Source organism: Pipra filicauda, unplaced genomic scaffold, assembly GCF_003945595.2.
Source record: "Pipra filicauda isolate LSUMZ 115617 unplaced genomic scaffold, ASM394559v2 scaffold47_size6085603_pilon, whole genome shotgun sequence".
Taxonomy (NCBI): domain Eukaryota; kingdom Metazoa; phylum Chordata; class Aves; order Passeriformes; family Pipridae; genus Pipra; species Pipra filicauda.
Genome location: NW_024104620.1, coordinates 1,021,145 through 1,547,859, shown reverse-complemented (window position 1 = coordinate 1,547,859; position 526,715 = coordinate 1,021,145). Strand labels below are relative to the sequence as shown.

The 526,715-nt window shown below is 41.3% G+C and overlaps 3 protein-coding genes across 8 annotated transcripts; all 3 read right to left on the bottom strand.

The window, feature by feature from the left end:
• Positions 1 to 115,530: 115,530 nt before the first annotated feature.
• On the bottom strand, positions 115,531 to 133,214 carry LOC114002755 (histamine N-methyltransferase-like). Of its 2 annotated transcripts, none has more exons than XM_027749002.2 (7): positions 133,111 to 133,214; positions 130,079 to 130,265; positions 129,103 to 129,155; positions 125,690 to 125,797; positions 122,104 to 122,234; positions 121,439 to 121,532; positions 115,531 to 115,591 (listed from the first exon to the last, which is right to left on the bottom strand). In XM_027749002.2, exons 2-7 carry the CDS (start codon positions 130,213 to 130,215, stop codon positions 115,584 to 115,586), a joined length of 531 nt encoding a protein of 176 aa, XP_027604803.2. In that variant the 5' UTR covers positions 130,216 to 130,265; positions 133,111 to 133,214; the 3' UTR covers positions 115,531 to 115,583. The 2 variants fall into 2 exon arrangements, with proteins under 2 accessions (XP_027604803.2, XP_027604800.1); XM_027748999.2 differs by lacking the exon at positions 115,531 to 115,591 and adding an exon at positions 117,907 to 119,114.
• A 23,873-nt stretch (positions 133,215 to 157,087) lies between these two features.
• Positions 157,088 to 170,832, bottom strand: LOC114002763 (carnosine N-methyltransferase 2). Its single transcript, XM_027749007.2, has 9 exons — positions 170,737 to 170,832; positions 169,007 to 169,389; positions 166,547 to 166,608; positions 165,105 to 165,243; positions 163,411 to 163,463; positions 160,663 to 160,770; positions 160,443 to 160,573; positions 160,036 to 160,129; positions 157,088 to 159,037 (listed from the first exon to the last, which is right to left on the bottom strand). The coding sequence occupies exons 2-9, from the start codon at positions 169,030 to 169,032 to the stop codon at positions 158,682 to 158,684; spliced, it is 969 nt and encodes a 322-aa protein (XP_027604808.1). The 5' UTR covers positions 169,033 to 169,389; positions 170,737 to 170,832; the 3' UTR covers positions 157,088 to 158,681.
• Positions 170,833 to 193,532: 22,700 nt separating this feature from the next.
• THSD7B (thrombospondin type 1 domain containing 7B) lies at positions 193,533 to 502,725 on the bottom strand. Of its 5 annotated transcripts, none has more exons than XM_027748995.2 (30): positions 502,640 to 502,725; positions 449,102 to 449,195; positions 446,928 to 447,101; positions 394,678 to 395,473; positions 385,132 to 385,383; positions 377,562 to 377,731; positions 366,300 to 366,455; positions 364,403 to 364,600; positions 334,766 to 334,957; positions 331,087 to 331,321; positions 329,170 to 329,285; positions 322,776 to 322,908; positions 321,679 to 321,782; positions 293,753 to 293,947; positions 289,346 to 289,609; positions 273,269 to 273,447; positions 236,397 to 236,402; positions 227,957 to 228,090; positions 227,086 to 227,239; positions 217,546 to 217,687; positions 216,039 to 216,154; positions 214,836 to 214,953; positions 208,320 to 208,465; positions 203,111 to 203,270; positions 202,597 to 202,770; positions 202,423 to 202,518; positions 201,273 to 201,355; positions 200,100 to 200,292; positions 196,460 to 196,547; positions 193,533 to 194,737 (listed from the first exon to the last, which is right to left on the bottom strand). In XM_027748995.2, the coding sequence occupies exons 3-30, from the start codon at positions 447,064 to 447,066 to the stop codon at positions 194,656 to 194,658; spliced, it is 4,821 nt and encodes a 1,606-aa protein (XP_027604796.2). In that variant the 5' UTR covers positions 447,067 to 447,101; positions 449,102 to 449,195; positions 502,640 to 502,725; the 3' UTR covers positions 193,533 to 194,655. The 5 variants fall into 5 exon arrangements, with proteins under 5 accessions (XP_027604796.2, XP_027604795.2, XP_027604794.2 ...); XM_027748994.2 differs by having other exon boundaries at positions 502,631 to 502,724; XM_027748993.2 differs by having other exon boundaries at positions 502,669 to 502,704.
• Positions 502,726 to 526,715: the final 23,990 nt, after the last annotated feature.

Genomic DNA, 526,715 nt, shown 5'->3' with positions numbered 1-526,715 from the left:
AAAAGTGTGAGTTAGTTCACCAAATACCTTTGAAACTAGTAAATGTTCATTATGGCTTGTCCTGGTTTTGGCTGGGATGGAGTTAATTTTTTTCATCACTCCTCCTGTGAAACTGTGAATAACATTTTTACTTCATTTTTAAATGCCAATACTGCAAGATTACTTCAGCAACTTCATGTGCAGGTTTTATCTAGGGGCAATTTGCCCACAGCAGCTTTGGCAGTTGCAAGGTGAGTAAGAATAGTAATAAGGTAATAGCTTTACTATTGCAATTAAAACTGAAAATTATTTCTTTTAAGTCTGTAAATACTTCCAGTAGATACTGGGCATAAACTCACAGGCAGCTATATAATCACCTCAAGAATCTACACTGATTTTCAAAGGTCAAAGCAGTTTCATAAAGAAGGTAAATGAGATGTAATACCTACCTGGTTTCTGTAATACCTACTTTCATAAGACTGCTATCAACAGCTCTGCTATTGTAACACAGTCAAAAAGATTCTTTTATTATAATATGAAGTTTATCTTCATAAATATTTTTACATGCACACTTGTTAAACGCAATATTCAATCCAGCTGCAATGATTTTCTCCTTTACCTTTTCCCATATGTCTAAGCACCCAAGGAAAGAGGTGTTTTCATTTGTTTCTGTCTTAGCACAATAGTTACACAATATTTTTCATGATAGAAACTAACAAGGCTCTTAGTAATATATTAAAAAAACCGCAAAAAAACCCAACAAACCAGGAAAGTAGCAAAAAGGAGAGAAAAATTCAGCAAAAACAAGGGATAAAGACCTATTAATAACGTTTCTGCTATTAAGTAGTGCCTTCTGTGCCTTTAAACTCACACTATTTCCATTGCCAAACGGCTGCTCTTTTTTCATGGGCTGGCTTTTGCCTCTCTAGATAAAAAATATTGCTGTGGCAGTATTAATAGTGCAGGCAAATGGTTTAATCACAGGAAGGGACAAGAAGTTTTCTTGTAATTGGATAAGAATATCTTCCCCTGGTTGAAAGTTTAGCTTGTGGCCGTTTATAACCTTTCTATTTCCAGCTGAAACCTGAATCCTTGCTCTTTACGTGGAGAATTCTGCTTTCTGGTAATATTCCCCCATAACCAAGGGGTTGGGTGTTGAGTGTGTATTTATGGGTCAATATTGGACCCCTAAATTTCTTGGGGATACATTTGCTTCTATCAAATTCTTTACTGAAAATACTGAGTACGTAGTTCTGTAGATCCCCTGTCATGACTTAGCTGAGTAACAGTGATCCATAGACCACGCTTCAGGAACCAGTACCCAAAACCGTAAAATTATATGAAATGCAAACAGTAGTAAGAATTTCTATTACAGCTGTGTTATGTTATGCAGCACTGCAGGATCATGCTGTTTCTTGAACCCAGTTTAAGAGAATTTTCTTACCTATAAAATAGTAGTAGAAATGGTAAGTACAACCACTGTACTTGGAAGAAGAGTTTTTCTCCACGGTGTGACTGTTACACTGAGAAAAAGAGGTAAAGAGCCATTTCATATTTTTCTGGGCACCAGTGGATGTTTATTTCCACACTTTTCACTGCGGGGAAATTATTCTTTCCTACTGTACACGAGCTTGTATTTGATTATTACAAAATATTTTTTGAATTTGATTATTATGAAATACTTTTTGAGTTTATGTTCCTAGTACACTTAATTATCGTACAACCAAGGTTCAGTCTATCTCATGAAATTGCAGCCTTTTTCTCTCTTCAGTTTACTGCAGCTAAGAAGGGGCAATTAAGTTGAGAAAATAAGTGTGTGTTTCACATGAAACTGCAGCAGCCTGAAAAGCTCTCTGTTCACAATCTCTTAACTAATAAGTTTTTATTTAGGGAGGTTGTATTAGGTGAATAACTTCAGCTTATATCATACTGAAATGTCCTTGTTGGTAGAGATAGCTGTTTGTAAATATTCTTCAGTTTCAAGATGGGGACAAAATTATGAATATGGGATCAAATCCTGTTAAATGGCTTCATGTTGTATTTAAGGCTTGAGGACTTGTAGCTAGCTACAGATTTCGATGGTTACAGTGTATTATCTGTATTTTGCCTGTAGCACAGAATGAAGAGACCTTATTGCAGGGCCTAAGTAGCTACACATGAAACTGGCTGGTCCTTTATTCTAGTAGCAATTCTGTCTTTACTTTTCCTGTGAAAAACTGTACTCTTTCACACAAAATGAGTTTTAACTTGAATGGAAACAGTTTGTTTCTCATGTACAGCTTTGCTTTAACTGTCGCTTTCATTCTCTTCTTGTGTGTGTGGTTGGTGTGGTTGGCTGTGTTTTTTTTTCAATGGCACTTGGCTACCTCTCTCACTAGGCATTTCACCTTTTATTTTTTTTTTGAAAATAGTTGTATGAGAAGGCCTTCTGGGAGCTACCAGAGCTTGCTTTCAAAACTCAGTGAGTTCCCAGTCGAAAGAGCCCTCTGCAAGATTAATTCAAGTCAATAGAGGATTTAGAAGTGAAAGGGGAGAAAAATCAGGTCAGCAAGAAATATGAATAGACTGATTAAATCAGTGGGAAATGCTGTGGTAAAAGACAGAGGAGTCCAACTCCATGTACTACAGACTGGGAGTCTGAGATATTTAATAGCAAGGAAGAAGAGTATTGCTTGAGAATTGGATTGAATTGGCAGAGTACATCCAATCATTCTCCTTCTAATAGAAGGATTGAATATGTAATATAACTTGGTACAAGTGTTTGGTGTCTCTGCTTTTTAATAGGAGTGCTGTGAACACAGCTCCTGAGGAAAAGACCATTTGTGTTTCTTTCCACCGAAAGAATGAAGTACCTAAGCATGCATTTGATGCTGTATGGTTCTGTGGTTTCTGTTCTAAAATAGTGGTGGTAAAATCTGAGTGGACCTAATTCATTGTGTCCTATTCAGGAAGGTCAAGCTGAAGTCCTGATCTGATGGTCAGTTCCAGAGTCCTTACTAGTGCTTACACATAGGTATCAATACCTTCCAGAGGATAGTTTGTTGTGTTTTAAGTCCTAGCTTTTACAGCAGTAAAAACATTCCCAGATGCACTGAGAATGGATACAGGCAGGCAGGCGTGCAATTTTGATACTCTAGGAAGAGTTAAAGTTGAATTAAAATTCCTAGCTTCTCTTAAAATCTATTTATGAGAGAAGTATCTAGTCTTGCTCGAACGTGCTGTCATGTGGGTTTTGGATCATGAGAAGCAGATGCTCCCTGGGGTTTTGTCATCTCCAAATGAGATAAATATTTTAGGCCTGTGATTGACTTGTTACAGACATGAAAAAAATTACAAATGCATCAGAACCCCAAACTTCATTGGGGAATCCGGTCACCACTTCTGTATAAATATTCAACAGTAGGAGATGAGACAGACTTTCTCACTATGGCATTATGTATGCACCCAGCATGAAGGCATTTTAATTCCCTTCTTAGATGGTACAGTACTGTCACCCCATAGAAACTAGAAATTAAAAAGTCTGTGCCAGCCTGCACGTTCCCCATGCTACATGGAGGAAAAGCCTTCTGAAGTAACTGAGGGAGCCTGGATTAAAGTTTCATGGCAAAGGTACACATACCCTGAAGATCTGACTTTTATCACTGCCATCTGACACTTCAGAGTGCTGTTCAGCAGTGTGAATGCATGGCATGCTGTTTACTTCTCCTTATGCTAACTCCCTGGCATGGGTTTTGTGGGTATGCATATGTATATACACATATATATATATGTGAGGACCATCATTGCATGGGGAGTGAGTGTACAGCCACCAGAAATGCAGAAATTTTTAGCCCAGATTTTTGTACACTAATTCCTGATGTAGAGAGACCCTCCCCTAAGCAAATTCAAACCACCAATTAGAAGTGCCCAGAGAGAGGTTTCATGCAGTTAAATAAACTGCAATAAAATGTGTTAACTTGCCCATTTGTCCCTCTGAAAGTGAGCTCTAAATATCTTCATCATGTTTTCTAGCAGCCTTCACAAATCCTTCATGAGTCCAGTTTCCTGATGTCAGAACAGGACTGGGATCTGCAACCACATCAAAGTTAACTTATGGGATTTTGCTTTGCTTTTCATAGTTATGGATGCTAAGCTTCAATAATGTGCTTAGTGCTGTAAGAGGCAGCAAAAATGACACTTCCTGGCCCAAGGAGCTGCAGTCTAACAACAGACAGACACTGCAAACTGGGCTGGGAGACCTGGGGAATGTACTTCTGGGAGGAATGCTACGTTTTAAAATAATGGTCGTGTGTTTGATAACATTTACATTAAAATTGGTGAGTATTCATGGCTTCAAGAGTGACGAGAGTTTAAGGAAGGGATTTGGCTTCTGCAGCTTTTATTCTGCCACATGCAGAGGGATTGGATCAGTTGGCCATTGATGCTATAGGCATATACGTTCCTTCCTTACTTTTTTTTTCCATGTGGTATTTGGGCTTGCTTTTTGATCTGTGCCCCTTACATTTTGCACCTCAACTAACAGGCTGCTCACAAATGCAGAGGAGTTTATGTCCTGCCAAATGTGTAATTACTGAAGTACTCCAGGCACTTCATTGCATACTAAGGAAGTTTTCGCTGACCTTACATTGATGTCAGATATTGCTGTGCCAAAAAATCATCTCCAAGAAAATAAGCTTCTTTAGCCTATGATTTTTTAGTAAGTCCTTCAAAGTAAAATTGATATATCTGGGCTCTTACTTCCTTTTTCTTAGTTATGTGGATATGTGTAGGATTAAAACTTCTTTCTATACTAGTGATCTTTTCTAGTTAAATAAGTGTCTTTATCTTTTGAAGAGACAAATCTATTAGTAGCAAAAAGTGTCTAAAGTGAGAAACTTTCAAGCATAATAACAGTGCAAATTGATAAGCTGTTTTGGGGCTGGTTTTTGAAACAGAATACACATGAGGAAACAATTTGTCATGTGCTTAACTTGTATTTGAAATACATTAATGAGCATGATATCTGGGTCATGCAGTAAAAGTGAAAAAAATTGACATACAGTCCAAGTCAATGAAATTCTTGTGTTAGAAACTGGAATAAACCTAAAGAGAAAACAAGAGGGTCTTTGGGGTAAAGCTATTGATTATGACACACTTCCCTTTGCTCTAATTCTTTTGCTCTGTTGGAGTTTTTGTTTCAGGTAGGGATCCTGTACCTTGCCATGCTTGCCTGTATTCTAGCTTTGATTCTAGAAGCAGCTGAAAGCTCATTGTTTCCCATTGCAGACGTGTGAGAAGTAATTGTTTGTTTTGATTACCCTAAAGCAATTGGATCTCCCCTTTAGAGTAGTGATTCAGCCTTTTAGTAAGCTTGAGGGACTCGTCCAGTCCGGGGGCTCTAACACAGAAATGAGTTGTTGTGTAAGTGGAAAATTAGCAGATCTATATCTTTACTCAGATGACAACAATTACCGTAGTCATTTGTCATGATTGGTTTGAGAATATTAATTATCAATTTCTCTCAATCTATTTCCTCTGAAATAGGCATTAACCACTGATAGTAACCAAATTTGGGGGACTGGTTTGTGTCACCACTCTTTCCTATGTTACTGCTGTTGCCTCAGGCCTCACCTGCACTGAGTGGCTTCAACAGTAACACTGGCTCTTTCACAAGAGCTCCTGTAACTCATCTGCTCTGGGTTCAGAGAGTCTTCACAGAGACTGGTTTTACCTGCAGATGTTATGCCGTGTTGTAAACGAGTGTTTTCTTGCCTCCTCTACAATGGTTGAGTGGGAGTTCATTTACAATGTGCCATGGGATGCTTCCCTGGGATTGTGAAATCCTTAGCATCAGTTCAGTTGGTCTTCTGCACCTCATCAAACCTTGTTTCACAAACTTGGTGTTTGCTTTAAACTTGTGTGTCAGTTTCTCTTTAAAAGAAAAAAGTAGTCTCTGTACAGTTATCTTTTTTTTTTTCATATTTTAAACTACACTTTCTTGTGACTGTTTACTTGTTTTTTTCAGCAGAGATGGTAATTCCTGGGAGGCTGTGTTACTAACTACTTTGCTCTAGAAGCAGATAATTGAATTTAATTAAAGATGAGTGTGTTCTGTGACATGCAGGCTTTGCCCAGCACCACTGGCAGCACACACTGCCACAGCTCTGCACCTGCCTGGTCTGAAATAGGACAAACTGCAGGTTAGAGCACCCTTTTTGACCAGATCATAGCTCCAACATTAACAAGTCTCAGCTTGTTGGGTTTCACCTTGGCATGCCTGTGAGTATCTCAGCACAGGTTTGCAGGCTCTGACTTGCCAGTGGCTGGAGCTCTCCCTGTCCTTCAGGCAGCACAGAATGCTCGGCAGGTTTTTCATGGGTTGCACACTGAGCCAGCACCAGCAGCCCCTTCTCATGAGTGGGTGACAAAGCTTTGTCAACAGAGGCCAGAGAGAAAATATTTATATAAAGAGGGAACAGAGCTGGTGGCTCAGCTGTGCAGAAATGAACCATCGAGTTCAGGCCTTCATATTCAAGCTGGCAGGGGCTGTGTGTGCTGATAAGGCAACGTCCTCAGCTGGTGCAAACGTGCCTCGTGTCACTGTGGCTCAGCTGCTCTCCAGTGTGAGGAACATCCAGCTTCCTGTGACTGGACAGGTGATTCAGTATGAGAGTTTTGTGGGTTATGTGGAAAGGGGCAATCCAAGGATAGAAGAGGAGGAATCTTTCTTTTTGGAAAGGGTCAGGGAGGTCAGGTTTGGAGATGTGGTAATAAAAAACAGAAGAAAAAAACCATAGGAAACAAAATAAAAAAAGCAATTTGTTGTGACAAAATGTTGCTCTTCACTGTTCTTCATTTCTGAGCTTTCATTTGAGAAAAAATTGAGAGATGGGATTTGCAAAATGGTTTATATATAGATGGTGTTTTTACTAAATATATGCTCTTGTTAACCAAGCTTTCTTATTTCGTCTGATAAAAAACCCAACAATTTTCAATCTGTAACAAACCAAATTCAGCATGAGATCAGGTCACTGCAGCTTCTAGAACTTTGCCACTTATATCCACAGAGTCAAGAGTTAGTGTTTTTAAAAAATGCATATTAAGTGGTTTTCTTTTATGTTGAAAATTGACAGGGTAATAAAGACAGCATTTTTCTAAAGTAATTGTTGAAGTCTAAATGACACAGTGGCAGTCAGGTATTACATAATTAGCTAGAGAAACTCATATATCTTTATGTATTGACTTTTTAAAGCGTTTTGTTAACAGTTTAACAATCGTTTTGGGATGCTGGGTAGAGGTGTTTAAACCCTCAGCCTTTGTGGCCATACCAAAGCAGAAACCAGCAGGAGGTTAGAGAGCTTACAGTATTGCAAGTGAAGGCAAATGGTTTACAGCTGAGGTTTTTGTTGCAGTGAGAATTTTATTTTCCTTAATTCACAGACCATAAAATGGTACAACAGATAAAACATTTAATGTGTATAAAAGATTAAATTAGAGGCTGCAGTGTGGGTCAGTCTGAAAGGCTCATAAAAGGCATGGTTGAAGATAGCAGAAATCAGTTTTTCCTCTCTGATTTCAGTGATCCTTACAAATTTACCTGGACATTTTGTGCGAGACGAGAGCGCTCTCTTGATGTGGAAACCCTAGAAACATGTCTCAGAGCTTTCCAGATCACATAGAGCTGTAGTGGCTAATAGGTTGTCATCTTCTCCTCCCTTGTCTTTGACTTGCAGCCTCTGCCTGTCCCTACAAAAAACATCAACCTCACAGTCTCAAATTGCTTGCAAAGCCTACCAGGTTTGGCTTCTTACTCCACCCCAGAATGGTTTCAGTGGAGCAAAGTGGCCAGTGCAGGTTGTTACCTGGGTGTGCTTTATTTTAACCGGTTGACATTAGAGAAGATTCAAATAGTTCAGTACAGCTTCCAGCCGACCACCCCTCATAGTTTAAGAAATCACATTTAAATTATTCATAAGCTATCTCCATGCTGTATGATTTTCAGTAACAAGTAGGTAGAACTGTTAGCATGGCTGCTTTTCCATTATATAATCTACTGGGCAGCTGGTCTCTCAAATTTTTGGCGGTCCACTGTGCAGATGGACCCAGAGAAGTTGGAACAGCTTCTGTGTCCAGAGGAACAGCCAAACTTTTGATGTCCGAAACCTCTCTGTCTCCTCCAATAAATTTCTACAGTCATTTCCAGGATCCCAGATTGAACACTCAGACTCTCTGCTACATAACTGCCTCCACTGAAAATCCAGTTGATACCAGAAGGCGTGTGTGTGCATGTGCACACGTGCTATGTACCTGAGAGACACGTCTAGAAGAGAGATGGTTGTGAGATTTGCCTTTTTAGAAGCAGATGCCGTTATCAGGAGACATGAAGGGTGCTGATTTTCCAGCATTAACCTATCCTGCTGAATGGAGGGAAAGAAACATGGCATGAACCTGTGAAAAGCTGGAAAGTTTACAAAGGAATGATCCTGCAGCTTCTAGCGACAGCAGCTGTGCTGTGACATACAGACTGATGTACCAGTTGTCTGATCCATAGGTTTTACTTCTAGGACTATTATTTCTTGGCAGCCAACCTAATGTAATTACGTATGTTTTCCTGCAAAAAGCAAACACTTTATGTGATTGAGGAAACAGCTGCAGTACACTGAAGAGCTCACTTGCATGAATGTGAAAGTATAGTCATAGAATTGCAAAATTGCATATTGGGTAGGGTTACATGCTAATGGCAAGGATTATAAAGACCTATAGGGATTATAAATACCTATAATTCCCTTTTATTTAAAAGGAATTAATATTTAGACATTTTGAACATTGAAAGGCAGCTTATTATCTGACTATTTAAAAGTGTGACTACTTAGTCTAAAAATAACTATGAATATGATTGTGAACTGGAGATCTTTGCATCTTTCTTTATTTTCTATTTTGAGTTACTCTTCAGAGCTGCAGAGGACACCTTCAAAAAGGACTACCAAGCCAGATAAAATTTGCCCTTTTTCTTTCAAACTTAAATTGGGCTTCTTGTTTGTAAATTCTGAAGCAACCTAGTGGAAGTTCTTGTATATGAACTACATAACACAGAAACTAGATTCCAGGTTGCAGGTGACATGCAGGCTGTTAATACATGACCAGGGATACTTACTGAGTCATTACATGAAGTCTTTCCAGAAAAGACCTGGTGACAGCACAAGCATTTGTGCAGATGTGTGTCAAAAAGAACTAATCTGGGGGAGCAAAACCTAGTTTGTTTCAGTCCCTCATCTGCTTCACTTTGTGACTAGACAAGTGCTTGTGCCATACAAGAAAGATGTACAAACCAGAAAAGAGAGGCTAAACGTGTGGAGGATGTGGACACAGCATCAACTTATACTGCCCTAAATGACATGTGGAATTACAGCATCACACTGGGACAGCTGAACTCCTGCAGAAGTTGCAGCTTAAGAGGTCTTTAGCCCAGTGTTTTAAAACAGACTTTGTACCCATTCTGGGTTACCATAAGACAAGGAGACTGTAAACTGGCAATACATCTGCAGTAGGGACAAAAACCCTTCAGAACAGAGCACCACGGGCTGCTGGGCTGGCAATCATGAGCTCAGCCCTCTCCTCTGCCCCCAGAGCCCTGTGTGCTCACAGCACAGTCAGCACTGACAATGCTGACACAGCGAAATGGGTCCAGCTGAAGATTTTGGTACTGTCCCCATAGTAATTGAGTGGTTTTCTGCAGATTTGATTGACATGGTTGGTTTCAGCTGATAGATTCAGTTGTGCAATTGTGCAGCTTTTCATGAAGCAAAAACAGAGGAATGTTCCAAGTGTCATGACACCATGATGAGATGAGCTCTAACTCATCTTCTCGTGATACTTCAAAATACATTGCCACGTTTTCCTCCACTAGTTTATTCTACCCATCTGCTGGATGCTGCATTTCTTGCTGGCAACAGTAAAACCAGTGCCCAGAGGCAGATGTGTTTTTTCTGAGTTGGTTTCTGCTCATAGTTTTAACCTGTATCTATGCTTGGCATTGAAGCATCTCAGGAGCATGAACATGAACTTTTGAATGATACTACATTTCTGAGAGCCTGCTGATCTCCAAAAGGAAGTCCTGCTTCTGCTCCTACCTCTTGATTTCATGCTTTTCCTTCCACCAGCCTTTAGAAACAGATCTAATATTAACTAGAAATCAAATTAGCATTGTTTTGACTGAAGCAGTGTGGGCTTAGTGCCTCGAGGAGACAGTGAGAAGCAGAGGAAGAAGGAGGAAGAGGGAGGGTACCAGCCCTCCCGTAGGCGTGCTGTCAAATTCGCCTATTTGGATTACTGATTCTGCACCATGACCCCACTGTCACCTCCAGCAAGAAGATGGTAACCCAAATCCAGAGGGAGGAGGTGTCTAAAGCTCTCAGAGTCCTCTTTAGGTTTCCTGACAGCAGATTACTGTAGCTGTTCAATGATACGTTTGCATCAGCATTTTGGGCCTGGAGAAGATAAACTATTACCAGTCAGCAAATACGTCCTTGCTAACTTAGGAAGAAAGTTCTGAGCCTCATCAGAGTACACACTCCATTTTGGGCAGGGCAAAGGGGATCACAGGAATTCTTCTGTGGGGGGGATAACAGTAGAGAGAAAATGGCATGTTTGGGGGCTGAGGCTGTTTTCTGTGCTTCCACACTAGCTAGCACACTGGATGTGTGCCTGAGGATGCTGTGGTCACAGACGAGTTCTGCCTGCCATCTGAAGTGGTGGGATATCATCTGATTTGATTTGGAAGGTGTCTAGATGTGTTAGGGTGGATGTGCAAGACTCTGAGAAAATTGAGTCCACTTTCTTTGTGCAGAGGCTGCTGAAGTGGCTGATGAGCCCATTCATGCAATGTTTGAGAGGCTTGTCAGTCACCTCCATAAAGGGTTATACACAGCATAAAAGGCAATGGGAAAAAGTAGCAGTGAGAACAGTCTGAAAGGAGAGACTGGAAGGAGCTCAGACCCTACTGCCAGTGAGCTGCCAATTGCCCTGGAAGGGCAGGGTGCATGAGGAGAGATTTGGTCGTAAAACTCTCTTGCAATGAAAGCTTCCACTTCTTGTTTCAGAACAGCTGGAGAGACTCTTCTTGCTCTGTGTCTGCACTTGAACAAATGAAGGTGGTAGGCTGACAAAAAAAAAAAAAAATTTCTTGGGTCAGTTTGTTTGTTTTCATTTGAAAATTTAAAATCTGCCTTTCTTATGACACCACAAATATAAAGGTGCTTAATCCCACTGAAGTAAATGAGATTTTAATACTGAGATTTAATGGGAGTAGAGTCAAGCTTCAAGAGAAACCCAACGTAAGACTTAAACATTAGCAGTGATTGAAAGCATAGTTAGATGAGGTCAATCTTTCTGCTGAGAGACAACGTGAGAGGCAGAATGATATAGGAAGTGCTGAAAGGAAGACTCACCATCAGGGTAATAAAGAAAATATTTGAATACAAAGCTTACTGACCACCAATCTTGAGCAGTGAAGATATTTCAGTCATGTTAATTTATCCGAGTTTATACTGGAAGTTAAGGATTAGGGGTGAGTTGTGTCATTGTCAAAGTCTTATATTTATTAGCAAAATGATTTGAAAAGCCTTTTAAAGACATATTTAGAGAAAATGTTTTCTGTGGAGGCAGTACTGTCTTAGGACGTTCGTAGAATGCCTGTCCCCTCTAATATCCTTCTGGGCACAGACATCACACAGTTGCAAGAGCACAACAGAGGTGAAGGAATGCACGGGGTGGGGGGAAATAGGAACTTTTTAAGCTGGCTTTGCTACTAAGAAGGAGTAAGGGTGAACATCCACATCAGCTTACATTCATCAGCTCTGGAGCATGCCCTCCCACCCATATATTCCTCATCTCTTTCTTTGTGCCACCAGTGATGCACAGGAAGTTGATTTATCTAAAATTTCCTGTGGCAATAAAAAAAAAGAGCTTAAGATGCCTCCTTACTAGCATGCAAATACGTGATGAAAAAGCATTTCCTCAAAACACTGCTGATACCTCTGAAACAACTGCAGTCTGCTGAGACAATCCATGGAGCTTTTGACTATTTCCTTGAACCCAAACTGACTCTTTCTTATCATGTGGTTTAGAAAGGCAAGGTACTGAGATGAGTTGGAAACCTGTGGAGGAGTCCAGATTTGGTTTTGTGCTGAAGCGGATAGACTAGAACCAGTATTATTTATAATATTTACTATTTATAGTAAGATAAAAAGAACTATTCTATGAAAAATGTGAGTTGGAATCATATGTATGGAAGGTATATTAAATAGCATCACTTAGCATAATGCCAGTAAGTTAGTGCAGACAAATCAAATGTACATATAATGAGGAAAGATGAGTGAAGTAGCAGCAATTCTCTAGTTGCTCGAAAAGGGGAGCAGAAATCTGTATATGTATTCAAAGAGCATTAATCTGTTCAATATGCCTCCTGGGTACTCTTACAGCTCTTACAAGCTGCAGGAAAGTCTATCTAGCTTCAGAAGAGGATGTTTGTGCTTTTTAGACATCCTGGTTGAGACAAATAAACAAATAGGGCCAGGAAATAGTCCTTTTGGAATTTAAACAGGTGTATTACTCAGTATGGAAAGACTGAGAATTGATGGAACCCTGTGGAATTACTATAAAGATTGGATGATAAAAGTCTGCTAACACGTGTGAGAACTGAAGCTGAAAAGGCATGTCAGTTAAAAGTGAGGCTGGAAATGCAACAGGATTGTGTCTTGTTCTCCAAGTTGTTTGAAATTCTCAAGGATAAGCTTCTTAACACTTACTGGAAGAAGACGTGCTAAAGATTACCAGCCTGAAGGTATTAGGGTATGCAAGGCATTAGGAATGGTAATTACCATGACCTCATACATAAGTAACCATTTAATAACACAGCTGATTTCTGGAGACTTATCAGTGTGCTGTCAGTGTAGAAAACACAAGAGGAAAATTTCTTGAAGCAGGAAATCCTTCAATCTAAGAACTATAAAGGAAAGAAACAGAAAACCATCTAAACAAACAAAAAGCGCAAGCATTATCATGCTCCATAAAAAGGCAGTGAAATTGAGCAAAAGATGCTGAACAAGAACCTGCAGGCAAGTTTTCAGACTTTGCCAATGGGAAATGCTAATGGAAAGTTCCTAAACAGAGCAGGCCAGACTTGGATGATATTGGAAAATATCAGCTCCCACTAGACCAGTATATTTTTGGTACTTTTTCAGATCAGCTGTTTTCCAATTAGCTGAAATATGAATGTAAAGTCTAATTTTAAACATATTTGTGTTTGAAAACTGGGACTTTATCTGTCCAGTTACTTAAAATGTCTGTTTTGTTATCTTGTTTATTACTCTGTCACTCGAAATCTCAGCAATTTTGTGGTTAGCATCAGCCCTGGCAGTGTTTCCAGAGCCAAACAAACTGCACAACATCTCTGTGGTGTAACATGTGTAGTAACTTGCAATTCACTGTGCAATTTGACAGTAATTATTCATAGCTTTAGCATTTGCAACTTGATAGCCTATTTTAACAATACTGCAAAAAATGTTCTCAAATAAACAATACTGTAACTAAGCAATCCTAATGTATTTACATAAGGTGTTATAAGTGCATTTAATTTTTAGTTTAAATGTAACTCCAGTTGGAATACCTCTGAAATCATTAACGGAAATTCAACAAAAGTCATGAATGCTATTAACTGAGAGTAGGAGACTATTTTTAGTCTCTGTTCCCCATGATTACAGAAGACTTGCTTTTAAAAAAACTTGGTTTTGAGAATGAGTCCTAGATTCTTGGTTCAGATTTCTACAGGGAGGCATATTTTTAAAGAGGCAGGTCATAAGGTTGTAAAGACAGCTATAAAATGGAAAACTTTAACACAATTACAATATGTAGATTTTACTTTTTAATATATAAATTTTCTCAGTTACATAGGAAGAGTCAAAAAGAGACATATTGAGTACAACAAATGTTTTCATGTCTGCACTAAAATTTTTCTTCTTTTCTCACCTAACATTTAAAAAGTGTCCTTCTGAGGGCAGTACTAAGCTAGAAATGAACTATCCAAAGCTGTGGGTTAGTTTGTGGGGAGAGTTGCTTTTGTTATTTATACAAAATACAAGGTTTGTACAAACACATTTGCATGTTATCCTGTGATGAGTTACAATGAATTAAGTTAGTTGGATACAGAATTATGAAATTTGGGCCAAATCTAGTCATAATAATTTCAGAATTTCTTTTCCACAACCTTTTAACTGAGAGGCCACCAGGAGGGTTGAACACTGTGCTGTTTAAATCATTTTGTTTCAGAACTCAAGCCATTCATGTCTGCTTAACACTGTATATGAATTCCCCTGAGTTTCCTTGCAGGATAGCAAGCTTTTTGAGGAGCTTACATCACACTGTAGGAGTATTTTTTATTTTTTTTTTCTGAGGACACTATTCTGTATGTTGAAATGTAACTTCTTTATAGTTCCCTTTGTTCACTGAATTTTCCAATTAGTGTCCACATCAGCTGAAGCCTGTGAGAATACTCTGTGAATTACAATGCCATGTCGAACTGCAGCAGTTATGAAGGTGTTGTGTCAGAAGATATGAAGCACTTTTCCCAAGTATACATCTGCAATTGCGTTTATTTTAAAACTTGAAATAGAAGTTGAAATTGAAGTTTTCTTACAGCTTTTTTTTTTTTCTAATCAGTGTTTTTCAATCTCCTCTCTTTTTGCTTGAGGATCGATAATATCTATTGTGCCCAGAGGGTACATTTGTTTGTTACAGAACATCTCATGAGCCGTCATTTCCAAGCTGCTGGACTGCAAAGCCAAGCTGAATAGATTCTCTAGTTTTCTTTTTAAATGTCACTGACTTCATTTCAGGTTTGTGGAGTTTTTTCCCCTACTATTTTGACAGCTAGCTTTCTCTTTGTAAGTGTCTCTTCATTCATTTACTATTTCAGTATAACTTACAGCTTTCCACATAACAATTGAAGGGCTCTAGTCCTCTCACTCCTTCCAGACAGAAAATTCCTGTGCTATGATTTGGGGTATTAGGAGGTAGGCTGTTAATAAATGACTGAAGGGGCTGGATGACTTTGGATGTGATCAGTGGCTTATGAGTGCCTCTGAAAATTATTACATCTGACCATTGCTTCAACTCTCACTGAAGGGACACTGGTTCAGTGTCTGCATAAAGCAGCAGGATGAAGCTCTGCATTCCTTCGGGACGTGGCAGGGACACCATTGTAACTGTCCAGTAGAAAGTGGGCAGTTGGATAGTCCTCACAGTCCTCAGAACCCATGAGACATCTGGAAGACCTTAAGGTGAGGAAGACTCAGCTTTGTCTGATTGCATGTGAGCCTTCCATTCCAGGATAACTGACACACCTCAAAGGAGGACAGAGGAGTCCCTAGAGGGGCCATCAGCAGTAACTCACTGGCATTTCTGCAGTCTGATTTAGATGAGTCACACCAAATAGTTCCCAAAGCAGGTACTGCATTCAGAGGTCTCACCTTTATCTGCAGATGCCTATCATGGTCATGCAAGTAGTCTATGAACTTAGTTCATAGTTACACCAGACTCTTCATCCTGTGATTCACTGGGGCAGCAAGAGGTCAGAGGCACTTACAAGGAGTAGAGAGCAGCAGAGGGAGTTCCAGCTCCCTTTAGAAAAGAGCAGAAAGCCTCCTCCCCCTTTTCCTTCTCCTTCTTGAGCAGGGAGTCACCTACACCAGGTGTCAGGCAGGCACAGTACGAGAACTGTTTAAATGGTATTTGATGGTGGTTACTAGTAAATCAGTCACCACTGTCATTTAATCGGTTTCTAAAGTCATGAATGAGCCTGCTGATGTCAATAATGGATCATTAACTCATTTCACAAGTAATAAATCAATTTTTCTAGTATTAAGCCTGCAGAGGAAAAAATGCTAAATCAGCCATAAAATACATTATTACAGAGCATTAATTGGAATTCTAACTAGAATCCTTTGTTTTACCTTCTATTAGTAATTGTTTACAGGGAAAATTTAATAGCATTCTTGACTCTAATCCAAATTCTCCTCAACTGGAGATGGCTGTAGGACTTGACACAGATGGGAGAGGAAAGGAAGAGGGGTAAGTGATAAAGGTGGAAAACTCCAACAGCTGATCTACTTACTGTTCTTTCAGATCTATTTTAGAAGGTCCTGTACCCGGCTGTTTGCATGGGCCTGTTCTAACCACGGAGGGCAGAATCCTTCCATGGTGGGTGAAGGAAAGGCTTGTGACAGTGAGAAATTCTTGCAAGGCTAATACAAAGCTAAACTGATTCTTGTCCTGAAAATAGTAATAGAGGCAATACACAAACCCTCTTATCCTTTCCATCCTGGATAATGAATCCTTTTTGAGAAATATCTTAACTTTGAATCCAGCTGAATTTAAACTGCAAGCTGTATTAAACCTTTCTAAAATACCACTCGAGACAGCTGGATTTTGTTGATGGGTGAGGGAAGAGAGAGTTGCCTCATCTGAAGACAAGGTCTTAATACAAACTGCTGTTTGTGTGAAGCGAGTGGGGCTGAGTAGATCACACTTTAAAAGCAAGTCTAGTTATCAATTTCCTGTACCACTTCCTTAGCCTGAGAGCACTCTTGTATTCTTTCATTCCACCCTGAAATCATAATAACCGTTTGACATCTGGTATAAAATAGTTATTAATTACCAGAGGCTGGAAAACCACTTCTCTTTATAAACAGAGTGACTGCTGAAATAGTTGATACACTCTTTTTTTCCTCTGGCACCTGAACTTGAATTCCTATAGTATTCAATGACAGCAGACTAAGACTGTGGAGTTCACTCCAGTCCAGTCTTGGACTATAGTGCAAACAAAGTTTAATCTTTAATTTTTAAATTGAGTTTGTGTTTAAAAGGCAGAAAATCACAATTGAATTCTGGCATTCAGGCTTCTCCAGTAAAGTGCTTTCTAATGTCTATACATCATATTTGCTATACTTATAGTATTTATCTATTTCTGAACTTGAAATCCCAAATAGTTCTTGTAAGTTCGATTTCTTGTAAGTTCAGAAATTATTTGAGATACTGTTGTGGCATTTAACCTTTTCTTCTTAGCTTTAAATAGCAGCAGTTGATGAAAAAACATTGAAAATAAGAAGAGCAAAAGTGATTTTGTCACAGATCAGCACCATTTCAATTTAAGGTGATGTTTGATCACTATCGCTTGTGATTGTGACCTGTTTTAATAGAAATAAGAAGAGAAACTAAGAGACATGGTAATTTTGCCCAGTGATATTTTTTAAAGAATATTTGGAAAAAGATATTGAAGCAAACAGGATTATCTCTGTGCTCAGATATCTTCTGTGGAAATGAGGTAAAACTACTTTAGGGTATTTAGCATTTAAAAGAGTTTTTAGTCTTGTAGGAATGTTAAAAATACAGCCAGTTTCATGTTCCTGTTTGGCAAGTTTTTGACCTCAATGTGTTAATTAGATGCAAAAACTCTTCTGTAACCTTGCATCTGAAACAGTTTTCTTTCAAACATGTGTTGCAGTGTAACAACCCAAGAGTATGTGAGGAGGGAGCAAGATAAGCAAGAAATTAATTTCATGGAATGGTCATAGAATAACTTGAATAATTAGCTAGATAGAAAAATTACTATTGATTTGAGCAGGTCAGGCAGCTGCCTGGGGCAGAAAATTACAGCTTTAAGCGGCAGAAATGAATTTTGCTGTAGGCCTGTTGAGGGTTGGTTCAGCAGTGGTAGGAGGATAGCTCCTTGTATTGGGATTGCCTGGCAAGGGTTTGGTAGCAGGGAGCTACAGGGATGCCTGATGTGAGAAGCTGCTGGGATCTTCCCCCATGTCCGATGCAGGCAGTGCCAGATGGCTCCAGGACAGACCTGGCCTTGCCCATCAGCCACAGAGGTAATGCCTTAGGGATAATGTATTTAGGAAGAGGGACAAGAAGCTTTGCAACTGCAGTCTGAGAGAGAGACAAGAGTGAGAACAAACTTCTTCCAAAACAAACTGCATGTGCTACCTCTTGTCTCTTTTTACAATCAGATCACAAGTTCTAGCAAGGACCCAGAAGAAGTACCCATTTTTTTACAATTGTTCAGTCTTAAGGAAACCCTTCCTCCATACTATACAGAAAACTTACCAAAAATAAGTAACATAAGATTTGAGAGTACAAAAACCTTGGTGTCCATGAGTGAGAAGCCTATCTGCTATGAATTAGGATAGGGATTTTAAGCCTGGATCTATTTTGTTGCGTATCTGTTTTTATAGCTAAGCTCACACAGAGACCTTGTTCCAGTAGATCATTCTCTTTGTTAACATCTCTAGTCTTGTTCTGTTGTACAAGTCTTCCCAATTCAGAATTGCTTTTTTTTATTATTGTAGGTGAGGAATGAAATAAGCTCACATCAAAGCTGTTCTTCCCTCTGTCTATTTTGACTCTCCAAGATGAGTCAGAGGACACTGACACATATGCTTAAATCAGTTCCACTGTTGTGAATGCATTTGGACCATCCATTAGAGATAAAGACTCCATAAAGAAGGCTGACAAAATAGCCAGGCATCTGATTAGGCACAGAATAATTTCAATGGCTAATCAAACGAATGAATCCTTACTTGATTACGTTTCAGTTTTGTATCAGCTAATCATGAAACCAGAAAATACACTAATGGATGCTGGTTTCTGGCAGCACCTGTACTCACAGGTACAATCGCTGTAATTTGGGAAGAAGAAGGGAGGGGGCAGCACTAATTTCCTAATCAAGAGCTGAGACAAGCAGCAAGCTTTAATATTCTTAATGCAATAGGTCGTTTTTTCTCTAGAAGGAAACAGGAACTTTTCCAGGACTTGAAGATGTCAGCAGTGGGATGTTTGGATCAGTCCCCCACAACTCCCAGCAACCATTTTTTTACATGTATATGTTGTTCCTCAGGATGCCTTCTGTATAACATGGTGAAAAGAGACCTTTCTCAAGAAAATCGGACAAAATGACCTTTCTCCCACCCCTCAGGTCTCTTTTCATACTGACTCCTCAGCAGACATTACCAGGGACGAGGAAGATCCCTGCAAAAAACCAGAATGTTTGCTGTATGTGTGTTTGCACATGTCCATGTTCTTTTTGTACTCCTGGTGTCTCAGAAGATTTGGTCTCAGGTGTAAAAGCCACAGGCTGACACAATGCTTCTGAATGCTCTCCACCAAGGTCTCTGACTGAAGATATAATAAAAAAGCACAGGAACCATTGCAGTCCATAGAGGAAATCCCATTGTGCTGCATGATAATACAGAAAGCAAAAGTCCCTGTCCCAGCAAGCCTACTATAGAAAACTGTACATTTTATTTTCATAAAAAAGACAACAGAATAGAAATGCTGAAGGAAGAAAGGGAAGTAAAGAACACTGGCTTCTGCTTCGAATATAGCCTAGAATTGACAGTCAGTTGTACGCAGAGAAGAGTTTTGGTGCTAAGTTATGAACAAGGTCTGACATCTGCTCTCACAATGAATCCCAGAGAGCAAAGCCAGTCTTGAAGCTTTTATTTTTGCACTTCCTATGGTAAAGTGTCTCATGAGGGACAGACTGAAGTAAAGGCTGAGCCCTGACTCCTGAAAAATGGGTCCTACCTTACAGAAGCCATCCTTCTGCCACTGTGTAACCTCACAGTGTCACCAGTGCCAGGAGAGCTACAGAAATTTGGGCTTGTATACATTGGTCTGAAACTATTGCTGACAGAGCACAGGAATGGCTTTAAAACATCTGCCAATCAATACTGTCCAGTTCTTTGAAGAACTCTTAGTTTAATGCTGCTTACCTACGCAGGAAATGTCTCTGAAGTGTAAGTAGAGAAAATACAGAGACCAAGGGCAGCTGGATTAGCAGCACTAAGCCACGGTCAATCTACTGCCTCCATTTTAATAGCTTTTGCAAAAGTGGAACACTAGATTCTCTGCTATGTAAATCAGCACAGAGCCATTGAAATTGCCAGAACTGTGCTGATTTATACGGGCCGAGAACTGTGCCCGAGACTTTCAGCAACAGCTGTTTCAAATAGTTGAGTTGGATCTGTCTTTTGAAACACTAAGCCAACAGATAGATTGCCTCTAAATTATCATTGCTGATTAATATAGGAGATATAAGAGACCTTTCCTAAACACAACTCAGCCTAATTTCCTTACTGACTTAAAATACACTCATCCTGAATCTTTAACTTTTCCTACAAGCTCCTAAGTTGTAGAAAAAAAAAGTCTTTAGAAAGACAAACATAGATAAACACTTCATTAAAAAGGTATGGCGTTACCATTTGTCATTTCATAGCTCATATATCCCTATTTAAAAATAATAGTAATAAAAAAATCCCAAACAACAAACCAAAAATGCACCATGTGAAGTGCCTAAAGTTATTTGAGGGTACAAACTGAGTTGCTAGAATCACATCTGGTGTTGTGTTTAGGATTTTTTCCTAAATCTGAGCTTAAAAGAAGGGAATGAAGGGTCCATCCTACAGTGAACTGAGCACTTTTTCAGAGCTGCTAAGTAAAAATCTGACTCTTTTCAGAGGCATTAAAGATTTCCAGAGTAGATGCTTGGTGTTGCTCAGAATCTCATGAGCAGAACAATAGCTGTGTTCACCATCATAAACATTTTTTTTATTTGTGACATGAGTTAGAAGTTAAGAAAATACGGTAGATTTCTGCTGTAGAAACAGTAGTTGTGTTCTGGAGGATTTTCAGATGTCTAGGAGGGAAAAATGTTTCTTTCCATGCTGTCAAAATCATAGTCTTCCCTTCATATTTCTGGCCTTCTTATTCCTCAAGTGTGGTCTTTTACCTCTTTTCTCACCTGTGCACCTGTACATTGTGTTCTGTTCTGTGCAGATCATGGCTTCATGCATCCTGAACTCCATGCTTTTTCTTTGCTCTTCTCTCTGTCCTTTTGTCTCTGGAAGTCTCTTATCATGGTGCTCTGGACATTGTGCTAGCACTCACCACTTAATTTCTTCCAGAACTCCCTCATTCTTTGTCAATACCAGAAATATTTTCCCAGGCATGATTTTTGAGGTTGTTGCTGTCACTCTCTTTCAATTAATCTCCTCCATTTCTTTCATGAGCAGCTGAAGAAATAATTTTTGAGCTTGCTTTCCTAGAGATTCTTGAAAAAGCAGAGGAAGGAAAGGAGTAAGGCAATGGATTGACAACTGACTTTGTTTACCTTCTCTCTCCTTCATATTCTTGTACATTAACAGAGAAACAGGAAGCAACAGGAGAAGGGAATGACTGCTGGTTACAGATTCAAAAGGAATATGGTGTCCACGAGCACCCTCTGTTCCATACTTGCTCCATGCAGAGCAAATAGTCCACTGGCATGCTGACTGAATAATTGGTTTTACACAGTATCTTGCAAATGGCAGTCATGGACCAGAACCCCCTGTGCTTGCTACTCTGTTAACAGAAGGAAAAAAATTTAGAAGACAGTCACCACGACCAGAGCTTAAATCCAGACTATAAGACTGGAGACACCAGATGGAGATGGACAGATGGTGAAGTGCAAAGAAACTCCTAAACAGTTGATAAGCATGAAGGCAAACAGTATCAGCATACCAGCTGCCTAACATTTGTCCATTAGAGATGTCAAGCCAAGAAATGGTATAAGAATGGTTTTGAAGGATAATGGGATAGCTCTATGAGTGGCTGGGGGAAAAACCATCCCAAGTGGAGATGACAGCAGGAAATAGTTTATCTGGAAACCCTGCTAAGACACAGTGGAGGCAGGAGTTGTAATTTCTGGTGAGGAGATGGCTGCGAAGGGCATGAGGGTGAGAACAAGTAACTTACCTTTAATGTGACCAAGAAGTGGGACTTGTGAAAGGGCAAAAAAGAGAGGGGTACCAGGGTCACACTTATTGTGTAGTTACAAATGAGGCAAGACTTACACTCGCAAGAACAAAAAATTCTGAAAGCAGTAAGTCTGAATGATTTTTAGCATCTTATTAGAAGGAAAAAGCAGTTTCACAGTTCTCATGTAGAAAGAATCAAGGCTTTGACACATCTGAGGCTCCCTTTTCAGTGTTTGAGTGACAGGCAAAATACATCACAAAGGGAAAGAAAAGGAGTAGCAGGGTCACATGAGATGGAGTAAAGGGACTAACGGGAACATTTTAGTTATCCTTATTGTGACATAATAGCTAAATATTTGTAAGGAGACGCCAGGGAGAAAGGCCAAGATACTGTTGAGGGCTTGTAGAGACAAGCACAAGCTGGAGAGGTGGATATCTGTGCTATGTGGATGGCGGTCTATGTAAAGAGATGCTTGAATTTTGCTCACAGATCTAGGCAGAGAAAACAAAAAAGAGACCAAGGCTGGGTCTTAGGGCAACCCTTTGAGAAATCTGGGGTCTCAAGAAGCACAACCCTTTAAAGGACACTCTGAGTGACCAGAAGGCAGTGATGGATTTCATGAAATGTGGTAACTTTCATTGTAATTGGTTAAGGAGTCAGGAAACTCCCTCGTTGTTTAAATGACTCCATTGGGAGAATCTGGCCTTTCACAGATGATGTGGGTTGGCTTTTGTTGTTTTTTAATCCTCTCTGGTATTTTCCCTTTTTTATGAGTGACTGCATAGCAGTTAGTCCATTTAACTGCAGCTGCTCACCCTTCTGAGAGGTGTTTTGAGAGTGGAATAGATTAAGGATTTAAATACAGGTGATAGCAGCATTGCTTGGAATGAGCAGAAATGTAATATTTATAACACAACCATATTGGTCTTTGGGTGGGTAAGTGGTTCATAAAATTCAGTACAGCATGATGTGAAGTAATGTACCCAATTACTAAAAGAATAAGCATGAAGATTGCAGTCGAAATAGGAACACAACAAGGAATTCATAGTAAAGAAAGAACCTAGAAGGGACTGCAGATAATAGAGTAAACCATTAGCACTGTTTCCTGGTAACAATGACAAAAATGAAGAAGAGTAAACAAGTTTTTGAAATACACGCAATAAAGCTGCAGGAATTATCTTGGCCTGCCACTGGTCTCATTAGAAAACAGTGCTCAGCTTTAGCCATTTCCTTAAAGAAAGACATTGAGAAGGTGCAGCAGGGGCATCCAAGATGATTTAGTAATCAAGAAATGATTTATGAAGAAAGTTTTGACTTATTTCTCCTCTGTAGCTAAGGAAAGGGAGATTATGGGAGAATTCTTACACAAGTATGCAAGATCCTTAACAAGGGGGAATGGATCATTGCTAAAGTACAGTTGTTATGGTCATATACAAACTTTGAAGAAGAGATATTGGATCAATGTTAGGGAACAAAATACAAGCAGATTTTCAAAGAGAAGACAAAATTTTATCTCAGGCCACATGAACAATGTCTGAGGAATTGACTATAATTGCGTAGAAGAGATTATTAAAATTCTTCATCTTATTTTTTAAAAGAATAAGTCATGAGCCAAAATTAGTTCTTATATTTGTTACATATTGATGAAGAAACCCTCCTACAATAGACAGATACAAACAGATCTCTGTCAGCTGAGCACTTAAGACTGCAATTTCACAAAGAGTTTTGCTCTCAGCTACCTAAAAGAAAGAGCTGGCCTGTCTCTCAAAGGAGATGATAATATAAAAATCTACAACAAAACATCAGTTTCCAAATTCATTACAACTATATGTGTTCCCAGTATAAGCACCTGTATTTCCTTGTACGGATTGCTTTTTTAAAAATGAATCAGATTGGAGCTCTTCTTTTGAGTTTTAATAGGGAAAATTGTCCAGAATACAGAACAAGAAGATCAGAATAAATTTAAATATACATGGCACTTTTGATCATCGAAATGTCATTTCCTCAGTTTATTCCCTCAGATAATACTGGTAGGCTTGTACAAATACCTTCAGCTGACCAGAGGAATTAGATTTTGTTTGTTCCCAGACCTGCACTTTACTTAGATTACCTTCTTTATCGATTTACATTGGACCTGAGCATCCTCTGGCAACAAGAAGGGGTGGGATATTGTCTGCATGGACACCTTTTCCATCTTGAAGAGTGGTGCAGCTCCATCCATACCACTGCTCTACCCCTGCCCTGTCCAGCTCCCAGCTTTTTTCCTTATTAAGTGAATTTAGGGAAGGACAGAGGAAGGTGTTATGCAAAAGGAGTGGGAAAGTGTTGGGGGCAGTGATGTGTACCCCCTCAGAATTTCCCAGGGAACCAGTACAGTCAGACTTCCCTATATTCCTTCAGCAAGTGGGTGACTGGCTCTTCTTCCTCCTGGCCAAAGGTACTGCTAGGTAAATACAGTGACAAACCAGTGACATACAGACCCTACCACGAGTGAGGACAGAAAAGCCAGTAGTGTGAATAAATGTTGGGAGAAATTATACAAGACTATTTGAGTAAAATGTGTAACAGAGATTAAATATTTTTTAAAGGACAGGTTTGGGCAGAACACCACCAAAATATCCTAGATCTTAATTTAATAACTGGTATCAAAGGTCTACATATGGATGGCTTGCCTCTGTTGAACTGAATTCAGGGTGAATGTAATAAAATCAAAAGTATTTCCATATAGTGAATTCTCCTGAGGGAGCCCACACTGATTCTTGCTGATATGATATATCCCATTCACTTCAATGGGACAGATAAGCCTCGTGAATAAGGGTCTGAAGGAATTATCCCAACAGACTTCCTTACGTGCTTTCAAGCTTTTCCTCTCAAGCTGGTGAAAGTTTTGTTTGAGTTACTGACTGCATTATGTAGCCTGTGGCTTTAGATGCAGCTATATAAACAGATTTCAGGGCATGTATTTGGAATTACGTAAAACATGCATTTGCTCATCAAACTCTAGAACATTAGAACATTAGACTGTGCTTTATGCACTCAGGGTTGTGTACAGGTAGTTGTGGTGACAGTGATTTTCATGGAAATATTTGGAATGCTTGTATATGTCTTCACAACAGTCTCATAGGCTTGCAACCTGTTGCCATTTATTATATTGGTAATGGGGAAGACAATTTTTCTGAAAACAGGAATGGGTTGTTAAAGACTAAAATTCATATTAAGATGCTCTATTATAACAAGCAAAGTGGGAATCTCTATTTATGGAAGAAAAATATTGAGTAGGTGTCTGCGTCTTTATGTCTGTTTTTTTTGTCTGGTTGTCTGGATTTGGACAGTCATGTCTGCAGAACAAGAACAACTCAACTACCAGGACAAGATTCTCCAATCACATCCACAAAGGTGTGATTTTAAATTAATCTAGAGGTCTCTTAATATTTTTGTAGCATATATTCTTGTGCATGGAAGCACCACCATAAATATTTAATTAAAAAAAAAAAAGACAAAACCAAAACCAACCCTATGTCCCCTTTGCAACTGTTGGTAGCTGTGGAGACTGAAGTCTTTTACAGACACAAGTGAAATAAAGCGTTTCAGCTTTTGGCTTCTACTCAGCCCTGAAGGGCTCCCTCACAATCTTCTCTTCTTTGTTGACACTGCCAAGAATTGAACAATTTACACCAATGCTTTTGTTTACCCGAAGTGGTTGCATTTCCCAGCCAAGTGCTTCAACAAGCAGCCAAATCAGGCTCCTGCTGTTGAGGGGAGCTCCCTTACCTCCTTGGCAGGAATCCTGTTTGGAGTTGGCTCCAAAGAGCAAGGCACACATCCTGTGTGTGTGTTATCCCAAAGGTCTACCAGTGAATCAGGTGCTGCCTCTGGTGCCTGAGGTTTACACAGACTTGGCCAGTGCTGTTTCATTTTCCCTTGGGATCAGGATCTTGACATGGACATTCAAGTCTCAAGTCCTCATGACACTGAACAGGTCAAGTTAGCTTTTCAGTGTGAGTATCAATCAAATGCATTTAGTGACAACTACTTACATCACATGCTCTTAGAGTACATTTTTTGTTCACAGATTTATATCAAAAAAGAGCTTTGACATTTTGGGGGGGTTGTTACAAAACAGCTGTGATATGCTGTGTACTCATAACATTATGGCATCTTTAAAATCTCCAGATCTTTTAACAGCTTTATGAAGGATATGGAGCTTAACACAATGTGAAATATACACTAAAACTATTTTTTCCTGTGCAGTAAGATAATAAGATGTTACATTACTCACAGGTCCAATTTTAAATTTAAATATAATTTCATTTAATTTTACTTTGCAATCAGGTAAATTAATGAGAGAGAATCAAAACAATATGCTGTAATTGCACTTGAAAATTATTCCTTCTGTCCTTCAAGAGTGTTCTTTCTCTTTAAGATATTGAAATTTAGTGTCTAAATATAAAACGCAGTAACATCTGGTACTAATTGCTGGTTTAAATAATATAGACATTTAGACAGATATTTCATGCTTTTGAAAGGAGGCTTTTAGTAGGATGTTCTGAGTCAAAGGTTATAAAAAATTTCGTGCCACTAAAAATAACTAATATTTCATTTGTGTTCTAGATCTAAGGGATCTTTTACATAAAAGATTTTTCTTACTAAAATATAGTTAACTTACTTTATTTGAAAAGAACAACCAGTTTCTATGACTTTTACATCTGCTCTTCTTTTGTACACGTGAACATAGTGCAGGGGAATGTTGGAACAGTTTATTTTTAGACTCAAATATTGTTACATTATCCTCAAGATCTCTGATTTTCAGCACAGAACCTTTTCCTTCCAAAATTATGTATTTAAAGTCTTCTATTTGCTTGCACTTTGCCAATTATTTTCCCAACAAAGGAAGTCATTGAGACAGGTAGATTGACATCAATGCTAAAATGAATTTGGCATCAAGCAAAGGAGCCATGGTCCAAAACTTATTTCTCTTTGATGCAAACTCTTTGGTGTACTGATAAAAACACAAGATATATTTGAGGAAAACAATCAGTGGCCCTATTGCTTCCCAGTTTAGTGCATTTTCTTACCAAAATGCCTTCTTATATTTTAGAATAAGCTGTCTCATCCCTGGCCTGTCTCCTTTCATCCATGACTGGGCTCCCTGGATGAACCCTAGACCTGGTTCATCGTTTGCCTTGTCTTGGGCTGTTGATGGACCCTGTGACCAGCTCCTGCCTCTGACACCATGGTCAGACCCTGATGAGGAGGTCAATAAAGCTCAGACAATCCCAGCTTGGGGGCAAGAAGCTGGAATGCTTTATTGGACTTACAAGTTCATATTTAAAGGTTTTAGGGTCTACATATTCATCAGGGAGTTGCACCTATTACAATTATTACAATTAGGGGGTTTCAGGGGATGACGTAAGGGGAAAACCTGACTTACACATTTTGGGGTTTTCACAGAGATGACATCAGGGGAAAATCCAAGTTACACTTCTTGGGGTCTTAGGAACTACCTCAAGGGGAAAAACCTATTTATCTTTGGGGATTTCCATGGGGGAAAGACATTCAAATTTACAGATGACACAGGGCACAGAGAGCAGCTACAGGACATGTGATAACATCATGCAAAGAGTCTCTTCACATCCTGCTGGAGAAGGCAGGAAAATTCCACAGGTCAATGAAGAGGGTTTTTCCCAACTAGTGTGACTTGAGGTTTCTGTCTAAACTCAGCAGTTCCTTTCTCTGATATCCGAATTTTGGAATCCAACACCCTGAAATGCTGTGTCCCTGTAGGACAGGTGTGGCAAGAAGAGCATTACTGATAACTGAATCCCCTGTGACTGTGAGCACAGCATTCTTCAGCAGCAGGAGGGGTTCAGCCAACTCTGTGCCTTGTTGACTGTCACTGATAATTGATGCTAATCAAAGAATGTAGCAACTAGGTGACACTACATACTGAAGGTTTGTCATCAGTGGTAATTTCCTTTGTCAGAAGACAATAATTTTGCCCATTTATCCTCTCCCACTTCAGGAATCTATCTAATCCATTTTTACTGTGGAAGTCCACAGCTTTATGTAATGCTGAGAGGTAGCATCTTTGGTTATGTCAGTCTGACATCTGCTACTTTCATCTGATGTTCCCTGGATATTCCACTGGGGAACACAGACAAAACCCATTTACTTCTCCCCTCAAACATCTCTGTTTGTCTCCTCACTCTTCTGAAGCAGAATCCAATGGGCCTTACTCTCACTCTGGATTTATGCTACCTAACCATACCGACTGACTGCAAAGCTGCTTCAGGTTTGGATTTTAATACAGAAATTAATTTAAGCATATGTAGAACTCTAAAAACATTTGTAACTGCTCCAATTTTGAGAACTCTCAAAACTGAATTAGTCCCACCTATATAACCACTTTCCCTAGTTTTAGCATAGGAGGGCTTGAATGAAAAACTGGGTTTATATTTTGCTGTGAAGGGATTGAGTTTTGTGGCCATTCTGACCTTACTAAGGAAGGAGATACCTTACTTGCAATCTGTTCAGCCACCTGTATAAAAAAGCTACAAATTCAACCTCATAGAGCCCACACGACCTACAAATGATTCATTGTCCCAGTCACCAACATTTATTAGTATTCTTGAAAGAATCTCCTCCCTCCCCATCCCACTGACCCCAGGCCACCTTCATGCAAGCCTGCACTTCATTTATCGTCAGAAATTCTGAGAAACAAATCTAAGCAAAACAAGTTATGACCTGATCTCTCCCTGGTCTGGTGCATATCTTTTCCATTCAGGCACAGGAATAAATTAAAAAACTAGAGGGAATTATGAAATGCAGTAGTAGTGCCTCATGCACCAAAAAGTCATAAACTGATCAAAGGCAGAAAATATTAAAGCCCTGGTAAGCAAATATCTGATCCAGGTGCACTTTGGCTCACTGTCCTTATACACTGTGAGATTTTCCACTCTCTGTTACAGAAAGCTCTCCCAAGCCTCTCTGGCAGCAGCTCAGATCAACTATAACTTTTCTTTCCATAGCCAAAATATACCATCTGACATCTACACATCGGACATTCAAGAAAGCAGCTTATATTATCCAGCTTGAAAACCCTGACATGAGGTATGCACCCATGCTACCCTTCTGTGTAGGGTTTGCCTGGAATACCATTCAGGAAATATCCCCTCTTTTTCCTATTGTCTGGAAAAGGGGTTTGCAGATGGATATGGATTTGTAATTACACCTGTAGTTGCACCAGTTGTTGTGTCGGTGCTGATTATTAAGAAACCTCTTAAATTTTCTGATTAAGAAACAGTCAGAATCTGTAATTGTGCTGAACTTTAGTCAGCAGCAGACACACAAGGAAGGAGCTTGTGAGGGAATCAGAATAATTTGCATGTCTTGTGTAGCCACTGTTACCACTGGTTTTTGCAGTTCTAGTACGGGTCCTTCACATCTTCAGGCTTCAGAGCAAAACCTGGACCATTAGAGGAGTTAGAAAGAAAAAGAAACCCATCCTTCTTTTGCTTCCACTCATTGTTTAATAAGACACTGTATGATAGTTTTATATCTTCCTTTAAAATGTAGCAGAGTTATAGTCAGAAGCAGGACCATGAGATACAGGGATAAATGCTCTGTTCCAGTAGCCTGGGACATTTTTCTGCTGTAGCCATCTAAATTCAAAGAGATGTGATGCCCCCTTTTTAGGACATATGAAATCATTATACTTTCTGCCTTAAATTTCATGGGGAAGCTGGTAAATAATATATTTACCTTCTTCCGTTCCCTCTAGTAAGATAAAATATTACTTTGAAAAAATAGAATAAAAATAAATTGCAGGTAGCAATTAATAATTAAAATAAATCAATTTTTAAATGCTCAGCGACCTCTTTCCATGTTTGTTTTTAATACACTCAAATTTGAAATCTAATTGCTTAGACAGTAGTACTCCTGTGATTATTATTAGTTACCTAACAATCATTCACATCCTCTTTTATTTTTAATGCTTGTTGTGTTACGCTCTACTGATACTATATTGTTTCAATTGTGGGGGTTTTTCTACTTCTGCACTGGGAATATAGATTATTGTATTGCTTCACTGGATCCTAGAAAGGTCTGTCTTTTATGACTGCTGAAAATCTGTGTACACAGTAGAAAATGGCACTGCATGTTTCAAGCCAGTGATTTCAGTTGCTGAGGTTATGGTAATGAATGTTGGTGTTTGAATGCTTTGATAAAGATAACATCAGTGCTGCAGGATACACAAATCATCATGTATTCCCATGCAGTGGCAGGAGGGAAGCAGCCAATGTTTTTCTCTTTTTCATTTGCTTGAGGAAAGTACAGAAAATCCTAATCTTAAGGGCCATATTGGTTGAGATCCCTAAAACCTTGACAGCAGCAAAATTAAGTGTTTAAACCCCATTAAAGGCACTGAAATCTAAGCTCATGCCTAACTTAACTGCACAAATGTCTTGGATTGGTGCCTTTGTGAATAAATTGGAGATGCTTAAATTTACACTCAGTTGTCCATTTCCTTCTTGCTGCCTTGTGCTTTCTGTGCTATTATTTTAATTCTTCATATGACCCACTCCAATTTTCTTGATATCCAAACCTTTGTGAAGACTTAGACATCATTCAAGAAGGTGTTTCAGCACCTTTTAAAGTTCATTCTTTCAACAGTCATTTAAACTCCAGTGTAATTTTTAGTAAACGCTTCCATCTCATTGAACTCAGTGCAACCTTAAGCACACAGTTAAGTTAAGTAGTATTGGTTAATGATTTCCTGAGCTGGGGATTTAGATTGTGGGTATGTCTTCTGGGAGTAACCTCTGTTGTTTGCCATTTCTGGTGCCTGGTGGCACATCACTTTCTCTGCTCTATTTACCACCATCCATCCATCCACCCACCCATCAGATGAGCATTTGTGTACATTTTTTTATCCAGTTTAAGTCCAAGGCACCCAACTTTGTTAAGCAGTTTAAATGTTGGCTAATTCACTTGCTTTTTAATTGACATGGAGGAAGAAAAGCTTTATGAAATGTTAAAATGTACCTATTTGCAATAAGGAATTATCTTGCCCAAATTAGAAACTGATGGTTAGTTTTCTGCCATTTTGTTAAACCATGTTTCATCAACAGAAAGAAAGCTTATTGCTTGAACACCTCATGCTTTTCCAAGCAAGAAACCCAGAAGATGATTACCTCAGATAGGGAGGTGATGGTGAGCAATGCTGGTGCAGGCTGGGATCAGTACAGCCTGCACAGCTGCACCTGGAAGGAGCTGTAAGATCATAACTTCAGAGTGTTCTACCTTGCAAAGACTAATAGAATGCTTTAATACTGGCTAATCAAAATTTCTGGTGTTTGGAGGACTGAAAGTAGATCTGTATTTTGTATTTCCAAGAGACTGAGGGACTGCTGGATGCCAAATTTCTGTCTGTTTGGTTTCTGGATAGCTGTGCTAGGCACAGACCTGAAACAAGGCCTTAGCAAGCTTCCCTACACACTGAAGACATATTTAGATCTAAGGATTTCAATGTAATTAAAATTTGAGTACCAAGTGAATTTCTGGCTGTGAGAAGGTTTATTAGTTCCTTCGAATAGGTCAAGATTCAAATACCGCTTTTCACATTATTTCATATATTTGACCTTCCACAATTCGTGTTCTAAAGAAATGTCTTTCAAAATACATATTTCAAGTGTAGTAATGTTTGTATCAAATTAATCTGAAGCTTCTGTTGCCCTGGAGGCTGACTGAAATGTGGGTCAAGTCTGACATCAAGTGGTCAGACACACTCTGTTCCCAATGGGACTATTAACATAGTGCTGCTCCTGATATCTTGTAAGAACTTCCCCCTCCACATTTTTTCTCCATGTTTTTTCTTATTTTAACATGATTTCTCAGTGTTCTTCCTTCTTCGGTTTCCACCTTTCCAAGGTCATGGAGTATCATTGCTAACAGACACATAAAGAATCATATTAGTCCTGCATTAGATATTGCAGCTGCTGAATGATGGGATTGTGTAAATAAAGTCTTGTTGACATGGTAGAGCTCATAGAGCCTTCGTTCACTCTGCTTTGCTTCAGCAATATATTCTAACAAGATCTACGTCTTTTTAAAAACACTCCCAGCTCTTGAGACACCAGCTCCTCCGTTGGTGCAGAGTGAGTCTTACCAATAACTGCAGAACATTTAGCACTCACACATTGCTTCTTGTTGTTAAAACGCATTGCAAACACTAATTCCGTTAAATTTCATCATTCCAATCTGGAGAAACTTAACAAAATTATTCATGCCATGATATAGGAGAGGAACTGGGGAGAGAGACCAGAGAGAATTTAAGTTTTTGACTTGAGCCTTTAAATTTTCCTAGGTGCAGGTCTTGGCTTCACTCATCTGGCATACTGAGATGTGACTTTCATGCTTTAAAAGTATTTGTACCCTTATTGACTCAGGAATACAAGGTTCATGTTCAGCTCCTTGTTCTCCTTCCCTCTAGGGTGAGGAGATAACCTTCGTCAACCAGAGGGACATTTTTAACCTTTCTTCTCAGAGATCAGCAGGCTTAGTTTGGCCTGTTCAAACAACAACAAAAGACAGTTGTACAATATAAACCTTTTATCTGCACAATCGATTCATTTGTAACTGGAATGTTGGTGTGCTTCTATACCCTCTGCATAAAACAAAAAGTACAAAGGTCAACATTTCTGTGTACCTTATAACCCAGTCAGCAATGCAAATACAAACTTTCCATTTCTCCCATAAATGCCACAGCTGGATAAGATAAACCACGGTGTTTGTGCCTCTGGGCCTCTCAACTACCTGTTTGCAGGTGGACACCTTTGTTTAAATTAATCTCAGGGATGAAGTCTTCACTTCAGCGTCTTTTCTTTCTGCTGCAAATTTGGCTTTTCAGTCTGGAGCAGTAGTTTCACAGGGACCTTAAGCTGCCATAGACCAATACTGCTGCTAAAAACACAGCCCTTCTGATTCAGCATGGTTGTTTGTGCAGCTACCGGGGACTCGTTACAGGAAAAAAACAGTCGACCAAACCACACTCTAAAAAAGCCTCAAAACCAGAAAACCCCACCAAGATTTCTGCACATCTAATTCAGGGATCCACTGTAATTTAATTCAGTGCTTAATGGTGGGTTTATCCTCTGTGAGCAGAGCTCCCTTCTTGAACTGTGTTTCTTACAATAAAAAGGGTTTGTGTGAGGCAAAGGATCACTGTTCATGTTCCCAGTGTGTTGTCTGGGCATCCCAGGTCACTGAGTAGAATGGACATGTGGTGTCTTTGCTTTAAAAGGCCTATGGCCTCCTTACCTGTGAATAGTGCAGAAAAGAAGTGAGCTACATGATTGAACTCTGTGTTTAAAAAGTAGTCCTGTAAGTTGTTTTTTTTTTTCCTTAATAGACTCTATTTTTATGTATTTGGATATGGTTCAGTTGCTATCAATCTAATTTTGAGTTCATTATCTTTAGTCTTCTATGGTTTCACTGCCTAGATAAAATTACATTGAATATGCTAAATGTTAAAAGCCTGCTTGTACATATATTTTCATGGATGGATCCTCCTAAAAATTAACGACTACAATAATTTTTATAATTTAAAATGGTTTCTGTTTACATAGCATGTGATCTGTACTAAATCACACTAGCACCAAAGTCCCAAATCATGCTTGGTTAGTCCCAGCACTGGTCTTAGGATCCATACAACAGTAAAGAGATGGGAGCAAGTAAGGATACAAGATTCAAGCAAATGACCACAGAAGACAGACTTCAAAATACCTCCATAAATATATTTGCAGATCATTTTCCAAGTTGTAAACCACAAGGGACATGAAATTTCTTGGGTGCAAATTCAGTTCTGGGTAAAATTAAGTTCCAAGTAACCCTCTTTTCTTTTACATCCCTATTATGGTATCCATTCTGATGAAATACTTCTGCTGAGTCATGCAATAGGCATTTTAACCAGATACAGAATTTTTCTATTGAATAAAGCTTAGTCTCTGCAGCAAATGCAATGAATGGTGCTGTGGTGCCTTTTAAAAGGACATTTTTGCAAAGCACCTATTGATGCTAGACTGATGGGTGCATGGAGGGTCACCACAGAAAATAAACTCAGTGGCCAAATGGCAGAGCTGTGGCAAGCTACATCTTGCAAGCTTCGAAAGGAATTTTGGCCAGAGTTCACAACTGTAGAGTTTATTGCAGCTCAGACAAAATGTACGGTAATTTTAGACAAATCTGGGCATTTTTATACTGAACAGACTATTTAGCATAAGTGTGTGCATCTTTTAGCAAAACAAATCATTCTCTTGTTTAAAAACAAAAACAAAATGCTACATATGTTACAGAACTATACTTGCCATTCTTTATTTTAAAGTCGTACACAAATGGCTTGTTCTGCTCTGATTAGCTTATTAGTTAATGTTGGATATGAAAGGCAGTTTTGGGGCATTGTCTGTCAACTTAGTGGAAATTAGGACAGTGAGTGCCTTCAATAGTCTTTGTTCATTAAACCATATCTCTGCAGATGTTCAGTGTTTTAATATTTCTTTTGCTGTTCTGAAGCATTCTCATTTTTTTTCAGCTAATGAGAAACGTGTGACTTTGCATACTGTTCACAGAACCATTTATTAAAGATGCAAAAGAGCTCAGCTTGTTACTCAAAGACCGACACCTTCTGAATTTATTATACCCATAAGTGCTAATACACGTTTACAAGCCCTCTACAAGTAAGATGAGTGAGTTAAACAATCTATAGAAATTTTTGCTCTCAGGAGAGCCCTGAGAGCATCTTCTTGGAGACCAAGAAATTATTGGTCCCATGGGGAATTCAGCTGTAGCCAGCTGTGCTTTTTATATGAAGAAGGGTTCATACATGGGTTCCTGCTGCCAGATTTTAGCTTTAAGTATCATAGATGATGCTCACCAAAGTTAGTATGTCCTGTGTCTGCAGACAACTAATGAAAGGGCAGGTTGTGTTTCTTGGTTTAAACCTCTGATATTTTTGAGTCAGAACTAACCAAATGGCAACTGGATGATGTTTGTAAACTAAAAGCCTTCTCTTAGTAGAAAAATCAACAACTAGTTCTGACTGACACTGTGCTCTCATCACCAGCAGAAATGCTGTATTTATTTAGAAAATAAAGCAAAGAGTGTTGCATGTACTTGAAATGCAGCTTGGAGTAATGGGCCCGGCTGGGGATGACAAATGAGAGCTCTAATTGATTAGCCAGTTAAAAGTACTTTATCTGCTCCTCTTTTCTGAGCTTTCTGTTGAATTGATCAACAAGGTGCTACTGCTGCTCCTTAAACTAATTTCTTCTTCAAATCCTGCACATCATTAGTCAACAGGATGGATGGAAAGGTGGTGAGGTAGTTGTTTGTGCTTCTAAATATATATTCATTATGCATGTAACTCTATTTTGTTAGGATTCTTGATCTCCTTCTAACTCCAGGTAGGGTTTTTTTACTTTAGCAACTTCCAGTTTGGTTATAAATTTGCATATGCATAGGTGCCACTGTTCTTTCTTCATAATACAATCTGGAAATATGTATGAAATTTTTAAGTCTGTTTTCATCAGCCTAACCCATTCTGAACCAGTCTTATCTTGAAAGTACAGGTAATAACCAACAAGAAAAGGAAAAAAAATACAATACCATTGAAATATGTGGAATTGGCTGTTCATAAAAGGAAAGGTCATGCTTTATCTTGCTGCATACTATCATGTATTGTCTGTACTCACATATAACAATGTATTGCAATGAAAATTAAGATAACACCACAGTGTGTAAAAATAGTTGGTAGTAATATAACTGGCTGCTGGTACAATATGCTCTTTGTGGAAATATAAAATAGACATAGGTTGATAGTATGAAGAAAGGGGCAGTTGCAGTAGCTCAGTATATTAAAACTGATAGCATATCAGATATGGCAATTACACTAGTCATCAATCTTCAATAGTTTGTGAAGAATGCTGCTAAAATGCAGTGAAGCTTTATAAGATTTGTGATCACAGAGTGTAAAATATAACAGATGCTACAATATTTAGATGCCTGCTGGCATTTACTTTTACCCTACACAGCTCATTTCAGTTATATGAAAATTTTATGTGCTCTGTAACCTCACTGAAATAGGAACATATTTATAAAGCAACCACAATGGAACAGAGCATTTTCAATATATACACTACTTGATCTGTTTAATAAGGTAAAAAAGAATAAAAATTGCCAGTTAAATTAAACGACTATTAGCTTATTATTAAATTACTGTTAATGCAGCAGTTTTGATACATGTGATGCCTTCTAATCTGGACTCTCTGCCAGAGATGTGTCACTCAGAACTGGTTAGAGAGTCAACGCAGCCATTGTTCAGCGCCCGTTGGAGCCTTATGGGGGTGATCACTGCAAGTCAAAACTAATGAAATGAGACAGGAAAAGAAAGTTCTTGCAGCTTGCTATTTCTTTCAGCTGGGAAGCACAAGGGACAACTTCCTTTGTGAAATGTGAATCCTATGTAAGAGCCACCCAGGTTGCTGCAATCTCTTGCAAGACCGAATATAACTGGAGGAGTGTGAAATCAGGGCTTAGATATACTTGCTAATTAATACTATCTCTTGGAAGGATGCCCAGAAGCACTTCTTGGTATCAAGCTGTGGAAGTCACCATGCTCCTGCTCCTGTAGACAACTGTGTTTCATTTCATCATATCTCTATGTTATTTACCTTTTCCCAGCTTCCCCTGAGGTGACTGTATCACAAACGTTTAACAGCTGAGTGTGGCTGATGTAATTCTGGTAATCACTGAACTTGTTGCACTAAAACACAAACGCATTAAGGTCAAAGACATCCTCTCTAAACTCAAGAATTGCTCCCAAGGCTTGACCTTGTAGATGTCTGATACAGTGCTTGAGCAGGAGGAAGAACTCACTCAACCCAGACTTCCAAAGGAACACCAAGACTTGCAAAAGCGTTTGAACTGGCAGTGTGTCCATATGGCGTTTGGCTTGGTGCCTTTGCAGTTTTCAGTTTCATGAACTGGTTTCCCATGTGGTAACCTGGCAAGTCTACAAGCGTTGGGCCTGTAGGAAACCAAGAGGCTCTGGCTGTTTGTCAGGGGGGGATTATAACATATCCCTGGTTAAAAAAAAGGCACAGTAACTCTTGGGTAGCAGTAAGTTGCTCCTTTTTAAAAGTAATGTTTTGATATTGTTGAGAGAAATCTGGTTCTTTCTGAGAGTAGTGTCTGAAATTTTTCTTAATCTAAAAATTTGACCCTTCACTAGCATTGCTTACGACATTTAGACCATTTCTACTTTATCTTTTTCAGCTGCTTACTGTTTACGGTTCCTGTTCACAAATCAGATCCTTTATCACACTTGAAACCAAAATACTCTTTCTTCCTCTACTAGCCCATAAAATGTAACGCAGCAGAAAGAGTGTCACTTTGGATGAGTCACCCGGAAACAAGATACACTTGGGCCATGGAGGATATTTCTCCTGTGAGCTCGAGTTCCTTAAGCTTTAGAGAGCCACATCAGAGACTCTTCCCTCCCACACAAGTGTAGGTACTTCACTGCAGCTTGACAATACACAGGGTAACCAAGCTGTACAACTGCTGTTTGTTCAAGTTGCATGTTCTGTGAATCAAAGCAGTATCTCGGATTGATGTTGCAAAGGTGGTTAAAAGCAATTTTGTGGCCAAACTTACTGTCTCACCTGCTCTACACATACAAACAGCACAAGCATTCAGCCATAACTATATCTGCTAAATCTAAGGTCTGACTTTCCTGCTGCAAAGCAAGTAGCGGTTTTCTAGCCTCAAAAACCATGTTAGGAAGTTAGCAAGCACTATAATTCCATTTTGTGCTTCTGCAAACTCAAACAAATCATGTCCAGATTCCTTTGATATGACTGAAGTTGGTTGTCTACAGGTCAGACAATATTGGACAGTATATTCATTATAGTAATTTTGAAATGTAATCTAAGCTTATTTGAAAATACAGATGCTTAACAATTGTTTGTGGTTAAAATATATTTTTATCAGACAGCACTGAAATTTGTGAAGTCTTTGATGTAAATGAACACAGAGTGCAGATAAGCAAACCAACTCAGAGAACTCTCATCTGTACTATTCTTTGTTAAATTGAAAGTATTCTCAAGTTATATGAAATGCATGAAAATGTGAGGGGTTTTAATAGCCAGAGAATCAAACTCAATAAATGAATTCAAGCCATCTCACCCAGCTTATGAAAAATACAATCATGCACAGAGACATAACATAGGTCAGGGCTGTCAAACGCCACTCGCTCATCTCGGATGATTGCAGTGTGTGTGATGGCCATGGTACATCTGGACAGAGTATGAACAGATCTGCCTGGGGTTTCTGGAGGCCTCTGTGGCTTCAGGCTTGTGGAATGTCATCTCTGCCCTTCCCGTGGCTGCTGCCCCTGGTGCTCCATCCAAGCAGTGATTTGCCCAGGTGGCACTGGCAGCAGCAGATGGCATGGCAGGTGGTGGTCACAGAAGTTGGAGAAGCATTTTGATATTCTTCCCAGGTGCCCCAGTTCCTTCACCAGAACTTTGTCCAGTAAAGGTGAAGGAGAGCTTGATCCTTGCCCTCCAAACTATCCCAGCCCCAGGGGAATTCTCCCTGCCAGGAAGCAAGTGATGTCCCTGCCATCCTGGCTCCTGTCTCCTGCCTGCTCAAAGTACAACCACATGCAACTCACTCAACCCATCAAGCTTCCCTACTACAGCTAGCTATGACTAGTTTTGTGTCCTAGTAGCTACTAATAGTTGTTGTATGGATAACTGGCTATGACTTATGAGTCTCACTACTACCTACTTTTAGGATCCCTCAGTCTGATGAGTGAGATATCTGCCTCTCTAGTCTTCAGGCTTCTTCCATTTCACCAATCCAGCCCCAAAGCTTCAGGGTCTCTCTCAATTTAGACATTTCCCAACCTCTGCAAACCTCTGGCTTGGGAGCTGTGCTCCAAGACAGGTAGATCTGTCGGGGACCTAATGCACTATGTAGTGCTCCAATTCTAGATCTGCCAGTCTGGTCCCCTGAGTATCTTTCCACTGACTTCTGTGGATTTCATAGGATGCCTTTATTCAGATAATATGCTGGAGTAAATCTATTTCTCAGAGGTCACGTCCCAGGAGGCACAGTTTGCCCTGCTTCACATTCCATGACAAATCCATTCTGAATCCTTTTATTATTAATAATAGACAGCAAATTCTGATCTCAGAGTTCCTGAGGTAGAGTCAGTGATATCTGTGTAATTTAAATCAAACCTACTCTCACAGGTCTAAGTGAGTTCTAAAGATTGTATCAATGCAATTTCCCTGTGCAGCTGGGCAAGCCAGCACATAATTAGAGATAAGAGCCAAGAACCTTAGCAGTGCAAGAGGTGTAACTAACCTTTGCTAATGAAGGATATCATGCAAATAGCATTTGATATTTGTGTGTATCTGATGCTACAACTGAACAAGGTATAGTTGCTCAGTGCTTCGTTGTGGCTTCTGTGACGGTATAGGCACTTCTTACTGAAATTTGATTGCAACAAGCGTTGCACAGATTCAAGGGAAAGAAGACTCTGCCTGTTGAATAGCAACAAACCTGCCCTCCCTTTAAATTAGCTCAACCCTTTCCACTAAGAAAAGTCCTAAAATAATAACCCCTTCTTCTACAAAAAGAGCGGCAGAATGTTCTTTGTATAAGTTTCATATGAGGCTGTGCATGCCCCAGAAATTCAAGTCAGTGGATATTAGAAGCTATTTTCTGAAGTCAATTTTATCCCAAAGTCCTTGAGAATAAATATTACCCTCTGTGTTTGCCATTGCTCAAAAACAGCTCTCTGCTGCAACAATTCCAGTAATTTGAAAACTTCAAAATCTGCATCAATTTATTGTAGTTCTTTTTAAAGCTTTTCAAAGAGGGCACAAGGCCTAATGCACATCTGCCTTAGGAGGTTTTGCTACTAGGAGGGAAGGTGACTGTTGGTAAGGTTGGGCTGTGTTAGTGGCGAGGATTTTGATAAGATTGTTAATTGTATCCCTGTGAGTCCAAAGGTCTTTGTAAAATCATTGTGAACTCTCACGACACTGCAGATGTGGATGTGATATGCTTGAGTTAATGTGTACTGAAGTGCAGGTACCCAGAGTGTACTTTACATGTAGTCAAAGTGATGGTTAGAATTATCAGCAGGCTCTGAAGCATTCCCCAGGATCGTATCATCCAGTGTTTATTGGTAGGATGGTATTGTGCTAGGCCAAGGAGAGTGGCTAAATAGCTGACAAGCTGCTAGCTACTTTGTTTGAGTGTTTCATAGAAGTAATTCAGAGTAATTCAGGTTGGAAAGCGCCTCAGGAGATCTCCAGTTCAAACTCCCACTCAAAGTGAGATCAGATCTGGGCTCAGACCAGTCTGCTCAGGGCTCGATCCAACTGTTGACCAAGACCCCCCAGGTCATTTTCTGCAGTGGTGGTCCCCAGCCAGTGTTGTTTCTGGGGATTATTTGTGCTTGTCTTTGTTGAATTTCATAAGATTCTCGTTGGCATAGTCCTCTGGCTTACCTTAGTCCTGAATGGTGACACTGCTGTGTATGCTCTGGATTTTTTTGTTGTAGTTTTTATAAGCATCTTTTAATTTATCTACTTCCCTTTTACTTTGCTGATTCTCCGGATGAAATCAATTCATTACTGTCAGAATTTTTCATTTTATCCTATAGTTATGGGTTGTGGCTTGAAATGTGGGCATCAGATGAAGTTCTGGGGTGTTGGGTCCACAGGAGCAGCAGACTCAGGCAGACCCTCAAACTGACCTTGTGTGGCTGGATAGCTCTGTCTACAAATGTGTTCCTTGCACATTTTTTAGCTTTCCTGACTGCTGTCAAAAAGTAAGCTTCAATTTAGGCCCTCCAAAATAAAGAGACATGAATTAATGAAAAGTAGCTAATGAGAAATGCCATTTCTAATAAATGTTATCAGAGAGGTTTAGTTTGATTTATTTTCTGATTTTTATTGGAAAATTCATATAATCAAAGAAGACTGGTTAAATTCACTCTGCCTTTTGTGTATCATCAGTGGAATTGTTAATAGAGATCCACCTACTGAATCATTAACTCTGTGTGTGGAGACTTACAGCCCTCAATCCCCCCACACAGCTGCCACCACAGCAGGGCTGTAGGCAGGGCAGTTTGTCAGCAGCAAGAAATGGAAAGTCAGAAGATCCCACTCTGACTTTTTGACTTTCTCATCCATGTGATATCTCATCCAAGTAATATAAGCAGGCTGAAGAATCCAATCAGATTTTATTGTATTGCTTGATGTTATTAACCCTTTCCAGTGGCCTTAAAATGCCTGGACATTTTTCCTCATATTTCGTATTCAATTGCATATTTCAATTGCAAAACATATGTTCTTGGAATTTCAGAATGTTTATCTGCGTATTCCTGGTGTCATATAAGGACCTAGAATGCCTTTGACATTTAAATTTAAGTCTTGGGAAATGAAATATTTCTTTCACTTTTAATTTGAAAATCTATGTTCCTTTTCTAGCTATTTTTGAGGAGTGTAGTGATGTTACGTTGATTGAGCTTTTTCATGAAAATAGTAGGGTCTAAACAGATCTCAGAGAAAGATGAAAAGTTGTTCTAATTGCAAAATATGTATTTTGGCACCCAGACACCGAGCTGTGTCATGCAAGGAAGTGGCATTGGGAGACATAACTGTAAGGATTGTGAGGACGTGTTTCAGCAGCCATGTTACATTCCAAAAATGCTACAGCCTCAACATGCAAACAGTCCAGCCAGTAGTAAATTATTAAAATAAAAGCTTTCCTCAACCCCTCTTCTGGTTTGGGCGTACATCAGTGTACTATGTCTCCTGGCCTTTTGTGGTCAAGAAGCACCATCCAACAAGGATAAAAAGAGGCCAAGTAAACTATAAATTTGTTACAAATTATTTAATCTTGCATTGTGAATCTATTGGTTTTTTCCTCTGCCCTAATAGACCTAAGTAGTTCTGGAAGCTGCACTCTCACATGCTACAAAAGTACTATTTCAGTAGCAGACTTGTTTGCTGCTGAGAAAATAGTTGTTAAGAAATCATATAACAACCACTGCTGATCCCTAAAGGGGATTGCTTCTCCCACTAGCTATTATCTAAATTGGATGTTTTCTGGAAAGATGAGCTGAATAAATAAAATAACACCAGCAAGACTGGAGTACTAAGGACTCAAAGATTCAGACTCCTCCATTTTAATGTTAGTGTAACTCCACTGAACTCAGTGAGTTATTCTGGCTTTAAACCTAAGCCCTGGGGCCCAAAACGCTGCAGGGAATGAAGCTGTCTGCTCCCATTCGAACAAGGGGAAGGCCACAGCGTGACTTTATTTACATAAACTGGCTACCAGATGGAGAGAAACCCTGGGGAAAGGCAGGCACTCCCTGCCCCCATCCCTCCTGAAATGTAGGACATGGGAGAAGGGTCCACTTTACAAAAGTGTCTACCTGAAAGGAGGTCGTTGTCAGGTGAATGTCAGTCTCTTCTCCCTGGCAACAAGTGACAGGACAAGAGGAAATGACCTCAAATTGCTCCAGGGGAAGCTTGTATCAGATATTAGGAAAAAAATTTGTCCTGGAAAGGGTTGTCAAGCATTGGAACAGGCTACCCAGGGAAGTGGTGGGGTCGCCATCCCTGGAAGCGTTCAAAAAATGTGTGGATATGGCATTTACGGACATGGTTTAGTGGTGAACATGGTGACGGTGCTGGGTTTGACAGTTGGACTTGATGATCCCAAAAGTCTTTTCCAACCTTAACAATTCTGTGATTCTACTCTGAAGTTTGCAGAGCTACTGTTCTGGTGCTTCCTCCTCACAGCTTGAAAGCTCTGAGTTTGGGATTGGGCTCTTGTAGCTGCCTGGCCACATTTCCCTTGCTCTTGCTCCCACAACAGCTTCGGCAGAGGTCAGCAGAGAATTTGATATCTGGTACAAATGGGTTTGTTTACTGAATTCTAATTCCAAAGTGTTAGGGTTTCCATTTCTATTTGGTTTTCTTGCCATCAACTCATCTGTCTAGGATCATTGTTTCTGGAAAGAGGCAGAGTGAAGAATTTAGTCTAATACACCATTTAAATCCCATAAACAAGAAAGAAATCTAGTAGCAGACCTGAGAATATATATTGCAGCAATAAAACTTCCCTGAAAGAATTGCAGCAGCAGCTAGAGAATGCTAATAAAGGTTTCTTTGCCTGTGAGGTAACATTCACAGGCCTAGGTTGGCTTGATTTTCATTTAATAAAAACACTACATTAGTATAATCATGATTATATTGTGAAGAGGAAACACTTCAGAAACTTTTTGATTCTCTTCATTAATTACTTCTCTCTCCAGCAGTACCACTGCACTGAAGAGATAAAAAGAGGAGAGTGACTGATACTGAGTTTCATTTTTAAAGAACAAAGTGCATTTTTAATTGGGTTTAATATGTAAGCTTGCAGGTAAAAGATGGGCTAAAAATATTTCTGAATAAAACAAAAGAATTGCAGACTTCTGCCTTCTGATCTGGCCTGTTCCAAACCGTACACAGACCACCTTCAAGGTGCAATTAACAGTCTGAGATGCTTGGAGAAGTGACTTGAGATGGACAGTGCTATTTAGTCTGTGGATCTTGGCGAGGTTTTCAGCTGGAATTTAGCTTCCAGAGACAGGATGTAAATACTGCTGTTAAAACCAGGATTTTTTGTCTCTGTGAGTTCAGAATGTATAGTATAGATTTGTTTTGAGTAATGTCAGCTCCAGCCTGGGGCTCCAGAGGTCACAAAAGCTAGGTTCTAGGGCTAAAGCCAGCTGCAAATGTAGGGATAGCTGGAATTTTTGCCTTACTTTTCAGCTACACAGTGAAGCAAATCATAGCAAAGATCAAGTAACAGCTGGAGAGCCAGCTCTGAAAGCAAAACATATACAAAAAATGAAAGGGAAAAAAACCACCAAAGTGTTTGTCCACTTAAGGGGATGAGGATCTGGATGTGCAGGATTCACTGAGCTGGCTGGTGGAAGAGGGAGGGCTGCACAGACAGACAGAACATTTACTGTTACTATTTTAATCCACTGCTGGAATTCATGGTGACGGTGTAAAATAACTGAGTCTTGTGTTCCAATTCTTCAATCTTATTCAGAAAAAAAAGGTATTAAAAGTATAACAAATATGAGAAAGTTAATGTTTACTTCAGTTAGAGCATCTGAGCCTGATATTGATGCTACGTGCCTTGCTCCAATTAAAGTCAATAGCAAGAGCCTACCAAAATGATTTATCTTCTCTATTTTATATTTCAAGTTGTTGATGTATATAGTTAATTGTGGTAAGTTAGCAGAGAGAAACAAGCTAATCCATGTGAGAAGATTGCTTCCTTTTGATTCCCTGTTTGCCTGCCTACTGGCAGTTCCATACTTAACCCCCTGCTTCATTTTTTACCTCTCTCTTGCCAGTAATTATATTTCATTGGTGACTGTTGTAGTATAGAGTTGGAGGTGAGGGCTGCTGCTTTAGCTGAGAAGCAATATTTTGTACTGAATATCACTTCTCAAGGTATAGAATCTGGAAAACTAGCAATTTCTCATTTAATTTCCAGCAAAATTTACTATGTTGGAGGAATGGTGCTGTCAGCTTCCACTGAGAATGGTATGTGGTTTGTTTTGTATCTAAAGGTTTGCCTTGCTTCTGTGTCCTCTCAAGTAAAGCAAACACAGATTACATTTCCAAACCAGCTATGTAGTTCTTGGTCATTTTGTAGCTTTGCCAAAATAGAAATCACTTACTGTTTTCCAGAAAAAAAAAATGTAAGGACAGAGCAGCGACAGCAGGTGTCCATGCAAATCCACAGTTTTGGGGGTTTTCGAGTCACTGAATCATACCATAAAAATTAACGTCTGCGAAAATATTCCCATTTTGTCTCTTTGGCAGCAAACTTAAAACTAACAACTGCTATAGATCATAGTAGCTGGTATGTTAAGTGGTATGGACACCATATCTATGCCATAAAGTGGTGTTGCTCAATTTATTGACTGTGTTAAACTGGAATGCTTCACAGTGGGAAGATCTTTACAATTAAGGAGTAAAACTTGTGAAATGAGGGGTTGAAAAGACCATCTGAGTTTCAAGATTGCTCTGGGCTTGTTTGAACAGCTGATAGAAGCAATGATGATGAAACCTTGGCTGACCTGAGGATCTGCCAACGAAAAGTCCTTTGTGAATCAGAAATGACACCTCAAAACTTTTCTAACTAAACAATATGTGTATATATGTTTGCACATACTGTGTTTATAACACAGTGATTAGCACCTCTGTTTAGCTCCTCTTATCCACTGCTTAGAGACAAGCAATGTCTCTGAACATTAAAAATCCTACTATGGAATGAAATTTTTAGATCCCATCCCTGAAAAATGAAAAACTGGCCACGATACAAAGACTAGATAACACAGTTCACTGGCACTAGAAGTCCATTTTATTTAGAACAGGTTTTTCTTGTCCTTCTCTTCCCCCCTCCAGCAACTGGAAGCTTACTTGAAAATCTGTAATTGTTTTGGCCTAAGCCAGGTTTTGGGGAAAGCGCCAGGCTTGGGCCCCTGCTCAAAACTAGGAAACTGATGAATTATGTATGTATTTGTGATAATCAGATATTTACCCTCGAACTCCCTTGCTGCAAGCTGAACATCTCGGAATCCAGTCTGCAAGGCGTGATGTTATGTGAAGCCGTGTGCACAGATCAGCAGGCTGTGGCTGTTAAACACTGTTCACATCCTTGAATCCTGGCACCCCACTCTATCCTAAAGGCAGAAGTGTCCATGTTTCTTTGGTGTCTGGTAGCTGATACATTTCAGTGTATTTTGTGATGTTTTCCAGTCCATGGAAGCGCATCCCTTGCTGCAGAATGTGTCCTTATCAGCCTGAGTGATTCAAGCCTCCAGGGTTTTACTCACTGTCCGTCCTGTTCAAGGGAACATTACAGATAAGAGCAGGACTGAGGTCTGGGGCTGTGCCATAATGGTCATTTTTCAGGAGAAAATTCACTTGCCATAAAATTAAAACATCCCAGCTGAAAATGTAGCAGAGATTTCTCCCAGTTCATTCTTCCTGTTGCACTGGCAGCACTTACAGGAAGCAGCTTCCTTGGCTTCTTGGCATCGTTGGAACCTATCAGACAAATTTCTCTAACTGGGCCACTAGGGACTGACCCAGGACTAACACATTCCCTGACCCAGGAGTATTTTGGGAAGCCTCACATTTCTGGTTCACTACTGTGGTTTCAGAGAAATTAAGGGCTCTTGAAAACCTTTGGAAATACTGAAACAGTGAGGTTTTTATTGTTGCAAAATGAAATTTCTGAATTTTAGTTTCTTGTATAAGTATTTTTCAAATTTATATGGGAAGAAATACTTAACATTTTCATTCTAAGTCTCTAAAGCTATCTTTAGTCTATACTGAAATTGTTCCTCTACATGTTTTATAAAAACTTTACATAACTTCCTATCATTAGATCTTTAACACTTACAAGAAGTTGTGCAAACCAGGATAGGAGAAGTTGTACATATATAAAAAAATAAATAGATGTCTTTCTGTGTCTTGATCACTTCTGAAAAAGGAAGACAGTTAGTCAGTACATTAAGGGTCTCAAAACTGAGAGTATCTTAAGCAAATATGTCCTAAGTTTCACCTTCATCAAACAGTTTTTCTCTTAATGTTACCTCACTTCTGGGTCAATTATTGTGTGCAGATGAATTCAGTCTTCAGAATTTTTCCTGAAAAGACAACAAATCTTTAAATTCACCTCTTGCCTAGTGATCTGTTTACAGAATACCATGGATCTCACTATAAAAACTGCCCATTGACCTGTTATTGGTTCTATAATGCCTGTGGCATGGGTGGCTAATCTTTAGCTGTTTGAAAATCATGTGACAATGTCTCAGCATTTTGGTAGCTCTCACAGTCGTCTCTGGTGGGATTTCTGTGCCAGGAGGAAGGGAAAACCACTAAGGCTTCCCCATATCCTTGTATTATCCTTTTTGCAGTAAGGGTGAGCCAGAAATCTGTGTGGAGGAAGACACACGGTGCCTCTCACTCCTCTTCCTCATACAAAATGAGTTGCTGCTTCTTCTTCCTGAGGCCAGGGAGTCTCTGGAGGCAGTGTCAGGGCAGAGACATGTCTCAGCCTTTGCCAAAGTTGGAGTACTATGTTTTCTCCAAACCCCTTGGATGTTTATTAACATACTGCCTTTCTGCTCATGCTGCCATTATTTGTATAGAAATGTGTGAATGTTGTATTGGGGCACGCACAGTACCCATATGCCCACCCAAGACTCTGTGAGGACTCTCCCAAATCTGTTATATAACATGTAGGCAAAACCCAAGTTGGTGACCCCGAGAAGCTCCAAAATTAGGGTTCAGCTTCCTTCTCCCAGCTGTGTTTCAGCAACCACTGCTGTCAGCAAGGCACAAAACTCTGGCCTGTTTTGCTCACAAAGCATCAAGACACGCAACAGCAAAAGTCACACCAGGTAGCCAGATTCTTACAGACACCCTGGCCCCCATGTCTGCCCTTGTGGGAGCACTGGTCCCTCTTCAGCCCTCACAGAAGCATAAGGCAATTTAAAATAGACTTTCTTATAGGGATGAGTTAAGTTTGTAATAAGCACAGCTTTGCTCTGGTGTGTCAGCAGTTGTGGTGATTTTAATGTTGTCCCCTTCACTTCCCTGTTAAGCTGGTGTAAGGTAGCCTTGATTATTGAAAGAAAGGTCCTGTTGCCTGCTGGTGCAATTAAGACCAAGATTCATTGCTGGGTAAATTTGGCCTTTTCTGTCAGTGTCTGTGATTTGTACTTGTCATGGATTCCACTCTTTGTGACGTCCTGGTCCCAAGAAAAGACACAGCCTGTAGCATTTAGGGAAACAAATTGGAAACTGTGTTTCCTATATGTGAAAAAAAAAAGCACAGAATAATTCAGCTATTGCTTTTTCTGTGCTGGGGATGGGGAAATGGCCGTACAAAATGCAAGTCTTAACTCTCAGAAATCTCCCTTTTGCACATGTGCAGCATGAAGGCAGAGAGCCTAGCTGGGGCATTCCCTGCCTCATTTTGCCCTTCCTAGCTCTTGTCCTGGAAATTTTCAGACACTGTGGCAGCAAATACATTGAGAGCAATTCAGTAGATGGATGGCAAGGCAGTAACCAAATTGCTGCAGTAACATGTATGCTGTTTTCAAAACACTCTGAATGGTCTATTAGATGTAAAATTGGATTAGAGAGAGCAATTAAAATGGTAAACCTGTAAGGAAGAGCTGTATATTGTTGTTTTAAAACTTGAATTGACCACTTGAACCATGTGTGTTGGCCACAACTCTTGCCTTTTATTGAGCCAAGAGGAATTTTAAAATATTTCATTAGCATTAAACCTGATAGATTCTTTCCATTAAGCAAGGTGAAGCAACTATAATGCACCATAGCCAGTAGCATTATAGTGGTGTGAATGCTAAAATATATAAGATGCTTCAGCTGAATATTGTGCCCTGTATTCATATTTTGAAAAGGTTTGGAAGCTTCTCATTATAGATAATGAGAGTTGCCAGGTGTCCAGCAGTTTATGAAATGAAGGACTGAGTCCAAATTATTTAGGTATACCTTGTAAATAGATTTCTGTTGTCTTTTACAACAGATTTCCAGTAGATAAACTAATACTGGTTAACCAGACCTCTGATACTATGAGCCATATATTTGAATAAACTCAGATATTTGGAATAATAAATTAAAAGTGACTATGAATATATTAGAATTTATATAGGGTAGAGTTAAGATCTTTTAAAGTTTACTGGATGAAAACAACTTTTATCTCACTATTAATGGATCTTAAACATAAATTCATCTGAACATTTAATCTAAATTAGCTGTCATTCGAGGTGATTACATGGCTTAATTTTTTTTTTTCTTTCAACTGGACCATGCATTTCCCAGCAGCTTAGTTTGCTGATGGTTGATTTGTGGTGATACAGATCATATACAAGCTGGCTTGTTGTTTTTAATGAACTGGATGTGTTGTATAATGGAATTGCTAGGTTTGTGTTAAATTGCAGCATTGGGACTCATTATTGTGAGATGTTATCTGCTTTGAACTGGTTTATTTTATCACAAAGAAAGAAATTGAATTTGCTTAAGATGGCAAATGCAGCAATGGATGGGTTGGTTGGTGAGTGTTTTGGGGCACCCTGTTGAGCTGATATGTGTTTTATTTGATCTAACTCAGGTTCTGCCCAGAAGATGCATACACCCACACATATGTTGCAGTTCATATAAAAAAGCCTAAAGCAAACAACCAGCCCAATGTATTGCTGAATGGTTAAATGCTGCTCTTTAGCCACTGGGTTTTGACCATTTCAACTGTAAATTCGTGGGATCTTTTCCTTAGGGCATTTTTGTTCCAATTTTCTGTAACGTGCAGAAGCTAATGACGCATTTCTTCCTGCACATATTTAGCTTTTGCATGCAAATATTTCAGCACATGCACAGAGGCAGTTTTCAGGCACTGAAGTTTAAGGGTATGCAGCAGGATAAACCGTGTAAGAGCCAAAAAAATTATGTTTCCTTTGACAATTGCAGGTTTGGAAGATGAAGCCTCTGTGTGCCATTCTTGGCATTTCTTTTCCTTTGCAAAACATGTTGAGCTTTCAGCCTAATGTAATGATGATATATAGGAAAATTAAATAATTTTGTTTACTGAAGTAATTTTAGCTACTCTGTGCAACAATGTATAAAAACACTGATTTGCATTGACAGAAGCCATAGATGCGTGGTAAACACTTTGACTTGAACAGTTTAAATCAATGAAAAAGGGGTTCAATTCACAGGTGATTTTAAGAAAATGATGAAGGAATGCAAATTGTTTATAAACTGATGTGGCACATGCTTTCATTTGGCTTCTGCTTAACTTCCTGTTACAGCAGTGCCAGCTTCTATAGCTGTGTTGGGCATATGATATGTTAACACATAATAAATATGTTAAATATGAACAAATTCTGCAGTGATCCAAATTAGTAAGAAAGTCACTGAGATGTGCCTACTATCACTCTCAGCCTCTAACAGAGCCTAAATCAGAGCAAGGGGTGGTACCTGAAGGGTAGAAAAGTGTTCAGCAAAGCAGAGGAAACAGACTTTCCCCACCAGTACAGCATCCCACCTCCGCTGGCACCAGCTTACACCTGATGCTTCCCACAGGCAAGAAATTCACCCTGTTAAGGAAAGGAACTTGAGGTCCTTTGGAAGCCAGAGAACAAGGACCCTGCACAGATCCAGCAGCATCCATGAGCCAGGAGCAGAGCCTGCCCTGCTTGTCGCCCTGCCTTTGGCCTCTGAGTCACAAGGCAGAACAATTACCCCAGAGAAGTCCTGGGGGTTTTGCTGTGCTGCAAAGGCAGCTGTTCCCAGAGCTCACATGGGTAGGAATCCAGCCAAGTGACCACAGTCTTTCCAGTGGAGGGAAATTTGACACTTCCACATTCATTCCTGGACATCAGAGCCAGTTTATGCCCCTGTCCTTCATCACATCAGGTGGAATACCAGCACTTTGCAGTGATGGCTGCACTGTGTAAGGCCTGATGGTGTTCCATGAACCACTCAGTGCTGTGCATACACATCTACCCAGGGCACATGCCCTGGCTTCTGGGAGCACTGCCATGGTAATTTCTATTTTTTGTGCAGAGGTGTTTGAATCACCGCAGTTATAGTCAGAGTTTAATGACAAATGAGGGGGGTTTTGATAGCTGTGGGGACTCAGATGTAAAATATCACATTAAAAGTTGTTCTTTGCGGTGCAGCAGAACTACCCTCACTCCAAAAGAAAGCCAATGAGCAACAATAAATATTTTTTTTTCAGAGTGGGCTTAGTAACTCATTTTAAGTGATTCTTCTAAACTCTCTATGATCTAGCATCACATACTGTAGAGGTGGAAGAAATGATAGCTATTTGTACTTTGCATTAATGTTTAGGGTGGATTGTAATGACAAAGCAGATATTGAACTCTGCAGTTAATTTGCTTTTGTTGAAATAATCTTTAAATTATTCTTCCCTTAAACAGATGGCTTTTTGCATACTGAGGAGTGCTCTGTCTCATTCCTACCCAGTATGCTGCATTATGTCCTTTCTTTCTTCATCTTGGCCATCATTATTTAGTAGATGGGATAGTATATACCATAGAACATGGAGGTTTTCCTCACTCTGCTTTCCTGGCTTTAGAAAGTTCCATTTTTTTTGCATGACCTTGGTTCTGGAGGCCTTGATTTACATCACATTAACAGCTTTATGGAGTTACTTTATAGTTTGCTCTATTGCAGAAAAACAGAACAGTTTTACTGATAGAATTTACTGCTCGTTTTTTTCCCAATTGTTTTTGGCATATGCTCATGTTTTGGCTTTTACATCACTGTTGCTAGTAATTACCTTGCTTCCATTATTTGTCTTTAATAGAGGATAAGTGAGTGTGTGGTATTTTTCTTTAGTAGAGCCTGAGTATATTGGAGATATCTCTTATGATGGGGAGAATACTGCAGGCATGATTAATGGCATCATCATTGTAACATAATTTAGTTAGAAGGACTTATACAACTGATAAAGTGTCATGCACTTCCACTAAACTGCAATCTAAGTGAACTGTATTTCAGGTTTTTATATCCTCATTTCTGTCTTCTGTAAAGATATTACTGTAAGATTCATACAAGTGTCTTTATAGTCTCATGCTGTAAGCAGTGAAAGTTCAATCAGTTCTTCATGCAGGAAACAGTTTCTATAAAAAATGAGTAATTATAATTCTGAAAAAGGCATAAATTAGTTCACTAGATACATTCATTGCAGACTGAAGTTGTAACTAGATGAAGTCTTTTATAGAATAAAGAGAAATTTAGTTTAAAATAAAGAAATGAGTCCTTGAAAGATGAGAGAGAAATTAGGTGTTTACAGCAGACAGTGCCTACAAAAGCTTGCATTGTAAGAACTCCATGGACCACTCACATATAAATTAATCTGAGAAAATCGATATATAAGCCAGAGACTAATAAAGAACTTCTTCTTAGTAATTAAAAACATCTCTGTCTTCATCTGCTTAATCCAGCTCCTTGGGCCAATTGAAATACTGCATTTTAATTTCACCTCTGTGTGGTTTTGTATGAAATTATCAAATTTTTATGAAATCATTTCAAAACTTATTCACACATAAAGAAGGTTTTTCTTGGTTTTCACTGATCACTATTATTTTTCTAGTGGAGCACTTTGTTTAGCTAAACTTCCCATTCGAGCTTTGCATTTTGAAAGGGCTTTCTGTACTTAATTTCATCTTTTTTTATACTTAAACCTACATAACTTTGGAGCTCAGGCTTTCAACACCTTGAATATGTCTCTGCTGACCATTTCCAGCAGGTGAACACGCTGGCAGTGAGCCCTGCTGTGCACAGTGGCATCATCTCTTCCACCAGCAAAGGGAAGCAAACTCCACACTGGAGTCCATTTCCAGCTCTCAGGAACACAAGATGAGCCCAGCACTGCTTTTCCCCATCTCCATCAGCTGGCACTTCTTTTCTTATCACCCCATTCTCTGTTTTGTCTAACTTAGATCTGTTTCCCCTTTGATGTTATCAGGCTGCTGCCTTGCCCTGCCTAGTATAGAGTCTGCTTGTTAGGAGTAAAATCATGCATCTTTTCAAGCAGCTCTGTAATCCTAAAATTACAAAGCACACATCCCAGTCAGAACAGTGGGTCACTTTTTGGGAGCCATGAATGCAATTTCCAGTTCTTCACTGAGCTGGATATTTGCATTATTTTCCCTTTCCTTGTCTGCTCATGGACTGCTATATTTGCAGACACTGACATTCCAGATGGAGTTATTTTGCCCCGTGTGCAGCGTGGTGGGGCCTCAGTCTTTGTGACAGCCTTTATGGGCAGCAAAAATAGAATAATAAATAGAGTCTCCACTAAATTATTGATTCTCATTACAGATTCTCATCTGGGCACTCCAAGTAGGGTGCCTGTCCAGATATATTTACTGTGAATATTAATTAGGGAAGGATGAACAAAAATGAAAAAAAAAAAGATCCATCACTTCTGGGTTTTTGTCTTAACTTTTATCTGGTTTGGTTCAGATAGATAAACTGACAGCTCCCCTATTTCTGTGTTCTGACCTCCGAACAGGAGGCTCCTGTTACACACATCTGGCTCTGCACTTCAGCCCAGCAGAGCTGCAGAGGGAGAAATAGTGATACTTCACCTGCTTTTGCTGCTGCTTGCACACCTTGGGCAGTTTCCCTGGCTTTGTGCCAAGTCCTTCTACTCTTTCATTTCCTGCATTACCAAAGTGCAGAACAGAGAAGCAGCTGGTTGGTAAGTACTTAGCTTTGACTTAACACATTGATTCACAGAAGCAGTGCTGTGTAGACCCAAATACTCATGTAGCATATTCTCTGATCATTTTTGTACAGAAGCATCTCTGTAAAAGGTATGGTTCATACTATTCAAGTTATGGTTCATACTATTCAAGCTATAGTTCATACTATTTCATCAGCCTTCTACTGAAAAATTGAATGGGCTTAAAATTAAGATCCCCTTACATAATGGAAGTCATAATGAAGGGTACGGTTCATAAATTTCAATTGTTAAATTGTCTCAGTGGGAAAGGTGACTTGACATTCCCATATTTTAAGGATTTAAAATCCACATTCAACAATAATGGTAAGGAGTTTAATTATCAGCTTATATTAAGACTTGAATATGAAAGACATTTCAACTGTTCTCTATGTGAGCCATAAGCTTTTGACTGAAGATTTTTCTTGCCTCCCAAGATCCAGATTCTGAAGGCATTTTTATTGGGTTTGTAAAAATTACCTCTTATGGATGAATTTAGCCTAAAAAATAACGTAAAAAAGAAGATGAGAAACCCAATTAAATATTGCTTTTAATGCTCACATTTACACAAAATATCTTCCAGGACCACAATACATGTAAGGCTTTTTGAGAGTATTTAAGGAGGCTACTTATTGGCTACTTGGCTAACAAATAGTGCTAAGAAAAGGGGAACTTGTGCCTTTCCACTCCAACATTTTGTGGTGCCTCAGAGCTCAGTGTGTTAAGGATGGAAACATCAATAATGGAGCAAATGTTGCACTTTCCTGTTACTCAACACAAGGCTGTTGTTTATATTTATCTATGCTGCCTAAGTTTGAAAGTCCTTCTACAGTTAAAAAAATCCCTTTCCGGCTCTTCCTCTTTGGGGGATGGAATCTGTGGGTTTCCCTAGGTTTGGAAAGCACTGATCACTTCGGGGGTGCTATTGTAATATAAATAAACAGCAATGACAATAATAATAGTGTAACGTTGCAGAAAGCAATATTGTGTTTGTAACCACTGCTGAAACAGAGGTAGTGAATGATGACCATGTTTAGCCAGACTGCTGATGCAGGAATACAGAAACTGGAAAGATATCAACCAGACTGATTTAAGACTTGGAGAGAATACAGAGCTGCTAGATTGATAGCACAGAAAGGAATCTTTTGGTTGAGGTCCATGGCCTGCATCAGAGCTTTTGGGATTGATAGCACGCAGCACTATCAATCTCACAGCAGCAAATGGGATGACTATTCTCCATGAAGAATGGGCCATATTAAATACCCTGACATCCACTAGATTGAGAACTGCAAAATGAGTAAGGAAGAGTACACGTTTGTAGAGATAATACACTGCTGATTCTTTGTGCAGTTTGTTTTGCTGCAAAAAACAGCCTCACTGGCTATTCTGAGCTCAGCCCCTGGGAAGCTGAAAGTCATTCTGGAAATAATAATGATAAGTGTAAAAATGCACAGAAGGTAGGAAATATGTAAGGGAGAGTGACTTCTTAAAATTCAAAGCCAGGCTGGATGGGGCTTTGAGAAACCTCGTCTAGAGGAAGGAGTGCCTGTCCATGGCAAGGGGGTTGGAAAAAGATGGTGTTTAAGGTCCCTTCTGGCCCAAACTATTCTAGGACTGTATGATTCTGTGAAAATTAAAATGCAAAAAATAAGCAAAAAATAGCTTACTGTGATCTGTTTACTATTTTTGATTTGTGTTTCATTGATTATTTTGTATATTACATCCTGGCCATTTTCATGCTGAATCCTGTGTTCATAAACTGGTGACAAAAAAATTTCTTTACTGCATCTTGTGCTTTCATTGTTCTTAATATGAAGCTTGTGAAACTGAAAGCTTTAGGTAAACATGTCTTGCTTCAGGTCTATGGAATTTTCTTCATGAATTGGCTAGCATTTTTTACTTAATATTTTTATTTAATACAACCATATATCCTCCTTCAAGTATACGTCCTATATAATATTATTCCATCAGGAAAGTATAATTTATTCACTTTAGCATTCCAAGGGTTGTGGAAACCACTTTTTTTTCTTGTGTGGACACAGTTCCCTTAGCAAACATTGCTGGTCACAGCAATAGCAGATGCATTGCTAAGTGAACATAACTATCTCTTGTGTGAAATTATTTGGATAGCAGCAATGCACAGACAAAGCCATTAAAGGACACAATGCAAGCACCAAAAACTGTTATTGCCTTCCAACAGAGAGAAATTCATGAATAGTAAAGGTTCACCTCTGAAAATTTGGAGGTTATTTGCTTCTCTGAGTTCTTACAATTTTCCAGTGTTTAGATGTTCAGCATAAAATTAGGGAAGTAGTATCAAACCTCTGTCAAACAAAATGATTCTTTAAAAGGTTTGCTCAGAAGTCTGAGAAAAAATTACATACTTTTACCTAAATTTATCTTCTGTAGGGTCTCTGAAGACAAATGGAAATGTTTGGAGACAGAAAGAAATAGCCAAGCGCATTTGCTGGAGGGAACTTCCAACTTTGAATAATTTGTTGCTAGATTTTAATGTTCACATGTGACATCATTTCTTCCCCCACCCCCCCCAATTTTTATACTCTAGCTTTTTTCACTTGTTTCTAGTAATTTTCTAAAGTCTTATTTTAGAAGGCTACAGAACTGTTTATATTATGAATTTGCTGGGCTTCACTTTGATGGCATGACTCTTCTCCTAAACTCCTTTGGAAGATAAGAGGGATTTAAAATATGATGCACCTGAATCAAGAAAAGTTCTAGTTTTCAGTAATTCAGGGACTAAAATATAAATATGGTCTTTACAGACTATCTCTTTTGTCTGAGAAGTCAGGATTTCCAGCATGAGTCATAAGCATTCTTAGATCATGCTAAATAAATAGGTTTATTATTCAGGTTTACTGTATTATATAGAAGGAATTTTGGTTGGAAATGCATTCCAGAAAGTGTTCCATTTTAAATGTTTTGCAACATTTGAATGACTGTTATGGGCTTGAATGACTGTTATGGGCTTGCTGACAGCTAGATGTGTTTTTAAGCATGCTCACATCCATGAAGTAGTCATGTCTCTCTCGGGGAAAAGTTCCTGGGTATGGATAACTGCTGGTCTCAGAGTTCAATAAGAAAAATAAACTGTTGCTCTCCTGGTCATTAAGGAGGTAGTCAAATTTAGATTCCTAGAATACTTTTCATGGTAGTTCAAAGGGATTTTGAAGTCAAAGGTGAAAACTAAGGATAGCTGAAGTAGTTCTAGTGCTTGCGTGTCACAAACTCAGGCTTTAGGAAGAAAGTTGGAGTGAGGCTTATGCTGCATTAGTGTCAGACTGTGACAGATTGAAATAATAGTCCTGTGCAGAGGAAGGCTGCAGCTGGCATCAGCAAAATGTGCCCCTTAATATACACTGAATCTCCAAGTAGTAACACAAACATCCACTGAGAGCACAAAGGAAATGTCCCACGTGTGCAGTACAGCTCGTTTGGGAAGACCTCGACATGATAGGACCTACCAATGACAAATGAAATTCAGTCCAGGTAAATGAATAAACAATACAAACAGAAGTCATTCATAAACTGGGAAATGTGCTGATATCTAGACAAATAAAGCAATCTGGGTGTTTCTGTATTAAAATAATCCCTAAAGTATTCATCCCAATGTGTACGGGCAATGAAAAACAAATCAAGTAGTGGAGAGAATTGAATTACCAGTCCTATGCACTATAAATCAAAAGGAGATCCAAGCATTTTTATTGCTCCATATGGCAGAGTTGGCCATTGTCTAGAGTACTGTTTATAACACTACTCACATCAAAGCTGGAAAGTTAAAATTGCTGGAGAAGGTGAATCCAAAACAACCCAGAACCAGAAAACTGCTAATCTAATCATTAACAGAGAAAAATAGAACAGCATTCAAGTTAAGAAGAGCCAAAGGAAAAAGAACAATCAAATTAATTCTAGGGTCTTCTGGTGAGTGAAGGAAATTTGTGATTGAAAATGGAGGAGGAAAATGGAAAACTAAGAGGATGTTTACACAAAATTCCACATTCAAAACAATACACATTTAATGATATGCATTATCCCAGTCAGTGGTAAGCTAATGGAAGTGGCATTACCTGGAGTTCTCATGCATGCCCAAATCATGTCAAATAGGGGAATGCTTATTGGATAAGCCAGTGAACTGGATGCTAGGCAGCAATAGATGAGTATAGTGTTGACTCCAACATCACTGTTATTAGAGAGCTGATACTCTTCAGATCACAGTCACCAACAGTGACACTGCAAGAGTTATGAATAAATGAAATTAGAACAGGGTAATTTGTGAAATTAATGCTGATTATGTCTTTAATATAAAATTGTACTTCTGCCTCTTGGGTTTCTTCACAGCATTACCCAACTTTACACCATATGTTTGCACAGTCCTAGAAACTGGAGGTGGTTGAACTTGGTGGTGGGTGTTAAGGTGGATCTGCTGCCTGCTGCAGCTTTCTTTGCTTATAATTCTGAAGGTCACTGGCCTGCTAATAAAAAAGAGGGCAATGTGGATTTCAGTAAATTGCTGAAAAGGCCAACACAGAAAGGGTTAAGGGCAAAGTAAGTCACCTGCTAAATATCACCTGGAAGGGACAGACCCGACTAGGTGCTGGAGTGGCTAATTGCAGCTGTCAAGCCAGCTAGAGGTCTTAGGCTGTACACAGAAGAGTGGCTTAAAATCACAGAATCACACAATATTCTGAGTTGGAAGAGACCCACAGGGATCCTTGAGTCCAACTCCTGGCCCTGCACAGGACCATCCCCAAGAGTCACACCATGTGCCTGAGAGTACAGTCCGAACACTCCTTGAACTCTGTCAGCCTTGGTGCTGTGCCCACTGCCCTGGGGAGCCTTTTCAGTGCTCAACTACCCTCTGGTGAAAGAACCGTTTTCTAATATCCAACCTAAACCTCCCCTGACACAGCTCCAGCCGTTCCCTTGGGTCCTGTCACGGGTCCCCACAGAGTAGAGATCAGTGCCTGCCCCTCCTCTTCCCCTCACAAGGAAGTTGTAACTGCAATGAGGTCTCCCCTCAGTCTCCTCTTCCCCAGGCTGAACACACCAAGTGCCCTCAGCCACTCCTCATGCAGGAGAAGAAATGAGCTCACGAAATGAGCTGGTGGTCCCTCACAAGGTCAATTAGGTACAACAAGACCCTGCCAGTACCACTATCAAGCCTTTTTATCCCACAGTGGTCTTGTGAGAGTGGGGGAAGCTGAACAGGACTGAGGGTAAGGCTATGGATGGATTGAGAAAGCGTTACGGTGTGATTGCTCTGTACTGTGCTTTGCTAAACCTACCTCACAGGTCTCAGCATAGCAAACAGTGCAGAGAACTTTCAGACCCATCCACCTCTCTAGTTTTAAACTGGCAGGTGGCATCATCCTTAAAAGAGTCTTCAGGCATCTGCTGGTTTGGTTTCTTTCTGGTTCAGCTTCATGCCCGAGGGAGCGGTAGCTGATGCAGTCTGCTGATTGCAACTTGCCTCAGGACTGCTGAGTTTGCCTTTTTGAAGTTATAACCTCAGATTTAGGAAGTTCTGGACTAAAATAGCTCATCAAAATATGCAGATGGGAAAGAGGTTAGCCTCCCTTCCTGCTGCATGGAATGAATTGAAATTTGTGAAGTCTCCAGTTATTGAGTTTTCTTTTTTATGGAAGCATTTGGCTTGTATACGTCTGTTAGAACTAGAATGAATTTTAAACATGTTTCCACTGAGCATAATTAAACATATTAGAGCCTCGATGAATTGTATTGTCCTATGCCAAATGAAAGACTGCAAGGAATAAGAGGAATTAAAATGAATGTCAGAGTGAAATGAACACCTCCATTAAGATCAATAAAAAATTTGTTGTTGTTCAGTGTATTTAACAAGGTTCTGGAGATGCAAAATGAAGTGTCTCGTTGGTTAAAATTAAAACATTGAAATGCTGCTAGGAGATCACAGGTAATACAGCTACCTGAGAATATATCACAATTCTAGCAGCAGACTGATAATTAAACCTTTGTCTCAAGTGTGAAATCTCTTGCATGTGATAGGATACTGGAACTTGTGTAGGTGAAATGATAAATGGAAGCAGATATTTTAATTCTTTATTTTTAGACAATTTGGTAAAGAAACCAACATTAAAGCTCAATTTAGTGTATTGCTTCTTGTTCCCCAACCTAATATCTGTTGGTTTTTGCATCAATAAACACATTAATCAGAACCTGAAAAATGGAAACCATTAGTCAATGATCCAATAAAATCCTATAATATGATGCTAGTAATGAAAAAAATTGACAGATTAATAAAAACAGTGATAACAGATAGAAAATGTAGCCTTCCAGTACACTGCTTATTGTGTTTGAATGAGTTTCAGAATTTAAGCATGAAAAATTATTCTATCCAATTTCTAAGGGTCCTCTGGATCTCTTACCATATAAACTTATAGCACAGTATTTAAATATGGAATGGCTTTATACATTTTTTTTTTCCCTGACATGAGGGGGAATCCCTGAGTAAAACAATACACCATACACCTGGGAGAAGTATGTGAATTTTTCCCCACTGTGTTAAAGATTCCAGGGATCCTTTTGCAACACAACATAACCCAAGTTATCATATTAAATGTTATTTCTCATTGTAAATGTGTTACTGTCCTCTTCTGCTTCCTCCCACGTTGGACTGGCTTCATTTTACTGCCTATTCTCCATATTTATTTTAATTCCACATAAAATCAAAAGGTGTTAACAGGAGTTTTTAATTTTGTGGAGTGATTTGCCAAACTTTTTTTTCCTAAACTGCATTGCGCTTTAATGAAAATGGAACTGCAACCAAGAAACCAGAATGTTTCTGATTTAAAACAAATGAAACTGGTACCTGCTTTGCTTTATTGCATCAGAAAACCCTTGATCTTAACTTCAGGTTGTCAAACTGTGTAAAAGGCTTGGAAGTTACTGTGTTGGAAGTGTAGGTTTCCTTAGACTTGCATCTAAGTTGTTTTTCATGTGTCCACCTGTCTGCTGTCAGACAATGATATTTTAGTTTAATCCTCTGAGAAAAATTAAAAAAAAAAAATAACAACCTGTTTCAGTCCTACTGTTTCAGTGCACACCTGCTAACAAACTTGTGGACATGCTGTCCAACCAAAGCTGACAAAGAAGTTGGTGATTGCCTGTAGACTTTTTGTGAAAATAGATGGGTAAGAAAAGAAGGGAGACCCACTCATTCTGAAAACACATTTTCCTATAGGACATTGAAATGCTTGCACAGATCATACAGCTGTCCTAGTTACAAGAAGACTTTTGGAGTAAATCTGAAATAAAAATGTACACATGGCCAGGCTTTCTTAGTTCTGATGACAGTGATTCATTTTATGTACATGGAGTATTATATTGGCTTTTTCTTTGCATTTATCTCTATGCATATCTGGCAATATGCAATATTTTTATTTTCAAACAATTGAAAAAGACACCATTGTGTGCCAGGCAGAATAAAATCTGCCCTATAAGGCAGAGTCATAAACTGGAACCCGTTTTCAACATTTTGAGTAAAAATAACAAAACCCTCTTTAAACTGCCTCACTTTAAATGCAACCACCTCACTTTAAATAATTCTGATCCAGTTCCTCCAGCTTCTGTAAAATATGACACTTTCTCCCATTTAAGTAGATTATTTTAAGTTATGATAAGTGTTTGGTAAACATGAATTTTTAGACTACTAAAGTATAAGATCTGGTGGATTTTGTCATGAACGTGTGTTCCCCTAAAATTATAATAATCTTGCAAAGCTGATGCAATGAATTCACACTTCCTAGAAAAATCAAATGGAAAATTTTTACTGTTTTCAGTGTAAGTCCATTGACTCCCATGGATTTTCTGTTGATTTATGTAAGTATGAATGAAATCAGAAAGGACCCAGTAGAATATGTTGTAGTTTACACAAAAAGGATTTATTGCAGGGACTCAACAAAAGAATTTTTCAGAGTAATTTATAACCTGTTTACTGACTATAGTTGACCTTCAAAATTGCTATTAAATATTCACTCCAAGGACTACTCTGTATACTTAACTAAAACCTCAGTTTAGAAGGGTTGCCAGTACATTTCTACCTAGTGTCTATGTTTTCCTCTCAGTTTCAATGGAAGGCAAAAATTAATAGCTAGAAAAGACACATCTTTTCCCCTTGGAATTGACAAGAAGTCCAATAATTTTTGATGAATAGTCTTATTTTGTGACTCTAAATGTCCACCAGAATCAATGTGCTGGATTAGATAATATTTTATTCTTTCCTGTGTCCATGATATGTCCTCTTATTCGTCATGTCTGAGAACTTGTCCTGACTACAATTATTAAAGTACATGAGGTACTGTTGGTTTCTGTACCAGCTGTGTGTTTGAGGTCCTCACCTTCTTGCATGTACTGGTGTAGAATACCTTCCCTGCAAAGTTATTGGGAAAAAAAAGCTTCCTTTAACCATGTTCTAGCCAGAAAATGATACTGCTGTGCTTTCGTAGGGTAGAAACACCCTTTGAAACAATGCTAGGAGGTGTTAGCTAATCCGTTTCAATGATGCCTTTTTACAGCCTAATCGAGATAAACCCCAGGAGGGAAAGAGAGGTTTGCAAGATGAATCTGTGCCCCGTGTGGTTTTTCAAATGGATTAAAAGTCCATTTTATTAACTGAGTGCAGTGTAGTATGAAATAAACCTGAAAGCATATGGTTTTGCCCTGCCAGAGAGCCGTGAGTTGAAGCTCTGCTGTGATTTTCCCCGTCCCAACCTCCCTCTGCCAGGAAACCTCAACAGTGTTGGACCAACATCCAGACCTCTGTGCTCCCATTGTCCTGAGGCTGGTGGCAGTGAGCTGCATGGGACAGTGGAGTCCAACTGCCTGAGCCAACCTGGTTATCCAAGACTGGGCAGGGGGTGGTTGGGAGGTACCACTGGAGGTGGCACATAGGTTTGGGGGAGCCTGAGTCTTTGGAGGCTGTCAGGGAAATGTCCCCTGGCTGTGCTGTGAGGGGACAGGTTGAAAGGAGGTATTTATGGTCTGCATGGCAAGAGCCCACTCCAGGCTGTGCATGGGCACCATGTTGTGTTGTAGAGTCACCTTGATCCCCAGCAAGGACAATCTGACCCTGCATATGCTGCCAAAGGGTTGGCTGAGCATGGCCTTATATGCTTGTGGACAAAGAGAAATTACATTTCCCATGTGACACTTCCACACTGTGGGTAACATATAGCTGCAGCTGAAGTGCTTTTGTTTTAGGCATCATTTCCATCTTGAGTGGCTTTTCCTCTCTGTTGGAAAAAAACACAAGCTCACTGGGTTCTTTGGTATTCTTCAGGTCCACCTCTGTGATCACTGTGGATAGTCTTTAGGTGGGGTGCACCAGTTATCTGTAAATTAAACTATATTAGGGGAAAATTTTCCTGTGCTTTCTTCCCTTTTAGTAGAATAGCTTTCTGTCTCAGAAAAAAAAAATAGAGTTTGATCTCAAGAGCTGCAAATGCATCTGCAAGATAAAGGTAAGTTCTGTTTGAACTAGCAGGGTCCTGGGACAATTTCTGGCACTCAGCCTTTCTCTTGAACCTCTGCTCTATGTCCTGCAGCTGCCAGGGCCACGAGGGATAGGTTTTGCTTTCTATAAATTGAATTGCTGTAACACGGCTCCTACAAAAGCCAGCCAACACCGTCTTCTACCCAGACCAGGGGAATGCTGGTGTGAATATCCATTCAAGCACTTCAAAGCATTCTTGCCCGTGCTGCAAACTGAGCCAAGGGTTTCCTCACATGCACCACATAAAATATCCCACGTAGTTCCCTGGATTTCTGTTGTATTTCTTAATACTTCCACCAAAAGCTCAAAAAATGTTTTAAATTAAGTCAGTTGCAGCTGCTCTGTCAGGAATTCACTAAGCACTGCAGCCACTGAAGCAATTAAAAAAATGGCACAGAAGGTAATTAAAAGCCTTACTGGTTCTTGCTATTAGACTGACATTTTAAATGCCTCTAGATGTTTTATTGCGCCAATAACCTATTTCCCTAGTCTCGAAGAGAAATACAACTGACATCAGTAATTTAGTAAAGTATTCTACAGGTATCATAATGTTCCAACTAGAAATCTATATTAAATCACTGCGGTTTTCCATTCTGCACAGTCCTTGACGCTCAACCTAATGAAAGAGTGGTTATTTGTTAATGAATATTAGAGCTTAGTCTCTCATTCTCATTCCCTGTAGTGATCTGTGTAATATTTGTATTACTTGTGCACAAAGAGGCACTTTCTGGTTATCATGAACATGTGGGCTGGAAGGACTCAGGCAGAGATTGTCCTTCTTCTCTACAACAGCAGAGCAGAAGTCCCGGTTTGCTGTACAGGGTAACGTGAGAGGCCTTTCTCTGCCCCAGTGAGCTTTACTAATGAGTAGTGCTGAACAGTATATGACTGGTTGCTGTTCACAAGGTCTGCAAGGGCATAGCTGGGCTTCTCAGAGCTCCTCTGTCCTCAAGTCCTGTGTTTGCAGGCAGGCTGATAGAAGGAGGTTCCTCCCAGAGACCTCAGCCGGCCTCCACTTCTCCATGTGTCAGGCTGCCACAGTGTAACCCTTCCCAAACCCCACGTGTGTCCAGAAAGGAAAGCTGGCGGGATATTAGACAGTTTGCTAGCTTTCAATTCAAGGTTCAAGCACAAGACTTTAAGAGGATACAGGGAAAATATTTTATTATAACATTTTCCCTGATAGCCTCCAAATCCTTTTCAATGTTCCAATGAACCACTGTTATTCACCGCTGATAGGAAGTTACAGGAAAACCACATGACACAGGGGAAGATAATTGGAAGTTGCCTAATTTTTTTAATCCTGATTTATTTTGTAGATCCCATTGGAACATGAAATCAAACCAGATTTCAAGTATATTACACTTATCCGTAAAGTATACAGAAGTAAGACTATAGCAAACAGCATTGCTATGGGTGTTATAATGCCTCAAAGTTTGACAGAAATTATTGTGATGTGTAAGCACGAGGAGCAGCATTAATGTTAAGCTTTCAGCTTTTATTCCATTTTTTGTCTCCTGGGTCACCTTAATACTATGTAAACAGGGGTGCTTTGGAAGGGATTTCAGCAATAAACAAACCCGCACATATTCCTGTGACTTGGGAGAAAGCCCACACAGGCTGGCTCACATTGACCTCTGTGGTGTCTTTTGTTTCATATCCTGCTGATCAACACTACATGTCCCTACAGTTTGCATCAACAAGGATGTAAAATGGCAAAACTCTCTCGGCACTAATCTCCAAAGCCACGTCTAATTCTCTATTTTAATGAGGCATTGAATTATTCCATACGGTGAGATGCCTGTCAGTTTGCAGCATAGTTCTGCACGTGCTGTTATGCCACCAGAGATAAACAATCAGTAGGATTGATCAGGCAGGCAATCACTTAAACAAATCTGAGTAGGGAAAAAAAATGCATGTGCACTGCTCAGGATGAAATAGATATTTTGATAAAGTTGCATAATGAAAATATGTGGGATGTGAATACAGTGAGTGGCAGTAACTAATTAATAGTGAGTTAGCTTTTGCACAAATGATGCATTTTCTAGAGTTGCAATGGGAGGAAGGTCTAGGAACGAGAACAAGAACATCCATGGTCAGTTCCCCCATTTTGCCACAGTTTTAGACTGGAGCCATTTAGTTTCCCCTCTGTGTAGCAGTTTCACTTCTTCATTACAGAAGCAAAAAGGTACACCATCTTAGGGCAAGGGTGGCCCTTCTTTTCAAGGGGAAAAGGCAGGTTGTAAGTGATGTACCTCTGTGAGAAACACGGGGCCAGCAGGTATGGTTCTGGCCATCCTCTTCAAGGCTGGACATCTGTGAGTGCAACAAGGTGCAGGTGGAAGCAAGAAACAGCAGAAAGGTCGTTGCAATTATGTGACAGTCATTAACTGGTTATGAAGTGTATTCATGGGAGGCATTTCAGGGGAAAATGGTGAGCAGTCCTCAAAGTCCCACCACAAACCACAACCCAACTATATCTTCCCTACTAGTGCTGCTAAGCTGTCCTGTCTATACTTGCCACCATACCAATGAGCACCACAACAAAACAGTGAGTAGATATTTATTCGTGCCCCTAGGAAATGGTTCAAGCATTGCTGATGATATCTGGATAGCTGTGTAAAAATCTTTGTCATGATCTCAGCAGTGATTCAAGTGCTTTGGTCACTCAGGCCTACTCTGCTGTTCATTAAGTCAGTGGCTTTCTATTGAGTTTGAAGAGCAGCAATTAAACAAATCAGACATTTTATCACCTTTTTTGCTGCATCCTGGTTTAACTGTTGCTATTTAAGACCATGTGATGGATATATTGATTTCTGCATTTACCTACATCCCAGCCAACCCATCATTTCCTTTGGATTTCTTTATACTCAAAGGAATTCTCAGCTGCTTTACTGAATCTTTTTTTATGGAATCATCTGTCACAAAAAATCTCATCACATATCAAAATTTCATTAAAAAAATCCTTGTTCTCTACTTGGGTGAGAGTGTATTGTGTGTCTTTTAACAAGGCAGAGAGGATTCCTTTCTGGCTAAACCCTGTGAAACTGGACTCTCATGCTCTGTCATCTTTGCTTTAGAAGAGATCACTCCAAGAAATTCTGATCCTGTTTGAGCTTCATACCATGACAGAATAGCACATCTGAAGCCACTGTCCAGCTCCTTGCATTGCAATTCTTGGTGCCAGAAGTTGCCCCCCCTCAGCCTTCTGGCTGAGCTGCTCGTGGGATTCCTCCAAATGAATCACTTAGCACAGGCAGCTTCAGTAATGACAGGTTCTCACCAAGCAGGTGGGGCAGCACAGTGGGATCCAGCTGAGGACACGTGTCTGCAGCTTAAGGGAATGTGGTTTTACAGGCAGCAAAAAGCTCTGGAGCTCCAAAGCTTTTGAAACAGGCTTCTCTGTCTAATGTGAAAGTCTGATGTAAAGGCTGACGCTCTAAAGCATAAAAACATTTTAATTAGGGAACATCTAGATGGTTAAGTTTAACTAAGTTGCAATCTAAGAGTGTTTGGGTTGGAAACATGGCTGTTTAGCTGGAATTGTAAAGTGGTGAGGTAATTCACTGGCATGCAGTGTAATTTGTGATTAAGGTTATCTGCAGTATCTAACCTTTTAGAAAATGCCAGCTGCATAATGACTGTCAGTTTTCTCTCCTCAGGTATTACATTGCAGAAGGTTCTATCTGACCATAAGAATCTATTTAATAAGACCCTAATGGGAAATGACCAGTGTCAGAGTATTACAGATTAAAAGTGACAATGCTAATTGACTGCAGAGGTATCTACATGAAGAGGGACCAGAAAAATCATTTAAGTCTAAATGAAATTGGACTGATTTGATATTTGAAAAAGCATTACATTCTTCTTGTGTTTGGCAGTGTGGATTAATTGCTCCTTGTGCCAGGCAGAACTAGTTCCTGTGTATCAATAGGCTGAGACTGGTGGGGAGTGAAGAACATGAACTTGGGGGGTTTAGAAATACATTAGTTTACTAAAAGCAGAAGTATATGAGAAGGTCTGTATTGCATGTAATTTTTATGGTGAGGAATGAAATGATATTTTGTATATGCATTTTGTGATTGCTGAGGAAACAAATGGGGTGCACAACCGCATTTCTGTTCTGAGGATGCAAATTTAATTACCTTTTTTTCTTAGCTTTTCAAAAAGCATTTTGCAAATAGATAGAACTGGGAAATATAAAATCAGTTTTATTTTATGAGGAGAAATCAGTAGGAATAATTATAGGAAAATGATCATATGTGGCATATGCTTATCTCAAAAATGACAAAATCATTAGGTATCAGGTAAATGTGGCTGCTGAATTTCTATATAGTTTGCTGTGCACTAATCTACTTTCAATCAAAGGGGTTACATTACAAACTAATTTCTCTATATGATTTTTACAGGTCCAAGAAGGGAATCAAAGACAGAGTATTGATTCCAAATAACATGTTAGGTGCACAGAAAAAGCAGCATCTTCATATGGAGATATATAAAAAGTTTTTAGAAACTAAACATTAGGCATCCTTTAAAAGTCTCAAGAGACTGAGAAAAATTCCCTCTAGCATGGCTTTATGCGCTTCAGAATAGAATGAGAAAACAGTTGTAAAGATAAAGAAAAGACTTAGGGGTTCAATATATGCTGTCACTGCCTCTCCCCAAAAATCTAATCAAGTTAAATGTTTTATGTATTAAAGCAACATATGAGCCACCTTTATAGATTTTATTTTATTTTATATAATATAAAGTGGTTTGGATCTCTGGTTGCATTTAAAATATACAAGAAAGCAGGGAAAACTGCTTGTGAATTCAATACAGAATTGAGAGAGTTAATACAGAAAACAGTTAAGTATGTGCTTAAATTCAGTATGTGAGCAATTCTGTTGAAGTTGGAGGAACATGTGGCATGGTTCAAACTTAATGAATCCATAAGTCTTTGCAAAATCATCTGCTTAGTGTCTCTGGTGGAAGATAAAGAAAGAGAGAAGCATGGTAATTTTACAGGAATAGGCACTGAAATATGCCCTGCTTTTCACTGACCCTGCTGTATCCCCAGTTTATACCTCAGAATGTATGCAATGTGCTCTGTGGGACATTGTGCCACTGCTAGGAACAAAACAGAGATGGAAAGCAAACAAACAAAATAATCCTAAATTCTCTGAAATACAGTGATGGAGTTGTACAATTTTCAGATTAAAGTTCAGGTAATTTATTTTTAGGGTAAAATTTTTTGTGTTCTGCTTGCATAATGCACAGGATTAAGCAAAATGGAGGCTGTTTTTAGACTTCAGAATACAGGTTATATTCACTTTTATACAAGAATTGATAGACCATTCTTATAGCTGCTGTAATGCAAAATAATCATCCACAACTACTTACACAGCATGGAGCTGGGAAACATATCAAAATAATCAGCATGAAAGTGAACCATACAACGTGCTGAATGTAAATATATGGCCTAATTCTCCCTTTGTGTCAGTTTTAGGCCAATATAGCTGTTGCAATATAAATAAAAACACAGCGGTAATTTCAGTGATTTCAGTGCAGCTGGTCCTTAGATAAGTGAAAATGTTTAGGTTTTCATTCTGTGGTCTTTAGCTTGAAATAAAATGCCCAGTGTTTCTCTTGACTTTGATTTTTCACAATTAAAAATTAATCGGAAAGGAAAAAAGTGTGTGAATATTTATATAAACACTGTGACTTTGGTTAAATTTGATCATAATAGCCTTTGAGGTCTTTCTGTTCTACAAACTCAAAGCTTCTTGAAACTGGTCTGCATAATTCATTTAAATACAGATATCATATAGCTGCATATTTGTGTTTGTTATTCAACATCCATATTTGAAGCCATATCTTTGCATTCAGCTCACTGGTAACTTGGCTTAGCACTCCTGCAGTTTAAATACCAAACCTCAATGTCTGGCTCCTCATGAGTAATCTGTGAACTGCCACTTGCTCATCCCTGATTTGGGGAGGGATATTTTTGAAACCTGGCTGGGTTAACAAGTGATGGAATTGATTCATACATGTTCCGCAAAGGTCAAAATTGACCAAGTTTTATTGCAGAGTAACATGCTGATTCACCAGTGCATAACTTGGTGAATAAAGTCATTTGGATTTCTCTCTGCAAGTGCCCTGTGGCTCTCATGCAGTTTCTTTACCCTTTCCTTAAATTATGGCTGGCCTTGGGATGAAATTAGGAATGGTGTTTCTTGCATTTTACAGTGAGCAGTAGCATGCAGAGGTTCTGCAGGAGAACATTGAGACCCTCATCTTTATGCTCTGGTTACCTGGGCCAGCTTTAGGACCAGTTTATATCAAAACAAGCATTTCCACTGTTGCATGAGCTCACCTGTTCTTCGCTGGACTCAGTGCTGCACCTCTCCTACATCTGGACATCAGCTGGGCAAGTCTGCTACCCTCCCTGCCAGTTATACCCAGATAATCCCAAAGCTAAATCCTGGAGGTGACCTCTTTCTCTGCCTCGGTTTAAAGCAAAGAGAAGTGGTTGTTGCAGGTCCTTTTATGCTTCTGTGTTGGCATGAGATATAATCGTAAACAGAAACAGGAATACATCAACACAAGAAGGACATCCATGTGGAAGTGCAAGACATGGTTCCTCGAATTGTATTTATTAAGCATTGTAGGGATTTTTAAAAAATGACAGAGAAAAATCTTGAAATATTTTACTTTCAAGGATTTTTAGTAATTTTTAAAAGTAATCCCTTAAAGTAAATGTAAATCAGAGATGATATTTCATATATGTCCCACACGGTGAAAAGGGACAAGTCCATCCAAGAGGAGGATGAATACAAAGGCAAGAGAGGCTATTTTTCCTGAAGATTGCAACTATGGAGAGGAAATTGTGTCTGCACAGATTTGCACAAACAGTCCCAGCAGACAGCATGCAGATAAATATATACCACAAAACACAACAAAAAATAGTTCTTGTATTTTTCTCCTTCTTTATCTTACTTAGTTTATATAGGAAAAGTGAAGATATCCGTTAAAAAATATCATCTACTTTTTATTTTTTTAAACATCAGTATTGTGCTAGAATCATTTTTAACCTAATGTAGAATCCGTCACTGTCGATAGATATAAGAATAGCTTCCATTTTTTTTTCTTTCCAACAATGACATGTAAAGAAGAGCCATTTTATAAAATTCTAAACTTTCACAAAGGTAAGAAATGGCAAAATAATAACAACATTTGTCTTCTGTCAGGAAATATTGACATGGTATTACTACAGCAAAATTGGTTTGTGTTGTGAAGTGTGTCTTATAGATAAATCAGACTTGAGACTTTTTAAGCTAACTAAATTGTGCTTTGGTACTGATATATATAAGAATATCAAGACACACAATACTGAGGGGGTTTTTCTTTGTTTTTTTTAAACAAAGTAGGATAAGAGCACTTCAGTTTGAAGAAAAAAAACTTTCCTTCTCTTTATCTGCCTTCGCTTGTTTCACACTTCACTCCAATGTGATTCGATGTGTCAGTAAGTGGGCAGTGCATGGCTCAGCCTCAGAAATGAACAAGCAGAGGGGAGGTATATACAGATTTATAGAAAGATGCCTTTTCCTTGTCAGATTAAATAGATATCATTCCAGCATTCTAGTATAAATACATTCATATTTCCACATAGTTCAGATACGTGTGAGACGCAGGTAGCCAAAATAGCTTTAAAAATTTTTATAAGCACTTGGTGTTTAGCAGGCTGTGCTGAACACTTCTGCAGTAGTTGTACAGCTTGGGGAAGGACTTGCAGAAGATTTGGGAAGTGCTGCTCCTCGTGGTCGTGCTTTGCTGAGTTGTTAAGCTGACATCTGGCAGAGCATCTTCTTGCTTCAGGGCATCCTCCACGCTGTCAGAGGAGGTGCTGGGCCACTTTGCCAAATGCATGGCTCGAACTGGTTTCTTCATGCCTTGCTCTGCAGAACACCAATGGCTTTCCCCCACGAACTTGAAAGGAACAGCAGCAAACAATTAGCAGTTCTTCAGTCCTAGAAAATATCCATCTGCTCTTGGCACAACTGTTTGTCAACATATAAATAGCTCCACTGCCAACAAATGGAGTAATTTTCTGCATCTGGCTTATGCTTCCTCTCCTCCCCATGCAAGTGGCATTTGCAGTTCAGTAAAGGAATTAATATATTCACAAAAATGTCAGTTCTTACCACATTATTTTCAAAGGAATGATATCAGAAAATATATGCAAACATGGAGATTCTCTGAAATTTTTTTGTCTTGTTTTTTTTGGCACTGGAGTACACTTTCATACTCAAAGAGGGGTAAAGAACATATCTGAGGGTCTCTGTTTGATTTTGCATTGTGTAATTAGTTACCTGCTGGAGTTTCTCACAGCTTTTCCATTTGCTCCTATAAGGGCTAATCCTAACTAAGAAAGAAATGAGTCATTCTGTGACCAGTGGAACTTATGAAGCTTCGTTTCCTGCAGCTCCCTCCCATGTGGTTTCTCTAGTGTCTAATGGCTTGGTTGAGTTCGCGCTGCAGGTTCTCCCACAGTAAGATACTGAGATTAGTTCCCTTTCATTTGACTTTCAATTTTCACAGAGCAAGTAGAAATTTACTTTAGAATTAACATAATGTGGAAATATGTTTCATTTCTTAAAAAAGAAACAAAACCAGAAAGAAATCAAAACATCGGCGCTTTAAAGCAGCCACAAAAGTGCGTTTTACTTTTTCCCAATTAGCTGATGATCATAAGTGCTGTCAGCTGTGTAATGGACACAGCAGTAGTGCTTCCATATCTGGAGTTGCCCTTGATCCCACCACTGGGCTTTCTAAAACACTGCAGTATTTTTGAGTATTTGGAAGAGGCAAATAACTCATAGTTTTCTCAAATATCAACAGATGTTGAACGGGAAAACTGCTGCTTTCTCTAGAACAACCTTTGCTGTTGAGATGACAGGTGATATATTTTCAATGTTTGCTAAAGAGGATGCTTGGAATTCTAAGCTGAGATATGGAAGCCATCACACCTGTGACAGGTAAGGCAGGTAAGGCCTAGTATCCAACCTAGATGCTCTCTGAGGCAAAGTTTGGGGTGGCTGAAGTTCTGCCAATGAAGGCAGAGCTGGATGCAGTATTTCCATTTGGCATCTCCAGAGTTCCACTTGCTCGCATGAACACACAAGTGAAATCTACTCTGAGTGTCTGTTGAGCACTGGACCAATAAAACCTGTGGCTTATAATCTGATCAATGTACAACATCGTGAATGACTGGCAATTCTACTTTAGTGAGTTCAGTGGTTTTGACTCTTGGAAAGTTTAACTTTTGGGTTTTGATTCTCTGCAGCAGAACTGTGAGTCTGGTTTTGGTTTTCTTTGTTTAAATCCAGCAAATCTTAAAACCTTCCTGTTTTCCTGAAATCCAGCATTTGGAAGAAGAGGTAGAGTGTGTAGCTTTGTTTTGACTTGTCTTTTAATGCACTTGTTAAATATACCCCTGGAAGGGTTCAAGACCAGGTTGGATGGGGCCCTGAGCAACCTGGTCTAGTGGGAGGTTCCCTGCCCATGATAGGGGAGTTGGAACAAGATGATCTTTAAGGTCCCTTCCAACCCAAACTATTCTGTGATTCTACCACATCTCTACTACTCATATACTGAGGAAAAACTTCTGTAGAAATTAAAGTGACAGTGCTCCAAGGGTTTCTCAGACTCATATCCAGGTTGAACTGGAATTCTCTCTTGAACAGACAGGTGTTATTGCATAAATGTTGACATATCCCAGCTGGCCAAACTCTGATCTCACACCAATTTCATTCACTTTCAAGCCCACTGGCTTCTGTGGTTTCTCTATCTTAAATTGGCATTTCTTAGACATTCCCATCCTAAGAATTAGATGTTCTTGTAAAGCAGTCTAGGAACTGAATGTTTTGCAAGTTTTTTCCTCATGTAGTGGTGTCAGAGATGTCTGGGACTCTGAGAAAAATGCCAATATTGGATGTGTTTCATTCTGGTAACCTCAGAGTCAAGACTGCACCCTGAAGCTTCAGATTTAAGTAAGATTAGTAACTCCTGGTCCATGGAACACAGGACTGATGGGCTGCCGCTATCATAACAAAGGAAGCAATACAAGAATAAAAATAAATAACAAGCAGAAAAAGAAGCAATTAGAGACTGATAATGACGTTTTGTGTTAATCACTAAGAGCTTAGTGCCTTGAAATACTGTGCCCAGGCTTTGCTTCTAGAAGTTGAAGCGCATGTAAATAGCAACAGCAAATCCTGCTGTCAGTGATGGGTGACAACATGATTTCTCAGGCATTGGCATTAGTTTCTTTTCAGGGTAGCTTGAAATTAAATAGATTTTGTAACTGCTTCCACTTTTTAATTTTCCTGTGACAACTCCCTTTTAATTTCTCATTCAGACCAGTAGAACACAATGCAGTTATTGTGCATATGCTGTGAACCAGCTCCACACACACACATGATTCTGCCTGTATAAACCAGAGTTGAAGCAGAATTTTACTTCACAGACAACATAATTGGCAAACAGTGCCACACAAAAATTATATTATTTTTAAAGCTAAATGGTGTGCTTTTAAGGGATTTTTAGTTTACTAAGCTTTATTTACTTTTGGTGGGCTTTCCTTGGGGATATTTAGGATTTCAGAAAACAAATGATAATATTGCTGCATTTTAAAACAAAAATCTCTTTGCTCTGCTGAGAGAATGGACCTGGTTCGGTGCGTGTTCACTTCCAGAATAAACAAAACCCCTGTGGAGCTTAGTTAATAGACTAGGTATAAATTTGGGCTTGATGAAAACTTCAGGAGTTATGGAATGCTCAGAATCAGGTTGACTCAAACCAGCTGCAGCCCCAGCAGCTGGTGATCCAAGCAAAGTGTCCCCAGCCCATCCAAGGGTTTGGGAAACCCCTGCTATGTCCAGCCCCAGCACAATCCCTTTCTGCTGGGGCTTGGTGTGGTGATATCGGGACACTCGTGCCAGGAACTGGAAGTTCCAACGTCTGGACACAGTGATGACATGGGCCCTTTTATACTAAAATCCTGCACTAGAATCTAAGCCTGGAGTAATTCAGCCATTGTTAACCTAAATATGCCATCTCATGTTTCATTCAGGCTTACTTCAGTACAGATGTTTCTTGCTGATTGCAGCTGAAATGAAGACAAATCAGGCTTATTATATTTAAGGCTTGTGAACATTTTTATTTTTGGGGTTTTGGTGGGTCTGATTCTAAAGTGGCAGCCATTTCCACTGGAGTAAATTGGGAGCAATCACCTTGCTCCTCGTTGTCATTCACCCTGCAGTTAAACCAGGCTCTCATTCATCGGAGCAAAAGGTGCCTGAGCTTGGAGTAATCAGTACAACATGGTGAAGTATTTAGCAGAACAGGGACTGAAACACAAGTCCATCATTCCCCTAAGTGCCCCAACAGCAGCCTGCAGAAAGTGGCTGCTGTCACTCCTTGCTTGCTTTCTCTTCTCCTGTTTATATAAAACCTGAACCAGGGGGAGAGTTTCACTTTACCCAGGAGAGAAACTTGGTGTCAAGTCACCATAAAATGGGAGATTTGTGGTTTAATCCTACTGAAGAGATCAGGCATTGAACCAGATACCTGTGAGATGAATGAGCTAAGCTGCTGGAAAGGCTTTCCTTTACAAAGGAGGCAAGCTGGGATTATTCAGCTTGGGGAAAAAGTGTGATGGGGATATCACAAAAATCTATAAAATCATCAGTGGTGTTGGGAGGGTGGACGAGCAGGCACTTTCCAGCCCCTCTTCCAAAACAAGAGCAGATCTAAGACAAACAAAAGGAGATTTTTATTTTCTTTCCCTTCACCAAACCTGTGATTTAACTTTGGAGATACTTGTCAGAAGAGTCTGCGGATGTTGAAGGTTTAAGAGAGTTTGGGGAAGACCTGACAACTCCATGGAAGAGAAATCTGTTAAGTAGTAGGGAATATAGAGAACATGTCCTTTGCATAGGAATTGTTGGAGGCTGCAGTGATGTTCAAGAAGAGGGTACGGATGCTCCTGACAGTGTAATGAGCTGCACAGAGAGAACTGCTCTGCTCCTGCCACTGCCAGGGCTGCTGTCAGAGACAGAGCAAGGAGCTGGAATACCCTCAGCCTGAGCACTACAGGTGGTTTTGCATGGATAAGAGACTGGAAAGGGTGTTATCCCCTACTTTCTCCCGCCTGTGTATCCTGAGCTTGGGCTACGTCTTCCTGCAAGACTGGATCCCTGCAGGGCAATGCTGAGATGGAAAATCCTCTGGGATACACACAGAGAGCTGCCCTGTGCCAGGGGAGCATGAAGTCTCCTGTGCTTTTCTGCTCTTCACAAGCAAAACTTCCCACATTTTCACACCCCATGTCACCCACAGAAGAGTTTACAGGCCTGGGATACTCTCTCCTACAGGCAACAAGTTTAGACCTGACTATCCAAGTCCTTTATAGATCCATCCCTAGAAAACACTGCAAGGTCACCCAAAAATGCAAGAGTAGAAGATGATGGCTGAAACCTGTCTCACCACCGGGACCGTCCCGCTTTAACAATTATTGACATAAATGTTTTAATTTTTAGAAAGGTCCAGCAGCACTTAGAAAAAAAATAGGTTTAGGTTTACCTTCTGTAATGCTTGCTTTTTATTTATGAAATTCCTAGCATAAAGAAATTCTGGTTACCATAAACCTTAAAAACACAAGACTCTCAGGACTTAAAAGACATTTTTGTCAGATCATGGTGAGAACAACCTTGATGTAGTTTGCCAAGCCTTGAATTATAATGTATGTCATCAGCAACGTAAGTTGTTATAATTTACTTCTGACATTAAGATCTTGCTTTTGGGCATATAGTTGCAAATGTATCCTATTCACTTTCTTACTTTCTAAATGCCCTTCATGTTTCAGCAAGACAATCCAATCAAAACTAAAGACCAAATGCACTGTAAAACAAATCAAGCATACAAACAATTCTTAAGCGTTCCTCTGATACGTTAGCTGGCTTGCCCAAGGCTTCTAAACTTCATAAGCTGTGTAATAGTGAGGTGCACAAAAGTTTTCAAAGGGAACATTTATACCATATGTTTTGTATGTTAGTCAGGTTGGAATTTGTAAAAAGAGAATCACACAGAGAAGAATTTTGCATAAATCTAGCCAGCCTGGTCTAAGACTCACCGCTACTGAACATTCTCTTTCAAAATGTGGGGGGTTTGTTCCAATTTTCTTAAGTTACAATTTAAGTTGGTAAGTTTTATGATGACAGCACTTTGGAGGTGACTAATTGTGCCAAGAGATGTGCAACCCCTGATGAAATAAAAGTCCCTCACAAGGAGAGATACTTTAGTTTAATGACGGTCATAAAGCCAATTTTTAAAGCTATAAAAGTCACTGATTCTCTGTCTTTAGCCTTAGGCTGAATCCTATATTTTGCACATGCTTTCCATCAAAACCACTTTATGTTTTGCTTATAAGAGCGGAATATGTGTGGTTTTGCCTCTTCCCACTCTTTAGAACAAAGCATAAAGTCGTTTTCACCAAGGACCCATGAAAAACTCTTAGAAAACTACGGCAGGAGTTTGGTCTTTATTAAAATTTGATATTAACCTGTGCTCCAGAGGCACTGGGGCCACAGGCCCTTTGCACCCTCGTGACAGTGTGAAGGCGCGGTCGGTCCCTGCTTCAGCAGTGGCTGCCTGGGGTTGCAGAGCATCCAAATTGCTCCATTTCTCTCCTCTGGCAAGTGAAACAACCACTGGGGATATTTGCAATCCCACCCTTAATGACTTTGTTGCCGACTTCAGCATAGCAAGGAGCAGCAGCTTAGAGATTTGCAGGACAGGGTCTGTGTTCAGAGAGACCGCAGACATCTGCTTCCAAAATCCCTCTAAATCTCTGCAAGAAAACACCCCTGTAAAAAAGCCACCAAAAGGAAGGGGTCATGCACTGACAAACAAGTTACCAGGGGATGTTTCTAAGGGAAGCAGAGGAATCCTAACCAACTTCCCTGGTCCAAGGTTTAAGCTGATAAAGAAGAGGATTAGATTTTCCCTGTGCGATAACCATCCCTCTGCCCTCCTCAGCTGCAGTAATTAAATGAGTTTCAGTAAGTGTGACATAAGATCAGATCCCAAGAGCTCCTGCCAAAGAGCACTTATAAGGCATGAATTAAATAAAGGTTGAAGTACTTTTAACCAATCAGCCGGTTTCTCACAGAGAGTCAGGAGCTTCTTCATTTAGGAACCTGACATTTCGTTCAAGTTCTGCTGAGCAGAACAGATCACACCAGTTAACGTGGTAATGAAGAAGTGATGGTGGTATTTGCACTCGACTCGAACATCAGCATAAATTCTGTTCCTCGTCCAGATCAGTACGACTTCCCTGAAATAAAGCATATTTCAGCCTCATTAACCAATTTAGGATCTCAAATGAAATTAGATCAATTTAAGTTAAATCCATCATAACCAGGCTGCCTTTAAGAATTAGTTTCTTTGGGTCCATAAGGATACTCCTGGTAACTGTTTCTGCAAGGTCATCTATTCCGAGTTTTTAGGGCATCCAGGTGCAAACAAAATTTTAATTGTAAATGCTCAAATCAGATATATGGACTTTGCTTTCTCAGTGTTACTGCCACCCATGAAAACTTGCCTTATTCCCATATTGAAGTTTCAGGCAATAAAGGAATTTTACTGTGTTAAAATAATACACTTATCATTTATCCACCGACACAGAATTAGAACAATAAATGGTTTTAACAATAATTACTGTGCTTTAGAATAGCCTTCATTTCCAACTATAGACTTCAGTTCTGTTCATACTGCTCAGTTAAAACTACGCTTAAATATTTTACCTTTTCAACAGTCTGGCCACCCAGAGTGGACATCTCAAAAATAAAAATTGTAATTAAAATCTTGAAAGGAGGTTACATTTGCTAAGTTACTTGTTGTGAGAACTGCAGTGTGGTTCTCAAAGCTCAGCCTGTTGGGATCAGCCAAACAGGTGTAGCTTCTTCATAAATTAATTAATTTTGTCTCAGCACTATATAGCCAATTGTTAAATTCGAAATAACCTGTTTCTAAGGGGTCACCTTTATGTGACACCCCTGCATTGATGTCATCAAAATTAATAGGAAAAATTGCCTTAAGCTTAATTGGTATTTTAATGCCTACATTTTTAAATTATTTGAACAATTTCTTAATTAAACTTGAACATTAAAAATGAAACTGCTCTCTTTTTTTTTCCCTTTTCTTAATTTTAAGGCATTTCAAAGATAATTGCAGTCCACATGGAAGAGTCTTTTTTGTGAAACAAAATTAAGAAGTCTTGTACTCAATACTAGATGTTAATTATAAGAAAGAAACAACTGGGGAAAAAAATTGTAATGGATAGTCCAAAGGTCAGCCATGATTTCATCTGAATGATTGAACATTGCAATTGTTTCCCAGATGTTTAGATTGTAATCTCATGGTGGACTTGTATTGCTTTCACTGCCTATATCTTTAATATCTACATGGACAGATACTGTTGTGGTTGTTAAAACATTTTAGGAAACTTGCATCTTCCATCACCATTGTCACAAGTTAAAGGTCCAGAGACCTTAAGCTGATGGTTCAAACTCATCTTGCCAAAGCAACAGAGTGAAAAAATATGTCTGGCTTTTTACTGCTCATTTTAAAGAAAATAAAGTGAATGATGAGCTTTTTCAATGTCAATAAAATCATTCTTTCCGTCAGCTTGCAATGTTTGTGGAGCTTTATTTAACAGATAACTTCTGACATCTTTCTAATCTATGGATCATTTACTGTGTAGGTGTATTTTAACATCTCCCCTGTTCTTGCATCCTCACTTACCACCCCGAAATTAGATAATGCTTGTGCTCACTGAGCAGTGTTACAGTTTGAGAGGGAAGTGTGTTGTTGAGCTTAAATTAATGTACCAATTCATTAAACATTTTCAAGCTATATTTGTGTGCCTATATTTGCTAGATACAAAATCCTAGATTAAAAAACCTTTTGGTCTCCAATAGAGGCAACCTAAGTCACCTCAGCTTCCAGCTTGTGCAAACCTAACCCACGCTGAGCTATGGTGGCTGGAAATCAGATAACTTTCTACTGATTGTTTTAACCTGGTCTCGTTTTCCTTCAGGTGCACCAGTGCCGGTCCAGAGCGACTCCACCTTGGCCTGGGAGGGTGGGTCAGCATTATATCAGCAAAAGCAAGACCAGAATCAGACCCTGGCCTCTCTCCAGTGTGTTGAACCACTTTTGGCATCACCCAGCTCTTCACACAAAGAGCCAGTGGCCCACAGCAGAGTAACAAGCTGTAGCAGGTTTGCCCATTTGTTTCTTTTTACTATATTTAAGCTTGCTATTTGCTTGAGGAAAAATACATTGCTCGTGCCAATTAGATAACTGGATCATTCTTCTACTTCTGTCAGAAATTTCTTTTTCTTTTACTTTTGCTTCCAAGGGCCCAGCTTCTAAAGCATAATAGCATACATCTAATTAAGTGGGCTGCTGGTGAGAATGAGCTATGAAATAATAAACACCCTCTGAGTTTGTAGCAAGTAAGATTCTTGAGAGAAATTTGTGGTCCTCCAGTTTTAAAATGGGGACAAAATAGAATTTCCATCCTCTGCTGAGCTCAGAGCTATTGCTATCTTTTCTCTTCTAAACCTGCTTTCTGTTCAGTTGCTAGACCAGCCTCCTTCACGAGCCTCTTCTAGAGAAAAGCAGCAAAAAAAGGCAGAATTGGAGGAGAGACAGAGCAAAAGTGTTTGTTTGCCACCTGCTTGTGTCTTGTCTTCTGACTAGTGCTGCCATTTTCCCCACAAGAAACCAGTGACACATGATTTTTTGAGCAGTTAAGGATGTGCTCTGCATCCCACAGTACCCACAGCGGCAGCAGCCACAGACAGTGTCTGTCCCTATTGCCCATCTGGTGATGCAGCACATGCCACACCAGTTTCCACTGGGAAATCCTCTGGGATAGTTTATCTCATCCCACACACCCCACTGGCCTCTCCCTGGGTAGAGGACACAAGCCAGCGCCACTTGCTTCCTTTGTATTGTCAGAAATGGGAGAAGTTCTGCTGCCTTCATTACTTTGGTAGACATAGCAATGTTTGTCTTGCTGGTTCTTGCTGCTATTTGTTGTTATTTTTTCCCCTATTCTCTACTCAGCAAAATAACTTGGGCAGCTGGAGAGCACAGAAAGGGCCTCTCTTTTCCTCTCAATTAATTACACACCTGAGTCCGTGGTCTTTGATGTTGTTGCTGTGAACACCGATAAAACTTGAAGGGCTTTAGAACATGTAAGTTGCTGCAACCACTTTTTCTGGTTGTTCAAGTGTCAATTCCCAATAGAGTCAGCAATTATCTCAAACTTCAAGTCAAGGAAAAATAAAGGAAAAACTTTGCCATATTTATCTCTTATAAGACCCTTCCACAAGTTCCCACTCCACGTGCAAATTCACTCACGCTTGCTGGGTTTTATAGCATTCCTGGAAGTACTGCTCAACATGTTTTCAGTGTTATTTAGGGTGTTGGTGAGGTATTCTGGTAAGGTTAGGATTGAGGAGGGAAGGGCAGGTCCACCCAGAGATACTTCTGCCCAAGCAGTGCCCTGCTGCGCTTGGCAGAATTTACCCTTCTGCACAATATTACCTCTTTTTGCGTTTGTAATAATATGGCTGTTTAACTTGCTGGAAAAAAAGGCTCTGCATTTAAAAATATCACAGGAGTGAAGATTAAGAAAGCAAGTGCAGAGGCCCAGCTGTTGAAAGCACAAGCAGTATGAAATTGGGGGTGGGGGACAAAATTAGCATTCTCCTCACGCGCCCACCGCCTGCTCTAATCACAATGCAGGCATTATCAGCCAGCGTTGAATCTTTGTATTATTTCCAAGTTTCCCCTATTGTCAGTCATTGTGACAAAGTGCAGGACAATCTGACACAATGATGAATCACTCCAGACATTGAATTTTCACATGGCTGTCAGATGATCTCAGTAGGCTGTGTCACCTGAAAATGCCACAAGACTAAACCTGTGCTGTACTTCAGAACAAAAACGGAGTTTGGTATAAACTCCACTGATTCAGGGCATAAACATGGGAGTCTGGAGGGCTGGCTCAGCTTTCTCTTACACAGGAAATCTCTGCATTTTCATCCAGTGTGAATGAAATCAGAATCAGAGCTCAGGATGTGTTTACATGTCTTGCATGCAAACCACGAAGATATGTTGTTTGGGAGTTTACAGTAAATTCCTGCATGGATGGATCTGTACTGTGTGGGTTTTTTTTAAAATACTTGTTCAAGATGTAATGCCCGTCGAAGTAGAGGATATTTTATCCTAATATTTTCAGGTGCATATATAAAAATGAGTCCCTTGTAGTTTCTTTTTCCTGCATGGCAAAGTTATCTAGCAGCCTTTTTATTTTCTCTATGGGTCAGGTAAGATGTAGCTGTGCTGATAACTGATTGATATATAGTCAAATGCAAATATGCTTGTTTAAGTACATGCTTTGCCTTCATGTATATTTGCTTGTCGGTGCTGTTGTGAGCCCAGCCCAGAAGAACATTGCTCTTTCCCACATTATTATTCACAAAGGCAGCTTTCTGAGTTATTTCTGCTCCTGCACAATATTCATGATAGCAATTTGATACCTTAGCAGTTTCAAGGTTATCAAGTGATTGAAAATCCTGCTGCTTACTTCAAGGTGTAACATATAAACTGTACTGCCATCCATTCTAGTAATATAATAGTTTTTCTTAATGCCTTTCATGAACTCCTGATTTAAAGTGTAAGCTAACTTCAGAAAGGGCTTATCAGCCCCAGACTTCGCCGGTGCTGCTCGGCTGCTGAATACAATCCCCTGAGTTTGTATCGCTGCATGTAGCACTTAAGCAGGCAATATTTAATCTCTTTCAGAGGTATTGATACATCAGCTCCCGAATGAGGACGTTGGACCACAGTCATAATGAGAAACAAAGAAGTGGTTATTTATCTCATGTGTCGAAGGGCTAACGCTCCTTGGGCGTGAATCTCACGGGCAGGACTTGCAGACTGCAGATCACAGGGATTAACTTTATACCAAAGAGCAGCTACGGAGCCATATGATACAGTAGCGTTCATTAATGATGAACAAATAAGTGCCACTGGATGCTTAATGAGGACATTGAAGAAAAGCCCATCATTTCTCAACCTGTTTTGGAGGCTCCCAGCCACCTACTGAATTTTGGCTGCGGATGTAGTCTGGGTGTTTTCTGATTGGTGGATTTTGCTGCTTGATGGAGTTTACATGGTGGCATCTGCTTAAGTAACAGATGTCTGTGCCACTAAGGTGCTATGTTCTCACTTTTTATATAGAAAGAAATTGCTTCTCAAAGAGTTTTTATTGTCTTTATGCAAATTAAAATACAAAATTCCTCTCCTTAAAGGATCCTCATTATAACAAGAACCTTAAATAATCATAAATACGTATGCAGCCTCATAAAATCTTTTGCTCTTTGGTTATCAAGGAAGTTCCTTCTGCGCTGCCAATTGTGCATGAAATTGGTTCTTATTTCAACTACCAGTATGAAAATACTTGCTTTTATTCAGTGAAGCCCCACTGGATTTCTAAACAAATAGTGCAGAAGACTTGTTTGTGCCAAAGTATTTCAAGGAGGAAATTTTGCATTCTGTTTCTTATGCAGTGCTGAAGAGTAAGATAGAGCTCTGTTCTTATTCCCTGGGAGCCTGGTGATAGAAATATATATGTTTTTTATCTTTCCTTTGTCAGTTTTCTTTAGTAGGCAAATGTGTGGTGTCTTTATGGATTCTTTTTTTTTAAGCAGGGATTGAAATCTGTGAAGGAGTCATGCCTAGAAAAATGTCCACAGATTCCAACCTACTTTGGACTGAGGTTTAAAGTATCCAAGTCCTTGCATTTCTGGTTCATCTCACATCATAACTTTGTGTCAGGTATGACTTAGTGCCTTGCAGAGCACTGGATTCCCCATCTGCTTTGTTTATCTCCAGTGACAGAGAGGGATGAAGGACTTTTATCCCTTGCGTTACCTCTGTATGAATCAAGCAAGATGCACCTTCAGGCAGGATGGGAAGAGTGGCTGGTAAGGGAGGCCATGGCCCCAACCCATTTGCACAGGAGTGAAACCAGACCCTGATATAGGCGAGACTGAGTGTTTTGGGATTTGTTTTGGGATTTTCTCTTACGGGCTACACAGCTCAGGACAACAGCTCCTGAGCTGGACAAAGTGATTCTTGATGAGGAAGGTAAGATGAATGTTCTAATACCAGACTAGAGCATCTACTACCCGCTTCCAGGCCCTTTACAAAAAAAGTATGGAGTGCACTCAGCTCTGAAAAGCACCTGCCTGTCACCTCATCACCCTCAGGCAGAATAAATTGCCCCACAAGGACCTTTAAGGACAACCTTGGCTGCCAACCCCAGGGATAATTTGGCTGCTCCCACCCTTCCCTGCCATCCCCAAAACTGGGCCAAGCTGGGCACAAGGATGTTGCCTTGGAGAGTGTAGTTACACATCTTTCCTTCTTTCACCAAAAATCACCAAATCTGTGATAAACTTCAGAGAAATGGTTAAATTATTGCAGAGGGGAGCCTGGATAATGTCTGGTCTCATCATGTAAGTTGTGCTTTTAGAACATGTTGCATTGAGGGAAAATTAATTGAAAAAGAAAGTGAAGGGAACAGACAAATGATTATTGTTTTTTTCTGACCTGTGGGATGTGATGCTGTAGGAGGCAGAAGACTGTTCAATGTTTCAACGGGTAGACCTTATTTTAGACAGATATTTCTGATATGACCTTTTCCTAGTGATATTTTTTTTTCATGTCTATCCAGTAGACGGAGTAAGGAGGTGGTGGATGTGCAGTGGATTATTAACCTGGTGGCAACGACATTAGTAACATAGAAGGGTGCTTTATTCTATTGCTAGAGCTCGCATCTGTTTCACAAACATTACCAAGATAATCACATTCTTCCTGCATCTGCTTTGCTTTAGCTCACACAGATAATTCAAGGGTAATGCACCTTGTCTAAGCTAATTCTAAATACATGCCTCAACACAAAAAAAAAGTGCTTGGTGGGTATTTTGACCCAATGCACTACATCAAAGTAACCGAGTAAGCTGTAAATGCTTTGAATAAAATTGGACAAAAATTGGCTTTTGTCCAGCCATGTTTCAGAATGGCAGTTTGCTTGAGTTTTAAACTTTCCCTTTATGTGAATATATATGAAATGACAGTGCAACCTGTAAGTTATTCAGGTGCTCCAGTGAGGGCTGTGCTGAAGGATAAAATACACCATGATGAGTATGAGGTCTAAGACGAGCCGTGGAACTGAGATCTGACCTTTTCAGATAACTTGCAGGCTATCAAAATTGCCTGTGTGGGATGACAGCTTTGGGATATGCACCTGATGCAGAGGAACTCAGAGCCCTATGGGTCCAACTTACTGAGACTTTGCCCTGTGGATCCAGACATTAACTCCTGAAAACTGGAATCATGCAGATGATTGTTGAAAGTGAGGTTAAATGAAATTAAGCAAAACTGATAAACATAGTAGATTATGTACTTAATAAAAGCAGAATATGAGAACCCTGGAATCACAGAATGGTTTAAGTTGGAAGGGACAGTAAAGGTCATCTCATTCCAACCTCCTGCCATGGGCGGGGACACCTTCAACTAAACCAGGTTGCTCAGAGTTCCATCCAGCCTGGCTTTGAACACTTCAGGAATGGGGAGACCTCAGCTTCTTTGGGCAATGTGTGCCAGGGCCTCACACTCTCAGAGTAAGGAATTTCTTCCCAATATTCCATCTAACCCTGTCCTCTGTCAGTTTGAAGCCACTCCCCCTTGTCCTATCACTCCAAGCCCTTGTCCAAAGTCCCTCTCCAGTTCTCTTGGAGCCCTTTTACGTACCCTTTTACTAGGGTCTCCCTGAAGCCTTCTCTTCTCCCAGCTGCTCTGGAGGAAGCTTTACATCCTGGCTGAAGCTGTGCTTGTCATACACTGCAGCCATCAAATCCTGGCTTGTAAGGTTTAGAAATATCAGTGACCATTGGTATCAGCAGCTTCTGTGAGGTGCTGTGGTCAGGTGATAATCTATGGCATCAGAGGTTTGAAATGACTCCTTTAGAGCTGGGAAAGAAGAGAATTTATGGAGGCATCATCAGCATTTCCTTTCCAAAGATCATGAAGATTTCTTGGAGGGACATATGCTGAGTGTCTTCTGTTAGCACTTGGAACTGAGTGGAGTCTCCTTCTCAACACTGGCTACCACCTGTCATCTTCTAAAACATGTGCCATATGGTTTTAGATAGCTGACACTACACTGGACACCATTCCATTCATGAGGGTGATTTCTTTGAATCATAACCCATTTTTAAATGCTACTACTCCCAGTCATCAGTATGACAAATTCATTTAAAAATAGATTATTAACACTGTTCCTATTTGCAAATACATTCACCTAACAGACTTAATTGGTAAAGTTTTGTTTGGTTGACGTTACATTAAAGTGCCCATCAGCATAAAAGAGTAAATAAAAATGAGGATTTTTTTTAACCAACTCCTGAGGCTGTACAGACTGCAGAGACAGCTCTGAGTCCCTCCTAACACCAAACTAGCTTATACATGGATGATCAACATTTAGAAACACGAGATGGCAAAGAGGGATCTGAAGCAGGTCTTTATTCCACACCTTTCAATGCTAAAATACAGAACTGGGCATTTGAAAGAAAAGGTAACAGAAAATGAGCAGAGAAAACAAGCAAGTTTATCTCCAGTAAAAAAAATTATTTATTTAATGCTATATAGAGTGATCTATGAGTTATCTTCTTGTTGCACTAATAAAAAGTCTCAAGTCTGTTGCACAAATGTGACCTGAAAGGGGTCTTTGCTTTACCATGGGGAACTGCATCAAATGCAGGGAGTTTGTCCCAAGGTTGAGAACTTCTGCAACAGTAAAAACACATCCTGGGTTTGAACATTCATTTCACAAACACTGTAGCAGTGAGTCCTGTGGACTAATTTTTAATTTAACCTAGTATAAATGTGAGTTAATTTCAGCTTACCTTATTTTCCACTGTTCTCACTTGTTCACATCACTATTTTGCTTTCCTGCCTTTCTATTTCTGTTGTCCTTGTTTTTTTGCTATGTATTTTTTAACTCAAGTTTTTTATAGCATTATAACTACTATAATTCCTCAATAGAAAAAGTCAGTAGAATCCCATCAGTAATTAATAATTTAAATTAAAAGCAATATGTGATAGAAAACTTAGGAAATCTTTGAGCATGCTTAGTGGTATTCAGAAATTGGCCAAGTGTAATCTTGCCTGCAACCCTTGGAGCCATATGTGGGAATTCCTCACAGCCACAGGAAGAAGGAACAAGCCAGGATGGAAAGCTAGATCCTTCTGCAGCTCATAGGAAGGAGAATTTAAAATGGCTTGGTGAAACACTCACACAAAGCACTGCCCTGCCATTGGGAATAATAGGCAACAAATTGATACAGTCATTGGGGAACTGAAAATGAGAAGTATAGGAAACAGCAATTAAGCAATTTCAAGCTTAAATCATAACAGCGCAAGTGAAACTCCCCAGATGCCTTTGCAGCCTTTCAAATAATCACTGGATAAGTTTTCCAGGGTAAAGGAAAAAAAAAAGAAAAGGGTGTAGAAAAAAGGAAAAGAAAAAAAAAGAAAGAAAAATCAGTGCATCTGCTTAGAAAAACACAGAACTGCAATACCAAATTAACGAGGGGAAACTCCCCGAGGGTGGAAGAGGAAAAGACACGGGAGGACTGCACAGTCCCCAGGGACAGTGGCGCAGGACAGGACTTTGCAGGGAGGAGCCATGTGGGAGCTGTGTGGCCACCGGTCCCATCCCCAAGCCCTGCTGCTATCCCAGCATGCTGTGCCCTCACAGGCATCTCCTCACTTTCGACATCTGATATCTGTAACTAATGGAGGAGATTCTCCTCTGGGAAACTCCACCAGGATCCTGCTGTCCTCCTGGTCCCCACAGGCTCTCCCCAGGTTCACACCCTCACTGGTCTGATCCCCTCATGTCAAAACACAGTCAGGCAGCCAGAGCATCCTGAAACACCCACACCTACACAGTCCAAGCCAGCTGATCCAGGCAGCAGTCAAGAAAATGTCCTGAGCCAAAATTTAACAGCACTGATGCTCCTTGTCTGACTCTCTGCTGGTGAGTTCATGTCTTCGTCATCATAAGCAACACTCTCTGCTTTCCCAGCCCTCTAAATCTATGCAGTTACTCAGATTTATCCTTCTAAGTAGTCGTGCAAGCGAAACCATTTGGTTGCCCTTGTTGAATCCTCCAGGATAGTTTAGCGTGGAACCCCCTGAGACTCTTTGCCTGACAATGAAAAAAAATACTGGGTTTTAACAGGCTCGATATGGCCTGTGGTTTTTCTGAGGATGACCTGAGTTGAAGCCCTAATACTGTGTGTGTGTAAGCTTTCCTGAGCCCAACCACATTTTCCACCAAGCAACACTGTTCTTGGGTATTTCCAGAATTTTGGAGTTTTGTCCTGCAACCTTAAGTGTGTTTCCAAACTAACTCCATGATTAAAGAAGGATGTAACCAGGCACTAGGCACTGCAAGTACCATTGGTGCAATGTCCAGCATGGCAACAAAATTATGTTCATCCATTTTGAACTGCAAAGTTACTTTGTGTATTCCCAGAAATCACCATGTTTCAGAGGAAAGCTGGGTTTGCACACACATGCCAGCAATCTGGGCAGCACACGTGCAGAAGGTGTATGCTTTCTGAAGGAACAGAACCTATTCCACATGGGTATATTCCTTTGTATCCAATGTGAAATAAGTCTTGCCAGGAATGTGTCTTTTCAGGACCAGTAAGACAAGGACACGGTGGAAGGATTAAACATCTCTTTAACAGTATAAGCAGAAAGTCATGGAAATTATTAATAAAAAAAATAAAAGAACCAAATAAGAGAAAATTAACTATATGAAGCCCCAAATCTTAGCTCCAGGTAGCGCAATCATCTGAATATCTATTTCTTCCCATTTGCATGATTAATTGACATCTTGTTAACTGCTCATTAGGGACACTGCAAATCAGCGCAGAACAAAACAAACACTTCGCAAGAGAGAAGAGGGCCTCTAATTGTGAGTTATACTGGAAACAAAAGTGAAGTTTAAAAATACATTTAAGGAGGCAACCTGTGCAAGACAAATTGGAGATTGGAAACTCTCTGAACTGCTGCTGGAGTGTGTATGGGGCAGCCTGTGCTGTACTTGAAACGCTACCCTGATTTAGACGTCCTTCACTTCTCTAGGACCACGCACAGGCTGGGCACAGTGCCTGAACAAGTGCTTTAGCTGGACTGTGGTTATCTCACAAGCCTTTACACTGATATTATAGGTTTGGAAACCAATTAGTAAATGCAAACCAGCTTGAGACACTCAGATGGAAGGAACTGACAATGCACTGAGGTTACTTCTTTTTGTTGTACTATTGCAGTTCCTGGGTGCTATGGTAATAAAAAAGAGTAGTAGTAAATAATAATTATTTTAATAAGTAAGGAAGAGCTATAGCTACCAACTCCTGTTCATTCAATAGGGCTAAAATTATATCCCCTCTGTGGTCAGAGTAAGAACATGGCAAGCATTAGCATAAGCCCTACGAAATGCTTTGAAACTGTAGGGGGTGTGTTGTGAGGACGAGTGTGATTAATGAATTGATGGCTGTGGTTCTTCCCAGCCCTGAGAACTTTTTAACTCCCCGAGGAGTTTCCATCACGGTTCTGTGGTTCCCTGTATCCCTTGCAAGGGGATCAGTATTAGGAGGAGTGGATGCCAGTCGTGTCTTCCCATGCACAGTGTTTGACCAGGAGAGGTAACAACCACTTAATGCTCTTGCACATCACAGCACTAGTATTATGAGATTTCTCTCCCTGTTGCAGCCTGGCAGTTCCAGTGGGAATTCTGGACTAAATGACTTTTTTTTTTTCCTCCATGCACCAGAGAGTAACTTAATTTGTTTTCTCTCTCACTTGTTTTGTATTGCTGCAGCAGGAAGGACAACGACTGATAAAGGGAGAAAGCAGGAGAGCTGCGGCAGTGATTTTCCATTTTATTTATGGTGACGCTGTGTAGCAAAATGTAAAAATAGATCTTGGGGATGACAGTTTTGTTGCTTCTTGATCTCAGGCTGGCACTTTGGAGCTCTGTCCTCCACTCCCTGTGAGGAGCAGTGCCTGAGCAGAGGGATCAGGCAAGAGCCTGCATCCGATGAGTGGGCAACTCTCAAGGAAGCGAGTGTGAAAACAGTGAACAGTTTATTTCTCTTGGAGGAGACATCCAGGCTAAATCTTACTCTCCTGAAACTGAAGTCAAAAGAATGAGTCCTGTGAGTGACGAGAGAGAAGCCTGGGCACAAGAGACATAGCAAAATCCTTGCAAAGGAGAGTATGAGAAATATCATTATATTTCTGAAAACAGAAATACCTGGCTTCTGTTACAATCTTTTCCAACTAGTCCCCAATTTGCATGACAGGCGAGCAGTGAATCAGGCTGTGTGAAACCTTTTGATCCATAAAAACCTTACTGAAGGAGACAATGAACACTTTAAAATCAATGGCCTGAACAACCAGCAAGGTATCAGTGGTGATGACAGCCCACTTGAAAAAAGGAAAAAAACCTAGTGATGTGGAACCCAGAGTAAGAGACATCATTAGCTTTTATTTTTAAAACCACTTTTACAAAGATGCACCTCTTATTCACTGCCCTGCCTGGACATGCATTGTGTTTTATTAGAAGAAATCGAAGTAATTTAAAAAGTATGTAAGTAAGTATTAAACAAGAACAATCAAATAACAATGGAGACAGAGAATGGTCATGATTTCTTTTTAACTCAGGGGAGGTGTTTCCAAACCACAGAGAGAAACAATATCTTTTCAAATAAGGGCAGTACTATTTAATGCCATGGATACGTCAGCCTTGCTTTTTTTTTTAAGTTTTTCTTTTTTTTTTTTTTAATTGCACACTGCTGAAGAAAGCAGTGGCAACACCCATTTTCATTAATACTGAGGGTGCAATGTGAGTATTGCCACTCCGATTTAAACTTTTGATGTCCTCCAGGGACTGCACAGGGAAATGACTTTGATGGATCACAGTTGCACTTGAAACCGAGCCGGGAAAGATTACTGTGTCTCAGGCAGAGAGATTCCACTCACCTGATTTTTTTGTTGTTCCGATGAGATAATTTTTCTAATTAACCTTGATAACATTTCCAGACACACAGGCCTATCCACACACAGATGGAAATACATTCTCAAATGGACATTTCACCTCTACCCATGTTTTCTAGTAGTGACTACAGAATTTTAACACCTTAGCTGCCAACTGATTTGTTTGGGAATCTAAAGCTGAAGTTGCCCACAAAAGCCTCTAGAAGAAATCAACATTTCCATAGACACAGATTTGTATACTCTGATTGAACAGCAGTATGAATTTAGGAGCAATATGTGTGTCAGGTGCAAATTTCTGTTTAGTCCTCTTTTAATGCTTAGCAAGGAAGTCAGTGATGCTGTCCTTTTCTAAGCCGAGTCTGAAGAACTGTAAAAACATTTCGAAAGCCAAGGCATGGCAGAACAGGGTCCTTCAGAAATGTTAGTGTCTGACCTTTACTCCTCACATCAGCCCACTTAAGAACAGGAAGGACCATCTCTTAATCCCGCTGAACTCACATGAAAATCATCCTGAAAGCAAAATGAATCATTCCCCCTGCTCTCATCTACTTCGTTCAGGTTTAAAATCACTCAAGTGCCCAGCCAGAAGTTTTTCAAAGCTTTCCTGATTCCCCTCGCTCTTGCCTGGCTTCATACCAACACTGATTTTTTACTACACAGAGCTGGAAAAGCAATTCTCCACTTCCCCAAGAGAGCTGTGACACTTGTGAGAAAGAACAAGTAACTCCCTGTCCATCCTTTCACCACATCCTTTGAACCTGCTGCAGGTGAGCAGAGGCAAGTGCTGCTCTGAAAAGCTTTCTCAAGATGTTTGCTGCAGGTAGTTTTTCTATGACACCTGAAAGATGCTGAAGCTTGCTAAGGACCCAATATAAAAAAATCTAACATGTTATCTAGGCTCAAATGCGATAAATGTGAATTTATTCCTAACCATTGATCATATTTCCAAGTCTCTGACTATGATGTTACCAACAGAGCAGTGTTTTAAAGGGGCTGCAACATCATTTCATAAACCTGCAGGCAGAGGAACTGAGAATCTGTAATCTAGACAACAACCTGTATTTTCCCCAGGAGCTGGGAATTTAGATTTATGGAGAAGTTTTACCAGCTAAACAGAGTTTAGGAGGGGGCCAATGTATATGTAAGGTTTATGAAGACAGCAGTTTTAAAGACATCACGATTCTTTTTTCTCCCTTCAGAGGTTATGCTGGTACCATATCACCAATCTGCCTTTTCCCTTCTCAGAGAGAGCCTGCTCCAATTTTTGCTGCAGTGGGGTTTATACAAAGCCAAAACTCAGCTGTCCAGTTTTATGTGATTTTATGGGTCTCTTAACATTTGTAAAAGGTGTAATTGCTGCAGATGAGCATGACTTTGAAAGGCAGAAGTGATTCCTCTGTTGAATCAGCTTTCTCTATCTGTAGCAAGTTTTTTGTGTTTTTCTTCTCAATGAAGTCAATGTCACTGTCCATTTCTGAGCCAGCTTTACAAAGATTGTAAAATGAAAATGGTTTAAAACTAAAAAATGCCAATACTCAGAAATTACTTATTTAAAAGCCAATTGTTCCATTGGCCTGAACATGCTGATGTGGAGGTGCTGCTCACCCAAGCCCCAAAGACAATCCTCATGATGGTTCACTAAATAATTTGCAGAAATTACAGGCTTGGTACTATGTACATATATTTTTTACTCGGTGGATATAACACGGTTCTGAGAATGTGTTATATTTTTTCAGACATACTTTGGTGAGGGGTTTTGTTTCACTTTGCTCATTTCTGAGGCATCCACTCTCTCTACCTTGTCAGCCTTTGCCATAGCTTTTAAAGGACGCGGGCAGAGAAAGAACAGATGGAAATAATGATAATTGCTTACTTTGAACACTGCAAGAAACGCACAGCACCTATAAGGTCTCATCCAAAGTTAATGGAAGGACTATCAATCTATTGTACTTACAGTGCATCCATTACTGTGGGCTCTGAGCACCTCAGCAGCTTTCAGGAATTTATCCTCAGGACTGTGTGAGGTAAGGAAGCACATTTTTCCCCATTTCATTGAGAGAAAGACTTTTCATACATCCCAAGGTCATACACACCAGTGGAGCAGGAATTGAAGCTGAGTGTTTCAAGTTCTTTAGTTGCCTTATGGTAATCAGATCCCACGTGGCCAGAACCACAGCATCCCTGGAGCACTGAGCAGTCACAAAACTCCTCCACTGTTCCCCTGCTCACAAAGTGCTCTGCAACACCCTGGTAATGGTTATAAATCTCCCAGTCTAGTAAAGGGAATTGTGCACAACAGTTTAGGATATGGAGGCCTGGGTTGAGATGAAGACCTTCCTTCTTGAAACAATGTGTTTGGGCTAATAACAGCTGATGATTTTACTCTACCACAGGAGTCATTCAGGCACTAAGTGGTTGATCTCACCTGTTATATTGTGCTTCTGGATGAAAGCAGTGTGTAGTTCTAGTGACAAGTAAGCCTGCAGCAAACACTGTCACCAGTGTCCACAAGAGCGATTGCTCCTGAAACAAGATGCAAGAACATTGGGTCTGAAAAGAAATGTAATATTTTAAACAACACAGAGGATGTAAAGTGAGATTTTTGGGTTACAGGTTTGTGTGAATGTTTTGCTTTCAAAGAAATAAAGTCAGGAATAATAAACAAGAATTCATCAAACATCTATCCTGCACATCTGCTACATGTGCAGTACATGAACAGTGCAATTTTTTGGTATCATGTGTGATACATGTACAATAATAGATATTAATTTGAACTAAGTGTGTACTACATACAGTGATCATGTCATTTTCAGGAACTACATAAAGACAATAAGAAGAACTTAGCTATGAGGACTGAAATAGTAGGGACAATTCAGAAACCAGAGTTAAAGAACTTAAAAAGAACATTTGAAAAGATGAACCTTTTGATAGGATTTAGGCTGCCTTTGGGATTCCGAAGCTTTAATCAACGAAAGCAGCTTATTCCATCAGTGTCGTGAGCAACAGCAGAAAAGACATCATCAGTGAAGAACACTGTAGAAACAATTTATTTGGTTTAAAAGCTTGTTTAGAGAAATCTGAGACTCCTCCCTTAGTCTGGTGACCATCTGGATGGATTTTGCCTTGGAAAGCCTGTCTTGAACTTGAAGCAAACAAACATTTGTTCACATGGTGGGAAGGAAAAGATTGAAGCAATGTGCCAGAACTGGAAAAGCTGCCCATGCATATCAGTACATTTACCTAGAGCAAAATGTGCTCTTTGTTTTTGGGACATTATCTTTAGTCCTCTTGACCATCCTGCATAGTGGAAACTCAGGGAAAAGATACCTTTTTTCCTATGTGTGACATCTATATCTATAACACGTTTGCATTCAGATCTATTACCAGAAGACTCTTCATCATACTAGAGGCCGTGAGGGTTAATTTTTATGTTCCCTAACATGGATTTTCATCACCCCAAAAGCAGTTTGCAGTAAGCAATTCCCTGGGGAGGAGGCAGCCCCAGAACACAGCATGGAGCACACCAGGGGCTTTCTGCACAGTCTTTCAGGACCAGTACCAAGCGAGGTGGTAGTGCCAGATGGTGTCACCTCTGCCTGGCTGGGCTGCCAGAGCCATTTCGGGTATGTGGACCCAAAGCCATCATCTGGTGCTGGGGCCCTCTCCAAGACCCATAAAGAAGGATAGATGGTAAACTCCATAATGGAGAGGAACAATGCAAAGCGGCAGAAATGTTTATTTTCCTTTCCTCTATGGTTAGCTGTTATGAATTTGGGTGGCACTGTTTTGGATGGACCCTGGACAAGGCTGTCTCTGTGCTGCAGAATATTCACTCAAACACTCATTTAATGAGCTGGCAGTTCAGGTGATGGTTGCTTCCCCTTTCAAGCTATTCAACGTCCCTGGCTGTTTCTTTGGTAACTGATATCCTTCACAAAAAAACAATGCCTGCAAATAACATACATATCAAACCCAGACAGCACCTAAACTTTTACCATCTTTAGCATTCCTGATTGATAGCACTTACTAAACCTCTGAGCCTGCCTCACCCGAAGTACAAAGGCAGGAGGGACCTTGGATTTCACATTTCTCCTTTTCACAGCTTTGAGTATGGTGTAAGTAACCTTTCCCATAAAGTCAGCTAATATGATCCTTCATCCTAGATGTATATAATCTACAAATGTAAAAACCATGGCTTGTCACATTTATATGAATCCACATACGGGGTGAAAAGTTGAAGATGATACATGCTCCACAAAGGACATTAAGTCTGCTTATTTGTGCACTGTCATTGCTCTGGCACAAAGACAGACTAACATCAAGTGGTCCAAGGCTACGTTTCTAGTACACTTTGCCAGTGTACATTTTCACAGTCTAATGTGCATTTTTACAGGTGCAAATACAACTATATCTAAAAGACATACATACCCAGAAGATTTTAAGTTCAAAATGAAACACCTTTTCCTTAAAGACAGTTTTGATTTCTTTTATTTAAAAATTACCTTGAAGTAAACTACGAATCACTCAGTGCTAAAATTAAAAGCAAAGGTTTAAAGTAAAGTAAATGTCTTAAAATGCTTTAAGTTCCAGTAAAATCTTTCTAAAATTTTTAGAGCAAATTGAGGGCACCTATGCAGGCGCATATTACCTTCCCACCAGCATTGCGGAGTCTGAGAGCGGAATTATTAGGAAAGCTCTCTTGCTGGATTTCTGACAAATCACTTTAATGTGCCAAAATTGATTTGGCATGAAATTGTCAATAGACCCTCCAGAATACTAATAGCATTAAAGGCAGATGCCAGGGCTGACAAACTTGCTTGACTAAAGTTAGGTCCATGAATTAGTAGTTAGGTGTCTGAATTAAAGTCTTCTACTTCCAGATGTGCTCTGTGTCTGTTGGTCCAGCTGAAGAGGTTGCAGCAAGTGACAAATGGGGGTACTGGGGACAAGGACAAGAGTTTATTTAATGGCTTTGCTTCTCAGATAAAATCTTCATCTACAAGCCTCAGATATTCTAGGTAACCACCCCAGACAGTAGCTATAGTTTTGTCCTTCTTTTTTTCTGTATCAAATCCACAGATCTTGACTCTGAACACACATCTTTGCATCCATTAAAAACACCAGCACAGCCCAGTGTTCTGGGAAGAGAGCACAGAGTTGACAGGTGGAGATCACTGGCCTCTTCTCCCAGCTCCACTTTCAACACCCCTCATGACCTTGGAAGAAATTTTCTCCAGCTCTGCTTTCTTGTTTGTAAGACAGCAATGACAGTGTTTATTTTCCATGTTGCTGTGAATGTCTCTTGTTATATTCTACTTTCCCTGAAGCACAAATTTACTGTAGGATCTTTTATATCAAAGTGTAGAGCAATCTTCTTCCCTCAGCTAGTTGTATTTATGGAATTTAAGAGTGTGAAACAGCATTTGGACCAGGTCTTTAGGCAGGAAGATACATATGTGCTGTCTCTGTAACATGGAGGGACAGGAGCCTCGGGTGACATAAATCTGCTTTCTTTAACTTTAGTGAATTTGAGATTTCCTGTGGTGAAGATACTGATTCAGTTCAGCTGAGGTCCAGGCCTCTGCCATTTCAGCAGCAGCGTTTCCTAAAACAATTGGGAAAAGTACAGTAGAGGAGATCTGCAGCCAAGCAACAACTCAAGGGAACTAAAACTGTCATAGCTGATTAAGAGAAATGAAAGCTGCTCAGAAACAAATCTGAGTATGAATTTGGAGCACAAGAATTAATTGAGAAGGGGATTCTCTTTGTACTTCTTTTAGTAGGTCAGGCAGTTTATCCACTAAGATGCCTTTGAAGCTGCCAGTGAAAAAGGCATCGCTGGAAAGATGAAACGAGCCAGTGAGTGAAGTCATCTGTGTGTCCTAAACTCTGCTATTCTGAGTGAATTAGCTCCATGGTGAATAACTGAAGCCTAAGCCAAAGATGCTCCATTACCCTTTCCAAAGAGAGGGTGAGGAAAGGATAGCTCTAGGAAGGGATGAGTGACGGTAATGGGCAGCCTTAGTGACAGAACAGGAGTGTGATGCTGGAAGGCTGAGTTTCTGCTTCGCTCACACAGCTGTGCAAATACTTGTGCTGTTGCTGCAGAGAACACCAAAGGACTGAACACAAACTCATAGCAATGTGTTCCCACCTTGATGTCGCTCATTTAATGGTTCAGGTGAAAGCTTATGGTGATATCATGGTGACTTAGTAGGTGGCTATTCACAGAGCCGTGAATTCAGTGGGAGTTTTTACCCTGATTTTAATGGAATGTAGCTTTAGAAGGGAAAAAAAAGAAAAAAAGGCAGATAAAGGCACAGGAACTGATCAGTAACATACAGGGAACAGACTGCACCTCCTGCAGAAGTCAATGGGAGGAAAGGTTTTCCCCAATAACATACAGAAATGTTTTTGAGAATAAGAAATGTGCACTCGGAGCAAAGGAAATGGAGTGTTGTGTTTTCTAGCCCTTGGTTGCTGAAAGATACCGACAGTAGGAAAACTCACTATTTAAAGCTGTCTCTGTTCTAAATGCAAAATAGCAATGTGGTATTTTTGTCCCAAGGAGAGCAGAAGTAAAAGTGATATTATAATCTCGCAGTCCTATTCTTCCTCATCAAAGATGAGTTGTGGCAGATCATGCCATCCTCTGTCGCCAGCATCCAACCTTGTACCTAAGGGATCACTCACCCTTCTCTGAGGATCAGCTAGGTATAAGAAATGGAGGAAAATAAGATGCAGTCACAGGATATCACACATTTGAGGAAGTAAATTTTGAAAATACTACTTACTTTGCCCATATTTTTCCATACCTATAGCCGGGAAACCAATAAAGGGGGCTTTTTGTCACAATGCTGTATTATGTTGTATTTATTGGTTTTTTCCAGCCTAAAGTGCTTTGTGCGTGAGATTAAAAAGCTGCAAGTCTCAGGCCATCTGGCCAACCAAATGGATTTAGTGTACAGGATCACTGCCAGATGTATGCCAGTTGTAAGTTTAATTTTTGAACATATAAAGTGCCTGGGGCTCTCTGTCTGGTATTCAGAGGAAATCGTGTTCCAGTTTTCCAAAACAATCCAGACACAGTTCAAATCTAGGTGTATGGTCTATTCTCCTCCACATGGTTTAAGGGCATATCCTTTGTTTCTCATAAAGGAAAAGTGAAGGCAAGAGAATTTTGCAGGTATCTTACATGTAACTTCTCTCTGACCTTATGGGATGGTAGGAAACACAGCAATAAGTTTTCTTAAGGACCTTCACTGCAATTGTTTAATTGAAAGATAAAATTTGAAAGAGTACTTTAGATTAATTTACACATATTTATTTGTGAACAACTTGGAGAATGAATATGTTTTCAAGTATATAATGGTTTATAATATCTTAAAAGTGATATTTAATTGATCTGATTTATTTTAAATGAGGAGCTAATGGAAGGTGAGATATATTTTTAGCTTTACAGATGCTAAGAAGGATAAAGTGCATTTAATTTTTTTGTTTTGCAAATGTTCTCACCTAAGAAGGTCTACAGCACAACAGGCATAGATGTTGTGAAAATGAAGAAGGTGTGAGCACAGATAGCTCTGGGCTTTGCAAAATGGTTGTTCAAAACACAGAAGTTGGAATCCAGGATAGAACAGGATTGGGGTGATGAGAAACGGTGATTTGTGGGTCTGGCTCTCCTGCTGCCCACATTATTTCCCACGTATTTCTTTGCAACAGAAATCCTGAGGCTAAATTACTTTCTCCTAAGCAGACCTGAAGGCCCAATGAATCAGAGATAAATGTTTGGAAAGGAAAGACAGACTTGTTTGTCAGGGCATAGTTATTCTCCACTATCTGACAGAGCCATGAGGCAGAAGCTGGTGAAAGCCAGATGTCCACAGCACCCAGGGAGTCCTGCAGCAGGTCTTGGAGCCCTTGAGAGGTACAGCTTCACCCAGCCCACCATGCTGACTGGATTTGGCAGTTTTCACCACAGTCAAGTTGAAGCATATGTAGGCAAAACATATGTTCAAATGTTTAGAAAAGGAGATTAGTGGCAATGTTGTTAGACACTGCCAAGAAGCAGAGCCTTTAACTTATTTGCAAAAGTCTCTACCACTAAAACCAAATCCCAGTCTTCCAAAACAAGGGCTGCATTAGCCTTGAAATCAGCAGGTCTAATTACATTTGTGCTCCTGGAGATTGCTGAGGAGTTTTGGTTAGCAGCTCTGGTCAGTGTGTTAGCAGTGGTGGTTACCCAGTGAAAAGGGCTCCATGTCTTTTTGAGTGCACCTTTCTAGTGAAGAGCCATAAAAGAAAAGCTTACACTGTCATTTGTAGTTTATTTTATTCCTGATAGTATTTTTCCCTGTTATATTAGCCACTTTTTTTTTTCTCCTGCAAACTCGTTCAGGGGGTGGGAATAAGGGAAATCAAACAAATCGTAGATTTCAGAAAATAAGGAACAGCAAATTGAGCAAAAGCAGGATTATGAAGACTAAATCTTTTGTTCAAAGAGTGATTAAAAAGCATTAAGTTGGATGAAGTCAATCTAGAGCTTAACTGAATGAACCTTCTGCTCTATTTTTCTTCTGTTTGATTTCACATATAGTAAGAAATTAAAGGATAGGAGAGACCTCTTGAGGACTGCTGAGGCTGGGGCTTTTTAAAAAAAATAGCTGAGCAAAATCAGTTGAACATGAGCTCTGTTTCCTGGTTTCTAGGCAATGCAAATTGTCCTGGCCAGCTGTGTCCAAGAGCAGCAAGAATAAGTTGAGGGTTTTTTTCCAGAAGAGGACTCGAGCAATTCACACCCAAATGTGTGTGCTGTGGGTTCCCCTGCCCAACAGCAAATACAGCTGCAGTTTGTTGCTGAAATAGGGAAGTATCAGGGTAATTGCTGTTTGATTTGCATTCAGAATACCTTTTATTTTTCTGTGGTTTTAGGATTAAATCTGCACAAGCTGAGGGCATCCAGCTCTCAGGGTGGTTTACCTTAAAGAAAACTGTGTTTAGAGGCACACAGCTCCTTTGCAGGAAAGATCAAAAGTACAAAGCAGGAGTTACCAGTGGCTGCTATTGAGGCCGTGGACTACAGCCTCAAGAAAGACTAAAACCAACAAATAATCAGGTTTCTGCACTCTGCTTGTGTGTGGCACTTGGAAAGCTCTGAGCCTTTGTTTCCGGTGTGTGTTTATAGAGAAAGATTAAGGGAGGGGGACAGAGTGTATCCCTTCCACAGCTTTTCTGTATTTACTGACTTAATTGTCTTCTTCTGTTTAGACGGTGGTTTTAAGTGAATTGCAAGTTTGTTTTAAAACTAATTGTTAATTTTAAAGTTATCTGTCTCCAGTCTTTGCCATCATGGGCTCTTTGGTCTGTGCATTTTTATATCTTCCCAATTTGGCCCAATAACATGCCCTTTATCTGAAATATTTTTATTTCTGGTCTTTGATGTCCTTATGAACGTGATAATTTCCATCTTCGCTTCTGGAAAATATTACCCTTGGACAGCAGCTGAGTCCCATAGCTCTGCCATTTGGAGCAATGGCTCATAACAGAGCAATGTAAAACTCTCCCGGTGCCAGCAACACTAAACTTTGAGTTGGAGCAAAAAAATTTGCCCTGAAGCCTTTTACTCCCTTTGGATGTTATTTTCCCCCTTGATTCAGACTTCTCTTAGAAAGAGGATTGTCTCCCCCAAGGCATTTGAATACAGCTTGGAGGAAAGCTATTTTCTTTCCAACATCTGGTTTTGGTATTTCATCACCTTTCTCATTCTGTGATTGGTGAAAATAGGTCCTTCTTCCTCAGAGAGAGACAATAAGTGACCTAGTGCCTGTGGCAAATGTCCAGGGCAGCAGATACTGAACACTTCCTCAGTCTGGTCTGTACCAGAGACTGAGCTCAGTTCCTGTGCAGTGCAGGGCGGAGGGTGCCTGACTGTCTTCATCACCCCTCTTCTTTCCCTCTGACCATTCTCACTTCTCCCCCCAAAATCACTATTATTCCCGTGGAAAAGTGTTTAATTAGCCATCTTACAAAATCTCCATGTGGTTCTAGACAAGAAAGTCGAAAAACTGCAACTAGACTTGAAGCTCCAAACATAGGGAATACACATATTTATATTGGTTGAGTTTTTTCTATCAAGTACAGTGAATTATCATAGAACGGTAAAGTCCTCTCAGAACTGCTTTTTCAAAGGGTATTGTTGTATAAATCATGAAAACTAGACATGGAAATGTTGAGCAGGTCTCCTGGTCCAACCATCTGCCAAGATTGTCCCCTGCAGAATTTTCCCTGTTGCTCTGCCGTAGCAAGGTATCAAAGAGATGCTTTATCTGCAAAACAGCTCCACACCTATTTATAGTCCTGCAGAACTCATTAGCTTTAGTTACAAAGGAATGATTTTACCCCCCTGTTATAGAATAAGGTCCCTCTGTCCGCAGTGTTGCACATTTGCCCATCCTCAAAACCACAAGTACAAAATTTCATATGCGTTCGCTGCTCAATAATTTAATCAGAAATATATCTTATCCACTGCCATCATATATCCTGCCCTTCCATAACACATTGATAACCAGACAGCTACCTCTTGATGACTCTCCCACGGATAATAGGCAGCACAGCAAAATGTTCCTGTGCTTTTGAAGCAGAGAAGGAGCATTTCATTACCAGATCCTCTCCCTCTTTGCCAGAAGCTACCAAACAATAAAAAGGAAAGGAGAGATATAGCTTGTGACATCTGTCAGTGCAAGTAGCCCTTGGTTCAACCTGGGCTGTTATAAATATTATATTTGAAGTATTAGTAAGAGCAGATTGGATTGCAGCAGGTCCAGAATGAGGCAGCCCGAAGGCTGGCAGTAAAACTGGAAGAAATGAAATGGTTTGGCATAGGTATCTCCTACTTTGCATTGTACAAGGAATGAAGAGGGAAGAGGGGAATCCTTCTGTCTGATTCCGCTCATCCAGAGCATCTATTTAGAAGAGCCACTTTTGCCACCCCGGCAAAGATGGACCTTTTCTGCACGGGCACACAGTGTGACACGTGACAGCATCCTCGTAACATCGGCTTCATTACCCTCATCCCTCTTCTGTGCTTTTCTGGAGGTGTTTCTCTATGTTAGCTATGTTCACCATTGGATATGCACTCAGTCCTCACTTTGGACCAGAGCTGGGAGTGCATGTTCAACCTGCACAGGCTTCAGGGGGAAAGATGCAGACTCTGGAGATATTCAGGTACTTAAAGATTAAAAAATAGTAACTAACTCCTCTTGGTTTCACAAAATGTGAGCTCTTAAAACTGCTATTTAGTTTTTGCCCTCAGGTTTAGGTACCCCAATGATTTTAAAAATCTGGTTCAAGAGTCTCCGTCTTGATCCTTCACTAATATTATGGAGAGAAAATTATTTCTCTAGCCTAAACTTTTGTGAGAAGATAAAAAACTTCTGGCAGAGGCCACATGAGTGCCCCAGCTAAACAGCAAAATTCCTAACACAGGTTGAAATTTTGACAACTTCAAGGGAACAGAGAAAGTTAAGGGAGTGCGAATATATCTAATATTTCTTTCTGTTACTGCAATTTTAGGTGTTAATTGTAACAGAAATTTTTTAGAAAAGTTTTCTTAGGTTCATGATGTTACTTAAGAAAACAAAGAGAGAGAAAACCAAAAATCCTTTAACATTTTTCCTCCAGCAATAAGAGAACAAAGCAGGCAAAAATTATTGAAGTTGTGGACATTTCCACACCACTAAATAAACTCTCCACCTTGGTGTACATGGGGGATTAGGAAAGAGAGATGCGAGAAATTGGCCTAGACTTTATTTCCCTAGAGGTATAGGGAGATACTGAAGGAAATCACAATTGTTCCGTAACATGTGATTAAGAAATCAGGATTTTTTTTTTCTCATTTTAAGAATGCAACAGACTAGACTGGAACCACCTGAGAAAGCTGATGGCAAGAAGAGTGGAGAAAAATCATTCCAGTCAATACTTCTGAAGTGTGGGCTTTCATTGTTTGCTCCACACCATTTTTATTATAGCAGAAATGGTCATATAAAGGAGAATTGCCTTGATCATCTTGGGCAGAAGGATGTTATATAAACAAGTATTGGCTGATGAGAAGCTCAGTGGGATTCAGCAATGTGCACTTCCAGCCCAGAAAGCCAATGGTATCCTGGGCTGCAACAAAAGGAGCGAGAACAGCAGATCGAAGGAGGTGAATCTGCCCCTCTGCTCCACTCTCGTGACACCCCACCTGGATTTCTGCATCCAGCTCTGGGGCCCTCAACAAAAGAAGGACGTGGACCTCTTGGAGCAAATCCATAGAAGAGCCATGAAGATGCTCAGAAGTCTGGAGCCCCTCTGCTATGGAGACAGACTGAGAGAGTTCGGGGTGTTTGGCCTGAAGAAGGGAAAGCTCCAGGAAACCTTAGAGCCCCTTCCAGTACCTAAAGGAGCTACAGGAGAGCTGTAGAGAGTCTTTGGACAATGGCATGGAGTGACATGACAAGGGGAATGTCTTCAAACTGACAGAAGGTAGGGTTAGATGAGACATCAGGAAGAAATTCTTCCCTGTGAGGGTGGTGAGGCTCTGGCACATGTTGCCCAGAGAAGCTGTAGCTGCTCCATCCCTGGAAGTGTTCAAGGCCAGGTTGAGTAGAGCTTTGAGCAACCTGGGATAGTGGAGTGGAAGGTGTCCCTGCCCACAGCAGGGGGGGTTGGAACAATATGATCTTTATGGTCCCTTTGAACCCAAACTATTCTACAATTCTATGAAGTGTGTATTTAATTGCCCTCTTGTTGTTCTCTGGAAGGACTTTCCTCCCATTTCAAGTTGAAGGTTGGTCTAAACTGAAGAGCACTTGGCACAAAAAGGCACTTGAATTTTTCTCTTTAAGGACGTGCAGTTTCACAGCCTCTTTAAACAGCCTTAAATAGGTGCTGTGAATGGCCAGTTGAGAGGCTGCATTATCATTAGATTTTACCTGAGGGTAAAAAGAAATACACTGTCTGACCTTAGATGGGTCAGAAACACTGGCTATCAAGCAGATGGCAGTAAAATATCCCTAACTGCTCTGCTGCTGTTAACCACTTCTGAGGTTGTGCCTGCCTTAGGAAACACACCAAGGCTAAGCTCTGCTTGCAGGACTGTAGCCTCCACAGGACAGGACAAACCAGCCACACACTCTGCACTGCAGTTATTAATGCCCATCCAAGGACTGGGAATGATTTTTCATCACCATCTCCAACCCTTCTGGACTGTCATTTTGCTGTTTTGAAACATTCAGCTATAGTTGTCTCAATTGTGACCCATGTTGGTGACAACAAATGTCTCATTCATGGATGTGTCTTGCACATCTGTAAGAGTGGGGTGGTGGTCCCAGGTGACACAAGCTATGGTGTGAGATGTTCCTTCCCTGCCTGATGCTGTATCTCAACAAGCTGTTGCCCAAAAGACAAGGCCATGAACAACCTGCCCAGCACTCGAGCACCATGCTGCTGGGATGATGTCCTGTGCCAAGGCAACAGATCTGGCCACACAGCCTCTTGCTGTCCCTTTGCTGTAGACAGCTGCTATTTGGGAGTGTATTTTTGTCCCCTGTGTAGCACAGTCATCTCCCTTCTCTGACTTCTCCTTTCACACTCGGCACTGCAATTTGGGCTTTGGCTCTCTTCCTAATGACTGTATTATTAGCTCTATTTTCATCTGCTCTCAGCTCTTTATTTTGCAGAGAATTATTTTGGCTGCTCTACATATCACAAATTGAGTGGTTGAACCAATTCCACAAACACTGACAGAGAAAGCACGTTGAGCAGGGCCCTGTCCGACCACCATCACTGTCACCCTCACATGTGTCACTGCTCCTTGTCCACACGGGCATCCCGACTGCTGCCCTGCTGCTTTTCCAAACACACCAGGGCACAGCAAGGAGCAGAGTGACCATATGGCCTGAGGCAGCTGGGCCATATGAGCCTCCATTTGCAACACCCAGTTTGCACTTCCTAGGACACAGAAGGTGTTTAATATGTTATGTGTCACTTTACGGGTTATTCCAGACTTAATTACAAAGCCGGAAATGGTGCACAAAAGCTGTCCTCTTGAACGTGCTCCCTGCTGGAACAGTCCCTCAGTCAGAGTGCTTTTCCATCTGTATCCAGGACATATACCCTGAGAATAGCTCGGTTGGTTAGAGCACAGTGCTAAAAATGCCAACTTTGTGGTTTTGGTCCCTGTATGGGCCATTCACTTAGGAGTTGGACTTGATCTTTGTGGGTTCCTTCCAACTCTGAATATTCTGTGATTCTGTGACCTGAGCAAAGCAGTATTCAAGGTGGCTGGTCCTGCCATTTGTCATCTAACCATAGTCCCCTCAGCAGTCCATCAGTGCTCTGGGGTTTTGGCACAGCTAATGGAAATGTGACTTGCAAAGCTGTGGGACAGGTCCCCAGGGCCCTTGATGGGTATAGGGAGAGAAAAGGATCTGTGCGACTTCAGTTTTCTCTTGGTCTTCTGTCAGCTTCAGACTACAGAGGTCTGTTGTTAAGGTATGACAGGGATGGAGTCATCCCGAATTCACTTCTCACAGACCTCCCTGGGTTTTTGAAAAGGACTCATTTGCATATCTGTATTCCCAAAATATGTCTCTGGAGATCCCTCACTGTGATCAGCAGCAGGTACAAGTCCTTCAGCCTGCAACTGCATTGGAGCTCAATGCCTCCCACTGCCCGTCAACAGCTACAGTGGGAATTTCCATCTGCACCGTGCCGATTGCCTCCAGATTGGTTGTATGGAGGGAATGAACTGAGAAACAGGGAAGGAGCCTTCAACTTCTGCTATCCTGGGAGTAAAGACTTCTCAAAGGTTCTATTTCTTTCTGGCTCACTGGAAATCTTTGAGGGAACAGGAGGAGGAAGTATTACAGGAGGTTCCCTAAGAACAAAGAGGCACCTCATTGCCTAGGGAAAAGCAGGGAGGGGCTGGGTGGATAGAAGGAGAAATTAGTGATCTCCCTTTAGCTTTTCCTTTTCCACCAAATAAAGCTGAAAGCTGGAAATATTAAATAGCTGCCTATCTCCCAGGTTTTAGAAGGAGTACAGGCTAAGTGCTATGTGTTTTTACAAGAAAGTCTTAGCTTCAAAAGAGTTTTCTAACAATTTTACCGCCCTCCCAGGCAACCCATGGTTTTAGCAACAAACTGGGATCACCGGTGGATTGATAGCCCCCTTTCCAGCAGAAAGAACTCTATGAAAGCTGCACATGGTTTTTAATGTTTAATGACACAAAATCAAATGGAAGTGGCTGCTGGCTTCCACAATCAATTTCAGGATATCTCCCAGAGAACAGGAGAAAGTGGGAGAGTTTCCATTAGCCCTGAAAATCTCATCAATGATAGGAAAATGGTTATAAACAACCCTGCACTCCAAGAAACATATTAATAACCTTGTCCTCACTCATTTCTCATGTCTCTGTAAGAGAATACAGTTTTGTCACCGGTAAGATCATATCTTGGTCTCAATTCCACCCTTTCTTTGCACAAACACTCAAACATCCACAGGGTTGTGAGTGCCTTGAGAGAGCCACGCCTCACAGTTGTTACCCTGGGAGCTGTCCCTGGTCTAGGAATATCTGAGGGACAGGAATCACTTAATCCTCCTGCCTGTTGGCTCTGCTCCATAGTGAAAGGCATTCTTGCCAAAATGCAGTGTAGGAAGTTGTCCTGTCCCATAGTTGGGTGGGAAGGGGCTCCCTGGGGAAATATGGAGCTCCCTGTCCTGGGTGCACACGGGGACTTGCGTGGCCAAATTCACCCAGATGCTCACTGGTGGCCACACTCAAGGGCTTTTCGGTCAATGAGAAGGTTCCTGCTGATTTTGATGGGCTTTATGCCATTTGCCAAGCTTAATGCTGCATGGCATGACGTGCCCTTTTTCTGCCCTTGTTTTGCTCAGACTGGAGGAGTGTGATGCCTTCTGCCAGCTGGAATCTGGGAGGGGGAAAAGGTTATTTTTTGCATCTTTAAAAAAAATGAACCAGGTCTAAGTAAAGTTAGGAACAGCCTTGACTTCAGCTCAATGCAAAACAAGAGGCTGTTTTCAAATTTTGCAGGTTCACTCCAGGACTCCAGCTAAGTGAAGTCAAGGCAGGGTTTGTAATGCACAATTTAATCAGTGAATTTGTAAATCTCAAAAGGCATGCTTAATTTAATATTGTTTCTAATGGCTATTGTCTTCATGCTTGCCTGTTTCCCTGGTGTTTTTCCCTTTTGTAATTACTGGAATGGGCATTTCCAGGTGCACTGCATATATTAGCAAGCACTTTCATTTTAGTAATGGGTGAGACACTTTCAGTGTTTATTTCTTCATTGCCCTAATACTTACTTTATTAAAGGTCCTGATTCTTCTAAAGGAGAAAAATAAACATTTACCACTCCTTTCTACCTCATTTACCTCTTCCACAGAAAAAAAACAGAAGAGCTAAATTACTTCTTGGCCAGGTTTAAATTATCAGAGAAAAGAAAAACAAAAAAGGGATGCTTGGTCAATCATAAAATGGTTTTGGTTGGAAGGGACCTTCAAGGCCACATCATTCTAACCCCTCTGCTATGGGCAGGGACACCTTCCACTAGACCAAGCTGCTCCAAGCCCTGTCTAACCTGACCTCAAACACTTAAGACCCATTCTCACCCCTTATGGGGATGAGAACTAAGCCCTTGTTGAACTTAAAGCCATTCTCTTGAGTGTCAGGACTTCACAGCTATTTTAAGCTCTGTTAGGGGCACCTGCAGTGCCCCTTTCCTACACCTCACTACCATCCCCTAGCAATAGCAGTGTGCAGCCTGGGGACTCGTGGGGTGCAGGAGTCCAAGCTTTGCCCAGCCACCCCAGACTGCTGCTGAACACTGTGGCTGGATTTCAGCATCTGCTGACAGCCTTCATCCTGCTGCTGAGCAGCATTTTATTATACATGCACAACATCCCTTTGCCACATGCTAGTCTAATTTTCAGATTAGCTGTTTATTAGCATTATTACAAACCTGGCTCTTCATCTTCTATAAATGGCAGTGCAGCCACTGTGCTCCTGTGTGAAGCCTGTAAGGAAGCACTTGGTTCACTAAATTACCCTGCAAATGTCAAACTTGCTCTGTAATATTAGCTGTACATCTTACATCCTCTTTATTAGGATTTTGTGTCTTGAGGGTGCCCTGTGGCGTATAGATTTTTTAAAATACGAACCAGTGTCATTTCACTGTTTAAAAGAACATTTAATTAAACAGGATTCATTGCTTGTATGGGGCAAGTTAAATGAAAACTAAATAGAAGGCATATGATTACACGTTATTAAGCAGAGTGACTGCTCCAGAGACCAAACTCTTTTAACACAACATTGAACTGAACTCATTTTATATGCACAGGTTAACTCTGGCTTGGGAGGGCATCATATTTTGAGAGCAGCAGAATGGTTATGGGCACTAAATGGCTTTTAACAAAATGTGTGTTTCAGAAAGAAACCTTATCTAAGCTGGACTTAAATATGTTAATGACAGAAACCAAAGCTTTGCACTGATTCTAGGTAACCTTTTAAAAATTACTACTTTTATAGTGTTAGATGCAAATGAGAATATTGGTTTTGTTTATTATTTCACTAGCTATAAATTAACAAGGGGCCACAATGAGTATAAAAATCAAATTGGAAGTATTTTTTAGGCTTGAGTCATTGGTCACGTCATGGCTTTTTAATGTTCTTTAGGAAAACAAAAGGAATTATAATTAGAACTCCATTACACAAATTCCTATTCCCTACTCCTTTTATGTTAACGCAGTTGGTACAATCAGAATTTTTTAAGACGAGCACTCACCAAATTTCCTTTCCAGGCATCCTAAGCTCATTTTTGAATGCCTGCTGTTCTCTAATCCCACCCCTAAAACTCACCATGGCTGTGAGCCTACGAAGCCTTTGGCAGTGGTGTAGCACTCGGTGGGCAAAAGTTGCTATTTTTACATGAATTGCAGACACCTCATTGTACTCTTACAGCTCCCAGCTACTGCGGTGGTTTCGCCCACCATTTGGAGGAGGGAGAAGTGTTTGAGTGTGCATCACTACATGGCCCTGGCTGGGTGCCATAGCCCTCTCTCCCTTTCCTTCTTGCCTGCTGATTTACCTGTTACTAAGGTTAAAACCACAACAGTGACAAGCTCCAGCTCAAGCCCTCTCCAAATCCTCGAAAGGACACCACCTCTATTTTCTCTGCTCGCAAGTGAGCGTGCACAGCTAGAGCTCCAGAGAGGCAGCTCTCAGCATGAGGTTCATGACTGAAAAGCATTAGGTGACTGAGATCTTGTATCTAAGACTGGAGCTATCTGTTTCTTCCAATAAAGTAAGTTAAAATCAGGCTGTTTGGCGTGGTAGCTACTGGTGGGACCAGTGCTGTGTGTTCCCGTGTGTGTGCCCTGAGTGCCACTGTGCTGCAGTGAGGACCTCGCAGTGGGAGGATTTGGCTCACAAACCTCCTCAAATCACGTGGAGAGCAGAAGGAAAAGGTTTCTCATATGTGAAGCACATGCACACAGGGGTGAGGCTGCACTGTCTCCCTCCAGTTCGGCTCCCCTGCCCTCTCTGTTGGTACAATCAGCACCAAAGCTGATTCAAAGCACCAGTCACCTCGTGCTGCCTGACTCCCCCCAGTTCCACCAGAAGCTTTATCAATCGCCTGGGCATGAAGGTGCCTAGTGACCAGAATAAACACTTCTGTCCTAAAACTGGTGAGGTTTAACCATTCTCAGAATGTTCTCCATTCTGAGCGGGTGTGGGCAGCTCTGCTTGCTGCCCTCGGCGCTCCTGGCACGGCCCCAGGGCACCTCACTGCCCAGAGCTACAGCCTGAGCCCCTGGGCTCCTCTGAGGGTTTGGGCTGCTGACTGCTGCCTCAGTGCATGTCCCTGGTTAACAAACAGAGTAACTTTTGCCTGTGCATTAGGCCAGACATGTCCCCCTACCTCTATCTAGGTCAGCAAGAGCCTTGGGAGCACAGAAGTGTACTCTGAAAAAATAAAAAAAAAAAAAAAAGAGGAAGAGACCTTCCTATTTTTAGGTTGTTTTAATTGCTTTTCATGCTTTTCATAACAGTTGAGAGGAAACTCTTCCCTGAGAGTGCCACTTCCCCTCTCACACCTCTTCTGGGAAGACCTGGAATTCTCAGCCTCTCCTGCACTGCAGCCCAGTCACAGCACCAGCTTTGCTGCTGCCAGGGTCCCTCTCAAGCTCATGTCTCTTGTCTTCTCTGTGTGTCTATTTTTTATCTTCTTTTTTTGCCTGCAAAAGAAACTGAGCTCCTCCATGCATGTTAGTGAAGACATGCTGACACATATCCATGAAAAACAGAATTATAACAAAAAAATTGAAACAAATAAAGCAGTCTTAGAGCAACTTTGCCTTCCAAGTGGGAGTGTGGTTGTCCAGAGTTTCAGTTTATAAATTCTGGGCTTTGAAACAGGCTCTTAAGTGGAGACCCTGCACTGTTTTTGTTCATTAACACAAGCCACCCTTGGGTCACATCAGTGTGGCTGAGGCTTTGAGGAGAGTTGTAGCCAACACAGTAACGTGCAGGTTTGTAATTAGCAACGTTGGGAGGGCTACTGTGGGCAGATGGGAGCTGAAAAGGCTGTGCCTGTTGTGAGACAGACTTTTATATGTATTGGCCTGGGAGTCCAAAGCCATGTGTGATGAATGACCTTACACACCGACAAGCCATTTGAACAGTAAACCATGGCATCTGTGTCCCTTTCTTGATACAGGGCAGTCATACCCTCTCTATAAATCATGCCAGAATGAGGTTTCTCTTAGTCATCTGGGTTAACCTTTCCTGCTGTGTGGGTTACCTACCCAAGGGTTTAAATCAGCTGTTCAGTCGGGTGGACTGAGGTTCATCTGCAAGTTAAGAAATTCCAAATTTCTTTAGCCATCATCCTTTGCCTTCCAGCAGACCCCAGTTTCTGCCTTAGGGCAGCTGTCCTCAGGCACAGCCTCTAAACTTATACAAGGGAAAAAAAAGAGTAACCAGGAGCTGTAGGACCCAGAAATACTGTAAAGTCTGTGCTGAAAAGCCTCTGTCTTTAGCATAGTACAATATTTTACTTGTTTGGGGTTTTTGCAACCATATTTTTTTTCTCACCATACCATTACCTACTGCCAGGCACACGGTGTTACAGCAGCCCATAGGTACCTGAGTACTTACCTCATAGTTTGCCCTCTGCCCTGGCAGTACATCCACCTGAGCAACAGTTCACCTGACCTATTCCAGCAAAGATCCCAGTCTCAGTAATAGCTTCTAATGGAAATATTCTGTGTCTGCTCGGTCTCGAGCTTTCTCAGGTTTTGTTTTCCAGAAAACTGTAATTCAGGCACTCTTAGCATCTGCTCTTACATGGCAATATCCAAGAGTACTTGTTTTTTATACATGCACAGCAAAAAGCCTTTTACTCAGAATTTAAGAGCATTACACTAACGCACCACTGCCTGTGTCTTCCCTGGGATTAAATGCAGGTTGTCAGAGTTCATGCTCCTATGGGCTGTGCAAGGACTGCTTTCAGTGGCCTAGTACTTGCCCTTAGCTTAGATGTCAGTCATTATTAGGAAAAAAGAATGAAATTCCAGAAGAGGTTTAGTGTGTCAAATGAGTAGCAGCACCTCTGTGCCGCGATGTCACGTATAGTATCTCCAGTGATGGGTATTTCAGCTTGGACTTCAATAAATTCTAAATGGTTGGACTATCATGATTATTTATTTAGTGTTTCTCCAACTGTGGTCACAGATAGGGAGCCAGGGGACAGTATCCTACACACCTTTTATATACAGGGCCAGCACTTGTGATAGTTTTCCTTAGTATTTTTGCACCTATTTAAACTCAGGGACCTCATGCGCTGGACACTGGATGTTCCTCCTCAAAATGCTTCTCATCCACCATGTTCTTGTCTTCTCTTGAGCCCATGTAAAGGTTTAACATCTGTTCCTCTTCCAGGAGGAGTCCCAGAGGTCACCCAGCTGCCATAGGAAGAGCAACTTTGTTCTCAGGATTTATAGATCTGAGCAACAGCAGCCATGGGGGAGGCAATTGCTGCCAGCCAACTCATCCAAGATCACTGATCCAAATTTGTATCAAATCCTTAGAGTCCTCTTCCCTAAATAATGCCCTGTTCTTCACATAAAAAAAAATAAATTTGTTATTTATACAACAGATGTACTTAAAACCACCGACCAAGATGAAGACTCAATTGTGCTAGGTACTATAAAAACAAGCAGTAATCCCCCAGAGAGCTTTTAAAGTAAGGGATTGATAGTTTAGCTTTCCTGGGAAGACCAGTCACAGTGAATCTTTAAAATCTATTTCTATGCAGAGCAGAGAAAGTTGTTGGGCTTTCACTCCTTACAGCTCTTGATAGCACACATAAAGCATGAAGGAAGAAAGCTACATGTGACTTTGCAACTCCAGCCTCAGACAGAATGTATGTGCAGATCCTGCAGATACATCCATTGACTCCTAAGCTGGAATTTATTCCTGAATCAGGAAAACGATGACCCGGGCATTGCTCCTCACTTAAAATACCAGCCCCACAGTGGCAGATGTGATCACAGCAGGCTTCATAGAGAGGAGCAATTCCTAACCCTTACCATAAAAGCATATTACTGACTTTCTGCCGTTGCACTATCTTCATGGACGTGCCCAAAACCGTCATTGTTAGAGTGGTTCGACTCCCGAGCTTGCCTCAGTGCACTTTGAAGCAGTTTGTCCTAAACCAGTCATGTTCACTATCCTAATCTGACACGGAGCCTGATGGAAAAATCTGTGATCGATTATAGCAGCAGGACAAAGAGATATGAGAGGAAAGCAATGCAAAAGAACAGATATCAATCACTGGCTCGCGACGAGCCTGAAGAAGGTAGCTGATGGTATTCCTGAATTTGAAGGCAGTGTAGCACATCTTTTTGCTGTTGTAGGTAAACACTCTGAGCTGCAGATTGTTTGTCTTCCAGACAGACCGATTTGGTGTGAAAAGTGGATTTTGAAGTATGGATTATGTTGGAAGGGGACAAAATAAACTATTGGTTTGTTACCTTGAAAACGGTTTACCATGTAATGGGTGTTCGCAGCAGTTTCACAGATGCTTATTGCTCTTCTTTTTAAGCTTCTAAGTGTTGGGGTTTTTTTTAGATTTACATTTTTTAATTGATTGAATGTGAAATATATGATGGAACAAATTTGTATTGAATAAGAAATAGACGCGGTCAACAAACTTTAATGTCGAGTTAGCTTTTTTCTCATTGCTGGAGAAGATCATACTACAAAGCAAATTAAAAATGTGAAGCCAAATCCTGATTGCAATGCAGGCAACAGAAATCTTCTTGTCAGCCTCAATAAAAGCAGGTGTAAGTTTTCAGTATTAGTGCAGTCCATCCAATTCACATGTCTTTCTGTCTTTATCTAATCTAATACATGGTCATGAGATAAATTACAGAAGTGTATGATAAATTGCATTGCTATTAATTTTTGGCAAGATCACCTATACACTGGCCAGTAATTCATCTTCTCTGGGATCCATTGTAACACACCAGATCCTTGAAACTGCCTCTAAAATACTGTCATTTCATTTTATTTAAGAAAACAAAGAGATTATAACTGCTGGCAAATATCCTGCTTACCCTCACCAAAATAAATGATACCTCATTGTGACCTCTGTAAAATCATAGTTATAAAAGTATCAAAATGTATTTATACCATTAAGAGTCCCAAAGGTCCTTATAGTCTGTGTGAGTGGAAAACTATGTACTGAGAGATTTCAAAGTGGGAAAGGACGACATGATTTTAATTCATTTACTTCTGTGTTCATTGGGGTTTGGTTTTCTTTGCCTCGAGATTTGATATTCCAGATAAAATACAGAAAACTGAGTAAGAAATATATGTTGTAATAATATTTTCTGGTCCTCAGTTCACCACTCTTGAACAAAGCCCCATTCTGATTCACACAAGTACCACCTTGGACCCACACACTCATGGATCTCTGCTGAGTACCATTCATATCCAACTGGGAATGGAAAGAGATATATTCCATTAATGTGAAAATACAACTTCTTTTTCCTTACACCCATCAGATCCATCTCTGCATTCACTTTGGTTCTACCACCAGCATGAGCTGTTGGATGTGCTGGAGGGTGGGTGGGCATTGGGCTTTATCCTGAGCCAATCCCATTGTCCCAGCCCAATGTCCCACCACTCTGTACTGCCAAGGAAGAGGTGAAGCTGTTTGGAATTTTGGCTGGAGACTTGTTAGTGTCTGTGCCCCTGCTCAGTGCCAGCCTGGGAAATTGCTTTCTGCTCCTTGGCATTGTCAGTGACTGCCAACAGTCACCTCCTCCTCACCTCACCATAAATCACAGTGAAATGGTGCCACGAAACATCCAACAGCTGCTGAATTTCACCCAGGAGATTGCTGCACCTCAGTGGCAAGAGAAGTGATTTTGCATATCAAGATTTTAAAGTAATTTGAGGCACTGTGAGATGAAAGACATTGTTTGAAAAGAGAATTATTATATTTACTTCAAAATCCATTCTCCACCCCATGAAAACAGTAGTTAAAAACAGAGCGTGTATTGCAGGATGATGTGAAAACCTGGCCTTGCTGGTGGGAGGGAGTTTTCCCAATGATTTCAGGGAAATGAAGGCTTCATCCTGCACTATTTAGGAGCTGGTGAGGCATAATGGTTAAGTCCAGCTAATTGGATGCACTGCTATAGGCGCTTGAGAAATGTGTTAGACAGATGCATTCAGCTAGATAGATATCCCTTGGTGCAGAGAGCTGAAGTCAATTACAGAGTTAAATTGTGAAAGATTTGACCTGATGTCATTTATATCTCAAGTCATAATTAACGCTTAAAGTTCAACTCTATGGCAATTTTCTTTTAATAACACTTAAAACCTATATAGAGCTGAAAGAATTGCATAGACGTGATGAAGGATGACTTGAGTGGATGCCAGAATTTCAGTGTTAGTAATTAATCCTCAAAACATCTTTGTGGGGCATTTGGAAGCATCATTTCCCTTCAGTTTCTCCTTTGAAGAGAAGCAGGGTGTGCTTAATGCCTCCCCAAAGTCTGTGGCACCTGGAGATAAGGACTGAGGTTTTTTCAGGTGCTAAAACAGTGAACACTTAGCTCAGCCCAGCTCCCATCTTTTTGTCCTGATGAATTTTTAAATTTTGCCACAATCTTTAGAAATATGGACAAATAACTTGACAAATAGCCCGGTTTTTTCCAATTAAAATCTATGCAAATGTAGAACCTAAAGATCTGTCATAAACACAGCTTCTGCCTCAGAGGGTTTTATGTGGATGAAATATGAATCTTACTGAGGGAAGAAACGCGCTCTCGGGCTGAGACCTTGTAAACTGGGATTCAGCTCCCTGCAGATTTTTATGGTCAGGTTATAACTGCCCGTAAAGCAGGGGTAAAATGGAAGTGCTGACAAAACTTTTAAACTATAACAGTGGAAATGGCGCCACAATAATTTATAATCTACAGGCAGCTCTGGATTTATTATCACAATGACAAATGCACTGTCATTGTTAATAGGATATTTCCCAGCAAGGACTTCTTGTTATGCAAGCCAGGTTCACTATGTCATGCAGCATGATAGCAATAAAGTCTACAAGAATTTGTAATGAACTTCAATTACTAATAGATTATGGTTAATGGGAAATATGTGCAGTAAAGATATGGGTTTTTATATGCGCCTTCTGGTACTGTACAAGGCGATGATTTATGCTACAATTTCTGTTAACATTCTCCTGTATGAAAAAAAAAAGCCTAAATTGGTGGAAAGCCACTCCATCCATAACAAATATTTAAGATAATTTTGCACATCATGTAAATGAAGACGTAAAATTAGATATTAATCCATTTCATTTTAGCATTTGTATTTTTATTAAAAATGAAGACTTTGCACTACTGTGTAATGACATTAAAAATCCTATCATGGGCTGCAAGCATGAATTACACCAACGTAGGAATGGCGACAGCAGCCGAGCTGTGAGTGCATTTGTTCAATTTGCTGTTGTAATTAACGGAGCAGGGAGAATATTTTTCTATGTATGATTTAAAGTAACAACCCTGAAGCTGCTCAGGCAGATGTGTTTGATGCAGGGGGATATACACATGAAGTCTGGGCTCCTTTGGAGGGGGTCAGCCTTTTCCTCCCCCGCTGTCGCTCTGCCCCAGCCTTCCCGTGTGGCATCGCTCCAAAGCTGTACCTCGCTCATGGACATCGGGCTATTCCCTTCCCTGCACAGCAAACCTCCCACGGGAATTACATTGGGAAATAATCACCTGATGCACCATCAGAGCCACAAGCTCATTCTTACTTATCAGAGGGACACAGGCCTGGGTGTTTGCCTGCTGTTTCAAAGGAGACTTCCTCCTCTTCCTTCTCCTCCCTCCCTCCAGCTTTTTTCTCCTGTACCTGTATTAGAATCTGTATATTCCAGGTTTATGTGCCTATGAAATGAAAAGAAAAATGAATGTCTCCCGATTTGAAAACAAACACTGTTCAGAGCCATCTCTGAGAAATATATAGATGCAACATAAAGGATTGCATTTACCCAGAGTCACATTTCATTGCTAAAACATGTATTTAGCCAGAAAGGGGCACCCATGCATGAAGAACTTTCAGGATCATTTCTGGGATATTTTTTTATACAGGTATCCTGAAGCCTAACATGTTTCAGTCAGTGTTATGCTGGTTTAATACCACTGCTCTCAGTGAACCTCTGTATAAAGCCTATAAGTTAGTTTTCTAGGGGTGCAAGTGAGGAAAATGTGGGGTTGGGATTTGCCCTTTTTGCAAGGCATGTAGTGATAGGACAAGAGAAATGGATTCAAACTGACGGAGGGCAGGTTTAGATTAGATATTGGGAAGAAATTCTTCATTTTGAGGGTGGTGAGACCCTGGTTGCCCAGAGAAGCTGTTTGTGCCCCATACCTGTAAGAGTCCAAGGCCAGGTAGGACAGGGCTTGGAGCAACCTGGTCTATGGGAAGGTGTCCCTGCCCATGGCAGGGAGGTCGAAACTGGATGATCTTGAAGGTTCCTTCCAACCCAAAACATTCTATGTTTTTATGGCAATACAAAGACCCGTCCCATCGGCCCACACATCTACCTGGGGGTTTGCAAAAACCAAGGCTGGTCTGGAGACGTGCTTTTCGAAGCAATTTCTGCTGGCTGAGATAAGGCAGACTTTCTGAGAGGAAAACAATTAATTTGGTGCAGAAAGCACACAGGTAAACTCAAAATTGCCGGGTAAATCCCAGTCCATAAACAAACTGCACTCCCCAATCATGCCGTGGAATAGCAGTGTCTCACTGTACAATTAAGGGTGATTCTCACATGGAAATGTGGTTCTTCACTCTGTTACGAAGTTCTTTGAGAGATTTACAAAATGTCCTACTGTTTTTATGGTAAAATGAGCATAAAATTGTGCTTCCCCACACTCATTTCCTACTAAGTAATATTTACTTCTTGGAAATGTGTGTGTTCCAAATTTAAAATTAAAAATAATTTATCCCTTAAGGGTGCTCTGGTGATTCAGTTTTCCCTTAGTCCCTTAGCAGAAGCAGCAGCATATACAGAACGGAGTTTACTGTATTTTTTTCCCCCAGTTTTTTTAATGAAATTCTCCTCAGAAGCAAAAGAGGGGAAGGAGCTCTCTCATGAATTCACATTGAACATCTTTTGTGTGTGTGTGGTCATATCCTCCTCTCTTCTCTCCATATCAGCTCTGCTGCTCCTCATCTTTCCTGCTCTCTCCTGCATTTTCAGAACAAACCTCCCCCAAAACCCCTAAAGCCCCTTTTTTCATGTGGGTTATTTTTTAAGTCTGCTAAAAAAAAAGAAAAACAACAGGATCTGCATGTGCATCTTAGGGCGGGGGGTGGTTGGTGGAGGGGAGGGGTGTGGTTGTTGGTGGGGCATTTCTGTGGCTCTCAAAGATCTCTCACTCCTGACAGGGTTGATGTGGCAATATTCAGCGGTCACCTCGTTTGCAAGCACCATTTAGAAAAGGTCACTGACAGCATAAAAGAGCTACGAAAATAATTGTATCTTTAACTTGTTTTCCATTAGAAATGCATGCAGTAATCTGTTCTAATGAGAGATTTTCTTTCTTTCCTGCTTTGGCATGTGACTGTAGCAGCTTACAGATATACTGAGGTCTTGTAATGCCGGAGTCTGTGCACAGAACTGTGTAAAGTGGTAATAGATCTTGTTCTGTTCAACAGCTGAGAAATATCAAGGAAACATTCTAAAATACACTGGAATTAATATCTGAGCGCTAGGAGAAGTTTGTGTTTCAAATAATTTGCCCCAAAATGAATATAAACAGCTATTAATGCCTAATATGATCTCTTGAAATCACTTCATATCATTAATAATCTATATTTTATCAGATATGTGTGTGCAAAAATAAAACATAATTTCTTGCAGCTAAAGTATTACCTAAAGTAAACCATTTCAACACTGAATCAAATTATTTCAATGGCAAAAATCACACCTGTCTCACGGGACAAATTGAGTATTCAGACTATTAAATCCATTCAAGCGACTTTATTGTATTCCACTATGTATTGTGCCTCACAGAGAGCAAAACAGTTCCTAAAACTATAAAACCATTTAGCAAAACAAATGCATCAACCCCAACAGCCTCACATGGAGCAGGGACTAAGGAGATGAAACACCTTCTTGCTGAACTCCCTATATACTGAACAGATTTACCTGACACGACACCACTGAAAATGAAAAAAATGCTACTGGAACTGGTCAGTTTTGTATCACATTTTATTTTTACATTTTCCTTGTTACAAAGCTCACAGGCCTCCGCTGCCTGTCGAGGGAAATGCTGTGACCAGAAGGTTTGTGTGGTTAATTAAAAATACAAAAAATAAAAAAAAGTCCTGTGTGACTGTAGCTGCTGATTCCTGACAAAGACTTTGCATCATGGCTCACTACTGAAATCTACCTCTCCAGGACAGTTGTTACCAACCCTGTGCCTCAACCATCTTCCATTGCTTTCCTCTTGGGTTCCATCAATAAAGTAAAAATCCAGGAAAAAGGAAGCAGTGCCATTAAATGGAGTTGGCTTCGGAGGCAGGAGAAGGCAACCATTGAACATGCAGGTGTGAGGCCACTTTCACAGTAACTGAAGGTATGAGATATCGAAGTCAGAAGCTCAAGAAATCCCATCGAGCCACCCAATAGTCGGTCATTCTGAGCCTCCACTCCTGCTAGCTGCACTGAGAAGCTGTAATTGGCTTACTTGGTCTGTAAGTGATGATGAAACCACATGTAGCTGTGGATTATTTCTTAGGAAATGGTTAGGTTTCTGTAGTGCCTGGGTGGATAGTCTGAGTTATGGCTGATTATACAACATCCGTATGATAAAACACAATTTACTGCCTAGTGAGTTAAACATTCATGGATTAGTGTGGAATTAATCAGCTATTAAAGCTCACTTATAACAACAGATGTTAATACTGATTTCTTAACAAGCTCCAAAAATTATATATCAGTGCTGAATTAAGCCATTTAAAAATATTATAAAAAACATACTTCTGTCCTTAACAGTTTGTATCCGACTTTTTCCTTTAGATCAAGAAGCAAGAAGAGGTTAATTCATGGCTCAATCACTATTGCACACAGGTTGTTATTGAAAAGCACCTTCCCATCTCTGTTTTCACTGCATCCAGGCTTTCTTAACTCTCCCGTTAACTGACGCTTTAGTTCAGGAGGAGCAGTTTTAGAAAACTCCAATGTTTCTGTCAGGAAATCCAGCAACAGCTCCCCATCTTTGTCCCCTTCAATAAAGCAGCTTGTTATGTCCAAGTGGGATGGGAGCTCATAGAGCTGGTACTTCAGCCCTGCTGAATCCAGTATCTTTGGGAAGTCACCAGAGGAAACGTAAGAGCAGAGATCATTCAAAGGGAAGGAAGACCCGTACTTCTTCCACAGTGTTTCCCAGCCACTCTTTCCTAAGAGATGAACCACCAGAAAAATGCTCAGGAGTAAGGAAAAGCATTATTTGAACACATTTTTTATCATCTCTGGTTTTTTAGCAGTTGTCATCACTGAGAGCAGGATCTTTCCAGAGCTGGGGTGTGTTCTGGGGGATGGTGGAGAGGGCTGACTCCCTGCTCCTGTGCCTCAGGTTTGGGGACTGCTGGAGTGGGTGGACACATTATCTATCCTGGAGCTCCAGCACCTCTCCCCAAAGCCCCCAGATGAGGCTGGAGCAGTTCACACCTGTGCATGTACCTCTTCTCAAGAGACATTTTACAAAACAAAACCAGCTGGGTGAGTTGAAAAGTCCCGAGTTATGTCTTCACATCTTTATTTTCCCTCAGTCTGGATGTCTGATTCAGTAGTTCTGCTGTAAATCATTTTTAAAAGGATCACCCACAATGACTGGACAGGATGAAAATAACTTCGAGCCTAATGAGCAGCTCTTCAAAGTTACAACTATAATTCTCCCTAAGTCCTAAAACCAGTTGCTCCGCGGTTTTGCAGTTGCTTTATCTGCAAACAGTTATTTATAGCCAAATAAACAGTTTGGTGTTTAGAAGAGAGGCTACAATATTTTCTTTCACCTGGTGGAAATTGAATGCAGAGTGCTAATTGCAGGAAATTTGCTGGTGTCAGTGTTGTGTGACTCAGTGCCGTCTCTGAGCCGAGCAATTATACAGTACCTGAACGCAGCATAATTATAATGGCCCTCGACAGGCTCAGCATATGGCACTGCTTTTGTTTTCAGGGCACTGTAAACAGATCCATAGCTCCTGCAACTCGCCTGCTCTACCGGCAGGGTCGGAGCAGGAGGGATTGCAACTCCACCAACTGACCCAAGCCCTCTCCTACCAACGACTGGTTTTTAATTAACACAGCCTGATGTGTTTGTGTTGGAGATGACATTTCCTTTTATGAAATGAATTTTGTTCTGCTGATCTTTCAGTACCTCTTTTTGCTTCAGTGCTCGTTTTCGTGGCACTTCTTCCTTCCTCTCTATTCTCTTGTTTCCCCCAAGGTTTTCCCTTGCCTTCCTCTCTTCTATTCTGAGCCCTTCTTCTCTCACACACTTTTTTGTTGGTTCCAGCAACTTCTGCTCCATTAGAAAACATGGAGTTACATTGTCCAAAGAGGACTTCAAATCCTCTTTGTGAACTCAGAACTTTAATAATTTTAATTTTGAATAAGCATGTGTTCCTTCCTTTATTCACGTTTTGTGAATATCCAAATGGACAGGTTAAGTAACTGAAAAAGAATTTCAATTAAATATGTGTAGGTAATTAGCAATAGTCTGATATTATGATCTATTCTCATTCAGCCAAAGAACAAGTACAGGGGTTTTTTAAATCATTTAAAATAGTATCATTTAAAATAGTAATTTCTTGTAGTGAACTGCTTGAAAACACTTTGAACCAAAAACATTTTGGATAAAAAATAGTTTGAATAAATGTGGTTCAGAGAATTGTCACTTCATTGTGGACCCTTCATGAACAAAATAAAAAGCAACTTCATCAAATACAGTTTGCAGATGTGGCCAAATTCAATAAGAAATTAAACTTAAACCTCTGAACAAATAATGCTTAGCATCCCTTTCAAAATTATCAGATGAGACTGTTTACACAACTAAAATTTCCATAGCTTTTAAGGCAAATTAAAGGCTTTCCAGAGTCAAATTGGACTCCACCATTTCAGTACCTCTGGCATAACTTGCTCACAGCATTAAAAGGTCGTTGTTTACTCTGCTCCCGCATTTTCCTGCTGGATTGACCACAGAGCACCTCTACGAGACCTGAAACAGCCTAAGAATGCTGTTTTCTACACAAAAATGATGACATTAAGGAAATGGTCAGTTTGAGAAGAAAATGAACCATATGTGCTGTAACACCTGCTGCATGGCACAGCCGAGCCCCGCCGTGGCCGTTTGCTTAACGCCACAAGTCTCCAGGAGTGAGATAATGCAGCGCCCAGCCTGGAAAGCCTTTTCCAGCAAACAGCAGAGGCTGGAGCAGCTCTTCTGAGTGAAAGCTGCAGGATGGAGCCTCTCTCCTGATGTGGGGCCTCTGCTGTTGTCCACAGCTGGACAGGCTGTAGGATGGGGAAAAGCACAGGGCAAGAGGAAGATGTTTTGTGCCCACGAGGTGGGTTTGGTGGCTCATAACACCATGGTGTTTATGACTCACACAGGTTTCAGTGGATGTCAGTTCACCTCTATGGCCTGTGCTAAACTCACAGGAACCCCAAAGGTCCTCACAGCTCTTGGCTGACTGGGCAGCACTGGCGGAGCAACTCTCACCTGACACCAGGATAATGAGGAGCTTCGCCTGTGATTCCAGGAGGCTGTGGAAATACCGGACAGTTGCTGGGATATCTTTCACATAGTAGAGCATCTGGAAAAAGCAGAGATGCTTACAGACATGCAGTGCCATCCTGAGTGACTATTAAAACTAGTACCACTGGTAAAATAATCCAAATAGAGGCAATCCTGACAGGCGAGCAGCGGGACAACAAGGCACGCTGGCAAGATGCCAGGCAGTGGGCTTGCACTGCAGGCTCAGGCTGTCACTGCTGTGCCTGCTCTCTGGCTCTCCCAGGACCAAGCTCATGTTCATTCATTAACCTGAGATAAAGAGATTCGCCTTTCTTTGCAGTGAAGATGGCTTGTAATGGCTTCAGTGAACTTGGAAATACAAAGGCAATTTCATGGAGAGGACAAGGAGCTTTTGAAGACACTAGTTAAAATGTATTTTTAGTTGACTGCCACCCACAGCCTGGTTAATAGGACTACTGTGCTCAAAGCTGCTTTTCATTTTTGCAGTTCACTCATGCTGAAGTACTTCAAATTACTGGGAAGTAAACTCACACCTTTCTTCCCCTTAGAGTGAATAATGAGGTCACATACTTCATGCATACTTTTAACAGCCAAGACTTTGATAGCATTAACTTTGCAGAGACTCTTACCTGGATCATGTGAATGAAGTCCCACTTTTTAGACTTCTTTTCTGCAGTCATTCGACTTTCATATTCATCAGCTGTCTCCTCGTGCCAGGTAAACTTTACCTTCCCAAGGTTTGATGTCTGAGCCACACGCTCTGAAATACAGGAGAAGGCAAGACAAAGTTATCTCCATTGCAAATATGTAGCTGATTTCCACTCAGAGCTTTAATACATCCAAAAGTCATATTTAGACAGAGAGTTCTGGTACCAGTTTAACACAACACTGGAATATTTAAAACCTTGAGCCCATATGTGAGGAGGAGGCTGTGAAGGGCTTTGTAGGATGAAGTCTTAAGAGGGTCTGATGCTTTTCCCTTTGCTGCCTCTTTTGGGCTCCTCTGTTTTTTACCTGACTTAAAAACAAAACAAATACATTCTTCCCCATGACTGGCTCAAGCTGATTTAAAATATATTGGTTGGGATGAACATTTATGAGGCCACAAGCAGCACACTTCGCATTGAATAGGAGAAGGACTGATGGTCCCATCCATAAGTGCCACACAAAACCCACATGGCTGAGCAGAAGCCAGGCTGTGGTGGAGGGTTTTCCCCAAATTAATACAGGAGTTCAAGGATGGATCAAAGAGTGGGTTATTGTGGAGAGAAGCACAATTAAAAGGCTGAGAATGGCAGAGAAAGCAAATGTCTCCTTCTGAGACTGTGTAACTGGGATGGTGGGAGAGGGGAGGAGATTTGCTCTGTAAACAAGGACCTAACTCTTGACATTTTGGCTTCTGCTGTGTTGAAATAATTTTTCAAAAGTGCACAGTTTTGGCCAACTGCTTCAGGTAAAAGGGAAGACTGTTTTAAAACAAAGACTAGTATAAGGAGCGATATATGGAGTGTTTTCAGACCTCAATACAATGCACATTAGCAACTGAGGAAAGCAGAAAGCTGGAGTAGTGGATTCAAAGAATAAGTTACACTGAAGGCCTGGCTCATCACTGCATTTCTTTCCTTTTTATGGGAGCAAAACTGAGACATAATTTCATAATTTAGGGGATGCTGGAATACTAATGTCCATCTGCTGGCATATGGAGCTCATCTCACTGCGTTCCTGCCTGGCACCCAGGATTGCTCCAGGACAAAGCTAGCCTGGATGCAATTCCTGTGCTTCGCTGGAGTTAGCATAAATTTAAAACTTAAATGGCCCAAAGGCAGACTGAGCCTTAGCTACAGAACACATGTTCAAAACAACACGATTTGCTAAAACCAGTGCCTTTACACCACTAACGACAGTGTTTCTCCTTTTGGGCTCTGACTGGGACACATCCCCCTCAGACAGATGAGAAATGCTCCATCAGTGCTTATCTCCATTCTTCTGTGGCTGGAAAAGGGCCACTTCTTTCAGATGCTGCTGCCGTTACTCTGTTAACTTCCCTTTATCAGTCAATGGCCCCAGCACTTGCAGTTCAGACTTGGTTTGCTGTTTTAAACTCAGGCATCATCCGGCAGCAGTTCATATCCCCACCACCAATAATCTGGTGCAATCTGGTTCCTTTCAGCTGCTGGTCTGTCTGCAAGGAGGAGCTAGGATGACAACTGAATTGCTTGCCAAGGTGGGCCTTTAAAGTCAAAATTTCAGGAAAGGCAAACTCATTATGTGGATTTTCTGCCCAAAGATTCATCTGAAACCATTCTGAAAAGTTTTCCTTAATTTTCTCTTGAGTTCACCCCAGACTGTTGTCTGGTTCAAAGCTGGTCATGTGCCCCTGACAGGTGCCCTCAAAACTGGGCTGCCTGCAGTTGTGCAATGGCAAGGCAGCTCAGTCCTGGGGCCACCAACACTCCAATTACAGTTACCAGAGGACTTCACCTGGCCGTGGACCAGGAATGAAGGAAAGCCACAGCCCAGCCATGGAGCTTTGAGTAAAGCTTCCATTGTATGTCTCAGCCTAAGAGAAACCTGAGTTTGTCATCACTGCATGTCCCAGCGTGAAGTTTCTCTCGTGAGCTTGGTTTCTACTTCCCTAGGAGAAAGTATTTGGTGAGGCAGAAAACATAACTCCTGAATCCTCAGAGGTGCAGATAATGTTTCTAATTCTCCATAGAAAATCTGAGGCCTCAGAAACCTAATTAATGGTACCTACTGGGGACATAATTAATTACCAAATAAGAAAGTTTAAAGAAAGAAATCCAGATGAATATTTCATTTCCAGTTTAGCATAAAACTTAAAATAAGGGCAACATGTTATATTTTTCTTTAACTTCCTTCTGGAAAGAAGTTCATTGAAGTAGGATAGGACTGTTGGTGGTAGCTGGTGGGACCACTTAGGAAGATTCAGAGCAAACCCAGTCCTACATAGCCCAGATAGGACAGAAATCCTTTGTGCAGGTGCACAAATGTCTCATGAACAGAGCAGATGCTCTGTTGCCCATCCTTCACCATTTCAGCCTGGAGCAATGTAAAAGCTCACGGGATTTTGTATGAACCATCTTTTAAAAGATCAGGTCCACGTAATACAGAGACAGATATAAAGAAATTACGTGTTTCTTGAGAGCCTTTGGTGTTTCCAGTCACTCTGAATTCCCACACTGCAGGAAGAAGGGAATTTTTTTTTCCTTTGACTTCCACAAGCTGTTTCATACTGAGAATGCTTCGTTTTTAAGGACTTAAGCAGGAGCAAGAGTTGGAGATTTACAGTGTGGTTTTACAGTCTGGTGTTTACTATGGTTTGGAGCATTTCCAACAACACAGTCTGCTGATGAGATTCATTCATTACTGTCACATCCATTCAGCAGCCCCTCTCTGGGAAGGTGTGCCGTGCTCTGGGCTGCTCACAGCTCCTACTTGTAGCTGGTGTCACCTCCGCATAACACCGTAATTACTTGCTAAGGTGAAGCCTAGTAGGTGTTAATCCAGTGATAATCAAACTGTGGGTTGCTATTTAATGCTCACTTTGTAGGGCAATTTGACCAAAGTACCCTTGTTAACACTCAATCCTCTTTGGAAAACGATTTGCTTTTCTTCTTGAGTGTTGCTCAGACTTTTGGGCTGGTGGAAGGAAACAAACTCTAAGCCCCAGAGCACACGGCAAAAGTCTTTCCTGTCAGTCTTGCTTTCCTGTCCGTGTTTTCTAATTCAAAGCATGGTAACTAATTTAGTGCACCACTGTGAGGTTTAGCTATTTGTTGGAAACGATTTTTAAGATGTCAGAGAATTACCATGAGACATTAAAATTTTCCCTTTGATGCCGAGGAAGGATCCTGATTCAGTGCAAGTTGAAGGAGAAAAACTTTCTGAAAGGTGGGTATTTTACTCTATTCCCATACAATCACCAATCACTTCCCACCTTGTTTGGCTTTTAAAGTCTGTCTAGCCAAGCATTTGCCATGCAGAGTTCTTGCAGTGTGAGAGACTAAGATTTTAAAAAGAGTGAACATTGTTGAGAAGCAATGATGGGAAAAAAGCATAAAATAGTGAATTTTTTAACTTTTATGAGACATTTCTGACAAGAAAACATTTGAATGTAAGGCCATCCAGCTTTCAACACTTTTTAATGCATTTAGCGTACTTAATGTAAATTTAATTTATTTAACGTAAAAATACCTTTGTACTTGGAGATTTGGTCAGCACTTGGCTCTATCACCTCATTATTGATGGGGACTCCAGGATATCTGGCTTGTACTTTTGAGAGGATCAGCAGGTCCATCTCACCTAGGGAAGCAGGAGACATGAAATACAAAATGAAAGCAGAGCTCCGGCAAATGTGATCACCACCACCATCACATCCCCAGTTTTGAAGACTGGTGCCTGCTGGTTTTGTCCAGAAGACATACCACACGGGTACGTGCAGCTGTTTTGTATTTTCAGTAGGTTGCCACTGGAGATTGAGCTCTAGGATTTCAGAAAAATCTAAATATCCATTCCAACTATCTTCATCTCTCCTCTCTGACTGCCAAGGGAAAATCAGCCACAGTCATGCCTGTGGCTTGACCTCATATTTTCTGGGCATGGTCCAACCTCTTGAGAGATATCCTAAATGACTCTGACAGTGCCAGTTCTGATGGTCCCAAGTCACCAGTAAACCTGGCAGGATTCCTTAGGAGTCAGTAAGAGCATTTTTAGCCAAATGCCTCACTGGTTACAAGGTCATGTGGGGGAGGGCAAAGAAAATATGTGTTTACACTGGTATCAGAGACAATATTCACGTCTGTTTGTCTTTAGTGTCCCGTGACTTTTCCCAAAAGAATGATGAATAGAGCACATGTTTATCCAAACCCTGTCTACAGAATACCTCGGAGATGACTGTACTTTCTTTTTTTGTGTGTGAGGGATAGTTCTCTCTAAACACTGTTCGTGCCAGCTATAATTATTTGATTGATGGATGCACCAGTAGATCCAACATTTCAAAATTTAAAAATAGCTGCCATATGTCTTGGCATCTCACCCCTTCTGTGTATAGCAAACTCAGGGAGATGATATTCCTGACTGAGGCACGGGTCCAGGGACAATATCCCACTGGCTTGCTTAGCTTTCTTCAAGCTCACTTCTGCTTATTGTGCTTGGATAGATTTTAGGTGGAAAAAATAATAGAGGAATAAATTAAGGTCAAAAGAGTGAAACAGAGGGTAACTACAGTGAATAATAGAGTCAAGGGTCACATTACAGGCAAATGTATTGTCCTGAAAGATGTGTTTGTGCTTGCACACAACTCCATGTTACAAAATTCCCTGCAAATACACAAAGTTATGTTCTGAACGGAAGATCACCCAGCGAGCCCTGATGGCCAGACAGGCCCTTGCTGAGGGGCTGTGGAGGGAGAGCCTGCACAGCCTCTGCCCACCCTCATGATTTTCAGTGCCCCTGAACTCTCACCACGTCAGCATTAGCTCCATTATACAAAATATTTGAGGTACAGAAGGAAAATATTCAGCATTAAATTGCTCATTAGTGCCCAGAGGACATAATATATAAAGTGAGGAAGAGTTTCATTTTTTCGGACTCACATGTCTTTCTCAAAGCAACCAGTAATACCAACATTTACATGGCATCAGTGGAAGCACGTTCTTTGAGGGAGGGAAATTGAATTTCTGAAGCAGCAGAAATAACTGCAGCTTTGCTATCGCTGCAAACCCTGCATTCTGTTGAAAAATCAGAGCAGAGCCAGTTGTCTGCAGGCTGCCATGATGAAGTTTGAGAACAGACAATTAGCAACAAACTACTGCAGTAGCTTGATTTTTGGTTGCTTTACCAACTTTCTGTAAAACGATTTAGCCATTTGAAAAGGCTGTGCAGGACCTGATAAAACCCCCCCAAAATTTGAATTTTGTATTTCCATATGCAGATAGGTTAGTATATTCCTTTCCACTCTTCCGTGCCAAACCACCCTTGTACTGTCTTTAACCAAAAAAACCACCCCTTTGATTCATAATTTAATCCACAGCCTTAACTGACTTCAGTCAGCTGTTTTATATGCAAACAAGTGTCCTGAGGCATTTTACAGTCAGATCTGTGGCAGCTTGCATTATCAACAATTTGGCAATTAGGCTATCGGAATTATTTAAACTCTCCAACACAATTACCTTTTAAAGGCTACCACTCTGTTCACCATTAAGTTTCTAATTAAACATTTTACGTAACGGGATAGTTTATGGCAAGTTGCTACTTTATAGCAGTGCTGATGGCTTTTATGGTTTTTAAAGGTACAGAGTGCGACGCGCTGGAGTGTGAACTTAATAAAGTAGCGGCTGTGGGCGAAGGCAGGCGCCGTGTACGGGCGGGTGTAATGGGATATGATCCTGCATTAAATGGTTGCCTTGTCTCTAGAGGGGGAAAAGTGGAAAGGAAATGGTTTCCTTCCATGTTCTGTCCCCATGAAGTGCAGGGCAGATGGGGCCGGGGCAGCAGCTCCATCACCACCCTCTGGCATCGGGCAGGGTTGGCTGCAGGGATCTGGGAGTCAGCTCCCTCCTGACCTCACAAGAACCTGTGATGGGAACAAGCCAGCGAGCAGATGGGTTTTGGTGATTTGGGGATTTTTACATCACAAAGTGAGTTTTGCCTGCATATTATTGATTATCGAATGTCCATCATGCCAAGCTGGACTGTCCCTGGTCAGGGAGTGAAGTACCTCACTGAGTAAAGTGTTCCCATTAAAAATATTATTTTTTTGGCAGAAGAGTGGTTTCCTTCATTTGGAGAGCAATGTTCCTGCCCTATCACACTGTTTTATAACTAATGCCCACCATTTATGTACAATTATTGTATGGAGGAGAGATTGACAAAACTGAGATTAGTCTTTGGCAATGGCATGACTAGAGCACTTAAGCTAAATTAACTCTTCATATAACATTTAAGTGTGGTGACTTAATAGGCAGAGCAGAAAACTTAGGTTTTAATTATGGGGGAACTCAAGCAAGAATTTAACAAGAAGAAACCACTTGATCTTACTGGTATTGTTTTTCCACCCAATGAACTTGAGATAAAATACTTATTTCTTCTGATTTCTATTGGATTTCTTCTGGAGCTTATGTTCAGCTCCAGTGTTTCGGGGGACAGCAGATCTAGGAGGTGTTTCTGCACTGACTGTGGTCGGCAGATACATACAGGTAAAGCAGAGTTCAGCCATGACTGTTACACCTCAATAAATAGTTATCACCTCAATAAATAGTTACAATGCAAGTAAAAATTTAATATTCTGAGAAACCTAAGACATTCTAGCACTTTTTTTTTGTGCGTGTGTGGAGAAACACTAAGGGGGCAATTCAAGCTTCTCTCTGCCCTTCAGGAGTGATGGTCCAAAAGGAGATGATTTGTGGAGGACATAAAAGAATCAGGGTGGGGAGGCACAAGCTGTTTTCAGATGATATGGTTGCACACCACCTAACACCATTTGTCCCTTGGAGCTGACTTTTCAACAAAAGACTTATTTCCCACTCTACTCCTTCTTGCAATTTTTAATCCTCTAATCTTTGGAAAAAAATAATAAAAACACATCAATATTGAAGTCTGTAGCATACCTGCTCCACCACCAATGCTGAGAACATTGATTGTAGACTTCCCATTTCCAATACTGAAAAACATTATTTATGCATTTTAGTAGAGTTCCCAGTAGAGAGGGCTAAATGCAAGATGTGAAGCACTGGAGATCCCAGGAAGACTAAAATTTGCAGGACAAAACCACAATGCAATCTGTGCATGTACAGGCATGCCTGTGAGCAGGCAGGAGGGATCAGGTTCAGAATTCTGCTCTTTGGAGATTTACCATTTCCCGCTATTTTGGCGATTTGTAGAGGCTTTTATTATGAGTGCACACATAAGCAGGTACACGCCTTCTCTGTGTCTGTGCTCTGGGGAACAGAGCCTTCCCTGGGTCTCGACCAGTAGCTTAAAAACCATTTGCAGAAGTTTTACATTTTGCAAAATGGGGAGGAAGAGAGGAGAGTACAATGTTCTTAAAATCCCTGAGGGAGGCTTTGGCAGAGCCATGAAACCCTGAGCCCTGAAGAGAGCCTCCCCAGAGCCAGGATTCGAAGCTGGCTGCCATCTCCTGAGCCAGCCTGCAAAGCCAGGGGTCCAGCAAAGGACACTGGCAGGCAAAGCAAGAGAATTGTTCAGCCGTACCAGAGAGACTCTGAATATTACCTGAAAAGATTACTTTTAAAAAGCTACTTTCAATCAAATTTAATGTTAGGATGTAGTATCTCTTACTGCGTTTCAGAGCTGATTCTGGGTAAGCTGTATTTGTGTGCGAGGAAACAATGCAACCTTATCTCCTCCCTGCTAGGCAGGCTCCGTCCCGGAGAGCCGCCATCCAGCCATGTGTACAAATGGAATCTCCAGCCAAGCCCTATCAGAGCCCTACAGATGGGGCAGTTGTCAGGGAGAAGCAATCTGCCTCTTGCAGGCAGCCCCCTGAGCCCAGCCAAGCCCATCACTGTCATGGGACTGTACCCCAGGCTGGCCCTCAGCTCAGTGTGGCCACCTCAGTGTTACCTCGCTATCACATCCGGCAGCTGCCTCTCCATGAACTCCCGCATGCTCTGATGCTCTGTCGACTTCTCCAGGAACAGGCGGAACGACCGGAGGTATCTGTCAGGGTTGGTGAGCAAACTCCTCATGGGAGACGCCATGCTGGGGGTCAGAAGGGTGCAGGACGGAGGGGACAGGTCTCCTTTCAGACCTAGAGAAGGAATAAAAAATGCTGGAGGGGCAAAGTCAGCATGTGCCTGGACTTTGCTCCGCATCCTTGGACCTGCCACTGCCCCTTTGAAGTGTTACGCAATTTTGCAACACAAGCTGTAAATCAGGTCCAAGCAGCAAAGGGTAATACATCATCTTTAATCTGTGCAGAGGAAGCGCCAGCACTTTTTAACTGTGCTGACACAGGACTCACCCTGTTAAAACCCGGTAAAAGGGTCTTCAGACGGTTCTTAAATAAAAGAAATTTTCCCCTGTTTTGTGAAGGCATGGAGAGGCTCCAAAGGCTGGGTCTGGATTAGAAGAAAGTGCAACACCCATCTCCAGAGATGCTGGCAGATGTCTCTATCTGTATTTTCAGTCTTTTGATGCTCTTAAAGGGAATGCTGATAGTGGGGTGAAAACAATAAAAACCTTATAAATGCACTTTATTTCTCTAGTTCCTCTGAAGATAATGGTACAATTCCCATGGGCTAAGTAGTTAATTCACCGAAGCCACATGAGTTACAGGAATGGATGCTGTTCTAAACCCGGCTTACAGAGAGAGTCAGGAGCAAGGGAGGCAGAGTGTGCTACCAGGAAATGTCAGGCTGTAGCTTGACAAGTGCACAAAGATGCCTTCATCCTCTCTTAAACTGCAGTTTAAGTCTATCAAGTCTTGTCCTAACTGGCAAGGAGAAAGAGGAACCCTCTTCCTCCTCGTGGGTCCCTTGCTTAAGGACTGCACCACATTTCCACAGTGTCTCTTACCATCTTACTCTGCCTTTCCTGCAGAGGTTACATCCCAGCCACTTCTCATTATTTTTATTGTTCTCTTTGGACTGTCTCCAGCCAAGCCTCCCACCTGCTGACATTCCCTGGCTCCTGGCACAGCCAGGATGGCTTCCCTGACCTCACTGAGACCCCTTGCCTTCTCTCACCAGCATGACCACTGGAATACAAACCATGGGCTTTTCCCAGACTACTTCTCTTGGCCCTTTGAATTATAGTTCTGGCCTCTGTTGTGCTCAAGTCCCTCCCAGCTGCACATCAAACAACAGTCTTGTCCCTCCTCCAAATCGTGAACAGAAACACCAGTGAGTAGCAAGCTCTGGTTCATACTTGCCATTACCTCCCCTTCTGGCAGTGAACTTCTCACACATTTCCTAACAATGCAACCAGTTCTCCACCCACCCAATATCTGTCTCATCAAGGCCACATCTTCCTCACTTGTTTATGAGGATGTCATACACAATGCTGCCAACTCCTTCTCCCCTGTACCCTAGCAGAAAGATGGGCTTGGGATTATTTCTTCCTGATATTTCCATGTTTTTTGGTTATCACTTTCTCTTTCCTCCTTGAAGGACAATTTCTAGGGACAGCCATCATGCTGAGCAGCTGCAGTTCTCCAGCTCCCTCTCCTACCCCCTTTCCAATGACAACATAAGTTGTTTGGCTTTACCCATTTTCCTTCACTGCCCATGACAAAGGTAATATCCAAGTCATGATGTGTTTTGGTTTTGTAGCCCATGAGCCACATCTCCACATGTCCCAAAGGTTCCTGCAGGAAGGATCATGGTGAAGGTTGGTGACAATGCTCCTCCAGCACGTGCTGCTACCAGAGCCATGAAATCAATTAACAGTGTCCGACAATTGTGTCCTTGGGGCTCTCCTGAAGACCTCTGGAACAGGACTCAAGGTGTGATCTTCCACCCATATTGTCTCCAAGGCAGACCAGCTTTGGCATGCTCCCTGTTCCCCACTTTCTCAGACAGCAAGGATGCTTTCAAGGCGAAAACCAGCAAAACAGAGCATGTTAAAGAGCAATGATGAGAAAAGCCTGATAAGGAATAGATGGGAGAGCTTTAAAACCTGTCAGTCTCTGACCAACAACCCCTCCTTGACCCAGATGAGCAGCGCTTGAACTCCCAGCAACCTCTGAATTAACCTGGGAAAATGAAGTATGAATTTTGCCAGAAAGAGTAAGGAAGAAAACTCCTGGATGTATCTCAGGTGAGAACTACTCACTATTAACCCACCCTGAAAGCACAGTGGTGTATTCCTCATTTACTCATTCTTCTGCTCTGCCCAACTACTTACTTTTTATTTTAACTGCAAAGAGGCTTTGCCATTTGCCACTAATATATTTTACTACGTTCAATCTTGAAAAAATATTTTGCAGTTAATAAGAGGAGATTTAGATAATAAACCTTTTTTTCTATGCCTCCCCCTACTTCTCATGATTTAATTTGCTGATGTCCCCTGCTCAGCAGTCTCTAATGAACAGCTGAGATTCATTTTAATGTTAGCTGCAGTTCAAGGAATTTGTCTCGCTTCTTTCATTACGCTTTTGGCTGTTTGAATTTGCCCCATTTATTTGATTCTGTGTTTTGCTCTTTGAATTGCAGCCAGTTAACTTTAAAAAATGAGTCAAGTAAAGGAAGGAAAGGATTGTTTCCGAATTAGGCTGATAGAAACTTTTGGATAATAATATTCACTTGGGCATGTTCTTTTCAGTAATTATCAAATTTACACGTAGCTCCCTGAGAAGACTGAGAAGTTTTGAAAGCAGACACTGTGTTACCGCTGCGGTTACTTGATCCACCCCGGGTTTGTGCGGGCGAGAGCAGAGTGAAACCTGCTTTAAACTCGCCGTAAAACCCTTTAAACCTTCCGTGTGAAGCCAGAAAACAAGGCGAGCGTGCCTTCAGCTGTAAACTGTTTGCAGTGGGAGCTTGGGTTTAATAGCACGGGATTACGTCTGTCGCTGAACGCCAGCGAAGGAGGGATCCCTCCGAGGGGCTCGATGGAATCTGCTCCGCTGGCACTCGCTGGCAGGCCGTACTTACGTGGAGTGGTCCCTGTCCCTCGGGGCTTTGGGCCCCCGTGGAATGATGCCACTGGGAGCCTGGGATGTGCTCCCACCTTCTTCTCCAGCCACTTTCCCGGCGGTCGCTGCCGTCCCACCCCCGGGGCTGCGACGTGGCGTCACGGGGGAGGGTTTGCTGCCTGACGAAGGAGAAGGCAGAACTGTAACCTCGTGCGGCGGCAGCTGCCTCTGGAGGCAGAGGGGCAGCTCCGACCCTGCCCGACATCTCCACTGTCACTCCCTGCATGGTCCCCACCGGCTGTCCCCCAGGACACACCTGGCACGGCCACCAGAACCCTGGGAGCATTCGGACACCGAGCCCTAATCCCTGCGTTAATTAGAGTACGGATGACAAATGAAGCACTGCCACGGGTATACAGGAAACGCAGCTCTTGACAGCTTGGAAATAGTTGTCTCAGTGTGCGGCACGTGGCGATGGGCAGCATCATTTGCAGTGTGCCTGTAGAACCCTACCATTATAGAATACCTTGCTCTTTAGCTGGTTTTCTTGCCAGCAGCTGTTCTTCTTATCCCTTGCTTTCCTTAAGCAATGGGAAGCATTTTCCGAGTTGTGTGCACCCTCTGCAGCCCTGTTAGGAGCAGTTTTATCCCAGGGAACAAAAAAAGCATTGACCCATGTCTGCTGTCACATTGTGTTTTGGTGTTCGGGGCACTAATAAAATATTTGTCCCATGTGTGCCTCAAGTTATTCTTTGTTTCTTAATATTTAGCAAGAAGGAATTTTGTTAAGTTAAAAGAAGACATTTTCTTTCTTAACTTAGATGGAGAAATGAACTGTTCAACTGTTCACACTATGAAAGTCATATAATATAATACCAGTAATATTAATAACGATGCTTTCAAAGGCACAGTTACAGGAAGAATGGCTGCAGTTTGACATTTAGCTGAGAGTTTACTGAAATGAAGATTTCATATCAACAGTTAAAATTGTTCAGCCAGAACGATGACTGTTTGGGAAGGCAGCACCTGCTGCATTTTTTTCTCCACACAGAATACCATTCCCAGAACACTTTGAGGGAATGAGATACAAAGCCCTTCCCCAAGGAATGGTGTTTAGTACCTATCATATTCTATGATTCAAAGAGTGATGCCAAAGCCACGCAGGAGGAGCAAGCAGACCAGCAACGTGTTTGTCATTTCAAACCTACAATCGTGACTTCCTTGCCCGTGGCAGGGGGATTAGAACTTGGTGGTCTTCAAGGTCCTTTCCAGCCCAAACCACTCCGTGGTTCTCTGACTCTATGACTTTATTTTCAAGGGGTGTTTTAAGGAAAATGAAACCCTAAGTACCCTGTCAGCTACAAATCAAGACAGCTTCTCTTGGCTTGCAGTGTCCCAGCAAATGCTCCTTCTGCAGTGGCAGCTCCCACTAGGCTGTGGGTGCAAGCCCAGCTGCAGCAGCAGCCGTGCAAAGCCCCATCCTGGCTCCATCCTGCTCTATCCACTGCTGTTCAAACATAGCTGGACAACAAGGTCAATGGTGTTTACCTGGTTTTCTGTGCAGTTCTAAAAATCTGTATTAATAGGTGTCACCAAAGCTGTGCAAGCTGACCTAAAGAAAATAAACTCGGTGCATCTGGCCCACACTTTTCTCCCTCTGCAGAGCACTAAATATGAGTTTTCCAAGTGCCAGTTGCCATTTAATGTGAAAGCCTAAGTTTAGAGAGCCAAAAATAAAGATTATATGCATCTGGTGCTTTTAAGTGCTTTATGAAAATAAAAGATGCTGCTGTTAATTTACTTCTTTAATTTCCCCTGGAGACACATTCTGTGAGCTTTAAGCCAAATCCCAGCCCTTCCAGTCTAACATGTGCAGGGGAATTGGAGAGGTGAGGATGCTGCACCATTTCCTGGCCCTTATTTTCCTGGCCCCCAGTACCTTCCGTTCCCAGCAGTGTCTATAATGATGTGCTGCAGAGGCATCTGTGCCCAGGGCAAGGCTGTGCTGAGCCAGAGGCTACAAACCAGCAGAGAAGGACAGGAGCCAGGATGGGGGCTGGCATCACTCTTTAAAATGACACCCTGCAGAGAAGCTGGTCACACTGCCCTCAGGCAGATCTATGGGTTTGTTCGTTAATGTGATTTTACACTATTTAACATCATAGAATCATCATAGAATGTTTTGGTTTAAAAGGGACCTTAAAGATCACCTCATTCCAACTCTCTGTCATAGACAGGGACATCTTCCACTACACCAAGTTGCTCAAAGCCCCATCCAACTTTGCTTGAGCACTTCCAGTGATGGGGCAGCCACAGCTTCTTAATATTTATTTAAGAAAAATCACATTCCTGTCCTATTTTGCTGTGTGTCCTCCTATATACAGCACTGTCCTAGATAGCAGGGGGCTGAGTTATTGAAAGGAAATCCTACAAGCATTGAGGGCACCAATATTTGGGAAATAATAGCTATTGAATATTAAGCATCCCTCTGTCATGACTCCTCAAGGGACAATTCATAGCTCTGTAGGTACTTGACCAACTCTGACATAGTGTAATACTAAAATACAAAGTTGTGGGTAAGACAAGTCCACCCTGAAATCTGGCAAGAACCCAAGCAGTTGTCACTGGGCCCTTAAGTGAGTCGAGAGCTGGGAACAGCCAATATCTGCAGATTATTTCCCTCTCTGTAGTACATCTGCACAGGTTTGGGCTGAAAATTTATACTCTGGGAAGAAGGAGAAAGGAGTTAAATGTCATGGTCTTGGTCCAAATGAATCATTATTATTTTTTCTCCCAGGTGTGCTCCAAGTGGTGGTGGAAGACAACCCTCAGTGAAGGAGGAAAGGTGAAGGGGAAATTGCAGTGCAGGATTTCCTGTAGGTTGTGCTGATTTACAAGCTCCAGCAGCCTCATCAGTCCCATGGCAGAAGTGGGAATAGCAGCACAGAAGACTTAGAAGGGCTGTGGTAACTGATGAATCAATTGCCTTCAGAAATGAGAAGTGTTATCTAAGTTAGTACAAACCAGGGTACAAGCAGGATATTGGGACTGAGTGCTGCTTAAATGTGAAGAAGGAGATTAAAGTTCTGCGATACTGATTTTATCTTGGAAGGGATGGGATTGTTGGAATAGACCATCCTGTCATGAGAAGGGCTTCAGCAACCCTCCCTTGGGGGATGATCCATCCCTTTGGAGCAGGGACCAGAGCCTGGAGTCACAGCTGAGAAAACCTAAGCTTGGGTACAGGCAGGGGATGGATCCATGTGTGATGTCCCTCCTACCTTAATAAAACGCAGGAGTACAAAGTATGTGGGTCAGATTTAAGAAACTGGATTTTCAAGAGGCAGAAGGAGTGGAAAAGTCTGGGCAGGAGCGACCTAATTATTTATCTCACCAGCAGATTTAAGCATCTATAAATGGACCAAATATCTGAGCCTGGAGAATCAGGAGTGTACTGGGCTTACCTCTGGATCTCATGTAATCACAGCCAGCCAGCCTGATACAGCAGAAGCAAGACGTTGCTTAATGTCTAAAGAATTATTTCTACTGTCTCCTAATAAACGTGCTGATGTAAGCTGGGGGTGATAACAAGAGCGCTGCGCTGGGGTAGCAAAATCTCATTTTTCAGGGCAACCAAACTGTCAGTGCCAAAGAGCAGACAGGTTATTGCTCATGCTCCTCCAAGGTTACTTTTATTAAAATGGAAATTTCCAAAGCTTTGCATGCACACACACATGGCCACGGGTGCAGGTTTCCCTCAGAGGGAGAGGGGCCAGCTGCAAGACCACAGCCATCCCCTTCCTCCTGCAACCCATCAGCTGCAACCCTTCCAGATGGGAGTACCCTGAGGGAACTGCAGCACAGCTGTCTCTGCCCCAGGTGAAAGGTGTCCAGGCTTCACAGCCCCCATCCTCACCATGGCTTTGGGGTGGGTTTGACAGGTACAGCAACCTTTGGTGGGTGGGATGGGCTCCCCCACATCTGCCCCCCATGAATATCCCGCGTGATTTGGGTGAGGATTTGCTCTCCCTCCTCAAACCCAACACAAGCATCATCACCTAAGGATAGGAAAGGATAGAATAGAATAGAATAGAATAGAATAGAATAGAATAGAATAGAATAGAATAGAATATTTCATTTGGAAAGGTCCTACCAATTGCCTAACCACTTCGGGCTATAAGTTAAAGCATCCTTTTAAGGATATTGTCCAAATGCATCTTAAACAGTGCCAATAGAAAGAAAATATTAGAAAAAATATAAGGAAAAAAAAAGAAAAGAAAGCAAATGCTAATACCTGACTGATACATTGAGCAACTACAACAGGAAAAACCTGAAGCTGACTACCAAGAACAATTTATTCAACAAATGTGTCCTTTTATCTTCTCAAGTACATCTGAGGAACAGATTTAATTTTTAGAAATGTGTGCCTTAGTTAAAATAATTTTGCTTTTCCCCTCCCTGAAGTTAAATGAATCAAAGATTGTTTGTGAAGTATCTCATTATTGGGTGCTCCAAACTTCTGGCTTGTAATTGGTGAAAAAAATCAGTGCTCTATTCCCAGATTGAAAAAAAATTTAGAGCATTTCAATTAGCAATTTGAAACTGAAATTCTTAATTGAGTTAATATCAGAAAGAAATTTGACTTGAAAAAAATGTTCATTATTCATTTTAGGGCCTGAGTTTGGAGGCAGTAAAGGGTGCTGGCACTGCATACCAGAAAGAGCTGGTAGAAGGTGATGCTGCCAGAAATCACCCAGAGGGTTCAGCTCTTGTCCTGCAAAGCCACGAGCAGTGATGGACTAGACAAGAGACCACCAGCTTCTTGTTAGCCCTGAATGCAGCTTGTTTTTAACAGGGGCTTCAATCTCTGCCAAGAAACTAGTTTCTGTGCTGGAGAAGCATGAAGGACTCAGCAAAGACTTGGCTCAGGTTATTGATGTTATGGGAAAGCAGAATTATGCCAGGGAAGAAGAGACAGCTTTTCTTCTGTGCCACTTTTGCTGCTGATTTAGGTTTTCTACATGTTTTAGCAAGCTATAATCATTCCCTATGAAAGAAAGCAATTCTTAGGGCAGTTTACCTATATATGGGAATAATTATTTTTTCTTTTGAGGATGCAGTGATAGGAGGACAGAACTGACAGAAATATCCAACTACCTGTAAATGAAAAACAACATCTTGGTCATGTTTTTTCAGAGACTGTCATGAGGGACCGCCTCTGGTACCACACTAACTCAGTGGAGCTTCAGACCCACGGATGATGAAAGCATGAAGTGGTCAGAAGTCGTGCAGCTCTTAACACTTGCTCATGTTTTAAATAATTTTCATTTGTAACAGCAGTTACAGATTCTTATTTATTCAAAAACAAATATTCCTGGCTCAGAAGATCCCTGTCTTTCCTATACCCATGCAATATCCACTTCCCATTGGCACCTTCCCCATGTTAATAATTTCCCCTTACCTCCTCCTCCAGCTGTTCCCTAATGAGCTCGTGCAACAAAGAGAATCTGAACAAGCCTCATTTGAAAAGCAATCAACCAAAATTATAAGACCTTTCTTCTATCTTGTGTTTGGAAAGGCATCATCCCCCTGAGCACATGGCAGTGATGTCTGCTTGCACCCTGCTCTGATGTGTCAGTGCAGGGAGCTCAGGGGAGGCCGTCGCAGCATAATTTAACAACTGATATACCACCTGGAACTCCTTGGTGTGGTTCACATGCCTCCTAAATCTCTCTGCTTGAAGTGTAATATTTTCATGCCCTTCATATCTCTTCCTGTGGGAACTTATGCTAAGCTTTGGAAAAGGTTTAGGCACACTCACTCCCCTCTGGTGGCAGTAGCCGCTTACAACTCTCATAGTCACAAACTTTGCATTAATATGACTGTATTAGGAACACTTCAGATGTTTGTAAGCCATCACTAGTGACAAAACCCAGCATTTAAATTACGCTGACCTAGTAAAGCACATCCTTTTGACAAAATTTACTGTCTTGGAGCCTGTGGGATCCTGGTTCAGATGGCATCTGGCACTGCCAGATCAGGGGTGGCATCCCACCTGGTGTCTGTATAGTCTGGAGCCTGTGCATCCCTTTGGCCACTAAATTGCCATGGCAACCTTTATATACTAAGCAGCTAAACTGGTCCATGTATCTTTTTGAAGAGGTTCTGCTTCCTGGGACAGAGGAGGGTGTCCTGAACATGGGGCTTAGCACACAGCAAGCCCAGCGTCTCCATACCAGCCACTTGCCTTTCCCTTTTTTTCTTTGCCTTTTTTTCCTTCTCTTTTTTTCCTTCCAACCCTCAAGTCTTTGTCCCTTCTGCCAGGTTCATTACAGTGGTGGGATGTTCTCACAGGTTACTGATGAAAATCTGTGTGATAAGGGAGAACCAGTGAGCAGCCAGAGCGCCTGCAAGGGAAGCCGGCTCAGCAACACTGGATGTTCTCAAGGGAACAACGTGGCCCCAGACCTCCCCTCGAGGCACAGATGGGAGGTGAGGCTCAGCCATGCTGTTATTTCTCCCAGGCCTAACAATGGGTCAGAGGTGGAGGAATAAGAAAAATAAAGATCAAATACTCCTGCAAGCAGCATGGATGGACAGCGAGGGCTGCTCGCTGCATGATCTCTGCCTCTCCAGCCTTCAATTCTCAGCAAGCACACCCAGCAGAGTGAGTTTTAATGGCACTGTATAACTCATAACCACAAAACAAACTGAATCTATGACCACAGAAACAGATTGGCAGTTTTTCAAACTGATGTTAACAATTATTTCACTATTTTTTTTAAAATGCCAAGTATTATGACCAACTACTGCCACATGCAATTAAACCCTTGGATGCTGCTATTCAGGGTGGAAAGCAAGATGGTTTGTGACCCATCAGGGTCTTGTATTGCCATAAAATCATAGAATGGGTTGAGTTTAAAGGGACCTTAAAGATCATCTTGTTCCAAACCCCCTGCCATGGGCAGGGACACCTTCCACTATACCAGGTTGCTCTAAGCCTTGTCCAACCTTGCCTTGAACACTTCCAGGGATGGGGCAACCACAGCTTCTGTCCTGTGCCAGGGTCTCACCACCCTCACAGAAAATAATTTCTTCCTCACATCTAATCTAAATCTTCTCTGCTTTAGTTCAAAACCATTCCCTCTTGCTCTATCATTACTTGCCTGTGTAAACAGTTGCTCTCCAAAGTCAGACTGTAGCTTGGCTTTGAACGCGGTCATGCTTTAATTTATACTACATTTTTTACTACAATTTGAACTAATATATTAATTTTGGAGCTGAGTGTACCACCTACTGCCAAAAGGCATTGCAAATGCAGGATTTCACGGTGAAATAGCAGTACAAAAGCACTGCTTCCTTGCAAGCACTTATCAGTGCTAGGTACATGGATCATGCAAAAGCCCTTGACACAGTACTATAACATTGCTTGAGTGAATGTGTACGAGAGCTTTTCATGGATAGTGCTGTCATTTAATTTTTTTTTTTAATTACAACTTCATTTGGAGCCAACAGGAGCCTTGACTGGAAGCTCCTTCCTGCAGAGTGCATTCATGTTTCAGGAAGAGATGCTGAAAAGGCCATCTCAAAACTTCCCTAAAAGAAAAAGCACTGTGGATTTCCTCTGCTCTGTGAAAAGCCATTCCCAAAGAAATTACAGTTGTCTGCTCAAGCCTTAAACTGAAGGTGTATTTATTTGCACTGAAGCCAGACATGAGGAATTTTGTCTGGAAAGGAATTTTGCTGAAGGTCGTGTGTGGGATGGAAGGGGGTGGTGAGGGATGCCTGCAGGCAGCCTGACTGTCAGCTTGCACGGCGTGGACCTGGAAGGAGGCAGCTTGATCCCTGATTGTATACTTCGAGCTCCTTCTCCTGTTGCAGCCCAAGCAATTGCCATTCCTGGCGTGGTGTCCTCACCTCTTCACTTACCCTCCTTATCTCTTGCCATGATTCCTTCTCTCCCTTCCCCTTCTGCTCTGCAGGCCTGCAACTGTTGTTGGAAATAATATTTTTTTAATACAGTTTCTATCTCTCACCTCAATCCAGCTGGTGCCATTGTAGGCAGTTTCCACGTGTCACTGCTCCTTTCAAGCACCATGTCCTCCCCTAAGATACTGACACATCCACCCCAGCCTGCCCACTCTCTCCTTTGTGAGGCTGTATATTGAAAGTTATTTAAGCTCCCAGCTATTTTCCTGCTTAAATAAACCCTGGACCAGTTACTCTAATGGCATCAGGGTTTTAATAGAAAGCTGCACTGCCACCTTGTTATTTTGATCCCTATTCACCTCTCATCTTCCCACAGACAAAAGCCTCTGAGTTTTTTTATGCTTAGGTGTATTCATGCTTTTATTGAGAAGGAATCCTCTTTGCAAGTTCCACTCTGGTACGAGCCTGTTCTGTGGGTCATATTTGGTGGGTTTTTTGAGTTTGATTTTGTCTCTGCTCTGACCAAACTGGTGACCTTAATGATGACAAAAGAAGGAATTCGGAATTTGGTCCTGATTTCAGTGCTAGGAGACACCTCCTTGTCATTCTATGGGTATTGTCCTCCTGTTGCAACCACATCAGATTCTGTGGGGACTGGGAAGAGTAGGGGAGGGTGTCAGGGAACATCTTTCAGGTTAGGATACACAAGGATGGGTACAGTGCACAAAAATGCAAAGTGCACTGAACTTTGTTAAGTGCAGTATTTATGGCAGAGATAGTTGGAAAAAATAGAGTCTTGCTATAGTTAATGGGTTTTACTAACCATGCCTCTCAGAGCCCAGAGGACACACTGGGGCGATGGATGTATTCTCTGGCTCTGGAATGCTCCTGGAAATGCAAGGTTAAAGCTTCAGCCTCCAGCCTCCAGGCAGGAAAATGCAGATGTGGTCCACCTTTGGCTTTCCAGAGGCAAACATCTGCTTTAAAGGGAGATTAATACAAAACTTTGAAGCCACCTTTTTCCAGATAGGTTTTGTGGTGTGAGAACAAGGCAAAAAAGTTGGGAAGATGGGATATTATTATTATTGTTGTTGTTTACTATTACCATTAATTGCTATTACTATTACTTGTTTGAGTTTTTTTTCCCTTGGTGTTATTTCTTGCAATTTTCATCAAGGAATTTCTAACTCCAGAGCAAGGGAGTGGGATCTTTTCCTTAGCAGTTATTCAAAACCAGGGACACATCTCTATCTCAGGTCCCTGCAGCTGAGGTAAGTACCATAAAGTGCAGCTGGGGAGATGCAGCTGTGCCATCCAAAACACATACTGAGCTGCTGTGGTGACAGTGACATGATAATCCCATGAAAAGCCTTGATAAAAACATGACTTTTTCTTCCATTTATCAACTCTGCTTAAGTTGAATGTGCCAGGTTTACTGAGAGAAGTAACCTGCCTGCAAACACCCACATACTGCTGTTTAATTTTCCTAAAGTTAATGGAGAGAGTGCCCATAATTACACGTGACCTTCTGTAACTTTTCAGCTTTTGCGATGAAGTAGGAGACAGAGTTATGGCACTTACAGCTATTGATTAGTTAAATTAATGGGCTGAGACTGATTGAATCTATTGCCACGGCCAGGGGGTTCTGTGTGGTGTTTCTTTTATGAACTCAATAGAAAACATCTCTCAAACTGCAGGGTGGAGAGGTGGATGGACCAGGGAGCGCCCAGTCCAGGCTGCTCCAACCACAGAGTGGGTTCTTCACCTCGTTGTGGTACTGCATCCAAATGTCTTGAGACCAAAGCTGCTGTGTTAATCCTTGTCCCACTGGTACACTCCTCATTTGGGGTCTATTGTATGATTTTCATGGGTCTGTCCTGCTAAATTGCAATCATCTGCAAGAGATGGAAAATTTAAGAAAGCACAGAAGTGCATGAGATACAGTAAATATCTGAAGGGCACTGAGGGAATAGCAATAAGAGTTTATTCATCTAACAGAGTTCAGTGCTGGGCTACCTAGACAGCTTCACTTGATCACTCCCACAAAGTCTGTCACATCACACACATTTTTTGAGGCAATTTCAAGTTGATCTTCAATTCAACAGCCAGTGCTGAAGGCCAAGCTCACCAGGTTTGCCACTGCACCCAAATTTCCTTGTCCTTACCAGGACACACCAAATCCAGTCTTCAAATTATTTTTTTTGTTAGATATTCAGCCCAAATTTATCTCCTAAAATTTTGTACCTACTGGAGAGAGAGCAAGGAGGAAGATAGAAGCCATTTCCCTCAACCCAGACTAAAAGCTGACCAGCACCTTGGCCATCCACAGAGACATCAAAGCTGCTTTTCCTTGCAGGGCTGCAAGTGCTGTCCCCAAGGGCCATTCAGGCTTCTGGGGAGGGCTTTGCACTGTGCCATTACCCTGCTTTAAGAGGAGGCACACAGTGAGTACCAGACAGCATGTCTGATGGAACTGCTCCTGTCAAGGGTTTATTAAGAGGTTGGGATTTTGGCTGAAGAAAACAACACTGAGGCAACCAACTGGACTTGCACAGCTGCTGGCTTGGTGATGTGCAGTATTTTCATTGTGTGCCAAGAGTGGTAAAACGTTAGCATGGTGCAGAACACATGGATTGAAAACTGCCTGAGTCCCTCAGATCCCTCAAAATGTAGGTGAAAATCCAAAGACTTCAAAATAAAGACTACTCATAATCAGAAAGATTAATTTCTTAGCTCAGGAATAAATACTAGGATTAGATTGTCTGCTGGTGGATGGGCTGCCTGGTGCCGTGCTGATGGTTCTAAAAATAAGTGTTGCACCTTTTATAATACTTCTGTAGTGCTACATTCACAAGGGAGAAATCAGCCACAGGCTGGAGCCACGTGCAGCAGACAAAGACAGGCAGCAGGAAAGTGATGGCTGGACAATCTGGTGTTCAAACACATGGAGTACTGTCCAAGCATAAACACAAAATAACTATGCTAAAAGCCCCAAACAGCTTGTGGGTTCCAAAGCTCTTTTAGAAATCACACATTCAAACAACAAAAGTTTTTATCACTTGCCTGCCTGATGTTAGCTTGATGCGCAAAGCTATTTCTTTGGATTGGAATTGTGATCAAATCCCATGTTTCGGGAGTGCACCACACAGCGTATTTAGGCCCATGAAGATTTTCTGCCCTCTCTACTCCATGGTTCAGACCATGGCTTGCTCATCCAACAGCTCAGTCCCAAACAGGAGGACTGTGCCCTTCTCCCTTAGCAGACTCAATCCCCTCTGTGACTGACTCCCCCTGCAGGCAGTGCTGGAGGGGGTTTCAAAGCATTAAATAGTTCCCCTGAAGATCTGCTCATATCTCTTTTTCTTGTCTTGGACCCACATTATGCCAAAAGTACATTTACAGAGAATGAACTATTATTTAATGGACTAACTAGAATATCCAACGGGTTGTTTAGAAGTGCTATAATTATCTATATTCAATGGCAGTTGAGTCAGTCACATGTTTATAATATCCCTCAGCCATTTAGAAGATATAAATCAGTTTGACAAAATACAAACAGGACTCAGGGAACATCCCACCCATGGCCAAAACCCCCAGACTCCATCACCTACCCGTGTCTGGGGATGTTTGTGGTGCTGGGGGTATCAGCCTCTCTCCTGCTGCTACTCTGGGTGGACACAGGTGTCCCACAGGTCTCGTGGCAGCACCCTGAGGATGTTTCTGCTGTCCCCAGGTACCTCGGACAGCATAACATGTGCAGGGTCACCTCACAGCCTCCCTTGCCACCTCTCTTGAGACATAGCTGGTGGCTTGGTCACTTGCCCCTCAAGGAGCTGCTGTAGCTCAAAGAGACACAAATCATCACAATAAAAGGACAAGGACTAATAAAAAATGATTTTGCGATGTTTTGCTGTTCCTTGCAGGTGGGAATGTGGCTGTCCATCAGCAGGGCAATGCTGACCTCTGCTGCCAGAAACAAAAATTATGGAGAGCTACCAGTGACAGCACTAACTTGGCCAGGTGGCTTGGAGGGAGTGGGTACAACACCACCCAGGTGTAACATCATTTCTGTGTCATCTACCCTGAGTGAGCCCAGGTTTGTATTTTCAGGCCTGCAAACCAGATCTTGAGGAGATGCTGTAAAAGGCAACCGATTTACAAGTGGAGGCCCAACCCTTTCCTGACGGCTTGGCTGCCTCTGGTGGCAGGCAAAGACGAGGGCTGTGTCCTCACGTCTGGGAGCTGGGGCTGATGTATTCACCCCAACCATCACGGTGGGTCTCACAACACTGCCTGCACCAACTTCTTCAGTGCTTTGCTCTGCTGGCTGGGAAACAGGTGGAGAGGGGATGTCACAGAGCCAGAAGTGATGTTTCAACTGCTCAAGCAGAAATTGGGATTTTCATATTTATAAAAGATTAGCTTGCTAAAACATAATTATAAAAATACAGGTTATTCCTCCTAAGTATACCTGGGGTCCAGCAATGAGGAGTGCTGAAAGGAGCACCAAACCCAGAGGCATTTTCTAGGGTCTTCCTCATGGGTCAGTCACATGGCTTAATATAGTGTGTGGTGATAAAAAATGCACAGATGCCACAAACCAGGGAATGCCTTCAGTACAGAGGAGAATTAGGATACAACACTGAGGGAAATGGATGACTTTCAGAGCTGAAAATACAATTGGGGATGGTACAAGGGAACAGGTTGCTCTGCTTCAGCATTAGATGGGTCTGTGGTGCCACAGTGATACAACCAGTGAAAAAGGCAAGTGCAGTGCTAAGATACATCAGTTGGTAGATGTACTTTCCATGGAGACAGGAAAAAATAAAGTAATTTTGGAGTTATTTGAGGGCTGCAGTTTAGTGGACCTGGCTTACAGAGGAGCTTTCCTGCAGATGTTAACACCAGCACGACCCACCCTCAGGCAGGCTGGGTTTGCTGCCCCAAGCACTGTGAGTGTGCAGGGCCACATCACCTCCAGAAATCGTTCCTGAAGCAGTTCCAGGAGATTTCACCACTCAAGTTATTCCTATTGCAGTCCTGCAGGTCTCCCCTGAGCTTGTTACAATGGATACAGTGTGCAGGGTTGAATCCATTATAACTTGTACTCTGGTTTTACACTCTGCAGAATGTGCAGTGCCCAGCCTGGCAAGCTCTTTTGTAAGGGCTCAGGGGCAAAAAGTTAATGGAAGCAGCTTGCTCCCACTTTCCTAGCAGGGAAAATTGAGAGGAGCTCTGCAGCCTCCCAGGCATTCCTGAAGATCCATCCTGCATCCCTCATCTCCAGATACTTTTACCAGTTAGGGAATAAGGGAGTAAGATGGGGTTGACGTTTCTGGATTCAGACCCACCACATTTGGCAGCTCCTGGAGGTGGAAAAAAGAAGCAAAAGGTCCAGGGGAGGTAAAACTGGAGCAGTTGCATTACAGACCTATTGCAACCCTGATGAGCTCTCATCTGCTGATTGCAGCTGCCATGAGAACCACTGAGGACTTTTTGCTAGAAAAATTCTTTGCAATCATATCCAACACAGAAAGCTTTCAACTTTCTACCTACTGCTGTGCAGGTGACACAGAGAAAGGCATGTGTGGCTCCAGAGCAGTCAAAGTATAAAGGTAAAGCTCGTGTGTTAACACAAAGGCCTTGGGGAGGGTTTGCCATCAGCCAGGTCTTCTGCTGTCTGCATTAGGTGTTTTATTTATTACTGCTGCTAATCCACAGCTGGGCAAACAGAGACATGCAGGAGTCAAGTGAGTGACTCCTGTGGGGAAGAGGAAGAGTCAGGAACTCAGTAAATGGTTGCCAGCTCTTCAGCACACGGACAAAGCAGTAGCATTCCACCTCAAGCGAGTTCTGGCTGAAGGATGCGCCGTGTAACCCTCTGCCACTCTTCATCAGGGGGAGAATTATGTGCGTTTGTGGTCAAGGTGGTCTATCCTGGGACGTGCATTTCTTAGTCGTTGTCACAAGGGCTAATTTATCTTTGGTAATTAGTTTCTGTGCCTTGGAGCAGTGAAGTGCAAATAAGCATTTAACATTGATCTATTGCAGCACTTCCCTGGGTAAATAGATGGCTCTGGTGTTGGCTGCTGCTGATGCATCAGTGTCTTTTATGATCAGAGGAGTCACTCAAGCATCAGCTCAGCCACAAGCCAAAAAGCATGTCTAAGCTTTTAAAACTAAACTCAAGGGAACATGTCTTCTCCGACCTGCTTGTGCTCTGGAAGACAACAGCGTCATTTCCCTCCTCCTGCTCTGAGGCACAAGCCCAAAGTGCTCCTGAGGGAGAGATCACATCAAGGAGGAACACAGCAGCTTGGAGACTGGGGCCAGCAGAAATGTCCTTTTGTTTTTAGAATCTCACTGTGGCTTAGGGTCAGGTTTTACACTACCTGCAAGGCCAGCTCAGGACCATAGTCTGTCCTAATTAAACTGTTGCCAGTTTTCAAGCAATTACATGCAATTATATGTGTTCTCTTTTTACAAGAGCACCCTCTCTAACCCAACTTTCACAATAGGACCACCAGGGAAAGAAAGATGCCTGTTGGCTGATTTAGCCTCAGAGCTAAATGTCTGGCAAAAAAAAATGAACAAAGGAAATATGGTTTCATTAGAAGGAAACTATATTAGGACATTAACTGAAAAGAATGGCCATAGTAGTTGCTAGTCTACATGGAATAGAAGCAGAAATAACTAAGAAAAGCATTATTATACGCGAAGTATACTTAGTGGACTGGTGGACTACAAAACACCAATTGATCTAGACATGAATTATAGACAGTAAAGTCTGTAGCTGGTATAGTTTTTCACTTAATTAAATGTATTATTTTTATGTGATAGGGAAATGCTTTATTCTGTGATACCTAATTATTTCTTTGGAAAAGTTGCATGTTCATCTTTATGACTGTGAAATTAATAACAGGCTGTAAAGTCTCACTTTGATTGAGAAACTCTTCCAGAATACAGAAAGAATTCAGTGTCCATCACCTGGATACACTAGCGTGGATACACTGGCTTTTCCACGACCGTATTTAACAAAGTGCAATTTAAAGGCTGTTCCTTCATGTCACAAGAAATGTGAGAACTATGAACAGCTTGAAGTGTTCAAAAATTATCCCAGTTCTTTGTTTGAGATATGAAACTGGGCTGCACAAATTCAAAGTGGCTAATTTTATCATGACCCCAAAACCACATAGCAGTTGGAAAACAATTTCTCCCCATTTATGAGTTCCATTGTCCTCATTAAATATCTGCTTTTCTTGCTGTTTTATTGGAGATGGGGAAGACTTACAGTTGCTATTCATGATGACTTTACTGAATCATTTTATAGCAGTGGACAAGTTGCAGTGGACAACATTTAAAATTTGGGTATTTCAGTTTATCAGCTGAAGTCCTAATTTTCGGGCGTGTTTTCTTTTTTCAAGACTGCAAAAATACTCACTGGCATGTGTGAAAATCAAACCATTAATAGGAGTAGAAGTAGGAGCTAGGTAGATAATTTGAGTGCCCTCATTTGGAGATAGTCTCACACTTTAGTCTACGTAGAACCAGTTCTAATGGCAGTTCAACAGGAGCTCCCAGTTCTATAAAAGAATAAACACATCATGAATACACGATTTCAAAAAGTCTTCTTATCAGTTCTTCTGACTTTTTTCCTCCCTCTGGATTTGTTTTAGTCTGACACCTTCTGCTTTGTTTGAACTTTCCCACTTCTTTTGCCCTTTCTGGCACTTTCTTTCTTGAGTTCTCCAAAGCACAGAGAACAGCAGCAAAAGACTGTCACGGTTGGACTTCCAAGCCAGTGTGGTATAAAGAGAGTCACAATTAAACAAAACCAATTGAGGGTCTGGTGCACTGATGAATAAAACATGCTTTGATGAAAGAACCTGCCTAAGTGCAAAGTATCATTATAACATAGCTTGGGTGGAAAAAGGGTTCTTTCCTCAGCTGAAATTTCTCAGAGCCAGATGAGCATTTTCAGACTACTATTACTGAAATAACCATCAAGGTGTTCAGCAAAGTAGTCATCCACCTCAAAAATACAGGTTATCAAATAAAACCCCATTTCCAAGTATTTCAAACATGGAATTTTCTCAGCTGCAAATTCAAAGGGAACTGGATACCTAGGAGCTTTATTATAATTTGAGGAGTTATTAAAGAATAGGAATCATCAGGAGAGAGCACGATAGCAGATCAGGTTGAAAAGTACAAACCACTTTTTTTTTTTTCCTGACAAGTCAAATATCAAAATAAATTCACTTCAGGCACATTCACATCAGTTTTCATCAGCTTTCTCGAAAGACTTTTATTGGCACAAATGATCACAGGAAGCAAACTTCATGCTGAAACTGCTCTACCCACCTCCAAGGGGTAAGTTCATTAGGAAAGATTAATTGGATGAAGGCATTATCTCCTTTGAGAGGTCTTTTTCATGTCAGTACTTAATAATGTTCACTCTATTCAAGCCAACTCGGGAGTGCAACTTTCCACTGCCATTCTGAATAGGCAAAACACCACTCTTTCACATCAATTATTTTTATTTCCATTGTAATGAAACAACCTCCCTTTTCTGAATGATCAAAAGAAGATAAATGCTACAGTAGAGGACAGAAAATGAGGTACCAGAGGTTCAAAGGACACATTAAATCTGCTGATGTGACCTGCTTTTGCTCAGTGAACTTACCCATGAGCATCTCGACTCAGATGTACAAGGTAGGCTGGAGCCTCGTGCAATGCTTTGTGCCAGAGCTCTGCAGCAACTGAGACCAACTTCTGCCTTTAACCAAGAGCTTTAGTTCCTTTTTGGACACTGTGAGGCCCTCTGCACATTCATCACTGAACAACAGCCTGCAGGAGAGATGCAGGAAAGCACAATTTTTATAAGTATCTAAACCCTTGCCTTGTGTTGAAGGCAAGCGACACCATCTCTACTTAGGGCCAGGAAGATTTATAACGTTTGCATTTTTTATTAAAAAAAAAAAAAAAAAAAAAAAGTGTCCAACTCTTTAGGAAAGGAAGGGTTTGGTGCCAGTGCTGTATTTCTGCACGTTGTGTAACCAGTTCGATGAAATTCAGACTTTGTTGAGGGTTGGGCTGAAACAAATGTGGAGGGAAAAGAGGAAGCAATTCTGAAGGCACTCAAACAGAAAAGCTTGCAGGATCAAGCAAGAATTTACGTGCTACTCAGAGGGGTGTTTCTCCACCTCTGCACCTCAGCAGGGTCATATGAACCTGAATGGGAGTGATAGGGGCTTGCATAGATGAGAGGTTTGTTGCAGAGTTGATGCACCAAGGACATTTCAGCTGAAGAAAAGCCATTTCTTTCCAAAGAGCAAAAATGCAAGAAGAAAAAACCTTTGGTCTTTTCTGCATTCAGTCTCAATCCACATACACTGCAAGTGCTTGAAATGCAATTAATAATGTCAGACCCTTTTACACTTTTAGAGAAGTTATTTATTATTACTATTGTGTTGGCATGACACTTATCACCTCCTTAATAAAGCCTCTCACTTACAGTAATGGATCTAGCCTCATGACCTGCCTGCAAGAAAGGGAAAAAAAGGTTTTAAAGATGGAAAATTGAGTCCCAGAAAGATGAAGTGATCATGGTCAGAATGGGAAAGCCATGGCAGGGCCACGTGCAAAAACAGATACCCCGGGAACAGGGCTGGCTCTTAATTACAAAAATGAACTTCCCTTCACATTCTCAGATTTAAAGAGCCAAATGAGAGATTTTTAACAGCAGGTTATCTCTGAAATTATTTCTAGCCTGATTTTGGAAGCAGAAGATGCCAGACTGTTTTGCAGTCGGGGTGTATATGAAAGTTAATGTCAGATCCAGGAGCGGAGCAGCACAACAGCAGGCACAGCCAGCCCTGACAAACCCAACAAGTGGGCTTTTGGGGGATTACCTGGCACAGAGGTGAGGTCCTGTCCAAACCTAGCCTGCCAAAAAACAGCATCCTGTACAACAGTGCTGGTGCTCTGCCTCCAGAGCACCTCAAATATGAAAATAGAAACAGACAACCCAGCACTTCTGCTCTACCAGCTGTTAATTGTCAGTTGGAAACACACTCAGTGTCAATGTGATAAGAAGTGATAAGGTCATACACTTCTCCTCAGGGAACTGAAACTTAGTGGAAAACCTTTTCCTCCACCTTTTCCCCTTGTAAAGTTAAGGAGTATCTCTTGGCTGGCTCCCAGTGCCCACGTTTCTCCCTCTGGGCCATAAGCACTGGGCTGGTCTGGGTTGTTTCTTCTCCTTGCTGGTTTCCTTCCCCATCCTGTTCTCACTGCCTCGGGACACCAAGAAGGTGGTGGGAGCAGGTGCCATCCAGTCTGTAGCAGCCTAAAATGAAGTGCAGAGCTGAGCTGTCTTGTTCGTGGAGGCCAGATGGTCCTCACATTAGAGGAAATTATAAAGGAAAAAAAAAAAAAAGAAATATCTTTCATCAAGATAAAAAGTGACTGTGCAGCGGCACTTGAAATGGATTTATTTGCTGCCAATCTTTGAAAAACACATGGAAAGAAATTAGGGAAATTAAGGAGGAAAGGCAAGGGGAGGGAGGATTGCCTGGATGCAGCCTTCAGCACAGGAAGTGTCTGACCAACAGGTTTCCAAAAGGCAGGAGAGAAAGGGAGAAGTATAAGAAAGATGTAGAATAACTTTCCTTCCTGCCTTGCCTTGAAAGCACAGGGTTCTGGTCAAGGTGGAGTTTTTGTCTTAAGCCTGGGTGAAATTTTATGTATTCTTATGCTTTCCAGGGACTGTTATGACACATAAATAAACAAGGCTCCAGGACCAGTATAAATGTTAATTATGTTCAAAAGCAGTTTGTGGCTGAGAGATGGAATAGGAAGATTTATTTAAATTCCCACCGAAACAAGAATGAATTTGGGGACTGTATTTGCTGGGGGGGGAGCGGAAGCAAAATACAGCTTTCCCACACAGAAAAGCAAGAATTTCTTCTCCAGTTAACCCCTTTACCTGGCTTTGTGTTATAGGTTATATTAATACCCTTAGTTTAAAATTTCAAATCATCAGAAATATTAATAAATATTAAGCAATGGCTGAGGGATAATTTATACAAAGTGCAGTGAAAGCATACCTATCCTAGCAGTGCTTGTTTTTTTAAGACATTTGTAGTGGGGTGAGATGCTTCCAGTGAAACACCCAGATGAACGCATGTCATTTGTTCCGTGTCACCTGAGGCTCTCAAGCAAGAAATTTGCATTAATATTTGGTAGGAATTACAAGTAAGTCAGGACCAAGATTGGCCATTACCCCACGTCCTCTGAGCCCGGGAGGAAAGTTTTCCTTACTTTGGCTGCCTTGAGATAAATCCATGGTAGGGGGGATGCTCTGCCAGAGGAGGTACCTGGGAAGGATGAGGCCTTGGAGACAATCTGTAAGAATTAAATAAGAAGGATGTCTAGGTCAAAAATTTGTATTTTTGTCACTGTTATTTTTACGTATAAAAACAAGTCCTGGCACAAGTTGGGTGAATAATTTTAATCTGAAGATTCTTAACAGTTGAGTTGATTGATTCTCCAGTGTTAATTACTTCTGCTTTGTGTTGGATCATAAGAATCACAAGGATTTCTTTACATCCCAAAGTGGATTACCAATGCATAAAACTGGAGAATGACCAGTTGTTGATAGTAAATAATGGGGAAAGTTCATGAGTCAAATTTATTAAATCTGTAGAACTTTTCTCTGAGTTTCCTCAAATATCATCCACTTTTCCCAAATAAGAAATGACATGATCTGCATGAGCACAAAAAAACAAAGTCAACATTTATCTACACGGAAACATCTGCAAATCAAGACCTGGTGGAATGTTTGTTCAGCACTGGAAGTGTATTAGCTCTTCTTCCAGAAATAATAAAATCAAAACGTTTATCCTCTGTGTGATCATTTTGATACTTTATAAAGTAAAAGAACTCGAGTCAGGAAAGCACTGCAAAGTGTTTACAAAAGCAAGGGGCTTGGTCTTGTCAGATGGAAGTCGATGGCAAAATGCCAGTAGAGTTAAATACTAAAGAAAACAGCCACTGGAGCAATGAGGTGTAATCTTCCTTAATCTATAGTATCAGCTGTTGGCAGATACATACAGAGTGATAATAGGATGCAAAAAAATTTTAACAAAGCAAAAGGGACTTGGAGACTGATCTGAAAATTTCTCTGTCACATTTATAAATCCACCAGTGGTACCATCACTACAAAGTATGATAAAACATATGTTTTCTCTACCAGCTTGCTGGCAGGTCTAATCTAAAGTGTCATCAGACTATGGGAATTGGCTACTGGAAATGAAACTCCTGTTCTGTTCTTCTCTGTTCCTTCTCAGAGATGAGAAGCCCCACTGGGATCTGGCCATCTCACATGTTCCACAAACCTCCTTCAGACACGAGATCCTTCCAGCTGGAGCTTCTACTCCAAACATTTGTCTGGGAGGGATTTATTTGTTTATTTATTGTTAACAAGAAATTAAAGGAGAATGGGGGATGAACAATACATTTCCTGCATTTTGCAACAGCTGCACCTTTAGCTAAAAGCAATGGTCTTAAACAATGCAGTGCAGGGGGGCTGGTCCACAGCCCCTTCTGGGTGTCCAGGCACAGCCCCAGCTCCCATGCCAGGCTGGTCACACAACAGACTTGCATTAGAAGGTTAAGATATCACTTTATCTCTTTTCCTCTTTTAGGACAGATGGCAATAAACATCTGCATTGATAAGGGTATTTTTAGGGATGGGAAGCAGCTTAATTCTAGCGGCAGAAGATTTGTGTTTTCTTTGTGTTTTCTAAACAGGAGGGCAGTTGAATTTTGGCATGTCCATGAAGAATTGGGCTGGTGGAGCAGAAGCAGGGGGAACTGTCCAGACCCCAAGGTGCTCATCCCCAGCCAGGAGTTTGGGTGGTTGCCCCTGAGTGAGAAGGAACCACAGAGCTCCTCTGCTGGGACAGGACAGATGCAATCATGACACTACCAGAATGTTTACAGTACCATCACTCCACTGTGTCCATGGCAAAATAAGGAGATATCCAGGCTTTTGCTGTCTGATGTGCCATCAGCTTGGCATGTAGCAGAGTGACCATGCCCTGGCCCACAGATGTCTTTGGAGACTTAACCAGAACTCTCAACATCTAGCAAGATTTAAATTTCTGTTGATATTTAAGTACAGGAGTGGCGTGACTGCAAGGAGCAATGGTCAATAACAAAGATATTTTAGACTTAATTAGACATTCATTCTCAGTCTGAAGGATATGACCTTCCAAAAAAAGGTAGTTTGAAAAGCAGGGTAATAAACACCTTCTTAGAGTTATGACCAGAAGGTTATTATTCCTGTGAAGGCCTCTGCAAGCTCCAGAAAGGTGAGCACGATCCTACCACCAGTACATGGAGGCACTACAGCATCATCAGGGAGCTTCATCAGGATGCTGCCATCTCTGATGATACAGAGCCTGTGGAGATAGATCATATTTTGGGTCATCTGGACTAACTCCATCAAAAGACAAAAGACCCTGCACATTGAGCTGGTAGTTACTCCTGTCCTTCCCATCATAAAGCTCTTTGAGAACAGTCTGTTCCTTAGGAAACCCAAATTCTGTGCCTAGCAAGGACTATCTGGGAGTATTTCCAGGGACACATGGTTTCAGTCAGCTAGAAGACTACTTTCTCGACATAAACATGCCCCAGTTTTCCTAGATACAACATTGTGGCAACCTCTCTTCCTCATCTAGATCTTGCCTCAGGTTTCTGCACCCAAGGGACCTCCAGAACTAGCATCCTAAATCTAAAGACTGCAGGGCAAGCCTTGGTATCTCAATGAAAACTATTAATATCAGTATGATACAGCTCCTGACTAGTGGAGATCTCACCTTACAGCCATGCATTTATTTGGTGTATTTATTTATGAAGAATGCATGGGGTACTCAAAGATTTGCTATATCAGATTTGTTTGGGCAAATATTGAAAGGAGAGGTAAAAAAGTTCAGCCTCTGTATTTTTATCCTTTGCCCCCTGATTGACATTAGGTTTAATCTTTTCAATATATGGTCTACTATTTTACTGAGCTTGTCTTTTAATGGGATTATTCAGAAATCAGCTATTAGATCTTGCAGTTTCTATGCCACCTTCATTCCCCTGGCGATGCTCATGGGTAGAGAAGCCTTAACATTCACTTCAAAGTCAGCCCCCAAGACTTCATATAGGCCCAGTAAAACTAAAATTATCCATCCTTGATGCTACAAAGAGCTGCTCTCTGTAGCTCCTTTTTAGGGGACTGTAACACATAATCAGAGCTCTGCATTGAAATGGGCATATTACTAACTGGAAATAAGGATAAAATCTGCAACTGCTCCACATGAAACAATGCAGTTTGGGCTTTGCAGGCCTTAATTCTACTGCAGAGTACACAGGGCAGCTTACTACATGGTTATCCACAAAAGCATTTGCTTTGGGCTGGAACAACCTGTAGTGCTGAGTGGCACAGCTCCCTCTGGGAGACATGGACCAGCTCCTCACTAACTGCAGCAGAGTAGGGCTCATCCTGGCCTGAGCTCAGCAGGGTTAATCTGGTTCAAAGCTAAAGCAGAAGCAACCTCCTACTCCTGACATCCCCTTCCTTGTGTTTTCCTCCCCGGTTAGCTGGGACTCCTGGTTTGTTGTCTGCAGACCTGGCCTTGAGAGGCAGCCAAGCTGCAGCACTTCAGCCATCAAGTGGCATAAAAAAACCAACCCAAAAGCAGATTTCATGCATCTCCTGTGTCATCTGTGTTGTGCAATCACGACTTTTTTTATAAACCAGACCCCAATATCAGAGTCAGAGCCCGTGATTCTGCAGGAGAAAAAAGCGTGGTCCCCAGCAGCTGGGATCAGGATGCGATGAGCCAGCAAGGAAAGCTGGATGCATTTGTCAGCCTGACGACTTGCTGCTTCTTCAGCTCAGCATCTCCAGCGTTTTGGGAGGAGGATTTATTCCGCTGGCTGCTGCAGCCCTCTCGTGGCCACACAGACGCAGCCGCGCTCCTGCTGCTGGGAAAGCACAGCCCGAAATTCCGTGTGGGAGGAGAGCGTCTTGTAAAAAGCACAACAAATAGTTATTAAATAGCATGTTCGCCGAAGAATAAATATATAAATAAATGGAACAGACACTTCGGATGCTATTTATTCCAGGGGTACAAGCAGAGTCGTTGATAAATTACTTGCTTTTGAAGAATCAAAAGAAAAAATACAGATAAAGCACTAAGCAGCCGTGTTTTTAATGGGGTGTCCTATTTCATCTCTCCAGGCTGTCACTAAACAGTCTGCTTTGAAGTGCTCCTTTTCTTCTGAGCATTTGCACATTGATTTACAATGGTGTGGGTAAATATTGTGCTCGCAGATGGGTTTTGCTGAGAATCTGCTTATTGGAAATGTGTCTGCCTGGTCAGGAAACTCCAAGGAGGGATGAAAAACCTCTTGGGTTGGGGAAGATCTGGGGGAATTTGGACTGTGCCAAATTCCTGCAAAGATTAACAGACAGATTGTTCTTTGGAGCTTGAAAAGCAAGCCTGGTTTGGGGTACATTTTGTTTTTCCTTTCCAGATAGAAACCGGAGACATCACTATCGCTTGGGAATAAACCCCAGGACTCCATAGTGGAAGGAGACCATGAATGGGAGCAGTGTTGAGACCCTGCCCAACAGCCCAGCTGTACACTCCCTGCCCAGTGCTGGGAGCCAGCACAAGCAAAGGAGATGCCTATAGAACAAACAATAGAATGGATCAAAGGGAAAAGCTTGTGCACAGGTATGGTGCACAGGTATTCCTCTGGAGGAGGTTGTCTAGTTTGGATCGATGTTTCTTGAAATAACAGCAACAGTACCTACAGACCAGGGTGCTGCAGTACTGCCAGAGAGACATTATTCTACTGTTTTCCCACTACTTTTCTCTTTTTTTCCCTTACAAGAGTTTCAGGAGAAATGGTTGCCCTTCAAAAAGATGTGATAAAAACCAAACCAAACCTAAAAAACATACCCCAAAAAAACAAAGGACAGAATGGGGCTACAGTGACTCCATGGGCTCATTACCTTTTCAGACGGTGCGATGCTACTCCTGGCAGTAACTGTGTCTGGGCAGATGGCCAGTGAATGGGGGGGGATAGGTTTAGCAGCACCAGCAGGGCTCTGGTTGACAATGACATCTGATGTTTTGCAAGCCAGTGTGCTGACCCATGTGTTTATGATGCTGGAACAAGCCACTTGATCCATACCAGACATCAAGGCGGCAGCGGTACCTGAGCCCCTTCAGGTGCACACAGGTGTGTGCTATCCAGCTTAAGCATGGAAAAATCAGTTCGTAGAGATGGGCTCTGTGCCTGCAGGTATTTTCCATCTAAGCTGGTGTTTCCTGCCCTGAAACCTCTTTGCTGTGAGGCTGGTGTGGCTGCAGGCAGCTTTTCCCTGTGTGGTCAGTCCAAGGTCTGCACTGCTCTAAGGCACTAAATACAGAGCCAAACTTGGCAGGCATCCTGTGCAGCACCTGCCTTTGGAGCTGGCTGCCCTGGCAGCACCTCCTTCAGCCCCCCGAAGAGCTCAGGACCCTGTGGTAATAGTCTTATCTCACCTATATTAACATCTTAACCACACACACCATATTTGAGTACTGTAGGTGCTGTTTTGCTGTGCTGTAGCAATGACAGACAAGCTGCCTCCTGGGGCTGCAGCACAAGGACAAGCTGCAGCTCACTCACAGCTCTTCCACATCCCCAGGTTCATCTTTCTCACTTACAAGAAATCCTTAATGCTCCCATAAAATGGTATTTTGCATATTTTTTGTTTTTAACTAAATAACCTCTTTGCTCTTCATTTTCTGTAAGCTCATGTGCAGAAAAAGATGTGACTTTTTTGGTTTAGGATTGCTTTTATTTTATATGGAGACAAACTGTAGTAAGAAAGTAACAAAATTAATATCTGCCTGAAAGAGTATGTGGCAAGGATCATCCTGGGATCCAAAATATTCTCCAAATAAAAAGGCTGATAAATTTTTAAGACATGTCCATATTGCAAGATGCTGAGAGGCTTGGGGTAGTAAATACCTACATTGACAAAACGATGTGAAATACCCTAATGCAGAGCAACTTACAGCTCAGGTCTGGGTGCAAAGCAGCTGGGATATCTTGCTGGTTTTGTCCAGCACAAATGGAAGCATTGGGTCTGTACATGGCCAGCACAAGGCCTGTAGCCTCCTCCTGGCTGCAAAGCAGCCCCTGGTCATGCAGACCCGTCTTTAGGTGTGCAAACATGCTGGCTGCATAGAAAAGTGGAAGTCCCAGTGTTGAAAGCACAGACAGGATGTTTACTGTTAAGAAACAAGTCCATGTAGGCTTTTAGTGAGATGGAGCTCTTTACTTTCTGGAAAATATTCTCCTAGGGATGGACTAAGTAGCCAGGGTGTAATCTTGGACCTGATGACGTTATCAGGACAAGGAGCTCGTCCCAGCGTGGCGGGCAGCTCTGCTGACACTGGCTGGCAGTGGTAGGCTGCAGCTGAGCCCCACTTTCTTGCCTTCTTGCCTGCGAGTCACCTTCTTTCTATGCTACACTTTCCTGTGACTGCATCCCCATCCTGTGACCCCCATCCCCACCCCAGCTTGCCCTCTGCAGTCAGTCCGGCTTTAGGACTCCACCACGATCATGCTCAGGTTGTTGCTGAAGATGATCCTGCCGTCCTTGGTGCTGCTGCACTCGGGCTGGCACAGAGCCTCCCGCAGCCGCTGCCGCAGCGCCGGCGGCGCCGTGCCCAGGAAGTCTTTTGTCCCCGTCAGGAAATCCATCATGAGGCTGCCAACTGCGTCCCCCTCGACGAAGCACTCGGTGATATCCCATCCCGACGGGAACTCGTACACGCGGTATTCGACTCCGAGTCTCTTCAGGACATCCGTGATGCCGCTGGAGGTGATGTAGTGGCCGCTGTCGGTGGAAGGCAGGCAGTCCCTGTATTTCTTCCATAAGCTGGCCCACCCGCTGCTGTCTGCCAGGGCGGGAGGGGAGGTTACTTTTGCAAAGCCAAGGCACTCAAACACCAGCTAATGCACCTGCAAAATGAGCTGGAAATGCTCCCCAGGCCGTGCCAGGACTAGGAGGAGTGCTTTCCCCTTACTTGAGTCTGCTTATAAAAGTCCGTGCCTAAAGAGGGGTAAAACTCTGTTTTCTCTCAGCTCTCCCTCCAAAACTCTGCTGTTTAAAGGAAACTCCTAGGTGATGGTCTCCAGCACTGGGATTGCCCAGAAGGAGGGATACATGCAGAAGTACCAACATGCTGACCCTGAACATCCACACTACCTGTTAACTGTCTCTTGGCTAGAATAGTGCAGATGTTTTTATACATCAAACTTCAATTTTAAGTACACATCAAAGAATATATACCTAGAAAAATAGCCCCAAAGAGCAAGGGAAACAGCCTACAGACAATGTGAGAGAGAGTTTTAATGGCAAACATGGGAAAGTATGCTTTGTCCACCCCACCATGAGCCCAGGATTTATGAATGATACAAGGGATAAAGCACTCTGTTGTTTTTAATGAATGCCACCATGTTATAAGTGCCTCTTTTTCCTGTCCTACCATAAAGCCTGCAGCTCTTGGCAGCATCTGTTGTCCTGCTGGGGTCTGGACCACCACCGTGCAGAGATAAGAGCACCAAAACTGGGCCCACCCAGAGCTCTGGTTGTGTTTTGACAGTACTGATTTCGCCAGGAAGAAGGATTGACTCCCATTCATAAACATCCACACTTCCGTCTACTAAATCTTCATAAGCAGGGAAGCAAGAACACAAAATCTGTGCCTTAGACATTGTGATCCAAGAGACTAAGCCCAAGATTGCATGCTCCATATGAAATCCAGCACTAGTTTTAGTTATCTACTACAAAATAAGTGTTACTGAAATCCCCAGGTAAACATTTGTGGCTCTCAAATTCAAAGTTCTTCAAAACTCCAGATATGAAGCAAAAAAAAAGAAAGGTCCCACTTACCCGATAAAATTATGATCAGGAGTTTACCATGAAGGTCGAGGCAGCTGTGGAAAAACTTGATAGTATTGGGAATATCCTCCACACGGTACAGCATCTAGAAGAGACAGTTACACATAGCCATTATTCCTCCTCCACAGTGCAATGACCCTCCAAATCCTTAAACCCTTTCTATAGAGTTGTTTTTATTGTGTACCAGTTGCTTCCCAACCTGTCCTGACTCAGCACACACATTTAGGGACACCTCACAGGACTGGGCATCGTCAGCTTTGGTGTTTGTGGAGCCCCTGCAGAAGTTATTGCTCACAGGAGAGCTATGCTAAGCCCTGATCATCCTAACTTCATGCATACATCAGAAACTAAGGGGGGAGTGAAAGTTAATACTCCTATGTCAAAGCAATGCCCATTACCTGGATCATATGGATGAAGTCAAATTTCTTATGCGTGCCTTTCTCTTTCACCTGCTGTTGGTACTCTGAGGAAGTGAGCTGGTGCCAAATAAAAGAGACATTCTGCAGGTCTGGAGTTTGATTCACCAACTCTGTTTTTAAAAGTAGAAAAAAACATGAATTTCATAAAACAGGAGATGGATGGTCCTCACTGTACCCCAGGCAGCAGGTACAGCCTTACCTTTGTAAGCTGCCACGTGCTGCGGGTTGGGCTCTACGATTTCGTTGTCAATAAGGACCCCTGGGTGCACAGCCTGTAGTATCCTGATCATTTTCAAATCCTGCTCACCTGTTCAATAAACACAAATTCATTGCTTTAAGAAGGAGGTAAATGTGATGAACGGGTGCCAGAGCATCTGCCACCACTACTGCCAGGAAATCCCCTGAGCAGGAGTGAGGCATATTTGACCTTGTGGCTTGCATGGTGGAATCTAACTGTGTGTGTATGTGCCCTGCAAAGTTAGCTATTGGTGCTCCTCTGTTGCAGTCTAAGCTCTGGAGAAGCAAGCAGCAGTCTGTCCTCCGGTGCTAGGAAATTTCCAGCTTTTTTTGACATCATGCAGGTCATTTTGCTTTTTTCCCAGAAATGCTGTGATATACCAAGCCTATAAAGTCCACCTAGTTCACCTGGAACTATGTAAATAAACAGCAGAGGTGGGCAGCATGTCAGGACTTCAGCAAGAATCCTGTCTCTAGCTGATGGTGGAACTTAAAAATAGTCCTGCCTGTGCAAATGTCACACTGAGAGGTCTTGATATGAGATACTGCATCCTCCCTAGCCTTTCAGCTGATGTATCAGGCATGAGAAAAGTCGTCATCTTTGGCAGGTGTTGCAATAAATAGAATTCAAGGAGGGAAATACTACCCATGCCAGCACTACAGGGACATCCAGGGCAGGAGGAGTCCTTTGAAATTGGAGAAAAAGTACCCAAGGCCCCTGAGGAATGAAGTGGCAGCAGTGCAGGGTTGGCACGAGGGAAGAGGCTGCGGCTGCATCAGCTGAAGGCAGATGCACAGACCAACATTGTTGTCAGGAAGGAAGATCCCCATAGCAAGCAGCTGAATCATTTTAGAAAGTCCTAAATTTCAGTTTTTAAGTGCCTGGGGTGGGGAGCATCAACCCTTAGAGGTGCTGCTGTGGGCTCCCTGCAAGCTCAGAGCAGGTGGGAGGCAAAGCATCGCTGCCCCATGCCCTAGAGCCACTGATGGTGGCAAATGAGTATACCAACAGCAAGTGGGTATCTTAAAAGCTGCTTGGGTTTGTTTTTTTTCACTCCATCTCTGCAAAATTCCTTAATCCAGTCTTTGCAAGAGCACGTAATAACGTCCTCAACCAGGCTGTCTGCAGAAAAGAAGCAGTAAAATATGATGCTCCAGAGCAGGGATTTCTCTGCTCCAGCTTGCCCTGCCAGCAACAACCCTTCAGCACTGACCACAGCAAGGCTGGGACAAGAATGAAACCCCTCTGGCAACCAGCAGCCCATGCTGCTGGAACTGGTCATGGGAAAACACAGGGTGAGTGAGAAAATGTGATCTGGACTGGGACACAGGTTTTTAGGATGTAGAGTTGGTCACTAATCCCCATTAATATTTTCATCAACTAAACTAATTCTGGGGGCTCTGTGAAACCCGAGTCCATGCCTGGAAAGGTCAGGGATCAGACATAACCTTTTGCTCAGTGCCATCCCAGCTCACTCCCTGCCCAGCCACAGACATTCAGCTCATGCAGCCGTGGGCAAGCTCAGGGGGTGTGGGTCTGTACCACTGTCTTGTCATCTGTGAGGGGCAGTCAGCCAAGAAAACAGCTGAAATTTTAGAGTTTTTACTTTTCCATTAAAACCTCTTCTGAAAAGGCATAAGGAAAATTAAGGATGGTGCTAAAACTTCATTTTCCCCTTGTGTTTTCTTGGAGTCAGGATTTCTGTTTTATATTACTTAATGAAAATAGAATGTAATTGAGAACTGAATTATTTCTTCCTGCTTGCTTTCTCATATGCTCCAACATATTCCCAGTTGAGGAAAACAATCCAATGCTAATTTTCACTTACTCAGGAAAACAAGGGGAAAAAAAGTGAGAAAAATACTTTCATTTGAAAGTATTAGCACTTAAAATTCAGCTGAAAATACTTTTCCGAGTAAAAGTAAACTCTGACAAATCTAACTGTCATTTCTTTTCTCTACTTTTTATTTTATCCCAGTTTCCCTAGGAGCAAAGTTAGCTGTTTCACCACTTTTTTGATTTTGGTTTTTTTTTTAAACACAAATACATTTAGAATTTTAGCTTTAAAGCTGTTTTTCCAAAGGATGGGTTTCTCTCTGGGGAAAAATATCATTTGCAGTTAAACTCTACTTTTCACTGGATAAAAACACAGCAGTAACAAAGAAACGTCTTGAAAAAGCTGATGCAACCCCATGCTAATGATTGTGGCCAGCTGGTTTTGCAGTACTGGGAGCAGGCCATTGCCCAGCCTTGGCCTCCAGGATCCCTAAAAGCAAAGCAAAAAGAGAGATCCCTTCAGGTGGGTTGGTCTAAGGCAGGACTTTGTGTGGAAAGAACCTCTCTGATGTCTCTCTGTCAATGTTTGAAGATGCTCTTATACCTGATCAGAAACAGGAGTCTTTGCTTTGAGGCATATAAAATCAGGTGAGAGTCTTCAAGAGGCAGAAACTAAGCTAAAATCACACACATCTCACTGCTCAGAAAGATCCGAGCAGCAACATTTCAGAAGGGAAGTGGGGAAGGAAGGGAGGGAGGGAGCCTTGTTCTCATCCCAGCTCCACTCTTCCTTCCGCCCTTCTCTGTTTCAGTGAGAAGCACTGTTGTTAATGCCTGAGTAGTTATCCTCATTGCCCAAAATTTCAGAATAACCTTCTGCTACCCACAGGGACCCCCATTCCCCAGCATCAGCAGTGCTGCCACACTCCTTACCTGTGCCACTTCCAACTCCCAGAACATTTATAGTCGATTTTCCATGGCCGAGACTGAAAGGATAAGTATGTGTTACTCAACCACACTATGTCACATGACTTTTTGTTTTCATTCTTGTTGCTTGGATGACACATTGGCCCAGAAATTTTCATGTTATGCATAAAAATTGGGATAGAAATTGGAGCATCCCTCTTGAGCCCTTCTATAACCAGCGTGGTGGGAGCCAGCCCAGTATTCGCAAGCTCATATTTCAAAGTGCAGTAGGTACCAGGGTGTAGTGTTTCTGCCCCTTTACCAGAGAGTTTCCTTCAGGCTGTGGCTGGCACTGTGCAAAAAAGCCTTGGGGATCCCCAGGGCAAAGGGCTCCCTTTGGGGGCAGCAGGGCTGTGCCTGGCTGGGGTGGGCACTGCTGAGAATGCAGGGACAAGGTGAGCTGGGGAGAACCTCTGCACCCTCAGGAGAAAATATTGGATATAAATACCCAGAGAAAGCAAAACCATCAAGCTATCCAGGTGACTGGAAATAACAGAATCACAGAATGTGCCGAGTTGGAAGGGACCCACCAATCATCTCTTATCAACATTAATCTTGGTTAAAAATTGGGAGGAATCTTCAATAACTTTTATCTTAGAAAAATTACTTTTTAAAGGACTCCAGTCATGTGGTTCATAGCAGAGTATTTAATAACTGCCTGGCTCAAGGATGAGGGGCCATGTTCTGACTTACTTTATAGCTTTATTCTGCTCTTGGGCATGGACTGTGTTGGGGAATCGAGTTTCCCATACACAGTCTCAGGAGACACCACAGCAAGGATTCCACAAGAGTGGAATGAGCAGCAAATCCCGAAGGGTGTGAGTAGCCAAGGAGCCTTAGACCTAATGAGGGTCAAGACCTTTGACAGACCCACAATCAGCATCATAGAAAGCCACAAGGTTTTGCATCATTTAAATTCACAATAAAAATTTCCCAATACAGTCTTTGAATTACTATAATTTTATTGCTTATTTTTTATATATATCTGATCCAGAGAATAAAAAATTCCTGCCCAAACTTTTTTCTCAATGGAGAATGCAGTTGCTGTAACATCCAAAAATTACCCAAACTTGAAAGGGCTTTCTTATGGTTTGGATCTAGGCTGTTCTGAAATTATCTTCAGTTATCCAGTCTTAATATATTACATCAATACTTCACAAAACTGATTATCATTTGGTACTTAAGCAATGCAAATCGACTTAGGATAGAAATAAGGAAGTCTTAAGGGATTGAGAAAACCAAGAATTAGTCACTAGAAGAGAATTAGAAATGTGTTTCTGTTTAGATGGTGTGTGATGAAGTCCCAAAAGCAGGAAGAGACCGCATGAGAGCTTTCTTTTGAAAAAAGCAAACAACCAAAAAACCCCAAATTTAATCCTTGGAAAATCAGCTAATGAAAGGAGATGGACATGAAAATGAGGTCTTGATTCTTTCCTTAACATAAGCTAAGAGGCAGCACAGTGTATTAATTGAAATAGCACATACTCTGGAGTCCTTTAGCAGAATATCCTGTAACTCACTATTAGAGGATTTAAAACTGAAAAGCATTAAAGTTCATTCCTGCCCAAAAAAACCCTTAAATGTGTTTGCTGACCCTTGTATGCAGGTTGCCCTCCCAGGATAACAGATGGCTTTCCCAGCTCGGTGGAAACAATCCTTACCCAGCCATGATGTTGGGCAGTTGTTCCTTGTTGAACTCATCCATGCACTGGTGCTCTGTTGAATGATCCAAAAATGTCTTAAAGGCCTCCACATACTCCTCAGCTGTGAGGCTTCTCATGGAAGGGATCGTATACAGCTCTTGAGAAACAAATATGGATTGCATGTTAGTGGTTTCAAGGCAAGTGAAGGGTCAAAGCACTTACCTTATGGAAGAAACCCAACCCAACCCAACAGGAGAGAGAGATTTGGGAAGACGATGCAGAGGATGCACTTTCCAACCGGTTTGCACTCAGAGTTTGAAAATTATTCTTGGATATCCTTTGACATCAGCATTTTTGTTAAGTGCCTCATCACTAGAGGTAAGCCCAAGGAAAATGTCTCCAAAATGCTTAGGCAGATATGAGGACTGGAGGGTTTTTTCTAGGAATGTGAAGGGAATTGCACAGCAGGTCCACACCTGGTGGGGGGCCCATCACTCGTGCCCATGCTGGGCAGTGTAACTGAGATGGGCAGCTACTGACACACTTCTTAGGAGAGGTGATGCAACACAAAAACTGCCACCTGCAGCTGAAGCAAAAATAGTCAACCCTGTGCACTTCATTTCTGACTCTCGCCAGCATGGGACTGACATGGGCTGCCAGGGGGGTGAATTCCCTGCTGGGAACTGCAGCTCATGGCCAGGAGTGCAACTGATATCAAAACGGTTCATCGGAACGGGCTCATGTTCAAATGTGGTTGGCTGACAACAAGATTTCTCTCTCAGAGTCGAAACCAGGGATACTCCAGTGGTTGCAAGCAATTATTGTAAAAACTCCCTTTCCTGCTGTCTCATCCTAATGACAGAGCTGTCGCCAGGGCACAAGCTCTGGCCAATAGCTTGGGTGTGAGGACCTACAGCAGGACTAAGACCAGAGGCTCACGGGAAGATGCCCTGCAGCTGAGTACTGGCTCTGGGTCTGTAGTGCCAGCCTCCGTGTGCGAGATCAGCATTGGAAAGGCATCATTCAGTGGGGAAAAAAATCAGCTTTTCCTCCTAGACAAAATGAGGATGAAGCGCAGGACACAGTAGAACATCATCGTCCTCATTTTTGCCTTTCAGGGAGCTGCTTTCTTATCATCTGCTTTTAGTTGCCACTAATAAGAAAACTGTATATCTCATCCGGGACTGTGCAATCTCAAATGACTCTGCTGTTTCCAAAACCACATGTCATTGACAGCTGTGTTTCTGGTCCAGAAAAATATCAACATCTACCCTCAATACTTCGAACTAAACCCTAACATAATCCTGAAATCACCTGAATTGCAGTCAGTTTACCTTCCTGCTTCTTTCTTTTTTTTTTTTTAAACAATCTCTAACTCCAAAAGAATTAAAATATATTTGTAGTGATAGCAAGGTGAGTGGGCATTTTACTTTATTCTCCTTTTTTATTCTCCCAAATACCTGAATTATCGTGTGGAGTTGTCAGAATCTCTGCTTCAAAGTTCATGCTGGGGAAACTATTCCTGTAAGGAAAGTATAGCACTTCAGTTATTTGAAGAACCTGTATGTTTTTTTTTGAAGCTGCATTGAAAATGCAGAACAAAGGGAAGATGCTCCAGGACAGATTTTTTTCTCCTGATAATCAATGATTTGTTCTTTTTTTACTAAAGGAAGTCAAAACTTCTTTGTTAGCTGATCATAGAGTCATAGAATCCTAGAATATTTTGGATGGAAAGGGACCTTAAAGCTCAGTTTGTACCAACCCCCCTGCCATGGGCAGGGACACCTTTCACTAGACCAGGTTGCTCCAAGCCCCATCCAACCTAGCCTTGGACACTTCCAGGGAGGGGGCATCCAGAACTGGTCGCCTGCACCAGTGTTTGTCTGTGTTGTGGAAGTTTTTGTACCCCAGCAAAATCATTAACCAGTCAATGCAGTTGAAGGCATTAGACTGATATTACATACCCTGTGAAACCTTGAGTCATGGATGAAATAAAAGAAAGAGCAGTGAAATTAGGAGAAGGTTATAGTGAGCATCAGCATCCAAAGTGCTAAAATATCTGCTTGCCTGTTGTTTCAGGGACCCTTTTTGCTTTGCTTTTTTTGCCTTTTTGTTTGGTTTGTTTTTTTCTTTTGTTTTGTTTTTTTTACTTCGGATTTTCCTGGCTGCAAATATTACATCAGGTAACTTGCAGAAGATATTTGTTCAAAGGACAAAAGTCAAAGAGGGCATTTGGCCATAAATATTTTCATTCAGTTACATGTTTTCACTCTTAGTTTTCGGGAGCTTTTTTTTTTGTGAAAACCTCCAGCAATAGAGTCACATCTTCTTTCCTTTTAAAACATGCCTCATCTATAATACAGGGATGAGGTGCCACTGGAAAAAAAGAAGGGAGGAAATTAAACTGGAGCAAGGACCTTGCTTCTGCAAGTAAAGTGTTGGGCTGATCTGTCTATGCAAAGGGAATAGTCATCTCCTGGGTAACCACATTTCAGCATCAAGATGCACAGCAAGACTTAAGGGTGATATTCCTGTATAACCTCTGTATAACCTAACGCATCACTGCTCCCAAAACCCACAACTCTCTTCTGCCATGGAAAAAAATTCCATGTGAAGAAGAAACAAGATAGGAGGAAAAGTGAAGAAGGGAGTCTTGTGGTGGGGCTTTGAGGTGCAAATATGTAACAATTTGCTGGCAGGTAGCAAAGAAGTGGCCACAGGTGCAAATAGCACACCGCTTTGGTCGATGAAGGCAAGAAAGGACTGAGATGTCCCAGAAGTCTTGGAGTTGTTGGGGCACTGCCAGAGTCCTGCGAGAGCAGTTGATTTCATCTGAGTTCAGTACCAAAGTCATGTAATTGTCTCCTGTGAGAAACTTCAAAGGTCTCGGTTTCACCACCCTGACCTCACCTCTCCTCTCCTCAGGAAAGGCCTCATGGAAGTTCAGCAGGAACAAGCCTGAACTCAGCCCACCTCCATAAGCTCCAGCTTGGCTGCAGGCCAGTCCCTCCAATTTCCACTCTACCCTCTTCCATCTCTGCCTGCCAATACAGAGGACTGTTTTGTCCCCTCAGCTGACTCGACCCAGCAAGATGGTTTTCAGAACAAATGTCCCACTAAAATGCTGAGGGATAGCATGGCTTCCCCTGTTCCCCTGGCTTCCCTAGAGGAACAGTTCTGGGTATGAGCTCCATTTCTGACCGGTCAAATGTTTCCAGCCATGCCAGGAGACCTGCCAGGTGACCTGGGCAGAGTGCAGCACAGGAATTCACCAGGACGGATGACACCAAGATAACTCTTCCACTGACACTTTTGCCATTTCTCCCCAGGCAGGGGTTAGATTCTAAGAATGATTAAAGCTTGTTGGTGGCAAGGTAAAATGGGAACAAATAGATTTCCTCTAAAATCTGGCTTAAAATCTAGATCCTAAAATTTGAATACATCATTTTGGGCTGGTGCTGCCCACACCAAGGCCCCAAGGCCCACAGCAGGACGGAGCTGGTGACTGCCAGGGAGTGGGATGCTCACAGGCTGCTGGTCCTGTCACAGGTCCCAGCTAAGATGGAGCTTGTATTAGCAAGGTTAAACCTCTTCCCTCCACGAACCAAGCAGGATGTACTATGGACTGCAAGTGCAGGGCACAGAAGGAATTCACAGTGTTGCTTTAAATGATGCAGCCCCTTTAAGTTAAAGAAGTTTTTTCTAGGAACACAAATTGCAAGAATATCTTCATAACTCATATACATTTAATTATACCTAAACTTAGGCTGTGGAGGGGCTAAAAGTCTCCCTTAGCCCCTTTCCCTCCCAGGACACGGGCACATCCTCTGCCACTCCCACCTTACACACACCCATCTGTGACACAGAAACAGCGGCATGTTGGGGAAACACTATCCCGCTCCCTGCCAAAACCCACTCACCTCTTCGCCTCCGGGGCCGCGTCCATTGTCGGGGTGGATGCTGTCCAGGGACACAGGAGTTGGACTTTGATGATCCTCGTGGGTCCCTTTCAGCTCAGAATACTCTGTGCTTCTGTGACACAGCAGCTGGGCACGGGGCCGGGGGTCAGCCCCTAGGGCAGCATGTCCACCTGCCGCCCGCGCCGCGCCGGACGCTCAAACCCCGCGGCGCTGGGGGCGACCCGGGAGCGCGGCCGCGGCTCTGCTGGCACCTGTCGGGACAGGCAGCGTCACTGGGGCGAGGGGGGGAAACCCGAGCCCCGCGGGGAAGGAGCGGGGGGCCGGGGCGGGCAGTGAGCGGGGCCCGGCGTCCGCAGGGATGTCCTCATGGCGCGGGGGCTGCGCTGCGGTCAGGGGGAGAGAAACAAAAAAAGGGACACATTGAGACTTCCAAACCTTTAAAGCCTGTGTGGAAGTGGCTGAGGAGTGTCCGGACGGACGGGAGGCTATTTGCGTTCACTTTTTAATGTGCTGTGAAACCTTCCTCCGTGCTCACCGCCCTGGGCAGAAAGGGACTCTTTCCTGCATCCTTGCCGCGCTGCTGCCTGATAGATGGGGCATGCACTGAGAGATCCCTGTCTTCTCCAGGGACAAGAGCAGCTCTGACTGCCCAGAGACCTGAGCAAGTGATTTTTCCATCTCTGATTCAGGGGGAAATGGGGCATAATGGCAGCACCTCTTGCGAGCACTGCAGCCCCCCAGTAGGGCAGCCCGGCACATCCCCGGTCGTGCCCCACGAAGGGAATGGGGGTGGGCGGGCAGCCAGGACGGGGGGCAGCGAGCCCAGCCTGCTCCCTCTCTGCTTGCTAAACCGCAGGGATTAGAAGGCAAGAAAGCATTTTTTGGGACAGCTGTCCAAGCCAGAGGTGGCTGGAGGTTCCCAGGAGAGGCTAACACAGCAGAAGGTGCAGTGGTCGCTGTTCCAAATACAGGAAATCCTGAGTGTCCCCTGCACCCTGCATCAGCTTTTCCCCTGCCCACATCCACAGGACTGATGCTCCTTTTGCCTAAAATCTAGTAACACAAATGTAAAAAAAAGAAAGGATTTAATGACTTTCTATTTCCAAGTGAAGTCTGCTTGTGCAAAGAGCAGCATTAGGACCCTCTCCACTCCCTTCCCCTGAGGGCAATGAGTAGAACGGATTTAGCAAATGACAGATAAAGCCTCATCCCTTGCTGAGCTACCCAAAACACTGCCTGCCCCACACAGATCCCTGAGACCAGGGACCTCAAGTGGAGAGGCTTCACCATCAAGTGACCTGCCTTGACTTAGACTAGATTTGGCTTCCAAATGGATTCAAGTTATCTGCTGCAAGGCAGGTCCACAGCAGCACATTAAGCCAGAAATGACTGCATTGCTACTCCTAACCAAAATATTCCAAATATTTATTGAAATATTTTGTATAGATGAGGAAAGACAAGAACCTCTTTGCTAGATCTAAAGCACAGATTTGGCTCCATTTGAGCACCTGAGCAGTGATTTTTACATCAGTCAATTCAATCCCTAAACATTCCTACCAGAGGTGCCAGCCCCTGTGCACACCAACTGTGCACCAGTGGATGCACCTGGAATATCTCAGCTGCCTCATGACCCCCAGCCACCTCTTCCTTGTCCCAGCTAAGTTACCCCTCCATTCCCCCATGACAACGCCAGGGCTGGACACCCCGCAGGTCCCGGCAGGAAGCCATACCTCCCCGGAGCAACAGGAGCTGTTGAGAAATCTCCAGCATCCAGGAGCTGTGCAGCCCTTGGAAACCTCCTTGTACATCCAGGGGGTACCGATACCCCTCCGTGTCCCCTTGTGTCCCTCCCAGCTCCAGGATCCCACGTAGGCGCATGCCACAACTGAGCCGGCATTAGCCTACAACAACAGCCTTTGTTCCCCAGCGCTGGAAACAACGGGACATTGTGGGCAGCTGCCCTGGCCGGCAGAAATTGGCAGCAGGGTGGCTTTGGAGGATGTACCCTCTGCAAGCCGTGTTTTCGGGTGTTCTGGCAAGCTCGTGACTAAATCCTCTCTGAACTCAGTTTTCCGTGCAAATCGAAAAAGCTGGTGTTTGATCAGTGAGGTGATGGCTAAAGCTAAAGCTGGGCTGTAGGGAGAGAAAAACAAAGAAACTGTGTTTATCCCCACACACTGCGGCTGCAGAGGTCAGTTTTGGGCTGATGCAGCAGAAATAGGTCATTCACTTTCCCCAGGGCAAGCCATGCCTGAGGCTGGTATTACCCACGGCCCCGAGCTCCCTCGGTGTTCCATCTCCATCATCCCATCATGACAAGCTTGGAACCTGTGTCTCCAGGCAGAAAAGCCTGGATATTCAGAAATCAAATTTCAATGACTTTATCTTCTAAATAGTGATCAGCTTTTAGGCTGATGAATGTCAGGAAGGTCCTTGGCATTTTTACAGAATGTCCATGGAAACGAGGTTGGAACTAGATGGTCTTTAAGGTCCCTTCCAACCCAAACCACTCTGTAACTCTATGATTAGTAGTTTATTTTTTGAGACCCTTTCAGCTCCACCTAGGGCAACTGATTAAGGCTCACGTAGTTTTTTTGTGTAACTGATTTTCTTGTGAGAGGTCTCCTCTTCTGCAGCAGTTTTTCCTTTTTCAATGAAAGTGTTTTCATCGCTACATATTTTCAGTTTTTCTAGATGTATCTCCCAAGATACATCCAGCAGTTTCTGTACTCTCCAAAGTGAAATATTTGGTGCAAACATGTTGTTCTGCACTAAGCAAGTTCCAGTAAATAGAACGATAACCAGCAATTTTGTAGCACTCATTTTCCTGTAGTTAAAGAAAAGATTTCTCATTAAAGGAGAAGACTTTTTTGCTTTAATCCTATTAAATATTTAACATCTGGAAAGCAGTAGGTCTTGGAGTTTGAGCAACAGTATTTGGTTTTTATATGTGTGTACAGGATATTTTCCTATAGGAAAAAGAATATGATTTCTGATAAATACTGAAAAAAACAACATCACAGAAACAGAACCCATCCCTCTGTGGGAGTAAGAGCTGCTGGGCTCCAGTCATGTTTGTATTCAACCTCCCAAAGAACCCAAGGTTTCTAGGTCTGAAGATCAATTATTTTTTTTAACACAACCCTTCTTGCCTTTTCATTAAAGCCTGGGTGCTGGTTCAGTTCTTCCAGACCTTTTAAAACAACCCTTCTCAAACCATTTGACTAGAGGTCATAACTCATGTAGTTGTAATTACAGAGCCAAGGAGAGGGCAAAGGGACCAGAGTCTGATGTGGCTGCCTGCAGAAAAGGCTCTTTTATTCAAGGTGAAGACCAGCTTTGCTCTACAGACTATACAGTATTCAAAAAAAAAATATCTCTGAGAGCAAAGGTAGGTATGGTAAAATGTGCCTTTTACCCCTCAAGAGCTCATGCGATTTCAGCCAGGAAAACACACTCAGAATTCAAATTTCCCTGTAGCTGCCAATAACATGTGCTGGAAGTGCAGCCTCAGCAGGATTAAACACTTCCAACATGTACAGTGTTCCAAAACAGGGGTATCTGCAAACCCTGCTGTACCAAAATATAAGAAGTTGCCAGCGAAAGATTTTGTCCCTGACTCAAAGTCAGTAGTGCAAGTAGTAAGGTCTGGAGACTGGTCCTTGAGAAGTTTTTCTGGTTCAAGAGAATGGACGAAGGGGAACAGGGGATTTTTTTTGTAAGAAGGCTGTGAAAAAGGACCCTCACAAGGCTGGGATGGCTGAGGAGGTACCTGCAGGGAGCTCAGTGCCACAGGAGGTTGGCTTTATGTTAAGGTTTCTGAGCAGTGCTGGTGTGCTAATTTGTTGCTCCTGTGCTTTGGTAGGGTTCACCCACCAGCCTATAACTAGAAGCAATAAGTCTGCAGGTGCAGGAATTACAACTGGGCAGTTTGGAGTAATCCCAGCATGTCACAAAGTGATGTAAACTGCTGCAGACCCAGGGACCCACCAGTGCTCTGCTCCCCTATGGGCCATAAAGAAGTCAGAGAGCAGGCAACACAAAAGAAGCACTGAATTATTGTGACTGATTACATTTCAATTGCACCTGAAATGAAAGATCAGAATTTAAATTCTTTTTACTTACCTCCTCTTGAAGAAAGGCTGGGCCCAGCCATCACGGCAGAAGTGACACCGCACCACCTCCGAAGGGAAAGGGCCTGAACACTTGGAGCAGCCAAAGTACCCCAGGAGAAGCCACCCTGCCAGGCAAAAGTCTGTTACAAAACTGGAATATTTCCTGGAAAGTAAATAAGATGATGAGTCACCTTTTCTCTGTGTAAGCATAGAGAGTAAGAGGTGGGAGAGCAGGTGTGAATCCAATGGGAGATGCTCACCTTTCACAGAAGTTTTGGCTGCTCTTCTGTGATTCTGGTCTCTTCCAGTCTTAAAAAGAGTATGCTTAACTAAACTAGCATTTCTTTGTAAGTTGGGTTAAAGTTTCCTTTCTGCCATCTCTCAAACCTGAGGAATATTTATAAAAATAGATCAAACCAAGCAGCTTTGGCTAATCAAGTTCAGCAACATGCATGTCTATCATTCAGCAGATTGCGGTAACAAAGGAGAGCATGTCAAAACGAAGGGACTACAGATTTATTTTACCAAAAGCCACTAGATGGGGATATGAGGACGTTTTTCTGATCTCTGCTACACACGGATCCCGTTATGCTGAGTTCGAGCTGGCCTTTCCCGCTCACATGGGCTGCCGTTGTCTTTGCTTTTTGTTTTTAGGAGCTGACAGAGGTCATTTGGAAATGTATCACTCCCTGAGTTCTCATCCTATAAGGAATCAGGCCTCAGGCAGCCGATACAGTGTGATTATTGCTTGATGAATATTATTCTCTGCACCAAGACTCAGCAGAGGGAAGAGTGGAGGATTTGGCTTTCAGTTTGTGGATTAGTCTTCTTTTATAGGCTGTGGAAAGGAAAAGCACTTTATATTGAACACAGTGGGGAGAAAAAAGTGTATTCAGCAAGCTGGTAATCTCTGAAAATGTCCATACTTTGGAATGATTACTGTGGAAAAAAGCCAGGAGATTTCCTCAGGCTCAATAGTCAAACCTCTGGGTATTTTTTTTTGCTTTTTTTTTTAGTTTCTCCTCCTTTGAAAGCCCTAGTTCTCCTATGAATAAGAGAGATAAAGTCAGGAAAATTGGTTTGGCGGAGGTGTAGGCAGGATCAACCCTGCTCTCCAGGGCAGAAGCACTCCACAGATGTATACCACGAGCACATATAGGCTGCAGGAGTTCGTGCAATGCATAAGCAATGCTATGGGAGTAGGGAATGAGGAGGGCTCCAGTCATACAGTAAATGTCAGCTCTGACCTCCAGTAACCTTGGGCTTCTGCAGTGACCATCCACTCTTACTATTTTACCTTAAGTATCAAGATATTTGGTGCTTATATTAATTCCCTGCTCTTGCAGTCAGGTGAATGTAAAAAAAACCCTCTTCTAGCAAACTTTTAACAGTAAAATTCCAGATTCAGAGGCATGTTAAGGCACCCAAAACACACTCCAGGGTTCAAAACACAGAAGATGCTTTGAAAGAAATACAAAAATTATTAATTTTAAAGCAATTTAATGAAACTTTCAGTGGTTGGCAAGGGAGAGAGAGTGGGTGTCAGGGTGTCTTGGTGAGTCTGAGAAAAAAAGCTCTGGTAAATACCCTAAAAGAAAACTAAGTTTTTATCATATTAAATTCAGAAGACTGGGACAACCATTCAAATGTTTAAATGACTAAATATCTTTCCTACTCCATATACTTGAAACATGGAGCTAATGCTGCCAGTTCATGGCAATCCATGTTTTAAGGGTTGGGAGGGCAGAGGCAGTGGGGACTGTTTGGTGGGTTCAATTGCATCTCCACTAATTGCTGAAAACTGATTGCTATATTTCATTAAACATAAACAGAAGTGCAGTTGCTTTTCCTGAGTGAGAGGGTAGAGGGGTTGAAGGAGCACTGGGATGGCAGCAGTGGCTTTGTCCCTGCACACTCTCACTGTTGGACACCACAGGCACCAGCCTGGAGCCCATCAGGTGCACACCTTCCCCACCAGAGTGTTCCCAGCAGCTCAGCAGGTACTGCAGAATCCATCTATTTTTCTTCTGTGTTTTTTTTCTCACTGCTTAGTAGTTTCCTCATGGTGACAACAAAATGTCTGTTTTCCAGGAAACCATTTGAGCTTTATGGATTAGCCATGGTAGGCACTTGCAGACCTCCATAAAGCACGTTGACACACTCTCTGGTGTATTACTTACTCGACTGAAAAATTGATCAAAACTGATAGAGTTACAGGGCCTGCGTCCCTTTACAATCTGCTGTTGTGCCACTCGGCTCCTACAGAGCCAGCAAAGCCAAACCCTGGGAAAACCTTTGCCTGGAAAATATACCTTTGTCCTGCCCTTGGCTTTGCACCATGGCAAGAACCACACACCTGAAGCTGATGATGTGCAGGATGTGCCCACCCCCAATTGCTGCTGCTCCCCCTGGCATTGCAGGTATCCCCAAAATGCAGCAGCAAGTGCCTGCAGGGCCCTGTCCTGCCACGGGACACTGACAACATCTGCAGTGTGCTCAAGGCTGGCATGTTCTTGCCCCAGTGTGGGCATGGCCTCAGGTGCCTCCTGCATGCCCTGTCCTATCTGCTCCAGCAGCAGCTCTTAGGAGAGACTGCTTAAACTACAGGAATATTTAGCAAACTCAGTAAATGTGGGCATAGGTCTGCTGTAGAAGATGGCACGCCATGCAGCAGAGGAGCTGCTGATCTCTTCTGCAGGACCTCAGCAAAGTCTTTTCTTTTTCCTCCTGGCCTCCCAACAGCTCTTGTTTTTGGTCTCTGAGAATATCAGTCCCTTGGAGCAAAGTCTGTGCCTTATTTCATCCCAACATCTCCTAGTCTTTGGGAAGGTAGCCAACAACTGGGTGTGTAGTCTCTCCTCAAGCATCCTCTAGTGTCCCAGTCCTACAGAAACACCTCCTCCTTTTGTTTGCTATTTACAGTTTGACTTTTGCTGGAATCCCAAATGAACACGGAATAGCAAAGCCGATACCTGATTCAAAGAGCTTCCAAATGAGGGGGCAGGTGGGATACAAAGGATATTAAGATAATAAACAAGGGATCAGAAGTGGATGAGATATCAGAGGAGATAAGGCACTTGCTTCCAGTTCTAAACATGTAACCAGAGCCGAAATGCTCTTCCCTGCAAGTTACATGCTCCCCACTCTCAGATGAGATAACAATGCTGTGCTCACTGTCAAATTCAGTTCGATGGAGCTGATCAATAAACACTCACAGATGAATGCCATGACATGAGATGCAGGGGAAGGAGCTCTTTTGTCACATATTGCCAATGGGAAAAAGACAGTGAGGGAGATGCTCAGCTTTTCAGCTCTTTGGAGCCACAGGATCATTTAATTATCTAGATTGACAAAGACCTTTAAGATCATCGAGCCCAACCATTAACCCAGCACTGCCAAGCTCACCACTAAACCATGTCCCCAAGTGCAACATCTACATGTCTTTTAAATGCCTCCAGGGATGGTGACTTACAGCCTCCAACAGTTTTATTTAAATACAGATTTTAAATTATGTCAAAATATCATAGTACAGTTTTATTAGACAAACAAAAATGTACAGTAATGACTAGTTTCATCATCGTGAGCAGAGGTAATTTCAAAATTGCCTATGTTCACATGGATAAATATACAAGAAAAAAATGGGGTTCTCTTACTGCAAACATCAAGCACAGGCAACTTTCTATCACCTTGCAAAATGCTGGACATTGTCCAGTTTTAAGCTGTGCACAATTGTAACATACCTCAGCGGTTTATTTATTTTTACCTGAATATTGATCTTAAAAAAAAGGATCTTCTAGGAGCTGTTTGCACCCCTGTCATTCCCCCCGGCTATGACTAATTTCTGCTGGGCTCCTCCCTGAGTCCCTCACCCTGGCCAGATCCAGCTGGGGTGGATACTCTGGAACACAGCACAGATCAGAGCCAGCCCTGTGTCACCCTTGTGGGGTGACTGTGGCCAGTAGAGGGGTCCAGGACAGGCCCCAGCAGGCCCAGCTACCTGCACAGGTGAAAATGCACAGGATGAACTCTGGGCAACATTAAGGTATTTACTATCTTTTCAGACAAGGATGCTATTTAAGTCATCATTACAGCAACTGTAATTTTTATTGCACATAAGTCCTTCATGGCCACCAAGCTGATGACAAGTCCTGATGGCCTCAGCTCCCTCCTCTGTCCTTGCTCTCTTATGTGGCCACAAAACCTCATTTCCTTTTCCCCCAGCGAGATTTTAACCGCTTACCCCAGAAAGGGTCCAACTGCTGAGCTGGGAGGTGACCCACAGCACCAAGCAGGTGTGAAGAGTCATGAAGGACCAAACATCTCAGCAACATCAATGGATCAAGACCATAACTGCTTCAAAAATCCCAGGAAACAAAAGCAAATGAAGCACCCCTGGTGAAACCCAGACATCCCTGCTCTCTGAAACGAATTGTGCCCCGTGGCTTGTGCCATGAGCACCACCCCTGCACAGCCCCTGTCCATGCTGCAGATCTCATGTTTGGCCCCAGGCAGTGGCCATCTCCTTTAAAGTGAATATCCCTGATCACTTGCACTCACGTATTCCCTAAGGAGTGTATCCTAAATATATCTATAACATTGCAGGGGCTCCTGGAGGTATCTCCAGCATCTTGATGCTCTTCCAAGAGCACTGGAGGGAAGCAGCTCGGTTGGCTCTGGCACATTCCATCTGCAAGATTTAGTGGAATTCTGAGCTGTTAGCAAACAACTCAGAGCTATGGTTTTCATCTCTTTTCCTTCCCCTCCTTACATGGTACATATGTGAGTGAGCTTTCCCAAAAGCAGTTAAGATGCTTTTGATCTCAATTACTAGTATCAACTACACTGAGAAAATTAGAATTCAAGATTTGTTACCAACACTTCAATTATTCAGTGTTATCAAGTTGTCACCAGGCCTTTAATTATTTTTCAGTTTACACCTAATTTCCCACACTGTGATTGCTTTAGCAATGCTAAGGTAGATCTGCAACTGTAATCGGAAATGTCCAAGTCCTTTATGATGCTGGGGACTGGAAATGACAACGTTAATAAAATTCACACATCTCCTGTGCCACAAGCCCTCATCAATATAGTGTTGATTTGCAGTTGACATGCTATTTAATTATGCTCTTTTGGTACCAATAAACACTTAATAATATATTCAAAGTGAGTAAACAGGATATAACACTGACTGTGATTCTGCATCTATTTAAAGATTGGGCACAAGATCATAAAATCTCACTGCCAAAGCCTTTCAGTATTTGACTTTGCTTTTTGGACAACAGTGTGACATTGGGAACATCATTTCTGTATGGGGTATGTGCACCCAAACTATTGGTATGTACACCCAAGGCATTGGTTGTATTCTGGAGATGCTCAGAGGTTTCAGCAGTGATTAACACCAATTATGCAGATAGTTATTGTTGTGTGCAGAGATCATTTGTTTTAACACACCAGGCAATTTTGACTCATCAAAACATTATGCAAAGAAGGAAACTGGTTAGAGTGATGGAGCTGGTGCAGAAACTCTAACAAACCTCTAACAGAGTCAGCAAAGAGGCAATTTGCCAAGTTTCTCGCCCAGTCCAGGGCAGGAAAACTGGGATTATTATACCTGCTGCAGATCCCTGTCTGGGGGAGGAGCTCTTCCCGTTGCTGTGCACTCAATAACCTGGATCTCAGAGGGAAGATACCGAACAGCTATTTTCTCCTCTTTTCCCCTAAGAGGCCATTAGCAGTCAGGGCACACTCTGATGTGCAGGTGATGCCTGAGGACACTCCAGGCAGCTCACCTCTGACCAATAGTCAGACTCCACTCAGTGCCCACCCCCAGCTGCCCTACACCTCAACCAGGCCCAGGGCTCTGAGCTGAGGAGCTGATGCACAGGTCTGGGAGGACCACTGGCATCCTTAGGCTGTGCACACAGGTCCCACCACTGTTGTGCAAGTCAAACACTCTGGAGACAAGCTGGTTTGAGGGTTTCATGCTGCTCATGCTAATAAAAGGCTTATCTAGGGTGAAAAAAAGGTCTTTCACAAGACCTGCCCAAACTGGCCTCTCCAGCTCTCATGTAACCCCTTTAAGCCCTAGAGAAGGTTCTAAGACCTCACCAGAGCCTTCTCTTCTCCAGGCTGAACAACCCCATCTTTCTCAGCCTGTCTTCATCTCACTGATTTCTTTGCAACAGAAAAATGAGCAAAGCCTATCCACTGTTGTACACAATTCTGGTCCATAAACCTGATGAACAGAAAGATTAGGAGCTTGTGTCCAACTCTGCCCTGTTTTATACCTTTTTTGAGCATCCTGAAGCTAAAACACAGGGAGAAAAGCCTTCAGCAAGTCAGCACCTCCAGGCTGGGATCTCCCAGTCAGTACCATGATCTCCTCTTTCAGCTGGTGTATAGGTGTGTCTCAGGCTTACAGGTGCCTACCAGCTGTGTGCCAGCTGCTGCTCAAATACTATTTGGCATGATTTGCCTTGTAACTATCTATTGACATTTCTTGCCCAGAAGCAGATGTAGGAAATCACCTTTTAACCAGCACCTCCATTCCCAGCCTACAGCACCTTCTGCAAATAAACATTACATATTTGAGATTTAAATTCATGTTAAATCATTAGTGCTGATCTTCCAGAGATGGGGAAGCAAGGGTTTCAAACACAGCATCCAAGTGCTCAAGATCATTGCACATTTTATGCTGTTTCTCTCTCCACTAATTGAGTTAATGCCACACACAGCTGGAAGTGCATTTGAATCCCCAAAAGCACCATGGCACTCTGAAGATGGGCTTTTTCACGTGCCAGTTTGACAGCTTGACTCACAACTGGCTCCTCCCCCCAAAAATACCTGTGCCACACAGATGTGGATGACTAGTGCCTGAACCAGAACTAACTTCTCAGAAAATTGTACTTACTGCAGGACAAATTGGGTCTGCTATGCCAGAAGCCAGAATAATTGCTCAGGGGAGCACAGGGCTTATCCAGCAGTTAATTCATTATTTGTACCTTCCCAGAGCCAGGATGGAAACAGCAGGAAAGGCGGCAGCAAACAAGGTACAAACTCCAGTATCTCAGGATCAATTTGTTCAGTTAAAGGCTTATTGCCATCACAGCAAGGTGGCAAAACACCTTTACAAGAGCTTACAGGCAGCAAAATAGAGGAGGGACCTGCTTTACTGCTGTTTTGTGATATACTAAACTGATTCTAATGCAATTAATGCTGCATTTTTTACTTTTCCATGCCTTTATATGCACTCCAAAGTAAGAGTTTGGAGAGGTCTTGCCATGTGCAAAGACTGGTGCTTCCGAAAGAAACAGCAGCTTGAAAAAGGTGTTAAAAACTCTATTGGGTTTGTGTGGCAAGGTTTTGGTAGTGTGAGGGCTACAAGGCTTCTGTGAGAAGCTGCTGGAAGCTTCCTCCATGTCTGGCAGAGCCAATGCCAGTCGGCTCCAGGATGGACCCACCACTGGCCAAGGCTGAGCCCATCAGGAATGACAGTAACACCTCTGTGACAACACATTTAAGAAGGAAAAAATAAGTTATTGTGCAGATGAAAATTGCAGCCAGAGAAGAGTGGAGGGAGAACCAGGTGAACAACTCTGCAGACACCAAGGTCAGTGCAGAAGGAGGGGCAGGAGGTGCTCCAGGCTCCGGAGCTGAGGTTCCCCTGCAGCCCATGATGCAGACCAGGGTGGAACAGCTGTGCCCCTGCAGCCCATGGGGGACCATTGGGGTGCAGAGACCCCCCTGCAGCCCACGGAGGAACCCATGCTAGACCAGGGGGATGTATGAAGGAGGCTGTGACCCCATGGGAGGCCCAGGATGAAGCAGGGTCCTGCTGGAGACCTGCACCCCAGGAGAGGGAAGCCCACACTGGAGCAGGTTTTCATGGTAGGACTTGTTTTCCTGTGGGGGACCCATGTTGGGGCAGCCTGTGCCTGAAGGACTGCACCCCATGGAGAAGTGACCCACGTGGCAGCAGTTTGTGAAGAACTGTTGCCCGTGGGATGGACTTACACTGGAGAGGTTCATGAAGGACTGTCTCCCATGGCAAGGACCCCACAGGGAGCAGGGGAAGAACTCCTCTCCCTGAGCAGCAGCAGAAAACAACCTGTGATGAACTGACCTTAATTCCCATTCCCCATCTCCTTGTGCCGTGGGGGGAGGAGGTAGAACTTGGCAAGGAGGGAGGGGTGGGGGAAGGTGTTTTTAAGATTTATTTTAGTTCTCATTCTCCTGCTCTGTTAGTAATAAATTTAATTAATATCCCCACTTTGAGTCTGTTTTGTCTGTAACAGTGATTTGTAATGGGTCTGTCTTGATCCTTGACTCATGAAACCCTTCTCTCCTCTGTCCACTTGCAGAGGGAAGTGAGAGAGTGGCTTTAGTGGGTACCTAGCATCCAGCCAAGGTCAACCCACCACAAAAACCCAGAGCACTAAAAGTGGTGCAGAGCTCTGCCACCATTCTAGTGATGCTTACCACGCCAGGGCTGACTTCACTGCCGGCTCCCGACAGTACCCCTTTTTGCTGCTCTCAGTACAGCTCCTCAAGGGACAAGAGCTTCTCCACAGCTCCCCGAGGTGACCCCACGTTGGCCCCATCTCCACTGCCTGCTCTGTGACCACACCTGTGCCTGTGAGCCCCAGGAGGCTGCTGTCACCCACCTCACCCCACGGCCACACAATGATGAGACACACTGTGGGGCCAGGGCTTGACTTCTTCAAGGGTCCCTGGAAGATCTGGGAAGCCAATTTTTAAAATAAACCCAAGCCATTCATCAGGGCAGACAAACAAGCTCAGGCTCACAGGCTCTGTGTGAGTCCAGCCTGGCCTCGAGGCAAAGCAAAGCTGCTCTTACCTTTAACAGCCTTGACAAATTGGAATAGGATGTGTCTCTATTGAGTGTGGATGTTTTCCCACTGGTTTTTTTTGTAGTCTTGACTGGTGCAGGGAATCACTATGAATCTTCATTTGCTTTGCTACATTCACACTGGGTTTATTGCAGTGTATTTTTTTCGTACTAAATCCCCATGGCAGGGGGTTGGAACTAGACGATCCTTAAAGTCCCTTCCAACCCAAACCATTCTGTGATTCAATGATTCTATGAAATATACACTATTTTGGCTAACACTCCTCTAGATCTTAGTACATTAGCTCTGTCAGATCTATTATTGCTTAATACTTTTTTTATATATATATATATATAATTTATTAATGCGGAACAATAAGGATACTGCCAATTCTCTCACTCCTATAAAATGAAATGCAGAACTGCCAGATGAGCAAGGCAATGGGCAGGGATGAGCACAAGGAGGTCTCAGAGCAGGCCAGGCCAGTGTGGTTGGGAGAGTCATATTTACTAATGTGAGTGGCCAAGGAACTTCCCTACGTGACAGGCTTTTTATTTCAACCAAGAGAATGTGTTAGTTAAAATAATCTTGGGCATATTTATGCTATTTTTTCTGCACCATTACACAGCCATTGTGGCTAAAGCAAGAGATAATTAATCTGGGCATCCCCCTGCATTTATAGGTAGTGCAGATATAGTAATTTTTCTATTCCTTAAAAAAAAATACTTCCCAAATGGAAAAGCAGTTTTCAAAACATGAGCATGTTTTACACAGCAAGGGCACTTGTGTTACATCCTATTAGCACAGCCATCCTTCCACTGCTTTCCAAATGGAACAGAAGCAAATGCAATATGAACTCATGGAATGTAGCATTCAGAGAAAAAACTAGAGAGAAAAGAATAATAAACCCAGTCTGTACCACATGACATAAATCACCCCATCACCTTCATCATCAGCTGCAGCACAGAAAGGCCACTTCAGGCATCTGCCACTCCTTTGCAATGGCACCATCACCTTTAGTCATTCAGTGGCTTGTATCACCACTGGGACAGGACCTGCATCTGTATTTGGAAAAGGTGTAACCCAGGGAAATGAGAGCATCTGGAGCGAGTTAAGTACATCTGGAAGGAGAGCAGCAAAACCCATCCATGAGCTAAAGGAGGAAGAAAATTATTAAGAACATGTTACATTTTCTTTCTGACAGTGCAAACACTTAAAAATATGCTCACAGTTACATATGTAACATATCCACAATGGAATTCTTGACTTGTAAAGTGCTGGAGGGAAGAAGGAACAAAAGAAAGCTGCCACTGAAGCCTGTGTACGAACTCAGCCTGCGCACAGGGGTGTGCTGCACCAGCAGTTCTGCACCATAGTCAAGGGTTAGTGCATTGTTTCCAGTCCATGCCATGCTGCTCAGACCCCAGAGGAAATAATTTTGCTCCATTTTAACCCTGAAGACAAATCAACTCTTATAAACATTAAAAATGTTACGTATCTGGGAGAGAAGAATTGGAATTTGCTGGAAGACCTCATGAATGTGAATGCCAGTGCTCCAGGCAGCACTGGTATGAAATGCTGCTCTGTGTGTAAGGTGGGTGTCTCTGCTTCACCCTCCACATGGAGAGTGGAGAGTAGTTGGATGTATCCACAAGGAATGAGAGAGTTCACACCTCAACAACAGCTCTGTGCATGAACAGTGACTGAACACATTACAGGTTAGGGAAGGCAACACTTCCAGGACTGTCACAGAATCACAGAATTGCAGAGCTTGGAAAAGACCTCCAAGACCATCAAGTCCAACTGTTAACCCAGCACCACCATGTTCCCCATTAAACCATATACTAAAGTGCCACATCCTCATGCCTTTTGAACACTTCCAAAGATGGTGACTCCACCCCTTCCTTGGGAAGCTTGTTCCAATGCCTGACCACCCTATTGTTGAAGTAATTTTTCCTAATACCTAATCTGAACCTCACATTCCTTGGACATTCCTTGTCCTTGGAGTACAGGAATGAAAAAGAATTTCACCTCCCCATAATTCTTCTTAATAGTAGGAGGGTGTCAGCTTGTTGTCTTGGTAGCAGGAGAAAATATCCCAGCTAGTCCTTTTCCTGTCTGGAAGGGGTGATTCACGGGGGGACACATGACACACGGTAGCTGAGCTCTCCTGCAGAGGGGGGAACCAGCAGGTGATGGGCTCCAGCCCTGCCTGCAGCCCTCTCATCCCCCTGTGCTTCCTGACAGCGCTCACAGCCCACCCTCACATGGATTGCCAGGAAAGGGGCTGAGGAGCACACACAGCTCTGCAAGGGACCCACCAATTCCTCCTCTGCTCATCAGCAGAGTCCCCCCTCCCTCCCTTGGCCTTTGAATCTCCCCAGGGTATTTCACCCTCCCAAGCTGCTGCTCTTCCTTCTAGTGCTCATCCCTGGCCCCCTCACGTGGAGAAATGAGTGATCTGGGGAGCCGCTGGCACAGCAGGGTCTGATCCCTCTTGCCTGGTCACATCAAAAGAGCAAAACCATCAGGCTCACTACAAGCAGCACATCACCCTCACAAATGAACCCAGATGTTTCCCCTCATGCCTGCTGGCAGAGCCACCCTGGGCCAGCCCCACTCTATGCAGGTGGCAACAGAGGAGCTGAAAACAGCAAATGACTCCTTAGGAAAGCAGGACAGAAGGGACCATTCGTGAAATTGGTCATTTGATGAAGTAATTGGGGTGCATGGCCCTGCATCCATGGCAGGACAATGCTGACATTTTGGCTCCCACCCAGTCACGCTGCGATAAATGGAGCTGTCAGGTCGGAGCACGCTGATTCATTTTCATTCAAGCACCTATTTAATATTCATCACGTTATAGGAGGACATTTTTATGTCGGAAAAACACAAATGCTCTCCCGAAATGACTCAAGGGCAGTAAAGAATAAATTGTCTTTAAACCTGTATAAGGAATGCTGAAGTCACAAACAAGGCATAAAATAATATGGAGGTGGAAAGTGCTTTTTCCTTATTAGGTTTATCAAAGTAAAACTAGGCTGGCAAGATTGCTCTATCAAGCAAATGGATGTGGTAAAAAAAGGAAATTAAAATTCTGATCCATATTCATTGTTTCAGTGTCAGCAAGGGAAAAAAAAAAGCTCCACTAATATTTTTTTTGCCTTAGAAACCTGATCCAAAGTTTTACGGAAAAAAAAAGTAAGCAAAGCTGATAAGAAAATCAAAGATCATTAATAGAAACAAATCACATAGCAGACATAGTGTCTAATATCAAACAAAATGTGAAACACAGAACATGCTTGACTGCACCAAGCCACAGCTCCAGGCACTGACAGCATCTTAATAGGGACTTTTCTTTCCCAAAGCTCCCAGCGCTGGCCTGGCCAGTGCTGCTGCTGTCCCTGGCCTGTGGCTGCCAGCCACTGGTCCCTGCATTGGCAGCAAGGTTTATCTCCAAACAGATAACAGGTTTTCCTTTTCTGATTAAATTAAGTTTAACACAGTCCTGGAGGCAGTACCCAACCAGTCGCATCCATGGATCCGTTGCAACCATTAAATAAAGCCAGACTGATTCCAGGTTAAAAAGAGGCTCATGCCTCGAACCACAAGAAGTTTAAGGGAGAAGAGGACTAGTGACAGAATAGAAGAAATTGGAAAAGTCCTTTAAGGTTACCAAGTCCAATTGTTAACCCAACACTGCTGAGCCCACCACTAAATCATGTCCCCAGGTGCCACATCTATGTGTCTTTTACATCCCTCCAGGGATGGTGACTCCACCACTGCCCTGGGTAGCCTGTGCCAGTGCTTGACAACCCTTTTGGTCAACAGATTTTCCTTAATATCCAATCTAAACTTCCCCTTGAGGACATTTCCTCTCATACTGTCACTTGTAGCCTGGGTGAAGAGACTGACCCCACCTGGCTACAGCCTCCTGTCAGGGAGTTGTAGAGAGAAGGTCTCCCCCGACTCTCCTCTTCTCCAGGCTGGGCCCTCCCAGCTCCCTCAGCTGCTCCTCACAGGACTTGTGCTTCAGGCCCTTCACCAGCTTCATTGCCCTTCTCTGGACACGCTCCATCACCTCAATGTCTTTGTTGTTGTGAGGGGCCCAGAACTGGACACAGCACTTGAGATGTGACCTCACCAGTGCCCAGCACAGGGGGACAATCACTTCCCTAGTCCTGCTGGCCAAACTATTGCTGATACAAGCCAGGATGCCACTGGCCTTTCTGACCACCTGGGCACACACTGGCTCATGTTCAGCTGCTGTCACCAGCACCCCCAGGTCCTTCTCTGCCAGGCACCTTCCAGCCAACTCTTCCCTCAGTCTGTAGTGCTGCCTGAGGTTGTAGTGACCCAAGTGCAGGACCTGGCACTTCCCCTTGTTAAACCTCATGCCACTGGCCTCAGCCCATCAATCCAGCCTCTCCAGATCCCTCTGCAGAGACTTCCTGCCCTCCAGGAGAACACTCCCATCCAAATAAGGGGGTCTTAATGCTGGCATGGGCTTATGTGCGTATTTTGCATTTCTACAGACTTGATAAATTAACACATTTTTCTCTGTAGAACAACAATAGGACAAACAAGTTTCAAGTCAGTCCCACATGCTACAGCTGAGGCTTGGGATGGAGCTGATTCTACAGCCAGCACTGCATCCCCTGTACTCTGGGCTGCAACACTCCCCATTTCACTTCAAATGCCACAGCATTTGGCTTCCACCATCCTCCCTCCCCCCATATCCACTTCCCAGGATTGCATGATTAGGAGAGACAGGTAGCTTTCTGGTTTTTACTTTTTAGAGACTGCAGAAGGGATCCAGCAGACTCATTGCAGGCAGCAGCTCTTCATTTCTAAGTCATGTTCTGGTACATCAAAGCACTGCCCAACTTTGGGGGTTTTGTCAGTTTTAGGAATTTTTTTTGGTTAATGATGATCCATGTTATATGTAAAAGAGTGACAAAGGAATGGGAGTTTGATCCCTTTGGCCTTTTTACAGCCCTCTGAGGGCAATGAACAGATCTGTTCTCCTTTCCCCATCTGTCTTTGGTCCCACAGGCTCATCAGCACAGATTTTTGTGCACAAAATCTTCTCCTGCAGAAAACACAGAATTACTGGAGAGCAGTTTATGTAAATATACTCTTTCCTCAGAAGAGGACAGTGTTTTTAATGACAAATTGAGTGAAATCTCACTTGGCATGAAGCAAATAAAGTAGTAAATATTTCAAGTTACCGCTCTGCAGTAATAGAGACTGCATTTAAAATTAATTGCTGTGGATCTGCCGTATCTTACAGAGAAATGGAGTGACAACTGTGATGTGACACATCTGCATTACAGCTTTTCATCTCAATTCTGTCTTCAACAGGCTCCATCAGCTGCTTGCATTCAGTACATGAAGCGATATTTTCCGCCCATCTCTACTGGAGAAGTAGCAATCTCCTGATGCTTCCCAGCAATGAGAAACCTGTCTGAATGTCACTGCTGTCACCACAGAGTGCAGCCATCAGGCACAGGGTACAGATTATAGAGATGTATGTCTCTGATGCTCCTCTGCTGAGCCCACCGTGCACAGTCCATTGCAATAGAAACCAGAGCTAGGACTTGACTGAGTTATAAAACCCCATTTTCTCTGCTCCAGGACTGTCAGATACTGGAAGATGAGGTGGTTTACCCAGTTAAAAAAAGTGGTGTGGGGCCATTAGAGAAAACAAGGGATCACTGCAAGTTGCTCTGGTATGACCTGTCTCTGCTGTGACTTTTCCTGGCAGTCCCTCAGCATGTTTGTCACTGGGAGAGATGGCTCAGACACAGTGTTAGGGCTCCAGCAAATATCCTTCTTGCACTTCTGAAAACAATCAGTTCACTGGTGCTTCAGCTGGGCTACAGCCTTCTCATAGAACCTTCACAAGTTCTACGTAGTGTATGTTGGAAAAACAAAACCTTCCATCACAGTGGAACCTCTTCAAAGTCCCACTTTGCTTATCTGAGGAGAAGGCTTCAGTTTCATCAGAAGAAAGACTTAAAACATCCACTACAAACAGGAGAAACATGGATGTCGACTGACACAAATGCTTTTCTTAAAGAATGGATGATCCGAAATGAAATCTCTATTGCATTCTGTCATTGAAACAATCCTGGATTTCCATCCTCAGGTAGACTCCAAACACTTCACTTAAATAAATTTTGATAGACTTGGTCTACCCAATGCACACAAGCCAAGAAGCTTAACCTTTCTGCTGCAGAAGAGCAGCCACAGACCACACTTCTCAGGGGACACCTGCATCTTTCACTGTTCTGACCCATCAATTGCTGGGATGTGTATTTAATTCAGTCACTGAACTGAACTGACTTGTAATGTAGAAGGCAAACCCAAATTGTGTAATTAAATCACTTAATTTGCCACATGAGGCATTTCAGAATCAATGCACTCATATTCACAAAGGTCAGTGGTGGTGGAAAACTTGAAGGAAGCAGCAGATAACAACCTACGAATGGCCTGATCGTCTCTAGATGAAGTCAATGAGCATCGTTTACTGACTTTGGATCAGACACATCCCTCCTTTGCCACCTCCAAATATGGTTTTGCTTGATGCTACAACAGTGACAGAGAAGTGACCCTAACTGTATTCCTGCCTGTTCCTGCTAAACTCAGAACACAGTTACCAAAGGTTATTTCTAATGGAGAGATAAAATGTCACATTGTTCCTTGGCCAATAATCCTGCTGCTGTGCAGTGCTATGATCACTGGGTAACTGCAGCATCCTGGAAACACTATTGCTGGGCTGCATTCTGCAAGAAAAACTACTTGAAGCTTGCTCACATGAGGTAGGAGCCAGATTGCACCCAAAAAATATAGAATCTGAGTGCCACCTTCCTCATCTGCAAAATGAATGCTTGGTGCTCCACTTCCTCATGTACTCTCAAAAGATTCTTCACTGTTATTAAGTTTGAAGAGATTTTTTCCAAATGTCATATTGACATGTAACAACCCCAGTATTCACAACATGAAGGTGAACTTTCGTGAAGCAGAGGAGAAAATTAACATTCTTCCTTATTGGAGGAAAATGAATCTTATTTTTCATTCCATCAAAACATCTCTTCACAGACAGGATAAATCCCATAAATTGCTTTAACCTGTGTATCCACCTACAGTCCATTCTAGACATGACTGTAAAAAAGCATGTAATCAAAGTAAATGAGCATAATTATCAACAACTGCAAATATGGGGGTTTAGGTTATTTTCTCAGACATTTCATATGTGACCATTTTACCATTAGTTTACATTTAAAAATACCAATAAACTATATTAGATTGGAAGATAAAAGGGTATAATAAAAGGGTACACATTAAAAATTCATGCAGAAAGCATTCCATCGCCGTGATTACCATTATAACTATTCATTCAAATCTAGTCTTTTCTCCCTAAATGTAAATATAACCAAATCACAAAGCGTGGCCAAATATTAACCTGTTTCAAGGGACAGTGGGGTCCCTTGTTATCAGACTTCACAGCAAGACACTTCTTTCATTTCTACCAGGCAGGGGACAAGAAACAACTGCGCGATTCAATTTATTTAATGTCAGTTCGTGTGAATTCCTTGTTATTTTTACAATCATGTTTCCAGCCCCAGTTATTCCACTGGGTCAAACAGACTTCTTTAAGGCAACCTCACAGCTGTACAACTTTCTTGACCCAAACCCATCCATCCCATCCGTGCTGCTGCACTGGGCAGGGCTGACGGCTGCGACCCAGGGGGATGCCCTTCCCTGCAGATGCAGCAAGACCAGGAGGAGTTACACGTGACTTCCTTAATCTTCCACGTCTGACAGAAGCAGGAGGCAGAGCCCGTCGTGAGCGTTACGGATCAGGTCGTGTCACATCTCAATAGCTTAATGGCATGGCTGGTGGCACAAGTCATGTCAGCAGTTAAGTGACAGTAACAGAGTCACCTGTCAGGTCGTGGCTCTGGGAATCAAGTAACACATACATATTGATGGCACGTAATAGCCTGTGCTCAGATATATCTTCATAAAGGCAATATAAATCAAGCTCCTGTCCAGGACAGGTGCATGTCACAGCTGTAGGATGTGGAAGTTAATTCATTTAAATTACATTTTAAACCAGACAGAACCATAATCTGTCCTGAGGCATGTTCATACATCAGGTAGCCTGATCCATCTTTCAAAAGGTCCCGAGTTAGATAATTTTTTCTGCATTATCACCTCCCAATTGAAAACAAGATGCAAAATCATATTTAAACTACATTTCTCCTTCCACTCATAAGGGCAAATTAAGTTATGTACTGAGAAAAAATATGATCAGAGGGCTGGAGCACCTCTGCCATGGAGACAGACTGAGAGCTGGGGTTGTTCAGCCTGGAAAAGAGAAGGATCAAGGGAGACCTGAGAGTCCTTTCCAGTACTACAGAGCTGGAGAGGGACTTTGACAAGGGCATGGAGTGATGGGATGAGAGAATTGCTTTAAACTGAAAGAAGGTAAATTTAGATTAGGAAGAAATTCTTCACTGTGAGGGTGATGTGGCACTGGCACAGATTGCCCAGAAAATTTGTGGATGCCTCTCCTTAGAAGTTCAAGGCCAGGTTGGATGGGGCTTTGAGTGACCAGGTCTAGTGGAAGGTATCCCTGCCCATGGCAAGGGGTTGGAACTGGATGATCTCTAAGGTCACCTCCAACCCAAACCATCCTATGATAATCTTTCAAGAAACCAGCTATGCCATGTTAGCATTATGAATAACTTCATACTTACTGGGATTAATCCAAAATAGAGGTCCTCAAAAGATTTTCTTTTCCCCTTAAGATTTATTCATTTCCCAGTGAAACCGCCTATGAATGCAAGTGCACTTAAGCAAAGAAAACTATACAATTAGGCTCTTCTCTGACACGTATGAATACAAGCACAAGCTAATTTATGAGTCTTTAGCTGCATTTTCTTGTAGAAAATTTTACACTACTCTGCTTCCAGAGCAAAGAAAATTAATCTAGATTGCTCTAGATTGTAGCACCTGAGGTTCAAGGGTCCAGTGACATTTCTAGTGTGGTTGCTGGGAGGGAGTACAGTTGGAATCCAGCCCTATGAATGAGAAAGCTTCCCAAGACTTCAGGATATTTCTGCAGGAAAAATGTAGTTTGATTTTACATACCTCATACAAAAGCCCCAATGTTGGCAGTGTTTAAGCAAAATGAGATGCATAAACATGGTACCTGTGCATGCAAATATCCCATGCATGGAAAAAAAAAAAAAGTTGCAGGTCTTACAGCTGTGATACCAAAGTAAGAAACACCTGGAACTGGACTTTGAAATCAAGAGAGTTGAAATAAATGATGACAAAGTGCTGACTCTTGTTATCTGGTTATTATATACACAGACAAATTGCCAGGGCATTCGGCAAATTCTTCACCCCCAGATGCCTTCACTCACAATCACATATGTGTCTTGATGGGATGCCTAGCTGGGAGTATTGGAATGACCTTCCTGAATGGGACCAAGATCTCTGTCCTGTCTTCAGCAGGGGACAGCACCAGCACCAGCTACTTCAGCAAAAAGTTTAGAAATACCAAACAGGTAAGAATTGGGAGTAACCCTTTTTCCATATCATGGTTCACTTTGGACAATGAAAGGCAGGAATTGACTCCAGAGCTCTCACAGGAGGCTGGGCATCTCCCTGCAGCAGGATATCCAGAGCTCTTACAAATAGCAATAACCTTGGTATGTCTAAACAACTGATTCCTGGTTTTGCACTGTGCTGCATTCTCAGCCTCATGGACTCTGCAGGGCCACCAGCTCCTCTGTTCAATTTCACAGCTTAATTCAATCCCAAATCCATGCAATTATGTTGTGACGTTTGAATCACCGTACTGTCCAAGCTGGACGAGGAGCGGACACGCGTTCGTGTCTGCGCCGTCAGACAGTACCCAGCCAGCAGCAGCTGTCTGGAACAGCAGCCTCACGAGCCTCCCCTGCTGCTCCTTTTCATTTTACAAAGTCAAACAGGTGCACTCATTCCCTAGAGGGTATTGCTGAACTGCAACAGCTCTGCAGCAGACACTGAGTGTCCCTCAGCCCCCGGCACCACTGCCCTGCACAGCCCGCGGCTCCACCCGCAGTGCCCAGTCCCACTGGGAACCGTGGACAGTCCCTTTGGCCAGAAGGTGCACAGGTGGGGACAGAGAGTGGTGAAGGGCACCAAACTGAAACACATCCCCAGATCCATCAATATAAACATCTGCTTTGCAGTGTTGTACCTGGAGCTCCTTGCCTCCCCAGAGTAGTTGACCACACAGCTGACATCTCCTGCACCGGATGCAGAATCATCGAGTCACGGAATGGTTTGGGTCCGAAGGGAACTCAAGGGTCATCTTATTCCAATCCCCTGCCAAGAGCAGAGACACCTTCCACTAGACCAGGTTGCTCCAAGGCCCATCCAACCCGACCTTGAAGACTTTCAAGGATGGGTCATCCGCAACTTTTTTGGGCAACCTGGGCCAGTGCCTCACCACCCCAATTTCTTCCTAATAATGTAACCCTGCCATTCACCCAGTCTGAAGCCATTCCCCCTTGTCCTGTCTCTCCATGCCCTTATCCAAAGTCCCTCTCCAGCTCTCTTGTAGCCCCCCTCAGGCACTGGTAGCTGCTCTGTGGTCTCCCATGTTGCAGCTGTCATTTTGCTATTTTAACACCAACTTTCCCACTCCAATGCCTTGTTGAACAGCATGCTTAATTGAGTTTATTCCTTCATTATTCAAAGAGCACCATTCTCCTCACATTGTATCCCACAGACAAAATATATTAAGATCTGTCAGTGTTCTTCCTAATAGCACTAGATCATTATTCCCCTTGCAACTCTTACTCTGTACATGTTAGTCAGCAGTTCAGTACAGGGCACCATTAAAAAAAGATTTAGGGCCCCAATGTTACTGGGAAACACTAGATCCTGCTTTTTATTCCATAAACAGTTACAGCTCTAAGGTGGGAAGCAAGGCCAGCAGAACATCTCCAGGGCCAGAAACAAGTGAGAAAATTTCCCCTTGCAATTCTATCAGCCTTTCTTTCTAATGAGGGAAGAGAAAAGCACATTCCTGACCCTGCTTTGGTGACACACTAACACCTCAATTTAATGCTGAGGGAACAGTGCTGGGTGGGTGGGATCGTGACCTGGGGCAGGAAACCTACCTACAATTCCATTATTTTTTCAATAAAACTGTAATATTCAAATCACATTACAAAGGCTGTGCATAGCAACATAACAACATGAGCAATGCCTTCTGCCCCAGTTACACCCACCTCTTGTGATGATCCAGGTAGCTGCAGATTGGAATGGACCACACAGGTGCTGGGCTGTAAACAATTCTTTTTTTCTCTTCTCATTATTGGAATAAGCAGCAGCATTGAGTTAAAAATAACCATTCTCCAGACCTGCAATCATTCTCCCAACTTGCACTTGTCTATACTCACTTTTTCACTAATCACTGCAGCACAAAATATGCCAGAAAAGTTTGGAATCCAACTCCACTCTCAGACACAGTAAAGGACTAATAACACATGTTGTTTACACACATTTAATGCAACATACCAGAAGCAATTTTCTCACTCTCTTTAGCATTTTATTTGCTTATAAATACAAGTCAATACCACAAGATGGCACTTTCTTACTTGCAACACACACTATTATAAACACTTACCCTCTTCAAATGTTCCCAGAATTTTACGACATGTAACTTCTCAGTGGTTCTGAAACATTTAAAAAAGCAAGACCTTCTACAAACTGCATTTGTGTTTGATGTATATTAAATGAGGTCAGGTAATTAAATTCAAAAAAAGGAATTTATAAATATTTCAGATAAGAAAATTTAAATACAAAAGCAGAGTTTGTATTAATTAAACTGAATAACAATTTAAACTGCCCATAATGTATCTACATGGTTTAATATAATTTAAAATACTTTTTAAACAATCAAATCCTCTAGCCATTCATTAAAACACCTATCTACTCAACTCTTTAAAAAATATTCTTGGTTAAGAAACCACCTATGCTTTTTCATAACAATCCTTATTCTGTCCTGTAGGTGGAAATGAAGCAAAATCATATTCCAGACTAGAAAACAGGATAAGAAGGAAGAAACTTTAAAAAACCTGATAACTTCAGACACTTCAACTCATTCTTCCTTGCATTTCTCAAAATACATGATCTGGTTTTAAAGTCTTTGAACGAAATGTAAACACTAGAAAACTCATTGTTGAAGTATGTGAAGAATAAAGAACCCTGCACTAATATAGTGCATAATGATGCTGTGTCAAACTTGTCATTTACAGTAAATGTCACATTTTCCTTGGGATTGTCATGCCTTTTTTTTTTTTTTTTTTAGATAATTCCTTTTGATGTCTGTAGATTCTCTCTTCTTTTTTTTTTTTTTTTTTTATTCCCATTGCTCAACAGGAAGAGCTGTATCTTCTGGTCTTTTCAGAAAAGCTTCACAGGATCCAAGTTTTAACTCCTTTTTTTTTTTTTTAAATAAAGAAATAGCAAAGTTTTAAGCTTGCAATACTTCTGTTCTGCCCAGTATATTACACATCAGGAGATTCCTCAAAAAACTGAGAAGTCGGAGAGTTCCAAAAAAGAAAGCAGTTAAGGCAGTTGATGTCTAGATTTGGATTTCTTTTATATGTTACATATCAATGTCTCCATCATAGGCCAAGGTTAGAGGCTTCTGCTGTGGAGGAGGGCTTTGATGCTGCTTCGTTTTTTTGCTGCAAGAAAAGCATTTCAGAAGACAAAATTATAAACTGTAATAAGCTCAGAAACATCATCAAAACCCAAACTTCCATAAAAAATCAACATCCCACACTGGCTATTTAATTTTATAACTGGGTGATGCTGTTGTACAGTGACTACAGACCACATGGCCCCCCCTTGTGTGCTCTCACGTGTGTGGTACTGACACACAACCTGCCAAAAACGGGCAGCCAACTGTGCTCCTCATCTGCAGAGGAAATAAAGCACATTTGTTTCCCGTCTCTTCTCACAGCTGACAAAACAAGGAACACCTCGCAGAAAAATTGGAACACAAGCTGCCTAGGAGTGGGACATTCTCATTTTTCTTTGGTATGGTATTGAAGCAACAATAATTATTATTGAGAAACACATTTCCTCACCAGCCTTCAAGTGATGGAAAAGTGTGTAATGTTATTTAAAAAATCCTCTGTATCCTCCAGTGTGAAGCCACAGAGAAATGGAGCTACATGGTTTGGAAAATAAAGGAGCTGCAAGGCCTAAGCAGCATCCAAACATGGTTATTAGAGCTTCTAACCAAAGAGAGAGACTGAGAGAAAGAATAGAAAAATGAAGGGGAATAAACTGGTGTTGGATGAAAGAGGGCAATGATGCTGTCAAGCCACAGTTGTGACTCTCTCGTTGCCTGCCCTGATCTGACAGGGGTCAGGCCAGCTTGCACCATTAATGTTTGTGAGTTCAGGCCAAATCCCTGGGCATTACCTTTCCAAATATTCAGACCAGGGAGTGCAACACAAGCTCTGCCAAGTCAGGCCCATCACCCCTGCCTGGTGAGACGGCTGCGCTGGAGGAGGGCAGACAACCCCCCTTCCAGTAAAGCCCAGCACCAGTGACACACTGGTGTAGATCAGGACCCGATACCCTGTCTTTAACAGTGGCTGGTAACAGCAGCTTTAGACACAGGACATGTTTCCACCTGACATATTCACTGCAAAATCCTATTTAGGGATTTCCTCAGCTGGAGCGTACATCCAGAAAACCACAATTAACACCAGGAGACCCAATCTCCCATGAACTGTTATGCCATCTCCAAATCCATTTATCTTCCTGGCATGCACAGTCCCCAGCAGCAGTAAGCTCACAAGGTAATAATGCACTGTGTGAAAAATAATATCTTTTGTTTATTTTAAATGAACATTTCATCAGATGCCTCCTACTTCTTTTATTGTGGGAAATAAAAATTCCCTAGCACCCTTTTCTCCCACATTCATGATTTCATAGATCTCTATTGTATTCCCACATCAAACATCATTTTCCAACTGAATGCCCCTATTCTATTTAGTCCTTCCTTGAGCAGAAGCCAGCTCCTCGATCCAATCATTCTCCTTGCCTTTCTTCAGTTTTACTTTATCTTTTTTTAAATAATACAATAAAACCCCTTTCTAATCCCAGCAGAAGTCTGAATAAATAAAAGGTCCTACTGATAACCAAAAAGAATTCTTTCCCTGCATGACCACCAAACTTTTTCACAATAATGCCCGTTAACAGTTACAGTTTGGAGAGTTTTAATTACTCTGAGATAGGGGCCAAATGAAGGCACTTAGGTAATCCAATCTCCATCCTTTTCTAAAGCCTTGAGGGTTAAATCTCTGCAACACAGAGTGTTGTGATATATTTTGGATTGTTTAAGTAAAAGCAAACTAGCTTTTACTTAAGGACAAAATACATGCCATACTTACCACATCAGATAGGATGTAAAAATCAGGAAAACTATGATGAAGAACCCACCAGCTGATACTCCATACACCCACATCTTCAGTTTACCATCTGTTGAAGATGAGGAAAAAGGACAGAGGGATGAAAGGGGAGCATAAAAAAAATTATTCTAAAATACATAAAAATTCAAGAGATTAGTCAAAGAGAAATTAGTAGCATCATTGATGGGAAATGCAGTAAGGATTGGCTGGGAACAACCTGTAAACCCCATATTTTTGATAGCAAAGGATATTTCTGTAAAAATCAACCATTTTAAAGACAAAATGCTAACTTTAGTAAGGACCGTAGATTTTCCTCAATGAAAACTGAAACTGAGCTCTTCGACCCAGTTATCCAAAGCAGTGTTACTTCCTAACCCTGCTCTGGCTGAGCTCCCATAGCTCATTACAGGCCGCCTGGGCTTATGGTACAGCACAGAAACACAATCCAGGCAGGCTCCTGCCCACAGAAAGGAGCAGGGACACAGGATAATTGGGGTACATTCACTTCAGAGCCCCAGTGGCTGCTCTGGCAGAGGCAATTCAATGCTGAGCTGACCCAGACAGACAGAGGTAACATCTCATGTGTTTAGCCCAAAGCAAAGAAGGTTAAGAAGGGGTGAGATTGTTCTCCATAAATACTCGGGGGTCAATTGGGGTAAACACCAGTGAGCACAAGTGGACAAGCTGCTTTAAGCTGGAAAACACTTGGGCAACAAATGGGAATAAATTCAGCTTAGAATAAAAACAAGAATAGACTTTGTAACAGTAAGACGGATAAAGTTGTGAAAGAGCTTTCTGGCTGGGCCACAGAAGCAGGAGACATAACTGGCTTTAAGACAAAGTAAGGCTCTTGATTGGGCTGTTTGGTTGCAATGACCAGGGACCCCTGGAGGAACCCCTCCATGCACACGTGGGCTGGAGTCTGTTGAAACATTCCCTTGTCTCAGAACACTTTATCTGCACAGGTCCCTAATGACAAGCTTTGCATTAATAATAACAATTGTTCAAAGACTGCCATTTCTGTTTCTCGCTCTGTTCTGCCTGTACAGCTTTCCTTGAGGGGAGAAGGTTTGGTACTTTTCCATGCAGCAGCAGTCTGAGCTGATTCACATCAACAGAGCTTCAAATACACACTGGAGGCAGGAACAGAAACCTGTGCCGTGCCCACAGACACGGTTTGGCAGAGGCCATTTCAAACTCAGTCAAGTGAGAGGGACAATCACTGAGCCTGGTTTACATTTTACGTTTGAATCACAATTTTTTTCAAAGGGAAACACATTTAATCAGATCCCATTCTTTCTCATTTTTCTTCCAGGCCTTGTGGAAAGGCTGAGTACCTCTCACACATTTTCTCTTCTCCTTGAAACACTTGCAGACTATCTCCCACGTGAGAAGAGTTCTGTTTGTCAGGTTTGGGTTGGTTTGTTTGGGTTTTTTCCTGAAGTCTAGGTATGAAATTGGTTGCCCTCTCAACCGGAGAAGGCCAAGAAACATTTAGCAGTCCTGCAAAGGGACTGTCACAGCCACAGAAAGGCATCACAGCATGTCTGCTATGAAGGCAGCTCTGCTCTACATCCCCAACAGAAAGGCATTGGACCATGTCATCTGACAATTTAAGTAATGCTATTTAAATTGCCTCTCTACTTGAAAAAAAGTTTCTGTACCTGAACTCTTGCCTCCCGGAGTGTGGTAAAGAGAGGAAAAACACAGCCTGATTTGAAATCAGTTCTGTGCACTCCTGCAGAGTATTTAGAAGAACAAAAACATCAGCCTCGTTAAATCATAACAAAATTTGTGTTCCACACTGTAAACGGGAAGGGAAATCACAAATCACCTGGAGAAAGGCACATGTGCTTTCACTGACAGCTAGAAGTCCTTAGACATACACAAATGTCAAGGACTGTGGTGCTGCAGGGTGGAAAATGCCATCCATACAGGGAGCATTCACCACAGACCTGCTATCAAGAGCAGAACTCGTAGGCAACAGCAGTTTCCTGGCGGAGCCAGCACTAACTATTGCAAACCCCCAGACTAGGGAGCCTGAGAGCCTCTTTAAGGCAAGTAATTACATATTTTGCCATGAAGTTAGACAAAGGGGAGTGATTTGAAGAGCACCAGCCTTGAGCTGGGGTCTGAAGAGCACACACAGACTGAAGAGTTTACTGCAGTATGCCATGGGGTTGGTGATACATTTAACACACATGGAGCACCTTTATTCCTTTCCTGTATATTGGTTCTATAACATTTCTGGCCTAAAATTAAGTAACACCGTGTTCTGTAAAAGCTCCCTAGTCCCTATTTCTGTTACAGTCCCAGGGGGAGAGTTGGCTCCCAGAAGCTGCACTGAGGTCAAGCCCACTAGAAGATTTCAGGGCTGCAGACTCGAATGCTGATTTAAAAACAGACTTGCAGCATCCACCTACACCTCCCTCTCTTTTTCTAACCCCATAAAGGTACCAGCCAAAGAGATGACACCCAAGTTAGACAGCCTACAGAAGGCCAGGGATGCTGAAAAATGGCAATTAACCCCAAACCTGTGATTCAAACTGATGTTGAACTGCGTGGGCTTCTGGATGAAGGGCTTGATCGAAACCCAGACAACTTTAGAAGGCTTTGGACTGAGCTCTCTGAGCCCAGAGACTGTCAACGCAAAGGTTAACTACTGTATGCAGATCAAATATGTAAATGTAACATTCAAAGTGTGATCACATATATCAGACAGAATTATGGCTCCCTGAATCCCCCTAACACAACGTTTTGTTACATGTTTTCCAAAGTCTTGTGTTGATTAGAAACTAATTGCAAACAAATGCAGTGTCAGGTACCAGGAGAGAGGGAAGACTGCACTGCCAGTATTTTAGAAGACGAGGAGAACAAATGTGTTTCGGTAAAACCTGATGCACCTGACGAGTTTGCTTCCCATTTTAAAGCCCTGTTTGCATTTCAGAAATTTGTTTTGGATGAATTCATGTTCAAAACAACAGTCAAAATGGGAATCAGCTATTACTACAGCACTAGTCCTGTGGACCAGTCTGGGCACATCCGGTACACGGTTCCATCTGGGAAGGACTTTATGCTGTGGATGTCAAAGATCCACCTGGGATGAGTTGCTCGGGCACAGCAGCTTGCCTGCTTTTTTTGGGTGTTTTTAATGCCATAACTTTAACATTTAAACTCTAAACTCTACACTTTTTAGCCTGTTCTTTTCATATACTTTTGAAATGCAACAAGAAACAACCAATGCTTTGTTTAATGAAATCTTAAGCACTTTTTGCTCTGAATCTTCTCAAACGTTGGTGATCAATATCTTTCCTAGTCCAAACATATTACCTTCTAGAAACATCATCAGATAATAGTTCTAAGCATCCCCCCAAATCACATAGGAGTATACTTTTGCAAAATATTATTGCCTCATTCTGTCTTTGCTATCTCTCAACATAAGAGATTGTGATTCCTTTGAATAGGCACAAAGGCATGAAAGACAGCACACGAGTCAGAAACTGGGAGGCTGCTCTGCAGCTCCCAGACACAATCTCTGATGTTATGATCTACAAAGCTTGTACCTTTCTTCTACGGAAACATTTTAAAGACAATTTATTCCATTCATATTTAAGTTTTTCACCTGGATTAAAAGGTTGAATAGACCATCCTTTGAAAATGTCATGCATTTTTGAGTTGACAGGTTTATTTTTTCCAGCAATGGTCTTAACATCGGCTTTCTTATCTTCTAAACCTGGTACCTTCACGCAGTAATCCAGGAAACCATTTGATCTCATTACTTCTGTGTATCCTCGCTCACAACCGCAGACTCCTCTCTGGAGATAAAAGGGAATTCAGCATTAAACCAGACAGCGCCCCCTCACAGAACAGTGCACGCTGTAGGGAAACCATGAAGAAACTGCAAGGTATAACCTGCACGTGCAACTTCACCACCAACAGCCAAACCAAACCACCCAGGAACTGGTGCCTGCAAACCCATTTCAGTTCAAAAAAGCCAAATATATTTGGGGAAATAGAGTTGAAAAAGAGTCTGTAATTATGGAGAAGCCTAACATACAAACATTTTCATCACAACAGGCTTAATAACAGGAATCTGTGGTAAACTCCTCTCGTTGGTAACAATTTTCCCACTGACCCTGCTGGGCATTAGAAGAGACGAACCAGAAACAATCCCCCTTCAGACCCAAACCCTCCTCCTGTATCTCCACTCGAGTATTTCACGGGGCTATCTAAAATGAAGCTTTCTTGTGGCCAAATATTCACTGTCCTGGATCAGTCTAAGCAGTTTGGTCAAGAGCTTTTTTAGAAGTCTGTCGTTTGCTAAATAGATACTCCATTTTATGGATTTCTACCTTAAAACAGCTTCTTTGTATTATTTTTCTTTGCTAATTACTTTATAATGTCTTTCTGAGAGTCTTGATACATACACTTGGTTATGATCCTAACAGGTGATTGACTCTTTTATCTCCTCCTTTACAGAAGTTTTAAACAGTCCATTTTCTATGGGAGAGTATAACAGCATTCAATGAAATTTTAACCAATAAAATTAAACCGAGAGTCCCCAAACCCCTCCACAGAACAAACCCAAAGCTGTAACACCACATAAACACTCCATCACTCGTTTGTGCCGGTTTATGGTTTCCTTCCAGGATGAAATTCCCACAACTTCCTCGAGGTGGTACCACGGACACACTAAACTATTTTCTAGGTCCTGGAATGCATTTAGGATCCAGATGCTAATTGATTAGATTTTGCAGTGCTAATTTCCTGACTGTAATCTGCAGCAAGTAATTACCTGCGTGCAGTAGGAGAAGGGTTTTCTACACGCCGGGCTGCAGTGCCGAACTTCCGCAGGTTTCGTCCGAAGAGGACACCCTCCTGGAAAAGAAAATACTGAGTGCCTTCAAGGGCATGTTCTTTGACTTGGATCACCACAGTGTGAGAAGTGCTTGCTTACTTATTTTATATAGTTAAATACTAGTCTATTATGCACATTAGCATAATATCTGTAGGCATCGTATTAATTAATTTGCCTTAACAGGGCAGGGAATTATTATAATACCCATCTTGTTAATGGAGAACAGAGATATAGAGATATAAGCAATTTGCCATGGGCCACACAGGAAGTTAGGGAAAGAATGGGGAATTAGATGCAGATCTTCTGTGTCCTCATGAATGTCTTATCTACATAAGAAGACATAATCCACATAACGCCTTTGCCCATCCTCACTCAGGGAAACCTGTGCTTCTGTAGGAACAAAAATATCTTAATGAGTTCTTAAATACTTGGCAACCTTTGCACATAAGATTTTTGTTATTATCTTAACCAGTCATTATAAATAGAACTAGATAAAAACATCTGCATTTTCGCTTCTACTCTCTCCTCATTCACCCTGTGCATATTGAAAGAGACCCTGTGGATATGCAAGCCCTACTGCCTTTGTCAATCTCTCGTAGAGCTTCAAAGTTCTGATGAACTTCCCTTTTCATCCTGCACAGGCAGAATTTGTAGGTCACAGTGATAGCAGGAACCTCACAGTTTGAGTGATTTGAGACTCCTGCATGTTGAAAGGAAGAAGAGGTACAGAAGGTGGGGTCTCTACCACATGTGCAATGTTCTCTTCTACTCTTCACAGGAAGGTTTCACTGAGGGTTGTGCAAGTCAGCCCAGGCAGCCCTCTAGGATGTGTACACTTATTTCTTCTTGTGAGCAGCCCAACAGTAAGGATAACTAGCCCAAATACTCCCATGTAATACATGCGTGATGTTGATCTGACAGCAAGGCTGGTAAGCTCCCATCTGTCTTTGCTATACACAAATCTAAACTGAAACTCTGGAAGAGTGAGGAAGGATGTCCAACTCCCTCTGAGCAACAGATGCAGAAAAAGAAAAGTCTGGATGGAGACATTTCATTCATAATCGTGCGAGGTAATTTGGGGAGATACCTGTGACATTCATTCCATCCGAGCGCTGACACCACACTGTGCGAACGTTGTCTTGCCAAAGGCTGGTTTTCCACAAGTAGTCATAACACTTCCCTCCTGCAATATCAACATCAGTTAGTCTTTACCTTGCAACTAATCCAGAATAAACTCTTGACAGGGAGGAAGCCAAGCTACCTGAGCAAGGTCGAGTTTCCATTTCTTGCCCGGCGCAGTTCTCCTGGTTCTCCGGAGACTGAACGATGAGCGCCCGGGATCGAGACTGGCGCCCCGTTGTCTCAAAGCTCCTGCCATTGATGCAGGTGAGCTCGCAGGAGCTCCACTCTGACCACTCTGTCAGGTGGCAGTCACCTGTACATTGAAAGAATAAATCATAGGTTTGCAAAAAGAATCAGCCTTGAAGGACAAGGACAACCTAAGCATACAACCGTTTTACCAGTGAAATATCCCAGGTATGTCATCCAGTGGTATGCAATATTCGGATTTTCTGCTTCACGGGGAATCTCATTTTCTCAAAAAACAAAGGAAGTCTTTTTCAGGTAGTCTAGAAACAGCAGAGTGAGCATTTACCTGATCTGCTGAAGCACAAATTCTTACTACAACAGCTGACAGCACTCGGAGCTACAGGAGCATATCCACCTCAGACAGCTATCACAGGCAGGAATGCACCATGACTTCCCAAAGACTTTACCTGGGCAAGGCACAGAGCAGGGTAACTGCAGCACACTCTCTTTCGATGGCAGCTCACCACATAATGCATTTTCTACTGGTCTGGATGTAGCAGAAACAGATGCATCATGCACTACACACGTGAGGTTGCGGACCTGCAATCCATCTCCACACTGTCCACCCTATAAAATGATAAAAGGGAACAGAGGCACACATCACTGACACTAGCAGATGACAAAAGAAACACATTTGATTCCAACTAAAAAGTGTTCAAAGATACAAAGTTGGCCTTTGAATGTCAATAGTATCCCCTGCAATAGTTATGCAAATCTCTGTACACATCTCTACAGAAGCTCAGAGGCAGGGGCAGAGCCAGACAGAAAAGTGTGGGAAATGTAACTCAAACTGGGGAAGAGGTGGGTACCATAAAGGATTAATACCATCTTTGGGGTCAGCCCTTCATGCCCTTTACTTGAGCTAGTGAATTTCCTGATTCTTAATTAATGCCCAGTTACATGAACACAAAAATTTTTGGCTTCTCTAAAGAAGCCAAGAGCAGAACCTGCCCATAAGGAAGAGACATTTCCTCTACCCTCCTTTGATGATGCAGACTAAGAAGAGCACTTACATGGTTTAAACCCTGCAACAACAAAAATCCTCCAGGACAGTTAACTGGGCTGCCAGGGTTATTGTGCATTAGGCTGGCTGTGTAATGTTCTAAAGAGAACGACCACTTCTGGAGCAGACATGAGATCCTCAATTTGAGTCACACACTCCAACAGAACATCAACCCAAGCCAGTCGCCACCTATCAGCACTAAACCCCATTTGAACAAATAAAAGGAGGCTCCATCTGAGCCACTCCATGCTCATCGAGCCCAGTTCTGAAATATTTAGTCATATACCAAACCACTTGCTGAAGATGACTTCCTTTACTGTTTGGCTAAAGCTATGTTCAAGGGCTGAGGATGCTGCAAGAGCTGAAGTGCTGAGGCTATTTCTAGAGGCTGGAATTGTTTCCTTCTCATCTGACAAACAGAGCTCCAATGCTGTTGAGGTGGATGCCTTAAACCTGTGTGATGCCTTAAGAATGTGCACCTGAAGCCTTGAGGAAATGCCACTTCACAAAATTCAGTAAACAAAACTCAAGAAGGAGGGAGAAACATTGCTTTTATATAACTGAGGGATGTGCTCCTTTGGATTTCTTGGCAGTGGATTCTCTTTAAATAATGGACTTAATCTGCAGAACAGAATGGCTCCTACTGAGTGCATTCACCCAGCAGCAGATTCAATAGCAGGAATCTCAAGAATGGCTCTCCTGCACACACCTGGCTGCTTTTCACTCTCTCCAACCCTTCTGTTGCAGACCCGCAATGAAATGGAAATAGGAGCATAACTAGCTGGATTTAGAGAAGTTGCTAATCAAAAGCATCTTAGAGATTAAAGTAGATTTACTACATGCAGCCAGATTCCAAGTTTTTAACACCATGTTTCACTTTAGTCAGGATGTAACTTACTGTTCTAAATTACTGTTTCACCACTGAAGCCTCTATTGTGGTCTGAGATTAATGGTGTGTGAATAACTCATGCAGCTGTCAATTGAGTTAGAGTGCTTAGAAATGGCTGGTGGAAACAGAAGACGATGGAAGAAAATTCTTGGGGGAAATGGGCACTAATCAAACTGCAGCATTTCCAATTCAAAGTGGCTCAAAGAGTGACTAAATGACTGGAGAGGACAAAAGAAGTTTTCAAAAATATTCTTCTTCTTCTTCTATAAACAATATATATTTATGTACATATAAATATATAAATAGTAATAAGAATACTGAGATATAAATAGATCAAAACAATTTTTTCAGTAAAAGTCTCTCATAAAAGTCCACATGCAACACTCTTCATTTTTATATCACTCAATACTGAAACTACATTCATATTTCAATATTTAGAATAAAAAATAAATATAAACTATGAACTCTCAAACAATCCCAAAGACCAAGGTTTGCTTTTTAACAGTGGCTTCCATTTGCTTGCTTTCTTTCAAGACCTTAATTGAACACACTTAAAAGATAAAATGTGACCCTGTCACTTACAGTAAGAGATCCTTTTTGGTATATTTGGAAAGGTCTTAAGCAATGCAGGAGCACTGCCTTAACTTCGTTATCAACTTCAAAATTATTCATGTCCCCAAAATTATACATCTGAAATTCTAATTAATAGAGGATAATTAATAGTGGAGCCAGAGGAAGTTCACGGCAGCAATGGCACACTGAGGATGCAGGGAATAGCTGCTAATCAGAGAACTGCCAAGGAAACCATCACATATTCAAAACACAGGAGAACAAATCTGTATTGTAAATGCTCTTTCTTGGAAGGTGTGATCCTCTGAGGTTTGCCTAGAACCGGGATTTGCCTCTTGAGTTATGATCTCTTTGTGGGAAATACATTAGAATTTGCTTTCCAGGGGGGATTTCTGTCATTTGGCTGCAAAAATTTCTATGCTGACCCTACAGAGGATGCAGAACCCATCCTGGGTTCCCTAAATAAAGCCAGGACATACGTGCCCCTCCACCAGCACCTGCATGGAGCCTCCACCTCGTACTCTCCTTGAAACAACCACCACTGGCAAAGGAAGGAAAAGGTTTATACCAGGACTGTGTTTGACAGCCAGGTATCTCTGGAATTCAGCAACACACTAATGTAAGGCAGCATCTCCACAAACCTCCCACATCACCCACATAAACACACTAATAAGACAGGAGATAAAAGCCCCAGCGAGATGCTTTGCCCAGATGTGCCTTTAAGAAAAGTTTTCCCTTTTTGGCTTTTGCTGGGGTTCATGTGTTCACAATTATTTTAGGTAAAGAGTTGATTGGGCAAATGCTTTCACAGGTTGATAAGCATTTAATCAGGTAAAAGTCTTCTCTAATGAGGGAACATTGTGTGATCACATTTAAGGGAGTGCTTTTAAAACACATTAGAAAGGAAAGGTTTTTAGTCTCCTTAGGAATGTCAGCCAGCTGGTGTTTGATAATGCCTAAGCTACTTCACTTACATCCCTTTAATGGAAAAAATGATCAACAGTGTCAGCCACTGTTAAAATTGTTTTTTAAGCTAATCAGGGTAAACCATTTCAGCTCTAGGAAGATAATCACTAATGTCCTGTAACCCTTTAAGACTGGTTGTATTGACCAGTTCCCAAATTGTGCATCCCTCTGAACACAGCAGAAATGCCCCATGCCACCAGCAGGTGTGGCTGGGACACGTGTAATTACTTGGAGACCAGCGCACTGATTTCCATACTGTGACAATCAACACAGAACACATATAGCAGGCTCTATTCCTAAACATGCAGACACTTCTAATTATTCACATGAAATCAATTTAACATAAAACAGTCCTTCTACAACTAGGAAATACAGTCTCAGTTATCTCATAATACAAGGAAAAAATATTTTGGCCTTATAATTAGTCGTCCCGTTTCTATTTATTACAGGAAGACATTTTCACACTATGCATTTTGGTCTTACCATAGGATGCATTTACCTTACTTCACAAAGCATCCTTGAAAACAGAACTTCTAAAAGCTTTCTTTAGAACGCTGGCTTAAGCTTCTTTTCCAGTAAAGCACAGGAATAAATCACCCAGTATTTATGAACTACATTTAATTCCTAAGCACCTCATTAAAGAGAGAGTGAACATGAATAGAATGGCTCCTCTCCAAAACAAAGTAAAGGGTAGAGAAGCTACACAGTGGTAATTTAAGGAGAGAAGCAGACTCCATCTCATTGAATGTGGGGATGATATCTGGGTTAGGAGAGGCTGTGATTATTTGCTCTGAGTTGAAATTTAGCTGGGTTCTGGATGAGCTCACTTTTAATCTGCACAATGTGTTATTTATCTGGAGTGAGCCAGGGTGTTAATTCAGCTTCCCTACTAATTCTTTTATCAGCTATGTTAGCTCCTATGGCTGAAGGTCTGTTCCCTGATGTTTAACAGGATTTGCTTACATTAGCTATCAGATGATGCTATCATTTTGTTCTATTTATGTTATACATAAATAAATACTGAATGCAGCATATACAAGGACCATATTCACATCACTAGTTGCAATGAGTCGATTATAGAAAATACAAATATATTTCTGTTTCTCTGATCTTGGACTGTACAAAGACTGTCACACTCCAGATTTCATGTGTGAAAACATGGGAAAATTCTGGGTATCTATTGTGCCACTCACATATTCACTACATGTCTGTCTACCACACTTAGAAACCACATAGGTATTCAAGGCATTGGCAATGTGGGAGGGGGCAGAGCAGAAAACACAAGGCATGTGTGTCTTTATGTGCATTATTGGCCTCAATCTCTTACATGGTATAATGTGGAGAAGCAGCCACAGATCTGGCACAGGTCCTGTCCCCTGGGACCAGACAGGGCACTTTTCCACTCAACCACACTTCTCTCACCTCCATTTCAGCAAAACCAGATTTAAGCAGCCTGATAAACCTCACTGTGAAAGATTCACCTCTGCTTAAACTGGGTTACCAACTAATATGTTTTAATATTGGAAATGTGATCTAACAGATAAAGAGAGAAGAAAAAGCACAGAGGGGAAGAAAAAGTCAATTCAAGCTTGATGCAAGTCACTGACAGTGAAAAAATGATGGCTCCAGTGCTGTGCAGAGGTGCCAAGTGCAGGGACAGCACATCAGAACTGAATCCAGACATTTTTAGATCATTAAAAAGATAGCCAGGGTACAGAAAAAGTAGAAACCAGCCTCTCATAAAAGAACTTGCACTACTGTACCGGAGACCTGGTGGGGGAAGACCTTCTATATAGTACTTTTAAAAAAAGGAAATAAAAAGGATAAAAAGGCTAAGCTCTCTTGATATCTAGTGCATCTATTTTCTTTTTAGAGTTGTTTTATATAATTAAATTATAGGTCATCATATCTATGCCCACTCAAACACATTCACTCCATAAATCCCTTTTAATAGTTCTATAAGCTTATGGTACTTGAACCCATATTGCTATCTATGAAGGGCTGCTGATGGCTGGAAGATGAGGTGCAGAGACTTACCACTCCTGAACTTCCCCTGCTTCCCTGTGGATCTTATCAGCACCTTCACCAGCCACAGAGACAGTGAACAATAGCCCCAACTGGGTTTTGTGGTCGACCCCAGGCACAGGGAGCCCCTGCAGCCCTCGGGGAGCACCAGGGAAAGCCGTACCTGGACTCTGCAGGGAGACCACGGCCCCAGGAGCCAGCTGTAGCAGGGCTTCACCGGGCAGCTCCTGTGCTGGGTGAGCTGCTCCGGGCAGGGCCGGCCCTCGCCCGCTGCCCGCAGGACCACGGAGCGCCCACGCACCATCTGGCCTAGGCGAGGGGAGAGCACACACACGGTGAAGGACAGACAGAGGGAGAGAGAGAGAGACAGGTTTTGTAATTTATCAGCACTGCCAGCTCATTTCCCACCACTAAAATCTGCTCAAAAAGCAATTAATTGGGAAGACTGGATAATATGGTTGCGATTGCTAAGTCTAAGTAATGCAGCCACTGGTATTTTCAAGCACACTTTTTAAAACACGGTTTTGTATGTTTTCCAAATACAGCGTTTGTTTATGCAGCACATTTAAATACTTGACTAAATCCTGATTATTAAATATGACAAGAAAATAATTCCTATGGCAGCAGCATTTCTACCACCACGTATTCAATATGTTTCCACAGATTTTTAACAAATGAAATTTTCTTTTTATGAACAATTATGTGGACCTAATTCGAAAACTGCAAACACTGTAGTGGCTATTACCATCCATAACCACTTCTACCATTTCCATTAAAATCCTATTTATTATTGGTGAAAACTTCTTCAGCCACTGAATGGAAAAAGCAATTATGTTACTACTTTTGAACTAATAAAACTGAATATATTCATTAAAGTTACAGCAATTCCATTTCCGTCTCCTTTGCTGTCCATTTATGTCCAGGAATGTTTTCACTCAAAATGTTTCAATTAGAATTCTGGCTCCAATTAAAAAGAAAAGTGGAAAAGAAAAAGCACTTATGCAATAGAATGCAGAAGATTGTGCTGGACATAAAATTTCTGCCTTGTCTTTCAATATATGTGGATTTGAGTTAAAAACTAAAAGGTCTGGGCATTAAGGGCAGACACAGACAACAAGGCAGAAGCGAGTGGTAATTGCTAACCCAGAGAAAAGGAAGAGATAAGGTGTTGTGGTGGAGCTCTCCCATTGGGATCACAGCCCTTCAACTGCTTTTGTGAGCAGAGGGGAGTGTAGGGGGAGCAAACACCCTGCAAAACAGGGAGGCTGCAATATCCAGCTAGATCCTTCTCCCAGCTATTTATGCACATCCTTTTTAATTAAAAATATTGCAGGTGTAAGGTACATCTCTAATAACTGAGATTGGCACCACCTAAAGAGCAGAGTTTCCAAAACATTTTAGTAAATAAAAATGAAAAGCAGACACACCTGATAAAGGTACTGATGGGATACCTTAGCAAGCTATCTTACCTTTACAATGCTATTCCCTTGCTCTGACCCATTGAATTCCATTTTTAAACCCATTTAAACCAATTTTAAGACTTCTTCCTTTTCCAATTCTAATTCCCTAGACCTGGGGAGTTTGTAACAGAAGTGATGATAAAAGCTCTTATCCACATGACTGTGCATTCAGCTGTCACGGAATCAGATACATTAGAAGGTGGAAAAAATTCTACCAGCTGAGAGGAAAGGAAAGAAACTCCTGCAGTTCACTGGGGAGTCAGAGCAAGGGAAGAGAAACATCCCAGCCTGCTGTTGATGAATCTCACAGCAAGCCTCCCTGGCCCAACAGGCCAAAATTAGCTGTTCCTTCCCCTCCAGCCAGACACCAAATTTGCCAAATTCTTCCTAATGCTGAATGCTGAGGACTGGTGAGCCATGGAAAAAGGCTCTTTGGGAATGGTGGGCAGCCCATGGCTGCGGGGTTCTGGGGACACCCTGGGACATGCAGCTCCTCCGGCCAGGCAGCTTTGCAGCCCTGCCAGGCACCACCTTCCCACATGGAGCTATGGAAAAGGAGGCCTCCTAAGATTAAAAGATCCAATTTCCTTAGGAGGGACTTGAAAGCCTGAAGCATTCATCAAGCTATTTTAATTAACAAAACAATTTCCTTTCGTACACTCTGTTTAACATGTTTCTAGCAAAATGTAAATGGGAAGATCATTCAATAGAGAACGTTATTTTTCTTTTAAGAGGAATTAACAGCCTTTCTGTATTTATTTCCATTTTGGTTTCTTGCAGTTGGTTAACCAAACTATTGAAACTTCACTACAGTCCCAATGGTCAGCTGGGGCTTGACTCATTTAGTCTATCACTTTCTGTTTACACTGTGAATAAATCACTGAAGAAAGACATTTCATTGAAACCTTTCTTTGCACAATGACTGCTGTGAGTTTCTTAAAGCTCTGATTTCTTTTTCCACTCCACAAACAGTATCTAGGTGCTCGATTACCACTCAAGTAGCAGAAAAACTCCCTGGTTTTTCTTTTTAAATACCTTATCTTTTGCTGCCTATGCAGAAGAGAATCTTACTGCATCTGAAATTAATTTTCTTCCCATACAAACTCTGCAAGTTGAAGCAATCTTAGTTGTGTCTTTAACTTCCCACTGAATTTTTCTTTAATTTCCCAATGTATTGGCCACATCTCTGATTCCTCTGCTCTGCAGTATTAAATGATACAAAAATTAAGACTGAAAGTGGGCTGAAAATTGAACATTAGTATTTCTTCATTTGCTCAATTTTGAAAGAGGCTGGTCTTGTTGATGCTGGTCTCTTAAAATTCTGTTTTGTGTCCGCAGCCAGAATTTCATCCCAGATACATAGGATCATATTTTCAGATCAGGATAATGAGGTTTTTTTACCCCCCAAAAATCTTGCCATTCCTTGCTTTTATCCACACAAAGTGATGTGTCATGGCTGAAACCAAGCTGATTAAAATTCCTGCTACAGTTCACCCCAGTCAAAACGACTAACATGTTGTAACCAGTTTGATGACTGTGGGCAGAGCACATAAAACACAGCTCTACCAAGAAACTCTGAGAACAGACTGGGGATCAAGTTACTTAAATAAGCCCTGGAAGTCAGGTTAGGTCCAGTCACAAGGTAATAAACAGGGCTTTTCATCCACTTCCCACTGCCAGTCCCTCCAGGAGGCACTGGAGCATCCACAGCTCAGGGAGAGCTCTTGGTGGCCCCTCTTCCAGCAGCATTTCCCACCGCTGTCAGATTGGACCCTGCCAAGTTTGAGTAGCAAGCAAGAAAGCATCACAAAAAGTTCTTCTTCAGAAGGCAACACCACAAATGTTTTACCAAACTGGTGATGAATCAGGGAAGAATATAACCACCAAATCTTTCAGCTGTGCACATCCTTGTTCCCCCTCGTTTCTGTCCCACAGGTCAGTCTGGTGTTGGGATGCACATCTCTGCAACCCGCTATGTCTCTTCTGGGCTCTGAGGACTGAGCAAGGCACAGCAACGTGCCTCAGAGTAACTCAGGTAAATCTCACAATTCATCTGATAAAGTCAGCTTTGCAAGTGGAAAAGTACAGGTTTAGGGGGTTTTATAAATTCAGTCCTCCTGTTAGAGAACTTGGGAGAAACCACATGGGATTGGAAAACGTTTACGTAGAAAAATTCAGCATCCTCATGCATTTATTTGCCTTTACAAAGGAAATTCAATTTGCTGGGGATTAGCTTTACCAAACATCCTTCCAAGTAACTTTGATTCAGGCCATGAAAGCCTCATCCATTAAGGCAGTACTATACATCTTTTCATAGCAGTACAGCAGCTGATATGAGGGATCCTTACATATAACCCAATGTCAGCCTAAAGCTCTACCCAGCATCCTGAACAGATGCTGCCCAGAACTACAGCTGCAACAGGAAAATATCCATTGCACATCTCCGTAGGCTCAGCACAGGCAGGAAAGAGAGATCTACTTTACTCATCATCATTTATAAAAATCAATATATTCGCCTTTGGCTGCTGTGTACCAGAACTGTACTAGATGTCAGTGCCACATGCACAGCAGCACCACTTCATGCTTAAATGCACTACTCCACAAAATAAAACCTGCACAAGAAAAAGAGCCATCCATTAAAATATATCAGAGCAAACTGTTACTGGAAGAGATGGACAGAATAAAAACGTTAGCAACAATGCTAGAGTAAAAAAAACACATGAAAATGCAAATCCAGCAACATTAAATTTTGATCTGAATCGTATTTAAATTATGTTTCTCTTTGAAGTCCTTGATGGTGCTTCTGCAGGCCCTTCACACGCTCTCCAAGAAAAGACAGAAAAGCAACATATTGTTGTGAGTAGATCCAGTAATGGTGTGTTCAACTTGCTGTGAATTATTTCTGAATACCAAGCATCTAAGTCCTTTATTTCAGCTGTACCAAAGAGTGGGCAATTACTTACTGGCAAAGGGAAGCAGTATGAGTGTTTACTACAGCTAATTCCCACAGTTCATTTATTGTCATCCTTTGTTTTTTCCTGTCTAATTTGATGCTTTATCCTATTCACATAAATGCCTGTGAGAAGCTCATGACGACTTCAAAGGTGTCGCTGTCCATGAACTTTTTGGTAGGAAACTCTCACTGTATTCATGTGTGAAGCACCACGTACAGATAAGTGCATAATTAATGTCTTCTCTGTTAATGCCATCATCAAGTAGTATTTATAACCAACTGGAACTCAGTGAGGAAGCTGAAATGATGGTGTTTGTGCTGCCGGAACCACACAAGGGCCATGGCCACAGGACTGGTGCCAAGGTCCGTCCATCATGGATGTTTGGTATCAGGGTAGCTCCACACCTTAAGGCTGCTGCAGCAAAAGCCAAATCAGGACTGAGGATGCAGGAAAATAAACCATGTGCTGGAATAACTTGGATGCAAAGTACTTCTGTTTCACTGACGCTTTGGCATGAGTTTCAGAAGACTCTTGGGTCCCTGCAAAGCTATTCAAATGGCAGAGAAGGATGAGCAAAACTTGGCTTCTTTATGATACAGTTTTTAGGACAGTTTTCCCAACTGCTCAGCTGCCATAGGTTCACAAAACAGTATCTCCAGCTTTAAAATCCATGTAAAACTACAGGAATAGTACCTGTCTATAGCCTATACAAGACAGCTCTCTAACCAGCAACATAACAGAGTCATGATCTTTGAAGACCAGGAGATGACCCGTAAACTGAGCTGAGCTTGGGCTTGACTGTGTGGTTCAAGCAGCCTTAGTGCGGTTTGGCACCTGCAGCCAGGACACTTGGGGACACTGACTGGAAGGTCTGCTTTGGCAGGGAATGATGTTTCCAGCTTTCCTCTGATTTAGGACATGAAGTAACTCCTTGCATGCATTGGTAGCCACCAGCTCTTTAACCAGTCTTTAGAATTGGCACAATCATTTCAGGATCAGGGACACAATACAAGACCTACCTTCACTCAAGCACATCCTTTTTCAAACTATGCAATATAAGAGCTCAGGATGAAAAAGCCTTCAGGCATTATATAGAGTTTTAGCTCCTTGAGTGTGTTAAAAATCATAAAAAAGTTACAACCTGCTTTTGCACTATACTTTGTTTAATTTAGCAAGTGATTGAACACTCAAAAAATTAATTTAAGTTTATTCAGCAACATGAGCATTAACACTCCAAAATGGATGTTGAAGAAAAAATAAAATTTGGAATTAATAGTACTCCCAGTGTGTTGTTGTTAAAACACTGTCCATGAATTATTCATTTCTGTTAAGAAAGCACTACTTCACAAATGGGCTAAAAGCTGAGCAAAGGAAGAACAGCACTAATCCTAATATTAAGCTTTTTCTGTAACATGCTTTGATCTCCAGAATCCATCTGAAGGTGTCACTTTATGGAAGTTAAGAGCTTTTTTCTTTTTGACCTTAAGTGAATTTGATTCAAATATACATTATGGCTCTTGAATCTTAAAGACCATTAGCTGTACATCTAATGCACATCAGAAGCCTGGGAAATAATGTCTCAAGCTTACTTTGAATAAAACCTTCAATGCATTTCCTCATGTCAATACTCAAAGGGTTTTTTACATCCTATAAGTTGAAAAAGGTCCTAATCCTTTCACTTTTTGTATGCTGGTGAGCATTACTGGCTACAGAAAATCTTGCTGAAGTTACTGGGGTCACACAAGTATTAAGGGACCTGTGGATACAGGATGGAGACAGAGGCATATATTAAATGATGACAAATAGTTTTGTGTATTTTCTTCAATGGGATCCAATTATGTGACTAAAAGTTACTTCACCAGAGGGTTCCTGTTTATTTATTTATCTCTCAAGATTACTGTAACACTCCCCAGCTCTTTGGTAGCTTTACATACTCCCTGTCTTAGGGGTTAATGTTTGCTATGACTGAATTCTGAGAGTTTGAATTAATTAATAAATAATCCTCTAGGCATCTGACTACTTGCTTCCTAAGTTGCATTTTTCACTTTAGAGTACTTTGGAAAGAGCCTGCTTTGTTCAAAACACCCAAGACCTCAGGACCGTGAGAGTGTCCAAGATCACCTCTAACAAATTCAGTGTGATTTGGGGCTATCCCTGAGCTCTGTACCCCTCCTCAAGGACTGTCGGAACCCACCTGGGGTTGGGGGCACTTTTTGTGCTGCGTTGCTGAGATGTGGGGGGGGAGGAGGACAGGCAGGGACTCACCACCAGAGCCACACGTGTGGGAGCACTGGGACCAGGCTGACCATGGGGAGAGCTGGCAGTCCACCGCACACCCCACCACACACCGGCTGCTCGTCTGCACGGGCTTCTCCAGGCGGAGCTGTGAGGTGACAAGGAAACACAGGCATCAGCTTCCCCGGGCCCCAGCCACCTCCTTCCACAGCCAAGCACCCAAACAAAACCTGGCAGCGACTCCAGCAGGACACCAGCATCAGGGAGCTTTCCCAAGGGTGCAACGGGTGAAAACAATTTTAGTGTTGAAGCGTTTCACATCTAAGCATCTCTGCTGATTTTGGCTGGGGTAGAGTTAATTTTCTTCCCAGTAGTTGGTATGGGGCTGCATTTTGGATTTGTGCTTAATACAGTGATGATAATAGAGATGTTTTTGTTATTGCTGAGCAGGGCTCACATGGAGCAAAGGCCTTTTCTGATTTTCATACTGTCACGCTGGGGCTGGGGGTGCAACGGGAGGTTGGGAGGAGATAAAGCCAGGACAGGTCACTCCAACTGACCAAAGGGATATTCCATACCAAATGATAACATTCTCAGTATATAAAGCTGGGGGAAAGAAGGAAGAAAGGGGGATGTTTGGAGTGATGGTGTTTGTCCTCCCAAGCAACCATAGTGATGGAGCCTTGCTGTCCTGGAGGAACACCTCCCTGTCCATGGGAAGCAGTGAATTAATTCCATTTTACTTTGCTTAGGTGTGTGGCTTTTGCTTTTCCTATTAAACTGTCTTTATCTCTACCCACAAGTTCTCCAGTTTGTACCCTTCCATCTTCTCCCTGATCTCGCTGTTGGGGAGTGAGAAAGTGGCTGTTTGGGGCTTGATTGCTGACTGGGGTTAAACTATGACAGTATCCCTCAATCCTTGGGTCTTATTCCAAAAGGACAACCTCAAACTTCTCATAGTAGGACACAATCTCCCTAGTCACCAGCTTCCTTGAAGCCACTGGAATAGTGCAGGGTTGGTAGCCATGCCACATGCATTTGAGTCAAGGGGTGACACCACCCACTCCACCACCCCGCAGATGCCTTTGTCCCCAGAAGCACCCAGCGGCTGCGCCCCCAGCAATGAACACAACTTTTCCACCATCTATGGATGATGTCCTGGTGTGGATCAGAAGGCACCACCAGCTTTCTGGAAGCACAGTGAGCCTCTGGATGTTTCCCAGCCCTCCTCACCCTCTGGCAGAGCTGCATGCTGACGGTGGCTCCATCACTGCGCTGGCAGCTCAGGAGTCGGCGCCGTTCCCCATGTCCACACGAGGCATTGGCACCCAGCTGGCACCCGCTCCAGCCTGCAGACACAAAGCAAAGGGTGCACTGCTGCAGGTCACCTTTTCACTCAACACAGAATCACAAATCACAGAATGGTTTGGGTTGGAAGGGACCTTAAAGGTCATCTCGTTCCACCCCCCCTGCTGTGGGCAGAGACACCTTCCACTAGACCACGTTTCTCAAAGCCCCGTCCAGCCTGGTTTTGAAGTCTTGAACAAGTGGCTTTACCTAAGGCAGCACTTCCCCAAGTCAGGGCATCCCAAACCAAAGAACAGTCCTCACAAAAAGATGTTGTTCTTAAAACCAGGCAAGTCTCAGAGGAGATACCACTCACTTTGCACTCCGATATCGTATCCCCTTACGAAACCGGTACATCCGAGCACACATGTTGAACGCTGATAAAGGGTATCAGTTCAATCCAGTTGGCACACTTACAAGACTGTATTGTCTGAAGCAAAATTTAACTTTGATAAAGCAGCTGGGGAAATTTCTGAAGGGGAACTCTGGTTTAACCTGTTTTTGTCTCAAAGCAAAGCAATCCATTACTTAAAACTAAACTCTAATACTCATGAAATAAAAACAGTCTTTCTAGCGGAAGAAAATTAATATCTTCTTACGTGTCTGCATTTATGCTGGTCAGAATACAACTAAACTGAAATAAGCTTTAAAACATCATTTAAAATAAACAAAAAGCCCAGCACAAGCCACTAAAATTTCCATACACCACCAATAAATAAGAAGGATGAGAAGAAAACCTATTACTTTGTGTCTTCTACCTCTGATAAACATGAACACATAAATGTTCTGCATTTCTGAAATGTGATGATAAAAAAGGCATCGTCCTGCTGCCTGTGTTTCTAGGGCTTTTATTACAAACAGGCTGAGTTTATATTCAGATGTTTTATCTTGCTTTGTTCTCCCTTCCCACCAGCCCCCAAACTTCTCTTAATCTCTCCTCTCTATGCCTTTCTCATTTATTTGAGCTGGTCAAAACAAAAGGAATTTTTCCTGTTTTGTTTTGTTTTGTTTTGTTAGTTTCTTTGCAGCAGATCCAATTGCTTCTAAGGTCCTAAATAATGCATTTTGCTCTGAATATCCTGTGCTCACCCATATAACCCATATTGCCTTCAAAGCAGAGACTTCTGTTGGTATTATTGGTTTAATCAATTCTGTTGATAACCCACTGAAAATCTTATTTAATATGCTTTACTTCCAGGGCATCTGCAATGACAACTTAAATACAAAAATTGGGCATTTGTCCAGTTATCTGTAAAAATGTAGGTAAGTAATTAATGTTATTGAAACCAATGATGTCTACATGTAGCTCTTTTAAAGTCAAGGCTTTAACCAGTGCCACAAGTAAATATAACTAAAAACACAAAGTAAGGGTATATTTGAAAGTTGCACCTACCTGTAAGGTTGTACTGATATTGGAAGCAATTTTGATTAAGAATACATGGCTTCATTTGTGAATCTTCAGGGCAGGGCTTTGAACTGACAGAAGACCTCAGCACTTGTCGAGTTCGGGTTTGCATAATGTTGGGATCACACACCTGTATGCAAAAGGGATGGACAGTACAGAGACCCCAGTAAATCACACAGACACCAACAGCCCAGGGTTGTTACACGCAGCTCCACAGCCACATCGAGGTATGACACAATCCCACTCCTGTTCCAACAACACTTAAAAGCATATGAAGGGAAAGAAATGCAGTTTAATGTCAGGAACCCAATATTACTAAAAGTCATATTTTATCAACCCCGATTTGGCTATTTTAAGCACTCTTATACTACTTATTTCCATGGGTTTTGTATCCTTTGTTTCCATGTTTTTAGGATCGTTGGGAACAATAGGATAAAGACTGTGCCATTTTGCTGCGCCCTACTTTGCACCTCTTTCCAAGACTTCTAGTAAAATGATATAGTACTGAACATTGGGATAGGATTTCTGGCACAATTAACGCATTTTTAAGTAATAACTGATGTTACAGCAAAGCTGTCATTTCCAGGAAGGAGATTTGTAACTGCATATCAGTTATGATTCTGACAACAAGACTTTTCAAAGTATGTGATACCAATACTGATGTCTGACTCCCTACAAACCAGGATTTGCTTGTTTATATTTTCACGGGAATATGAACCTAATGAGGCAGGTTTCCATTTATGTTTGTGCATCACACACATGAAAACTGTTGGGTTTTAGCAGCCCTCAAACCTCACTCTCTTAGTATGGCATGGTGCTGTTTATAGTACAGCATGAATGGGTGCATGGACATGGTCCCAGGAAATCTAATGGAAATAAATCCCTATTAAAGGTATTCACAGCCATTTATTGGACAAGATGACCTGTTTAATTCCTAACAGTTTCTCATTTGGCTTGTTCAGGAACAGCAGGGAAAAAACCCCAAACAATGCATTTAGAAATACATTGTCATAAATGCTTGGGGATTTAAAACATGATTTTTCTATAGAGTACTTTAATTACAAAAAAATAACTAACAGCTTAAAACCATGGGCTTATTATCAAGCAACAAACTGCCTGCAAACACTGAACCCTGCACTGGTGAAAGTGTGGATAATTCCTGTATTGTGAATATTAAAGGGAAATGTAATGGCCTTGCAGCAGAAATTAACTCTCAGATTGCTGTAAACCTGGATTAGTTGCACAGATCATAGCATAACTGAACAGAAGAAATATCAGGAAAAATAGGAAAAAAGTTTGGTTCAGTCTTAAAATACATTGCCAGGGCCTATTTTCCTTATGCTTATATCATGTGAAAGAAATTCTATTATATTCTTGTTGCTGACACACATCTTGTCAAATCATTTTAAATTGGTAATCTCATTTGAATACCCATGGTCAGCTAAAATACTCAATTGTTTCTAATTATCTGGAAATTAAACATATGCTAAGTGTTTACCAATAGTTTACGGCCTTTTTCTCAACTAATCTGATTGTTCATCCTCACAACTAACACTAATAACTTAAATGATTTGCCAATAAACCAAAATGAGTAAGAAAAAAATCAAAGCGGGTATCTCAGTGGCTACTCCTAATTAATGTTTCTCTGAATTATGCTACCAAAGGGAAAAAGAAAAATCAATGGATGCTGTGATAGAAGTTGCCTGTGCCAACTCAGAAATACCTGCTTTTGCTCCCTTCAAAATGAGAACCTGCAGACAGAAAATATGCATCATTTGTAGATAAGAAAACTCTTTTAATAACATAGTATTTTTCCCCTGTGTAGCATGCCCCCTGTTGTGCTCTATTACAGGGCATTGATGCAGCCCAGTGCTGTCATAGAGCCCCCCAGATTTTCTGGTTGGCAGGACTGTTTTCCCTCTCAGATATCCTCCTGGTGGGCAGCAGATCAGTCTGCAGGTCAAAATCTATCTGGTGTTTGCCAGGATCCAAACAAACAACTGGTTTACTGCTGCTCTGAAGCCTGAATTCTCACTGCACTGATGAGCCACAGTGTTCAGAAGCCAGAGCTGATGTGATAAGCTCCTCACTTTTACCAGTTTGGAATAATAAGGAATCTCTGTAGGAAAAGCGTTCATGTAATCAAGCTGAGTACACGGGAAACATGCAAAAATTCAAAGTCGGCAAACTGTAACTAATATCCTGTAATATTATTTGTCGAATTTCTCTTAACGTCAATTGAGAAGTCAAATTAGTTTTATAATTGATTTTCTGGCCTTACTCTTTCAAGTTAACTATGTAAAAAATTGAGCCAAATACACATGGAACTGAGTAAGCAGCAGGAAGGAATGACTTGCAAAAAAAAAAAGATGAAAGCTGGGATTTTCAAAGGAGCAAGGGAGGAAGCTGAATATCCAGCTGCCCTGGAATCTCAATGGGCTTGGGTGCACAACTCCTGCAGGACCCCTCCAGAAACCCAGGCTGGAAAAAAATTAGGTGTTTACAACACGGCAAAGGTTGAGAAATGGCTTGGCAGACTCAGAGTCATTAGGGGATGTGAACAGTAAAAGTTAAAGAAGAGGGATTGATTCCAGTGGGGAGATGCTGAGGGTATTAACAAGCAATAATGAAGGGATGTGTGTAATCCGCACAGTAGGAGGAAGATATTATGTCACCATTGTCACCACTGCCATCACTACCAAGGGTGCATGTCTAGTCCTGAATTTGGATCTTACCAGGTTCTGAGAGTAAAACCAAACACCATCAATGGCAATTTACATGTTTAGGAGGTAGGATGGGAATGGTAGGCAGTAATTTATAGAAAAGGCAGTAAATGAAAGAAATATTCCTTGAGTACTTAAAGTAAGAAATTATCACAGAATTAATTAAGATTTGGGCAAAAAAACAGAAGGTGTTGATTCTGAATATTCTCACAAATGAAGAAAATGGCAGAACAAATCTGACTATTCAAATAATCTTCCATACAAAATAATGAAGGTGCCATTCAGATACACGGATCAAGACTTGATCTGCCCTAGGAATCCAAGATTCTAATTGAATGCATATATGAACCTACAATTTTGTTGTTTTTTTTTTTTTTTAATAAATAAAACCCACTGTGATTCAACAATGCTTTACTGAGTATCTTCATTTACAACTCCTCTCTTCCCACTGAGTGGATGCTATACTTCCAAAGATATTATTTTACTTCCTACTGCTCTATTAGCAACTACTGCTTTCACTGATGACAGATGAAGCTTTTTTAATTATATTTTACATTAAGTCAGCCATTGCCTCCCGTAAGGCTATCACAACTGGTTTGTGCTCAGCATTAGCCAATACTTCTACAGTGGAAGCACAAGGAAAGAGGAAAACGGGCAGGAAATAACACCACTTAGACTAGAAATAAAGATTGATGGATCAAAGAAAGACAATGAATATGAGTACTAACTGGCCATAAATATAGGAGAGGAAACAAGTACTATGAAATAAAGGTAGTTGTGACGCACAGAGGTAGAAGGCCAGAGGCCTGGAGAACTCCATGCTCCCTCAGGGTTAAGTGCCAGATCAGTTTGCCTGTTAAGTTTTACAGACTATGTTGTTTGTCCAGATTCCTTCTTAATGACAACGGGTTGTGTGATTCTGGCATATGCATACTCTAGAATTGGTGATAGGAATGCAATTAATTTCTAGATGGCAATAATAATGGGGACCTATCTCAAGTGGTACATTAATAGACTATAGCAGTAGGATGTCATACACAGACACAGTAAGTTTCTTTATGGGTACGACTACACTGTCCCAGCCTACTTTATAGAATTAAATCTCACCATTTCCATTATTCTTTTCCATGAAGTATGAAAATGTTGAGCTAGAGCCAGGAACCTATAGGCCAGATTATATAAACCACTACAGAAACAAATATTTTGAAGCAATGAGAGGCACATAAAATGTTAAGGCAGGAATAAAGCAGAGTTTTTCTCAAAGGACCATTTAGAAATTATAACAGCCATCATCTTGATTCTGTGGAGGAATTCCTGGCACTATTGACTACCGCATTTTTTAATATTTCTTCTAGCCAACCCCAGTTTTTTACCATGAGCACCTGTCACTATTTTAAGCCAACATAAAAAGTGAGCGACAAAACCATACACAAAGGATGTACCCAGCCTTCGCTCCAGGCAATAACGGAACAGATAAAGCACTGAAAGTTTGTTCTGGAAGAGAAGGGTATAAAATAAAATAAACCTGCAAGGTTATGAATGCTAAGTTCCAGTGCAAGAGCTGTTAACACATCACACATTAGTATACACAATTAGACCTTCTTTGTGATGGATTTTAAAAGCTGTCCATTGATCTAGGCTTTCATAAACATCATAATTGTACAGCACAAAGGCTGTAACCCATTAGAGGGCCCTTTAAGCTGTTTAATTTATCAAGCAGCTTGTATAATGCATCCTGAGCTATAAATAGCTAGCTGCATTATTTTTAACAGGCTATTCATAAGAAAACATACAATCTCGAAATAAGGCATGTGCAAGGCATCAACAGTATTTGACTATTTTTAACAGAGCAATGAACCATTATATTGTTCATGCCAGTGTGGATGTTTTGTAACAATTTAACAAGCCATTCACAATAACACAAGCAATCCTTTGAAATGAGAATACATTTACATAAATTTTCTTTTTCAGACAGACCTAGGTTCTGAAACTTTACCTGCCTCCACACAGAACCACTGCTTTTTAAAGAATGATTGTTAATGAAGATGAATAAAAATAAAACAACAAATATAAAAAATACAGCAGTTACCAACTTTTTGGAAAGCTATACAAAAAAATCCAAGCGACAGCTATGCTAAGGAGCAGTACGTGTTCTTCCAAAAAGCATTGGACCAGCATAGTTCTCATGCTTGACCTGAATAAATTATCTCCTGGGCTAGAAACACACCTCTGTGCAAGCCTCACTCTTCAGTCCAGCCTCCACACTGCAAGTGCTCTGCCAAACTTACATGCCAAACCCAGAGAGGTTGGTGAGTCTCCTCTGGAGATACTCAAAAGCCGTCTGGACACAGTACTGAGTAATGTGCTCAAGGGAACCCTGCTGGAGCAGAGAGTTGAACTAGATGACCTCCAGTGGTCCCTTCCAACCTTGCTCATTCTGTGATTCTGTGCACAGGTACCAGTTGTGATGAAGACTTCGGTAACGCACGTGCAGAGCCCCAATGTCTACACGAGCCCACAATTTCCCTTCCAAACTGTAGCCACTCCGACTTGCATCCGCGATGAAAGCCACTGCAAGCCTGAAAGCTGGCTGCATTGCTTGGTGACACTTCTAATCCGATCAGTTGTGGCAATATCACACTCCCCCCCGCGGATTCGAGGGAATAATAACTCAATTGTGGCAAGTCCTGAGCATGGTACATCGCTATTGATCCAAGAGGAAAATGCTCGCTGAAACGGAGACAGCTGTTCTCACTCACAAGACATGCAACCTCCTATAATTAACTAATTTCAGAGCTCTCGGAATTAGCTGCTAGAAATGCCAACAGCTGAGGCAAGCAAGGAGGCCACTCCGATCCAATGGGGGCTGCGACAGCCATCCACCCAACAGAGAGCTAACAAAATAGATTTGAGGTAATTATTTCAGGGACTTGTAGCACCACTCGCATATTAACTCTTTTTAAGAATGCTTTGATGAATTCAATTGAAGTCAATTAATTACATTTCCAAGTCAGATGAATACAAAGTCGAGACGCCGCAGGAAGTGTGTGTTATTCCATCACTGAATATGTAACAGAGATGACAGGATTTCAGTTTCCAGATTGTTTAGCTGGGTCTTTGAGCAATCAAGTGATGGTGTCTGACTGAACACGCTATTGTCCCTGGAACAAATAAGAAATCTCTGAAGCAAAATGCAAGTCAACCTAATTTGCCTATGATTTTTTTTTTAACCACCTATCTTCAAATTGTTATTTTAAATGGCTTTAAAGGCTTGATATTTAAGTTACATGGACGTTACCTAGTGACAAGAAAGAAAACTTTATGAGTCAAAAAACAGTCTTCAACAAGAGGGAAAACCGTTTTGAATTTACTTCTCGCAATAGAGATAGTGAAAATAATAGGGAAGCTTTAAATCAGTAACTATGAGTTTCTTGAATCCAGTACAGAGACAAAACCTCAAAGTTTGAGTCCAGTACAGAGACAAACACCTCAAACCTTGAGGTATTGTATTTCAGCTGCATTTCTGGGTCACAGCCATTAGATAAAATATTAACATTTACCTTTATGTAGCAGTGTTAAATAGCACCATAATCAAGATGTGAAAATTGGAATTCAGTTGAAAAATACACATAAAAGAATTGTGGGAGCATCTGAAATTATAAAATAACACAAATATTTAAAAGTAAAGGGGAAATGCACCAAAAAAAGGTAGAGCAAATACAATGTTTTAGGCAAAAAAGTATTGAAGAAAATACTTTCCATTGACAAAGCAGTCACCACCTTTATGACTCATTGATTTCAACATGATTCAAGATCATTTGCCATCCTGAAAGTGGAAAATTCACATGGGAAGAATATTGCTACAAGATAAAAACCGAGTAATACCCTAGAAGTATCCAGAGTACAATGACATATTGACAAAAGGTACAACGGATAATCTAAAAGGCTTTTTTATATTCAGCTGATAAGAGTTAGTTATTCTGCTATCAGGATGAATTTATTATCAACACTATAAAACATGAGCAGAACACCAAAGCGGCTGGAAAAGAATTCTCACCTGAGCAAGATCTTTGGTAAATATCTCAAATCAAAGAACTCCTCAGGCAAACATGAGGCTGAAATTGTGATTGTTCATTTCTTACAAACTAGAATTTGTCAAGTTTCATAAATCCTCTTTATCTCCAGCAAGCCAAACAAAACCAGAGCTAGAGGAAGATATCCTGGAATGGTCTTTGGCAGCTGCCTCATGAGAGTGGTATGACTAGAAGAGTGCCAACTATTTTGGTATGAAATGCAAATGCACTTGAGAAAGAGCAGCCAGGATTTACAGTTTTGCTTTTTCATTGCAATATGATGCGATCTTTCAAATTTTTCGGACTAGTCGGGGAAGAGAAAGGAGTCATACTTAGAAAACATGTTTTTGGTGAATATTCAAAAAGCATTTTATACATCCTCAGAAGACAGGCATTTCCTCACAGTTTGGCATGAGTCAGAAACCATGCATGATTATACCAGCTATGGTATAACATGCAATTAAATAGACAACCCTAATGAGCAAGAGGTTCTGTGCATACAACCTTACTGGCATGTATTTTGAGCTCTGTGGGAAGACATGTGAAGGAAGACTGAAGGCCCAATAGGTCTGACCAAAAGACTTAACATGAGATGCAGCTGCAGGTACAGACTCCTATATTTGGGTATCTGTATGTATTTGGGTGTCTATTTGTAGTTCTCCATGCATAGTCCAGATCCAAGCTCTCACTTGCAACCAGTGGAGCTACTCAGCTGACCACAGGTAGCTCTTGCCTTACAGATGGAATGGGATCCTCCACAGGTTCCACTGGCTCTGTAACTCCATTGCCCACATCCACTGGCTCATGGCCATTCTCAATGACCACCTTTCCTAGTGGTGACTCAGGAGATGAGGGTTCCATTAATCACCCTAATGCTGTCAGTCCCTCCCTCCTGGCCATCACCATTCCCTCAATCCCTGCCCCATCACACCTCTGGCCCCACACATACCAAAGGCACACCACTGGCACAGCACAGGCACTCTGCACTGACAGCAAAGCCCAGCGCTTGCCTTGGAGATGCTGAGCATGTGCAGCCTGGGAGGGACCGTGTTGTGTGGTTCTCTCTTAAAACCAAACACAAACAGCCGGAGTAGCTGTAAAAGGGAGACAGCACTGCTGTAAACTCATCAAAGGGAGGGTTTTATCTGCCCATAAAACTTCAAGCTGTTTATTGCCTCGTATCTGGACAGCACTATTGAAACACATGCTCCGTCGGCACACAGTCATCTCAGTTTCATAACAAAGCATTGCAGAACAGCTTGTGAAAACATATTGTTCAGTTAATTGCATTGGCATGCAGATGCCCTCACATTTATGAATTAACATCCACCGTGGCAAAAGGATGCACAAGGAGACACAGGGACTGTGGCATGAGGCCCTGTGCCTGCCAAGAGCTGCGTTGCCTGATGGAGTGCAGCCCATGAGCTCTGGGCTTCCCTTTCCTGCTTCTGTGGGCTACGGAGGCTTCACCACTGGCAAAAAGGAGCCTCCAGGCAAAAATTCTTGGTGTCTTAAGGATACCAGGGTGCTTAAAGCTTCAAGCAGTTCTTCTGCTTGATCTGTCACCAAGGCACCTGAAATACACCCAATGGCCTCAAGGATCTCTGTATTAGTTCACTGCGTGCGAAAATGAGGAAAATCTATGTCTGAAAAAGTCAATGGCAAAGAAACAGCTCAACCACAGTGGGACTTTGAAAGGTATCCAAGCATTTGTATGGGTTGCAAGAGCGTTATACTTCATCAAAGCTATGCTGCTCAGGAGGAGGTGAACGCAGGAAATGAAACACAAGATTTTATTTGACATGTTCTTGCCGAGTATATTGATACGCTACACAAAATATTATGGAAGGAAATTACCTGTGTCAGCAGTAGTATAAATACCTGTCCAATAACCACTCAGACTTTCAATAATGGCCCTGTTAACACAGGGGCAATGAATATATGTTTGTCACTTAAATACATTGAGTAAGTCTGTTAAAAAAACCCTGTGAGATTAAACCCGGCACCTATTTCAACACCCATCAGGGAGAAACAATAGGTTTGAAATCACATGCTTTGAGGCCAGAGAGGTTTCACAATACAAAATTTGCAGCTTCTTTCCATCTTGCACACTTAGGAAAACACAGAGCACTTGGCAGTGGCTTGAATCCCTGCATAATTCACCAAGTTTCATGACATGACAAATTGTTCAGGCATCTTGCTGCCATGCCCTTCTGCTGCTGTTGTCTCAAATCTTCCCTCAAGGTTTTGAGGAGGAGGAGACGCTGGACAGAAATAGTGTCTGCTGGGAGGGGAGAGCTATTATTCCCTCAGGACTAAGACCTGTCCAGAGAAGTGTCACCACCACAGATTACCAGTAAATTGTTATGGCAGTTGTGCATCATTGACAGAGGTGTCCCCTGCAAATATTTCCTCAGACAGACAGCCCTTATTGCAGCTTGAATACTGCTCCCTTCACCCACTCAGCTTGTGTGGGCCCTCTCCCGTAGACCAAGGGGAAGGATGTGTCGAATCAACTGTCACAGTAATAACTATGTGTTTCACTAACCAACTTTCTATAGCTCAGTCTCTGTAGAGATATAAATATCTCCAGATTCAACCACATGGCAGGATCCATTAAGCCTGACATCCCTCAGAAAATAATTTACTTTCCTAGAAAATAACTGTGCCATGAAATGGTTGAAGGACAAGCAAAGAGGAACATTGCCAGTGACACAAGCAGGAGGGCCTACCTGTGGACACCTGCTCCACTGTCCCCAGTCAGACACTGCACACTCACTGGGACAGTACAAGCTACACTTCTGCACTGTGTCTGGGATTTCAGCCTGATTACACAGAGCGTTGGGCACAGTCTCCCCTCCATGGTCCTCAGCAATACTCACACACCTACACAGGAAAAAGACATTTTCATTAGAGTACCACAGATGTGATGGATATCAACGAGTCTGCTCGACCCCATAGGGGACACCAGACATGACAATAGCTACGTGCAGTACGTCTGGTCAAAAAGCAGAATTAATTATGTTAATGCAAATCAAAAACAGCTACATGCACAACACGCTTTTGTTACTCACAGACTTCAGTACCAACAAACATTTTAAATAAACATTTCAAACTTCATACAGAGGGATTTTAGCTTTGATCGGCTGACAGAGGAGCAAACAGAAAATGACACCCAGCAAGAACAAACCTTTGTGCTCCTGCTAGGAACATCTGAACATTTGGAAATAACTAAGCATTTCCCCGTGCCTGGGGAATGAATATTCAGTAATAATGAATGCTACTCTGGTGCGTGCAGTGCCATTACTTGGGGAAAATGTTAGCAAATCAGAATATGGAGGCACCTCAGGGAGCTTTATGTATACATGGCATTTAGGTTGAAGAATTCTAATTTAAATATCATGCTGTCTTCCTGAAAAACCAAGGCTGCATCTCTGAGATGCTTTTCCTGTAAACCATTGCACATAAACACATGTTTCTTTTCATCAAAATACACTGGACTCAGGAACGTACTCACTGTCAGATGGTCAGATATTCCAGCTTTATTCGAGTACATATCAGCTCTTTTTGATCTGGAGTACCTGAGCTTTTGCCTTCACGCACCTGACTTTCCTCGTTTGTATTCCTTCTCCGCAGTGGAGGGAATTTTGTTCGCTGTTGATTTTGCACGGAGACCACGGTTCTACTGCCCAAGAATACTGATTGCACTCGCTGTAGCATGGGACTGCCTCGTGCACCTGCCAGGAAAAAGAACCAAACTGTTCAGCTGAGCCATCCAGGTTAGTACCTCTGCAGAAACACCTCAGCCAAGCCCAGCAAAAGGCACACTGAAAAATATCCTGGATTACACTCCTATGCTAAGGGTGTTGTAATGGCTTTAAGTTCATTTATTCATTTTTGACTTGCCAAGGGATTTTTAAGTATATAATAAAGAGTAGTATGCATGCAGCATCTTAGGAAACAGGATAAATAACAGCTATTTCCTGCAGCCAAAAGAGGAACTCCATTACAATTTCATTTGCTCTGCCTGCTCTCAGTATAATCTATCACATGTCATTCACCAGGACTGTATGTACCACATCCTTTCAAGTTTCAGAAGGTAGAAACTTAAAATCAGCACTCATTTACCTTTGCTTCTAACATATCCTTGTAAGTCATTTACCATAAAAGAATGAAATTTCATGCGTCCCACAAATTTCCTTTTTATACATAAAAACTGTAAATGCTTATTTTTTCCATACAGGTGACTTATCTCTAACATATCTCCCAATCAAACACAATAGTGTATTCACCTGAACTATGGTATGTATGTAGAGAGAAAAATACAGCCAAAAGCTTGATAAAAGGTGCCAGATATTCAGGTTGTTAAAAGCAGCACACTGAGATATAACACTTCAGCAGATGTTTAGGTTTAAATAAATGAACGCATCAACAGTTCTATTACAGTGATGAATAAAAGTTATTTATTTTGAATCTGGCTTGCCTGCAGAAGCTGATTTGAAGATACAGTATTCCCTGTTGCTTTGTACGAAGCATATGTGCTGCCCTGGAAAAATACAGTGCACCTAAAATTTCTTCTTCCACACACCAAGATCTCCTCAGCCTTGCTGCTGTGGAGCCATTTCATTCTCACCTTTAAAATAACTATAAATCAATAGCCTTCCTCCCAGTTACCCCCTCAAAAGAAAATCAGCCACAAGTTTAATAATTTACAGCTTCATTTTAAAATAGCGGATTATGACTTTGCATGTTGTGGTCACAAGAATAAAGAAACCTTCTTTGCAACACTTTAGAGGTGGGAAGACAAGGAGATTGAGATATCAGTCTGGAAACAAAACTGGTATCCCATCAGAAAATCACCTTCCTATCAAATAAAAGGAAGATAACTTGCAAAGGAAAACCCCTCAGGAACAGAAAATGTCAGAAACTACCTTAGCAGTGGGTCTGCTTACATGTTGTGCACAGGTTTAGCAGAGAAGGAAGAATTAGAGATGCTGAAAAGTGCAAAATACACAAAGAAGAAGAGACAGGAAAAAGGGAAACCAAAATTGGGACTGGTGAGGGCAAGGACAACACGAACTAATAAGAGTATCATGTTCCATGCAGAGGAAGGGGAGGGGAACAAATGGGGCAAAGGCAGCAGTACAATTAGTACAACTTTCCCTACATATTATTAAGAACAAATTACAAACTTGGATGAGGCTTGAAGCAATCTGAACTAGTGGGAAGGTGTCCCTGCCCATGCTGGGGGGACTGGAACGATATGATCTTTAAGGTCCATTTCCAAATCACTCTATGGTTCTGTGAAATCCTTTTTTCACGGCCTGTGCACAAATAACACATAGAAACATGCACTACTACACCAGGGATAAATTATGCTCAATGATGGCATCTGCTACAACAATTTTCCCGTCAGAGCGAGTGGGGTCAACCCACAGCCTTTTGAGGGAGCTCAGGGGGTGTGTGGTGCTTCGAGCACCTGCTGGACCTGCACAAAGGTCTCTGAAAGATCTCAGTGCTCCTCAGATACTTGATATGGTAAGCAGCACCACAAGTGCTGCTAATTAGCTGCGCAGCCAGGCTCGTTAACACTAACTGTTGTACACAGGAGCACACAGAGGAAGCACTCTCCCACTGTGAAGCCACTATCCTGCCCCACCAGCCTGTCACCTCCAGAGAGTCACCGGCTCCTGCAGCCACATCCCTGCACACGCCAGGGACAACAGCAATCCCTCTCCAGGCACTGCGAAGCCTTTGCATTCCCCACAGACATCCATCCCGGAGATGGATGTAGAGACAGGGAGTATTTATTACTTTCCCTGCTCCACAGGGGGAAGGAAAAACTACAGCCTGCCTATGTTGCCTGACAAAACATACTGCTGTCCGCAGGAGGTGACTAGTGAGAGCGAAATGTGTGCTTGAGGCATGATCAGTGATTCCCTAGAAACAGAGGGGAGGCAAAATCAGAGAGAGAAAAGAGCCAAACTTGGACAAAGCTGGCTGCTGGGGGCAGGAATCCTGCAGCCCAGGGAGGAGGTGTCTCACTGGGTAGTGTCAAGGATGGTAAAACTTAGTAAGTTTATTAGGAGCTGGTTGGCCTGTTCCTGCTCGTTAGACTTCTGGAGAGAAAGCCAGAGTTGGTAGCAGCCAGGAGCTGATGGTGTGGTGCTGCTTCCCTCCACAAGCACAGTAGGGCAGCAGGGGCAGGCCAGCACAGTGGCTTTGGGGATTTAAGATTCTTTTCCTGGTTCTAATTAATAACCTTCCCTCAGAGTTAGAGGATGCTGTTGTGAATCCTGCAGGTTCACAGCACTGCCAGCCTTTCAGTGCTTGTCCTGCTGCCTGCAGCCAGGACAGGGTCAAGAGCTTGGGAATACCATCTCCACTGATTGCTCTGCCTTAACATCTGTTAAACCTCAGACCTCTCTGAACCAGCAAAGCCCACCTGTGGACAGCAGTAGAGGCTTAACATCAGGCATTTACCACAAATGTGTTTTGGTGGTCAAAAGCTCCTGCAGCATGTACCCATGTAGGAAAACCAGATGTTGGGCAGGCAGGGGATGCCACATTAACTAAAATCTATCTGAGGAAACATGTGAGGTCAAAACAGAAATCCCATATTCAGTGACACAAATACACATAATACGAAGTGAAACTTCAAATGAGCTCTTTCAAGAGCAGGCAGGATCACAACAACAAAGCCATTAATACAGCATTGCTCGTCTGCTGTCTGATTGTGTCAAACTGCTATGATTACATGTGAAGTCCCATCAGCTCTCCTCCTCCTCTGACAGACAGACTGACAGACATCCCATTCTGCACTGGAGGAGAAAGGTCACACAACACTGGCCCACATATCCCTGCAGCACCTCTGCTGCTGACCTGTTCAGTACTTCCACTTTGGTCAGGATTCCCAGGTTACACTCACCACCAAAACTCTGAAATGTAACTGTTACAAACAACCTGCTTTCCTAAGTTCTTGTCCTGACACACAGCACCTCTCGCCTCTGAACAACCTCTCCCCTCTGCCCTGCGTCAGCACTGAGCAATGCCATCTCTGGTAGTACCTCTGGGACACTGGGGAGACGTAAATAACCACCTCACATCACTGGGAGGCACAGATTTCTTCAGAACAAGTTACAGCAGACACCAATGGACACCGTTAAGCTTTTAAATGGGAGTCTCAAAGAGATGCAAGATTTCCACAGGTGGAACTCTATGGAAATGCATTCAGGAAGCTGTGAATATAATTTGTGTCTCCATCTTTGCATTTAAAAACCACAGTGATGTGGCATGTGGTCCTTTCCTCCACAGGACAACGTTTTCCTCCTGTTTCTCTCTCCTGGTTTGCCATAATTTGTTTTCAATCACCTCCAAATCCTCTTTTTTTTTGTATTGGGGAAAAAAATCAAAACAAACCTTTCATTCCTAAGTTTTGCTAGAAACTGTGATACTTAAGGAGGTCACACGATGCTCTTGATTTTGCATTTTGAAAGGATTTTGCCTAAGCCTTTCTGTTCTTTGGGTCCTACCTATCAGGGCAACCTAAGTTCACCTCTCACCTCCTAGGTCCACGGGAACACCCCTGTCCTGAGCCTGGGATGGGATGTGGTATCCTCACTCCTCACCAACCCAGGGACCCAAAGTGCCTGAGCATGGAACAAGGTTGGGATGTGCTCCCATGGATCCCTGGCTGTAACACAGAGTGCATCCAAGCTTCAAATTACATACAGTCTAAGTCTCCCAGCCCATATCATGTTTGCCATTCAGTATCTCTGCTGCAGATACAGAATTTTCTTGACCAGCTATGCCACTTCACAAAGACAACAGTTCCACTAAAAATAAGCTGCTTAATGCTCACCCTTCCCCAAACTTATGCAAACACACTATGACAGCGCATTTACAAACCCCTTCAGACTGAGCCCCTCAACACATGTATGGAGCTGTAGTACCATAATCCATCTCCTGAAGGGCAGAAATGAAATAAATTCCATGTGATAGGCACAGAGGCCCGTTGTTCTGCATGGCTCACGGGGGAGAAAGATGATGGAAGCTGCAAATGCCTGACCCGTGAGGAGCTGCAGAGCTCAGCACCCAGGGGGCCAGCCTGGCTCCATCCCTTACTGCCTCAAGAAATAAACACAGTCTTTTAGCAGTTCAGGAAATTAACTGCTTTCCCCAATTTTTATTCACATTTACATGCTGGGTTTTGGGCTCAATGAATCAAGGGGTGAAACAATGCCTGACTGAAGTCAAGGGGAGTTTTGCCACTGACTTTCACAGGACCACTGTATCGCTCTTTGTAGACACAACTGCCCTAGAATAGCACTTTAACATCTGAAACCTAAAATCAAGTTGATGGGCACACTTCTTAGTAAATTAAAGGAAAGAAGGACATAGGAGACAGACTGCTAAAGCTTGCCCTAACAAAAGATGCCATTTACCATTCAGTCCAATGCAAAGCCTGAGCTCTTCCTAAAGAATATTGATGTCAACAGTTACTTCAGCAAGATATACAAACATTAATCTATTTATTTTCTCTTTTAATACCTGATACTTGCCTTTTAAAGAAAAGTCCAAATACTTAACAACCAAGGAGTTTTGGTGTGGTTTACAATGTTCTCTAAATTATCTAAACGTAGGTCAGGAATAACAGAGACCTTGCAAAGGATGTATAGAAACAAGTGCACTTACTCAACTGATGCAATTCATTGAAAGAAATTCATACCTACACTTCAGGTAGTTTTTCTGATGAGCTAGAACGAGGTCCAACACTTCTGAAAATCACAGTGACTTCATATTTCAGTGAACATCAAGATTTATTGTCCCTCAAGATAAATATTGACTCTGGTTTTCCCTCAGTCGATATTTTAGCTTTCATGACAGTAAATCTTGGTGTTCACTCCAACTAAGTCAATATCTGCTTATTATATTAGAACAACCAAACTGATCACTGTAGCAGTTGCCTGAGACCCTGAGGACTACCTCTGTGCTATTCATTTCTAATACAAATGGGCTAAACTCATCGCTAACGTAAGTTCATTTCACATCGCTGCCCTTATACCAAGGTTACATTAGACCTAATACACTGAAACAGCCAGAGCTGAAGAAATAACAACCCATTTTTAAACTGTGGAGACCACCTTGAGTAACACCAAAGCTAGAAAAGATCTTTTTTTAGGTGGGAGAGCTGACTTGCTCTGGTCTGCAAATGGACTTAATGGTAAGGAAAATCAAGTGCAGATTTTAAAACCCCTCCTACTAAGACTGGCCAGTAATTTGCTCACTTTTAACACTGTTTGCATACCCACTTTTATGTTCCCTGCATATCCAGGCTGCAAGAGGAGGGGAGGCAGCAGTGGGATGTCACAGTGCAAAAGGGAATCTCTCCTCCTCTCAGAGCTTATGGCCACCACTTGGTGACATCTGGGCCACAGCCAGCACTCCCTTGTAACCAGCCTGACACAAATGGATCCAGAGCATGGTGGGAAATACATCCCAAAAATGTCCATTCATTGTAATAACCTGCAAATTTGACTTCTACATTGACTCCATCTATTTCACACAAATCTCTTTTTTGGTTGTAAGATGCCTATATATTAATTCAATAACTTTTATAATGTACTAACACTGCTTTCACATTCTGTTTAATCCAAACCAGATAATTTCTAACAATGAGTTTCTATCATTTAATTCTTTAAAACTGAATTAAAAATGGAGTACTTGCCTTGTTAATTACTTAACTGCGTGTTTGATTTGGCAGATCTAAGCATGCACTTAAAAGCTTTACTGAATTAACTGTATATCTGAAGTACTTGCACATTAACAAACACTACATCACAGAAATTATCTCATTAAAATTTCAACATTAAATAGTCCTCTTTAAAATAAAATTGATTTTATTTCATGCTAGTTTATATATTGATCAAGATTGCCAGAAATATGCTAACCACTCACCAGTATTAAAACTGGTTGAACAATTAATTTGCAAACAATTTGGATTTTGCAAAGCAGTGGTTTCACTGACGAATACTTGTCTTTGGGTATTTGGATGCTGCAAATAGCCACCAAAATGAAAAAAAAATTGCTCAAAATTACTTACAGCACAAAAGTTTGAACAGATCATTATGCAGTAAGACTTCTGAAATTATTGGAATTCCTGAATTTTTTATGCCTCTAGCAGATACCTGCACAAATACTCGTGGAGCAAATTCAGCACTTTTAGTTTTCATTTACGCCCAAATCAAAGGAGTTTGTGATTTTTTCCTCCTCTGTGGTGTGGAAAAAAGAAAATCAATTTCAACCTTCGCTAAGGTTCTCGAAAACCTTCGCTGGCATTAAACCAAGAAAACCTAGACCTGTCTAAAACTTTGTAGCTGGCAAAGGGATGGGATCCATTTTATTTTAAGTGCAAAATATGAATTCAGAGTCAGGGCAGTAATTATGACAGAACAGACAGAAAGTTGCATCAATTCCCAGTGTCTGCTCTGCGGGCAGTATGGAAACCCCTACAGAAACAGATCCTTCACCACTACTCCACTACTTCAAAAACTGCTGAAAAATCACTTTCTCTGAAAAGAGCGAAAACACTTATCAAGCCTCTGAAGTTTCTCCTTCTCTTGATTATCTATTTATAGCCCAATCCTCAAAACTGCTCAACTTTAATCCTAATTTACTCATGAGAAAACTGAGGATGAAGAGTGATTTACTACAGACAGGTTGGTAAGGGAGCCCTAAGGGAGTGAGGAACTGAATCTGGAAATGCCCGATTTCCTGCACTAACTGGATGACATCTCAGATTAAAATCAGCTCCTGAAAAGTTCAGATAAAGACATTTCAGGATGAAGTCATCAAAAAAAGCAGCACCATAAAATTCTGCCTGTAAAATGAGGAAAAGAGGAGATATTAGGAAATCAGCAGGGTATTCTTGCTATAAAGATATCTGGATGCTCCACTTTCCCTCACCATGGCCTTTACTGTATCTAGCCTTTTGCTGGACTTTACAAAATGCTCCCAGTAAATCCCTTACATTCTTCTAATGGGTAATTAAATATTCAAAGTCAGACACTGCTTTATTTCAAATTCTTAAGTGCAATGAGTGGAAAATGCCTTGTTTAAAAAGTTAATTGAGGCGAGCTCTCTCAAACCCCAGTCATTACGGCTCACTCTGACAGAACTAACATGTTGCTCAGCAAGGTTTATTAATTCATATTTATGAGCAGTAAGTGGCTTTATTTTCTGTGAGATTGGTGCAGGCATTAGAAACACCAAGTTGTAACATGGTAAAGCAAGAGTGCTCTTTCACAGAGGTTAAAATACCAAGGTGGCATCATTCAACGTGAGAAAATAAGGGAGAACATGCAGCTCCTGGCCCCAAACTTGCGTCCCTGGTTTTACTGTCACTACAGCCTCTGAGGAGCGGGACACAGCACAAAGTATAGCCCTGCAGGTACTGGGCATTTATTTCTACCTGAAACACTCAGGCAAGACAATTTAGTCTCAGACCTATACAAAAATTTGAGCTGTTAAATTGGGAATGGGGGATATGAGAATACAATCACAAATGGCCAGTTCCTCTGGCTCTGCTTTTTTATTTTATTTTTTAATTCTATTTTGTCACTATCAAGAAAATATTGAATCCAGATGAGATATTGACAAATGCTTTATTACTATGTTGTCAAATATGGGGGTCTAATGCAAGGCAGAAACTCATTAGTGAGAGTTTCAGTGCATTTTACAGATTTCAGGAGTTGAAGGTGCTGCAGCTGCTGCTGCCTCCCTGTCACAAAGCCAGACAAGCATAGCAAATTTAAGTAGGTATAAATAAATCAATGTCCCTTGTTTCTGAAACAGCACATTTTGCTGCAGTTTCAGGGGTAACAAACAAATGTGGCACCTCTCTGGATGAATCTGTTATGTAGTAATAATGTTGGATCCAGTTTTGAAGAGGGGAAGGGGGAAAAAAGCTGATTGATGTAGAACAACATCAAAGCCCTTTTTACTAAATGAGAACAATAAGATGAAGACAGATTGCAACACCAACCTGAGCCTTTGTAGAGGTCCATGTTAGCAGGGCATGACAAGCAGAAAGGAAAGAAAATTATATATTCATTAGTTTAGCTGCTATATGATAATATTGCAAAATAAATAAAAAAAAAAGGGAAGAAAACCTACTTAAAACTGCCACAATGTAAGGCTGCATTCAATTCTTCGATTTCCCCATCTTTCAAAAAAAAAATTAAAAAAAAAGAATCCCTCAAGCAGAAATCAGGCGTTTCTTTATGAGTGAATGAAAAGCAATGACTATGCTGAAGAATAAAGCACAGTTCATTCAGCTCCATCCAGCAATCCTCTGAAGTTCATAACTGTCTCTCACAATCAAAGTTTAGGATAACAAAAACTAATAAAAAAAGCTGTTAAACTTAACCTGAGATCTGGTAAGACACCCCACAATTACGGACTATCAATCATAACAGATACAAAAGGTTTTCAGACATTTAAATCATAATTGGGTGGTTCTGTCATTAGTAAAGCCTAAAGGTTCCATGCTCCCACTGCTCTCATCTGACTGCAACACCCAGCAAAGCCCACACAGATGTGCACCAGGAGCCAACCAGGCCTGGAGAACATGGGGCTCCTGAGCGAGTCTGCCCAGCCAGCCGGTGCTCCCAGACCAAATCACAGCCTTCCAGCAGGTCAAAAACCTCCTCCGGCGGGATATGAGCAAGTAATTACTAGATCCAGAAGCCAAGTCATCTGTCACATGAAATGAAATAAATGCCAGCACTAAACACAAACAGTCCCACAGAAGCACTTTCTTTGTGGGCATCTGGACAATAGGCAATTTAAAGAAAAGACCATCAGAGCTTCCTGCTAAGTTAAAAATGATGCCTCGGAGACAAAGTTTCAGGCCTAGTCTTTCTTTTAAGAGATTTTAAATCATTTCAAGGTCTAAAAGCTTCAAATTGATATTTTATCAGTTTATTTTCATGTCTTAAGCAACAATGAATTAGCGCGACAAGAGCAGTCAGGTTTGTCCTTACCATCGTATGATCTTGAACTGACAATTTTTCCACACGAGATTTAAAACCAGTTAGCTGACAAGAACAATTTGATTGATGGCACTGTAGACAAGAGATAGAAGAGACTGGGAAGTGCCAGGCAGTTGAAAGTTATGTTTTTTGAAACACGCTTCTCTGAGGCTACACCAAGGGCTGGAAGCAGAGAGAACTGCAAACCGCTCCTGAGGCTTCCTGCAGTCACAGCAAGAAACAGTCCAGTTTATGTTCCTGCAAAAGCAGCAACAGAAATGCAAACCGGCTCAAAACCTGATTGTTTTGTTAGGATGAGACTGTCACTCTCCCCCCAGTCCACTCAGCAGGAAGTCTCATTCCTCCTCAGCTGCATCCAGACAGAAGCAGATGCTCGCAGGGAGAGCGGGACAGGCGCTGATGGATGAGTGATAGATCCCACAGCTTCAGAGCTCAGAAAGATCACCCACAGCCTGATTAGTAACTGGAGCTGGAAAAATTTCCCTAGAAGAGCAAGTTCCTGCAGAAGTCAGCATATTTGACAGCCTGTTGCATCGCCTGTTTGTGGTAGCTGTCTTTCTGCCAAGACAGGCAGACGTTAGTACTGCGCTTAGACTCGGCATTAACTGGAGCGATTTTCTGCGTATAATTACAGGTAAGGCAGGTCTCCCAGCAGTGCTGCACAGGTCAGCCTCGGGACCAGGCAGAGGAATTCACAGATCTGAAGGCAGCTACAACCACACTGCTGCACACTTAGAAATCCTACAGTTGTTACAATCTGACAGTTTTTATTGGTATTTCTTGTAGGCGGGTCCAGACAGAAAAGATTTAGGCACAGAAGAGCCAAGTTTTCTTTCCCAAATGCATACATTCAAGAAAAGTGATGTGCTGCAGAGAGAAACCAAGCTTCTACCTGCAAGAACATCCATATTTAATCAACTAAAAGCTCCCTTGAGCCAAAAGTTAAATTCTACCCAACCTATTTCAAACATCAGAGTGCACACATACTGTCCCTGAGCCAAAAGATAAGAGGGAAGTGCTTGCGAGTCACTACCTTGTGGGGTAGCTGATGTCTCTGTAGTTCTGGATATCTCTCTTCTGTTCCTTTCTGTCAGAGCAGGGAATATGTATTCTCAGATTCCTACATTTCTATCACTGACCCGTAGTCTGAGGTTAAATGCTTTACATGGACCTGTACAAATCCACGCGAATCGATGGAAAGTCTTCTACTAATTCCACTGGGTCATGCTGTGGCAAGCAAGGAATATCTAGACATTTATAGGCACATCACTAAAATTTAGAGGAAAAAAAAAAAGTATTGATCATGGTGAATTTTTGCTGCAGTATGTATTTATTAAGAATGTACATCAATACTGCCTATATACTGCTGATTAATGAGAAGCTATATAAAAACCAAATAGATGGTTTTTTGAATAAATCTGACAAGGAAAACATCCCTACCCATAGCAGGAGTGTTGGACTAGCTAATATTTAAGGTCCCTTGCAATCCATAGCATTCTATGATTCTCTGAAGGAATAACTGCATAACTCTTCGTGCACATATGCCCATGCACTGCAAACATCAGATCTAGCACATGGTTATGTTTTCTTGGTTTTAAGGAGTTTATAAGTGTCTGACTACTGGAACCCTACCAGAATCATGCACCAGTAGGTACTTCACCCTGTAACAGCCACCACCAGCACACCAAGTCGTGCTCTGTACCACTGCAGCGTTCAGTGGGGATGTCAGGCCACGAGTGATTCAGCAATTCTCACACCTCAGCCGTTCCCCAGAGCACCACCTTCATGCATCCACGATTCTGGAAATAATGGAGTGAAAAAGGCTGTTTCCCAAAACAATAAGTAAAGGGAGCAAATAGAAAGAAAATGCATATGGAGGCTACACAACACAGCTGTGCTTTGCAGCGTGTCGTACACACAAACCACTCTACCTGAAACCTTTTAGAGAATTAAATAATGCAACACAGCAAACAGCATGTGATAGAAATTAGAGGACACAGTAACTTAAAGATCATGCAAATGGTCTAAAAGAAAGTAATCACTCAGCCCATAGGAGATGAGAAAGAGAGGAAAATTAAAAGGCATGAGACAAGAACCTGAAGTTGAATGACAGATCTGAAATGAACTGAAGAGCCCAAGAAATAAAGGGAAACACTGTTATCTATCGCAGGAGCCACACAGAGAAAGCCCAACACTAAAAATATTCAATTTACAATAGAGGGAATGGCAGGAAATGGAAGATCACCAATGGGGTGAAGGGAAAGAAAGGTGAGATAAACCTTTTATGATGAGCATTGACTCAGAAAGTTTGGCCAACAAGGAGGGAAAACTTGAAGAGACACTTGAAGTGATTTATGTGTCGATGGGGTTATTTAGGAATGAAGGAGACAAGATACTGAGTATCCTTTGGAAGATGAAATGCGAGACAGATGGAGGAGGAAAGGGATAAAAAACAGTGACCTGCACAGCAGTCAAATAAACTTTTATTCTTGGGAAACTATTTTCCTACAGACATTATCTATAAGTAGCAGAAAATAACAAGGAGATGAGTAGCAGGCAGCACGGGCTTGTCAAGAACAACCTGTGTGAAATCATTCTGATGTTCTTGGGTAACAGGATAACAGATGCTGTGGATAGGGATGAAATGGCAGGTATTCTGTTGACCTTAGTAAGCCTTTCACACTACCGTTCAGGCTAAGGAAATACAGCCTGGATTAATCTAATACTCTGTAAGTACAATGCTGGAAAATCAAATTCTGAATAGTAATAGTGTAAAATGGGCAAGAAACCTCACAGATGTCTCTGCAGAGCTTTATGTTCTATATCCAGTCATATTACTTGTTTTCATTAATTTGGGGCTGATGGACTGAAAATGATTCTTACTGACTCTGTGGATGCTGCCAAGGTGAGAGGGACAGTGAGGCAATTGGAGGACAGGAAGAGAATTCAAAGTGGGCTTTATGAATTGGTGAAATGGAATGAAAAAATAGGTTGAGAGAGAAGTACAGAACTACAGTGACAAGAGACTGACCAGACAACAGCATGAACACAGGATGAGAAACAAATGGCCCCTCTGTGGTACCACTGTCCTGGATCCAGAGAACCATAAAGAGAATGTGATTCAATAGTATTGTAAAATGAGACAAAAGCATATTTTGTAAAAACTCTGAGGTACCACTTGAGCCATGGCATAGATTCAGCTCAGGAAGCACGTCCAGATGCATGCACCCAACCCCATGAGACATCTGCAGGATTTGAACCCACTGAGAGGCGACTGATGACAGTAACACTATTAAGACCAGAATCAAATTGCCAAGGTGAGTGGTGGCATTTCCTCTGTTGCTTTACAGGCAAACATTTAAAACACCAGTATAATTAGTGACAAACTATATGATGGTAGGTCTGTCAACAAAGCATGGTATCACTGTCAGATAAAATAGCAATACTGAGCCGTAAAAAGAAATAACTCTGCTGCATCATACCAGATGCAGAGTAGCAAAAAGACACCTGAGAGAGCTTTAAAGAGATCTTCCAGCAGCTTGAAACCATCTATCTGCAGCATCACTGAGCTCTGTGCTGGCTTATTCACTGCTGCCTTGAATAAATCACAGACTACCAGATTGTGTTTTGGAAACCAGAGGCTCTTATACCTCATACAGGAATAGGATGGAGGAATTGATATTAAATATTAACAGCACTGTTGTAACGCTGCCTACAGTCCTAGCTCCTCATTGTAGAAGCAACATTGATAATGACAGAGTGGTTAAAGGAAACCCAGAAAAATAATTCGAGATCCGAAAATCTTGCCTAAAAGTAACAAAATGAAGGAACCTACCTCCTTGGTTTAGATGAGAGGTGGGGAAGAGGAGACTCAATCATTTTTGAGAGTATACAAAGCAGATTTCTCTTAGAAAAGCTCCTTTTAAACTAGCAAGTAAAGAGATATCTTCCCAAGGCTGAGAGCTGTAGTTAGACAAATTCATACTCAAGTTTTAAAAAAGGGGAATTTTTTAAGCATGAAGAAAATTAACTACTGGATCAGTTTATTCAGGATAATTCAGCCAAAGTGTTTGGCAAGGTGGGTGCCTATCTACAGACCTCGACAGGTAGGCATGGATTTGCCTGCAGTCAAGGAGCTTATGCTACACAAGAGGTCAAAGCAGATCATCACCTTCATCATCATCATGATCTTGTCTCAGAATCTCTGAATGAGGAATTCCACAGAAGACTTCTAAATCATACATTAATCATTAAATGAGCACCACTTTTACTAAACTACACTATACACTTTAAATATAAATTGTAGATTGAAGGGATGCTTGGGTGGATTTCACATGCATTTTGAGAGGTGGTCAAAAAAACATAGCTCTACATTATAGATCAGCAGCACACTGCAGTTAAGCCAGTCCATGTATCATCCCCTAAATGTTGATCCCCCAAAGAAGACAATATTTTATTTACTGCATCAGCTCTAGCTACTAAATTTTAAGCAAGAGAGGAACTGAAATTCAGCAGGAGAATACACTTTTTAGCAAGGTCATAATGGCACCAGTAGCGTGCAGGATGGAGGAGGGAAAAAAAAGCAATTATTTAAATAAAGCAAACACACTCTTGGCTGCATCTGTTCATCAGTGACTTCTGCCATTTCTCAACTGTAATTCTGGGGTGAGTAAAATAGATGGAATACTTGGAAATGCAAGTTGGAGTCTTCCTGGGTAGAGGCTTCCAGGTTTTTGGTTTGCTTCTGAGACAGCTGCTTGTGCTGGTTTTTATTACAAGGACCCCTGGCTTAGCAACACATCCCTGACCCTCCTGCGGGTCAGCGCACAGCACCTGGCACATGGACAAATATATGCATGTATGCATGGACGTCACTAAGAATAAATATGAGCTGATTGACAGAAAAGTGAAAAGAAAGAAAACAGAAAAAGAACAACTGGCAAAGAAGGGCAAATATTCATTGTACAGAAATGCATTGCAGGGAAAACAAGAAAAAGAGGAGAAATGCGGTAACAAGGAATACTGGCAGTGACACAGAAAGGGATAAAAGCAACAAAAAGACAAAGGGAAACACTAGAGGAAGAGGCTCACTGTGTTTTACAAAGGCTTAGCAAAGTAAAACACAAAGGAAAACATGTCTGAGGCAGCACAGAGGCGCACAGAGAGGCAGTGACAAAGTTATTTGCAATAGGGAATACATGGAACCCTGCTGGGCTCGACTTCGGCTGTTTCTTTGTGGTTTGGCAAGTCCTGTAACAGCATCTGGTCATGTGAGACAAGTGCAATGGATCAGAATAGTTGGGAAAGCAGCAATGTTTAAAAGGATAGTGCCTTTATACCCATCAACTGACAGTTTGATAGTGACCTTAGTGCCACCATTTGCTCTACATACAAATAGGCAACACTCCCATGGTTATTTTCAGCTTGTTTTACAAAGCCACTTTTGGAAATCTTTGTTTTCAGCCAGCAATGCTGGTGTTAGAATCAGACTCCATTCGCTTCATATCAAAGCCTCTCCCACAGTGCAGCTGCACACCAGCATGTAGGGTCCAGAGACATACATTTCACAGTCATGGAATCAGATAATATGAGCTCGGTAAGGAACTCAAGGATCATCAGGTCCAACTTTTCAAGGCAAAAGCACGGTCTAGACAAGGTAGCCCAGCACCCTGTCCAGCATCTTGAAGCACTGAGGAAGCCACCACTTCTCTGGGGAGGTTATTTCAAAGGCTGATTGTTCTCATTGTGAGAAATGTTCCTTGTGTCCAGCTGCAAGGATTAACACGTACCTCTTACCTGTCATCTCTTCCACAGGACTCCTTGTAAAAAGGGAGTCTCCATCTTTGTAGCCACTCCTAAAATACTGGGACATGGTGATAATGTCTCCATGGTTGCTTTTGGCCTGCTGAGCAAACAGATCATACCAATCCTCCTTGCCCATGTATGCTGAGCAGGGAAACAAGCCACATTTCACTGCCTTTTCATTTAGACTTAGAGGGGAACACTAGGCAGTAAGAAAAGTAGCTGCTCACTCAGAGACATTTAAAAATACTTAAGCATAGCAGCAAATCCCCTTCCATGTTTATTATATGGACACCAGACAGTTTGCAAGTGACATTTTTAACTGTTGACAAAGCTAGAATGAAGGACTGACATAGAATAGATTGCTGCAGATGGGTATAGAGAAACACACCCTGGTATAGATCACTAAAAAATCCACTGCATTTGGCATAAGTAATAGTTGGATTTTTGTTTGGTTTGGGTTATTTTGGATTGTTGAATAAAACAATCCAGCTGCCTTCTGTTACCTTCTGTTATATCAACAAAAATAATCAGAGAGGAAAAGTGCCAAACAAATTCCTTCTTTTGCACCACAGAGATGAAAAAATAATCAACTGAGTAACAATGTTATTTGTGCTTGTGCATGTTTACACAAGGAAATATTTTTCTTAATAAAAACAGAAGACATTACAATTTTGAAGAAAACAGAAACCTGAGGTAGCATGTTTCCCTTCTAAATACAGCGAAAGATGCTTCTCAAGGACAACGCCTGACTTTCTAACTCAGGCAGCTGCTGGACACCAATGAAACCAAAACACGTTTATCGCCGTGACGGTCAGCAAAACTCAGGATATTCAAAAAAAACAACCCAAACCACAAAATTTAGGTCTCTCTGTTCCTGCCTGGCTTCCTCGTGCACTGGTCTGAGGGCTCTGGAGCATGGCATGCTCCTGTTAAACACAAGGAATGCAATCAGGTAGCACTGCCAGCAAAACTGCCCTTCATGAATATCTCAGACTTGACGTCTCCCACACAAAAGGAAAGAGGATTTCTCTTCCTCACTCATCCAGAGAAAACAATTACAGCTGCACCTGAGCACTGCAGAGTGAAAACAAAGCAATTAAGGAAAAAGCCTTATCACACACTGGGCAGGAGCTACATGGTTTCACACAACACACAAAAGCATCAGAAACCATGCCCACTGCTGGCACTTGGGATTTCCACACAAAACTGGGAATGTTTTGGGTGGAAATCCCATAAACACCACATCTCTGGTGCAGAAAGACATCAGAGCTGCCCAGGGCTGTAATTGCAGACTTTTGGGGGCAAAACTAGCAGCAACTCGGAGATATTGGGATGTACAGAAGAGCATGAGGGACCACAGCGTTCACCTGGTCAACTTGAGAAAAAGGCACCTCAACGCTCCTGCCTGTTTACTGGAAAATTTGCTTTGATGCTTTTCAAAAATTTTAGTCTTCACGTTTTTTGCATTCCCGGCATCAAAAAGACACATCACCAGTGGGAAGGACTGGGGCAGAGAAAATGCTGGTAAATGAGCCCAGGGCAGAGAAAATGCCAGCAACTGATGCTATTTTAATGGCTGTGCTTTTAAGACCTCCTGGGGATGAGGTTAGATGCCACAGTGGGTAAAATACACCTTTCCTTGGGGAAGAATTATGGGAGGCTTAAAGAAAATTAGGTGAGGCACTGAAGGAAGCCCCTGACAGTCTCTGGCACAGGTATGTACAATGTCAGCTCTAAAATACTGAGAATCAAACAGAATGCAGTAAGACAAGATTATCTTTGCTAGTAATATATGCCGACTTCTTCACAGCACATCTACTCATAAAAAATGACATTTTTAACAATTCTGATTTTAAGAATGCATGCTTTTTTGGGGGATTAGCCCCCTCAGACTGCATGCTTCCAGAAGCCTATGTTTCTTGGTTTTCCCAAAGCAATGTGCTACTAAGCATTCAGACTTTGCTCTCACCTATTGTCTTGTTTGGGTTGTTTTCTTCGTGAAATCCCATTTAAATCTGCTCTGTGTGCAGTAGGAACAAACATATCTTGGGATAAGTCATGGGCCGTTGGACTGTACTCAGCACAGCTCAGCAAGTGAACATGGTGCAGCTTTACCCACACGCCACGGCACGGCACCAAACCACCACCACCAAGAAGCAGAGCCTTCACCAATGCAATCCCCCCATTTCATCCCTACAGATGACATTGCACTGCACCCCAAACGTGCCAAAATGCAGACACAGCAATAGCTGAAAGAGGATGTAAAGTCCTTCTCCAGTGAGGTCGTGTTCTCCACCAGGCTGGCACAGCAGCAGAGAGGCAAACACTCGTCCCATATGGCAGAAATAGCAGGGCCATTCCCACACACACTTTACAGCATGAACACAGTTATTCCTCTTCTCCATAGCTCCACTTCATCAGCAGAATTACACACAGCAGTAATCCACACCCAGGCCTCTGTTGGCACCTAACGAACTTGAGAAATTCTTGAAGGAAGAACTAGTTTGGTCCTGTTTCAATAGCTCTTTCCATCAGAGGAGGGTATTGTGGCATTGGTCGATTAGCTAGGAAGATTTTTTCCTTAAAGTCAGCCTCTATCTCCACTCTTTTAATTCCACCCCATTACCCTTGTTACACCCGTGGGCACCACGTTGTGGCATCTTTCTTTTATATTTATACCCTTTATGTGTTTGGGAACTGTTATGAACCCTGCAGACACTGCTCAGCCCCACATGCCCTTTCACAGCAGTATTTGGCTCTTCCCATTCCCCCAGCAGCGGGGTGATACAGCTGTGTTAACTACAGCCCAAACTCCCATTCAGAAGCAGCCTGGGAAGCACAGAGAAGCTGTATGGCCCCAGCTCACACAAACCCTTGAAGTCTTTAGCATAAACACACACAGATTTAATTCAGACTTTGATGGAAAACAGGATCATACCATTCAAACATCACATTGCTTGCTCTCCCCTGGCTTCTTGGCCCATTTACTGCACTCTTCCCAGGCATTAGAGGGGAAGAAAAGCTCTCTATCTATGTTTATTACGCAATTCAGTTTTATATCAGTGTATTTAACTTTGTTTATGCTGAACTCCACTGGCTTAGCAATGAACCATTGAGCAGAGTCTTAGGGGATTACGTTCAGTATTTTCTCTTAATTAGGCCGCACTGGCTCCTAGGATGCTCCATGCTGCTTTTATCTGCAGCCTCTCACAGACTGGAATTGTGTATCTCAATATTGTAAAACTGTTTTTACTCTTCTCTGAGATAAACCTAAGGAGATTAGACTGGTCGGCTTCTCTCAGGTTGCTGCAGATTATCACCAACAACCTCACTGCTCCTGTGTACATGTCCCTTATCTCCTTCCAACACTTTCCAGTTCTGAATGCTTCTGATTACATGATAGAGCCTGAAAAATAGCCAGGGTCTCCCTCAGTGATTTGCTCTTTATGGAAATGCACTTATTTTCTTATTCCTCCCTTCACCCGTTCCTTCTTCAACAGATCATTTGGGACAATAATCTGAAAGCATTTATTGCAGTCAGGCTGGTTTTCCAGAATCACTTGGTCTGCCAACTATGAAGATTAATGGCAGCATTGGATTTCAGAAAGCTGGAGGCAAGGGAACATCCAAGCTTTCCTGAAAGTCATAAGAAATCCAAGGACTAACTTCTACTGCCTGACTCTCCTTAGGCTGCAGTGCATTTCTCTGTAGAGATTATGATTATTTAATATGAACATTAAGAACAACGTGAGGCTATAAGTCATCTCGGAACCTTTAATCACACTCTCAGACGTGACCAAGCAGTGAGAATCTAAGTGTCAGTGGGACTTCACCCTGTGGACACCTCTGTGCCCAAACCACTGTCACCCTGCCTGAGTTCCCACATCAGGAAGGTAATCTGGATGATCGGTATTTTAATAATGTTAAATCTTTATTCAAAACCTTCACCCTTGTATATGTAGGGCATGGAAGTTCCTGCAGGAGAAGTAGGTCAATGAGCTGGCCTTCAGTTCAGTGGGAGGTAATTTCTGAGAGCAGACACCACAACATGAGGCAGGGGATTTATGGCTATCTCAGGACAATGTAAGCCACTGATGGAGCCTGCCAAGATCAGCTGGGGGAGATCCCAGCCTCTGGCACAGTGGCAGTGGAGCTGTCAGGTATCAATTCACATCAGCAGGCAAGGACTGAGAGAGCTCAGTCACCAAGTGAGCCCAGGATCCATGGGGATCAAGGGTCATCCTGAATTATTTATTTGGTTCAACAGGTGATCTTTGGTCTTTAGATTATCTAATTCCACTCAGCCACCTCCATAATATATCTTTTTTTTTTCTTTTTAATCTTCTGTCCCACTCTCCCAGTGAAAATTAATTTTCTTTCTTCTTCCTTTGCTCAGCCATGTGCTGAATCCTGGATGACTGTCCTTTCTTAGAGGAATATATAATAGGTGTCCATTTTCCCAGTGGCAAGATCTAATAAATGCCCAGCTTAGAATCACAAGTACTAGAGATAAAACATTCTTGAATAATGTCAATATAACTTTCCAACTAGTTCAATACAGTATTAGTTCCAGTATGACAATGTCTTATTTTCAAACAGTTATTTATAGGGCTTTCATCAAGCTACCTGGGATTTATCTTTTTTTACTTTGTGTAGCTCTTTTCTCCTTAATATTCAGCCTAAAACACCTCTGAAATCAGAGCTGAAAAACCTCCTGGTTAATTTGATGTTTCAAGTGTCAGTACAATTTCCAGAAAGTACAAGAACTACAGAGGTCAAAAGAATCATTCCAACTTACACCTCAGTGCTCATTCACGGTGAGTTTCAAGATAACCTTTGAGGACAAAACATTCTAGCCTCAGCTTCAATAAATGTAGCTTTCAATTTGGGTGGCCACTCATGATTACCTGAGCTCCTGTTTGAACAGCTTAAGCGACCATCAACGTGGTACTGGATGCTGCTCAACAGTCTGCTCCTGGCAGTGGCAATAGTCTGGTCCTGGTTGTGCAGTGGTTTACAACACCCCTTTCCCATTCTGAGTGCACACCCCACCAGCAATACACCCCCCCAGGAGTAAAGAGCTAACAGCTCAAGACTGGTGGGTCTACAAACCCTCTCTAGATAGTCACCTACAGCACATCACTGATATGCTCTGAGTGCTGTAACTTCAGAGGCAGAAGAAAAGAAAGCAGTTCCAAAACTGGTATGGGGGCTAAAAACCACCTTCATCTCGATTTTCACTGTGGCACCACAGAATTATGGAGGAGCCAGTAATTACCAACTTATGTGAGACATCATTTGTTTCGTAACTGCTCACTTATCATCCTGAGTGGACTTCTGCCTGTGCAGTCTCTGAGAGACACCCACCGTAAGCTCCACTAATTGGTCAAGTGTCAGAATGGCTGTCAAAAATGTGCTCCGTCGGCATTTCCTTATGAAATCTATCAGGATGTCAGCTAGGAGTTTAGCCCTCAGAGATAAAAAAGAATGGGAAAGGCATTTATGAGTTTGACAGGATTTTAGTGTAAAAGTTAAGGGAAGAGATGATGGTTTTGGAGAGACACACAAGAGGACAATGAATTGCTGCAGGTCCAGTACAATTATATTGGGGTCAGCCACCACTGAGGCACCTGTCTGAGGTTTAGCATTGCACTAATGGAAGATACTGATTTTCCAGACATCGCTATGATATATTTTAACACAACAGAAAATGGTCAAACTGTATTTGGATGCCTCTGCAAGGATTTTTCTATTTCCCGGAGACCTTCTATGAAAAATGAATTCAGACACTTAAACCACTTGCAAAGTTTTGCAAGTTGCCAATAACTGAAAGCTGCGTTCGGGCGTGCAAATTTTTCTGCCATGTGTTATCTCCCTGGCAAAAAATACAAGATGTTCAGTAATGCAAAAATATGAGAAACTGCAGCTGCTCTTATTAAAGTTATGTGGCCAGTAAAGACAGCACTGTACTTGTTCAAAAAATCATAGTTAAACAGCTCAAAAAAAAGTTTTTGGCCACAGATATGGCCAGATCCTTTAATGTAGTGATCCACACTTGAGGACACATCTTTAACAAGCAATAAACACACATAAAAAGATTCATACTTAATACAAGAAACTGTATTATAGAGATCAAGCCACCTCTGCAAGAGAAGGAGCACACAGTCAAATTTATTTCCAAAATCAGTTTCATGCTAAGCTGCAATCTCATTTACCTAAAAATAATGAAAGAGGAAGGGAAAAAAACACTCAAAATTATTATTAAAATGAATAGAATAGAACATTTACCAGATGTTCAGGCTTTCCACCTACCCTTTATCCTTCTTGACGTCTGACACTTTCTTTCATTTTAAAAATGCATTAATAAGATCACAGATCATAACAATAAAACAGGTGGCATTAAAACCCTCTAATTTAGGCTTCTAGTTAAGGCATGTTATAGGCATTCACCTCCTTCCATTGACTATGTATGGATGTCAGCCTCCCAGCTTTGAAGATTAATGGGAATATCATTACAATTTGTCTTTAACCTCCAACTTATCCTACCCCAAATGCTAAACCCTTCTCATTCCTTCCTTCCTTGTCATGCTCATCACTCTAGTCCCCTTCTTTAACTAGTCCTATACATTAATTCTGCCAACAATGAGTTCACTGAGGTTACTGCTTCTATTGGCACTGGAAGACGCGCACAGAGATCCACATGAGAAGCAAAATACTCAGCTATCTCCCTTTTCTACATCTCATCCTTACCTGAGCAACACATAAGGCAAAGTCAGGAGCTGCCAAACAGCCTCACTACAAGTAATTTCTCACTTGTATAAACAGTACTGCCGCCTGCCCTTTCCATCCCCTCCTTGGTGTCTTCCTACGGGAATAAACAGCCAGCCCCATGCCAGCGGGGTGCCCTGTTTTTGTTTAACTGTTGTTTAACTATACAAATTACATTCCTGGGGTCATCCTGAAAAAAGCAGGAAATGCCATGCCAGGAAGCTGATGAGTGTTATCAATTGCCCATATTTAGCTTCATGGCAAATGAAGGAACACAGGGAGCAGAAAGAGGAACCGACAGCCAAAGAACCACCTGTGGACTGAGGGAAGGGACCATGTACTTCGGGTACATCAACACATGGACAACATCAGCTAAACTATCAGTAAAAACAACACTGAAATAAAGAACTACTAACACTTTTGCAGAACTGGAAGAATAGCAAGATCAACAACAGCCTTTGGCAAGTGGGACACAGGAAGAGGAAGAGGGAACATATGGAAGAGGACGTCATGAGAAGAACTCACCAAAACCAGGGGCCTCGTGAATTGTCAGACTAATGTCAGCAGGGATATCGTCTTAAAATGGTATGTGAGAGAAGGTAAGGTAAGACTTTAAGGAACTAGAGAGGGAAGTTTTGTCCATGCATGGAGGCAGTGTGGGACATCATCCAAGGTCGGCAGGGAAGAGGGGAGCAAGTGGGTGGCTGGGGCTGTAGGGGGGGAGGTAGCACAACCCCACAGCAGATCCAGAGCAACACCAGGGGCTCGCACTGGAAGGAGACAGAGGTGAGGATGAATTCAAAGGGCTGATGTAGCCATGGAGAGGCAGAGCCCGTGGGGCTGTGTGGGAGCGCTGTAACTCCTGCAAGAGGTGACTGTACATAAAAAATTCTCTTAGACAAATTGCCAACGCCCTCACAGCGCGCTCTGCGAGCCCAAATGCAGAGATGCTTCTCTGTGCCTCACGGCAGTCCTGCACAGGCTCTGGGGAAATCTTCTTTTCAAGGGAAGGTTTGAGTTCACACTCCTTTGACTCTCTAACACGGTTTACAAAACCACAGCTGAGTATTTTTTCCCCGATACAGAGAACCGAAAGCAACAGAATTACAAGCTGGGTGAGGTGAAAACTAAGTACTGCATGCAAGATACCACCTCTGGGGACAGAGAGGGGAAATATATGCAAATATTTCTTGTTTCTGCCAATGATCAGCCGGATTTGCAGAGTTGGAGCCTGCTCTCATTTTTATTGGATTTTTTTTGTAATTCTATTAGAAAACCCCTGGCTTCCAATGGCGTGAGATATTGCAGAATCAGATCTAAAATATGTTAATGTCACCAGAATAATGATTACAAATCTTGGAGCGTGATTTGTATTCTGCACAGGTATGTCTCGGATTACAGGTATCCTGAATCTGAATTTGTTTTCTGATTCTGATGCTTTTACTTGTGCTTTCTGGTACATATTCTACTATATTTTTTAACTGCAATTGTTGCAGTAGCTCCTTTAACAAATTTTAGTCTTTTGCTTTGATTTATTTCTGTAAGACTTCTTTTTTAATAAAGTTCTTAAAACTTGCTGCCAAGGACTTTGAAATTTAAGGATTTGATTTAAGCTACCAGAGAAAGGCATTCACGATCACATTGGGATCCTGGTTTCTTCTTTTCAACACCAAAGCACAATTATATCTCTGTAATAGTTATGCTGAATATTAAAAGGAGCGATTATTATGGGGCATTTTAACTATCTGAACATTAAAAACCTAAAAGCACTAATCATAATTCTTTTGCCATATTAAAACATCACGAGTAAAGCAGGAGCCGCACTAAAGCAATAGTCATTAATCGGTATTTAAAATAAGACTGTTGCCAAATTATCTCTTAGGCTTAATTTCCTTGAGCAGTATCGTCCCGCAGAGAGAAGTCTGGAGTATGACCTGACATATTACTGTTCTTCAAGAGATAGTCCACCACTGGCAATTGCTCACCTGCATTAGCTGGCCCCCACGACACTGCCAGAACCTCCAGTGCACAGAGGTACAAATGTCACATTAAATACCCACCTGCCTTCTGAGGCAGCCCAAGGCTGCTCAGTAATGTAGGCAATACTTGATCAGTTATTTTTCCCTAACCCTATAGGTAGAAAACCTGAATTTGGTGCCAGCAGCAGAGCTGGATCCAGTGGAGGGCACAGAGGACTGGCAGAGCCAGTGAGAGTTCCAGGAGGCAAGGCTGAAAGGAGGGGAACAACTGTATTTTAGAGGCCACTGATTTTGGGCAGCTGGAGGAAGAGAGCATCCGCTCGTCCATACACCAGGGAATGCCAGTTCTGGCTCTTTGCAGGGCCTCTCCTGCCTGACCCTCATGCAACACTGTCTTGGTGCTCCACACCCAAGTGGCTCATTCCTGCTCCCAAGGGCACAGGGAAAGCCCCTGTGGACTGACCCTGTTGAGAACAACCCCTCACTTAAGTCTGCAGCTTGCTCATCAGCCTCATGTTCTCACTTCTCTCCACACTCCATACCAATGAATAACCTGGCAAGAAAACAATAAAGCATAATTAACCTAACCATTCTAATAAGAGAAGCTTCACTGAGACTTAGAGGGTGCAACATTATAAGGGACAGCATACGGTCACGACACGGGTCTCTGACAGGTTAGGCCAAACTTCCTGAAGTTATGAGCTAAGTGCCAGTTGCAAAATTTCGCACCTGCTGGTGATAATGAACTTCTTCCCTCCCTCCTCATTGTAGCTGGAAACATTCCCTGTGGACGTACTCCCATCTGCAAAGGCAGAAGCCATGCATCCCTGCCTGCTGGAGAACACTCCAGCGTGGGAATATTATCAGCAGGCCCAAACTACAATTCAAAATTGCCATCCCAGGCTGACCAGACAGGCAGGAGCACGTGCACTACTCACCGTCTAGATGTAGTGCTCCTGTTAGAGCACGTCACAAGTGATTTGTGTTCGTAAGGTGCTAAAAGCCTCAGGTTCAAATAAGGAACAAAAAAACCTGGTCTCTAATGCAAAGGCCTTACATCCTATTTTATATATATACTGCACCAAGGAATAACTCTATCGAGAATAGGAGTTAGCTGTCTCTTTGCTATGCCTTTCATAAGTTTGCTCCCTCCACTTATCCTCCTTTTTATGGGGCACAAGAGAGCTATTCCTCAGCTCACTCGCTCTTCTTTCTCCCTCTCTTGTCCACAGCTAATTTTATCTCCCCCATGGCTTCAACTTTCATTTCCAACTAGCACTTACACTGTTATATCTGAAGTGTTCCTCTCCAGTCAACACATTATTTTAGCTCATCTCACTCTCATTTCAGTTGTCCCCACTTCGCTCCATCAATGGTACCACTGAGGAGCACTCACGTCTGAACTTCTGTTATACCTTTCTTTATGCCACCCTCCTGGAATACTTAACTGGAATTAATATGAAATAGCATTCCCTTTCCCAGCTCTCGGTACTTTCTCAGGATCTGCTCTGGCTGGAAGCCTCACCTCCCCCTCCCAAAACCAGCCAGACACAATATTTCGGTTGCACAAGTCTTGGTAATACTGGTGGCTTTTTATTGTACTTGCTCTATCAAAAAATAACCTTGCAAAAACAGCATCACCATCCCGTTATGTCTGCTGTTAACCTGTGTGACCAAACAATCTCTGCACTATGACCCCCTTCATTGATCCTTTCTCATTGTTCTGTGATTTATTATTTTCTTTTTTACATTTTGTTCAATACTGATAGGCTTTCCCACTTTTGGGAACGAAATACGTCTTCTGTGTGCATACAGCAACCGTATCAGAGAAGACATTACCATAAAAGTGATAAGAAATAGTGCTAAGAGCTAGTTCTACTTTAATCCATTTATCCCACTGTGCCTTCCAGTAGTCAAAATGAAGATATGTCCATGGGACCCAGCAAAGAATCAAATTTGCATACCACAATAAGACATGAAATAGTTACAACTTCAATTGCTTAAGGATAATTCAGCCTATTATCCCCTTCTGTGCCATGGTGAAGTGTCTGGGCTATTGGTAAGAGCTGAAGCACATTTAAAAAAAGTGGATTTTGCGTGACAAACAGAAGAATGCTTCTTTAATTTTGAAGAGTCACAAAGAATAAAAGAAATTGCAAATTAAAAAAAGAATGCAGTTGTCCAGGGAATTTGGATATTTGTACTGGGACCAAAACAATGCTACTTTTAATAAAACTGCCATCATTGCATATCATATAAAAGGCCACTTTTCAGCCCAAAGCACCAGACAAACAATGAGCCCAGTCTGGCAGTCATTACTTAGGCTTCACACTCATTAGTTTTTTATCTAAATCAGTCTGAGCTGATCAGATTTTCTCATGTGCTGTTTAGGTAAGGATCTGAATGCACTTTATCAGGGTATATCTGTTAGCTTTGCAAAATAGTTCAATGTCTCTAATACTCAATATAAAGAGCATCACAATACATAGGTTCTATCCTCTAAAGAAGAGAATATTCCTCTGAAAAATGGCTTAAAGGAGAAATAAGTCCTACAAAACACCTTTGAAGTGAGGAATAGAAGTGTAACTCTTAGGCTGCACACTGACAGTTTAGAAAGCACCTTCATAATCACAGTCTCTCCTATTTCAAACTTCTTATCCAATCTGGAGCACTCACTTCAGGAATGTCACTGCTATTTAGCAGAGAAGCCCTGTTTGGGTGTAGCTAAAATTTAATATATGAGTGTCCTTATTGAAACCCATCACTCTACCAAATGACTGGGCTGTCTAATAACAATCTGAGGTAGAAGAGCAGAGGTGAAATGAATATGCAGACAGGACCACCGTTCAAGCTGCAGATGATTTGTCATTTAAGTGTATTTTGGACAGACAGATAGGTCAGGCAGAACAGAGACACTTCCACTGACAGAGTCCATTTTGTACTACTCTGACACCACGTATTCCCAAATGAGTCCATCAAGCCTGACCTTTCAACACTCAACAGCTTGGGGGATAAGTGGGGAAGAAAATGACAGTGGTATTTTCCAACAGGACAAAAGAGGTTCTTTTCCTAGATTTGCACTACTGACAAATGAAGACCTTTTTGAAACTGTTTGTGTGAATCTTTGTCTTTATTATCTTTGAACTCATAGCTATCACCCCCAAAGGCAAATGTTTCCAGCAAACAAACAGGACAAACTAATGGCTGAAAGTTCTTCTTAAACTTTTCTAGACTGTTATAAACCTATATATTTATATTGCTTGCTATAAACCGCATTCAGTAATTGCATCCAGGCCACTAACTTTGAAGTAAAGCTAATTTTTCCATATTACCTCTAAAATTTTTCTCATAATTAATTTTCTCAATGACCTGCTGGACAGTATCATACATTCCTACTTATTTTTCTTGTGATCAAATATTCACTGATAACATTTCATCTCTGCATTTCCCATGTGACACTTCCAGTCTTAAACTTGTGTTTAATTTAAGGCTGAAGAGTGGCAAGGTTCAACCCTGGCTATAAGTGAATGCATGACCAAATCCTCTGAAAAGGGCAGCACCATACAGCAAGAGGAGGAAGGGATCTTCAGCTTCTTCAAAGCAGTGAAACCAAACCAAACTGCTCTGCTGTTTTCTGCAGATTTCAACAGGATTTAAGTCATCTCAGTACCTTACATGTGTATTTCCTTCCAACTGACCAAAGGAAGTTCTTCCTGAATTTATAACAATTTTTAAATGAATATTTAGGACAATCAAAACAAGTACACAGTCTATACTCAACTCATTATTTCATTTTTTTCTGCGGTATCTTTTCTGTATATATCCATGTACATCCTAATACACACACATCTTAAGTCAAAATTTATATTAAAATATTTCTTTAGTTTTTCTACTGAAATATCTAGACCCTTTCCAGAAAATTCCAATTCACACATCAGGAAACAAATACAAATGTTTGCATTACCTGCTGAGAAGCAGCACAGTGCAGCTCTATAAGGCTTCAAATATGGATGATAGTTAGCTACCTTAAGTTTCTTCTTACAGACACATAAATCAGAACCTGATGTCACGGAGATTCACCAGAGTGAGAGGTAAACGAGACTCAGTGAATTAAATGATTGAAGAAGTTTATCAAAACCAGGCTGAAATTGTCTGGGGCCCAGAAGTAACACTGGGATGGTTCCACTGGGATGGTGCTGGCGGGTAACACATCACAGACCTCCAGAGAGGGATTTTAATATAAAAACAGTGTTATTAGACTGCTATTTTTTAGTAAGATTTCTCTTTTATTGCAGAACAAATGCAGCTAATAATAATATTAGAACCAGATATTCCCAAAAGCAGTCACTGACAGGTTCATTCAGCCACTGAAACAAGGTGATGCTATTCCAGATTTGTTTTTCCTAGGAGGAATGAGAGAACTGGCTATAAAAATAAATTTGAAGTATGTGATTATATGAAAATTCTAAATTAAAGTAGAAATCCTTAGAAAACGCAGGCTGGCATTTTCAGTCACAGCTCTTGGCTTCAAAAGGGCAACTTGCGCACAGTGAGGGGACCAGCTGGGAAGCCACTAATCACGGGGGGCTGAAGGATCTGCCAGGGGAAGGAGACCAGAGGTTTTGAGTCAGAGAAGCCAATACTTACAGGGATCCACACCTCAAGGAAGAAATGAAACCTTGAAGGCAGCATGCCTGGCCCTCACTTGTCGAGGAGATCAGAACAAGCCCTGAGGGGATAATTGAGTGGACGGACGTGGAAGGAAGCACCAAGAAGAACCCCACCTTAGAGTCTGGAAACGACAGAGGAGACAGCAAGGGGCAGCTGCCACAGCCCAGACAAGTGAGTTGCTTTGGAAGACACTAAAAGAAGTGACAAAAGATGACAAATGGTACATGAAGAAATAACCTGCAAAGAAGCGGAGCTAATACGCAGTGAAGCTGGAGCAGTGGAGTACAGATTAAAGGCAGTAGGTAACTCCAAATTACATGAATACATGCTTCAATTCTCACTGATGTCAATGATAATAACCACATAGAAAGTATCACAGTTGAGATGAACACGTAGCTCAAGAAACAAAATGTCCAAAAATGAGAAATTTCCATCCAGACAAGTGAAAGAGCTGGCAGATGAAATTTCACGTGGGGTAGCAAGTTTAATAAATCAAGCAAGACACGAACAATACCACGCAGTCAGAAATAATAAATGCCACATCTATATATAATGAGGAAAAAAATTATCAGAGCAACTAGAAGCCCTTTCTTCTATGTTTAGTAGCAAAGCCTTAAAACAACTTTAAGGTAAGAATAATCCAAGCCAGCGAAGCTAACAGAATCTGGGGGGAAACAGCGCATGGATTTAATACAGGTAAGGCACATGGATCTGACATCTTTCTCAGAGAAAAAACCTCAATTTCCAGAGAAAGGAAATGAAATTGATCTTGGCAGTCCGATTTTGGGAAAGCTTTAACGTCATGTCACCTGGGAAGTTATTAGTTAAATTGAAGAAGATGGGGGATTAGTACAAAAATTTTAATTTGGTCTGAAACTGCGGGAGGTAGGACAGCAACAGCAGCATGAAATGGGGAACGTCAGGCTGGAGGGAAGTTATCAGCATCAGTGCTGAGGGACTGGTCTGACAGCCAGTCTTGGTTAATATTTCACCAATTATACTGGCACACAAATAGGTACGGCCCTGTTCAAATTTTCCTGAACACCAGGAGCTAAATGATATCTTTATGAAGAGAGGAGTGGGAGAGTGTGGAGCAAGATCCACATGGCCCTGGACCGAAGCATTGGAGAGAGGCTGCAGTTCAGTAGTAGAGAGCACGGATCATATATTTGGAGACTAAAACAAGCCCAAAATCTTGGTTTTCTTGGGAAACCACGGGGGGCATCACAAGATGAAACATTACGTGATGTGGCTGCTTAAGAAACCAGAAGAAAATGGAATCCAGGAAGGTTTTAGCTTACAATTTCCCTACAAGATGGAATGCAATTACTGGTGTTCTACAAAGCCCGGCTAAGACTGTCCCTTGTGTGGTGTGTACCAATCTGGACACTTAGCTTCCCAAATTCAAACACAAAGAACAACAGAAGAGAAACAACAGGATAATTTTGAGAATGAAGCTTCTGTCTTGCTAGGAGAGGCTAAGAGGTTTAAATATGTCTGGAGATGGGAAGCTGCAAGGGATGGCTATCTTACCATTAGAGAATAGAGATGTTTTCTTCCTATAAAGCCTGTGGGGCAAGAAAATACCAGAGAGCAGAGCTTTTAGTATTAATGGAAACTTCAGCAAAGATGAGACAGAAGAAAATACCCATCCACTCAACCTGGGAATGACAAGAATTTTCAACAGGAGAGGATGGGCCAGGCTTTTCACTGGAGTAATGCAGATTATCTGCCTAATGCCAAGGCAAAATTTAATAACGTTTTCAACTGGCCAATACAGCTGCCTGCAATTTCTGTGACTATAACAGAGAAATAAGTCCCATGTCCTGTGAAAATATCATGAGTGTTCCATGTGTGAACCTGGAATACAGCAGTGTGACACCTGCTGCACCTCCCCTCTCCCTCGGGTGATCGCACATTAATTTCCTTGCAAACGTTCAATTACAGGAGTGAACCAACAGACAATTATCCTAATGAAACCTCAAATTAAATGCAAATTAAATTCAAGACCACTGAAAAAGTGATCTTTGATTGGAAGTAGGTAATGAATTGGGTTTTGTCTTTAGCAGTTGTTAGCAGGGTTTAGGTAGCTCTGGGGTATCAAAGACAAGATAAATTGGCTAAAGCAATGACTAATGTAAAGCTATTAAGATAAACACTCATTTTTTACATTTTGTTACAAAATATAATTAAAAATATAATCTAAAACCCCATATCCAATGTATAAATTTGTTCTTAGCCTTTAGATGAAAAATGCTTCTTTTTTTTCCAATCAGTGTTGTTTGCAACACTGAGAGCCAACAGCTTCAGCTCCAAAACCAAGCAAGGCTGGCGTGGGAAGCCACAGATGTGGCCCATTTTGGTTTCCATACACACCATTAAGAGTTTTAATCAATTGAATTTAATGGAAATAGGAAAAGGCCCATTATTTAACAGAATTTTACTCCTACCAAATTAGGAAAGACAGATTACTTTCCATGATTTAGCTACCTTTATACACATCAAACATAAGAATAAAAACAGTGACAGTTCTACATGGTGAAACTGATAAGTGAAGGTCTTCCCTAAACAAAGTCTATTTACACACAGAAGGTTAGGCAACATAACTAAAATGAACTGAAAATAAATGGGCTTTTTTTTCCACAAAACATAATGGAGGGACAGCACTGTAACAGAAGGAATTTAAACTGACAAAACATAAAGCACAGACCTCTGACAAACTTTTACTTTACTTTGAATAGAATTACATTATCTCAGATTATTCTGGTTCTGCTGTAATCTATTTCTGGGAAGTATACTCCTTTCCCTTAGGTGCTTGCAATACAATCCTGAGAGCATGTTACATTTGTGTGACATTGAGACATTTGTATTTTTCCTATTTGCAACACATTAAAAAAACAAATGTTCCTGATTTCACCATTTAAGTGATGGTCCAATAGTGTTGCAAATACTATTGGACATATTTCAGGGAAGCATGTGGAGACTGATTGTTCCTTTCATTATTAACTCCATTGATAAACATTAGCTCAAGCCAAAAAAATTATCTTTTTGTTTTTTGAATCAAACATCATCTGTTTCCCAGTCTGCAAATTGGACCACAATCCAGCAAAAACATGCAAACTCCTGGTATACGAAATGATTGACTATTCTACATAGGGAGGCCACTTTACAGGGTTTTACATCTATCTTGGACCAAAGGTCTCACCTTTGCTGAAGAGGCAGAAAAAAAGAGAAATATTGTGTAAATTAATACTGCTTTCTGACAAAAAACTGAGCCAATTTCAGGTGTCTTAAAAGTTAATTGGAATTTCCCTGTATTTAAATAAATTATGAGAGTCGGGCCAGAGACATTTGGTTAGAACAACACAGTCGTTAGGAAAACACTAGGTGGAAGAGAGGACATAAAACTGGTGTTTGCATCTGCTGTCACACAGTATGTCAGGGATTTATGGGCATGCTCCAGAAGTGAGGAGCTGCCATAAAGTGCCTCCCTGCCAGGCAGCACAACCACCGGGCACGTGGAGCAGCTGGAGTGCACATCCCATCACTCACCAACTACTGGTCAGTGGCTCAGGCACACACAATTTACTGAGGATTATAGGAAGGGAGGCAGAGATGTAGAGCCTGAATCCATTCCCAGACTTCTCACAGCTGAGTGTCAAGCACAGCCTTTTCGTACAGGATGCTTCAAGAAGAACTACTGCCTGATGCTGCCCTGCACAGCGGGACATGGAGATCATAGAATCATAGAATCAACCAGGTCGGAAAAGACCTCTGAGATCATCAAGTCCAATCCTTGATCCAACACTGCCGTGGTTACTAGACCATGGCACTGATGCCACATTCAGTCTCATCTTAAAAACCACCAGGGATGGTGAATCCACCACCTCCCTGGGCAGCCCATTCCAGTGTCTGATTACTCTCTCTGTAAAAAATTTCTTCCTAATATCCAACCTAAACCTCCCCTGGCACAGCTTAAGACCATGCCCTCTTCTCCTATCCTGCTGGTTGCCTGGGAGAAGAGAACAACCCCCACCTGGCTACAACCTCCTTTCAGGTAGAGATGAAATAACACCCTTAACACCACTAGGAACTGAAAGAAAAGTGTCCCATCCTCAGTTTTAAACCAACACCTGTCAGGCACTGATTATTCTTTGGATGTGATTACAAATGAATTTCCATTCAGGGGTACAGAAATCAGGTGCGCAGAACCAGCACTGTGAGGACTCCGCAGCTGCACCCGTTAGAAAGGATTGTTTTATTTAATTTAAAAAAAAAGTTATGACATCTGGACTAAAAGAGACCTGCCTAAAATGAATATTTCACTCCAAAACAAGTAGAGATTTTAGTCTTATCAGAGGGATTTCAGAAGTCCTCTGGGTTCCCTTCCCTCGCCAAGCTCTCAGGTACCGTGGTATGCTACATTATTGTGACAGGGTGAAAAAAAGGAAACGAAGGTAAAAAAACATTTATGCTTCCTCTAGCTGGGATTAATTTCTGAGGTTAGCATGCAGATATGACCCGAATACAAGCTGCACTTCGAATTTGCTGTGTGATAACTAACTATGCTGAAATGCTGCTGTTTGCATACAACTCCTGAGAGGGTTTTTATTATGCAAAAACGAAGACGTGAGAACGCTGACGAAAATCTGCGAGTCATTTATCAAACACTGACCTGGAATGAATATTAAGAAAAACCTCTTTTATATGCAAATGCTTAATACGATTGAGTTTAATCATGACTTTCCTTTCTCAGGACCGATGAGTTGTGCATGTACTGTGCTCTATAAGATACAATCTGACATATCTCACTCACAAAAAATCCAGTTGTTTTGTCAGTGGTTGCTCTGGGAACACACAGCATTGAAAATGAGCCTTTTCTTATTATTTTACTCACCTGTGAGACTATCCATAAAGCCTGTTCTGTCTGCCCACCTGCTGATCACTGGAGTAAAATCTGGTTTACACAGACCAAGTACTTTCATTCTCTCAACAAGACAAACTCAAAGTATAATTGATTTCTCCAATGGATTTTCTAATGAGTATCTACTGTTACTCTAGTTGCTAAAGTACTCACTACTGTTTGTTTTCCAGCTAAATACAAATCGGTTTATTTACCGTCCAACTTCACAACGAGCTACAAACTAGGGAAAAGCAACGTGAAAAAAAACATCAATGCCCACAGAGTTACAAATATTGGGCTCCAAACTGGCAGATAGGCAAATATATGTTCCACATGGCCACTTGAGAATACACAGAATGTAAATTAAAGCAACAGAGTGGCTTTATTTTAAGAAATTTTGAAAAATTTTGCACAATAAGAAAGGGCCATATGTTGGACTTAGTGACTAAGCACTAAGCCTAGTGCACTGAGCATTGCCCACAAAACCAAAACCAAGTAAGGTGCCTCAAGAATGTCCAACTGAAAGCAGGGACCAGGTTGACAAGGTCTGCTAAGACTGAATGAAAGACTTGAACTCCATGTATGAAATAGAACACTGTATAACAGCATTAACAAACATATATTAATTCATCTCACCAGTTAAATACATATATAATAAGACATTACAAAAGTGGCATATGACTAGATCTTCATTACTTTTCAAAGTCTTTCTTAGAAGAGGCCTCTAAACCCTACAGTTTTTCACCATTGCCCTTTTTACTCAGACTGTTCAGAACAAGAATGAAATATCTTTATGCCTGGTACTAAAACAGAAAGTTCATGAACCTCATAATGTCCTTAAATAAGCAAAAATTCTCACTTTTACTTAGTAAAGTAATAATTTAAAATTCAAAGTCATAATTTAAAACTAACTTATAAGAGCATAAAGGACACCTAAACTTAACAGATATTGGAATAAACTCTTGAATGTAGACTGACCAGCAAGGCTGATAGATATTATTTGATTTAGCATATTTAATAGCCATAATAATTAATAATAATTGTCCAGTTCTCAAAATCCTACATAATAGACTGGAAAAAAATCTTTCTGACTATCCAAAAGATATCTACAATTTTTATCTAATGTGGCATAAGACATTTGCTGCATGATTTATAGGAAATCATTTTAATGGCCTTTATTTATGATTTTTAAATACTATTTCAAAGAAAAGGTTTTAAAAAAATCAAGGAAAAAATTCTTGTTTAAGAAATAATTAAGACTGTTCAATGACAGTACTGTAGTTACAAGTCAAGTTATGTAGGAAATCCAAAATTCAAAAGAGAAGTTGAGAGAAGTTGAGAGTTTTCAGTGGTTACACCTCATAAGGAGTAGAGGGGGGTTACTGGAAGGACCCCACTGATTTCAAACAGGACTAGCAGGTGGGACTCAGGGAAGGCTCTTCCCATCCATCCCACCAGAAGTCACAAGAATCACAAATGAAATCACAGCCAAGCTGAACTAACCAACAGAGGGCAGCTGACTCACAGCTATAGGGAATCCCTCTCCTGATGAAACCCACAGCAAAACTCCTGTGCCATCAATGAAATCCAAACTGATGTCAAAACTTTTTACCTGAAATCTATAATGCCAGGATTGGACAAAGTGTTGCTAGTGAAAATAGCGAGTGTTTTCAAATAATAAAGATATTTGAGAAAGGAGGAGATAAACTTACTGAAGTTCAAATCAGTGAGTGCTCTGTCTCAAGTCAGCCACCTCTGCTATCACTACAAAAATTGAATTTTGCATAATATATTCATTCTTCAATAGTAACTCATATGGAGAAAAAAAAATCTGTTTTCATAATGCATGCTGATTATAAGTTTAATTAAGGAAAAAACACAGCAGTAACCTACCAACTAAAGAAAATGATCACCCAATGACCAAACTAAAAGAAAACACTAAAACTGGTTGGTTTATTGTTTTGACAACAGCATGTGGTTCAGCACTAGAGCCAAATTAATCCTCCATTAAAACCTAAATAACCATTTTAAGCCTGCTTTTTAAATTATTAAAGTGTGGCTAACATCTGTTCATTGTGAAACCACGACTGAGTCTCATCCTTTTTAAAATTAATCTGTAACTCTAAAAAAACATGTAGATTATATTTGCCATCAAACTATAATCGATGCTGGGTAAACTTTATTAAGTGCACTAATATTCAATTATCTTTGATTCTGAGTTTGAACTCCAAAGTCAATCTGGAACATCTGAGACACCATGATGGGCCACATCTGTTAGTGAATCCAAGGGCTCACAAAATGCTCCCTTCATAAAAGGATGCAAGTTTCCTGGTTAAGTTACAATATGGGAAACAGCTGACTCAAAAATAATACAAATTATAGGCGGATTAAAAGCCCTCATAACTTTTAATTAAGCAATAAATCACACCAGACTCCACAGGACTGCTGATTTATGCACTCCACAAGTGAGAAGCAGTAAATAGAATGAGACAGGACAGAATATACATCTTATTGGAGAAGAAGAATTTATCCTTTGGTGTTTCATTCATATATAAAAATCTGCTCACCTTTAATATTCCTACTGTTGGATATAACCTGCAACATATTTATAACTCGAAGACGTGCCACAATCTATAGATAATGAGGAAGGATTAGCTGAATTTGTGTTACTCATATTTACAACTCTCTTTTCTTGGTGTCCCTGATAAAACAAAGACTTCAGGAAGTAGGGAGAGCCCCAGACAGGTGTACAGGGGAGACGTCTTTAATTGCTCCCTTCTCTCCCTGAAGACATCAGCACGTGACTGGAATGAATTTCGAGTTTGGGAAAACAGCCCTTGCAAACAACAGCCCTCCCTGACACGGGGGTTGTATCTGACAACCACTCAGAAAGCTGTAATTGGGCCTTGAAATCTGAAATCTCTAAGTGGTTTACATTCCAGCCAGCAATCTGGGAATGTTGATGGTCCTGATGCTGTCACTTAAGAAAGATGCAAAATTCATGTATTCAACTTGGGGTTCAAATGGACACACTTAGCTGACGGCAAGTCCAGCTCTATCCTTCCAGTCATGAGAGGGGAGATCAAGAGGAATAGAGAAGGTCATTTGCACTTTTATTCTGCTGTCTTGGAGGAAGAAACCAATTAAACAACATAAAAAGAAAATAAAGCCCATTCCTGAATCTATCAATCAGCTACAGAGCACAAAACAAAGGGAACCCAACAAATGAAATGGTTATAATTTCTGAGAAATGGCCACAAGAAACGTCTGCACCAGAAAAAATATTAACACTTGTTAAGTATTAATCAAGGAGAACTGCTGTAGACAGAACAACACAGTAATATTAAATACTTTAAAAAGAGGCAAGACCAGGGTTATTTTAAAGATCAGGGTCATTTTAACGACCATTATGCAAGTGGTGCCTGAGAGTTCCTGGGCCTGAGAGTGCCTGAGCTCAGGAGCTCTGACAGATGAATTCACACAGCACATACATCTTCATGTCTGTTCTCCCTCTTTGAGCAGCAACTTCATTTCCAATTATTCTCTCTTATTCATAAAGGAGAGTCAGAAGAGTAGGAATTTTCTGCTCTGAATGCTCAGGGTATGTTCACAGCACGCAGGTGAGTCAGACCATGTTTAGCAAACTCCTATTCCTCTTAGGAATAAAGCCATTCACTGAAATGCACTCACCTTTAAACTGGGGACACACAGAGTCTGCTACATATTTATAAGAAAATTCAGTCCTTCTAAAGACACTGCTGTCCACTGAGAAAATTAAAAAAGTGATCAAAATCTTCATTAGTAACCAAGCTAGAGCTGCATACCTAGCCGAGAGAATGCAGACGACCCCCATATGAGGACCTGCATAAGAAAATCCAGACTGTTATTTGACTGGCCAAAGGACATATGAGATACTCTGTCCTGAGGAGAGGAAACTCATGTCTTTACTGCAGTCTTCCCAACATCAGAGCTGGGAGCAGACTGCCATCACATCCTTTCTTAAAGAGCTTCCTAGAACAGCTTCGCACTGGTTTCTGATGGGAGCAGACGCTAAATCAGGCCAACGCCAGCACCTAATTTACCAAATCGAGCCAACCCAACCTTTGTTCATATCGGATGCTCTCCCAGCATGATTCTGATTCACACACCAGCTCCCTGGATTGGACAGATCTGGGCTGCCTTCTGCTTAAAGCCCTCCTGTGTCCAGCATCTTGGCAATATCTTGTTGCATTCACACTTCAAAAAGTTTTGAAGTCATTATGTGGCAGGTTCTTAGAATATTAAATTACTGTCATGAATTTCCTGACTTAGAATCTATTTCAGAAGAAATTTCCACATTCATGTCTTCCATCATAGCAAACAGTGCTTTGCAATCAACAAGATCATATTTTGGAAATTAATTTTGTACAGAAAGGAGTTATAAAAGAGAGTAAAGGAAAGGAAAATGTGTCAAAATGTTCATTTAACTTGCCAAAAGCAAGAGAAGGGATACTTCTGTGTAATTCACTCTCTCTGAAGACTTAGTCACATGTGATAAAATGCATGCCAAATAACTGTTTGTCACATCTTCTACCATATGAAAAGGTGAAGACGCACCAACATTTTCTATTCAGAATATTCTTGGGTTTGTTCCAATTAGAACAGAAGCCAGGGCCTTATTTTAACTGTTATGCAGCATCTCCCCTTCCTTAATGATTGCAAACCTAAAACTGAGAACAAATTGCACTGCAAAACTGCAGAAAAGAAACAGAAAGCTTTTTAAAAGGAGGAAGAAGCGGAAAAAAACACCCAAGATTAAATCTGCTGCCAAGGAATAGCCAAGGCATCAATCCTTCGTGTTCTCCTGCTCCTAAGACAAAGACAAGCAAGAGTAAGTTCAGCCTCGGTGTTAGACGCTGTCACGCTGATTTATGACACGCACTGTGTGCTGGTCCTCCAACGTGACATATTGTCCACGAGAGATTCAGCACAAACCAGACTTCTTGCTTAAAAAAATATTGCCCAAAACCAATTGAACTGCAGTTCCTTAGGTGAAATGTTAATGCTTTCTCCACTGGGCCACCCGACCGTCTATGGCTGATTTTCCATTTAATTCCATCTTCTCTGCAGAGAAATCAACAGGACAAAGCACTTTGGGTATAATTCCTGTCTTTCGCTATATTTTGCAGTATGCTGTTGTATTAAACAATAAATATTCCTTTCAACCACAAATGTAGGAACTATATTTGAATCAGAAATAATTATGGGTACATTCTCAGTTCCAGAGATGCAAACATATCAATTTCTTTAACAGCAAAAATTCCTGCTCTGATACATATTTCATTAAGAACTTGGTAGTGGCTGTAGTAGGCAGACAAAAATGTAGTTTAACCAATTAGCACAAGGCTGCTTATTTTTGTGGATTCAAAAGTAATTCCAGGAAGCAGACTGGCATTGTAACATTTTTAACTTCACAAAGTGCAAATGTTCTCTCACAATTGCAGAAAAACAGCATTACACCATATATCAAGTTTCTTTGTTATTGAAGAGAAATTTAAAGAAGCTATTTAGAAAAAAAAAAAAAGCCAAGTGAAAAATACTGTTGAAGTTGTTAAACGGCTCCATTTTTGCAAGGCTAAAGCTTTTCATGAGTGGCAATAGTGAAAATATGTTTATACGACTCTTTATTCAACAGAAAACCTGCAGGAGAAATGAAAATCAAGTGTGGATAGTTATTGAAGCTGAATATAAATTTAATATATACCCGGAATTAGAGCAGACACTACAGGGTTATCATCCTGAAGGATAAAATGGGAAGTAGCTGTATTTCCCTTAGGAAGTGAAGTAACACCCACCCACATATTGGACTCCCAGACACTCTCTTCAGGCAGGTGAGATAGTGCTCAGACACAGACTTGGCTGCTACTTTTGCTCACTTAACCAACTAAATTACTGTTTAGTATAAAAACTTTCAGTCACAGCAAGAAAAGTGTAAGGGAAACAGGAGGTTCTCGCTATTTTTTGACACTGAAAATTCTCCCACATTAGTGCAGCAGGCAAAAAAACTTGTCATTTTTATGATACTGTAAAACTGCACTAAAATCAGAGGAAAAATATGTTTTGTGCTGTAATTCCTTCCTTTAAGGCAGAGTAGGAGGAAATCAGACCTTCTGAAGGTAAAACTGAGATTAAAGATAGGATTTTTTTTCCCAGAAGTTGCACATGAAGCAAATGATTGTTGATAGAGCCAGAGGAAAATGTAAGTCAGATGTTTCCCTGCATGGTACAGGATGGGATCTTACACAGCCAATGGACTCATACAGCAGAACTGCGTTCAGAAATAAACTACTGGCAGCTGAAAACTATGAGAGGAAGAGATTCTAAGTGCCTTGAAAAAATGCAAAAATGCAGTGACTTTTGCTGACAATTAGAAATCTGTATTATAAAAGAAGTGATTTAAGCAGGAGCTATTTATAGCTATTACACTGATAATGATATTCTTGAAGACCAATTTCTAATACTGGAAGGTGAGGGTTATACATGCAACTCACCAGCCAGGGACTGCATGTCAGCTAATTCAGTGACAGCAATTAAAGGTGTTGGCTCCAAACTTAGCTTCTAAAACAAGAGTCTAAAAGTTTTGAAAGTTTTTCATACAACACATGTATCTATACATATGTATGGATAAAAGATATATTGATGCAAAGGAAGAGTATGACCAGGTACTACATCAAAACAAAACATGAAAATAAACTCTTCTGTAGTCAGACACAGGCAAAATTATGAAAATAAAAATTATTTTAATAATCCACAGACACGTAAGAGACAAAGATAAATGGAAGAGGTTGCAAATATTTTGCAAGTAAGTAAGGACAAGAACATAAACTGAAGGAAAGCAGGTAAAATACAGTGTTAAATGTTGTTTATTCAGAAACTTTACTGGATACACAATTATTGCTTTGAGAACAGTTACCTACCTAAAAAAGGGAACCTTGTTTAATTGCAGTGCCCTGGGATAAGCCATGGTATGCCGATCTTCCTTTGGCAGAGTTTCCCTGACGAGGTCTAAGGGCATTTTTGGATCACAGAAACTTACCTTGCCAAAGGTCAGCCCAAAATTGCCCAGAGAAATGGCTACTCAATGTGAGCAAGACAAACTTTAGCCTGCATACTACTGTGTTGGTTTTCTTTGAGGATTTACTTGAGGAATTAGAGTGTGAAAAGCTCTGGAAACATCTTTAAAAAAGGCCTTTCCTGAACAGACCTTTCCTAACATGACCATTTAGAAAAGGGGAAAGATCACACACACACACACACTCCCACCACACACCTCTCCATCTCCAGCCCAAGCCCAGCTCTGCCTCCAAGAGACAGTGACTGCCACAGTCCACCCAACCTGGTACATCCAATGGTGAGTTTTAAGAGCCAATAATTTTGTAAGATTTTCATTTCTGAAAAGAAATTTGTCATATTTTTTGCCGATCAAAATAAAATTTGTTTTTTCTGAAGTGCAAGTAGGGTTAAACCAGTCACTTTCTGTGAAAAGGTTCCAGAAATTCACACACCTTCACACCTGCTTCTGAGAGAACTGGTCTGTAAATGCACCACTGCCCGCTCCTTTTCCTTTTCCTTAAACTCCTGTATGCAATTTCAGGGGAAGTACTTGCAATTCTAATGTGCAAAGTGTCTGTATTTCTCATATTCTAGAGTGAACAGCGGAAAATGTCATTAAGAATAAAATATTCATTTTAATGAAAGCAGTAAGTTTACATTCTAAATACATTACATCTTTTTCCTGCTATGCCTGCCATAACAAATACTCCCAATCCTTTAAAAATGTTTGCTTAAATATATACAGCATATATAAAGGGGATAAGCTACTTGCTGTGATATTTGTCCTTTAGCAGGACTGGGTAAGAGAGAGAGGGGGAGGAAGGAGAAGGAGGGAATATCTTGACAAGAATATGTATGAGAGCAATCAATAAAAAAATAATCCCTGGAATTCATGAGTCTTGAAAATAAGATGCATTTTCTTGTAGTAATCCTAAAAACCTATAAAAGAATGTTCAAGCAATAAACCCCCCTTAACTCATATTTAACCTTTCATCATGTAGAACTACATATTAAATAGCTTAGCAACTGCATGCTGTGTAAGTGCATTCAAATAGGAGCAGAAATAGAAAAATGTAAATACTACACCTCTTTTAACATGCACTGCACAGCCAAGAACATCTGCCAGCTGACCCCCTAATCCAATCGGCTGTTCAGAAGCAATCACATCCTCAGATAAGAGCTGCACAGCTCCCACATGCAAAGCCCATTTTCTTTAAGAGATGGAGCAAAATGTAGTTAGCCAGCTCTCCAACGATTTTCGAACAGAGATACAAGGCGAAAGTAATTCCGCAAATTACACGGAGCTGCATTAAAATACTGTCATCTCTCCCGCCAAATATTGTAATTTATCCCTTAATTTCACAGGGCAACAGCACAGACAGAGTTTAGGGCTGAAGTGACTACATCAAATCGAGTGATTGTATCAGAATACCAAGCGCATACAGCCCACACAAATGTTTGTCACTTCTATCAGGAAATAACCTGGAATAAAATCTGGGGCTCAACCTAGTCCATTGACTATAATGAGAAGGAGAAATGAAAAAAAAAGCTGAATTAATTCTCCTAACTCTGAGTTAACTTCTCACATCTACTGCAAAAAGAGTGGGCTGCCTGAGGGGCTCCACAGGCAGACGAAGACATTTAAAGAATGGCTTCAAGATACTCCACAAGAGTCAAAACCTCCATGGAATTAAGAGCATAAACCCCACGGAACATTATGCAGTAATAGGACGTGTCATTATTTCTGCATAAAATCAAATTCCTGCTAAAAAGTTCTGTCCTAAATACACAAGCAAGCTGCAGTACACTGACCAAACTGACTCCAGGAGGACAGTCTTTTATGGAACAGTTTCTGTGACTCAAATAACTACTTATATTCATAAAATAAATTGTTTGATCATGCAAACTGCCCGTCTCTCCAAAGCAGTAGCTTTGCTAAATATCTGTATTGGCAGAGCCCTGGACATGGTAAGAAAGAATTGATAGAACAGTGTTTCAAGTAACATTCTCTGCAGTTAAATTTATGTCAAATATTTGAAAGGCATTGAAAAAAACGACATACAGGGGTCTGCCAGAAAGCCTAGACAACACCCTGCACAAGGAGAAGGTGAAAAGATTACATGGCTTAATAAAAAAAACACACAAACTGACTGAGGGATTTAATTATAAGACACTGGAAAAATGGAGGGTTCTCCAAAGTAATTGATTAAGCAATAGCAAGACCCAACCTCAGAAGCAATAATAATAAAAAAAAAAAACTACAAATACTGGAGGAAATAATAAGAAAATCATAAGCGAATTCTATTGGCACCTGGAGGAATTCATTATTGGTTCAAAGTTATCTCAAGTCTTATCAACTGCATAAAGCACAATATAACACAGTATCCAGTGAAAAGTAAAACTCAGCACCATGGCGATTTTGCTTTCCCATGTCTGATATTGAACAAAAGCAAGTATTTACTGCAGGTACCTAATCCAGATTATATAAAATAATGAGGATGTCACATTTTTATACCTAATGAATCCACAGAGCTTTGCTCTAGGGTTTAAACACTGCCCAGACCAGAGGAAAGAGCAGACAATCTGCCTGGCAGCGGATTAACGATATGTGTCCAGCTTAGCTAAACAGCAGTGCCATCAGCTAATTTCATTTACCATCTGGGCAGACAACTTGTACATGTTGCAGCGTGCCCAAGGACCTCAGTGTGTTACATCTGGGCTGGAAGTCTAATTCCAGTGGGTGCAGAGCAAAACTCCTTCTGAACTGCACAAAGAATTGAGAAGTGTTGGGAGAGCCGATGAATGGAATGACAGACACAATGTGTGTGTGTGTGCATATCTAACTGCACATACATATATATGTATAAAAACACACTTTTCTTATTAGCACAAGTTCTTCTTATCGTAAAAGCTCCTATATATATGTGTATATATATATAAATATATATATATATATATATGATCAATCCTATAAATCTAAACTGGAAAGATATAATCCATTTGTGTGCTAAACCAGCTAGAAACAGCTTCTGTTCTACCCTAAAAAACTCAAACTCACAGGTAAAGAAACAAAACCCCCCCAAAAAAAACCCAAAAACCAAACAAAAAACCCCCAAACCCTAAAGACATGAAGTCACAAACCTTAATGCAATTCTACCACAGTGTCACTCCTACAGCCTTTAACAGAAAGCCTCTAATGAATTCAGTGGGTTTTAGATCACGACATGTGGTCCTGGTAAAGAGGCAAAAAGCACCAACCACGTTTATATTAATACCAGCCATGGTACTCTGCAAGCACTATGCACCAATATACTGTACAAAGACATAACTTCCAAGTTTAAACAACTTCTTTCCTTTAATATCTTCTGAAAGGCTTTTGAAACTAGCAACTCTAATGTGTGTGGGAATAGGCAACACATGATAGCAATAAGTTTGCTTTTAATGGAAAGAGTCTGCTGTTTCTATGGCTAACAAACCCCAGTATCTTTTCATTACAAAGGAGCTTATTGTTACCATATGACTTACTGTGGGATTTCACTTTGCCTCTCTGGTGATCTGTCTGATCTATTAAGGAAAGCACTGAGCTATGGACAACATACACTTTATTGCAGTTTTATACTTTCGTAGTCCCTGCTGCTTCTGTCAGCCTACTTCCGATGAATAGCAACAAGGAAAAAGAAAAAGAAAGGATTAAAAAAAAAAAAGGGAGTATTTACCAAGTTTCTCACAGGGAAAAAAAATTAACTGTGAACAAAATGAGGCAAGTTCCTAACGAGGAAGTGGTGCTGCATCCCAGGACACGACTCCTACAGCAAAGGTTGTGCAGAAAAACAGCTGGATCCACCAGCTCTGGCACCTACCAACCACTACATAAATAAATCTCTGTGTGAATACCATTGAAGTACTTCTACATGACACATATTTTATACATATACATATTCATAACATATATATGAAGTTCCTTCAGCATGACTGTTTCTGCCCTATTAATTAATTTTCATGGCTGAATCTGAAATATAGGACAGGGAAAACTAAACAGTACTTCATCAGTGTTAATTAGTATTGAGAATTAATCAGCAAATGTAGGAAATCACTATTCACTTTGCAGAAATGCATACAGCATTAAGTAGCATTTAAATAGATGCTGATCTTTCTTTAAGAGTAGCAATTTAAAGATTATCTTCCTCTGATGGGATACTTCAATATTGAATATACAGAGATTAATGTTCAAGGGAACCGGTGCTGTGTTGAAGGGAAATGTTGTTAAAAATAGCAATATATATTTAACAAATGTTTCTACAGCAACCATAGTCTCAGAAAGAATTAAAAAGTTTTAAAATAGCCGTGACATCTGAGCTCTCTGATGTCTACACACTTCCCAGGTGGGATTATTAATCCAGGGCTTCCGGTGCTCTGGGAGATAATAATTTTTTCATGTAAGAAGTACGTTGTTTCAGATCAAATTCTGAGCATCTCTCCTTCAATTCTTAAGAAGTTCAAGGATTGCCTACAAAATGTCACACAAGGTTTGGTCCCAGAGATACCCCCTGTTTTTAATTTCTTCACCAGCACAATACCTTTGGATCACAATTCAAAACACAGCAAGCCCAGAGGGATTTCTGTGGGCTGTTTCAACACCACTCACCTGATTCTTGAGATCCAGCTTCGGGCAGGGACGGCCTCCATTGTACGGCTTCTCCTTGAGCCACTTGGATCGGACTTTCACCCCTGGTCCACAGGAAGAGCTGCAAGGAGACCAACTGGACCAATCGCTTAGTTTGCAATCAAACGGGCAAGGGACCGTGCAAGGTTCTTCAATGTAACCTAAACCAAAAATTTGAGACAGGTTTTAATCACCGCAACCGATGGATGAACTCCGACCCTCTGATGGGATCTGTGCAATCAACACAAAATGAGAACTTCTGAAAGAGAAGACATTTGGCACACTGACAATGCCATCCCAGCACGAGGCTATGGCATTAGTTTTAAAGACCAGCAGCGACTTAAATTAATTTCTACTTGGTTTAGTCCAATAAAGGCAGTGATAAAACTCACTGATGTAAAGGACACACACTGGTGAAAGTAACTGATGTGAAGCTGGTGGTCACCAATATGTGGTGGTTATCTTCCCTATGAGACTGTGGCCATATTAAATTCTGGAGAACCAAGTGCACAGCCCAGTTCCATATTCCTTCAGTATGATACTAGTCATCTCCAGAGCTGGCACAGGCAGGAGTCAGACAGAGGCTCTCTTCCCAGCAGAGGGAAGCAGAGGATGCTGGAGGCAACAGAGTTCTTCTCTTGGCAGCTCCCACAAGATGTGTGAGGGACCTGCCTGCCAGCTGGAGCAGTGTGGAATCTGTTCTTGCGAGAAACAGATGAAACCTGCATCCCACATCTTACTAGTAATTCTCCTTGTACACCTTTCTAACTGCTTTGCTTATTATGGGTTTCATAAATGGCATTTTAAAGCTCTGCTTTCACCTTAACCTGGTTTGACATAAAAGTCCTCAGAAGATCATCACCTCTTAAAATCACAATACCAGGCATCTGCAGTAGCAACACCTTCTGAATTAAAACCCAACAAGTTCCTCCATGAAGGCACAACCCCACAGCTGTTTTAGGAGCTGGCATATGGGAAGAGAGATTTTGCAGAGGCTAGCCTGGCTGTGGAGCTCTTGGTGTGCAGAAAGGCAGTGGAGGGTGGCCAAACCCTGAAGATCTCCAGGGAATTACTAGCACCAGTCTTGGGTTGGCAGTGTGGAATAATTCCTGCACCTTCCTGCTTACCATGCTGCATTCATTCTCCTCCAGTTCCTATTATCTGCTTGTCATGTCTGTATGTATTATTTTAATTTAAACAAAAAAGAGATTTCATGTTAGACCATGAAAGGCAGTGGCTGCTCAGATTAGCCTTTATTAGAGGCAGCTTCGTCCCTCTGACAGCTGTGGCAATGATGGTCATGGAAATAACTGAATTTCATCCCTACCACATTTCTGATGTTTCTCATTTTTATGCCCTTCCTTTCTCTTTGGTTTTCATCACACAAACACTCCCTCTCTATTCCTTACCCACAGAATACCAAACTAGCTCATTTCATGACTCTTTTAGGAAGGGTTTCCCCACTCTATCCAGGTGACAGTCACTGCAGCATGGAGGGAAAAAACACCCAAACAACAAAATCCAACCCAGTAGCAGCTGCTGTCCAAAACCCTCAGACAACAGCTTCCGACAACCAAGAAACACCAGTGCTGAGGCACAGAGATTATTCTGGTTCAGAGCTGGATTTACTAGCCAAACTATGCCTGAACTGCTGCTCACTCCAACCAGGACTGTATTACTGCCAGAGCATCCACGCACAGCAACAACACGCTGCCTCACTGCCGCTCTTGACACTGAAGTCAGCACCAAGAAAGGTTCCAGGCTTATTTAGGCATCCATTCTCCGGAAAATATCTCCCTTCCAGAAGTAGAAGAAATACTGATGTTGCTTTTGTAAACAGTGCCTTAAAAAACGCTGGTAGCAGCAGCAGTTCCCTCCTTCAGCTCGGTGATGCTCCATTTCTCCTCTCATGATGCTCAGTGATGGTGCTGTTCCCTCTTTCTTTACGGCGGCCGCCCCGCAGCCTGACAGCTGCAATCACTTCCCCCGTAACTCACGCTGTAACTCTTCCCTAGAGCTGCAGACCCGCTCCCATACAGTGTGCTCTGGTTTTCTTTGCCACCTCTGATCTCTGTGTGCTGCGGGGCCTTTTCATTTGCAGCTCCAAAGCCACTGGAATTGGGCATCTTAATTATTTCCTACTGAATCTGCTGCAGTGGTGTTCGCATGTTTGAGACATTTCAACTTTGCATGCTTTGTGTGCTCACTTCGGTGAGATGACACCCATGCACAGACATACACAAATATTTCCAAAATAGACTTGCTTTTTTCCCCCAAAATAAAACTCCCAAATATCCCACTAATATTCTATTCCATCTGCTTTGGTTGTCACTCAAAGTAATTCATAATACATTATGATAAGTAAAAGAAATTTTCTCATGATAGATTTATGAGAAGCATTTCTTAGGCAGTTCTCCAAAGAGTTCTGTTCCACCACTGTATGAAATATCATTTTTCCTTGGGCTGTGTGACAGCCTGGGTAATTAACTCTCAACAGAAACAAAGAAAGTGCCTTGTTTCAAAGTAGAATTAGTCAGAGGGGTTATCAACTTATCAGAGAAGGCAAAATGGGCTAAGTCTTTTGGCAGTTCGAGATCTAACTCTATAATAAAAAAAAATAAGACAAAAAAGAAAGGAATACAAAAACAATAAGGAAGATTAAAGAAAAGTTATAATAAACCATCTTTCTCAGATATAAGAAATAAGTTTTTTACAACAGGGGTGGTAAAACACTGACACGGGTTGCCCAGAGAAGCTGTGGATGCCCCATTCCTGGAAATATTCAAGGCCAGGTTGGATAGAGCTGGGAGCAACTTAGTCTAGCTCACTGCAGGAGGTTGGACATAGTGATCTTTAAAAGGTCCCTCCCAAACTATTCCATGACATTATGGAAATTAAAGAAACCTATTGTATTCCATCCCCAGGAAGCGCTGTGAGTTATCCCTCAGCAAACCACAGAATTTCTGAAGACATCCTGTTTCTCAGGGACCAGCTCATTCCTTTTTCAGTTTTCCTCACCCATATTTTTAAACTACATTAAGTATAAACAAACAGTGGCCAGTTAATAGAGCATTAAATTTCCATACTGCCCAGAGGAAGCCAATTCCCCATACTGAACAAAGCTACAGAATCAAAACGGGATCATAACTTTCCTCCAGGCTCTTCTCACAGACTGCCATTACTCTTCCATCAATCACATGAGGTTAATTCTAGGCTGAGATACTCATAGAGCAGAGATTTCATTCAACCAAAACTTTCCTCCAAAAACGTTCCTGTGATGTACCCTCTCTGCTCAGATAGAGAATGCCTTTATGGCTATCTTTTTATGATAATTAGTAAATAACTTGTACTCAGCTCATCCATTGCTGGTGAGAACAGGGTATTTGTTTTTCTCTGAAGGAGCCAAGCAATGACGTGCTGTTGTCAGGGGGTTAAAAAGACCCACAGTAATCCTAGTTTTGGCATGCCCAGAAAACTTGTAGTATTGGCACGGTGCACAATACAAAACAAACAAAAAATCCCAAGGGAGACATGCTATTAAAACAATCCATTAATAAAGAATTCTATGTTTAGGCTATTATCAAGAGAAATATTCTTACCATAACAAAATATGAATAAAGGAGCATAAACATATTTCTGAGCTACTGTTGCTCGGCCTGGGGAGACTAACTCAAGGCTGAGTTTACACAGCTGGTTTTGTCAGTGTCATCCTCACACTTCTCACTCATCTATCACATCCCCCATTTTTCTCTCCTCTGCAGAACCTGTTACCAAAAACTTAAGTTTCTAAAATCTTCTGCAGAAAAACATGTTCTGTTCTCCCCAGCCCTGCTCAGCCTGCTTTCCATGTGTTTTTAGATTATTTCTTGAAGCCTCCTTTAACTTCTTTTTTTTCATTATTATTACTTGTCAAAATTTCAAACACTGTTAAAATAAAGCTCATTTAATTAAGACAGAGCAGATGAGAGCCTCTGTCCTGCCTAAACCAACAGCAGGTACCTGAACACCACAGAGATGGAGCTGCACACACAGATGTCACAGGAGGCAGCGGCAGGAACACCAGCATATTTAAGTAGATATTTTGAAAAATACTCCTGGGAATTGGCAGAAAAAATTGATCTGGATGATCAAACAAGCCTTTTCTATGCTTAAGTGCTATTGTTTTTCTACTGAGACACTGTCAATGTAATGGGATGAACAAATGCATTTACCCAGGCCGCACAGTTAATTTTACTATGATTTATTCATAAGAACAATGTGTTTGTTGCTGAAGAAGCCACAAATGGAGTCTCCTCTCTAAAGTGTCTGTAACAAAGCACCCACAGATTACACAGGATGTACTGGGAAGGCTGGAACACACGATGTAGCAGACACCGCTCATCTCCCTTCTCCTGTGCAACCCAGAGCCAAAGCAATGGCAGGTGGATGAACAAAGTGAGGACAGGGGTTTAGCAGGAGTCACAGAATCACAGATTGGTTTGGGTTGGAAGGGACCTTAAAGACCATCTCATTCCAAACCCTGTCATGGACAGGGACACCTTGCACCAGACCAGGTTGCTCCAAGCCCCGTCCAACCTGGCCTTGAACACTTCCAGGGATGGGGCAGCCACAGCTTCTCTGGGCAACCTCCAATGTCAGAGGTTAAGGCACAAATACACGGTGCAAAAACTGTAATTGTCTCATTTTTTTCAGCGCAACCCAGGAGAGGCAAGGCAAGAGGAGGCAGCTGGAGGATGGGCTGGGGGGTGTCAGTGATGCAGAAGGACAAAGAGGCTGTGGATGGCACAGCAGCACCATGGGGGCAGGTTTGTAGCAGCACCATTTCTTTCCCATGTACACAAGACACTGGTGTATCACAGCAGCACAGCCAGTGAGGGGCCGCAGTGTCCTTCCATGTCCCCTCCATAGGCACAAATGGGAGAAGCAGGAGATTAGTAGGTTTACGAGCTAACATAAGACACTGGCATCCACCTGACTGTTGCATTTCCAAAAGATAAATTTGCTGTGGGTATAAGGTCTGCACAGAGCGTTAAACAACAGTGCCAACAGCATTCCAAGAGGCCGACTTAAAAGTGATGCGAAAATAAACAACATTTCTCCAGCAGCTTTGAAAACAGATGCACCTCTAATTGAATTGGCTTTAAACTCATTTGTATCCTCTCTAACATATTTCATGGTTTCAATTAACAAACTTCTAGCGGTTCTACCCTTGTTAGTAAACCTTGAGGTGGTTCATAAAACTCAAGGTCATTCCTTGAGAGGGACAATTCTGTGCATCACCACAGCTGCCACTGGTAATAACACCGCTAATTTCCCCTGGAGTCTGTGGGACAGGACAGATCACCCTCTAACAAACAAGGGAGTAGCAGAGTGGACAGTGACACAGAAGAAATGTTTCTAATTACACACACCAAAGGTAGAGGGGAAAAAAAATTGATTCATTATGCAATTAATATTTACATTCCTTTGGTTACTGACTGTGAAGTATCATAGAATAACACCAGTAAATCCATACAGGACTAAAAATTTAATAGCTAAAGGTTCTATAAGGGAGACCTGGTGGACCACAGCACTCAGTGGGCCACATTCTGTTCAGCTGAAGCTTTGGGATCTCCTACAAAGAAAAGGTCTTATTTTAACTCACGTTAAAACTCAGCATGGAGCACAGACTGAAGTTAAAAGACTTAACTCCACCAGCTGATCATAGTTCTATGTTTGAGGCTTTCCCAATGTGCCATGAATAAGGCAGCCACTGGCCATGGGCCACCCAGCATGACTGAAGGCTCCAGTACCTTGTGACATACAAGGGGAGCATCTCGTCCTAAGCAATCTTGGTTCAAAACCTAAATTCTGCTTCAAGGGAGAAAACTATTAACTGAAGGGAACTAAGCAGAATAAGTCTGGGAGTCTTAAAGTTGCTAACAACTTGAGTTGCAGCTGAAAAGGATGTAATCTTGCCACAGAACAAATGTTTAATCTTCTTTCTATTATAGTGTGCAAGGATTTGAGAGATTTTATGCAATATTAGTTTGCTGAGAAATTTAAGAGATAATCTAATGAATACATTCAGTGAAGGCATAGCCAAAAAACCCAGCTAAAATAACTTTCACATCAAATGTTTTGCAAAGCTTAAATAATGGACCCTTAGCTAATTTATTCCCACTTGCTCAACAAAGAGGCACGTGCTCATGTTATCTTGTAGCAGACTGATTAGAGATTCTAAATAGACCAGCGAGGACTTGTAAAAAAGGCGGTAAGTTTAACTCAACATTATTGTTATTGAAATTCATCCAAAGGTTGGTTTTATTGCTCAATTTCACAGTCTCTATAAATCCCTACGAGGCAGTTGGGTTGGTGCTGACTTTGCACTATGATTCCTAATTTCCTTTGATTTTGCATTACGGTTTTCTTCCCTAAAGAACTTGCAAGCTTATGCTTTGAGTTACACACAAACAATACTAGCTGATATATTTAACCTTTTAACTCAATAAGGAAATCTCCATTAATTAGCACATTCCCTGTAACAGATTGCAGAACAAGCTGAGAACTCTTCCGGAGAAGGAAGCTCGTCTGCTGCCTTCAGAGTGCAAATAAATAAAGCAAATAAATAGGACCTCACAGTGTACATTTATCTCATAGGGAACTTTTGATGCAGGAGGGCAGAAATCCACAGCACAAATCTGTCCAGGCTCCAAAACCAACTGTGGGAATGATTCTCCCTTCTCCCAGGGCTGCTCCCCCACAGCAAAGGGCTGCTTGGGAGCCCTGATGTCTTAACAAAGTCCTTACTCAAATAAAAAATCATCCACTGGGATCAATAGCAGTTAGGGGAGTAGCTCAGCTGTGTTTTTCTATCTACTTTGCTCATCACTCTGCCACTGTGAAAATCATCTGCTTTGTCCAAACAAAACTGAGTAGCTTTTTTTTTTTCCTTATTAGTGTTGTCAACATCTGTATATCAGGAAAGAAACTCAGCCCACTGTACTTTATTATGGATTGTTTAGCATATATATTTTTTTCAGGCTACTCCATTCACAGTAAAAGCAGGTTTTTAAAATAAACTTGAGATTCTGTTTATTTTTTATGGTGATGATGAGATTTATATAAGAAAACAAGACCTTTTTTATCGGCTGCACACCTTCAGCAGTACATCACAGAGACAATTAAACTGTCCACAGACCATCAAATTCCCCCTTTCTCCTACACCTGACTCCTCTCAGAGGCCCGATTGCACAGCAGCTCTGAAAATAGATGTGCACTGCAGAGTGCTCTGAAGATCAATATAGACTTGGGCAATTTGGACCAGGCAGGAAACACCTTCCAGAGCCAAGGGTCCATCACTGGGAGAAAGCTGCCGCCAAATGTCACCAAAAATATCTACCCCCCTCAGTAAATCTTGTACGACCTGAAGGTCAATGGTTTCAGGCTCTGCTGGAGCACACTAAGAAACTCAATTTCAGAGTTTGGGGCCCTCCATGAAGAGCATCTTTTTGCCAGTTTCTAAAGTCACGACATTAGGCACTGTCAACACAATATGCCACCCAATTCCGGCTGCCAAGATGTGACCCCAAGACACAGACAAGCCTCATTTAGACAACTTGCCTCGGACAACAACGTGACAGTTTCCATTCCACAGAATGGGAACTGCTGATGCATCTCCTGTATCCTGATAATTAGCACGTATTGTGCAGTATAATACTGCTCTTATTTCAGACAAAACAAACCACCAGATGACAGTGCAGAAGACAGGAACACTAATTAGACCAATGTGCAATTAATATTTTAAAGAAGGCTCATAACAACATGAAAATAACCCAACGTTTTTTCCCTTTAAATGTACATTCCTAGTTCTTCAATTTACAAACTTGAGAGGTTTTACCAGGTGCGAGGGCGTCTGTTCACAAGCAGGTCACACAGGCACTGGAAAGGCAGGGGCAGGTTCTGAGCCTGCAGTGACCTCCACAGCCCCCTCCCAGTGTCACAGGAGGTGAATGACACAGTGACCCCTCACTGTCACAGGAGGCAAGTGCCACAGTGACCCCCAAAATCAATACCCTTAAATCAATACACTGCCTCAATTCCTTCTCCTCTCATCAACACTAACTGAGAAACCCACTTTAATTATACCAATGCACACTTTAATTACACCAATGCAGCTTTAAGGATGCCACTAACCATTACCAGCATTAGGAAGACCTTTCCCAAATGCCAGGCCCCACCTGTTTGGATAAGGAGTTTCACTCCCTCTATTAGAGGTCACCCTGCTGCAGAAGCAGGGATGCAAAGGCATCTGACCTTCTTAAATAAAGTTGTACTATAAAAAACATCTGATGGAAACAGGATTTTAAGAAAGGGAACAGTCCTGGTTTTCCACAGCTCAGGCACGGAGAGACCAGCGACTCATTTAGATGATGGAAAACCTTGAGAGGGAAACAGGACGTTTTTGTGACGTTAGCAGGCCCCAGTACAGAGTATTGATGTACTGAATTCCTGATAGACTTTTGTTTCAATTTTGCAGTGTGACTTTGAGCTCTCTGGTTGTGTAGCTCAACCTCCTGTGCTGGAGGACTTCAGTGAATTCGGAATCAGAAAGCGATGCAATCTTGTTAAATAATGCCATTTTTAATGGTCACCCCTTCATGTTACCAAACACAAATGAGATCCAAGATTTCACAGTGGGAATCTCTGTCTGTAGTGAGGAATATTAGAAGATTTGAAAACCAGGCTCTCAGTAATTTAATTTGCACCATCCTCATTTGCAAACCTTGGAGGAACAGAGAGCTATCAAAGTATATCTCAGACCCAGGCATGGAGTAAGGTAGGACAAATGCTCAGTTACTCATCAATATCACAGGGATAATCCTTAGAGCAGACTGAGCTGAGGTTTAATTTCACTTGTATTTCCTAGCTCAGGCTCATTTCCTCACATCTTCTAAATTCACCTGTCACTGTATTTCTCAGTTGGTCTCCCAAACTCTGTGATCAAGCAGACTACATGAGGCACCTTACAGAGATGTCCACTATGTGCCCATCTACCCCTGCCATGCTAATTCTACTTCTGTATAAAGTCCTCCATCAAACTCATCACTGCTCATTTTATTCAGACATTGGTCTGTGTCCAAAACCTGGAATTCTTATTTTTATAGGATCCTTGTCCCATACAAGTAGAAACACAAGAAGTTGCTTCCAAAAATCTTCAGGTTATGGCAAGACACGAAAACCTTTAATGCTCACTGCTGTGCACTACAACACCTACAGCTCTAGCCAGGGGTAAAGATATGGAACTGTCACTTCCCTCTCAAAAATGATTTGTCATCCATTTATTTGACTGAAAGTCGCTCAAACAGGTTAAAAAACATTGCAAAAAAACCATGTAAGACATGAGAGGAATCCTGTGAATTACCACCAGTACATGTCACATCCCAGTACAGCTACATGTCTCAAAAGGATCACGAAGCTCTCCATGAGCGGTAGAAGTGTAGAGGTCTTAAGACCAGAGTACATAATTCATGAACAGGACTAGGCTAAAAGGTTATTTCTTCATACTTCCAATATAACGTATTAAATGGAATGACACATAGGGAGAGAAAAATGTTAATTCTATCTTTGTATGGTAACATTTTATTAGAGCCTTGCTTCATAACAGGCTGTATTTGTGACAAATGTGTTATTAAGGCAGAAGAGATGGGCCACATTTCAAAGAGATTCTCTTTCCATAGCCCACTGCAGGAGTCAGGGCAGGAGATCACCCACTGCATTAACTTGCTCTCACAGCTCCCCTAAACCTCCCATAGACTATTTCTACACTGAGTTACAATTTCTACACTAGAAACATTCCCAAATCCCATAGAAGAGCTTTAATCAATCTGTCAAAAACTGACTGAGCCTAATAACAGAAAGCAAATGGAATGAACATGAGCAAGGGTGGGCAGAGGTGGTCCAGCAAGAGGAGGCTAAGGGTGAGTGTCAAACAAGAGAAAGTCTGTTTGAGGTCAGTAAAAAACCATTCCTCCACACAGTCTGGTACCGCTGCCTCTTCAAAAAGGTCATTTTATGGAATGCAGCAAAAAGAATAAAAGAAATTTGGGCAAAAAGATAAGCAATAAAGATTTGTATTTAAAGCCAAGGAATAACAAGAGACATCACTATGACTAAATGCAGCACTTACAGAGGATGCTGCTCAAACAGCCAATTCTCTAAATGTTTCCCTGTAAGATGCATGTTTCCTTTCTGTAAGAAGATAAAGACCTAGAAGAACGTGCATTTCTACGTACTAATGCCTCAGGGGAAGTCCTACCTTGCTTTAAATAAGCTTCTTTGGTAGCCAGTTTGACCCATTCAGAAATAACTTTTTTGATGGCTGTTTATCTTTGATATTGTTGCCAGGAAAACACAGAGAACTCAATGTCTGAGCACTTGTCCTGTGATCCAATTTCATTTGATAAGTCTTTTAACATCCCTAAAGGAAGAAACACGGCCAAGTTTTCTTATGGTGAACAGATCTGGGGGGGGGGGAGGGAAAGAAAGGAAAAGATACAGAATAAATCAATGTTCTTTGAGCACTGTTATGAGAGCAATATGTAAAAATTCTGTAGTCAAACAAGAAATGGAGGGCAGGTCCTTCCTGGGCTCTGTGTCTGTGCTTACAGCTCCCCTGGCAGCCACAGCTGTAATTAAAAGTGTCACCACATACCCAAGGAGACATGTAGAAATGTCAGAGAGAGTCCAGAGGAGAACCCAGCCAGGATTTCAGGGCTAAATTAAGAAACTATTTAGCTGTGAGAGAGCAGGAAACCAGTCAAAGGTGGCCATGGCTTTGAAGAGCCCTGAAATGGGGACTCGAGGGTAGGACAGTCCTGTCTGCAGCTGGCAAGACCTTTTAGCTACCCTAATTCCCATGCCAGGGGATTGGAGGGGCACAGAACAAGGTGAATTTTCAGTTGAAACTTTTTCCTGAAGCAGTCTTTGAAAAGGTTTGTCCTAGTAGTAATAGAGCCATTAATAAAATACAGTCATGCAACAAAAAGGCCACAGAGAGAGACTGTGCTGGTTTGGACTGGGGTAGAGTTAATTTTCTTCACAGTAGCTGGTATGGGGCTGTGTTTTGGATTTGTGATGAAGTGTTCATTACACAGGATGTCTTCATTATCACTGGGCAGTGATTACAGAAAGCCAAGGCCTAGCTGGATTCTGAAATGAATGGATTGTACTAAAAAACGAAATTTCAATACAAAATTTCATTCAGACCAAGAATTAAATTAAATACTTTGGAATATTTTCAAAAACAGAAGGAGGAAAACTTGTGTTCATAAAATCTTCTATTTCTGAGGACTTTCGAAACAAAATCAGGGATTTCTACAACAATTTCATTTTTTGAAACACAATTTACTAGACATGGAAAAATGTGTAGCACAGTTATTACCAGAAATTATACACTTTCAAAAATAACCATTCAATGTTGCATTTTCAACCTTTTTTTCCCCCAAAATTACTACCTTGTAGTAGTAGTAGGTTTGCTATCAGGCCAGGATAGGTTTGGCCTACATTTCCTTAACCTATTAAGCTCTGCTTACAGCTTTTGGAGCTACACCAATATAAACTTGCAGAACAATTATTAGAATCTAGGCATTTAAAACTACCTGAAAACAGCTAATTTTCTCCAAAAATGAAAATGCTGGGACTGACATCCTGCAGGGTTTCAGAGCAGGTCCCTGTGTCAGGTCACAGGTAGGTCATGTAGCATCTATCAGGCTGGTGGCCAGAATTTCCACATACAGGAGCACAAACCCCAAAGGAACACCCCAGGTAGAAATGCAGTATTACTCTGAGATGACATTTCAGTAAATCAAACTTCATGACACTTGATACTGCCTGGTTTTCAGCAGCAGGAGCTGATATTCCCAATCTATGACCTTTGCACACTGCCCTAAATCCCTCAGCAATGGGGACATGGCTGATCAGGACAGAAGCAGCTCTATCACTGCTGGCACACACTGCCCTGATGTGCCTTGGAGCAGGGAACATCCCTCCAGCAAACACAAAACCTGGCAGTTTTCTCATCACCAAAGTTTTTAACTCCTCCTGGTGCACCCGTTTGCTAATCCCACCCATGTGGGATTAAAACTGGCATTTTCAAGGAGTGTCCTTGCCAGCAGCAATCTCAGTTGCAGTGTTACATCAACCTGCCTGGGAGGAACCAAGCGACACCCCTGCATCTGCAGGTGCCAAGGAACTCTCTGAGCAACCCCAGTCACCTTCAATTTGTCCACCAGCAACTAGAACACATACAAGAAAACGGCACTGTTGAGAATAAGGAGGTGTATGAGCATCCCTGCCGCGCCCTTCATAAATTTAGAGATAATTAACGCTTTTTAAGGTGACTGCAGGTTGAAGCTAACCACTCTGTGATTTAAAGTCAGGATCTATTTGTCTGTTGTGTCTTTCTTCCATGTTCCTCTTGTTGCGAGCACAGTAGAATTTGAATAGTATAAGCACTCTTCATAAATTCCTGCTTTCCATAAATTGCCTGTCGGATCAAAAGCAGAACCTCCATGCAAGAGCACAGAAATCTCCAGCCTTTGATTTGGAACAGATGAGGCACCCTATGTTCCTCCAAGATTAAAAAAACCCTGTTGGCACAGAATACAAGAGAGAGAGGCAAAGGGACGACGTGAAATCTTTCAAAACAAAGGAGACAGAAATTCAAAAATAGTACAAGCAACTCAGATGACAGATTGAGAAGAGGATGAACTGCAATTAAAAGGACAATTTCATGTACAAAGGGGATGTTCCAGACACCAGTTAGAAAATTGAGACCCTTTGGACTAGCAGTGAGCTGAACACAATATAATCTAGTCTTCTGATAGGAAGAGAAATTGAGGCAAACTATCAATTCCATTTTTGTAATGTAGTTAAAGATAGTTACCTCTATCCGCTATTTCATAAGTGCATTTCCAAAATAAAGGTAGGAAAAGAAGTGTGAACCAAATCCAGGAAAAAATAACTAGCTCAACTGGAAACTGCAGGTCTCTCATTTCTTGAGGTTATTGAATGGGTGATCAAGGAAAATGATGACACCACTAAAATAAAGTAGCAGTCTAATCACAAAAGCTAGTCATGAAAAAAAAGTGTACTTTCTTCTAGATATTGGAGGAAAGGCTTGCTATAGAAAGGAATAAAATTCAGAAAATCTGTAATTTGTATTTTTAATCCTGTCATATCAAATTATCACGAGCTAATAGAAGATTTAATAGCAGTAAGGAAAGGTAAATTAGTCGAGGCATGACCCGTGTGCCCACTAGAGTTGACCCAAAGTAATGACACAAGCCTTGCTCAGCTGTGCAGGGTCAGGACAGAGGGGATGCTCTGCATGTGGTAACTACACCAATGTGGAGAAAATCCATTTCCTGCTGAGAAGGTATATTTAAAGGGTTAATATATTTGCAGATAACAGGCTTAGGACAGTTGGAGTCTAGACTGCTGGCAAACACAAATGAAAGGACTTTAACTGAGGTTTTGGTTAGGGATTCTTTTTTTGCAGAATCAGACACAAAAGTCAGTGTAAGATCAGGGCCTCAGACCCTGAACCCCCCTGAGCAGTGATTCATCTCTACATTAGACTCAAACTCACAGTACATTTACTTGACAACTTTGATACACTCACATAATAGGTCACATTGACACGAGTGAACCAAACCCTACTGAACTGTAAGTTCAACAAGCAGGTTTCAGTCAGGGAAAGTGAAAATCACTGCAGCGAGAAGGCAAAAGCTCAGAATTTGCTCTCTAGAAAGGCTACAAACAGATCAATACTGTTCTGTACCACTTTTTTGTCCTATACCATGTACTCAGGACATTATAAAGTCTAGGACAAACTTAAATCTCCTCTTGAGACACAATTTGCATCCTTACATCTGTCTTTCTACCTTTTGTAGAAGAACTGAGGTCTAAGTCTTAAAACTTTCCCTTTTGTCCTGGTTCAAGAGAAAGGAAGGAAAAGCACTGTCCTGCAAAAGGCAAAGAGCAGGAAACAAAGAGAAGTCAGAAGACCTGAAGGACACAAAAGAGGAACACGCTTACCTCTCCATCTCATAAAGCAAGAACAATGCCCAAGATATCACCATGACTGGCATTCATTATATAAAGAAATGGCTTAATTAGCCATAATCATGGTCAGCTAGCAAATGTTAAAAGGTCACTTGATACTAATTGTGAACAAGACAAACTGAGCTGCTTAAAAAAACCACTGCTGTGAATAATTTCTCAGGGCTTAGTAATTCTAGATGCTTCTGTAAATTGCTCTTCTCTATTATGGTTGAAAAGCATTCTGCTAATTATTAATTGGATAATGATTTGTTTCTATCACTAATTCAATAATGTGTTCAGAAGTGCATTTTGAAAGTTCCCAGCTCTACAGACCATAAATATTAGACTTATCTTGACATAACTGCTCTGGTTGGAAGGCAGGTCCCAAGTGATGGAAGTGGAGCCTATGGAGCTTTCTGCCCATTTTTAGGCACTTTGCACTAAAGTCACTGAAATGTCCACATCCTCTAGAGACCAAGGGAATGCTGCTGCAGGGAACAGAAGGTGTTCAGTACTGGGCAGCTTATGTATCCTAGGTATTAAACAGGGGTTGGCTGGAGATAATAGTTCACCCTTAGCAGGGTATCCAGAAGGTAGAAACATCTCACCCCTCCTTTACATCCCGCTTCCAAACTTAAGGGTCTTCAGAAAACTGTGTAAATGGAGTGCAGGAGGGAGGGTATACGAGAGGACCCTGCTGTACAGCACTGGCCACCCCTTTGTCCTGTGACATGTGCCAGGGTGGTGTTGCAATCATTTCTGCTCACATAAAAAGCTGAAGGCAAGAAAGCCAACAATAATCCTCTGGAGCTACCACTCCCTACTACCTCCCTAAGAGAAGCCAGACCATTAAAAATGCCACATAAATATCACTGACAGAAAACAGGCTTCAAGGTTATTCAGAAAAGCCCCACGCATAGACAACCTCCCCTTTTTAGTAGTGATAAAAACCCAGAGTTTCTCAAAAGAGCAAGTCACGCCACAGGCAAACCCACCTTTCAAAACCCAGCAGCTCCCTTTTTGTAGAAGAAAAAGTAATGTGGGGGAAAGGTATAGCACTGCTCCTTCATGGGCCACAGAGGCATAATCAATTGGCACAAAAGCACATTGTTGAAACACAAACCATGGAAAGCTGCTTTATGAACCCGTGCAGCCAGCTGGAACTGCCATCAACAGCTGCGAGAGGAATTCACTCCAGGACTGAATCACTTCATTAGGGTGGAGGTTTTTTTCTTTTATTACACGCAGCTCAGGCTGCTGATCCTCATCCTGAAGACCCTCCACAGAGCAGCCCCACTGCTTCTCTGCTCTCTGAACATTTATGGTTCAGACTGTATTAGTTAATCTTGTCCTGAGACATCATTTCTCCCTCTTCTATCATAAGCAGCCTTCCAACCTACTACATCCCACTGTGTGGTGTCTCAAGCCTTCTGACTAAGTCAGAGAGCAGCAGTGGTTTGGAGGCAGCACAGCTATAGAATCTAAGAAAAAGGCTTGTCTCTGTGACAGGACAAGGGGGAATGGTTACAAAATGACACAGGGCAGTGTGTCATTTTCCTTCACAAGCCTCCAAATGTAGTGAAAGGGAAGAAAAATTTCTAAACAAGTAAAAGCTGGAGTAGGAACTGTCTTCCAACAAAATGCTGATTGAAATATACCTTCTCCTACGCTTATACTTCTATGGGATTTTCAGATAAATAAAAGAAATGTCTCTGCTATTCTGACAGCGTAGCCAACTTTAGCCCTCCTGTACTTCATTTCCATTGTAGAAATGTCAGCAGACCCTCCTATTGAGGAAAACCTCAGCATTAAAGAGCAATAAGAAGACATTCGAAGAACTGCGTTCAACACCCGCGGCAAACTTGTGAGAGCTACTCCAGCAAGCCACACCTACGACAAGCTCCACCTCCGAGCCATGGAGTGCTCAGCACCGGGGCTATTTACACGTGTGGGAGCTGTTTTAAATCTCCTTACCTGAACTGCTGCAGCGAGATGGTTCCACGAGTGTCCCGCTCCCATCGTAGCAGGCGAGAGCTCGCAGCCGCACGCCCTCACCACACTCCTTGGAAGCTCCATGGGATGGCATTCCCAGCTGCAGCTCGGATGGGCCTCCTCTGATGATGCAGTCAGACCAATTTCCATGGGGCTGGGAGGTAAACACCTCGCAAGGGCACGGTTCTGTTTCAACTTGAGGATAAACTTCTGTGTTCTGGCATTTGTCTCGCTTTCTGCTTCGCCCTGTTCCAACCACAGAAATCTGTTTGTTAGCTTAACAGCTGCTACTCTTGATAACAACACGTCATATTATTTATACTTGCATGAATTCAACACATTAGAAACAAGACAATCTGAATGTTAATATCCAGGAATGTTCCTGAAGCATCTATTAGCTGCTGCCAGTGCTCTGGTGAGCAAGGACAACGTATTTATCTCCAGGGGCAACCGGAGAACTTGGAAATAGCGTTTTGATGGGTAGATCAAGGAGCAAAATACGAAGTCTTACTCTAGGAATGGTGTGCTCAGAAACTGCTTTGCAATTTCATATAATATCGTTTTTCTCTAATTATCTGATGAAAATAAATTGATTGTTTTGTCTCTATTTGCTCACAATCAATGGTTGCCAGGACAACTTCCAAAGGACTCTACATTAGCCACAACTTCCTCTTTGAGGTTTCTTTACAAATTAGTTAAAGATGTGCTGTGCACACAAACTGTGCTTTGATGAAAACAGAAGAAGATAATCCTCAGTAAATTATTAGGGCTGGAAAGCATTTCAATGGTTACATTTGCTTTTATGTTTTCCTTTGGTCTATTCCTTCAACAGGTTTTAAAAGAAGGCTCCTGTTTCAGGAAGCAGCAGCATCCGAATAAACCTTTGGTACAGCTCTCTGCAACTGCACTCCCCATGCCCTGCTCCTGCAGGACTTCAAGGCATGAGAAGGGGTCCCCAGTATAAAAGGAAATAATGCAAAGAAGAGAGTCCATGCTCCCTGCATCCCTACAACTGCTCCAGGGAACAAATGTCTGTATATAAAGATAAAATCAATGCCTTCCTTGGCACAGGTCAGCCAACATGCCGTGGAGCAATCTTGATGCTGGCTGAGCTCAGGAATGTCTCTGCATTTGGCATCTGCACAGAAGGGAGAGTTCATCTTCAGTAACAAACTGCATCTGTATCCCACCCTCAAAATGTTCCTCAGGGATCTTGGATGTGCTAAAAACATTTCTGCAGAAGGTTTTTAAAGCTTTGATCCCAAAAGAAATGTTTTCTCTTTGATACTGCACACAAATAAGATAGTAAAAACAAACAAACAAAAGTTATATAACCCAACAATCCTCTTTATAGTCTGGAACCAAGAGTTCATTTCACCACACACAAGCTGGGTCTCATCAGTACCCATTTGCATACAAATATGTACCTCCAAAGTAAAGGCCATGGCTGCAGACCCTTCATATCACTGTCCTTCAAGCCCCAGCTCTTTTAAAACTGTACTGCCAGAGTTCTGCAGAATGTAAAATTTGCCAGCACAGAGGGATACTAAACAGAAAGAAACCAAACAGTGCCAGCATCTTTATGGTTTTTTACATAAATATATGTGTACATTTTTATGTAGGTATTTATGAGCAAATTCAGGTACAACTCCTCAGACTTCAAAGAAAGTCTTTTAAAAGGCTTTAAATAGATTGGGAGCTCTCTAGTGGCATCTCCAGCATTTTATGTTTGACGAGCTGACAGGGGCCACACACTCAGCCTATATGTGCAGTTGTATGTTCTCCATTATATAAGTAAACATGGGAATTCGGGATTTGCCATTGTTTTGTCATCATGGCACAAAGCACATCAGACTCAGGTAAGGATGTGAATAATCTCACACTTATATGGCTCTTCTTTTCCAACTTGCTCTACCACCTGCTTTGCTATGAAACCCCTAACTTGAGGGCAAAAGTGACACTGATCTCATACTCCTCACAAAGAAATAGTTTTAGAATGGTTGGTGGTGATATTTTTATCATCTTCACAGGCTGCTTTAAAAATTACTCTTAAAAATACCATCTCCAAAATTTTTGAGGACAGAAACTCTTCAATTAGATAGTATTTTCTTTTTTTAAATCACATTTCTGAACACTAACAAACACTATATACATTAAGTATTATCAGGTAGCGCATACTGTACGTAAAAATTACAGGAAACATTAAAAATACAGAAAATGCTTTGTACCCACAATACAGTGAATTAACTGTATTAATTATCTGAAGACTCACCTAAAAAACGTGTTTTCATCATAATGACTTTGAATTTCGACATGTTCTGTAATAAGTCTTTCACTTCTTAAGTAATGACTAATTTTATATGTAGAGTCGATGATGACTTACAAGGTAAAATGAGTAATACTATTAAAAACTGAGTGGAGGGCAAGCAAATACTTAGTGAACAATTAGCAGATTCCCACTAAATGACACTGTTAATGAACTCTCATAATGAAGCCAAAGCATTCACTTGAGCATAGACACACACAGTGATGAACAAGAGGTACAATTCATGCATGCTTAGAGAGGTGAAATGCAAATGAATAAAGGACTCTTCTAACATCACAAAACACTTCCTAAAATAGCACTTTCCTTAAATCTTTGGACAGATTTTGTGTGGATCGCACCTTTTCAAGACTTTTGGCTACCTCTAATTTTCACAAAGTTTTTATGCAAATACAAGTCAGCACTAATCTCATCGACTTTCCCTTCGGAAATGTGGCCAAACCAACCCTGACACCGGATTTTGTCCTCCCTTGTTGTTTTCTGGGGTGTTGTGCTGTCCCCACCCTGGACACCCAGCGCATGTTCACCACTCCCTTTTCAGGACACCTTTGCTGGGCACAGGCTGAGACCACAAGCTCCATCCCAGCAGGAGAAATGGAACCCAGCAAGGTCGTATGGGGACAGACTGGTGGTGTTTGGGCACAAGTACAGTGAAGGTGAGGAGACGAGTCAGCAAAACCTGAGTACTAGAAACCATTTTTGGTCCACTTACTTGAACAAATCTTTGTCTGAAACAGAACAGAGTAAGGAAGGGAATAGACAGGATCATACTGTTTTGTAACTTGCACAGATGTTCATAAATCAAATTCAGATTTAAAACTACCTGGAAGTAAGTATCCACTTAATTCTAAAATATTTTCTATTACATCAGGCACCTATTATTCTGCCAGGGATCAAAGACTTTCCTACTACAAACATACAGGCATTGACATAGAGAACATTTCAGAATACACTCTTTGCCAGAAACAACAGAGCATTATATAATACTGGTTTTTATGTAAAAGAGAAATCTTTATCCTTTAATGAGCCACACTGAAGAATGGCAGCTTGAAGCCATTATATATGTATGCTGTAATTGTTAGGTACTAAAAACTTGGAACACTCCAGCAGTAACACACCAAATAACAAGACATCCATGCAGGCAAGGACAAGGGGAGTATAGAAAAAGGAGCAGTGGTGGCCACCATATTTTGCTGCCACTCGGTTCCCAAGGCTTTATCCCAGTAGATATTCTTACAGCAATGTTAACATTCCACTCCAGAGTAGAAATCTGTGAAGTTTTACCTCTATTAACGGAGCAAACTCAAGCCAGCTACACCATAGCTCTCAAACACAACAGAGAAACATGAAAAGGTGTGAGTGTTGAGGGTAACAATAAGAGCCAAATTTCTTGTAAACCTAAGAACATTATAATTCGTTTTCATTTGATTTAACAATATAGGTGGGGGAATACAACTCTCAGCAAAACAAGCAGTTCCAAGCTATTAATGTTAAGGAGTTTTAAAGCTTTTCAGTTTGGTCAGCATTCAAATAACATAATAACAAACCACGACAGCAAGTATGGGAGACTGCTCCATGAAATGGTTTGAACTGGTGAGTATAATGAATACATAGAAAATTTTGAACAAAACTGTTCTAAATGGTACTGTTTTTTCTTTACTCATGGTATTAATTTGCCCTGTTGAACTATGGAATACTGCTGAGCACAAAACAGCCAGTTTTAAACCTCCTTCAGATTTCAACAGTCTTAAACAGAAAATGACACTGATTTGTACTCTTGTATAGGTGTTTGCTGCATGTTTCCCAGATTAATAGGTCACAATTGCACAAAGAGTGGTCACTGTTTCATTTGGTTTATGTCTAAAACCAGCTTTCCATCAGTGAGTTTTCCTGCATTATTCTCATACCAAAATGCATGTGCATAAGGCAGGCAATGACCACTATCAAAAATCAATTAAGGGTGATAACTACTCTGGGTTTTCCCACAACCCCACCATCAGTCCAACAACACCTGAGAGCATTAATAACAAGTATCACCATCAGATAAACATTATAAAATATATCACCTGTGAGTGACCGTCTCCTGCTTCTAGTTGTTTCACAGTCAGATGAGCAGGCTGTAAATTTGGACCAGGGGGTAAATGTGCAGTCATCTTTGCAGGGAATGAGGCACTCCTGGACAGGGGATGGCATCGCTCCTGCCCACCGCACACAGTCACCGACATCGGCAGGGCCATCCTGCTCCGACAGGCACGTGACAGCTGAAAGGAAAGGCACAGACATCTTTAGATTCTTGTATATATTGTATCATACCCTGTGCAGTCAGTCCCTGTGTTCTGTGTGAGATTCACTCTCCTGGATTAACACAATAAAGCTGATTTGTTTTTAGTCATTATTCACGGGTCACTCAAGGATGTGCTAGGAGCTCCACAAAACCATCAAGACACTTTCTTATTTGAGCAGTGTGTTATTAGAATGGTGATATAAATTCAGTATTTTCAAGGAGGCAGTCATTTTAAGGGTTGTGGCAACAGTTTAACCAATGACACATTGTACGACCAAGCAACAAAACATGTAATACTGTGGTTATGTGCCAGAAAACATATTTGGTTGAGGCCAGGATTCACAAGCTCTGATGGACATGCTACTCATGGAACTGAAACCGCTTCAAAGTAAGAAAAAAATATTTAAAAACTATAAAAGAAAGCTTCCTTCTCTAAAACTGTCATCTTTTCCATATTTCAGCTTAAAGGAATGACTGAGCAGCAGAAGCTACAGCTAAATGCTTCTTGCAGCAGGGTGTAAATACAAGGTCTGGCCTTTCCAAAATGAGTTCCCTAAATATTGTGCTACCTCTTCCACTCTCCCATTCTCTGTCCATTGTCCTTTTTGTGACTGTAATGATTAAGTTTTCAGCGTGGATATTGGCACTGTATAGCCATGATGGAGAAAAAAAAGTACTTAATGCATAAATTTGAGTCAAAGGAAGCCTAGGACAAAAGTTGCTAAAGTTTCAGTGAATTTATAATAAGTAATTATAATAAATAAAAATAGCCTGCACATCATGGAGTGTTTAATTTCATTAATAATAATTAGTTCCCACAAAATCTCCAAGATTATAGGCTATTTATACCCTACAGTGTAGGTTAAACAAAGCAAAGGAAGGTCATGACTTGATTAAAGTAATGAACTCAGGGACAGAGTAAGGAACTGAATTCAGCCACAATACTTTCGTCACGTCGGGCTCTCTGATTTCAGGCAAGTCCACACATTGTATCATAAAGGCACTGAAGATGAAATTATTTAATCCAGATTTTAATATTTAACTTTAACAACCTGTGATATTACTTTATGACGATTGCTAAATAATTCAGGTTTCTGAGTCCGCATATAGTTTTCCTTGCTGCCAGCACTTAATGTGACTATGAGTGCATGAAGAGAAAGGGAAAAAGAACTCTGTTTTCTTGCAGTTAAAGGACTTACTGGGGTGTAACTCTGCAATGAATACACATGATTTTGGGGTTTTAACTACAGTACTGTATGGGAGCAAGGGGTGGGTTGGCAACCATCTGGAAATAAAAAACCATTCTATTAAAATGTAATTAGATTTCTGTGGAAAAAAAAGTCAGTATTTTGAAGAGCATGCAAAAGGCAAGCAATTGTTAAAAGTCTCTTTAGATTCAAGTGACAGCAAATCAGCATATTAATAACTACCTCTAAACTGCTGATCCTTGCCTTTCACTTTCAATCCCGTGACCCTTCCTAGCTCCCAACTCCGGCAGTCAGACTTGGAGCTGTTCCCCTTCTCAATTACGGGAGGGCAAGGACACAGGTCAGGGCTCTGTACGGGGACGTGGTGTAATTGCCCTCTTCAGGAAGGTTAAACAAGTAATAGACTCTGATGCCCAAGGTCTGTGTAGCCTCATTACCTTCAGCAAGGACACCATAGATTTGGCAACACAGACGTGTCCACGTGAAGTCTGGCCAAGGATATGCAAACCATCTTCTCAGCATCCCTGCAGCTGTTGGCAGGGACATGAACACCACCCTGCACTGCCAACCCCATGCAGCCAGACTTGTGGTTGTATAACAAATAAAAAAATTATTTTTCATGGTTTTCAGCATACAAATAATTCACTGAGTTCGCTGAGCCTATTTGGATGCTAAAATAGATGGATATATCAGGACATATAGGATCAGAGCAAATCTTTGCCAGAGATCACAGAGCTTAAAGAAATTGGTGACAATAGACACATGGGTAGAGCAAAGTTGAATTAAAACAGCAAATAATATAGTGCATTATAGATGTCTAAGCATGGAGACAAGAAAGAGTTGAAAAGAAAATATAATGGATAGTCTAGTAAGAGACATAAGACCTAAAGGAGGATCTCTTGTGATGTGATTAGGGATGGGCAGGTGGTTGAAAATACAGAATTGCTTTTCTTCTCTACTTAAGGAATTTTTTTAAGTGCAGATCATGTAAATCCATCCAGTCATTCCCGACAGAGCAACAAAGCCTCTGTGCCAGCAAGAAGGCAGCAGTCAGAGAGCAAGGAATCCAAAAAACTTTTCTTGATGCCTAAAATACTGGCTCTGGAGAGCAAACACTTCACTTGCTTCCCACACTCCTGAACTTCTGCACTTCCCAAGGCCATCAGTGTTATTACCGAGCTGGTGGGCACCTCTGTGGCGACCTGACCTGCATCCATGTCACTTTGTGGGGAGAGCAGGCACTCCTCATTTCACAGAACACCATTAAATGCCAGCCACAAGCATCTGGTACCCTTACATACCCCACACCTCCTCAGAAGCAGCACAGGGCATTTCAGTCATATTAGGAGGCAATTCATTTGCACCCAAGAGCCTGCAAACGTCTTCGAAACTATGCCAGGGCATGACTTCTTCAGTCTAAACTGAATTATGTTCAAAAGCATGAGCTTAATGGGCCTGATCTTTGCAGCATGTCACTCATAAGCAAAAGCAGCATTTCTGCTACATGCTTACAACCACGCTTGAGGTGAGCAGCATGAACTGCTAAAATAAATTAAATAATAAAACAAAAGCCCATTTAGGGCATTTTAATGGATTGAGAAGGGGCAGGCAGGAAGCAGCAGACATGACGGGGCCATTCCAGTGGTTCAGTTGGGAACTATTCCCCTCGTTTCTGCCTGCTGCAAACTTACTTCCCAATTTAGTTAGCTTTAACTTCTAAGAGAAAAATATTTTCATATACAGGCACTTCTGGAAAGAGAATGAGAGAAATTTGTTTTCAGTGAACCTCCAGGAAAGTAAAATTATTTATCCTCAGTGGTTTCGAACTACTGATTGGTTTGGCTCATATGTGGTTTATGTTGCATAAAAAATATTTCCCCTTAATCCTCAGTTCTGTCACAATGGTTTTAAATAAACTCATACCGCAAAGCCATTTCTGCTATGTCAACATCTGTTTTGTTTTTTTAAGGGGGATACCACTGGAGAGTAAATGCAGTCCATTTGCAGCCCTGTGCACTGAGAAAAAAAAAAATCAGAGTAATAAATCCCTCCTAGACATAATGTGTGATTTCTACCATCTCTGCAGCATTTAAAATGGACGCAAACATATGAATAAAACAGCTAATAACAGGACACTGCCAGATAAAGGCTTTCAAATTATAATATTGATTCCCACGAAGTGGGGAAATGTAGGATTTCCTTTTCAACTCCTCCTATTCTTTTTTATTACCACCAATCAACACCACCAAACTGGAACTAAACACTTGGGGCCAAACTGTGAGATGACATTTTGATGCAGTTCTGTTGATATAAAAAGAACTGCTGGCATAAAAATAATTTTAAAAAAGTACACCTTCTCTTGTAATGATAAACACAAGATCATGAATTAAATTGAAAGGTAGGCAGGTTTAAGAGGCTAAAAGAAAATAACTTTTTTGCAGGAAAGGGCTGGAATTGTTTAACAGACCATGTGGATACATCTGTGAAGGTGCCAACCTAACTCAGCAATTAATATGAGCAATGAAAACACTGCAGATGCAACTGCTTTGCTTCAAGGCATCAGTCAAGTGTTAAATGTACAGCTTGGGGAGGAAGTTTCCCTTTCTGCTGCTACAGGGTCCTGTTGGGAGACTGAACAAGGACTGGTAACAGGATATTCAGTGTGACAGTCTCTGTCTTCTGGCTTTATATTTCCACCCACAAGAGCATGTCTGTATCCCAGCACCTCGGCATATGGCACACAGAAGCATATGGAAGCTATATTCTTTAACTACATTTCTCTCAAATTGAAAGTAAATAGCAGACACTTGTTCTATAAACTTTTAGATGGTGAAATCAAATGTTTGTACGCTGTCAAACTGCAGAGACGCTGAAGGCATCCTTCCTTCCATCATCACCAAAGAGGAATGTCAGCATCAAACTGGGATAACTCAGGTGCCCTCAGGTGCACAGGCCTGACTTAGAAGAGCACTAGAGATGGTCCTGGCAAAAAGAAGTGTATTGAAAAAGAAACATTATAGGCACAGCGTTGCATCCAATAAGGAAAGATAACATAAATATAGTTCCTCTTAAGTAAAAATCCAATTACAGACAGCCGCTGCAATCATATTCATTCACCAAAGTTATAATCAATTCTCCTTTAAAAATGCATTTCAACAGATTCCAAAGGGTAAAAATGCTAAAGAGTGAGAGTATCAAATGCGAAGCAGTAAAATTATGTTGTACTGTGGCACTTTCAATTTGTGAAAACTAAATTAGTGTTTTCAAAACTCTGGAATTAAATGTCATTAGAACATCAGAAAACAATGACTGATAATTCTGGGAAGGCCAAAGAAACTAAAGCAATACAGTAGTGCAAATCAAATGGCTGTAATTAGTACAGGAAAAACAGGATGAGCTATGAGGTTAGACAAGAGCTCTAACATTCAAGAGCTGTAGGCACAACAAGGTAACAATCTTCCCTGGCTTCAAATTCCAAGTATGTGTGACAAATCAAAGCCAGCACGTAAAGTTAAAGAAATTATTTTAATATAGCTTTTTTTCCTTCTCATTGTTCAGAATAAATTTCACTTTGTGTTGCATAATTATTCTAGGTATCCCAATATAATAACATATAATTTCTTACACATATTACTAACTATAAGTGGAAAAGAAGTTAAGGGGTAATACGTTCAAAAAAAAGGAAATAATTTAAGAGTCCAGACTTGCTGACTATAAGAATAGTCTCATAACTCAGAATGACCTCATTTATTTTCTATATTGACACTCCTTTACAGTTACAATGAGTTGCTTCAAAATCCCCGGTGGAACATTTAGGTTTTTCTTGGTGTGTTAACACAACCCTAATTATAGGAGACCAGAAGCAGACATAATAGAAGACGTAACATAAGGCTCTGCTGAGACTCAGGTTTAAGTCTAAGGCCCTGAGCCTATAAGGACATAAATATACACTCAACTCCAGCCCTTGGATGCAGCAGCACTCCCTGCACGGAAATGTGTCCGATGTCTGGACTTACAGGAGCAAACCGTAAGATAAACGTTGAAAGTAAATCTGAAGAAAAGAACAAATGATTCCAGGAAGGACATCATAGACACAAATCTAGTAAAAATAGCCGAGAAAGAGCTGGAACAACTAGTTATGCATGAGGAAAACTGCCTCCGAGGTCACCAGTTTCGCATTTTGTAATTATTAATGATATTGACAGTAGTGCTAAAGGGCTAACAAATGCCACCAAGCAAACAGAGCACTGAATAAACACAGATCCCCACCAACCTGCTCTATAAACAAACAAGAGGAGCCCAAGATGAGGTTGGGATGCAATAAAGATGGTAAATACCAGCTGAATAGATAAAGGAAAGCAACTGAAATTATTTGCATGAAAAAGGGTGAGAGAAATGGGCAGAAAAGTTAATGCAGAGCATTAGCATGGAGAAGAAATTGTAACAGGGGAAAGGGCAGAAGTTTGGGATAGAAGTGAAGGAAAAAAAGCATGCACAACTGTGAAGATCCTTCTCAAGTTAAAGGTCCATGTTTTAGCTGCTCTTTAGGTTAGTTTTTCCCCACAGCCTTTCCACAATAAGACAGGGACATGGGGAAAAAAAAGTTGAATGTAGGCACAAGAGCCTCAGAAGCAGTCCCAGCTACAGGTCTCTGGGGACCACCTCCAGTGCAGCCTCTGCCACTTAATGCCTTCAGCTGGACTCACTTCTCTCTGTTCCATCTCAAATAACTCCTTAAAGTGCAACTTTTCTTTGATACTTATGGATGAGGTGACCGATCATTCGGTTTGGAATACAGGACTAGAACTGCTGCAAGAGCTGAGCTGCACGTGTCAGTTTTGCCAAGCTGTGTGACTTGAGGTTTTAATCTTCCTCATCTGTGAACTGAACCACTGTTTGAGGAGAAGCAGGAGAAAAATACATTGCTATAAAGCCCATTCCTCCTCACACCCACACAGTGAATGCAGAATACAGGACTGATTCATTAATGTTGAGCACTGTTTTCATACAAGGGTTTTCTTATTCTAAGGGATTCACACTCTGCCTGGCCAGAAAGACAAAACAATATGAGTTTTTAATGTTTCAAATTTACTCTGGCCAGAGAATAACTGCAATCTGAGTGCTTTTACATTATGCAATCAGTCTATAGAATCTTTCACAATTTTTCCCTTTTTTTCCTAACATTATCATAGGTTTTGAATGGCTTTACTTTCATTTTCTATTAAAAAGAAAATCAATGGAAGTGCATAAGATGATTAATGATAGAAATTATGCTCCTTTCAGAGAACATAAAATACAAAAATATGCTTATATTTTTCCTCTTTCTGTGGCCCACAATTACTAAAATTACTCGAGTTCGATTTCTTTGTAGCTCCTATCATCAAGTTATATTTAAGATAAATTATTTATTGCACACTTGAAAATAAAACTAAGATATCCTGCTATAAATACACACATTGAGATGACAGTAAATACAGAGAATGAAGCATGCCACACAACACAAGAGAGAGGAAATGGAAAACAAAACCAACATTTACAGTACTTCTAGTAACTCAAGTTGGTAAATCACTGAATTAGCAAGCACTGACTTTCTTTTGAAAGCTCTTCCTCAGTTATACATTCCCTGGACATGGTTTTTAGTGGCAGCTGGATGAACTTAGAATCTCATGTAACCTGTTTTATTCCAGCCAGGTCCAGTTTTTGGTAGCACCCCAAGGTCATCTCTCACAATGGCAGCAGAGAGTTCAACACTGCAGCTGACTCCCATGGCAAACCCCAGTCTTGGGAAGACTCAGAAGACAGCTCTGTAAACTTGTCCGTTTCAGTCTGAATTTTTTTGGCATTGGTTTTGCTAAAATTCAAAATTATCCACTTGTATCAACTTTCAGGTAATTAGGCATTCAAAACATTGGTTTATGTGGGGTTAGGAGAATACATGTGGAATCTTGCCCTGGAAGGCAGACACTCTGCCAGTTTACTCCATCTCTCCCTTTACAGTAAAGCACAGGTACTAAATCCAGAACATAACACTAACATACCACGATATTCACAACTGCCCCAAGAGTATATTTAAAACATTGTGGTCCAAGGCAACACCTACAGATCTGAATTTACCCTTTCACCTCAGCTCCCCAATCCCCAGCTCTGGCTCTTCTCATTTTGGTATTCAAAACTCACTGCCCTTGACCCCTTCTCAGGGACCAGCACTACAGACATACATTGGCCCTCCAACAACTTTTCAACTCATCCTCATCTATATTCCTCTCGCAGAAACTGCTCTCAAAGTTTTCTTAAGTACCAATGGATTTTGCAGATATGGTCCTGCATAAAACTTTTCACTTCGACTATCACTTTTCTAAAGAACAGATAAGAATACTAAATGCTTTGAGGTCTGAAGTCTGGCTACTCATCTCCAGCCTAAAACTGATAAAACAACTAAAATTACTTTGACTGAAGCTAACAGAAATACATGTTCAAATAATTCATGTTATCTAAATTAAGTATCTTTCAGCCATCATATAATATTGTCCACCTCATGAGAGAAAATAAAGATGCTGGACTTGAGATTGAAGGGTCAGCACTGTCGAAGTACAATAAAGACACTGTACTTAGATTAAAGGTGAGAGAGGCAGAAAGAGATTGTGAAAAATTTCCCACCCACAACCCTGAAAAATTAAATGTTTGAGGCCTTTCAGGAGATTTACCCAGTGGGAAAACTAGGTAGGCAGATTGGAATCCCAGTAAGAGCAAAGTCACACTCTGATGTGTGGGAGTTCCATACATGTACACACAATGTATGAATTATATACCCAGAAAGGCTTTTTATACTTCTTCCTAAATATTCCCACTGTGCAGGGAAAAAGTGTTTTACAGAAACCCCACCTCAGGGCATCCTTTCTTTGGAGGGAAAAAAAAAAAAAAAAGACAAACAAACTCAAAAAAGACATCCAAATTTGCCAAAAGAGACTATCAGTCCAAGACAGTGAAGGGTATATTTCTAACCTGAGCATAGAAAAGACACTGATTCCCGTAAGTATAAGAAGTGGTATTTCCCCTGGGTCATGCTAAATGAACTTTTTTTGTGTGTGTGAGTGAAGCAGATCCAATAGATTTGACTCTTCAGAATAATAAAAATAATTACACCCATCTTTCCTTGGATTTGCTGTTCAGACCGTTCTCACTGCTAGTATGTTCCTTTTTACTCTCCTTTTGAAGCTAGCAGATCTCAAGGGACTATTTGCTTTCTCTTTCTAGTCTCTTAAAAACAAAGCAGAAAATCAGAGAAGATGCAAAGGCAGATATCTTACAGGATGTTATGTTTTCCATACAGTGATCTTCTTTTCCTTTCTTACAGGCAGAAAAAAAAGAAACATTTCTTATTTAGCTGCTGCTACTTATCTTAAGTTTGCACTAAATTGTTATAATTGAGGGGGGTTTATAAAGCAGATTGCATTCCTGCTGAAACAATGGGGAAACTCACATTTATTTCAATAGGAAAACAGATCCTATTACACTTTCTTTTTAATGATTCTTCTATGAACGAAGCATTTGTTTGCAAACATTTGTTTCTAAAGCAATTACACAATCCAAACACTGACTGATCACAATAGGATCATTCATCTATAACAGATACAATATTTGGACACAAAAAATTCTTTTTTGTGGTTTCTTTACCATTGGTTCAGATCACATAATTTATGATTTATTTAACTGAAAAAAGCAATCCAATGCAATAAAAACAAATTAATACAACAGAAACTAAATTGCATCAGACCTAGAAATGTTTTCCACTCTACTGGAATATTGTTAGTATTTTTAGCTAATCTTCATGTGCTTCATTCTAGCCAACCCCAGGGTAGAGCTGGCTAGGACACTACATTACATTTCCTTTTATTACATTCTTTCCAGTAAAAACCATTTTAATCTTGGCTATAATAAAATTATCAGTTTGATTCTCATCTTATACCCTCTTTTCACCTGTGAAGTTTTGTTCATCTTTGCTGGAGCTCAGAGTCGTTTCTCCCATAAAATTGCTCCGTGTGTGAATCTTTCTGGATGCAGAAGGTTTCTGCCAACTGTCATTACAACATCAAAGGTTTAAATTGAGGAGCACTTAAAGCAGGGGAAGGTCATCTTTGGAAATTAACTTGGAATAAAATTTCATAGAAATGGAGGTGGCTGTTCATACTCTGCCAGTGCAGCAACAGTGGACCCACCATTTAGTTCACATGCCTCTCCTGGCTCATTTACCAGCAGCTTCCTCCTCCTGTAAAGGCAGAAACATCCCCCACACCCCTGGGAAGTCCTCAGTGTCCACACAGAGCATCAGGAGCCGTGTTCACCTCTGGAGAGGCAGGACCCAGCCATGGAAGGCATCATTAAGGAGCACATCAGTAACTTGGACCTGAGGCTGCCTCAGTGACACAAAGCCCGGAGGAACATCTGACCCTTTCTTCCCTGAAGAGGGAACAAAGTCTATGTTCAATTATGCCCAGCACTACCATGTCCCTTAAAACCAAGAGACATAACCAGAGGGACTTCCAAAATTTCCTGAAGTGGTAATTCTTCCATTTTAGAATAAGTTATTTGGAAATAAAATTCAATGCAGAACCAACTCAATACTTTGAAGATTCATCAAGATTCACATCACATTCCCTTTTCAGAGGCGAAAACTGATATTTGGAATTTCAAGTGTGTATTTCAAAGAAACAGTAAATAGCAGCTTTTTAATTCATCAGAAGCCCAAAGGAAAGGGAACTTTTCATACAAATGTGCTGTACTTGGGAGACTAAGTCTTGCTGTTGCTATAATCAAAGTGTAAATACAGCATAGCAAGAACCCACAGCAATCTGTGTCTATGAGCAAGTTTGACATGGCAGGGCCAAATAAATTCAGACTGTACAGCTCTACAGAACTGGGAGGTTCCATGAGCTACTGCACTGGCATTTTGCCTTTCCAAGATCATTCGTCGCATCAGACCTTTGTCTCAATTTCTCTTTAAAACTTTGTCTTGTCCTATTTGAAGGCCCACACTCCAGGGTTATATCTTATCAGTTAATTAACTTTTAGAATAGAAACAGCAAAAATGACTATATAAACTTTTGCTCATATATATCAAAGCCAATGTCAGCCAGTGTGGTTCCTGTGTACCTAATCCAGGAGACTTATAATAAAACCTCATCTTCCATTTACAGCCTGAGGCAATAGTAAGTCTTGCAGAGAGATGGGCGAAGTGAGGAGGTTTAGTAGAGCAATAATGTTGCTCAACAGCTTAAATATTGGTCTAGCTATGAAACTTTATGCCAGGAGGTTCTGGTATTACATTATTAAATGCCAATATTTCATCCATGGTTTTCACTTACTCAGAATAATGTATAATTCAGTTCAGAAAAAAAAAAAGGCAATTTATTATATTTCTCCACAGCCCCCCAAAGAAAAAACCCCTGAAGGTAACACTACTGTTCAGTAGATCAGGGCCACACTAATGAGGAAGTTTGGGGACGGTGTGTGTAATATGTCAGTTCTTCACTTAATGAACAATTTAGCAACAACATACTAGAAGCTATGAAAACCACTGCCTTCACTCAGGCCTACAAGGTGACTGGAACAAGGAATAAAGGAGATATTGATTAAGCTGGAAAGTTTGAATCAACGAATAAGGAAGAAGAGGATCCTTGGAAGCAACTTTGATTTTTATTTTACTGGCTCTTCACCTAACATCAGCAGATCTCATTGATGTGTATTAAAAAAAAAGGGGGTAAGAGGGAATTGAACAAGAGCCATGTTTGAAAATAATTTTGCCCACAGTTCAAAATGACCCAGCAGCGAAAAGGATGAAACACAGAAAAAGAACAAAGAATCTGAAGGAGAACTGTAGCCTGAGAGGTTGGGAGTGTCCAGCAGCCCCTCACTCAACTCCAAGCACACCTCTTTCCTTAGGAAGGCCCTTGGGTTCCTAACTCCTGTCATTTCTGAAAAGTTGTGTGATCTGACATCTATAGATAGATAGATAGATAGATAGATAGATAGATAGATAGATAGATAGATAGATAGATAGATGAATGGATGTTATAATTGACTGCCATTCCTGTTTTTTTTTTTATTTTTTTTTAAGTGCAGAGTTCATTAAGTGCAGTTTCCATATAGGTTAAGATACTTTCTCAAGAAAGTCTCACTAAGAACAGTTTTTAAAAGTCAAGAAAACTTCTTATCATTTTGTTTCTATAAAATGCAAAAGAACACACTGTAGATTTAGATCACCATATCAGTACTTCTGATTTACTCACCTTTTCAACACAAAGACAGGCAATTCCCTTATATAACTTTATTCCAAAGCTGTGACCTTGACTTCTACCAAAAGTTCAATTGCATGGATATTGTTTTTGAGGCAGGATGAAGGAAGAAAGGAATTCTCACAGATAAGATTATGAACTGTCAAATGCAGCTTAAGAAATACAACTGTTTCAAACAGATGATCTGATTTAATATGTGCTGACCGTCAACTGAAAAATTATGACTAGGTCATTACATAGCACACTGACTACAAAGCTTGCATTACTTATTTGTTTGCCTCATAAAGCATTAGGTGTGTGAACCAAAGACATCTTCAAAGCCTTCCATGTAAGGATCAAAAGTACCAAAATAATATTAAATTAAATACCACATACTGAAGGTGTATGGTTAACAACATACACGAAATTGGACTTTTTCAAAAGGTAAAGAAGAAAGTATTGAAAAGTACTGTTGGTAAAGTTACCAATTACAACAAGATAAAAAAAAAAAAAGGTGTTCTCTAGTTTTTGAAAGTAATAAAGAAATTCATAAAATGGCTATTTTAACTATTAACCCACTGGCCTAGGTAATCATACAACTGTAAAAACACAGTGAAGTTTAAAAAAACTACCCCAAACCACAGTGTTATCTCCTGTGATGAGAATTGTGTACCCATATAAAAAAGAAAATATTTTTTTTTTCTCTACTCAATAAATGCAGTAAGGTTTTTCTAATAAAAAGGGAAAAAAAGATGAGCTGCCAATACTGATGTGTCTGCTATCAATAAATGAGAAGTCTTGATGAGACAACAATCTTTTCCAATACGATAAACACAAAATAAAACCCCCTGAGAATCATATGGTGCTTTGCACAGATTCTTGGATTCTACATTGTCCAATATAACAGAAGCTCACTTCACATTGCCATATAAAATTATTCCAGAAAAAATAAGTGTACGCTGGCGTGTACATGGGTTACATTTAAGTTAAAAGATGCAAGATTGACAGTTCTCTCCAAAATAAAGAATGAGTAAAGATTGTGAAGAAGAGAGAAAATGCTTAACTCTAATGTTTCAAATGCTTATCTACCTTTCTATCATATATGTTTAAAATGAAGTTTAATACACTTTCCATTATGGTGATAGTGGGACTCTTCAGTAACCACCTCAAACAAACACGTTATATGGAATCACCTTCAAAAATCAAATTATTCTTTATCAACACAAAGTCTGCTACACCCACAAAAACACTGAACAAATAGCAAACAACAGACACCCGCTGCAAGTATTAAACAATTATTTTTAGAGTAACTTACATAAGGAAATGAAGAAATGGGACCTGATTTTTGTCCCCCACAAGTCGGCTGCCCAATGTACCTACACCATGTGAGGCTGTGCCCAATGAGGCACCCAGATCCCTCTCCCAAGTCATGACAGCTCCTCCATCATCTTCTTATCATACTTCAGCTTAGACAACTAAGGTTTCACGATAAGGATATACTTACTCACCAAAGTCTTAAAATCAGACTGAAAATGTTCACACAGTTATCACAATAACATATATTTTTTATTGAAACCACATTGTAGTCAATATTTAACAGTTTAATTCACATGACTGCAATACTAACATAAAAGGGGGGCAGCTCTTCTGAAAGAACACATAAATGCTAGGTGACATTTTTTATTTTATCTACAAATTATACATCTTTTCCATCTCTGGAATAGTCTACAAAGAACAACTGGTAAAATCTGGTCTGTCAGGGTGGAGACAGAGTAAACTCCAGTCAGATAGAGCAAAAGCCATAAGGAGGAACCAATGGAGAACAGCTGGGACAGACAGATAGATTAATACATTCATATAAATATATCTGCATTAACGCTAACTAAGGTGTCCTGGAAGGCTGGGCTGGTAGGGAAAAGAAAATGGAAGAAGGGTGCAGTTCAGAAAAAAAAGAGAAAAGTGAAAGTTCTCCTATCAGGGAATGGGCACAACCATGGTGGGGATAAGCTGGAGTAGGAGAGATCAGCTAAGCTCAGTCAAAAGCTTAGCCCTCAAACACTGTCCTCAAACAAAAAACAAGGTGAAAATTAGGTCAGGTTCCTAAGGATTAGCAGAAAGCTGCAGCACAAGCATGCAAAATCAGAACTAGAAACAGGCATTAAAAGCAACAAAGGATCCTCTTGCAAATGTGGTAAAAATCAGGCACTGTCCCCTCTCCTACCCACTTTCTCAAAAACTGGCCTGAGTTGCACCATCCTTCACCAAGAGGGTCAGCTGCAATCCCAGGAGTGTCTTTCCTTTCAGGGAAAGGGCTATCAAGGATAAGCTGGCTATTTCAAATGTCTGTCCTAATGAATTCCAGCTCTAGCAAACTGATCTTGATGTGCCAGAAGTGAGCATCAGCTTATTTTTGATTTGCACAAAGATACTGGGACAAATCATCATTTAGCAGAGACAACTATTTAAAAAAAAAAAAAAGGATAAAAGTTAAATACATCAACTTTCTTTCTGTAATAGATTGATGGACACAGGGGAAGAAAATTAAGAACAGTAGCCTCATTTTAGAATAGCTTGTTTCCTCGAGAACAAAAATCCTAAAAATGCTCAGCACCGTGAATCCTAAAAGACTTTCCTAATAATTAAATTATATTGCATCAAAAAACACATGCCTCCAGCAGTTTGATTTGGATGTGTGCGCTCTAAACACGAGCAACTGGGTGAGCAAAGATTGGGTGGAGATGACATAAAAACATATAGTATGCTTAGCACTAAAGAAAACCTCTGAAATTGAATAGAGCCTTTTGCTTCATGATAATCTCTAGGACTGATTCACCACTGTTTTATTACTGACTTTTGTTATTGTATCTGAATACAATTTGATTTTATGAGATCTTAAATATTACCTTTATAAACATTTCATGGGATGTTGACTCTCTATCTGCAAATTGCTTATTTGCTTATTGTATCTGCTCATTGATGCCACTGCAATAGCTTATTTTTGCATTAACTTCTTTGTCGAGTCTAGTTTATCTTCTGAGAAAACCCTGAGATGAAATTTTTAATAAGAAATCCTTAAAAAAAGATATAACTGTAACTGGTAAAGACATTTTCCCTTATAGTGTTCTGTTTGCCACATAATTCAATCGGGGAGTTTATGCCAGTAACTGTGAGATTTCAAGAAAGTACTTTGTTTATCATTTAATCAATATAATTTGAGCAACCCAGAAAGATTTTTAAACAGTAAACCAAATTCTGCACTCCTCCTGCAACTTTACCCAAGGTTCAGACTGTTGCTCAATAAATGCTCTCCACATTTCATTTCTTTTGCTTCCACCATTCTGACTGGGCAAACTCAACACCAAGAAAAACCTGTGGCTGAACTCCATCTATACAACATGTATTAATTGGTTTGCAAGCAATGGAAGCAGATGATGACTGCACTGGGAGAAAATATAGCAGGTTCATTAGGCTCTCCTCATCAACCTACTTGACAGGTTAGTGCTAATTGACAGCTGTACTCAAATACTCATCACTGCAAACCTTAACATTTACATTCCACAAAGCATATAATCAAATTTTACTCAACTAAAGCCCAAGAATTAAGTGTATTTAACTTCTGATAACACATCAGATGATTATTTCACTCACAGGGAAAATGTAATACCTGCCAAACCACAGAACCAACTGCAAATTGCTAATAAGTTTCGTTATTATTAAGTTTGCCCCTTGGAAACACTAGCAATTAGGGTCAAATGAAATTCCATAATCCTTCTAAATTCCTTTCCTGGTTACTTGCACTATTTACATTTACCTGTGAAACTGAGCTCACTAGGAAAGACAGGCATCTTTGAAAGGCTTCAGATAAGACAATTTGAGCAAACACATTTTGCCCTGTTTCTCATCAAAGCACTTAAAATTGGAAAGTTTATGCTTTCATTCCGGATTTGCAGAGTATTAACATTTAAATAAGCTTAAACGAAGGGCCAGATACATGATCTAAAAACAAAAATGAATAAAAAGCAGCCATCTTCCTATAAATGCTACAATTAATCACCATGATGAACAGAGAGAAAGCAATCCATCTCGCCACACCATAGAGCTGATCTAGCTTTTCTTTTCATACACCACAGAAGTTAATTATTATGAGCAGATGTGCTTAGATTACATGAAAATTTATACCCCATGAAAGTAGGCATTGAAGATACTTATTTATTTTAAAACACAAATTCGTCCCTGTTTGTTTGGAGGTTTGTTCACGTGCAACTACATCAGTAATGTAGCCCTCACAAAACCCATCCATCTCACAGGCAGTGCTTTTTACGTGCTCCACTAACCAAACGTTTCAAAGTGGCCCTGGAAAAGCACCTGCTGGTCAAAGCAACTTCTTACAAACAGGGTGCTTCTGATTTGTCCCACAGACTCCCCAGTGCGCCCCGAACAAGGCCTGCTGTGATTACACCGTGTGTTCTGGGGGTTAAAATGTGACAGAAGAGCTGAATCCCCCAAACTCTCCGAAGAGATCATGTCTGCACGGAGCTGCTCAGTTCTGCAGGCCAATTTCTGCTTGATTTTCTTAGATATTGTTAATAAGACCTATTATTAAGATGCCCTCCCAGAGCACAAGGAAAAAAAACAGGCCTGCAGCGGAGGCTCGTGGTCAGCGAGGGCAGTGGCTGTGGAAGCCCCGTATTCCAAGCACACAGCAGAGCCTGGGAGCGCTGCCCTGGCACGTCCCACATCCCCCGAGGACGTGCTGATCTCCTTCACCCTGAATTAAACGGATGCTGAAGTAGATGGCCTCCGACAAGCCTATTACATTTTAATAGGTCTGTTAGAATCCCTCACACTGCCTGCCTCGAGTTCAGGCGCTTCCGTTGCCTACGCAAAGACCGGAGTAAAAAACAAAGATGCAGAAAGTTAATATCCAAAAGACAGTAGGAAAGACATAACTCGGAGAAATTTCAGTCACCCTGGGGCACATCACAAAAAAACCAAATATATGATTGCAGGGTTGAAACTTCAGTGAACTGTCAAAAAGAAACAATAGCACTGACCGGAATTGATCAGAAAAGCGGTAAAAAGTAACATTTGCTACAAGGCTTCACATTCACGATCCAAATTTGACATTACAAAATACCCTACTTCGGGAAAACTCTGTCAAATATCAGAATATATTATTCCAAACTTTCCTTATTTCACAAAGCCAATATCAGCAATCCTTTAATAAATGATGCACGCACCTGGCAAACCCAGCGGCTGCCAGCAAAAAAATTGACTTTAGAAAAATCTTTGTTAGAAGGTGACGTTTTTTTCATTACTATCTATTGCCATCAAGGTATAGAGATGGTTTTTTCTTATGTAGTAATTTTATTCCAGAGGAATTCCAATTTTTTGGATGAAGTTTTCACTTGATTTATTATAAATAAAGAAGACAGAATCTTCTCTTGAGTCTTTTCAGAAGCAAATAAATGACAATACTGTTAAGGAGAAAGTGCAGAAGAGGTGTTTCCAACAGGAAAAATGTTTGGAAGTATTACAACCACGATCACCAGACTTGTTTCAGAGTATTTTTAGTATTTCTGAACATATTTAGAAACAGTGCCAACAGAAAAGAGCACCACCGGGCACCCAAAGCAATGTAATATTGACCAGTTCACAGTCACCTGCTGTATTCTCACAAGTGTAAGCACTTCATAAGCATCCCTGTCACTTCCAGTTATTCTACTGTCACTTTAGTGCACCTGTTTGAAAGAAAGATGCTGGGAATTTTGAAAGACAGTTTGAGTCAAGGTTACTCATTCATTCTGAAATTGAAATCTCATGTCTAAAACCTCTACCGGAGACATAAAGGGATTGAAGCAACATTAATATACAAATTCAGAGTCAACGAACATGACATTAGGACTCCTTTTGCACCTTTGTGGCATGTCTCATTTAAAAAAGAATCTTGTGCTTGAAGATTTACAGTAAGCCATACTGATGAGCTCTGCCATTCAGGATGCTAATATTCATGTTGAGTATTACTTCCCAATTATTGAAAGAAACCTGACTCAATAATTTCCAGTAATTTCTAACTAATGCAGAATAAGGGAAAATGCAAACTGCAACTTTTATCAAGCTCCTCTGAAGGAAATTGTCCAGACAGGCCAAACCTTAGCAGTCTGACAATGAACAATACATGCTATAAATCAAACTTTGCATTCCTTTCAACATCTCCATTTTCCTTTCACCAGCAGTTGGGTTTGTTTGTCGGTTGGTTTTTCTGTTTGTTGTTTTTGTAGGGTTTTTTGTTTGTTCATTTGCATTTGTTGATTTTTTGGGGGGGAGGTGGGGGAAGGGGGCGTCCAAACAAATGACGGAGTCCTTTAATATTTCATTGATTTAAGCAGGATCAGTATTTCAACACAGAATTGTCCATTTCTCAAACTAAATCCCTTTGGTACTACAGTAGTGTAAGAATAAATGACCAGTCTTCATCCTTCCAGTTAATGAGATCATTATGGACAAGAGAGAGGTTATTTGGGTAAAGACTGTGAGAGTAACATATCTAGTGTTCTCCTGACAACTAATACTATAAAAGCTTTTTAATAAACTTGCTTATTTTTGGTCATGCTTCAAGCTTTCCCATTTAAAATGTCTATTTGAAGAAAAGTTCTCCTTAAGGTCATTTTCCAGGGAACCTGGATCTTATCCTGCTCAGCTCAGATGAATTTTTAACAATTTCCCTATGAACCACAGCGGCTTTGGCATGAATTGTCTTTGGAGTTGTAAACAGCACAACTGTGACAAGGAGGAAATTAAAATTTTATAAAAGCAAAAGTAGATCTAAATCAGTACTGAATGGGCCTGCCTGCACACAAAGAGGTGCACAAGAGGGATGTGAAAGTGTTATATAAAATAGCAAACAAAAAAGGAGACCAACCAGGACACAAATGTCTCAAGAACAAAGGATGATTCAATTAAACTGAAAATCATCAAGAAACTAAAATAGTTTACTCCCTGCAGGGTTAACCCATTGAACTGAGGTATGCCAGACATACACAGGGGTCAACAGATTAGAAAGAACATGAAAAAGTCAGATATTTTTACAGCTAGTTACAGCGACAGTTACAGGAGTTCATAAAAAATATTAAGGATTAGAAACCCTTGTGTTTCAGGCTCCAAGTGAACCAAACACGGAGTTTTAGGATGAGGTGGCTCCTGTGTTTCTGATAAAGAGCACACAAGGCTGTGTGATCAGGTCTGCTTACAACCCACTCATGGCCACAGGAGAGATTCTGTTACAGTCTGTAACATCCTCTGCACAAACCATGACGTGTGACCACCCAGGCCTACAGCTCACATAATATAAATTTCTCAAGATTTGTATTAAAAATCTGAATCAACTGCTCATAACTAGGATTTTAAATCACTGGAAGTTGGTGGTAAAAACAAGTCATAATTGGAAGGGCCTGTCTCCAGTTTGAGGGAGAGATTGCTCTTCATTATGTCTCTCATTATGCCTTTCATCCTCCTCAGTCACAGCACGGTTTGGTTCTCCTTGGACCTCTTTCATCTACTATACTCTGTTTAATGACAGTCCATCATTTAAAAAAGGACCCCAAAAATTACTTTCGCCAGCGATAGTTGCTTAGATCATACAGACTACACGCTAGATAAAAGAAATCTTGGGAGGACCAAAGAGAGCTGAACTTAATCAGAGGGATGAAAGACAAAATGAAAATCTATCTACGCTTACATTTAAAAAGGAGTTTCCTTCAGATAAGATGATCTCAACTCTCTCTCTGTACCTGTTAAATATGGTGTGAGTACTGTCAGATCCTGTGGGACTTTTATGATTGAGATGCTCCAGCAATTCCTGTAAATTGTACACATTTGGATGGTGCTGTCTTTGACTTTGAGGTGACCGGGCCACTTCCTATTGATCTGAAACCTTCTTTCCCCCCTTCTTCCCTTTTTCCTCCTAATCAAGACAGAAATACATAACGTGGAAAGCTTTGATGTTCCTCTGCTTTACTTCTCATTATTTTGATCTTTTAACAATCCCTCCATTGGTACAAGCCATGCATTTTCAGTGTTCCTGCCTTCTGGCTTCTACTTGATTAAGGCTTTTTATTTTCCCCCAGAAAACAAATGCTGTGTGTGGTATTAAGATGCTGATATTTGTTTTGTTTATCAGATAAGAACAGCATGTTGTTAAGCTAGAGAGCCTTCTTACTGCCTTCTTCAGAGTGGAATATACTGTCCTGGTTTTGAAGGAAATCAAATATATGTAATTTATCTGATGCAGTCTTCATCATCTTTATTTTACGGGAAGTCTACAGATCATTGAGTTGCCTTTGGATAAAATGCTGCACTGTAGATTGCTGTCAGGACAAATTCTCTGAGAGTCTCCTCAATTTTTATGTTGCTGGCATAAGGCTACAGTGACAGAAATGACTTGGAGTCTCTCTTGCTATTAGTTAGTGTCTATGAAGTAATGTCATGCCAATTCTCCTACCACCTATGAAATACTCTTAGAGCAGCTCTATCCGGGGTGGAAGTGGGGCAGACCTAGGTTGAAATATAGTTTTAAGCATCCTGTGATGCCTGTTGACATCCTCCATTAAAAACAGGAGGGCAGTCCACCATCACTCTTCTGTGAACAACCTGTCACTGGAAAATCAGTATCAATCTTTCTTCCCCCTGTCTTATCAACTAACATCCAAAGAAAGAAAAATTGGTCTACGGGAACATATTACCTGGAGATCAGTGGGATGTAGTACAATATGAGGATGAATTTCCATGCCCCAAAGCAGTGCCCAGCTGCACTCCAGCCATACACAGATTTACATACACACCTCTGCTACAGCACCAGGTTTTAAGAAATTGGCCCAGGATGACTTCTACACAAGCAGGTGATTTTATTTCTCATACATTAAACTGAAGGAATATCAAAGGCGGCCAAAATGGTCAGAGAGATTGATCCATCACGTCTCACACAGCCTCATCTGTCCCTTCCCCTCCCCTTCCCTCCTGCTCCTGGTCAATTCTAATGTTAAAAAACAAACTTAATCCTATGGAAAATCTGTCTGGATGAGGATATCTTCCTCATGTCACTGGTGCAGGGAAGGCTAAGAATGCATACATGACATTAGCATTACATTTTTGTCTACCCCTACTTAATTTTTTCCTTGTTTTCCCCTTTGTGAAACACTTTCACACATTTTTGCATGAAACCAATCTACTATCAAATCTACAGTTAAACCCAGGTTTTGGGAAGTAAAGAGCAAAGTCTATAGGTGAACTGATAAACACTATCCAGACTCATGTAATCACACATCCATACTGCAGTGATCAATCTCTCCAACTCCTGTGTGCAGATATACAGAGCTCACCAAGAATGAAGATTAGTTTTAAATGCAAAATCAAGGGTAAAGTTTCATTAAGTTCAAGAGATTTTAATTTGTTCACTGCTATTCACCAGAGGTAGGCTCCTAAATATCTTATTTCTTTCTGTTAATGAAATTTGGGTGTTTTGCAAAAAGGTTCCCAATCTATTCTAAATCTATTGGCAAAACAGGAAGTGGAATTACCCAAGAGAAAGTTTTGGTGCTTTTATTTGATCTTAATTGTTTGTCATTACTTACAGTGGCAGAAGGTGTTATGGAACAAAAAGTAAAAGGGAGGATTACCTGTTTAACATATTCTATTTTAGGAAACAGAAGAATAAATTTCAGGAACTTGGAGATGAGAAGAAAAACATAAGTAATACATGATTTTATGACGGGTGCTTTTTTACAACACTCACACATAGTCCATAATTCCAGATTTTTCTTTACAGTACTGTCGCCCACTTTCTACAGTGCAAGTGCTCCATATTTTTTTCTTTGATGAAAATTTCACTTTTCTGATTTCAGAGCATGCTCAAATTTATCCAACACATATTTTTGGTCTGCCTTTCAAAGCACTCATGACTTGCAATTACCCAGGTGTGTTACAGATGTACTCTCTAGTTTATCATCCACACTGTTAGTGGAAACACTGAAGACAGTCCAGAGCACATGTGCCCTGTGGGAAGCCATCTGAAACAGCCTTCCTGGCTGACAGTAAATAATGATAATAGAGCTTGGAATGGTTTTTTTCAACAAGTTGCACAACCTCACCCTGCATTTCTCTAGGTCATACTTTCTTATTGCACATGGGAGACCATCATGTGGGACCAGACTCAATGTCTTCCTGAAGTCAAGAGAATTTTATCTGTGCTGCTTTCCACTTCTCTTATTGCCTGACCTCCAGTCCACTGCCTCATCAGGGAAAGAAATCAGATTATCAAAAACAAGTAATGGTAAATCAATTCTGGTTTAGTTGTTTCTTACCATCTTGCTACTCTCCATGTTTATAAGCTAAAAACTGCATTATCAGCGACAGGAGGGTAACAACACAGATAAACACTTCTTTTATGAATTTGCATTAAGATGCAGAGTGACTACATCCCTAAAGCACTGGTGAAGCCCCAGGCAGACATGGCTGATAAAGAGGCCAAGGCTCTTCATCCCACAAAGGCAGGTTCCCCCTGAACCTCAATCCCATCCTGGACAAACTGTTTCACAAACATATAACAAACAAGATCAGCTCCTGTCTTTACCCTGGTAATTATTCTTCCCTTCAATTATTTGCTCCCAATGCTGTCAGGCAGGTGTCTTCCAGACCGTGACTGGCTGGGACCACTCAAGTTCAGCTCGCTGTGCTCCATTTGTGTTACCTTAGACTGGTACCATCAGGAAAAACACTGACAAACCTCATGAACCCCCCAGCATCACCCAGAATAAAGCTCAAGGTGCCATTGTCCTCCCAGGCAAAGTTAATATTGGAGGGAGCTGCTGATGACAGGTGAGCTGTTGTCAGCTGGACAGATTTATACACAGGACTGCACTGCAGAGCACTGCTCAGAAAATATCACCCCAGAACTGAAGCAGGCGAGTCTTCGCCACGTTTACAATCATAAATGTGTTCCTTGCAAAGTTTAAGTTATCACATTGCCTTTAGACTGTAAATTATCACAGGATTCTAATATGTACCTCCTGAAATTGGTAATTCTCTGCAAAAGCATTCTGCAATTCAAATTATAATGAATACATCTGTTAATTTAGCTAATCAGCAGTTATACTAACTACCTGCAAAAGAGGGAATAAGAACTGTTGGATTATAAGCAAAAAAATAGGTAACACTGATGCTTTTTTGATGGTACAACTCATTATAAATAGGTTACCATAAAATAATTGCAGGAGAAACAACAGCAGTGTATATGGCCATTACTGATTGATAATACACAAGATAATACAGCTAAGGGATGCCTGTTTGAAATATTTTTGTAGATGCAATATTAAGAGCCTATATCTAAACTCATCCTTTCGTCTTGCTTGATATGGATGCATTAACTTAGGCACTATTAAGTTTGTGATCACAGTATTGCCTATATTTCATGCAACATTTTACTGGAACTATCACTCAGAAAACTTATGCAGCAGTTTGTTACCATTTTTTTCTCATGATGACAAGTTCTTGGCCTGAATCTCAGTCTAAAACCAGTCTTGTCTGCAATATCCCTATAGCTATCAGAAAGCTCTGGAGTAAGAGACAGAAACCTGCAATGAAGGAGACAAGAATCTTAAATTGCTCGAGGCCGGTGCTGCCTGCATTCCATTTTTCCCCTGTCAATTCATGCATCACCTTTTCAACTGAAACAGGTTATATTTAACACCGACCATCTTAGCTAAGTCCAGCTAAGTCCACGTGGTGTGAATTCACAACACAGTTAAAGAAGCAAACAAATACATCATATGTGGTCTGATATTAGAGCACACCAGAAATATGCTACTGAGATGCCCAATAGGGCTGTCCAGGGATGATCCACCCTGTGACCTCTGGTAAACCAAGGGCAGTGCCTTTCTCCAAAGCAGAGGAGTAGCTTCTCATTACTGCATTGGTGGGTCTGTAGCTGTTTTCCTGTACACAAATCAATAAATTATCTCTAAAAATATCTACTGCTCTGTGTCACAGCGTTTCTGTATTCTTGCAATGGGGAGCTACAGCTCTGAGATGGACCTACTGTCTCATTAACAGGGGGAAATATGGTCGAATCCCCCAGATGAATCAAAGCAAAGTGGCAGGAACAGAAGAAATAAGGCATGACATGTTCTATTGCTGCAGCTTCTGGAAAGTAACTACTCTTTCCATAATCACGTTGTCAGTGTATTTCCAAGACTAGTTTTTAAAGCAGAGCCTCATTAGACCAGTCTGGACTTTAATACACGTCTATTTACTTTATCAATGGCGTTTGAAGCAGCCTTCAAAGACACTTCCTTAAAACCAGCTTTCCATCCACTAATTAAACCTTAACAATCCCTTGTAATGAGCAACATATTTTTTTCCCGAAAATGTGTATGTCTAAGGTGGCTGCTCATGTCAGCACTGAAAGGAGAGGTCAGTTCTGAAGGATCCTCCATCACAAACATCTCAGAACAGTAAAGTCACTGAAGGGCATCTAAAGCAGAAACAATTCTCATGAAAACATAGAATGGTTTGGGTTGGAAGGGACCTTGAAGATTATCTCGTTTGGATCTCCCTGCCATGGGCAGGGACACCTTCCACTATCCCAGGTTGCTCTAAGACCCATCCAACTGGGCCTTGAACACTTCCAGGGATGGGGTAGGCACAATTTTTCTAGGCAATCTGTGCCAGTGCCTCATCATCCTCACAGTAAAGAATTGCTTCCTAATCTCTAATCTAAACCTGCCTTCTGTCAGTTTAAAGCCATTCTCCTTGGCCCTATTCCATACCCTTGTCCAAAGTCCCTCTTCAGCTCTCTTGGAATCCCTTTAGGTACTGGAAGGGAGTGTAAGGTCTCACCAAAGCCTTCTCTCCTTCAGGCTGAACAACCTCAACTCTCTCAGCCTGTCTCCATAGCAGAGGTGCTCCAGCTTTCTGAGCATCAATGTGGTTTCCTCTGGACCTGCTCCAACAGATCAACATCCTTCTTATGTTAAGGACCCCAGAGCTGGATGCAGTACTCCAGGTGGGGTCTCATCAGAGTGGAGCAGAGGGGGAGGATCACCTCCCTCGGCATGCTGCCCACGCTGCTTTGGATGCAGTCCAGGACATGGTTGGATTTCTGGCCTGCAAACGCACATGGCTGGGTCATATTGACTTTGTCATCAACCAACATCCCCAAGTCCTTCTCCCCAGAGCTACTCTCAATCTATTCTCCACTCAGGCTGTACCTGTACTTGGGACTGCTCCCACCCATGTGCAGGACCTTTCTTCACAGTCTTGTCACCCTCTAGTAAATTAGTCCCTTGTCAGGAAAATGACAGCTATACAGCAGTAGAAAAGTTTGTAAAGCTTTTCATTTACTTTTAGAAATGTTGTCTACTGTCAAGCAACAGTAACATCCCCACCCTGTTTTACTCGAGTGTCCTATCTCAGGGGCGTTTTCCAAATCACACCTCAATTAAGTTTAAATAACAACTATATTCATTATTTCTAAAGGCTCCTTTTCTCTTTCCTGTATGACTGTTTTCTGACTAAGTTAGCCCACTGAAGCTGGTATAAAAAATGAAAGGCTATTGTAATTAGTGTAATATCTTTCCAAGATGAAACCATAAAAAAATGCAGCTTCAGACAGCTGTCATCTCTTTGGCCATTCTGCTTATTATTCACAGACAAATTCTGATATCTTCTGCATATTACACAGTACCTCTACATGCAATTTCAGTGAAAGCACTCATGGAACAAGATCTGTAAGTATCTATCTCAGAATTTAGCTGAGAGAAAGGATGGAGCTTAAATGTCATTTCAGACCTAATTTGCCCTCAGCAGAGTCATTGTTCTAAATAGGTACACATAAACACACTCTGTTTTTCTTTAGAAATAATTTCTATGAATTCAATGTCCTTTTATAATTGGTTGGATATGACAGTCACTGAAAACTAAAATCCTCTTTTTTACATGACAGTCAGGGTATGGACAGAAAAAAGAAATCTAAAAATGGATGCTCCAAGGAACAGCCAGACTGATTATCTTCAGTGCTAAAAGGGTAATTGCTGTTACATGGTAAAAAAGAAACTAAGCTAATTCATATGAATACTCTTTGGAGAAGGAGCACTTACTGGCTAAAGACACTGGCACATTATGTAAGCCAACTACTGTGTGGAGTGGAGATACCTCGAATGCAAGTTCGTTTGCAGGATGCCTGAATATTGCAGGAAAGCATCTGTTCTAACACCTGGGGTTCTTCCACTGATGGCACAGATTCCCCTGGAAAAACCCACAGACTGACAGAATCATACAGGGCAATTTAGAATGGAAGGGACCTCTGAAGATCCAATGCCTGCTCTAAGCAGGACACACCTCAAAGTTAGAAAACGCTGTTCAAGACCTTATACAGTTGAGTTTCCAGTATCTCCAAGGAATCTAGAGTCCCTCCAGGCAACCTTTCCCTCCAGCCTACAACTGTTATCCTCTGTTATTTCACTGTGCACCTCTGGGAAGTGTGGCTCCACCTTCCCTGTGAAATCCACACTAGGCACTTCTCCAGGCTGAACAAGTCCAAATCCCCACTCTCACCTCACATGTTATTTCAAAAATACCTCCGAAGACCCCCCCCCTTCATGGTGAAGAATGAGAGGATCAGAAGTCCTCCAGTGTCGAGGTTTACAAGCTGAAGAGACCCTGCAAGGCACATGACAAACACCTCCCTTGGCTGCTCCCTGACATTTCCCAGCACCTCCTCACGCACACGAGCTGCTCCTGAGGAGCTCAAGTAGCAAGGCAGCCTTATCAAAGTTTCCCTTACTCAACACTTCTACAGCTAAAATACAGAATTGCTGAAAATCCAGCAGCTCCTTTTTCAGACACAATATGGTCAGTTGGCAACTTGGCTTCAGCTGCCCCCTCCATGGAGATCACTCCCCTTGTTCATACAAAACATCTTTAAAAACCTTCTTCCATGGGATTCATCTGAGAACTCATTTTCCTGAGACCCCACTCATCTTCAATAATACCTAGCAGACTGCATGTAATTATGAAAACCAAAGCTGTTACAAAAGCCACAGTTAATTACAAAAAGTGAACGTGGCACTGAAACAATTTTTGCTTAAACCTACCAAGGTATGAGATGTTTTTCATGATTACACCAGAACAGCACATAGCCTATGTAATTATTGGAGGGCACTCCACAGAGTTAAAATAAGTGCGATATTCTTCTCTTATACTTCTAATTCTGTCACAGTAACATTAATACAAAGTTCATGCACCTACTGGAGCATAAAGATTACCATACCTTCACACAGAGGCTGAGGAATACAATTTACAGATTTGAAAACCTTGTGGAAAGGTTTGTGGTCAAAACCTAGTTAAAGATATTTACTCATTTGAGTTTTAGTTTAAAACACATTTCTTCTTTCAGATACATCCCACATACTGTCAGAACTTTTCTTTCGTTTCCTTTGTTTCCAGATTATATAAGAAATTCACTTCATCTTTAAAGAATAGCTTCTACCTTTGTGAAGGAGTAAATTATTATGTCAAGTTTCCTCAGCATACCTGTATAGCAATTTTTTTTTCAATAAAAATAACCTTTTGTTAAAGGTTTCATTAGAATTCCCAGGAGACTGATAACAGCCACATCTCCAGCCATCTGCAGGCACCACTACAGACTCTGATCACATACTCTGAACAGTGACATTCTTCTCAACAATTCTGTTCAGACAATGGGATCACTGTAATTTTTAAGTGCTTAATTACGCCAAGGGCAGGAGCCCAAAGCATTTACCCATGCTGAACTTCTCCAACAGTCTTAATGAAAATCAGGCCTCAGGCAAGTCATTAGTAGAATTTAAAATCATGAGGAAATTATCCTTTCCATTTTTAGCACCATGAATGGATTACTTCATAGAGGCCTATAGATAATTCTTTTAAAGCCCACATGCTTCAGCTTTAGGTAGAAGAGCATGTTAGTGAAGGTCCTTGAACATCAAGCATAAATCTCCTCCTATATTTCAAACAAACTATCGTGTTAGTGGTATTTTAATGCCTAGCACAGAAAAACTGTACATTGGATCCACACTCTTATTTTATAAAGTAGTTCAGTAAGTTTCCAAATTATCTACTGTAAAAGAGCAAAGACCCTACTTAAATGCCACACTCCAGCACCATAAATACGCAGAGGCTGGATGGAGGAAGCTCACCCCGTGACTGCAAACCATGTCCACACGCCTCAGTCTGTCCTGGCACACCCTGTCTCACTGAGTCTGGCACCAGCACACAGGGACTCCAGCGGTGGGTCTTCCACCTGCAACAGGAAAAGGTGAACAGGTAAGTGGTTAAAACTAGAAAACACGTCCAGGCAAAAAACCTCAGTTACTAATGACGATTTGCTAGAGACTTAAAGAAAAACAAGTTAAAAAGCTGCAATTCCTCTTGAAATAAGCCTTCCAGAAAGCCACATCCTCCTCCAACAACATTCCCCTTTCTCATTTTTGCAGGGCATGGTTCAGAGTTACACAAAATACACAGAAAGTATCTCCAGTGGGCTTTGAAATCCGGCTCTCCTCCTGCCAGCCTGTTCTCATGCAACTGATGGTGTTCCCAGCCTGCTTCCCGTGCTCGTACATGTGCCAGCCAAGAACACCAGGAAGCAGCTTTCCATGGCACAGCAGAGTGGTGTGAACCTGCCTGGCAGCACCTCCAGCTCCCCGCTCCACTCCCAGACCATCTCCTATGGGATGCGTGGGCTGGAGATTTATATGCAAAGGTACAATGCTTCTCTATTTACTAATATTGCATAATAACAGATGGGCCACAGAATTTTAATGAGGAGAGGTGAGTAATTGCCCTATTGTACTGTTTGTCTAATCAGTATTTTTTTAAGTGCGTATTATTCACCGGTGTGAGAGGACCGGGGGAAAAGAAGAGTTTCTGCAATAAGCATACAATCATGATTAAGGCAGTTGAGGGCTTGTGGTCCCAAAACAGCTCCCATTTATTTTTAGATACAGTGAGGGGGGAGTTGCCAGTAACAGTTTCCTTACACACATCGTACCCTGAGGTTGCCATTTCTAGGAGTTGTGTCTATTGCTGCTTGTTCTGATGATGTCAGATCTGCTGAAATCCCCAGTTTGAACTCTACTTTTATACATTTTGCAAGGCACATTATTTGTTTTAACTCTGCATTTTCCAGTATTGCGTTATTTTCTGGTGAAAACTGTGCAGGACAATGGCACAAAAGTCGTTTCTGGAGAAGTGGACACCCATTAGAGGCTGGATCCAAACTGACAGTTTTTACCTATACACTGGACAGATGGGAATATCTTCACATTCTCTTTCCTCATACAAGGTGTCTGGGCATGCCTGTCCCCCGTTGGCAGAATCCTGGACAATAATCCTGTACCGAGACTGCTTAACTGCAGTGGCATTGCCTGTAAAACAAACAAAAAAGTTGCCTTCCAGACACAGCTGGCACCCCAAGTAAGTGATCTAGCTGACTTGGTAATAAAGATGCTTTGTGTTCCATTTATATTTTGAAACTGCGAGCACTCTGGCTCTATCCAAGCAGGGAAGGAATGGTACATTGGATCAAAAGCTACCTTTACTTGCTTTAAAGCTACCAGGAGTTCAGCAGAACAGCACATGAAAGGTTGATAAATCAACAGCCTAAGAGACGCATCAAAAAATGTCTATTTAACAGAACATCAAATCAAAGAAGAAAATAAATAAATAAATAAGAAAATGAATACCTTAACGAGAGAAAAGAATAAAACCCAAAGAAACAAACTGTCCTAATGGATTTTGTTCTGAAAACACATCTTTGTGGTCTCAGGCTGCTAACAGTAACTCATCTTTATGGCTCTAGAAATTACAGATAACTTCCTGATAGGGAAACCATTGCAACCAAGAGAGGCTAACGCTCTGCTCAACCCGAGTTGATGCAAGATCAATCCATCTAGAAACACAGTTCACAAAATCCACAGAACAGAATGTGGCAGGAAAGACAAGGACAAGGCTTATCTGTGTATCTCTACAGCCAAACCAAGCACAATCCTTGGCTGTGCAGGTGGTAAGTACAAACTGAGAGCTGTTTTAACCACTGTCTGTGGCATTAGTACTTCTTTGGGTACCGTATTCATACTTCAAAAACAGATGCTAGAAAACTAAAAAAGTATCTCAGCAGAACTCCATAAAGGATGCCACACCAGGTAAGCATCTTGAAATAGTGGACTTCATCAGATTTGTCCAAAAGAGAAAAGCAGTGTGCCAATTAGCCCATCATAAGCATTACTTTTCCAGCTCAGGATAAGGGCAAAGCTGCAGCAGCAAGACTACAATGCATTACAGTAGAAGGAAAACTTAGAAAAAGTCACACAATGAACACAAAGTACGAGTCCAATAAAAATGCTGGCTTTAAATGAAAGCCTCCACTGGCACATGTGCCATCACTGTGAGATCACTGCAAAGGAACTTTGGGCCTGCCTTGAGGCTGCTCACCATGGCTGCTGCCCTAGGACAGGATAAGCACATCCAGAGTGATCCCTCTCCTGCTTCTTTCACAACCACTACCTGAGGCAGCTCTACGGCTTCCTACAGTCTCCTTTCAGATGCCTGATTCAGTGCCTGTAAAGCCTCACAAAGAGCCTTTTCTTAAAATCTAGCCCAAGTCATCACTCCTGTAAATTAAGCTAAACTTGTTTTATCTTCTGTCCACTGCATGAACGAAACAGTTTATCCCTGTCACCTGACGCACAACCTTCATGAAATTGCAAGGGCTTGTATCTTAACTCTTAAGTCTTCCACTCTCCAAACTAACCAAACACAGTTCTTCGTAAGTCCTTCTCAATTACCTCTCACTGCTCTCTTTCTTTCAACACTGTGCCCAAGGAATCCCAACTGTAGCCTCACCAGGGCAAAGCACAATGACACCTTTGGTGTGTCACAAACAACTTGATCATGAGTTTGACGGGCCCAGGATGAGTTTTAGCATTTCAAATTGTTGACTTTCAGGCATTTTGTAGTCCACTGTATCTCCAGAGGTGCCTGAGGCAGTAGTGATGTTTTCACTTCCCATTCTGTCTTTGTGCAATCAGTTTTTACTTCCCAAGCCACATTTTGAGAATTTTCTCAGTTATTCCAATATAACTCAAAATATTCTTTACTATGTTTGCTACCTCTTTCAGTTCTGCACCATCTACTGGTGTTATTATTCAAGCACACAAGCTGTTAAGACAAATATCACAGGGAATTGGGGCCAGGAGGACTCAGCTCATGTTCCAGTTTGATCCCAAACAGAGGACATCTATCAGCTAACTGACTGAAAGTAGCCTTGAAGAGGACATGGGAGTCCTGATGGACAAGGTGACCATGAGGCAGCAATGTGCTCTTGCAGCAAAGAGACACAGCATCCTGGGTTGCATTAGGAAGAGAATCATCCATGAGGGAGGTGATCCTTCCCCTCTGCTCAGCCCTGGTGAGAAACTGGGTGTTGCACCCAGTTCTGGGCTCCCCAGCAGCAAAAAGATATGGGTACATTGGAGTGAGTCCAGTGAGCAGCCACAGGGATTGTTTAGGGACTGGAACATCTGACACACAAGAAGAGATCAGGAAAGCTGGGACTCTTCAGCCTGGAAAGACAGCTCACAGGATTTTATCAATGTGTATCAATAAGCAATGGCAGACAGGAAAGGAGACAGAGACAGACTGTTTTCACAGTGATATCCACTGCAAGATTTTTCAAGCAGCTGAGTACCCATTTAAGAGAGATTTAATTCAAGGCACCATTCCTCAGTTTCCTGATAAAAGTTTAATGCGTTAAAATCTACCATTTCCCTTAATTAGAGTAGCTACACTGTCAAAAAAAAAGATTAAACTTATTGGGCACAATTTGTTCTCAATAAATCCCTATTGGCCAGGTTATCTGAATCTGATTCTTTAAATGTTTATTTCTTGAATAATAACTTGTTCTCATGGCTTTTCACATAATGAAGTGAGGAAGAGTAATCTACAGTTTTCTTGACCTTTCTTTTTGAGGAGGTGGGAGTGAGAGAGAGAGTGTTGGGTTTGGTTTGTCTTGGTACTACTGAAATTTAGTTAATTCCTTAAGACTTAACAGTTTCTCACCCAGAAGACAGACACTAAATGCTCTGGCATTACTTTATTTCTTCCTTCTTATTCACACAGCCCCACTGACACAGGAATATGTACTCAGTGGAAATACTTACTCTTTAGTCCATTCTTCTGGCTGCAGACAAGAAACAACAGCAGCAATTGCACATTTCCCTTGTTGTGTTTCCCTCATTTCTCAGAAAGTCGTGGACATATATTTCATTCAGCTTCCCTTTACTATTAATCCCTTTATGTAATTCTTGTTATCTAATATCCACTAGCTTAGTTTGCATTCTCAATTTCTTCTTTCTAATCTTTGTGAAACAATTTGACAATCCAAAAGGAAACAAGATTGTGAACAACTCTGATGATAAGATAAGAAAGGGCTTCTCTAGCTGTGTGTGACGGTTTCTCTTCATTTTTTGAAGTTTGAACTTGCAAGTCATATACACACGTCTCGCTCTCCTGTGCTACTGGCTTGCTCTTAGCACAGTTTAAGGACAGAAATTACAGTCCAGTAGGGCTTCAGTTCTTTGTAGAGGCTTTCTTGGCAGCTTCCAGATCTTCTGTACTCCTGCCTGCATAGAAAATGTTCCCAAGAGGTACAGCTACCAATCCTTGCAGTTTGTTGAAGTCTGTCTTTTTTTTTTTTAATGTCTTGCTGATATTGCCATCCTTCCCTCTAAGAATCATGAACTCTATCACTTTGTGACGATTTTCATTCAAATTATCTACCACCATTAGAATCTTAGCCATTTCCTTCCTATTAATCAGCACCAAATCTAAATGAGCTTCCCACAGTAATTTTCTCCACCTCGAGAAACTAAATTATCCTCAACATTTATTGCATGTTACTCAAACCCCATTTTCAAAATTGAATTTCCTCACTGGCTTTTCTATAGTGTTCCTCACAAATGTTAATGAGCATAATTTTTATATTTCATTTAGAATTGCTATAGTCTGATTTTTCCAGAGTATTAGCATAGTGTAGGACTGTCCTTTTACGGCTGAGCTTCAGCTGATTTTCAGCATGGCTACGACTGCTTGCCCTCCTAAAAAAAGAAAGTCAAGCCTCAAGATCTCTAGGACCATCTTAACTTCTATGTCCTTGACTCTGCAACTCAGATAATGCTGTTTGAGAATTTCAAGCGTGCCTTCTCCACCTCCCTCTGCCATCAGCCTCCATTCTCCTCCCTTTCACACAGAGTCATTCAACTCCTTTTACCAATCCATTCTTCTCATTCCTCCCTGGATCTTGCATCTCTCATTCCTCTGTGTTTCACTCCTGCCCAGTGCTCAGAGAGGTGCACGACCATTCTCAGGTGAGGGACAAAATCCTTGTTCACTCCTGTAACATGTGCTATATCTGCTCCAGCTTCTACAGGAAACATCCAGCTCCAGACTCTGCTCCTGACCACATGGAAAGGCAGGGTCTGGTCAGCACAAGGCTCTGCACACACAAATATGGACAGATTTTCACAGGATTCTGAGAATTTAGTCACTAACATCAGAACTCTCTCCAGTACTTCTGTACAGATAAGAGCTTTTGAAGGAGTAAGACTTTAACTTTGACCAACTCTGGCTGAGTGTTTGTTTACGAGGACTGAAATGGCAGATTGTGGACTGCCTGAAACAAGGCAGAAGTCACTGGAATTTCTTATCATGGCACACCATGCATTTTATCCACTTTTACCCCATCTCATTTCAAATCTGATTTAAGGCATGGGGAAAGAAATAGGACAGTTACTACCCAACATTTCATGTAAGCTTGCTTAGAGAATTAGGCAATTTCTAACCTTCCTCCTGGAGAACCAACGCTCAGAAGAGGAGAGGTACTTATAGGTAACATCTATTTTCAGGAGGAAGATGAAAAACATTATTTATTGTTAGTTTTTTGCTTTTCTTGTTAATCTCTCTGTTTTAAATCTGTGCTGACAGACCAGAGAGCACCTCATCCATGCTGAAAGCACTTACCTCTCCAGGCCACCTTTGCCACCCTAAAGCAGATGACAGAGGAAAATCTACATGCTGCTCATTCAGAGCAACTCATACTCTGAAGCCACCCTATTGATTCTTTGATTGTTGTTTCGATCCATCCTCAAAGACCCATTAAAACAGATAACATTATAGGAGACTGCAGTAGACAGTTGTCACCTTTAAGTATCTGAAATGGCAGAGAATCAATAACTTGCAACAACCTCCCTGTTCCTGCCTCCCCAACAGGTGCTTGGATTCAATGGCACTTCTTTGGTGAATTATGCTGTCCGTCCATCTGTTGCTGCCTTGAGTTCATTGCTGTCTCCTCTTCTGAGGTAGGGGAGAATCTTTTGCCAGAAGACAGACGGTTGTCTGATGACATTTAAATGTAGGGAAAATGTCAGCTTTTTTATTGTTAGATAGTAAAATGGGATGTATTTTCTCAGATAAACTACAAACAGCTCAACTGGTAAAGTTCTGTGTAAACCTGATTTAGTGATTACATGTTTGTCTAAGTTCTAATCTTATGTTGGTACACAATTAATTTTAAATCTGCCAGGCAATACCTGTTCCTGCTTGATCTGCCTAGTAATTCACCATCTGTATATTGCTTTTATTAAATACAACTTTTCTATAAAAAAAACAACACCCCTCACAACTCACGTATGTATAGTGGCTTTGAAATTTCATTATCGTGCTGAGGTTTTAATTGTGAGATGCAAATTAAAAAAAAAAACCTTGCAATGCAGCCATATCAGTAACAGATTTAGCAAAAAGCAAACTCCCCCATCTAAGAAGTTTTAATTTAGAATTATATTAAAATGATAACGCTGCCAAGGAGGTTAAATAATTAATTTCGTCTCATTTTAATTGTAGACTATTATTTAATAAACAAAGTAATTTACCAGGTAATTTATTCAACTTCTTCATAGGCAGCTCATTTAAAGTCTAAAAATAAATTGCTAATTAAAACAGGATTCACTGTTTTAGAAAGCAACTCATTTTCCTGTAAAATCTAACAAGGACTATGCTACAGCATCCACTGAGAATCTCTGAAGGGCAAGGAAACTACCAACAATAATGAAATATTCTGATAACTGAGAAGACTTTCATCTGAACAATTAATGAAACACATAAATTTGTCACAGAACCCAACACTAGATCATTATAAAGAAACCTTGCTGAACATTTCTTGTCCCAGCCAACTAGATCAAAGAAATGTAAGGTCCTTGAAAAACCACAAAGCACAGGAGTTACTTGCACAACCTCGTACATACACCTAGGTTGGTCAAGAGAAAAACACCTCATATAATGAAGCAATTCCATGCATAGTCAAATAACACTGGGACCTTGGAGTCCTGACTTTGAAGGCAGAAACCCAGAAGAAATTTATTCCATGCAGAGAGAATCTACATCTCCAAATCTGTTCATGAGGGTCCCACTTGCACAAGACCAGCGTCAACTCAAAGTCAACCGAAGACCTCAAGTCCAAAACTCATGCACATGAATGCCCTAAAAATTATTAGACTGGTGTGAACTACAACTACCACATGTTTCTAGGCCAATTCTCTAATTTTTCCCCAAATGTTGACCTCTTAAAGGCTTACCAGGCTGACATGCTGTTGGGCAGGGAGTCCACTCACTGAAAGGTGTAACAACACAGTCCTTCTTGCAGGGGAGGACACACGGCCGCACGGCCTCAGGTCGGATGGACTCTGGACACCTATTGATCCGAACGCAAAGACAAAGCGTAATAAAAAATTAAAACTATGGAGAAAGACCTTCTTCTCAAGACTTTCACAGGGCATAGTGAGCATAGTGCCATACCAAAGATATCCCTCCTGGTCACAGCACAACTCGTTTTTCTTCTCCTTTGCTCTCACATAGCAATTTAGTACATTTCAAGGGTGAAAAAAAAAAAATAAATGTTTTAAAAATTGTGGAGCTCAGCTTGATGACTACAGGACAAAGGTAGCTTTGTCTATGACAACAAAAATACAAAGCTCACTGGAGCAAAACAGACATATTTATTACCAAAGAAACTGAGTAGTTATGTTTATAAAGTAACCTTCTTTCAGCACAACATGCAACAGCTTTCAAACCACTTGCAACTGGCTCTAAGGACTGATGTGATATTCCTTCACTCTCAAACCCTAGGAAACACAAAAATAGTTTCAAGTGATCTTTAATTGAGGCCTTGATTGTTATGTTAAAAGTTGTACAACACAGTACAGTAAGAAGAGCTCTGTGAATTTCTTCATTCATTTTTAACTCTTAAATGAAAAACGTCACACATATTTTAATAAAAATTTCAGACACAGTTAATACATAAGTTAATTATATTAATTAGTTAATATATAAAAACTCAAAAAGTGTAAAAGGGACAATTTTCTGGGATCAGGCAGATCTTGCATATCAAGTAGGTGAACAGGAAAGAAATTATTCTTTTTTATTTCTTATTGGTTTCCATTAAAAAAAAAATCATTCAAAAATACTTAGCAATGCATGCAACCCAAAATGATCCCCTTTCAAAGAGGAATATCCCACTAATCCCTACTAGAGGAAAGAAAAAAATTTGAAAGTCATGATTCTGCTACTTAAGTGTTTACTTACCCCCTTTGGTTCCATTTCTCCTTACACCATCTCACAAGTGGAGGGGGCAAACAACTATTTTAGACATTATATAGCTCTATAAACAATATGTCTAATTAGGTAAAGTCAGAGCATATCAGTGGATTCAAGATCCAAATGAATACTAGATTTCTTTCCTTTTATTTAATTAATCTCATTAACCTCAAGAATTTTAATTAACTTTACTGAAATCAACACAGTCTGCTTATACGAATAGGATTGTTTTGAGAGCTACAGTAAGAAATGAAACTCACTTGTAAGTCTCTAGACTCATTAATGGTGCAAAAATAATTAGCAAGGTCTTGATTTTCCTATACGAGGGAAAACATCTGTGCTACTTATTTTCCTCATTTAGTAAAGCAAAGCAAAATTCAGGATATTTGTACTGCAGAACATATAATTTTGTTGTTGTGTTGCTATCACATTATAGAAGCTATATATACCAAATGAACAATATAAATCACACATATGGTTCTGCCTCATTGGGGTGCAAATATAATGCAAAATCTATTTACTTTTTCTGTTTTATTAGAGCACTGCTAATAACGTATTGATGAACGTTATATTCAGATGCACTTTACATTTTCCTCACACCTGTCCTGCAGGAAAAGTATTTGCAGAAAACCGTAAATTAGAATAACAGAGGAGCTACAGCAAAAAAATCTCCACTGCTAAAAGCCGAACTTGGCTTGGATTTACATGGAAAGCTAAAAAGGGGGTAGCTATTTGGTTTTGTTATATATTAGGACCCCTTTCCTAGTAGTGATGGAGTAGCACCTGGAGAATTAGTCCTGAAACAAAATTATTTTCAACGCCGCAGATTCCATACACTGAAAATGCCTTTACCTGCCATGTGTTGTATAAATAATCACTAATAGTCCTCCTTTAATTACCTTTTAGGTGTGACCTGGCCAGAACTGCTCTTCATGCAGAAGACTTTCCTTGTCTGTATTCCCACTCCACAAGTGGCCTCTCCACTCCAGTTGATGGTGGAGTTGAGCGCGGTCACCAGCACGTCTTCGGAGCAGGAGCTCCAGGGAGACGTTTCCCAGAAGAAATGCACACATGGATGATTGTTACAGGCACGGTGTTCCTGCAGGGCTCGGTCAGGGGGACAGGCTTTTCCACCTGGAAAGGGTCAAGAGAACACCATATTTTATCTTATGGCACATGGCAAAAGGAAGACAAGGAAAGATAAACAAAAATGCCAGGTTTGTCTAATATCTTCTCTTTTTTTCCCATTAAAATAAATAAATAAAGCTTAAAGAAAGCTGTTGACCTTTATGGCTGCAATAACAACCTTCTAAAATATTGTTTCCCCATTAAACTAGCCTTGCATAAAATTGTATTCCAATGCATAATGGAAACAGAAATAGGCAAAGAATATTTCTGAGCTACCTTATTGATAACTCCTACACACAGCCAAGTTAATTCAACTTAAATGCCAGTATCACTCAGCAAACATGCAATTAGGTTTTAAGACAAATTAAGCATTATTTTTATGTTCATTCTCCTTGCTAATTTCCCAAGGAGGAAGGTCTCTATCTCATATTTGGACTCTATTCACGTGTTGCCTTAAAGATTGGAGCTGCTGAGATGCTGAACAGTAATGACAGAGGAACGCATCAAATGATACCCTCATCTGAAAAATCAAGGAGGGGAAACTTGAAAGACAGGTTTTGAGTATGAAGCCTTTACTTTTCTGAAGTACCATCCTTCAAATGTGCGTCCAAAGATTTTGCTAAGCTGCTGTACTTTGTCAGCAACTGGTGATAAATCCACAAAGTACACGAGTTTGAACAGCCTCCCCAGAAAGTATAACACTCCAGCCAGCAGCCTGAATTTATCCCATAAAAGCAGGAGATATTTGTAGCTCAAAAGCTATGGAGTAATGCAGTGAAATTAAACAGTAAGCATTGCGATTTTTGGAAGAAAGAAGTAAAAATTACTAAAATGGAAACCATTCTCTTCCAGGAAGGAGAATCTGGCAACCTGGGACATTGCCAAAGTGCTGCAGATTTTGAAAGAACTGAAGAGTGGGGCCAGATATCAGGAGGTTCAGAGCACCTTTACACCCTACTAAAATGAGCAGGAGATGAAGGTATATTGCTCCTCAAAGGGATGCCTATTGCCTTGCAGGACTGACCTTCCCGAAATAAGGTATGACCCCAAGCAGCCACAATGAATAGCAGTGAGAAAGGGAAGAGAGAGAAAAATTACTTGACATGCTGATTTGGATAATCACGTCACATTACCATTTATCTTTTCATGAAAATGGACTGTTCCACCCAGTGTTCAGTCTCAGAAATGTTTAGTATGATGAAGGAGTAGAAAATGCCCCAGGTAACTTATTTCCTGAAGATTTTGACTTGGCAGGAAAAATGCAGACCAACTACTGTTCTTGTGTGTTTGTGAGCACAAGTTTAAAAAAAAAAAAAAAAGGCATAGCAAGCAAATGGTAAAATGCTTGGTGCATTAGGGAAAAAAATAAAAATCAAAAGAAAATATCTAACTTAGATTTTTAACTTCCCAGGGGAAAAAATGATGTGCCTTTTTTTTCAAAAATACTCATGTTAAGGAAGCTCTCCTAAACAACAGAGAGTAGTAACGAGGTAGTTTTAACTTAATAAGAAATACCACAAGGTCCATCCAACCTGGCATTGTGCCTGCAACACCACAAGCAGGAGATACTCTTCATAGAAAGCAAAAAAACCTGGTCATTTTCTGCAGTTCATTGACAACTTTTGCACAAGGAAAGCAGGACAGGACTCCTCTGCCTGGCCATTCCAGTAGCCATTTACAGACTTTTTATGGACATGATGTTCATCAGTTCCTCTAACTCATTTTACACCTGCTGAGAATGCCTGCTCCACAATCTCCTCTTGTACCAACTTTCAGAAGTTTGCTGCATAATTAATTATCTTTGAAAACCTGCTTTAAATCAAGTAAAATAAAGTCCGTCTAGTTTCATCAACAGCTTCCTGGGTTTATTCTGGGAGCTGGTGAAGGGCTTGGAGAAGTTGACCGAAGAGTTTGAAGTGAAGTCAGCCTGTGAGATGGTGTCCAGAAGTCCTCAGACAGCAGAGCCACAGCCAACATTGCCTCCACTGACAGAGGACAAACGAAATGGCCCTTGCAAAGGTACCACAGATTTGTAGAGTTGGTGGCCCAGCTCTGAGCCGGGTATGAAAGAGGTAGAGAAAGCAGGTAACTTAACATTGCCTCACTATTGCAGTGATAATGGCATTAAATCCACTTTCACTCTCCAAAATTTCAGTCACTGTCTCTACACAGAAGTGTGACTGCATAGCAAACCATCACACTCATTGCTAAAGATGCACAGAAAAAGTCGGGGTGTTTGATTTTAATAGTTAATTATTCCTTCCTGAGACATTTACAGCATTCAGTTAAAAGTAGGACATTTTTAGTTTAGTGTCTTGCAGGTTGAGATTACTGTGCTTCTGTAGTTCCAGAATTCACTTCTTCACAATTTCACTGTCATAATTCCAAGTTTATCTGTTATTTGCATTTCATTACTTCCACGGAAAATATGAAGCCAACTGTATTTTTCATTTTAATTATTCTCTAGCTCACAGACTGGTTTAGTAGTAGTTATTATCATTCAATTAACAATTATTTTCATCCTGAAAAGTCCAAATTTTCTTAACAAGTGCTTATAAGGATGTTTGCAAGATCAAGTCCTTACACTGTCCCAGAAACAGCAGGTGGCTTTACTGACAATTTGCAAAATAGCACTTAACAGAGCTTGTCCTAAACTAGATTTGCATCTGGAAGTGTTTTGTTGCTGCATTAACCGCACATAGTTCTGGCAATAGCAGGTATTTTGTGTCAACAAGGCTTTAGTCTGTTGGAGCTCTTCACATTTTATGAATTTTTATGCACTTGATTCAAGACCTTTCAAATCCTGGGTGATAAACCAATACATAAATTAATTACCATATGTGTAACTGTAGCTAGAAGACTAAAGTTCTAACAGAAAATAGTTTGTGTAAATAGCTGTATCACTGATGTTAATACGCAAAAAAACAGATACAAGATGTGTCCATGAAGATCCAGAGGAAATCACATATATTCATCAATAGTTATTTACTTGCTACAACAGAAAAACAAGGTCAGTAGGTCTGCATTAATAAAATAACATAAGAGGCCCTTTTCCACTTCCTCATTTTTCACAGCTCACTGCTTTTAAATTATTACTACAATATTCCTAGATAAAGACACTCACAGGATGAGTCTGTCACGCAGCAATTTTATTGGCAGAGGATGCAGCTCTCCCGAAACAAATTCACACCCAGACTGGCCCTCCATAGACAGCAATTCAGAGGCTGAAGTAAATAACTTTGAACTGTGACAGAATTTCTCTAAGTGACACATTAACTCCAGCCCATAAAGATCTCTTACACCCCAGGTATGATGCACGGACAAGCATTAACTATTATTCCTCACCGCTGTGGAACTGGGACCAGCTCTGATCTAAACACAGTTTGGCTGAGGAATGCAAGTCAATTCATCAAAGGAACAGTGGTTAATGCAAAAGTGTTCACCACTCACCCTCAGCTGGAAGGGCCAAGATGGACCTGCTCCTGCTTTGAGTGCCCTCCGCGTTTTTACTGGAGCACGAGTGGGAACAGGGGGACCACGGGGACCACTCGCTGATGACACAGTCCACGGCACAAGGGATTTCACAAGCCACAACTTCAGGATGGGGCAGCTCTGAGCAGAGGTGATGTGGCACTTCTTCACCTGGAGCAAACGGAAAAAGACATATGGAGAGAGGTACGGCTTGGTTCAATATCCACAGGCTGCATCAAACAGACTAACTTTATGTCAAACACTCGCCTGGCCACGGAGGAATATACTACAAAAGAGAATGTGGTTAGGCTTCAGGCTTGAAAGGGTAGTACTTGAACAACTAACTTAAATATTTATTCAGAAAAGCAAAGAAGAAAGAAACGTGTTTCAAGGTTGGTGTGCGACATCTTGGCTGCAGTCCACTTTATGAAGCAGGCAAGCAAAAGGAATGAGATAATTCACAGATTCGCAGAATTCAATCAGAAATAATGACAGTTGCCCTGTATTTTCTAGCAATCTCTACCTACAGAACCTATTTTCCACAATATAAATCGTGCAGGTACCCAAAGAAGTCAGATTTCTTTTTCCTGTAGATCAGAGAAGTATCTGATAGATGTTTTTGTCCTTCCCCTGCAACCTCACCAGAACAAACCACTCTTATTTCTGACTCTTGCTTCTCACCCAAAACCTAGGAGATACAAAATTATGAATCAGTCAGATCACCCACATCCAAGGGAAAAATACTTTCTGTCGGAGATGAGCCAAGGGACCTGGACCAAAGCACACCTCCTGATGAGAAGCATCTTTCCAAAAGCCCTGTCAACAAGAAGGTAGGACACTGGGGACTGGTGGAGAAAAACCTATCAACCAAAACAACCACTGGTAGAATGAGCAGCAAAAGAAAGCATATGAGGGATGTCATGTGGAATACAACAGAGAACTATTGTTTTTAAAAAGGAAAATAAAATAATAAAATACACTTTTATTTTTTAAAATAATATGGAAAAAGTCCAGAAATTTTAGTAATTATGTAGAATTGACGAGGACATCATAATTCACAAAAAGTTCATAAATATAACTTTCAGTACTGAGTTACATCTAATATCTTACAAATATATTTTAAGTGATGAACAGTCATGATTGACTTTGTTCTATTGCTTAGTATTTCTGTATCCTCATGAATTTTCAGCTATATATATGAAATTTCTGGAAGCTCAACTCCACTTGTTTATAAACAACAAGGTCACACCAAACGTTACCTCTTCTTTTGCCCTCATAATAGTTACAAAGCTCTCCTTTGAGGTTTCTTTAATTATGAACCTAGGGAAAAAAAAACCATAATGACTATTCAGGCTCAACTATATGTAAGAAAAAATAAAATTAAATTTATAATGGCAACAACTGGCTCTTTCACCTCACACTACAGGAACAGGCTCCGGAACAAGGCAGCCCAGGATGCAATTATAAGTGGGAGGGTAGAAAACTGCTGGCCCCACATATACAAGTGAGTAAATAAGAGAGGCAGGCTGTGAGCACATAAAGCTGTCGGCAGCAGGGTGGTATTATCTGCAGTTGCATTCCTAAATGAAGACAGGCTCATTGCCCTCGAGGCACAAATAAAACTTTTCAAGCGTATTATGAGAAGGAGCGTCGGATCCAGCAGGCAATCAGACTGCAAGATATGGTTAAAAATACTTTATTTTTATACTCCCTTTCCTTTGTACACACCTCTGCTCACCAGGAAAGGCTCGATATGCCCAGTCTCTGCAGTATACTCCCTGCACACGGCCCCCATCCCTCAGAACTGCAACTGGCACCCCTGCAAACCAAGCTCAATCCCTCATTCCCTTTGACTGGCCCAGATCAGCACTGCTGCTTTTGACGCTCACATAATACTGAGAACTATCTTCAGAGAAAAACAATGTAAAAACACCAAATAAACCTGTAAGCCTTATTCCAGCTGTCTTCCCGAGTCACTTCAGCGTCAAAATCCCTGCTAACGTTTTGACAGCTTGTCTGTACAGCAGCAGATAACAGGAGGGCATGCTGGGCAGGCGTGATTTCTGGAGTCAATGGTACAGTAGCATCAAGAGATTATATATGCTTTGGTGAAGTGGGGTGAAACATCTGTCTTCTTCTCCCATCACTGACACTGACAGGGAAGCACGTGGACAGTCAGTAACGGGCTTCTGAACCAGAAGGGATGGAAAAGGGACAATGGTACTTCAAGCAGGCCCCCCGCCCCTCCATCCATAACGCAGGTTATCTCTGTTGCATCAGGACTTTATGCAAAGAGAGCACCATGAAGTTCACCAGATTCTGAATTTAACCCAATTTTTCCACCAGACTGTGCTACAGATGTAAGAATCAGAGAAAAACCTACTTGTTGAAAGCCAGGAGAGCCTCTCCATTGATCTAATCTGACTTTACAAAACCCAAGCCACTCCATTCAAAAGACAGGTCCCCTTTGGGGTGGCTTCCTCCAGGTGCCACATATTTTGGAGTAAGCACCCTGTGGGGAAGGGAAGCAAAGGAGCAAAACACACTTTCACCTTCTTCCCTCTGTGACTCCTTTTCACGCTGGATTTACAGCGGGGGACAGCAACAGCAACACTGCAAACAGAGGCTGCAATTCACAGTTCCTCAGCAAGGAAGGGAAGCTTTGTGTTTTGTTATAAAGAGTTTACCACCAGGTGCATGGAGGTACAATTCAACACTCACTTTGATTTACTTTATAGCTCCACTCTCTGTGTTCAGGTTTAATTACTGCCTTCTATTACTGCAGAAGGGGAATGTTCTCCTGCACCAGCCGCCTGGCTGAGAATTCTCAAAAAACTACTGCATACTACAAAGGGAGGCAATAATATTTCATTTTCCATGAAAAATACTAGTACAGGATAAAGCTGAAGTGTGCTTTATACATTGTCACAGATTTACAGGGAATATTAAATTCTCCAGAGCTTCCAAACTGTCCACCCCGTACCTTGAAGGTGTAATTCTTATCTCAGATATGCTGAATAATCTTTCCAGATATTTCTATAATCTTTACACACACGAGTCTGTTCTATGGGGCTGGATGGGATCCACCCAAATGCACTGAGGGAGCTGGCAAAAGGGCTCATTAGACACTCTCCATCATTTACCAGAAGTTCTGGCTATCTGGGAAAGTACCAGGTAACCCGCGGTCAGCAAATGTGACACTCAGCTACAAAAAGGGCTGGAGGAGGATCCAGGGATCTTTAAGCCTGCAGCCTGATCTTGGTACCAGGGAAAGTCATGGAGCAGATCATCTTGAGTGCCATCACACAGCATGTACAGGACAACCAGGGGAATCATCCCCAGCCAGAGAGGTTTTACGAAAAGCAGGTCCTACTTGACTAAACTGACCTCATTCTATGACAAGATGACCGACCTATTGGATGAGGGAAAGGCTGTGGATGTGTCTAACTGGACTTTATCAAAGTTTTTGACACCACTCCCCACAGCATTCTCCTGGAGAAACTGGCTGCTCATGGCTTGGATGGATGCACTGTGCAATGGGTAAAAAACTGGCTGGACATCCAGGCCCAGACAGTGGTGGGGAATGGGATTACATCCACCTGAGATCAGTCACCAGTGGGGTGTCCCAGGGCTCGGTACTGGGGTCAGTCCTGATTGATAACCTGGACAAGGGGATTGAGTGCACCCCAGTAAGTCTGACACCAAGCTGGGTGGGAGTGTTGATCTGCTGGATGGTAGGAAGGCTCTGCAGAGGGATCTGGGCAGGCTGGATAGAGTGGTTGGAAGCTGCCTGATAGAAAAGGACCTGAGGATGTTGGTCAGCAGCTGGCTGAGAGCAAGAACATAACTACCTGCCATCACCTGTGAGGCACAACTTCTGAACTGCCTGAGGTAGAATAATTGAAACAGTACCCTCAGCATCCCAGCAGCCAAAGTGATCCCTCTCACATGCTCTTTATTTCATGCCTTAAGCACAAATTGTTCTCAGCCTTGCTGAATGCTTGCTTTCCTAAAAGAAGCTATAGTTAAGAAAAATGCTACAGTTTTCTATTCAAAATGTTTTATTGCAAACATCCTGAACAACTCTAATGGCATTTTTTAAACTGATTGCCCTGTACTTGAATAGTTTAGTGATTATAAAGCTAAATACTCAAGATATACTCACCAGATAGCCTTTTATAGGAAAGATTTAATCCATATTCTTCCCAGTCAGGAGGTAATAATTACAAAAGAGAAGACTAGCATGGCATTTTTGTAAATATATTGGCTAACAAAGTTGCTCATTACCTAATGTACCAGTCCCTCATTTGAATTCTTTAACAAGGCAACAGAGAAGCTACGTGGAGAAGTACCATTCTGAGTAGAATTTTTAATTCACCTAAAAGCAAACTAAATTCTTCCCAACAGCAGACACAAAATAAGGAATGACCTAAACCCCCCCTTGAATTAAAGAGCTTGGTCTCGTTTCCAGCAACTCAATTTTTTTCTCATTGTCTTTTCCATTCCAGAAGGAGAAGCCACTTCCATGGTCCTGAATAACACGCTCCATGTCGAGGCACTGAACCAACAGGAAAGTTGCATTTGGAATCAGTCCCATATTAAACTGCATCTGTCTATTTTACATACTGCCTTGCAGCTCTGGTGCATTAGCCTCATTCTTCCCAGTGACCTGTCGTACACCCACCTCCTGTGACACAGTTTTTAATTACTCCTGCCAAAGACGTTCCTCCTCTGGCTCAGGAAAAAGGGAATGTCCACTAGACAGGACACAATTAAGGCAGTAAAAATACAAATCCCATCAGGCAGCAGGAATGGAAAGATCAACTCAATAACAAACCAAGTATTCTCCTTTTGACATTCAATAGTATACCATGCTCATTTTTTAGAAGGAAAAACTGCAAAGTTACTTTGAAGATTTCAGGTTTTCACATGTGTGGAGCCTCGAGTGACCTCCATGATGGGAAAAGGCTCAAGGCAAAGGAATTACATTTCAGACTGTTCTGCATTGCTATGTAGAAGTTCAGAAAATTTATTTTTTGCACAAGACTGCTGCAAAAATGCTGCATTTTTAATGACAATTACCAGTTTGCCATCAATATTTCTCCTTGTAGCATTCCAAATTATTCACTGGAAATAATGAAGCTGTCATCTAAAATACTATATGTATCGTAAAATTTTATGTGCCACTTAAATCTCAGAAAAGAATGACAATAAACTTTGATTAAATACTTGCCTGTAACAGAGTGAGATGTCAACAGGCAGCAGTAAATCCAGAGGAATTCCTATTGACTGTATGCCAGTTTGCTAAGAGCAAATGCATTCAGAGAAAGCTGTCTGCTGGCAGCATCCTGGCCTAGGCATCTCATCAGCTACCGAAAACGGTACATTTAAACTCAATAACAATCAAATTACAACAGGAGAAATTTCTCATAACCATCTTGAATGTCTTCATCTCATCACAGCATCACGGACCTTTTTTCCCATGCTGCACAACCAGCTTTAGAGAGATCTTAAAGCATCCAGGGGCTGATGTCTTCAGTCATCTCCAGCAGATGAATCTCACTGAAACCTCTGGCTCCCGCTTGGTTTTCCTTAATGCCACTCAACAGGTAAGAACATCGGAGAAGAGCAGTGTCAGTTTGTCAGGGAGAACAGTGGCACATGGAATAAATTTAATTGCAGTGGTCCATCACTCTTAGCAGAACCCCACAGAGGGGAAGGGGAATGCAAAAGCGACGAAGGCGAACGGAGGTCGAGACCGTGAAAGAAGGTGAAGCCGTGAAATAGAACAAGCCACTCACAGCAGACAGGAGGAAATAAGCACAAATAAAACCAAGACTTTCTCAGGGAACAAAAGAATAAAAGAATGGATGAGACAATCATTAAGGTTTTGAGTCAAAAGGCTTGGTTAAAACGCAACTGTGAAAAACAATGTGTTAGTTTAAGGAAAACACATTTTTAACCGCATAATGCTCAGTGAAGAAAAAGGCAGAAAAGACTCAGGAGGATAAGAAAAAGGAAAGTAAGCCAAAAAGTACAAAAATTAACAGAGGGAATGAGAATAAAGATGAAAAGAAATGGATGTCTGGAAATATGTTCCAAAATCCCCATAAAATCAGAAATCTTGTCCAAATCCCTCCATCACTGGCCACCATCCTGTCCCTTACTATGCCCAAGCAATCATTACAGAGGGTATGAGAAAAAGATGAGCATGGAGAAAAAGCAGTATTTGGTTTTGTTTCCTGTGTATCCTCTACAGCAATTTGGACTGTTTGCCCACTGTTGTTTTCTCTTTATGCAAATGCACACAAGAAAACTGATTTGTGACTCCAAGGAAGCTCCAAGAAAGCCCAGCCCAGGAGAGGCACGTGAGTGAGCAGCTGCCAAGCCCGCAGAGAACATCCCAGAACATCTCTGTGGAGTATCACACACACAAGGTTACAAAAACTAACACACCTGCGTGAGGTTTCCCACACAGAGATTGACTCCAGTGTGTTTCCTATCCCACATGGAAAGACAAGTTGTCACTTAAAGGAATTTGCTGCATATTCACCTGCTGAGCTTGGGCACAGGAGCAGAATCAGTTCTACCTTATGGCTGTTTGCAGAGTCCCTCCTGAATTAAAGAGAAATTGCTCCTGTGGCAGCTGAAAGTAAACACGGGTTCGCTGCATCCCCAGAGAAAAGCATGGAAATTCAGGCTGCTGTTCCTAATAATTAACATAGCACAGCAATCTGAAAATATAAAGTATAACAACTTAACATAATCCATATTAGTGTTCTGGGGGTTTTTTCCTCTCTTTTTCTTCGCACGTTTTTCTTTTTTTCTCCATTATCCCTCCTCCTTGTAAATGAGGGAAGCTATACAGGTGGGTTGATCAAGACTGATTGCAATTAAGATTTATTGTTGAAATTGCTGCTATGGTGTAATTGAAACAGGTGTCCCTCTATTTCCTTCTCTGTATTACTTTCTTCCAAATGCTAATCAACACAAAATATTGTAGAAAGCAATTATACAAAAAAGTCAAATGTATTAAAATATTATAAAATATACATATATTTCCAAAACTTTACGAAAAAAAATTAGTGGGCTTTTTTATTCCAATAACATACAGAGTCCACTTCATATTATATATCTTAGCATATATAATATGCTAAGATATAATATATAATATGGGGCAGAATAATTTTAGTGGAAGAATTCAGGCATTTTAGTTTAGAAAAAAGGAAGGTGGCATTTTATTTCTAATGCATCACAGCCATAAATTTCCAAACATTAAGCTGCCTTAAGTTGACTTAAGTTGCCACCTTTGCTCTCAAAACTAAAAAAAAAAAAAAAAAATTATTACAAAGGGCAAAGTAGAAGAAAAGTTGTGTGTTCACACATGGAAAAGTGCAATACTTTTATACCTATACTGCTTTGATTATTCTAATTTTTCTTCAGATTATGCTACTGAGTAATGATATTCCTTGCTGGCTTGCTCATAGCCATCAAAAGCCTGTGACTGACTGTTATCCAAACAATATTCCCAAAATAAGTTGGCAATTTGACATCTATTGGGAATAGCAGACTCTTTTTCTCTTCTAGCCCAGGAATCACCCCAGAAGTGAGTTTGTATTAACATGGGACACTGAAAAATTGTAAACAACAGTGCAGCAAATGAGGTTGATCTAAGTTGGCAAAAGTCTTGTTTTCAGATACAGTGAATGCTAATGATAATAAATAATTGCAAATACCATCTGGACTCTTTAAAAAACATCTTTCTCCAAGTCTGCAATTGAATCTCTACAAAAAGAGGATCAATGCAAAAGAAAATGAAAACAGTAAATTAAAATTAGATTTATGCCAACAACTTAAAACTAAGAGCTCATTTAGAAGCAGTTAACACAAAAATGTGTTCTAGTTCAGCTGCAGAGTCTGGCCTAATCCCATAAAGCAACTCTGAGAGCTCCTGCAGCCCACCAGGAAATGTTCAGAATTTGCAGGACCAAACACTAAGCTATTTTTTATTTTTATTATTACTACCATCTTTTTCAATTTTTTCTCTAATTGATCCACAAATCTCAGAACAGAGCTTTTAAAAACTGCAATAAAGAAGAAAATACACCCAGTATCAGAGATGATCATCAGTCAAGGGTCTGGATGAATGTCTGAGATCTGTTCTTGACCACAACAATACAATAGCAAACCACGACCTTCAGTTATTGAGGAAAACTTCCCAGTGTACACAGGTTTGGCCAAGTATGAACTATGCATCTAAAGTGCATAAGACACTTTTCAGCTGGGTTAAGTTACTTCTGGCTAATGTACCCTGACCTCTGCTTGAACCATTTTTACATAATAAAGCTGTGAATTTTAGACAGAGTGTTTAATTTCCACTGTATTTTGCATAGATCATTTAGTACTTAAAATGGGGATAAATCAAATGTAGGAAACACAATATTAACAATATTTTCTGTGTGCTTCCACTTTGCCCATGAGGTGGAACTTTAATTACATCATTAATAACCATGCCTGCATTTTCACTCAGTACTGCATCATTCCTCTAGTGCCATTTAAACTGCATTTGGTCTCTAAACTGCCCCACCCTCTGGAACTGGTTCACTGATTATATGGAAGCAGCAGCCTCATCCTGCTTACAAAACTCAGCTACAATGGCATCAACTGAAGAATTTAAAGGCAGGAATCACTTATGATGACCTAATATGGTTTATTTAGAAAAGCTTCCCGTTATTTTCTGCCTCCAGAAAGTTTATATAGATTTAAAGGTGGCAGTTGTTTTGGAAGAAAAAACCAAAAGAAAAAGAAAAAAAATCTAAAACTCAATCAGTATTTTGCCCAATTATTCAGAGTCCAAACTGTCTGGAAACTACTTTAAAAAAATCTGAAAGATGGCATCTGTGAGTACAATTTTTCCTGGGGAAAAAAAATTATAATTTCCTTATTTGTTCCAAAGTAGAAAAAAAAAAGAAAAAAAAGAAAAAATAAGTATGAACCCCGAAGGGCCCAAATGGATCCCAACCACTCATTCCCTAACAGGTTTTCCAGCTCCTGTTTTTAACTTTGCTACAATTTTAACTTTGCCACTAGATTAAAGAAAAACACAGAATCAGTAAATGAAATCAAATGAAAGCACTTCACCCCCCTTTTAAACACCCTGAAGTGTCGAGGCTGTCAGGAGACATTTGGACACGCTCTTCACATATAAGAACGGAAACAGAAAAAATGGAGAATATCTGGATAAAATTTGGTTTTCTACCACTAAATTTCTCCGTGTGAAAAAAGCAATAACCACTTCACAACTTGGAAAATATTTCTGTTCTGATTATTCAGCTATTAAAATAGGAAAGTGTCATTTTATGACAATTGCTTTCGGCAGGAGATATTTTACACTTATATTTGCAAGGAATGGGAACATAAGGAAGAACAATATTAAAACCTTCAGCGTTAATCTGTATTTTCAAAGCTAAGCACATTTTGACAAACTTTCTAATAGACACTGTTCAAAATTCATAACATATATGAGCATGATTACATTACTCTAATTTATTTTTTCTCCTCTCATGCGCAGCAATAAAATTTTACCTTTGAACTTATATTTATTACAACTTTTACTCTATGGAGGGCATGCAGGCACAGAAATATAATAAAGCTCTGCTAATTCCATACATTATTGAAATCCTAACAGCGCAAATGGTATCTTACTGTCTTCATGCATACTTAAAATTTCAATTCAAAACCCATTTCATTAAAAGGCCTGGTTAAGCAACAGTATATGTTTTTATAAATTTGTAAATTAATGTAGCAGAATTATATTTTAGATATTCAGAAAAAAAGGATGTAATACTAGTGTTTGTTTAGGTGTTGTAAGCAAAAACTTGATTGATACTAAATAATTGAGTGGTCCATCCATCAGACTCCTCTAAGCACTATAAAAATGCAGAGAGGGGAAAAGCTAGAAAATAACATTTGCTCACCCACAGGCAGCTGAAAATTGGGTCTAATTTCAGTGGTAAAAATCCCATTGACTTCTCCACACTGCAAAGTGTACAGCTATGCAGGCACAGCTATGCAGGATAACTTCAAACTTAATGAAAGCACAAACAAGTGAAAGCACAGAAGGAATTTAGACTGGGAAGATCAGGGGTCATCAGTAAAACAAATGATACCTGGCCAAGGAAAACATCAGGACTGACACACAAGAGAAATTCTGGGAATCTCCTAAATTGGTGGATAGAGCAGTAACTGATACAGCAATCCAGAAAGGGAGCAGCTCACACAATCAAGTACATGACAAAGTGCAAAAGTTGACTCGAACTGCAGGTATAACATTGGCACAATCTCCTCTCTCCTCGCAAAGGTCACTTCGCACATTAGCTCCAGCTCCATTGATTAGCAGCTGAGATAACAGCAGCTCACACACTCCTCAGTCATTGGGAACAGAGACAAGGGGATGACTTTCTGCATACCACATCCTCATCACATTTCTGGTAATTGTTCAGTCACAGATAAGGCACAAATAGGGAAAAAGCAGCAGAACAGACTCCTCTGAAAACATTAACAGAAACAACTTAACCACCCTTACATTTGGCACCGAGGCATCAAAAATGATAGCTATTATTACTGCTGTAATTACATGGCTGTGACTCGGAGGAATCGCATTTTGCTTCCCTGGAAACACGGCCACGTGTTTGACAGCTCCTAAACCCACAGGAACAGATCTCCCCACCACAGCCAGTTTGCAGAACTGAACACCTGGGCACCTGAAGACACACTGCTAGGAATGGTCCAAAGGGCTCCCAAACCCAGGGGCCCATCACCCCCATCCTCCTGGAGGCAGCCTATGGCAGTTTGACCACCACAGGATCACACCAGGGGAGTTCTGAAAACTCCACAGCCAGGACTGCTGGCAGCCCTGGACTCTGGCTTCTCTAATCCCAAACTTCTGAGAAGCACCAACATCATGATCTTTCCAGAGCATCACTGTCCCCACCACACCTCTGTCCTGACACAGGCCACCCTTGAGGACTAAGTCTGAGGCTTTCATATCTAAACTCTTGTCAGAACTCTGTCTGTGAGCCAGCAGTGGTCACATACATCCTCCTGAGCCAGGTGCAAGACAAAAATGCAAGGGAATAAAGACACTGAGCCAATTAAGCTTTTTGACCACAAAATACCAGAACAGGCTGAGGAAATGCGTGAGGGCCATATTTCAACTCCAGCACACAGATGTAAGGAAGTTGCTAAGACAAAGGATTTCCCAGAATTTAGTAGACTCCGTGCATGATATCAAGCTCTCAACCTCTGATCAAATTTAGGCTACTGAGCCATTCTGTGCCACAGCAAGCCCAGACGGGACAAGTCAAACCTCATCTTTGCATGAATTCCCATCAACAAGCAGCAAAGCAGGGAGCAGTTTACCACAGCAAACTATGGTGTTGTCTCCCTCCTACACAAAGGTGAACTTCCAATATCAGCTATCTCTGCTGTAGAGCCAAAATTTAACAAAATCCTTCAGAAATCTGGTCTCAAGCAGATTTGGTTTAGAGAGGAATATTCACTTGTTAAAAAGTAAGGAGAAAGGTTTTTCTTTGAAATCAGATAAGCAGAGCAAGATTTTTACCTTCTCTCAAGCAGTTAGTTGGAACATATTCCACTACGGATTTTAAAGTCACCTCACCGGCAACATAACCTCCCAGCATATTGGAAACCAGCAGGAAGTGTTGAATTAATACATACATGCTAACAAGCACTCCTACAGCCATGAATGTTTAATCCAGTTTCTCACTAGCTGACGCTGTACCCCACGGCTGCTCCGTGGTTTTGAAGCCTTGAGACAAGGGAAGAACTAGAGGGTGTAGAGCAGGGAACCACAGGAAAGCAGGCAGAGGGAAAAGTCTCTGGAGAAAGCCCGAAGCAGAACAGCATCACAGCAAAGGAGGCAAGGCAGAAATGTTAACATCTGGAGTGGGATGGAGGAGGGAGAGAAGGGAGGGAAGTCAGCCTTTATCTTCAGTAGCTGTGGGGCTACATTTGGATAATGTGTGGAATACTTCCCAACGACATATAAGTTGTTCCCGCTCATGTGCTGTGTATACAAAGAGATACAAACAATGAGCTCTCAGAGTCACTGTGACACTTGGCTGACTGCACAGGGTAAGTTATTGCACACCAACAGACTGCTGGAAAAAAGGAACTTCCACACACCTTTGGGGTCTTACCCATACATCTTAATGTTCTGGACTGTGACAAATGATTGGATAACAACTCTTACTCCCCTTGTCATCATCCATCTTCTTAGGAGGTTTATTTCTTCAAATCCTGATGATGAACCTCTGTAGTCACTTATCTGAGCATTGAAAATTTATTGCCTGTACCAGAAAATGAAATTCTCCTGCAGGAGAACTGCAGTGGACACAAAAGGGCAAATTTCCACCCTGGAGTATACGGATGCATTTTCTTTCTCCTCAGTGGAAACTATACACATTTATCCAATGTCAGGATTTGGACCAAAGGGTATCTCCTGTGTTAATAAGAATGGCTAATTTCCAATTAAATAAGCTTCCAGATCATAGAGATGCCCTAATGAGAAAAAAAAAAATGAAGCCCCATACTAATCCTGCTTTCACTGCACATATTTAACAGGGCTGCCAAAGCAAAGTCTCCAAAATACTTACTAATTACATTGGACTGCCTCCAGCCACTGTCACTGCCAGGAAACGGGCAAAGTTTGCAACAAACCAAACCACTAAGAGTTCAAAGATGATATTATTATTTTGGAAAAGCCTTGAAGAGGTCAAGAGACTAGAGAACTGTGGAACAAAGCAGTGCAGGGCTGATTTGGACAGAAAATAGTCTGTGGATTTCACAAGCAGCTGTAGAAAAATATTTTGGCACAGCTGGCAGAAGCTCCCAAATTGGTAAGCTGCAGAAGTGCAGACTTGCACTAACTCCTTGGCATTCATGTTGGAATGAAATACATGCTGTTTGTAGCATAGACTGGAGGGTAAAAAGAAAAGTTGTAGGGAAGAAGTCTATAAACTCAGCTGAAAGAATCCATACGTGTCTTCTTTTTCGTGCGTCCAGTGGCAGGATCTGGTACCCCAAGAGTGGTTGTTCCCAAGACAGGGAGAGCCCAAACACCAAAAGATGACTGCAAGACCTGAAAGTACATCGCTGAAGAAACCAAGTTCCTACTTTTGTCTGATCAATGATGAGAACTAGCAAATCTGTGCAAGTGGCACGTGACCCTCATCAGAAACAGTGCTAGGAACAGCCTGTCCAGCCTTCACATCAAGTTGCATTTAGCCATTAATTAGCTCGAACCAAGAACCTCCACTGCAGCTTCATAGTGCAAGAAGGGTTGAAAGAGCTGCAGGTGCCCACAGTGACACCATAAATATTGATCACAGTGCTCATTCCACTTCATCAGCCACAAAGCACACAATGGTGCTCAAGGGAGAGCAAAAGGCAGATCCAATTTTAATCACACTGCTGTACTAAAACACAAACCTCATGGAATATTATTTTAATTACTGTTCTTTACTCATGCCAATTGCAGTCTATTAAAAAAAAAAAAAAAAAAAAAAAAAGAGTTTTTTCTGGACACATTCAAAACTCCGAGCTTCCAGGAAGGTGCATCTACACAATGTGAATCAGCCCTATGTAACAACACCCAAGTGAGCTCTGCAACAGCAAAAGCAGTTTTTCAGCACAGCACAGCACCCTGGGCTTGTCAGAAACACAGGTCATTAACCAGGAAAACTTGGTGCTACCGCAGCTGTTTCTGAGCTACAAACCCCTCTGGCAGTGAGGGGGCCCTACAGAGTTAGTGGCTCGTTCAGACTGACCTGCTGTGCTGGGTTGACCCTGGCTGGGCACCAGATGCCCACCAAAGCTCCTCTCAGCTATGCCAAGGGAGAAAATATAACTAAAGGCTCATGAGAGAGATAAAGGTAGGGAGAGATCACTGAGCTGTTACAGTCACAGGCAATGCAGACTTGACTCAGGGAGATTAGTTTAATTTATTACTAGGATAATGAGAAATAAAACCAAATCTTAAAACGCCTTCCCCTCCACCCCTCCTTCTTCCTGGGCTTAACTTCAGTCCCGATTTTCTCTCCCAGAAGCCACCCCTGTAGCCCCCCTGCTATCAAACCCTTGCCACACAAACCCAATACACCTCCATAGTACAGTACATAAATCCTAAACCACTTAACCTTCAAAAATATATATCTGGGAATACTGCCAGTGAATATTTGAAAGGGATTACAGTAAATGTATTAGTTGTCACTGAAAATTAAAATATGGATTTCAATTGAAACTCTACATAAGAGGGACGTTTTCCCCCAAAATCCATTAGTTAGCAGCCATGCTGAATGAAGGGGAAATTGTACATCCAGCTCAGACTACGCAGGGCAAGCTGATGTATTTTAAAAGCTGCATTTTTATCTACTGAAATAAAACATTTTACTTTTTTATTTTTCTACTTTAATCAGAGTATAACCTCATTAAATGACAGTGTGTGAAAAGAACATACAAACTAGAAAGAAAATATAAAAAATTTCTGAATAAATTAATGTTTATTGCTTTTAGACTTTGATATTCTGGTCTTTACTACTTAAATGCAGTTTAAATGTATTACTTGCCACGGCCTTTACGTTAAACCCAGTAAGTCTGCAATTTGTGATAAAATTCCTTATCTCTCTTCTTCTGAACCTACGCAGAGATCCAAGGTTAATTTGCAGATAATATTACTTCATGAAATAATTATCTTAGTCTCTAGTACTTAAAATAGCCAAATTCAAGAAAGATAGTTTTACAAATGAAGCTGTTAGGGCTGCAGGATGGAGGCTGCTCCCACTGACACACCCCCACATGGCAGCACCTTCAGGGGGAGGCACAGTCTGGGTACCCCAAGCCTGGAGCAGCCACTCACCCAGGAATTCAGGGCAGGGATGCTCCATGTTGATGCACATGAAGGAAGAAGAGCCAGCCCCATGCAACCTCACCCTCCAAGCCTCCAAATGCGAATGGCAAAGCAGCCTTCTGCCCTCTTCACAACCCCAGTACCTGCTGAAAAATTACTCTCTTGAGCCATTCTTCCTCATCCTGCTAATTTTTCCAAGCATCCTCCTATTAAACTATACAAATATATTCATTTAGTAAACATCCCATTAACCAGGTCAGTGTACAGTATTCACAACTTATTATGGAGCAGCACCAAATCAGTCACAGAAGCAATTATGCAATTGTAGAGCAGACAACTCACTTTAATCTTAATGTGGGGCTGGGGATGTATATGTCAATGTTCATTCACATGACTCATTCATTTTCAAGTATTGTATTCCATTTGTTTCACCCTCACTCATGCAGCACTCATGTCTTTTGATCTATAAGCTTTGTGGGCTGTCAGAAAACACAAGCTCAATGTTCCACCCTCCACATCAGGGATTTTTTCATTGAATTTAGGGGTATTTCTAAGCTTCTATTGCCTGGGGGCAGTGGGAGAAACTGGGCTAGATATTTAGAATCAAGACCTAAATAAGCATTAAAAAAAAAAAAAGTCAACCAACATTAAAGAATTGAAGATCTTTCCAGAACCATTTAAAATAGATGGTTGTAGAGAAGAGAAATCAGAGCTAAGATTCTGGGATGTTATAGTTACAACAGGGGAAAAAAAAGTGCCTGTTAAAATCCCAGCTTTATTTGAAGACATACATTTACTGAAGCATCTTGGGAAAACAGGATGCCATATAATATTAACAAACAAGAATATGCTCTGTCAACCACATGCAGCACCACAGACATTTTGAAGACCTAAATAAATAATGTATTAGAAAACCTAGCCCAGGCTGAATTAATGCAGACTCCAATGATATAAATGAACGGCAGCAGTGGAATTATTTTCCTGGGATTTAAGTCGTATATAGCATTAATAGTAAAGGCCTTGAGATACTTATTGATAGGCAAGAAACTGCTATCTTTAGATCTATGCATGCCCAGGGAGCACTCTGCCCAACTTACAGTCTCAGAGAGTTTCCAAGAGAGTTACCAAATCACTCGGCTTTATTTGTAAACACCATGAAATAGAACAAAATACCCTCTTGGCTCTAGTCTCCTTTGACACAGCACTAAGTGTACAACAAACAGTGCTGACTTGGGAAATCTCCTGAAAGCAGGGCTGGGGGTGATGGGAATTTTGCATCTGGGAACAAAAAATGGAATTTGAGCTTACAGGATCGTCCTGGTTTCTACAATACTACGGGCAGCCAAGACTCAGCTCCTCCCCTGATGTGGGAAGGGTCCAGGTGGACATGACAGTGTCACCTGAAAGGGACTCTGTCCATCCAGCAAAGCATCCTGGGCTCAGCCAGTCCCAGCAAACTCCCTGCTCACTTGCTAGTGGCAGATATATATTCTCCCTTCTTTCAGAAAAGTCACTTTTCAAACTACAACCATCTCCCACCAGATGCAGTGCCTGAATCCCCATGGACACCTCTAGCCACAGGCCCACGCCAGGAGCTAACTTTGTGGGATTGTTTTTCCCTCCTCAGCAATAGGAAAGGAAAAAGTACCATTGTCTGCATGCAGAGCTGCTGCCCCAGTCCACGTGGGTGTATTGGCTCATTTTTTTCCTTTTTTTTTTTTCTGGGCTTGGTAATTACCACGACAATGTGAGGGTTCATTAGTAGCAACACCTCCAGGAGAGTGATGGCAAAATATAGACCACAGCTGTCAGAAAGGAACTGAGCAAATTCATGCTTACAGTCCACATCTCCACAGGATTTTTTAAATAATGCATCTGTTTTAACAATCATGGCAGGAGGATACACTAAAATTATACAGGATGGGAAGACTGGGTTTCAAATTGCAAAACACACCCCAACAATCCAGGATGATTCTGTTTCTAAAGAAACTCCACCTCATACAGACATTCTCTTCACAAACCTTGTTCTGACATTTGCAAGCTGCCTAAAGATACAAACTGAACAAGCTGTTTATTTAGAAAGGAACTATGAAATATCTTATCCTGTTACTTGTTTAACTCTCCTATACAAAGGCAGTACCTAATTTGAGGCAATTACAGCCATGTTTCACAGAGACAGAAAGAAAAACACCGTACAATGGAATTTTAAATTGTTCTCAATCTCCTCACAGAGCTAATCTTTCTCGATTCACTAATTCACATTCACTGCAGCACTTCACAAAAGCTCCCATCTATTAAATACGAGATTCAATTCGCAGATAAACAATTCAATTACATTAGTAATCTACACTTAAAATAATAGCTTGGCCTCAAAGTTTAGGGGGGAATTAGGAGTTTTCCCTTTTTATTGCTGTTCTTAGCATCATTTCTTGTCACAACCTCAGAGCTCAAGTCCTGTAATCAAGGTCCACTGGGCTTGTGTTTCCACACAAGGCAGGATCTGTATGAGGATTGAATGCTGTCCCACAGAACTCACGGAATTCAATGGGAAATCTGCCAATAGGAGGACATTAAAGAGCATTTAGGAGCTGCATCTCATGGCTGTTTTCCCTGCTCTGCAATTTCTCCACTGTTTTATCGCATGTTCTTCTCCTTCCATTACGACCACCTGACTAATCACAAATTGCTGCCTAATGAAGAGTGCTGGCATTATAATACTTAATTAGAATTAGGAGGAAGATTTACTTTAAAAACCTGACAGACCAATATGCCCCAGAGCCAATCTTGCTAGTGCAGAACTACCCCAAAATTTCCATGTCCCAAATTCTTAATTAAAAGTTCGTCAAAACTTCTTCTTTTACGGGGGGGAGCCTTCCCCTCTAGAATCCATTAACCTCCAAACAAGTGACTAAATTGTTTTTAAATCAGCTCTACTTCATAAACAGCTTGATAAAAAGAAACTTAAAGAAAGTACAAGACTTATCTTTCATTTCCACTCAACAGCCTTCAGAACTACTGTACAAAGGTGGCTCTCACAATCACTCCTGTCCAGCACACGACGTGCAGCACCGAAGGAATTTCTGCTGCAGAAAAAGCCTTCTATAGGGCCACCCAGCAGGGAAGGATTAAATTACACAAAAAAAGCCCCTGCTTTTTTTCCTCCACTAAAGGGCTGTGGTCAGAGATCAATGTGAGGAGCTGCCTATTGAAGTCAGACTCAAATTATTCCCTTATTTAAACCTCAGGAGAAGGCTGCTGCTGACACCCGGAGCACAGCACACAACCAGACCCCAGGTGCAGCTCCTCCACCTCGCCTGAGGAGCAGTGAGCACCGAGACCTCATGGCTGCAGGCTGCTCCCAGCCTTTTCTGGACTCCTCTGACTCCCTGCACCTCTGCAGGGAGACTGCCTGCACTGACTCCTCTGCACCTCTCCTCTCCCTCACCCCAATCCCTCCTGCAGACTGAGCTGGAGGGAGGCCCCCAGCCCCACACACCCCGGCTTCTTACAGATACTCCCTCCCAGGTGTCAGTCTCCTGTCTGCACAATCAGGTTTAGTTTATTTCTACTTCACAAAGAACTTAACTGGCTTATTCTGAAACATTTCTTTCCTTTCATGAGTTATATCATATGAGTTGGACTCTGTCCCACTAAGCCTCACATACCGAATGCAATAAAATACAGTTGGTTTCTTTACCCTAATGATCTCCTGTTTAATTTAAACCTTCTGTACTCTTGACTGTTTCTCTAAGCAAAAAAAAAGTCCTGGCTAAAATGATTTTGAACTGCGAATTGGGCAATTTTCTGCCTGTTGAGAATTTGAAAAATATCACACACATTAAAAATTATTTACTGGCTTGTTTTAGTCTGGTGTCCTAAGGAAATAAGGATTTGCCATTGTGCTGTTTATCCATCTGCTGAACATCAGAGAATTTTGAAACCTTCTATTAATGTAAATAAAATTCGACAGAGGGGTTGGTCTCTAAGATTCAAATGCCTGTTTGAACTACCTTCTGAGTGTTGGAGAAAGTCAGAAACCATTACTGGACTCTCTTGCTACAGGATCTTTCAGAAAACCTGTGTGAGTGGTGTCATATAAATACAGCTGAATATCTAGTTAAAGACAAATGGCTTAAGGACAGTATTAATGCCAAAAACTTTGAATTAGTGTATCTCAAGGAGATATTATTAATAGGAAAGTAAACCTCAAGGAAATTTTGAGGTTACAACTGTGTAAATAAGCTCTAAAATCACCATCTCAAAACCAGGAGAAAATGCCACTGATGCAAACGCTATAAATAGACACTGGCCATCTTCAGAAAGCCCCTTTCTATGTATCAAAACCAACAAGGATGGGACTAAAGCACCAAAATGCCATAGGGACTCCACCTGGGATGAGGAGGATGAAAAGACATCATAATATTCCTCAAGACACTGTGTGTTTGAGAGACTTAACACAAATGTTACCAAATCAAAATCAAGGAGTGAGATGTGCTATCTTAATAGCTACATTTGTTAAACACTTCCTTCACTAGTAGAAAGGCAGTGAAATCCTTAACCCCTTTTGGAATGCACTTAATCCTAAAAACCAGAACCTTTATGGATGAGATTACCCTCACAGTCACATCTCCACCTGCTCCTCCTGGTACATTCAGCCACCTTTGGGTCACAGAATCCTGTCCTCAGTAATGCTTTTCAGAAGGATCCTTCCCCCCCTCCTCTTCCATCCACACAAGTTAATTTTACAACTTGCCATCGGCCTGCCTTTCTAACACAGTTCAAGAAGGATCCTACTTTGCTCATATCTCCCCTTTCGGAAGCAGGGTTCCCTGAGAAATAAAATAACTCTACAAAAAGAATATGAACTCAACATGTATGTGAAGTTCTGCTTAGTTTAAAGAAAACAGCCAAGCAGGTATTTTATGTTTCGTGCTCCATTTCAATGAGAAAACAGGAATTCTATTGGTACTTACAGGTATTTTTCTAGTCTTTTACTGAAACAACCTGAGATTTTTGTCTAAAATAGGGGCAAAACTAAATAAAACAATTTCTTTTCCAGACTTAAAAAAACTAACTACAAATACTTCTGTGGTTATAAAATACAATAAAGGAACTTTATTTCAATCTCATAATCAAAAGGTTAGAAACCATCAAACTCAATATTCTCTAGGCATTAAAAACTAGTTTATAAATAAATAGTTTTAAACTATACATATGCATTAGCCCAGCACATAAATGTTAATCCTTCTATACAGTTTCTTCAAACCACTTGCACCAAAGTAACAGACCTACAGGTCACACACACACATCATGCTCTTTAGGTAACCTTTATCACAAGCTCAGATCAACTCAGGTCAAACTTATTCCATAACATTTTAAAACATAAAGGGCAATACAGATCTTGCCATTATAACTGATGTTTATATTTTTCTTAATGTTATAATTCCCATTTCTGAAAGGGCTACCTTGAACCTTTGTTCCAACAGGTGTTTGAAGCTCAGGTTAATTTTTAAAAAACATCATCACCTGTTGCTCCCTCTCGTGCAAGTGGGAGCTGGATCTTTGAAAATCCATCTCCTCTCTGCCAAAACAGCCACAGGGAAGAAGCAGCCTCTGCCCTCACCATTTTAACACTGCTCTGAAGTCTTGAAAAACATCTTTTGGAGACATTAGGTATAAAAAAGGAGCACTAGGTACTGAAAAAGACCCTGGTTTTGCATAGCAATTCATTTGAGGGCTTTCTGCACTGACCACAAGCACACGCTAGGCTAGCACAGAAAAAAATATGTTCACAGGTAGCTGTAATACCTTATACTGACAAGCACAGGAAGGATGAAAGTTTGACATATACCTAATCAACTCCACTGCATCTCCATCTGCCAAAATACAAGGAGCTAAAATTACCACTGGATACCAACTGTAGTTGCCTTCTGGATGACTGACACAAGACACATTACCAGCAATCGAAAAAGCGCTCTCACAGTTTAGCTGGAAATCTTGCAACATATTTGCATTCAGAGATGAAGAAAATTAATCAGAATATGCTTGAGTTTATCCTCTCAATTCAAGCCCACTATTTCCCACCTTTCCAGCACTAGATATTTCAGCCTGTGCTTTAGTGCCAATATTCCTGTCTCCAAGACACAGATATTTACACAAACATAGCTAATACAAGAATTGTTTATAGACTTTTCAGTTTCTGTCTTCCTTGGTTTGTGGGCCACATGTTTGCTCTAATCTTGAATGACGCAAAACTGTTAAAGTGTGACTAAGCAAAGAAAGCTCTAACTTTTCAGCAGCTTACCTTAAGATTAACCTAAAGCTGATCTTCTGCTTCTTTTGCAGACATCAATTTCGGTAGAGGATGCAAAGACAATAAATTCTCCTGAACTCATGGCAGTGTCTGTCCTCTGATTGTCTGTGCACCAGTCCTAGAGCAGGGCACAATCTGCATTTTGTCTTTCTAAATGTTTCCAGCAGGAGACATCAAATCTTTGGCACGGTACCAGCTGCTGTGAGGTAAGGCTTGATGGAGGTAACTAAATCCAGTCCACCTGGCTCATTAACAGCCAGCCTGCTCAAAGAGCACATCAATCTTTATGACTACAAGAAAAACGGGTCTCAAATCTACTGAACGAACCCCACACCATACTTCAGGATTCCTATAACACTCATCAGCCTTGCTACTAGACTGCAACATCCTCCTTCCACCACGGCTGCTAAATGAGAAATATGGATCCTATCTAATTGCCAGAAAGCTTTGCTTTTAGGATTTAGGATTAGCTTTTAGGATTTGTGTCCCTAACAGTCAGGAAAGCATACTGGTTTGGGATCAGCAGCTCCAGTGACAGAGTATGGTGGGATAAACTCAGGAATGAAAAGGAGGAATGAGCAGTGTGGTGCAGAAGGCTGAGCCCCACAGCGGTACCTGAACCTGTAAGCTTGAAAAAGCTGGTACCTGTTTCATTTTATTGACTCTACGTGCAATTGTGTCGAGTAACTGGGTAATTTTACCATTCCCTACAAAATAATTCTAAATCTCAGATGTGTACAGTTGTTTCAACGCCAGTTTGCATTTACATGACCAGTCCATAACTGTGTGTATTAATCACACCCTCCTCAGGCACAACTCCCATTGCCAGTTCTGTCCTGCTAATGCTGACAGTACACAAATCTGACCAGAGCAGTTTATCAGTCTGTCTTTTCTAACCTCAATGACTCCAGAAGCTGAGACAAAACAGCTCCTAATCCATTGACCAGCTACTTAACTTTTAACTAGACACTGTTCTCTTATTCCCTGTGTATCACTCGGAGCTCACTCTCCTCCCACACCCTGCTCAGGATGTCACAGCCCTCATGGGCACTGAAGAAAAATTGATTTTCATTACTCCATTTGTTAAGGTCAGACTAAACAAAGGTGCATTTCCACATTAACTTGAAAACAAGCGTTTTAATTTTACAAATAAAACCGCTTCTTTTGGTTTCTAAAAGTTTCTGTTTCTAAAATAAGGAATTACCACAATCTAAGCTTATGCTCCTTTTACAGGAGAAACAAAATCTCAATGTATCATTAGATACAATGTTGTGTCACTGGACTTGATGCATCAATGAAAATTGATATGTCACAAAGAATGTATTTCAGACTTATTTTCAATAAATTGAATGCAGTCTTTTCTCTGAGAAATAAAACAGACTCTGCAAATTCACTCTATATCACTAATCCACTGCAAAATGAAAAATCGTGAATTCTACCCAGGTAAGAACTTGGCCTTGCTGAGATTGGACTCGATGATCTTAGAGGTCTTTTCCAACCTAAGTGATCCTATGATTCATGTTGAAACAGGACACTGCTACCTTCATGCCCTCAAAGAGGAATAAAACCAGCTGTCATCTCTCCTTGAAGCCCCTGCTTCCTGGAGGATTGAGGTGGGAGAACATATTGTAGGCTGTCCCTGGGAAGAGCCTTTCTTAGGGACCACGGGACACGCTGGGATGGACCTGGGAGCACAGACAGGTAACTGAGCACACTGTTGTTAACATCCTACCCCCAAAGAGTCTTCAGCTTCTGTAAGTGCAGAGCTTCACTGTCAACCCATGGCAGAACATAATATTGGATCGTAAAATAACACTGCTTTGATTACCTTACTTCCCTTTACTCTTTGCTTCAATTCCAACAGGAATTCAGTGTCTGCTCTGTCAATCGAGCCGTGTGAATAATAGATTTCTGTTTGGGCACTGAACCAAAACAAAAGGAAAAAAAAAAGGAAAAGGAAGAAAAACTGTATAACTGTTTAAAGTAGTCTGAAGAGAGACTGGGGGTGGATTTAGGAAAAAAGTAATTTCAAGATAAGGCAAAATGTTTGTTTAATATGAAAGGAATATTTTGCTTTTATGTTAACAACCTCTTAAAAATAATTCGATTTTTTAATTTTGTTTAAGACTAGTTCATTTATCAAAAAAACTCCAAACATTAACCCTTTGATCTAAAAATGCTGAAAGAAAATATTTTAACTCTGAAATAATGTTCTCCAGTTTTACAAATAAAACTGTCAGGTGAAACAGAAATTTGGGAATAGACATATTTCAATCAAAAGGTGTATTTTTTCAGTGAACTTACTAACACTTAAAAAGAAAAACCCCCTCGTTTTCTTGACAAGTGTCACATTCTAGATACCAACTGCCTAGAATCAAAGAAATAAAGAGAGAAATAAAACAAAACTGAAGCTACTGTCCCCAGTACTGCCAGAACAGCAGTAGCAGTGCTCATATACAGGTTTTCTGCTTGAAACCAAAAGAAGCAACAGGCCTAGAAGTTCAGTGAACACCCTTATTTTGTGGGTTTCTTCTACTCACCAACCTCTGCAAATACACCCTGGGGTCTTGGGGGGTTTGGGTCAGGTTGTTTCTTCTTCTGGCATTGCACTGCCGAAATGAGGACGATTGATTTTTCACTCCAGAAGGGTTTCAGCTCCTGCCTCTCCTCGCTGCCACTCGTGCAGTCCCGTGTCCAGCAGCCCCGAGGCTCAGTCATCCCAGGCTCAGGTAAATCCTGCAGCTTGAAGCCAGCAGCTTATTCCACTGAGACTAGTTAAAGAAAACATCTTGCCACCACAACAGCTATGGCAGGAAGTGTTTTATGTCTAAGCCACCACTTTGGCAGATTGTCTGCAGCAGGGAGGTTCGCCCCTTACAGCTGTGAGTCCTGAGACCTGCCTGATATTAATTTATCAGGTATGGCTGGGAAGAGTGCACAGAAACCCACAAAGTTCCTGGGAGGAAACTAGGTGAGGCAGAAGCTGCTGCAGATGGTGTTTCTGGGACAGGTCCTAGGAATAGTCCTTCGGGTGCTACAGGAGAAGAGAGACAGCAGCATTTGTCTGGGCCCCTCTGGACTCTGCTCCTCTGGGCTCAACATCTGCATCTCCCCAGCACTGCATGAACTGTGCATGAATAAGGAAGGGAGAGATTATTCTGTCCTCGAAAAGGCAGACAACTCCACAGGTTTGGGTTGTCAGGTTGGATGGGGCCCTGAGGTACCTGGCCTAGTGAGTGGTATCCCTGCCCATGGCAGGGGGGTCAGAATGAAATGGTCTTGGAGGTCCCTTCCAAGCCAAACCATTCTCTGATTCTATGAATTTTAACTCCCACAAACCGAAGAAACCCTGACACCCAAGCTGACACTACAGAAAGGCAAACACTCAGCAGCTTTTGAGCTGTGACTAGACTTGTTAACAAGGAGTAGAGCAAAAGAGCCAGAATCCAGCAAAATCACACGACCTTTGCATTAAACCTTGTTGCTGATCTAATAATTTCTGATTAAAACAATTAAGCCTTTGGGTATGAACTATTCCATATTTTTGATTACTTAGACAATATGCTGTTCACTGTCACAGAGAAACTGTCTTTGCTACTAATAATTCTTCTGGTAGGAATCAGAACAAGCAGAAGCAAATTAATAAATGATGACATGGGAATTACAACAAAATAGATTGATGACTTGTGGGTATGATTCTGAATAATAATATTTTACAATCTATTCATGAGCACTGCTAATAGGTGAGAATTCGTTTATAGTATTGTCAGAAACATTTATAAAATGCTCGGAAAAGGAATTGTTACTTTTATGAGTCATACTTGTTATTTCACGAATTTATTGTTATAGTTCCCCTTACGTACGTTCTCAGGTTGTACTCCTTACCATAATGACTACTCTGCTCACAAGCTACACAACGGGCATTTCTAAAAAAAAAAAAGCACAGTTTGGTTTGGCATTTGTCTTGTTTCAATCTTATTTTCTATCATTATTGCAGCCTAAAATAGATATGGAAAATAACAATAAAAAGGGTGCCCAAGTTGCTTCATCAGACTGAACCCAACAGCATTTATGAGTTAAAATACATGTTTATATATTTCTTAGCACTTAAATCAAACAACTGTGAAACTACCCATGAAGGCAGAACTTCTCCTGACTGGACTGAGGTTCTACCTGCTGATCCTGAGCCAAGTCCTGCTGTTTAAGGTTATCTGCAGTTTTCTGCACTCTACTACAGCACTGAGTTCCCCTTCACTCTCCATACTCTAAATGCTTGTATCTCTTGCACAGACAGAAGCAGCAGAGCACACAAAAGATTATTATGATCATTGTCTTCAAAAAAAAGAATCGCAGTACATTTTGGCTACTGCCCAATTGCACTTGAAAACAAGAAAGTTTTAACCACGTCCATGTTTTGCGAACTGGAAAGTTTTTAGAGAGTTATTTTCATCTGGTCAATGCACAGTAATGGTTGTCGGTTCTAATCAAGACCGCCCAAAATCAAATGTCAAATACTTGCAACTATCTGATCAAGAATACATTACAAACAGGCAATTATTCAATTCCTTGTTGAAAACCAAAAACAACAACTCTGAGACAAATCACAAATAATTTGAGTTGCCTGTGAATATAAAAAAAAAGAGTTTTCAAATAAATTCTTTGATCTGAATTATAGATCCATGTACCCAGTGATACACTTACACCATCCAATTTTTAGTATCATCATCAATTTTCCTATAGTATTCTTTTGGCTTCGCAGACTTTCCCAAAAATATCCATCGTCCTTCACTAGCTAAATAAAAAACACTTTGCTGAAAAATTTTGTTTGGAAAAAGCATGCAATAGAGGTCTTTTGCCATTCTATGCATTACTTCACATTGCATTTCTATGCATTATTTTATTTCATTTGATTTATTACACTACTGTCTTTTGTTGATACAGAAGAAGAGCACTCGAGGGATATGGACCAGACAGTAAGAGCATCTCACACACATCATATACATGTTCAATATCTTATTAACAGAGATTAGAGACACTGCTAGTGGGAGCAGACACCTAACAATGACAAAGTAATGAGATTATTATTGTCTTCTCATTACTCCTCATTTATGCCAAAGTACCACAAATCACAAATTACAGACTCCAGCTACTCCATAAAAAAACTGCTGTACACGGTATGTGCTCTGTGGAGGCCACTTCATTATTAGAGATTAACCTATTTAAGGAACAAAAAGTCATTTCTGTACCTCTAGATCAAGTGGAAGTACAAGTGCTACATCACTGAAATTCATACAAGTCCTTACAAAGAGATATTGCTTTGAGAGGGAAGTCTTCAGAGAAACCACAGTTAGATCCATCTGTGACTTGCTCCAGCTCAGGCCAGCAGCCATTTGTTACCTGGGTCAGTACCACAAAATCTCACCAGAAAGGATGGATTTTTAACGTGGGAAGAAAGGACACTACAAGGGATTCAAAGGTGGAGTTTCAGCCGGAGGAACCTGTTTGTTATCCACTGCTCCCTGCTCACCTCTCTCATGGCACAGGTTGGCACCACGGACATAGAAGGGCTAATGCCTTGTGAACTTCACTTGCTGTCTATCAACATATTTCAGAGAGAAAGAGGCACCTCCAAGCTCCACCTTGCTGGAGGGAAGTTTAGCCCAACTGGATCCCACAGGCTCCAGCAGCAGCAGCAAAGTCCTCAGCCACGGGGCAGGACTGAAAACACGGCCAGTTCCCCTCCACTGCAATCGGTGTGATTGAAGCTTGTTTTAGGCAAGTGAAAAAACAGTCTCCTCATGAAAAGGGCCTCCTGTCTCTGAGCCATGGGGAGCAGCACAGAACAGCCCAGTGTTACACAGCAGAGCACAGGCTGGGGAAGGACTCGGGTTCAGTCACACTGTGGACAGAGAAAGAAGCGAAGGTGGGCAAGGGCAAGAATGTGTGATGCCAAGCTGTTCTGCATCATGGCTGACACAAACAGCACTGAGATCAGCTCCTTCTCAAGAGAAGTCAACCAACACACTGCAGCAAGAACAGGAAAAAGAGTGCCAAAAAGTCTAGCATTCATGTGAAAATGAAGGCGTCTTGCAGACAGAGAAGACCCAAAGTACCCTAATGAACATACTCCAGGCCCAAATGAATTGTTATTAAGATGATGATACACTGGATTTTGTCATGTAACAGGGTCCGAAAAAATTATTTTCATCCTTGTAGGCTTTCAGTGGGAATACTGAACAACAATGCCAGGCATGGATGATGGAATGACTGGATAAATTACTGGATTTTAGGAGACAGAACTGAATTCTAGAAAAGATGCTTAAGTAAATGCAAATGCCAGCACATAATACAGCTACCCTAAATGCTTTCAGCAGGACCCTTACTTGCACAGAATATTGAACACGTGTACAATGGTAAGCATGAGCATAGGCCTTATGCTATTTTACCTGTAATTGATACATCGTGTTTCACATGACTCCCTCCTGGCCTCCTACTACCAACTAACCAGCTATTCCAGGTAAAACACATTATGCCAGTCTGACACTTATTCCAGCTTTTAGCTAAAAAGAGAAACTACTTCTTGCAAAAGAAATTTACCTAAGAGAATATTACAGAAGGAAACAAGGTTATGAACAAAGCAACTAATGTTACTGGATTCAGGGAAGAAGAAACAATTTGACTTTTTTTTTTTGAACTTCTACTTTAAGGACTCTTCCAGACCTCTCCTACACAACCAAAAATTCAGAAAGGCTTAAAAGTACTATTAAGCAGTGCTTCTAACCTGCCTAGTGATACAGATACTTCCTTGTGAAACCTTCTCAGTTATAACTGGATACTGATCACGTCTAGAGACAATGTTTGTCCCGAGGTGGCATGGTGGGAAGAATGTTTATTTTGTAACTAGAATATGCACAGAGTAATTGAAATTAAAAGGGTACTGTGAGATCTCCAATACCTTGTTGAACAACTGAGTGAAGAAGAGGCACTTCAAAGGCCTGGCTTCTGTAGGATCATAGCCACAGAGAACAGTTTGATCAGAGATCAAGGAGCATCTGCCCTGGAACGTGCTCTCCTTCCCAGCCCCAAGTTGGTGCATAGACATGGATGCTGGCACAGTTCTAACAGTGTGAAGTACATGGTGCTCCTTAGCAATACCATCCATCTGCACGCTTCACCACAGGCCTGGACCTACAGTTACAATCACAGATCAGCAGAGACCACTCAGACAAAATCCACAGTCAGCTCTTTGCTCCCCACTATATTCTGGCTGTGTCATTTTATAACAGTTGAAGATTTCTTTTCTTTTTCTCCCCCATTCTCAAAAATTTACAAGAAAACCACACAGATTTAAATGTATTTCAGGAGAATCTGTGCTCTTCAGACAAAGCAGCCATCATTTCTTTCTGTCAGGTTCTAATGTCTCGTGAAGGACACACTATTTTAACCACTTGCCAATTAACCCCCCTTGTTATCAACTTGAAACTGTTTCCTGTGATCGGTCTCAGCACCATGTAAAAGAACAATTCTCCATTTCAGATATAATATCAGGCTCTAAAGTTGCACAATTTTGCCACTTTTGAGATGATAGCACAGTCTTGCTGTGACTAAGGACTGCAAAATCGTGCTCCAAGTAATTGAATCTAAAGATCTGACAACACTGACCTTATCAAGGAATGAAACCTTTGGCTGAGGTTCAAACCAAACACAAGAAATAACATCTTGCTGGTTGTTTGTAAACGTCATATAAAAACGTACTTATTCATTATTAGCAACTTGTACACTGAACACTCTGCAGGTCTCCAACTACAGGTCTCAAATTGCTGCCAAGTGAAGGATTACTTGGTACAATCACTTCAGTGACATCTTGGTCCTGTATTAATTTTGGCAGAGCAACCAAGCATCCCTTCTCATGACTGTAACAGGGTTATCACAAGATAAACATTCAGACCACACACTAAAAACTGAGGATAGAAGAAATGCTAAGGACTGGGTTAATATTTTGAACGCCCATAGTGCTGCTGACCTGAGTGACAGCCTCAGTTTAGTACAAGATGAGCAAGAGGGAGGATTCTAGGCAGAACCAGGACACCGGCATCCCACTTTTGTGGTGATAAGGCCAGGAATGACAGCACATGACCTGCACTGGTGAGTCATCTCCCTTAGGATAAAATAGAAGAGGAAGCTCCAGGCAAAATCCCAAGTCCTATCAGCACCAGGCTCTCATGAGCAACACAGCCAACTCAAAAAGCTCAAACTTCCATGAAAATTCAGTACGGAGATACTTTAAATACTCGCAAATGTCTTCAGCAAAATGTCATTTTAGAAGGAGACACAAAAAAACACAAATGGCTTTTGAGACAATACCACTGCTCACCTTTCCTGCTCTTGCAGACGGCGTTCAGGATGCGGTGTCCAGGCCCACATCTCCCATGGTCAGTCACACATTCTCCTTCTGAAACGACCCACTCGTAGCACAGAGGGTCTTCACAAGGAATAGACTCCACTAAATGGGGACAGCCCGCCAGGGTGCCCACTGGATCCACAATCACTTGCCTTTGTCTCATCCTAAAGCCTGGAAAAAGCGGAACCGAATTAACTGGACAACGGCAAAAATATTTATACAATCACGTAGCAGGAATAGGACTATACAGGGCACCTGGAACAGGGGGAAAAACAAGAGTACAACATTTACAAACTGGACTGGCTGGGATGGTACTCAGCTGTATGTGCCCACTTGGCTGTATGTGCCCACAGCTCGGCCATGCAAAATCTGAGTGTGTAAAAGAATTCCAGCAACCCACATTTTTCACATTTCTTTTTCCCTTTTATCAACATCAGATAGAAATACACATGTCAAAATACAGAAATTTACCAGTGATGCATACATTAATGCAATAGCAGCATTAATATAAAAAGAGAGGAACAGTTAAAGAACTGAAGATATAAAGAACATCTATATTCTGCCTGGGAATCCACTAACGAAAAGATTTGTTTTGAGACACAGTAGAGCAGTTTACTAAGAAATTAGTATTCTGCTTTATGAAGGTGTAAGGTTTTCTGATACATAATGCATATCAGACCTCTTTGAAATGACATCCTATTAAACTGGAAGATTCAAATGTAAAGTGGAAGAAAAAGGTTACAGAAATAATCATAGAATTGATTACATAATCTACCTCCTTCTGAATAAAGCCAAAAGTCATGTTGCTACATAAAATGCAGAACTAATACACAAGTATCTTTCAGCGTCTCCTGTTATGTAAATGACACAGAATTCTGAGAAAAAGGCAGAAAAAAATATATGGTGGTCTTTCCTCCAACAATCTCAGAGCAGGGGCAAATATACAGCCTTATATACAGCCTTAGTAGAGGCCACGTGGAAATGTTCTGCCCATGAAAAAGAAAAGGAAATTAAAAATAAAACATTCCAAAGAACATAACAGATCAAACTTTCACAGTTCTCAAATAAGTAAAAAGAAATTACTCAAAACTATTCGAACATGAAATGCTTTTGCAAGTATTTATATTTGAAGATTTTTTATTATTTCTCTTTTAATTTGAAAAATTTTGATCAGCTCAAATCATTTCACAAACTTAGGCAGTTTTCAGAAAAGTGTAATATCCAAACAATAATATCCACTCCCTGACATGGACTCCAACAGTCATCTTTCCAACTCAGAGCCTTAGGAAAGGCTCTGCAAGGAATCTCAACATGTTGCAGCAACAAACATGTGCAGCAGTCAATTAAAATCCAGGGGAGGTTAAATTATATTTGTATATCCTTCTTCAGGAATTTAAACCAAACCCAGGAGAATAGAACAACCTCTTGGGTCAGGCAGACTGCTGATTTCAGGGCTGTGGGATGCACCTTAGTCCTGACACGTTCCAGCCAGCTGCATTGCCCTGGAATCCGGGCACACAGCAGGACTTCCAAGGGGAATGAGAGAGGAGCAGCCTGGCTGCTGCTAGCCCAAGAAATCCTCCTTTCTTACAAGTGCAGTGCAGGATAAAGGGATCTGAATCAGCTTGAAAAATTCTTATCTTTTTTTTTATTTCTCACACGAATAACTGCAAAAAGCTTTTAAAGGTCACATTCCACTACACACACCTAAGAGCTTCATCCTATGTTCGATTAATTTTTAAAAGGAAAACACATCAAGCTCCCGATGTAGAATTTGACACCACTGCCTTTGCAATGTTTTTGTAATATTCCGTGGCCTGCCTTAGAGCCCCTCAATGCTGCCCAAGGAACAGAGAAGGGCTGCCCTCACCTCTGGCTCCGTGGCGGTGCTGGCAGTTCTCGTGCAGGCAGGGACCCCACGCCGACCACAGGGACACCACACACTCAGCTGGGCACGGCAGGTGACACACCTGGGAGCTGGAGGGAGCAGGACCCTGGCACAGCTTCCCATCTACTGGTCTAGCAACTAAGAGATAAAAAAAAAAAAAAGGAAATCAAGGCTGCAACTTTGCCCTGACAGCGCTCCAGGAGTTTACTGCTGACCTTAGTTTTCCAAAGTGCACCAAAATCCAGTGGTTTTTTTCAGGGTCTTATCTCCCTGAGCAAAAAGTTAATCCTGTGTTCAGCAAGGCACGTAGAAGTTTGATCTAAACTGTCCGTACTCAGCAAGCCAATTAAGACTATGCTTAGTGGTAAACAGGAGCTTTAAATCTAAATTCAGTGCTGATTTTTGACAATGCTGGAGCAATACACTGGAATCTAATCCCTGCATTTATGGCCTCTTTATACCAGACTGGATAGAAAGACATCTAAGAAGGAAATCCAAAAAGTTCATGTTGCAATTGGGAGCCAGGCAGAGGCAGGTGACTAAAACCCAAGCACGGGGGAAACTCCCCATCCCCGTCCCCTTCAGGGGCACTGCCACCTCTGGATTATGGATGAAGGGTCCATACTTTTGAATTTTGTTCATCTACTTCCAATAAAATTGAACAGAGATCTCAATTTCTTCTATGCAGACACATGCAGGAAGCATCTTTCGTGCCTGGGAGGTGAGACATTTACTGGAGTTGCCAGGCATGGATCTCCAATCCTCTTTATCCCAGAAATGAGCTGACTCCAAATTCTGCCAAGGACCAGTTTACTTGATACCAACAATAAGTCTGGAAATTTGACTCTCTTTGTATTTCCATTTAACATTAGATATTTCTAGTTTCAATTAACTTCCCTCACCTTTTTATTTGGGGCAGAGGAAAGAAGGAAAAGAACAGGAAAGACTCTTCAATCTATCTTCTGAGTCATTATATGATATTGCATTTTAATTACATTATGGGCTGAATTTGGCTGTCTCTTTAGATAAATCAATATCAAAGAAGTCTTTCAAAAGGCTTGTTTGAGTTTACTCTGCCATGGTATTACCAAGACTTCATTAATTTTTATAGCTACTGAGTTTGTTTTATCCTCATTTTTATTTTTAATGTCTGTTTTTCTTCGCTTCCATGCATGGAATTGATTTGAAAAGAATTTATAAAAACATGCCCAATATATGAGTAATCTTTTCTTTTTTCTGATATTTTACCACTTTCTTTAAAATGAATCATTTGAAGAAAAACCCAAGTTCTTTTTTTTTTTTGAACACAAGACTTCAGTGCTCAAAATCCCCATACATTTTGATTTGCACATCCTGAAGCTGAGACTTCAGACAATATCAGTGCTTATGATTCCAGCTCATCAGAATAACAGGATTAAACAACAGTGTGATTTAATACTCAGCTGAAAGATAATATATTAGTAAAAAAGACCATTTTCTGAATGACTTCTGAGACACTGTAAGGCCTCTGACATGTTCATTTAGAGATTTGAACAAGGTGGCATAAATCCAATTCACCTGAATGCTCACACAGAGAGACCTTTTCTGGAGACCTTGCAAGAGAAGTGACAGACAGAATGAAATAAATATTAGAGTTTTAAAGATAAGAGTATTTCTTTTACCAAGAAGTCTCATGCATGGCTTAACCTGCCTTTCAGCATCAAGCTTTGCAAAACTGTATCAGTTTTTGGGAGTTCACCCGAAGAAATGAAAGGAAATAAAATTGAGTGCAGATGGTCAACACAAGGAATGAAGTCCAGTCCTACTCTGCTCTAATTCAAGGTGTCGGTGCCAGGAATGGCTCTTTCCTCCTCACTGCTTTTTAGATTTCTATATTGAATTTAACTATTTAAACATGGAAGCCACTCTATAAAGTCAGATTGCTCTCCTGCCTTGAAAACCAACCAGTGTGCCCAAGGGTATTTTAAATTGATTTTGGATAAAAGAAAAACAAGAAAAATTGATCACAAAAAGTTAAAGGGCCTACCAGCCATCCCAGACTCATGGAAGTCTTCCTGTTCTGAAGGATTCTTCCTATTCTGAAGGAAATCCCTGCCTTCTTCTCCCTGCCAACCATCTCCTGCTCCTCCTCCTCCCTCGGGCTGATGCCCTATTTAATTCTAGCACTGGGAGTTCTTTTCCCAGGACCTACATCCTACCTGTCTCTGCAGTAAAACTGTTTGATTACTCACTTCCTTAGGTAGTTCTTTATATTCCATAAAAGGTAAATCAGCAAATACCATTCTAATCAAATACACAAATACACTCTAGGTCTGTGCCAGCTTTTGCTCACTCTACACTGACTACAACACCATGTATATGCATATACAACACCAGGCGGGTACAGAGAGCAACAGTTTCCAGCACGATGGCCAGAGTGACTGGATGGACCAGCAGAGTCCTCTTTAAAAGAATTTCATTCCTTTTCACTCATTTGATTAAAATCTCTGATTTCCATCTGTTTTATTTCAAAGCTTGATGTGATTTTCTATTGCTATTCTTGTATACCCTAACAATTTTTTTTTCTTTTTTTTTTTTTTATTTTAAACTAAGGATAAAGTGGACTTTTTCTGTGAACCTTTTAAACACCAAAATCCTCCCACACCGCAGCCTCCAAATGGCACAGGTAGCCTGGCTGGGGATGTCCTCTTCAGGAAAAAAGCCTGACATTATGCCTATGATAAATGAACACAGCTGCTAGGAATGTCTTTAGGAACAGGCCAGCCTTCTGATTTTTTCAATAATTGACTCTGCAATGGCATTTTCCTACATTCATATAGAAAAAGTGCTTTTTGTGTAACTATTTTCTTGGAACAATATCAGCCTTTTTTTTTGGGAGTAGGGGGAAGGGGAAAGGCAGAAGCCAGGGAAGTGAAGAGTGGGAGGGGAAGGTAACATCTCTGATTCAAGTAGCAGCTTATTTATGACACTCGTTCTTACCTTTTAAAATCCTGTGTTCTTCCCAATCTATAGAACAAACTTGGAAAAGCAATCAAGTACTAATCTGGGAGCCTCTGAAACATTGCACATTTCTATAGCTGTTATATTGAATCTCTCCTTTATAAATGCAACTGCAGCTGTTCCCAGCACCAGTGTCTTGCCTCAAGTTGGAATTTTACTATTTGCTGTTATTTTCAGGTTATTGCTACCAGCAGGAGAAAATAAATTGGGTTCTAAAGTGTCTTGTTTCCCTATATATTTTTACTGAGGTAATGACTTGGAGGAAGAGTGGAAGAGGAAATCAGCTCTGATATGATTATTTCCATAATGTAATTTTCAGCCAATAAATAAATTATCTTTGAATACAGTCATGTGGACAGATACTTGCAGGCACACATACCAACACTGTGTTAAAAGCAATGCTGACCAGACAGAGGGAGAAATGCATAGGATAGCATTTTGGATGCAGGGATTCCTGTCAAATACGGTTTTTCAACTCCTCAGGAGGTAAATAACTTTTTTTTTCCTGGACCTTAACTACATTTCCCTTTTACAATGAAAACCCAAGTATTTTTGATATTAAAATCAAAATGAGACATTTCTAAATATCACTAACATATCTGGCATACACACAGAGATACCAGGTCTGTCTCTTACATATTGGTGCAACGTACATATTGGTATTTTAGGTAATATTCAATTCTGAAGGAAATAAATCCATATGTTTACCATTTCTTTTGGCAAAACTAACCCAAATTAATGATTTCCAGGGTACAAAAAAGGTACCAGAAAGGGATGGCATATCCTTGTGAAAGTTCTTACTGCCTCTGCCAAGACTTATAAACCAAAGACACTTAGATCAATACAAAGGGAAATTACTTGAGAAAATCACAAAGGAATGAGTTATGCTATAAAAACACCTTTGTGTGTAAAACACAATAGGGATAAACCCAGCACAACGTTTGTAAGCAATTTCTCTAACCTGAAAGACTTATAGCAAAACCAAAATATTACACAAGGGAGAAGTGGTGAGTGCAGTTTAAGCAGCCTGGAAATGGCACCAATCCCAGCCTGCTGCATCCCTCCATTAAGGAGCCTAATGCACGCCATGCCTGATGGAAAGGGTTCCTTTAGGCTTTTAGGAAGAATCAATTAGTTTTGAAGTCACCAGGCACAAAGCTGAAGTCCTATTTTCAATTAAAACCTACTTAATAGACAAGGAACAACGTATGAATAGAAGGCTGATCACAGCATGAAAGAGGGTTAATAGTGGACTGCCAAGAGCAACAACGGTTTAATGTATTCCGGAACAATAAAGATCCTCACAATTTTATTAAAGTGACACAGGCAAAAAGTGTCCCTGTATCCATATCCTCTGCTGTACAACAGGACTGTGATCCCAGCTGGAATACTGTATTGTTTTGCTGCAGCAGATTTGTGGAGATTAACGGCAGAAACCACAGATCTGGCAAAAATTCAGAGTGAACGTGGGGCTTCCCACCAGCAGCCACATGACTGAGCAGACCAGAAGTGACAAGTCATTAAGAGTGTCCAAGAAAAACAGTGGAGGCAACAGGGATGCTGGGACGGCAGTGAAGGCAAGGATGGGAAGGAAAAAAGGGCTCTGCGGGATGTTTGAGCCTTTTGGCTGTTACCCAGGAAAGGCTGGAAATCACTGGGACAGACCACCAGAGAAGGTGAGAGAAGTCACAAGGAAAACAGGGAAAAAAACCTAAGAAACAGTGAAGAAAACCCATGAAAATTTCATTTCATTTATCTCCAATGTCTTCTGTTCCAGGACAAGCCCAGCCACCGTTGGCTCCGTTCTCTCTCCACAGTGTCCCAGTTTGTGGCGTCGCCTCGCACATACAAATCTTTTTAATTTTCCATCTGACTCAATGTTATTGTCTGAACACAATGCAGCTCCCTGGCCTCATAACAACAACAGGACAAAATTACGCTGAACAAACCATCACTGTTTTGAATAAAATGAATCCAGTTCCAGTGGCAGGAAATAATGACAAAAATACAGATGCAATTAAAATCTTAGCTTTCAAGGGTAAAAGCCTGAACCAAAACCTCGTATCTCACGTGAACTAATTGGGCCGCATATTATTTGCTAGATACCATGGCCAACTATACAAATAAAAGTATTTATAAAAGTATAACTATTTCATGGTCATAACAAATAGCTCGTTGACAAAAAAAAAGGCCTATTCTTTATAAGGCACCTCTTAGAAGGCACACTTCTTTCACTGTCAAAGCCCTTTTATACATTATTCTCTTCATTTTAGTTTAATTAGTTTCAAGACATGAAAGAAGTGAAAATATTATACCTCTAAAAGACATTAGGGAAAATGTTTTTTTCCTTAATGGATTCAAACTAAAATTTTTGAAATACGCATTTAAACACTACTGTCAAGCACTGCAACAATCTGAATAAAATCATTTCCTCTCCTGCTTCTAAAGGGTTTCCCCCGAAGAAGCCAGCTGTTACATATTTATTTTTCCATTATGTGAGTTGTATCTCATAAATTCTGCTCAGCATTTGGTGAGCTTACAGATCAATAACTCGGCATCCCAGAATATAAATCTGATGCAGACTTCCCTGAATATATTTCACACTTCAGAGGTACATTTCTCATCTTTTCAAGCCAGTGCGGTCATCCCAGTGACAAACAACTAGTTTGCTAGTTTGGGACTAGAGGGGTCCTAGGGGGGGGGTGTTCTTCCACTTGAGAATGTGGTTTCTGGGATTCAGGTCAACTAAGCCCCAGGCTGGATGCTCCTATTGCTGGACCATGAGCCAGCAGAAGAAAGCTTTTTTCACACCACTGCTGACCATCAGTTCTCTCCCCCACCATGGTTCTAGTCAAGTTTTCTCATTACTAATATATTCTAACCTATTCTTTTTCAACTTCATAAACCAGACAAGGACAACAGGATTTAAACATCAAAGTTCTTAAATTCTAATTTCCGTAAATTAATCTTCTCATTCCTGCAGCTTCACCAGCATAAATTTATAACAGCAAGAACAAGAACAAAACAAAACAAAACAAAAAAAAAAACCAAAAACAAAAAAAGGTGTGCATTTAATACAGGGCTCGTATTCCTCAAAGGGCTCATATTCATTCCAGCAGTGCAGAACCTGCATCAACTCCTACGGGCAGCTTATCTCCATCAACACAGTCTTTTCCCAGTAAATATGCAGGATGGTAACAGCCATAAATGACAACAACCTGCACAACCAACTTCCAGTTTCTAAAGAGCTGGACCTGGTGGTTCACAAGACACCTGGCACCCAAGGGGATGGTGGCACACACAAATTGGATTCTTCATTGGTATTTCTCTCTTCCCAAAACTACTTCCATAGTTTACTGAACAGATGCCACATGTACCAATTTGAAACACTAATCCCCCAGAAGACAAGCACTGGAAGATCATGATTCAGAGCAGAACAAAGAACTTGCAGGGGAAAAAAATGTGGCACCTTCATTAGGAAACAGTGTACAGAGCAAAGAAGGAAAACCAGAATATTTTAGAGCTAAAAAAGACAAAAGGGCAGAAAGAAAAAGATGAGGAAAAGCAGAGAATAATACAAGATACGAATGAAAAGAGTACTCAAATTAATCTCTGGGCAAACTCCAAAGAGGCACCATTTTCTGGAAAATAAAACACAGTACCAAAACATTTCCCATATGGGAATCAAGAACAGTCTGAAAAGTTCACTCATCAGATAAGAAAGGAATAGATATTTTTGTCTATCAGCAGTAGGGAGAAAGCTCAATATTTTGAGGAAAACAAGAAAGTATAAAGGCCATAAAATCATCATTTTGAGAGTCGTATAAGTTGGAGTTAGATGAAAGTGCAGGGGAACAGTTTCAGTTTCAGACCATTTTGTGATTCTGTCAGTAAAGTGGCTTGTAAGACAAAACTACATAAGGGAATACACACAGGGATGGATCAGAAAGTAACCATTAGACCTGAAAAGGTACTTGAGTATTTTCCAAGCCCTTAACTCTAAACAGACTAAAGGAGGTTTTGCTGCTACAGCTGGTGACACACAAATTTATAAAGAAAATCTGATTTAAGATGAACCAGGTGGAATTGCATCCTAAAAATAAAGCAAAAATTAGTATAGGCTGGGGAACTACAGTGGAGTAAGTCAGTCAAGATAATATGTCTACTAACAGGGGAGGGCTGAATGTCTCTCAAAGGAAGGAGACTTCTGTAAGAAATAGCTTTGCAGGGTAACACTAAAAGGTATCCAAAAATAATGAAGGCACAACTATCTCACACACCTGCTATTGAAATTCAGGATCAAATAAAAATAAATATAAGGAGACAAATATGATGGAGACACTCATTAAGCAAAAAAACTGCAGACAAGACTTTAGAACCTTGTACAGGTATAAGAATTTTATGTGCATTTTCACATGGAAAATAACAAAGATTAAAAAGATAGGAACCTGCAGTGATTTGCTGGTGAGAAGGTAATAAGAGATACATTTTATTAGCCAAGTTTACTATGCTGGGTAAACAATAAAGAGGATTCAAGGGAGAAGAGCATTTCACAAAAGTCTTTTCAGTCCTATAATTAAAACTTAAGCAGGCAGGCTGCAAAAAACATTATAAGAAAATTCTGAAAGTGAGAGGCAAATTGGATCTCATTCAAACAAGTAAGAAAGAAAAAATGTCAAGATATATAAGGCACAAATTTTATGAAAGAATGACAGGGCAGACAGATTCCCTAGTTAGAAAGCTGCAGAAAATATGGAGAGAACAGCAATCCCAGTCACTAGGGACAGCAGGCAACTAGTTCAGAGAAGAGAGGAAATGCTTCTGGTGGGTTTTATAAAGGCTGCCATCTCCAAGACTACTGATAGAGAGTTACAGTTTCTAGATAAATCCAAAAAGGAAAATTTATCAGAAAACAAAAGGATACTACCTGGTCTTCAGAAGAGAAGGTAAAAAATTCCCGAGGAAGATGATTAAATCTAGGAACCACATATGTTTATTAACTGTTTGAACATAAACACAGACACCACTCCCAGACCCTAAGAGCAATTTAAATTCCCCACATTATTGGAATCATTTATTGTGATTGAGAGGAGATTTGCGTTGCCAAACTAGGAGAGGTTTCATGAACTGATCATTGCATAATATTCTTCCCTACTTGTACCAAATGTCTTTTTTGTTGGTACCCTGGGGATTGCTAGACAGTGATGTTCACCCAGATCAACTAAAATTTATTGTGGGGAAACACATTTCAGGTAAAATTCTGTAAAATCAACAGTCACAAAAATCCTACCTCTTTTTGTAAGCCCACTTGCAAAAGAGAAGAAAATATGTGAGTCCCATGGTGGCAGTGTCTTGCTTTGAAAATAAATTGAGGCTCTGCCTTTCTACTTTATTTAAAAGAGCTTCCACATGAGTGAAGAGGTACAAAGAAGGGTAACCAGCACCATGACTACAGTTTGGTCCAGACACAGGATGTCCAGGCACAGAGATCAGGGAGTACTCAGAATTGAAGGGCAGAAAGGACAGACTGGAGTTGTACTGTAGATATCTCATTTCCACATTCTACATTACTTTTTGTGCAAACTTTGTCTCTTCCTTAAAAGCAACATCATTTCCAACATGCAAATTTGCTACTTCCATCTCTGGATATCAAAAGAATAACGATAAACTTGAAGTATTAGATGACGACCTCTCTGTGAAAATTGAGGGTTATAAATTTAAATGTGTTAAAATTCAATGAGATACTTAAAGAAAACACAAAGATCTGTTTAAAGCTAATCATGGTAAAGTTCAGTCTAAATTAACAAAAGCCTCACAGTGAGTAGAGATGTGGAGTTCCCTTTACCTGTTTACCAACTGCTCACTGACAGCTTCATCTAGATGGAACAATCTCAGCATGCAAGAATATTACCAAGGACTACAAAGACTTGAAGATATTCTGCCTCCAAATACTCCTCACCCATGTTAAAAGTATGGGCTTCCTCCTTAAGGCCTAAAAAATATATAACTTCACTTGGATCAAGACAGGGATTTCTTAGTTAGGTCACCTCTTTGGGGAGAAAGATGTGAAATCTTATCAATGCACTTCTCAAAGTAATACCTAAATGAGAGTTTTCCATTTCCAGTATCTTCAAGTTGGAATTTTATAATCAAAATACAGGAAGATTTCTGTAGACTTAACCTTCAGAATAACTGATATATAGGGACTCAAGAAAACAGGTGCTCTCTTTCCAAATACACACATTTTAATAAAGGAAGAAATAGATGGGAAGACCAAGCAAATGAAAAATGGGAAAGATATCCTTGGGGGATAAAAGAGCTTTGAGCAGTATGTATAAATACATCACAGATGGTACCTGTCTCCAACCAGGATTCTACATATTTTTCCAAGAATGCTGCTGGAGAGACCACAGGACAAAATCTTCTTTCACATATGTCATTGGGCCTAGGTCCAAATTCTCATTGGAAGTAACTAGAAGAATAACAACTGTGATGGATGGTAATATCCTATTAGACTCGCTTGTTTGATTCCTGAATGATCCCTCTAAGGACACTCAAGAGGTGAAAAAAGAAAAATTACTGTACTTTTGATGGTAGCAATTAGGCTCTATATTTGCTTATACATAGAGGATTAACTTCCTCATCTTCTCCTCATCACTGAAAAATTGGTACAATAAAATATGAGATGCCCTAGTGATGAATAAAAGTATTCTGTCAGTTCAGATTGCCAGAAGAAAAAAAAAAGCCCAAATATATGTCATTCCTTATTTATTCAAAAAACAAAAATTGATCAGCTAGTACATGAGACACACTGAATATTACTGGCTAGGGAGGGATAACAGGGAAGGTTTTCCCTCTTTCTATTTGCACGTGACTGTGCTGCCAGTAGATGGGATTCTCACTTGCCAAGGACTTCTGTACATCTCCAGTACTGCTTTGAAACTACAGTAATAATTTATATCTTGTACAATTGCCCTGCATGTTCAATTTTTTTGCCTATATGAAATTATTTTTTTAAAAAAAGTTGTAACTGTAAATACAAGGAAGAGGTATCCCAGTGCATTTGGGGTGTTTTTTTGTTGAGAAGAGGGCTTGCAACTTTTAAGTTGAACTGAGCTTTGAACAAGGGGAAAACCTGCAGGTGATCACAGAGTGGATATAGAGCACCACTTCTGTCACAAGATGTATTGGTATAAGGAATTCAGATGCACTCCTCTAATCCTCTGGGGTAATTTACAACACTGACAAAGAATAACGTGTGAATAAAGTCAGTTCAAACCTGTTGCTCACCAGCCTAACACAGAGTGGTCACACGGACCACAGAAGTGGTCAGCAGGATGAAGACAGTTAATAAATGTCCCACACCTCTCATCAACAGCACTTTTCTAGCTTTCAAAGCCCTGTGCACCACACACTTGTGCAGAACAGAGGCGTGTTGTGTTGGGAGAGCAAAGGGGTGCCAGATGTTTGGGAGAGGTGGAGCAGCCACTATGCATAAAAACTCAGAGTCTGTGTGGGATGCTGGGACACACACTGGGCATCCAGGAAACATTTGCTTTGCCTCTGTAAGTAAATAAATCTAAGATATCCTATTGTGTTATTATCTTACATCTCTGCTCAAATACACATTCCACAAGAGCACTACATCGAGTAAATAAAACAGCCTATGATGAATTATTCATGGTGAATCTGTAACTACTTATTATTCTTCTAAAAGAAATATAACTCACTTCCTGAGTCCAAAAACCTTCTGTTTGCTCAGAAGTTGTGACAATATTACTTTTGCTTTCCCATTCAAATCACAAGATTGTGTATCAATCTGAAGCAGAGGCTAAAGCCACATCCCGAATGGAGTGTGACATCTTTTTTTATACCCTAAACCAGGACTACACGACAGATAAATGCATTCAGCTACCGAGGGGCTGGGCTACCTGATATATGAGAGAGGAAGAAAAGTCAACTCCAAGCAAAATTTAGTTCCTTCATCCTTTGTAACTCTCCCAGCACAAGCGAACAACAGAAGTGGCAGCAATTCATCCAAGAAGGGTGTGGTTCCTGGCCCTTCCACACAACACATCCTCCCTCTGATGCCAAGCAACACCCGCCTTGGAGAGCAGGGATACCAGGAGGGCATCAGCTAGTCAAAGGCTACCAATGACTGCATGTTATCTCCTTATTTTCTTCCCCTGTTTCCTTACTCAGACCTACTTAGGCCAGCACTTGAGAGTGACCCCACACACGTACCTTCCTTCAGCCGGTGTGTCCCAGGCTCCATGGTGATCTGGACACAGTAGACCACCCGGGTTTGTAGGCCACCTCCACAAAGCCCTACGTGCCTGTGGTGGTGAGGGTCCTGCTGACCAAGGAGGAGAGACACCTGGCAAGCTTTCCATTCAGAAGTTCTCCAGGCAAACCTTTGGAAATAAAACAGAACAGGTAAAGACAATGGGTAAGGGAGAGGTACTTTACTGGATGACAAAATATAATTGGTTTAATCCTTATAGCAGTACTTCCCTATCCAAAACAGGGAACGTTCTGAAACATTTTGAGCATTAAATTTACACAGGTTAAGTATATGCTATGTGTCTGGTGCGCTTGTGTAAAACTTTTCCCAGATCACCAATCTCCAAAGCGTTCTGAAACACTAAATCATCCTGACAACACCTCTGAGCAGGGTGTAAAAAAGGAGTGAAGATTAAGAGGTTTGATTAAGTGTGAAAACTAGTTTTCAGACATGTGGCTCCAACCACTAAACCACCCCTCTCTGCCAAGAGCTGAACACCTCACTCTGAAATGCACTTAATAGCTGAAATCCTGCATATGTCAGTGGAGCTCCAAGCACAGGTGGATTTTCTGCGGGGACAATTCCTTCAAGGGATTGGCTAAAGTAGCTCAGTTAATTCCAGTTCCCAGAAGCTGTGATACACAGCAAGCTCTAGATAAAAAGACTTTTATTCTACGTTCCATTCACAACTAAAGAGCATTAATGGTTCTCAAGTCAGGATAATGTTTTGGGGCACAGACAGGTGAATGCTGTGCAGACAATAGTTGTTGGTGTGTACCAGCTTAAATGCCAGGAAGAACTTATTAAAACCGTAGGGAAAATGGTGTTGTGTATCCATGGAAAGTGAGAGTTATACCCCCATCATGTCTGGAAATGCAGAGCATATTTCTAACATAACAGTTTTCACAGGTATAATTCACTTTGACTCATAGGTCACAGTATGAGGGGAGTAAATAAGAGCTCAAAGTTTTTCAGAGCTTCCTGAATGCAAATCTTAGGCAATATTGTTTTTATAACAATCTGTTCACACTTCTGCTGCTTTATTCCTCCATTCCTCTAAATTTCATAGTTTCCTCTTTTCCATACAATCTTTGGGGTTTGTGTAATGTAAACTATGTAAAATAATTTCCTTCTTTAATCCTCCAGACAAATGCTCTCTCTTCTCACAGCAGATCCACAGTTGTCAAAATTACGTGTGCTTGTTGGCTGCTGACTGATCTCTGGAAACTCAAACACAATGGGGTGTCTCTGCAGAAAAAGCCTTCCCATGCATCTTAATTTCCTGTATTCTTCATGGCAAGTATATGTTCCTGACTACAGCTATGGTAAGGAAACATGCATCTCAAAATTATATGAAAAATAAATACATTAATTTGTCTGAGCACACATCAGTGTTCTCTTAAACTTCTTATGTTGTAAGTATGGGCATTAAATGATTTCTAGCCACAAAGCACTTCTGAATTTTGTAACATACTTATGGAAAACATTTGTGAATGCTGTCAATTACTTTTCATTTACAGTTACTGTTTGGATGAGCTGTCATGCTCTCTTAAATAACACACAGCATAAGGTGCAAATCTGGATACACTCACAGGGTTTATCACCAACAGAGAAAACAATGAAGAACATACTTTTCACATGACCAGTATCAAATACTTCAGCTCCAATAACATACAAAGCACAGCCATGAATTTTTTCTTGTAGTAGTTGCTAATCCCATTTCTTGGGCCTGCAGTGTTAAATGCAACCTTCCCCTTACTATATAGGCAATGAAAAGTAAAGTGCTCTTCATCAAACATTGGGTGAAGAGGATTCCTCCTCCACAGCACTTCAGGACATTGTGCTTTTCAGGTCTACACTTTCAAAATCGAAAGCTTACACAGAGAACACACGCATCTTTCTGCAGCCATGGAAATAGTTCTTTTAAGGAAGCATTTATTGGAAAAAAAACCTGACTAAAGAAAAACTCATTCTTAATATCTGGCTTAGGAAGTCAGCTGTGAACTCTGGATCCTAAAGCCTCATTTCCAGAGGTGTGAGCATCTGCTTCTCCTATTCGGCGTGAGCTGCGGGAGTTAACACCTAGGAAAATTAGGCCATCAGTGATTAAAATTATGCAAAATAACTAAATCTGAGCTCTGAGATAATTAAACTTCATCAACTCCTGAGTCTTAAAAAAAAAAAAATCCCTTTAGATATTCTCCCAGAGTAAGTGGATAGTGTGTTCCACTGCTGAGCAGTCCATAAGGAACAGCTATCGGAGTCCAGCCGGTGCCTGTGCTGCTCTCACCAGCTCTAAGCCTCAGCCCCATCAGCCCATCTTGTTTTTTCCCAGCTGGACATGCCCTCAGCTGCATGGAATTTTCCTGTACCAAATCCTGATCTCCAAGCATTAAAAATTTTTTTAAAACATTTTCACTGCCATTAAGAAGCCCACTACCCCTGAAATGTATCCAAGGGATTGCTGTCCCACTGAGTAGGAAACCCAACGCACGACCATTCCTGATGGACATGGTGACCTTGGACAGCTCTTTGCAGGGTTTTAAGGAGCATGGCCAATACTTGGCATTCATTTGCCCACCTATGGACTACATTAAAGACAATGAGAATTAACATTATTTAACAGAGAGAAACAGGCTGCATAATCTCTATTTATATTTAAACAGAGGCTTATTAATCGCCATTAGCTAAAAAAATGAGATTACTGGTTGGAAAATACTTGGGGCATTTTTTGACGTTGGTAAACTCTTGCAAATTATTAGCAATATCCACAGTGAGTTTACATGACTGTAATTTCTCCAACTGATTGCAGATGACCAAAGCCACCAAGAAACCATAACAAAAATGTGCTGTACCCATGTTAAACTGAGGGGTCAATCCACCCAGGTACTCCATCCCCAGAGGGTGAGGATTATGGTAACTCAGGAATTAGGAGGAACATAACACACTGCGGTCAAAGTTGGTCAGCTCCAGTCTGCTCTTGTGATCTTTACTCCAAAACCTGTCACTGACAACAATTTCAGATGTCAACAGATTTAACATCTCATTTTAACTCCTACCAATGTCTCGTGAGACTGATGCAAACTATAGCTGCAGTCCTAGCTGTGACCCATTTATCTACAGACCTCTCACTATAGCTAAAATAACTCAGCCCTTCCCTTTGGCTTCCCAATAGGTTCGTTCCAGTTTTTGACAATACTGAGGAACAGGAAGTCCAGCTACTTCAAAGACAGACCCCACTGATGGGGAACTCCAGAATCCCCAGACAGCTGTATCACGCTGCTTAAGAAAACTGGCAAACAAAAAATGCTGGTTTAGGAACAATGAAGTTTGTGCTTGAGGTATCCAGGAGGGAACTTGGCCATTAAAGCTGAACAGCTTTCACATCATAAGCAGTGCTCAGAATTTCCCTGCTAAAGAGTTAGTAGAAGAAGCAGAAGAGCAGGTCCTGCAGATTTCTGTTCCAATCATGGCAAAAGTCTGCTCTTGTGCTGTGACACCCACCTGCAACTGCAGGAGAAATCATCCAGCATGGAGATGGATAACCAAAGCTTCACCAGGGATCATTCCTGATCCAATGGGAGGCAACAAAGCTGGAGGTCACTGCTGCCTGCCCAAGACCAGCGATGGTCAAAGGGGTTAAGAGTAGTGTTGCTCCCGCAGTGTAGCTCCAGAGCCTAGCAGCACTATTCACTGCATTGCCACTCCAGTCTTTCCTACTTCACACTAATGTCTTGTCTTTAATTTGGGCATAATGAGCCTCATTTACAAAGTGACACTATCATACCTGTATCTCAGCAATAACCTCAAGTCTTTTTTTAAAAATCAGATCTTAAAACTTTCCCATTTTCCATCATTTAACTTTTGAAAAGCTCTGAATTTCCAACAAAGCGAAGAGAGTTTTTTCTCTAAATCCCTGTCTTGTAACATGGCAACCACAAGCAAAATGAACGATATAAAGACATAATCGTAATTCTAGAAAATCTATCTATTCTCAGCAAACACGAAAGCTACACATCCAGGATAAGAAAGATATAAAACATTGTTCTAAAACCCATGACTCAGTGACAGTTATGCAACAAACAAGTGCTCAATATCTTTCCGATTTATAGTAACCTCTTGGTGTCTTTAGTCTACGGGACTTATGCTCTTAGTGTTTACACAAGTTTTATACCTGTATAAACCCATTCACTTTAATTGAAGTATCCCAAATTTATACCACAATAAAAGAAAACAGAATCACCTCCTATGTGTTTAAGCTTTTTAAGCACTTAATCCTTTCAGAGCAAATAACCAAAAGTAAAACAAAGCACAAAGCTCTGGAGTCTTACATGCAGTTAACGTGTTTTATTTTCTTGCATTTAAACTATTGATTACAATAGCCTTTGTAAACTTCAGTCATAAAATTAAAAGCCCTTCCCATCTAACAGCAAATTTACAGCTTTGCCACCTACCTGTGATGGGATGTTTAACTTGAAGCCTTGCCATGGACATAGAGATAATATTTAACAGAACAGTTCTGAGCCTTAAGGTATTTTTTTTCCTCTCTGGATCCTTTTAGGAGCTGGAATATCATTTCACCCATCTCCCTCTGCTGAGTGCAACTCTGCAAGTGCTACTTCTTTATCTGCTGCTTTTCCATGTGGGAGGATGTAGCCCACAACGTGTCCCTTCATTCACCCATGGGGTGCTCTCTGCCCCTGCATTAAAGAACAGCCTCTAGAGAACCGTGGGATCATCCAGTGGGTTGGGTTGGAAGGAATCTTATGGATTACCCAGTTCCAACCCCTCTGCCATAGCAGGGACACCTTCCACTACACCAGGCTGCTAAAAGCACCATCCAACCTGGACTTCGACACTTCCAGGGATGGGACAGTCACAGCTTCTCTGGGCAACCTGTGCCAGGGCCTCAGCACTCTCACAGTGAAGAATTTCTTCCTAATATTCTCCCTAATATAATAAGAATTTGTTTGTAATCTCCTTCCTTCTCCTGCTCAGAGGCTTGTTCTGCTTCTGGTCTGTGTCATTACCCATTTTCTTTGCTGTGCCTGCAGCATGCATCTGAAAATTCTTGCCCAAAGAATAAAGCTAAAGGAAAGGCTGCTTGTCTCAAAATAAACCAGAAATTAGCCTAGAGTGTATTTCCATGAACTGGAAAAGTAAATACAAGTCTCACCTTAAGAAATTTTAAGACTAATCTGATTAGTCAAACACAAGAAAGAAAAAAGGAATGGCTTGTGTTGAGACCAAATGAAGGAAAGAGCCTTTTATTTCTGCTATAGAATCTCCTTAAATTCATCATCTTCTCGTAAGGGGAAGAAAGAAAAGATAACTGTTTGCTAAGCCCCAGCAAAGCCACAAATGAAGTGTCATATATTTAAGGGGGAAAAAAGCATAATCTTTCTAGGTATTACACTGCAAAGAGAATATGGTGAAATAAGGAGAATAGGAGCATCAAAGGCTTCTTATATTATTTCACAGGGATTAACACTCCATCCCTCTAGGGCTGAAAGCCACTGCTTTCCAATCTGAGCTACTGCCAGTAGCTTTGTCACCAGTTCCCAAAGAGCAACACCAAATCACCAGGCTGTAAACTGTAATATGGACCAATAGTATCCTTTACCAGCTGCTGACACCTAAATAACATCTGAATGTTGAGTTTCTGTTCACTGATACAAAATTCTGGTCCCCACAGCCTTATGTCTGGTAAACCCTCAGCACATACTGCAGTATTACAGATTTTCATCCTTGCTTGTTTCTGTATGTACTGAATGGAAAAATCAAAGTCTACTAACTAGGCACTACTGCAAAATTCTCCTCAACACTGCACAGTATGAGAAGGTCATAGCCTACCACCTGCATTTTGAGATATTACATCCCTAGAAATATCAATTAACTAAATACCAGAGTTGTGTTTTTAATATTTTTAGCTAAGTGGCTCTATTAACCTGCAAGTTTAATGTTATTTTTCTGAGCTGGCACATTAGGCAGTTTATTCCTGCTCTCGCAGATACTGCCCTGGAGGTGTTGCCTCAAGGTATGGAGGCATGGAAAGATGGGGAAGGTTTTAGAGTTCACAGACTCACGAAAACCTGGGCACAGCAGCAATACACTGACAGAACAACAGGTTTCCTTCTACAGAAAGAGTGGCACCTCCAAAAATTTATCAGTGTTACGCAGATTCTCACCTTTTGGGTTCTCCTGTCTCTACACAGCCGTTTGCCCTTTAATAAAGTGCAATGTCAAAAAGCAGAGGTGAGAAAGTGGGCACAGCCCCACAGCTGTTTGCTCCCTGATTAAGTATGGCAAATGCAGCAAACACTTCTGGGAGAAGACAACCCAGCCAGTCTCCCCCAATCAGGTGTCACTGCACCCACCCTCCTGCACAAAATCAGCAAGACAATGTGCTAATCTATTGTCTTTGAAATCGATGTGCGCTGGGGCAGGAGCAAAAATCACTCTCTAAGAGCCTTTTTCGGAGGATGTAATCAAGCAACAGAATATTTTTTTTTCATACTTCCTCTCTTCTGCTGGCAGGGTGCATAAAAATGATCAGCATTTGATTTTGAATGAGCACAATGATACAGAGACACTTTTACAGGTGATGCCTTCCTAAGAAATATATCTTGCAAAGGCTTTATCGAAGGTTTTGGCAGTGTCTGGCAAAGCCCCAGAAACTCATGACTTGAGCACTGAACAGCTCTCCTATTAAACACACTCATGCACAGACAGGGAGATTTGTCTGAACGTATATAAAATTTTATCAATCCCAAAGCCTTTTACAATCAATCTGAAAAAAAATCAAGTAATATTTTATTTGCTTTGCAAATCACACTATCAACCTCCCATACCAGCCTGGCCAAGCACAATGGCGTGGGTTTGCAGACCAGAAAGGGGAGATCCTCTCCTTCTGCCAGAACAAAGATTGCCACAAACCAAACAAGCTCTCAGGGATTGCAAAGTTTCCCATTTCAAGAAGTACCCAGAGAGAAGTTGAGTAAAGTCCAAGCTATTACCTCTGATCAGTTCCCATTTTCCTCAAGCAGGACTGGGATTTTTTTAAGGGGAGATGAAGAAAAATCATTAAATCTTATGTAAAAATTACAGTTTCAAAGCCATTAAAAGCACAGTCATAGAGACCTGCCCAGTCTCTGTGCAGCTGAGGAAATTCTCTGAAACAGCAATCAGTACCAAAGCTCCTTCAGACAACAAGAGTCTCTGCTCCCAGTTTTTAAAATATGAAAATATAAACTGTAGTGGATGTAATTTAAATTAATTTCTATATATAACTGTAATTATTGTAATAGCAGTAACAACAATAGAAGCAATTACAAGAACATTACTAACAATAAATAACACCACTAATCATAGTTAACAATGATCAAATCAATGATGTCTTAGACACAGAAAGCACAACACACAACCCTCTCCGTGCACAAACCAAGCAATGAGGATCTGCTTTGCACGAGGCAAGTCAGCAAACAGGGGCTTCTTTACTTCCAAAAACTGGGCTAGAAGCTCTCACCATACCTGGGGCAGGGCTGCAGCAGCTCCTTCCCTCCCACGCTGCAGGCTTCCCTCTCTTCCAGCTCCGGGCACGGCTTCCCAGCGCCCACGGCCATGCTCCGCACGCTGCGGCGCCGACTCCGGAATCCTGGGGTGGGATCTCCCCAGCTGCAGGTCCGTGAGCAGGAGCTCCACGGGGACCACTCGGATGTTTCACAGTCTTTAGGGATGACACAGGACTTGGCGGTCACAGGGACGGGATCCTGCAGGCAGAGGCTGCGACAAGAACACAGTACAACAGCTGAGAAGGTCTTGCTTAAAAAATTCCTTTCTTCTTTTTCAAGCCAAACCCCCAAAGAAGAAACCTATGGCCATTTTGGGCAAATCAGAAGATCTGTATCAAAAGGAATAAAATGAAAGTCAGAGGAGCTCCAATGCAGTGCACATAACATATTTCCAGCAAGCTCTGTGTTCAATGTTTCAGGACGAGTAGTTTGTAAATAATATGTCTCATTTATTTTGGGTTAAACAGATGAGAAAGGCATTATATTTGCTCCTCTGTAGTTAGAATTTCACAGTTTATCCAGAATGGACAACAAAATGCAAGCTCAAGAGAAATAATGCCACTGGTAACCATTCCCACAGCCCATACACGGGATGAGATATCCTCTATCCATCCGTCCAGCCAGGAGTCAGCACGTCCTGCTGAGAAACTCTGCTCTTTTAAAAAACAATTAGTCCCACACTAATAAGAACGGTGTCAGTTCTGTGAGGCTCTTATCAAACACATGCTGTCAAACAAGGTTAGAGGGTTTTCAAACCTGACAAACCACCAGAGACCCAGGAATGCTGCAACTGGGGCTATATTTTGGGACTCAGTTACTCCTGATGACATCAGGACACGATCTCATTCACTCTGCAGCACGTCGAGACACCACACAAGGCCCAATACAGTAGGAAACCAAATTCTAAGAGCTGCCAACTCTTGAGATTTGGTATCGAGATACAAAGTCCCAGAATAACATTTTTAAGAGTTCCAAGGTTACAATAAATTTTCACAATATAGAAAAGTATGGCAAATGAAGCAAATACTTTTGGGAGAAGACAACCCTGCAGACTAAGGACACCATCCTTCCTTGCTCCTCCGTTCCTGTCTCAACCAGCTGATGGCTCTCATGCCCAGAGGGTGCTGGGGGAGACCCCAGAGAGCACAGTTGTGGCTGCTCCACCTCACCCTGGCCAGAGACCAACTAAAGGGGTTGGCACACCCCTGGAAGTGTTCAAGGCCAGATTGGATGGGGCCTTGAGTAACCTGGTCTAGTAGAAGATGTCCCTGCCCAAGGCAGGGGAGTTGGAACTAGATGATCTTTAAGATCCCATCCAACCCAAACAATTCTGTGACTCTAGAAGGTAACCTCTCCTCCCCCAAAATGGGAGAAAAGCCTTTCTTGTCTCAAAAACCTTGGATAGCTGAGGTAGCAGAGCACAAAAGGATACACCGAAGGAGGACTGAGGGATGTATGAGCAGAGATACCACTGAAGCATCATGGAGGACAGGATGGGGCAGATAGAGACAAAACCCAGAAAAAAGAAATCACCAGGAAAAAAGAAAACAAGATTTTCTGACTTCTGCATAGTGTTATACAGATCATGCAAACTGGCCTCTGAAATTAAGACCACACATGATGAAGTCAGTGTGAACTCTAAATTTGTCTTCTCCGGCCTCCAGTTACTTGTGGTCAAGCTTTTGCCAACTGTAAGGAGCAAATACAGGTACACTTAAAAGGTGTGAAATCCAGAGCTGCTGCCAGGAAACCAGCCATTACCTCCCTTGTTACTACTTACAGCACAGTTTGACCAACCTAACTCCTTCCAAAGAAAATAGACTGGGGCAATCATTTCAGGATTGCCAGGCAGCCTCACAGGCAGGAGCAGAGAAGATAAAGGACATTCACTGCTTCTCCAGCCTACAAATTGGTCCCCTTTTCACAAAGGTCAATAGGAATATTCCCACTGATACACATCAAGTTTGACTAGAACCTCAACCACCTGCAAAATACAGCATTTAGTGGCTTATATTTGTACTCCAGTGTGAAAAAAGAAAAAAGCATAACAACTTTTGGTCTTAATGTCTTCACCCAGAATAAAACTCATTCATCTCACAGGTGCTATGAGCATGAATTTACTGAGGTTTATTTAAACAACTTCATAAAGTACAAACAGCCTGTGATGTTCATAGACCCCTCAAAATAAAAATATTCTTGCTTACAATTTAAAAACATGTCTCATTCCCCTGTTACAAGTCAAATGCAACTGATTGCAAAGCTGTCTCTGGAACAAAACATCAGCTCAGTGGAACCAAGGACTGAAAAGTACTAATCATTATACATGTACTTACTAACCCAGGGACTTTGAGTCTTTTTTTTGGAACATTAGGTTAGGTGCAGTCACATGAATGGTCACCTTATTTCCTTTTCAATATTTTTTTAACAGATGTGCCACTAGTGCCACAAACACCAACAAGAAAGAATAATTCCTGATTTTGAGTAGATCAAACAGCAGCACAGACAAAACACTGCCCTAACTGATGGTACCAGAAAACTCGAGTTTATCTAAGAACATAGCACAGAGGGTAACTGATCTCACATTTTAAAGTGTGATCAAAACTCCCCATTCAGATACCAGTGCGAAAACCCAAATCCATTTTTGGGGTTGCACCACTGCAAAAGAGATTTAAGTCTTGCTTGATCTTTACTGAAGCACTGAACAAAATGAAGCCTTTAAAAATCTGGTTTGGGGTCTTTTTGAAATGTACATTGCTAGTCCCAATTCTTAGCCAGACAATATCTCTCCTAATGGATTCAAACCTACTCTGACCCTCCGGCTGCAAAAGCCACCCCTGTAGAGAAATCATCCCTGCACTGGCAAAAGCCTTTGCCAAGGGCTGAATAGCTGTTTCTGTCCCTGAAAATCTCTCCACTGCTCCTGCTACAAAATAAGAGGGTAACTTTGTTGACCTCCAGGTGAATAAGACAGGGAGCTGGCAATTTCCATCCTGCTCAAGTAGGCTTTTGAGGGAGAATTACAAGCAACTGCCTAACAGAAAGAAAATTAATTAACTTGTACCTACTCATTCAGAGCGTCCAAGTCAAATTAATTGTGACACCAAGCAACACAAAGACAAATGTAAAAACACTCTTTTGCATGAAATTCAGACACAGCCTTTCATGTCGCAGATGTATTTAGGACGATCTAATACAGATAAAGCCCAGACATGTGAGACACTCGCTGATCTGAGGCTGCAAACGAGACACATATTTGTGCTGCTGTGGCTGTATCCAAACCAGCAGGGAGAGGAAGGAGGTCCTGGGGGCAGGAGGTACTACAAGAGCCCTGTTTTCAAACTAATTTTCCATGTATTAATGTCTCAGGTTAGATCTTCTACTTGGGAGTCGATCTGGGAACTGTGACATAATAGGGTACTTACACTACTGATGCTTTATTCTGTGTTATGCACTTGGATTGACACTGTAGCACTACAGGAATTGTATCCCTGTGTCGCGGCGCCTGCGGTGCAGGATGGATCCATTAGTCAGCAGCAGCACGGAGCCTCAAGTGGCAGAGTGCCCTCTTAGCCTCTTGTGTATTGAAGGGGAATAAACCACTTATTAAAAAACCACAAAACACTCGACCAAGGGAAACCTACTCATGCCTCTTTTACACTTGCACAGTCCTGGAGCTACACACAGAAGAGCAGAGAGGGGGAGGGAAAGCAGCTCCAGGTACCAACCACTCTGGCTGTGCAGCTCCACATCCCTCCAGGCTGTTCCCATGGAGCAGCTCTGCTCGTTTCCTCCACCTTCAGTCACACACACCCAGGAGACACAGTAATTGTGCAGCCCCAAGCTGAACCACACCACCTTTCTGCTCTGGACAAAAAGTAGTTCACCAAAAAATAGCACATTTCCCAGCAGCTCGGTGCCTTTGTGCTACATGCCCTACAGTCACAGAGCCGTCACATCCACTGCAAGGAAATGAGTGGGAACATGTCTATCAGCTGGAAAAAGGAGAGAGACCATCCAGGAGCTGTGCATCACTAAATCAGGTTGGGCACAGCACAGAAATTACCCCTGGTTTCCTCTCCCAACCGTACCAATGCAATTCCTCACATTACAGGATAAGGCAGGTGGTTATTGTTAAACCTTTTACACTGAAAGGATCATCTCCAAAATAATTTGACACACTAAGAAGTTGTCACCATGGCCATGCTGCTGGTACAAAGGCAGCACCAGGAGGGCAGGGTACCACTTCTGCAGCCAGGCTCTCTCCCAGCAGCTCAGGAAGGCACCTGGGAAGTACCTTGCCTGACTGGGGAATGTGTGTTCAAACCCATCTGCTGTAGAGCAAGACAATCCTGGAGTGAGCTAAGCCACACTGATAACAACCCATTTTCATTTTTTCTCTTTTTTTTATAATGGTCTCTATGCTGTAATCAAGGATCCAGCCCTACAGGCGGCTGGACTACACACTACCTGCTCTTTGCACTTGGCTAATAATATTAAGGTCTCATAATGGACACAATCTTGCCAAGTTTCTAACAGCATCAAATAACTTTTTTCCCTTAGAAATTGGCAATCAATGTTAACAGGCATACTTTTGAGGATTCCTAAGGTATTTTAGGGACCTCCAGAGCTGCCAGGGGTATTTTGGGTACTGGCAATACCATATACTCAATCTGTGCAGCAGAGGGTTTTTTGGCAGAAGAAACACCAGCCCCTTCTGCACCAGGGTGGTAAAGATGGGGAATATTTGCCTGCCATACAACTGACCAAAGGGAAAGGTCCTATAATCCAAACAAACATCAGTAAAGATGTCTAAGATTTGGTGTCTCCAAAACTTAATGCACCAGATCCTCTGCTTTAATTAAAAATAAATGCTGGTTTACATTTGCACTGCCCAGGCAGAGTCTCAAATCTTGGGGCTACAGAGGCAACTGGATCCCATCACAGTTTGAGAACAGAGAAAAACACAGCCATTATTGGACACTATTTCAACAAGCATAGAATCAGAGCGTCAGTAAGATTAGAAATGGCCTCTAAGATCATCAAGTCCAACCATTAACCCAACACTGCCAGGTCCAACACTAAACCATGTCCCCAAGTGCCACACCCACATGGGTTTTGAACAATCCCTTCCAGGGATGATGATTCAACCACTTTCCTGGGCATCCTATTACAATGCCTGACCACCAAAAAGTTACTTATGGAAACGAAAAAGCCATCACTGCTCCTTTGTTTCACATGCTTTCAGTGAAAGCAAAGGAAATGACAGACAAAACTTTTGAAAAGAACACTAGAAAATAAAATCTCCTTCCTCTCCAACAGCTCTGGGAATTGTTTTGAAGCCTGAGCACTGAGGCTTGATTCCTACATCTGCCAGGAGGAACATGAACATAAAACTCCTCTCCCAGATCGGAATCATAACCATCAAATAGCGTATCACAGCACGGCATTTCCAGCTCTGGACTGCAGAATTTTGTATTCACCCAGAGAACAGAAGAATGTCAACACTGAAACTGCAAATATTTTTTTCCTAAAAACGTACATCAGCGCAGTGGTTACACACAATCCACTAGGAAATGGATAATGGAAATTTAAATTACAGAGGCAAACAAAAGAGTTGAATGCTGCTCCACCTCCGCCTTGACAGATGGGTTGTCCCTTGACTGAGTTTGACCTGAATTTTCACTTACAAAGGCAAAGTAAACAGAAACCCAAATCCAACTCTATTATATCACTGTTGTTATCTCAAATGTAAAATGAAGAGTTTAAGAAATATGTACCTAAAAGACTCCTAATCCAAATAATAATAATAAAAAAACCCTAAAACTGTTTGATCCTGACTTTACCTTCTCAGTATGCTTAGTGAGCACACACATCAGGTTAGAAAATCAGGTTAAATGTTAAATTTATTTAGGACTTCAATGTCTGGCTATGGGCACTCATTTCACTAAACTGCAATTCAGTATCTAACCTGAATAACCTTTTTTCTTTAAAAAAAAGAAAAAGAAACAAACTCAAGTGCCTTTGCCTCACTATTCAGTACATTTTTACAACTCTAACAAGACAGGAAACCAAAACCAGCAGAATTTCTGGCATATTCATTCCTTGCAACTTTTTCAGAGATATTTTTTTAATGCATGGAAGTGCTTATATTTGAATTTAATACTGGATATGAGATTTAACACAAAATGGAAACATTTTTCTGAACTAAACTGAAATCTGAGTTCGATTGGAAATAGTATGAAAAAGAATTCCAGCCTTTAAAAAAAAAGTCTTTAAAAGCTTCAGATCAGATCCATCAAATCATCCTATTTTGATTTTATTCCTTTTATTTTCATGAATATAAGGTTTCTACACCAAAACCATTTCTGAGCAGAAGTGAACCTCTCTCAAGGTCTGTTGATGTTCTGCTGTTCAACTGTTGTCACTTTGGGTGTTTTCAGAAAGGTCTGTTGCTCCCTTTCCTTCTTCTTTGCCCCTTTTCCTTCCCTTCTGCCAAATGCAGAACCTCCAGACTGAAAAGATGTTTCATCAAAAGCATCCCCAGCTCTGTTTCCCTGACACAGAACGTCCAATCTTCCAATGCTCGTGCTCCTCTCCAAGTAATTCCTATTTACAGTTTTTACATTTAAAATTGCTGGATTTTTGCTTGCACCTTTAAGGCTGGTACAGACACACAGATCATCACAGGACCAATTATTTAAATTTAAAAAAGCGTCTTCCTCATAATGCAAAGGATTGTTCATCTCCTTCTGAGGGTTCACTGTAAAACCAAAGGGTCCTTTTTACAGGGTTACATGGCAAACTTAAACGTCAGGCAGGGGCTTGGAACGAGATGGGCTTTAAGGTCCCTTCCATCCCAATCCATTCTGTGACTCTGTGATTTATAAGAAGTGAATGCATTCAACCTTTTAGCTTTTAAAAAACACATTGCACCCAAGGCCACCAAAATCCAATTTTTGGAAAAGACTGTTCTTTCCCGCCAAGGAGTGTACCCTGTATCCTCTCCCATCAGGGAGCACAGCAGCTGCTGCTGCTCACTGGCCTCACCAGCTGCTCTACAGCCCTGAAATTAGACACCAGTAAATTAAACAACCTTGATAATAAACTGGGCATCTTTGCCACTGCATTATAAATCAGTAGGCAAGATGAGCATATGTTCCCTCTCCTTTTGAGGCCCTTGGCCAGCTGGGGGTGGTTTGCTGACCACTCCTGTTACCTGCCACTTTCCTGTGAGAATTGGGCACTGGTGGAAGGCAGGTTGATGGCAGAGCCCTGGCAGACCAGCAGCTCAGAGCCCACTGTTAAAGCATGTCCTGGGATATCCCTGTCTCTTCCCTCAGTTTTCCAGACATTTAATTTACACTGGTACTTACTCGGCAGTGACAGTAGAAATGGGAAACCTCGGCCAGGAAAATGCAGAAGCACAAACAAGGAACCTCTTTCCCGTTTTACAGCAGACACTTGGCTTCCTGCCAGACCCCACTACAAGGTGATGCAAATGCATTTACTCTTCTTTATCAGTAGCCAAAATACCATCGCTGTCATACAGCAACATCTGTAAGATCAGGCCTGTTCTTCAGAAGAATGGCAGCAAATACTCTGCACAACAAAACCAGGGGATGCTCAAAGGGAGTCACTGTCAAGGGTATTTGATGTCTGTGACACTCCACCCCCAAGATTAAACACCAACCGGATTTTGGGCTGGATTTTTAGCTTTGAATTTTAGATCCAGAAAAAGAAAGGAAAAGTGTGTGACTAGCTGGACGTTGTAACATGACATGACCTTTCCTCCTCTACTCAATCAATGAGCTTTGCTCTTGTATTTGGAGCATAGAGTAAGGGATGGGTCAGGCTCAGCTCTGCAGTAAATCTGAGACACAAGCTCAGCAGAAAAAGACTGCCAGGAGGTGGCTAATGGAGCTGTACACTCCCCAAAAGGGGGTTAGATCAGCAAAAAACTCAGAAAGGAGCGAGGAAAAAGACAGTTAGAGCAGGGACAGAGTCACTAAACCAAAGCTCCCAGCATCCTCTCCACTGTCATCCAGAAACTGAATGTATAACACAGCAGAGAAAACATTTATAGAAAGTTTCCATACCCATTCTTACAAATATAGCAGTGAGAGTGTGAAGGCAGAGCGAGTGAAATTTTAACAAAAGCAAGATTCCCTTCCCAGAGCCTCTGATAAGGAAAGAGATACAAGAGGCAGAACAGCTAACAAGTGTTAGCAGACATAAACCTGCTGGTAGTCACATAGCAGCATAAATCACAAGTGACTCCATTAAAGTCAAGCAGCTACATGAGCATAAAATCTGTATATTTAGAATCAGCATATATTTAGAGAGGAGTAATAAAGTCAAGATGTTGGAAACTGCTGGAACAGTTCACAAAGCCTGACTTTTTCCAACTGACAAAAAAATAATCCTTCCCTGGCTACAAGTGTAACAGGAGCAGGTTAGAAAAGCGGTAGAAAGTGTATTTTCACCTCAGTGTGTGTGCAAAACCACTGTGGACATTAACAGGGGTAGAGAATTGGACATAAAATCTCTGCCATTTGAGTTTGTGCAAGCGCCAGGAGCTATGGATTGATTTCTGCAAAATTCAGGAGCAGGATTTTTCAAGAACTTCCAATATTCTTGAAAAACAGAACACAAGAAGATCTCCAGCAATTTTGACTTTCTCAGAAGTCAATCAATTTCTCGGTCATCTGAAGCTACTGGCACCTGCCCAAATCCAACCTGGAGTCAAACGGCAGAGCCCAGATAGCTTAAATTCAAATGTGAGAAATAGAGAGAATAAATCTTTCCATTACTTGTTGCATTTACTGTAACCTTCACATCTGAATTATAGCAAAGCAACCTACACAGACTAAGAGAAATCATTAGATAAAACATTAGGTAAGGACAGAAATCAACAACCTCTACCAAAGACAGTCATACCAGTCACCTATCCTGTATCAGCACCCACGAGTTACACCCAGACAGGAAAGCTCCTCAATAAGGACAACAATCACAGGTTTGCTCACTGATTTCTTTCCAAAATATACCTTCTAGCAAATTCCCCAGGCCAAACTTTTCGGACTTATTTTATGCAGTGCTGATTTGTAAGAATGAGGGAGTTTAAGTTGGTGCAATTTTAGCCTCTTCTGCCAAATATATGCAGTACATGACTGAGAATGAAACCTCCCTTTCCCACAGCCAGGGCCCAGCAACAGTACAAAGTGATATATAATTCCACTTCCTCAAAACAACAGAAGAAAACAAAACAAAACAAAAAAACCACAGAAGAGAATTACTGAAAATATAAAATGAATTAAACAGTCACAAACTTCAGAAGAATGCAAAACCTTCAGCATATGCTAGAAGAAAATTATATCAAAAAGAGGTCCATAAAGAAAACACATAAAAATAGGCATTTAAAGCTCATTCTCTGTGGTGCTGCCAGGTCGAGCCAGCGCTCTGCCCTAAAAATCCTCTGGGGATGAACCAGAAGCCGAAGCCCCCTTACCTGAGCACTGCATGTTTTCCATCGCTCCTTACACACCTGACCTGCCTGGTTTGGTAGCCGATCTCCACCTCCCCGGCATGGTGGTGGCGTTTAGAGCCGTGAAGTCCAGGCGTGCTTCGCTCTCCAGAGTCCGAGCCCAAATCCCGCATGTTCCTCCCGGCCAGCTCGACGTCCTTAGGGTGGGGCAGCCGGCATTCGCCCCACGAGCCCACGCGGAGGCTGTAGGAGTGCTCCTCCTCGCCGAGGGCACAGCCGGGAGCTGCACAGGCTCTGGATTCCGTGAGGTTCGGGCACGGGGCACCCCCGTAGAGAGGGGGAGCGATGACCGCCCGCGTGCGGTGCTGCAAACTCCTGGCGCAGTCCGTGCCGCACTCGGACCAGCCGGAGAACTCGGACACGACGCAGTCCCGCGGGCAGGGCACCAGGCAGGCTTGCTCAGCCGGTGGCTGTGGTGTGAAATACTCACATATTTCGCTGGCAACCACGGTCCTGTTCAGTCTCTGGAGGCAGCGCACGCTCCGGCGCTGCAGCCCGTGCTGCGCGGTGACACAGGCCTCGGCTCCCACCTCAGCTCCGGCAGCGGAGACCAGCCCACACCTGTCCCATCCCGAAACCTCCCACTCGAACAGCTCCAGGTGCCAGTCGCAGACCTTAAAGCACCTCCTCTGGCTCTCGGGTTTGTGCTGCTGGTCGCAGTTGGCGTGGTACGTGGTCCAGCCCTCCGCGTGTGTGCACCAGACGGCCCGGCTCCGGAGGCCCCCCGAGCCGCAGTCACCTACGCATCGGCCCCAGTGACCTGCAAGAGAGGGGGTGTTGAGAAATGCCATGCAATGCTTCTCCCACGAATCTGTCCTGATGCCCAAGAGCAGATAAGAGAACCACAGAATCACAGAACAGATTGGGTTGGAAGGAACCTTAAAGCTCATCCCATGACAAACCCCTGCCATGGGCAAGGACACCTTCCACTAGACCAGGTTTCTCAGAATCCCACCCGGCCTGGCCTTCAATGCTTCCAAGGATGGGGCAGCCACAGCTTCTCTGGGCAACCTGTGCCAGTGCCTCGCCAACCTCACAGTGAAGAATTTCTTCCTAACGCCTCATCTAAATCTCTCCTCTTTTAGTTTAAAGCCATTCCCCCTTGTCCTATCTCATGTAAAAAAATATAAACCGTATACAAAATATAAACCGTACCCTGCTGTATATTAAAAAGTAAATAACTGTCAGCTGGTCCCTAAAATTGGTTAAATACTTCCTAAAGGCTGCAAGACATTTCTCCTCTCAGTGTACTCACATCACTAACCGCTTGGAGAAATTTAGGGTAAAAAGAAAAAGCCCCACAATACTTCAAATTAAAGGCAAGCCAGGCACGTTTCTGTGGCAGTAAAATTCCTCCCAAAGCCTCAGGAAGTATGACTACTTAATTTTACTTGTACAAATTAATATAAAAATTATCATAAAAGAACAATAATCTAATAGGAAAAGAAAGTCGAGCTAGATAAGAGGAAAACAGTCCTAATAGAGCAATTAGTTAATGGAATAAACTGCACTGGGAAGCAGCTGAATCATCATCTGAAGGGATAAAACGATGTGGTTAAATACGTAAAAATAAGAATATATTCCTGATAGGAGTTTGAAATGGAGGAAGTGACTTGGCATGGTACTGCAGGATGGGTCCCACAGGGTGCTGCTCCAAGAGCGGAGCCCGACGGCAGAAAAGGCACCTCACATGCATGGACTTCCAATCACCCTCAAGGTACATTGAGCAAGTAATTTCCGCTTGCAGTATGTGGCACTATAAGAGGTGGTTAAGCCAGTAATTCAGGAAGAGAAATTAAACCCAAATAAAACCCAGCAATGTAATTTTCACTTCTGGAGCACGTGAACATACATGTGTAATCATATGAATCTTACTTGAGGATTTGCAAGAGAACACAATCAGACAAGGCTAAATAGAAAGATTTGTCTATGAAAATATTATTCGATAAAAATCCAGCAAGTCAAAAAAATAATGAGGGCTATAAAGTACAAAATTGCTGGCAAACTTGAAGAGCAAAGGTAGAGAAGAGCACTCAGGCCGAATCTTAACTATTAAAGGGATTTTGATGATCATCTCAAGGGGGTCTCATCTCATCCTAAGTTTAAAAACTTTCCAATACCTCATAAAAGACCCATTTTGCTCAGTACAAACACTGCATACATAATCCTTGCTTGAAAATACACTGAAGCTTATCTTTTTTTATTTTTTCAAGGCAGAAAATGAACCTGCAACAAATGAGTCTATTTATATTAAGCAATGCTTCTCTGGTCAATTTTTTTTTAAATTGATTTTAAAACTACCGGAATCAGTTACATGCTCACACTACAAAACCAAAGGCACATAAAACCCAAAAGCAGTCCCATAACAGCTGCAGTTATAATCCCAGGTATTTCATTCAGCCGATGGCGGTTTCATTGGCAATCCCGTTGTTCTTTCTCCATGAATAGAGGAGTTGATCCTCCAGAGCCAGGGGCTTGACATCGTGTAATGAAAAATGAAAATAAATAAATAAAAATGCCTGATCTCTTTTTCATTGTTAAGAAAGGAGGAAAAGCAAATAGGAACTGGATATAGCTGAGTTTCTCCTCCAACAGATCCTACGCTCTTGCCATGTCCCTCCTGTGGGAGCTCCTCCTGCCCCATCCTCCGGGCCAGGGCTGCAGCTCTGCCCTCAGACAGAGCTTCTGTTTTGGTGGACAGGTTGAGGCAAGAGGGGTTTGCAGATCCCTCAGGGTTTAGACAGATGCAGCTTTTGCTGAGTCCTTCCAGATACGTGAAAAAAATCTTTGTCCCTTTTATGCCTCCGTTTCACACCAAAAGCCATCAGCCCAAGGTAAGGACTCAGCTGTGACACATATCTTGAATGGGAAAAGGGAGCATCACACCCTAGTGTGCTCTACAAGCTGTCCTACACTAAGGATAGGCTTTCAACAGAATCTGATGTGCTTAAAAACTGAATATTAAAAAAAAAAATTAATCTTTAAATATGTTTTTGAAGTTCAGTTACAGGAAAAGGTCCATTGATGATTTAAACGTTCGTCCTTGATACTTCACCTTGATCTAACAGAATATTCTTATTCTAACGTCACCAAGATTCAAAACCAGACATCAGATTATGTATAAACTATCATCTCCTAAAAATAATAGTCAAAATTCAAACCTCAGGCAGTAGGTGGCTTTCTATTAGCAGAGAAAAGCAACTACCACAAAGATTAAGCATCGCAACTGAATTGTATCATGAGCTTATTTATTTCTCTGAGGCGCTTCAGCAAAGGCAGCTTAGTTTTGGAGATGCAGAAATCTCAGTGCAGGAAAAGCGTGGTTTTCACCAGTTTGTTTTTAAAGCAAAAATTCAAGAATATGTTGTTTCACTTCAGAACAGTATTTTGCTCATCAATAGGACCTTGAAACACATTACGCCAATCAAGGATTTACTATCTATTTCTTAGGATAGAAAACTGTATTAAAAATAGCATTAAACCCCCAGATGGAGTAATACAAGGCAGCTGTAGCAGAGGACTGGCCAAATCTCACTCATCAAACCCATCACTGCTCTTTCCCTACTGCACAGAACGGGTCTCTCTGGTAGTTTTTATACATTTCTGGGTGCTGCTCATGAAGTATGGATCAGCTGCAGATTTACCACCCCTCACATTAACAGGATAGAGAGACAAGCAGTAGAAGTCAGAAGCAAGAAGTGGCCATTATTTAATGTCAGATGTGAATTTAGAATGAAAAATTACCAAAAAAAAAAAAAAAGTAAGCAAGGACTTGTAAGTAATTACACTGTCATTAGAAATATTACAATTTGCAATTATTCTCTGGTAAACATGCTAAAAACAGAGCCTGCTCTTGGTATAGCAAAAAAAACGAAGCATGAAAAATAAGGTTAAAAATCAGATGAAAAACCCATTACTATAGATTTTTTTACTTCCTGACGATCTCTTCAGGACGTGGCAGTAAACTTATCCACAATCTTTCACTGCTTAGTTAGATATCCTGTTTAGTAGTTAAATGAGGAAAAGGATGTAAATACTTCCTAGTCAATAGCCTGCTTTGTAATTAGAATTTAATTCTTTTTAGAAGGGTCATGTTAAATTTACGCTTTTCCCAAAATAAATCTGAGTCAATTAAAAGAAACATCTCAGCACAATGTGAATAATAATATTAGCTACATTAAAAACCCACTGGAATTTAGGCATCAAAAGCCCGAACTTCAGAAACATGTTTTACAACTCCCCATCTCAAACGGGAGGTCACTGGTAATTTAAGCAGAAACTAAATAAAATGAAATAAATTTCACAGTGATCTGTCCGTAGAAAGTACAAAAAGATGAAGATAAAGGATAGATCATCTGTCTCCTATCTTTTGTAACCTAATCAGATACTGGATGGGTGTTTGAACTCAGGACAAAGGACAAAACGTGTTTGAAGGCAGGACAAAGATGGGAGAAAGGGACTGTGGATATACACGGAAACAGGAAGATTGCAAGATGGATGTAAGAAAAAACTTCATCTCTGTGAGGATAACCCTGGGAAGAGGCTGCCCCAAGGGACAGCAGAATCTCATCAGTGGAGGTTTTCAAGATCTGACTGAACAAAGCCTGCTGTGAATTCGATGCTGAGCCTGCTCTGTGCAGGAGGTTCAACCAGACGACCTCCCGTGGTTCTTTCCGACCGGAATTACTCTGTGAAGGAGCATCTAAATGAAAGCGAGGCCTTGTCCAACAGGATGCCAAAAAAAGCTTTTCCCTAATAAATACCACCGAGATCTGCAAAGTACCAAGGGACATGCAACAGCACAAATAAATCCATCAGTCAACCAAACCAAAGAGGAGTTCGACCAAATCTCCATTTCCAAAAATTAGAAGTCGAACAAAACTTGCTTGGGTTGCACAGAAATTGTAACAGACAGCGGGGTGTCTTTGTTTACAGAAAACTGAGAACAAAGACATCCTACTGTTTCTTACAGAACATCTATAACACTACAAGTAAAGACATGAAAGGGATTAATAAATCAAGACAATCTATTAAAGAAAAACTACACATTGTTCTGTTTGCCATCCTTTATCAGCCAGAAGGAGTACTGTACTATCATCCCACACAGCTCCTCTAATCCCTTTCAAAACATGCAATAACACAGCAATTGTAGTTTATTTGATGCAGTGCACACTGATCTGCTTTTCCTGCCTGCAAGACCTACCTACACCATAATTATGTGTGAAAGGATGCCGTGACATCTGCTCTCTGCCACAGGTCACACACACATAAGGCAGGCAGGGTATACAGGCAATAATTACATCTTACAGACAAAATGAAACACCATTAAACATCAAAATTAGATGAGGAATCCCAATAAGATCTGCTTAGTAAGTATGTTATTGCTTAATAAGGCTTGCCAGACTAATTATGCTCTGGTTATTGTGACATTTAGTTTAATCCTAACCATTCCATCATTGGGGAATTCATTCAACAGTCAGCATCTTCCACAGTGATTCTGTCCCTGATGCTATGTACTGATTTTCAAACTTAGGATGAGATCAGCAATCAGTAAAAATAGAATACTGTGTTAGCAATTTATATCAGGTAATAGATATGTGCACATTTGATACATAAAACAGTGAAGGAACACTGAATGAATTAATGGACAAACACTGGAATAGTCCTATTTTCTACCCATTTTTACCTTCTCTTCCAGTTTAAGTATCCAACTTAGAAGCAATTGCTCTAGACCTTAACAACTTGTTTTTAAACAGAACCTTCTAATTCTTATACATCATTAACAGAGACATACAACTTCACTAATCCCTGACCGAGAAGTAACTCCACCAGATGTGATGTAACTCCACAAGATCACTGCAGTGTCCACTTTAATGGAATATTTCTGCTTGAAACATCATATAACCCCTCTGGATGTCATTCCAGGATCCTTCCACCAGAGCATGGTCATGGGAAACGCAAAGCTCCAACTCAGCTTTAACAACTGACTCAGAGAACAAGGGAGCTTTATTCCTGATGGCACTGCACCTAATTAATCTTGATTATTAGTAACGAAGGCAAAAAATAAGTTCCACTGAACATGTTTCCTCAGAATAATATGTTGCTTTATGAGAAGTTTTTAATGAGATTTATCTAATTTTAATGTAATTTTATGAGAATTATGCATGTTTTATGAGACTTGGACACACATTTCTTTATTATGAACCAAATTCTCAAAGAACACAATTTAAAGACATCCAATATTATACCAAGAAAAATAACTCAAAAGATTCAGGCAAATATCTCAGTCAAATCTTTTTTTGCAGGCTAAAATCTTTGGGACCAGGTCTGTACAGAGTCTAGGACATCAGATCTGATACGTCTCAGTATTTTATATTACAAAGTAATGTTGTGTCACTGTAGTTGGCAGAACTGCCCACTCCCTCCTGTCTCCTTGCCCTTCACCTACTGCCACATCTCAGCCAAAACACAGTTTTTTTCCTTGCCTATACTTAACTGTCTCAATTATTTTTCTATTTATTATTAACAGCAATTCATTAAATCACTTTGTACTATAATCTGTGTGAAAGATTCTATACAAAAGACTATTGTTCTATTTGCGGTGTGTCACACAGCGCATATAAAGTTCCTCTGATTCCTGGGATTAATTTTAAATACTTGCAGCACTTTTTTAAACTTTCATGACCTACACAAATGAGCAATTCAGCAGCTTAGTTATTCATCTTATTTTAGATCTCAATAAATGTGAAGTTTAGTGACTTAAAGCCATGCAGCAGTTTGTTCCAATTTTACATTTCAGGTTTTTCCCTTATTATCCACATGCTGTAACACTCAAGACACACTTCAGCAAGAGAGACATTCTGCAGCAGAATGTAATGAGCAGTGCTGTTTATGAAAATGCAGTGATTTACTAACCCCTTGGCACTGGAAGGCAGGACTTCCCAATATTAAGCACTAATGTAAACGGCGTTAGCTGAGCTACTCAATCATGTGCCCACACCCTGGAGACAGCCCAGGGAAAAATATTCTTTTCTTTCAACTCTCAGTTAAAAAATAGAAAAAAATAGAAAAACCCCACACATTCCAAAACATTTCTGTAATACTCATCCAACACATTTTGAGGGTTTGTGAGAACAGATCTCTTGCCTTGATAGCAGTGGGTGTTGGGAGAGGAGTCCATAATCTATCTAGATTTATGTATTCTATAGAAACAAAAAGAATAAATAGATGTTGTCTATTTATCTGTCTATCAGCAGATTACAACTATGAGTAAACTATAAGTAATGCATAGGAGATTAAAAACACCTCGATACTGGATTATAGATAGCTATAATCAAACTCTTGTCTTTTCAAAATTCCAAACAGCTATGAAAACCAATTCCTTCTAAAACATAACAGCCTTTACGAGTTGTTTGTAAACATCACCTTAAGAGAAAAAGAAATGTTTCTTCATTCACTCCACCCTGACTTTGGGCCTTATAATCCCCAACAGGAACTGTTATTTCCCAGAATCAACACAGCACAGGTTATGCAGCATCTCCTATAACACAAAGCATCAGTTTACCAGTGGGGCCAGGGGAAAAACACGGGCACTGCTGGACACCCATCTCAGTAACACTTTCTTCTGATCCCCAGCCTCCCCTCTAGTTATACTTAAACCTTCTCCCAGGCCCACAGGAAAGCTCAAATCCCTTCAAGCACAGCCAAGTAAGAAGTCAAGGAGGTCTATGCTGACATTTGCAAGAAAGCAGAAGGAAACTTGAGATATTTGTGAATGGGGTTATTTCTTATTTTCCTCCAGGAACTGGGAGATTCAGAAGGTCCTTAAACCTTCTGCATTAACACCAGCAAGCCTTGCAAAAGGCTTTTTCTGTTTTTCCATATTCTGGCTTCCCCCTGTTGCCCTTCACACAGGCAATCACTCCAAGATATTTTTCCAGCATGCAAAGCCCAGGTTTCACTCAGGTCCATGTTCTGCTGACAGTCCAGCTGGGATACACTTAGCTCTGTAAGAAAGAGCCTCATCCACAACAAACCTCAGCAAACAATATCAACATCAGACAATCATGGAATGGTTTGGGTTGGAAGGGACCTGAAACACCACCTAGTCCAAGCCTGTGCTGTGGGCAGGGACACCTTCCACTAAACCAGGTTGCTCCAAGCCCCATCCAACCCGGCCTGGAACACTTCCAGGGATGGGGCAGCCACAGCTTCTCTGGGCAACCTGTGCCAGGGCCTCCCCACCCTCACGGTGAAGATTCAGTGAGGGCAGAGAAGATTGGCACTAATGGACTCCTAAGGGAATCACAGCAGGAAACTCGCTGTCAAAGGTTCGCTGCTCTGAGACAGGCCCTGGGTGGGACAGCACTGGCAGTGGTTCAACATCTGCTTGCTATTCCAGCTCCAAGACACAAAGAGAATTCTTATTTTAGTTCTGCAATAATTCATTACCTGGCAAACACTGAAGATAGAGCCCAATGCTTCTTCCAAACCATGACAACTGCAGTTTCTAATTTTTCTACTCTTTCATGAAGTTTAAATTATGCTTGTTCATTGAAATAATAGCAAAATAAACAAATTGTTTCAGAGAAAATGTTGTGAAATAATACAGCAATCTGCACACCTGCAAAACCTTTCTGAAGTATCCAAATTTACTTCCCATGCGCATAAGCACAGAAATAGGTGCATCTCCCTCCAGACATCATTTTAAGGGAGAACTATAATCTTTCTGCTCAGCTTCAAACTATTCCCAGCTTACATATTTTATAACTCACAACAGCCCAGAAGCCAACATACGTTTTCAGCTACTACAGCAATCAATATGCCATGGTAAAGGAATCAGAACCCAGAGCTGCACACTAAGTCTGGCTGGGGCTAAACAGTGGAATTGCATTCCCTGCCCCTCGGCCTCCTGCAGAGCTGATGTGCCCACACCTAGAGATATCCCATTACCTTGGAGGTTCCCCACCTCTGGCGAGCCCCACTTGGGGCAGACTCTCTCCCTTGCTCTGGAGCAGAAGTGGGGCTGCCCAAAGCTCTTGGAACAGAAAAGGCAGATGTGTAAAATACAGACACCACGTACTTCTAGACAAATATCTTCTCAACCGTATGGGCCAGCCACTCATTATTCTTAATAAGCATTATAGAAGAGCTATACAATGGGCAGGAGTCCCATGGTGCCCTACTGCTGCTAATTAGTATTTCTGCAAAGATGGAGAACACCTATGATAACAATTCCCTGGCAACAGCATAATTAATTCATGTGAAAAGTACTATTTTTAAATATGTGCACAATCAATTTTATAAAAACTGGACAGAGGTTATTGTAGAACTCTACAAACTGCTTTTACTGGGCATTTTCCCTTTATTTACAGTCCATTTTTAATTATCTCCCTTTCAATTATTTATAATTAAATTCCCATTTGCTCTAGACACTCTACTCCATATTCTAGGGGGAAAGTGTTTTGGAAAAGCGTAATTCAGTGCATTGTTTGTAAATAGCTGTGGAGGAATAAACCATACGAGCAGCAATGCCAAAATTTGGACTGACAAGTGTTCTCCAGCAGTAAATCAATCTGCTCCTCTCGCAGACACTGGGAGCACCAGCTGCTGACAGGAGGAGTGGCTGAGGAAGGAGCAGCGGCTCATCAACCCAAGAGGGCCAAAGAGGTTAGATTTCCAGGCAGTGTACTCAGGATTAAGGGCTTTAACATGCAAGTGATTTACACTTCAGGGAAGAAGGACAGGCATGTAGCACATACAAAACAAAACAAAAAGAGACAACAATAACAACAACAAAACACCAACCAACAAAAAGAAAAAAAGCTAAATCCAATTCACAAAAATTCGATTTGGATGAGGGGAAATAAAATAATTAATGTAAAAGGAAAGCAAGGACAAAGACATTAATGTTCTAATTGAAACAAACTCCCATCGCATCATGAATTTTGCCTCCTGACTGTGAGGTCCAGAAGAACAGAATAACTGAAATACTTCAGTTTGCACTCAGGGAACGTGATCACATTATCTCATTCAGGTTTGTAGGTGTTAAGAAAAATCTTGGGTTCCTTGTGCCAAGAATTACAAAATATAAGTAAGCACATCATATCTGCATGAGTATGTGAAGAAAGAAAAATCTCCATCCCATCTGGAGGCAGATTTTGCCAGGCATCGCTCCAAACGACTGCACATGCAGGTAAGTGAAAGCAAAATATGGTCAAATTAAGACCTGAACATCAGGCTAGACTGAGATCCAGGGATCTTACGAGGAGGTTGTATTATCCCATGGTGCTTTTGAATTTATTTTATTTTATTTTAAGCAAGACATATTTAGGTGCTGGAGAGCAGGACATGGTACTCAGCAACACCCCATCCAGAGCAGCCGTGCTTCTCTTCAAACCCACCTACCAGACAAGAGCAACAAAACCCAGAACCAGGGCAATAAAGCATTACAACATTAAAAGCAATTTCCTACTAGTTTTACTTTTTAATTTCGTTTTTTTTCCTATTCCAGCTGTGTTAGATTCTGTGGAGCAAAAGCTAGTACTGCTCTAAGGATGAACAGAGAAGAGAACACCTTGGGTTTGGCAATAAATCTCTGTCAGTCCCTTCACTGGACCCCAAGCACTGCCAGTCCTGCAGTGGGCAGTGCCAACCCACCCTCCGGGGTGGGAACAGGCCCGTTCAAGGGAAGGGGCAGGGTTTGGGTTGCTTTTTTCAGTACTTACTCTGCTGAAATAAAGAAAGCTGAAAGTAGAACGTCAGTTCCAGTAATTTAAAGATGGAAGAGTTCAAACATCAAACTGCACCCTAAAATTACTCAGAGGTCAGTCTTACCAGACTGGTAGATCTTCACTGCCTTTGTGGCAGGTGTTTTGCTCACGTTATTCTGAATTTATAGTGGTTACATATTTCTGAATAGTCTTCAGATATCACTGAAATCCTAACAGACGTGCACCTTTAGTTGTATTTTCACAAGCTTCAACACAAGGGATAAAACCACCTCCTTTTAGATGTTGAAACAGCTGAGAATATCTATCCTGAGAATGGCTTGGCAAGCACAGCCCCATGTTTCTTTCAAAAACCACTAAGAGATGTGGCAGGCAGCATTCAGGTTTTCTGCTGGGGCTGTTTGCTGAGCAGAGATGAACAATTTTGAACTTGGAAATCTGGTCACTGTTGCCATAAAAGACATCATACTCTGACTTTTTGAAGTAAAAGGATGGTGACATGGAAAAGTATCAGTTACAGATGCACATATGCTGCACACAATTTGACATCCAAACATAAGCATCTGCTTTCACAACGTCAGCCCACACTTTGCAACTGAAGGTTTTTTAGAAAAAAAACGTTCTTATACATAACTAATCATTTAACAAGGGCTCAGAAAATGCAGCCCTTAATAGATTTAATTAACAGGTTAATGATGTGCATAGCATGCTTGCTCTCAAAAGCAAAGATTTTCACATTAAGCTTGTTTCTGTTTCACAGAAGCAGCTTTCTGTAGAATATCTGTGCTAATGTAATTACACATCTGGCACTTCTGCTGCTTTCAATTGCAGAGATATTTATAAACAGTGCTAGCAATTTGCACAAGAGTACCTATCTTTTCTAATGTTTTGCACTACAAATAAAGATATTTGCATGAAAATTCAACTGCAAAGAGTTCTCTTTTGTATCCCCAAGTGGTTCTAATGAATACATAAAATGATCATTTAGCCTGCAAAATAAATCTAGCACTTACACTAATGTCATGACTGCCTGGGAAACCTGCATAAACTAAGCCTGCCTCAAGTTCACCTTGATATAAAGAGGTCAAGTACAAATTTTTAGATAGTTTTAAATTAAACATCAGCCCTGCTAATCATCTTTGGACCACTGTGTCACCACATGGCAAAACTAATGTTTTAAAATATAATTTCTTGGCAATGTTCATTTATCACCCTCACTGTAACTGCAAAATGATGGAAAACCAGGCCAGAATAATGGAAATCACACATTATCTCTACCAGTATTGTCAAGAAAATGCAGTGGTTATTAATTTAAATATGCCTCAAAGAACGATCACAACTTCAAACACGATTCAAGAAGATAAAAAGCCATTCCTGCCTCAAGCTGCTTTCAGTTCAATTTAGGTCATATTTAGGTTCATCATGATAGCATCTGAAATCCCTCAACTTACTAAATACTGACAGAAGATGCTGCTGCCCCAGTGTTTAATCAAAGGAGAGGATGAGCCCAAGGTCCTGACGGGTGTTACTTAAAGGAGATACTATCAAAGGAACCTTCCAACACCTGCTCAAGCTCAGCAATGGCTGCATGGGAGAAAAGACAAGCCAAGATAAATATCCCTTTCTCCTTGCTCTTTTAAGGCACATCCGATTAAGAAAAATCATAAATTATTTAATAAAAGGAAAAGAATATATGTGTGAATGTGCATAACTTGCATAACTGATGTCAAATATATTCATACACACATGCACAGACATATATATACATGTTATGTGATATTTGTATTCTGATGATCCCACTTTGCTCCCATTTTGGAGTCAATCAGTGTTTTGATGCTCAGTCTGAGCCCAACACAACAAAAGTGTATGTGACATGCCATGACTGTACTGGAGCCAGCTCCTAACCCTTCCCACAGGAGACGCTTCCAGTGCCTTGGACGTCATGATGGAGAATGTGGATACTCTGGAAGAGTAGATGATGACAGAAAATGGACAGAACACTGAAACCTGGTAATCTAATTACTCCAAAACCCCTGACAGTAGTTCAGACAGACAGAATGAGGAGTGATTTTGGGGAACAGGGCAATGAAAACACTTAGCTAATAACCCTGAACCACAGAGCTTTTAATTTTGCTGCTTTTATTTGAGTAAGCTGTTTCCATACAAACCAGCTCATTAACATGTCCCAGCTGGTCCATTAACCAGTACATGGAGATTCAGTATCACCACAAGAAAACAATAAACTGCTACAGAAAGAGCTTTCTTGAGAAATGGAGGGGGATACCTGGCCTCTGCCAGAAGGAAATCCACCTCCTGGTCTTCTCCCCAGGTTTAAAGAACTACAAAGTTCACAGCAAAGTTGGTGTAAGCAGCCACCAACTGCAGCATTAGGAAATCTGTCTACACCCTCAATGGTTGACAACACTCAGCTGTAGAAATACCAGACTTGTAGTTCTGTGGAATAAGATAAATTGGCTTTCCCTCTAAGGACACTGACGTAACTGCTCTTAATTGAGTTTTAATTCCACTGGGCATTCTTCAATTCAATCAAGCCACTTGGAAACACTCCTCTATTATAAATGTCTATTCCTTTCTTATGATTGCCATAATAAACTTTACTCAGAATATTCTGAAGTAAATAAAGCCAATCTGATTTGAGATCCTTTTAACAGTAAGCCATATATTTTACATACACAAAGAGAAATGACTGGTCAAATAGCAAAAATCAATGAAAAAAAGGGAGCTAAGAAAATGCAATCCATATTCATTACATGTTTAAAACATTTACTGTCTTTCCTATCTGAAGTTTAGAAAGTCAAGATATTCATCATCTTTGAAAATTAACCTTAATTGACTTGTATTCCTTCTCAGATGATGCAGAAAGATATTCAGTTTACATCTAATCTTGATACTGCTGCAGATACAGAAAGTGGCTTCCAAAAAGCATAAACAGAAAGAATCTGGACAGACTTCAGGTCTTTTCAAAACAAAAAAGAAATTTTTTCAAACAATATTTACTGTTCCCAGGATGTGTTTTCTAAAAATCCCTTCTTACACTAAAACCTGCTTGTGAAAGTTAAACTGTTTCTACTTTTCTGTCTTAAGAATAAAAGAGAGGAGAATACCTTCAGGACCTCTGAGCTTAGTCACTATAGGGTAATATAGGCTGTATTGTTGTAAGTTCTTCTGCTTATAAAGTCCAGTTAGGTCTGGTGTTCCATCACTCTTCTCAAACCACTTCACTGTACCATACTCCCATTCTCCCACATATTCTAACTTAAACCAATGAAACAATCTTGACAGGCAAACTAAGCAACTAAATGCTTTTCCACATTCCTTTTTACACGTGCAAAAATACATTATTAATGATTACTCGGTCAATGTTTCCATTTATCTAAATTTGTCTGATTACAGTAGTTGCTGCCCAAAGAATCTTGCCCTGATAATGACGGATGTGTGATCACACACCACATCCACACCACAGCCTTTTTCATTTCCATGTGCCATCAGTGTCCACCGGACTAGGAAAGCAGAAGCTTCCCACCATGTGTCCAGACAGCCTCCCATCAAACTTTGCAGTAAAACAAGAGAATAAAATAGCCTATGGACTTCTACATAAACCTGTATCTTCTTGGCCCTTCAGGACAGCTTCCCACAGGATCCTAGTTCCCTGAAGAAATTAAAATCCATGCTCCCAAGACCAGGGAAGGAGCTCCAACCCACATTCCCTCCTCACCTCCCTCAGGATCTTAAACTCCACCATCCTGTGGACCAAACCACTCCCCATGGTCAAGGTTCCTGATTCCCACCCTCCAGATCAGTTCCTCTGTACCCGTGCATCACCCACCTTGCACATCATCACCTCAGGTGGCCTCTCCAGCACCTGAATACAAACAGTGTAGAGGAGTAGAAACAGGGAATGACACATGGTGGGATGCAGGCTGGCACTGGAGGCCCCAACACTACTGGAATCTCACCAGTGGTCAGTCAGGGAAATGGACACCCGGAAATGACTGAGGGGATAAAATAAAAACTAACACAGTAACATGGACCAATAAAGAAAGAGGAGGGTGTAAAACTGGGCAGAAACAACCCCTTGTGAATCCTACAGAGAGGAAAAAGAAACCATCAACATGAACATCAGATTCCTCCTGGGAAAAGACGCCAGATGCTGATAATCCACCACCCCCAGAACAAAACCCCCAGCTTAGGACACATGGGAGCAAGGTGACATTAACACCAGGAAAGGTGTACAAGGTGGGGTTTGTGTGTGTGTAACAACTTGAACTGCATTACTCTTCTTCTCTGTAATGATTAAATCTGGACTAATAATGATTGTCCTCTTAGGGTTTCAGCTACACTAACATTAATTAACTGGATATACTTATCTCTTCCTCCTTGCCCAAGAATAAGGGGAGAAAAATTTTCCTTATGACACTTTGACTCATATTAGAGATGGACTCTCCTTCTTAGTCCACACAGATCTGAGTATTTTCATTCCTGTCACTGCAGCCCCAGGTCCTGACAGGACTGCAGTGAAACAAGACAGTCCAGCCTGAGCAGCCAGAATGCTGGGAACACACAAGTGCCTGCTGTAATGCAGCATATTCAAATAGTGAGTCTCAGGAATAAATCAGCCTCAGACATTTGTGTAAGTAGAAATAAGGATGTTTTGCATCAGCCCTCATAAAAAGATTCTTCACATTTATTAGGGACTGCAATGCCTTGGAAAAACAAGTCACTACAGCTTTCTGACTGCAAAGTTCAGAGTCTTGGGTACTGCGACAGACGTTAACTCTTTTCAAATAATTTATTTCATTTCACATGTAATAGCTGAAGAACACTATGCATGTCAAAGACACTTATTATGGAAACTAACTTAATTTTTTTAAAATACCAACTAATCTGAACATTTTATAAACTCTTCCTTAGATTAAGGGTGCACTAAAGCCCTTCTCAAGTTTCATATGTGAATAAACTCACCCATAACAACTCTGTAGGGCTTTTTACATTCATTATTTACGGGCAAACAGATTTTCCCCATTAAAACTTCGGCGAAGCTTGAAAACACCTTTTTATGGTCGCCCTAAAAAAACTCCAAAATCACGCAATTATAATGAAACTGCTCATACAAGCTACATGAAAATATTAACTCAGCATCAAGTCTATAGATAAATGGAGCACAGCAGCAACAACAGCATATGTCACCAGACCAAGAGGGATTACAGCATCCAACAGCTGGACCATTAGAACAAGTCACCAGGTGCCAATCACAGTGATACAAAATAGGGGGGTTTTACTGATCACCGTGCACATCCTTTGCCCCAGGGAGGAGGAAGAACAGCTGCTACTTCCTGTAGAAGCATTCATATTTCCTCTCTTCGGGGAATTCAAGCCCCAGACAACGAACTGGTTGGGCAGGCAGGAGAATTCATTTTCTTCCAGTTTGCTTTTATGTACATGTTTGCCAGCTCAAGGAGAAAAACGCTTTTACAAGAACACTAAATATGTGACCTTTCCCAAATCTTCGCTCGCGAAGACTGGCCATTACTTACAAATATGTGTCCCTACAACAGCCACGTTCTTCTCTCAGGGGGTTATGAGTGCCAGGACCAGCAGCCACTTGACAGAGGCACCCTTGGCATCATTTTCCAAAGGAGAAGAGGCCCAAACTCTGATCCATTACACCAGCATCAATTCGAGCTGACCAGAGTCCACGTTCCTGCTCCATTCCTCGCTTATCTCTGTCCCACATTTTGGATGTCAAGCTAATTGCTAAGTTTCATTCATGAACCTCAGTTTGCCAAGAAGCATTTTTAGTCATGTCTTTGAATTTCCAAATGGATATCAGACTGTTAAATAATTTCTTTTAAGATGTCACAGGAAAAAACTCCGTATCGACTCGGACTCGCTTCCAACTGATGCCTAATCCATATCACAATAATAATGTAAATTATCTCTAAGGAGTGGTTGGCCGTTGTGGTCACATCACATGGCAGGCAGGCAAGCTCAACCAATACATAAACTGTGAGGGAAAATGGTAAATGTGCTGATTATGTAAATGGAACTGTTTGAAGTCAAAGATGCCGGCCTGTATTTCACTGATAAAACGTGTAAAATGGAAAAAAAACACTGCGTAAGCAATTAAATTTAACTTTTTAATCAATAAAGGGGAAACCGGGACCTAAATCCACTTTATAGGATTTAGGAATCAAAGTCTTCCTACAACTGAAAGATAGCTGTGATGCCCATGTATCTAGAGGGGAACTTGCTGTAAGACAAAAATGCCACATTCTATCTTGATACCACACACAAGAGAGTCATCTATCATAAGATTAAGATAATTTGGTGTAATGATGCTCCTGATCTTTAGTTCTGACTGGCATTCTTTCTAAACAAAGCCGTGCTCACGACAGTTTTGATGGCAGCATCTCACCGGAGTTTGACAGATGAGCCCACCTGTCCCTGTTAACACTTTGGTTTTTGTAGGTCCAGTGTTTCTCCAAGGACTGCAGAAGTAGGAAGCATATTGTGCTTTTAAACTTGCACTTCATTCCAAAAATTTCCACGATGGAAGAACCTGGGTTGGTACCAAGGTGTCCAGAGCTGCAGAGTCAATTCTCCCTCCTGGTCCTACGAGGAGGCCGCCCAAGACACCAAACACAGTGGCCCAACACTGAGCTGGAGAGTTGCTTTGACTTCCCTGCTGTCTGCCAGAGTCCACTGCATTTTCCTTTCGCTCCTCATTGACTCATTTCATACAATCCTAGAATAGTTTGGGTTGGAATAGACTTTGAAGACTATCTCATCCAACCCCTCTGCCATGGGCAGACATGCCTTCCACTAGACAAAGTTGCTCAGAGCTCCATCCAGCCTGCCCTTGAACACTTCCAAGGATGGGGCAGCCACAGCTTATCTGGGCAACCTGTGCCAGGGCCTCACCACTCTCACAGGGAAGAAATCTCATTTCTCTATATTGACACTCAAACATGGCACAATCTCCAAACACCAAACACCAACTCCTCCTATTCACAAAACTCAAAACATTCAGCACTTTCTAAAGATACCACTTCAGCCAAACTTATTCCATTGCCATAACACACTTGTGAACTGCTGCTCTATATTTTACCTTATCCATTTCTCTGTTCAATAAAGTACTGTACAGTGTCACAGTCTTATTAAAACAAAACAAACACCCTTACTGAGGATACTTTCACATCTGAAAAGCAACTGAGAACATACATGTAGCACACAGGATACGTATATACACACATTCAGAGGTGTTTACTGATGCAAGAATAACTGAAAAATAAATTTACTACACACAGTTGGGGCTGTGATGGTCAGGCTTCATTCTAAAAAGCACCAAATGACTGCCATCTGCAATGCCTCTGATAGCTCACTAATTAATGATCAAGATTGCATTTGCTTCAGCATAATTTTATGCTTTTATATGGATATCTTATTTGATTATAATTATCACAGACTGTAGAAGTTTATTAGGGCCAATCATTTCTTAATGCAATTAAAATCCCAGGGGAGCAATACGAAGTAATTTTTATTGGTGAAAGTGATGACAGCTTATAACAAAAGGGAGCCTACTTATCAGCCACAATTATTCCAAATGATACAATTAAAACAAACTGCATGCATTTTTCAATACTTCTTTGTGCATACCTGAGTTAAAACAATCAGGATGTGTTAAAAGTGGCAGAATGAGATGATCTTTGTGATCCTTTGTATTCACCTCTTTGGGGAAGGGATTATGCAGCCCTTTTCTCCTCCTGGATGACACTCACTCTTAAAATAGCTCTCTGGGCTATTGCCTCTGCTTCCCAACCCTGTTAACACAACACCTCTAATTCTTTCTCTTCCACAACACTGTGACACTTCCCATTAAAATGAGTCTAAAAACCATTTCTCCACAACACAAATAATTATTTATTCTTTCACCCAAAAGTATTAACATGGAGATTGGAGGGTAAAAACAATAAGAAGTTTCTATGAATGGATTCTATGTTCATACAGCTAATCCTGTTCTTTTATACATTTTTAGAATACCTCCACCTCGGCACTGGCAAAACAAATTATTCTCTTTCCCATTCTGTCATTCTCTCTCTATTGTCATCCTAAAGGTGTTCCTTTTCTTCCTCTGCCCAGACAAGAGCCTTTCAGGTTTTAGTATGCTCCTTACCCCAAGACCTGCTTAAGAAAAGCAATACATAGCATGCTGATGGGTGCCAGAATGTGATTTATTTCCATTTCACAGTTTCCCCACAGTTTCCCCTGAGAACCCAAGTAATCATTGTGAGAACATCTCATCACTGCCACTGGTTTAGCCCCATTTGCTCCCCCTTAAGAGAGCCTTTTGATTTAACATGTTGCACTTAACCCAGATAATATTACAGCCTGTTCCAAATTCCACTTGTAGTGCTCTAAAAAATGTTGAATTTTGAGAAATATTATTTAGCCAGTCGGTCTACACTGGGTGGCTGTATTCACAACTGTTTCCAAACAATATAGACAACATTGCACTATTCCTTACATCATGCTATTTAAGTATTTTGTAGTTCTGCTGAATGAGACCCAGTATCTGATATGCCATTAAAAAACTGGAAAGAAACTATGCTAAAAAAAAAAAAACCAAAAAAACTGTTCTCAAGAAGATACTAAAAAAGAGATCTTACATTTTTTTACCAAAGATAGACCTAAGAAAATAGCCTGTAGAGGAATAAAAGGCAGATCAGGGAAATACCAGCCAGCGTTATCCATGTGATTAACCTTTCTCCAGACACCAACACCAATCCTGGAAAGCAGCTCCTTCTGCTGGGATATCGACACCGGGGAAGGCTCTGCACCAGCAGGTACCTGGAGCCAGGACAACTTCATGGGAATCAGGCACACAGAGGTAGGGTGGAAAAAACCTGGCTTCAACATAAATCAGCTTCCTCTGATTGCTCCTATGAATCACATAAGAGAAATATCAACAGCCAGTTGTGACTGGCACTGAACTATCTTCCTAAGTATGCTGAACAGCACAGAATCCAGGCATTTCTCCTGGGTCAATATTCCACTGCAATAGCTTTTCTCCGGAGGCTTAGAGAAATCCTTCCTCCTCTAATCCTGTTTTCCAGTGACAACTTAAGAACTGAAATGGCAATAATTTCCCGTTTCCAGTGCTAATTCACAAATTACCGAGGCTTTTTTTTCCCTGGTTGTTCTACACATCCAGCAGCACTCAGTATCCTCATGGAACAGGAGTTTGAACCGTTCAGTTCATTGAGGGGTAGCACGGACAGGTAGAGAAGAATGGGGAACCACTTCTTTATAAATTATACCTTTGCTGATTTTATTTCTACTCTCTGAAAAGAGCACTAGAGGCATCTTGGATCAAGACCTCTTAGCCCAAGGCAGTGATGCTTAAACTCTCCAGCCCCACTGGCCACCCAAGTCTGGGCACCTCAGCTTCACAGAACAGTAATTTACTGCTGTCTGCAAGATGAAGAATACCTATTGATTTCAAATACTTTAAAAAAAAAATACTTCCTCTAATAAATCAGCACTGCCCGTGCTTGTCAATTTATCTGCAATAGCTCACACGCCCATCGAACCCGGGCACTGGAAACAGCATCTGGATTAACCACTGTGGTGGTGTTAATCACACTTGCCAATTATGAACTGCAACAATTATAATGCTGCTCATTCATTAAACATTTCAGCACTAATAAGTTAGCTAAATACATGTGTGTGTGTGTGTGTAATACATATGAAAAGATCTAGGAACAGGATACACACTTGCTTTCAGACTTCAAGTCTCAGGCAATTCTGTACAGCAGACACTTCAAGGGCAGATAAGGTACTTTTTCTTTTTTTTTTTTTAAATAACTGGTACCAGTTCCAAACCATGATACTATTTTATCCCAAACTGGAACACTGTACAGAGTCAATGCCTGTGAAAGTCACCGGAATGCTGAGATATATTTGTTCTGTATTTTTATGATAAAAAAAGGAAAAGAAAATTCCATGCCAGCAGTATGACTCAATGTCAATTAGACACTAACACCTCAGGCATTTTCCCTGTGGTTTGATACTCAATTCTACAAATGTAAGTTCAAAGGGAAGAGTTTTTTCAAGCCCACATTTGGGCATATAATGTGTTCCCTATGAAATGGAAATCACTTATCACCTTGTATTAGTGGCTAGTGGAGAAACCAAAATGAGCTAGTATTTTCAAAGGGTAAAATATTATATTTAAATGTCTTACATAGATATTTGTGAATTTGCAACCTACTATAGCCCTGAAATTTTACTTATTTTTGGTGATCTGGCTTACATGAGGCTGCAGGCACACATGGAGGAAGAATCACACATAACTGATTTTTGGTGACTAGGTGTCTGGACATATAGATAAGCCTATAACAGGTATCTGTGATGCTTCTGTAAGAACAAAACACTACTGCTGAGAGGATGGGATGGGTGTGAACATGCACTGACTGGTCACAAAGAGCCCTCAAGGGAAGAGCCCTCCACCATTAGTGGAGAGCAATCAGCTTCTCTAGCAGAAAACTGGGAGCACTCAGGTCATGGCCACATGTGGACCTTCCCCCCAGAGAAGCTCCTCTTTCAGCTATACAGACACAGGCAAGGTTAAAGCTCATCCTTCTGCACAGTCTTAAATTTTCCAGCTGTTTCAGTAGGAATCTGTACGTTTAAGTCACTTTTCAAAAAATATTTTGCAGGTATTTAGCTTGGAAATCCTTCCTTTCAGGAGGCATATCCCACTAATTACCTGAAATGTTTTTAAGTCTCTAGCTATCCCTAAGAAGTAGATGCTGAAATGGTGGGAAGGTTCACAAGGATAGACAGAAAAAGACTTAATTCAATACAAGATGGTAAATCAGGTTAAAAAGGCAAAGCATGCACATTCCTTCCATTGTGAATAGCTTTCTGAGCAGAAACCCAGCTATCAAAGAACCTTGAATCTGAGTTTCAAATGGGATTTTCAGCTCTGCAATCTCTCCGCTCTCCATTCACACCAACTATTAAGGTTCTAATGAAACAGCACAGACTTCATCCACAGTTCTGCCCCAGCAGTGCTATTCTCAGCCTCTCTTTGTCCCTCAAAAAAAAGTACACGAAAATTCAACTGTTTCTAACTTTCTGTCCCAATCTTGCAAGAAATATTATACCAGCAGAGATAACTGGGTGCACCAGCATAGCAAAACCCTTGACTCGACATCTTAAATTGATTCTTTTCTCCTTCCTACACATAATCCCTTAAGCCCTGCATTCAATACCTTTGCACACCCTATAGTGTGTTCCTAAGACATGCACAGCAACTCCTAACTCATTCCCTGCTCTTCACCATGAAGTGCATCTCAGTACAGAGTAACAAATACCTCATTTTAACTGGAGGCCCAGGGAAGGAGGCCCCACATGGACACGGCTGCAGCTGACTGCCTGAAATGGCAAAGACCTCCCTGCCTGCCCCAACATAAACTTAACCACCACACCTTTCACGTTTCTATATCCACTATCCAGAGCTCAAAAAAGTACACAGCATGCTTCCCAGCAGGAATATGCTTCCCCTTTTCCACTGTGCACACTCCTGGTTTCCTCCGAGCCATTGCTATAAACTCAGGAACACCGAGAGAAGCTTCTCACTGGCTTTGTGGAAGTCAGCATGAGCCAAGGTCTCCTACTCTCCCATTCCACTGAAGAACAGAGGTATGAGGTGTTGTCCTTTCCCTACCAAGGGAACAAATTCCTTAAGGACAAAAATTTACTCTTGACTATGGGGAATGAAATTCCTACCAGAATTAATGCAGAGCCAATTTGCATCTCATCTGAGACAGAAAATCCTAGAAAATATTTATGGCAAAGTAATAGGTGTGTTGTTCAACCAAATTTATAGTTATAATAAATCAAGAGATCATACAAGATTTAGCCATATTTTGACTGCTGTTTAACCTTTTCTGAACAGTATACGGCAGGAATAACTCCACCTGCAAAGAGGGTTGATATGCTTTTCAAAAGTTCATTTTCCTCTGATTTCACTCAGTTCCAAATTCTCCTGCAATGACAGGTGTCGCAAGAGGAAACAGGAACTTTTTTTTTAATTGGTCCTCTCATCCTAGAAGTAATTTTCAAAGTGCACAGAGCTTTGTCAGACATTTTTATGTATTCTACTTTCATCATTTAAGAAGGTCTGGAACGTTGCAAGGATCATTATTACACGACGAAGACTGTTAGGCAAAGCTTTTTATCTTGGTTGCTATTAAGTGCCCTTTTATTGCCATATCAATCAACTAAATGATTTCCAAAGTCTGGTGTAAAATAGCATGTTGGTGGAGCGGGCAAAGCTGACAGTGGGTAAAACTGTAATCTGTTTACATCTTTGGACTTGATGGCTTATGCTGCTGGTGAGGCATTTCCTAAATCTTTCATTATTGTAGTGACTGGAAGACAACATGAAAATGAGTAAGAGGTTGTCTGGAGAGCAGGAGACTCCTTGAAAGCTCTGAAAGCCAAAAATAGAGCCCATAAAAACAGTGTTAAAGAACTTCTGTGTGTTTTAACTGAAGGTGTAGGGAAGCAAGAGAGACCAGAACAATTTAGGAACGAAGTGGAGCAAAACTGTGATGATGTGGATGGGAGGGAACCAAAAAGAAGACGGAAGGAGGATTCTTCATGTGGTTTTCATAAATTAGGTGGAAGAAAAACGCATTTTGAGTTAAGAACTTCAGACTTCATATTCAACAAACATAATTATGGCTTTTCACACTAACAGCAAGGCCCAACACTGTTCCCTTCAAGCAGTTCAGCACTTCTGTCACAACTACAAGCTGAGGCACAATCAGTTGCTTTTATTAGACATGTTTGCTTTCTTTCCCCAAAAACTGAATGTTCAGCAAAAACTAACAAAATGCCATTTATTAGCACAGTCCACGAAACATAACAGTGCAGAGGGGAAAAAAACAGTAAGTCAGGTACATTCTTTAACAAAGTGCATCATGCAAAGCACTGAATTTATAAATGCACAAGCAAAGCAGCAGTTTGAAACAGATGGGTCACTGGTTATAAAAGTTTGCTACAGATGGAGAATTAGCACAAATACTTTACCACATCACATTCAGATCAAAACTTTGCATAAAATACAAATAATTTTCTCTCACTATATTGCTCTGCTCTTAAAAAGAGGTATTTTTGCAATTATTTTGCAATGTCAAAGAACTTCAGTCCTCCAAAGAAATGCCCTGAATATACTAAAAACACACACCTCAGTTCAAAGCTCCTCTTTCCATGAAGAGAATCATAGAATCATAGAATCAGTCGGGATGGAAGGGACCTCTGAGATCATCAAGTCCAACCCTTGATCCACTACCACCAAAGTTACTAGACCATGGCACTGATGCCACATCCAGTCTCATCTTAAAAACCTCCAGGGATGGATGCAGGACCTGGCACTTGGCCTTGTTGAACCTCATCCCGTTGGAATCAGCCCAACTCTCCAGCCTATCCAGGTCCCCCTGCAGAGCCCTCCTGCCTTCCAGCTGATTGACACTTCCCCCAACTTAGTGTCATCTGCAAATTTGCTGATGATAGACTCAATCCCCTCATCTAAATCATTGATAAAGATATTAAACAGAACTGGGCCCAACACTGATCCCTGGGGGACACCACTAGTGAGCAGCTGCCAACTGGATGTAGCTCCGTTCCCCACCACCCTCTGGGCCCACCCTCCAGCCAGTTCCTAACCCAGCACAGGGTGCCCCTGTCCAAGCCGTGGGCTGCCAGCTTTCTCAGGAGTATGCTGTGGGAGATGGTGTCAAAGGCTTTGCTGAAGTCCAGGTCGACACATCCACAGCCTTCCCCTCATCCGCCAGGCGGGTCCACCTGATCATAAAAGATCAGGTTGGTCAGACAGGACCTGCCTCTCCTAAACCTGTGCTGGCTGGGTCTGATCCCTTGTCCATCCTGTAGGTGCTGTGTGATTGCACTTAGGATGATCTGCTCCATAACCTTGCCAGGCACTGAGGTCAGGCTGACAGGCCTGTAGTTTCCCGGGTCCTCCTTCCGGCCCTTTTTGTGGATTGACGTGACATTCTCCAACTTCCAATCATCTGGGACCTCCCCAGAACATTCTTCCCCAAGGAAGAACATCTAGGATCTTCCATACCCTGGCCACTGCATCACATATTTGCCACCACACTTCTGTGAGCACAAGCCCTTCCATGCAGCAAGAGTTTACAGAAGCTTAAACCAGCTGTACAGCTTAAGTAAAAATAATCTCCTGCTGATACAGGACTGCCCTGATCCTCCAACCAGAACTCCTGGTTGGAGTTCCTCACTCTCTGGTTGGAGATCCTCCAACCAGAACTCCTGGGGCAGCTCCTCGCTCCATGTGCAGACCTGGTGGGTTTTGAAGGTTTCACCATCAGTCTCACACCTGGAACAAGGTCTACATTGTGGGATAAGCTCATCTCAAAATGGGGAAGGCTTTAGGGCATTGACATTATGGAGCTGGATTTCTCCAATAGCTATTCCCTTGATCTAAAGCTCCGAGTAAGATGATTAGGAGCCCTGAAGCGTGCAAAGCCCAGCTGTTCCTCACAATGCAGAAAAAGCCCTCTTTAGTCTATTTTACAAGCTACCATTTTTTAATCTCGTTCCCTTATATATATCAGAGATAACATGTTGCTTTTCATCAACTGCTTTTTATTCAACCTACCACCACTTTCATCAGTAAATTTCACTGTATTTTAAAGTTTCCTGTACTTCACCGTACAGCTATTTTGTATTTGATCTTATCTTTGACTAGGTGGGTTGTCGAGGAAATTTCAGACAGGACACCTGCTTTACAAATGAACTAACAAACAGCAATAGCTTTGGAAGATCACAGGTGAGACAGTATAATGAGGCTCAAGAGGTTCACAGTTATTTTACTGCTCCTAAAGGCAACTCATACTCGTTGAGCAGTGGTTCCACAGTCTGTTCATACACCTCTGAAGTATGGAGGGCTAAATTCCTGCCTTTATTTCCTGGGCTTAAATGTCATGGGAACAGAGATAGAAATGATAGCATGTGCTTCCATTATTAAATTCTTGCAAAATTACTGAACTACAGGTTATATCAAAAGAAACTGCACCCCAGCAGGTGCATCCTGCTGTAACTGTCTCCATCACTTTCTCGCACTCGTGATAAAACAATTTTACAAGCGCTTGTAACACGGTAATATTTGTATTAAAACACCTGACTAGTTCACAGAAGCACACACTACTCTCCTGAAAGTCAAAAACCCATTAACTCCAGATTACTCCACCAGCTGAAAGAGTATAGCATGAGTAAATTCAGAGGCGTGCTGGTATCAGGGCTGGGAAGATACACAGAGGTCCTCTCTCCCTCATTCCTCTCAACTAAAGAAGCTGGGAATAACATCGACCTCCCAAATCACATGTTACAGCAGTGAGGAAAAGCAGACCCAAAACATCCCAGCACCCACCCCAGCATGGCAGGAGGGGTGATGGGCTCCCACAGTAAGAAGAAAGTTCACAAAATATGCTTAAAAAAATATTTTTCCCTGTAATATATGGATGTATAACACAAATGGCAGTGAGTCAGTAAACATCATTTAAATTGTCAAGCTCTAACAACCTTCATCCCCTAAAAATGTACTTCAAAGCCATGTTTGCACAATTTAACAAGGGCAAGGGCACGCTGGTGCATTGGTGAACCTGCACTGGGATGAGTAAACACTGTAAGAGAGTCTTAATATGAAAATACTTTCCCTAACACTGTTTGAATTACAGGGTAATTAGGTGGGGGTTTAATACATCTTGTCAATCTTTTGGCTCAGGCTACAACATACAACATACAACTGTGGCCTTGGTAAAAATAATTCACTCATCACAGACTTTAGTTTCCGATGAGGAGGAGTCTAAAGGTTCAGCTTAATAATTCATTTGCAATTTTTGCATACTGCGTATATAATATCAATATTTCAGCACTTGAATCATTGGGAAACTGAACACATGATTAATTTGAAGTTACAGGAGTGATGTGAGGCAGACTAAGGCTGGCACCTCAAGTCTACTCTTGGAAACCATTTCACTGGCAGGCAGGGCTATCGAGGTCTGGAGGGGTGAAATGCTGACAGACTGGATTTTGCAGCCTGCCTTCTTTCTCACACAGCTGCACAAAACAACTGCTGAGCCATTTAAAAATACATTTGTGAGACTGTGCTACTACAAAACTAGATTTTAACCAAATATCCTTAAAAACACTGCACTTTAGCACAAATTTTGTTTGCTTTATGGAATAAAGGCAGCACAAATATTGTGAAATACGTAACTGCACAGCTTTCCATCCCTACATACTGAGATGCTTTAGGTCACAAAAGGCACTTTTGGTAAATTCTAGTGAAGGTTTCCCCAAGACAACAGTTGTAGCACATATTGGGCATCTCCCTCTGCCTGACCAGGGAGGCTTTGACCTGCTAACAGATGGCAGTGTTTTACTTTATAAGGTTCATTCCATTAATAAAGAATGTAAATTTTTCTTCTTCATTTCTGCTGATGCAAATCCACTAGAAACCCTGATCCACAAGAAGCCCACTTCTTGTGACAATTTAAGTGTGACTGCTCAAAATTTGCCACAGACAACAGCAAGTGTTATCTGGGCTTCATCCAACCTCAATCAGATCTGCTCAACTTCAACCCACACTGCTGCTCTCCTTTAAACAAAAACATATGACATGGAGAAGAAGAGAAAGTTCATATGACACCATTGTATATAATTGTCCATTAACTGCTCTAAGGGGATAACATGGTTAACCAGTACACATGTGTGAGTAAAGTGCCAAATTGGTTTTTTTTAAATATATGTGCTTTAAATAGTAACTTCACATTTATGTGTCTGTTCTCTGACACACAATACGCAGAACAGAAATTTTCTTTATTACAATAGTGCTACACGTCAGTCACAAATTATTAATGAGTATTTTCTGACAATTCACTCCATTTCAATTATTTATTATTCAGTGTAAAGCACAAGCTTTACATTTTTTTCTTAGATTGTACTTTTCCTGTCTTGTCAATAGGAATTCATATTTGCTACTCAATTTACATAATGTGTAGGCTCTCCTGAATCATCAAAATAAGCTGAAGTACTAGGGAGTGACTTACTTGAATATCAACAACTCCTATTTTTCACTCCTGGTGACATTCATGCAGAAGCCAAAGTATTGAAAAATACCAAAAAGGACAGGGAAAGAAAGGCCAGAGGGCAGATACTGTGACAGGAGAAACATCTGGCAGCCAGCAAAACAGGGCAAGAAAATGATAATTAATAGAAGGGAGGGTTTTCCTTGGAGCACACACATGGGTACATGCTCATCAGTCCTGTAAAACCAGCCAGGGGGTTTCCTAAAGATGATTTAATTTGGACCACAGTGCACCTCTGATCAGCAGAGGAATTCTGTCCCAGGTCTGAACAGCTGTAAAGAACAGACACCGCAGCCACAGTGCCAGAAAATGAAACTAAATAATTTAAAAATCAGCCAAAGCAGAGGGGGTGCAGCAGCTGAAAGAGATGACTCAGCCCAGAGAGGTGTCTCTTCCATCATCACTAACACCCTGCTAAAATTATACTGGTGATCCCCACGGGAAAAGCCAAGGAAGTAAAAGGTACTTTATCAACCACTTCTCTGAATGATACGCTGAACCTCATCATTCTTGCCTCGACTTTTTATTATAAGAAATATATTTAGGTAGAGAAAAGGCAAGTTAAATCCCCCTCGTAGGGGGAGGGGGGGAAAAAAAAAGAAAAATAACCCCAAACATTTTATTTTTCTTCAAATTTCTCAGGAAATAATTTCTTTATGTAATGATAAAAAGGCACAGTCATCTATGCTTAAGTGTAACGCAATACCAGATATAACACATCTTCACTGGCAAGGAGAGTGTGTTCCACTCTTCTGCACAACTCATTACAGACAATACCCAGAGAAAATCTTTATAACGTTCTGTTTCTCATTTCATGAATTTTTACAGCTAATGTGCTCTCAGTCAAGAATAATGTAGTGATTAGAACAGAGCACGGTAAGAATATCTGGCAATGTAATACCTATAGAATTTAATGAATTTCCCTCCACCTAGAAGAAATTTATTGATCACCAATTTTTTTTCCGGCTTTAGATCAATTTTTACATCATTTAGCATAAAGTTTCTAGAATTAATTCACGAGAAGGTACAGATAACAAGCTTTGAAGGTAACAAGATATTGATTTGTGCGACTTTCTATGCTAATTTCAGGATTTGATCACAGCTAATTTAATTTGACTAGCGCTTTTTTATTTTTAGATATCTACAAAACAGCTTGAGGATGAAGATTCCCTTTGACAATAACTTCAGAAGACTCCATCAGGAAATAGAATTGTGAAAACTTACGGGGTTTTGTACTCACTTGTGCACACACACTCATGCAGGAACTCACACACCAGCTTGTTCAGTGACAAAAAAATATTACCTGGAATAATCTGCCAAGACATGAGGCCAGGAACATCTCAGCACAGAGCCACCTCTTGATTGAGAGTCTCTACTTAAAGTATAATTCAAAAAAACTCAACAGTAAAAGATGCAGCTTTACCTGGGCACTGTTTAACAATATCTCATGTTGAATCATTTTGCCTGTTAAGCATTTTGTGCCAAATTAATGCAGTTTCCACATTTAAACAGATTAAGCCATGATTTTATACACTGGAACTTTCAAATTCCTTGGCACTACCTCTGTGTTTCCTGGGACATCACAGCACTGGACAAACCCCTCGGACAGGGATTTGTTAAAAGCACAACTCCTGATCTAGGGAAGTAACTGTTTGGCAGACAAATTAAATAAAATCTAGAAACCATCTGTTTTAGAAACTTTAATGATTAATTTTAGGAAGATGTTCTAAAAATGAGATTATTTTTGGCATAGCATTTATTTATAAGACATATCGCTAGCAATCCAGCATTTTTCATACCAGGCTTATAACTACATTTTCCAGTTATCCATCTGGGCCCTTTTCAATTCAGTGGTTTAATTAAAACTCAATGGTATTATCAATCTGTTGCATTTTTCATTTTGATGGTTATTACATTTAGAGTACAGCAGGAGTACAAATTAGAGTAAGAAGATAAATCTCATCTTAAAATTTCATTTCTCTGTCTTCAGTAACTTTCGTTGTCATAATATTTTCTAGCTCATTCACGTTTATAAAACAGTTTTAATGATCTATTTTTTATTATTACAATAAAGGGAAACAGGAAAAAATTATTTTTCAATAGCTTTACACATCTCACAGGGAATCTCTCATCACTCATTCCATCAGTCTGGTCAACAGATGGGCATCACACAGCAAGGTTGGGAAAAGGTCCATGGCAGGGTTGATATTAAGTTTTCTTTTCACCTCTTAAACATGTAATTTGGCAGTAGGTAGCCAAGTACATATCTAAGAGACAGAACCTGAGAGATGTAGGAAAAATATGACAGATTCCCCAAAGAAGAGAGTGGAGAAACAAAAATTGCAATGTTGTAAGTTAGAGTAGTTTCAATTAATATTTAAGAAGAGCATTGCTGTGCTTCCAAACTACCTACACAGACCTGGAGGACTCCAGCTTTAGATTGTAACAGCCAAGACCTTAAGGAGTCCATATCATCTTTCCCTGGGCTTTGTGCAGCACTCCCAGTGCACCCAACCATTTCCCTGGGCAGATGATTCCCCTTTTCATTTCCAAGCTCCAAGTCTTGCAGCAGAGCTCCCACCGTGCTTGCCTGGCTCTGAGAATGGCAGGGCATTTGGAGCAACACAGTTAAAGGCCTATTAAACCAAATTTTGGAGCTCGTTTTGCTACTTTTAATTGCAAACCCAACTGACCAAAAGGGGAAAAGAAAACATCTCTGGGTCCCATATTCAGCGCCACTGAATCCTTCAGGTTTTCAGGATAAAATATTTCAAATACTCCCTACAGGATGCAATGTGAGAATTAGCAAGAGGAAAGGAAAAAAGGAAGTGAATATTCACCTTGTGTCACTAGCTGATAGGCAGCAATCTTAAAACCTTACAAAAAATACAAGGCATAATTCAGATAGAATGCAAGAACTGCAAGGAAAAGGAATATGATTTATTAGACCAAAGGATACAAGTAGCAAAACCAAACATGCTTCCAGCATATGCCATAGCAGGATCATGATGAATTAAATTTTGGGCCTTGCTGCTCTAGGATGCTCGTATGTCAGAGGTAAAAATTGTTTCAAACTCATGGCAAAAAGTCCATCGGGGCTATGAAGGTTATTATCCCCAAAAATGGTGCAAGCACCATCTCCAGCTCAGGGCTTCCTGAAGCTCCAGGCTGTCAGGAGTAGAAGGGACACCAGGAAGTCCCTACATTTACCCATTTCTTACAGAATTTCCCCTGGCAGGCAGTGTGGGCAGTGCTGGGGACAAAGGAGCCTCGGGGGACTGTGGGTTGGTCACTGCTCCTGCTCTCTTGACACACTGGAAGAAAGGGGAGTCCAAGGTTTGCAGAAGGTCAGTAAGAAACCCGTGTTCACTCTCACACACATCATCTTCTGGTCTTACACCAAAGAAGAGTCTACCGAGAAGCATTTATCTGATTAATGCTTCCCCAGCAATCAACCTGTCTGTTGGGACACCATTCATCAGGAGTGGTGCCTGGATTTGTGGTGCTCATCATTTTGTTTCCGCAGACCTCACACAAAGTCAGTGCGAATTCCTGCTGACTCAGGCGTTGGATCAGAGCCAGCATTTCCTCAAAAAGAAGTGGTTATACAGCTTAAGGGAGGAAAAATTATTTAACTGCTTGGCCAAATGAGATTCCAGCTTGGATGTTGATCTTGATTACTGAAGGACGACAAAGAACAACAGAGTAAACTCTGACAGGCATCAGGAAGAAAATCATGAAGTCCAAAAAACAGTCTGTATCATAACAAGGAATGTCATCTGTAATGGCTTTATGCCTTAGGCTTGACGTCTGGATTTTCCTTTTACTGTCAGCAGAGGGTTCCTTTGGCTGAATCATTAAAACAGCACTATTTTAAAAAATTTTAAAAGTTCAGATAACACTATTTTTCATTAAACATATGCAAATACCAATTTTGCAGCTGATCAGTTTTGACACACCTGGCTATCAAAATGTTCAGCCTTCTCTGAAAAGCCTGTAGTTAGCTGAGAGGAGCTACCAAGAGTAGCTGACATTCCCAGTAAGGATTTTAAAAGTACCTAGGCAGCACTTTCTGTACCCATCGCCCCCAGCCAACACCCACAAGTCACATCTTACTCCACACACACAAAAGTGTCACTCACTTCAGCCAACTCAGGTGCATTTAACTCTGAAAAAATGCTAAAAAGCCAAAATAGAAATTAATCTTAAATGTACACATAACTGTTTCTGGGCCTTACAGTGGGAGCACTAACTAGTTCTCTTTCTGTACATGGTATCTGGAGGCACAAAAAGGGCTCGGCACTCAACTCGAATTGACTTTTGATATGAGTCAGACACCCAATTATCCTTTGTGCTGTTGAAAAATCCACCCTCATCTCTAATTCTTGTATTTCCATAAGAGTTGACATCTATTAAAACATCATTAGGTATGCAGTCAAAACAACATAACACTTCAAAAAATTACTGGTAGTCACAGTTAATTGCCTGTAAAATATTTCTTTAAAACCACCGTAATTGGATTCAATATTTCAGGTATCTCTTCCATAGATTTTGGGGTTGGATATTTACCAGGAGAGCCTCAGTTTACTGGCATTTGCACCAGAAAGAATGAAAGGAAACTACAACACAGTAGTAGCCTATGCTTTATGAGCAGTTCTGACTTAATTGCAAAGTTATAATTAAAAGAACTGAAGTGCCTACCAATTCAAAATCTATTTACTCTGCTGTTTAAAAGGGTGATGTCTATATGCTTGAAACAATTTTGAGTCCAAATCAAATAGAAGAAAATCTTTACAAGAGATGTAAATGATCACTGCGAAGCACTTAAGGAAAAAGCTGAAAGAAGCACAAGCTTGTTAAGAAAGATCACAGAAATGCAAACGTGCAAAATATAAAATGATTAAAAAATTAAGAATAATTAATAGAGATTAGCCTTTAGAACTTAACACAAAATGTAAAGAAAAAGACAGGAAAGCTAGTTAGCATGAAGGCTAAGAAATATGTGAGGTTTCAAGAATATCAGGAGCCAAAGGAATCATGCCAACAACATGACTAACTGCCTCGTGGGTCCTGTGAAGTCTTCATTAGACAACCTCAGCTCATCCCTCCCGGATGCTGAGTGATACATTCCTTGACCTGAAGTGAACACTTTAGTTTTTCCATGTACATGAAGGACCCCCCAGTGGCCAGAACACACAGATATAAAATACTTGTGACCTGTACCCAGATTGCTGCCTACGCTCCAGCCCAGGCACACACATTTCTTGTTGGGAAACCCCAGACGGTCCCACACCAAAGGCTTTTTTAAAGCATATTTTTCCCTACCATCGTTTCTGACGAGGTCATATTTCACACAGCCTTGTCAATGCTCAATGTGCAGCACTGGCAAAATACTGTGAGGGTTTTGGTACCATAATTCCTTCCCTTCTGAAACAACTCAGAGTACAGCATTACCGAAATGAACTGTTTACTTAATATGCTGGAAATATAAAGTAATATCCAGAATAATATTTTGGCTTGAAACTGAGTGAGAGACTGGAGATGAGACCTGTCAGATTAGACCAATTGAACCAAACAAAATACCAAAATTTTTTATGTGAGTGCTCAATCACTCTGAAATTACTGCAGACAAACTGGCTATTTACCCAGAGGAAGCCAGCTATGGACATGAGTGAGTACTTCTTCTTTGTTAAAATGAAAATAGTATTTGGGCTCTTAAAGTGAGGTATAATACAGCAAAAACTGCAAGTGTTTTCTCATCTATTCTTGAATCCCTTTTTAAATGGAAAGGCCACTTAGCAAATAACAGAAATGGATGCAGCTGCAGAATGTACAGAGATAAATGGGGAGAGGAGCAGCCACGGTTGTACCACACTGCTTAGTACATTAAGTGACTGTAACCCCATAGCTGGAATTTAAATATCACCTCCAGACAAAGTAGTTCCAAGAACCACTCCTAGATGCAGCGTACCAGAGTTTTGTATGGCAGTGGGAGCACCCAAAACTGCCCCAAATATGCCCATCCAGGACTGGCCACACTAAAGAGGATGATCATGAGCCATCAGCCAGATTAAACAGCAGCCAGGGAACTCCACAGAGACTTCTGAAATAAAGAAAGGAATCAGCTCCAAAAGTATTTTAAAAGGCATGGTTGTTTTGTTTCTTATAGCAGAGGAGAGAGAGCAGGGGGAGACAGATCTCACAGGGCACAGCATCCACATCGTCTGTGGGATGAGACCCTGCACAACCAGGGACTGGGATGATAACCAGGAACTTTTGGGGATTAGCTCTAGGAAGGTGTTTGTTAAGTTATATTAAGCCTTTTGTACTGCAGCTCATCTGGTGCATTGCTGGTACTGGCCTTGAACGAACAGTTCTGTGCCTGATGGTTAATTTTGTCCCATTAATAAATCAATGAAGTGCTTTGATCCCAATTTGATTCATATTAGATTTTTTGAGCAGCTCCTCACTGCAGCAGGCAGGTGCCACAGCCTTCCCTGCCTGTCCATCTGAAAAATCGGGAAACAATACGTGTTACAAAATTTTTACTCCCAGACATTTTATCACTAATTCAGCCACTTGAAGGAAATTACTGATCAGTTTGAGAACTGACCAGGGAGGAAAGGATTTCCCATGATTTAGAGGGAGCAAAACACCTTTGCATGAGCAAAACAAGGCCATTTTGACTTTAGGCAAGCCTGACCACTCTTAAAATACATAAAAGTCCATTATGGTTCTGGGCAGCTGATGAGCTTTATTAAAAAGTTTATTACCTCTTCAGTTAAAACCTCATGTTAGAATAAACAGAGGCCTGACAGAACTATTAAACCACAGATATTCTCTACTCTCTCAGTCTGTTCATTCAACTGTTTTTCCCCCTCCCAGCAGATAGGCACTCACAACAGCACAGGAAACAACCAGCACAGGAGGACACTTGCTACAACAGCCCCAGTGAGCTTCCCACCATTATGTTAGATTTTATTGTTGCCTTTCTGCAGTAAATTCTGTTTTTTAGCAATTCTGCTAAGCTTAGGTAAATTATACACCATGCACCAGAGTTTAACTCTCTGCTGGCTGATCCCCAAAAAACAGCATTTGCTGTCACAGCTATGAATTTAGAGAAATGGGAAAAACAATCTAAAGGGAAGTATTGTAAAAGAAAAGTTGACAATTACATTCCTTTTTATTGATGACTCTGAGCACGGTTACGTGCTGACAAACATCCTTCTTTTCCCACTCTGCCACAGCCCTCGGCACAGTATGTCCTACACGACCACTAACCTCCATTTCACCCTTTTTTTTTCCACTTTTCCTGATGGATGCAAAGCTGCACAGGCACAGGGGAGATCCACACACGAGCAGGCAGGAAACAGGGCCTGGGTTTGCAGTGCAGGGGCAAAATGGAGAAGAGAGATTGCAGCTCTAGGACACTCTGACACCCTCACTCTTTCTCTTTCTTCAAAAGTATCAAAAAATAGGTGGTTGCACTAAAATTAGGAGGGATGCCCACCTGTCCTCACTAGTTAGCAGTACCCTGCTCCAGAAGAAGCCACTAAAGCCTTTGGGAGCAATCTCTTCCTGGAAACAAGATCCACAGAGGAGCCCGACCTGAATGGAGAGAAGTTGACTGGTAAAAGATATTTCCTGGAAGGTAAATGTATTTATTCATTCCATGGCCTTTCTGCCTTCTGTTAAATTTATGAGCTTTTATGTTCTGTTATATTTTCAGCGTTCAGCTCAAAAAAAAGCACAGTCGTGGCACAGAACGAAAAAATCCTGTGAAGTCAAAAAGCATAAAAAGAGATTTAACTGCCTCCTTTTAATTTCTTTCTTCATCTCTGGGATAAATCTTTGATCCACGCTGAATCTCTCAGCTACTCTCCAGTGGAGGCAGAGGAAATGCACACCCAAAACATCTCCTAAAACAGCTGCACAGCTCCTGGGTTCTCACCACAGCCCAATCCAAACATATTCCAAGACCAGGGAATGGGACAGGGATGGTCCTACCCCCTGCCCACCCCACAGGCAACACAAACAGGGTTTCTCCAGAGCCTCTGCGTTGCCTGTGCTGCTGCCACCCATAAATGCCCATGTGAGTTCTCTACCAAAAAACACATCAGCTCTGTCTTCAATAGCTGCAAAATGTTGAGTTCTAATATATGACAGTTAAGGGGGGCTAAACCATTCCACTTTCACACTGTCACACGCACACACACCCAAAAGAAGTTTTTGATGAGGCCACGCAGGTCTGTCAAACAAAATCTGTCGTGAAAACTTCTCAAATTAGAAAAAAAAAAAACCACCCTACTTTATTTAGCTTCCGTTGTTCTCCTTCTCACCCAGAACTGTGAGCTGTAAATCTCTCCAGAACAGAGCCCATTAACGCTCCCTCTAACAAGCGGTAACGCCACCCGTCCCAGCCAGCTGTCACCACCACGCCTGCTCAGGCTGCTCAGACTGCTCATGGAGGAAGGGTAGAACACAGGAGCCGGGCTTTTGGTTTCGCATCAGAAGAATGCAAGGCTGGAACATAACTATTATGTTTAGGAACATGGCACAGGAGCTACCCCACAGATATTGTATCTGTGATCCCGCCTGGTTTCCACCCGAACAGAAATCAGCCAGCCTGAAGAGAGAGAACTCTGAGATGGGTCACAATAAACTGAACGGGAGAAAACGAAGCCCTGAAAATTAAGCCTTAGAAGTTCGTAAACTTCATCTACCACACTCAACTTTATCCTTTCTTACTCTCTCAATTTTAATCTAAGCAGCTGTGATAGCTGGAGCGACTCTTTAAGCCTGCACCCGAATTCATGCAGCTTTTAAGAACGTACATTTCTCTGGGTTTTTTAATATATGCAGAATACAGTATGTAGAGAATATATATGGTACTTGGGTTTGCAGAGAAACCAGAAAACAACACCAATATTTAATTTTCATGTCACAAAGCAGAATTCTCTTTCAGGGAGCTTTTCAGAAACTCAGCTCCGGCTCTTTGAGAGGAAGAGGTTGGCAGCACTGAAACCTGGAAAAGGAGTTTCAACTTCCAAAACTCCATTCTTATCCTCCTCATCACCTACACAGGGAATCATTTCATTTGGTTTTGTTACAGAAGAAGCACTGCTACCCTCATTCCTGAATAGAATCACTAAAATACTGATTGGTCGTAAGATTTTAAATTGAAAGAACAGTTTTAAACAAGATAGACAATGTACAACAGTAACCCAAAAGACTGAATTTTTTTGTTCTTTCCTATTTAATTGTTTTGTTTTCTCCTCTTACTGCACAAGAACCTCTCAGATCATGTATGTTTTCTTTCAGTGCTGTGCACAGTGATTTCAGTTTTTGTTAGAGGATGCCAAACCTGGGGCTGAAGGTGCACTTGGCTGCAAGGACTGACTGTGAATGAACTTGGGCCAAGAGCATCCCAGGTGTACGGTACCAACGCTGTGAGGGCTTCACTGCTGTGCAGCAAATATGAAGCAACAGTTTGGGGCACGTTTGAGTGTTCCTGACTCTTCTAATGTCACCCAGCAACACAGATGATGCCACAAAATGCACAGTCCTCGAGGTTGGCAGAACAGATGGAGCCTTAACCTTTACTGGAGACTCTGGTTACACAGCTTCTGCATCTTAAATAATTTATAGGAACTGATCATATGGGAGCTTCAGCTGCGGAAACAGATGATGGTGAAACAAGATCTGATCCAATCTGTTCACTTGCCAGTGTTCAAAACCTAGGAAAGGTGAACAGGTCGCCCTGCAGCCCACGGCACTTGGAGGCATGGGATTTTCAGCCCCATACACTTGTTTATTACTGTTTATTGCATTTAACACAACCCAGCTTCAGTTTGTGGTGCACCACGTTTGCTTCAGCTAAACAACTTTAACCCAACTTTGCTCTAAAACCAAGGAAAGATTCCCAAAGTTACAGTTCAGATGCTCGGCAGATGAAGAGGCAAGTTAAGCAATCACTGCATATGTTATCATACAAATATTTAAGTAAAAAATAGTAGTTTGTTCTGAAGATAAAAATATTTACAAATGGGTACAGTGGTTCTGCAGGACTTGAAAGGTAAGCAGGATCTCAATTTTAAATACACTGAGAAGAAACCTTAGGCTGAGAGCAGCCTTTGTGCTGACCCTCAGGATGGGCCATGCCGGCACAGGGACGCTCAGGGCTGTGAACACCATTATCCACAGCACAGAGCAGAGTAACCACATAAATGTGCCCACTTGCACTTACACAGAGCAGCAGAGCAGGAAGCAGCATGCCTTTACAGACAGCTGGGGCAGCCTGAAAGCTCCCCTAAAACCATTCAGGAGAAGCATGTTAAAGCAAACCAGCCCAAGTTCAGCCTACTTTAATATTCCAGGCTAAAAACTGCTTTATGAAAGCTGATTCACGAACAGACCAAATATTGCTGTTCTGGGATGCACAACAAAGAGTGGGGCAGATGGTCAGGGGTGGCAGCAGCTTCACTCATCTGATTTAATCCATCACCACAACCCTGTCAGAGCCCCCAGTCACGTGTGCTTCACTTACTCACTCGTTCAGTTCACACAAGGCATCCAAAAAAAGCCCACTGAACAAGATGTACAGCTCATATTTACTATCCAACCCTGCCAGCATTCCTGGGTTTTTTTAAACAAGATCGAAGAAACAAATTTGCTCTTGGCTGCGAGAAGCTCTGCCAGGTTTTCCATCCTAAGTGTGTTTTAATCGGATCACTGCTTAAACTTTTCAAAAAACAGTGTTTAATGAAAACAAACAGATGTACAACTGCCGAATGTCACTGAGAGACTGTTAACATGTGTCATCACCAAGTTTTAACAGCAGAACTAAAAAAAAAAAAAAAAGAGATGGAGAGTTATGACAGGGAAATAAGGTTGCTATAGAAGTCCATCTTTCCCAAACACAATATTCCCTAGAGAAGGAAGGAGAGGAGCTCCTACGCACAGCCCGAGTGGGTGTCTGTGTCGGAGCTGATGTGCACACTCATCCACCTCCCACACACGGGCTGGAGTCATCCCCCCGCTCCAACCCACCCACAGCACCCTCCTGCCTTCCCACTGATCACCCTCGCATCTGCTGCAGGGCAGGTCACTTCTCACACTGCTGATTCAACAGAAAATCCTTCTAAATACAGGGGGGAAAATACAATTTCCTTCAAAAGCTTCAAATCGACTCATCCAGCATCCTCATCCAACCCGAGCCACTGAGGAGTGGGGATACAGATGGAAACCTCTGTCCAGGGGAGGATATGGCTCCCTTTGGCAGCAGTTCTACAAGTCCACACTGAAACCTTTCGAATAAATACACCCAACTGAACAAGTTCCAAGTTATCAGCCAAGGCAGCTTCTCCCGAGGATAATTCCACTTACAGCACTGCTTCAAAATACCCACATCCACATTATGACTCCTATTTCTAAGAATAAAGCTGAATAAAATGGTTTTCCCCCTACTTCCCACAGGAAAGCAAAGTAAAGAGCCCGTCTAAACTTTCCTTCCTTCCTTAATGAAACTCTTATTGATTCTTCATCCTTGTGAATCATTGCCTTGGAGCAACTTCTTTTGGCCGCAGGTTCTCACATTTAATTTCTCTGTATGCTTAAGGGAAAGTTTATCATGAGAGTGCCCAGAAAGATACTAAAAGGGTTTTATGAGAAAGCTATGAAATTTTACATATGGCATTTACCAGCCTAGTTTAACAAAAAAAAAAAAAAAAAAAAAAAAAAAAAAAAAAAAAAAAAAAAAACATGACATTAACAATCAGCAGATTCCTGTGACATCCTGTGCCACCTCCGTGCAGCTGTCAGTGCACAGAGGCAACAGAAGAACAGATTTATGTTGACAAAGACTAAAAATAATAAAAAACAACACAACAGACATTCATTCAGATGTATGGAGTGTTAACAGCTACCCAAAGATAAGCAGGCCAGAACACATATATGTGTCCATGGGATAGCTGGAACCACTGGCACTATCGTGGATATTCGGGCTGGACATGAAGAAACTGTTAGGATTTAATAAATAAATAAATGAAAAATCCATCAGCAATACATTACCAGATAGACAGCTTTGCCAATACCAAGGACATAAAAAGAAGCAAATCTCTGATAATTTATTCTTAAACTAAAATTTCCCAGCTGCTTCAGTTGCTATTTAAATGGGAAAACAACTAAAATGCTACAGACCTTGTAGTTGTCATTCATGCAAAATATGCTAATTCTACAGGTTTAGGGAAGAAGCAAATTTATGGGCTGACAGGCAGCCTCCAGGACACAGTAATTCAAGGAAATATTGGCCAGGTTTGTATCTAAGAAAAGGAGATATCCTTTTGCTTCAAAGCTAATCTTTTGCATTGTAGTTAATATTGTCTAAATAGCACTGTCCACAAGTAAAGTACTGGCTAGAACTGGTTCCAAAAGACCTGAAAACAAGGATCTTTCACAAAGTATCTAGGCTTCTGGGGGAAAAAAAAAGATCAGGCCCTATAAAACTTACAGAAAAGAAGTTGAATCACCTGTCACTTTGTAACTCAACGGCCTGTTATTCTTAAGAGGTGAAGTAGGAGGAAAGCTTGATGGAAATCATCTTTTTTCCCATCTTTATTCCCATCTTTTTTCCACTCTCTCACATCTGTCTTTTCATTAAAGTTCCAACACACTAGCATTGTCCTAATGGTGATAACACAATTGCCCTTAACTGCTTCCCAAATTACCTGACTGAGGAAGGAATTCAATAGTGTTTCCTAGGTGGTACCAATTAACACCCACCAGCAGTGATCTCTAACAGCCCATGAGCTGAGAGCAAAGCAGAGCAGAGCAACCACTGCTGGTCACAGGACTGAGACTGAGGAACAAACTCTGTGAGATGGTCAGACTCACTGCAGGAATTGTGCCAAGGGAAGGCAAGTCCCTGAACTGCACAGGAACAAGCACCAGATGAAGCCAAATGAGATGACTTATGGAGGATAATTATTCCACCACAAAGAAAAGTGGCAACAAAGAACAAAGCACAAAGAACAAAAAGGAGATTTTACAGAGATAAACAGATTGAAAAAAATCACGTGTTTGTTGCTCACAACAATTAGGTCTTCTACTCCAAGAATGTTTAAGAACTGCAAAAAGTTGTCAGAATAAGGTTAGGGAATTTTTTTAACTCTCACTAAACCCAGCACCAAAGCGCTGAGATTAAAAGAAAGAACATTTATAAAATCCTACATGAAGCAAACATGAAAAGGTTTTGCTCGGCTGCAAGATAACTGAGTAATGTAACCTTTCAAAGCAGCAACAAAAAGCGATTAGACCATCCCTTGGATTGAAAATGATTGATTATGCTGCTAGTATTGGAATTGAAGTTGACTGTAATGCTTTTCATGTAATTGCTTTATTGAATGCTGCATAGCTTTATTTGGCAATACACTCAGAACATTGCGAGTTTACCAGTTCTACAGTTCCTGATACACTGCAGACACACAGTTACAATATATTTATCCCAATGACATTGGATTAAATGGCACATACTAAGGTTACCTCCTGACCTTTCAGTTAAGGTCTACGGGGAATCTTCTGCCTGCAGAATCATCTAGTTGATTTGAGTACCAGCAGCTTTCCATCCTCTGCATCTGTTCGCTGGTTTATTCCATAAACTCTATCAAAAAAACTTAAATCTGATTTGGGGCCCTGTGTGCTGTAATAATTAAATCATTTTGAGGACTTTGAAAGCTAGCTCATCCATTAAAAAAAAAATATCAGTCAAGGACAAGTAAATCACAGTGAAGAAGATGAGTAAGTAAAAGTTTCCCATTTTTGTATTGGAGTACATTAAAATATCTATGGGGTGTTGTTTGGTTTTAACCTTTGTTTTTATCCAAAAAAAAACAGCCTTCAAAATTTAAATGTAACTGCATAGAATTACCTTTTCTCACCTGCTTTTCAATTTCTTTGATTTGTTATCCCCTGGTGTCACTCCCTGCTCTTTGAAGAGAGTCCTGGCAAAGGTCAGCAGTCAATTAACCATCAGTAAATACCCAACATGAGAGTGACAATTTTGGGCTGCCTGAGCTCCCATTACTAAACCAAGCAACATGTTGGAAAGCTCATAACAAAAAGCATAAAGTACTTTAGAGTGTTCTGAAAATAAATATAATGTTACCTTTAAAGCAGTAAGTATGAAAAATATCAAAGAAGGTATGTAATACCAAATTTTATCATCTATTGCACACACATATTGATTTAACCGAGACACGCTCACTTATCTACAAAGCAAAAAATTGGGTTTTAAGTACCGTACTTTGCAAGACCCTTAGGGCACAATAACATTACTGTCATCATTTACTCTGACTTCCCTGTCTCTCACTTGATCCATCTCCAGTCTCTTCGAAACAATGCAGCTCTGTTTCTATTTATGCCACCACACCAGCATCCTTGGCTAGATGGCAACACAATAATTATACACAGTTAACATAAAACACAGGCAAAAATTAATGCTTAAACATCCCCCCCCAACATCTGAGCAACATATGTAACACTCAGACACACGGACAACTTTCCCAATGCTGTGCATACAAGGATGTACTTGGGGTTTTGGGAAGGTGGTTTTGCACACTTTTTCAAGTTTGAAATTGTTTGGGGACAATCCTTAAAGTAAGATCTTCTTTGCATTTTGCAGAGGAGTGAAGAAGATAGAGGATTGATATTTCCTTAAGAGTAAAGTGAGATCAATAACAGCTAAAGTGTGGATAAACCCTCATTATTGGATTCCTACAACTTCAAAACGAATCCACGTCGGCCGCCTGTTAAACACAGACACGACTTCAAATCTGCAGAATCACAAATTCTCACATTAACAATGTTTTAAATCAAGGTACAATTATACTGGGGTTATAAAATATTTAATGCCGGTTGAAAAATAAATGTACTGAATTAGTTTAACTGAAAATATTGAATTCTTAGATAAGTTACGCATTTCAGTGATCCACCGAACACATTTAACACACAGAGCTGTGAACAATCTACTGAAATTCATTTCTACTTCCCTTGAACACAGCATTACTTTATTAATGCAACCAAGAATATTATGGGAATGACAATAAAAACATGAGTGCTACCTTATGTGCACTATATTTAATAACAGAACTTCTGAAAAGTTCCCGGTGTTTTATCATTAAAGCTTCCTTTTAATCTTTGTCTGTAAAAATTCTAATTCCAGGCAGCTGCTTCAAAACTCTGCAGCTAATAGACGTTTATTTCTATGCATTTATTAAATGCATAGAAAATTAAAAGTTAGAAATACTTTTTTCTATATCCAGTGTCTCTACTGTGAAGATCTTCAATAACTAGAAGAAAAGTGCTTATTTCACAGAATCACAGAATAGTCTGAGTGGGAAGGGACCCACAAGGATCATCGTGTCCAACTCTTACATAAATGGCCTGAACAGGGATCAAACCCACAACCTTGGTGTTATCAGCACCACGCTCTAACCAGCAGAGCTAATTTTGTTTAAAAGCAACTGGGTAACACAAATCAATTTAACTAATGGGTCAAAAGATGTTGAAGGTGTCACAATTATTGAAGTTAGTTTTCCCTTCAGCAGCTTCAAAGCCATGGAAGTTATGATTATAAATGTCATACTGTAGAGAATTAAAACATGCTTCACATATTTTTAAACTATTGATATTTGAAGGTCTTTGGATCTCAGGGGTGATAGAATAAAACACCAATCAGTGAAAAATTTCAGATAAAACAATAAACACCAGATAACCCCTCACCCTGGGTTTAACCTCGTGGCTGGCACCCCCAGCCATATTTCATACTTCTATTGACCTATTCAAGAGGTCAATAAAATCCTGATAAAAACTTAGAGAAGTACCTCCCTTACACATTTAATTTTTTAAGCATATTGAAAATATAATGCCTTGAATGTCAGAATTTTTCAGAGTCATCCAGCGTGAACTATTATTGCAAATGATGCGTAGGAAGACTTTGAAAGCTGCTGTTGACTAATCCAGGGAATATGAACCTCTCATTACCACTTAATTCTGTACAGGGTATAAACACAACTCTGAGTTTGTTCTCAGAGTTCTGTGCTGGTGGCATCAGCCCCTTCTCAACGCCTTCTGCTGAAAGCCTGACAGCACTGCTTTACAGAGCCACAAAGAGCCTTTAAAACAGATCCTGTGGAATACAGTAAGGGGGGGTGGGGTGGGGGGAATACACAAAAACCAGGCAGCAAATATATTGGTTTAGGGGAAATAAGGGAGGTGTACGGTCCTTTCCCCGGGATCCGCTGGGTACCAAGGCACACACTCAGCTCCGCCTCCGAGGCGCTGGGCTGGCTCCTCTTTGAACATATGCCCTTTCAAGTGAAATTAATCACTCTCTTTATCACTCCTGCAGCATCTGGAGCCATAATCATTACCCAACTGCTGAGAAAGAAATGAAACCACTAATCGCACGGGGAGCAGGGCTTAGCGTTCAGAGCAGGAAAGTTTTTATTAAGTTCTCATTTGAAAAGTGATTTTTCATGGCCAGCCTTCCAGGACACGCCACACAAAAGCTGGACCTACTTGAGCAACTGTCTACAACTCATCCCCCAGCACACAGAACCACTATAGAAGTGCTGTAATGAAGTTTTAACACGCTTTTCCAAACCTAGCTCTATAATCCTCAATCACTATTATAAGCAAGTACGACATGGAGACACATTTAACCACAAACTTTAAAAGGTCTCTGGAAGAAGGAACTGCAGAAGTGGTGGTGGACACCAGTGGCATCAAGAGTAAGGACCAGACAGTGCCTCTGGACTCACACACCACACTCGTACTGATCTCAGCAGGAATTCCCCAGGCAAACTGAAGATCCTACATTCAAAACTACTATATTAAGTAGCAATTTCATCATATCTATCCACTAGCTGAAAGTGATTAAAATAAACCATATCGACACTACTGCAATCATCTGGATTACCATGAAATATCCCCTATCCCTTCTAACTTCTCTAATTCATTTTCCTGGCTTTTGACATTCATATTTTCTGAAACTAAGAAAGAATACAAAGAATAAGTTGAAGACAGCAGGACTATTCTCATAAATGACAGAGGGGGGAAAAAATAAATCTAGGGAATAAGGGTATCAGAAGGCAGACAACCCAAACCTCACGAAGAGTCAGCAGCAGCAGCAGAAAGAATCAGCAGCATTACTTGCATAGTGAGCACAACAATAGGCATCTTGGGGACTTCTAATACAATTTTGTGTATTTTCATCCATAATAATTGTGCTCTACACAAGAGTTGAATGAGAAGGTGATTATCCCCATATACTGAACTCATTCAACTAAGAGGCCAAGTAAAACTCTTACTCTAACTTAAGATATAATTATTAAGAAAAAAAACCCTGCAGGCTTCTGAACAGGGGCAGCAAAATAATTAAATCTAGTACTCTGCTAAAACAGGCTGAAAATGTGATCATCCATTTTTAATGCTCCACCTATACGTAACAACAGAAATCTTTCCAACAGCTGCATTCAATTAAAAAAATATTAACCCCAAGGAAAAACTACAAAAACATCCCCATCTGTTTTTCTTGCCACTCACTGTGCTTCTTTTGTGTCTGAAATATGTACGACAATACAATCCAATGAAGTTGAATGAAAAGTACCACAATTCCAACAATAATAAGCTATCTTTTTATTTTTTAAAATGAACAATTTAAAAGAAACCACTTTTGCAGATTTTCCCCTGTGACCCCCCAGCTCTGTTCCCATAGTAACTATTGAGGAAAGAAAAGGATAAGAAGCCTAACATACTTTTCCCAATACCAACAAAACACAGAAAAAAGCACCTTATTCTCAAAAACTATTATTCTCAGGAGGGGAAGAGGGACATTAAAAGATTAGTGTGAATCTCTTGTGTAATCTAGTTTAAACCACCACCTACTGAACATCTGATGTTGGTTAGACAAAGATGTTTGTTAAAGCGGGTAGCCTTTGTGTAAAAGAACTGTTGAAATAGTTTTGGAAGCCCAACAATAACAAAATTACCAGGAACATGCTGTAAAAGCTCCCATCTGAACACAGCAAGGCACCAGCCCACAGCCGTGCTGCGGCTCAGCGCTCCTCTCCACCGAGGAACTCGTATTCCAAGAACGTAAAGTGTAAATTTTGGAACTTAATTTCAGTGTTCTTTCAGTTCCTCCTTTGCTTAACTTTTTAATTGGTCTCATACTCTACGCTGGAGTGTGTTTTGCTAGGAAAATATACAGAAGCCAGTGATCCTTTCTTTAAGCAGTGCCACCAAGAACCTTCCACCGGTGCCGACAGGTCCCTACAGGAAACCAGAGCTAATAAGGGAACAACTTGGAAACACTGAGTTTACAGACAAGGAAAAACAGCATCAGTTTAGGCACTTCTGCATCACTAATTACACTTCCCAAACTCCTCCAGGAATAATTTCAATGGCATTCTCTGTGCCACAGGGCAGGTCCCTCAGCCATGGCCCGTACACAGATCTTTGAGCCGGGTGGGATAAGGACAGGACCCCTGTGGGTGTGCTATGGGCTGCTGTGGCATTTGTCCATCCCAACAAGACCTCGAGCACCTGGAGGAAAGACCAGGCTGGAAAATGATCTTCCAGCATAAGAAAGGTTCTCCAGGAGAGAGATGGAGCTCTTATGGTGTATGTTTATCTGGTTCTCTGACAAACACACCAGTATCTACTGCCTGAAGACACAAGGTCTCCACCAACTTTGAAATGTCTCACCCACCTAAACATAAATTGTACAACCACTGCAAAGGGGTGTAAATTAAGGCAACGAGTGCATCTCTACAACCCCAAGACAAGTTGGATTCAGCTGTTGAGAAAATAAGACCACATGAGGACACCACATCAGAACTGGAATAATGCAGGTGAGGTGCAGCAGCAGAACATTATGTAACAGAATTTACAGGTCTGTGGAACAGGAAGGAGAAAATGTGGATAGGAAAAGGTAAGGAAAATGAAGGGAGAAAACCAAATGTTTATCCATCTCAAACAGCTGCACTTCTGTCTGAGGAAACATGAAATTAGCTTTGAGATCACCCTTAAAGCTTCTCAAATATCAGTGACTTATATCAACCAGCATATAAATTTTGCTGCTAATGAAATTTTGCAAAAAACTTTCTCTGAATATTCAAATATTATTGGGGTTTTTTAAAGTTTCATAGAAATAAAAGTGTAATTTATATTTTCCCATAAAATATTTTTCATAAATATTTTAGACAAATTTAGAACTAAAGTACTACTTTTTTATTTAAGTCACTTTTTTAATAATGAAACTATACCAACACATTAAAAACAACTAACCTGCTTCAAATGAAACTGTTCATTACAAAATATTTTTAAAAAATGATTCAGAGATATTTTAAGCCAGACACTTCTAACTACAATTGTAAAATATCAGTAGGTGAAATCTTCATTGAGATTTTATATAATTCTGAGGAGCGATGCTAAGGAAAGATTTCATTCAAAGAGAATATGTTTACTCATAGAGGTCCAGAAGCTTGGTACCCTTGATGAGTAAATACATTAGCAGCAATGACCAAAAGAAGTGTTACTTAAATAAAAGAGTAGTCTGGCTCAAGAACAGAGGTATAAACTGGTCATTATTAAAGTTCAAGGTAAAAATAAGAAGGCTTATCATTTTAGAACAACTTTTCATCATTAGAAGTTTGGAATCATGAGTGAGAAATACCATAAACCTCCCAGATGCCACACAAAGATCGCTAAAAAGCCACCGGTGCCTCATTCACGAGGTGTTGTCCTATCAAATAGAAAAATCACTTAATCTAGGACAGATCATCACTCTTCACTTTGTTGAGCTTCTCGAAAAACTTCACTTGTTGCAGAGCTATTTTTGAATCTTCTTTCAGCAGGTTTGAGCTCTGCTGTCCTTTGAAGACCTGGACTCCTTTTAACATTTAGCGTACGCAGGTAAAAACCTGTCTTTTAATACGTAAGGTCAAAGGCACTTCCAAACCAGCACTTGACCTTCCTGAAACTACGATCTTGAGAAAGGGCACTTTATGGCAGCATTATCTGAGAACAGAGAACAAAAGACCCTTTTTCATCGTAGCCGCGGCTGCCTCGCCCACCCTCATGGGCAGTTCAAAGGTTCCTCCACGTTAGAAGTGGTTCTCTGGAAAGTTCATTTCGTACCTTTTCCATTATGGATTGTTTCTGAAGAAAGACTAATGATCAAAACCCATTTGCTCACCCTATTTTAAGGACAACTTTCAAATACGGGTAGTGACTCCGAACTGAAGTTTTCCTGTGTTCACCTGGGGCAAGAGCACTTATGGCTCACACACCTGGCTCCCCCAAGCCCACGAACTCCACAGGTTTAATGGTTTCTTCCTCAGGTAAAAATCTCTCTACTGTGATCGGAATCATTACAAACCCATTTCCCAGTCTGATACCTCACTTTCAGTGCTCTTCCACTCATATCAGGGAGCACGTCCCTGCTGGGCTAAATCACCATCCTGACTCATTTTTGGTAGAGAATTACAGATGGAGAACTCCCTAGGACACATCTTCTAACAATCCCCTTTTTCCCTTCCATAATAGATAGAGTATTATTTCCATGTTAGTATTTTTACCATGATTAAAGAACTGATTTTTCCTAAAAATCAGAACAATTTCACCCTACAAGAAACATTTTTATAATGTTCCGCTTATTAAAAAATAAAGCCGCATCATTGCTTTAGCTCTGAGAGCCATCTTTGTGGGGAATACCCCTTATCCTTTTCAATCTCTCAGTGTTTTGGGGGAAACAGCACATGCACCATTACTGAAGTACCGTTTATGAAGGAGGTGAAGACACCAGCAGTGATGGGGAGATGGCAACAAACCCACGAGCAACAGCAAGTGTCTCTGGGAAGAGACACCTCAGCATTTTGCAATCCTAATTATCAGCCCCTCTCCAGTAAAGCACACAAAATATTTCCTGTGTTGCACATATTTTACACTTAATTTTGACTTTAGAACTAAATCTCAGAGCTTCATCAAAAAATAAAGCAACTGGAATTCTGTTGTGGATTCATGTGTGTGTCAACATTCCACACACAGTTTTAAAAGCCTGAATTGCCGTCACTAAAACACAGAAATATTGGCATTGCAGAGATTCCAGGAGCTTTTAGGACCACTCAAGTGTTGAAGAAAATCAACACGGGGAAATATGCAAATTGCTAAATGGAAATTGCATTAAATACTATTAATTTACGAGAATTTAGATCCAATCAAACTTAGCAAGAGTGAGAAAATTGTTCAGCTCTTTGAGGTTGCTGAGTAATTTAATTGATATAATTATTGCTTTCGTGTTTAGTGGTCACCAAATGAGCATCTGACAAGAAACATCTTGAAACCAAAAGATACAGCGTACACATATTTGGACATCAATGTGTAACTTCTAAATGCCAGAAGCTCAAAATAAAGGGTTTTAAAACAGGCCACAAATAAGGAACACGCAAGTGACAGGGAGGAGCACGTGTCATTTACCTCACACTGATGAGTTCTTACATTTTAGAATTACAGAGCCTGGGTTTTTTGTAGATGTAGTGATTTCAATACTGTTGCTTTCACCTACACCAAGACCATCAAGCCCAGCTTGAAAATGTGCAAATCTTCATTAGATAAAATCAAGGACTTAATTGAAAAAAGTCTGTGTTATAAACTGCAGTGCTGATATGATTCTTTTTTTTTTCTTTTCTGTTTTGTTTTTTTTAAGCCCCATCTATATTAAGGATGCCTCCCTGGACTTCCATGTGCTAGGAAAATTCATTTTAGTACATATAAATTCATTTTCATAAAGTCAGAGCTTTCAGTAGCATAATCTTATTTAATTATAAAGCATGACATTTCAATAAGGAGTTGGATTTCTCCCCAGCAGGTAAGTAACTCGCCATGCTTTCAGCAGTCAATTCAAGATTTAAAAACAGAACAGATCATCCACTTTTCCATTAAGGATTGCTCATTTCTCATCAGGTTGTTTCATTTATAAAAAAAAAAAAAAAAAGACAACAGCTGCAGGTCTTTCTATCAGAATGGATCTGCTCAGTTCTGACATTAAAAGTTTTTAATTTTAGGTTATCTGTGCTGTGTTTTTATTTAATTTTTCTTATGTTGCATTGGGGACAAAAATCCTCAAACTATGGGATGATTTTTTTATAAGTATCATTATTATTATACAAACCACAGACTTCACTGTGCCAAAGTCTCCACAATCTACATCCTGAAGTTATTTTATTATTAATATCCTGCCACGACAGGTTATGTTAACCCTTCAACCTCTTCAGATCCACCTGTTCCACTCAACTTACCATCCCTCTCTTCCCAAAATTTTTAGAACTTTCTTCCCTGTAATCTTTTAGAAAATTTAGAAATGCTGATGCTTCACTAGTACTGCAGAGAAAAAAGGGGCTTCTCAAATACTGTTTCTTAGCAAAACCAAGTGGTTTGGGTGAACATACTATTTGTTTCAACCTAGAACTAAACAGTTGGGCTTTAGATGTAACTTTTATCATACTTCCAACAAAATACTCCAGTGAAAAAAGAAAAAGAAAGAAATGTTTACAAATACTGGAGAAAAAAATTCTTTTTTTTTTCCCAATAGGACAATGAATTTGGCTGAAGCTCACAAGTGATTTTCATTTGGAAAACATTTCACTCAAAGTTGTTTTCCACCTCTTGTCACTACATAAGCAGAGAAAGGACATCAAAACACGCTTAGGATTTGTGGTTTTCAAAGTGACTCTTGAGGGCTCAGATATTTTTAATTCACTGTGGGAGTCACAGGAGCTGACAATTTTCTTCTGCATCTGGAAGACAGACTTTTACAACAAGCTCATCGTGGGGCTTTCAGAGCATGGTGCCCACGTCCACACACACCTGGGCACCACCTTCTCTTAGGTCTAAACAAATCTGCCTCAGATGCCTTTGAAGCATCAATAACTCCTTATTGTCAGCTGGAATCATCAAGTCAAATTAAATTCTTATGACTTCAAATGTACAGCCCTAAAGACTGATGGCACAACACACCTCAGAACTGAAGACAGACAGCAACGAAGGCTCTAATTTGTCTTAAGAAAACAACTCTACCTTTCAAAGCTTGTTCAAAAATCAGGTAAATAACAGTGAATTGGGGAAAGACAGTTGGTGTTTATTTCCTCTTCATTTCATATGTTAGACATTGCAAAAAAAAGAGTCTTTGGAAATATAGTGTCATATTGCACTTCCCCAGCACTCAGCCTCCCATCCCAGCAGCCAGGCAAGAAGCTGGTGTTGATCCCACCAGAAGGACAGGAGCCCTCCTGGAACAATTGCTTCATTATTCAGTTCATTCAGTCTATTGCCTTCCACAGAACTATAATTAAAAATCAAATAACCAAAATACCAAAGAACCTTCCCCAAAAAAAAAAGGAAAGAAATTATTTTTCCATCAAATTTAATCGCTCTCTCGCTCAGTCACAGAAGGCCAAACCTCAAAGGGATCCTGGGCACTGAAACCTCTGGTTCAGTTGGGTATTTTTGATTAAGTACTTTAAGTAAACATTTCCCAATTCGACAATTTTTCCATCCCACTGAACATTCTCTGTTGTTGTGTGTTGTGCTACAAAATAAGCATCCAATGCATCACGTTTGGGTTTGTGCAGCTGTATCACACCATCTCCTACCCATTACCTCCCTGTCACTGAGTCTATCAATGTACCTTCACATGTTTCTAAGCCTTGTGCACACCTGGTTTTGCATATTCAAACCCTGCATGTATCCAACCTGACCAAGGAACAGAAATAATTCACTAAATGTAGCAAGGAAATTACAAACAGGTCAACCAGAGCATGGACTTCTGGCTCAGTACATCCTGAAAGTGTGCCCTTTGCATTCAAAAATGAAAAGAAAATTATTAAATATTTTGAAGGAAGCAACATTAGGATGATGATATCAGGATCCAGTAAATATTTTACTCTTGGATTAAAAGTATTAAGGAGTCCAGAATTATACTCTGGAGTCACTCTGGTGCTTAACTGCAACATGCATGAAGATTACTAACCTACAATAGAGATTGAACTCCTCTATTCGTCAGTTATAATAAAAATCAGAACAGAAGAAATTATCAGGCCTTTTTAATTTATTATTGAGCTAAAACAGAATGAAAAACAGGCAATCACTCAATCCTGAAACACAAGAATTATCTAGTAGATAAGAGAATATATCTTTATCCTACCTGTTTTCCAGACAAATTGATGACCTCTCCTGGCTTCCAGATCAGCTGTTTGTAACATTAAGAAAACAAACAAAAGGAAGGGCTTCCCCAGGCTCTGCCATGCCCAATGAGGAGAAACCCAGTTCTGTTGTAGAAGCATAATTCAGATAATTCAGTCTCTTGTCTTCTTTGGTCCTAGAATTAACAAAAAAAAAAAAAAAGAGAAAGCTTGCTAAAATATTTAAAACACCAAGGCAACAGGCTCAGCCTAAGGGTAACCTGGTGGCCACTGTGCATTTCACAGTCCCTGTGTGCCAGGTTTGATGAGGACAGTCTGGTACAGGTGCTTCGCTTGGAGAGAGAGAGAGAGAGGAAAAAAAGAAGGGGGGGAAGAGAGAGGAAGAGCCAGCTCCCAGATGACCTGCAGACCCATCCTACAGAGCCACTGTAAATGCTTTTAGCAGGTTCTTAAGAAGAAATCTACCAGTGCAAATAAATGGCAAGGGATCCAGGAGCAGCATGTGGTATGTTCCTTTTCTCTGTTTAACTTTACCATGATATAGGCAGCATAAACCAAAGTGAGAATGGATTCCAGGTGCAAAATTCAGCTCCCAATACAGACCCCATGGCCTACATTTCAGATCCCTGACAACCAAAATGACAGACCTGGAATTGTTTTAGCTCTGTGTAAACATGGGACAGAGCAACATCAGAAAGGCAGCAGGGAAAGCAGGGAAGCAGGGGTTGCTTTTTAGCAGATGATGAACCACCTTGAAAGGGAAAACTAGACACTATGTAGGCATTTCTAAGGAATTTGGGACTCTCATTCAAGTCCCTGATCTTTGAGCTCCAGATCAGCAACCAGTTACTCCAGAGAGGTCTCTCTGACTAATGGATTTTAATTAAGCTCTCCAACACTTCAGACGAATACCAGAGGCACATTGTGAATGAGACAGGAATGGATCAAGTTCTGCTGCTGCAGTGGTTTTACACCACACAATTCATTAAAATAATCACTGTGTGGTGCTGGAAGCAAGGAGGAATGTCTCTCTTGGTCTCCCACACAAAGCAGGAGACCAACTTCTAAATGCCTGCTTCAGCAAACATCCACATTGTTTATACACCACAGAAAAGCTCCAAATGAGAGACTAAAAAGGCATACAACAAAATAAAATCTTAACAATTCTAGTTCAGTCTGGTAATACAAATCCCTGTTTCTCTCATCCCAGAAGATGACCAAACCAGACACTAATTTTGACAGATTCTATGTGAATTTCAAGATATTTTCGACTCGTCCACATTCAGGAAGGAACAATTTGGAAGTCTCAAAAAATGTTCATGGTACTTCCCCATGAAAAAGTTTTTGATGTAAATTTACATATTCATTTTTCTGATGTAATAGCTTTTGTATTTATACTATGCTTAAATTCTCAACATAGTTCTATTTATTAGTGATTAACCTTACTGTTATAGGTAAAAATGTCACATCCGTGCTTGCATAAGGATAGAGATAACACCTGCCTTCAAGATTTGCCTTCATTGGCATAATCTTGGTAATTTTCATTAAAATAATTATTAGTTTTTACAAGTTTAGTCCAGAAAATTCCATTACATTCCTAACCTTATGAAAAGCAACATTGTCATAGTACATAATACACAGCATCGTTCTTGATAAGAAACTGAAGATAAATCTGAAAATTGTACATACTGAATATACAGTAAAGCTTTTAATTTCAAGCTGTATTCAGATTACTTTGAAACAGTTTCTATCATGATAAATTCATGCAATTGTGTTTAATCAGATATTGACTAACTGCAGTGGCAGATACAATGTAGGATCTGTTATCTGGTTTAGCTCATTCTTGTGTTCCAGATGAACAGCATCTCATGTAAGACCTGAAAACCCACCAAGCTGTCCAAATGCAGTAATGTGGGCAAGAGACCAAACTTATGCTTTTCTCATGTGTTCTGGGTTAATTTTATTCAGAAATCACATTTCATTCCCAGTGCAACCCACCGAGTCCCAACACCCAGGCAGTGTAACACAGACCACAAGTGGCCTCATAAGAAGCACAAGAAATCTTGAGCATCCTTCAGAAATCCAGTGCAGCAGGGAAGTCCTGGGATGGGGGGAAGAAAGGCCCTCAGACACCCACCAATTAAGGGGGTTTTTGCCCATCTAGACAGCTGCTCACCTCACACAGAAGAGCTGAGGAGGAGCAACTCGCCCAGTGCCTTCAGCATCGCAGTCACCATCTACGACGGTCGGAAAACAGAGTCACCGACTTCCTGCCAAAGGAAAGAGAAGGAATCAGTGACTCTGGCTCCAACACTGTGCACACACAGAAACACAAAGCGAGGAGAGAAATTATTCAGCTGCTCAGATTTAAGTTGTGGAGGGGAGCCAGCTCCGCCCTGCCCAGCCCTGCACAGACAACACTCATCTGACTTGCAGGGCGGCTCCCCAGGTCCAAAAAATGCCACTGAAACAACACAACTTAAACAGGCAGGGGCATGGAACGAGTGAATCCAAGGAAACTCAGATAAGAGCTGATAAAGATGCTGAGATTTTTAATGAAGCACCAGTAGTGCTCATCAGCTGCCTTCCTAATGCACTGCCTTCATCTCAGCATTCAAAGGGTCAGCGAACAGCAGCACATCCCTGGGAGGAGCTGCCTCCTGCCCAAAACAAGGGGTTTCACATACGGTCGTTCTTTGGGCAGGACTACAAAGATAACTGGCTGCTGCTCCCCACGGAGCAAGAGCAGAGATTACATTAAGTCAGGAAAACCAGAAATAAATTAGACACCATGACACTGATTGTAATCTCCCCCACCCCAGCAGAGCTCAACACAGTCCACTGATTTACACCCCAGCAAAGCACAATAAAAATTTGTCTGTATATCTGGGTTTGTGTAGCACAATTTGGAACAGTAGCTGTTCTGTCCTGATACGATAAAAAATTATTGCACAGGCAACATATGCTATCTACAGAAACATGAATAAATTACATTATGAAGGCCACCAACACTTCACATCAAATTTAGTTACACTGTATCTCAGCTCCCAAATGTGTCAGCATGGCTAGCTGTAAACTGGCAAATACAAAGGAAAACGGAGAAAAAATATTTAAACTTACATTTTAGGAATTGACTTCACCGAGACTGCTGATGATTAAATTCATGCAATTGCTTAAATACCACAGAATCACAGAATGGTTTGAGTTGGAAGGGATCCTAATGAACATCTCATTCCAACGCCCCTGCCATGGGCAGGGACACCTTCCACTAGACCAGGTTGTCCCGTCCAACCTGGCCTTGAACGCTTCCAGGGATGGGGCAGCCACAGCTTCTCTGGGCAACCTGTGCCAGGGCCTCACCAACCTCACAGGGAAGAATTATTTACTAAATGTGTTCAAGATTTTTGTTTTAGTATTAAAAAATCTCTCTCTTTTCCAAAACTGATTATCTGGATTTATTCAATATCCTTTATAATACAGGCTTGGCCAGTTAATAGTCTGCTCTAGTGTATTTTCATGAAATTAAAAAATGAGGTGTTTTTCTTGATATTTGAAAGATTAGTCACAAGACTCCTTGTCATTTTGTTTAGTTTGTATGGAACCTTGTTCAGAAAAACACAGTTAACACACATCAGCTGTAACAGCTGGGAATACGCACGCAGTTGTGAAAAAGTTATGTGCAAGTTTTCTAATGATCATAAAAATGCATTTACATTTTCTAAGCCACTGCTAATTCTCTTAATGACAGGATTGAATAAAACTATAGTTTTGAAAAGTAGACATTTTAGAAACCTCTATTTCTGCTGAAAACATGGCATTCTGGTGTCAAAATGTTATAAATAAATATGCCTATAGCTGACATATATCTTATTTGTGAAGTGTTCAAAATTTAATTTCATTTTCAATGTCAATGGAATATCCACCAGCCAAATCCCAGTATAATACCTGTTTAGTCAGGGAAGGGAAAAACCCTCTGGGAAACTTTTCCCATTTTCCAGCCACTGCTGAGCACTCAGAGAAAGGTATTCCCAAAGGAAGGCACTGTGCTAGTCCAGGACACATTAGAGTCCTCAAAAGCACCCAACACTGAAAGATGGAAGGCTGATGGTCCAATTTGGACTCTTCACTCACAGCTACTGCACTGGTAGAGAAGGGGCAAGGTGCTCTTTCTCCAAGTTTCCACAGGACAAGAGGTTTCTCCAGTCCTTCTCCATCATTTCTGTGGCTTAGGAAAGTCCAGCCTGGCTCTGCTCCAACATGGATTTACAAAGTATCTAACACTGAATTTAGAAAAAGATCAACTTAAACTGATTCAAAGCTGAGACATGATTTCAGCCTTGTCATACATCAGTTCAGTTCCCCCTGACTTCACTGGGAGCTGTGACCTTCCCTGTCACAGGCAAATCTGACCTACTTTCTGGTGTGAGATGGGAATGCTGACAGGGACACCTGGGCAGCACTCTCCATTTAAAATACATGATGCAATTAGAATAGTCTCAAACACCTTAAATAGTAACCAAAAAAAAAAAGGGCAGCAATTGCAGATCACATGCGTGGCTATAAATCATTTGGCAGGTGTCTAGCACAAAGATAAGCATCATTAATCAGGAATAAATTTTTTTACTGCAAATGTAAGCAGTAACCATGCAACTGTTTGCCTACTACACACAGCACAAACACACTGCATGTGATATTCCAAGATAATCTGGATGTTTATATCACACTCTTTATCCTCTGAGACCACTAAAACCTGCCTTGCCATCTCAGAAAGCTGTTATCCAAAAAGCTAATTCTATTCTGTCCTAAAGCAGCAGAATGCCTGGCCTGTAGCAGCAAAGGCTGATCATCACAGACAAGCACTGCTGACCATCCCTGGGGGAAAGACTTCCAAAAAAACACTTATGCTACTGCTACAGGCATCGAGTTTAACAAAATTAAAGTGTTTGGACATTCACATATGTCAAACTAGAAAAACATCTTCAAATATAAGTGCATATGTGTCCAGTCTTTTATTTAATGATGAATACAGTTACATTAATTTGCCCTTACTTCCATACCTAAAATGAACTCTATACATTATTCCACTTACAGATTTGGAGGGAGAGAGTCTTCTGGTTAAAGCAGAGTCAGCCTAAATTCATTCTGCTTCCAACTCTGTCACAAACTTCCTGAGCAAAAAGCCATTTAAGGTCACGCTCAGACACTAATACTTGATTCTGCAAGTGATTTCAGCGAGTGACTTTGCATATATGAGAATGGCAGCTTGATTTTCTATACCCCTACTTTGTCACCTCCAAACCTAAACTGAGGATATTTACTCTTCTTCCAGGAGCATTTGAGAAAATCCTGGATAAAAGCACACAGTGTGAAGGAGCAAAATTTATACTTGGGTTAACAAGTGCCTGACAGTATTTTTGTCCTGAGTGGTCACTCATTGGGAACCCAAACATTAATCTTCACAGTTCTTTGATAATTTGCTACAATAATTGTAAGGGCAAATAACGAAAGAACATCTAATGTTAACACATCTGCCTCCAGAAGATAACTCCAAACAATGAGCAGACTCCAAACCAGCCTCTTTGGGCTGGGAGAAAGCCTGCACAACCTCCATATCTACAACACTGCTCCATTTTCATGTATAAACTTCAACAACCTTCCTCAACACTGTTGCTGGAAAGCTCGGTCAGTTGTCACCATCTTTACCAGTTACATTTGAAAGTTTGGGTCTTTTAGAGATGTTTACAGTCAAACAGTAAGAATCTATTAATTATGTCATCTTTTCTATTCAATTGTATCCAATTCTTGTCCCAAAGCTATGTAAAATCCTGGGGACTAAAAGCAAGAATATGAAACTACTATGCTGTCAATGAATTGCTTCTTAACTTACATCAATTTGTTTGGGGTAAAACCCACGAATCCTAAGTTCTCCTGCTTCAGTTTTTGTACATCCTAAAAATGTAACAAAAGCAGGTTTGAATTTAGAAGTTTAATTATAAACTCAGCTAAGTGGATTATAATGAAAGATGTTCCAGCAAGGGAGCTCAGACTGATGCATTATGATTACATTAAAGAAAACACCAGAGAATAGACTTTCCATCAGTAGAACAACTTTAATTACAACAGTGCTAGAGCAGAACTGTTCTGTGAAACAATGCTGCTGCTCCATCTCCTCCACTCTGAGTACTTCCAATAGACTCCATGGGAACACACTTGACTTCCAGCAACAAAAAGTCGTGTGATTGCAGACTCTTCGAGGAACCCAGCTCAGGAGATCAGTCAAAGGCAGCTGACGCAACACTTGCTTCACTTGCACACAAACATGGACAGCTCAGACTCTGCCAGAAGGGCAGGGAGACTTCAAAAGCTCAAGGATTCAGGAGCACCATCCTGTGAAAGGCACCATCCTGGCACTCCTCAGCTGCACGACCCCACAGTCACCCACATCCCCCAGGCCCACTGAGAGCAGAATGAAGGATGTTCAGCAACCAAGGAGCCCTCCAACATTTCCCTCTACAAACAGCACTCAGGGTGACCCTCTGTGCAGGTGCCCAAGTGGAAGCCAAGCCTTGGACTTCCCAGTGGTATTTAACAGCCACAGACCTTTTGGTGCTTTTGGTGTTGTACTCTACTCAAAGTAGAGTAATTTACCTTCACAGATGTTCTTCAGGCGATTATCATACCCCTTGCAGCACAAACAAGTACAGAGCAATTAAAATCAAAATGTTCAAGACTGTCAATAGGCTTCTCTCCTGAACTCAGTCATTGATTTTTTTCTGAGCAGCAGAACACAAGAAGTGTCCAACAACTTTTAAGTAACCTTTTCATGCTGCTCGTGCACTTTTATATATTTAATTAAATACAGAAAAGGCTGTAGAGACTCAAACCAAACATCTCATCAACAAACCAACAGTCATCTTACTAACTTATGGAGTCGCATTTTTAACCTACATAAGTTTTAGAGGTTATTTTATATAGGTTGTGTATACAGCCTCTGTACACTACAGCTGGATGCCTCCTGCCAGGCTTCTCAGCCAGCACAGCAGAACACAGCCCAGAATAAGCTCAGTGATGTCTTCACACCATGGCACATCCTTTCTGTAACAACAAAACTTTACAGCTTTGAGGGGAAAAGAAGTTTCTTATTGTTTATTTTTCAATGGATAGAGAAAAGTTTGAGTCTATTATCAATACACTGCTCTGCTGTAGCTTTTATCATTGGCAATGGATGAGCTGAAGGTCCTTTGAAACTCAGCTATATCTGAGAACTGCTGTCACAGTTGCACAGATCTTGGATTACTGTTAAATTGCAATTAAACAAAGGCAAAGGGAGCTGGCACTGCTTCCACCACCATTTCAGTAAATGCTATTGCAAGTTTTTGTTCAAAGAGGATTACTCTCACTTCACTGGCAAAGCATTGCATATAATGCACATTCAGCAGTATAATACCATTTGAAAACTAGTATTTGAAATTATTTTCCTTTAAAAGGCAAACCTGGAAATCAGACTCAGTAGAGAGCAAAGTCCCTACTTTAGCAGCAGGACCATTCACACCGAAAACAACAGAAAGCTTCAAAGTCACCAATTACAAGGCAGCAGTTTCAAAAAAAGAATAAACCTCCTCATAACCTCTGCTGCAGGAACAACGGCAGATTTCCTGAGCATTCCCATTAAAGTGCTTTCAGTTCAGAAATTAAATTGCTTTACTGCAGTGATTTTCTTCTGCATTCTGATATTACTTTATATTATTTGACATTAGTGCAGCATCGCAGGCTGTAGGTCAGGGTTTTTTTCTCTCCTCACTGGAACGCGGCCCCCACGTAGAGTTTATCAATCTTCAACACAAGGTCAAAACAATACAATCAAGTACCACCAGGCATATGAGCTCAACAAAGACTTGGGCTCTGCTTAGCAGGGAAGGACCATCTGCTTCCCTGCCCAGGACTGGCAGAGCTGAAGCTTATCTCCAGTTTAAACTATTTTTTCTACACTTCCATGGATCAAACAGAGCAATCAAGTGCATGCACACACCCAAGCACCTCAGCAAAGAAGTAACTGCAAAGAGGCAGGAAAATGTTAGTTTTAACCTGTTAATCAGTTCTGGGGGGAGAACCAGGGTTCAGTTTTGAACCTATAAACATTGGTGACTATAGCTAAAACAACCCCACTCCTGTATACACAAATATGCAGAGGCCAACTTCAATACTTCTGAAATGTATAATTTTCCTTCTGGTGTAACACATACACTAAGAATAATTTCTTTTCCACAAGATCCATACCTCTATTTGTATGAAGTCGTTTCTATTTTGCCATTTGCACCACCTAGCTCTAGCCCATACCCAAATGAGCTAATAAGAAGAGACACACACACATCCACAAGATGAATTCCATTTCAAAAAACTCATTTCCAAAGTGCTGAAATAAACATTTATTCCAATGCATCCTCTGTCATCAGCTGTTTATTTCAGTGCACCAAAGTACAAACTTTTAGGAAAGGAGAAAATATGGAGCACAACACAAGGCAAACACCATAACAACTCCAAAAACACGCAGGCACTGCAGAGGAGCACAGTCCATCAAACACTGACACTGTACTTATTCATTTCCTATCAAACATCACACATGAACTCCTGTGATGAACCAAGGTTTCACTATTTCTACAGAATAAAGCCCTGTATAAGTCAGGTCGCATGTCAGAATACGTATTTTAAATAATTACAGCTAGAGTTGTCAAAATTAATTAATCTAATATATTTTGTGATGCCTTACTAGTGATTCATTCACTTCCCTTCCATTCACTTTGCAACAGATGTCCCAGGCATTGATGCCAACTGGCCCAGGCAGACAGTGTAATAAAAGGGTTAAGAAAAAACTATATTACTTAAAAAGAAAAAAGACAGTGAAGGTTGAACACACATGGGGGGGAACAGTGATATTAGTATAAAAAGCTCTAAAACCTGCTTTCTGAACACACACAGATACCAACATGTGCACGCTGCACTCTGAATCCAGCTTTTATTAACTGCCATGCAGACTTACTCCAACAAACCAAGAGCAACACAGTGCAGGGATAGAGGGCTTGTACTGAAAAGCAGCACTTGCTTTTTAGGTGGAATTCATTTTCAGGAACGGCCAAGCTACTCCTTATACCCAACTTCCTCAGGCTGCCGTGCGAGGGACTTGAGGGAAAGTCTTGGAAAGCTCCTTCCCCCTGCAGTGGAGGCCCCCAGGGAGAAGGTGCCACTGCAGAAGGTGCACAGAGCAGCCCAGTGCTCACACCAGCACATCACATCGGCTTCCTGCAGAGTGGGAACAACACCAGGCACATGCTCTGGCTCAGACCCTGGCACCAGGATGTGTGCCTGAAGCTCGGGCATTCCCACACACTTTGCAAGAGCCGCAGAACCAGGTGTAGGAACGTGGGTTTTTTCATATCAAAACCCATTCCTTCCATCTGCACATTCATTTAAAAGTGGACTTGCTTTCACCTCAAGATTAACTATGCATGACTGCAGCAAAAACTCCAAATTGCCATACAGGCAGTTAAAAAGAATGACACCACCCTTTAAAGCACTTGGAGCAACCAGCTGAGTGAAACCATGGATCTATTCAAGAATTCTGTGATGCTGTTACCTTTTTCGTTCCCATTTCTTTTCCCCTGTTGCTGGTTATAGTCACTCACTGTATTTTATCACACTGGAAAGCCTAATCTCTTTAGGGTGAGAAATATATTTGCCCTGAACTCAATATAATACGATTCACGCAGGGGTCCCTGACACTACTGCAGTATTGATACGAAAAAATAATCATAATTATAGCAACTGATAAAAGAGCTCATTATAATATTATTTAAGCAAGGTCAATTGCCCGTGCAGGTTGTTCTTACCGGAGTTCACGTTACATCACCGGTCCCATCATCCTGACCTTCCCTGCTGTCATCCCCATCACAGTTCAATTAACAGAGGAGTCCTGCAGTGGCTTGATGAGCATCTGCTGCCTCTACCCGGCAGTAATTCAATAAGGGTACGCCATAGGAAGAGATAATGAGAAGTCAGCCCAGTTGTTCTGTCTCCCTCCAGGAGAGCAGATGAGTTTGGTTTATGGGAAAGAGCGTGACCTATGAAAATTATCTGTTAATTTTATATTTTCGAGCTTCAACATGCAACTCAAAGTGTTGTCTGGTTTCTCTGGTGGTGCAACCCGCAAGGAGTCCCTGATTAACAGCCCTTCCCACACTGAAAGGATTCATCCTTATGAATTTTCTCTTTGCCACTTCTACCAGTGGAACGGTTTCTACTCGTGCATTCAGCAGCTGGTCTGAATTAAAAAATTAAACACCTGAGCACAGAAAATGAGCCAAAAACTATTACTGAAGTAACTCAGGCAGAATGAAACTCACACCCGTGTCAAACCTGGGTGGAGTACTTCCACAAAACCAAAATCTCCTACGTTGCAGTGTCAGCCTGAGTTCTCCCCCTGTCCCACAGAACACACTACTCACTGGTGCCCAGATTTTGTTTGTCCCTCTATTTCCTTCTGCACCTTTCCAGCAGAGGCTCCCCTCTAATTCCCACCTATCTTTAGAAACACCTATTCCATCTTAAAAATCCAGAGCCACCTACAGTCCCTTCCTCTCCTACTCCACCACTGGCTGTCACAGGGACTGTGTCTGAGGGATGTGGCTCTGTGTGGATGTATTTTGCCTTCTCATTGTAGTGTCCTCACCAGTTTTTCAGCTTTATTTCAACAATCTTATTCACTGAAATAGGCAATTAACTTGATTTCAATTTTCTATTTCATGTCTCCTTAATATCATTAAGGCACAGATCTACTGAGGATGATGGGCATGAGAGGAGGAAAAAAAGGAAAATACATTTCCTCCCTAAGCTCTGCTTCTGTAATGTGACCAGTGAACCACAGTGAATTTACACAGCTGCACAGTCCCACAGCTCCATATTCATGGCCTCATTTCTCTCGGGATCAGCTTCATTTGAGACACGTCCTTTCCCATCACACAATTATTTGCATTGCACCAAAGACTGTCTGCCTGCTCTGACAACTCTTTTCTATGAGTACAGGTCAGTTCATCCCTCATTCACAGGATAATCCAGGCTGGCAGTCCCTACCTCAGTCCAACCTTCTGCTCAAAGGAGGACCAGACAGCTGTGAATCACACAAGGTATTCTACACTGTGCCCAGTTTTTTTTGATGTTGCTTCTACTTCCCACCAGGAAGCCCAGTCTGCCAAGCTCACACCAGCTGACATCAGATCTGAAGTTGTGACCTCTCCCAAGTCCTACAACCAGGCAGCTTTCCCCCATTTCAGTATCACACTCTTTTCTTCATTCAGTTCTGCCACCTCTTTCCTCATGGGTTTAATCACCTGCTGCACATCTCCTCCTCGCTGTCCTGTCATTAATCCTAAAACCCTTCCCAACCCCTGACCCTAATTTTCCCCCATACTAAACTATTTGACTTGTCCCAAAAGATAACACATTGAATTTTATTATCTTCCCCACCTTTTCTCAGCATGGTTTCTTATTAATTTTCTCACCCTACAGTATTTTGTCCTTTCTCCTAACTAGCCCTTTGTTCACTTGCATCTCCCTTCTATTTTCTGATTCCCTGGGGTCATTTTCATGCCTCCCACATTTTCTCTATTGTTTTCTGCCTTTTTTTTTTCCCTTGGATAAGCTTGGAGAGGAAATGCTACAGACAAACTACAGTATATACAAAATAGGACACTATAACAATTTTAGAGTTACAAATAATCAGCATTTAAGAAATGCTAGAATTAAGGTTGCCTTGCAGGAACGTATAAAGATAGTCAGGTTTTGTGATTACATCTATTTTTACCATATTACTAAAGTCTATATTAAAATGCAATTTAAATCTATCTTTGACTTCTTTTGCTTTTATCTATTCATCACACCTGCCTTCAACCCTCTCTTAAAGCCTTACTCATACTTCTCTCTGAAGCAGGCAGAAAGTACCTGTAAATCCAATAACTGCAATCACAGAAAATGTTATTTACTTCACTCTTAGTAGCTATGGGTAACATTTTTAAAAAATTATTTAAATATATTAGGTTAAATAACTCAAAATTTGATAACCACACTATGGACTAGCTTCCATCAGGTTAAAGAAAGAACAGACAGAGTCTATGCAATAAATGCTACCAAAGCCGTTAGTCAAAAAGCTACTTTTTGCTTTAGTAGCAAAAAAAAGCTACTTTTGATTTAAAGTTGCATCTCAGTATTATTAGCAAGGTAAAACATAGATAGTTGGTCATATTGGGCCCAAGTGTAAGCTGCAAGAAAGGAATATAAAACATTATTTCAGGAGAAGGACTGAGAAAACTCAAGGGCCAACACAGGGGTATTTTAGGAACACAACAGTCAAGAGGAGCCTGCCCAAAGCCCTCAGCTCCAATTGTCCATACTGGACTTGCACTTTGTCCACTGAAGTTTGTGATGGTTACAGAAGGAAAACGCACAAAAACACATCTGTCAAACTAGTCAAGGTCAACTCATCAGACTGTTGCAGGTTAATATATGTCACTGCCCATTTTCTCCACTTTTCCAAAGTAGCTGAATTAATAAGTCAACTAATGCCTGAAGTCTTTCGTAAAAGCACACCCAGATGGACGTTTACCAGACTTCAGCCTTCATTTTCCATGTGTTTCAGAATTTAAATAAAAATTCAGTCAACCTCCAGGAGAAATCGGTGCTGGCGGAAGTTCTTTGTGGATTCACACTTAGATTAACAGCTTCTGCAGTGAAAAAGCTGCACTTGAACCTAAATAAAATCTGCACTGATAGCTCCCTGAGTCTCATACACTCCTGCTCACTGCAAGTCTTTAGGACTGCTATTACAGACACTTTCAGTATTAAAATCTGAAATCTGCATCCACTCCCAGGCTTGTATTCCACATTATTTGAACTATTTTACCCTCCTCTGGCATTTTCTTCCTTTGGAGAGATGGGAATCTGAACTAAATACAGGACTTGATAGCAGCAGTAATCTGATATATCTGATTACACAAACAAATCTAAAATAAAATTAGAATTTAAATGGCTGAAGTAAATATATTGCAAGTGCTGGGCATTGCTTTACAAATTGGTCTACCAGGCAATATTTGGCAGAGGCAGCACAAGAGCTGGGTCCTAATTCTACACATACTTTTTTCCTTACGTGGTAAAACTAGCAGGGAACTGGGTTACTAACAGAGTTAGAACTCCATTTACTATGTAATTTTTCCTCAGTACACGAGTCCTTTTTTAAAGGACTGCAATTGCTTTGAGTTATACAAAAAGATTGATCTGTAGAAAGTGGAAAAGATCTCCTGTCCTACTTTCAAGACTGGGATTTTGCCCTGCCAGCAATTGTTCTGTAGGATCATTCCATCTATAAGATACAGGGAAAAAATCAGAGAATTTCTCAACCTGTGGGAAGAATTTCCTCCAAGTTACAGGAAAATACACATTTGCAAATACAAATACGCTTAAAATCACGGGCTCTGCTTTTCCTCTATTTGTTACTTATCCTGCTAAACAAAATTAGCAGTGATTTGGATTTGCTGTCAATGAATGCCAAAAGCAACTTGGCATCCTCTTGCCAAGGACCTCTGTAAACTGTGGTTCAGTAAAACAAGACAATCTTCTTATCGTGTGTAAGAGCTCAATTAAATCATCATTTTAATGTAATCCCATTTAGTAGCTCTCACATTTTCTGTCCTGATGCTCGTGATGTTAACAGCTTAAAAAAACAAGGAAAGCAAAAACGCAGGAGGTAGAATGGAAGGACAGAAGACAGGAAAATGCAGCTTCTGTTTCGCTGAAGATCATTTGATGGGGAGCAGACAAAACCCACCAAACCAAAACCAAAGAACCCCAAACCCAGAAGCAGGGAAACAGCTTACACAGAAAGGAAAAATCCAGCAGCTTTTCTGGACCCCAACCCATTCTGACAAACACAATACAAATTGTGAGTTGAGAAAGGCTGCTCCAACCAAAGACTTCCAAGCAATTTTCAAAAGTTTCCCTGCTTCAATCTGCAATACTCACTTAGGGGTAAACACCTTGCTAAAGAAATCAATGATTATGAGGACAAACGTTTAAAAAAACACACAAGAGGGCTATAGAACACCCCTGGAATGCACATAACTCTTTATACATAAGTAACTAATCTCCCAGAGTACTATGTAAATTGGCTAAGCTTAAAAGTTGCATTTAAAATTATCCTCAATATCCATTACAAAAGAAAGGTGCCTACCCACTGATGAATTAGCAATTGTAATAAGGGGCTGTAAAGCCAAGGGTAAATTGATTGTTGTTCCTAATTTTCTCTTTATTTTAATCTAAAATTCTCCAAATTGCAAGAAATAAAAGTACCAGCAAGAAGGTGAGCAAAAAGCTTTTGACTGCCATATAAAACATCTAAAAATAGTGTTTCAGTATATTTCCATACGCTGGAAGTAGCAGTGAATATCATCTGTATAAATCTATTCCTAGCAGAGGTTTTCAGCAGCATCCAAGACTCGAGAATCAACTGTAAATTTGTATTTTAGAATAATCAATAACAAAAAGCAGAAGAGACAACTTAAACAATATGCAGCATTTAGCAGGAAGATACAGCTATGCATCATCTCATACAAAATAGATACAGACATCATCACATGCCTTATATTTTTAATCTTAAGGAATTTATTTGGGAAGAACTTAAAAACCTGCTGTTAGAATATCACTGCAAGAGGTTTGTTGGTGATGTAAGACACTGCCAAGGCTGCGGGTGCAGAACACACGGGGGTGATCTGGTTGGTCCTGATGCCTCCGCGGGCACAGATGGAACCCACACACACACACACAGAAGGGAGGGTTTCCCTCGCAGATCCCTGTGATGTGCCAACACCTACAGCAGCTGAAGAGCTGCACTGGAATATCAATGCACACCCTACCTTCAGATGAACGAGCTGTCAGCACCAGGGAGAAGAAAGGCAGGTTCAGAACTCCACTAGAACATACAGGGGAAGCTGCAGACTCCTTTGCCAAGCCCACCCTGGGAGAAGGTCGTCCCACCAAAGCCAGGAGGACTCTCCAAACTCAGATCAATGCTGTCGGGCTCCCTGAAGCAGCTGTCACTTTCCACACTTGATAGTCCCCAAATCCCACAGTAATAAGTGACAGATGTCACATCTCCCAAGAGTGAAATGATGATAGTATATACTCAAGAACTGATGGCCAGCTCAGAAGTGTTTCTCTTCTGTGCTGGCAAGATTGATGTCTGGTGTATCAACTGGGGAACAATATTTAAACCACGAGGGAACATTATACAGACACCGAGAGACTATCAAATACCAACAAAGAAAGAAAAAAGGAGTTTTTCTCCTTCTCTATTTCTGGGCTGGGGCAATTAATATCAGATAGTTGAATGATGACCCTAAGAAATTATTCCATCTCTAACAAAGCTTGTACCAGCATCAGAACCAGGCTGAGCAAAATCATCTTTTATTCTAATGCCAGTTTGTCTCCCAGACAATCAGAGCAGCACTGCATCCAGCCAGCAACTTTGCTAAACAATTCCCACTGCCAACCAGTGCACTAAAACAGGCTGTGAGATCCAAATCACTGCACAGCCACAGAGGTGAGCACGAGGTGAAATCTGAGCAGGGACCTGCCACAAGACAACAGTTAATTCACTGAAGAAAGTGCCAATCCACGAAGCTCACGAGGAGTTTGTGTGATACGGAACCACATCCAACAATCACAGTTCTAACAGAATCTGGCTGAATAAGAAAGAGAAGAATAGTTAGAGAATGTTGAAGCAGTACACCAGGAAAGGGGATCAGGGAACCACCAGGACCCCAAAACAGGACAGCAGCAATGCTCCAGGCAAGGGAAGATCTTTGGATCAGAGGCAGCAGGACTCAAACTCTCTATAAGGTGCTTAACTTGAAGAAAACCCTCACGAGGTCTCTCAGGGATGGAAGTGCCACTAAACAGTCACGTACCAGATCCAAGGAACCTCCTCAGCCTTTACCTGACCAGTTCTGCTATCTCTTGGCAGCCTAACACAATCTTGCCATGCCACGCTCCACCTTAACATTACCAGTGATTTCACACACAACAAAGGCTTCAATTTTGATGGTGTTTCAGTGGATACTCTGTGCACCCAAACTGATTATACAGACACTGAAACTCGGGGGAAACACTGTTCATTTTCCTCACTTATTTGTTGTACTAAATATCATTGTTTATTAATGCAAAACAACCTGTAGAGGGAAATAAGACAAAAGTACGGACTTTCCCATTTTTCCATACAGCTTTTCTCATCAGAGAAGAACCAGGAGTTGCTCTCAGAGCTAAGAATAAACATATTATTCTATGAACACAGGGTAATTAGGAATGAAGTTACAGTACAGCTGTGTAATTCTTTCTACTTTTATACATATACACCTAAGTGTACCCTCAGACAACTCCATACATTAACATTTCTTCAAACATACCCACAGAATCTGCTCAACATGTTTCCATTTCAACACAGAGGAGTTTCTGTAAATTCGAAAACATTCAAAAGTTGCTTACTATTGTTAATTAACTTCTGAACAAACGAAGAGATACCTGTTTTCCTCAAAATTTTAAATTTTATTTTATGTCACAAATGCTGACATCACCTAAGTAGGTCACTGTGCACATCCAGTCCCATTTCTTGCATTAAACAAGCCAAAGATCCATCCTGAAAAACCTGCATCCAGCCCATAACTTTTACTGAAGCTATGATATGTACTTTAAATATGGATATGACCTTGCTTTGAAAGTGTTAAGAATTTGGAAATAAAAAAATGCATAAGTTCTTCTTGTAGTCAACCATCACTTATAGCCAGAAATTTGAATTTTGAAGTGCTAAATTAACAAACAAGCAGGTATGAAAGCAGTGAATCCTGTCCCTTCTGTACCCTTCCATTCCAATACAGCAGTACAAGTCTGACTGCTGGAAAAAAATGACTGCAGAAAAAAAAAAAAAAAAGAAAAACCATTCTCACCTTTTTAGCAATGCCCTGAAATGTGAGCAGTGATTTCAGGTGCCCCTTACAGGACACAGTAAATGGGTTGGGATTGCAGAAAGCAGGTGATGAGAAGCTCCAGAGGCCAGACCCTTTCACAGGCATCTCGGAGAAATGAAAAAGAAATGTATCCAAAATTATGCACATTACATATACTATTGCCAGTTCTCTTCTGATTGCCTTAGGGGGGTTAAAACAGCAGCCTTTGAAAAATAAGGGTCCATCAGGCTCCTTGTGATTTCCAGACACACTCAAAAAAAAAGGTTACGCTTCTATATAATCCTGACATGCCAAGTATTTGGGGATTTAAAAAGGCATTGTAAGTATCTTAATAAAAGCTATTATACATTGCTATAGGACATGAAAAATATTGAGATAGATTAAAAATGTTTAAAAAAAACTCCACCATGTGCAAGGGTCTAAGCTTTTGTAAAGAAGTGACTCCATTCTGAAAGGATCCAGTTCAAAAAGACTGCACTGGAGGAAAGAGAGGTTGTGTTAATGGGGAAAAACATACAAAAAATTATGTCTAGACAAATCTGGTGCACACACTTCTTAATCAGTGTAGTATAGATGAATTTTTCATGACGAAAAATTCAATTTCTTTTAAAAAAGAAAATCAGTACGAATAAAAGCTCTCTCTAAACCTTTCTTTAAAAGACTACAAGGAGCACTAGATAAACCCTGTATCACAGGAATTCACCCCACTTGATATGAAGAATTACAGTACTGGACCTGAGTCTGCCGTCACTGAACTCAAATGAAATTTGTAAGCAACTTAATCCACGTCAAAAACAAGTCCCTTGGTTAAAACTCTTCACTTTATTTCCAGAAGGAAAACTGCCTTTCTGGGTAAAGCCCTGGAATATGTAGTGTATGCAGATGAGCAGTCATATACATAAAATACACTCACTAATGTACTCACTAAATGTGTTCATTAATAACATCCCATTTCCCACAGCCTCTTGGAAACATCATAGCAAGAAAACACGTCTTGTACCAAAATGGGGGGGACGGGGAAATCCATCAGAAAGCCTCTAAATCTACAATTGCAATTTTCTTCTGATTCTGAAATAATTTAGGATTCTTGGGGAAACTAAAGTTTTTTCCAGGAAGCGTAGCTGCAAAGAGCAAGGAGCAGACACAAACCACTGGAGATGATAAATTTGGGTCCACCCTAAAATGACATGCAGTGACCTTGCAGGAACTGAACCCTTAACAGTACCATAAAGATGTGTTTATATTTTTAGACTCCACTCTGAATCCCAGCAGACTCCCATGCCCACACAACTCCAGCCTCGTTTACAAGACAGAACAGTAACACATGAAGTGCCTTCCCAAATGCTCTCTCCTTAAACCAAGCCACTCTGTTGTTTAGCACAACTCCTCAGTGCTTCAGTGGCCTTTTACACTTCTCAGGTTGGGGTTCTGATATATAAGAAGGGACCATGAAAATTACCAAAATGAAATCTCAACAGTAGATGCCCATTCTCCTTGCTAAAAGTTATGATTTCCATTTAAAAGCAATTAATTAAAGTAAAATCCCATCAGAAAAAAAAAAAAGGTAAATTTTTATTTATTTCCTTTATGGTTTTACTTAACTGAGAAGGTGTCTCATGGATTTACTGAAGCCTGGATTTGTATGGATGCTCCCTGGAGGTTTCCTTCCCATTTCCTGTACAACCTCAGCTGTTTCATCATCTCACCAATGCCTCCATCCAGTCCCTTCTCATATCCCCTGTTCTCCTTGTCCTTCCACAGGTCCTGTAGCACATCCAGCTCCAACCCCCACAACCAGCCGAGCAAGGGGTGGCATTTCCTGCAGCTGGCTCCACACCACACACAAGAGTATCGGGAATAGATGGGATGCTCACCCCACACGCTGCAGCCTTCCCATCCATGGGAGCACTCATTTCATGCCTACTCCAGGCAGCCACCAGCTTTCACTCCATACACAGAAATATAATTGCCTTTGACACACCTACCACCATGAAATGTGGTTTAGACCGTGCAGTAGAACAGAGGCACGCACCATCCGGGCTAAAAATAACATTTAATAATACAAGCTCATAATCAATTAACATGTATAATTCGGCAACACATTCTATATTATTTGATATGAAATTGATTGTCCACAAGTGGTATGGTACAAGATCTCCAACTAAAATTAATCAGGAAAAAAATGCCTTCATAAGTATTCCTCTTACAGTCCACTACTACTTTGTTTCTTTTCCTTAAGGACCAGATCTACACATTGTGCTATTATATGAGAATCTCTATCTCAGAAGAGGAAGTTTTGTGTCTTTCATGGCAGCAACATAAAACCTGCAGACATCATCTTGGGTACATCCTAAGGGATGCTCAGAAACTCAACAGAAAATTAAAAGCACCTCAACAGAACTTAGCACTTTAAATATCACCTGATGCTCTGCATTAAAATAGCCAGCACCAAATTTCAACACAGGACTATTGCAATGATTCCTTGAGCATCAAGGCCAAGGACCAGCACCACACAGAGCCACAGGTGGTGTGAAGTAACATCCCCTTGGTGAAGTGCAACAGGGAAACAATCAAGCCAATACTGGGCACAGTTGGCAGTGCAGGGAAGCAGCAGGAAGCACCCCGTCCTCAGACACTTGCCGAAATGGGATGGATGGTGGAACACCCAAGCTGTCACCTGGTTGCCCTGGAGCCACCTCACTAAAGGGATCCTGCACCAACCCTGCTGCCAACCCATTCCAGGAGCTCCACATGGAAGTGAACCCCAGGATTTCTTGCCGTCAGCCCCGACTGGCACTCCCAGAGGGCCCGTGCGCACGAGCACAACCGGCTCTGCAGCCGCTCTCCCAGGCGGCCTCGCGGAATCGCTTTTCCTTTCTCCTCACAGCAGTTAAGCAGCACACAGAAAATTGAATCATAAGGGTAGACAAATAATACATCACAGAACACAGCACTAGGAAATCTTCCTGTCTTTTGAAAGAAACTTACTGCTGAAGCCTTAATTTGTGGGAATTGAAAGCCTCATAACAATTTAGGTTGGATTAAGGTTCCTGCCCAGTTAAATGCCAGTACTGACGGTCCTAGATGAGTTCCCATCTTATGAACAACCATCAGCCACATGCTTACAGGCAACATGCCAGAGCACACTGCACTTTATCTGCCTTCCCTTATTGCAGATTACGTTCCTCAGGGGATGCAAAATCTCACAATCCAACTCCATCAGCTGAGAATGACGAAACCTTCCAAGCACTTCCAGCAGCCGATGGGCACCTCCACACCTCCCAAAGCCTGTGAGCACACACGTCTGTTCAAACTCTGACACACACAGAAAAAATGAGAATCTCTCTCCATATTTACTCTTGACATGGATAGCCAAGCCACTGGCCATCTTCCCACCAGCCAGCCCAACCAGTTGTTGGAAGGGCACTGGCTAACATCAGCCGGAGCAGCCACCATTAAGTCTCATCCACCGTCTCAAGTTCATAAAAGTTGTTCCAACTTACAAGAGTCCATAACCTTGGTGTGAGATGCCATTCTCTGTGAAGAAAAAGCTCCCCTGCCCCCTCAGAGATAAGCCATCCCTTGCAGCAGGATCTGCCCTTCACCACTCCACCTGCAGCCCCAGGCAGGGAACAAAGTGTCAGGTTGACGCTCACAAAGGTTTCGTGTTTAATGGTTAAACTTGAAATGTGTCACAGAGGAAAAGTATCAAAGTGTACCTGAAACTTTAGCCTGTCTTTAGTTGCAGATTCCTTTCAGAGCATCTTTAAGCTACCAGCTGCGAAGATGAATTCAGCAGCACTTTTGCCCTGTGGTGTTCCATCACCAAACCAACCTCTTCCCACCACCATCCTGTCATGCACCATGTCTGAGCTGCAGACCAGGATGTCAGGTAGTGTCAGGGCTGGGCAGCTAATGCTGCTTTCCTGGGGATGGAAGTGCTCAGAACAGTTCTGGCTTTTATCTCCACTGCCTCTCTCCAGTCAAAGAAAGGCTCTTTGTCCTCACCTGAGCCTGCTGCCCAGACAGGTGTGCTGATTAGTGACACCTCCCATCCCCAGTTCTCACAGCTGGATTACACAAATGCAAGGGTTACACCAGGAACAGCCTATTCTCATACCTATATATGTGAGTGTATTTCTCCTTTCCCATATAGGCTCTTAATTTTCCTTTTACTTTTAATTTGCATACTCTTTCCAGCCTAGCTGGTTTTAGCCCATTTACCACACTATAAAAGATTTATAAAGTTTAACAGCAGTCATGTATCATCTTTGACATACTATGTTTGACTAGACTCCCAGCGAAGAGCTTGTTTTAGCTACTCAAAAACACTATTTGCTATATAACAACACAGATGATTCACTCAATATCAGTGTTTCTGGTAATGTATTTTCTGCACTGAAAGCAAGGAACCACAAGACAAATCTGAAGCAAGATTCAGCAGCTTTTCGTGATTACTCACTGCTTCACGTTCTTGCAGAAACTTTGATGTATTCTGTGTCCAATCACTGTGACACCTCTCAGATGTTCTGTCTGAGAAAGCCCTGATGGGCAGAGTGTCCTTAACCTGTCCTCAAGAGCCCTCAGCATGTCCTCCTTTCTGTAACTAAACAATACAGACCATCCAAATGGGCACAGCCAAACTGTGACATAAGTTTGCCGACAATAATCAGGTAGTCCTTGAGGAGACTCAGGCTGCTCCTGGGATGGATAAAATTTCACTCCTGAAAATCAGCACCTCTGGGGAACACATTCATTTGTCTGGGTTATGCTGCATCCTGAAGCCCTCTCTCATTTCAAGCTATGGGAGCTGTGGAGAGCTCAGGAAACATCAAGAGCCATCACCTGCACTCCTGCAATTCCCACGTGTTATCACCTATCACTCCAGAGCACGGAGCAACGATCTCCCGTGACCTTGACGTTACCTCTTCCTCCTGAGAGACACAGAGCAGCATTTCCATAAAGTGGTGGTAACTTCTGGAACCCCAAATCATACCGATTTCCTCCTTGTTTTGCCCTGTCTGTCTTCATACACGTGTAATCCCCAATGACTCCAACATCAGTATCAGACAGCACAAGCACTCATCTCTCAGCTAGCTGTGGAGTGAAACGCTGCCAGCTGACAGCCCCTGCTTCATGGGCATCTCTCTGCAGTGTAACATTACTAAGGGGAATCCAATTCTGAAGCTTTCTCGGTTGGCATTTTTTTATTTTGACACCTTTTTCATCAGTTTATTGGATTAAACATAATAGTGACTACCAATGACACATCCAAACTTACACTTCTCTGCAAAGTCCTTAAGCTCTTCCCTAAAACCGTGGCTTACTGCTGGATGTTACTGTGTTGGCTGCACAACCTGGAGATCAGAAGCATTTTTGTCCATAGAATCCCCTGTTTAGCTGCAGTATAACCAAAGCTGCCCCAGGGAAATGAAGGGAATAGTACAAAACAAGTACAAAACTTTCCCAGCCTTTTCCTCTGCTCAAGGGTACCAGTATCTCCAGTATCATTAACGGGGCTCTCGGCAGTGCCAGACCTGTATTTTCTCACATCTGCAAAAGCACTGACAGCCTCTGCATCCCTGAGCATCTGAGGCAGCATATAATGTTTAAGGCTTTATCTTTTGTCATTCTGAGCCCTTTAATGACAATCCTGGCACACACTATATATACACTGATAACAACAACTTGGTACCTCTGTGCTCTCCTATTTTTGGCAGTCTCTTTCTGAACTACAGCTCTGCCAGCCACCATTCCTTTCCACATCATGGCTCATATGCACTTTCTCCAAACTTTCTAAACTGGGAAAAAAAAATAAAAACCAACCAACCACCAAATCTATATTTAATATAGAACCAGCTGCCTGCACAGTCATGGACACATGGAGTTTGCACATCAGAGGTTGGGAAGCACATTTCAAGGAGACTCCATCTGCAGTAACTCATTTGGAGCTCTAAAGCAGCCTTTGCAGGAAGGTGGGGAACTTTGTTCCACACAACACATCACTGGTGGCCATGGTACAGTTTTAGCTATCATCTCTGACTTAGGTATGATGTGGCTCCCTCAGCACCTCTGCTCCAGGATGGAGAGGGAGGAGGGCCCAGAGGAAGGACATACCTTTCTCACCTCTTACTCAGCCCACAGCCCAAAACTTTCTCTTTGGCAGAATCAATTGTTTCTGCAGCAGCCTGAAGGCAGGGAATCCATAATCCACCATGCTCAGATCCATGTTTCAGTGCCCAACCAACACAGGGATCCACCTGTGGCCTGGCCTTCCCAGAGCTGCCACCAGTGCTGGGACACAGCTCGACGATTTCAAAGAGCTCCCCTAGGAACTGATTCAGCAGAAGAACAGATATCTGTGTTCGTGCTGTCTGCAAAAGATAAGCTGAATGATTTTTGATGACCATCTGTTTAGCAATGGCTGTTTAACACTCCCCTTTTGACTGTTATTTCCATCCATTATTCACCAGACACTGAGCTGTATTTGCCAATGGTTAGAAAAAAGAAGCCATGTTATTTAAACCACGATACAGCATCATAACAACCACATTACAATGTGCTATTTTGTAACATGCAGATTTGATAGAAAACGACAAATTCAAGTTTAGAAACTATTTTCTACTAAGACACAGCATTAAGCATCTGACTCAAGGAGTACAGACTGACAAGTACGTGGGTGAACAATAATTTCCGAAGAGATAATAAACTGACCAGCATAAAACCAGAAGCACAGGGCAAAATCAAATTTTAAAAAGGCACATACTTTTCTTTTTTGTTCTTATTTGATGGTTCTCATCTAATATTCTTCAAAATCCCATTTGTGAAGGTTTAAATTCTGCTGCATAGCTTCTTTTTTGTCCCAGTATATGTATTACAGCTTAGTCGGTATCTTCTACTCTCTTTTTTCCTAATTTCTTTGTAAAAATATTAGCAAATTTTCCAGGAAGAGGAATAACTGTCAGAACTGGAGCGTAAGCCGACACATTCTCACCTATTAGGATTAAACTATGTTTGACCCTCATATGGTGGGGCTGATATGGTTAAGACTAATGAGTCTATTATTTCAAGTCGAGGTACAAGGCACCCAATTGTTTCGCTATTTCAGAACTAACCACCACACTCCTTCTGCAGGGTTTTGATTCCCATAAAGTAATCGTGAACAATTTTTCAGTAAGACATCATGAGCATTAGGCTTATTCTAAAAAAAAAAAAAAAAAGGCAAAAAACCAGTGAGATGAAAAGGAAATGGGCTAAGTGTACAGTTAGAGCCCCTGGCCTTAAAGCTTTTCACCAGACAAAGTTATGTTCCCCCAAGATGTTGTGCAATACAGCAGCATTAACTGCTTGCTGTTCAGCTGACCTCCCCCAGGGACCAGGGCTTGCAGCCCATTAAGGCACTGACAGTCCCCTCACAGGGAAGAGAAAGCCCCCACACATTCTGCACAGTCAGCTCTTCCCAGTTTTGTAGGTCTCTATTTCAACAGTCTTCTCGTAGATCAGTTCAGTATTTCTTAATACTGAGCACAGACATGGCTGGTCCACAAAGACACCTGAAAGAACATGGATTCACAGAAGGACACTTTTGGAATCTCCACATCCTAAAGACCCGCAGTATAATCTCACTGTGAGAGCTGGTCCAAATTTATACCGAAAAAATCTTTTTTAACTTCTCAATATATAAGCTTACATAAGCTGATCTTTAAATCGGCAGCTTTTAAAATATGCACTTCAATTCACCAGAGGAAATCAGGAGATGTTTTTAACAAAGTTCATTATAAATCCTTTTAAATATGATCTACATTTGAACTTCCATATCAAGGATTCGCTTCAGTTATTCTCTTAATCCAAAGAAAGAAAAGGGATGAGCCGCCAAGACCTCCGAAACAGGTAGTCAGAGCAAGTGCTTTAAATTCAGGTCAAGTTGCAGAAGTTAAGCTTAAGGCTTTGGTCTGATTTGAGGGAGTTAGTTTTGCTGCTCTGTACAATTTTAACTGAAAACAAGTGTGACTTGCTCCAGCTCTGGTCTCCAGCCCTGGAGCTGCATGTCCCAGCTTCGCTGATCACCGCTGCCATAAACCAGCAATCAAAGCACGTCACCTGCCCCAACTGCAAGAACTGCTGCATTCTGGAAAGGTTTTGCTGCTGTCTTCAACAACAGCAGGATCAATCCCACCAGGTGTAAACTCCTCGGTACAGGGGTGACCATAAGGTGACATTCCCCTACTGAAGTCACACAAAGCACTTTCCAGTAATCAAACTGTGAAAGCAAATAAAAATACTTTCAAAAGTTCACAGCTTTTTCCTTTTACCTCAGCGGTCTTCAAAAACGCTTTGATTATTTTTTTAGCATTAAAAGCCAATCAGATAGATATTAGGAGAAGAAAATACTTGGAGTTTAGTTATCAAATTTCCTTGATGGAAATAGCTGGAGATTTTATTATGAATTTATCTTTTACTTTTAGCATTGAATTCAGGATTCAATCAAACAGAAAATAAAATGGAGTTTCCCCATAACTTCCATGGAGCCTTTAGTTAAAAGAAACAATCTTTAATATTTAACAGAATATAAAACTAGCCAAGGCTGGAAACACACACAACTTGGCAGTGCTCTAGCAGGTGGTAGCTTCCTTCATTAAGGGCAGTAATGACATTTGTGAGGTCTCTGTGCCCACCACTAAGTGTGTGGTGAGTTAATGAGACTGTGCTGAGGGCTCAGCCTGCGACTGCACATGTGAGACGTGGCTGATGCTGATCTCGGCACCTCATCCTTTACTGCAGAATCATCTACCAGGGAAACAGAAGTAGTAAAACTCCCCACAGCCACCTTTAGCTACCAGGAATCAGGCAGAAGACAGTTAATAACCTAGTGTGCAGGTAAAATGACACCAGAGGGAACACGGACACAGCACAGGGTCCTGGGCTGCAGGCAGTCACACTGAGAGCAACCAACAACTGCAATTAAGATTTCCACATCAATGAAATCATATTTGCATCCATTCATAACTGTTATCTGCAAAATCTACTGCATTTAACTTACTGCCCTGTTTATATCACTGCTTAATTAGGTCCCAAGAGTGAATTTTAATCTAATTTACACCAAATAAATCCTACATCACCGGCATTCACTCGGATTTACTCCAGTGTAAACAAGGTAAGAAGTTGCATAAAAAGCCTAACACAAACATTTTTGTTTCCTGGGTTTGTAGTTGCCAAAATCTTCCACAAATTCCTTTCAAACAAAGTTTTAAATTGCTTCTTCTCTACAGACTCGACTCACCACTTTGCAGTGCAGTCTGTAACCTGCTGGCTTAACCTACAAAAACTGCAGGTACAGGGCACTGCTGCTCTACCATCACAGAACTACTGACAAGAGGGAAAAATTAATCCATGCTGAGTGCCATGCTGCTGCTGACAGACTGCTAATGGTTTAGTTGGCTTAGGTTAAAGTTTGTGTAGCTGTTCCTGCGACTGAGAGCAGGTGAACCACGGCTGTCCCCCAGGACACCTCCGACACAGCTCGGGTGTGCAGGGCAGGAGCTCCCTCCTGGTGAGGGTTCGTTCAAGAAACCAGTCCTTGCCTGATCTGAGCTCACTTTAGGAATGATTCCCAGCTGCAAGAGAGATCAGAGCCCTGGCTTCTCTCTGCCTGCATTTTGCTTGGGGCAGATAAACGCTGCTGGTAGGGATGCACAGGGATCCACAACCCCCTCCATCCTTGATGTGCTTCCCCACAGGGGGGTGCACAGGGATCCACAACCCCCTCCATCCTTGATGTGCTTCCCCACAGGGGGGTGCAGAGGGATCCACAACCCCCTTCATCCTTGATGTGCTTCCCAGCGAGGCGCCGGCAAAGCTATGGGCCTTCTCCAGCCCTGCTGCCAGCAGCACTATCCGTCCCCTGGAAAGACAAGGGAAGGTGTTTGACACGCTCTTTTCCTGTGCCCCAGAGAAATGTATTATCTGCCCAATAAACCTGGTTATCTGTTGAACAGACACGCCGCAGTCCTGCGAGCCGCCTCCAAATCAGGTTGGGTCCGTCCTGGCAATCGTGTTACACAACACTGCCCGATTCATCTTTTTATTCAAAACCACTCTTTACAGGAGACAAATGAAAAGCTGAAACAACAGAATCCCTCATTGCTTCCAGCATTCTTCATTGCTAGCAAAACTGTTCCGGTAACAGCGGAAGACAAATGAGATTATTTCAAGACTGCAGGCATAAATTATGAATATAAATGCTACAGAATAAGCTCCTTCACGCTGCCCCTTTCTCACATGCGGTCAGGGAACCAAAATATGTGCAGGGAGATGAACGGGATAAAGCCAAACAGCATTTTAAGCCTTGCCCTCAGCAACTAACACTTGGCGTATATATATATATTACTGTATTTATTTATTTATTTTTAAGATTGTGCCTGGCAAAACCCCCATTTTCAAGTTTGTCCTCATTTCTCAACACCTGGGCAATTAAAATTAAAGAAGAGGTTCACTTTACAGCACAATAGCCCTGGAGTCCCTCATTTTTTAAAAAGTTTGCTCTGTGAAACCTGAAACACAGAGCGCTCTGAGGTTTTTTCCCATTATCATTTTTCAAAGCTTGCCTCTGGGTTTGGTTTGGAGGGGTTTATTTGTCTTTAATTTCTATGCTAAAGTGCTGAGAGGTACAATAAGAATAGGTGCACGCTGTTAATATTGCGACTTCTCTGTGGATTTATTTGAAAAACAGTAGAAAGGCTAAAATGAGTAAAGACTGTAGTTTTCCTCTTCATTAAACTTCTCCTCATCCATGCATAAACACCTAATTCTCCACTGAGCTTCCCAGAGTATTAAAGTCATTTGAGAAAAAACAGACAGCATCTTACTTACATTTTGTTTTACAAAAACACAGTTACAGCTCTGCAGCAGGACGGCAGCAACAACGGGCAGTGCCACCATCCCTTGGAAAGGAAGGTCATCCGGCTGTCAGCGAGGCTGGAAACGTTCCAGCAAGGAAGACAGCAGAACAGTCTTCCCCCACCCAATCCGACCACAGACTCATAGAAGGGTTTGGGTTGGAAGGGACCTTGGAGATCACCTCATTCCAGCCCCCCTGCCATAGGCAGTGACACCTTCCACTAAACCAGGTTGCTCCAAGCCCCATCCAACCTGGCCTTGGACAATTCCAGGGATGGGGCAGCCACAGCTTCTCTGGGCAACCTGTGCCAGTGACCTGTCACTCCATGCACTTTGTCCAAAGTTCCTCTCCAGCTCTCCTGGAGCCTGTTTAGGCACTGGAAGGGGCTCTAAGGTCTACACAGAGCTTTCTCTTCTCCAGGCTGCACACCTCCACCTCTCTCAGTCTTTCTCCATAGCAGAGGGGCTCCAGCTCCCAGAGCATCTTCGTGGCCTCCTCTGGACTTGCTCCCTATCCTTGGACTCACTCCATCACCCTTGTACTCACTCCAGGAAAAAGTAGCAGGGCAAGGAACCAAGTTAATGAACACCTCTGTTTGTTCAGCTTCTGAACCCTGAGGATACAGGAGAAGCTGGAGAAGGCACAAAACACTCCAGTGACTACAAGGATATAACACTGAGCCAAAGCACCAGGACAGAACAGCACACACAGCACTGAGGCTCTCCAGAGTTCACTCGTGAACACATCCTACGAGATGTCCTACTGCAGGAGGGGCTGAGTCCAAAAAATACATTGTTTTATGATTGCCAGGGCTTAAGTATAAGCTCCAGTTTAACTTCCACAGACATGCTGTCAAGTTTTCCTCTCTTTTACAGATGAACAGCAAGATCACAGCAGTTACAACCGTTGTTTCAAAGTTGCAGCTCACAGGCTACTTCAGTTCTGACAACCATGGTATGCACAACTCTGCACTTAAGATGTATCCCCAGATTCAACGTTATATTTAGAAAAGTAAAGCAATAGTTTAGCACTAGATTTATTCCATCAGCCCTTTAATTCAAGGCTGGCTGCACAAAATAATGAATATGTACTTATGGAAAAAACCAATGATTATGGATTGAAACCTGAAAAAAGTAGTACTTTCAATAAAACATTATTTCTCAAAACCTATTGGTTGCATTGATTATACAATCTCACAGCATTTTTTTCCTATTTAAACATTTAAAATCGTGTTAAAAAGTTGAGGCATTGTTCTAAAGTCAGCAACAGTTGCTCTGTTAAGCATCTTCAGCCTAAGGAAACATTCACCCATTTGACTTTCACCATGCCATTTGCACAGGAAATAACAACTGGCATAGAAACAACTCTACAAAAATATATTCTAAGAAATACTACATTTGAGAATTTTGTATTTCATGTGGCAGCTGGAGCACAGCAACGTTTTGAATGGAAGGAACAGTCAGTGCCTTTACCCAGATACCCTGCTCATGGATCCTTACTCAGATAAAAGGATTCCTGTGATTATGTTAAGTACGGACCATCATTAAGACAAACCAATAAAAGCCAATTAAGGGCCACAACATATCACACATGGTTTATACACAACATTTCTTTGATGGCCACACACAAATGTAAGCTGTTAGTTTTAGCAATTAGCAGTTTTCATGCTTTGTTAAGGCAGTGGCACTAATCCAGAGAGGGAAAGGTAATTCACAGAGAAAGATCCCACCATGGCCATTAGTAATTCAGCCAACAAACTGCAGCCCTCCTACAAAACCCATCGTACCAGGGCACACCCAGGGACTCTGTTCTAGGTAAAATTTAAGCATCAGCCATCATATTTGAGACAATGAGGCCATCTCCACCATCCCACACCACCTCCAGCTTTTGCTAACTCCATGAACTCCTCAAGCTTTGCTGTCACACTTCATGGTATTACCCCAGCATCCTGCTAAAATTACACCCCTGGAACTCTGAGTTGCCCGTTTATCTAAATTTAATAATCTCAGTGCAGGTTCTGTCACCCAAGTTCTGCTGGAGTTTTGAAGTGAAAAGCAGTGAAAATCCAACAATCTCCGACTCGCTCTCGGATCTATATTTAAATCATGGGAGATCAACTTAGAATTACAGAATGGTCTGGGTTGGAAGGGACCTTAAAGACGATCCAGTCCCAACCCCCTGCCATGGGCAGGGACACCTTCCACTAAACCAGGTTGCTCCAAGCCCCATCCAATCCAGCCTTGAACACTTCCAGGGATGGGGCAGCCACAGCTTCTCTGGAACCTGTGTCGGGGCCTCACCACCCTCACAGCCAAGAATTCCTTCCCAATATCCCATCTAACCCTGCCCCCTGTCAGTGTGAAGCCATCCCCCCTTGACCTATGCATGCTCTTATCCAAAGTCCCTCTCCAGCTCTTCTGGAGCCCCTTTAGGTGCTGCAAGGAGCTCTAAGGTCTTCCCAGAACCTCAGGACAGAGGATCAGTCATTAACCTTCTTCCCAAAAGTTCAGCACTGGCTCAGCACAGCTACCACATCAGATGTTAACAGTCATGGAAGCTTCACTAAAGGTTAATCACATCAATTCCTTTTCTCTAAAGGAAAGATAAAGATCTATTGGACTGTTCATTGCACCTCTTTCAAAACAGAGAGGAGACTGCTGAGAAAAATCTCCAGTTAATCACCTGAAGGAATGAAAAAGCAGGGAATTTTGCATTATTAATGAAAATCTAGGCAATTAGATTAGTAATAGCTTCATTCCATTGCATAATACAGCTAAAGTTGCTTATAAGGCTTCCTGACGGACCACATTTCAAGCCAAATTAAAGCAGCTTTCCCAGTTATAAGTCTTGTCTTATGCACCTGGGAGCTACAGGGTTCATCTGTGACTGTCATTAAGACTGAACTGGAGTGGTTTATTTCATCCTGCAACTTTTTAATGTTCTGATGGATTACGGAGGTTATCCTTCTCACATATATTTTACATCAAAAACATGAGAGAGAAACACCTCACCGCAGCTCCATATGCAAAATACTCAACCGAATCCCAGAATATTAATCCAAGTCCTACATCTAAATGAAGCCAAGCAGAGTGGATCTGAATGCAGGCATCCCTCTTCCTAAGTACATCCTCACCCCCATCCTACCAGCTACGGACTCACTGGTGACATACCAGAAATTCCACTGTGAACATTGAAAAAATTACTGAAGAACTTCAGTCAAGCCCACAGTATTTCATTAAGCTGTTTCTGTTGCAATTGGGGTTTTCTGATAAAAAGGTATTTTGCATTAGGATGTTGGAAAAAGTTTTAGATATTCAAATGATGGGATCTGTCCCTCTGGGTGTATCTGTGCAATTCAGAAATGCGAGGAAGGATTCATGGGCCATCTGTTGCAAAGTCAGAGGAACAACTGAATCTCACTCTGTAATACAAACTATCTTCACAAAGGGACACATCTCTCAACATATAGCATTACAAAAACAAATATGAATCTTAGGTAGCCTTTCCCACTCAGTGGACTTCAGTTTTCCACATGAGGAATAAGCACAAGTTTCAATTCACTGTCTTAACTGAAACATTTCCCTTTCTATCCTGCATATGAGAGTGCACTCAAACTCACTGGTCTTTAAGGAACAGCATTTTATGTAGTCCTTTTTGATGCTCTTTGCTCAGAAATGACCAACAAACAGAATAATAAAACTATTAAAGGCCAGGATGTGCTGTACCAGCTGAATTTATAGTATACTAGCACACTTGCACAGCACTATGTCCATTTTTACTAAGTCTTGCTACTTTTTACAATAACTCACATCTATTAAAAAGTGCAGCTTTACGACATCCCAATGAAAAACAGGAATTCTTTTTAGATTTCATTAATTCAACCACAAAAATTTATTACAATAGTAATAAACAACATTTCTCCTTAGGGGAAAAAAAAATACATTGGAAAAACATAAAAAAGGAAGAACTACCTGCATCACTGAGCTCAGCCCCACAGCCACTGAAAGGTATGGTAGAAGTTTAACCTACAGGTCCATAAAATGTCTCCTCAAACTACAATCCACTTCAAACACCCAGCAAAAAACCAAGCCCAGAGTAAAGGGCAGTAGTCAGGACTGCAGTGTGGAACAGAAATACAGAACAGATCGTGGGCATCACCATCTCTTAGGCCAAACACCCAGATGGTCTGAGAACATGCATGACCCCACATGCTACAGAAAGTCAAAAATCTCAGCTTTCTTTGCTCCAGATGAACATGCTTTCCATTCCTTAAACCTCAGAATCCAATTAATTCAAGCCCACAGACACCAGCACGCATCTGCTGTGACCCAACTTCAACACACTGTTGACAACAAAACAAAACCCCATAAAAATCCACACACCCAAAGTTATAAGCCAGAGAGTGAAACTCCCTGGGTACAGCAGCAGAGAGACTCAGATACAAAATCCCTCAGACTACAATGCCATTCTGGGACATCTCCTATTTCTGGTTTAAACCCTCTCTCAATTTCCAGGCAAAAGTAAATTTGGACAAACGTGTGCCCAGGTCACCTGATGTCAAATGATCATTCACCCTGAGATGTGGAGTTGATCTCCCCTTCTCTTTGTCAGTTATTTAGGGAGGGGCGGGAGAGAAAGGATGGACAAGAGAGGATAAGCAGAGCCATCGTGTTGCCTCTCGTGGTGTCTGGAACAACACATTCCCAACACATCCCCATTCCTCAAAGCATCTTGGGAACAACCTCTAGGTTCATAATAAAGCTTCTGTCCCCATGTTATGGGTGAGTCCCTGCCCACTGTGAGGGGTTGGAACTGGATGGCCTTTGACATGACACAGCCTCACACCACATGCACATTTTGATTTTCCTGAGGGCCTTATGGGCCCACGACAATGTCCCAGGGTGCTCCAGTATTTCCTGTCTAAAGCTCTGCCTTTACACCATCTATAGTGCAGATACCTGTTTAAACTAAATATATGTAGTGCTCAGCTGTGTTTTCCCTGCTACCTCCCCTTTGTCTTTACATTTTCCCCTCATCATACAAGGACTATTTCACGCGTTGTGAAAGAGAATCTTTGCTTCTTCTGGTAACTATCTGCTTCAAAGCAGTCTGTAAAATTGACAAAAACACTATCATCCTGAACCATTTCAATTTGCAAGGGCTTAATACCAATTTTCACACAGACTTCTTGCACAAAAGGAGTGTTTCCTGCTTTTCCTCACATGCCTTATGGACTTTCCAAACTTCCTGGACTTCTTCACAAAAGCCAGAAACAGGTCTCAGTGCACTTATATATAAAATGGCTCAGAAGAGCCCTGGTGTAGATTAACAAGGGTTCTTTCTCTGGAGCAGCAGTGGTGGGAACACACTAAAGGTATTTTTATTTAAGTCCCTTCCTTCTTTTGAATTAATTTAGCAACAGGTCACTTAACTGCCCCAAAACAGTCTTTGAATGCAAATGCAGGGTTTTATCATTGCTCCACCACTTCAGTGCAGAACAGCAGGCCAATTAAATATTTAATACAAGAGTGCTCAATATTTAATTAGGGACAAATAGCATTCTTTGGTACTTTCCTTGAATTTGAAAACCACCTTTCCCATCGTACTTATGCATGAACGTTTAATATGACAAAGATGTATTTAAAGTTATTAGAATTTTGTTAATAACAATATTACAATTAATTAATATCCTGTCAGTAACTGCTGCACATTACTGTATTACTACTTTATAGAAGAAATGGATTAAAATAATAATTTTGCTGGCCTCAATCAAGTAGCAAGGAAAATACACTCAGCTCTTCAGGAAAATACGGAAGAATTTTGAAACAAAACTTTAAAGATGTCATTTCATCCCTCATAGCACGATTATAGTGAAAGGTATCATTTAAAACACTTTAAATACTTATTAAATAACTAAATCTGTCATAGCACGTTTATAGTGAGAGGTATCACTGAAAAGACTTTAAATACTTATTTAATAACCGAACCTTCACATAAACTTGGTTATGTCATGGTCAGTACTAAGTATTTTGAGATTCCTATTGATTTTGCTGACAGTGCCCACCAATGACAGCATTCTAGATAACTGGACTCCACCATTCTAGGAGCTAAGGTGGGAATAGTCAAACCTTCAGATCAAAGACATCCATCCCAAAGGAAAAAGAAAAATTATTGCAGAAACATGGAAGCACAATTTGTGCCTCTAATACATCCCTACACCGACATGCACCAAATGATACCTATTCAAGTTCCACTTTCCTTTCAGATGCAGAAAAATAAAAGGCAAAAATCCAGAGCCTGAGACCTCAGATTAAAGCTCTCCATTGCATCTGGATTCTCAAGAGTTATTCAGCTATAGAAAGAGTCCCTTTCTACTGAATTTGCAATCAGTTGTAATAAACAACATATTCTGAATTTAATCACACTTTCTACCTGCATTCCTACGTGCCCAGTGCTGTAACAGGAGGCAATTCCACCTTAGCAATGGTAGTTTCCACCACACAAAGCTTTCACATCACAGATTGAAGCTGTTAGTGTCAGAATTCTTTGCTATTGGGCAAAAACCTTCCAAAAATTTTGATTATGCAACTAACATAAGTGATCAGCGATCTGTGGTATTTCCACCCAGAATTAGAGGATGCAGGAGCCATTTCACATCTGCTTCACCACCCTGAATTTCCAAGGATGAGTACCTGAACCTTCACTATAAAATCAAATTCAAAAAAGTTTCCGGAGGTGACATTTTTTTAATTCTAAAATAATAATCCTACACATTAAAAAAGGCAAGTAGCTAGTAAATTATCTAGTACTAACTGCAAATAAGTTATCTATTTTTCCCACATATAATTTAATAATTTATATAGCTCTAAATGAAAAAAGATGATACAGTCATGTTTACAAATTTAAGAAATCCTGGATCTTTTGGTTTAAAGGCAAAAAAACTCCCAAACCACCCGGTCTTTGCAGTTTTCGTGTGTTCATGTGACATTTCCAGTTTTGGTACTTTACCCATCAGACTGTAAGGCTGGTCTGCAACTGGAATGACAGCCAGGACACCACTGCAGCCTGAGCTACCAGTCACTGCCAAGCACTTTGAAGACATCTTTTCAGCTCGGGAATCAATTATCTCCTCTGAACTCAACCTTCACGACATCAAAGACGACATTAATTTTAACATGAAATATATGTCAAATAACGCTCGTGAATCCATCATCATCATCGAGCAGAGTATTATCCTCATTCAAAGTCAGGTTGTTTTGAGGGAAGGATCCCTGTCAGAGGTTACCAGGATGGAGCTGTGACAGAGTAATGAGGGAACTGATTAAGAAACACTTGAAGGGAGCACCGGGTCCTTGCCAGCAGCTCTTGTGGTTGCTTCTCCTCAGAAGGAACCCTTAGGGAGCCAAGAAAAAGTGGGGTTGGCAGCAGCACTTTGTAGCCAGAAGAAATCAGGGCAGTAGCAGCTTCTCTCCAAAGCCTCAGGAGAGGGATGTGCCCCCAAATGCATGTCCTGCAAGTGTCCAGCACTGCTTCCAGCACAGTGGTCACCTAAGACATCCCTGCTGGTACCGAGCCCCAACTCCCTTAGGCTCAACTGCTCTTCCTGGTTCTGCCATCGGTGGTTTTCTTTTTATCCTACTACTTACTACATTATGTCAAAGAAGAACAATCTTAAAGTAATTGTCTGTAAAAACAATCAGCTTAAATCTGAGGTGATGGGACAAGACCTCCCAGGTCAAAGCAGTCAGTTCATCTGACCTCTGGGTTGTTTTTTTTTCAGGGAGTTTCCTCAGTTTGTTTGGGGGGGTTGGAGTTTTATTGGTCGGTTTGTTTGTAGTTTTGTTGTCATTTGGTTTTGATTGCGTATGTGAACTCGAAAACACACTTATACCTTAATGCCTTTGGAAAGAAATAAATTATTGCCTTATGAGCCAACATGTTGTTTATACCAGTAACTGATTAACCTTTTCTTCCCCTTTTACCCCTTAACATGGCTGGAACTTCAGACGGAAAAACATTGATTTTAATAAGTGTTAACATTTACAGAGGGATTTCTGGCTTCTGCCCATAACCACCTGCCTTAGTGGAGGTGAAGACCAATCTTCCACACTGCTGAGTAGCTCTCATTTTCTTCCATATAATCAAAGACCAATATTTAATCTCTAAAGTCCTATCATACAACCATAACTTCTTCTATTAAAGAAGGCAAGGCTGAACAAATATTCCCAACACTTGGTGGAGAGGTTTCCAATAATCCTGAGCTTCACATGGGACCCATTTTAGGCGTAGCTCACTAAAACACTGCATCTCCTACACCTTCCAATCTCTCTCAGAAGATGCTCCAATTCTCAAGTTCAAAGTCTGCAGGCTTTAAAATTCTGTTTACTACCTCAAAAGGTTCCTCTGAACAATTTTATAACCTGCTGCAAGATTTGTTAAGAATCCAGATGGCATTTAGCCCACTCTGGACACTTACAGCAATTTTCCCCTTGTTTTTAAATGGACTAACATTACCAATACCTACAACCTACATGTGATGCTTGTTGCCACATAATTGTACCTGCAATTGCCTCTGCAGAGCTGAAATTTCTTTCCTGTAAATACATTATATATTATTTAATAGTATATATTGATATCAAAGTACCTATATATAGTATCCTTATAAATATATTATTAACTCACTGCTCTACAAGGGCTGGCTCCAGTTCATTCTCATCTCTACAGCTGCTGCTGCTCCAGGATTGCAGTGGTCAAACTCTAAATTGTACTAAGAAGCAACAGAAAGGAGAAGGTGGAGTGGAAACACGAGTAGACACATTCCTGAGTCAGGCAACCAACTCCTTTACGGGTGCCAGTAAGTCTCTGTAGAAGAGTAAGTATTTAGACCTTAGTTTTTTTGCCTCCAAAGCAAGAGTAAAGCAGGGCAAATGATGACAAATTAAACTAAACACAGTAACAATTCATATCTATTAAACAGACTATGCAAATTCAGTCATACACAATGTTATCGCAGCTCATTTGTTTTAGTTACTTCAAATATTCACGTTTTAATGGAATAATTACTCAGAAATTCTGGCATATATACAAGCATATATTTAGAGGAGCTAAAGATGCACAGAAAGAACCTTTCTGGGCTAATGTGCAGCTTGCTGCTCATGCTCATGTAGGAGAGCTGAGGATGTGGCCGCGGTGCCGCGTCAGGTCGGCACAGAGGGCAAAGCTCCTTCAGGGAGCACCAATTCATCAATCCAGTGACACCAGCAGCAAACCCAGCACACACCACCACCAGTCACCTTTCAGCAGATACACAATATTGAGACATAAAAGAGCTAAGTAAGTTAGAGATGCTCTGCTGAACACCGAGGGCAGTCTGCCTTGCAGGATCCTTTTCGCTACCCAGAGCATCCCTCATCTCTCTGGAATTGCTCCAAGTACATTCCAGATCAGACAGAATATTTCCTTTTTTCTAATCAGAAAACCAGAACTATTTCCTCACCGTTGTTTCAAGAGAACAGAATTTCAGAGTCATTCTGATAAACAAAAAAATACCAAGTACTGTCAGAAAATGCATTTCTTAGATTTCCTTCCTTGCCCACACTGTGATGTTGGTTGTAATTCTGGAAATGGAGCTACTACTGAAAAAAAAAAAAAAAAAAAAAAAAAAAAAAAAAAAAAAACAAAACCTTTCAAGGCTAGTCAAATGACACATATTTCTAATGCAAAAAACATTTCCCTCATAGCAACAATAACTTCAGACCAACCTCCCTGGGGCAATTTCAAAGTAAGCAGGAGAATACCACAGCAGAAGACCCACGAGACAGCAAGAGGGGGAAAAGGAAGATCAAAGTCTATTCCTACTTTCCTTTAATTCGCTATCAGTTATCCTTATAGTTTCATCTGCCTCAGGAAAACAGATTTTATTTGTTATTACTTATAAAGCACATTTAATTTTGAAACAATTACAAAAGTTTGAACTTTGTTCCATTTTAAAAAGTGGATGTTTTTACGGGATCTTTCTTTTTTTACTAATAAGCTGAAATGTTGAGCATCTTCACACTGGTAGCGCTTTCCCACGCTCTGGGAGTATGGAAAGGTTACAGAACATAGACAAGAGCTAACTTTGAAACCCAGAGAGGCACCAGGACATACACACAGGCCTTCCCTTCACAGGAATATCAACATGGGAGAGTAAGTCTTTACACAGTATGGGGAACAAAAATCAAAACTGCACATCAGAGAACTCTGTCCCTCCCAAGTACTTTTTATTATGAACACACAGAGTTCAGTCCCACCACGATGCACTTGTTATCCACTAGTTGCACTTGTTATCCACTAGTCAGTACCACAAAGGATTTGAGAGTTTCCAACCTATGGGCTGTGGTGTAGACAGGACAAGGCATGGGAGGAAGGCTTATCATACCTTCAGAAGAAAATAAAAATTCTACTTAGTCTTATTTCCAATCATTCTGCAGAAATGTTAAAGGCCTTTGCAAAGATACTTTTTTGCTATTTTTTAAAGCTCCATTAGCACATACATCTCCATCTGAGGCACTCACCAGAGTACATGATTTGTCATCCCTAAGTACTGCCAGGCGCTAGGGAAGATAAGCAACTCTAAACATGGAGTCCAGCAGCAGGGCCTTAAAGAACTCAAGTTTAACACAGGGGAAAAAAAGAGACACAAAAAGACTCAAGCACAAGTATTTCTACATTTAAATGTACAATTATTTACTGCAAACCAGTAACACCAGTCTTGGCTGCAGAACCCACAAGCTCCCTTGTGCTCAAGCCTTTTAGGCCACATTAACTCAGCTTTAAACCAAAACCGACTGCCTTCGAGTGCTGCAAAACTAAATCAATCACTGATTGACTGGTGAGGAGGTCCTGATTTATAGTGTGCCTGAGCTGACCTGAAGTAAGTGACAGCTCTGACTAAAACAGAGGATCAGTGAAGCCAGAGATTAAGCTCTGTTTCAATAGAAACTTTACACAAGCAAGAAGATACTTTAAAAGCTCAGGCTGTGATCCTGTGAATTGTTTAAGAAAAGGATATGAAAATTTGGAATATCAAAATAATAATATTAATGGCTGGAAGCAGATTCTACTTAGGCTTTTTCATTTCTGCTTAAATTCTTTCAAGGCATGTTGACAGTCTATTTTCCAGTTCCACTGTTTCTATACAGTGAAAAATTTATTTAAAGCTTAGTACAGGACCACCGGCTTTTGCATTCCCATTTAAGTCTCCAAGAAACCTCACACAGACTTCAATGGGTTTCAACATTTTCCTGTTTCGCATTTCCTCTTTTGGATGTGCTCATGGAAAGAAGCAACGAGGGGGAAAAAGGGGTGCAGAGACTGCGAAGTGAGAGAAGCTGTTAGCTCAGTGAAAGGTTTCCACTTGTGACTGTATTTCATATGCATTTGTCCAACAGAAACTAAACTTTGTTACCAAAATTTTTCATTAGAATAAGATATCCATGTGTTACAGCTTGTTAGAGGTTACATGGAGTGGGTCAGTCACACCATGTCAGGTACCTGTCGCTGTGACGTGGTCTCAGTCAAGGATCAGTAATGAGTAATGCTTATTTTAAGTATTTATATCTGGTTTTATAGTTCCTACACAGCATGGTCCAAGGAGATGCCTTACACTGAGTTAGTCAACAAGTCACTGAAGAGATGTAGAAGGGTTTTATCCTTCACTGAAGAGGGAGCACTTGACCCCCACCACATCAACAGAGGCTCCAGCACATCACGCAGACAAACCATTCCAGTGTAATCTTTGCAAAGGAAGCGAAGAGTTTCTCCCATGTCTCCATCCAGGATTTCACTACTTCAAATTTTGTAGATAAATGACTGATTGCATTTTGCCTTAACTGTTTTGAACTGAGCACGATCTTGAGTTATCTGGAGAGAAACAACCATTTCTCTTTCAGCAACAGCAGATCCATTGAGCGAGGGCAGCCATGACTGGGCAAGAGGTGCCACAGCTCACCCAAGTTTTCCAGAGCATGGAAAGGCAAAACAGTCCCCAACTGGAGCTGCCAAGGTCGAGGGACTCCTCACAACTTAAGTATCAGGATGAATAGAGAAATGCTGGCAACCAGAAAAGTTCTCTATTACAGAAAACAAAATACTGGAAAGTGCATTTGACTCCTGAGCATCCCCAGGGAATTTATTACAGCATCTTGCTGAAATGAAACACCAACACTGGTTTCCTGAAAAGTAAACGTAACTTTTTTCCCCCAATCTCTTTAGACATTTCTTGTATTTCTCTCCCACTATTTTCCTGTTGGCAACCCCACTTCTTTACGTGAACCAAAGCCATCATCCCTTATTCAAGTATTTTCACAAACCGTGCTTGCTCTCATGGCATCTATCAAGTGTAATGTTAATGACTGTGGGGAGATCGAGTTTATCTTTTGGTCTTCAAGCACGTAGTTCATCATTCAAACTTTGTACTACTGGACTATAGTTAAATGTTATCTGAAATCCACAGTTCTCTATTTTACTTCCTTTTCTCTCTCCTCTTTCTCTGTGCGTGGTTTTCTCTTGGGAAAAGGCAAGTTCTTACAGATTAAGCTTCCCTATTTAAAACTGAATACAGTGTCTTGTACTCTGGGTACTGCTCAAAGGCAAACAAGTATTCCAAATTTTGTCATCTGGGGCAAAAAAAAAAGGAAGCACGTTAAAAATCATTTTTAATTTATATTTTTGGGCCTGGGCCCTTCTAGGGGTTAATCATTTCACTTCTCCTGCAGAGTGGCTGCAGTAAGGCAGAAATAGCAATGGTGCAATTCTCCCCTCCAGTCCAGCAGCGCATCTTAAGTCAAGGTTTCCTAAGAACAACTTCTGTGAGAATTAGGACATTTTGGAATGTGAACTACATCTGTTAGTAGGACTTGTCTTCCACAGGGGGAAACAAAGGAAGTTATTAGATTCCATATATCTTCAACTGCCTCATACAAGGCAATTTTTCTCAGTCACAACTTTTAGGATTTTTTAAGTGTGTGTTTCCCCACACTAAAACATACAGAAAAGTATAACATATATCCCATTCATATATGTCAGGAGATCATAACCTATGCTTTTCCCAGGATACTCCAGGACTCTACACACCTGTTACGACAAACACTTTTTGCTCTTCTCTTCATTCTCCTTTTCCCAACTTTCTGACGTCACCACTGCACTCACCCAGGACTCCCAGTCGCAGCGAAGCCCCAAAGCTCCCCGGAGCCAAACTCTGCAAGGCTGCACAGACTCCGTGCATGGAGCTCAAACTCAGCTCCCAGCCTTTCAAGCACTCCACACCAATCTGCTGTGATGTTCAGCAACCTGTGCTTCCCCCAAGGCTGAATGCAGAAAGAAAGCTCCCTCCGTAATCCTTCCTCGCGGAAGCAGATGCCACGGCACCTCAAAGCACAGAGGATTACATCAAGTGCACGGCTCTCCACTGCAAAGCATATGTACAGACAACTCAAAATACACTGATACAGGTTTTAGGGAGATCAAGAGCAACTGTGAAGATGGGAAGGAACCAAAAATCCCTAATATCTTCTTTTCCATTCTGCTAACAGGATTTTTTTCTTGTTTCCTAGTACTGCTCTACGACAAACAAATGAGAATCCATCAAAATCTTTCATTAAGCCATGCAAAGCATAAAAGACACTGTTTGAAAATGCTAAAACAGCCTAACAAATGAAAACAGTAACAACTTCCTCAGTTACAGCACAGTCACTCAAAACTCAGTTACATTAACCTTTACCTCATGCAAGAAAATTCCACTTGGAGAAGTCTGAATACCCCCTTCTATGCTGATGGCCCCCAGGTTACTGTGAGATATACACAGAATCATTTAGGTTGGAAAAGTCCTTTAATTAAACTCAAGATCGAGAATTTACAAAGTAATCAGGATATTGAAACAGAAATAAGATATTTTTCATCTCAGTAGGATCAACAAGTACATTTTTTTATAAACATTTGCAAGCTAATGACTGGAGACTCTCTAGTTTCTGCCTCCCCAGAAAGTTTCAAGTATTATAAGAACACAAGTAAGGTTTCACTCATTACTCTAAATTATCAGTTAGAAAGGAGATTGAAGTCTATTTTCCAATGTTCCTTTTCTTGATCTCGCAATGGCTAATAAACGTGGCTTTACTAGAAGAATTTTGGGTTTGACCTCACATCAGATCAAACCTTTCTCTTATTTCTGTCTGTACAATTTTGAGGAATAAGGACAAAAAGAGCATTATCAAATAAAAAAAAATGCTGTCACAGCAAAAATAAAAAATTCATAATGAACTGTAGAGACCTATTGTGGTTCTTTGGTGCTTAAACCCAGAAGGATTTTCTCATTTATTAACACTCTATCCTTGTTCAACAGCATACTAATGAAGTTAATCTAAAGGCTAAATTTCAATTATGAATCACAGAACCACATCTCCGCTCCCTGATTGCTCAGATAATCTGAATTAAGCCTTCTCCTACAAAAAGCACAATGGCTGACTGCAGATAAAAGTTCCCAAACATCAAAAATATTCAGTCCAGAAGGTAAAAATCTGACAAACACCTGTTTTCACATCCATTCGATAACTCTCCGGCAAAGTAATGATTTCTAGTAACTTGACAGGCTGCTCACTCACCTAAAATACGCTGCACAGGCTTGAACAATAAAAGGAACTGCAAATGCTTAAATCTCTCAGGCTTACAGCCAAGACAAAGTCTTCAGCCAGAGTAAAAAAGGGTTTCCATTTGCTAAAATAATTTAGGAGAAAACGTTTTCCTCTTGAGTACCTACGGTGCATTTGTCCTGGAACAAAACCCCAGAGAGCCGCCAAGGAAAACCAAGATCGGCGAGCGGCTGCATCGCTTGGCTATTAATATGCACGACTACAGACCAAAATGTGGTGTTTCATGACGTGTCAACGCAGCTCGAATGAGGAGCTGGAGCTGCAGAACTAGAAAAAAAAACCAAAATATGAGTAATAACAACGACCTGGATCATTTGCTTCCAATTGCTTCTGCAAACAGAAGAGTGATGACGCTCACAAGAACACCAACCCGTGCTCTCTCCCATCTGAAAGACTGATAGGGAGGAAACGTTGCATCTGCTTTTTAACAAGACAATAAAGAGAAGCTGAACCGCCAGCCTTCAGCTTTTAGCTGACATAACGAGGCACAGAAGGACTGCTGGCTTCTGATGGGAGCCCAAGGAGCAAGAAGGAACCAGAAGACAGAAAGCCATGAGTTCCACCTTAGAGCAAACCCGGGTCAAAGAAAGCAAAACCTTCCAAATGATCTCTCAGAAGTGTTTTCACCATGAACTGCATATGATTTCCAGACAATGTAACAACTCTACGGTCAAATCCTCCATTTCTCATGGAGAGGGAAACACGGAAAGAGTAAATGCACCATAACCAACCATTATCTGATCATTCCTGGGAGCAAAAAATTCAGAGGAGATTTTGTCCCAAACCTAGGACCAAGCAGTGATAAACTCCTGCTTTACACACACCTATCAGCTCCTTTTCACACTCAAGAATCAACTCCCCAGACAGGGAGAAGACTGCCAAGCCTTGCTGCCATTCCACAGCACTAGAACACACGTCAGGCATATTCAACTACTTATTCACTGAGTAGCAAAGACTTTTCTTTCCTCTTTCAGTTAGACCAAATCCAACATAAGCATCCACACCTTCACAGCAGCCACGGCACTACTGAAGGTTTCTACTGTTCCAAAACATAAATATTAATCCCTTCAGTTCTTCGATTCCAGCCTCAGTCTACTGGTACCTCTTTTCACTGCCTTTTTTCTTCCAGTACATGTCACCCAGTGGGAAGTTATCAGCGCCCAGATGATCCTCAGATCCTAAAAATAAATTCTTATCACTAGCACAAACAAACAAAATAAAACAAAACTTTTTTTTTCCCCAGGTGGTCAAGATGTTCATAATATTCTCTGTTTTGGAAATATTGATTACTACAGCATTGATACACAGATGCAAAACCATTTGGCAACTACATCCTTCCCAAGCACAAAATCTTCTCATTGTCAAATACCACATGAGGGTTTTGCTTTTGTGTTTGACTGGATGCTGTGCAAGTTTTCCTCTGTGCCTTAGTCCTTAAATGAGCTGTTTCTCAGTAACACACTCTCACTTGTCAGACTGAGCACCAGGCACGTATGTATATGCTTAGCAATATGCTTGGTGGAACTTGTCATTCATAGTTTTTACCGAAATACATCTTAATTGAGTAGCAGCATTACACCACAAATGAGCCAGAAAAAAAGGCCAGCAATAATGACAGACCACTAGAAATAATCTGTTGCCTTCTGGGTAAACTGCTCAACGCTAAAACTTATTATCTGCAAAAGCACCTTTTGAATCACTTTTGTTTTGCCCTGTGGAATACCTTAATGTTTCCATCGGTAATAAAATTTCTGGCTTGCAATACTGCCCTCGTCTATAACACTGCAAGAGAAGGGAAGGGAAACACAGAACCGCTGTTATTATTAAACCTTTAAGTTACAGAGTTAATTCCAGCTAAACACTTTTATCTGTTGCACTGCTTATATGAAGTGGATTTTTTTTTTTTTCCAGAAGGAAATCTAATTTTTTGCACGCCGGCGTCGAACAACTCCATGGCCATCCATATCTGCACCGGCTCCACTGGTGCTACAAGTAATCTGTTAAGCAGCACATCCCCAGCTGGGGACTGTAATTAGGGTGCAAACTGCCATACAATCCCCTTGCCAGATTGATGAAGGAGACCTCTTACAAGGTGATCCAGAAGGCAGTGTTGAGACCATTAATCATTTGTCCGTCGAGGGGAATACAAAAAGCTCTGCCACCAAGAACATTACACTGCAAAAGTGTCTTGACAAAACTAACTCCTAAAAAAACTAGTGAAGTTTTAATTAAAAGGTCAGACATTAGGTACTGTATTATTTTTAAAAGTTTGAGACAAGTTCACATGGAAAAAAGCTTTACTCAGATGCCAGACAGAATTCGACACTCCTGCTTTGCTACTCCTTTTAAACACTTGATCAGCTCGGAGGGGTTTTAGCTCTGCAAGCAGCATCCCCAGATAGCAAACAAATGTAACAGTAATCTACACGGCAAGCTTAAATACACTGCCAGGCTGCCAATATTTCAACCTGCAACTATTTGTTTTCAGGGATTTGAATCCACAGAAGATGCAAGTATTTTCTACAGTGTATAATTGCAGATATTGCTGTTATATATAAAGCACAAAAATTCACTCTACAGGGAGAACACCAGATCTGGAACACCTGCCTAACAGGGTTTCATTGTCCATCCTAAGCATGTAAGTCTTGGCTCTGCCAATATCAACTAAATTTTTTTTTTCATAGGCTTACTACAATGAAATACCTCAAGTGCTTAAAGTTGAGTTTAAAGTGTTTCCCTTCTTCACTGTTATATGATCCAAGAAGCAAGCTCACATTGTCCTTAGAGAACTCATGAAACTACTAAGAGACAAAAATGCAAAAATCAAGATCCCTTATGTAGTCTAAGGGTATACTGCAAGAGTTTGAAGTATTTTTTCTTTGGAAACAACTTTTGAGCCTTCTTTTGTATGCAACCTCATGTTTTACTTACCACACCATCCAAGATCATCAGCATCAGAAGTTTCTCAGCTACATCCAGCAGCTTCACGTGCCCTCCACCTGAGCCCAGCCTAAGGAGAGCCAGCCCAGCAGGGTAAAGGAGGAGGGTCCTTCTAGAGGTCAATCATTCCACTTCTCCTACAGAGTGGTTGCAGTAAGGCAGAAATAGCAACAGTGCAATTTGCTAAAATTGCAATTTGCACAATGGTGCTCCCTTCCCCACCTTGGAATTATCTGGAATTTAACAGCATTGCCTCAGAGACTTCTGCTGTTTCAAAAGCAATCAAAATCTGTCCTATACAACTATCTTCCAGAGTAACAGAAAATAAATTTCCCTGTAGAATGTGCAATAGGGAGGAAACATAATCCAAACACATCATTACATTGTCCAACAGGATTTGCTTACAAACTCTAAAACTACCCCAGCGAAGGCAAGCTGCTAGTAACTTAGACAAAAGAGCAATCAGGAGTATTCTTTTTTTTTTTTTAACTGAAAAAGCCAAATCTAAATCCTTCTCCACAGATCATCAAGAAGCATATATGTAATCAAGAGAATAAAAAAAAATCTGCCACCTGTAGCTATGAAGTTAAAACAATTTAAATATTTAAAAAGCATTCTTGTTTGCAAATTATAATAATTTCCCCACAAGTATTCTCATTCCCTAGAGATAAGACAATTTTTCCTAAAGGATGCAGTGAGGGAGGCAAAGAGTAGTGAAGGTACCTCGGGAGTGAGGAAAACCAACAAAATTTTTAGCATCAAGCGTTTTTTACAATGAGGACTCCTTTGCAAATCTAACTGTAGACACAATAAAGCTTTTTATTTGTTTCTTCAACACTGGGAAGCTTCGATTTCCAAAATTCTTCCTTGCATGAATAAGCATGTAAGTAATCTTCTGAATATGTGAGTGAGAGAAGGAAAGAAGAAATAGCTTCATTATCATTATATAGAATCTTACAGGCAGCTGTGGGAACCCAAGTTTCTTAAAAATTATTGTCATGATGAAAAAAGCATAATCCATTTCAACAGCAAGTTCCATCATGTGCCACTGATTCCTTCAATATTTACATTGTTCCACGATAGCCTGAACTAACAATAAGAGCTCAGCAACACAGTGCATAAGATAATTCATATATTCTAAGGCACCACATCTTTTTTGGTCAGTCAGTAACATTAAACCATCACCTAAGAGAACGGAGCATAACTTCCAAAGACAACAGTTCAAAATTGAAGATTACAAAACAGAAAATTAAGTGTGGCATCATTTGCTGAAAAGCTGTGATGAAAACCTAGCAGAGATTCAAAAAAAAAAAAAAAAAGTTTTAAAAATTAAAACCAGTTCTCTATACTGGATGGCCCAAGGCAATCCCTTGTGCACTGCAACATCCAACCCTGCTGTTAGTGTTTCTTGAGGCTTGGCCCTGCCCAACGGGAGAGAAAGCACTGAACACAGCACACAGTTGAAGCCACGCTGCAGTGCTTCAGACACCAAGTTAACACCCAAGGTAACAGGATGTTGATCTTATTTTGGAGTAACAAGGAGGAAAACCTGCCCCACCTCCCCTGTTTGAGTCCTGCTGTATCATCACTTACTGGCATTAATACTGCTCTCCTCCTTAGGCGAGCCCTGAAAGACTCTGATCCTTTATATCCTTTAAAGGGAGCAATTAATGCTGCTATTCAAAGTTTCTGACCTTTAACTCTCAGTCCCAGTAGTGTTATTCAGATTTTCCTTTTCAAATTTAGCAGAAAATAGTAACTATCTGCGTTTTCCTAAAGGCAGACAGGCATTAATACCAACCTCAAATTGGAGTCCATTTTGGAAAAGTAATTCCAAATTTTTCACCCCCAAATGTGCTCTTCTGCAGGATCAGATGCTTTCCAAACTCTGCCCTTCCAAATTACTTCAGGTTCTGCCTTCCAGAGGTATTTTGCAAATGACTTTGAAAAAGTTTTCATATCTTATCCTTTCTGCATTAAGTTTTGCATCCCATTCTGCATTCCCCCCCATCATCCTCTGCAGGAGGATGACTATTGCTATGATTATTTTCAGTGAAGCCACAGTCCCAACTTCCATATTCTTTATTCCTGCTAAACACCACTTCCCACTCAACTTTCCTGCCCCACTTTTTCCCCCACAGCTTCTTGCTCAGCTGCCCTGTTGCTTATTTGAGGAATATTTACAACGAGCATCCCAGAATCAAAATAATATATCTACTACTTGTTGTCTTCATCCAGTTTGTATTTTTAAACTGTCAACCACAGAGGCTGATTTGATACCCAGAAAACCAAGAGAGCATAACATGTTTGCAACTGCCCCTCTCTCGAATAAAAAAAATCAAATCTGGTAATTCCAGCCCATCAATACCTTTCTGCTTTAAACCTTTCCTGATAAGAAAGTCTTTACAGCTCATCTGGAAGATTGACAAGCTGGTATTTCTCCAGACCCAGAGAAAGGGCATTGTACAGCCAAGACTCTTTCAAATAGCCAGGGAAAAAGTTACTCCTATTTAAACAGGGATCAAGACAGGCTCAACCAGAGCTGCACAGGGAAGGGGCAATCAACCTGACAGTAAACATAATTAGTGTTATACTTCCTGCCAAAATTAGACATGATATAAGCAGATATACAAACAAATTTGACATGATATATTACCAGCAATATTCCTAAATATATAAAAGGAGTAGAGGATTGGCTTTTTGAAGGGTGGGAGTAGGGTTTTACATATTTTGAGGCGAAAAAACAAATCCTGACATGCCTCCATCACTTCTGTCTCCATTCTGTTTGTTCATTAAAGTTTCTCCTCTCCTTTCTAGTTCCTATTTCCATCACAGTCAGAGTGACACAAAACATCCTTTTTTTTATTGCAGCTCACTAAAATCAAAGTTGGATCATGTCTCTTTCTCACGTCTTTCCTTCCCTCTTTGTCATTCAGAAGCTCCAAGCCATTTGCTGTCTGACCACATTTACAGTCTGAGTCCATTCCTCAACACCAGCTCACGTCCTTGCCTCTCCACTTTCCACTGGCACTCACCAAAACCCCTTCCCCTCATTTCACAGCTCCATTACAAATTGCCACCATCTCCTTACCAGCACTCACACAACCCTTCTCCCTGGTCCCAACACCAATTTTCATCATCTCTGCAAACTTTTTAGTATGAGCAATTTCCTATTATTTTAAACACATTCTACTGGTTCTCTTTCTATAAACCACCCTTTCTTTGTCAACTTGCAAAGCTTCTCTCTATCTACTCATTCCCAGGTTTGCTTCACTGCAACACTGTCCCAATCCCGTTTTTCTTGATCATTTGGTGTGAGACCAAACACCTCACATTCATTTCACTCATCCCTGTGTTCAGCAAAAGAAGACAGAATAATAAACTACCGCCACAACCCCTGCAAAGAAATCGTCCCTTACCAAATTCCACACTCAAGCTCCAGAGGTACCAAAAAGAAACCTAGAACTGAAGATTAACAAAAGCCTCAGAAAATAACTTATTTGAGAGCTACTCTATCCAATGTATATCTTTAATAGAATCATAGAATGGTTTGTGTTGGAAGGGACCTTAAAGATCATCTCATCCCAACCCCCTGCCACAGGCAGGGACATCTTCCACTAGACCAGGTTGCTCTTAGCCCTGTCCAGCCCAGTCTTAATACCCAATTTAGACTTGATACTGAAGAAAAAGAGAGAATCATTCCCAGCTCCACACCAAGGAAGTAACAGGAAGACAACAATCTGCAGTTATCTCAGAGCTGGACCTGGAGGTGATTGGGCTTCTCTGTTAAATGGAATAAAATATTAAAAAAAAAAAAAGAAAACACCAAAAAAACCCACACACACCCCAGACCTCCTTTCCCAAAAGAAAAAAGAGCTGAACTAGGACTGAATCCTTATTTTCTTTTTGCTTCTGCTAGAAAACAATACTAAAGCTTTCATTTAAAGTCAGCCAAGTTTTATTCCCGAAAAATTATGGCTTCATCTGGGGGAAATTTAGCCTTCTGCTTATTTTGTTTCAATTTCTGTTTTGAAACAGAATTTTACTTAAAAATACATTACAATGTTTAGAGAAATTCACCAAGTTCCCAAATCACATGACTTGTGAAACAGTGACCTTTCACTAGCAACATGTCCTCCGGGGACCAAACTTGTGTCCTCCCTAACTGGAAGCCCTGGTTGTTCCATTTTCTGCAGCACCTGAACTTGGCACTAAAGTACTTGAGTTAGAAAAAAAAATCTAGGCCAGGCAGAGGTATTTATGACTTTTTTTGATGGAAAGTTTAAAAATTACTTTACCCCAAGAAATAAGTCTTTAACTGGACTTGTCTTTGCTATTGCAGCAAACACTGAGCATATTGCTGTTCATCTCCTGACAAATGACTCTCTGGGAGAATACAAATCATCCGTGCTGAGCTTCAGCAAGGCTCTGGAACAGAGCTCTGTTTCAGCCCACCAGAGACAAAAAGCCAGCCACAAAACAGACTCCATCCCAGTGGAAAGCCTCCCTTGCTCATGAACATGAGTCTTAATCCCATTCATTAATGGCTGAACTGCACTCACCTTTATTGTGCTACATCTTCAGGTCGCTCCTCCATCCATTACAGTTTGTGCTGTGGGTGTATTCTCTGTTTTATTAACTGTAATTTAATTCAGTACATATTCCCACACAGGACGGGTGATTTTCCTGACTGTTTCAAAACATTTCACAAGATGGAGCACAGATAAATTTTTAAACAGCAAAACAAGACACACACAGATTGAAAAAAAAAAAAAAAGAAACATAAGAGGGAATCCTCCTGCGTGTTTCTGTAGGGATGGGTTTGTAAAATAAAGTTTGCCATAACTGTCAAGCCTCCCACCACCTAAGTCTTTTCTTCATGAATGAAAACCATACACTAAAAACTGGTGGTCCAAAACTGTACATCACTGCTGGAGATAGTGGCAATCACAAAGACCACTGCTAGCTCCCGTGCTAAAGGCATCTATCATGTGTATCTGAAATTAATTACAGATTCTTAAATATTTGCAGCCTACAGTTCTCAAAAGTGTCTCAAAAGACTTATGTTAATGTCCAGGATCATTACCCCCACAATGCAGTACCCTCGACAGTTCTGCCCTGCCCTCTACTATCTACTCAGATCAATTTTGCAATGAAAACCCAGCAATTCAGTTAAAATAGGGGCTTAAGCAAAGATAAAAATCCATCACAAGACTCAATACCACTGTCCTATTGTACACATATAAAAACATTATGTTTTTTTAATATAAATACTTACATATCCCATAATGTGCTGTGGCAAGTTCTGCTCTCCACAAAGCCCTGCTGAGCAGGCAGCAGACAGAACCCCACACTGCTGAAACAAGGCCAGTGTGAATTACAAGCTATTGTGGAAGATGGATCAGAAACGGCCACAATTACACCTAATGACTGAGGAGATCGTTTCATTTATCTTTCCTCGGGAAGGCCACACCAGCCTGACAGAGCCAAACGGCACCTGGTGTCTTTCTGTACATTCCTGGCAACCTAAAGACTGACAAGGAGTCCCCCCTCACCCCAGCAAGGCTGGCACCAGAACTCTGCCACATGAACTTAGGCAATCTCCAACCTTCCAAAAACAGCTGTCCACTACCAGAACATCCCTTTCCTGCATAAAGACATTTTCTGTTTAAGCAACTGAGTTAGTAAGGTTACTATTTCTCCACTTTCTAATAGTTTTTAAGTAGTTATAAATGTTTATTTCACTTATAAAACCTTTTATTTTCCCTCTCTCCTGGGTCACGCTACCCTTTCAGGTCACATCACCTCAGCTGAAACACTTTTCATACTTTCCTGCACTGCAACTGGGCTTGCACATTCTGGTTTTTATTTGCTTTCTTGGTGGTCCTTGAACCTCTTTCCTCCCCCATTCCATGCACTTTCTCAAAAGAGCTGCCTGCTCACTGACTGCAGGTGAGGTAGAAAACAAAACAACTCCCTTTTAAAGTTGCTACCTTATTTTCAGGCACAAATAGGAGCATAAGCAAGATGAGACTCCACAGAAAAAAAAAAAGAGAATGACCAAAAATCTTTGGCAAAAAAAAAAAATAGATTTTGTTTCAATCAGAACAAAAGCTTAACAAACAAAAATCATAACAGAAAGGAAGCGCAACTAAGAGCATTCCCAACACAAACGATGCAGTATGTCCTTAATACTGGAGTGTTTTAACTAAATACAGCAGAAGTACAAAGGAATGCCTAAAGATGATTCAATAACAAGGCATTCAAAGCAGAAAGAGCATTACCAGCATGTTCAGGGCAAGCTTGCTAGTCCGAAGCACAGTATATTTTTGTTCTTGTGGTTAAAGCCAGACTGCAGACAGTGAGCACTTGTGCTCAGACACAGAAGTAAGGTAGGACACTCTATCAGTGACTCAGAGGCTGAACCTCTGCAGCCTCACAGAGTGAGCAGAAAAACCTGCCTTCCTTGCAGAGTTTCTGGTTTTAAATGACCCACACAACTCTCATCCTCCGGCACAAATTCCGGGGTTTTATTTTTTCACACGAACACTACTTTATTTTGCCTGTGGCCTTTATCTGCTTCCCCTACCACAGTACCCACTCCATCACCACTCTGGAAGCAGCTTTGGCTGTGGTGGGATGCCCAGCTTCCAGAAGGAGCATAGTGAGCAGGGTTCAGCATCCTCAGCACCATCCTGGCCTCACCTGGCAACCACACCCTCATTTCACACCACACCCTCCCATTTACTCTGCTCTACATGATCCTCAGGCAAATAACAGAAAAGGTGGAATGCTATCTCACTAAAGAGTCAACACTTTCAAAGTTTAGGCAAAGAGCTGGAGTGACATTTGGGCAAAACCTCACGGCTTGGAAGGACCCAGAACACAGAGAGCAACACACCACAACAGCACAGAGAGTGCTGGCCGTGCAGTCTGATCTTACCCTGAAGCTCAAGTACAACGAGGCATGCCAGCCAGCCCACACACGGCTTCGCACGTTTTCTGGTTTACAAGCAAACCACACAAGCCGTCACCCTTAGGCAGCTCCAGCAGCATTCCTGATCCTCAGCCCCACTGGTAACACCGGAGCCTGGGAACTGCTGCCAGGACAAGACGACTTTTCATTTTCTATTGCATTAACAAACCACAGAGCAGCTCTGTTTCGTGAAAACAATGCTTTTTTCTCACCATACTGAAACAAAACCCCTGAGTTTCAACAAAGGTCCTGCAAATTGACAACCTAGACACACACTTTACGAACACACTTCAGAGCAATCCATCAGGACAGTTTCCCTCACGTACAAAAATGCCCCAAGAAGTTCCCAAAGCCGCCTCTGCGTCAGGTGGCTCCAGCAGACAGACCTCTGCCTTGCCCCCCTCCAGCCCATCAATAGCATCAAGCCCAGCTCAGCACACCCCATTAAAGCACAGCATATACCTTTAATGGAGAATGAAGAACTTACCTCCCTGGACAACAGCCTGGAGGCATTTCCATCACCTCTTTAATCTGCAACAGCATCCCCGTTGCTCAGCTTTCAGAATCCCTTTAGGTTAAGGTATGGGAATGCCAGCAGCATTGCAGGGCAGGGAAGCAGAGCAGACACAGGTGCTCGTGGTGTCAGTGCAGCACTGTCAACTCAGGGTAATTTATTTTTTGGTATTTTTCTTATCCCACTCTTTGCTTACAGCCTGCACAGCCAGACAAGCTCAGTTGCCTTGGACACCTGGATGAAACCGTTCACATCACAGCACATCTTCCACCAGGACCACCCTGCCCACCTACCAACAGAACGGGGACATCAAAAGCTTCCAAAGTGCAACCACCACTTGGGTTTTCCACTCCCCAAAACCAGTCTCGCATCACCACCTCTGTGCTGTTACTCAGCACTGAGCTTGGCACAGAATACTTGCAGCACCTGGCATGGTTCACCCGCTCCAGCTCAGGCTCCTCTACCAGCCCCTGGGGTAGTTAATGCTGCGCCCAAACACAAAAGGACCAAGTGTTAAAACAGGCACGAGAGCTCTGATCATCCGTGTGAGGACGTGTAAGAGACTGAATAGTGGTTAGGGAATAAAAAAAAAAACAACACAAATTATACTAAAGTGCAAGGAGACCCAGGGGAATCCCCACTTCCTACTCACAAACCCTGGAACTTTTGTGCCATCAAAGGCAGCTCAAAGCAGCCCGAGAGCCTCCACCAGAGCAGCGTCAGCAAACACGCGCGGGGTGATCCTTATCGGCACGGCTTTCTAGTGAGGAGACGTCCCTAGAAAGCAGTCACTACAAACACAGTTTTCCTGAATATCATTACTGATCCAGAAGTAATGAAATAGCAGATAATATGGCCCCAGGGTACAAATCAACCACCTACCCTAATGCATACAGATGGAGCTTAACAGCTCTTTTGGTCTTCCATTACCAGAGCGGAATGGGATCTCTGAAACACCATAGTGGCAAAGCAGAAGAGAAAGAAGTTTACTAATGAGTGGTGTTTGCTTCTGATTCTTCAGAAAAATGCTTTTAAATCCTGCAATCTGAAAAAGAGTCTCTGTTTTCACGTATGAAGATGAGTAGACACAGCTTCCCCTCACAGAACCAAGACAAAAAAGCAGAGTGTACAATCTTCTGCTCTCCCCTGGTGTTGCAGAAAAGGCTTTGCTGAGAACACTGTCTAAATACTTTCTGCAAAAATCAACAATGAAACTTCAGTCCCATCAAAGCAAGCAGCAAAACCATCACGACTTACAGCAGCGTCGTGCTCCTCGTGTTGATGTTCGCAGCAGTTAAAGCAGTAACTTCCACAATGCTCTAAAACCAGCCCTGCAATATGTCAGATACAGGCAGGCACAGAATCTCTCTCCTTAGGGAAATTTAGCACTTAACACCACGAGCCTACTCCCTCAAAGACACCATGTTATGCATTCTGAGCTGGTCTCATCCCCACGAACCAGCCCAGCCCACACCCCAACACGCCCACACCTGTCTTCTTTGAGGAGTATGCCTGTACCAGAGCACGTCACTTTAATGCCATCTCTTTCACCTTTGATATGGCATTACTTAAATTCCACCGGAATCTTTTCAGAAACTAAAGAGTTCAATGCTCTAGTTAACCAGTTTCCTTGAAGTTTGAAGATTTTACGACGTCAGTTGAACAGCCACCTAACGCACCTGTGTGACACAAGGCACTGACAACAGCAGCTCTCAGCCACCTCGTCCTCTCACATGTACCTTCAGTGGTACCCAGCTCTAACAGGTATATTATCCCACTCACCTGCGTGCACAGCAAAGACATGCCCTGCATAACTACTTCTTCCAAAAATTACATTCTCAGAAAATCAATTCTTTAAGCTGATTTTCTGTTTTGACTAGAGGAATTAAACAACACATTTCAATTATACAAAAGAGCTGGAGGCAGCGGTCAGCAAGTACTTTTTATGACCCTCATCTATCCTTTTGAAAGCCTTCTCCAGGAACGCTCAGGCAGGCAGAGGAGTGGGAGGGAGGAGAAGGAACACGACTACAGAGTGCTCATCATATCTCCACACAAATAAAGTCCAAACTCTACACGGCTTGACCTTGAATGAACAACAACACACAAAATAAACACAAGGACGAGCACAAATTAAGAATGAACGTTCAAGGTGATGAGTGGTTAATGAAGAAGCGTGTCCGCGTGCCTTGTTTAAAACCTCCGACTGAAGAAACGGGCGAAGGGGAAAAGACAACTCAGACGGACCGCGATGCTGTGGCCGGGGGTGGCTGAGGAAGCGTGGGTTTAGGAGCCACCCCGCACCACGAAGAGCCCAGACCGAGCCGCGACCGCGCTGCCCGCGGCAGCCGCGATACTTTCCCGGCGGAGCGGAGTTGGCGGCGGTGCCGCATCGAGCCGCGGACGCGCTGCCCACCCGAACTTCACCTGCCTCCGGCGATGTCCGTGCCCCGCTACCCCGGCGCGCAGCACCCAGACCGGCGCTCGGGGGATGCGGGCGGGTTCCCGCCCAGCAGCGAGCCGGGAGATCCCGATCGGAGCGCTCCCAAACCCGCGGCAACTTCTGCGGGTCCCTCCATCCATCCATCCCCCCCCGCGCGCCCCTCCCGGAGCCGAGCTCCCGGAACCCACCGGACCCACCCGCTCTCCCGGCAGCGGGGCGGCCGCACCTCCTCGGCTCCCGGTGCGCGGCATGGAGCCCGGCGCGGTGCGCTGTCGGCGGCGGGTGTGCGGGGCCGGGGCCGGCGCCGCGGGCGAGCCCGGGCGGGCGGGGCGGGACGGGCGCGCTCTCCCCGCTCGGCCCCGCGGCGCGGAGGGGCCGCGGGCGGGGCCAACGTGGAGGAGGCGCGGCCGTGCCCGCCCAGCCCCGCACGCGAGCGGCGCGCGCGGCGCCCTCTGCCGGCCGCGCCTGAGAGCTCGGGGCCGGGGCACGGCGAGGAAAGTTGTTGCTTGGAAGGCGAAGGAGACCGAGTTCTGAGCGCATTTTGTTAAATACGCGGTAGCTCTACGAAATCAGTCAGAACTGGGTTTTGATTTATGTTATGGATTCCCGGAGCTGCGTTCTCACCAACCACCTCGTCCATGCAGCGCGGAGGAAGCTTGCAGTGCTTCCATAACAATCCCAGGGAATCACGGAAACAATCAGGTTGGAAAAGACCTCTGGGATCATCGAATCTGACCTGCGACCGATCATCACCATGTCAAACACACCATGGCACTGAGTGCCACGTCCAGTCTTTCCTTAAACACCTCCAGGGATGGTGACACCACCACCTCTCTGGGCAGCCCGTTCCCGTTTCTAATCACACTTTCTGTGAAGAAATCCCTCCTAATGTCCAACCTTAAATTCCCCTGGTGCAGCTTAAGACTGTGCCCTCTTGTCCTACTCCTTGGAGAAGACCCCCATGCCCACCTGGCTACAGCCTCCTTTGGGATAGTTGCAGAGAGCAATAGGGTCTCCCCTGAGCCTCCTCTTCTCCAGACTAAGCACCCCCAGCTCCCTCAGCTGCTCCTCACAGGACTTGTGCTCCAGACCCTGCACCAGCTCCGTTGCCCTTCTCTGGACTGTCTCCAGCACCTCAATGTCCTTCCTGAACCAAGGGGCCCAGAACTGCACAGAGAATCAGTAGCTTTGCCCAAGGAATGCTGGTGCCTCTCACTTGCAAACACATCTAAGTCATATTTTCCAGGATGTAATTAGCACAAGAGATCACCAAACTGGCCAAAGTCCTCCACTAAGGAGGGAATATTTATTGAATCCAGGGAGGATAATGAACCCATCACTTTTTAAATACACAAAGTGAATGATCGCAGTTTACTTTATCTGCCCTATTTAAAATTAAAACTAGGCATTATTCAGCAGAATCTTTTTCTTTGAGACCTACTCATTAAGTTTAGGTGTTATTGAGGAAAAATTAATGCATATATCCAACTCAGCCAGTAATAGGTGACTGTGTGCACAATGAAATTACTACAATATTTATTCCTGCTTTTTGGACTGTTCTAATTTCTGTGTTTTTAAAGAAGGTTCAGTCTCACACTGTGTTGTGTGTGAAACTAACTATAACTATTGAGAATAGGAAGTAACTCCACTGACATAGGACCAGGAGTTGGACCCTTCCAACTCAGATTATTCTATGATTCTATGACTATGATATAAAGCTGGTATAAACAAGTGACAATCAGGCCCTTTAAGACTAATAGATGACCTTTGTGCTCACTCTGTACCCCAGGGATAACCTATTCAGGCTCTGAAAATTAGCTCTCTTGGATATTTGCCATTTAACAAGAACAACATATATAATGTTTAGTGGACATGGTTGCATCACTTATGTTCCTTGGTTTACTTTTTCTTTGCCGAAATATTAAATACTGGTAAATCCTCATGCAAGGATTGTTCACATCATCTACAAACTCCAAATGAAACCAGAACTTTGTTGTGCTAGGTGCTATGTAAAAAATCAGTGTTCGTACTTCAGAGTCCTTCTACCTTACAAAGGTGAGAGACAGCAGAGCAGAAGTGAAGGCAGAGAAATGTCACGATACTTATCCTAAGGTATGAAATACGGATCAGAGCTTGAAACATGGGTTTCCTGTCACTAGGTTCTCCCCTGCCCATTGCTCTCATGAATTATAAAATCCTAGACATTTGCTGGGGAAGGAGAGTCCCCCAGAGATTGCACTGCAGCTGGTCAGGAATGTTCCAAACTAAGTTTCGTGCGAAAATTTGTCAAAATGGAAACACTTCCTCAAAGACAATTTGTTCCAAGAAGGTTTTTTTCTCAGCCTTCTTCGAGGTCAGAGAGCCCTACCCCAAATGGCCAACAGTGAGTGACAGAGGGCACCCACCCACACTGCACCAGCCCCACCTTCACTGTTCTCTTTTCTTCATTCAAAACTTTTTAAAGGTCTCTGTTTTGTCTGATACAGAATGGAAAACACCTCTTGAAATGTCAGGAGTTTTTCACAAGTGACACTTGGTTTTTTGCTGACTGGCCCTGGACTACATTCTGTTTGCCTCCCCACAGCCCTCGTGTTATTGCCTGCCAAGAATAGCCACATTTCACCCCTCATGGTTAATCTGGAGTCAAAGCCTCTGGGAAACTGCACTGCTGCAATTTTTAGCTTAATTTGCCAATGTAGAGTTTCCATTAATGCAGCTAATCCAGCATCTGGGTATGGGAGCTTAAACTCCTCCCTGCAGCCCAAGAGTAGCACTGATCAAAAGAAGAGGCAGCACAAGAAGGCAAGAAAAGAGTCCTCACAGTCCTACAGGCAGGTCAGTGCCAGCTCCCTTCATCACAGACATTTTGGCTTTGATTCTCTTCCTTGAGACTTTAGCTTTCCTCAAAATATTCATGGAGGACTATATACACCTGAAAGATGTATATGGAATATGGGGTGAATATGCAAGAGATACATTAAGTAAATCTGTTTTTCTCAGTTTGAGTGGGAAGGCTGAAGGATGAGAACAAGAAGCAGCAACAGGAAAATGAAAGCACAGAGCATGAAGGAGCTTGGAACTGAGAGTAACCTCTTAAGCCGGGTTTTAGCCCAGATCACTCATTGTTTCTTCATGTTTCTGCTATTGGTGATCCTTCTGTTACATGGATCTCACCTGCTTGGTGGGGCTTAAAGAAAAAAAACTGGTAGCCAAGTGCTGTGAGGGCTGGAAGGTTTAAACCAGCGTTTGCTTATGGATGACTGGCTCAGTCTAAGAAGGGAATAACAAAGCCGCTTGAATGACAGCTTGGATCAAGTTCATAATGACCTGGTTTGTACAGGCCAGGTGTTATGTAGATTGGAGCTTGTTATTGTGAAAAATTTTGGCAAAGCTTGCGAGGCAACAGCCAGTTCCAGCAGAGCTGGGCAGAAAGCCACAGACTACAGGCAGGTCCATCTTCAGCACGATGGGCACAGCAGCCATCTCCTCCTGTACTCTGTACCTCGGGGACCTGAACCAACCTGCCTGCACAGCAGCTGGAAAAAAGCTTACACAGGAACAGTTTCAAAACATGGCACTCCAGGCTTAAAAGTGAGGAGGTAAGCTTGCACAAAAACACGGCACCAAGTTTTTGTCCTTTTCTTAGGGAGCAAAAATTCAGAGCAAAATTCAGAGCCTCCCACTGCAGCATTAATGGAAAGTGAGCAAACTGTTACAGAATGTTCCTATCAATATATCTCGCAATTTTTAGGTAGTCTCTCATAATAATTTCATAATTCATTTTTTATGTTATTTAAAGTAGTTACAGGAGTAATGCAGATGAGGAGCTGTCGAAATTAGGGCTCACCTATGATTTGTTTTCTCACTCTTCACCGTTAATATGCACATACTATGATTTGTTACTGAAGCCAGTTGGACTTAAATTTTATTCTTGCTTTAGATAGCCATTTTTTTTAAAGAGGAAGACACAAAAAAAGCCCCCAAACAAATTAAGGAAAATGCCTTGGGTGCATTTTTTTTAATAATAATTAATGTGAAACTTTCAGGATATCTGGACTTTTTTCACCAATACTCAGCATTTATTCCTGTGCCCAAAGTTAATAAAAGGGAGTGTATAAATCAGAGCAAAGCCAGTTAGATGAATAGATCAGGCTTCTATTTTTTTATATAATGAAGATTTTGTAAGTGTGGTGGTAGGGATGTTTTTACACCGTACCACAACAGCTAGTACAACTGAGGAGAAGGAAAAAAAAAAAGAAAAGGAAAGGAAAATCTGAACAATGTACTCTTAACCGGGATGTTATAACTGCAGATAAATGACAGCTTTTTTCATATGGGAAGTATGGCGTTTTCACTCTAGTTGTATCAGCTTTCACATTGCACCATGGAAAAGCAGCAGAAAGTCAAGCAGATAATGAAAGCCTGACACAATGGATTTGCAGCCCAAAGGCACAGCTTTAGATAAGTGTTACACACAGGACAGGCACAAAGTAGGAGTGGTTAGCTGGGCTTTAATGCTCCATGGAAAGGTGGATTACGAGGAGTTTTTTGAATCTCTCACTGTTTCAGAACTTACACCGAGGTTTAGAAGTTATTTTTAATAGTCTCTTACAAGCTGTGATCATGAGAAACTGAAAAAAGAAATTATCCTCTCATCCTTAGGGGCAGTGCCTCAGAAATCGATGCTAATGAACAGACTGCAGCACAGGGAAGCTTGCATTTCCCCTGCTGCACCAATTTTGTGCATTCACAAGGGACACTGCAAGTGCCATCATGTGTAATTAGAGTCAGGGAAAGGGGGGAAAAAGGATATCATTCATTCACACTTCTCGTGGTGTCATTTCTTTGTGGCAGATTTAACAGAGATTAAACAGGCATTCAGTTTAATACTAGTCCTATTAAGGATCAAATATAATTTGTTTTTAATTCTGGATTTATTGAGACACCAGCATAATTGATGGCAGTCCCGTTGTGAACATATCCTTGTGTTATGACTTCTTTAGTAACATAAGAAATGCAGGCAGGATATTCACCTTTACTAACATTCCAGTGAGAGTACACTCTGTGAGTAGATCCAGCCAGGATCCCAACCCACCACCCATCACTGAGAACAATATCCCAAATCCCAGCGTGCATCCCCGCCTGACCTGAAATAACTGATGAACCAGGGTTTGAAATCAATCCTCCCTGCAGGGGCTGATCAGCACACCAGCCCCCTCTCATGCACAACCCACCTGTCCCTTCTTATTCTTCTCCACCCAAGTTCTTTTCTTTGTGTCCCACAAATGGTGGCAAGTGTTTCTCAAGGGACACACAGCTCCTCTTTACATGACTTTGTTACACATCCACAGGTAGTGGAGGGTGTAAACTGCAAGTAAGACCTAAATAGCAGTGGAGATTTAACCCCATCACATCTTTGGCATCCAGCGGCTCTCCTGTCCCCACTCCCTACTGTGTGTGTACCATACCACAGGGATTGCATATCACACAGGAGAAAAACAAAACCACTCCAGATGCACTTGAGAAGAGTGGATTTGTGTAGACCTCACTGGTTGTTATAAAAGAATTGTAATGCTTTATCATTTAAACTTAAGAACCAGTGTCCTGCGTTCCTTCCCCCAAAGGAGGGGTTTAACTATTGGTACTCTAGATCCTTTTGGGACATATCCTCTCTATGCTAAGACAGCTCCAGCAGCAGTTGTGGCTGACCATCGGGAAACATTTCTGTTCAAATTTCAAGATCATGTTTGAGAATGCAGGATCAGACCTTTTAATGCCAATGATGGGTTGAAGAAGGAGGAATATTTACCAAATAAATAACCACTGAATCAAAGCACAGACCAGAACTACTACAAAAGACCAATTATCTTGTTGGCTCAAGCCCCTGGAATTTAAAAATGTGATACCCTTGTTAATGTTCAAGGAAACACAACAGTTGTATTCGTGTGTAAGAAAAAGTCCTTTTTAAGCATGATGGCATGCAGGTTAAAGAAAAACATGAATAGGGTGCAGCACTAAGCAATGCATCTGCCACCTATTCACCAGCCATGGCAGGGCAAGAAAAGCTGCAATGGAGGCTCTTCACAAGCTATTAACCTTTCCTGATTGGAGTCTTGCTTTACAGAAAGAGCAGCAAGTGCCTACTCAAAAATGGGCTTCCCTGAAAATAGTAACTGGCAATAATTGAACAGATGGGGAACCTGTCAAGTGTTAAGGGGTTTTTGTCCTGACACGCTACGTATTTAGTAGCAAAAGTGATAATAAGAGATAGAGAAGGTTCAAGGTAGTGACTAATAATTAGATTTGAAATCTGTCAATGACTGTGGAGTGGAAAACTGAAATTCAAGATATGTTCTGATTATTTAGGTTTTGCTTTGGATTTTTTTTCTCTCTATTAGTGCTTCTATCCCACTGCTTTAATTAAGTGTTGAATACAAGGTAAGGGATTTGCTCAGCACAATCAATAATGGCATTCTGATGCTGATGTTGAATTGACTTGCTATTTTTAACACGCTGCTTCGTTATTGCCTGTCATCCTTAGTCACGCCTTGGGCTCTGCAGATACAGCCAGCATAGGAGGTTCCCAACAAGGTCTTTGTCTCATGGAGGTTGTATCCTGTCCCATACTTCTGAGGACCCATGGAAGAGGTGAAGGGTCCCTCCAAACACGGCACTGGGGGGTGAGCACCTTCAGCTGCCTGCAGAACTCTGCTTTGACCCAGCCACACTCACAACAAACAGCTTTCCCTTACTACCACACTTTACTGGCTTTGGCTGCTTTTATCTTGTGAATATTTTACAAAGTCAGGGCACATAAGTACTTCTAACTGTATAAAAAATCTGTCTTGATAATACTACAGAATCATGGAATCATAGAGTGGTCTGGGTGGAAAGAGACCTTAAAGATATTTAATCCCAACCCCCTGCCATGGACAGGGACACCTTCCACTAAAACAGGTTGCTCAGAGCTCCATCCAGCCTGCCCTTAAACACTCAACTTGCTACAATCTATTATTTAAATGACATACTATTAAATTCCCAGTTATGTGTGGAAAAACATAACATAAAACAAAAAAAGTCTTTGCACTATAAATGGCTGCAATTTTTTAAGACAAAATTCAATTAGAATTACAGAACAGAAATGGGATTAAAGACCGAAGAGAAATCCAGCCAACAGCTTAATATTCAGCCACGTTTTTCAGAAGGTTCCTCTGATTTCTCTTGCACTAAAAAGCAGTCATCACTTTTTGCCTAAAGAACCAAAGATGAGAGGGATATTCAAGTCAGCTAAGAGCCTTCCCTTCATACCAGGTCTCTCTCCTTCTCCAGGGGCTCCCTGATTAATGCCTAAACATCACAGTGCTCTTCAGAATTTGTATGCACCATGTGTACCTTTGAAAATCGTTTAGAATACCTGATTATACATCCTGTCTGTCTGTACATGCAAACACAATAAATGCATTATACACAATTTTCCATCACCTTATCAAGCTTTTCATAACTTTCTAAAATTGCACTTTTCTGCAATTTTGAATAGAAAATAACATACTAAATTTAACTAGTTTTCAATAGCAAGGATTCAATTCCACAGGATTCAATTCCAAGGATTCAACTCAAGTATCATCCATATCTATGTAAGTGGGACATATGTAGAAAAGAGCTGAAGTGAAGTTCCAGAACAGCCACAAAAAAAGTTCAAAACTATTTTTGTTGTTTTTTTATTTTTAAGAAGGTTTTAAAAATCATCCCCTACTTTTTTCTTGTTGAGCATTTAAGGATGAGAGGGAATTTGTCTGATGCCTCCAGTGGAGCCAGGTGCTGAGGTTCATTTCTCCTCAAGGCTTGCTTACTGTGGACTGCACTTCCCCACCCCGGCTGTCCTCCCACACTTTGCAGCCTCCTAACAACATTTAGGACAGAGTTCAGTGTATTTGCTCCTCTTTTTTCCACCACATTTCTCCCATTAAGGCTCCAGATTGGTGCCATTTCACAAACCAGGTGATCTGTGAAGCAACTGAGACATTCTCCCACTTTAATAATCCACAAAGCCATCCTGTGCAGCCCACCAGGAGCAGCAGCAGGATGGGGAGTGATGGACCCAAACCCTTCAGGAGGCAGCGTTGCTGCAGAGTGCCTTAATATTGTTAACTGATTGAGGCAACAGTTACCAACTTTAATACTGTTTTCCTCCCTCTTAAATCCTAACCTAGTTATTTCTTTCTCTGCTTTCTAGTTATTTCTTTTCCACTTTGGATACATACAGAAAAAGTTGAAACAGTTTACTTGAACCATGGTCTCACTAACTGCTAAGTTTCGTGTTTGAGAGACATTTCTGTAACTGTTTTTGGGGGTTTTTTTTAACAAAAACTATTTGTAAAAGACTCTTTGTAGTCCTAGAACCTACGTACAGAGGCTGAAATATCCCTTCTTTCCCTGCAGCCTTGCTTTTCAGCACCGTATCAGATGTACCTACTAAGCAATGTGGGGTGGTGTTTTTTCAGATGCCAAGAAACAATACAACTATTTTAGGCAAAACCTCGTTGCTTCCTAAGGACATAACTAACTGCTGGTGGAACTCTCTGAACTTTTTATTAGTCTGTGTTGAAGCGCTGCAGGATTAGTTATAATTAACTGTCATCATGTCATTTTCTACCAACCACTCAGATTAAAAAAAAAAAGGAAAGAAAAAAACCCCAAGCCCTAGCAGCAACCATGATTAAAATGTCTGTATTTGTTTCCTGTCCCAAACCTCATTTTGAGCTCCCAGAGGTCACAAGCTCTTCTCCACACACCCCTCAGCTTTCACATAGAGACTTGTGCACATTTAAAAATAAGCATTTTTAACAGCAGCTAAAGAGTCAGTTAGACAGAAGGGGTAAGCAGCTTAAGACAAATATTTAATATTAAATAAGTGCTTCCTTACTAAACCATTTACACCCCCTGGTGTAATAGTGTGGTGGGTACTTATTGCTGATTTATTCATTTATATTACTTCAAGGAGCCTGCTGGAACCTGTAGGCACACATTCAAAAATAATTTAAAAGGACATGAATTCATCAGTGAGGCAATGACAACTAATGGTAATTCACCAGTTGGAACCTGTGCTAACCAAAAATAACATAAAACCACCCATAATTTGGGTTTTTCCTAGTCTAACATGGGTCTACAAGCTCTGCAGCAGCATCTTGACAGTCAACAGAACTCGTATGTCCCATATCTATGACAGATGGTAGCTCTCACCTAACACATCACCTGTGATATGACATTTTGCAGAATACAACTGTTGACAGCAGATAATATAAAGATATACTTAAATGAAGATATTGTGAGTGATCACTAACTGTGAATGCTAAGAGATTAAAAGTTATCACTTTTTTGTACGTCACCCCAAAACTTTAATATTTGCAATTCTCTCATGGAGAGATTTTATTTAATTGGGGTGGAATTGGATGGCATTGCAAAAATGAATGCAATATTAAAGTAATATATTTTATCTACTTTCACTTAAAAATCATTCTCTAACATTCAAAATTCAATTATTCTGGGGAATTAGGAGAAGAATGAGCATGTAGGAGGGCGGGGCATCTCCAGTGCCCCCAGGCAGACCACTGGGCTTATCCAGTAAGACATCTCTTAAGAACCAGAAAACACAAGCAGATACTACCCCAAGTGAAAAAGATTCATACTTTTTTCAGAGTTCCAAACTGATGGAGAATTCTCTCTCACTATTTCTGTTCCATGTAACTCTCAGTGTGAGGTGTAAGGATTTCACTGCCTTGTTTTGGGGGAAGCTCCTACCAGAGCCAAGGTTTCATTTTGCAGTAAGGGCAGGTGAGCCACACCATACACCAGCAACTCCATTTCTTTGTGATCAGCTCTGGGACATGGCTTAATTCCCTCTCCCGTTTATGCAGCACAAGCCTTTCCTCACTGCCCAAAGTCTGCTTTCTGCAGACTCTCTACAACATTCTAAAATTCATTGCTGTGAACATTTACACAATTAAAAGATGACTTAAACAACATTTAATACAAGATTCCATACAGACATGTTTTAGCTGGATGTAAAGAAGTGGGGAAACTGTACATGTGCTCCCTTTTTTTGCTGTACCTGTGCACTTATCTTCACTAAGCAGATGAGGTAACACACCTCACTGACGGGATCTGCTCTTCTGTAGCTAAATAACATTTGCAACACACATGTTAAGGTAGTTTCTGAACAAAGAGACAAAAAAGTATAGCTGCATCCATTGGGAAAAGCATCTGAAAGGGTGAACCAATGCTACTGGTGCCAGTCTGCTTTACACCAGGTTGGTAAATCCATGTAAATCCTCATGTACTTCCCAGACATGGAAAGGCACAGCACATCTCTAATACCACATCCCCGGGTGGGTTGACAGGACAAGGGGGAATGGTTTCAAACTGACAGAGGGCAGGGTTAGATTAGAGATTAGGAAGAAATTCTTCCCTATGAGGGTGGTGAGGCTCTGGCACAGTTGCCCAGAGAAGCTGTGGCTGCCCCATCCTTGGAAGTGTTCAAGGCCAGTTTGGACAGGGCTTGGAGCAACCTGGGCTAGTGGAAGGTGTCCCTGCCCATGGCAGGGGGATTGGAACTAGATGGTCTTTAAAGTCCCTTCCAATCCAAACCATTCTGTGATTCTACAGTTATCATCAGAGGATCTGACTACAGCACTTTAAAGAGGAACACCCAGAACCTGCCTTTTATGCTCAAATCAAAGCTGTAAAAAATTTTATCTATCAGTAGAGAACAGAGTCAATACTACCACTCACTCAAACATGAACAAGAGGAATTTCATGCCTGGAATAAAATAATTGTTCATAAAAATCACCAAAGGAAAACTGATATGGTGGGTTGTTCCCAGCTGTTGTGGAGAAGTATAATGGAGAAGTATAATGCCATGTCAGGCATCTTCTGTTCATGACTCAGTGACTCCATGACTCCCTTAGACCTACTCCTGATCTTCAGAAATCCTTTAAAAACAACTTGCTGTTTCCTGAGGTGTTGATTCAGTCAAAAATTGTTTGTTCCCTGATAACTCCTTTTCCCATTTAACACTTCAGGCTGCCAGCAGCTGCAGGAAGCCCCAACTCGTTTTTATGCCTTCAAACACTCCCAGCTGCCAGATAAATTTTAGAGCAGCCTCCCCCTTTCAGTGTCAGCTTTGGTCATCTCTGAAACCCTGTGACCAGTGCTGGGCTCTGACTTGTTTCACCATGGCAAGAGAGTCAGACAGTGATAGCAAACGAGACACTGCACTATTGCACTTGGAAATGGGGGAATCACAAGCCACCAACTTCTTTTTCCCTTTGTGTTATTTCCAGATACAATACAGTAGTGCCTAAGGAATTTGAAGCTTTTTTCTCTTTAGTTTTGTATCTAGAATTACATGAGCCCAAATCAAAATAAATCAAGGGAAATTCAGTGCTTTCCTAACTCCTACAAAGGGCACCTTGGCTTAAATGGACTGAAGTTTTAAAGAAAATCTGAGACTCACTTGCTGATTTCATTCTTTCGTTTTCAAGAGCAAACACAGTGAGAAGAAAGGGAATAGGAAGAGGAACTCACAAGCTATTCAGTTTACCTTAATCCCCAGGCAGTAGCAGAGTTTCATCTGGAGAGGACCAAAGAAGAAATTTGTTCTGTTAAATGTTACTCTGAATTCATTCAAGCTCAGATCGAGTCCATATGATTGCCAGCAAGGGCCCATAATTTGATTGATGCTTTCTCATCCATGCAGAAATCTGAAAAGAATCCTTGTAAATGATTAAATATTTGATTCCTAGCAGCAAAATGAATGAAAGACAAAACCCTACATGGGTTTCTAAATGGCAAGAGCACTGGGTTAGGGCCTGGAAGTCCAATGCCTTTGCTGAGGAAAGCAGAACAAAGGTAGTTTTAAAGTTTCACTTGTGCTCACAAGCACAGTGGCAGTGAGAAGGCATTTTGACCCCCTGCACAGTAAATTATTTCCAGACTTGACAAGCACCAGAGAACATTTCACAGTCTGGGCTCAGTACAGCACTGGCTGCAGCAGTCAGTGCACAGGTAAGGACCTCTGCACAGCCAGTGATGAACTCCTGGGTACTGAGAGAGGCAGAAAGGGACCTTAATACGGGGCAGAAACTCATCTCTAGGCTTAGAAACAAGAATTTCAGTGTTTGATTCCTAGTGAGAGCCAAATTCTGAACCAGTGATCAAAGAGGGGTCATTTGCTCATTTGAGGGGTTAGTTGCACCCATGAATTTGAAAGAGGATGGTGGTTATTTAACCAGAGTCTTTTTAAAACCAAATTGAGAAAAGACAGAAAAAATGAAGACTAATGAGACAACTTCAGAAGACCACTTTTTCTATAAATGATTTATTAGAAAAGAAATAACCTGGAAACCAGGATTCACAGTCTCCCAACCAATCATCCATTTCATGTAAAGTTACTGTCTTAACCTGCCAAAAGAAATCAAGTGCAAAAAAGTAATGAAAGAAATGGCACATTCCTATTGGACTTAAAGATAGTGTTTAGCTTTAAAAGTATAATCTAAAAACAAACCCTGCTGCTCACTAGTCTCATTGTATACTCAGATTCATTCTTCTTCATTTAATAGGAAATCGATCTAATATCCATTCGGTCTCCAGTAAATCTGTTAGCCAGTGGAAACACACAATTTTAATACTTGTTAAAAGTGTTTCTTTGCAACAAGGAAGGAAAAAACATCTGCCAATTAACTAACATGCACAGTCTGTGTCTTCTTAGATTGGCCTTGTTTCCACGTTGTCAGCATTGCATATGTCAAACGTCCTCAGTGTGACGCAAACCTTTGTTAAAACAAAACCACTGTATACTTACAGGCACAGGCAATGTCAACTGCTGTGCCAAAAGAGACGACACAATTAATGGTCTAATTATAGCATATTTATAAACCTTGCACTAAATCCCATTTTCTCATGCAAGTGATACCTTTGAAGTCTATGTGGCTCAATTATCTGCCCTGCGAGCAGTGGTTGCATCAGGGTTTTAGTTGCAGTGCACCTGGAGGGTGAAGAGGCACCATCCTCTCAAGGGGTAAATGTCAGACATTTATTGGTTGGAATATCAATAATTCTGAGAGCTCTCCCTTGAACTGTGTTCAACACCATCCAAGGACTTCCCCGCAATGCGTAACAGCGACTACGGATTCAGCTCAGCTACGATATCCAGAAACCTTCTTTCCTTCTGTGAAAATGCTTCAATGCCTGCACTTTCTCCAGAGTTTAAAGTTTAAGGACCTAATCCTGAGGAAGACTGCACGGTGTGCTGGCTGAGTTATATCATACCAGAATTTAAATAATAGAAAAGATATGCTGTAAGAGATTTGTAGGTTGAAGGGGAAAAAAAGCTCCACTTTTTGACAGTGCTATTATTACTGTGCCAAAGGTAGTAGCTCAGACCTGAGCACTGATCCTCAGAGAGCTAACTCTCCTGTTGGCGTTCACTTCATAAATAATCCTGCAGAACAACCAGGCACATCTTGTCCCATAATAACAAAGATGATCCTTCATTTAGATTTCTCCAGGCAGGAAAGAAAGGAGAGAGGAAACCTCATTTATATCAGGTGGTTTCTCTGCTACTCCTCACTCAGGCATGCATTGCTCATTTAAACCTTCAGGAATGCAAACTGAAGGAAGGGCTGAAAACAGAGGGTGCACCTTCCTGCCTGGAAATCTCTCCACATAAACCTACATCTGTACCAGGCTGTCTGCAGCTTGTCATTCAGGTAAAAGGAATAAAAAAATCATCTTCTTCCCTTCAGACAGTTCTGGAAATGGTCGTGGGTCATATGAAAGAGCCTGACTTCTCAGCTCCCTGACAGAGTGCAAATTCAGCTGCTGTCCTCCACAGAGGAGATAATGTCACAGCAGGACACTCTGGAAAAACTTCTTTTTGCTCCTATGTATTCACAATTGCATGGATTCTTCTTCTATAAAGCGTTAGCTCACAAAGACAGGCTGCTCAGCCAGAAAAACCAAAAAGGAACTATGTAACTCAGACTTCCTCTAACTATAGTGATCAATAAGAGCTATCATCCCAAAAGTAGATTTGCACTTAGTAAAAGGTTAACTGGAAAATATAGAGGCTATATCTATATCTATATCTATGCATGCATATAGAGCATGGCCCCAAATTTCCTTATAGTTAATTAGTTTCATTTATATATATAGTTAATCAGTTACATTTCAGTCTGTACCACGACAGTCCACAAATCAAGTGAAGGCCGAGGAGACAGAGAATCCCTCTGACCTCATCGACAGTGGCAACGGCTCAACACTCACATCCCAATAAAACAAAAGCAGGAATGGCCAGAAATGGACTTCCCCAGCTTGACACTTGTCTTCTGATCACATCCAAGGGAAAACATTATTTCTATTAATTTTATGAGAGTTTCCACTTCAGCACTTTACTTGAAGGTAAAGTCACGTTGGGGGTGATAACATTTTTCTCTGAAGTATCTCTCTTGTAAAGTGAGCTTTACAGGGAGTTCAGATATTAAATGTTTGTCTACAGGATAGAAAAGCTTTCACAAGTAGACCTAACTTACAGTATAATCTTCATCCAATAAAGCTGTATTAGATCAAACAGTACTTGATGTTCTGGCAGCAAACTGATTTGGGTATCACAGCTAGCAATAAACTGAAGAAATTCTTGCATAGGATTAAATAATGTACAAATAATGCCTGTACCTACTTGAAAGATTGAGTTTAAATGCTGTTTAAAGTAAAAACAGATTGCTGAGACATGTTTAAGTGCTCCAGCCAGATGAATCATGGTACGCCCAGAACTCCCACTAAATCTACTTTATCCAAAGAGCTGTGTGGTTAAAACTGACAGAAAAACATGCTGTTAAAACTGATCACATCAGTTGTTTCCCCACACTGATCACCCCTCCTTGCTGCATCCTAAAGACATATCTTGGATCACTAAATTCCTTTTCAATACTTGCCTTCAAGTACCTGTCTTACTTCAGAACTGACGGCATGTTACTTTTAAATGATTTTAAAGGATAACTTAGGAGATGATTTTGTGAGATTCTGCAAAGTCCCTGTGGACTTCATCAGGAGTGCTAAAGGCTTCAATCCCTGGACCAGAGGAGGGTTTTGTCATCAAAACTCCAGCCAGCTGGCAGAGTGGGCAGCAGCTGGTGGCCATCACCCTCCCCGGGGGGGTCACAGGTCAGCTGCCCAGGACCAAGGGCTTCACCTGCCAAGCACCCCAGTGAACTGCTCCTGGGAGGGGCTGCAGTGCTGTGCCAGGAAGGGAAACCACAAATCCCTCCAAGTCACAACATTTGTTTGCAAAGCAGAACTATTTATTCTACCTTCCAGCTAAATTAAGGAAACAGTGACTGGGACAGGAATATAATGATGGAAATAAGGGCTTTTGGTTATTGTCCAGCTTCTGTTGTCATATTGGGGTAGGAACAGAATCTGTGTGCTTGCACCAGAGCACACTGTAAAACCAACTGCAATTAATAGTATTGGGTTTTACACCTTTGAGGGAAGCCATAAAATAATGAGGAGTATGGGGTTTGCCCACTGATTGCAGCAGAAGACTTTCAAGGTGCAAGGGGGGATCATTCATTAGTACTTGCAGTGCATGTGCACGAGGGAAGAGAACTAACCTCACCCACACAGCCTTACCTTTGTCGTCACCCAAACTTTGAACAGCTTCTTTGTCATTCATCTAAGTGCTCTTTCATCACAATTTTCTAGCAGAGAATTTTATAATTATTTCCAATTACTGTCTGTAATATATGCAACTTTCTCCTCTGCAGTTGTATTTTACCACTGAACTTTAAAGCAAACATGTTAATTTAAAATATACTCTGCCAACTGTATGACACAGCTACTCCAAGATAGCTGTCAAAGAAAAGTCAAGCATAAATATTTACCTCATTAGCAACAATAGCAATATTGTAGTTAGGTAGGCACGATAAAAATTATCTTGAATCCTGTCAATGTCTGTCTGCTTCAAAAGAACTCAGTCCTACAACAGTTTTAGTGCTACATGCAAAAGTTTACGGATCTGAACCTCACACAGAATAACTCCCCTTTTCTGCACAACACTGCAACAGCTCCTCAGGGTTTGTAGCAACCAGTGAAAGTCATTAAAGAAGCACTACTTGCCAAACGTGTTTATTTGCCATTGGACAGCCAAAAGCGTTAGGTCTGAAATGGACCTGTTTACTCAGGCTGTGCTGTGTGTTGTAATTACGCTCATCAGCCCAAAGGACTGCTAAATTAGCACAGCCAATACGATCGATAAGATCAGGGGCACAAAGAGACTCAGGAAGGGAAGGATCTGCAAAGAAAACTATTTAGTATGACACAGCCACGCTCTGCTTCCCTACTCTGTTGACTCAGCAGCCGGAATGGACGTGTCCGATGGAGTATCCGGGACACACCTTCAACACACGGCCATGGCCGACACTAAAGGGGAAAGCTCTTGTCTTAGGACAAGCCACAACACACCTGGCAAGGCTTGAAGTATTTCCCACTCTGTTTTTCACGGCCTTGGAGACCTATGGAATTCACATAGGAGTTCAGAGAGGGTGGAACTGGCAGCATTTGTACAGTAGAAGGGCAGAAATGCATCCCAAGCCATAATGTTTAAACACAGTAACTAAAACTAAGCAACTGAAGCCCGTGAGTTCAGCCAGCTCCACACTCTAAAACTCTTATCATCTTATGTATTTTGGTCTTAGGGAATGTGCTTGAATACTTCTCTTTGTGATTAAAAAAAAAAAAAAAAAAAAGAAAGGGTAAAACCCCACCCTAAAACTGAGATTAAACTGAAAATTTCTCGCCTGGAAGAAGGCAAGGGAGAGAAGAACTGCTTTGCTCTTCATTTCTGTAGCACCGGTGAGCTTTTCCTAATAGCCACCCTGTGACATTAAGGAGAGAGGGGTGCATGTTTCCAAGAAAAGGGCACCAGGCTTTCTCACCTCAATAAACACTCATTAACTCTGATTTCCAACTCTCCAGGAAGTAAAAGACCGGGCTGTACTTAAAGAGATTTTTCTGCCAAAGGTCAATGAAAATTTATTTCCAATGAAATAGTGCAAAAACCCCATATCAGTCTCCAATTGTCTCAGCTTTTTATGACAGAAATGTCTGGGGTTGCAGGGTCAGGGTTTAGACACTTCTCACATCACAGCTACTAAAACTAAGTCAATATCTGCCATTAAAAATACTGAAAATATAACACAGGATGGAACTATTAAGTTTTACCCATGTAGGAGAAATCAGTGGCTCACATGCACCCACCCATACGGGACTTCTTACGGTGTCATATTTGGTGTCTTCAGGCTATTTTGCTTTTTATTCTACACTTGCTTAAAAAACACCATGTAAACACAGGATACAAGAAAAATGGCCTGGTGTAGCACAGACTGAAATCAGTCTGCAGCTTTTAAATTCTGTAATTTATCCATTTTTACATGACTTGTTGCATTTTTAAATCTTTAGGGAAATCACACACAACTGCAGTTATTGTTATCAGTTATTGAAATCAGCATTTAGAGAATGATATCAATAAATTGGTCCCTCTTAAAAGTAAACTAAAATCATAAGCAATCTTTCAGGTACCATTTCAGCAAGTGGCTGGAGCATCTAGATAATGCTGACCTTCAGTTGTGACTTGTTTTATCTGGATTAGCATTGTTATTTGCTGGAACTTTAAAAAAAAAAAAACCAAAGGGCTAATCAATACAAGGTCAAAATAAAAGTGTCACAGATGGCTTTGGCCATTCTGAAAAGGTGACATCTGTCACCAAGAGTTACTGCAGGAGCTGGCACGATGCTGCAGCAGCTATTGCTGAGGCCATTTCTGTGGGCAACTTCCTGAGGCAACATCCACAAGCCATTTCTCAGGCGTATTTCATGCCCAGTAGTGGGTTACATGCACTGGCAGGTCAGATTGATCAACAGAATGAAAAATATGCCAAAAAAAAAAAAGAGAAAAAATCAGCAGAGCAAGGAACAGAGGTTGTATTGCTGGAGGGTTTTGTGAAGGAGTTTAACTCTTTGATACTTGCTCGTTTGCTGCAGCAGCTCATTCCCACTCCACACAGCACAACTGAAGCCAGAGACAGGCAGGATAAGTACGAGGTGTCAGCTGTACACTTTCAACCTATGTGCAGACAGGTTTCAGCTATATGGGACTCACATCTCAAGTACTTATTCAAGTACTAATGTTCTCTTATAAACTGACACAAAGACTCCTCTGCAAATGAAGTGCTCTAATAGTCCACAAGAAATACAGAATACACCTCCCAGACAAAACTGCCAGGAAAACGAAGATGAGGATAATGGTGCACTGGGGATTTTTTACCCCCTGAGCCACGGACATCATCATCCTTGTATTTACTCCATGAAGCCTTGTTTTGAGCATCAATGGTCTTGCTCCCACAAGTCTCTTGCAGGGCTGGGTAAGAGTTGAACACGTGAGGTTGGTTCCTCTGTGCCACCAGCACATCAGAGGGGGACAGAGCCCCCCATGCTGAGCCCTTTGAACACACAAGGTTCAGAGCAGGCTGTGAGCACTGAGGGTCTTACACACCACCTAGAAGCATGATCCCAAAGAAAGCCCTGAGGTACAACAGCATTCAGACTTGAAATCCAAACTCACCCTGCAACACACCCTAGAGGACATCCAAGACATTTGGAAAGCATTATATTTTATACCACAAATACTGCAAAGCCACATCTGTTTATTGCAGAACCATTATGCAGATAAGGATTGAGGATGAACTTGACTGCCTTGGGGAAGGTCAGCCTCAGACTCAGCTCTTTGCGTTCTGCAGGAGGGGTTGTAGGCCAAAAAAACCAGCATCAGGTTTTTGTTAAAGGAACAAAGGAAATTGGAATGTGAGTCTACTTCCTGCTCCACCTTCTCACTCTGGGTATTTGGTGCTAACGGAAGCTTTAGTTATCTACTTTGCACCTTAAATTTATTTGGAGATAAGTTTCTATGAGTTTCTACTCTCAGAAACTGTTTCATAAAACCTTTGGAATTCATTTTTGTCGTGGGGCAGGTAGGGAAGAATATTCTAATCAAAGACCCTGGAACTACAGCTTCTATAATTGGCAGCTCAGTATTCTCTCGTAGCCTTAATTTATGCGTACTATTAAAAGGTTAAAGTTGGTCACAGGTCTCCTGTGACTGTCATCGGTGAAATAATGCTGTTGGAAATGCAGTTTGGGTTCTACCTCATTCCCGCCTGCAAATAAAACTGCGCATATTCTGCACATCTTTCCCCTGAACACTGACACCTCCAGCGACATAAAATCCAGCGAGCGATGTGACAGCTGCCAAGGTCAATAAGAGTTATACTGAACTGCTGAGTAAGTGCTGGCCACACAAATCAAAGCTGTATAAGGGCAGCTGAACATACACAATCTGTAACTTATTCCAACTACTTTTTTGGACTGAGACATTTTAATCATTTTCCTCTTCTGCGAGATGTTATATAATGGAATGTGGTAAAGTCAAAGGTATTTCGTGAAATCTTTGCTTTTGTGTCCTTTGTCCTTTGCGCCAAATTACTGATAGCAAAGTGTGTTGAAAAATGTATTTCACGTTTTTGAGAAGCTTAACACTTCAAGGCAATTGTGGGAGGGCAGTAATATGAACTGGAAAGTAAAAATAACGTAACAGGAAATTTTAAAGACACATTGGCCAACACTGTCTAATTGTGACCTCATTTGGCTATTTAGATTAATTCCTAAATAAGGAAGTCTGCATGGGACATTGTCAGGGATACTTTAAGCCTTTTGCCTTTGCTACACACATCAGAAAGGTTTCAGTATTCATTTGCAGCTCCATGTTGCCTTTTAATTATCAAAACACTAGCATTTCCCAATATGTCACCAACTGATTGGTAGAGATAATAAGGTATTTCTGGCAGATCCAAGGGTTAGATTGGACTTTATATCTGAACTCTTCACTCAAAGTCATAGACATAGAAACTGCTACAAAACTTGTGTTTGTGTTGTGCAGTCATGAAATATCGAGGTTTAGAACAATTGCATAGAAAAATCATTCTGAACTTTGTGCCTTGAGTGAGGCCTTGTGTGCCAAACCGTCCCCGTTAGCGAGTATTTACAGCTGAGCTGAAAGCCCTGGAAATAGAAGCTGTTAATAGAAGCACTGCTGCAACTCTAACTGGATTGCTGTGACCAGCAACACTCCAGTAATTACAGTGAAGGAAGTGTTAAAAGGGAATGAGGACAGAAGCCTCTCCATCATCTGTCAGGCTCTTGCTTACTCCTGGATTTTTCAGTGAGAAGGAGAGCTACAGGCAGAAGGGCTCTGCAAGGGCTTCTGTCTTCCTTTATTCTATTTTAAGGTTGCTAATTGATCCTCTGAGGGAAGGTTTAGTCCTTTTAATGCAATGCCTCCATTAATAAGGAGTCTGTACGAGGGAGGCTGGGGGTGTGTGGGTGTGGGAGCCACACAACTTTCCATGCTGGTCTTCTCCACGATGATTCACAGGAAGGGAAGTCTGAGAACCTTCCTCACACGTCAAGAAATTGTCCCCATCCCTTGCTAATACTGCGGGGGCTGTTGCTGAAGGATTCTTCTGGGTTTGTTTTGGCTGAAAGGAGCCTGCCTGACCTAAATTTTCCAGGTGTGGGTATGATAGGAATAAGAGGACGGTGAGACAAAGAAACCAGATTGGGTTGGAATAGTCATTATCTTGACTGACACCTTCATCCATGTGGCAGGAACACAGGTAGTGGCTGCTCCGCTCTGCAGCGGGACATTTCACTTCAGATAAGTAAAATAAATATCAGGAGAAGCTTCTCCTTTGAGATACTGCCTCTGCACTGGCACAAAAGGAACTTTTCAATGGCTAACTTTCCCTTGTAATACAGAGGAGCAGAAAAAGAAGGGATCAGGTTGATGGCAGGTAATACCAGTCACATCACTGCAGAGACTGACAGCCTGTCCTGGGCTGACTAACGGGTTAATTTTATAGAAGCACTTCCAGACTAAAGAATAGTTTTATCAAGTATTTCACCATTTAAATAGGAAGGCAGTTTGCCAAGCAAAATGGCCCATGGTTAAGAAGGAAGTGTTTCAGTTTACTCATTCCCTGAGCAAAGCACAGTTTAATTTAGGTCTAAGGCACTATGGAGGAAACGTTGCCATTCTTCTTACTCAAGGGCACTGTAGTTACACCTACAAATCCTACTGTCTGTGACATGGAAAGAAGCTTTTTTCCCCTTTCATCCTTGACTCTTTTTTCACTTATCTGTCCTTCCTGCTACCAGCCACAAAGCAATGCCTGCCAACTTTTAGGTGTATCCAGAACCCTTGTGGTCAAGTGCCAGTTCTGACAGAGCCCATGGAAAGATTTCTACTCCATTTCCATTTGATCTCAGAGTTTCAATCTGAGTTGAGTAAGGGCTGCAGTTTTTAAGCATGAAAGCTCTGTTTTGATAAGAATTTCATGTAGAATTTTCTATCATGACTTACTGTTGCATTTGAATACCTTTCTTGTGACTCAGTGCATGCACAGTGTCAGGAAGAAGACTGAATGCAGCAAGCTGTCACCGGGATCCTAGGGATTGCTCCCAGTATTTAACAGGGAAAAAGGCTGGTTTCAAGTACTAATCTCAGTCATGCCTTAAGTCTACTCAAGAAAACTAGTTTTATTTTGATCATATGCATATTTTTCAGGAATACCTTACTAAGTTCTTAGTACAAGGATTACTCAAAATTAAGAAAAATTCTCAAATCTCTACAAATCCTAGTAATTTTCTTTACATGAGATAAAACATAAATACCTATTTTTACACTAATTATATGTAAATTTCTGATAAACCTGTTATTAGATCTTTCTTTTCACTTAAAACACATGCAGTTTTCATTCAGCAAGAAGGCTCACTTTCAAATGGTGTTTTTATGAAATGCATGAAGGAATTTTAGAGTCTGAAGTGAAATATTAATACTTTTGGATATTCTACCCTTCTCTTCAAATACCACACACAGTCCAACAGCAACATAAGACTTGTGTATAAGCACAAGGAATATGAACCCCAGAAAGAAATTGAAAAGCCTGCTGAAAATACTACAGTGTGTGACCAAATGCAGAAGTTTTCAATTCAGAGCCCCAGGGGCAAACAGAACAACCACCAAGGGCTGGACTGTATGGGAAATTCTTCTTCCTCTTCAAAATGCAGAAAGGGGTTTGTTTCACTGTCTCCAATAATTTTGCAGGTATTCACACAACTCCCACAGAGGAATCCTGCTCTGAAATGAGGTGCAGGAAAGAGGAGGCAGTCCTAGGGCACCAGAACAATTAGTGGGGTTACCTCCACATCTCTCAGTCAACAAGTGGCCACAGGCCAAATTCTTTCCCAATCACAGTCCACCACATCACCGGTCAGAAGTTGCTCCAAATGAGCACAGATGCCCAATGACTCCACCTTTCTCCATCAATAACTGGTTACGAATCAGGATCACATTCACATCAGCTCAGAGATGCCACAGCCACGCTTGGGCAGTGAATCAGTGCCCGGGGTGCAGTGGAGACAGTTCAGCAGTGCCATCAGACTCGGTGCCTTTCTCAGCTCCCTAGAGAGAGCTCAAGTGACCAGTTGTTGCAGACTTAACCCATCTCACCTTCTGCAATTATATCAGCCACGTCCTCAACAAAGGCAAGGGCTCTTTGGCAGGATCAAATACCCTGGAGTTCTAGATGTGCTACAAACATTTTGGCATCTGAGTTATTGACTCACAGCTCTCAAATTTGTTATCAGGAGATTCATCCAGTGCAGAGTTGGGCTCTCCAGTAAAAATGCTCAGCAGGATAAGTTGCTGCAATTCCACTGAAGGCAATGGAAGTACACAATTCACAGATATAGAGACATTACCATATTAATATTTTTCTAGACACACACAATGAGCATCATCTGTCTTTATTTTTCTTTCATGGCCTTCGGTATGGCTTTGTTTGAAAAGAGATTTTATCCCTGGATTCCCTCTGTCAGACAAATCTGAGCAGCACAGGTACATCACTGTTTAACTCCTGCAAAACCACCTTTGAGAAGCAACTTCTAGATACACACAGTAGTAACCATGTCTCCTCGGACTGGATCTTTTTTAACTTTCTCCCTGATTTTTTACGATTGTTCTAACAAAAGTCCAGTGATTTGTCTAGTATAGAGCCAAAAGGGCTTGTTCTTGACCCGTTTCGTGCAGTTCTCTGGGATTTTGTTGATAAATGACCTTGCAAACAGAGTACACACACTCTTGCACTTGCAGCACAAGAGTTATTGGCCAGGGGGCTGGGGGCTGCCCGAGGCTATACGAGCATTTGAGGGTTTAGGTTTTGCCTGGTGTATTCAGGCACACATAATAAAATAGAGCTTTTATTTTAAAAATCAATAAAATGACTGATCTTAAGTCAGAAAACCGTTTTGTTTTACTTTTGCCATCATTGTTTTTTTATTGCATCTCACATTTGGTTTTTTCCTTGTCTTTTTCCTGCCACACAATCACTCTCAACTCGTGCTTAGATTCAGCTGTCTACAGCACCATATTTTCCTGAGGTAATTTCTCCCCTTCTGTTGCTGGTTTTGCATCTTTCTCTCCCGTGTTCTCCTACTCCTTTCTCCACTAGGCTGTTCACTGACTCTAATACATAAGAAACAGCACAGTGAACAATTACACCATTTAGAGACAAATTGCTAGGTTTTTTCACTCTGAGCTACAGGGACCAGTAAAACAGGAAACAAGATGAGACAGTGAAAGACAAGTTACACAGTTCATGTGCTGCTAATTATTTATGCCAGGTCTGGACATACCAAGACTGTATCAAAATTAATCTAAGTTTCTACTCTTCCACCCTCAACTATTCGTTCCCATTTCTATTTCAATTTCAATCTGCTCCCTCCCTGTGATGCCACCCTGTGGTGCCACGCTGCAGATCAGTAAAATTACCCAGGCTAAAACCTGCCCCACCCAGACCATTTTATTGCTCTAATTTATGCTGCTGCCTCATACAATTGCAGGAACAACGACAGCACAGGTGGGAATTCAGCACCCGAGATGAGGGCAGGCAGCTGGGTGCTCCTTAAGCTGGTGTAGCTGTTACACGTCTAGTGTTGCAAATCTAGTGTAAATAATTGCATTCTCATTCACCTGGCTCCTTTCTCTGTGACTCATTAGTAAAGCTTGCTAAATTAGTAGAGCTCAGTAGGAAAGGCAGCAGCTT

Coding starts and splice junctions, on each gene's coding strand:
- LOC114002755 (XM_027748999.2), bottom strand. CDS start 130,215: ATGGCGTCTCCCATGAGGAGTTTGCTCACCAACCCTGACAGATACCTC. Junction 125,798..129,102: donor CAGCATTGGTGGTGGAGCAG/GTATGCTACAGA, acceptor CTGCTTCCCTAG/GTGAGATGGACCTGCTGATC. Junction 122,235..125,689: donor CCAAATCTCCAAGTACAAAG/GTATTTTTACGT, acceptor CCTGTATTTCAG/AGCGTGTGGCTCAGACATCA.
- LOC114002763 (XM_027749007.2), bottom strand. CDS start 169,032: ATGGACGCGGCCCCGGAGGCGAAGAG. Junction 165,244..166,546: donor AACTCCACACGATAATTCAG/GTATTTGGGAGA, acceptor TTGTTTCTCAAG/AGCTGTATACGATCCCTTCC. Junction 160,574..160,662: donor GCACGTGGCAGCTTACAAAG/GTAAGGCTGTAC, acceptor TTTTAAAAACAG/AGTTGGTGAATCAAACTCCA.
- THSD7B (XM_027748995.2), bottom strand. CDS start 447,066: ATGCTTCTACAACAGAACTGGGTTTCTCCTCATTGGGCATGGCAGAGC. Junction 385,384..394,677: donor GGAAAACATGCAGTGCTCAG/GTAAGGGGGCTT, acceptor TTCTTGTCGCAG/CCTCTGCCTGCAGGATCCCG. Junction 203,271..208,319: donor GGTCTCCCTGCAGAGTCCAG/GTACGGCTTTCC, acceptor ATCATTTTATAG/GGTGGACAGTGTGGAGATGG.